At 40.4% G+C, this 540,049-nt stretch overlaps 21 protein-coding genes across 45 annotated transcripts; 11 read left to right on the top strand and 10 right to left on the bottom strand.

Annotated features, from left to right (window-relative positions):
• Window positions 1-16,571: 16,571 nt before the first annotated feature.
• Window positions 16,572-33,270, top strand: LOC122837216 (cilia- and flagella-associated protein 100-like). Of its 4 annotated transcripts, none has more exons than XM_044127407.1 (18): window positions 16,572-16,643; window positions 21,014-21,117; window positions 22,620-22,717; window positions 23,552-23,614; window positions 23,699-23,761; window positions 23,861-23,955; window positions 24,070-24,301; window positions 26,147-26,211; window positions 26,509-26,672; window positions 26,765-26,845; window positions 27,162-27,322; window positions 27,449-27,485; window positions 29,022-29,058; window positions 29,141-29,295; window positions 29,397-29,526; window positions 30,799-31,001; window positions 31,080-31,173; window positions 31,293-33,270. In XM_044127407.1, exons 4-18 carry the CDS (start codon window positions 23,596-23,598, stop codon window positions 31,416-31,418), a joined length of 1,662 nt encoding a protein of 553 aa, XP_043983342.1. In that variant the 5' UTR covers window positions 16,572-16,643; window positions 21,014-21,117; window positions 22,620-22,717; window positions 23,552-23,595; the 3' UTR covers window positions 31,419-33,270. The 4 variants fall into 4 exon arrangements, with proteins under 4 accessions (XP_043983342.1, XP_043983341.1, XP_043983343.1 ...); XM_044127406.1 differs by lacking the exon at window positions 16,572-16,643 and adding an exon at window positions 17,603-17,812; XM_044127408.1 differs by lacking the exon at window positions 16,572-16,643 and having other exon boundaries at window positions 21,007-21,117.
• Window positions 31,622-45,446, top strand: ap1ar (adaptor related protein complex 1 associated regulatory protein). The gene is made up of 10 exons (XM_044127411.1): window positions 31,622-34,760; window positions 35,468-35,516; window positions 35,620-35,646; window positions 36,562-36,587; window positions 36,669-36,765; window positions 36,961-37,059; window positions 39,469-39,530; window positions 40,052-40,125; window positions 40,484-40,606; window positions 41,735-45,446. The coding sequence occupies exons 1-10, from the start codon at window positions 34,690-34,692 to the stop codon at window positions 42,004-42,006; spliced, it is 900 nt and encodes a 299-aa protein (XP_043983346.1). The 5' UTR covers window positions 31,622-34,689; the 3' UTR covers window positions 42,007-45,446.
• Window positions 45,447-55,070: 9,624 nt separating this feature from the next.
• On the top strand, window positions 55,071-67,891 carry smad5 (SMAD family member 5). Its single transcript, XM_044127410.1, has 6 exons — window positions 55,071-55,545; window positions 60,523-60,828; window positions 63,145-63,234; window positions 64,384-64,605; window positions 64,688-64,944; window positions 65,038-67,891. The coding sequence occupies exons 1-6, from the start codon at window positions 55,143-55,145 to the stop codon at window positions 65,179-65,181; spliced, it is 1,422 nt and encodes a 473-aa protein (XP_043983345.1). The 5' UTR covers window positions 55,071-55,142; the 3' UTR covers window positions 65,182-67,891.
• Window positions 67,892-69,038: 1,147 nt separating this feature from the next.
• Window positions 69,039-79,981, top strand: syvn1 (synovial apoptosis inhibitor 1, synoviolin). 3 transcript variants are annotated; one of them, XR_006371732.1, is made up of 17 exons: window positions 69,039-69,258; window positions 70,270-70,419; window positions 70,516-70,608; window positions 71,576-71,728; window positions 71,859-71,907; window positions 72,224-72,327; window positions 73,704-73,830; window positions 73,928-74,027; window positions 74,668-74,733; window positions 74,850-74,966; window positions 75,107-75,264; window positions 76,178-76,330; window positions 76,432-76,578; window positions 76,683-76,866; window positions 76,994-77,097; window positions 77,990-78,070; window positions 78,501-78,633. XR_006371732.1 is itself a non-coding variant. In XM_044127398.1 (16 exons), exons 2-16 carry the CDS (start codon window positions 70,288-70,290, stop codon window positions 78,710-78,712), a joined length of 1,899 nt encoding a protein of 632 aa, XP_043983333.1. In that variant the 5' UTR covers window positions 69,040-69,258; window positions 70,273-70,287; the 3' UTR covers window positions 78,713-79,981. The 3 variants fall into 3 exon arrangements, 2 of the variants coding, with proteins under 2 accessions (XP_043983333.1, XP_043983332.1); XM_044127398.1 differs by lacking the exon at window positions 77,990-78,070 and having other exon boundaries at window positions 69,040-69,258; window positions 70,273-70,419; window positions 78,501-79,981; XM_044127397.1 differs by lacking the exon at window positions 77,990-78,070 and having other exon boundaries at window positions 69,040-69,258; window positions 78,501-79,981.
• Window positions 79,982-81,293: 1,312 nt separating this feature from the next.
• Window positions 81,294-88,120, bottom strand: gpr137 (G protein-coupled receptor 137). 5 transcript variants are annotated; one of them, XM_044127402.1, is made up of 8 exons: window positions 88,021-88,120; window positions 84,423-84,879; window positions 84,305-84,342; window positions 83,973-84,213; window positions 83,179-83,328; window positions 82,958-83,083; window positions 82,762-82,880; window positions 81,294-82,167 (listed from the first exon to the last, which is right to left on the bottom strand). In XM_044127402.1, exons 2-8 carry the CDS (start codon window positions 84,807-84,809, stop codon window positions 82,071-82,073), a joined length of 1,158 nt encoding a protein of 385 aa, XP_043983337.1. In that variant the 5' UTR covers window positions 84,810-84,879; window positions 88,021-88,120; the 3' UTR covers window positions 81,294-82,070. The 5 variants fall into 5 exon arrangements, with proteins under 5 accessions (XP_043983337.1, XP_043983334.1, XP_043983336.1 ...); XM_044127399.1 differs by lacking the exon at window positions 88,021-88,120 and adding an exon at window positions 87,031-87,163; XM_044127401.1 differs by lacking the exon at window positions 88,021-88,120 and adding an exon at window positions 87,031-87,127 and having other exon boundaries at window positions 84,423-84,948.
• A 90-nt stretch (window positions 88,121-88,210) lies between these two features.
• On the top strand, window positions 88,211-98,474 carry pld7 (phospholipase D family, member 7). Of its 2 annotated transcripts, none has more exons than XM_044127394.1 (12): window positions 88,211-88,460; window positions 89,058-89,156; window positions 91,989-92,951; window positions 93,505-93,677; window positions 93,777-93,957; window positions 94,560-94,674; window positions 94,766-94,893; window positions 96,167-96,370; window positions 96,487-96,626; window positions 96,708-96,873; window positions 96,952-97,051; window positions 98,155-98,474. In XM_044127394.1, the coding sequence occupies exons 1-12, from the start codon at window positions 88,362-88,364 to the stop codon at window positions 98,367-98,369; spliced, it is 2,583 nt and encodes an 860-aa protein (XP_043983329.1). In that variant the 5' UTR covers window positions 88,211-88,361; the 3' UTR covers window positions 98,370-98,474. The 2 variants fall into 2 exon arrangements, with proteins under 2 accessions (XP_043983329.1, XP_043983330.1); XM_044127395.1 differs by lacking the exon at window positions 88,211-88,460 and adding an exon at window positions 88,523-88,829.
• A 1,746-nt stretch (window positions 98,475-100,220) lies between these two features.
• On the bottom strand, window positions 100,221-102,935 carry smim19 (small integral membrane protein 19). Its single transcript, XM_044127404.1, has 3 exons — window positions 102,620-102,935; window positions 101,415-101,539; window positions 100,221-100,864 (listed from the first exon to the last, which is right to left on the bottom strand). The coding sequence occupies exons 1-3, from the start codon at window positions 102,751-102,753 to the stop codon at window positions 100,806-100,808; spliced, it is 318 nt and encodes a 105-aa protein (XP_043983339.1). The 5' UTR covers window positions 102,754-102,935; the 3' UTR covers window positions 100,221-100,805.
• Window positions 102,936-103,394: 459 nt separating this feature from the next.
• On the bottom strand, window positions 103,395-112,469 carry fam199x (family with sequence similarity 199, X-linked). Its single transcript, XM_044127392.1, has 8 exons — window positions 112,383-112,469; window positions 111,045-111,232; window positions 109,167-109,386; window positions 108,917-109,075; window positions 108,677-108,838; window positions 107,611-107,797; window positions 107,350-107,444; window positions 103,395-105,564 (listed from the first exon to the last, which is right to left on the bottom strand). Exons 2-8 carry the CDS (start codon window positions 111,209-111,211, stop codon window positions 105,391-105,393), a joined length of 1,164 nt encoding a protein of 387 aa, XP_043983327.1. The 5' UTR covers window positions 111,212-111,232; window positions 112,383-112,469; the 3' UTR covers window positions 103,395-105,390.
• Window positions 112,470-112,609: 140 nt separating this feature from the next.
• Window positions 112,610-116,938, top strand: commd5 (COMM domain containing 5). The gene is made up of 7 exons (XM_044127393.1): window positions 112,610-112,748; window positions 112,889-113,049; window positions 114,074-114,102; window positions 114,176-114,226; window positions 114,770-114,865; window positions 115,032-115,107; window positions 116,460-116,938. Exons 1-7 carry the CDS (start codon window positions 112,628-112,630, stop codon window positions 116,559-116,561), a joined length of 636 nt encoding a protein of 211 aa, XP_043983328.1. The 5' UTR covers window positions 112,610-112,627; the 3' UTR covers window positions 116,562-116,938.
• A 2,858-nt stretch (window positions 116,939-119,796) lies between these two features.
• LOC122837208 (LON peptidase N-terminal domain and RING finger protein 3-like) lies at window positions 119,797-130,606 on the top strand. Its single transcript, XM_044127391.1, has 12 exons — window positions 119,797-120,786; window positions 124,713-124,831; window positions 124,912-125,034; window positions 125,543-125,659; window positions 125,753-125,921; window positions 126,005-126,089; window positions 126,190-126,304; window positions 126,395-126,516; window positions 126,607-126,765; window positions 126,856-127,018; window positions 127,108-127,257; window positions 128,607-130,606. Exons 1-12 carry the CDS (start codon window positions 120,141-120,143, stop codon window positions 128,763-128,765), a joined length of 2,127 nt encoding a protein of 708 aa, XP_043983326.1. The 5' UTR covers window positions 119,797-120,140; the 3' UTR covers window positions 128,766-130,606.
• A 3,212-nt stretch (window positions 130,607-133,818) lies between these two features.
• Window positions 133,819-190,877, bottom strand: zgc:66433 (uncharacterized protein LOC321250 homolog). Of its 11 annotated transcripts, none has more exons than XM_044127389.1 (19): window positions 177,088-177,542; window positions 165,971-166,020; window positions 162,805-162,887; window positions 159,595-159,769; window positions 157,372-157,498; window positions 153,251-153,391; window positions 153,096-153,152; window positions 150,031-150,174; window positions 148,179-148,278; window positions 147,599-147,878; window positions 147,196-147,505; window positions 146,959-147,129; window positions 144,719-145,880; window positions 143,355-143,458; window positions 143,123-143,285; window positions 142,922-143,040; window positions 142,771-142,846; window positions 140,767-141,414; window positions 133,819-134,599 (listed from the first exon to the last, which is right to left on the bottom strand). In XM_044127389.1, exons 1-18 carry the CDS (start codon window positions 177,103-177,105, stop codon window positions 141,038-141,040), a joined length of 3,657 nt encoding a protein of 1,218 aa, XP_043983324.1. In that variant the 5' UTR covers window positions 177,106-177,542; the 3' UTR covers window positions 133,819-134,599; window positions 140,767-141,037. The 11 variants fall into 11 exon arrangements, with proteins under 11 accessions (XP_043983324.1, XP_043983319.1, XP_043983317.1 ...); XM_044127384.1 differs by having other exon boundaries at window positions 140,767-141,272; window positions 141,303-141,414; window positions 146,959-147,505; window positions 177,088-177,541; XM_044127382.1 differs by lacking the exon at window positions 177,088-177,542 and adding an exon at window positions 190,697-190,766 and having other exon boundaries at window positions 146,959-147,505.
• A 4,440-nt stretch (window positions 190,878-195,317) lies between these two features.
• Window positions 195,318-203,592, bottom strand: dcps (decapping enzyme, scavenger). The gene is made up of 7 exons (XM_044127376.1): window positions 203,563-203,592; window positions 199,217-199,480; window positions 198,729-198,879; window positions 197,738-197,883; window positions 197,529-197,642; window positions 196,784-196,894; window positions 195,318-195,890 (listed from the first exon to the last, which is right to left on the bottom strand). Exons 1-7 carry the CDS (start codon window positions 203,575-203,577, stop codon window positions 195,624-195,626), a joined length of 1,068 nt encoding a protein of 355 aa, XP_043983311.1. The 5' UTR covers window positions 203,578-203,592; the 3' UTR covers window positions 195,318-195,623.
• LOC122837205 (iduronate 2-sulfatase-like) lies at window positions 200,790-209,868 on the top strand. The gene is made up of 5 exons (XM_044127378.1): window positions 200,790-200,945; window positions 201,504-201,640; window positions 202,257-202,434; window positions 202,548-202,636; window positions 209,521-209,868. The coding sequence occupies exons 1-5, from the start codon at window positions 200,888-200,890 to the stop codon at window positions 209,851-209,853; spliced, it is 795 nt and encodes a 264-aa protein (XP_043983313.1). The 5' UTR covers window positions 200,790-200,887; the 3' UTR covers window positions 209,854-209,868.
• LOC122837203 (nascent polypeptide-associated complex subunit alpha, muscle-specific form-like) lies at window positions 204,331-207,750 on the top strand. Its single transcript, XM_044127375.1, has 3 exons — window positions 204,331-204,668; window positions 204,990-205,545; window positions 205,655-207,750. The coding sequence occupies exons 1-3, from the start codon at window positions 204,597-204,599 to the stop codon at window positions 206,863-206,865; spliced, it is 1,839 nt and encodes a 612-aa protein (XP_043983310.1). The 5' UTR covers window positions 204,331-204,596; the 3' UTR covers window positions 206,866-207,750.
• Window positions 209,869-211,095: 1,227 nt separating the features above from the next.
• Window positions 211,096-216,740, top strand: LOC122837431 (iduronate 2-sulfatase-like). Its single transcript, XM_044127785.1, has 7 exons — window positions 211,096-211,220; window positions 211,316-211,442; window positions 213,299-213,469; window positions 213,842-213,957; window positions 215,138-215,254; window positions 216,301-216,411; window positions 216,591-216,740. Exons 1-7 carry the CDS (start codon window positions 211,110-211,112, stop codon window positions 216,738-216,740), a joined length of 903 nt encoding a protein of 300 aa, XP_043983720.1. The 5' UTR covers window positions 211,096-211,109.
• A 10,029-nt stretch (window positions 216,741-226,769) lies between these two features.
• On the bottom strand, window positions 226,770-424,751 carry aff2 (AF4/FMR2 family, member 2). Of its 2 annotated transcripts, none has more exons than XM_044127371.1 (26): window positions 424,457-424,751; window positions 358,627-358,747; window positions 348,130-348,781; window positions 345,856-346,289; window positions 305,663-305,707; window positions 299,801-299,887; window positions 298,522-298,558; window positions 296,718-296,778; window positions 290,601-290,655; window positions 282,582-282,619; window positions 258,914-259,031; window positions 256,170-256,275; window positions 255,930-256,080; window positions 255,627-255,842; window positions 253,429-253,621; window positions 250,157-251,077; window positions 249,950-250,065; window positions 245,806-246,040; window positions 245,459-245,592; window positions 243,448-243,511; window positions 242,819-242,955; window positions 241,456-241,527; window positions 239,344-239,437; window positions 237,466-237,518; window positions 235,531-235,757; window positions 226,770-234,973 (listed from the first exon to the last, which is right to left on the bottom strand). In XM_044127371.1, exons 1-26 carry the CDS (start codon window positions 424,507-424,509, stop codon window positions 234,849-234,851), a joined length of 4,545 nt encoding a protein of 1,514 aa, XP_043983306.1. In that variant the 5' UTR covers window positions 424,510-424,751; the 3' UTR covers window positions 226,770-234,848. The 2 variants fall into 2 exon arrangements, with proteins under 2 accessions (XP_043983306.1, XP_043983308.1); XM_044127373.1 differs by lacking the exon at window positions 424,457-424,751 and adding an exon at window positions 366,176-366,486.
• Window positions 424,752-431,887: 7,136 nt separating this feature from the next.
• fmr1 (FMRP translational regulator 1) lies at window positions 431,888-449,302 on the bottom strand. The gene is made up of 15 exons (XM_044127374.1): window positions 448,863-449,302; window positions 443,666-443,718; window positions 443,481-443,574; window positions 443,284-443,355; window positions 442,984-443,132; window positions 442,809-442,902; window positions 442,610-442,726; window positions 442,204-442,374; window positions 442,031-442,109; window positions 441,819-441,946; window positions 441,649-441,735; window positions 440,613-440,841; window positions 440,320-440,520; window positions 439,682-439,761; window positions 431,888-438,855 (listed from the first exon to the last, which is right to left on the bottom strand). The coding sequence occupies exons 1-15, from the start codon at window positions 448,911-448,913 to the stop codon at window positions 438,643-438,645; spliced, it is 1,818 nt and encodes a 605-aa protein (XP_043983309.1). The 5' UTR covers window positions 448,914-449,302; the 3' UTR covers window positions 431,888-438,642.
• Window positions 449,303-453,220: 3,918 nt separating this feature from the next.
• Window positions 453,221-466,692, bottom strand: rab33a (RAB33A, member RAS oncogene family). Of its 2 annotated transcripts, none has more exons than XM_044126199.1 (5): window positions 466,200-466,692; window positions 461,934-462,476; window positions 457,948-458,088; window positions 457,252-457,332; window positions 453,221-457,175 (listed from the first exon to the last, which is right to left on the bottom strand). In XM_044126199.1, the coding sequence occupies exons 2-5, from the start codon at window positions 462,318-462,320 to the stop codon at window positions 456,951-456,953; spliced, it is 834 nt and encodes a 277-aa protein (XP_043982134.1). In that variant the 5' UTR covers window positions 462,321-462,476; window positions 466,200-466,692; the 3' UTR covers window positions 453,221-456,950. The 2 variants fall into 2 exon arrangements, with proteins under 2 accessions (XP_043982134.1, XP_043982135.1); XM_044126200.1 differs by having other exon boundaries at window positions 461,934-462,311.
• Window positions 466,693-467,589: 897 nt separating this feature from the next.
• On the bottom strand, window positions 467,590-492,543 carry si:ch211-159i8.4 (matrix-remodeling-associated protein 5). Its single transcript, XM_044126198.1, has 17 exons — window positions 492,431-492,543; window positions 485,954-486,079; window positions 485,549-485,679; window positions 482,195-482,324; window positions 480,691-480,929; window positions 480,401-480,552; window positions 476,109-479,120; window positions 475,728-475,972; window positions 474,744-475,005; window positions 474,449-474,640; window positions 473,829-474,347; window positions 473,572-473,743; window positions 472,291-472,563; window positions 472,090-472,216; window positions 470,881-470,961; window positions 469,511-470,657; window positions 467,590-469,346 (listed from the first exon to the last, which is right to left on the bottom strand). Exons 2-17 carry the CDS (start codon window positions 486,038-486,040, stop codon window positions 468,793-468,795), a joined length of 7,323 nt encoding a protein of 2,440 aa, XP_043982133.1. The 5' UTR covers window positions 486,041-486,079; window positions 492,431-492,543; the 3' UTR covers window positions 467,590-468,792.
• A 6,445-nt stretch (window positions 492,544-498,988) lies between these two features.
• hdac3 (histone deacetylase 3) lies at window positions 498,989-504,601 on the top strand. Its single transcript, XM_044126197.1, has 15 exons — window positions 498,989-499,178; window positions 500,232-500,314; window positions 500,389-500,531; window positions 500,609-500,690; window positions 501,141-501,197; window positions 501,278-501,333; window positions 501,412-501,545; window positions 501,624-501,704; window positions 501,779-501,852; window positions 501,945-502,009; window positions 502,089-502,178; window positions 502,282-502,340; window positions 502,626-502,705; window positions 503,544-503,701; window positions 503,789-504,601. Exons 1-15 carry the CDS (start codon window positions 499,124-499,126, stop codon window positions 503,856-503,858), a joined length of 1,287 nt encoding a protein of 428 aa, XP_043982132.1. The 5' UTR covers window positions 498,989-499,123; the 3' UTR covers window positions 503,859-504,601.
• On the bottom strand, window positions 504,342-536,403 carry myot (myotilin). 3 transcript variants are annotated; one of them, XM_044126195.1, is made up of 18 exons: window positions 536,287-536,403; window positions 528,985-529,026; window positions 528,747-528,900; window positions 528,446-528,508; window positions 527,160-527,301; window positions 525,885-525,908; window positions 525,492-525,611; window positions 525,206-525,413; window positions 513,756-513,969; window positions 512,781-513,682; window positions 511,818-511,968; window positions 511,296-511,397; window positions 509,253-509,290; window positions 508,000-508,138; window positions 507,701-507,908; window positions 507,441-507,606; window positions 507,222-507,355; window positions 504,342-505,796 (listed from the first exon to the last, which is right to left on the bottom strand). In XM_044126195.1, the coding sequence occupies exons 2-18, from the start codon at window positions 529,002-529,004 to the stop codon at window positions 505,654-505,656; spliced, it is 2,928 nt and encodes a 975-aa protein (XP_043982130.1). In that variant the 5' UTR covers window positions 529,005-529,026; window positions 536,287-536,403; the 3' UTR covers window positions 504,342-505,653. The 3 variants fall into 3 exon arrangements, with proteins under 3 accessions (XP_043982130.1, XP_043982131.1, XP_043982129.1); XM_044126196.1 differs by lacking the exon at window positions 536,287-536,403 and adding an exon at window positions 535,623-535,700; XM_044126194.1 differs by lacking the exon at window positions 536,287-536,403 and adding an exon at window positions 534,492-534,560.
• Window positions 536,404-540,049: the final 3,646 nt, after the last annotated feature.

Genomic DNA, 540,049 nt, shown 5'->3' with positions numbered 1-540,049 from the left:
AGTGGTAGAGGAGCTCATTTTGGAGCCAAAGGACCTGGGCACTTTGCTGTCATCCAGCAAATCATGAATTCCAAAGTAATTTGGGTTCAGCTGCAAGGCGATCTGTTAATCACCTAAAGCGTGGCCAAAACTGGGTCATCAACAGGACAATGAAATCACAGCAGCAAATCAACAACAGAAGAGCTAAAAATGGCCCACTCAATGTCCGTCAGTCCTCAACCCGACTGAAATTCCGCTGCGGCGTAACGAATGCGTTCAAACTTCAACCAGTCAGTATTATTGGAAATAACTCTGAGCTACAATTTCTCTACAAAGGCATTCAGAAAATGACTACTTCAAGACAAAGACTCTAAAGGTAGCATGGAAAACAATCGAACAGTTAGTTGTAGTTAGTACTGATGGTCATGGATTTATTTATTTTTTTTACAATAAATATATTTATATTTTCCTTCTGTCAACTCTGGAGGCTCCACAGCTTCCAGTACAGAGGCAGACTTTTATTATCCTTTTTCTTTAAAGGAGTTTCTAGTCCTTCTGCCCCTAAGACTGTCATAGTGCTGTGTTGCAGTGAGACCGAGGAAGCAGGAAGAGTTGGAGGCAGAGATATAATTAAGAGACTTCAATAAAAATAAATACAAAAACTTGCAGGCGGGTACAGAGGGATACAGGCAAGGAACTGGCAGGGCAGCACAGACAGGGAACAAGGAAGCAACACAAATCACAGGGAAACAGTAGCAGGAAAAAAAAAGGAAGAATCCAGCAGTGAGAGACTGAAAATGAGGAGCTTAAATACTGGGGAGCTTAATTACTGGACAAGTGACAGGTGGCTGATTGGTAACAGGGCGCAGCTGTGAGGGGAGACCAGTCAGGCAGGCTGAGGGAAAGAGACTGACGAACATGAGAGAGGCTGACGAGGAATAAACAATAACCAAGAGAAGAGGGCTAAACACAAACCTTAGGAATCCAAAAATAAACTAAGATGCTGAATAAAATAATTGATTAACAAAGGGAGATCTCGGCTGAATATAAAGAAACAAGGAAATAATCAAAAATACAAACACAGAAGGAACCCAAAACCCAAACACACAACGATAATGACAAACACAAAACTCTGGCATTGGATCCCAATGCAGGAAGGCGGAAAAGGTAAAGGGAATAAAAAACCTTGATGAAATTAAAAATAAAAAACATGTACAGCAGAAGGTGAACTGGGAGAGTCAAACTGCAGCTCTTTGTGGCAGCTGTCCTGCAACTTCTAGATGCATCCCTAAGTGGTTCTACACACCTAAATATTTGAATCAGATGTGTTCTTCCTCTCCTCCCAATTACTGACATTAGCTATGTTTCTATTGACTATATAATTGAATTAAGAAAACAAGTTTGCTTAATGGAAACGCATGAATTTAGAAAAAAAAGCTAGTTTTTCGATAAACGGTTTTTGCACTACAGAGTGAGGTAGTTTTTTGGTTGTTCATTGAATATAGCGTATTTAGCTAAAACTACAATGGAAACATGTGATCAACAACCAGATGTTGCTACTGAAAGATTCACTAAAACATGAAATTGACACTGAATGGCACAAAACTAAACCCAGAGTGACCCGACAGAACCAGAGAGTTTTTACAAAACCCAACACCAACATTTAGAGGCAAAAACAAACAAACAACAGCAACAATGTAGTCAGCACTGATGGACATCTTGACACTGCTGTTCATTCATCTGACGAGTATCATATATAAGAATGAAGATCCTGAGATAAGAATAAAATGAATGGTTGTGACAAATTGTCATGGTCCACCTCGATGTTGCATTTATCAAGAAAATATTAATAAATCTTGCATCATTAGTTGGAGTCAGGCTATTGTTTCTACAGAATATCTTGGAATTACATAATGTAAAATCTCAGTTCTGGTGGAAAAAGGGCAACTTAAGGGCGTAATGACATTCAGGTGAAACCCACAGAGACCGAGCAGGGAATCGATGGTGCGGTAAACGCGTGAGGGCGGGACTGAAGCGGGAGGGTAAACGTACAAGAGAGAGCACTGATCGATGACAAGAGGTCAGGAAAACAATGAGGCATCTCTGTTTGTTTTTTTTTTCTCCTGCAACATCACCGTCATCACTGCCAGGACTTCCCTTCTTGATGCTTGACTTTTTGTTTGTTTCTCACACCCATTTTTAACAGAAGTGTCTCTTGAGTTTACATGCTTCTCGCGTCTCCCCTAAGTTATGCTAATGCATTCCAGTAATTTTGCTAGCTAAGCTGTTCCATCTCGACTGTTTTTGCTTGATTAGCCTCATTAGACTTCACTAAATGAACAAACACAAGTTTACAGACAAATTATGTGTTAAAGATGGCAACAACAACAACAAAAAAAAACCCTACATAGATTTCAGATTTGTATTTCAGAAGCATGTATAAAAATCCAACTGACCAACAAATCAATTTGAGTCCCTTTATCAGTGGAGACGATTTTAGATTCTAGTTATTTCCAAACGACTTACAGGAGAAAAATCCCCAGAAAGCAGCAAGGCAAACAGAGAGCGAGCAGGAGGAAAGTTTGCTATATAATTAAATGTAATTTGGGCTGCTACTACTACTACTATCTGTAATTAGCATCTCTTCTAGTTATCGCGAAGATTAGACGCAGAGGACAGGGAAGATAATGAGTTTTCTCCAGCAAGATGTTAAATTGGGAAAAAAATGGAGATATTGGTCATTTTAGGTTTTACTAGTTTTACCTTATTTGAAAGGACTTAATCTCTTTTTGGTACAGAGTACTGAAAGCTAGCATACATTTCCTCTACTCACAAACAATGGCACAACTTGAAAATCTAATCTGATCTGATTCCTTTCACGTGACACAAACAAACACAGTGGAGCAAATCCGCACGAGCCGAATCCAACCGTACAGACGGATTTGATTTAATCTGATTGTAAACATCATACAAGACTACCTACTTCAGATTATAATGATCAAAAGGTCAAAAGGTCTCAGTGAGGATGTCTAGCACAACTTTGCTTCAATCCCTAATACAGAAAAAGCACAGATTAAATTATTTGATAAATATTAGAGAATATCTTTAGAAGCTGACATTACTGTGAAAGTATGAATATGGAGAAAATATGTTTTAAAAAATGACTGTCTCTCCTTGTAACATTTTGCGTTCCAAGGCAAAACATTTTTCCGTCACAATCGTTTGTAACACCCATAACTTTTCATTCCTCACTAATGAAAAACACCTGTTGAAAAACATTCATGTTGATTCATTTTCATGCAATCTTCTGAACTGGTTAGTAGTCTGTGTGTGCTTTACCTCTGAACGTTGTTCCATTGCCCTGTGTGACACACATTCAAGAAGCTCCATATATTTACATTTGTGATAGTAGAAAAGAAAATGCTTTTTCCTCACACGCCTCTGAAACAACCGGTCGGCATGGCAATGAAGTCTGTTGGTTGTCATGGAGACGTCATGTCCTCTCCTCCCCAAAAAAAAACGCTGCTCTCTTTTTTTAATCCAGTAGGAAAATAAATTTGATTTTGTTTTGTTCTTTTGTTTCCTAAAAGAAATGTGTCACGTCATATTTACGCCCCCGGAAACAAAACGTTGTGGATTACTAATTGGAAGTTCCTCGAGCGTTTGATCAACTTAACAAAAGTAAAAACATACACTTGAAAGATTATTAAGAGTGCCAATAATTTTGTAACCTGTGATTGTTTATAAAACAAACACCAAAAAAAAACACTAAAAAAATAAAGTAAAATTAAGATTATAAATTGAATTGTCAAAAATGTCCCATGGGAGATTATGCTGTTTCACTAAAAAGATGTGTGCCCGTACATCTTCACATCATCAATTTAAAAAAAAAAAAAAGAGAAATTTTCTTGCAATATGAAAAAAGTGAGTTATTTCTAGAGCAAAAAAAGCACCTGTTTGATGTCACGAAGCCGGTAAAAAAACCTCAAGCAGTAAAACGTTTCACTGATCCCACTGATTTTGACAATGACTTTAAATTCACTTAACATAAAAAAAAAAATTTAAAAAAAACGGGCTGGGATGTTTTTTCACATCCCTGACCTTATTGCTGGTAAAATCTTACTTCATTGCTCCTCTCTTTTGAGACAGCCGCTTTATAAATAGGCGCACCGGAAATAGCCCTCTCCGCTCTCTGAGGATGCCTCTCAGGAGAGGCCCCTGGACCATCGGCCAGGTTTCCATCGCCGATATGTGGGCCAGAACGTCACCGACATCTGGACTCAAAGCTTTGCGGAATCCCTTCAGCTCTTTTAAAAATGAGGAAGCAGCTGGAAAATAATTTGGGAATCAGCATTATCTGCTATGTAGGACACTTTGCAACCAATATTTCATAATCTGAAGTTGTCAGTTTTTCTTGTTGTTGTTCTTTGTTCGTTCAGCAGCATTTTGGGCTCTTCCTGCTCATTTCCTGTGTGACATCTGAGCCTGTTATCTAGAACAGTGTGCAGGTCTGTTTATTTGTTCTCCTTAATCTGTGCTCTGAATCTTCTTGTTGTAATTGGGTTGTGCAAGAGCAGACTGATTTTTACTCCCAGGGCGTGGCGTGTTATTTACAAGGCTCTAATGAATGATGATCTCGCAGTATGTTTAGAATCCTCCGAAGACCTTTAGCCCTGGGGGCCAAAACTGTGAATGTACTGAGGGGGCCACGAAATTCATTAAATTAAGAATGAAAAACAAGAAAACATTTTTGTCTCTTTTCTTCTTTTTTTTTTTTTTTGTTTGACCTGCTCAGAAATACTGTAAACACAAATTTTCGTAAACCTTTATATTACGAAAGTGGCAGCATTATGGAAAAGATTAACTTTTTTGAGCTTTACATCGTGTTATAATGTTATTTCCTCATCAAAAACATACCTGGAGTGTTACTTTGTTTCCCTAAGGGATGTTTGAGGTATCCCTCAGTCTCCATGGCAACCATTCAGCTGTGCAAAACACCCATGTTTACCTAGCTCATCCTTCGAGGGCAAAGCTCCTCATCTGAGCTACAGTTTCAAAGCTTCAAGCTTCCACTTTACAGAGCTGCCCTTCTCCGCGACTCCCCACGCAGCTCCTTCAGACTAGCTAGCAACAATTAGCAAACACCTGGTGAAACTGAGCTCAATATACGAGCTGCTTCTCAGTCAAAAGCTAGTAGAAACGTTGTTAAAGGGTTAATAGAGGAGCCATGTTGTGATGACTTCCTGTGGCTGGAGTTTAAGAACAGGAACTTCTTAAAGAGACAGAGGCCCAATTTCTAGGTGCTAAATTAGCAAGTCAAATTTCTTTTAAGTCATATTTGATTATATTATAAGTTTACACAGTGACTAAAAAATACATAACACTGCCCCTTTAAAGATCTAAAACATAACAAGGTCTTCGGACTGTTACCTAATTAAAAGAAAATATTAATTTCCCAATTTTTTGGGGCCATCCATTATTTTGTTAGCCAAGGTTTTACCAGTCTTGGACTTGTACTCAGTCATGGGCAGAAAAAAATCCTGTCAGGGACCACAAATTGTCCCTGGGCCGCACTTTGGACACCCCTGTTCTGCATTATGCTGAGTCCGCAGGGTTGAATAGAAATATATGACAGACATTTCAGAAAAAGAAAAAAAAACATGCATCATTTTCATTTTCAATATTTCTGAAAGTACTTCACATTTGCATTCCATGATTTTGATTATTTACAATATTCACACTCACATTTTGAATATTACAAGTTGCAACATCTTGCTGCATTGGCAGATTAGGTTGCTTATGACTAGTACTCTTTTTAAAATCAATATTATGCAGCTATTTACTTAGAACTGTGTATCAGATTTTGGACCACATATGGAAGTGACACAAATCCCTTTTTCTGGGAGGGTGAAAAGATTCGCAATTTGGCCGTATCAGACAGCTATTCAAAGGTCGGCTTTGGATCTGATTTACCTGTGGTGAGAACTCAGCCTAAGTTGTCTTTTCCATCACAATGTGAAAACAGGGAGAAGCCTTTTGGATCAGCGTTTCCTATGGACTGAGGTCCAGCTTGACGGAAGTAGATCCTAAACTCAATCTTGGTCACCTGGTCTTGACAAGGAGCTGGTACAAAAATCTAACTTTTGTCATGTTGTTGCTAATTAACTTTGGTGTTTTGAGGATTTAACCTCAATGTTAAATTAGCATCTTTAAACATTTTTAATAATTCCTGATTTATCTGAACCCAAAGCCCATAGCAGTTGATCTACATTGTGCAAGTAAAAATGTAGAATTTCTGATAAACAACTTTGTTCTACATAGCAATACAAATATTCAGAACAGTGCCATTTATGTTAAATATTTTAATAATGGTGCTGCTACAAATGAAGTACAAAAAAATGTCAGGTTGCAGTTCTCCTTTAAGAAGCAAAACTATCTTAAAACTGGTTCCATGTAACCGCTCAGGTCATATTAGTTGGAAATTAAAATTTATTTCATGATCTGTAACATTTCAATATGAAATCTGTAACAAATGATGAAAGCCATTTCACAGCTGTCAGTCCAGTTTTCGACACTCATCAGGCCGTTTCCGGCCAGCCATCTTGGCCAGCTCGTCCTCTGTGATGTCGTCGCTACGGAAACGCTGCTGGAGCTCCAGGCTGCACTTGTTTATGGTACGGCGTCCAACAAAGCTTGAGACGTTCACCACCTGTCCTAAAAACGAATGGAGAGATGACTTACAGGTTACCAACAAGTTCTGTATCGTTTCCAAAATACTACAACAGATCAAAATAGATTCGTTTTCTCCATTAACTACAGTTAAAATGCTCAGTAGGGAGGCAGTAAGTAGAGGTGCACCGATAAATCAGTTCCGATTTCCTTAATTTAACGCGGTTGGCTGATATTTACACGTCATCCGCAAATGTCTGAAAATCTGTCGCCATATTTAACGACTTTACTGAAAAATAAATAAATAAATAAATTGGTATCGGCCAAAATCAGAATTTGCAGAAAGTCTGCAGGTCAGGATTTTTAATGATTGCTGATTGGCCAGAAAACTTCTACGAGGAAGTAAAGTCCTTAGCTGCTGAGCTAAAGAAAAATTGTTTAATTTGAACCTGAGCTGAACCTTTAATGAGTTCCTGTGAAGGAGGAGCCTTGTGTCTCACTTCTTCAGATGCAGCTGTGTGTTCGTACCGCCTGGTTTGATGAGCGGCAGGAAGTGAGGCAAGAAGTCTCTGGCAGCAAAGAAGTTTGTCTGTAGGGTCACTTCTGCCTGGACGGCCACCGGAGTCGTGTCTGCAACTAAAGACAGTTTATAAGATCTAAAATCAGCCCCTCATTACACAGTGACTTAAAATAATATTCATGCCCTTGGATTTTTCACATTTTTTGCCGTTTTTATACAAAATGTGATGCATTTTATTGTAATTTTATGTGACAGATCAACATAAAGGAGTGCATTTAAGGATGTACTGATCTACTTTTTTTCCTTCCAACATGATATCTGAGGTTTCATTATCGGTCAGTACCGGTCCAATACAGTAAAACAGCTGAATCGACTTAAAACATTTCTTTTTATAAACACAAAGAATAATGTACTCCAGTTCTTAATCCAAAGTTTTAATTTTTGGTTACGTTTAGGGTTAAATAAGTCCACAAACTAAAGTTACTGCTTCAACGTGGTCGTCCATGTTTGTTTACTCTAAGTTCAAGTGTGGTAGCGCAGAATTTCAAGGGATTTCATATCTGGAATCGGAAAGTCCTTGAGTGAAACTTCACACTCTACAATCGAGTGTGAGGTTATACCTACAATTTTTAATCGACTAGTGTGTCTCATGTTGCGAGAATCAGCCGACATTTCTAAAATTATGTAGTGTGAACTGGGCTTAAGTCGTATATGTGCTTGTAAGATTTGGCTGTTTCTATATATATATATATATATATATATATATATATATATATATATATATATATCTGCATCTGAATCAAACTGGCAGATCGCAAGCAGGAGCAGCACGGATGGTAGTTTTGCATATTGGATTTAGCGTTAGATTTTTTCATAGTTTTTGTGATAGTTGGATAATCAAAATGTCGTTGTTTGGTACAGATTCATTGACACTTTCTCAAATTAGACTGATGTCTAGAGAAGAATTAGTTACATTGCTTGTAGATTTTCTACAACGGTTAAAAGAAAAATCTGCAATCCTGATCAAGGAGGACATACTGGAGCAGGACCTGGAAAAAGCCCAAGAACAAATTGACCTTTTAAATGAGAAAGTTGATTTGTTGACTAAAGAGTTAAATATTTCTCACAGGCACAACAGATACCTAAATAATGAAAAAATACCTAAGTTAAAATTAGAGATAGCGACTTGGAGTTCCCACAGAAATCAGCTGTTAGCTGAAGTGAAGTGAAGTGAAGTGAATATATATTGTTATGTGCTTTTGGCACATTGTATTTATTTATTTATTTTTTTCTCTTGGATCGTTTTGTACTTACTTTAGTTGTATGACGTTTTGTTGTTTAATATACTTTGGAGTTTAGATAATTATTTATTGTAATTTGGTTTGTTAATTTGTGACGCTGTTGGACTGCCTATAAATAGGCTGGGTTGCGCCAGAGAAAGGCGCGACGCCCACTTCCAGTCACCTCCTAGGATGCACGCGTTGTGACATCTCCAGCCTGCCTCACGGTAGTTTTGTTAGCTCTTTGTTTGGTTGATGTTTTTTTTCGTGTGATTTTGACCTGGTGGGACCGGTTGTCCTGTTTTCGATTTTTCCTTTTCAGTAGTGTTTTTTTGTAGTCCGGTACTAGCAGGGGCTTCGACGGCCCTGTATAGGGTTGGCCCCCTGCTGTATCGTTTTGTTCTTTTTGATCGGCTCATCAGGTCCAACTTTCTGTTTATACTTTGGGATTTTTGTTTTCTTTTATTTTTTGGGACACGGGGAACACTGAGGATTAATTCTCTCTTCCTTCACAGAAAAAAGAAGATAAAGAAAAGGTCCAGAGAGTTGTGCAATAAAATACGTTTGAATCCTCATTTTCGTCTTCGTGTCCTTAAATATGTTGTGCCCTTTGTGGACGTAACATATTTATATATACGTATATATATATATATATATGTACAAATATATATATATATATATATATATATATATATATATATATATATATATATATATATATATATATATATATATATATATACACGTATATATATATATATATATATATACACGTATATATATATATATATATATATATATATATACACGTATATATATATATTTCGTCGTACGAAAGTAAAGTAAAAGATCTGCAAAACTCTTTTAAAACCCTGGAGAGGGAATCAAAACTACAGATTGAAAAGACGATAGAAGAAAAAAGACAAGTGACATCAGAATTCGCGGCGTATAGACTAAAGACTGAAAAGAAAGAACATGAAATGAAGAAACTGGAGATCGAATTGTCCAAGAAGGTCAATGACATCGGATTGAAGAACATTGAAATTCAGAAAGAGAAAGAGAAGTCCAAACTTCTGGAGAGCACTGTAAGAGAACTAGAAAAGAAATTAATGGAGGCAGAAAATGAAAATAAAAATCTGACTAAGAAACTGGCAAAAACTCCAAGGGAGGAAGCCATAGAGAAGACAAGGATCGCATTCGAAGCCAGGCTTGATTTTGATGCCTTCGCTAAAGAAAAGCAGCGAAGCCGGATGTTACAGGAATCTCTCACAAAAAAAGAATGGCAACTCAATGAACTCTTGGAGGAGCAGGCAAAGAAACGACCCTCATTCGCCCATGTAAAGAGAGAGGCTGAGACTGGAAAAAAAAGTTTTGAACCTACTGCTGCGGATTGGAGACAGTTAAAAAGAGAGAATGTAGCTTTAAATGCCGAGATAAAAATACATATGGAGAACAGGCGTAAAGACCAACATCAAATAAAACAACTAACCGAGCAATTATCAAAGATCAAAAGAGAAGTGATCACCGAGAGAATTAAACAAGAGGATTTGAAGAAATCCATAAATAAGAAAAAAGAAGACATTGCTGTGGTGAGACCGGATGTCGAAAACAAAATAAAGGCACCAACTGAAAATAGCGAAATTACATATCTACCATCAGTTGTTTCAAACCTCCAGCCACCCAAACCAAAGATATCTTCTAATCGAAGAACTTTGAGTTTGGGTGAAGGCAAGTTATTGCCAGAATTTAAAGATAATTTAACATCACAGTTTAAGCCACAGCCCCCTAGCCAAGGAAAGCCTGGAAGACCTCCATTTATAGCGGGAGGCAGGAAGGGGTGGAAAATCTAAATGGAGAAAAAAATAGCAGTCAACCTGGAGGGAGAGGAGAACGTTAAAGTTCCCTCAACAGAATATCATGAGGTCCGTTTGTAACATCGCGTACGAGAGGCGTATACACCTTGGGGCTGGGCTTTAACCCATGGAGCCCAGCAGGGCACAGCCGAAGAGGAGACAGGATCCCCTAGCAGAAGGTGGGGACCTTGGTGATCTGATCCTGGGCTTCAGATGCTCCCTGTACTTCCAGAGTCTGGTCCTCATTGCCGGCAGCAACTCGGGCTCGTTTCCAGTGAGAGCTGGACTCCGCCAAGGCTGTTTGTCACTAATTCTATTCAATACTTTTATTGACAGAATTTGTAGGCACAGCCAAGGCGTTGAGGGGATCCGATCTGGTGGCCTTAGGATCGCATCTCTGCTTTTTGCAGAAGATGTGGTCCTGCTGCCTTCATCAGGTCGTGATCTACAGCTTTCACTGGAGCGATTCGCAGCCGAGTGTGAAGCGGCCGGGATGAGGATCAGTGCCATCTGGTCAGGATGCCTCCTGGACGCCTCCCTGGTGAGATGTTTCAGGCACATCCCACCGGGAGAAGGCCAAGGGGAAGACCCAGGACACTATGGAGGTTTCTCAGCTGATCTGGGAACTCCTGGACCAATTGGCTGTGGAGAGGGAATCTGGACCTCCTTACTTAGGCTGCTACCCCTGTGATCTGAAGTGGGTGGGTGGGTGGGTGGGTGGGTGGACGGACGGACGGACGGACAGTTAGTATACTCCTCTTGTATTAACTAATAACGTTTAGACTTTTATTTATTCTTGCTGTTTGGTCATAGCCATGATTTTCTGTGTTAATCTAATCAACTTTAGATTAACTCATTAATTAATAACTTGCATCCCTACCTGTACTGAACATTGTGTTTCTTTCTACGATACACTCTTTAAATGGGATGCATAAGTTTTGTCGCAGCCTTCCAAAAACCAACATTTCCAATAAAGGCCTCTAGGGGGCGCAGAGTAAGAGACAGTAACAGCGAGCGAGCCATCCAGTAAAGTTAAGTGTAGCCATTTATTTATAGTTTTCTTCTGTTACCACAGCCTGTTAGCCTGTGTCTAGAACCTGCAGGTCTGAGGCTTTTTGTTAGCATGTTTTCTATCATTCTTATAACTTGATAGGAAGCCTGATCCAAACTGGCAACCCACATTAATAAAATGGTGAAATAATATTGACCACAAAACACTATTTATAAAAGATATCAACATTTTTCCTACACAATCCTAACAAATGTTATTGATGTTCTCTTCACAATATTTATTTACTATTAATCTATTTGTATAATTTGTTCATTAAATTGCCATCTATATTAATTTTTGGTCTCAGGAAACGACTGAGGGGTGAAGAGTCTGATGTCTGGTTCTTTAGGTTCTTTTGGTTCTGCGGTGTTTCTCTCCTGATCCATTCTGTCTGATATCAAACCCACTGGGTGCCACTGAATATCGCGACACATTTATTTTAATGCCCCTATTAAACTTCACTGTGATTGTTTAGCCTGTGTCTTCCCACTACCGTCTGTATTTTTGCCAGAGGTTTTACTTTAAGGACGGTGTTTTATCGGGTGGACATTTTAAAAAGACACTGGTTGATAGCAGCTCACTGCGGCTGCGTAGTGTCCGCTAGGTAACCATGACAACAGCGTCAGTTCGTGGAGTCCTATTTAGGTCCCACAACGACAATTTAGCTGACCCTAATATTTCGCGTGTTTTGTTTTGGTCATTATTATTGTTGAGATGTGTGTGATCGGTGTGTCTGTCAGACATTTATAGCAATACGGAATAAATCGCCTCCCGTATTGGACAACAACAACCACCTGTCATTGTAGCCTAGCTTAAGCTAACCTGAATATTTACAACTCTCTTGTTGATACACTGACATTACTTACCTTCTGTCTTTCAACCACTTTGAAAAGCTTTTCTTCGTCTCTCCTACATCTTTATCCTTCCCCCTCTTCCGTTTTCTGTTTTATGCCCCGGAGGTTTTTCTGCGCCTCATCTTTAGCTCTCTGTTGTCGAGGCATTACTACAAATTTAAAAGAAAAAAACGCGCCTCAGCGTCTTCTCGAAGGGCCGCTGCCCAAACTAGAGAGCGGCTGGCAGGAGGGGAGAGGCGCCTAATCAGTGCTGTTCCTCGGTTATTGATCATTTCATACACAAACAGCTGTTAAGTACTTAAAATGCTGACTAGAAAAAAATCCCCCTCATCGTTTTGCGCCCCATATAGTGCAGCGCCCCTATGCGTTGCATGCACTGCATAGCCACCTTTTGCGCCACTGTATGTATGTGCACTCACATCCATGACTGAAGTTCAGCAGACGGCACCCAACTTAGTAACATGGTTGTTTTTCAGGAAGGCTCTGAACACATTTTACGGCCGAGGTTTATGAATTCCTCCCTGGAAGCAGCAGTGCAAAAGTGGGATTTGTTATCTGAAAATCAGAAACGTGGCAGTACGTTCTGGAGATCAGAGTGAAGTTCATTTGTTGCTAAAGGTTAGATGATGCCATAATTGTCATGATTTGCGGTGGTGGAGGTGAGGCAGCACGCAGTAGGCCCAGATGAGGTGTAATGAGGAGTTTTAATGAATGATAAAAGAACAAAAACACAGTTCTCAGACCTGGCAGCACTGACGGAGCGGAAGGCTAATGCTCCCCACAGGTAGCGACAGGGACGAACGAGGACTTAACAGTCAACTCTAAACTGAGACGTTACAGACAGCGAAGACGTACATTGACTGACTGAGGATCCGACGAAGACAGACACACACAGGTGACACTAAATACACAAGAGGGTAATCAGGGAACGAGACACACCTGGGAACTAATCAAGGGGAGACAGGACAACACGGAGACTCAGACACACAGGAAACTCAAAATAAACACAGATCACGACAATAATAACCTTCAAACACATGGGGACATTAAACTGAAGGCTACCTCCAGCCATAAGCACAATGATTAATTGATGTTTTCTCTCTGAAAGTTCATTAATGCGTTTGCTCCCTCAATAACAAAACACAGCCCACCTTTCTGTGCTCTCACTTACTCACCCAATTGGACTCCTATAAGTGGGCAAGAGCATGTCCTCTCTCTGCTGTTATTGATCCGAGGTCTGAACAGAGGCTGAAGGACTTTTACAGATTGTTAAGGAACCAATAAAAGGAAAGAGTACACAAAGTGGGCTGCACAGTGGCGCAGTTGGTAAAGCAAGAAGGTCCTGGGATCGATTCCCGGCCCGGGGTCTTTCTGCATGGAGTTTGCATGTTCTCCCTGTGCATGGTGGGTTCTCTCCGGGTTCTCCGGCTTCCTCCCACAGTCCAAAAACATGACTGTCAGGTTAATTGGTTTCTCTACATTCTCCCTAGGTGTGAGTGTGTGTGCGCATGGTTGTTTATCTTGTATGTCTTTGTGTTGCCCTGCGACAGACTGGCGACCTGTCCAGGGTGAACCCCGCCTCTCGCCCGGAACGCAGCTGGAGATTGGAACCAGCAACCCTCCCGACCCCATAGGGAAGAAGGGTGTAAGAAAATGGATGGATAGATGGATGGAGTACACAAAGTTAAGCAATAAGTCGGACAGTAAAGTACAAGGGCAACGGGCTCGGGCCTTTAATCACTGACACAATTCAGTTGTTACTAGAACAAGCTCCTACATCTTGAGAAACATTACTTATGAGTTAGTTTCGTCTAGAAACTCGACCAAAAATACTTGGGAAGATTTTGGGTTTTCGCAGCAGGTGGTCAAACCAAGAAAACAAGATGTCAGTCATGAGACACAGTCATCCCGCAAGTAACAGCAAGATCAACACGAGAAACTTAAAGGACGACTTGAAGACGAAGACGAGTTTTGAAAGTCGACCCTTTCAGTGTTGTCATCGGTCATCAGAGCTTTTGTGACCCAAAGGGTTAGAACTGCCCTCAGTAGATTTCAGAACCAGCTTTTCTCTGCTCAGGACAGTGTAGAACGTCGAGTGCTCACAGACTCCCAGGTGAAGAAGTATACACTTGAAATCCACACGCCTACGTGAAAGTGAGCCACACAAATGTTGGAGGTGTGGAAATTATCCTCCCCCCCTGTTTTTTGACAACCTTCCAACGACAAAGTTCTGTGGAAGGCAAGTTTGAAATCTCATAAACCTGGAAAAAAAAAAAAAGCTTTCGATTGCATTTCTCATTTGGAATAATAACCGTGTAGTGGAATTAGTAACATTTCTGTGGAATGGACCTGTGTGGAAAGCAGCCCACACTTAGACTGCAGTTGTTTTGGGAATCATTAGGCATGAAGTGCCTGCAGCACAAAATGCTTTCCATAAATTGGGCCATACCATAAAAAATAAAGACTTGAAAAAACAAACCATGCAGAACCAAAAAAGACTCATTAATGACAGGGCATAAAATGTATTGAATCGTCAAAAAAAAAAAAAGTATAATGACAGTAACTCGGGAACATCAGTGCAACTGAGTGAGCCAGAGATGACTGTAACGATCCGATCTGAGACCGGAGAACTCATCCAACAACCATTCGTCCCGATTCCCAGTTACCACTGTGGTGAGAGCTCTGGACCGCAGACGGTAAATGATGCTCTCCTGTTTATGACGCCGCCTTTTCAAAGTCAATCACATTATCTCCTTAATCCCATTACAGGACAAAACAAATATGTGAGAGTTCATGGCGGCAGATCATCTCCGCCAGAGCAAATAATAGATGTAGAGTGATTGGCGGCTTTAAATAAACTTAATTTGTGGGCCAAGGTGAAAGAGCTCATTACACTTTTGTCATTACAAGTTTATTTGGGTATTGGATACTGAGGCAATTAACTTTCCAGACTCTATAATTAACCAGGGGCGTGCACAGACAGAAACTAGGAGGCGCTAGAGCACCTGGAATTTTTTCCTCTGGACAAACAAAAATGGCCCTTCTGAATTTTTTGTTCTGTTTTTACAGTGTGTTGTATAAGTATGTGTTGACAGCAAAACCTGAGTGAAGTTTCCCACCCAGCCCCCTTCTTCAAATCAGACTAAATTGGTGTCAAACGTTTGTGCAGCAACAATTTTCGTTTGTGCCGCTTTCATTTTACAAATATTAAGAAATGTTTCTAGAGGTCATGAAAGGTCAACCAGCCCACCCACTTCTTTCAAATCAGACAAAATTCTTGTCAGTCAACTCGACTATGTTTGAGCAGGTTTGTGCAGCAAAAAGTTTTTTGTTTGAGTTGCTTTGGCTTTGAAAATATTAATGAAAGTTTAAAGGCCATTTTGGTTTAGTAGAAACAGGAGGGTTGGTTGACGTCTAGAGCCTTTAAACTTTCATGGATATTTTCAAAGTTAAAGCAGCACAAACAAAAAATGTTGCTGCACAAATACAGCCGAGTTGATTGACACCAATTTTGTCTGCTTTGAAGAAGGTGGGTGGGCTGTTTGACCTTTCATGACCTCTGGAGATATTTCTTAATATCTGTAAAATGATAGCGGCACAAAGGAAATTTTTTGCTGCGCAAATCAGGTCACTCAGGTAACCAGAGTAGAAAACACAAAAGTCACAAGAGCGGCCTAAACAATGCAACTGAAACTTCACATTTCCTTTCATTTTCAAAGTTTGATATTATTTTTAATGTCTCTGCTTCTTTGTAGGCCTTTATTTTGCTGCCAATTTCCAGAGTGCATTTGTTTTCCCCCGGACAAGACAAGGCCTGTGCCTGCTAACGAGTTTTTAATTACACTTGGACCGAGCCAAAAATTGTGGACGGATCTCTCCCCCGACTCCCACCCAAATATCCAGCTGCTCTCTCCCAGTGGTAGATCTGTAAGTCATTCACACGTTCACCAGACGTGCAAAAAAAAAAATAATAAAAATAATAATCAGAACAAGTGTTTATTCACAAGAAGAAAAACCACAATAATGAGAGTGATCTTTTTTTTGTCTGTCCGTTTTGTGACAAGAAATAAAATTTTTCAATCACAGAGTTGAATCGAATTTCGCAATTTAGTGATTTATTCACCGTATTGCATGTACTAAAAGTATATAACGAACCAAAACGATATCTTTCTTGTCTAGAGTGTAACCCTTCAGTAGTGCCTGTGAAAAACTAACAGCATTTGAGAGAGAAAGGATCCACTCTTGTATTTTTTGATGCCCTGCACAGACACTACAGGAGCTCCAAAGGCAGTGAAGTCAGTCCAACAGTTCATGTTCGGTTGTCATGGCGACAAAGTGTTTAAACTTGCCCATGGCAAGTGGAGAACCTCAGTTCTTCCATAACTGCACCAAAACGCATCCACCTCTGAGAGACAGACCCTGTTTCCTTTCTGAATGGTACGTAAGCTGGATGTTTTGATATTATTTACTATAACGTTTTGAGCAGAAGAGTGTGGGTCTGTCAGGCATCCAGAGGTTTTAACAAAAGAAACTCTTCTCTTCTTAAGTTTTTTTGGGATTACCTTTTAAAGAAATGGTCAAATAAGGGTGCGCTATCTGAGTGAAGTTGACCCCCTGGCCCCTTATCTTCTTTGAATTAAAACAAAATTAGTGTCAAACATTTGTGCTACCTTTGTGCAGTAATCATTTGTGGCGCTATCATTTTAAAAATATTAATAAATGTTTCCAGAGGTCGTCCAAATGTCAATCCACATTTACAAAATCCGATGAAATATGGTGTCAATCAACCGTGCTGCAAAATGTTTTGTTTGTGCCGTTGCCATTTTTAAGCGCTTTAGTTTTTTTTAAGAAAAAGTTTCCAGAGGTAACGAGAAATCAATCTGGCCCTTCCCCCAACACTAGATTGATCTAAATGAATTGTGCTGCGTTTGTGCTGCTAAAATCCTAGTCGAACACCAACTAACACCAAATTTGTTTGATTTTGTGGCGGGGACTGGCTGACCTTTGACAGCCTCTAAAGGTAACAGAAAACATTTACTAACATCTTTAAAAAGATTGCAGCACAAACAAAAATGTCTGCAGAACAAACATTTGACCCACATTTTGTTTAATTTGAATAAATGGGGGGAGGGCGGGGTGACAACGTCGTGGTGATTATATAGCCCTTCATAAATACTTACGTACTGTAAGCTAACTGCGAATTAAAAATAAAAGAAATCATGAAATGTCTCTAAAGATATTTTACATCTTGCTATTCAGCCAACATAAACAATTTTAGTAGTCCTAATAAGAATGTTTAGCCTGATTTCACGTCACAGTGAGAAATGGTTATGGTGTCTTTCAGTACAGTGGCTATAAATACCTTCCCACTTCCTGGTTTTGCTTCACTTTTACAGACTTAACGTGGTTTGTCCGCTCCCTTTATCCTAAACAGCCCAACCGGCGGGACGTTCAGAAGAGGATGATTGAAAACCTGTTTGCTGGCCTCATGCCACTTAGGACTCACTCAGCTTGTTTGTTTTGGTAATTTCCTTTTCCGGTTTATGTATTTTTTGAGTAGACTCTACATTTTGTCCTCGGAAAACTGGAGAAAACAGGAAGCAGAGGTAATATTCTTTGTGACTTAGCGGTGACAGTCATCAGAAGCTAGAGGAATAATAAACTCGGTCTTAAGTTGTTTTTTTTTTTTTTTATCGACATCCTTTACGTTCTTCTTAAAGCTTTTAACCAAATTGCTTATCGTCCAGGTTGTTTCTGCATTACTAGAAGGAGCTAATTAAAATGTTAATACTTCTCATTTCAATAGACCCGCCTCGCACTTAAGACAAATAAACTGAACTGGCTCCGCCGACAGACAGACAGACAGACGTGGAGGATTTGAATTATGTCTCGATTTCTGCGCTTTGTGTCAAGCCAGAGCTCCACTCGGCTTCCCGACCAAATAATTATACTCTGTAAAGCAGCATTAGGCATGCTTCACTGTCTCCTATATTTAGAAAAGAGTGTTTCCGAAGTCCCAATACACAGTGCAATAATTCATTCAATTAAACGGATTGTTCGGGAGTTCAGGCAGGGATAATCAGAACACCAAATATAATCAATCGAGTGTGTTCATTACGTTCCGAGGGTTTGCTAATAATGGCCCCTCCGCGTTGTGTTAAACGCTTACAAATGACCGGATTATTATTGGAAACCGGAATCGAAATGCGAACACAAAAGAGGCAGAGGTAAAATAAATAAATAAATAAAACAATGTTATCAGTGTTAGGGAAGGCGTGGGCTTTGACAGCCAAAGAGGCAAAAATGACAGGCTCTCTGAAGTCACACAGCAGCTGCTTTTAGAAAGAAAATAATATTTTCTCGCTGGTATTCACACACAAGATATGGTTTTAGCTCGTGCTCTCTTTATTGTTAATTTCATCCCTGAAGATTGACGCTACATGTTATTTAAATTTAATTTAACCCCTCACTTTGTCACATGCATGATAGCTTACAGGTGAAGTAAAAGTTACACACATGACGGATTTGACCTTGAGCACACACACACACACACACATGTTTGCGCAGCTATCTTTGCAGGGACTTTCCATTGACTTCCATTCATTTCTACAGCCTAAACCTTACCCTAACCCTAACACTAACCATTACATACCTAACTCTAACCAAAACTCAATTCACACCTTAATCCTAAATCTGACCCCTGACCCAAAAACAGCGTTTACCCTTTTCCCCTTGTGGGATCCAGGCTTCGGTCCCCACAAGGAGAAGTGTGTCCCCACAACGTGGTATATGTCAGGAAAATGGTCCCCACAAGGTATTAGAAACAAACGCGCACGCACGCACACACACACACACACACACACACACACACACACACACACCATACCATACAATGCAAAAATGGAAACTCATTACATGCGGCTGTCTCTGACAGGAAAGTCGCTATGATATAACAGCGATTTCAGCTGCGCTTCAAATATGACAAAATCCATTTGTTCTTACTAAAGGGGGGCAAGTAAAATCTCCACCAAGGATTATTTTTTTGTAAAAGAAAATCAAAGTTGTAATCCAGTCTGGCCTGTGAAATGATTCTGACTTTAGAAGGAGTTAGTCACCTATAGAACAACATGTCCTTTTTTTTTTTAGTAGCTTGTAGTAAATTGTTATTTGATGAAGCTCAGCAAAAGCAAGCTGCCACAAGCATATGACCGATGACATCACATAAGGCAAAGGCTGAAAAAAAAACACCATTCTGTTGTGTTGTTTGTTGCTTTTCCCTCATTGATTGAATGTTTTTGATCGGATTGCACCTTCAACTGTAGCAAGAAATTTCAGCCGCATGGATTTCTGTAACATTTGGCATCAACAAAACACAAGGAAGTGGTTTAAGAAATACAGAAGATGCACGGATATGTTAAAGAAGTCTGAGTTCAGGCTGTATGCATTGTCCAGGCGAAATACATAGCCATTCACAAGCTTGGTACTGGATTCACTCATTGTACGAGTGAAGAATACACACGGCAACCAGGAATGTGAACTGTACCAGTTAAAGTTCAAAGGTCAAACAGACCAAATTCAGGGTCAAATTCTTGTTAAACATTTCGGAACTCAAGTACAACTTAAATTCTTCAGAGTTCACGTCAAAATGTGTCCAAGGTCAGTGTGTTAGCTTGCTGCTCATACCTTTTGTGATGTCACTGACCCAAATACAAAGAAGAAGAGCTGCTCATAATGACCAGGGAGTTATTATGAGCAGTTTATAATATTTTGTAAACTTTTGTATTCTCTGAAATCTTGCAACAAAAAAATCCATTCTTCATCATGTAGCTGTAAATATAAGTTTATATTTTTTTGGGGGAGAAAAATGCATAATTAGGTTGCTCCTTTAAATATTTGGTACCATTTTACATTTTCATAGCTGAAGCTGACTAATAAATAGCTTGTAGATATGGTAGCCATTCAGCTATAAACACTTTATACATCATTAATAACTGTTTATTATGCATTAATTAAGAGTGAAAAGGATACTATATTAAAAATATATATATTTACAAGTTTTATTGGGCTTATCTCCAGATAAAATTTACAGTTCAACTGCTCTCCTTTAATTAATGCCTAACAAACAGTTATTTGTGAGTTATAAAATGTTTAGAGGTTAATTAATAACATATATATTGACTATTTAATAGACATCTATAAGTATACATTCATTGCAAAGTGGTACCAACTATTTAAATCCCATATCACATAAAAAAAAAAAGTTGAGCCTCCATCATTTGTACAAGTTTCTGGCAGGAAATCTTTCACTCCAAAATACAGACAAGCAAATCCTGTGACTCCGTTGATGTAACAAGAGGGGGGGAAAACAACTCCTGTAATCACTGTTGGTTAAATTATATTAGCAGGATTTTATAAGATTATGCGATTGTTTGGAACATCCTTATAAAGACAAATTTTGTTAGAAAAAGTTTTGCCCTTTTTGTCTTCTATAATGTGTATATAGCAGTGCTACATTAAGGTTATTAGCCATCACTTTTTGATTTCTTTTCCTTTTTTCAAATGGAGGTTTTCACACAGTGGTTGTGGTTACATAGTGTGAAAAAATTAAACCAGTAGTTGTTGGTTTATTGAAGGAGAAGCTTTCTATGCGTATATGACAAACAGTGCTGCTGCTGCTGCCCTACAAATGCTGTCTGAGTTTGAAAGTCTCAAGCTGCTCAGTCTGCCTCAGCAGCTGCCTGGCAGCTCTGACGCGGCTCTCATGTTTGTTTCATGACAGCAGATCAGATTTATTCTTTTCTCTTCAGCCCGCCTGTAACCGAGTGCAAGACCCGAACGGAGGAGGGAAGTGGCAAAACCTGACAATTTCGCATCGAGTCTTGAGCTGACCCAGAGAAAATATGCCACTTGAGTAATCCATTCTTCTGTTTTTCCTGTTATTTCAGTGTTTTTTTGTTGTTGTTGTTGTAGTTTTTTTTTAACTTAATATTACAAGAGTTGGCAGGCAGACAATTGCTTAAAGAAAAGCATATCACGGCTGATTGTTTACATCTTATATAATCCCAAATATCCATGAGCAGAGGAAGAACAATCTGTAATCCTCAAACAGCTGACGCATTGCTGTGAAAGACACCGGCTGCATTTATGTCCTTTTCATAGATTATCAATCGTTTATCTTTATTGCAGAACAATGATAGTGCTGGAAAAAATAGCCAGCTGATGAAAGGTATTCAAAAGCAGAACTTGGTTGAATTTCACTGTCCTAAACAAAAAAATGTGTGAATCTTAATATTCGGTTTCCTACATATGAATGTTTTCTTACACAACAACGTGGCCTTTTGCTGGCACGTGAGCCAACGCTCGCCCATGTGCGTGCGGTGCGTGTGTGAGTGAGTGATACTTTAACCCGACAATCTGACAGCGGGATTTCCTGCAAGCAACTGTAGTGCGTGGGTTGCTATGTTGAGCAGAGATGCGCGGGGTCATGTGTGGATGCGTGGGATGCAATGTACAGTATGGTGTTCTAAGTATATTCACTGGCACACAGCATAGACTAAGACAAGTGTTGGTGATCAACACTTTGAAGGAAGCGAGAACTGTTTCAGATTCTACTTATATAAAGAACATGCCGGTGTGTCCTGGTAGCAACGAGGTTTTTAATCTGGAATGTGCCTGAAAGCAGTGACTCTGTACACACCGAGGAGATCGTTTTAAGTTTTGCTGCAGTTTGAATGTAATGGTTGGCTGCCATCTAGTGGAGAGAGCGGTGGTCCTCGAACGGCAAACTTAAAAGTTTGCATTTCTAATTGCTGTATTTTAAAGAAATGGCACCAAGAAGGCGGTGTTATCACCGCACCGTCACATGTTTTTACAAGTTGGTTCAATTAACTTTGTTAGACTTTCACTTGACAGCCTTAGAGCTGCAGAAAACATGGAGGTAATTGGCAAAAATTCCCGTGGAACTGCACAGGCAGCAGTTGCTATGACAACGGTACACAAAGTCTGACTTACAACTTGGTGTTGAATTTCTTCTCTTTTTTGTTTCTTTGCTTAGGAGCAGCGTTATGGTGGGTCTTCTATTTATTAACAACAAACTAAAGTAGTGTTTGAGGTAGCTTTCATTACTATATGCAGAATAGCAGCTACTTCCTGTTGGTTTTTATCGAGAGACATTTATTTTCGTCTGACTTCACAAGCAAGCAGCATTTTTCTTAGATTCGAACTTCTTTCTCTCTCCTTTTTTTTGTTATCCAAAAAAGAAACGTAACTAGACAAAAGTTTAGCAGTGTCTTTCAAATTATGAAAGTTTTTATCAGGGATTTAAAACATTTTCTTTCTTGTTTGTAAGTAATAATAGTAATAAGAAGGTTGTATTTTACAAGCTTATTCCATTTGGTTTGTCTTGTTCTGAAGTCACAGAAAACACGGAAGTAGTTGACAGACTTATACGAAAGAGACAAAGGCACCGGTTGCCATGCCAACAGAACACAAGTCCTTCTAGAATCTTCGAGGTAGGTAAATTCTTAGGGTTTTAAGTCATTAAAACCAACCTGGTCACGTGGTAGGATGACTTTTTGTTATTTGCATCAAGCGTAAGACGTTTTCTTAATCTTGTTTGTTCCCTGTTCTTTAGGAAAAAAAGCAAAAAATTTAGGTTAGCTTGGCAAAGCCTGTATTTAGCTTGCACTTTTAGCTCTTTTCTAAGTTGTTTTAGGCAATAAACGGTATAAAACTACTTCAAAATGCTAGCCATTTCATGTTTGTTTGTTTGTTTGTTTGTTTTACTTTTTGTCACATTTAAATGTTCTAGTCATATAATTGATTCAAAGTTTTCAAACAATCTTTTTTTATAGGGGGAAAAACATGTGAAAATTGATTACCATAATGAATTATCCGAGATTTACTTGTGATTAACAAACATTTTAGGGAAAACCAAGTTCAGCTTTCACTAACGACACCTCGGCTAGACCTGCTGAATAAAAATAATTTGATCTTAGGATATTTAAGAGTAGATGATAAATAAAATCATTGACTCATTTATCATTCAGGAAACAATACCTCAAAGCCCATGGGACTTGAGTGAGCCAGAGTGAGAGCTATTTTGTGGATTTAAGACGAAAATATTTAAATATGAGCTTTGCTACATCAAACGTATAACATGAAACAAAGTTATTCCTATCAGGCATCGGTCGGCTTTGCATAAATAGACGATAAGGATGCAAACCTTAAAGAAAAATGTATACAAACAACATCAGCACAAAACGATCTCAATATTGCTTTAATTAATACCAATACTTGACCTTTGATTTTTCTGTCTTGTGTTTTATGTGTCTTTTTTACGGCAGAATTAAAGGGTGAGCTGGTGTGGCTCTGGACAACAGAAATAAAAATGTCTTCACCACATCCCTGTAAGTTTCTGGCAGGATGCTAAGCTTTCACACTTACAATATACCAGCACACCCACAGTACCGTTACAACATTTGTGTTTTCAGCTGTCGGAGCAGACAGGGCTTTGGTTTCAGAGGCTGATGTTGCTGCTAAATTACAAAAAGCAGGTATAAAATGACAAAATCTCCAGTGAAAAAAAAAAAGTGAGATAATTAAACTCCTATTAGCATATGTGTTCTTTTTTTTTTCTTCATTCCTGTGTGCAGAAATGAGGAGGAGGGCACAGCAGAGCCCATATAAAGTGCCAAACAACAAGACGGTTTTTGCACTGAGCTCAGAGGAAACGGAAAACCGTAGAGAGGTCTGTGTGTGCTTAGTCGCAAATAAAAAATGGATTTAGTCGTGTCGAAGTCATGCTTCTCTCCCCCCAACCCTATTTTTGCTTCTTTTTTTTTTCTTTTTTTTTGGTGCTCAGGAAATGCGAAAATTTCTGGCGCTGCCAATTGAAGAAAAGGCAACCCACGCTGCGAGAGCGCAGGCCAAGCTGAAGAATGAGCTGATGGGAGTACTGGAGGAGGAGGAGGAGGAGGAGGACGGGGAGGAGGAAAACGAGAAGAAGAAAAGTCTGAAGCAAATCAGGAGTAAAGCAGCTTTCCCTAAAGAAACATCGAGAACACACGAGCTGAAAATTACCACGGCGAAGGGAGGTAACGTGAGGAAAGGGTGGAGAAGTTCAGCTTTTATACAATGTTAATCAGTTGTGGGTGTATCTATTGACGCCCGTGATAAATTGTGTAAAGAGCCTTAAAAAAAGAAGTCTTTCTTTTATGGCGGCAGCGTAATCTTTCATGGAAAATTTGTGGAAAATCCTGAGTTTTATTCAGTGGAAAAGAAATTCCACGTTATGAAACGTTTGTTTCTAACAAAACAATAACCTGTGGCGCGATTACAGGAACAAAAACAACATAACGATTCAGTTATCACACAATAAATGTAAATCTCGTTTATCAGCGTCACATTTCAGCCACTAGACAAATACAAAGTGCTTTTCATAATAATAGCATAAAATGTTGCACTGCAGCGTCGTAATGAAGCAAAATAAAAAAAAAGTGGGAATATAGACTACAATTGAAGATGTTCCAGTTATTATTAACCAAAAGCAATTCTAAACAAATAGGTTTTGATTTAAAGGAACTCAGTGTTCTGGTAGTTTTCTGGAAGTTAATTCCAGATTGGAGGAGCAGAAAAACTCCATGTTTGGTTTTGATTCTAGAGCTGAACCAACAACAACAACAGAGCTTTAATGTAGTTTGGTGCTAAGCCAAGATCTTGCTGGGACATCAGCTCAAGTTTTAACTCCTGAAATGTTTCTGAAAATTTTGAGTCCATCATTACTGCTGATCCGATTTCATCCCTGATCAGTAGCTTCTGGCTATAATAGCTAGAAGCTGCGTGCTCACTTTTGATCGTCCCTCTTTAGGTCCAAAAGTAATGACTTTGTTCAGTTTAGGTTTTTTGTTCAACGGAAGAAAGTTATGCATTGATTTGTTCTAAACCACTTCTGAGCGCTATTGTGTTTCACGGTTACCTGGTGATGTGGTAATATAGAGCTAGTCGGAGCGTGTGGACATTAAACAAGAGGTAGACCAACGTAGAGCCTTGGGGAACCCCCTGCGTGTGACTGAGGTGCTTCTTAGTTATTTTTCTTCCGCTCAAGAAGGCATGGCAGAAAAAAAAAACAACCAACCCTTACAAAAAAAAATCCCATGAAAATCACGGGACCACATGAAAACCACACATTTGGTTCACACAACTTTTTACACAAATTTTAAACAAATTCTTCAAGTCCACTTTTTCTATAAAAAAAAAGAGAAAGAAATCACTCAACTATCTGCTTTTTTTTTTTTTTTACCCGTCCTCAACTGTCCAACGGCGCGAAATGCAGAATCTTCACTACTTAAACTTTTTATATATATATATATTTACTTTAACCCTTTATTTTGTATTATTTTATTTTATAAAGCATTTTAAACTTTTATTTCACACCAGTTGGTTATTTTTTTTGTCAACTATATACTTTACATTATTATCAAATATTTTTATTTACACATAAATATAAATGTCGCTTTGTCTTAAAGTTGAAGTTTATGCCCCTGGCATAACTTAACTTAAATAACTTAACTTTTATTTAAGTTATGCCAGAGGCACATAAACTAAGGGACATGTGAGAAATATGTGATCACATGTGATCCCCTGTTGAATAAACCATGGATCACATGAACAAAATACTTTATCACATGTGGAAAATGGGAACCACATGTGAATTTCAAGGGATTTCTTTGTAAGGGGAAACTTTCAACTGGGACACTGGGGGAATCGAGAGAGAGAAAGAGACGTCAAGAGAAGTGGTCAAAGATCCACCTCTCAGGTCTTTGTTTAGGAGCTAGTCATGCATTTTACCATGGGCGTCAACAAATTTATCCACACTTGTCAAAAATGTCATTTTTTGACTTCGTGCAGAACTCAGTTGTCGTCTTTTCCTGTCTCAACAGAGAAACTCACAAAAGAAAGCAGACATGAATTACTCCTCATGGAACGGCAACAAGCAGTCTTGGAGGTGAATTGTTTAGACGGTGGAATGGATTTGGACTCGCAGTCAGAGTCAGTCTAGTCCTGGCGCCAAACAAAAACCATTCGTATTTTAGTTTCGATTAAGGGAACATTCTAAAGTAAACAGTGAAATCTCGAGAAGAGTCCAGATTTGTCTTTAAATGTTCCCTATAAATGAGATGAGCAAAGCAAAGGTTATGGCTTTACTTACTTTTTTTACAGAAAACAGATTCTATGAATTCCAAGAGAATAATAGAGGCAGGTGGTAATATGTCCTCCTGATCTTTTGGGGTTTGTTTTCTAGTTGTCTCTGATGACTAAACGCTCTGAGATCCTGAAGATGGAGAAGGCCGTTGCAAAAGAGGAAAGAAAGCTGAAACAACTTGAGAAGCTCATCGAAATGGACAACCAAAAGTTTGAAGCGTTCCTCAGGGAGAATGAGAGGAAGTCAGTGGAAGCCAGAGCTCTGTGGGTGCAACTGTGAACGTCTTCACTGTGGGACAACAAGATATTGTTTTAGGATATTGTTCTAACAAACACGCGCATCTGTACGCTTTCAGTTTTGAGCGGGAGGAAAAGTCAAAACAGGAGAAGAATGCCGCGATCAAGGAGCTGACCGATGAAATGAGGACCATTCAAAGGTAGCGGGGTCACATTTTGATACTTCACCTCTGACCTGCTTCTCTCCCTCTGCTGAAATGAAGCATGAACTGTGTTAGTTTTGTTCTTGTGTGAATAACAAAACAAACAGGGTTAAGGGGGGAAACGCAAATCCACCACACACTTTGTAGACGCCTAGCTTGTGGTTATGAAGTGGCAAAATACGAAAAGGTCCTTAGAGTACAAACACTTGTTACGTTATATGACATTATTTAGTGCGCAGAAGTATCCGAGAGGTGAGAAGACTGCAACTAGAGGTCTGTGTTGTGCTTTTTAAAAATTATTATTACTTCACAGTGAACTTGAGAAGTATGAAGACGCTCTGACAGGCTACCTGAAATACAAGGACTTCCTGTTCAGGCTTTCTCCTGCAGAGTGGCAGGATGAGCAGAAGAGCAAAGATTCAAAGACTAAAACGTCGTCCGAACAGAGTGATGGACAGGAACCTACTGAGACGGGTATTTGGAATAACAATTTAGCGTTGCTCAGGTTGATTGCTAATTTAATTGTTTCTGCTCCCGAGATGCATTTTGGTGATTAAAAGCAATCATTTATTTGTGTGTCTCCTGTTTGCCTATCCACAGGTTTGGAGAGGAAGTTTCCCCCTGTCACAGCGACCAGGTTGTCCTCTGCTCAAAGTGACACACTGTGACAGCACTTACACACACTTCTAACCATCTGCGCTCTGTGCTGTACACCAGAACATTTTAATTTGCTCGTGTTTTCCATATAACAGTCAATGGATGTATTTAAGTTTTCACTGTTACACACGGCGAGGTGTCTGCGTGTCCTTAAAGAGTCTTTTAAAAAGTCTTACATTCATGTGGCTAACATGAAGGCCTTTAAATGTCTTAGATGGATTTTTAACATGTAAGTTGATCACAGGTCACACGTTTTGTGGCTCGATGTGGTTGAGGCTACTGCCGAAATGCTGTCAGTATACTTTTGCTAGCTAGCCAGCTAGCGTTGCTACATCTGGCAGGACGATGTTTGTCTTCACCACTGGCTTCACATCTGTTACCAACCAATGAGATGTTACAAAGATTAAAAGGAAAGAAAATGAATCTCTTCAACTTACATAAGAATTTGACAGTATCTCATAGTCAGTCTCACGAGGTGTGCCATTTTCTTCTCAGTAATTTTCCGTTCTTATATATATATATATATATATATATATATATATATATATATATATATATATATATATATATATATATATATATATATATATATATAAATGTGCGATTCTCCTTTGTGCTTTTCTGTCGTGATACAGACAGAAATGTCTAAAAAGTCTTAAATTTGCGCTAGTGAATCCTGAAGAGACCCTGTCTAATTACTGTAACGTAATAGTAATGAATGAAATGAAACTCTAATCAATACCTGTCACATTTTAAAAGGCTTTTTTGAAAGTTTTTGTGAGTAAAATAGCATCTTAGCCTTCATAAAGAGTCTGCAGCAGCAGCAACAAAAAACAAAGGAGGATTAAAGGAGATTACCACAATTATTATCGTCAGAAATCTTTAAACTTAATTTCCGACGCTGTTATTAAGAACATAAAAGAAATTTCTGAATTTATCTTGTATTCATGACAGTGGCCACATGGAACTTGAATTTTTGTCAAATTTTTTGCCAAGCTTCCCACTCCCCCCCCCCTTACGTTCTTTTGCTTCTGCATTTTTAAACTCGTGATTCTTGAGTTTGTAGTTTAGATTAAACACCAAGATATGATATTTCTTTTTTTATTTCTTTTTTGTTAAATTACAGTATAACTGATCCAATACTGGAGTGTGTCTTGAATGTTATTGGATGGGAAAAGATTTTGCGATAGATCGGTGAAAAGTTAGCAAATTGCACTGGCAAGTAAAAGTGGGACAAATTTACTTATGTTGATAAGATTGTGGAGCAAAATCTTAAATCAGATTTTATTTAACCTTTTATTTAACTACACATATTAAATAAATATTAAATATTGGCTGTAGGCTTAACACATTACATTGTATTTGTAGATACCATTACCCAACTTCACTATTAAAACTGTTTACACTGATTAATTCTGGACATGCGTTTTCTTGTGTGCAGCTCCCTCTTGTGGTAGAAAATTGGGAATGATTTACGAAACGTATTCATTTAAAACTCTGTCTTTATGTATTTCAGAGAGAAAACGTGTTCACTGGATTATGACAGCTTAGAGGTCAGTTTCCCCTTCACCGGAACATCATACCTTTGGAGTGTTTACCTGCAGTTCTCACCTTTGCCGTCCCTCCTCCATTCAGGATAAGCCAGAGCTTTACTTCACCGATCCCCAGCAGCTGCTGGACCTGATGTCAGAGCTGACGGAGCAGAACCTGTCTCTGATTCAGAACTCTGCGACGACGGGGGAGGCGCTGGCGAAACTCCGGCAGACTGTGGACACAACCAGGAGGAAGATGTAAGTGGTGCGCTCAGCAGCCTGCACCTTTTTCTCTTCTTATCCGGCATCATTTAAAGCCTTCGCCAAGTTTATACATTGCTGTGTGTGCGCATGTGAAGTGAAAACAAGGAGGAGAAGATAGCCCTGCAGATTAAAGAGCTGAACCAGAAACTCGACAAAGAGAAGGCGAGAGGCGCGAAGCTCGAACAGATGGTCCAGCTTCATGTTTCACTGAGCTCACAGGACCAAGTAAGGACACTAAATATGCAGATCTGGTCCCTTTTCTGGAGAGTCTGCACTCATATTTGCACGCATATTTCAGAGTGATAGTGCTCTGAAGAATGAGAAAGTGCCAAACAGAAAGTGGAACAGGGGAATTTTCTGTTCTGTGTAGGGTGTTCACTGTAGGGGGACACATAATAATTTCTTCTTTCTGATAGATGTAGGTTTGATCCGAAACAGCAGAAAAAATTTGCAAAATTCAGAAAAACAGACCATTTTACATAGCAATTTGTCTTCTCTTGTTCTCCTTGGACACAGCTGACGGGTTTTTAATGTCAGACGTGGGATTAAATCGTCTTCCAACATCTGCATGTAACTTTTTTCTTCTTTTTTTTTTTGACCAATGGACAGAAGAGTATTCATCTTGATCAGAGGTCTGAAACCTTTACAAAGAGCCATGTTTAGTTCATTGACAAAACTCTATTTGTTTTTGTTTTTTAAATATCTGCTGCTGAATACTTTGTAATTTTTAAAGAAGCACAATTTCATTTATATTTTTAAGTTTTAAAATAAAGACAAAACATCAAACTTTTGAAAAAAAAAAAAAAAGAAGATGGATTTCTTTTCTTCTACAGGATAATGTTTTTGGAGAACTGTAACACTGCAAAAACAACAAAATATTTATTATAAAAGTATTTTTTTGGTAAAGTTATGTGTGCAAGTGTCTAATAATTTACAGGTAAGTTTTCAGAAAAACATAGGAGCTCATTTTAGTTAAATACTTCCTTAGTATTGATAAAAAAATTACTGGTTGCATTAGTACATTATTTCTCTTATAACAAGACATTTCTCCAGCGTTATAAGTGAAATAATCTGCCGCAGGAATTAATAGTTTTTCATCAATATTAAAGAATTATTCACTTAAAACAAGCTTGTATATCTTGCTGAAAAGTTACTTGTAATTTTTGTCTTAGTTCAAGTGCATTAAAATATTTGCACCAGAAATTAGACCAAAAATACCTTGTGAGAATTTGTGTTTTTGTAGTGGAAAAAAAGCACATATTTTCTAAGAAGTAAAAATAGATTTTTAAAAAATACTTGAATTCTTTGGTCATTTTGCTGTGGCACCTTTTTTTTTTTTTTTGCAATTGACTGAATGAAAAACATGAACAATCTTCTGCAGCTCCATCAGATTCTCAAGAAACTGAGCTACTAAAAGAGCTACTTAGCGTTAGTGGAGCATTTATTATATTTAAACTCCTGGTGTTTTTTTGTTTTTTTTTTTCTTTTGATTTCCAGGACGAAATGTTGGACGCTCTCGATAAAAAGGTGACAGAGGTTTACAGCGGCTGTGTGGAAAACAGGATCACCGACCTCAAGACCTTGCAGAAGGTGGCAAAAATCGAGAGTCGCGTCTTCTCGCTGCTGCAGAGCCTCGAAGGCATGCCAGTAGAGAGACTGGCGGTGGTTAAGAAGGTCAAGGACAGCGAGAAGAGGAGCAGGTATCACTGAGAGTATGATGTGTAATGACACCAATCCAAGGGTTTATTTAGCCCCTCTATCCTCACACTGTGACTCAGGATGCGTGAGGAAAAGCTGATGGAGCAGAGAGAGAAACAAAAGGAACGGATGAGGAAGTATCTGGAGAGATCATTGGCTGACTCCAAGAAAATTGTATGTCTGAATCCTCTAATTAGTCAGAGTATTAACCGCAGGGACATAGAAATCCACAATAAGATCATTGTAGAGTCAGAGACAGATGGAGTCACGGTTTTTGTCCTTTTTTTTTCCAGAGTGGGAAGAAGCTCATGCCTAGGTGCATGCCTGCTGTGAAGAAAGTCGAGGTCGCTGATGTGGACAACAAGCCCGCCGAGGACGACATCAACGATTACCTCTTTGGCTTGGATGACACGGAGTGACAAAGGCAACAGAAAGTGATGTGGAGGAATTATTTTTACAGTACCAGAGAAAGAATGTCTTTTTCTTTTTAGAAAATTATACTGACTGTTGGATTCTTTTAATGTTCTATTTCGTGTAGGCTTCGCCCTTTAAGGCTATCGCTAGTGGGTTTATCCCTCACGCGCAGCGCAGTACTGAAAAAAGCTTAGTCCTCGCCCACCTACTGGATGGGCCCCTCCTCGGACTGTATAAATAACAGTTAGACCGGACAAACGGATCCCTCTTTTTCTTCAGCGTAACACAGCACTGTCTTAAGAGCGAATATGTTTTTCTAGCGGTACCGTTCGTGCCCGTCTTGTCAGTCAGATCTACGAGGGATGCCTGGGCCCCCAGCACCCCCGACCTCGCCCTGACGCCTCGGCCCTCTTGCCGTTCCTGTGCTCTCCTCCCGCTGGAGGAGAGGAGAAGGTGGCTAGCCTTTTTTAAGGCTGGCGTTCGGTGGGGCGAAAGGCCCACGGAGTCCGGTCGCTGCTCGTGGGCAGATGCTAGCTACGCTGAGCGGGAATCAGATGATTCCGCCGGCAGAGAGGACGACAGCAAAAGCAGTAGCGGTTCGGATGGTGGAAAAGAGGCGGCTGAGCGGATGCTGACTCAACCCCGCTCCCCGCTGTGGGCTCACTCCTCCTCGAGCTACCTAGCTTGATCGAGGAGGCGGCTAGCGCTAAGGGGCTTCCCGTCCCCCAACCTCCCCCGCCACAGTTCGGCTCCGCCCCGAGTCGCCATCCGGTCCCCATCTGGCCTCAGTTTCCCGCCGTAATGGCCTACAGAACTGAGGCAGTGGCCTCAGTGTTTCCTCCACTAATGCGCCTGTCTCCAGGGTGGAGGGGTTCACACAGCTGAGTTTTCTCTCTATCCCCCCTCTGGATACCGGCCTCGCTTAGTGTTTGGGGCCAGGACATCAGAATTAGTCCAACGGCCTGTGCCAGCTTCTAAGCACATCAGCTGATTACCAGGTTCTCTGACTGGGCCCACCAGTGTGCCTATCAGATAACGGCTGCCACCAATAATGCCCTTAGTTGGTATGTGTCATTGACATGCTGAAAAGGTTGTTGGTACCACCAGGGAGAGAACTAAAACATGCAGGAGGCTGGCCCTCCAGGACCGACTTTGGACACCCCTGGTATATGGCATCTCTGAGTGGGTAGAGGAAGCTGCCTTACCAGAGGAGCTGATGAACTCTCTCTGCAAGGTGGCTGACGCCATACTCAATCTTTGCGCCTCCTCAGCGATTTGTTCTTCTCAAGTTCCTGTCTTTTAAAACTGCACTGCTGTTGGTCCTCATGTCTGCAAAAGAGAGAGCGATTTATCCGCACTCTCTGTTGCTCCCTCTTGTCTCAGAATACGAGGCGACGGCAGCTCAGCTGCGCTGCGTCCCAACCCTGCTTTTACTCCTAAAAGCATCACAAGCTCGTTCAGATCGAGGGATGTAGGAAGAAGCTGCATCTCGCACTCTCTTGTTATGTAACCCACCAACGATAGCCTATACTCATAGCATCTGGGGTTACAATATGTTACCAACGTTTTGTATCTTGCAAATCTATCCTTTAATGTTAGGATTTTACTTTTGTTGCCGAAGTTTAAAGCCATGCTAGTAACCAAGAGGTTTAGAAATTATGCTGAATATCATTAGCTCTGGGTGTTTATTTGATGCAACATCTCACTGTAAATTTGTAAGAAATGTTTCTTTTAATTTTACCAAACATTTTACTGCGCTGTCACACCCCGACAAGTCAAGCACAATACACACCAACCATCTGTCATACCACCAAACACACACAACTATCCTAATAAAACCTATTACATTAAACAATGCATACTGGCTGTTGTTAATAGTCTAAAATAGAACTATTCATTTTCTTACACCTTTGTCACTAATGGGGTCGGAAGGGGTGCTGGTGCCTATCTCCAGAGAGGTGGGGTACAGCCTGGACAGTCTGTCACAAATACATATACAAATATTGGCAGCAATTTGGGAATCAGAGATAAAGTTTGTAATGGATGAACATGGATGTTGGACTGAATGAGGGAAGCAGGAGCAACTGGAGGGAACCCATGGATACACGGAGACACTGTGCCACCGTGCAGCCCTTACCTTTTTAGAAAGAACTACTACTACTATTTAAATATTTAACTAATAATAACTAATACAAATGAGCAAATACAAACTATTGTATTACAAATACAAAGCTGTTTGTTTCTTCAACATCTCCCTCTGTTTTTGTCTTGGTCCTTGTTGAGTCCACCGTCTCACAGCTTGTTTCTTTCTTCAGGACCCATGGTATAAATTCTGGCTCAATCGTTCTCTTTATTGGCCCCAAATTGTACGTCCAATTTCCAAAGGTGATCGCATCATTTTCATAATAGTCCTCTTCCCATCCAGAAGTCTTTTTAACACGTTTACGCTTGGATGAGCGTTTCTTCTTTGATATATAGGGCCGGTCAATCATTGGAGATGATTCACTGGTCATCAGCGGCGAATCATCTTGCACTTCATTGGAAAAAGTCTCATTAACGGGGTTGTCCAACCAGGCCTGGAAAGGGACCATTTTCGTCTTTTTGGCTATTGAGAAATGATAACGCCCAATATAGTTTCTCAATATCGTTTCTCTGGAGGTGTGGACTCTGTTGAAGCTTTCAGCTTTACATAGGCCAACCTTGTGGAGGCTATGAAGCTAACTGCCAGTGCTGTACACAACCATCCTCCCCATTCCAAAGGGAGAAGTGCAGAGCTGGACCAGCCATGGAAACGTGGCCAACACACGGACTGAACGGCTTCACACTTCCTCCGTTACCATTGCTGAAACTACAGGCGGACAGATGCTGTCGTTCACAACTTCTCCATCTGTTTTCTGATTGGCCCAGTTAAAATTCTGCTGGAGAAAGTCCATAGTAGAATCACTGTATTTTATAAGTGCATGAAGAAGGGAGAGTTGTACGGACATATTAAACCTGGGCCAGGAGCGGGGCGGTGGGGGAGATGATGTGTTCACGTACACCTCAGAAAGTATGTAGTTGCGCTCCTGGTAACTGGGTAGAACATGTACAGCAGGTGGTGGTGTTTTCTCCCTGCTTGGTGAGTTAGCAGCCAGAGAGGAAGGAGGATGAGGAAGTGGTTGGATCAGAGGACTGGACATGACGATGATGATGATGTCGCCGCCTGCTGTGATGCACCAGCAGCTTTTTGGAGAGCGCTAGCCGGACCCCCAGACTCCGGTCATTCCTGACAATGAGATGGGTAACTGCTGGGCTTACTGCGTGGGGCTCTTCAGGAGGGAAGCCAACAGGATCCAGAGAGGAGGCGGGTAGGTAAAGTGAGGCTAGTAGTCGGCTAGCCGAGCTAACTAACCCGACAGCATCCCCTGACCCAGTGTATCCGGTTACTGATAACGCAGCTAAGGTTTTTAGTCGATAAGTGACACGGCAGAATGTGGAGGAAGGCTTCAGTGCTGCTCTGTTCTGTGTCACCACCGGAAGTAGGAGTCGGTTAAACATGAAGGCCGGTCGGTTTGTGCGCTGCTGTTTGTTTTGGGTTTAACCTGCAGCCAGCCGGTCGGTCGGCCTCAGGGGGAATGAAGACCCCACCCCACCGTGTTGTTGACAGCTTAGTCACAAGTTCATGCTAGTCTAGCTTGAACGTATTCGAACACGTTCCCTTTCCCAAAGCAATTCTGAACTTTCACATGTTTGTTGCGCTTTAATTTCTTCTACAACGCCCAAACTGGCTGTTCCTTGTGTTGCGTTCAGGCTGCTCTGTCACCAAACGGAGTGTAAATAATTGATGTTTTAGCCCCATGTCGCCTTCTACACAGCTTCCCTCCTAAGCTTCATTGTAGAGCTTATATAATTGTAGTTTTCCGTCATATTATTGTTTCTTTTGCAAGCCTCTACTTGCAGGTATGACTAGACAGTCATTTAATGAAAGTTTAAAAATGACCGAAATAACTGACTTGTGTTGCCATAGCTTTATCAAAACACGATATATTCTCTGTTTCCTCTAAATATGTTTCAGGGCAAAGTACTTCCGAAGTTCTACTACCGGAGAGCATTACACAATAGAGGTATGACTTGTGGAGTTGATTAATTTTGTCCTTTTGAATTGTGAATATTCAACCCAAGTTTACTTTTATTGTCTTTTTTTTTTTCTTTCTTTCATTTTTCAAGTTTGAAAATCTGGTAGAAAGTGACGAGGTAAGTCAGATTTCTTTTTTTTTATTTAAAATTCTCAGTCTCACAAAAGTATTCAGTGTCGCTTCACATTTTTCACCTCCCGACCACAAACTTTTAATTGTGGAATTTATGATAAACAAACACAAAGTCAGTTCTGTTCAAAATCAAAAATACTTTATCGATCCCAAAGGGGAATGATATGCTATTGTGACTCAAATTATTCAGGATTCTTCCGAGAGTTTCTGTAGACGGTGATGGGTGCGATCTCCTGTAGCAGTTTGTGTTGCAGCGAATTGGAAGAGGCCTCTGATTGAACATACTCTGAGTTTTTAGGACAGTCTCGGGAAAGAAAGATGCTCAGGATTGTCCGTAATTTTTGAGATTTTAATAATTTTTATGTGGCTTAAAACAAATACATGTCACAGTTTTTATATTTTTATTTCTAAAAAAAAAAACATTTTACTTTTAGATATATTTGTGTCTGAGATAAAGTCCCAATAAAATATGTTAATTTGTTGTTGTTTTTCTTATTCACAATTTTGCTAATTAGGAAGTAATTTCATTACAACATAGTGTCTAAGTTGAATAAATTATTACAAATTTAGCAATGAGATGTCATTGCTTGGAGTTCACTGAAAAAAAAACAACCTGAAATCTAAAACACACATCGATATGACTGGTAGAGGGAAGAAAGAAAGAGGAAAAAAAATCCTGAATAAACATACAACTAATAATATATTGCTAAATATACATAACTTAGCATTTTCCATGTAGGCAGTCTGAGGGGACTTTTACTTTCACATTGTCATCAGTCATCATTATCCTGATGGTTATTCTCATTTCATGATGAATAAAAGAAAATAACACAGATCCATTTCTTTACCCCAGAGTTTTAAAAGTGACTAAAAACACTGTGACTGTTTGTTTGCGTTGCAGGCTGAGAGCCCAAAGCCCTGTCCGAGGTAAGCAATCAGGTCCGAATCTAAAAAAATAAATAAATAAAACTCGGCAATATTCAAACTGTGACGTCGCTTTGTTTCCAGGCCCATCAGTGAAGATGAGCTCAGTCACCTCAGAGAACACCGCTACGCTGCTATCTCCGACAAACAAGTCCTCATCGACCAAAAGCTGCGAGTCGAGGTGAGACGTGATGTTTGTGTTTTATTTCTTCAGAGTTCCAGCTCCCATTTCGTTTGTGTGCTTTTAGTCTTTGTTTTTGGCTTCTTTTTTTTAAGTATATCATTATTATTTTTATTTTTTTTGCAGCATTGCTTTGTTTTCTGTTTTGTTAACTTTCTGTTTTGTGTTTGTTTAATTTTGTTTATTTCTGCTCAGTTAGAGGCACAGGAGGAGAAGTTAAGGCTAGAAGAGGAGGCTAGAAATGCTGCCCAGCGCGAGGCCGCCAGGGTGGCTCGTGAACGAAAAATGAAGGAGGTGAGGCAGCACTGAGCGCTCCCTTCTGCTAGTTTACCTTACCGCGTCTCCTCTGACCCGGTGTCCCTATAGGTGGGCCGTCCTGGTTTTTAAACTCCTCCTTTTCCTTCTCGTCTGTGTGTTGTTTTTCTTTCTCGTTTTAGCTGTGTGTGTGTGTGTGTGTGTGTGTGTTTTTCTTTTGCCCTCATCAGCCTGTTTATGTTGGAGCAATGAATATTTCATCTGCATGATTACAGTGCAGTTCTATTCAAGTAGTTGGTTATAGATAGACAAATGATTCTTACCTGTTGTTAAAGTAACACTTGGTGACAAGTTCTGTCTAAGTGGGAACGTCTGACTCACCATTCTCAGAGTGACATTCGCAGACCTTTTTAAAAGAAATTATGTCCTAAATACGCATCAGTTTTGAAAACATGTACAGCTATTTTTGTCATCTGTGGCTAAATAATGAATGAAAACTCACAGTAAAATCAGACCGAATGGAGAAGCATGGTGGAGGGAGGAGCATCATGGGGGAGGGGCTGCTTTCATACACGGCAAAAACACAAAATCTTACCAAGTGTTTTTTATTTTTTGGCTAGTTTCCAGTTCAAGTATCTTAGTATACTTTAAATAAGACATCACTAATCTAAATAACTTATTATCAACATCTGAGTCAATAATTTCTTAATATTGATAAAAAAAAGTGGTAGATCCAGTGGCAGATTATTTCTTATAACACAGGGGAAAATATCTTATTACTGAAATAATCTGCCAGTGAAGCTAGTACTTCTTTTTTTTTTTTAAATCAATATTAAGGAATTATTAACTTAAAGCAAACACCTTTATCATTCTGAAAAGTTACTTATAATTTTTTGTGTGTTATTTCAAGTGTACTAAGATATTTGAACTAGAAACTAGAAAATAAATACTTGGTAAAAATTTGTGTTTTTGCAGTGTATCTTCAAGACCTTGCACTTTCTGGACAAAAATATTGGATACAGGGCTACGAATGTGATCTACTGGGGTTTACAGTATTATTATAGAGTAAATTTGTTGTAAGTAATGATCAGATATCCTTCTATAAGCAGAGCGTTGTGTTTTAGAGTTCAGATTGTTTTATTTGTACTGAGTGCATCATTCAACACTGTTGGTCATAATGTATCTGTTGACCATGATACATTACACAAGTGACTAGAGAGCTGGGTCTCTGGTTCGAGTCTTACCTAAACAACAGGGACGTCTTTGTGTCAATAGGTAAAAACTCATTAGGTCTGTCCGACTTCACATGCGGGGTCTCAGAAGACGGAACACAATGCTGTGTTTTCGTTTGCCTTTGTCTTGTATGGAGAACCATCAGCAGGTTCCTGATCACAGGACCTCAGGGGCCTGCCAGGCAAAAACTCCTCTAACCTCATGACTCTCCATGAAAAGCTCTTTGAGTCAGTAGAGGAATGTTAAACTACACTATAAAATAAATCAGAAGCCACTGTAGTCACACCAGCGCTAGAGTCGCGGGTGAAAACTTGTAGGATTTTGTCACAGCACCATTTTGAACAACTTGGAGCCGTTTGTTGTTTAAAGTACTTTGCAATAATTTAGTTGTGATGAAGCAAAAGTACGAGTTGGTAGACGATTAAAAACAAGGACGAACCAAAGACTTCGTATGAGGATCTAAAGTAAAACCAGGAGCAAACGTTATGCCGAGGTTCCTAATGGAGAGATTTTGCCAGAGAACCAAAAGTGTGTAATGAGTGTCTCCTTTATCTCAGAGATCCGTTTTTCTGGTACAAAGATAATTATTTCAGTTTTGTCTTTTATTTAGTTGAAAGACCTATCAGGTATCTACTGTTTAACAGAGTCTGTGCATCTTAACGAATATTGGCCAATCGAGGTGTACAACTGAATATCATCTGCATAGTAGTGATTATGGATGTATCTAAAAGTTGACTGAATGTCCCCCAACGGGGAGCAAATAAAACCCAAAAATACAGGCTCCAGGACCCTGAGTGTTCCCCAAAATGAAATATGAATAATTACTTCCAAAAATATGTACAGACCACTTCCTGAAACCGTCTTTAATGCTGCGGAAACAAGCTTTATTGATTAGTGTAAGCAGGAAATCTTTGACTTTTTTTAGGAACTGTGCTTGCCAGATTTGCACAAACCTTCATGAAGACGAGTTTAGTGGTGCAGAAGCAGAGAATGTCCTATCCTTGTTATTTGTCTTCCTTACTTTTACGGTCTAAAGGTTTTCAGCTTACTTAAAGAACGTGTAAGCTCGTTTGGTTTTTATTCTCCATCCTGTGGCTTCTCTGGTGTTGGGGACGCATCTGTCTACATGAGACCGACGTTCTGAAACGTTTTCATGTAAACCCCTCTTCTCCGTTTTGCTAACGGCGAGGTATTTATCTTGTTTTGTATCTTCAGCTGCACGCTCAGAGGACGCGGGGGAAAGCAGACGGCTCGGGCGGCGAAACGCAGCAGAGAAAGTGAGTTGCTCGAAGTTCTGTTGGCGGCACAAACGAGATCGTAAGGTTCTGAAAAGGCTCCCAGGATGAAAGATAGAATGGGCGATTACTTGTATCACTCTCTGTCCAGACTCGTCTCTTAAAAAACTGTTTTGTTTTTGTGATTCATTTCACAACTTTTTCCAAGTACACTCCTGATCATATTTTAATGCTGGTTGGAAATTGTCAAAAATGAAAATTTTGCACTGTTTGGTCTTAAGAGTGTTCTAAGTAGAAGAAAATGGGAGTGTGTGAGACAAGAAAAAAGCAATATATTGCTGAAACTTGACTAATAAGCAGATTGTAACTAGAACTGTTTGGACTTAAAGGCTGACAGACTCAGCTGTCCACATTTAGTTTCAGCTCTGCAAGTACCAGGTTTAGGTAAAAGCCTCAGCAGATTTTTATTTAGGAGGATTTGTGTTTGTGTGTGTTTGTTTGTTTTTCTTCTGTGCTCTCTTGAAACTCCTGTTATAGTGATTGTCTGCCCGGCTTTTTTACAGACAAACCTCTGGGGAGGATTTCGACGGCTACCTCCAGAACGTGAAAGCCCAGTCGGATGCTTTCAGGAGCAACAGTGAGTGACTTCAGCTCTGCAACTACCAGGTTTAGGTAAAAGCCTCAGCAGATTTTTATTTAGGAGGATTTGTGTTTGTGTGTGTTTGTTTGTTTTTCTTCTGTGCTCTCTTGAAACTCCTGTTATAGTGATTGTCTGCCCGGCTTTTTTACAGACAAACCTCTGGGGAGGATTTCGACGGCTACCTCCAGAACGTGAAAGCCCAGTCGGATGCTTTCAGGAGCAACAGTGAGTGACGGGGTTTTGCTTGAAACCTGCGCTGTGCTAAAACCAGTTTAAAGCTCAGTTTTTTGTTGTTGTTTTTTTTAGAAGAGAAATGTGTCGTTGCGCAGCTTAGCTACCGCCTGTGTGTTTGCAGGACTTCCCTCTGAAGCAAACGCAGTGACGCCCAACACGGAGTACAGCTGGGATTTCACCACTAAGACCCGCTCCACCAACGACGACGGGACATCGCTTGATTTAGAGTGGGAGGATGAGGAAGGTAACCGGTTGAATTTTAGTGTTTTGTTTCACTTAATCTGCTGTTTTATCACTGGTACCTTAACATAGGGTCTCTATTTGCTGTGAAAGTTTGCTAATTGCCAAGATAAATGTGTCTGATTTTAGGTATCTTATAAACATCTAATTAACTACGTTAACGTTTGTGTTAGGAGCGCCTTTTGCGCTGCCGATAGAGGAGGCTGAGAGACAGACCCGCCCGTTAGGTCAACTCTACTCATTCTCAATTAACAACCATCACCCCATTGTTGCCAACTTAGCAAACTTTGTTGCTTTACTTAGCAACTTTTCAGACAAAACTATTTGAGTCGGCCAAAATCAAAATCGACGGGTCAGGCCAGAGAGTTGCAACCGACGTAGCCTTAATTTGTGATTTTGCTACATAACATGACGTAAAAGCCCCAAACCACTGAGTAACGTCTAAAGCAGGGTGTCCGCGCATCCTTAAAACGTCTTAATTTCATGAATCTCAAGTTAAGGCCTTAAAAAGTCCTTACCTTTTAAGGCCTTAAAAGTTAAGGACTTTTAAGGCCTTAACTTAAGGCCTTAACATTAAGTAAGGCCTTTACTTAATGTAAAAAGTAACTAGTTACTTTTTACATTTTAAAAAGTAACTAAAAAATAAATAAAATAATAGCCTGTCTTTTTTTCTTTTTGCCTAAACATCTTTTGACAAAAAACGACGCGGCAGTATTTCAGGAAGGTGACAATATGTTAATCAAAGTTCTTAAATATTGTCTTGACAGGATTATTTAGTCTCGCATATTCTGTGTGTTGTTTCTTTTTTATTCTCGTGGGACTTTTCTGTCAGGCAAATGTTTGAGTCGCACGCAGACTGGAGACGGTAGAGCCTACCGCTAACTAGCTGCTAACATGTCCTTGCTAGCTAGCTACAGAGCTTTTATTTGCGTCTGTCCTGGATGACTGCACATTTGTCGCCATTTGGCTGGACGGCGTCAATACATTTCTGTGGAGATATGTCTTAAATTCCAATAATAAAGGTCTTAAAAATTCTTAAATTTGAGTTGGTGAAACCTGCAGAAACCCTTCACAGTAATAGTAATAAAGACTCGTAGATGTTGGAGTTGAAGACGTCGTCTTTCCTCCACAGGAATCAACCGCGCTCTGCCGGCCTGGGAGCGGTCTCGGACCGAGGAGGACATCTTGCGGGCGGCCCTGCGGCCCGGCAGCAAACAGGTGACCAGTGGGCCCACCTCGGCCTCCGAGGACTCCAACGCTCTGGAGTGGGAGAACGATTTTGTGAGTACCCACCCGGAGGACGGTGGCGACGCCGAATTCGAAGGGTTCGTCAACCCCGTCCTGGACACCCCCTCAGAGGACGCCTCGGACTCTGGCCTCAGGGCAGAGAACCAGGACAGATAGTGTCCGGCACCAAAGGAGACCTCACCAGCTTTTTGCCTCATGAATCCGAAATGTCACTTCGTCGTAATCCGTAAAGGATCTCTGATGCTGGAGAAATTTGGTAATGGATCCAACACAGCAAAGTCTAAAGACAATTTTTTTTTTCTCAACATGTTTTCAGTGCCTTCATCTGCTACAATATCTGACCATTGAGCATTGTAACTGTCCTTCCTTTTACCGTTTTAAACGTTGCTCAGAAAGTGCTGCTTTCTTTTTTTCTTTTTTTCTTTTTTATTGATGATGATCAGTGCTTGAGTGACCGAACTGAAACCAGATTGTTGGCAGGAAACTTTAACATGACCGGTAACTGTAAAACCAAACAGATGCGTTAGGAGAACAAGGTGTTGGTTTAGTCAACAGAAAGACAAAGTGTCACTTTTACATCCCAGTGTCTGAAGACCAAATGCAGCTCTGAGTCCAGCAATTTTTTTTTATTATGTATACAAAGGGAATATCCAGAAGTCAAAATTTTACCCTCTCAATTTGATCCAACACAGTAAAACAAAAACTGCAGTTTCTGTTCTAGCGAAACAGTTTAAATCAGATTCATACTGAAAGTGTCAGACTAAATCTTTCTGGATTTAGATAAGTGCAGAATACCAGAATTACTTACAAAAAATTCCTCCAAAATGTCAAAAATTAAGAGATAACTTTCCTTGGCTTTTAATAAACTTTCCTTTTATGAAACTGTATGACTCGGGTCAAACCTTTCGTGGCCGTTTCCACAAAATTCCCACAATAGTTTTACTGGAATTCTGGCACCATTCCTCCTGACAGAACTGGTTGCCATGCCAACACATTGACTGTGTTGTCCTTAAGCCGTTTTGTTACCAATTTGGCAGAAAATTTCATTAAAGTTACAGTTGCAGTTTTACTAGTGCAAATAGAACTCCCCATAAATTATTGTAAAAAAACAAAACTCAAGTTAAATGAGACTGAAAATTTAAAATTGGATAACTCATTTCCGCTTTAACTCTCCCTTCTCTGATGACGTTGCTTCAGCATTTCCACATGAATGTTCTTTCCTCACACTTTACTATCCGTTTTGTAAAGCGCACCAGTCCCTCCTGCAACAAAATTAAAATCTCTCCCACACATTTGACACATTCTTATAAACTTCCCGCTTTCCCCTCAAATTAAAATACTTGTACCGATTTTCGTTTCACCCCCAGGACATTGAAAACCTGATCCGTTTGTTCCGGACTGCATTTTGGGAGCTGTAATCTGGGTGTTACGTTGCCTTTGTGAGTCGTGGCCTCTTCCACGTGGCTTTTCAGCCTCGTGTCGTTTGGCTGCGGACCGTGTCGCTCGGTCACCAGCTTCAGCCAGCATCTTCAGAACGTGTGTTGCTTTCGCTGTGGAGTCGAATCAACAGATGTAAAATCGCTGCGCTACAAGGAAGACTGTGTTTTACATCCGACAAGGTACAAAAACCTACTCTGAGAATAAAACGCCCTTGTTTTCACGTAGACTGTTTCGCTGCGATACTCCCAGCACACAGTAATTGCATTCAGCCCCCATTTGGAAGCAGCTCACCCGGTTCACATCGGTTCACCCGTGGAACGAACTGGGGAAACGGTTTGGTAGCTTCACTTTCATAAACACTTGGTGGAGAAAGGATCCTCTGTCTCTAAATGTCAGAGGTCCAACCTGCTAACTCTGAGCAGAGTTCCTGCCTGTGCTTTCCTTTCTCGCTGGGTGAATGAGGCTGACCGCCGCGATCGATTTCAAGACGCAGAGCCAACATTTGAAGGTTTGTTGTTGTTGTTGGGGAGCGGTGATGTAAAACCGGAACCCATTCCCTGTAGAAGCTCTACGAAAGGTTTTTGCCCTTTAGATTTTTACCAGGCTCTTCAAAATATCTTGACTGACCGGACTGATCCTGCTACAATCCCAAAGATTACCACATAATGTAAGCAACTGCATTTAGTCACACTTTCAAATGTATTGGCATTGATTGATTGAAAGGAGTAACGAAAAAATAACAATATGGATGGTTTTGAACTTCATAAATTGGAATTTATTGTGATTCTTATAGGAAACGTATCGCGATAAACAATAAGCGATACGATAAACGCCCACACCTACTTTCAAAGTGGGTACGCCTCGAGGATTTAACCTACAAATGTTCGTGTGTCAGGGCAACCTGTGTGCAAAACAATCTGATTTCAGTGCCGTATGAAATCTTGTCAGTTGCATGCATACATCTCTAGGAAACACAGGACGACGCCCACGTTACACTCAGCACTACAGAACATGCTCTAAAAAGCTCTAAAAACTAAATCAAAAAGTCAGCAATTTCCATAAAGACATTTTTAGTTTAGTTTTTTTTTTCTTCTCGCTCTGTATTCAGTCTTTTGACGCGTTCAGCATCCGTGCATGCTGCATGATAGCCAGCTCCAATCAGACACGGTGTGCCGACGGTGCATGCCTTCTTCACGAAGAGCAATCTCTTCATGACACTGACCTCTCATCAGAAGGACAGTGCTCTGAATGTTGGAACCGTCAAATATGAAATTCTGTTAATCTTAAATGTTTTTCTTGCTGTTGTTCGGCAGTATATTCTGAAAAATTTAGCAAAGCAAAGCAGGATTCTAAAAACTAGCCTGTATTAAGATGATGTCAAAAATCCAAAGAGCAATTCATCAATATCTAATGCCAAAGTGAATTAGAAAATCTACGTGGGAAGGCAAAGCATTTTTTAGAGTGGTGAACATCAAAACGGGACTTAAAACTTCCACTAATCCCATTCCTGTGACGTGTGGGCAGTAGAGGCGCACCGATTCCGGTTTTTGGTTTTTTTTTCTGGCCAATAGTTGATCTTTAAAAAGCCGATTTGAGCCGATATCAATTGTTTTTAAATTTTAATTAAAAAAATTATTTTTTGTTTAGAAAGTTGCTAAATATATAGCGAAAAAGTCAATCTCCCACGTATTGAGATTTTGGTCACCCAAAATTAAGGAAGTCTGAGTCCGGTTCATTAGTGCACCCCTAGCTTACTGTAATGCTGTCGGTGTGTCCAAGTCTGTTGTAAACAAGTTGGTCAGAAAACTGATCATAACTGTTTCTTATATTGTCACAAGAGGTTGTGTTTACTTTTCACTCTGATCACTTTCTTTGGTTGTTTTAGAGGATCTTGAAACCAACTCTCATGTCGACTGGTGGGAGGGAGACAATGATCTGGGAAATGTGTAGAAGACACAAAGGTTAATTTTCAGAATTTTTATTTTTTCTTTAAATCAGTGTAATTTACTGCACCATTTAATAATTTAATTTTAGGTTTTGTTGTGATTGTTGTTTGAACTTTATTTCTTGTATAAATTGTGTAAAAATAAAAAAGAAAAGAAAAGATGTATGATTAAACATTCCTTGTCATGATGAGTTGAAGAAAATAAATTCATAGTTTTAAATGCTTGTGTCTTTAGTTTCACTCTGTTTGGTATATTGTTGACAAGCAGTGATGTAGGAAAGTTCTTATTAACAGATTTTTTTTTATTCCAATGTCAGCATTTATGTTTTGCCCTATTGTATTCATATTTTAGTTTAATTATACGTAATAACGCCTAATGAGTTTTCATCCAACTTGTCTTTTCAGTGTAAGTAGTCGAGCTGCTTTCCTGAATGTTTCCCAGTTTTGAATGATAATTCTCTCTGAAACGGTTGAATAATAGCAGTGCTGAAACGATTAATCGTGATTAATCGGTTATTGAAGGAAGTAATCGCCAGCTAAGTCATTGATTAGTCATTGATTAATCTTTAACTGGAACATACAGGCTCTCAAAAGGGCCATATTCGGGGCACTAATTAAAACAAAGCTGAACAAAAACATAAACATTTGAGATTAAAAAAAAAATCTCTGTAAATATGTTGTGGCAAAAGAAAATCCTCAAGTGACTTAGCTTTAGCTTCACCTGATTAAAATTCGATTTAAAAAAAATCTCCTATTAGGCACTTTTTGCATCCAATTACTAATAATTTAATCCAAAACTAATCATCAGACCAGGTGGAGGTTTTCACATGTTGATGTTGGAAGTATTTTTTAGCTGCGGATGCTACTAATCATCCGGCGTTCGCTACAGGAGTGTCGCGTTATTACAGTTTTGGCAGTCAGATGTTTATTTTCTTATTCAAAAGAAGGAATGGCATCGTTTATTTGTACCTTTTAATGTACTTCTAATATTGTATAAAATAAGCTCAAGTGATTAAATGAAAAATCTGCAGAATCTTTTTACCCAATTAATCGACAGAATAATCGATTATTAAGACAATCTTTACCTGCAGCCCTGAATAGTATCCTTTAAAATCCTTCCTTGAATCAAACATAGTCAGAGTTGCTCTTTCCAAGGTGATTGCTGATGGCTTTCCTGCTTGGCAGAGCAGCTCACTAATAACAACACTCCTACCTTTTCTGTATTGGCTCACTCTTTCTCTAGATGAGCGTTCCTCACTAAAATTCCTCCGGAAGTGGTCCGGTTGAAGAGTGTTGCTCCACGCAGTGGCTTCTCTAGTTGCAAATTTTCCACCAGGATTTGCTCTGTCGTTCGTGAATATTGAGTTGACGCAGCTCCCTTGACGACTGGGTAAACTGCTAAACGTTTGTTCTCTGATTTGTGCGGCGGAAAGCAATTCCAAGTAAGAGCAACAGCCTGACCTTAATGTGTCGTGTGTCGTTAATGACTTGTGGAAAAAGCATCACTATGAATGTAAATGCAGGACACAGCTTGTAGAGTACATTTGATACAGTAATTTAATGGAGATAGGAATGTGCAGAAGGCTGTAATTTAATTTGTGAAGTATATGCTTAGAGCATCTATCAATAATGCAGTTGCATGTGGTTCCCATGTGGAACAGAAGTGGCAGCAATATATATATATATAAATATATATATATATATATATATATATATATATATATATATATATATATATATATATATATATATATATATATATATATAACCATAAAGTGTTTGTTTATTTTTATTTATTTATCTTTTAGCAGATTCACTTCCTGCACCCGTGTCTGGTTGGACCTTCCGCAATGGTTCTTAATAACTGTGGCCTAAAAATTATTTTTCTTTTTAATTTAAGTAACATTTTCAATATAAATTGAAAAACAAATGCTGGTTTAAATGGGTTTTGTTCATGTGATGAATTGATTTTACACAACAGAATGAGATAAAAATATTGTTTCAGATCATGTCTTTTTTTTTTCATTACATCCCACAGGAGGAAATGAATCCATCTTATTTCCTGTTAAAGATTTTTCGTTTTTCTTTATTTTGAAACCTAAGAACAGAAATAAAACACGGGGTTCTTTAAAAATGACACATTTTCCGAAGTAGATGTTTAGCGAAACCTTTTAAGTGATGGTTATATTTTAAGCAAAACTTATTTAGCTGGACTGAGTAGTTTATGTCAAAGCACACTTACGCGTTTGAATGGTTCAGTCAAAGTCTAGAACTAAATTAAATTGAGAATCTGAGGGGGGAAAAACACAACCGTTTGGTATCTAGTAGTGAAAATTGAAAACTCAATTTTCAGATTTTCTTTAGTCCAGATTTTTGAAAATCAGACTCATGTTCTTATACTTTACAATAAATGCACTCCTTTGTCTAGCTATCACATAAAATTCAAAGACGGCAAACCACAAATTGTGGTTGTAACGAGCGGCGTGAACACTTGCGCAAGAGATTGTGAATTAGTGTAATTTGTGCACATATTTGAACATCGCTTTATGCTTTGAACCGTGGCTCTCTGTGACCGGTTACCAAGTTACACACATACACACACACACACACACCGCTTGGCTCTTTCCAGGACTGCAGCAGCGTTTAGAGTGGAAACGCTTTGCCTGAGCTGCCATCTCTGCCTGAAAGGCCCCGTCTGCTCTCATTGGCCGTGTGATTAATCAAAAATAGCAGAAGCTATTTTAGCCTTTCTTTGAGCTGCTCGCTGAACAACCATTATTCAAATGTTTTCACAAATAATAGACAAGAGTAGAGGGCAAATGAGGCTTTGCAGACACCCGAGAGGATTCCTCCCAACGGTTTAAATGTCTACCTTCACTAATGAAGGCACTTCATCTGCCTTCCCAAGCAAAATGCATTAAAACCCTCTTAAATCTGCACAAAACTCCTAGAGAGAACCATGATGTCATTTTTTTTTTTTAAAGAAAATGTGTCTTGATGCAAAATTATATGTGGATTTTTGGCTTAAAAAAAGAAAAAGAAAAATGATCATGCCACAGGTGTATAACGTAGCCACACTAATTCATACAGGATAAATATTATATCTGTATATCATGTGAATGATGGAGTTTTGCAGCGACATAATCAGCCATAAAAAGGGTGCCATTTCCCAAACTTGTTTCTCTTATAGGAGAGATGGCAAGTGGTCAGGTTGTCCCCGTTTTCATTTTATTTTCATTTTATGTATTTATTTTTTTTGTTTCATTCACTCAGTGATAAATATTAATAGTTCAGATAACGACTAAAAGAAATCATGTAAGAAAAGGAGCAGTATGAAGTGGGAACATAATATCTGGCCCCTATTCACATAAAACGAAAATTAGCTACCCAGCTCAGAAAACTATTACAAACTTACTTCAAACACAACAAAATTACACAACAAAACATCTGCTGAATCAGTGCCATGTCTTTTAAAAGCAGGAAGAGATTTCAGGGGTCTCAAACTCCAGTCCTCGAGGGCCGCAGTCCTGCAGTTTTTAGATGTGCCACAGGTACAAAACACTGGAATGAAATGGATTAATTACCTCCACCTTGTGTAGATCAGTTCACCAGAGCCTTAATTATTCTATTCAGGTTGTGGTGCAACAGAGGCTCATCTAAAAGTTGCAGGACTGCGGCCCTCGAGGACTGGAGTTTGAGACCCCTGCTTTAGATAATTTTACTGTCTCACTGTCTACACCAGGGGTGGGCACTCCTGGTCCTCGAGGGCCGGTGTCCTGTAACTCTTAGAGTCTCCCTGGTCCAACACACCTGAATCCAACAGCTGAACCACCTCCCAAGTGCAGTCAGGTTCTCCAGAGTCCTGCTAATGACCTCAAGTAGAGATGCATCTAAAAGAGACCGGCCCTCCAGGACCAAGAGTGCCCACCCATGATCTAGAGCAGCGTTTCTCAATTCCGGTCCTCAGGCCCCCCTGCCCTGCATGTTTTAGGTGTTTCCCTTCTGTCACACACCTGGATTGAATCTATGGGTGATTAACAGGTTTCTGCAGCACTTGATGGTCATGCAATGATTAGAATCAGCTGTTCTGGAATAGAGACACATCTAAAACATGCAGAGCAGGGGGGCCTGAGGACTGGAATGAGAAGCGCTGGTCTAGAGTAGACTGTTCAATAAACAGACACCTCTAATTGAAATGCATCTTTCCACTGTCACCATTCTAAATAATTTAAATAATTTCAGTTCGTGTTGCCATTCTCTCTTTACAAATCTGTTTGGATGTTTTTGATGTTGCAAAAAAATAAAAAAATAAAAAATTTACCTTTCAATTTTACCATACATTGTGAAGGATAATGTATGGAGGCATCTATGCCTCCAGACCAGCAGGGGGCTCCCAAGTGTGCTTGACTTCTTACAGATTGCAAATCTCAAAACTTCAAATCTGAATTCATGACAGTTTGGATTACATTTAAAATTGCTCTGGGAGTTTTGTTCTTCTATTCAGTTTGGATCTATTTCTTATTAACAGTCATAATTCACATTGGGTAATTTCTTCTGTTTGTGTGTAAGCACAAATCTCTGTTCACACACATAGGAAAACTGTAAGTAAATGTGAATAAATTACAATTATTTGTTTTTTTTATATGAGTACAAATTATTAAGTGTGACCCTCCTTCCCCTCGTTACTTAGTTGGAATTGAAAAGCTGGACAGTAGACAATATCAGCACCAAATGAGTAAGTCAGTGAAATAAACATATATCCACAATGTATTTACTGATATTTATTTAGTAAGCTATGTTAAGTAACAAATTTTACAAGTCAGGATAGACAATGGATGGATGGAATATCACATTTAGATAATCTTGAATTGGACCCCCAAATCAAATTCTGCCCATGGCCACACAATTTTGGTCCCCTCTGTTTAAAAACATTTCCTAAGCGTTCAATAATTGAAACTAGAAAGTTCATCAGATTCACACAAATTGTTCACTTAAGTAGCAGGTCGACGGTTGCCCACTAGTGGCAGATCCACAAACACCGCACTATATTCGGAGACTGAATGGAGAGTCCGCATTCCTAACAGTGCAGTCCGTGAGAAGAGTTTTGTCTGCGAAAACGGGAGCGAATCTGGAGTAGCAAGTTGGATTAATTAAAATTAAACGGATTAGCAACGCGGGAATTGTTGAAGTCTCGAGCAATTGACAACAAAGGGTAACAATACAACAAACCACAGCGCTCCAGACTGAGTGGAGCCAGCAACTTGTGCGCGAGAGAGAGACGTTCCCCAGCCTCAGCACGACCACCGTAAGACTTCACATGCAACACGGAAACACACAAAAACAAACACTACGCTTATATTATTGTCGCTTTCTTACACAGTACGCAGATATTGCGTTTGGAACTATTTTTCGCCCTTATTTTCGCATACATGTTGGAGGGAAAACGTTTTAAGTTAGAGCACCCTGGATCATGCGCAAGATGGCTCGAGTAAATCTTATTTTAAGCGTGTCTCTGAACGTCGTATTTTTAGCAGGATAAAATATGCTTGATGCATTTAATATGACAGGGCTGGAGATTTGGCAAGTCTCCAGCCCAGTTTACTCTAGTTCTCGCTAGAGTGAGAACTATTTTTTTCTTTTGGTGGCGGCGGAGGGATATGCGTTTGTTTCCAGTCTAGTTGTCTCCTGGATCTGGAGAAAGATCGGCGTGAGGAGTCGGAGAGAAGAGTCGGCAGAAGCCAGGAGTAATTTACAAATAGAAAAGTTGGGACTTTGGATTGAAATATTCTCAAGAATGACCATATGTATGGAACCGTAACTCCGTGCGAAGGTATGTAGCTAAACCCCAGTTTTGCCATTGCGGCAAACGAGTAAAAGTAAAATGTAGAGAGCGTCATCGGTGCGGTGTCCGTAGGCTCGCTGCTCGGTCCCATTGAGGAGGGCTAGGCTAACAGTTAGCACACATTAGCCTTGCGTCACTTATTAGAAGTTTAAAAAGTTTCTGGAAAGAAGCTGACGGTGAAAGACAAAAGCAGCTCATGGTGCACGACAGGAGTAAAACAACATGGTTTCTTAATTAATTGTCGCTTTAAAGATAAAATATAAGTCTTAAACTTTATTCTTTAAGTAGATAAGCTTACTTTTTGTGAAGCGTTTGACATTAACTTTGTGCTAAACAAGTTCTGTTAACGAGAGCTAGGCTAGTTAGCTTATTCCCAAGGGGAGTTCTCATAGTAACTCTCAATTCAGCATTGAAGTTTATATACATATTTATTAAAAATATACATACGTATATTAAAATACATGTATTGTATTGTAGATGTGTAAAGTTTCGAGCAGCACATTAGGCTTATCTTTCTATAATTTTAGGGTTTGTGTAACATTAGATGAGCCTGATTCCTGTCTGTCTCTGGGTGAAAAAGCGGAGGGTGCTCTCTCTCCTAAACCGACCCGTTGTTCCGTGTTGTCATTCCCCTCTACTTTACATTTGAACACTTCAGACATTCAAAAGCAAAACAGAGAATTAACGAGCTGGTAAGTGTTTCTTTACCCCTCCAGTTCTTGCTGAAGCTTGTAGAGTTTTTGCAGCAGTTCTGTAAGGAGCTTATTGTAGTGCGGCCTTATCTTCAATAAATCTGAGATAATTTGCTTTCTACTGCCTCTGCTTGGCCACTTCACCGACTTCTTGGCTTGGTCTCTTGTGTTGTCGAGGTTTCTGTACACGCTGTTTTTAGAACTGCTAATCATGTGACTATATATATATATGTATATGTATATATATATATATATATGTGTATATATATATATATATATGTGTATATATATATATAGCTTGTACCTTCTTCTTGCTCAGAAATTCCTTATGATCTCTGCAAGCCATGAATCATCTAGTGTGGTGGTTTCAGTGAATCAGGAGATGAGTGGTATTGTATTCTCCTCCCAGCCATGTGTTTTAGAATGTGCCCATGAAAATGTGTGTTTAAGGCCGATTTGATCTCGGCCTTTGATAGGTGAAACGTGATAAGCTATCACGATGAACTGTAAACTTGAAAAAGATTAGCAATGGAGATGTGTCGATCAGGCTTCTCCTCCTTGCCGACACTGATTTCTTTCTTTCTTGTTTTTGTTTTTAAAGTCTGATGGGGATAATAGATTTAAAAGCCAACAACAAATGAATGAGTTAATTTCCCCAGACACTGTGACTCCCAACATGTAGCCTCAAAGTCACTAGCAGTGCACCGATCCCATGGCTAAACAGAACTGGCCAATTTTTTCTTATACCGTGGGTGGCCATTCTTCTGTTTATCATGTACCCTAAATCAGATTTCTGGTTTTCTTTATGTTCTGATTCTGATTTTGACCAATTTAGAAAGCCAAGTCAGCCTGTTGAAAAGGTAAAGTAAAACTAGAGTGAATTACGTTTTAAAATGCAAAGCCAATGGGTAAATGTTAACAAAATGACCATTTTCTAAGAAGGTTTTAGTTTTAAATTGAAAACAATACAAGTGATGCCTACTAATTTATCAAAGTGTGTGTCTAACTTTTATGTGACTGAAACAAAACATACCAAAGCACTTGTCATTGGTTGACGAGTTCATAGACTGGAAATGCTGGGACTTTTGATATACTCAACAAATAAAGCAGATACAGTTTTTCATATTTCAATCTACTAACTTTACAATCACAGCCAATAAAGGAAATTTTTAGGGTTGTTTTTTTTCTCTCTGAGCCATTGGTGCATTTCTAATCAACAACTATTGATTGCAGCGCACCGACAGGGCGAAATGTAATGATTTTTAAAAAATATATAAATGTTAAAACTATATGTATAGCCTATATTTGCACACTTGTACTAATCATGATTGGAGTTTGAAAGGAATTTAAATATGAAACGTTAAAATTGACTTTATTTAGAAGAGCCTCCGCCACTGCCTCCTGTCTGGTTGTGCAGCTGGCCACTGTGCGCCGCGCCGCGTTCAGGAGTGAAGTTAGATAGAGACGACAGTCTGAAGTAGAGGGAGAGAAAAAGCGAAAGAAAGCTGCCTGAGGAAGGTTAAGTTGAATCCATCTTTAGTTCAAACTTGTAAAGTTGACCCTAATGTCAACATATTCCGCATTACTTTCAAACAAATGTGCATTTCGATGCATGGAGTCAAATTATGGAATAGTTTGGATGGGGATTTGAAAAAATGTCCTATTTAAAACACTTTAAAAGGAAAAAAAAAAGATAGTCTTATACACAAATGATGTGTTTGTAAGTTACATTCTTGAGTTTTATATATTCGGCCATGAAAACAAGATTTATTTGTAATTATTGAGAAAGAGGCAGGTTTTTCTAAGGTTTTTCTTCTTCCTGCTGCCTTCCACTCATTTAGAAATATTGTTATAAGATAATGTTTTTGTACATTGGTGATGAAATGTGTTTTGTTGAGTGAATAAACTTATTGATTGCTTTATTTGAACAACAGTAAGGTTGCTAACTAATGTAGTTTGGCCATAATGCATGATGTTTCAGATATATTTTGAAGGATCCTTAAAAAATGTTTTAAACCAGTTTAAAAGAAATCCTAGTGGAAACCCTGATATGCATAAAGTCTTCATTGATCACTTTTTATTGAAAACATTTCACCCTGTTTTGACCTCGTGTGTAGCATGACTGTTTGTCATCATTGCTAACTGATGATTAGCAACGTTTAAGTCTTAAACCTCCAGGTCTGATCCAGCCCTCGTCAGCCTCTGTTGAAACATCTGCCTAGGAAATGCCAAACAAAATCCAGAACATTTTGGGTCCGATGGCGTCTGCGCTTCCCTTTTGTGTCCTCCTTCCTGCGGCTCCCCCCTTCGCTTTCATGTGCGCGTAGAACAATGAGCGGTGGGAGTGGACGCACCGCTGTCGTCCAGCTGTGGTCCGGGAGGGAGAGACCGGGCAGAGATGAGATGGAGGAGGAAACGGCCCTCGTGGTCACATCCTTTTCCACCGACTTAGTTTCACACACACCCCCTTTTCCCCCCCAAACAAACAGCTGCTTGTGCAACCGGAGGCGACATGAGTTTGACCCCGGTCCGGTCGATCCGAACGATGCAGAACAAAGGGCGACGTATCTGAGCGTAGCTTAGGAAGGCTGAGGTTGCCGAGGTTTTTGGCTACCTGCGTTTTGTTTGTTTTGACTTTTAGCGTTTCCGATAACGGACAGTAATACAAGTGGAATACACTACGGCAAGTATGCAAACACATCGGATTGAGAAAGTGCTTGTTTTTGATCCGTTAGGGGACACTGTTCTTGTATATTTAAGACAAGACTTTCTCAATTTTTACAGATCAATAAGACTTTCTTATTTATCTCAGTGATTTCACACAGGTCAGTGTATCCATTAAAGTTGTTTTTTGTATGTTTTTTTTTTTTCTCTCTCTCTCTCTCTCTCTCTCATGCTTGCAGGAGCGCAGCAGATCAAACCCCCAGCGCTGCGGCGTGCAGGAAGGCGGTGGCCTCTAGAGGAGCCGGCGGCGATCCGAGCGATGTCGGCTTTCTTTTAGAGCGCGTGTCAGACGTTCGTCGGTGAGACCTGCAGCCACGTCCAGATCCCAGCACACGCACGCCCCCCTTCCCCCTCCTCCAGCCCTCTCTTCCCATCGTCGGCAGTGACCCTTCTCCGAACAGCTTGCTTGGAGGGCCCTTCCTGACCAGGAGCAGCTGCGTCCTGCTTGCTGACTCCCGTTCCTCCCTTGCTTCCTGTCCTTGGTTGGACAAGGCTGAAACCTCCTCTCCGTTCACCCCACCCATCATCTGTGCTTACATTCACACACTCGGGCGCTCTTTTAGAGCTCGTTTTGGACTTTCTATTTTTTTTTTTCCTCCCCTATATCCCCGAACTGACTGACAATCCCGACAGTCTTGTGTCCAGCAGCATGACCTCCATGTCCAGCCTGTTCTCCTTCACCAGCCCGGCGGTCAAGCGGCTGCTCGGCTGGAAGCAGGGCGACGAGGAGGAGAAATGGGCCGAGAAGGCGGTGGACGCGCTGGTGAAGAAGCTGAAGAAAAAGAAGGGCGCCATGGAGGACCTGGAGAAGGCGCTGAGCTGTCCCGGTCAGCCCAGCAAATGCGTCACCATCCCCAGATCGCTGGACGGTCGTCTCCAGGTGTCACACAGGAAGGGCCTCCCCCACGTCATCTACTGCAGGGTGTGGCGCTGGCCGGACCTGCAGTCGCACCATGAGCTCAAGCCGCTGGAAGTGTGCGAGTATCCGTTTGGCTCCAAGCAGAAGGAGGTCTGCATCAACCCGTATCACTACAAGCGAGTAGAGAGCCCTGGTAGGTGCTACTGGTCCGACTGGTTTTGGTTTTCTGCTATAAAACTCACACGGTTCATACAGCTGATCAAAAAACGAGTGGATTTTATTTGGGTGTTTTGGAAAGTGCTTGATTTCTGTATAAAGTCCTTGAAAGTGTTTGATCTTCAAACTGCAGTTTGTTAAAGTGCAACCTAACGTGATTAAAAGCCTAAATTTGTAAGGCGTCGTTTACAATTGAAACCAGATAATTAAAGATAATAAAAGATTTATTTTTATTGCTGTCTGAAGTTAAATCAGACTAAACTTTTCTTGTTTTGTCAGTTAGAATCACCAAAATCATTTCTATTTGCTAAATGCCAGAAACTTTAACGAGAACATTTTTTAGAGAGTTTTATTGTCTATAGGGTTTGTGTAGGAGACATTTTGCATTCTCCTTGTTCCCCCTTTAGAAGATTTAATGAATAATAGTGAAATTTCATGCCATAAAATAGTGAATTGAAACGGTCTTCTTCTTTAGTTCATTTGTATTTCTAGAATCTCCTAAGTGGTGGAATAATTGGAAAACTTACCTTGAAAATGCTAAAAAAAAGTCCTTGAATTTCACCATGGGAAACCCTGTTCTCACTAAAGGAAGAGAAAAATTTACTGATCAGAATTTTTATGGCCGATTTTTGAGTTTCATCTGATTTGGGTTTAAAAGCTATTCTATAAGAACACCAATTTATCTCTTTTTTTTTTTTTTTTTCTAGCCATCCTGCCATTAATTGATCTTCAATTATTTATAGTTTGAACCAAAAGCGACGTGTGTGAAAGCACACAATGGAGAGGGTTTTGCTATTATTCTAAAACAATGGCAAAAATGATCACAAAGTCATGACTTCACTTTATTGATCCCAAAGGGAAATTTTGTTCCAGCTGCACAGCATCCAAAACTAGAGGGAATAATTGTCCAGAAAACTGTTTATTTTTTCTGCCAGAAACAGGGAAAAAAAAATTAAAAACTAAGAAAAAAATCTGAATGTAAGTAACAGAGCTAATCCCAACATGCTGCCACCTTCAGAGAATGTAAAACACATTCCCACAAAGCTGCCAACCACAACATTAGGAGAATATGTGCTTGCAATACTGATTCTTAAAATTGCTGTAATGAAATTGGGATATCTCTTCTGATTGATTCATATTTCCAACTGGCCAAATGCTTTATAAATACGTCCTGCATGTTCTGATTGCAGTATTGCACACATCGATATTACTATTTGGATTGGAACTGGATCCGTTGTGCAGCTCGTCTTCAAACTTATGCTGATCCAGCGTATTTTGTGAGCGACAGATGCTGAAAGGCCTGACGTGTCAAACGGCACCAACTGTATTTTATTCCACACTTTAATCAGCTGAGAGTTCACTCTGCTTTTCCCTGTTGCAGTCTGAATGAACCAGGCATGCCTGAACATGTTTTTTAAAAAACAACCCTTCCTTTCAGATAACGTCTTAGATTTCTGCACTTCCTCTGATTTCATTTCACAAAGCTGCTCTGTTACTGAAAACAGTTAACTTTAAAGGGGAAGTGTGATGTAAAATTGACTTTTTTTTTTTTTAGCTCTGCAGCATGTTGTAATGTAATTGCGGCATCAAAAACCTACCTGGAGTGTTGTTTTGAGAAACTCTTTAATCTCCATGGCAACCATTACATTTGGGTGGACCTACCTCCACCTTTGAGGACGAAACTCCTCCTCAAAGCTACAGTTTCCAAGCTACCAGCTCACAAAGGAGCCCTAACCATCGACTCCCCAACTCGGCTCCTTCAGACTAGCCATCACCAATTGGCAAATACCTGGTGGAACATCTGCTGAGCTCATTATCCGAGCTACTTCTGGCAAAAACGTTGTTTAAGAGTTCGGAGAGGAATCATGTTGCGATGACTTCCTGAAGGCGGAGTTTCAGAATGAACAAGAGTTTTTAAAGTCAAGTCATATCTTGTATATACAGCATTTTTTAGAAATGGCACTATGTGCCTGGAAAACACATAATACTGCCGCTTTAAAATCTATTCGATCTCGTCTGAACTAAAGATGTTCTTTACTCCTTGTGATGATCACAAGGAGTAAAATGATTTTTATAGCTCAGTCTGTCATAATGGCATATTTTACTGGATGATAAGTTGTCCCAGAATTTATTGCATTAAGCAATAATGTCTTTTTGAGACTGTTTTCAACTAATATGATGATAAACGCCATAATAATGCAAGTTCCCTCACTTGAAACTTTATTTCCCAAAAGGTCCTTTAACACTGTAACTGGAAGACATTTTAAATATCCAAAACAAATAAACAAAGCAGCTGAAACAATAATAAATGTACTATGAAGTGTCAGAAAAATCAAAAAAAGGTTTGTCTGTTTTGACCAAAACAGACAAACTGTAACACACTTTCTTTCAAATGGTTCAGAAAGTTCAATCAGGAATTGCGAATAAAATGTAAAATAAATAATAAAGCATGACGTCAGTCAGACCACAAAGTCTAGAATTAGACTGAATAGATCTGTCCTTACAGATCAGACACGATACCTGATCTAGAATTTATTTCCATATGGATACATCTAGTCTGTAGTTTTAGGTATTTATCGTTTTATTTCCAGCCACATCAACCAACAGTTTCACACACTTGCACAACGTATTTTACTCAGATTATTCCACTCTAATTGCTGCTTAGCACCTTGTGCGTACCTAAATATGCTCGTCTAACAGCGTACTTTCCGACGTTCATCTTCTTTCCAGTGTTTGCCACAGGCTGTAAAACAATGTGAAATGAGAGAAATGGTTAGCAGACATGACTGTAGCCAGTATGTTGTGTTTTGTCCCGTTTAAATTAAACAGATGATTATTGCTTTGCGACAGTCTGAGCTGTTGCAAGTTAATTAAAAGAGAAAATCTTTATTTCAGAGCTGCAGAAACCCCAGCAGGACAAACTTTTTTCTGTCTTGGATGAACCGAGTTTATTTATTTTCCCCCTAGAAGTTGCTCATCTTTGCATTCTCATGCTGTAGCGTCTTGTTTAGATGCCGCAGCCCACCACCTGACATTAACCCTAACCCAGTTAAAACAGGAAGCGGATGAAATATGTCGCTTTTGCAGCTGCTGCTAACATCAATATGACTGTGACCGTAAATACAATTAAAAAGATTTCCTGCACTTGCATCCGCGCATTAGCGGCAGTGTTTGTAATCAAGGCGATCGATAAGCACACTCTGTAATTTTCTGAATTATCACACTACCATAATGTCGTAATTTAATTTTTACAACAAAGACATAATGATTTAGGTTGGGTTTTATTTCTTTTTCATTTTTAATAAATGGATGATGAATGGTTCTCCGAGGCGTTCCAGATCCCTTGGAGCTCGGAATACTGAGGATCTGGTAAACAAATCCACAAAGGTCAGCAGGCTGTCATCATGCAGGCCTGTTCAACCCGCCTCTTCCATTTCACAGAAAATCAATATCACTAGCTCTAGGAGTCTTATTAGATTATATGCCTCAGGCACTCCAGATTGGGTGTGGCATCAGAGAGCAGCTTTCTAAGCGCACAAACCACTCGGGCTAAACTCCCAGCACTTTCCCTGCATAAACCTCCCCGCTCGTCTCCTAATGTCATTCACACATTCCATAAACACGTTGAAGGATGACCCTGACAGGACGGCCTTTCTGACACTGGGCTTGCTTGAGATCGCCAGCTCTTTATTGACTGGTTCAAGGATGTGGATCACATGTCGGTCAGGAGACGCTGCACATTTGCAGCATATCAACGAAGGCTTTCAGAAGGGTTTCGAACGATGAGGGAGAGAGGATCCTTAAAAAGTCTTGAATTAAAGCATATAAAATTAAGGTCTTAAAATGTCTGAAATTCATCGGAAAAAGTAAAAGTTAGCCTTAAACACGTTAATCACGTTGTCTTAAATTTTGTTGAGGCAGGACTATTTAATCTCATTCTATGTAGCTTTTTTTTTTTTCTTGTGGGACTTTACTCTCATGCAAAGCTTTGAGTTGTGAACAGATATTTCACTGCGTTCTGTAACTCAAGACAAGAATGCAAGCTAGTTAGCAGCAGTAGCTGCTAATATACCCTTTTAAAAGATTTTAATGTACCCTTGTTTGCTAGCTAATAGATGTTAAATTAAAAATCTGTGGAATGTGCTATTTGTTTTATCCAGTTGATCATCAGAATAGTCAATATATTACTAAAAACAATAGTTTCAGTCTTGATGCATATGTTTCCTTTATTTCTCCTGGCGTAATTTTAGCTTCAATGCTTATGAGCATTGAAGTTTAGCAATAGCCAATTCCTTAGCAATTGGCTGTTGCTAAGGAAATGGCGAATTGCTATTTCCTTAGCAATTGGCTGTTGCTAAGGAAATGGCGAATTGCTATTTCCTTAGCAATTGGCTGTTGCTAAGGAAATGGCGAATTGCTATTTCCTTAGCAATTGGCTGTTATGAAATGGCCAATTGCTATTTCCTTAGCAATTGGCTGTTGCTAAGGAAATGGCCAATTGCTATTTCCTTAGCAATTGGCTGTTGCTAAGGAAATGGCCAATTGCTATTTCCTTAGCAATTGGCTGTTGCTAAGGAAATGGCCAATTGCTATTTCCTTAGCAATTGGCTGTTGCTAAGGAAATGGCCAATTGCTATTTCCTTAGCAATTGGCTGTTGCTAAAAATGCAATTATATTTCCTTAGCAATTGGCTGTTGCTAAGGAAATGGCGAATTGCTATTTCCTTAGCAATTGGCTGTTGCTAAGGAAATGGCGAATTGCTATTTCCTTAGCAATTGGCTAACTTTTTAATTGAGTTGTTTAGAGCGACGAGTCTTTAGGAATCTTAAATATCTTTATGTTTTCTAGTCAAATGCGTAAATATTTAGCCTAAGCCACCTGATATTTTACAGATGTGCGTTTCCTGTGTTAAACTAATGTTCCTGTCTGGACGTCTTTGCTCTCCACCATGCAGTTCTCCCACCGGTCCTGGTACCGAGGCACAGCGAGTTCAACCCGCAGCACAGCTTGCTCGTACAGTTTCGCAACCTCACCCACAACGAGCCGCACATGCCCCTGAACGCCACCTTCCCAGACTCCTTCCCGCAGCCGCACAGCGGCAGCAACAGCAACGGAGGAGGAGGAGGTGGAGGAGGCGGCGGCGGCGGCGGCTCTTTCCCCATTTCTCCCAATTCCCCCTACCCTTCCTCTCCAGCCAGCAGCGGTACCTACCCCAACTCTCCTGCCAGCTCGGGGCCCTCCAGTCCATTCCAACTCCCAGGTACGCCAAGCTCACTCTTGTACCCGACCCCAGGAAGTACGCCAGGCTGTTGTTTTTCCTGAGCTGCTTTTGTTGTGTTACGCAAGCAGCAAAAAGCGAGGATTCACAAACACACGTCTCAGAGGAGCTCAGATGATTTTATGTATATATAAAAAAATCTGTTTAGTGGAGTTAAAAGGAGACAGACTGTAATAAATGTTTGTGTGTACCATTGGTATCTAGGGTTGTTAAGAAAACTCTTTGAAAATATTAATTTGGGTCAGAATTGACACAAACGAAGCCGTTTTCATCTTCCCAAATTAGCTCAGAGGTTCACATTGCAGAGCTGCTGATGCTCCTGAACCGTCATGGCCGACCAGAACCTGCACCAGGCTCCCCCTGCTGGTTGCTGCTGTCCATTGTTTTGAGTATCTGGTGTTTTGCTTAGCTTTGGCTTCAATTGTCAAAATATTATATTGTGACAACCCTGTTAATAATGACACATTATCTTACTACTTCTTTGTCATTCTGAGCTCCAATTCATTTTTTAGCTCCTTTGCTTTCAGGTTATTTTCAAAGTAAAACCACGGTTACAGCCGGGTGATAAATCTATTGCAGCAATTAATAATATTTTTGGTTTTCGAAGATTTAATATTAGGAAAATGAAGGTTTTTTTTGTGTGGGTGGGGGTGGGGGTAAAGGGGCTTCCACAGTACAGAGTGACGTCAGCACGCCCAGGGCGGCTTTTTTTGTTAAATGTTTTTTTACAGCCTCTATTTATTTGGACTTTGAATTCAGGTCAACTCTACGATGAAGAACTAGGCCTAGGCCAAGATTTATATTTTTTATAACGAGAATAAAGTCGCTATCTTACAACACAAAAGTTGCAATGGTACATAAAACAGTTGGCACATTACCAGAATGATTTCATAAAATATAAAAACGTCATATCACCAGAAAAAAGTTGTAATAGTAATAAGTTGTGATACTACCAGATAAGTCATAATGGTATGAAAAACATTTATCATATTACCAGAAGAGTGTTGAAATAATACAAAATAGTCATATTCCTAGAAAAGTTGTCTTACAGGAAACATTTGTAGTATTCCCAGAAAAAAGTTGCAGCAATGCAAAAGATAAGTCGTATTACAATAAAAATTGTAGTCGTGCAAAAATAAATTCAGTTGTAATATTAAAACTCCTCCACAAAATATAGCAAAAAAAACGTCAAATGAGGAATGTTGATCATCTTGTGAAGTTATGAGTTTCTGTTTTATAAATGAAGAAATCCTGAATATTTTAACGCGTCAGCAACAAATTATTAGTAGTTGGATTTGAAAATGATTGCGCAAAAGAGTCAATTTTAAAGAAAGAAGTACACCAACTGATCTCATGTCAGTGCACTCCATCAAAGATCTTTTCTCATGACTTTTTTCTCATAATTTAACATGCTCTGATGGTAAAATGTAGTTTTTATTTTGCTAATATTATGACTTTATTCTCGTGATTAAGCAAAAAATTCTCGTAGCCTGTCTCTAATACTTTGTCGTTCTACGCACAGTAGGGACGACTGAAATAAAAGCCACTTTTTGAAAATATTTTGTCATTTGTAATTAAAAAAATAGAAATCAAGGAAAGAAATGGATTCAAATCAGATGTGATATGAAAGAAAAAACAAAACGGATTTTAGTTTTAAGCCATATCACTCACACTGTGTGGTATTTTGCAGCTTTTTGCAAAACTCTTAACCAGATGAGTTTACCAGTTTGATCCTAATCAAACCACACCTTAATGGGAAATGCTAGCAAAGTTCTGTCTGCCACATCCAGGGTATCTGTCTCCAGCAAAGGCACCAAGTATGGAATCAGGAAGCCTTTATCCTCCTCCATTTATTTGCTGAAATGTAGCTGCATATTTAGCTGAAAAAAAGCTCACTGAATTGTTTGGGTTTGGGCGATAAACAAAAAAAGCTTTTTCTTTTAATCGGTGGATGTTACAGTGAAAAGTCCAGATCTGCTGCAGGGAGTCGAGTGGGAATTTTTAATTTAATTTCAGGATATAAACCTGTTTGGTGTTCCAGACGCATGTCGTAGTTCAGATTTCTCTCCATCTCTTCTTCTCCTGTAAGGACTCAAACGCCTCGTTGGCTCTTTGTCGGGAATGAGTTAGCATGTGGTTCAGAAGTGAGGCGTACGTGTAATCTGACACCGTTTCCGGGGTACAGATCCTGTGATGATTGTCTGGGGAGATTTGTGTGCGTGTGTGTGTGTGTGTGACCATTTGCCAGCAGCAGCAACAACTGGTCTCATCCATTGCTAACTGCTCTTCATGTCTCAGCTGACACCCCGCCCCCAGCCTACATGCCCCCGGAGGAGCAGCTGGTCCAGGACAGCCAGTCCATGGAAACGAGCAGCAGCATACCTAGAGGTGGGAACTGCACACAATATCTGGAGAGTTCTAAAATAAAAAGATGCAGATGCATCTCGGTAAACCTGAAATATTATAGAAAGGTTATATTGTTAGTAAATCATTTGAAAATACATTCATTGCATCCGGATTGATTTTTATCCTTTAGTTATAATGGATAACAAGAAAGTCATATTACCATATATTCCTGGTTATTCAAGGGTAGTGATAGCAGGATCATTAAACCATCAAATACAAATGATGGTTGTATGTTACTACTGGCAAAACCGCTGAAGAAGATGACAGGAAGTAGCAAGAGGTTGACTATGTTTTTGGAAAATGTGCAGCTGGATCCCCAAGAGCTCTCGCAGCATCATAGAGTCCATAAAAAGTTGTTTCGTTTCAATGTGTTGAATCCAGAAGCGGGTAGCTTGTCGCTCCAACACCTGAATAAGATGCTGACGTCTCCTCAAATGGCTGGTAGATGATGAGCGTTAACATCACAGCTGAATTATGAATATATCTGATTTATCTCTGTTTACACCCGTCGCTTCCATTATTTTTAATGACTTATCGTGTGAACAAGCGTCCCTCAATCCAACTAGAGACTGGTGATGTTGCCAATACACTTGAGGCTTGACAACATCCCTAAGTCCAGACCAAACCTTGTGAATCTCAGCCCAGCTCTTGAATTGGCTCTGCTTCACAATCGATCTTTGTCCATGTTTGTTCTGCTCTGTGTTTTTTCCCCTCCTCCACTTCTTTTCCTTCCTCTCAAAGTTCCTTTAATTGATAAGTGTTTTCATTGATCCAGTGTAGCTTTATGCTTTACAGAAACACTGAATTTAATGCAATAAGCATTTGAAACTTCTGCAGGTCTGGCAGTTTTTACCCATCATGCTAAATAGCTTGTGCTACTTCCTACTCTGTGTTTAAGAGAATGAGCTTGACTCTGCCTTTTTTTTATTTTTTTATTTAATTATTACTACATTTGAGAAACAGTAGTGTTTCAGGAAATGAAAAAAAAAGCTAAAGCATTTGTATTAAGTCTGCCAGATTGATCTCTAATGTGACTTCCTCCAAGTCAAAATTGCTTTGATTTTGTGAGAATCTTCAGAGTTTAGCGCTGCGTCCCACTAAAAGCTGAAACGTATCTCGCTCCTCTTCCAGACGTGCAGCCGGTGGAGTACGAAGAGCCGAGCCACTGGTGCTCCATTGTCTACTACGAGCTCAACAACCGCGTCGGCGAGGCCTACCACGCCTCGTCGACCAGCGTGCTGGTGGACGGCTTCACCGACCCGTCCAACAACAAGAACCGCTTCTGCCTCGGACTGCTGTCCAACGTCAACCGCAATTCCACCATCGAGAACACCCGCAGGCACATCGGCAAGGGTACGGCGGCAACGGGAAGGACGCAGCAGGTGTTCCCTCCGCTTTTCAGTCACTGACACTTTTTGTTGGTGCCTTTTTGCAGGGGTGCACCTGTACTACGTGGGAGGGGAGGTGTACGCCGAGTGCCTCAGCGACACCAGCATTTTCGTCCAGAGTCGCAACTGTAACTTCCACCACGGCTTCCATCCCACCACCGTGTGCAAGATCCCGAGCGGGTGCAGCCTGAAGATTTTCAACAACCAGGAGTTCGCTCAGCTGCTGGCCCAGTCGGTGAACCACGGCTTCGAGGCCGTCTACGAGCTCACCAAGATGTGCACCATCAGGATGAGCTTTGTCAAGGTGACGAGTCGCACGCTTTTACTTTGGAACAGTTCACAGCAGCAATAGAAGTCATGATTTACCTTTCTGTTGGTGCGTTTTTCAATTTCTCAGGGCTGGGGAGCCGAGTACCACCGACAGGATGTCACCAGCACCCCCTGCTGGATCGAGGTGCACCTGCACGGGCCTCTGCAGTGGCTGGATAAAGTGCTGACACAGATGGGTTCGCCTCTCAACCCCATCTCCTCTGTGTCCTAATAACAGACTTGTGGGAGATTTAGAAGACCTTTTTATCTTTTTGGTTTCTTTTATAATTTTTTCTTTTTTTTTTTTTTTTTTTTTTATCCCCTTTTTACATTGATTTGTAATTTAAAGCTGTCTTAATGGCTGAACTGTTTACACTTACCTTGGGAAGGGATGTAAAGCTCTCGCAGGAATTCATCAACGGTCTCAGCCAGAAACCATTTCATTTAAATATAAAAAAACTAATATTGCAAGAAAACACCAGGACACAGAGCAGACTGAAGTTACATGGACACACTACTGCTCGACAACGCCGCAGCATGGAACAACCTAGGCCTGAATCTGTCAAATGATAATTAGGCATGGGTTAAATTGCTGTTTTTTTTAAACTTTTTCTTTATTTGTAGTTTATAATTAAGCAGAGGACGGTTTCACAGCTCTGCTTCATCTGCCGGAGAGTTTGAAAATCTATGAAACACTTTTCTTACATCGTCTCTGTCAGTTAAGAGATGGACACAGTTATGTTTACCAGTAGTCTGATATAACAAATGCTTTTTTTTATAGTCTACTGCTAGAAATGAACACTGTGCTACTGCTTTTAACAAAGTTCTGTATGCCAATGTGATAGTTTTTATTTTTTGTTTGTTTCTTTTGATATGGGAGATCACTGAACAAGTAAAACATGCCGTAAGCTAACATTTTTAATGTTGCATCTGTTGCCATAGAGGTAGATATTGTGAAAACACAACATGAGCACCACCATTATTGAGGCTTGTTTGTACTCTCAAGTTTAAGTAAGAGTGGCTGTATTTTCCAGACTCACTGTATTAACAATATTGTGCACTCATAGATTTTCTTTTTTTTTTTTTTTTTTTTTTGTGGAGGCATATTAAATTTTGACTTGGGTACCAAGGCATTATGTTAATTCACTTTATTAGCTCCATGAAATAAAAAAAAAGGTATTTGTAAATGGTTCTGTCTCTGTACTCGAGTCAGCTTTAATTTCCTAATGTGTGTAATATTAACACTGTGGACGTTTTTGGGGGGGGGTTTATACCTCCTCCATACTTTGTTTTTTAAACCCTACATCAGACGTTGTCATGACAGAATCATAAAAATTAAAAGGCAGCCCATGTGACGTCGAAACACTTGAGTACATAACGCTGGAGGCTTTTGTTTGCTGTGATCTAACCTACAAATATGGCGTCCTTATTGGTCAATAAAGGAGTGTATTTGCAGTGTACTCTAGAGCATATGCCGTTTGGTTGACCAAACATTATTATGGTTAATAAAGTCACTAGAAGCAGCAAGGGAAAATTGGAGGAAGTTTATGTTTAAAACTCAGGAAAGAAGACACCCATTCCTGTACAGACAATTCTGGCTGATGCAAATCTACAAAGTTTCATACATGATATAGATAACCTGGTGGATGGAAACTACCCTGAGAGTGTGGAAAACTATCGTTTAAAAAAAAAATGCACTAGAGAACGACCTGGCAATCATGAAATGGATTGCAAATGACTCAGACTTCCCACTAAACAAACTGGAGATCCAAGGGAATCACTGCCCTGTGCACAATAATGAACAACAAAATCTTAAGTGATTTTGAAACACTCCAGAGAAAATATTCTTTGGACAAACAGGACTTATATTGATATTTACAAATAAGAAACTCTGTTAACTTAAAAATTGGGCCAGTTACTGACAACAATATAAACCTAATGGAAATTTGTATTAATGCCTATAAATTGAAAATTATTTAATTTATCTATAAAAACCTAATGGATCTCAAACACAATTCAACCCTACATATCAAAGCAAGATGGAAGAGAGAGGACAATTTGACAATAATGTGGAGATACCAATAGACATATAATAAATCTCTGGCAAAATTTTGGATGGAAAAATCTGGTAAGATTCTTTATCACACCTGCTCAGAAACGCCACTATGATGGAAATCCTCCAGCATGTTGGAGAAAATGTAGAAATCAAAACGCAAACCATCATCATGTCTTCTGGACTGTCCAATAATAAAGGATTACTGGAAAGAGATAAATAGGGCCTTACAAGGTATTTTCAAGCAGAACATTCCTTTGGAGATCAAGCGTATGTATTTTGGCATAATTCCTCAAGAAGCTTCAAAAAGAAAGAAATATTTGATGACTATTTTATTAATAGCAAGTAAGAAAAACTTTACAAGACAATGGTTATCACAAGACAAACTAACTTTAGACGAGTGGATCGACATAACCTTTAATATGCATAAAATGGAAACAATAACAGCCTCTCAATCACAAGACTGGATAATTCTGTCATTGGTGGCAGATTTGGGTCGACTATGTAAAACTAAAAAGATCTGATTTCATTTTTAGAGACCAAACGTGATTAAATCTCTTCTACAATCCACTCTCCTTTTACAGCCATACTTCATAATTACTTTATACTATGTCTTTTGTTGATGTATTTTTTATTTTTTTTTGGTGGTTTGCTTTTTACATTTCTAACTTAATTTTTTCTCTTTCTTTGGTTTCTTCTTTCAAACTGTCTTTACTCCTTGCTTTATAATCTTTCTCAGGGAAGTGAAGTTGGATTTTTGTTTTGACTGTTATAATGCAATGGTCTACTTGTCCACCTTATTTCAAATGTTGAAGTTAGTCTTGTGATGTAGAGGCCAAAGTTTATGTAAATGATACTTTCTTGAGAATCAATAAAGATAATATATATATATATATTTTTTAACTCAGGAAAGAAGGCAAATATGGAAATCGACATGTGTTACATTTGGAAAGTTACCAACAACGAGGAACCCTAAACTGACCAGAACAAAAAAACTGATTTAAAATGTTACCATACTCTCAATCTTAAGTAAATGAAGCCTAGCTTGATTCTGCCCCTAACAGTTTATAAACACATAATTGTCAGTAGGAGAATATTGTAATATTTCCATTAAAGGGGAATCCTGGACTATATATATATATTTTTAAAAACTAAAAAAACAAGGTAAATTCTATTAAACTTTTGTGGACGTTTGTTCCAGATTAGATGAGCATAGAAACTGAATGTTGCTTCTCCAGGTTTGGTTCTGGTTCTGATGACGCAAAGCAGAGCCGAGAAGACTGGAAGGTTGATGCAACATATCTTTAATGTACTTTGGGCTGCCGACTCTACTGAAACTTTCCAACAAAACACGTTGTCTAATGCGCAAATATGTCCAAAAGCCAAATTTTGGGTCAGGTTTCAAAAATGGCTTTTCAAAGTCTAAAATTGTTTGAATTCTTGTAATTAAAATAGTTTAAGACATCACGCTGTAGTGCGTTTAGAAAACTAACATTGTCTAAACGTTAGTTTAAACTACTAAACGTTAGTTTAGAAAATGTTAAACTAACGTTTAGTTTAACATTAAACTAACGTTACAATATGCTGGACCGCAGAATATACGGTGAACATACACCGTAGAACGTTTTCATCACCAATAATAATACAAAAAAGTTTTTATTAATTTCTCTTTCGATGTCTGAAATCGACCGTAGATATTTCCTTATATAATTTATAGTTACTTATTCTATGTTTCCAATCTCCAGTTCTTTAATATTGATTGGACTGTAAGGCACAGCGTGCTTTTGAATGCGCCTCTTTTGGCTGTGAGAGCCTGATAACTTCCGATTGGTCCACGTTTATATTTACCGTAAAACTCCGAAAATGCAGAACACAATATCTCACACACCTGCAGGAAATACGAATAAGAAGCCCAATGGTAACTGATATCGCAATGTTTTAACAGTGTTCTCTTCCTGCCTCATATGTAGCGTAGCTGCTAAACACAAAACACCGCGCATTTCTGTGGCGTAAAACCAAAATGCTGATGCGTTAAATTACCATAACAACCGGATGTGAGGTGGCTTGTAAGGAGCAAGCCAAAGATAAACACGTAGACAGGCAAATACGGGCGAGGGGGGAATTAATAGCTAGTAATTGGGAGGGTACGGTGACATGTTTGAAATGGAGTAGCTGGAGACAGCGTAGAGGTTTTATCAGACAAGGAGGCGCCGTTGAATCAGCCGAGGAGCGAGCCGTCCTGCGGGTACCGAGTCGGTGAGTCCCTGACAGCTGGAGCGGTTGGAAGCTAACATAGGCTAGCATAGGCTTACTAACCCATATTTCTGTTTGACAACATACCTGCAGAATTAGTTACAGTTATAACCCCAACAGAAGTCTATTTGAAGGTTTCGGTTCAAGAATGATATTTCCATATGTCTCAGGAAGCTGTCACAAGACTGAGGAGTTGAGCTTAATACATTAGCTCTATAGGGGATGTTCCTATGCGCCATAAAACAGTTATATAGTGCGAAAATACTTTTTTAAAAATCCATGGACTCAGAATGGTTTTATTTATGCTGAAGGTTTATGCTGCTTAAAGCAACTTCGGTATATATTATCAACATAAATTTAACATATGCAAGATTTCAGTATTAGTTTAGCTACCGTGGAGCTGTAAACAGTTGTCTCTTCATACGTTAGGTGTTTTATAAAACCAAGTGGCTACATGCCACGGACGCTTTCTCTTTTGAAATGCGTCACTTTGTGTTCCTTTCAGGTGGTTTCCATAGTTTAATTTGTGAAAGCATGGATTTAGACACTTTTGAATGACTTTGATTTTACTTTTCTCCCCCTAAATTATTTAAGGGCTGATGATTTTGACTTAATTCTCTGTTTTTGTATGTCCTTAATGATAAACAATGACAAAAGTAAATAAATATGTTGTGAAATAATTGTAAAAATTTTGACCCATTTAAGCTTCAAAGCGTATGTATCAAACATTTATGTGACTTTAAAAAAAAAATTATTAAAGTTCATGATTTTGGTCGATCTGTGGGATTTCTTAGTTTGATTCTTAAGAAATATGAGATGATGTGTCAGAATTTGAGGACGACCTCAAATTGGTATTGGTCAGGAAAAGCCTGATTGTGATTTGTTTGCACGTGGCCTTGATGAAAGTGAAAACGTGACGCATAATATTTTAAAATGGAGGGAAGAAAAGAAGTGAAAATCTTGACATTCCTGCAGGTTTGTGTTCTCATCTTGTTCTGTCTGTTTGGGCCTCAGCAGCGCCTGCAGTCCACAATGGTGCGAGCAGCCCTGGTGACCGCCACCAGCATGGCGCTGACCGGCGCCGTGGTGGCCCACGCCTACCTGCTCAAACATCAGTTCTACCCGACCGTCGTGTACCTCACCAAAAGCAGCCCCAGCATGGCGGTAGGTCAGCCGCCTGGTCGGCCTGTTTTTTGGCTTTTGTTTGTGTTCACGTGAGCCGCTTTTTAAAGTTTTCCTTTCTCTTTCTCTCCCCGTTAGGTTTTGTACATTCAGGCGTTTGTGCTGGTGTTCCTGCTGGGGAAGATCATGAGAAAGGTGTTCTTTGGCCAGCTGAGGGCTGCTGAAATGGAGGTGGGGGATCATCGAAGATCTGCTTTACTCCACGCTTCCATGCATGTGTTATTGTGCGCATATTGGGGCGAAACTCATATAAAATCAACACAAAACCTGCCTACGGGCTCCAAAAGAAAGCTATTCGAGTTATAACTGCATCAGATTATTTTATCCAATTGATGGAAATATTTCTCACATTGCATACTTTAAAATGTTATGATTTTTGTAGAGCTCAGACATGCACAAAGCCTATTATAAACTCCTTCCAAGATTGCAGAAGTGGTTTGAAACGAAAGAAGCAAACTGTGAGTGAGGAGAGAGAGGTTTGTTTAAATTAATTGTTGAGAGTTGGAACTGTTTTTCACTCTTTTAATAAGACAAAAAGTATCAAAATAACTTGCTCAGCAGGTACAACGAGATTTGACGATTTGTTAATTTTCTTTTGAGAAACTCATAAAATGAAGTCTTTCGAAAAATGCTCTAGAAAAATATACAAGAACGATTCTGCTGTTTTGATGATCGTGTCTGTATAAAAAAGTGAAAGTGTTTATGCTTTTACTTACACTTTTCATTTATTTATTTATTTTTGTCAGTGACAGGAATTGAAATAATATTTAATTCTGAAAAACAGATATCTACTACAAGTTTGAATCATGTTTTTTTTTTCTTTTACTTTTTTTAGTTCTTTTTTTCAGTATTGTAGGTTTTTTTTTAACAGTTTTTTTTCTTATTATTATTTCCGTATAGAAAGGTTTAAAATTACAACAGAGTTTTGGGCCCTTACTAAGAAAGCAAGAAAAAAAAACCAAAAAAAAAAAAAAACATTATGAGAATAAAGATGAAATAATACAGGAATAAGGTCATGACTATTTTCATTATTGTCTTAACTTTACGACCTTGTTTTCGTAATATATAAAAAAAAGATAAAAATGTCGTGCTGTAAATGTGAACAAAACTCGTTCTGCTCTCTCTCCCCCTCTGCCAGCACCTCATCGAGCGCTCCTGGTACGCGGTGACGGAGACCTGCCTGGCGTTCACCGTGTTCAGGGACGATTTCTCCCCTCGCTTCGTCGCCCTCTTCACCCTCCTGCTCTTCCTCAAGTGTTTCCACTGGCTGGCCGAGGACCGGGTGGACTTTGTGAGTTTCCCTCTGAGTGAATTTGTCGAGAGTGGGAAAAGGGAAACGGGCAAATCTTTACCGAACAAACAGCCACAACCCAAGAGAAAAGAGGAGATCATTTTGTTTTTTCTGTCTTTTTCCTCATCAGATGGAGAGGAGTCCAAACATATCCTGGGTTTTTCACTTGAGAGTTTTATGCAAGTACCTTTCAGTTTTTCTTTTTTTTTGTTGTTGTTGTTGTTGTACTGATTTCACTTGGCGCGAAGCATTTCATGAAACTGTATGCAAATATTTGCCAAAGCCAGGTGCGTCTTGGTTGTAGTCACAAAATGGTTCCAGTTCCTGTTCAGTTTTACCGCCTAAAACTGTCTGCATGTCGCAGAAACAACTTGAAGTTCTCACCTCAGCAGCTGCCCAGGGTTCAAAGAGTCACATTTATTTATTTCTTTCCTCTTGTTTACACTCCGCATACACACTTCTGTAACGAACGCTTCTTCATTTTTTTTTCTGCAGCTCTTCTAGGACTTCTGGCTGTCATGGACTTCCTGTTTGTTAACCATGCCTGCCACAGCATCATCACCAGAGGAGCTTCGGTCCAGCTCGTTTTTGGCTTTGAGGTTTGTCCCGCTTCCTTTTTTTTAATAACCTTTAAAACTCGAGGCTTGTTAATTGCATTATGGTTCTTTTTGCAATAAAAAAGAAAAAAAACGCTGATTTATTTAAATTTTTTTTCATGGAGGTTCCTCTTAAAATAAAGAGTAATTACCGTCACGTCGTCTTTTAAAATGGATTATTTTTCTCAGGAGCTGCGATCTGAACTGTGCCAAAGTGTACCAAAAAAAAAAAAAAAAAAGAATCACATTAAAATTTTCTTAATGACTGGAAATCATTTAAAAGCTTAAAAAAAAAGGATTTAAATTCAGATTCAGTGCAATTTTTTGAAATAATCTTGCAAATCCTCCAGCTGTGTTTAAAGAAAAAAGGAAAAAAAATCTAAACCGTAATGCGGCGCTCTCTGTGGCGACGGAGCCGACAGTTTAAATGTGTCGATTAGACCATTTATTACAAAAACACAAAATAAAATCAGCTCCTACTTCTTCTGTATAAGAACTCAAAATGTTTTCTACTATCCTTCAATTATTAATGAATATTTATATGTCTAGCAGGTAAATATCTCGCATTACCAATACTTTAAATAAGATGCTTTAACAGAGCTTTTAACAGTGGGGGCCGCTAGGGGGCGATAGAGGGCCTCAGAAAGTAGAAGAGAAAATGAGGAAGAAAATTGAAAAAAAAGAATGGAATCTAATAGATTTTTCAATAATACATTTACATTTTTTTTTAAACAAATGTAATTTTTTTTCGGTCTTATATTGTTGAAAAATATAAGTTGAAATAACTTATTAAAGATAAAGATAGAAGATAGAAATAACCTATATTGTCTCACAAAGGGAGAAATTCAGGAAAATGTCTTATCTTTCTGATTGGCTGATGGGATTAATATAAAAAATATCACATACTCTCAAAAGAGTGGATTGTGTTGTGTTTTATGTGGTTATATATTCAACGTCAGATGAATGAAGTCACAGTATATTATTACCTGGTACCTTTTCAACCATAGAACTCGTTGGCGACTAATATGAGAAGAGATGAGGTTAGCATTTACGCTAAATGAATGCAATAATAATTGAATAGTAAATGAAAGTAAGAAAATAAGTAATGGTCAATGTTTCATTACATATTTTATATCATTGTCTTTTGAGTTTTCACTCATTAGAGAATTCATTTTTGCTTTAAACAGATGTTGAGATTTGTTTCATAAATCTTATTTTCCAGTCTCGGATATCTAACTCAACTATGTGTTGTTTATTTTATTTTATTTTTTTATGATGCTAGGTCACCATGTATACTTTACATCTGACTGCCGCTCCCCTCTCTGACACACACATAGATTTGATCATATTTTCCATTTGATTTTCTTCGTCCTCCTCAGTACGCCATCTTGTTGACCATGGTCCTGACGACCTTCATCAAGTACGTCCTGCACACCGTCGACCTTCAGAGTGAGAACCCCTGGGACAACAAGGCCGTCTACATGCTCTACACCGAGCTCTTCACAGGTGCTGCAACTAGTCTGTGTGTACGACTGATTAAATATGGCGTCCGATACGACGACGATGATGATGATGTATGTGTCACACGGCGTGTTGTCGCCAGGTTTCATCAAGGTTCTTCTCTACATCGCCTTCATGACCATCATGATAAAGGTCCACACCTTCCCCCTGTTCGCCATCCGGCCCATGTACCTGGCCATGAGGTGAGCAGCTCTTCAAATGAAATGTCTGTCTAGAACAGGGGTGTCCAAAGTGCGGCTGAGGGGCCCTTTGTGGCACGTGGAACAATTTTATGTGGCCGACTGCAGCTCAAGAATGCAAGACTGGCACAAATGAGGCCCTCTAGTGGACACTTTGAAGAAGTTTCTTTTTTTTTTACTAATTTAATTCTCTGGCATAAAGTAATCTAAAAATATTTTCCTTTTGCTTTTAATTTGATATGACGTAGAGCTATAAACATCCAGTGACTTTTTACTCAGAAAAAACCCAAAAACTAGAGCACATCCATTCCTTCAAACTGGCTTAGAGGAGACTTTAAATATTTTCTAAACTGCAAAGAAAGACATGAAAGGATAGCAAATTTTCAGCCTTTGCTTCATTGAAAAAGTATTTCATATTCAATTCACTCCTGAGTAGATTTAAAAAATAAATAAAATAAAGCCAACAAAATAATTTTGCATTTTAATTAGTAAAAAACAGGTTTGGACACCTGATCTAGACAGTCGATTGATTTTATTTTTTATTTTTTAACAACATAAAGAGTCTGTATTGCTGCTACATGTCAACCTAAAACAAAGTTGTTTTTTTACCACATCTTTCAACTTTTTGTTTGTCTCTTTTCAGACAGTTTAAAAAAGCTGTAACAGACGCTATAATGTCAAGGAGAGCAATCCGCAACATGAACACTCTGTGAGTCCATCAGTTTTTGTTTGTGTTTGTTTTTTAGTTATTCAGTTAATTGTTCTTAATTCTAATATAGTTTTTGAGACATTCCAGTAATGTGTGTGTTATGATGTAATGTTCAGATATCCTGATGCGACTCCGGAGGATCTGCAGGCCTCGGACAACGTCTGCATCATCTGTAGAGAGGAAATGGTCACTGGAGCCAAGAAGCTTCCCTGTAATCACATTTTCCACTCCAGGTGAGTCCAATGTGCACTTAAACAGAGCAGGAGTTGAGGTGGACGTTTAAACATGGCTGGAAACAAAAGATCTTTATGGAAAGTCGCTTTTTGGTTTGCCTGATCAGATCGATGTTTTCCTGGTTGTTGATGCTCCACAGCTGCCTGCGCTCCTGGTTCCAGAGGCAGCAGACCTGCCCCACCTGCCGCATGGACGTCCTCAGGGCATCCAACAACAACCAGGCCCAGGCCCAGGCCCCGCCCCCGGCTCCGGCCCCGGCGGCGCCCGCCAACGCCCCGGCCGCCCCGGCACCAAACGGTGACTTTCAGAATGACACTCATGCAGGGCTGGGCGACAAATCGCTTTTATGGGTTTTGAAGATTTAATTTGTGGGAAGATCTGGATTTCTTTCTTTGGGTTTGCATCGTTCAGAGTGATGTCAGGGCCGCCATCTTGTTTTACAAATGTTCTTTTTACTGATGCTGTTTATTTGGATTCTGAATTCAGGTTGACTCAACGACAAAATATTAGGGGTTATGCTAAGTTTTTTTTTTTTTTTTTTTTTTTTCAAGAACAATGTCATATTACAAGACACTTTATTCTTATAGTAACACGAGAATAAAGTCACATGACAATGAAGTCATAATAATACAAGAATAAAGTTGTAGTAATAGGAGAATTAAGTATTAATTGTATGAGAACTCTAAGAAAAAAACCAACTAATTATCCAAGGTTTTATCTCATTAAAACAACTTCTTTCTAATAATTTTAAGACATTCTTCTGGTAAAGTTGCGACTTCATTCTGCCAATATTCTGACTATATTCTCGTGATTAAACAAAAATTCTTAGCTTGGCCGTACAATGTTGTTAAAGGGTTAATAGAGGAGCCATGTTGTGATGATTTTCTGAAGGCGGAGTTCCAAAAAGAGCAGGAGCTTCTTAAAGTGACAGACCCAATTTCAAGGCATAAATTACAAAGTCAGATTTCTTTTAAGTCTTGATATAGATAGCATTTTTATAACATAGTTACTTGATTATGCTGTAAAATGGCACTATGTGGCTGGAAAATGCATAGTACTGCCCTTTAAAGAACATTTTATATTTTAAATTGTCCAAAATGACCCTACGTTTTTATTTATTACAGTTGAGAAAGCTGTCCTTGTCCTACATTCACCATTTGTCTTTTCTTGTTCATTGAACTCCTTTTGTTCTCTCTCTCTCTCTCTCCAGTTGTTCCCGGCATGCTGCCAGGCTTCCCTCCAGGAGTTTTCCCTTTCTGGGGTCCTTTCCCTGCAGTTCCTCCACCTGCTGCGGCTGCTCCACCTGCAGCTCCTGCTGCAGCTGACGCTCCAACAAGCAGCACGGACACGACGCAGGCCGCTGGTAAAACACCCCGAATTCCACCTTTAACTACAGCCATTTTAACTCAAGCGATTTAGCTTTTTCTTGATGTCATCAATTTGTGACTCTTCTGTTCCCTTTAGGCACCAGCCAGCCCACTTCTGCTGCTGCAGACGCTGCTACGTCGTCAGCCGCCGCCGCTCCAGGATCAGCAATCCCAGGATTCCCTTTCTCCTTCCCGCCTCCTCCTTTCCCCGCCGCACCATGGCTGCCGATGCCTCCTCCCTTCGGTAAGCTTCCACATCTAGAGACACTTGTTTGAGTAATAAAAATAAAAATGAAATCATCTGGTTTCGTTGAAGTGCAGCTTGTTTCTCTCTCTATGCTCCCCCAGTGTCGTCCATGCCTCCTCCGCCTCCGTCGCTCTCTCGCCTGACGGAGGAGGAGCTGAGGGAGCTGGAGGCTGAAGGGAGGAGGGGCCTGGAGGCCAGGCTGCAGTGTCTCCAGAATATCCACACCCTGCTGGACGCCGCCATGCTCAACATCCACCACTACCTCAGCACCGTCGCCACGCTCGCGTAGGTTACGCCCCTCCATCTGAAACTGGTTCGGTCGGGGGACAAAGCCTGCGGTCTTTATTTGCCTTTGTAATTTCTAAGAGCAGCCACATGCTGAATCATCACCTCTCTCCTGTTCTCACCCCAGCCCTCCTCGGCCTGAGGGTGGCGCTGCAGAAGGCGGCGGAGCCGATCAGGAGGCAGCGTCTGCTGGCGCAGAGAGTCCCGCCACGGAGAGGGACTCGTCCACCTGTATGTAACAAATACAAGTTTCTGATCACAGAAGTTTTCACTTTTTTATTAATAGTTTTGATAAACCAGCTAAAAATATTTTCACAGAAGAAGAATCAGTAAGTGTTTCATAATTTAGAAAAGATAGTGATGAATTCTGAATCTGGGGTGAAAAGTACGTATGCAACACATGGGGGCGTACTGACAGGACAGAGTTTTATTAACGTACAAGTTTCTTAAAGGGGCAGAATTATGTAAAATCAACTTTTTTTATTAGCTCTACATCATGTTATAATGTCATTCCCTTATAAACATATGTGGAACATGGCCTTGATTCTTTCACATGTAGCTCCGCCTTCGAGGGTGAAGCTCCTCCTCCGAGCTGCAGTTTTCCAGTTTCCAAGCTCCCAAGCTTCTGCCTCACAGAGCAGCCCCACTTAGCTCCTTCAGACTAGCCAGGAGCAATTAGCACACCTGTTGGAATCTGCTATGCTCATTATATGAGCTACTTCTCAGGGAAACGCTGGTAAAAACGTTGTTAAAAGGTTAATAGAGGAGCCAGGTAAGTTGTAAATATTCAGGTTAGCTTAAGTTGCAAAATGACAGATCACTGCTGTCCTACAACTGTGCTACACGTATAAAATAAAAGATTATAGCAAGAAACGTAAAATAACTACTTTGTTTTTTTTTTTTTATTGTTCAACCAAAAAACACATTTTATAAAACTTGGCAGTGATGAACTTGAGTTGAAATGTTTTCAATCAGTATAAGGCTAGAGCGCTGCTGTTCTGTAACCAGATACATCTGAACACATGCAGCGTCCAGCTAAAGTATATCATTTAACATTAAAATTTCAGAGGTTTTTTTTTTTTTTTTTTTTTTTAATGACTGCTGTATTTTTAAACATACTTAGCACAAAGTTGATGTCATTCAGCTGTGAGGATCGAGAGGAGGAAGAGAAGACAGAATCAGGACAGGCGGGGGAAGGCAGCAGGTTGGTGTAATGCTAGGCAGACATGTAGGAAGAGCCACTGAATCCCAAATGATTTATTTTACAATATTTATTTTTTTTTAAGGATATTGGGAAGATCTGTCAGCTATTAAATAATGCTTGTTTGACCATGTGACTTAGCAGAGAACAGGCTTTACCCAGTTGTGAGTTCAAAGAGACGAGATGCAACAATTCAGTGCTAACATTCCTCTGTGGAGTCCAGGTTGTTTCATCAACCTGGAAATTATTATATGGGATTAATAATTTATCATTATTCCCAGAATGAGAATAATAATTCATGTAACAGAAAATGCACTGAGGACTGGGGTTGGGGATGGGTATAATGTGCCTGCATGCACAGGAAGCACGAAACTGCGCCCCCTGGTGGAGGAATGGAAGCTCCTTCCTAACCAGGACTGTATTGTGTTTCCAGCTGACCCAGTAGGTGGCGCCACAGTCTCCTCTCAGCCCGCTGACTCCACCTCCTCTGCCTCAGAAGCAGAGAGGAAGGAGAACTGGGACGAAGGAGCGGCGGACGACGAGAACGGAGAGCCCAGCGCGGCCGAGCTGAGGCGCCGCCGTCTCCGTAAGCTAGAGACGTCGCCTTCGTCACCGGCTTCGCCGTCGCCACCTCCCGAAAACTGACACGTGACCGACGAGAAGAGGGGGCGGGGCTTATCGCTCTGAACCAACAGAAACTTTTGAGATAACTTATGGCTGCTTCGGCTCTTCGTCGCCTCTCTCCCTCGTCCACACGCTCAGGTTTCCCACAGCAACGAGTCGGACTCGAGCTAAGACGCAACCGCTTCTGTGTTGGACGGCGACGGCTCCTCTTCTGTTTTTCTTTTCTCTCTCGCTCTCTTTTTTTTTTTTGTTTTGTTTGGATCAACTCCGGAGTGGACTTATGCCACGCCAACGCTGCAGGAAATGAGCTCGGTCAGTCGGCGTTTAGGTCTAGTTTTACTGCATCTTCAGCAGGAAGGCGGCCCTGCTCACCATAGCAACACGTTACGCAACAGGCGGATCATTAACGTAATCCAGCATTTTCAGTTTCAAATAAAGCCAAACAGCTAACTTCTGCTTTTTATACATCGCCACCGCCCCGACCCTCTCCTTGTTTCCCAGGGTTCTGACCCCCGTTCCCACTGCTGACACTGTATCATACTGATTTATTGGAAACTGTATATACTGTATAAAGAGTTTTAATAGGATCGTCTGTACATGCTGCGGAATAAAGCGCCTGAAGCAGCAGCTGATGCCACAGAGGAACGTGTCGAAGCTCCTGGTTTTAGGGGCCTTTTTTCTACAGGTTTTCTGCTGCCGCCATGTGATGTTGTCTTTAAGTTGATTTGGCTGTTTAAATTAAAACTTCTGACTGATCGGGGAAAAAAAATGATTTCTTCACAGAAGGAGCGTTATTTTTCTTTTGTTGTGGTTAAAACAACTTTATTTTAAATTTAGGTTTGTAGTTTTTTGGGGGAAATCATTAAACAGTTCCTGCCACATTCGACACCAAAAATGGAAACAAATCTTTCTCTTCTTGTTCACAGCAAACAAACATGCAATATTTAAATAAACAGAACAAATTCATCTGATGTAGAAAATCTGTAGATCCCAATTAAAGAATCTTGCAAGGTTCTTGTAAAACCTTTCTACATTTGCATTTTTTCCTAATTGAGTTATTTTTGTCTGACCTTAGCAACAACAACGGGACGTGGGTCAATCTGTCTTCATTTGGGTTGTTATTGTTTATTGAATGAAGTCAATTCTCTCTATTAATAAGTGTCTCGATATTTGCCATATGTATTTGTCATGTGATGGTCTCCATCCAATCTAAGCTTGAGTCACGGCAAGCCTGCTGCACCTGGTTTGTTTTAATTTAATTTTAAAATTAATTCAAAAGTTTTGTTTTCATTCTTATGAGGCTGTAATTCTATGTGGTTGGTTGTTTGGGAGCGCACAAAAGCATTCCACTTTGAGTCGTGATTGGTTGTAAGCAACTCACCGCAGAGCACGCCTTTGGAACAAGCAGTTCCCCTCCAAAACAGGTGGTGGCACCAGAGCTAATATACTCATAATGTAACGAGGCATTCAAGCAAATATTTGTGTTTTGAAGATGCAGCCTGAATTTTTTTCAGGCAGAAAAAGGGTAATACGTCCAAAGGCGTGGATACTTTTTCAACAGTTTGCATTGGATTTATTTCTAACTATTTAATAGTTATCCTAGTGGAAGAACCAACGACGGCCTAGTATTAATTGCAGGAAAAGCTCAACCTTACTCTCTTTTAATGAAGGTGCAATGGTCTGTAAGCAAACTATTTTTTTCCGTTTGATGTTGAGACAAAAAAATAATTTTTTTTGACCATGTAGATGGCATTTGATGGTTGTTCTTGGGACTCCTTCCTTCTCTAACACGGTTTTTGGAGGTTTCACCAGCTCAAATTTCAGACTTTTTAAAGTCCATTATGAATCCTATTTAAGTTGGTACAGAAATGTATTAACTTTGTCCATTCCACGAGAGACTGAAAAACCTAGCTATAGCCTCAACCGTCTGGAGTCACCGTTACGCAACGAAGATAGGTCTGAGTGCGACTCAAACTTTTGCCTGACAGAAAAGTCCAGCGAGAAAAAAATAATAGAATACGAGATTAAGTAGTCCTGTCAAGACAAAATTTAATATTGATATTTCAAAGTCCAACTTCCCTTTTAAAAATTAATTTAATATCTTTTAAAGCCTTAATTTTAAGAATTTGCGGACTAAAGAGCTTTGGTAAAGGTAAAATAATTAAGTAATAAATACTTTTAAACGTTTATTTTAAATAATTATAAATGGTGAATTTAAAATAATTATTTCTGAACATGGAATAATTAAGTTATTTAAGTACCCAAAGGTCTGTATTATTATTATTATTATTATTATTATTATTATTATTATTATTGTTGTTGTTTTCATTTTTTAAATTTATATTTAAAAAAAGATTAAGGATAATCTCTCAGACGTCTAGTTACACTGTTAGGAAAGGAATAATTATTCCATGTTCAGAAATAATTATTTTAAATATAAATCCTTCTCTTGTTAATATATTACTTTTATATACTTCATTTTGATGGATTTATTGCATTGAAAGGTTTCAATGAAAAGAAAAACTAGATTTGATCACAGATTCATCAGAACCAGCGGGCTGCCTCCCAGAAAGCTGTTCTGCCTAGCAACAAGACAAGCAGGTTAATGTCAGTGTTTATTGGTTTGTTGCAGATGTAACCGGTGTCAGTCAGGGCAGCATTGTTGCAAAGGTTCTTTTCAGATGAGATAATATAAAATTAATTTTGTGAAAGATAAATAAATTAAAACATCCAATCAAACACATGAACTCAGACAGGAGTAAAAAAAAAGACCCAAAAACAAAACAAAAAAAACAACCCTAGACAAACATGAGTTATTGCCCTAGAAAAAACTACACACAAGTATCTGCAGCAATGCTAAGGATGGAAATAAGAAACATGAACTCCCACCATCAGCAATAATAAAACTTCTTCAGACAGTAGTAAATATCATATCCTTTGCATTGTAATCAGTTTCAGATGCACCACATTGTATTTAATAAATGCCACTCTTCCAAGCAGCTCTCCGAGCTTCGCAGTTACCAACTTAGAGGACTGGAGTCCATCCAGGAATGTAATATGAAGTGTCAGTTTAGCTCCTGCATTCACAGTGAGTAAGCAAATAAATAAACAATGCTTAGTTTGACCCTGATGAAGTTCACCAGGTCTTCTCCCACCAAAAATGTTCCCTTTAAGCTGAGAAAGCGTCAATATATCTAAATAATAAAAATAACAATAATAATACAAGGTGCATCTTTTTAGCTTTCCTGAGGTTTTTCAGTGCAATTTCAGCCACAGAGTGGGCGGTAGCTGCTGGGCGGTAGCTGCACACGCGGTTCTCGCCCCCCTGAGGTCATTGTCTAGGTGAGGTAAAAATTCGACAGCGAATGAGGGTTTGGTTTCAGTTCTGAGGGGTGGAGTAGAACGAGTGGTGCTGGTGGCTCTGGTCTGCAGGGTTGTTGGCAAACAGGAGGGGCGCAGTCTCCGATCCGTACCAGCTGGAAGTACGAAAACAAAAATAACAACAACAACAAAAAAAGGATGATTTAAAGCTCACACAATGTGATGGGTTACAGCAGAGTAAACTAGCATTTAGGTTAGGAATCCAAACCTTCACTGTTTTCCTTTTGGCCGAAACTGTTACACAAACATCTAATATTTATCTTTTAGTCGTTTAAGATTAAAACTGGTCAAATGGTCCTAAAAAGGGCATTTATGCTCTAATAACAACAATACAAAGAGATTATAAAGCTGTCTGTTAAATTTCTGAGTGACTTCGCCTGTTCACTCCTTCATTGTGATTTGAAGGGCTCCCTCCCTCGGGGGCGCCACAGCTCAGATATCTGTTTACCCACGTAAACATGTTAATGTGTATGGTTTTCTTAAATCTCCAGGTTGGTGGGAGTTTATGTAAATAATCACTTTTAGTGATCAAACTGCGTTTTTGTGCAGACGAAAGGCTAAAACGCAAAACAACATATTCGTTTTCCCAGATACCCGGCTACGGATAACTGAGTTTGTGATTCTAAAGTGAGCCAATACATTGAATCAAAAAAGAAAAACCTTCTACGGTGTGTTTCTGTCGGTTTCACCTTTGGCTCTGAGCGGGGCTGTGAGCCCACGGAGCCGGTATTTCATCATCGCTGCCTTCTGGGTCATCGAAGAAGTACGGACGAGGAAGAACCCTGTTGGTGATGTCCAAGCTGCTGGTCTGTGGGAAAACGGACGCGTGAGGACTTGGAACAAGAGAAACGGGAAAGACTGTGGGTCTGGAGAGCAGAGCTCAACCTCCTGAGCGGGCCGGCGGACTCTGAAGAACAGGATGAGGAGGCTGGTAGGGAGCAGCTCCCAGATGAAGAGGATGGCACCGAACGCCAGGTAGCCTCTGTCGCCGAGTTCACTCTGCAGGTCAGCCTGAAAATACAGGGGGGTTTTTTTCTTTCTAACAACTTATCCAACAGTTTGATGACTCGGAGGTGAAAATGCTCCATCGGGAAGCAGGAACCCACCTGGTCAGAGACGTTGTACCAGTCGTAGTCGAAGGACTCCACCTTGTAGCTCTGGGAGAGGAAGAGGACGGTCAGGTTGTAGCAGGCCCGGCTGAAGAACAGTAAGATGACCGCGGCTCCCAGAGCCGCAGTGCGGCACACCGTGGTTCCCTGGTGACAGGAAACGCATCACTCACCGCTCCCGTTAACTCAAAAAACCCCCCCCAAAAAACACTACCACCTCCCAGGAACACTACTTCTACCATCGCTGGAAGATAAACTCTGATCCGTAATCCAACACACACCGGTTCTAAACCAGCACTGCTCCGCTGGTTTCACTGAGCTAATCAGAGACTCTGAAGGCATCCGGGGTTCTGCTCATCACTTCACAGACCGCAGGCAGGATTAGAGACGTTTTACAACACAAAGTTAGTCTGAGAAATTAAGAGCAGGTAGATATTTCTACTGAGGTCTGGATTTAAATACGGAACCTGGGAAAAAAAACAGAGACCAGATGGTGGGAAGGATGGATAGATGGATAGGTGAATAACAGGAAGGAAAGAATGGATGGATGAATTGAAGGAAGGAAGGATGTGTTAAAAGATGGATAGAAGGAGGGAAGAAAGGAAGTAATGAAGCAAAGATGGATGAATGGCTGGATGAATAAAAGGAAGGATGGAAAAAGGAAGGAAAGACTGATGGATGGATGACTGCATGAATACTTAAATGGATGGACGGACACGTGGATTGATGAATGGATGGATAGACGATGGATGGATGGATAGACAGATGGACAGACAGACAGGTGTCTGTACCTTGCTCATGAGGTATGGGCTGAAGGAGCGCGGCTGCCTGGTCAGCAGCAGCAGCGTGGCGGCCAGCATCACGGCCTCCATGATGAACAGCAGGTCGTTGACGATCACTCTGACCAACACCAGCTTCCAGGTGCGCTTGCCCTTCTCTCCGCTGCTGCCTCGCTCCCCCAGAGCGGCGCACGTCACGTTGATGCAAAGGAAGATCACACTGATGGCTGCGTAGGCGCACCGGGCCGCCCATCTGACAATCACACACACACACACACAGGTTGCCAACCAGGCTGCAGCAACACAGTGCAAAACGACCCATTGCAGCGGAAGGTTGTTCTTACAGCTTTGTGTCTGAGGCTGCGCTGATCTTCAGGAAAACCTGCGGAGCAGCAACACAACAGAAACCTTTCAACGAAACCGAAGCCGCGCTGTTTCCCAAAATCCTCCCTCGAGACTGACCTGGGTGAAGTAGAGGGCGATGAGGCTGAAGGTGAAGAACTGCAGACACACGGGGGAGCAGTAGAGCAGCCAGAAGGCGGCGGCGGGCAGGTGGTTGGCCTGAGCCGTGTTGCGGAAGTAGAAGGAGAAGAGTGTGGTGCGCAGGCCGGCCCAGAGCAGGCACAGGAACAGGAACAGGCTCTGGTAGCTCCAGCGCTTGTGCTTGTAGACGAACAGCAGCCACAGCTGCAGGTACACCACCAGGAACAGGCCGCCGTACAGGGCGGTGTAGAGGACGGTGAAGCCCAGCTGGACGGATGGGGCCACGGCCGGACGCAGCGTTGTCGGGGGCAACGAGGAGAAGGAGGAGTTTGGAGGAGGCGAAACGGCGGCGACCGGAGCCTCCATCGGATGCGGCGGAGGGGTCACTGAGTGGCCATCGTCAACGCGGGACTTCTGGAGCCTTCACACCGAGGATCTGGTGGAGTGGGGGACAACATCCACGGGGGGGGGGGTGTCAGCAGATGACCAGAAAACAAATGGGATGCTACGGAGCCCGTGTGGTGACACGGAGAAGAAAAACAACAACTTGTAACTAAGTCGTTCCCACAAGTTATTAAGTCACGGCCGCAAATTATTATTTTTTTTTTTTTTCCCTCCGATGTCACCAAACGGGCCCCGGATACTCTCCAGATTCGGAGCGCCAGTGGAGACTGTTTTGTGTTCAGGTATGAAGGAGTTACACGCTGTCCCCACCCTGACGGAAAAACCTTCCACATCTCATGTACTTTACTCGTCACAAACTGCAAACCACTTTCCTTCTCTTTCACTCAACCGCGGATCCAATAAGCGATCAGTAGTCGCTTGTTCTATCAATTCGTCTGACGATTAATCGACTTATTGCACAAAAAAAGTGTGGCATATTTTGCAGACTTTTCATTAAGCCACTTAAACCGTTTTTATACAATATGAGAAATACATTCAATATGCTAATAAAGAAAAAGTCTGTTCCTTTTCAAATGAGAAAATAAACATTTCGTTGCCTAGAAGTCAATGACAGCATTCCTTCAGTGAACGTCTGACTGTTTGTGGCAAAGGTTGCATCTGAAGCAAAAAATAAACAAACAAATAAATAAATCAATAAATAGCCCTTTCTGCTTGACTCAACATCAACACAATATCGGACTAATCTGGAGATTATTTTTTCAGATTAACACACTAATGCCTGGATAGCAAAAGGTGCTTAACAAGAGTTTCTCTTTTTGCAGAATTTGAACCAGGTGAAGCTGAAACTTTTCCACTTGAGGAGCTCTGGGTTGAACATATTTATACCTAAAGCTTTATTTATTTATTTATCTTTTATCTTAAATGTAAATTTTTTTTTATATTTTTGTACAGTTTCTGGCTTAATTACGGCTCTGAATATGTGGTTCTTTCAGCAAATGTTAACAATGAATCAATTACGAACTGGTTATCTTGATTAATCACTCCAGGTGGACGGTCATGTTTTCTGCAATTGTGCAATACTCTTTACACACACACACACACACACAACACAAAATCTAAGAGCTGGAGAAAATGATAAGGGAACAAAAGACGTTGCTGAAATGTGAGATTGCCACGCGCAAACCTCCACGACATGCAGCCAGGAGATCAGATAGTGTATCAGGCCCAGACAGGGAGCTGCGCATGTTTGTCAAGGAAAAACAACACAATGTAAACACTGTCCCGTCCCGACTCAGGATAAGTAGTGAACAGCTGAATGTGATGGCTGTTTGCACAATCAGATTGAAGAATCCTCAACATGAATCTAGGTGAGTTTTAAAACAACAACAACAACAAAAAAAAAACCACTACAGTGCTCAGTATGTTTACTGGAAAATCTCCAGGTGAAAACATTGAGACAGAAGGAATGAAGAGCATGCAGAAGCAAGTCGGCGCCTTTAAAAACAATCTGAGATCGTGTTGTTTATGCTTGTTTTTTTTTTTTTTTGTTTTTGTTTTTTTTGCTCCCAATATAAATTTATCTATAAAATGCGACATAAATGATGCCGAATACATGATTATTTTCCCCATGGCATAGAAAATGAAACAAATATATATCTGCTGTAAATAGACTCGTTTTTCAGCAGGTGTATTTCTAAAGAGTTTTGTCTTTTAATGACATTTTCGTGACAATCTTAGTTATCATAAACAAACATTTACTGTATGGCTACACGCAGCAAGGTGACTCACTGTTAACTCTCACTAATCGCACAATAACATCATTGCAGCAGACGCTGATTCTTTCAGTTTCAACTAAATGGATTATATAACACTTTATAAATCCGCGTTTGACTATGTAAAAGTTTAATTTATCATACATTTAACAAGTGAGACACCCCTCGGTGAAGTGCCGCAACCTTTGAAACCCATATGTCCCGATACGACTGCCTTTACTTTTGTTTTTATTATATAAACAACCCGACTGCTCCGTTCAACGTACTGTACCTCAACTGATGCTAACCGCAAACACCTACGTTACGTCTCTGCTGCGCTTCCGCCTGCCAGTCACGCCATGCTAAATCTCGTAAAAAATAAAATAATATCAGTTTCACCTGTAGATGTAGAATTGACGACAATAACAGACCTTTTCGCCTCAGGTGAACATGGAGCTGAAGGACGAGCAGCCGACGGAAGACGGTAATCCCTTCCTTCCGTGTGTAACGTCTGAGAGGCGGAGCCTCTGTGACAGCGCATCGGCGCGTCCGCCATATTGTGAGTGGTGAACTCGCGTCGAAGAACGAGGAGAGTTTGTTTGGAAAAGGAAAGTAGGTTCTTGCCATTGAAATCGACTCCATTGTTTTATCCCAAAAGAAGTGCTAATGATTCAGTTCATCTGCTTTTGATAACTTTTAAGTACAAAAAAATATGTTACATTTTAGAACCAATGCTGATGATCACTGAGACAAAAACAAACTGTGTATCTGTAAATCTAAGTAAGACCAGAGCCACCAATAAAACTGTGAACTAAAATATGCTCCACTGGATTTTATTTACCACAATTCAACTGCATTTAACTGAGCTATTCTACTTGATCAAAAAAGTAAGTGAAATCAGGGGGTTTTATATGGCAGCATGGGGAATCCAAAGGGCTTTGAAAAGGCAAAGGAAAGACTTTCAGAATTTTATTGAAAGAGAGTTTAACTTGCCACAAACTTCAGAACATTCAGGAAAAACAGACATTAAAATACATATAATAAAGGAATAAAAGAAAAAAAAATGTAATGACAAAATACAAATCGAATCAAATTTGACAATATTTAATTTAATTTCAAACTCCTCGAACTTCTCGTTCGAGGAGTTTATACAAAAAACAAGCAATATATACAGAACAAACATGGATGCTGAACAATGTAATAAATAGGATAACATTTAACAATTAGAAAATAAAGGGATCTATAAATAAAAAAAGTAATTCTGAAGTGGTGTGTATTAAATCTGCATTTAAAGGTTGATAGTGATCTCATATTACAGAGATAATTGGGAGTGTGTTTCAAAGATAGGAACTGAGAATTAAATATAGGTTCACATTTTTGTGTTTAGATGATAAATGTTTCAGGTTCAAAATACCACTCACAATATGGCTGCGACGTTCCCAACTGACGTCCGTGCGTCAACTACTATTCCAACCGCCAATCAGCGTTGACAGGAAATCGCGGTTACTTCAAGTTGTTGTTTATGTATCTCCTTGAAGGACGATCCATTCAAATTCCACATGTTATTTCCAGATCACTACTGACTGCTGTATTTATAAAAAGCCCGACAGGTTCTCTTAATAACGTTACTTCTGAGGACCGCTGCTTTGGCATTTGTTTTGCCGCCGTTGGCTCCTTCTCCTTACTGTTGACGTTCCGCTCCAACAGTTAACGCGCCTTCGTTCCACAAATCTGCTTGCTACATTATTAAAACCGCTCCAGGATGCCGATGGTGCTACGGTCCAGACGGTCGAATCGGGTCGAGTTAGAACCAACGCCGAGGCGGAGGTCGATACGCCCGCGTCTGACTCGGCATAATGAGGTGGGTACTTTTATTACTCGGTCTTTCCGCCTCCTCTTCCTCCGCTGCTGCTGGTGCTTGCTGAGAACTACAAAAAAGGAGGACGGCCACGTAGCTCGCTCGTTAGCGTCAACGGCAGCAGCAGCGACGTTTATAGCAAACTATTTTGTCTTTTCTTTCTTTAAAAGAGGTTATGTTTGTACCACTGGTGCCAATTGCTTTAATTCTCTCGTCAGAACTATTTGCCGTTTTCGTATTAGTTTATTTAAAGCAGTTAGCTTAAGTTAACTGAACGGAGCTAACCTTAACTGCACCTTGAAGGGGGGAACCGTATTCCCGTATTACAGCCTAAAACTTTATACTCTATTACCCGTACACTACAGCGTTATGGTAAGTTGGTTTTTTTTTGTAATTTAATAAGTAATTTTCGCTTTAGAAGCTTAAACCCCTCACCCCCCGTCCCTCTCCACATTACTAACTTATATTACTGCCGTAGCTTTAAATACAGCCAGCAGCAGTCTGTCAGCATCACCCGGTGGACGGCATGTACAGCATATTTAGTGTCGTTCGGAAGTGCTGCACCCCATTAGCTGATTATAACCAATCCGTTTCTGTCAGGAGCCCGATGAGTCAGAGCCTGAGATCATCCCGAGCCGAGTGATGGAGAGACGTGAGGCTGAGCTGGAGGAGGAAGCTGCTGAGGAGACAGACCAACGGGTATGAGGTCCATCACTGAAGAATGAAACAATTTATACTTTGTAACGTGGTCCGTGACGACAAAACAAATTACTGCTGTGGCTCCCTGCAGGAGATACTGGACATTAACAGGAAATGTCATAATGCAGCGGAAGTGTCTTTATCTATAACCCTGTTAAATATTAAAGTAAGTGTTGGGGTTTTTTATAGGAAAAGCTTGCAAATAATATTTCATTAGACCAGAATGTTCTTAAAGGGCCGGTTGTGAAAGAATATACTAATAAAAGCCATTAAGAGACTGCTAAAATATTAATAAATAGCTGTCTCTGCATTCTTGCGACTTAAAATTGAATAATATTGAATTAACTGATTAATCCCTCCAGGATTTATTGTTATTAATATTCTAACTATTATTATTATTATTATTATTATTATTATTTATTTATTTTTTTTTTTGCAGATTTGTGGCGGTAATTTAAAATGATTTCCAAAAAATGTTGAGATATTTCTGCTTATGTCTGACGGTTAATGTTACTTTTTATTGCTTTTCACATCAATCACAGACTATAACTCCACATCAACTAAGTTTGTTCAGTAGTGGGTAGAATTAGGAAATACCGCCACCTACAGGTGGGAGTTTGTTCTTTAAACCCGATGTTTTTAACAAGTTTTGTGGAAAATTTGTAATAAACTTGCAATCGGGCATTAGCTTAAAAAAAAGTGCGGGGATCTGTCAGTTTTGCATAAATTTTCACGAAAAAGTGGACCTACCGATTGATGTAATTTGGCAGTATAAAGATAAAAACTGATTTGACTGATAAACTAATATTTGAGCAAATTATCTTGAATCTGGAGTTTGGAGGGCCAGATAAAAAGCAACAGTGGGCCAGATTTGGCCCCTGGGCCTTCAGTTTGACACATGTGCGGTAGACTATTTAAACATGTTTTTTGTTTGTTTGTTTTTTTTAAACGTGCTGCATCACTGTGCCGGGGCATGGAAGTGGCCCAGCTTCACCCTGATCACTTACACTGTTTTCCTTTCACTCAATTTTCCATTAGCATGCTCAGATACGGAACAACGGTTGCTTTTTGTAGTTGGTTTTGTGTTTACTGATCAATTTACTGATCAAAGAAAATGTATTTCTCTGCATTTCCATCATCTGTAAGCCATAATCCTCAAAAACAAGCACACACATAAACACAATAAATTGCTTTGTGTCTGCTTAATCTGTATGAGTTTTAACTTTTCAAACAAATTATTGAAGTGAACTTGTCACTGATACCTTCAGTCTTTAATTTCTTTAATACTTAAGCTAGTAGAGGCAGAACTGTATTGTGTGATCAACCTTCCCCCATTGGCTCCTTTCTCCCTTTTGAGCCGTGAAGTCCGACTCTTTGTTGAGGAAGCTCAGTGTTTGCTCGCTCCTCTGCTTTGTTTTGCTTCCCGTCAGACCTCAGCAGGTCAGACTCTCGCCTCCCGCATGACTTCAGTGGGGAGGGATTTACCAGCTCTGAACCAGAGGAAGGTTAACTCTACACACACTTTTACTGCAGCAGGAAATGTGGACGTTGTTTGGCGTTAACGGAGTAAGCTCAAAGTTAGAGATGGGCGGACCATTTTCTGATTTGGTGGAAAAACCTGTCTATTTAAAACATGCAGTGCTGAAAATTTGTTCTGTTTGTTCTATTTGTTGTGCCCTAGCTTTTGTAACACAGTGCTGCTTCAGATATTATTCTTTTGTCATTTCTTTGAAAGAGGGACTCCTGGAAAGGTGTCTTTGATGTCATTGTTGAATGTGATTGGAGGGCCATAGTTTAACGTCTGTCTGTTTTAAAGGCAAACATAAAACAGTAGTGGTGGTTTAAAAGTGCTGCATTAATAGTAGCATTATCTAGCAGTATGGATGGATGAGAATAATACATTTTGGCCCAAAGTGTGGTCAGTTGAACATGAATCATGTTGGTTTGTATGCTGATGAATGAACTTCCTCTACCAACAGATTCTTGTTGGACTATTGTGGCTTCGTTCTACAGCAGAATGCTCCACTAGTACATATTAAGTCGTAAATTCATTATTTAGTTCTGGTAAAAGCGTTCAGCTGTAATCCTGTCATTATAACCTTGAAGCAAACAAAGTAGTGTTTGAAAGTAGTTGAGCAAAATTATGCAATTGCTTTTTTCCCCCTCCTTTTTCACAGAAACTTTTCTACAATTTCAAAAATGATATGAAGTGCAAAAGCAAAATCTTTTTTATCGTATTCATTTCTTGAACAGTTTATCGGCCAGGAAAATTTGTTATTGTGACGGGCCTGTAGGTAATATTGCTTCTTTCTTACTGTTTAATGTTTAGCAGTTACGGGGGGAAAAGAAAAACTCAGCCTGTTTTTACATTTTTTATTAGACTATTTATATTCTGCTCATAGAGAAGTTTCCAGCCATCTCTCCAGCAGGAGTAGAGATGTAAATGCAGCTCTGAAATCACTTGAAACGTGACCTCACACTGCCGATGCCCCGAAGGAACAGTGTGTTGCGGTTGCCATGGAGCCTCCTGCATATTTATGAAATGTTAACTGCAGAAGCGGAGCAGGTGGAGTTCTGAGTCTGTGAAGAACTTTGAATGAATTGATCCTGTAGTCACGGCGGTGTCATGAGAGCAAACAAACACTGGCAGGCTGCGGCGGGCCAGTTCACGCAGCTAATTTGAATGGGTGTGTGTGCTAGTCATTTCTGATGGCACGCTGAGCCAAACTTGGAGCGGCTGCTGTTGACGATGTTGCGTAGATCTTAGTGTCTGACCGTGGTGATATTCAGAGTCAGAGCTTTGCAGTCAAACGATGCATCTGTCTTCCTCAGGAACTGAAGAGTTGCCGGGTTGTTCTGGATCCACTCCACATAGATGAAAGGACCCAGAGAAAGGAAATCGAGGAGAAAGAAGATATGAACCGAAAAGGTTTGAAGCCAGTCTCCCGAATCCCCACTTACCAGAAGCGACCGGGCAGTGGCGGTCAGGCCGCCGAGCGAGCAGGCGGCGGAGGTCAGGCCGCCGAGCGAAAGGGTGGAGGAAGTCAGACCACTGATCCTCCCTCTCCCAGAAAAGACGGCCCAGTTCACGTAGCGCAATCTTCTGTCAGAGCCGGAAGTGCAAGCTTGGAAACTTTAAAGTCCAAACTCCCTGAGGTGGGAGAATGGGCCCCGCCTCCTCTGTCCGTTCGCGTTCCCAGCTTTATCACGACCTCAATGTCCGGCAACGCGGAACAAGCTGCCACTGCGGATCACACCTTTGCCATCGCCGCCCCGAAAACCAAGAGTGTCTCAGAGTCTATTCAGGGTGTCATGATCGCCAGCCCCAGACCTCCTCTGAGGCCAGAGCAGGATATGAACAAACGCTCCAAACCTAAAGTGGGTAGCACACCAGAAGGACTTCTGAGTTCCCTCCTGCAGGAGAGCGTCCTCAGCCAGAAGCCAGACGAAAAACACCCAGGGATGACCCTCTCCGCCTGCGGAGACACCGAGAAATCTGAAGAGAAGGCTGACGTTGCCGTGGTCGAGCAGACGGAGTGCATTATGGAAGAAGAACCGCTTTTGGAGCCGGTGACAGCAACTGAATCCCAGAGCAGCCGATCGTCTTCGGACGCCGACCTTGCATCCGAAAAATCCGAGGGCAGCAATTCAGAGGATGTGGAGGAACATCAGGAACCGCTCCAAAGCCAACGAAAGCTTTCAGATTCTGAAGCAGAAGAACCCTGTATGGATGACTCCGCCTCTCACGTGGAACCAAACAAAGCAGCTAGTGGGAAGATCACCCAGTCCTTTAAGGTGAGTTCCTCTTTCCTTCAGTTAAGAGTTGTGGGATACAACAAATAGAGCTTTTAAAGCAGGGTTAGCATCATATGTTAGCGTCTAGGTTTACAGAGACCGTCTCCATGCCTCCTGCTGAGACAATACACAACCTTACCTTAACCCTAAGGTTTCCAAATCCAGCATCTTCCATGACGAGACAGATGTGAAACTCTGCTGTACTCTGTTGAGTCTCTCTTGCTCTCTCAACATGTGGTTTAAAAAAAACAAAAAAACAACTTCATTTAATCAGTGTATTCAACTATAAGATTTTCTTTACTTGGCAACAACTTCCACACAGGACAACGTTGCCATCACCTGCATTTACAGATTGGGAAAAGATCAAGTTTTTAGAGTTTTGGACCTGCAGATCAGATTTTAGTCTGTCTATCAATGTTTTCATGGCTGTGTGAACTTCTTCAGTCGTACTTGAAGGAATCTGGCCACACCCTGCAGTCAGAGCTGTGGAATGCAGGACAGTTGCACGCCGTGTCGGGTTTGAGTCATGTGTGTCTCTGTCTTTGTTTGACAGAGGTCGATGTGCTCCATCGTTTCTCTCTTCCTTTTGCTGCTGGTGGGAGGGCTCGGCCTGCACGTCTGGCTCTATGGGCTTCCCACGTCCGTGGCTCAGCTAGCGGCACAGCTGGAGCTGCACCAGATGGAGGGCATCGGCTTGGTGCCGGAGCACTGTAGCTCAGACTGCCGGTAAGTATCATCAAGAAGGGGGTCCACCAGTCAGAGGTTTGGTTCCTCCCCGCCGTTTGAAGTGAAAGATGACCCAGAATGTCCCTCTGCGCTCTGCAGAGTGCAGCTGGTGGAGAGCATCCCCGTCGGCCTGTACCCGTACTCCTCGTCGCCCGGGCCGAGCATCGCAGACAGCTGGCTCCGTCTGCTGGACGAGGCCCACAGCTCGGTCCACATCGCTGCGTTTTACTTTACGCTGCGGGACAGCGACGTCCAATCAGCCGATCCCTCAGACTCCCAGGTGAGTGTTGACCCTTTGCAACCATGTAACTTTATCACGTGGGGCAACATGGTGGATGTTGTGTTATTGTCTCAAATCATGTTTAAAGTTATGAAAATTTGGGGCGTGCTGTGGTGGCATAGGGGATAGCGCGACCCACATTTGGAGGCCTTGAGTCCTCGACGCGGCCGTCGCGGGTTCGATTCCCGGACCCGCTGAGATTTGCCGCATGTCTTCCCCCCTCTGCTTCCCCCCTTCCTGTCAGCCTACTGTTGTATAAGGGACACTAGAGCCCACAAAAAAAACCCCAAAAACGTTACAAACATTTGGAGACGCATGAGCAGGCAGCATAGTGTGTGAGGCCAGCAGGCAGGTGCAAAGACGGGACAATTCAATGTGTCGACTATAAACCTAACTTAATCCGTTTTAGCTGTTAGTGCTGTTTCAAAACCCTGTTTTAAAATAAACACACTGCACTTAGGCTGGGGGGGGGGCAAGTGAAGCCTGGCAGCCCGCCAGGCTACTAACACATTTTGAATGTGTTGAGACGTTTATTTTGCAGTGACGTTGCAAAGGAAACCCTGAAAGGTTTCTTCATGCTTCCGTGTTTCTGCGTTGTGCAGGGGAGGAAAGTCTTCGAGCAGCTCAAGAAACTTGAATCCAGAGGCGTGAAACTCCAGATTGCTGTCAACGCCCCTCAAACCTCAACGCAGGACACAGCAGAACTGAGCGCAGCAGGTAGGAACCCCAATCATGTTCCGGCTACAGCGCCGCGTTGCCGTCTCAGAGCTGTGTTCTTAACGACGATCCGCCATGTTGTTTCCGGAAGGTGCGCAGGTCAGAGAGGTGAACCTGAGCGCCGTGACTGGAGGCATCGTTCACACCAAGCTCTGGGTCGTGGACCAGAAGCATTTCTACCTGGGTAGCGCTAACATGGACTGGCGCTCTCTCAGTCAGGTAGAGCAGCATGGAGATTTAGAGCCTCCCCTCAAGATTGTGCTGCAGGAGAAATGTGTTTTATGGCCATTTCAAAAGAATTCAACCTAACGTACGGAGGTTTCCCATCCTTTGGTTGAAATGTAATTCATAAAAAAAGTCTTGCATAAGTATCCATACGCCTTTAACTCTGCAATAGAAATGCACCCCACACTTTTATTTTCAAAACATGCAGAAAATAACTTGTTTTCTTCCGCTTTAGAAGGATGCGCTGTTGTGTATGGAAGCCCATTCCTGCCACAAAAGAGAAAAGAATAAAAGCCCAAGAGAAAGTCATGATTACAAGTATAAGTCATAATTTCAAGTTTTTACAATACTAATTATGAAAACAAGTCATATTATTGAATGTTAATATCAAAATTACAAGAATAGAAGTCATAATATCATGTTTTATTGTCATAATTACGATGAGTCATTTATGAGAGAAAAGGTCATAATAAAAGTAAATCAATTATTTGAATAACAAGCGTTATTAGAATAAATCATAATTGCAAGCTTTAAAGTCAGAATTATGAGAGCAGAAGTTATAATTTTGAGTTTTAAAATCACAAGAGTAAAAGTCAAAATTGAGATAGAAAGGCAAAAGTCATAGACTCAATTTTCAGTCATAATTATGATATATAAAATCATAAGTGAGAGTCAAAGTCACACTGTTTCTACGGAGGCTCGTCCCTGTGAAAGCCCATAGATCACAATCCTAAAATTATGGCTGAGAAAGTGGAAATGATGTCTTGGTATCTCAAAATTCTTTAAAACTCCAAAAATGGGCTTCCAAATCCGGAAAAAAGAAAGAAAGTCTGGTTGCAACTGGACAAAACGTGGGGAAAGTTGAAAATGTCTGAAAACTTTGGCTTGTCTAACAGTGATCATCGGTGGCAGGTTTTGTTTGGTTTCAGCATGTGGAGTAAAGCTCAGACTGTTATCAGCTTTGGTTATTTTCAATAAGACTCAACTCCACTGCGCTGCTTTTAGAAAATAGATACAATCGATCCAGATTTTCCTTGCTCCTCTCTCTGTGACCTTTGACCTCTTCGGTAGTGATATGCGCTGCTGTACAATGACGTGTCAAAGAGTTTGTGATCTTAATATCACACACGATGAGAACAACTCAGAACTTCATGAAAGTAATAAAAAAGACTTCAGTGCAGATGTGTTTGCAATGTATTGTGCATATTTTTCCTTTCGTCAGGTGATTCTACATAAATCCATACATAAGTGTGTGTGTGTGTGGCAGGTGAAGGAGGTGGGTCTGTCAGTGGAGGACTGCAGCTGCCTGGCTCAGGATGCCTTTCGGCTCTTTGGGGTGTACTGGGCCGTCGGTGGGGCCCAGAGCGGCTCCCTCCCTCCGTTCTGGCCCGCCCGTCTGTCCGCTCTGTCCAGCGCTGACCAACCTCTGCACCTAAACTTTAATGGAGTCCCTGCTCAGGTCTATCTGTCTGTGAGTCCACCGCTCGTCTCGTTTCTTATCAGCTTTTATGTTCCCAGAAGCCCAAACCTCCATTGTTCTTTTTGTTGTTGTTTGTTGTTGTTTTTTCCCCCTCCGTCTCCCTGCAGAGCGCGCCGCCGCCCATCTCAGCCAGAGGGCGCTCCGACGATCTGTCCACCATCCTGTCTGTCATCGACGACGCCCAGAGGTTTATCCACATATCGGTCATGGACTACCTCCCTCTGTCTCAGTACACAGAGCCAGTACAGTACGTCCAACCGGTTGATTAAACACATAAAACTTTTCTTTTCTTTTCTTTTTTTACTTTCTTTGTGTCTCAATCCTGCAGGTTCTGGCCCGCCATCGACTCCAGGCTGCGCGCCGCGGCGTGCACCAGAGGGGTGCAGGTCAGACTGATGGTCAGCTGCTGGGAGCACTCGCCGGCCTCCATGTTCATCTTCCTGCAGTCGCTGCTGGTGCTCAGCAGGGCTCCCCTCCAATGCAACATTGATGTGGTGAGATTATATTGAGCTCTGTAGCCAAAACCAGAACAAGATAAAAACAAGTAACGTTTATCTGGCTTCTGTTTGCAGAAAATCTTTACGGTGCCGTCAACAGAAGAGCAGATGAAGATCCCCTTCGCACGTGTCAATCACGCCAAATACATGGTGACAGACAGAGTGCTCTACATAGGTATACTGCACAGAATTATGACTTTATGTTTGAGGTGGATCAGCCTGTTTTCTGCTAAAAACAGCTGTTGCTAAAAACAAGTGTTGCACATTTAGATTCTGCCGGGAAGCAGAGCATTAAGCTTTGGCATACTTCATCCGAAGCCGAAGTGACACAAATTGTTAGGTGGTTTCAGGTGGTTCATATTGGCACACACCTTTCGTATGACGGAAACTCCTGGTTCTGTGTACGTCACCCTCCCTGCATCGTCTGTTTGGCTTTTTTACGCCTGCGACGGAGCATTAGGGCCACTGTACATAGGAAAACAAGACCAGGACAATTCTGCCAAAAAACAGAGAAATCAAGGAAACTGCAGTTTGAAAACTGGAAGATTTTCTAGAACAAAGGATTTGTTCTAGAAAAATGTAAAGTAAAAAAGAAATTTTTACATTTCAGAAGTTGCATATTTTTTACATTTAAAACTCAAAATTTCCAAAATTGAAAAATGTTCAACGTTTGAACCTCAGAAATTTCCAAGTTTTTTTTCCTAGAAAATGTCCCACTTTTCAAACTCTGAAGTTTCCTTGGTTGTTCTACAAAAAACGTCTCATTTTTCTCAAAAAACCAGAGTTTTTCCAAATTTGCGCTTTTCCATTTAGCAAAAAACCCAGCTATTCTTCTACTGTCGAACAAAAACAATTTCATAACTGCTGCGTTTCCATTGAATAAAAACCACAATTAAAATCACATAAATAAGTTTGTTCATGTGATAAGTTGTTAAGTCATGCCGTATCATTATCTTCCCACCACTTTCTGTTGTCTTGCAAGTAGTAACGTCCAGTTACTACTGACCACAGGACTCTAGATGTAAAAAGTGTTTCAATTGCAGTGTTGTGAAATATGCCACACACAAAAAAAAACCTCATCCTAGCACTAAACTTTTCAAAAGTGTTTTTTGGGGGGGTTTTTTGTGTTCTTTTAATTTGTGTTCCCATATAGCACTGTTTGTTTTTTTTCATAATTCCAATTTGCATAATTTCTACGGCCGGTGGAAACACGGCTGATCCGTATTTCAAAACTTCAGATGAAGTTCATCGTTGTCTGAATCCCGTTTCCGTTCTCAGGCACGTCCAACTGGTCACAGGACTACTTCACGCACACGGCCGGCGTGGGCCTGGTGGTGAACCAGACCGGCTCGGCCGTAAATGAGGGCCAGCAGACGCTGCCCGGCCAGGCGGAGCAGCTCTTCCTCCGGGACTGGGACTCCTACTACGCCAGCCAGCTCTATGTCGATGACCTGGACGTCTGTCCCCACAGACGGGGCTTTGTCCACCAGTGAAGCACGAATCCTTTTAACACGAACGCTCCAGTGGCTCTCGCCACTTGAACTTTCCTCTAAAATATACGGATTTGGTTCGCTTCCGACCAAACGGCTGGATTTTAACGCTGCCTCTTGTGTTTTCATTGCTGCTGGCCTTTTCTGTATATAGTTGCTATTTCTCCTGTTTCAGAACTAGTCGTTTTTGACACTTGATTCGTTTCATGGGTTGAGGTGCAAGGGACGCCACTTTGCACGATTAACATCTGGAGCTTTTTTTGTAAATATTTGCTGAAAAGAAAAAAAAAGAAAGCCATTATGCCAAGGTTAAAGGAGCTAACACAGGAAAACGACTTTCCAAAGAGGAGTGTGCACCAAAGCATTGTTTACACTTCATTAGCTATCAACTTGAATGTGTGTAAGTGTAACTATCGTTTCTTTTTGTTGGTGTTTTTTTTAAAGATGCTGTAAATTTTCCATTTCAAACACTTGACCCAAAGAGAAGTCCAGACTGAATGTGCATTAAACGAGAGCCTTAAATCGGATGAGTTTTAGCCTTGAACCAATGGCGGCCATCTGTTTCATTGTGTTGTTCATCGCTGCACCGTTTCCTCCACCAGAGCGTTGGCAGCGTTTACTATTGTAGGGCTGACGTCCACTTCCTGTCATCAGCAGACGCATGGGTCCAGCCGTTGAAATATCAAACAAAGGGAACCTCGTGGTGTCGTTTGGATCATTCATGGAGCAATTGGTTGAATGTTTCCCTCAAAATAAATTCTGTCCCAACGACTTGAGTCATCTTCGAACGATTCATTGTTTTGGTTAATGTTTTTCATCCAGTTTTTAAATATAAAAACAAATGTTTTGATATAGGGTTCTATCCAGTCATTAAAAGTATATTTGGGTAAAGTTTCTCCTTAAGGACTTTCTGCTCCCATAAGTTACAAAACCAAAGTCTGATGTAGCCAAACTGTATCAGTGCTTCAACTTACCATCTCCGTGTTGGTGGATAGTGGCTCTTTACTGGCGCCCCAAAGTCGCAACCTTTTGCAGTCGTAGATGTTTAACTTTTTCTTGAAATCTGGGTGTGGTTTGTTGCTTCTTGACATCATTTAGGCTACTTTATGATGTCATACGAGTTCTATTTAAGTGGTTCTTGTTTCTATTGGCGATATCAACCAGTTCCGAGTGTGGTCCGTGAAACTGAACCGAAAAAAACATTAACAGGACGAGCAATTGTATTTTCACAGAAAGCCAGGTTGGTTTTGATGGGGTTTTTTTTTTTACTTCATCTATGATTTGTATTTGCTTAATTTACCATTAGCTGATGCTCACATTAGTTTGGACTAAAACTCAAGTGTGCCGAATATAAAGTCAACAAAAACGGGGAAATATCTTTTCAGTACAGTGTACAAAATATCAAACATTTGGGCAATGTGGCCGCTAGATGTCGCACAAAACTATTTTAGCAAGTTACACCTCTGGTCAGACATTTATAATATCCATAGCCCGAATACAGTTTGAATATTGGACATCTGCACTGGTAAACAGTTGTAAAATTGCGTAATATACAACTTCAGAATTTTTTTTAAATAAAAAGAACTAGGGAGCGTCGTGTAGCGCTGTGGTTGTAACTCCAGTTCCGTCTACGACTCTTTTCACCCGTTCCTCTTCAATCTCCTTCCTGTTGGATTACTGTCAAAATAAAGGCCACTAGTTCCGGAAAAAAAAAATTTATATATATATATATATATATATACACACACACACCCAATCCTCAAGAGGAATGATCTTCAAATGGACATTCTCTCTTACATTGATGCATCGTGAATACTGTAGAGCTTGATAAAAATCACAGCAGCAAGCAGTAAATCAGAGTAATAACATTTAATTTCTTAATGTTCTAAAACTTGAGTCCACACCATCTCAAAATATGATAGGGAGACTGATGAGCACATTTTTAGGGACTGTGTATATGAACAATGTTTTTATGTCCACTACCAAAAGTCTCTAAATGAAATGTATCTGCATTTCATTTAGAGAATCTCTCCAGGACAACCCGCTGTTGGGTCACCAAACACATTCGACGGAGAACCTTCCTGTTACGTCTCTGAGCTCATCCTCTGGCATCACATCAGCATGGTGATCTGGGCTTTATGCATGAATAAACAACACGTTTCCACTTTTCTTTTCTTTAACAACCACTGGTTTAAATGTGTGCGAACATTAACGATAAACAAAATATTCACGTCCATTAAATTCTCCGTGCTCTGCTTCATTTGTTCGTGCTCTCCCCGCTGCAGGCTGAAGAAACGCCGCACACCTTCAACCTCTGGTAATGTCTAATCCAGCTGTGTCCGCTCCTGACGGCACGTACCATCTCTGATTCTGACGGGAGTCCAAGTCCACCTCCATCTGTGTCCAGAACTCATGGGAAGGAGCTGGAAACTTTGTTTCTCATTCCATGGAGAGCTGCACACTGTCTGTCTGCTGCTGCTGCTGTTCAAACTTCCTAGCTGGAGAGAAAGATTACATCAACAACACTGGTGGCTGATTTCAAAAGTCTATACATGGTTAACTCAATGTAAAAAGTTTCTAAGAACAGAAACTAATAAGAAAAAAAAAACAAAAAAAAATAAATCAAGTGACCAGGGTTTCTGCAGATTTGACCCACTCACATTTCAGAGTGTTGAAAACATTTTCCAGACCGTTGTGAATGGAATCTAAATCTCCACAGAAATGTACAAACTTCGTCCAGCCAACTAGCGCTAAATTTCCACTATCATAGCCATGACAGGCGCAAGAAAACAAGCTAGCAAAGAAGTATTAGCAGCTAGTTAGCCGTAGCCACAATGAAGCTGTCTGAGCATGACTCTTAAATATTTGAATGAAAGAAAAGACTCACGGGAAAAAAAATACAATATCACATAGTTCTGTCAACAAAATTTAAGACCTGTCATTAACAAATCAAAGGCCAGTTTACTTTTTTCAAAGGAATTCAAGACATTTTAAGGCCTTAATTTCATACACATGATGATGTAAGACCTTCTAAAGCTGCGCGCTCACCCAGAGAGTACATCTCAAGCTGCTGCCGCAGCCGCACCTTCTGCAGGCTGTCGTAGAAGTTAGGCTCAGGGCTGCTGCCGACGGTGGGAGGCAGCGTGAAGATCCGCATGATCTTCCTCTTGTTTCTAGTCGGGAACATGACAGACCTACATAAGCAGCATCACAACAACAGCAGCAAAATGCCTTCATAGCGCTTTAAAGACACCAATGCTTTGGCTCCACGGACCACAAATAACATTTACAAGTTTGTTTATAAACAGCTGAGCGTGAATCCCATTTTCCCTCCTGAACCTCGTGTGTCCGAGATGCGAGGCTGGAAAACGGGAGCTGCACTTGCAAGTCCGCTCAGAAATGGAAATAATTTTACAGTTTGCATCCATGTAATGTAGGATAACCATTAATGTCTAGTTTGAAAGGTTCTAATATATATTTTGTTACCACTGCCTACAAACAAAAATTTTGCAATTTCTTATTTTATTTTTTTACATTTATATTGTGCATCTTAAGGTATATTTTTTTAAGAGTCACTATTATGTATTTTCCAGGCACGTAGCGGTATTTTATAGCACAATCAGGTAACTATGTTACCTTCAGTTGTTTTAAAATGTACTGTATCAAACATGATTTAAAAGAAATATGACTGGAAATTTATGTCTTGAAATTGGGACTCTGTCTCTTTAAGAAGCTTCTAGTATTTCTGAAACTCCGCCTTCAGGAAGTCATCATAACGTTTCTCCTTTAAAAGCCTTTAGCATTTTTTTAAATCAGCATTTCGCTGAGAAGTAGTTCGGTAGAATGAGCTCAACAGACCCAGTTCCACCAGCTGTCAATTTTACATAGCACTGCCCCTTTAACGTCATTTTTCTTTCTTATGAGAAATCTGAAAATATTTAAGAAAATATATTTATATTGAATACTATTCTTGTGTAAATAAATATCTATAAACAAAAAAAAAATAAACGCACCAATATCAAGGTAAATATGTTATATCTTACTGTACTGTAAAACAAATTGACATATGTGCAGTCATCAGTATACTACAAATAATCAAAAAATTTTAAATAAATAGACGGATTCTTTTATGCACACGATGGATACGAAGGAAAATGGGATTTGTGCGGAGTGATACACTGAAGTAGGAGCTACATTTTCACTATTTCCATGAACTAAGAGCTGCAGTGGTTGTGTTCAAACTCCGTGCTTACTTTCTTGCGTAGATGAGCAGGCCGAAGCTGACCAGGATGACAAGCAGGTAGACATTTGTAGCCTCGTTCCAGGCTTCATGCACCGAATAGTCTATGGACTCCGGCTGGTTCCCCAGAAGCCCGCGAGCTCCCATCGAAAACGCGACGACAGCTCCAACAACCAAGGAGTGGAAATAACTGGACCGCTCAGCTCACAAACACCGATAAAATACACCAGAGGCGCAGCTGGCAGTAAACAAGCAATGCGCCACTTCCGCATTGACACCCGGAAGCACTGCTGCCCTCTACAGTCTCCTCAGAAAACTGCAACGATAGGTTTCATGTAAGGTCGTTTGACTTTTACTAAATACAGAGAAAAACGCCTGTTGGGAAATTTTACCCGACATGTTTTGATAAAGCCACAAGTGAATACATCGTCTCACTCCCTTCTTCTTTCTACTAAATTAAAAGACGTTTTATCCTCCAAACATTGATTCGTGCGGTCACTTTTTACAACATATTTAAACTACTTTGCAAAATTAGTAATTATTACAAACATTAAAATATCCCTTATTGTCATCTACTCGGCACATTTTGAACAGTGTTGGGTCGTCCAAAGTAAAATTAATTACACCGCAACATATAACTTTGCCATTGTTTTTAAAATGGAAAACTGTTATTCAAAAGGCATTTAAAAAAAATACTAAAATAAGGTTTTTCTTGTAAAGAAATAAAAATATAAAATAAAAACCTTACTCTAACTCCAGTAGTTAAACAGCAATGACTCCACTCAGACTTTGATTTTAAGCTAATTTATTTTTCAGCAGTTCTTGGTACCTTATTCAACACACTTTTTTTCATTTTAAATCACATTTCTTCAAAATTATTTCAATTTCCAAAATAGAATCTTAATATTTTTCAATGCTGCAGAAGACATAAATCCTGTTTTTAAAACATACCGGTTTTAATTTAGATCTTTATATATATGAACAGTAACATTTCAAATAAATGACAAACAGCAGAGGCGTGTGCCAGTAACCGCAGCGGTTTAAACACCTTACAGCTCAGGAGGCGTGAAAGAGTCGCAACGTAACAGAGAGAAACAAAAAAATATAAACACAAAGAGGCTAAATCTAAAAAAATTAAAACAATAGCTTCAGTTTTCCAATGAGGTTGTTTTTGTGGCGCCGCATCAACATTTTGTTGAGCAGAAATGTGAAAAAGTAGGAGATTACAATTTTATGTCTGCTGACATTTTTGACTCAAATCATTGAGAGCGCTCACCCGAAAACAAACGTCTGAATGTGATGAAATGCCACCAAAACGGCAACATAAGCATAATAAGGGACAAATATAAACACTCAAAGCTCTAATAACCAATAATTTCACCCAAAGCAAACTGAGCTGAAGCCGCCACCAAAGCAGGATGTTAGAGTTACTATTTACAAGAAATATGAGCCATTTTAGTAAACGTGGGATATAAAACGAACTAATTCCTGGCCCATGGGGGGAAGAGCGGTTAAAACATGCAGGGTTTCAGTGCTCCCTCTAAGCCCTGGTGAAAATGAGGCTGCAGCACCTCAGCGGAGAGAAAGACAGACCAGCTCACTTCCTTTGAAACCTCTGGAATGAAGAACCGTTTGTTTTCAGCTCTGAACAAAATGGAAATAGAAAACAGAGACCGCCCACAGGTACAGTAAGTTGAACCCGGACTGCAGTCCGTCTGTGTTCATGTCACAAAACATGGTGCAGAACTGCATCGTTTGCTGCTGCAACCCGAGCATGTCGTCTGAAGATGTGATTTAAAGCTGCACGTAAACCTTTCTAAAAATATTTCTACATGTTTGATAAAACTGTTAGCATGTCGTGATAGTATGAGAAGCATAACCTGTGAAAAATAAATTAACTCTTCTGCCTTTTTCCCCAGTACTCACTGCAGAAATACACCACTCAGAAACAACCAATCAGGACCAAGAGGAGGGTCTTAGTGCTGTCAATCAATCCTGTATACATACTGCTTAAAGTTCCCCCTTGCACTCTGTCATGAATGCCATCATTAGTTAGCCCAATTGTTTATACTTTTGTCAAGTGTATTATTAATCAGTGGGGAGTATTTAAGATATATTATCTCAAAAATAATGTTAAATGTAAAATGGTCATTGCCATTACGTTTGTAGGGTTTTATTGTAATGAAGTCTATTGTTTAAAAAAGAAAAATGTTTCAGCCATTAGCACATTCAGCAAGTGGACACACAAGCACGACTGACAGCAATAAGACCCTCCTCCGGCCCCTGATTGGTTGTTTTTTGGCAGATGGTGGGCGGAGCTTGATTTCTTCCTTTCTCGTACCACATTGTCATGACACAGACAGTTTTAACAAATATGTAAAACAAAAACATTTAAAAAGTTACATACTGCAACTTCAAATATGCCGAGGAAAAGAAAAATAATGTTTTCATGGAGCGTTTTGTAGAAAAAACAAAAAGTGATTCCTGATCTGCCCTCCTGTCTGTTGTGGTTCTAGTAGCATCAGCTGATAAAAGCTTTTCTAAGCAGCAGCCCTCTTGTTGCTAGCTGGGTGTCAGCTAGCCTGTGGTGCTAAGCAGGCTAAACCGTGATCGGTATTTTCTCAAAGCGTCAGCAGCGTCATTACAGCATTGCAGTAGAAGCACTAGCATGTCAAACTAAACTCATAGGACCACTGGAAGCGAAACACTGCCAAGCGCACGAAACGCGTCGGGTTAGGTGGAAAGCTTGCAGGCCTAGAGGGAGCACTGATTGGTTCACTGGTGTCACATCAGTATGTCCAGGTCGTCTCCGTGGTCGTCCTCCTCCGTCACCCGTAGCGACAGCACCTCCTCGTTCATAAAGAGGCCGCTCAGGCGCTCCTTACGCGCCTGCCGCTGCTCCTTCAGCTGACGCTTGCGGAGCGCTTTCTGCTGAAGCTTCCGCTGCTTCGATCGCTTCTGGAGCAAGGAGGTAAATAAAATAAAGATGAAAAAGTTCACAATCATAAATTGCTATAGTGCGTTTCTGTAAACACTCGAGTTCAGAATTATTCATACTGCCTTGTTGCTGAAAATGTGCTATATAAATAAAATTACCTTTACCTTTGGAGATAGTTCAACAAAAATATCAAGAGAAACATGTAAAGAAATATGGGAATCATATGTATCATATCATATCACTGTGATCATCAATCACAGTGAAGTGTAAGCCTGGGGGGCCACCAGGCTTCACTTTTAGTCCCCACCAGGCTAAGTATTGCTTTTTTTTAAAAGTCTTTTTAAAATGTTTGCATTTTTTAAGACTTTATAGTTGGTGTTCAGGTATTACTCTTCCAATCTTTTGATAACATATAATTATCAAGTGATATTTTCAAATTTCTTCCACTTAAAGCAATTTTTAACTCAAAACCACGACGGGCCGCTGGATGAATGAGCGCCCAACCACCGGGCTTATAATTATAGCTAACATCAATATGGATTTAGAATTGTACCGAGATATTTTGTTGTACTATTATTATAACGATAGAAATTATCATTAAAAAATGTACTACATCATTTTTAGGATTTCTGGCATTCACATTATCACAAACACAAGAGCTGCTCTTGAAAAGAAAGTTCCTATTTTAACCTGGTTTTATGTGATTTATGTCACTGAACTGAACACATTAACTTTAATCATATTTTCAAATTTAATATTTTTGGAACAGTGGAGGAAATAGTGAAAATAATTCCAATATGTCAGTCTTGATTCTTCTAATAATAGAGCAAATTTATCAAAAACAAACTTTATGACAAAAATTTTTCACAATAAATAATGAACGAAATGATAAGTGTCCACCACTAGTAACAGGGTTTCTGCAGGTTTGGCAAAGTCAAATTTAAGACTTTTTAAGACCCCCTCCAAGGCCATTATGAATGGAATTTAAGGCCTGTGGCACGACAGGAATTTACTAAAGAAAATCAAATATTTATTTAGTAGTGTCGAGCTTTTATGGCAAGAATGCATTTAGGATCATACAGTTGGAAACAGACAGATGATAAATTTACACTAACCCATGCTATACTCAATACTAGCTAGCTAGCAAGGGTTTATTAGCAGCTAGTGAGCGTAGCTTCAAGTGTCTACAGTAAGGGCGTAATGAAGATGCCTGTGTGCGACTCAAACATTTGCTTGAAACATCAAGAAAAATAAACTACATAGAATATAAGAGTAAAGAGTTCTGCCACGAAAAGAATTAAGACCCGTGATTAACGTATTTACGGTCAACTTACGTTTCTAATGAATATAACAGTTTTTACATACGTGAATATAAGACTTTTTCAGGTTGCAGACACCCTGTGTGTACCAAGATTTTATTTTACATAAAAAGGAAATAAAAAGAAATAAATAAACATTCATGAATTGTGTTTTGAGATATCTCCACCAGATCTCTTCCTTGAACTTTAACTTTATACATGTCATAATAACTGTTACAGTTATTACCCTTTAGAAGTAAAACAGTCCCATTCAGTTTGTCCCCTTCTCACATTGTGCATTGCTGTAAACCACAGACTAGTAATTTACTCAGATTTCATGAGCACATATTTCAGATTTTGATTCGTAATAGGAATCCTTTCCTTCCATTTCACACTTCCTCACTACTTTAGACTTGTGTACGACATGACAAAGTGTGAAAACTTGTGAGGAGTAGGACACCAGTATTAGAAAAACAAACATTTTTAAAGCCAGTAAAGGTTTCATACTTTAGAGTCTCGGATGCGTTCGGCGGCGCTGGACAGGTTTCCGTCGCTGTGAGCTCTGCTGATGTTGCTCCCGCTGCAGGCTGAGGCGGTGCCACCTGGAACAACACGCAAACTGTTACCGGAAAAGTGCAAGAAGCTCTAAGAGGAACTGAAACTGCGTTGACCTGTCGAGTTAAATCTGTTTAGGGAAAAGCCGGAACAAGAGGCACCGGACGGAGGCTTTGAGAATTCAGGTTGGCCATGTTTGTTTCTGGGTCTCACCGGCCATGGAGTTGGAGGCCGTGGAGCCCGCGGAGGAGCTGGCGGAGCTGACCATGCTGGCGTTGCTGCTGCTGCTGACGCCGCTCACCCCGCCGGTGCTGGCGCTGCTGTGGCTGCTCCTCTTCCAGCCCTCCCTGGTGCTGCCGGCTCTCAGCCGGGGGCTGTGCTCCCTGATGTAGCTCCGCACCTGATACCGGTGCAGGGAGAAACGGTCAGCATTTTGAGGTCATTTTGTACTTCAAAGCTACAAAGAAAACAAAATGATGATGGAACGACTTGGGAATGAAACGGACAAAAACGTCTCTATTCAACTGCTTTTCAATGAGAATAAAAACTCTATTTTCAAGAGCTTTCAAACTTTCCCAGCTCTGCACTTTAGAGATAAAAACGATACAAATTAACTATTACATGATAGTTAATATCATGTAATAGTTAACACTACCAAAACAATATTAATAATATTGTTTTGGTAGTGTTTTTGAAATGTTTTACACTCACTTTATGAACCTGACTGGTCTGAGAACAAAACTCCTCCAATTTCAATAACTTTAACATAAAAAAATAAAAGTCAGAATTTATTTCAGTTACTCAGATCAATTAGTCATTGATCCATTAGGAATAATAAACATCCATTACAGTGAAACAATCTAAATAAATCACGTTAAGTTAACAGACTTTCTTTCTCAAATTAAATGCTTTCAATTCAGTTTTCAAAAAAAGTTACAAAATAAAAACATCTCTAAAAACACTCTTGCTAGGTTTTCTGGCATTTAGCAAATAGAAATAATTTTAGTAATTCTAACAAACCTACAAGGAAAGTTTAGTCTGACTGAACTTCAGAGAGCAAGAAAAAAAAGATGCATGTGTCTTTTTATTACCTGTATGAAAATAACTGATTCCATCTGAAAGTAACGTTTTTCAAATCCACACTTTGAATCAAACGTTTGATTGAAGTTCATTACAAAATATGAAGGACTTCATACAGAAACCAAGCACTTTTAAAAGCTTTAAATCCCCTAAAACGTGTATTTTTGGGAACTCTGTCATGTTTCAGAGCGCGGTTCACCTGTTTGAGCTTCTCGTCGGTGAGGCAGTTGAGCTCGATGATGAACTCGCTGTCGGTGGGAGAGATCTGAGCGCACGGGTCGATGATCTTGATGATGTCCAGCTGCTCCCTCAGGCCCATCTCTGTGCTCACCTTCCGACTCAAATACTCGATGTACTCCACCTGCACGGCACCCAAAACCCACACGTTTAGCTTTTTGTTCCGACTGACGGGGAAACAGTTTTGTGCTTCTTTTCCTACTTGCTCATCGTTGGTCATGGCGCTCCAGGGCAGCTCGTCCAGGTTGCGGTGGGTGTGTGATTTCGGTTTCCTCTTGGAGAACAGACACGGTGAACTCGGCACGCTTGGGATTATGTCGGAGAGGACGTCGCTGCCGCTGGCAAAGTCGCTTCCCGGCAACTGGTGAGGAAAAACAAAAAGATCCACACAGAGACGTAAAGACAACCTAAAAAACAAATATCTACCCTCAGAGACCCTCCTGAAAGCCCACCTGCCACTCAAACTCGCTGTCGGACCAGTCCCAGTATGTGCTGATGGAGGAGGAGACGTCGCTGCAGACGCTGCCCTCCGGAAACAGATCCAGGGACGTCAGTTCCTGGTCGTCCAGCAGGGAGTAGCAGTCGTCCTGATCGCCGACCGACACGGAGGAGAAGAGCTCCTCGCTGCACTCGGAGCTGGCTACGCTGGTCCCACAGGAAGTGAGGTTCCACCTGCACAGAGCAACCAGCAGACCGTCACAATGCGACACAGGCAAGCAAGGTTCAGGATTTCCCACAATGTATAATAAGTCAGGCTTTACTTGTGCTAAGGCTAAGTATTGTTTTTTTATTTAAGTCTTTTTAAAATGTTTGCATTTTTAAGTCTTTACAGTTGGTGTTCAGGTCTTAATCTTCCAATCTTTCAATAACACATGATTACCAAGTGATATTTTCAAATTTCCTGTCAACTTTAAACATTTTTTAACTCAAAAACACGACGAACCACGGGATGAATAACTGCCCTAGTGCCCAACCACTGGGCGTAGAAAGTTTTCTGGGGGAAACCTTGAGGTTGGTGCTGTCAACTAACTCACGGTTTTGGTTACCTAGCAACAACCTGTTGAGTCACTGGTGCAGCAGCAGTTCCAGGTTTCGCCACCGTGACTCATAACTGCTTAAAAATAAAAAAGCAACGTGGAGGGAAAACTGCATAAAACAGGAAAGGAAACACAACCAGTGTGGCTGTTTCAGATATTTAACTAATCAATAATTATTGATATGGATCGCTATGGAACCCTTTTATAGTGATCGGTTTTTCAGCCCTATTTGCAAGAGAAACAGATATAATTTATTACCTGACGTGCATAGACCCACCCTGGTCAAACATCTAATAATAAAGAAAATAAAACTAAAACATAAAAGAAACAACCTTTAAATTCCTCATCTGAAGAAAATCTACATTCATTCTCCCATTGGATCGTCTCTATAAGCCAGGAGTTTCTCCCTCAGTAGATGAAACCTTTTCATTAATTTTAATAAGCAATTCATTCTTAGTCATCGAGTCTCTAATTTTCCCCTCAACTGTGTTTTGATCAGAAAAGCTTTTCTTCTCAAGAACCAATAATGCCAGATGACCTCATACTGACACACATCAGCACATTTTATGTAATGAGATTTTTATTGACGGCTCGAAAGCAGGCCGCACTGCTATGCTAGACTGACTACATGCCGGTGTTTGTGTTTGTTTACGTGTCAATCAGAAATAATTCCACAGATAAAGGAGTCATCCGCATCAAAGACTGCTTAAAAAAGCAAAGAATATTTTTGACCAAAATACGTGTGATAAGTACCACTTAAGTAAAGTTTGGCATGTAATTGTGCAGTAGCATCTTGTCCAGATTGCTCTTTTAGATTTATCAATAGTTCGTTTAAAAATATCCCTAATGGGGGATGAGTTCAGTATTTGAATCAGGCAGAACTTTCTTGAAGAAATCTGTGGATGTGAAGCCGGCAGGGCGAGGAGCTTCAACAATGGTCGATGTGTTCTAAGATTTTCTGGTTGAATTTGTAGAATTTTGTCATTTTCTCCACATTGTTACTAAATCAGATCAAACATAACCAGGCCTGTCATAATAACCAATATTCCTGGACAATAAATTGTCCCAGAAGTTATTGGAATAAACGAAAATATTGTTGTTTTGAGCTCATTTTTAAGCAATAAATTGATTTATTGCGTTTCTATAGAGACCTAGTTGAATGTTTGCAAACTATAGACTTTCATCTACTGGAACTGTGTCAGTAATCATGTGACCGCTTTGTGATTTAACATTGTGCTGCGATCGGTAGGCAGCCCAGACGTCTCCGCGTACAGAAATGTGCTTTCTCCTCACCTGTTGCTGTGGAAACGGTGCAGAGGGTCTGTTCTGTGACAAGACGAGAGCTGACAGCTGAACTCGCTGACGTCCAGCGTTCCCACATCGCTGAGGTTGGCTCTTTGGGAGAGGAGAGGGAACGGCTCCTCTGGGGCCAGAAACTTCTCGTACAGAGATTCAGACATGGCCGGCTCTCTGCGCTGCACCTGATGCAAACGAGACAAACGTGAGCAAACCGCGTTTTGGCTGTAAAGACACCGGTCGGTCCTGTTCTGATTTGCATCTGGGAGTGAACCATTTTAAAATGACCAAGTGGTTGATTGGAGTATCAAGAATTTTTGCAGATTTATCAGAGATCAAAACCTGATTGGTAATAAAAGGTCAAATACTGAGAGAAAATATGTTTTTATTCCCATTTAGTAAACATGTCATGACTAGAAAATCTCACCATTTTTGGTCAATACAAGTGAATAAACCAAAGAGCATGCACTTCATTTGGTTAAAGTTTTAAAAATGAGAGTAGTCTTGTAATAATTTTACCTCCAGTTGTATTTGACAACATGTACTCTAGCAAAGCACCTGAAGCTTATTATCTTCACTACAGAATCAGTTATAATGGGTACAGGTAAGAAAAAAGCCTGATAAGTTCTTTTCTAATCTTTGACATTTGAATCTGGTTATTTTGAAAAATGAATTCTTTATTTTTCAATCATTTGTACTTTTAATCTCGATGCAAATACTTGACGAGAAGAAGAAAATTGTTTGGGGAGAGCTGAAGGAAATAACTTTACCAAAACTTTAAGCTTATTATTCAACAAATAGCTAGTTTAAAACCTTGACACTATCTAATACACTGGCTAAAAAAGACACAGTAAGCAAAAATAATGATTTTATTGTATCTAATACGAAGAGTAAAACTATTTGAATCATATTTTACACCATTACTAAATCGTCTAACTTTGTATTCGCAGCTCATAGCTTACAGAATGAACTGAATAATGTCTATAAACTGGTTATTGTTTTGATGAGATGCGAAGAAATTACTCAATAAAACTACACTAGTATTCACATCGTCCTCTCTCACGCCACTATGTAAAAATGCTAAATTACATTAGATAACTTCTCTAAATAAGGTGCAACTTTCCTTTAACCGTTATTTAATATAAATGAACAATAGCGTTAAGCCTATGACAACAAAAACACCGGCTAACACCGCTAGCTAGAGGCTAATGTTCCACCTACCAACGTAGCGCTTACCAAACAACACTACGACAGTTGTTGAACAATAAACAATTTAAACCGTAAACAAACCAAACTGGTTTACATAAAAGCTTAGACAAACATGAAAACGCCAACCTTTCAGCGTTCAAACAGCGACCATGACTGTCATCTCCATTTGCTAATCCTTTCTTTTCTCGCGACGAATTAAGCTGTCCTCGCGAGACTCCGCTGGGAGCGAGAAGACGCAAACCTGCCTCACGTGACCTAAAGTCGGAAGTTTTCACGTAAACACTAGGTAGCCTAAATAAAATAGCAAGCTCTGTGCTTCTGTTCCTTTTTATTCTGCTTTCTGGTTTTAATCCACAAGAACACATTAAGCCATGTCTTCAAGCAACGTAAAAGACTCTAGCTTCTTGGGAGGTAGAATACCACCGGAAATAGAGTCACTGTCGAAAAACCTGAAGGATGTGGATCAAGAGTTGTTTAGAAAACTCCTCAAAGGTAAATGAATAACAGGCAGTTTAAAACAACGTAGCTCTTACTGTCTTTGTTAAACAAATTTCTGATTTGTAAAATAAACATCACTACTTATCGCTCTTGACTTAAAAAATACAAATCACTTTTTGTCATTCTGTGTCCAGTTGTGGTCAGTGCTCTGGAGGGCAAAGACTGCAGAGAGGTGATGAAGTCAATTGCTGAAAGCAGCGTCATCCCACAAGAGAGGCTCAGTCACATCATCGCGGGGATGCACAGAGTTCTCTCAGAGTCCATCCGCATCCCAGCATCCCTACTGAAACAGGAGGCGAGTGTTACAGGCTGAACTTCAGTCACACACAAAACATGGGACACAAGGTTACATACTGCTACAGAATTACGTCATTTCATTGAGAATGAATGCATACAATGGATCATTTGATAAATAGTATTCACGACAATTATGGGTAATTATTTCTTTTTGAATAAAAATCAGAAGTATTTGGCGCTAACATTATGAAAATGTTGCAGAAATGATCACTGGGGACAATATTTTAAGTGCAATTGCATGTTGTCTGAGTTCATTTGTTCTCTTTTTTTTTGGCTGCAATTACCACAGATCACCAACACAACAGGGGCTGAGCAACAGTGGAACGTGCCAATCCTCTCTGTAATATACTGTACAATGTATGGAGAGTGCCTTGCAAAACTATTCATACATATTTCAACTTTATCTCCATTCTGTCTTATCACAACCATAACATGTTTTTACCGGAATTTTGAGTGACAAGGCAGCTCAAAGGTAGCATATATTTCACAAGAGGCTGTATTTTTTTTTGTTTGTTTAGTCTTTTTTTGTGTTGTGTCTCTGTCAGCTTTGCCCATCTGAAGGCTGAACATTTTACCCAGGCTCAGTCAAACTTGATGGATAGCACTGATTCATTAATTATTTTTGACTTGACTGAGACATATTCTCCACTAAAATGTCCTGAATGCTCACTGCAGCGTTTGAACACTAAACTATCCGGTGTCTCCCATGGTCTTGTTTAGTATTTGCCTTCTTTAGCCCAGTAGTTTCCCTGGATTTTATCAAAGGGCATCAAAGTAAATGCGCTTCAACTTTTCACAATTCCTTCCACTTTTGCAGTGATGCACCACTTTGTGTTGGTCTGTCGCATACAATTAAACAAAAAATACTTTAAACTTAGTGGTTTTAATGTGATAAAATGTGAAAAAGCTCAACGTTTCTGCATTTAATAACCAGCCCTAGCTAAGCATGTAAATTTTACTTGGCTAATATTTCCAGTTCTTATGAACTGAACCTTTTCTGTTTGGGTTTTTTTTCTGCTCAGGCCTTTAAAGAAGATCTGCGAGAGCTGAGGTAAGGACTGCCGTCTCGTCTCCAGGCATCGCTGAACGGTTTTCTGATTTTTACAGACTCTTTTTGTCCTTAGGATTCCAGAAGACTTCATCACAGATTTCTCCAGTGTGGTTTTTGGAAATCGGTACGTGGGTTTTGTGGCGTTTTGTGGCGTTTTGATACAAACGTTTGTACATCGGATCTCACGCTGTATCCTTTAAATAGGACACGTCGGAATGAGCCAAAAAGTAGGGATGCACCGATTTATCGTGCCAATTTCCCTAATTTTGAGAAATCGGTGATTGGACAATTTTTACACGTGAAGCCGATCTTAACCACTGATTTTATCCACTTCGGCAAAGATATTTAAGTCTTTGCGCTCTGCGCTGAGAGAGGTTTGACTAGCAGACTGGCCCATCAAATCAGATGTTTGCAGTTAACAATAGTCATCTCACTGTTGGCAACTCATCAACTTTGTGCTACATTTAGAAACATTTTAGACAAAAAAAAAAAATATTGGTACCGGCCAAAATCAGAATCGGCAGGTCACGATTTTTAATAGATCGGTAATCAGCAAGAAAACTGCAATTGGTGCACCCCTACTGAAAACCATCGAGTTCTGGGTCCCTTGGCCTTAATGTCAGGATTTAGCCGCATTCTTCCGTCTCGCTCCTCTGTGCGTTTGCAGACGGGCGGCTCTGGAAGCGGCTTCCTCTCAGAATGACCCTCACCTCCCCACGCTGGAGGAATTCAAATGGAGAGTGGACGTTTCCATTTCCACAAGGTAACGACGACAACTCTGTAGCTAACTTTCATCATCTGTGGGTGAAATCTCACAAGTATAAAAATTTCAGGATGACGAATATTTAGCAGAAATGAAACAAATGAGCTAAAGTGTGTGCACATGCAATCACCTAACTGTGTCTGTGTGTGTGTGTGTGTGTCATCAGCTCGTTGGCCAGAGCCCTGCAGCCGTCCGTTCTGATGCAGCTGAAGCTGTCGGATGGGAGCTTCCAGCGCTTTGAGGTACTGAAATAACTCATACTGTTTCTATTTCAACATCACACTTGAACTATATTATAAATGCACCCACAGTCGAACCCTTTCGCTCTTTCCAACTTCAGTGTTCTTATAAATTGCTTATTTTGTTGGCAAATTACGCCATTTCCTAATCCTCCTAGCCTTTTTGCTACTCCGCAAAATGGCGACAGCAAAAGTCGTGAGAAAACATCCAACTCCTCTGGTTGTTCAACAACATCTGAATAAGTTTTTTTTGAAAATGATGTCTTCTGTTGAGTAATCATTACCCAATCGATGTACACATAATCATGCTACAATACTTTGAGCTTTTTAAATTTTGCATCTAAAAAAAAAAAAACAAATCACTTAAGTAGGAAAAAACCAAATCTACTACTGCAACTAGTAAAAATGAAACTAAAACTAAGCAATATTTAACAAATAATGACTGATAAAACACACTCTTAAAAAACTAATTAAAACTAACTTAAGTAGACAAAAAGTCACAATGAAATAAAACTAAACTATAACGGAAAACCCCAAACTATTTTTACCCTGGACCGGAGCAGTTACTTGAGCTTTTAAGTTAACGTTAGCTTGTTTCCTCGCTGTGTTTTGATAAGACTCATTGATAATTCCTCCTCTTTTACAGGTAAATTTGGCAAAAAAAAAAAAAAAAAACTAACAAAAAAAGCAACATCTTCAGTTAGTTTTGCTAAGTATTTAAGTGGCATATGATTCATCTCAAAACACTCTGCTCTTTTATTTTTCATTAAATTTGCAACTAATATTTGCTGAAAAGACATTAGATGTGATAGGAAAGGCTACATTTTGACCTGAAAGTCGCAAATCAAATGAAGTTTTTCAGTCTTAAATTAAGTCTTCATTAAAGTTTGTTGCTTTTCAGCTTTCATTTTCTGAAATGTGGCAAAAATAAGTCAACTCCAGGTTTTATTCAGCTGTCCAGAAAGCAAGAAGTGATCTTCTGTTGTCTGTATGTCCATTGTTGGTTCTTCACTGCACTTAATTTAGCCTGTAAGTTAAAGAAATCTGGCTGTGGGCCAACAAACTGATGTTAGCCTGTGTCTGTAGAGGTAAGATATAAAATTAGATTTGGTAGAGTAAAGATTTGATAGTGACTTGTAGATTTATTTTGGTTCTAGCCAGCAGAGGGCGCCACACTGCTTTTTTTTTTGGCTTCTTATATCACAGAATAGAATCTGCATCGACGTTTCCTGCCGCCGCTGCTCACAAACTGGATCATTAATATGATCTAGTGATCTATGAGATTACAGCAACAACATCCGATTACACTGACACCTCTTGGTTTATTTATTTATTTTTTTTCGTTTTCTATTCAGGTGCCCGTGTCGAAATTCCAGGAGCTGCGTTACAACGTCGCTTTGATTCTTAAAGAAATGAACGACTTGGAAAAAAGGAGCATCCTGAAGATCCAGGACTGATAAGAGATCCACCAATGTCCTCAGAGACTCTTTAAACAAGAACCTGGAAGTCTGAACACGGTGTAGGAAGTAAAACAAACAAACAAAAAAAGCTTTCTGCTCTGATTGTGTTGGCATCCAGCACACCACAACTTTTTATTATTATTATTATTATTATTATTTTGAAAGAACGACCAAAATTTGAAATGAAACTGTCCGTTTTCTTTTTTTCTAAACATTAACCACAAAATATATGTGAACACTGTTGGTGGTTAGAGACAGCTCTTGTGTTGTGCCAAAACCAAGTCAAGAAACTCACCTGGTTGTTGATTAAAATACGATAATATGTAAGTTGCCTGAGACTGAACATGCTTGTAACAATAAACTGATTTCTTGTGTGTGTGTGTTAATACATAAAATTTAAATCATACAGAAACAAAAAAAAAATCTTTCACTTGCGTATTTTATTTCTTTTTAAAAATATTTATTGTTTTATTCCCTTAAACTTTATTTTCCTAACCATCCGATACTTTAGATGGTTAAAGACTTGGTCGCAATAGTAGATGTCAAACTACGTATGAAGCTCAGCCGATTCCAGGAGAGGGTTTACTAATTGCTGGTGGCTAGTCTGAAGGAGCTGAGTAGATCTGCTCTGTGAGGCAGAAGCTTGGAAACTGCAGCGATGAGAATGGGCTGCGTCTCGAAGGCGGAGCTAGGTCCAGCCAGGTGTTTTGCACTGCTGAATGGTTGCCACGGGAGATTAAATGACTTATCAAATATGCATAAAGAATCAAACAGCACTCCAGGTATGTTTTTGGTGAGGGAATAACATCATTCATTTAAAAACTTGGAGCTCTGGGTTACTGCCCCTTTAAATCCTTTCTAAAGTCTGGCTCAGTTCACAGACATTTTCTACACCATCTAACTGAACTTCAGCTATTTAAAAGCAAAACAATTCAGTTGCTAGACGTGCAAAGAGGCATAAAGGTGACATTTTTACATCAGATTTAATTTATAAAAAAATAAAAAGCTTAAAACATGTCCTCTACCGTCCAATGCGTAATTATTTCCTACTTTATCAGATAAGTAAAATTTTCCAAAGCATACTGGAGTTCAAAATGTAAAAAAGTCCAATGGAAGTTAACTAAAATAGGGAGGTATTCCTTTGTATTTGCAGGACGTGTTGTAATCCACGGTCCTGAACAAATCCCTAACCAAACACTTGACACATATAGAAGCCTTAAAATCCTTAGCATGAGCATCCATCTGCTAGACCTTGTGTAATGGCCTGACTCTGTCGGTAGCCGCTTGTTCCAACCCAGTCTGCAAAGTTCAGACAGTCTGTGACAGTTTGCCCTACATACAAAAACCTCACACTGATCAACTTTTAGGTGTGAGGGCAGGATAGTGAGGGTGTAAAGTACATGCCTGACCATATGTGTGTGTGTTGCATAAGATTCTGTAAGTGTCCTCTTTAGCATACATGCCAATCTGTCTGTTTCTCCATGTGTGTCAGTCTGTCGGAATGTCAGTCGGCGTTCCCGTCTGTGCGTGGGATTGAGTTCACGGGCCAGACCGGCCGACCTATATTACCAGCAGTTACTGAGACGGGCTCTGGTGGACCGATCGCCGCATGTAATCCACACACACACACACACACACACACATCTCTGAACTGCCATCAGCAGACAGGCTTTATTTGGGGACTGCAGTAAGTACCACTGACTGGTCAAAGGAGAAGCTACTTATGTAGTGTAGAATAGTATCTACACTAATTATTCAGAGGAAAATCCCTTCAGCTCAACTCTGATGTTATGAAGCCGTTATAGAAGTTTAGGATTTGCTTTCAAACGTGGAGCAATACGAAGGACAACAGAGGTACAGAGGCAATAGGTTGGATGTGCAACAGCAAGAAGCCCCTTGGAAACCTCCACTGAGCTAGATTCAGAACTGTGCTTGTTAAGTAAGATGTCACATAGAGTGAGCGTTTTTTTTGTAATTACGCAAACAGTTTTTATGCAACCAAGACTGGCTGCACTTCAGAGCGCCAGAGAGCCGTTCCAGTTATAAAACCACCTGCGCCTCTCGGCCTCTGTCTCGTTTTGATAACTTGGTATTTGCTCCAGCTTTTATTCCCTTGTCATATCGCCGTATCGGACATCCCAAACGGTGACCAACACCTCTACATGGTGAAAGTTACCCAGAATGTTATTCTGAATATTACATCCTCGGGGTGAAGCCTCAGGCTTTGGGGGTATGTTTCTTCACAAGCGGTCAGGGAAGCAATCGGAGCTAAATACAGGAGAAGATGTTCAGCTTCCACCAATGACTCTAGGGCTGTCCAAAGTATGGCTCAGGTGCCATTTGTGGCCCCCTAAATAATGTTGTTTGGCCCCTGACCGTACTTCAAGAATAACTAAAATTTGGCCAACAAAATAGAAAACAATTCATGACCCCAAAAATGTAGCATTTGTCTGTTTTGCCTTTTAATAAAGCAATAGTCCAAAGCCTCTTTTAGCAGAAATGTATAAGGATTTATAAATTTAATAAAAAGATTATTTTTGAGCAGGGAAAACTACATAAAAAGAAGAAGAATCACAATAAACAAATTTTTGAATTTTTAATTTAATAAACTTTGTGAGCAGTTTAAATTTTCCATTCTGGACACCACTGCTCTGAACAAGTCACATTTTCAATGGAAGACTTTAGCCACACAATATTCTTATGTGTGAATGGCTCAGTCAAAGTCCAGACAAATCTATCTAAAACTCTGTAGGAAGGCTTGAAAATTTCCCCTACCATCTCCAATTAGTCTCACTACTTTGAAAACAAGAAGGGACAAATTCCTGATCTCAACATGTGCAAAGCTTGTAGAGAAACGGACACCTATAAATGTAGAGAATAATCTTTAAGGAATGACTTGGAAGCATGCCACACTTTTCAGATGTTCCCCCATTTCCTTCCACTTCACACTTTATGTTTATTTGTCATTAAAATTCCATCAAGACAAATGTTTGTGGTTGTTACATGACAAAATGTGGACGCAGTGTTATCCAATGTGCATTACAAAGGAGAATTTATCCTTTGTATTTAGTCCCCCACCTAACACACACACACGCACACACACACACACGCACACACACCTACACACACACACACACACACACACACACACACACACACACACACACACACACACACACACACACACACACACACACACACACACACACACCTGCAGCCCGTCTCTGCTCACTGATACCCTGAATGCAGGTCAGACAGGCTCCTAGCGGACCTGCTCGCCTGCCCCGGCAGAGAAACTGTTACATGCGGGTTTGTTTTGTAACTGTTTTTTTCTCGACTGGTCCAATCAGAACAGCTGCTCGGCGTCACGTGACCCAGTTGTTTTACATAACAGGGTTTTTTTCTCTCTCTCTCTCCTCACTCCGCTGAGAATTTTATGAGTTTCCTGGACTTGCCCGCTAACATTTCAGTCTGTACTTCAGTGGAGCCGAAGGCTGAATGGCAGCCTCGGCACCGAGCACTCAGGCTCCACTCAACAGATGAAGAAGAGGGAGACTTCCAGGAGACGCGCTCCGCATGGGGACTGAGTGCGAGAGCATGCTGCATCTGGCAGCGGAAGCTTTCCAAGCGAACAACTTCGAGCTGGCGGCGGATATTTACGAGTGCCAGCTGGCGTGTGCCGAGGACCCTGGGACCCGGCTGGAGCTGATGGTGAAGCGGGCTGACGCGCTCGCCTTCGGGGGCAAAGTGGCGGAAGCTTTCGAGGTGTACCGACAAGCCTCTGAGATAGACAAACTCAAACCCGCTCACCTGTCCAACCTCGTTGGGTACCTGTCGGACAGTATCCGGAGACAGGACCGGGGTGGGAGTCATGGCAGCCGCTGGAGGACGGGTAGCGGGTTTGAGGACTTCTCCTGCGGGATATGTCTGAGCTTTCTGTTCGAGCCGGTGACTCTGCCGTGCGGACACTCCTTCTGTAAGAAGTGTCTGGAGAGGGAGAGGAAGGAGAAGGAGCGGCCGGTGGTGTGTAAGGAGTGCAGGGACAGCTCCAGGCTGGCCGACCTCCAGACGTACAGGGTGAACGTGGTGCTCAGCAGCCTGCTGGCCAAGTGGTTCCCCAGCTTCCAGCAGGCCGGCCGGCTGAGGCGGGAGGGGAACGGGCTGTACGCCGAGAGGAAGATGGAAGCAGCGCTGGAGAAGTACAACCAAGCCATACTGACAGGTAATTACTACTAGAGTGCCTGTCCTGGCAAAGTTTGACCTCTTTAACGTGTGTTTTTTTACTAGTTTGTAACGCTGTGTGGTGTTATAAAACCACCAGCGAACGACACGACACTCTTATCATTGGTACAGAAAGTGTGTCACGGAGTGAGTGACAGGCAGCGGTGCTCCCTGAATGCTCTCCGGCATCTGAGGGCAGCCGCCATGTGTTGGATAACACGGTTATGTAGGCTGGGCCAGTGGACCAAACATTACGTCAGCACGTAGCCCGCCTCACTCATTGTGTAACGCGAAGCAATGAGACAGTAAATATAGGTCAAGGGTACCATTGCGGGTCACGTTAGTACAGAAGTTCCAGGTCGGACATGAAACAAGTGGAAACTTCGTATATAAATGTTCAGTTCATTCTGTTACGCTCTAAATTTAATTCAGATAAATAAAGAAAACAACCCTTTCTTTTATTTATTTTTTGCTTAGTTTTCTTTTAGTGTTTTTTAAACGAATGACGCCATAGATTAACTATAACCTGGTTACACGCTTTCAGTATCAACAGGTCTGTTTTTATTGTAAGCAAAGGTCCGCTGTGACCTCATTTAGCTACCAGCGGCATGCTTGTGTAAGCTGATATCTGGTCATGTAATGTGAGTCTAATTGCATGCATCATTCCGGTCTTTCCTTTAGCAGATAAGCTGGCATGTACATGTATTAGTTCTCTTCGGAGCTCCGCACATTTTGTCCTTTTACAGCCTGGAACCTCAGTGTGTTTTATCAGGATTTTGAGTGATAACACCACTGCGAAAATAGAAGATATTTGTGGAGTTGGAGGCGAAGGATACATAGTTTTGTTGTGTCGAGACCACGTTGTTTAAGACTTGGTCTTGTCTTGTTATTTTATTTTGGGAGTTTTTCTCCATGGCTTTTTCTTTTACTTTGACGTTGTGTGAAAGTCAAATTGTAATGGGGGTTCACTGCTCCACTAATAAACTTTGACTCAAAGAAGGGCAGAGAAAAAGATAAGCACTTGCTTTACTGCTCAGCCACCTGATAGAGCATAGTTAAACATTTTTATACAAAGACAAATCAAAATCGGATTAAATAAAATAATTTTTAGGCTAACCTCTTTCCCAGTCTTATTCTGTGTTGATTTTCCTCCATCCCCATAGCAGGTTGCTGCCACAACTATGTTTCACCAGCCAATACCAGAAAAGAAGGTAGTATATGGTTCTAATTAGTCTTAATGTTGGTCTCTCACTTCAGACCCCGATAAAATAATTGAAGTTTGTTGATTTACGAAGGTCATTGGAGAATAAAATCGTAAAAGAAAGAAAGAAAAATAAGTATATCTCTACATAATAACACGTATAACCAATAGGGATTCCACTGAAGTCACAGCACAACAGCTCAGTTTTCAATCTTTGACTTCTGGGTTCCTAGCACTAAAGCGTATACCTCCCTGCTCGGACAGACGCAGACTTAACATTTAACCTAAATAAACGTTAAAAACAACGTTTTCCAGCCTGTTGTTCATAGGATCAAGCATCGTCTTCGGGAGAGGATAATCCAAGCCTGAACCACAGCTGTTTCCCAGGACACCTTACATAAGATTGCAAACGGAAAGTTTTCCATGTAGGTTTAAGTACTTTTAATGTTTTGTGAAGAACATATGTGCAGTTTAGATGTCAGTGGGATACCAGGACATGATGGTGCTCTCAGTAGGAGAGACATTAAGGTGGGAAAACATGGAGCGTCGCTGAGGCCATTAACCAGTCAGCGAATCAGATGTCGGCATAAATCCATCGGCATTTCCAAAGGAATGGGCGTGTCTACTATTAAAGAATAAAACAACCGACTCCTTTACAGCCAATTTATCCGTATGCTACGAGAGCGAAAACAGTTGGATTAATCATGATCAATCGATTATTGAAGTAATTGTCAACTACTGTAGTAATCGATTAATCTTTTACCAGTGTATATAGACTCAAAAACATGTAACATAATGACACCAGTCAGAGCAGTAATTTAGTCAAACCTGTAGGAAAATCAGACACATTTTGGATTAGAGAGGAAAAACCTTTTTTTGTCTGGAAATATGTTCTACCCAGAACTCCTCAAGTGACATTTTTAGCTTCAGCTGGTTTAAATTATGAGATTAAACTCTCTTATTAAGCACCTTTTGCTATCCAATTATTAATTGATGAATTGATCAAAAATAGGCAACCGATCAGCCCTACACTGTCTTGGTGGTAAGTGAAGCAGAAAAGCCTGGATTAAGTATTTTTTTAACTGCAGATGCATCTTTTGCTACATTTGAGAAAAGATATGCTTAAAGAATGCTGTTTATGCATTTTAGGTAACATTTTTATTTTCTTATTTTGAAAAAGCAGTTGAATTATTTGTTTAGTTGTACATTTCTACAGATTTTAAATATTTTATAAAATAAGCCTGACTAAATGAAAAATCTGCAAAACATGGCATTTAAAAAAAATCTAATAACTCAATTAATCGTCAGAATAATTGATGGAATAAACAATTACTAAAATAATTGTTAGCTGCAGCCCCTACCTGTTTTTCCAGATTCTCTTCCCCATTGTGTGACTCATAAGTTTGCCATGCAATTATCACTAAAAAAAGACTTCTAAAGTCTGCTAATGAGAAGCAGACGCCGCTAATCAATACGTCGTGTGTCCTACTTGGACAGAGCTGCATGTATAAATAATCCCCTTCGCCTGTGGGTCTTTTCAGCACTTCCACTCCTAAATCTTATTGGTGTGAGCGAATTAATATACGAGCCAGAGAGCGCCTCGCTTTGATTCTCGAAGGGCTGCAACATTTGCATAAGTTCTTGTAGTTATGAAACCTGCAATATGGGTGACCTTGATAGTGGTGCATGGTTTTGTAAGGCAGCAGTCCTTTTTCATAACGCATTTTGTAACGTGGAAGCTGGTCCATTTTTTTGTAGGATACCTTTCTGTCACATAACTATGGAGCGTATATGACCTTCAAATTAAGCTTTCAGTGTAACAAATGTTTGTATACTGAGCAATTAGCCTCATGTGAAGAACAGAAATCCTTTGGTGCGTTGGAAGTTGGAAGAGTTGAAAATATTATTAAAAAGAAAACGATTCATGGTTGTTTTTCCAAATAAAATCTGAAAAGTGTGGTGTGCTTTTGTGTTCACCCCACCTGAGTAAATAGTTTGTACAACCATCCTCTACCTGCTAAGTGAATGTTTGCCAGTTCTAGTTTGATCAGTCAAAGTGAGTTGGAAAACATCTGTGAACTGCAACTTGCAAGTCAAATGCTTGGACTTTGACTGGGCCGCTGCATTGATTGCCACCCAGTTCATCAAGTCTTTTGCTGCAACTAACAAGTTTTCTGCAAGGTTTGTTTTGTACCTAGAAGAGGTGAAATTATTAATTGTGATTAATTAATTATTGAAATAATCATAAACTAATTTAGTAATCATTTAAGTGTTAATTGGAGTATACATACTCGAAAAAAGGGCCAGTTGCTGAAAAAAACAACACACTCAGAGCAATAATTAAGCCATAACTGTTATTTGCAGGATGTGGCAATTTATTATCCGATTAATAAAATAATTGTTAGTTGTAGCCCTAATATCTAGTTTGATCAACTTTGATCACCAATTTCCTGCCATTGTAGCCGTTAACATGCAGGTAAGCGGCTACATTTTGGTCTCATCTGCATGGACTGCCTTTTTAATTGAACAAGTGAGATAAAAGTAGTGCATCGCCCCTATCTACTATGAAACATCCCTGAACATTTTTGTCTGTTTCCCAATATTTCTGTCCCAGAAAATGTACTTTTCCCCCAAACATGGCATTTTATTGCCTGATAGTTATTCAACTAACAGAGCAATAAAAAAAACATCCTCATCTCTAATTTCTCTTTGTGTTTGTCTCATAGCACCCACAGACCACATCCTGTTCAGTAACCGCTCTCAGATCCACTCCAGTCTGAAGCACCATGCCTGGGCTCTGAGGGACGCAGAGACGGCCTGCAGACTGATGCCCTTCTGGTCCACGGTAAGACCCACGTCTTTCTTATTCAGCGTCATTTCATCACGGTGGGAATGGAAAGTAATGAACTGTCTCCGTGGCAACAGGGTCATGTTCGTAAGGCCCAGGCCTTGGTGTCATTGGGCAGGACTGATGATGCTCTGAAGGAGTACCTGATCTGTCTGTCCTTAGAGCCGGACTGTAGACTGGCTAAGGCTGAAGCTCACAAGGTAAGCATTTCTTTGATCACTTCAACATGGCTTTACTGTAGGGATGAAATTATTGATTGGATTAATCACAATCGAATACCGAAATAAATGTAAACAAATTTTGTTATTGAGTAATTGTTAAATAGAGTATACTTATGGTCATTTTCTGAAACAAGAAAACATATGCAAAGGAGCAATAAAGCCAAAACTGCGTCAAACATATACACATTTTGCATTTAAGAGAAAAGAAGGAATGGAATTATTTGTTTATTTACATTTTTTAACATATTTCTAATGTTATATGTAAAAGATAGAAGTGGTTACATAAAAAAAAAACATCTGCAGAATGTGCCATTTAAAAAAAAATCTGATTAATCGATTGTCAGAATTATCGATAGAATAATCGGTTTCTAAAATAATCGCTGGTTGCAGCCTTACTTCAATTTTAAGAATTGATCTTCATCAGTATGAATCTGTAAGAATTTACAACAAAATGGTCATTTGAACTCTGCTTTCTGTCACCTCACAGCTTCTAAGTGACTTCCTGGCTCCAGTCACCAACCAGGTTCCTGAACACATCTCGGGCTGCACCAACTTCCTGTCTTCCAGAGCACACATCAAAAGCAGCATCACTGAACCCATCCAGGTAAAGGTGCTCCTCCTCCCAAATCAATCTGACATCTTTTCTTTCAACCACTTCCTTCATGGACTCTTGTTCTACTGCTCTTTCCATTTTTAGACCGTCAGCCCTGGGTTGCTGTTTACAGAGCTTCCTCCATCAGCAGCTGGGAGGTCCGAGGGGAGTCTCAGAAAAACCAACTCAAATCTCCTTAAACGGAAACGAAGAGACGTGGAAGAAGAGGGGGAACCACAGGAAGCAATCAGCCACCAGAAGAAATCCAATTGTGGTGAGCTTACCGCCCTAGCACAACCGGGCTGTTTCTCCTAAGGGAGGTTGTGTTGTTCACCATCTGATGGTATCTCTTTGTAGAACCAACCCAGGGCCTGGATTCTTTAGGCGCCGTGTCCAGGGACCTCTTGGACCCAACGGATCTGGAGTGTTCCCTCTGTATGAGGTCAGCCTGTCAAATGCGTCTTGTACTTTTGCACACCAGTCACAAGAAAACAATCTGGAAAATAAGTTCATTATCGTTTTTGGGTGTGTCTCCTGTCCAGGCTGTTCTACGAGCCGGTAACGACGCCATGCGGGCACACTTTCTGTCTTCAGTGCCTGGAGAGATGCCTGGACCACAACCCCAAGTGTCCACTGTGCAAAGAAGAGTTGTCTGAGGTACGCACTGGGTCACATAAATGATGTTTCTCCTAATGTCTGCCTCTGCTTCCTCTGATTCATCAATTCTCCTTCTGTGTTTCCATCCAGTACTTGGTCCAGAGGCAGTATTGTAAGACTGTATTAATGGAGAACCTGATATCGAAGTATCTTCCCTCTGAGTTCATTGAAAGACAGAAAATGCATGAGGAGGAGATGGCTGAGCTCGCCAAGTACGTCAGTGAACACCTTCTCTTCCTCTTTCCGCTTTCTTCTTGACTTTTTCACTGAATTCATCGTCTTGTCTTCCTGTTTTGGTTTAGTCTCAATAAAAGCGTGCCTATATTCGTGTGCACCATGGCCTTCCCCACCGTGCCGTGCCCCCTCCACATCTTCGAGCCATGCTACCGACTGATGATCCGCAGGTGCATGGAGACGGGAACCAACTGCTTCGGCATGTGTCTGGGAGACGACCTCAAAGGGTTAGTGGCAGAGGCAGTACGTCCACTTGGCGCTTCTTAAAATTAAAGTAGACGCCTACAACACAACGCATCTTCCCTTTTGCCCCACAGATTCGTCGGCTACGGGTGTCTGCTGGAGATCCGCAATGTCAAGTTCTTCTCGGACGGCCGATCAGTGGTGGACACAATCGGCAGACGGAGGTTTAAAATTGTTCAGCACCGCGAGAGGGACGGATACAACACGGCAGATGTGGAGTATCTGGAGGATGTGAAGGTGGGATGAGAACTGAGAGGGAAGGAGCTTTAAATAGACCCAAAAAAGGAGGTTAGAGATCTAAGTTGTGTCTTTCCATGTATTTGCAGGTGGAGGGCAGGGCAGAGCGTGAGCTGCAGTCGCTACATGATGCAGTGTACGACCAGGCTCTGGTCTGGGTCAACTCTCTGAAAGCTGAGCAGAAGCAACGCATCGAAGGACACTTTGGACCAATGCCTAGGAAAGACCCCGAACTCCAGGTACAAACAGACTTTTTTGGGATGAACACACAGCATCCTAGTGAAGATGTGTATTGCATGGAGGTAGGATTGTATGTTGCTTTGTGAGGATTTGCTGAAATATCTCATCAACACCTCATGATCAGAGACTGAGGCTAGACACAGGAGGACAGCTAGCTTGACTTTAATACTCTCCACAGTATTAAAGTACAGTATAGTCAATCTCAAAAGTCCGTTCTAGGGCCTAGCATTAACATGGACTGCCTGTTTTCTGACCTTTTCTTTTTTTCTGTTTGATTCTGTTAGCTGAAATAAACAGTATGAAGTAGAAGGTGCACTACATTTATAAGCTAATGCTAACTTAAACCTAGCTTCAACTGAAAAAAATAATTATTCAAAGGCTAGCCTGTTAACATCAAACAAACACTGTTGCATAGGTAACCCTTGCTCATATTAGAGCAGAAATTAAAAACATTGAATAAACAAGTTAGGAAGTAACATTAGCTAAAATTAGCGCCGAAAACCCTCATTTGCGTGTCCAAGTGATAATTAACGATCATTAACGGGTCGTTTTAACTCACCTTTATCACAAACAGACAGGTATCAATGAAACAGAAAAGTAGCAGCTGCAAAAGGCTTAAGCAAGGTGCCTGATGTAAAATACTAAGTTCAATAAAAAAAATATGTATTTAGCATTTATGATTAAAATCCTTCTCTGTCTTTAAATATGTTTTACCAAGAATTACTCAAATGTCCTAGTTTTAGCTTGACCTGGTTCATTTAAAAAAAAAAAATTTGAACTCCTATTAAGCATATTTTCCTATCCAATTATTAGAAATGGCTGAGCTTGTCATATGTTGATGCTAAAAGTACTTTTTTAGCCACAGATGCATCTTTTGCTACAAATGATCAAGTGCTCGCTAAAGAAATGCAATGTTAATGCATCATAGGCAGTGAATGTTGAAATGTTGTCGTGCAAAATAGGCTTAAGTAGTTAAATGAAAAATGTGCTCAGTGTGTCGAAATAATTTTTATCCGATGGCTCGAGTTTTGTTAGACTAATCAATAGAACAATCCCTTTTAATATAAAAATTCAACTGGATGGGCGTGCTGTGGTGGCGTAGGGGATAGCGCAACCCACATTTGGAGGCCTTCAGTCCTTGACGCGGCGGTCGCTGGTTCGATTCCCGGACGCAGCTGATGTTTGCCGCATGTCTTTCCCCCTCTTCTTCCCCCTTTCCTGTCAACCTACTTTCGAATAAGGGACACTAGAGCCCACAAAAGACCCCCTGGTGGGGGAAAAAAAAAAAAGATAAAAAATTCATCCGATTGTCTCACCAGGTGTTGCTCTGTCTCTGTTGTCCCTGCAGGCCAGCCCCAACGGCCCCTCCTGGTGCTGGTGGCTACTGGCTGTTCTCCCTCTAGAGGGTCGGGCCCAGCTGCCGTTCCTCGCCCTCACCTCCCTGAAAGATCGCCTCAGCGGCATCCGCAAGGTCCTGCTCTTCATGTCGCAGTGCAGGCCCCGGTGACCTGACAAACGCCGTCAACAAGCTACGCACAAGCGCACAACACCCCTCGCCCGAGAGCAGCTGACAAAAAGTTGTTCCGTTTCTTCGCACAAATAACAGCCACCATTGCACTTCGACAGCAGACTTTATAAAACAAGGAGTTTCTCGATCGAATATCTTCCTCGTGCTACTTTCACTCTGCAGGAAAACAACAAACAGCAGAGGACTCGCAGAGCTATGTTCGGTGAATGAGCTGAAGTGTATCTCAATCATGTTTTGCCACAAAGTTGCAGCTCGGCGTGACAGTGCTCACTCTGATTTTGTCTCTGAATCCTGTGAAAAGCCTCTGTGTCATTTTCATCTGTCTACGTTCCACTGAGTTTCTTCCTGTTCCTGCAGCAGCCTGTAGTTTATTTGGAGCTCAGCAGGTAACATCCCCCAAATGGTCATTCTGCTTTAAAGTGACACCAAAAGCAATTCTTCCTGTTCAGATACGATTGAATTTGAATCAAAGCAGTCGTTAAGCTGTTCAAATGGATATAAAACTAAAGAAAAACAACTCAATGTGGGTTTTTTGTGTGTGTGTGTGTGTGTGTAAATTCATTGAGGAATAATTTTTGACAACTCAATTAGTATTGTTATAATAATAAAATAAACTCTCCTTTTAAAGCTACTTGCTGTAGACCTCCATGAAATAGGTGAAAACTGGTTTGGGTTGTGATGCAATTATGAGTTTCAAAACCACAATTTTGACTTTGGAGGTTTGGAAATGATAAGAATGCGCTTTATAACTTTGATTTTCACAAGTACAGGGACTTTGAAACTCACATTTATGACTTTTCATGTCATAATTATGCCTTAGAATTGTTTCTTTTCTTCCAAGTAGCAGAAACGGGCTTCCTTCAGCTTCTGAACTTCCATCCTTCGTCCAGTTGTCTCTTTTTTTATCCATCTAAATAACATCAAACTGAACCGTCATACATGATCTGCTTTAAGGCTCCCAATCTTTTGTTGGACTGTGTTTTTTTGTTGTTGTTGTTTTTTAGCTATTATTTATGTGGTTGTTATTTATGCATGAAGTGACATTGTTTACATTATACATTGAAAGAAATCCTGGGCTGCTCACTTTCCTCTGATCCAACCTCTCCTCAATACCGTGTTTATCAGTGTGAAGCTTTAAAAAGGGGCTGCACTAGACAGTTTTTTTTTTTTTTTTTTTACAAAACCACATTTTAGGGAACCATATTTAAAACAGAATAAGCGTTTTATTGGACATTTAACATCTTAAAATAGTCTTTGTTGAAGGATTTTTGCAGCGAATAAAGGCCAGTGCCTTTTGTTCTCACATAAACAAGGAGTAGATCAATTTACAAACCAGACTTGGATCGAAGTCGCTTTATCAGAGTAGTTTAAACATTTTTAAAAAAGATTTAATAAAATGAAACATACTTTTGACAAAAATATGTCGCTGATAACAAATCTTGAGGCCTTGCTTCTTGTCTGTGATACGATTGTTTTTACGTGCAAAAGAGAATCTTTGAAAAATGTACGAGATTGTTTGGCTTTACCTTTAAAAAAATCTTTTATTTTGTATACAAAGGTTTGATTTCTTCTCCTTTCTTTTTCTTTTTTACATGTTTCTATGTCAACATAGTTCTTTTGTATGTAAAATTTTCTTCACTCATCGGTGTGTTTGTCTGGTGTGTCGGTGTATGTGAAGTAACTCACCAATTCATCCACTAAAGGGCCAAAGCAATGTTATGCTGGACATTAAAGAAAGAAGGTTGCTGTACAATTGCATGTACTGTAAATGAAGCATTTAGGAATGAGGTAGTATAAAATTCTTACAGCGCTGAGTGAAATCACCATTGTATAATGTTTTTTTTAAATTAACCAAAAATGTACATGACTTTATTAGGCAATTCTCTTTTAGTTTCCACACTGTGGCCATCCATGTTTTTAATAAATTGGAATATTTCCAAATATCGGATTTTCTCTTCCTTGAGAGAGGAAAAAAAAAAATCTAGCAGTAGCAACAACAGGTGGGAGAGGGGCGGTCCAACACTGTTCTTATCCTCCAACCAGCTGGAGAAAATTCTGTATGATGGAAAATTTCTCAAACCATAACGTTTAAGTTACACGTGGTACAACTGAATATTGGCCATGTGCCCATGCCTAATTTCAGGGTGTTGTGTGACAGGTTTAATGGGAAATGTATAGAATGACATTTTACTAATTATAAATTATCCTGAATACAAGGTAGTTGTCCCCTATAATTAGTGTTTTTCAATGTTATTTATAGAAACAGAAAAAAATCAATATTGCTAATATGTGCAGTACATAAAAGGGAATACCTAATTGTTAATTATAGAAATGTCCAATGTAAAATCATAAGTGAGATATATCTGATCTATTGATAAACTTGTGTCTGGATTGATGTGAACAGACTGACTTTATATTATAATCCTGTCTGCTTCTCCCAACATGTTCAGTGAGTGAATATGGTAATGAAATAAACACATGTAGCAATAATAAAGCCTGAATGTTTTACTAACGTATTGGTTGGATTTTCTGCATTGTCTTAAACTGGACAAATAGTGTTTTAATTAATTAATGGAGCATAACTAATGCGCACAATAATAAAAGGGAAAAGACACTTTAGTGTTTTAGTTGTTTTTTTTACCAGTACTTTCCTCTTCATCAAAAATGATTCAACGTAATAGCTGGCTTCCCTTTTACGTATACACCTTAATATTGTATCCTTAATGTAAATTTTGAACAATATTTTTCAAAGCTTGTCCTAGAGAAGCGACTGATAAATATAATTTATTTCACTCCTGGCATTAAGTACACGAAACACGAAAGCTAGTTAGCTGGCTAGCCTAGCAACATTAGTTGTAGGTTAGCGGAAATTGGCGACAACAAGACTCAAAATTAAGAGCCAAATGAGAAATAATATGTTAATTGGAGACAATTGAACATGATGGGAATTAGCAATAGTTGATTTAAATGGTACTTAAGGTCTAGGTTACATTTTAATTCGAACTAAATCAGCTTCGCTTTACAACTTCCTGCGTAGCGATGACAGTTGACGTTGACGGGTCCTTCTAGAAAAACGAACACCATTTATCAAATTTGCTCCAATTTATACTGGAGTTGACAGTTCTATTTTTGGCCAACACAAAAATTTTTCCCCAGAAGATGAATAAGAAAAAAAAATAGATATTTAAAAAAAAATAAAAAATACTTAGGCCATTATTTTAGGAAGGTGACAAAATGTTGCTCTGCACTAGATGTGGTGTGAGGCTCGGATGAAATGTTGCATAAAGTTTGGAGGTCTGAGTAGATTTTATTATGTGACTTATTGCATAGGCGGCATGCTAATAATGGTGTCTGAATTCACTGAGCCAGTGTAAGTGTATTCTTTCATATGCGTTTGCAGTCTGCATCCTATAGCTGCTGGACTTCATCCAGACATTTGCCTCTGGAGGTGAATGAAACGCTTGAATTTCAGGGGTCACAAATGTTGCCTCTCCAAAGAGTCTCCACAACTTTCCTTAGGACTTAAGCGCCCTTGGGGGACACAGATAGAACCCCTTCTCTCGGCCCATCCTGCCAAGTTGGCTGGTTATATAACCCGAACATGAGAAGGTCAACAACTACCAGCCATCGCCATGGATACTTGGCACGGCCTCGCATGCATCGTTCGTCTTGGCTGATCGACTTTAAGGCCTGCATGTGAATGCGACCGTGCAGGTGTCAGAAGTAGGCCAGGCAGCAGTAGCGTTACCTAACTCACCCAGAAAAGACATCTGGAGAATCTAAGCTCAGCCGTTACGGCTTCCTGTTCTGCATGTTAAACGTGCATCACACCAGAAGCAAATGCTGGCTCTAGTCCTAGATTCACTTATGCAACCAGGAACCCCCTATAGGTCAGCTTCCTATGCAGAGTAGCACAAAACCAGACAAGAGTGTGAGCATGTGTGTGCGTGCCAACACTACTTTTCCAGGCACTTTGTGTTCTATAACTTTAAGGTAAAAAGGAGTTGAACAGATATCAGACTGTGATCAAACTTTTCTGATCTGTGATAGGTGTCCAACATTGTTTAGCTAGGTGTGCCTTAGTTACATCCATGCGAACAAGCAAGAGTATTCTCTACCAGGAGTGACAGTATTGTACATTCAGTGTCTGTATGTTACTCTTGAAGAAGCCAAGTCATATTTACATGTTTTAAGAGTTTTAAGCTGTGGCACCTTTAAACACCAACCAGTGCAACTTTAGTTTCCTTAAAGGGGCAGTATTATGCATTTTCCAGGTATATTGTGCCATTTTATAATACAATCAAGTAACCATTTTGCTTATTTATATCAAATAGAATAAAATTTTGCGATTCAGTGCCTTGAAATTGGGTCTCCGTCTCTTTAAAAACTCCTGCCGTTTCTGAAACACCTTTAACATTTTAACCAGAAGTAGCTCGAATAATGAGATCAGCAAACGCCCAGTTGAACCAGGTTTTTGCTAATTGCTGCTGGCTAGTCTGAAGGAGCTGAGTGGGGGAAGGTTGCTCAAGCTCTGAAGTTTGGAAACTCCACTTCAGAGGAGGAGCTGTCCCTCGAAGGCGGGGCTAGGTCCACCCAGGCGTTTTGTACAGCCGAGTGGTTGCCATGGAGATGGAAGGATATCTCAAACATGCATGAAAGAATTAAAGCTACACCCCAGGTATGTCTTTGATAATGGAACAGCATTATAAAATAATTTTACATAACACTGTCCCTTCAATCACCTTTCAGGTAATGTTCAAATATCATTTCATGCACTTCACCTCTCCGTCTTCAGTATCTCCACTCATTGCAGCTTTTCTCTTCAACTTCTTCGTGATTGCCTTTTTTAAATTATTATGAAATCAGAAGCAGAACAGTTCAGTGTTTTGTCGTAGATTTGGAAGAGTTTCTTGTTTTCTAAGAGGGTAAAGCTGCCAATTCTCCTCATCAAATCTGGGCCAGATAGCTTGAGTGAAAAACAAACAGTTCTTGCAATATTATTCATGTGAAAAAAAGGACTGAAAAAGGCAAGAAATTTTAAACGTTCTCATCTGTAATGGACCACAATGAGTCTGTCATATAACCTCCTGTAATTCAGAGGTTTGTGGTTGCAAAATTTTAAAAATCAAAGTCTGAAAGCTTTTACAAGACACAATTTCCTCCCCCATCACACACAAAACAGACCAAAAAAAAAACAAAACAAAAAAACCACACACACAAGAACATGGCCTCACTTGATTTTTTTTTTTTTTAACTGTACACTTTATGTACAAGACAAATTCTCCAAAGGCAATGCGAAATAAAACGTGTCACACATTAATAATTATTGTAAGACAAAAAGTAAATAAAAGTGAGCAAAGCTCGGCCCCGGAGACGGGAGGATGCTGACCGCTCGGTTCCGGTCCTGAACAGGATGTTTTGTCATGGACAGCGCGCTCGTATCCTGCGGTTACGCACCGAGGAACGACAACAGAAGGTCTCAGGAAGCAGGAGAGGAGAGGAACCTCAGAGTTTACACTTTCATTATCGCTGCACACCTGCTGAGGCAGCAATCAGTGATTAGTTTCGCCTCTGGAGGAAACGTTAGGCAGCAATCAGTGATTAGTTTCGCCTCTGGAGGAAACGTTAGGCAGCTTCCTGGAGGACTTTCTTCATCACAGAGATAAAAAACAAAACACGTCACACTAGGAAAGGAAGCGGGGAACATGTCCGCTCGCTGCAGAATGAAACAGACCGATTCTCTTCTACAAACTGGATGCTTCTTAGCTGATGTTTGACTCTTAATTTAGATCAAAGTTACAGTTGGCAGTTTTCTGAATGTAACAGGTGGCACCATTAGGTGTCGCTCTTTCTATTGTTTGAGCCTCCATAAAAGGGAAGCTGTAAGGATGGTGGCAAAGTATCAATTTCCTGTGTGTCAGACCAGCTGTGTGTTGGGTGGTGTTTGCTGGCTGTGGAGTTGATTGCTGAGGGTGTTTGGATGGTATCATTACCTGGGCGTGGTTGTTCGACGCCGCAGGTAGGTTTTATACTTGGTTTTTTTTAAATAAAAAACTAATTGTTTGTTTATTTGGCACTTCCCTGAATTGTTATATTTCGTTTGGCGTGATCCCCATTAGCGGGGTTGACAACGACGGATAAAGTTAGCGGGGAATCCTTTTTATCTATGCAACAATAAATATCAATAATTAACTTAATTCTGGTTGTTGATTATTGCGCTTTGGCTAATTGAGCCTATAACATTTGGCGCTGTGAGCAAATAAGTTCAGGAAGTGACCTTTTTTTTTTTCTTTTTCCCCCTCCACTTTAAATGTATTATTGTACGGTTTAAGTTATAAAGGACAGCAGGGGCAGCGGCGTAAGAATTTCCGCTGGGGACGAGGCATCAATATGGATGTATCCAGTGGCGTTGGAGCCAGGGATGAGCTCGATAAGCAGGCCTTGGCGCAGCGAATAAAGGACCTGGAACGCCAGTTGGCTGATGCAACAGCAGCGAGTTCGGACTTGGAAAGACCATCAACGTCTTCAGGGGCTACAGAAACTGTAAGACACAATCCTGTTATTTATGTGCAGCAGGACAAGAAACTGCCACTATTTTCTGGGAAACTGGACAGTGCAGAATCGTTGACTTTGGATGAATGGATCGAATTGATGAGAGATTATGTGCAAACAAGAGGGAACACAGAAAAAGAACGGGCGCAGATTATCTATGAACATCTAGAGGGCGCTGCTCGGACTGAAATTAAATTTTTACCTGCAGCTCAAAAGGAGAATGTGAAATGTATTTTTGATGTTCTTAAAGATGTTTATGGTTGTATGCATTCAAGAATTTCTCTACAGCGCAGATTTTTTAATCGTAAGCAATTTGAAGGGGAGTCATTGATTGATTACTCTCATGCTCTTATGGACTTGATGGATCAGATAATAAAAAACGATGCACAAGCAGCTTCACACTCCTCTAAAGACCTGCGTGACCAGTTCTGTGATGGTGTGAGAGAGCAGGCTCTTAGAATGAGACTAAGAGATTTGATTCATGTCAATCCGGAGTGGACTATTCGTGATGTTAGAGGGGAGGCCACTAGGTGGATGGCACAATACGAAAATCAGTCATCTAAATATAAATCTAACAATCCAGTCCTCAATGAAATGTCGGCCTCCTGTGAAAGTTCTATCTCTCGCTCTTCTGAATATGGGGAATTGGTCTCTTTGTTAAAAGCGCAACAGGCCCAATTAGAACTGGTCATGAAGGCTTTGACCCCTCAAACTTTACCTCCCCCTAGAATTCGCAATTTTCGTCCTAGACGAACTGCCGATGGTAAACCAATTTGTTTCAGATGTGAACAAAGTGGGCATATTGCCAGAAATTGTACTGCTACTGTTAACACTGAGCCTAAGCAAACGGAAAACTAGAACCCGCCAGTGTGCAGAGCCAAACATTGGTGGGCAGTTTTCATGGCTCTATTGACAATAAATCAAGTGCATGTAATCTAGTTGGTGAATGTCTGCAGGGGGAGGTGGATTTTGCTGGAGTGAGGACAAATTGTTTGTTGGACAGTGGCTCTATGGTAACCACTGTAACAGAGAATTTTTTCAAAAACAATTTTTCTCATTTGTCGGAAAAAGAACTAAAGGACTGTGGTTGGTTGGGTTTAAAGGCCGCAAATGGGTTAAAAATTCCTTACCTTGGCTACGTGGAGCTTGATGTTGTTGTGTTGGGGGTGTTGCTTCCTCGTCGAGGTATATTGATAGTTGAGGACCCAACAGACAGTTACATGAGACAGAAGAAACTGGATGTACCTGGTGTTTTGGGGATGAATGTGTTTGACCCTCTTTATCATGAACTGTATAGACAATGGGGATCTGACCTTTGGGAAGCCCCTATACTCAAGTCAGCACCACGCGGATGGAGAAGAATGCTGAGATACTGTCAAATGATGGAAGCGATGGCCAACTCTCCCAACCCTCATCAGGTCAGAGTGCAGGGTAAGAAACCTTTGTGTGTCCCAGCTGGTAGTCTCTGTTATGTGCCAGTGACATGCCCACAGATGCCTTTACCCCAACCAATGGATTTATTTGTTGAACCTCTTGGTCCTGAGGGGGGCAGTCTCCCAGAGGGTCTGTTGGTTTCACCCTCTTTAGTGAAGGCAGAGAAGGGTGGTGCTTTCATTCCCATTACTAATGTAGGAAAAACCGATGTGTGGTTAACACCTCGAAGAGTTGTGGCCACTGTTCAAACTGCTACTCTGGTGACAGAGGATTCTAAGATTCAAGTTTCCGTTGACTCGCATAGTTGTATGGCATTTATTGCTAGTCATGAAACCACTGAAACTAACATAGACTTGGACTTGCCTCAGTTTGAAAATCTGCAGGGCAAAGAAAAACAACAGGCAAAGGAATTGTTGTTAAAATATAACAAAGTGTTTGCCAGAAGTGATCTGGATGTGGGTAGTACAAATTTAGTAACCCACGAGATCCCCCTGCTGGACGAAACACCAGTGCGACAACCTTATCGACGCATTATCCCTTCTCAGTATGATTTAGTTCGCAATCATATTAAACAGCTATTACAAAGTCATGTTATTAGGGAAAGCAGTAGTCCATATGCTTCACCAATAGTTTTAGTTCAGAAAAAGGATGGAACATTGCGTATGTGTGTGGATTATAGAAAATTAAACTCTAAAACCAGGAAGGATGCATTCCCTTTACCCAGAATTGACGAATCCCTGGATGCTTTAGCGGGGGCACAATGGTTCACAACATTAGATTTGGCAAGTGGGTATAGTCAGGTTGAGATGGCTGAGAAGGACAAGGAAAAAACGGCTTTTTGCACTCCATTTGGGCTGTTCGAGTTTAATCGCATGCCATTTGGATTGTGTAACGCACCCAGTACTTTTCAGCGACTTATGGAGCGCTTGTTTGGAGATTGCCGTTATCAGTCATTGTTGTTGTATTTGGATGATGTAATTGTTTTTTCATCATCCGTTGAACAACATTTGGAAAGATTAAATCAGGTATTTTCCAGATTGGAAACCCAGGGGCTAAAGGTCAAGTTGTCAAAATGTCATTTTTTTCAGAAGAGAGTTAAATATTTGGGTCATGTAGTGTCAGAGGAGGGGGTTTCTACTGATCCAGACAAGGTAGCAGCAGTACGTGATTGGAGGCAACCTAATACTCTGGCAGAACTGCGTTCATTTTTGGGGTTTGCCAGTTATTATCGGAGGTTTATTGGTGGTTTTTCAAGCATGGCTTCCCCCTTGAACCGTCTCGTTGCTAGGCTGCTTCCTCCTGGGAAAAGAGGCAAAACTCCGAAGAAGCCTTTGGGTGGCTTCTGGGATGAGGAGTGTGAGCAGAGTTTTCATAAGCTCAAATCTGCATTAATAACAACTCCTGTTCTTGCTTATGCAGATTTCCAGAAGCCATTTGTTTTGGAAGTAGATGCCAGTCATGCAGGGTTAGGAGCAGTACTCTCTCAAGATCATGGGGGTAAATTGCGTCCTATAGCGTTTGCAAGTCGCAGTTTGAAGCCCACTGAGAGGAACATGAATAATTATAGCTCTATGAAATTAGAACTTGTTGCTCTTAAGTGGGCTGTTACAGAAAAATTTAGAGAGTATCTGTTGGGTAATAAATGCACAGTCTTCACAGATAATAATCCATTAAGTCATCTGGCAACGGCAAAGCTTGGAGCAACAGAGCAGAGGTGGGTTTCTGAACTAGCAGCTTTTGATTTGACTTTGAAATACCGTCCTGGTTCTCAAAATGCTAATGCAGATGCATTGTCCCGTCAACATGTTACACACAGAGAATTGGAGGCTGGCTCTGGTGTGGATGGAGGGTTTATTGGAGCACAAGAAGAGATCTGTGCGTTACCTGGTCTCTCAAGAGCTGATCTCTGTACATTGCAGCATGAGGACCCGACCATCAGTTCTTTTATGCAATTTTGGACCAGGGGTAGGGTGCCTGATGCTAAAGAGAGGAGTGGACTTAATAAGGTCACCCGGGAATTGGTTCGTCAGTGGAATCGGCTTAGGGAGCGAGAATCCATCCTGTATCGCTGCGTTCACGCTCCTGATGGGCAGACTGAGGTTGAACAGTTTGTGTTACCTCAGTGTTTGCAGGAAGGTGTCATCCGGTCACTTCATGATGACCATGGCCATCAGGGGGTGGAGCGGACTTTGCAGTTAGTTCGCTCCCGGTACTATTGGCCCAATATGTACTCAGATGTTGAAAAGTGGTGTAAAAACTGCGAAAGATGTGTGGTGTCAAAAGCTTTGTTGCCAAAAGTTAAAACTTATATGGGCACAATTAAAGCATCTAGACCTAATGAGATTCTGGCAATAGATTTCACAGTTTTAGAACCTGCTACAGACGGTAGGGAAAATGTCCTTGTAATGACTGATGTTTTCTCAAAGTTTACACAGACTGTCCCTACGAAAGATCAGCGTGCTAGCACGGTTGCAGAAGCATTGGTAAAACACTGGTTTCAACTTTTTGGACCTCCGAGCCGGATTCATTCTGATCAAGGACGAAATTTTGAGAGTAATTTGGTTCAACAGCTCTGTAAACTTTATAAAATCAAGAAAAGTCGCACTACACCTTATCATCCTGAGGGGAATGGGCAGTGCGAGCGTTTTAATCGCACCCTGCATGATTTGCTTCGGACTCTCCCACCTGAGCAGAAACGCAAGTGGCCCCGGCATATTTCCCAACTCACTTTTGCTTATAATACAACGGTCCACCAAACTACTGGCATGACTCCCTACTTTCTGATGTTCGGTAGAAATCCACAGTTGCCTGTGGATTTTTTTGTGGGATTGGGTGGGGATGATGAGGGTCTTGACCTGCCCTTGGAAGAGTGGGTCGAGGAACATCAAAAGTCACTAAATTCTGCCTATGAAATGGTACATCAGAGAGTAGAGTGTCGAGTAGCCCAAAAAAATCAGAATGTGGATGTTGCTCCAGGTTTCCAGGAGGGAGACTTGGTATATACAAGGAACCACTCAGTCAGGGGTCGTAGTAAGATTCAGGATTTTTATAACTCAACTCCCTATAGAGTAGTTCGCCCACCTCCTGATCAAGGGGTGGTGTACTCCATAGCGCCTGTGGGTCAGGAAGGACCTCTTCGTCAGGTTCACAGGAATGAGCTTAGAAGTATCCCTGAAAACGGTGATGTGGACGACTGTCAAGAAAATGGTTTGGAGGATGCACAGACAAATGTTAGTGTGGGAGATGAGATGGTGGATTTGCCTGAATCTGAGGTTCAGTCAGATGCTGAGAATGGTGAGGTTGGCATTTCTGCAGATGCAACTTCTGATGTTCAGCCTCTTTCTGACCAAGAAACCACACAGGAGGTTGATACAGCCATCATTCCAGAGCTTAGGAGGTCAGCACAGAAAACTGCAGGGCAGCATTCCAACCCTTACAGGCTGCCCTGTTCTGTACAGAAGAAATGATTCTGTTTTTGGTTAACAGTTTTTTTTTTTGTTAGGTACATCGTCGGGTCGCCGATGCATAACGGTGGGGAGGAATGTAACAGGTGGCACCATTAGGTGTCGCTCTTTCTATTGTTTGAGCCTCCATAAAAGGGAAGCTGTAAGGATGGTGGCAAAGTATCAATTTCCTGTGTGTCAGACCAGCTGTGTGTTGGGTGTTTGCTGGCTGTGGAGTTGATTGCTGAGGGTGTTTGGATGGTATCATTACCTGGGCGTGGTTGTTCGACGCCGCAGGTAGGTTTTATACTTGGTTTTTTTTAAATAAAAAACTAATTGTATGTTTATATATTGTTTTATATTTTTGTCAGGGTTACACCAGATCGGCTACTCCACGGTTTGAGCTGGGAGTGTTGATTTAAGCAACACAGGTAGGCAGTGTTTTAATGTGTTTTAGGTTGATTTGATTAAAATGATTTAATAAGAATTTAACAATTTTTGTGTTTTGTTTTACAGTTTTTGCACTGCCACCTAATGGTGCCACCTGTTACATGAAAATGTGTCTGATTTAGGCACCTTATTTAATAATAATAGAGACTGAGAGAAATATGGATACATTTACTGCTGTGATTCAGACAGACGTGGCTGCAGAACATGTGGAGGCAGAGCAAAAAGAGCTGTTTGTAGCTGTAGGACTGCACGTCAGAGACCAATCAGAAAGCCCGAAGCCGGCGATACAACGTGCAAACGCAGTGCGGCGCTTTATAGTTTTTACGTTTTGACACCCAAAAACTTTCTTTGGGTCATGACCACCGGGAGCCGTCACTGGACGATCTGCGGCATCTCGCTCCAGGCTTTGGCCTTCTTCTTGGCGAGCGCCATCCAGGGGGGCTCATTCTGGGGCAGAGTGGCGGGAGGCGAGCCCCGCTGTGGGGGCGCAGCCTGCCTGGAGGCAGCCTTTTCCGGGACAGTCCTCGGCAAGGCGACCGGCGGTATTTTGGAGAGAACCGGCGGGGGACTTAAAGGGGAGGAGCGGGGCGAGTCCGGTCGGGGCGAGTCCGGTCGGGGCGAGTCCGGTCGGGGCGAGGGTTTCGCTGGGGTGGGTGGTGCCTGCGGCTTTTGGAGCGGAGTCTTCGGGGGCTGAGGCGGCACTGGAGTTGGAACAGAGAAAGTTCTTCTGGTCTCCTTTTCTACCGACACTGAGAAAAAAACACAAACAATCAAAAAGAGAATTTAGACTCAGTTATTATGTATGCAGGTGACACTAGCTGCGTTTCCATTGACCACAGTTACGCTCATTGGAATTCTGAAAAAGAGCTTCGGTTAATGGAAACACACTGATTTTGAAAAAAGATTTTGCGCTACAGTGAGGTGGTTTTCGGCCGTGTCAAATTGGTTTATTTCTCAAATGGCAATGGAAACAGTTTAATCGCGTCACACGAATCATGTGATCAACAACTGGATGTTACTACTGGTGAAAACGACAAAGAAGACAACGGGAAGCGGTAGTATGATGACGGTTTGATTAAATTTTTTTCGGATGACATGCAGCTCCTCCAGAGGTCTCACATCATAGCACAGCTCACAAAAAATTACGTGTTATTCCAACATGCTGAATTCACAGCTGTTCTTTAAAATGGCCGACTACAATTTCCCCTAAGCACAGCATACGTAGACGGTCCCAGTAGGCGGGGCTTGTCACTAACATCTGAAATAGACTCCGTCATCTTCTCTGATGGAGATGGTGAGCGCCAGCGCCACGGCTGAATTGTGAATATATCTCATGCAATTATTTACATCTGTCCCTACCATGATTTTTAAGAACTTATCGTGTGAACAAGCTTATTCACGTGATTTTAATTTCTTTCTTTACTTCAATAGACAAAACAGAATTGCAAAATTGTGTTTCTTCGACATCAGCAGAATATAGACGAAAATCCAAAAATCCAATCTCACATTAAATACAGGAAAGACAGATGGAATGACTTCATTTTAAATAGTAGACATTTGTATAAATGGGGATTAAAATAAAAAATCTGGATGAATTTAGCTATTTAGGTGTGAAACTTTAACCTTTAAAAATAATAAAACATCTTAAAAGTTTTTAAAATTTAGGTTTGCTACTTTTGGGCGTATATGTGGATTTCTTACTTCTTAGGTTTCCCATATTTATCTAAATTCAATGATTTTGTTTTTGTGTTTTTTATATTGTACGACTAGGCGGCAGCAAGCACAGAGAATAGTTTTGAAACCTAAATGTGACATTTACTCAAGTGAGTCCTGAATATGTTTTTTCCCCTCTTTCTGTCGCATTTTTTAAACTTTGGAGCAACACGTAGTCCAGAAAATACTGTAGTTGTTTGTAGATTTCAACTTGGACATAATCATGGTACGTCTCGAGTACGGCTAGTCTTTGGTCTGTTTTCCAGTAGCTGACTTTGGCCACGTGGGGGCAGTGTTGCTCCAGTGAGAATCCACGTCCATAAGAACAACTTTTGTTTACTTGAGCTCTACTGCATGCTTCCTGTATATCGCAGCGTTTTGCAGGTGCTGACCTCTGCTGGGTTCAAGCGGTTTGCTGCTGCTCTGCTCCCTGCTTGGAGGCAACGCCGGCTTCCTCTCCTGCTCCTCCTGATGAAACATTAACACAATGTTAATGTGCTACATGTATTAATACTGTACAAAAAAATTAAATAAAAGGATTACCATCTTGACTGTGATTTCATTGAGCGGGGTTTCTTTGTAAACCTTCTGTTTCTGTTTGGCCACAGAGATCCAGCTGGGGGCATCGGACCCGCCGGGCGCACTTCGGGCTGCGGCCGGTTCTGAAGGGACACAACACAGCAGATTGACGGCGTCAGATCACCGACTCGTGCGGACGGTGCGGGACGGGTCGGCGGCGCAGACCTGAGATGCGTCTCGGTTTGGCTCCGGCGTCTCCGTGGACCTCCGGTTTCCTAGGCAGAGCGGGCTTGTTGCCGATTGAATGGCTCGCAGGGGGCTTGGCGCTGATTGGCTGGGGTGACTCGGCTTTGGCGGAGGGCGATTGTGTCGGCGACTCGACTTGAGGCTGGATGACAAACGAGTTTAAAGTGGAATGTTTGCGTGGGATTCTACTTCCTGCTTTGTGTTTGCCTACCTCTGATTCGACCTCTTCTGAGCCGAACCGGAGCAGAGCTGACGTCTTCCTCAGCCGGACCCCAAACGGACTGTCTGGGCCGGCCTCCGCCTCCGCAGCGCTCTCTGCAGGCAGCGGCGTGAACAGGTTAGAGTCACTCCCAGCAAACAGGAGTTAGAGAAACTAACTCTGCTTTTCTGTGGCTTTAGAGATGGTAAATGGCTGGCTGACGACAACTCGACCATACTTTTTCCTTCCACCAAACCTTCCGATAACTTCAGTCAATGATGTTGAGTCAAGATTCTTATCCATAGGGGTGTCAAACTCATTTTCATATTGGGAAATATAAAGATTATGATTGTCCATGTGAATAAATTTAATGATAAAACTTGCTAAACTGTTAAAATAGAAACAAGTATTCAAAGGGCACTTCTTCTATTATATTAAATAACAATATTATTTAATATAGCATTATTATATTAAATAATATTAAACCTTTTTTCACACTGCTGTAGTTTGGAACTATTCAGATAAAAACTGCTTTGATTTGATTGATAAATAATATTCAAGGTTTTTTTTAAGGTTCTTTCTGTGTGGAGCTCATAAAAAGCTACAGCGGGACACATTTGGTCCCCGGGCCTCATGTTTGGCACATGTGACGTAGATCGTAGAAAATAAAATAAAAAATTAAATAAAAAAGACTTTTATTTGAATTTATGTTATGTAATATCCTAATTTTCTGAGTAACTGAATTCTGGGTTTTCAATAGGTACGGGACAAAGTGTTTTTCTTTTATCAACAATGTTTCTGTTTTCACTGATTACACTTTGATAAAACGAGTACGTGCTATGCAACCATTATTGCCAGGTATTATTACAAAAAAGAAAGAAAAAAGAAGCAACAAGGAGTAAACCCCCCCACAAAGTCCTAGAAAATGTTTACTTGTCATTTAACACAGCAACCGTGAAAGACCTTGTTCATATTTTAGCTCAACAATAATTGACATATTCCCTTTCTACAACATTTAGACTACTTAAAATATTGTCTATTTAGTATTTCATTGAGGAGATAAAAACCACAAATGTCTTAAAAAAAAAGAAAAAGAAAAAAAAGTATATTTTCAGCAGGGCCGGATTAGAAGAATAAGGGGCCTTGGGCTAGAACCAGTTTTGGTGCCCAGTCCAAAAACAAAAAAAACAAAACAAAAAAAGGTCCGGCTCAGCTTTTCAGTTTAAATAGAAACTAAATGTGGCCCTAGAGCTAGGACCCTAATGGCAAAAAGTTTGGTCATCTCTGCTCTAGGCTGTAACTTCATACATATTCAGAACTTTGTGTTTTCTTGTGTAGGTACCATGGCTACTACTTTAAAGCCCTGGTGTTCTCACCTGATGTTCTCCCCGGCGGTGCGGTATGAGCCTCAGTTGGAGCGGACGCTGCGTAGCTCTGCGGTTTGGCGGTGAAGCTCCCTGAACTCCTCCCTCTGACCGGACTCGATTCCACCTCGGCTGGGCTGCCGGGTTCTGCTTTCACGTCCCGTTCCTTCGGGTCCGCTGCCTCCACCTCGGCGCTGCCGTCCCAGAGCGCCGGAGTGGCAGACGGGGAGGTGGGGTGGCTCTGTAGCCGCTGCCACGCCGGGGCGACGGTAAAGCGGACTTTGCTTTGATCCGTCGGTGTTGACGGCGCTTCCTGCCCGGAGGAATCACCTTGTTCTGGTGCTGATTGCTTCTCTTCTTCTTCTTCTGGTTTTTGCACTTCTTCTATCCGCTCTGTCACGTTAAACTCTGTGGGTTCCTCGGCGGGGGAAAGTGGCTCTGTTATATCAGAGAGCCGGAGCGGAGAGCTGGGTTTCTCTGAGGTGGGGGAGGCCAGATGGATGTGTAAGGTGCTGGTCTTACTGGGGGAACTGGTGGGACTCTGATCTGAACAGGAAACAGAGCGTGACTCCGCCTGGATCAGTGGAGGAAGTCTGGAGGAAACACGGCCTTCTTCCTCGGCTTCAGCTTCCTTCTCCTCCATGAGGGGACTTGTTCCGTCTTTTCCCAATTCCACGTCATCTCCACTCTGATTTTCATTGTGACGTCTTTCCACGTCTTCTGATTTACGATCCTGGAGCTCTTCCTCTTCCTCTTCCTCAGCTCCAGAGTTCTTATTTAAAACTTCCTGCTCTTCGTTCACTTTGGGAACTATTTGATCATCCATCTCTGGGGTATCATCATCTCCATCGCCTTCCTCTTGAATAGACGAGGCAGTCGGATCCTCCTCGTCTTCAGCGTCAGGGATCCCCTCCGTCAACAATTCCTCTTCATCCCATTTTGCTTCCTCCTCTGCCTCTTCTTCATCTCTCACCTCCTCCACCTCGACACAGCTTCCTTCCTCCCTTTCTTCAACCTCGTTCTCCCATTTCTCCTCAACAGCTTCTGGCTCCTCCTTTAACTCCACCCCCTCCTCCTCCACTTCCTCCTCCTCGCCGCTATCCCGTTCTTCCTCCACTTCTTCCTGGTTGATGGTTTGTTTGATTTCTTCCTCCGATTCAACTTCCTCCTCCTCCTAGAAAATACGAGTGTGAAAATGATGTACACTGTTGAACATTGTTAGAGGAACTTAGGAGTTTTTCAACGGTACTATTTCTTCCTGAATCTTTAGTTTGTGTTATACATTTGCCGATGACAAAGTGTGGTTTTGGTTAAAGCCCACAAACAAAGAAAGGTTAGCATATGAAGCTACATTATGTAACTTCTATAACAAATACATATTTATCAAAACTGTCACTGTATAGAATACAATATGAGACACATAATCTGGGAAAAAACCCTTTGTCTTCTCTCAGCACTAAATGCTACGCTACAGCTTCTTCCCGACAGCTAGCCTGCCATGAATGCTAATGCTAGTTAGCATAGCCACCAATGATGACAGATAGACGATTTTCCGGTAATGGCGAGTTGTTTCTCCACTATTAGCACATTGAGCAACGTGTACACAGCAGCGATTGACAGCGCTAGGACCCACCTCCTTGCTCTGATTGGTTGTTTCTGACTAGGGCCGCAACATTTTTACTGGTAGAAATACTGGAGTTGGGAAGAAGTGGAGGAGTTTGATTTGTTTTCACAGATCATCTGTCATATGTCTAAACTGTCACAACATTGTAACAGTTTTTGCAAATATGTAAAAAAAAATGTTTTGTTTGTCTTTAAATAAAAGTTACATACCGCAGCTTTAAAAAAAACAACTTGTAGCCACAACAACATCCTGGGCTTTGACTAATTGCTCAATGGAGTTTGGGTAGAACCAACAGCCAATCGTCATCCTCCAAGTTTTCATCAGATTTTGTAAAGTGCTTTATGTTTCAGAGGATTTCTGGCCCCACTATCGTTTATTAATGATAAGCTGATCTTCTATATATATCCAGGTACGTCGTTTTCATTAATTTCTTTCAGATTTATCCTGTTCCTGTAGTCCATTAAAAGCAAAAAAAACATCAAGTATCTGTGAAACGTCAAACTTTCTGGCTTTTTAAAGTGTTTGTTTTTTATGTTTATAAATTATTCAAATGTGAAGCTGAAAATTAAGCAATAAAAATAATTGGAAAACTATTATTGACAGTATTCAAAAAGACATAAAGACATACAGTGTGTTGAATGAATCGCTCCAAAACTTTGTCCTCCTCAGGTTCTTCCTCTATGCTTTTTGCTTCTTCTTCTTCTTCTTCTTCTTCTTCTTCTTCTTCTACAGCGACCTCTTCCTCCTGTAGAGACTGAGGAAGAACCTCCTCTTCCTCCTGTAGAGACTGAGGAAGAACCTCCTCTTCCTCCTGTAGAGACTGAGGAAGAACCTCCTCTTCCTCCTGTAGAGACTGAGGAAGAACCTCCTCTACCTCCTGGGCAATCCGATCAGACGTGTCAGGGCTCAAGGCGGGTTCCTCACAACCAGCGGGATCCTCCTCTTCCTTCCTCTCGTCAACTTCCACTGCCTCATCCTCCGACTCCTCTGTCTCCATGACAACGCCGCTGACCTCCACATCGGGCGAGTGAGAGTTCTTCAAGGAGCTCAGCACCTCCTCCAAGAGAGAGCTCCTCTCCTCGACGTTTTCTTCTTCCCCCGACGAAGAGTCACTCTCAGAGTGGACGAGGCCGGTCAGGTGCTCCGTCTGACCAGCAGGGGGCTCTGGTGAGACGCTAGAAAATCAACAGGTTTAATTTGAGTAGAGGAGGTTTAAAAGAAAAATACACAGAAAGGAGAAGATGAAGGAGGAAATGATGGGGGAGCACCTGGGACTGTCCAAGGAGGAGGATGTGGAGCTGGAGGAGGGAGCGTGCCTATCAACTGAGACGTCCTGCTCTTCCTCATCTTCCTCCTCCTCTTTCTCCTCAGAGAGTCTGGACTCTAGAGGACAGGAAGCGTCCGGGGCGTGAGAAACATCCTGTTCAGATTCCGCATCATCTTCTCCCTCGTTGGCCCCGAGCGGGAAGGCTGGGGAATCTTTTTGGGGTTTGTCCTCTTCGTCCTCCTCCTGTTCGGTTTCCGCTTTCAGCTGATCCCGACTTTCGACTGAGTCACAGACAGAAAAGAGTTCCTAAGAGTCATGGTTAACTTGACATAGGAAAACACACTGACAAAAGTAAAAAAAAAACAAAAAACAAAACAAAACAAAAAAACTAATAATCAAAGCAAAACAAAGAAACAACAAAACAAAAACACCATCACTACCTAAAGTTCCCTTCAGGTTCTACTTCAGATGCGGAAAGAAAAAAAAAAGCTAATAAATAAAAAAAGTGACAATTAAAATTTGCTATTGGCCTTCAGAAACTCCTGTGTGTCTTAATGAAATGTGTTGAGTGATCAATGAACCTTCTGCCTTCTGCTGCTCCTCCGTAACGTCTGCTGCCGTCAGAGACACCGTCAGCTCCTCCTCCACCGCAGAGTCGCCCTCTGTTTTCAACTCCAGGCGCTGCACAGACATAACGCGTCGTCATCAGCTGCTACTTACCGTACAACGGGCTGAGGACGTCAACAAAAACGTCCTCAGAAGAACAAGACTTAAGATTTAGGCCAGGTTAGGTGTACGTTCTGGGAGTTTAGCTTATATATTTTCTAACTGTGCACTGCAGACACAGTGAGATTACTTAAATATTTGCATACAATAAATCCTTCTGTACAATCTGTTTTTTTTTTGTAGGACTGATTGGTTCCCACAATTATGACTGGAAAAAAAAAATCACATAAGGTAGCAAGTAGGACTCCTAATCAAAAGAAAACAAAAGAGCTAGCCTCCAAGCTAACTAAGACCTGAACGGGGACGGGACGTTAGCATCTTAACGCTACATACATTTTACACCTAAAATAAAAAGTACCAGCATTAAAAAAATGTAAAGCAGCAGAAATAACAGGTGAAAAAGATTATATCAGTATTGCTAAGAGGACAGAAATCAAAGTAATTCAGCTAAAGCTAAATGTTCGCATCCATGCTAGCATTAGCATGATAGACCTGAGCAGGTTTATAAAAGTGTGAGAGAAGTAAAACATATTTGCTAAAATACAGTCTTGTCATGTACAAATGATCCCAGTGTGTATTTTCTTGTCTTGTGTGTATTTTTATACTTACATGATAAACAAACAAAACTTTTATTTTACACATTTGTGTTTCAGTGACTGGCAGAAACACAGGGTTTAAACAGGGTCCCTTCAAATTTAAGGCTTTTTAAGACCATTATGAATTAAGGACAGTACTATGACAAAAATGAACAAAAGAAAATGACATATTTTATATAGTAGCACTGCCAAGCTTTTCTTACACAGAACGCACATAGCACTATATGGGATGGCTACAGTGGTGAAGATGAACGTTGTCCAGCCAGCTGGCGATAAATTCACACTTTTACCCATGATGGATGCTAAAAAGCTACCTAGCTAGCAAGTGTATATTAGCAGCTAGTTAGCGGTAGCTTCAACTGCCCCCAGTCAAAAACAGAATGACGTCTGAATGCGACTCAAACATTTGCCTGACAGAAAACTCCCACCACATCAACATTTAAGACCTGGGATTAATGTATTTCAGGCCAACTGCCATTGTTTTTATGAATTTAAGGCATTAATTTTAGCTTAATTAACAGTTTTTAAAGATGTGCAGACACCCTGTTTAAATAATCATATCAACTTTTTTGTCAAAACCTTCAACTTCACCGATTGAAGCGTTTCCATGTTTGTCACCTGGAACAGACTTTAGAAAGAACTTTCAGGGGCTGGAGCCCAGGGCCCCGATTATTTGAGAGGCCAGAAAAGATTTTTCTTTTTTGAATGTGTTCGTGTTTTCTAAAACTCACAATTCAATACTAGACAAGTTGAATTGTGTTTTTAAGATTTTGATGATCCAAACGATAATCAAGTATTTGGAAAATCTGATGTTATAGTAGGTTTCCTGGGAAACAGCACGGAGCTACTGACCAGGGAGTGTGTTAAACCTACCACTCATCGGTTCACAAGCGCTGAGATGGAGGACTGCACATTAATGTACCATAATTTTCATTAGTAAAATAATTATTCTGAGCTGGACGGGACACCAAAACTGACTCCAGCCCAGGAACCAGGCCCTGCTCGTCACCACAAACAGGAAAATAAATAACAATTATTAAAATATAAATATATATACCAAACCTAGAGCCTTCTGGGTCATGTGACTGGAGGATGTGTGTGGTTGTCTTACACGGGCGGGTTTCCTCCTGTTGCAGGCCTTGTTTCTCAGGCCCAGCTTGTGCTTGGCAGCAGAGTTATCCAGGCAGGCGAAGGGACTGGCCGGCTGGCTGAAGTCCCCGGGAATCGCGGGGGGGCTCACAGCTCTGACGGACAGCTGGCAGGGGGAAGGAGGCAGAAGGTTTCAGCAAAGTGTTTCCCACATAACTTATTGACAGAAGCTTCACTTTCCCAGTAAGAGAAAGGAGCCGCTTGATGTTTTTGGACTACACTTCAGGGGGAAACCCCTTTATCCTGCTGAGCTCAGACAACTCCATCCACATAGTCAGCAAAAACAAAAAACAACAACCTTCAGAGTAATGTAGAAAAATGTTGGGTTAGCCAAAATCAGGCCACACTAACACAATCCTGTTTTGTTTTTAAGTCAGAGGTACTTTAGGGTCTCTAAGCTGCGGTTAGCATTGAGGCAAAAACGTAAAGCAGCCTCGATAGAAACATGACGGCGTGAGGTGAGGGGGTGTGTCGAATCGGAGCGCTGTAACTAAAAGCAGACACGCTGACTGCAGAGCTAACCATCGGAATGCACCCCGAACACACAGACACGCATACAGTAGGTCAGTGCGGCTGGAAGCGAGAGAAGAAGAGTCAGAAGCAGGAAGAAGGAAAAGAGAGACAGAGAGAGAGAGAGAGAAATGTGACATGCAGAGAAAGAAGAGGTCAACTTGCACACTTCCATTTAAGGTCAGAGGAGCAGCTTGAGAATCGGTTTGAACAGAAGCACATATGAACACAACAAGCAGCATCATCGCGTCAGCACATGATGGTTATTTACGGCGCTGTGCTCTTTAGGAATGCATGAACTGAAACAAATGCAGTTCTTAAATGAGAGTTGATGCATTTCAGAAACATCAGATCCAACGATTTATGTTAAAATGTAAATAAACACGGCTAAAGATACACATACATGTTGTTAAATGTAAATTGTAATTGGCAATTAGCCATTCTATTCATTTATATTTATAGATTTTTTTCCCCACATAGTGCAAATATAAAATTATGGATCATATGTTCATGTATTGTCTATACCCGCCACACAGAGACAGAAACAGCACAAACAGCGGCGCCGGTACACTCGCACTCTTAATGGTTTTTGAAAGGAACCAGTTAGCATTGCGTGCATATTTCTGTGCTGTGGGAGGAATCCAAACAGAACCCGCGCATGACGGGGAGAAAACGCAGAAACATTTCACACAGGGATCACGGAGAACTCACAATATGGATCAAATCAGTCCGAACTCCGCTTGTTGGAGATTTTCTTTAAGCTCACCGCATGCAGAAAGTTCCTCTCCTCCTCCAGCAGCTGCTAGCTACCTGACGGCTAATGCTAAGCAGCACGTAGCTGGATGTTTGGGGCTTCAAATGGCCTGGGTTGTGTATTTAACTTATTACAAACTTGTTTCCAGGAGTCTGTTTTTACCTGGAAAAATCATCTGAATAATAATAATAATAAAAGTTTCTTTTTCTTTTTTTTTCATTTGCTTTAGGCAAACCATCACAATAGTCCAGTTTATTTGTAGAGCACATTTCAGCAACAAGGCACTTCAAAGTGCCAATATGAAACAAGCAACAAACAATAGATTTTTTCCAATGCAATCATTCAAATCATCAAACATATAAACATCAAACACATTGATTAATGGTCCAGTTATTAGGAATGATTTTGCTTGTTTTTAAATCTCAGATTGCTGAGGGACAAACATGCAGACGCTGATATTGACGTGATTTTCAAGAAACATGAAACGGATCTGGAACTAGTCAGTCAAACACCTCATAACTACAAACCTCAATTTATTTCATTGTTTTCTACTTTTTCACAAATAGAAAATCTGTGGGAAATATTCAAAATTAGGAGTTTGAATATTTTTGATCAGTTTCAAACGCCATCCTCTTCACACACACACACACGCACGCACACACACACACGCACACACACACACACACACACACACACACACACACACACACAAAAAAAATCTCTTCCTGTTTGCAGCTTTTAACTAAATCCAATAATTCTTCCATCATGTTGGCCAAAACAAGAGGAAGTGACATCACCGAAGCATCTGTTATTCTATTGGCTGACGCAGTAAACAGTATCTAGCACTAGAATCCCAATTAGACACATTGAAAATCAGACATGTTAAAAATAAAAAATAAGAAAACTTTTCAAGGCGGTGTAACTCAATGGCAACATAATCTTAAATGTTTATCTGGAATCCTGAGCCTCACTGCTGTGAGAGGAGTCTCCTTTAAAGGCCTGATTTTATAGTTTTTTGTGAGCACGTCTTTTCAGCCAGTCATTTGTCAACCCTTTCCAGTTGGGAACGCGCGATTGGGCTGAAATGCTTCTGAAACGACCAAAACTTCACCGTCATTAAAAGCTCATTTGCCCCGGTTTGCTGGCGGAGCCTGCAGCCGGAGTCGGGAAGGCTGAGAAAGACGGCCGCCTCTCGCCACATCCAGCGCTCGGGAGAGCAAAGTCGTAAAGCATCGAGGGAAAAACTGAGCGGCAGGAACAGAGGAAAAAAAATAAGTAGAAAAAGCGACAGAAGGAGAGAGAGAGAGAGAGAGGTTTGTTTTACATGAAGAATGCTTTTATCTAGATCCAGGAGTTTAATGTGCAGACTCGGATCATGAGATGTTCATCACCGTAATCACATGAGCAGAAACGTCCCGCACACAGACACACTCACACAGTACAGAGACGCTTCCTGCAGCTTTTTGTTCCTCACTTTACTTACGGCAGCAGTTCAAAACGTGTGAACGAGTTCAAAACGTCGACGATCGATGGAAGGATGGGAAGCTAGTAAACTGGTTACTAGCATTTATGTAATTAAGTAACCACTAGTTCACAAAACCTGAACTTTTGCTCTTACTTCAGCATTTCACTCAGTTACATCTGGAATCAGATTGAGTAGAACTCACTCGTGTTGACGTAAAACGTCATCTAATTAACTGCACTCTTACTTACATTTCTGTACTTTCCCATCTCTGCTAATAAACATTAAAGAGTTTCTTTACCTGCTCGTTGCTGTCGACTCCATGCAGGCTGTTGGAGCTGGACCTCTCAGCTTTACTCTGAGAAAAGCACAAAAAGAAAACAAAAATATTAGAGCAAAAAAAGAAAACTCCAGACAGACTGCAGTGGTGTGTGTGTGTGTGTATGTGTATGCTACCTTGACTGAATGAAGGGATGTGTAGTCGGGCGGGCTGCAGGGCAGGCCGTCGTCCTCAGACGTGGCTCCGGCGTCTTCGGTCGTCTTCACACACATTAAGGACGGAGGAGAACCCAGTCTGATGACCTGCTTCAGCTGGAGCTGCAGAGCGAACATCATCAGTAATTATCACACACTTTATTTCTCTCTGCAGTGCCTGCAAAGTTCAAAATTACCTTTTATTTTTTTTTTATTATCCCAAAGGGAAATTAAATGTTGTAGTTCATATTGCCATGCATCTCCAAAAACTCATTGTGGACGGCGTTGCTGCGGGCCTCCTGCAGCAGTCAGCTCGCAGCATGTCTAAAAAGGGTTTCTGACTGAAGACTGTTGCCGTCTGACGGTCTTGTGATGGTCGTCAGCTCAATTTTCAGGCAGCAGAAATTATATTTCACAAGGAAATTTTTTAGACGACACCATTAGCAAGCGCTGCTAATCCAACCCGTTTGCTTTTGCCGCTCCCCTTTAAATCTCACGCTGGCCGTACGGTTGGGAAACCCGGCAGGCAGACAGAGTTCTGGATGTGATTGTCGTCCATCATGAACGACGGAGGAGAAGGAAGCTTGCAAAGCACTTGGAAAAACTTTCTACTTTTTTTACATTTTCTCACATTTTGGCAGCTTGTAAGTTGAATAAAATAAAAAAAAAAATAATAAAAAAAAAACGTACCACATAGTTTTTATTTATTTATTTATTTTTTAATTTAAGGGTAGTCCACTTTTTTATTCACTTCTTTTAATCACACCTCTGGGGATCACTTCTTTTTCTCAATGTTCTAAAAACTTTCATTTTCTCCCCTCTTTCAAGTCTTGTGTCAGATTCTAATTTAGATTTAAGATTTGGACTTTGACTAGTCCATTTCTCGAATTATGTGCTTTGATCTAAACCGGTTTGTTAGTTTTTATTCACGCAACACCTGGATCTAGACTTAAACTACACACAGAGAGGCTCAAATAACTAATTTGAGAAATTTTGCCAGCTGTTGCTTCTGAATACAAATTAATGTTCCTATTTTCAGACCCTAATTTGATTTTTTTTTAAAAAGTTTCCTTCCATTCTACAATATTTGCAAGGCGCAGATTTGATAGAAGATGTGTCAATTCGCTTTCTAGAGATGATAGGAATGGCCAAAGTTTTCACTTTCCGTTTAATAATTACACTTCGGTAATATTTTGAGTCAGTGTGGAGTATAATTAACAACGCGGGACTTTTCCGGAGGGTTCATTGGCAACAGAGGGTGAAAGTTCTTGCACGTTCTGTCGGTATCACAGAAACTCAAACAGGTTTTTTATCTCCATGCTGCCCTCTGTCAGGCACTGAAGAACTCATTTACTTGGGCACAAAGCAAACACTGGAAAATACAGCTTTTGTTGAGCAAGTCTGGAAGGCCTGCTTCAATGATCAGAAACGGACACAGATATTAGAAAGGTTCAGAAATCAATATTCATGCAAAGCTGCTTAAATATTAGTTAAAGAATTGCTTCGTCTAGCTTTATTTGCTCAGAAACGTAAAGTTGTTTTAAACAGAACGTTGATTTAATATTGAGTTTGACTTAAGTTGAAATACATTGCTACATTCAGTTTTGAAAATTTATATTTTAATGTTTTTGTTGTGGTAACTACATACTAGGGAAAAAACAGCTGGAAACACATTTTGATATAAATTGGCTAAAATTCCAGAAAACTGATGTGAAACTATTGTGAAATGATACCTAAAATATCGCAACTAATTCTGTTTAAAAGGTAATTCTACCACGCAGCTGCTAAAGAAGTTTGTATCTGGGAGTAAGGCTAGATTAGCATGCAATTTTGCCTTTAACCAAGACTGGGCTTAAAAAAAGTCTGTTGTTTTTATTGAGTTCATCTTTAATATGAAGAGATTTTCTGTGTTTTGCCATTTTCATTTTGTATATTTCACTGTGTCCTCTTAGTAAAAGCACCCGAAGGTCTCAGAGATATATGCTAACGTGCTACTAGCATCGGACATACGCTAGCAGCTTTGCTAGCATAATTCTTTTGAAGTTTCCTGGCACTCAGGTAAGAGTCTAAACAAATTTGCCAGCACTGACTAATAGTGATATTTTAATTTTGTGTATTTGTCCCATTTCAGTTGACATTGATACAAAACAATTGATTTGGTAACATTTTTGGTGGATAGTAATCTTGTTTTGTGGATGTGCTGAATATAAAAATATAGAACACCGGTAATAGTCTGAACGTGTTTACCTGGCAGCGCCGCGCTATTTATCTTGTAGCGTCTCATTAGATATTGATCTTTGCATGGCGTGCTTATATTTAGCTCTGGAATGACCTAATTCCGCTCATCAAACAGGAAGCCCCCGCTGAGAGCGAGGATTAAGCTGGGAATATCTCCATCGAATCATTTTTCTCTCTAAACTCAGTTTATGCTAATGACTGTGTCTGAACTCCCATCTGCCAGACGTATCGCTGCGACTAACCCTTTGGAGCGGCTTCATGTCTGAAGCTCCAGCTGCATCGACTGTCTTTTTATTTGTCCATAAATAGGCCCCAAAACACTTCCTCTTTATTTCGACTGCAGGGAAAAGTTTCCCTCTTTAGCAAATCCCCTTAAGGAGCAGCTTAATTCCTGCTCTCCGTAGCTGAGTAAAGCGCTTGCACTGGAGGTCACGTCTTCCCCTTTTAGACCGCTGTTGTGACAGACGGATATGTGCTTCATCTCAGTTCCTCCTCTTCCTCTTTGTTATCCAGTTACTTTTTCTTTGATTACCTTTTCTGCCATAAACACCTGAATTCTAGTAATTCACAGGAGTTTAGAGTCATTTCTGATTATTTATTCCCGTCTGTTACATTCTGTTCTCTGCTATAATAACTGTTTGGACATCAAAAGGAGCAGCAGTCTTTTTGGTAGAGGAATATCATCCTCATCCAGAGTGCCACGTAAAATTGTTAATACTTCTTTAAAAAATTACACACTTCCTTACTCCACAACCTCAACTTTCAATATATTTCACTGTGATTTTGATCAGCAAGTAAGTAGGGCATATGTATAAATTGCAAGAAAACCTCTGGTATGCATGGTTTTCATACTAGAGTTCATACGGTTTTGAAATCTTAAAGTTGAAATGAAACACCAACAAAAAATTCCTATAGTAGATATTTTGAAGAAAAAAAACCCTGTAATTGTTTTATAAAGGGTCACGTGACATTAAAGGGGGAGTATTATGTGTTATACATAATGCCATTTTATACCACTATCAAGTAACTACGTCACTTTCGTTTGTTACAAAATTGCTGCATATGACTTAAAAGAAATTTGACTTTGTAACTTAACGCCTTGAAATTGGGCCTGTGTGTTTAAGAAGCTCCTGCTCTTTCTGAAACTCCGCCTTCAGGAAGCCATCATAGCATTATTCCTCTATTAACCCTTTCATAACGTTTTTACCAGCGTGTGACTGAGAGCTGGCTCCAATAATGAGCTCAGCTAATGCACGGTTCCACCAGGTGTTTGCTAATTGCAACTGGCTAGTCTGAAGGAGCTGAGGGGGTAATGTTGTTCTTGGAAGCTTCATTGTCGAAGGCGGAGCTAGGTCCATCAAGGTGTTTGGCACAGCTCGGTGGTTGCCATGGAGATTTAAAGATTCCTCAAACAGGCATAAAAGAATCAAGGCGACACTTCAGGTATGTTTTGATGAGGGAAAAACATTACAACATGATGTAAGGCTCAAATGTAAATTTCACATAACTCTGCCCTTTTAGCAAATTTTATTTTAATGAACTGAGGTGTAAAATGGCTCTTTGGACAAAACATGTTCATAAGCGAGAATGATCAAGTTGTAAACATGTGGCAAAAGTTCGACCTGTGGAATTGGAGCTGTAGTCACAACCCAAGGGGGCTGAATATAAATGCCCACCACACTTTTCAGATCTCACTTTATAATTACACACTACTTCCAGTTCGTCTTTGACATTAAATTCCTCTGGGAAAAAAAAGGTGGAAAAAAAGAATGAACACAGGACACTGCACATGCCACATCGACTGGCTCCTGATTAAGTTTTTGGCTTCTGGGGTCAAAGAGTAAAACTCAGCGGTTGATATTTACCTGCAGGGATTTAACTTTCCCGTGAATGCTGTCCTGAGACGCCCCAAGGCCCTCGTTAGCTTCTGATGAGTCGGAGACGAAAACAGAGTCATGTGACAAGGCCTTGTTGCCCAGACTGATCCTAGACCTTCAGGAACAACAGATAAGAGAAAAAAAAAAGATAATTTTTTTTTTTTCAAATGTTTATAATAGCAAAATAAAAACTGTAAACACTACTATAACAATACAATTTTCTGTTACTTCTTATGATGACCATTGGAAAATGTATTTATTTTTTTTAACAAGACACATCCTGCGACAGACAAAAGGTCAGCGGAGGCAGGAAGTGGGCACGGCTTGCGAAAACAAAGAAATCCTGAACCTGTCGTCAGGAAGAGACGCTCCACTCCTGGTCGACAAAAACAGGAAGTGCCGAGCCTCCGCCGAGGAGATGAACCTCAAAACAGTTTCCCCTAAATCAACTCTACACATTGGATTGTTTAATATATATATTAAAATTAATCTAATTAGGCAGCAGAACTCTGTGGGGCAGAAACACAACAGTAAGAAATAATTTTGGATTTTCAGTCATCTACAGGGAAATCAACAACATTGTTTCAAACTGATTGTAACTTCTGAAATAGAAGTTTTTTGTTTTTTTTTGACAACAGATGCAAGGGTACACTGACAATGATATAGTAGTAAATATCCGAGATCTCAACTGTGGCATTGAGTTTCCTTTTGAATTAACATAAACCAATAAAATTATCTCTTTGCCTTGAGTTTTTTATTTATTTTTTCAATCACACTTGGTTGTGGGAAAAGCACTTCGAATCAGTTTGCTCCTATGAAAATACTGCTGTCTCGCTTGAAAAATTTGGATTTAACTGTTTTAACCACATTTTTTGGTTCAGTTTCAATAGTCCAGACTTCCAGACTGAAATGTAAAAGAAAATAAATAAGTTACTCAAATAGTACTCTTCTGGCAACATGAAGTAGGCAAAGATCTAATAAAGCCACACATCATACTCCAAACTACAAAATGGAAACAAAGTCACTAGCTGTGTGCAAAACCGTCAATATTCTGTTATGTCAGCAACACAAGGTTTCATAATTAAATGTCTTGCCATTACATAAGAAAATCCCACATGAAAAAGTTTGATCATGCAATAAAGAACGTGGTCCCATGATCCTCCAACTACTTCCTGTCCCCTGCTTCGTAGCTTGCCTCAGCGACAACGTCCGGTTGTTGATTATGTGACTTGTATGATGCGAAATGAAATGTTTCCATTGCAGTTTTGCAAAAATAAACCAATTTTTCTAAAAAAAACCATGCAAACAAAAAAAACACACCTCATGCTAATGCCGAAGCTTTTTATCAAAAAGCAGGAAGTTTATTTTCAAAATTGCTGCGTTTTCACAGAGCAAATTTATTGTCAAAACGTAAAATTGCAGAATTATATGATCAATGCAGCTTCTGATATCTATCAGTCTGTAAAGTGTTATAAAGCCATTTCTAAGTCTTTGGGACTCCACAGACAGAGGGGACATGGGAGACCAGTGAACTTTCCCAGCAGTGGCTTATCCTACCAAACCCACAGGAGCTCTTCAGAAACTGATCCAGAAGACCATAAAATACACCTGAACAATGTCTAAAGGACTTACAAGAAGACAAAAGTCACATTTTCCAAAAGCATCTCTGATTCAGAAAACTTTTGGGAAACATTCTTGGGTCTGTTTAAAAAACCACAAGGTAATGGAAACTATTTGCCCCGTTAGATTCCACAGTCCAACATGGTGGTGGTAGAGTGATGCTCTGGGGTTGTTATGCCGCTTCTGGACATTTGATGAAACCATAAGTTGTGCTCTCTACCAGGGAAACCTAAAGGAGAGTCTCTGGTCAACAGTTTGTAACTTTAAGCTAATGTGGATGATGGAACAGAACGACTTCCTGCCAATTATCTCAAACAACTGCTGACGGTTGTTGCCGGCATGAGTTTAAGGGGGAGCAATTTCTTTACACCAGACCCAGCCAGGCTGAATTGGACAGCTTTTTCCCTAATAAATGACTTGATTTGTATTTACACATAACTCAATGTTGATTTCATGATCTAAAACATTGAAGTGTGTCAAAAAGCAAAAACCAGTAAAACCTTATGGGGACAAATATGTTTCTCGTGGCCCTGTGGTTGCTAAAAGTCAGTGAGTAGAACTGGATCAGTGTTTAAATGTGTGTGATCGTACCCAGAGCCCTTCTCCTTCTCGGATGGGATCAGTGTGTTGTTCTCTGACGTTTTGCTGACGTTGTCACTCGACTGGCTCCCCTTCAGGCCCTCCTCCGCTCCCTCGCTCTGCGGCTCTTTCCTTTTCTTCCGAGCAAACAATTTCTTGAACGTCTGGAACTTTGATTTCTTCTTTCCTGAGAAGAAAAAGAAGAGTAAAAGTAGTTTTTCCCAACTAACTGTAGAAAGGTGGCACAGTGGCGTAGGATGGTATGTTACAGAGGAATGCCTTGCAGACGCTAGAGCATCTAGATCACTACAGACCGTGGAAAGCTGCAGGTAGAAGTTCAGGTGGAACCACGCACAAACACAGAAACACACACACATACATTTTAATACTTGCAGACCATCACACACATTAATACTCCTTATAGCGATGCTGTGGAATCATCAGCGGATACAAACTGCTTCCATTTAATGACAAACTGTTTATCTTCTCATTTTGTCATGGTTACAACTACAAAAGTCAGTGGATTTTATTGGGATTTTATGTGACAAACAAACAGAAAGTAGTGCTTAATCATATAAAAAACTCAATTTTCAAGAGCGTGGTGGAAAAAACAATCACCTGAACTTCATCTGCTCCTAAAATGAGGTAAATGCCAAACGTCGCACCACGTCGTTCCTTCCACTCTGATTTGTCGCCAAGCTTTAGTGTCAGAAGTTGTAGATTTTAGTTCTGAATGCCAACAAGTAAATACTTTTGACTGAAAACTCTTTTGACTTGGACTAGATTTGGGCGATACGGACAAAATTTTAATCACAATATTTTGTGGTAAAATGATAAAAGTGACTATAAGAAATATTTATAACTTCATTTTTAGGAAACTTTTTCTTGGCTGTGTCATGATTGCATGACACAGCAATTATAGCTACACAAACACAAGTACCTTTCCATTTGTAATACTATTCTTTAGGACACTAGTCGTACTGTTATTTGTGTCTCGAAAGTAAACATTTTCAAATGTATTCAGCATATATATGAAATTGAATTTATATTGTAAGTAATTAAAAAATGTATAATAAAAGGTGTAGAAAATAGTAAAAAAAAATAATTTCGACAATATAGATGGTTTTGAGGGATTTAAAACATCAACAGGAATTCATCGATGAATCAAAATTCTTCTGATAAGAAATTTAGCGCGATAAATGATAAACGATACGATAAATGCCCACCCTTCGACTTCAAAAAATTATATTCTTTATATACAAGCGCCATCCTTTTTGCCCCGTTTCTGATCCGAGCTAAATCACAAATATAGAATTTTAAACGTGAACATTTCTCATTTTATCCAGGAACATTTGGCATTGCGCTACATGTATTTTTCCTTTTGAAACCTTCCACGAACAAATTCTTATTTATTTTGGTACTAAATAATCATTTCCTATTCAAACAGATAAAAAAAAAAAAAAATCAAAATAAAGTGTTATGTTATATGTTTTATTAATACGTGAAGCACAAGAAGCCTTTCTGCATGCAGGAAGTAAATATCAGGGGGAAAGCACCACCCAACCTTGTCATTTACTGAGCCATTCTCCACATAATGTATCATTAGACCAGGAAAAAGGCCACCAAGCTGGTGTAAGGTCACTGCAGCTCTGCTGCTGTAAAGCTGGGTAAACCTTGATTTGCCAACATTCAGCTTCTAAAACAACAATAGAAGGCCTCAGAATAGCAGCACAGAGAATTCAATGGACGCGAAGGTCAGAAACGAAGGAGCTGATCTACTCTGACTCAGTGAGAAGGTGGTGACCTTTGAGGGGAAAAAGCACGCAGCAGACTGAAGGAGGAGAGAGGATCTACCGTCTGCACGTTGTTTCGTTGTACCCCATGACAAATGGCTGATCCTTTCTGGTAACAACTGTGGTCACGACAGGTTAAAAATAAGATTTAAAAAAAAATCACACGAATGGCTAAATTTGTGGTTCCAACATCTCCACTGGCCTACAGTTGGTAGAGACACGGCTGGACAACAACAAAGTATGAATTTGCCAAAGTTTATTTGTTTTTAAATAAAAAAAAGGGTAAAGTGAACAGCAGTGGCATGGCAACTTTTAAAAGTTTGGGGGATGATTTGAGAAATAAAGGGTTGAGCTACTTTGACTGGGTCCATCTCTAAAAATCAAATACCTTCACTTGTTACAGAGTAGCTCAAGAAATGTTGAAATACTACCTGAAATGCAAGAAATAAACATATTTACAAGCTTAGCCACATATTACTAGGCTACAAAGTTGAATATTAAAACTTGTTTGTCTTTAATCTTAGCAATTTCTTGTGTAATTTCTCATATGTGTTGTCGTATTTTTATGAGCTGGTAGTAGGGGTGGGCATTTATTGTGATAAATATCTTATTGTGCCAAGAATTTTGATTTATCGTTGTCACGATAAATGATGTTTAACGTTTAAAACCTCCCAAAACTGCCCTTGTTGTTGAGTTTGATAGTTTTACTATTTCCTCCACTGTTTGTTCAACAAAATAAATACAAATACATTTCAAAAGAAGGATGAAACAAGTCAGACTTCTTTATGTGACGCGTGTCCTAAAGAAGCGTAACAGAAATGGGAATGTTTTTTCAACAGCATTATTTGTGTTTGTGGGGCTAAAATTGATGTGACACACAATTGCCTAAAAACAATTTAATGGTTCTTATTGTCACGTTTATCATTATCACAATAATACAACAAAATACAGAGATAAAACTTTAAGACCACATTATTATATTGTTTAGTTTATTGCTTCTTTTTCATCCAACAAATACTCAGATCAGATAAAAAAAAACAAGTCTATGATTGGCATTTAGTTGTGAATACAGTTGTTTGCACATAAAATAGTACTTTGCATGTGAGAGACATCAAATATTTTTGGCCCTTCTGGATTTCCATACATAAGGAACAGGAGAGCCAGAGTTGAGCGCAGGCACAGAGAAAGAGTTTATCAGAGTTGAGCGCTTTAAACGAACACAAAACTAATTTGTTTGCTTTGATTTATATATGCGCTCACATCAGTCTCACTGCACGCTCAGATTCGGTTTCACAGTAGCTGTCCTAGAAAAACCTCAATTCACGTTGAAAAAAAAGTAAAGTTAAAAGTAAAATCACGGTCCTCTGCATATTTGTAGGCTCTATTAAATATAAACTGAGACGTCAAACAGACTCTCAGCTGTACGTACCGGAGCAATCCTCCTGGACCTCAGCAGGCTCCTGATTGGTCGCCACGTCTGGAGATCCTGATGCCATGGCAGCGCTGTCACTGCTGAGGGGACACAGAGGCAGAAATGATGAGCATCACCTTATAATACAATTACATTAAGTCCCTGATGACTTTATGAAAGGAGAGAGCGGTAAGGCAGGGAAACATGGGATGCATTAGCTGAAAGATGATGCAGCCATAAAATTAAAGCCGTTGTATTGTGTTCAGCAGCAGCAGCAGAGATGAAGATCCTCTTAGCTGAAATAAATACTCAGTCATTCACACTGTAATATTGTGTTCCTTTTTTAGGCAGCAGAGTTTAAAGTTATTTTTTTTTAAAAAGTAAGTGAATGTTTCAAGTTCCACTGATGTTTAAAACCAGATCCGATCCAATCTCCTGTCCGATTCTTCTCCACAATCCAAACATCCCGACAGAGGAATCTCAGCTCCGCTTCCAGAAGTCTGTTTCTCCACGCTAAAATGTTTGCGTCGTCCAAACAGCTGATGCCCAGCAACCTCCAACACAAACTCAAACTCAGCCAGGAGATCGCTTTGTTTAGATAGACCTGGTTAGTGTACTCCGCACAGAGCACCTTGGGATGCTAAAGAAAGTGAATAAGCTAATGTCAGGAGAGTTGAAAAGTGAGTTTTTTAAAAATGTTTTTAACTGAATTACGGTTAAATGTTTTTAACTTTTTCAACACAAAGTTCAAATGAGTCACATTAAAGTTTCCAATCAAGTGCTGACTGTACTGTACAGCACTTCCTGTACAGTTCTGGCAGGAAGCCAATTCATTAGCTACACTAGCTTCACAGAAGAAGCTAATGTTTCATTATACTGGTGAAGTTATACTCGATACAGTTAGGTCCAAAAAAAAAATTCTTTTTTTTACTTTAGCACATGTACATTTATGCTTACACAGTCGGGTACGACAAATTAATAAGCTTGGATGTTTTGGTGTTAGTGCTAGCTTATTTTATGCCAAATAAAGTGAAAGAAAACTGTTCATTCTGGCACTTTTTCCTTGTAAAAGGACTTTGTAGGGAACGCTATGATAACATGTTTTAGCGATTTTGAAGTTGTACATTTTTAAAATCTTAACATGCTTCGATACCAGTAATCCAGGCAGACCTTCATAAATATATGCAACTTTTACTGTGCTAAAATCAAAGTAAAGTACAAGAATGAGCGTGCAGTCCTTTTAAACAGGACAATGTTTGGTTCTCGGTGTTTTTAGGTGGACCAGAGTCTCTCTGGAAATCTTCTTGTCAGCTGTGTTTACTGTAAGATGTGTGTTATAGAAACAGGAGGGACATTCCAGCGTGCTAGCTGAGATGCCATGGGCAGCGGGGGTGTTTCATCAGTGTTACCATTAGACAGTCAAATCAGCTACACAATCAGCATCTTAAAGTCAGGAGATTCATCATCGATCTCTACCTTTACCTCGTCACTCACAAACAACAAAACCAACAAAGTAAATTGAAATTATTTTGGAATTTCAGTGGCTTTTGTGGTATTATTCTCATGTTATAGCCTTGGCATGAACCTGAATCAAATAATCCCGAATACCCTTGTTGCTGCTGCTGTGAGCTGCCTGCGCTGGGTTGATCATTTCCTGTCTGATGCCACAGGGACACACTAGGAGCTCACACAGGCCTAACAACACACAACTGGAGGGACTTAATAACGTCTCAAGGAAACAGATACAGAACCACGAACAGAAACAAACACGGACATTCATGCCACATGTTCTCTATGATATAAAAGGATGAGGAGCAAAGATAAGAAATGAGAGGAAATTAGATTATGGAGGTTAACACTCAACAGTTCAGCCATAACACAAGCCTTGTTCCGAACGTCTGCAGACAGTTTCTCCCTTTTATAGTCATTGTCATTCGAACGTAAAAATAAATCTTTTTTCATTTTAAATTTTGCTAAATGAAGGCAGAAATTTGTGATCAAGTTTCTGCTTTCTCTAAACCCAGCCTTATTTTGCTTCTGACTTTTTGGTTTTAGCTTTGGGGTTAGATTTACCTCATGAGCAAAAGCAAGCCTTGGCATCAACTTACTTTGGTTTCATTAAGTAATTTTTGCCCCTTATTCATTAAGAAAAAAAGACATGTCATCATTAGCTAGTTGATTAATTGGTGTTAGCTTTTCACCAAGTTAACAAGCTAATCATGGCTGATGAGTTGTAGCTGGTGTGGCAGATTGATTCAGCCTTCTGGGTTGACGGCGTAATTTCACATAGAAGAAAGGATGTCGTTTGGCTGGACAAAACTGAAAATAATTCTTGTAGTTCTTTTATAATACTAAAGTCTGCTAACGTAGTTGACAGACATGTATCTGACTAGCCTGTTGCTGTTGTAGCTTTTGTTAGCATGACACAAGAAAAGGCCCATTTCTCTTATCCACAAACCAAAAATAAAGAAATAAATAAATAATGAAAAAACAAATAAATACACAATTAAGTTAATGACTGTTGTTGTTCTATGAAGAAAATTGCATTTCGAAAAGCTGTTAAATAAGGGCTAGCAAAGCTTGTGACACAGTACGCGATGCTAGTTGAATTTTAGCTAACTTTCTGAACTTCAACTTCTAGTACTTTAATATAAAATATTAATTAAAGACAATGTTAAAGTGGCTTTAATTTTTCTTCCTAAAGTATAAAGCATTAAAAGCTTTTAAAATACATCTAAACTACACTCGTACCAACTGTGTGGTAGGTTTAGCACCAATTCTTGAAGACACATTTCATATATTTCCAGCAATGCTACAGTAATTCAGGGAAATAATCCAGGACAATACATTTCACATATTCTATTTTGCATCATATGGGATGTTATAGTTTGTGCCTCTAATGTGGGAACTTGTATAAAGTCAATAGATAAGACACTGACTGTATCTAATCAATGGAAAACATATTTTAAAAATCTGATCCATATCCTTAACCTATACATAAAATGTGTTTTGTTTTATTAAGCATATTATTTTCTGAACTGAGAATATTCATGTTAGATGAAAGTAAAGGGAAAACTTTACTTTCATTGGTCCAAATGAGAAATGTGTGGGAAATTTCTTCGCTCATGGATGAGGTGATGAGGTTTCAATTTAAAATTAGGGGTCAGGGGTCAAAGTGACTGACCTGGGCCCGCTTCCAAAGCTGGCTCCCAATGGTGACATCCTCCGTTTCATCTGAGAGGACACACAAGAAGGAGGGAGAACAGAAACACAGAAAGAAAGAACAATGGATTTGAAACGTTTGGGGGGAGGGAAAGAAAGTTACAGATTTGAAAAATTAGTTAATAAAGAGTGAGGGGGGGTAAAAAGAGAGGAATGAGACAAACACAAGGCAGATAGAGCAACTGGGGTCAGAGAGAGGGGTTGTGGGAAAGCAGTGTGAAAGGACAGAAGAGTTTGTTAGATAAACAGAAGAATATTTGGACAGAGAGAGAGGCTAAATGAAAAACAGACTTACAGTAAACACAGACCTGCTAACAGAAGCCAGCAGTGAAACTTACAAGCTAAGAGAAGCTCACTGATATCTCGTTTCCTCCTTTCTTATATATGAAAAGTTATTTTTTTCCTTCATTATATTAGTGCAGGGTTTACTAACTCAGCAAACTGAAAACTGGTTTTAACCTCCTAATTTGACCAGCAACAAATGTAAAAACCAAATCTAACCTGACCTTTTAGATTAATTCAAATAGTTATGTCAAATATAAAAAGATCTACCAAAAAACTAAAGTATTAGTTTTACAGAGCTACTTTTCTAAGTTCCTATAATAGCTAGCTGGACTGCTAGTTTGATATTGTAAAATAATTTTTCACCTCAACCATAAGATTTATAAAGCTATAAATGTTTTTGATTCCATCTCGGCTTATGACAAAAATCTGATCTTTTTCGCTGTTAATTTCGTTCTTATGTATAAATTTTCTGTTCTGTTAAGAAGCTAAATCTGCTAGCTAATATGCTAGCATGTCCCAAGGTATTTTGTCGATTGTTTTTTGTTGACACAGAGCCTGATAAAGTAATATTAGAGAACACAGTAAACCCAAACCACATGGAAAGAAATACTTTGACAAACACAGGTGGGAAGAAAATTGTGGTCCAGTCCATACTTGGATACAATCTCCAGATGCCTGACGTGCCATCTTCATCTGTTTAATCCATTATAAACCAGCATAAACACCATAAGAATGTCCAGTGATGTTACCCATCAGGAAGGAGGCAGGTATGACACACACAGACACAAATGTGGGTGCAAAATGTATCAATCAAATCCACTGCAAAAGCAAGAAATAGCATGGAGATGTTGGCTAAAGGTCATGGCTGCTTTCTGATGTGTATGCATCAGTGACGTGCGGCGACGTTCATAGCTGGTGAGGCGCCGACTTAATCATAATCATATTTACAAATGTAGACCACCTGCATGTTATTGTTTACATGAAGAAATTTTGCGCATGCGGACAACGCTGGAGGGCAAAAAGACTATTCTTCTACATGTCATGCAAAGCTGCGCAGCCGCCGTAACTCCGTCAACTCAATGAAACTTTGACATGTAGTTATTATTAATTTCGTGCTGTGCTTCACAGCAAAAGAAAGAATCGCTCAAGTACAACTCAAAACCACTTTTTCGCTCTCTGCGTTGGCCAGGCGGCTACACGCAGACTCGTTGCCATAGCAACTGACAACAACGCCAAGAACAGAATATTCAGTCTGTTGCAGTAGTATGGTTTTAGGCTACTTCTGGTAAAACATTATTAAAGGGTTAATGGAAGAGCCATGAAGTGACGACTTCCTGAAGGCTGAGTTGCAGAAAGAGCAGGAGCTTCTTAAAGAGACAGACGCAATTTCAAGTCATTAAATTAGGAAGTCAAATTTGGAATGCATAGCATTTTATAACAACTTAAGCCAAAATAGTTACTTGATTGTGCAATAAAATGACACAATGTGGCTGGAAAAAATTTAACACTACCCCTTTAAGAATATTTGGTGGCCGGAAAAGATCTTCGCACATAATAACATGTTTGACCCCAAGCATAGTTTGAGTGTAGTAAAATGTCCCTATTTCAGTTTTAATAGGAAATAATCTGGGCAGAGTTGAAAGGCACAAACCTGACTCAGACCAGTTCTGGTCAGGAGGAATGGGCCAAAACATCAGCAACCTATTGAAGAAACTCTTGTGGAATGATAAGTGAAGTGTTGCATTCATGTTATGCACCTTAAAGCTAATGAAACAAATGAAAATATCTACAGTTGTGACCAATTTTAAACCCAGCATATGCAATAACAGCCTTTCACAAGCAGACACATAAAAAAGGGAGTAACAGAGCTCGGAAGCACCGCTGACTATCTCAACACGCCCACATTTTACCCGTTTACCAACAAATCCAAACTCCACGGCCAAGCCGCAACACCGACCTTATGGGAGCAGAAGCATTGGTTCTGTTGTAAACAGTGTTTGCTTTTATATCACCACTAATATCAAATGTTTCTCCACGACGGTTTGCTGGGAGCTTCTTATGAACTTGGTTTTGTTTCAGATCCTAATCCTTCAGTAGCATTAGTTTGCATTCAGCACAAACCCTCCCAAGTGCATCATTAGCTTTATTTGGAGATCCATGAGGATGTGCATGCAGGAGACTGCCTGTGTGTGCGGCCATGCTCACATTACGTAAGCATGGATTAACACAGTGAGGTATTCGGAGCAGTAGTGGGTGTGTGGGGGGTTCTTTTATTAGTGGGTTGTAAAAACCTCATTAACACCTGCACACTCCACATGTAAACAAGTCTTTGTACGCCTGTAAGTTGAAATCTGTGCAAAAACGAGGAATCAAAAGAGGCTTTTGCAATTCATGGTCTTATGGATCACTTATGGATCGTCTATCCAAAGGAGACACAAAAATGGTCCAAAAATGGACCAACGGCATGCAAAGAAACGTTGAAATCGAGGTTAATGACAGAAAATGAGGAATGGATTTAGAAGTGAACTGTGAACTTTACTGTCCCCGTTGACTTTAGCTTGACTTTGCCCACAGGATTTCTGTACTTATGACGTAAAGCAAATCCAGTCTTGTCGAGTCTTAATCCCTCAATGGAGCTAGTGTTACTAAACCCTCTGCACAGTGGCTTTACGGTGCCGACTGTCTGCTACAATCACTAGAGATATGCAAAAACCTGACAGGATGTCTGATTGAGGGTTCTGATCTCCAATTATAAAAGCAACTCTCTAAGGAAGGAGAATAAACCTGCTGACAGCCATACCGTTTCTGTTTACACTGCAAAAACAGAAAATCTTACCAAGTATTTTCTAGTTTCTACTGGAATTATTTCCCTAACAATACGTTTTCCCATGATATAAGTGGACTAACCTGCCAGTCGAACTAGTCATTCCTTTAATTAATGTCTGCATTTGTTTGCATTTTGTGAATGTTGAACTTCAACGGACTTTGTTGATTTTTATTCAATGGACCAACACAAAACAGAACTTACTGTTGTTCGTATGACGTGAAACACAAATACACCAGTCTCAGATTTTCTTAAAAATCAGAGACTTTTAAGGAAAGTGTAAAAAATTTTTTAAATTACCAAATATTTTAAATACATCTTACAGTAAACACTGCTGTCGGTCGTACATTCCTCGTTGGACGGGAGCGACTTTCACTCTTTTCATGCAACTTTAGCGGGGGAAAAAAAAAAAAAAATTGCTACATTTCATCATGTGGATTCTATTTTTGAAACCTAATCTGAAACAGTGAGAGTTTTTTGGGTTTTTTTTAGCTGTCCAAACAGGAAAGAAATAAGAAATATTATTATAATTATTCTCAATAGGAGACACAAATCTAGTCTCAGGAGGAAAAGCTGAGCAGAGGAAGTTATTCCCAGTAGCATGGTGAGTTTGTGACAAGCTGACCGTCTTTAATTTTTAAAAATGTGATGCAGATATTATTAGTCAAGGCAGCAGAACCAGTACAATTGACTCACTTGGGGAAAAACACAACGACACAGCTATGATTAGGTCTGTTTCAAATAGAAACAATGATGGTTCATATCTTCTTTATCCTTGATTCAAAAAGAGTTGCATACAGATTGGAACATTGGAAAACCATTAAAATATTGAGATAAAAGTGCAACTACTTCAAGAAATTAGTCAGAACTCTGACTGGGCCACTCCAGAATGCACCGCCAGCCAGAAGAAGCATGTTGATAAAATTAAAAGATTACTTTTAACCTTACTGTAACATCTTAGTGACTGCTTGTTCATGTCAGGCCGTAAACACCAGTGACCTGAATGTGTCATGAGGAGACCATTAGGCCGTTTCTTCTGCCCGGCTCCAGAACCAGCCGTCTCCAATCACCATCCACCCAGGAAACTCCCACATCCACTTACCACCACATCTTCAGATTCAGTGAAACCTTTAGTCCTCCAAGCTTCTTAAATATGTGAATGTTTAAGAAGCTTTTCTAAACCAGTGTTCAACATGTTCAGATTCAGTTCTGCCAGAACTCAAGCCCTAATCTGCTACCTCCGATCTTCATCACCCCCATCCCCCAACAACAATCATCATCTTATGGGGTATCTATTAAGACCTGAATCTAACAATTGACTCTTAACTGACTGGTTGACTGAAAGAATGTCAATGAGACAGTAGGAACTTAATATTTGAGTTTAATTTCAGTCATCACGATGTCTCCACTACTCTGTCACTTTTCAGTCACTAAACCCCCTTCTCCATTGTCGAGTCTCACTCTAGCCTGTTAATGTCTGGTTAGGTTCTAGTCAAGTTGGGTGTGTTTCCATTGGAAAGTCTTTTCTTCCCTACCTGAGAGGAACGTGGGCGGGCAATGAGTGCGTAGGAGATGTGGGACATCATTGTGCGCAAAACGCACAATGATGTCTTTTTGCGCATGCACCCTTGGATGACCAGTTTATCCAAAATCTCTTAGCGCATTTGTTCTTTGCTGTCCAGAAGACGCTATATGCGCTCTTCCACCACAGTTGAAAGAAAGGTCTGGACCTCAAGGTGTGACCATTTCACTATCGATTTGCAGATCGCCAACTACTACAGTCTCGTCAATGAACCCTGTCTGCTGCCAATCAAATCAATTTCGCGCAATTCCTGGCTTGGCTTGCATCAGTCTATTAGAGCTTCATAACCTCCTAGTAGCCAAGTCTCTTCCAGAATATGAACATTTACTATGATACACCCAGGAAGTAGTCAATGTTGATTCATCTTCGAACAGTACTTAGAATTGTAGTAGTCATGCTAGAGTGAGTCATATCACTATTCAATATTAATATTACTGTTTGCATCGATGTGCATTATCTGGGCTGTGTTATCATTGCCTGTGACGCCCACAGTTAGAGTAAGAGACGATGGCCGAGATGTTTAAGCATATCAAGGAGTATAGCACTATTGTTTGTAGATCTGGGGTCAGCCACTCCAGTCCTGCAACTTTTGAGTGCGTCACCTCATCAACAGATGGATTTTGCCACCTTGGGATGTCATTAAGCTTTACAAATGTCTTCACTCATTCATTTAAGCCAGGTGTGTTGGAACAGGGAGGCATCCACAAGTTTAAAGACACCAGAAGACTGGAGTTACAGACACCTGTTGTAGATGTTCCAGAATGATAAACTAAAAAAGACGTTCAAACTAAAAAGAAAACATTCTTTTTAGTTTGAACGTCTAACTAAAAGAGTTAGACGTCTAAAAGTTTGAATGTCTAATTGTGCTATTGTGCTTCAATAGCACAATTAGTTATGCTATTGAAACATAACTAATACTTCAATAGTTATGCAGTATTGAGGTATTGCAGAACTTCAATACTGAGGTACTGAAGTTATGCAATACCTCGGTTTGGAAAAGATGAGACACCCATCAAAGGTTCTGGATTCACTGAGGTATTTGTCAATTTTACAGATTAAAAAAATGACTTCATTATCTATTAAAGACGTATCTGCTGAATAAACAGCACCAACGCTACAGACACTGTAGTACTCTGATAGTAAAGCAATAACTATTCTTTAATCCAGTTTACTTCCATTGTCTTTTTGGGTGGTGAAAGTGTTACTTTCTCCCAAACATCTCTTATTGTCTTCTATGAAAACATTCAATGATAAAAAGTAGGTATCTGTTCCTCTTATAGCTTTTACAGGCGTTTTTCCAAACCCGTCTCTGATCCTCAATTTGAACAGTTTATGCCGTAGAAGGACATAAAAAGTATTTGAAGAATGTGGAGCGATAACAGCTCCACCTCGTCTTTTCTGCCTCGTTTTTCATAAGTTCAGTTTTTATCAAACTATTGTTCCTCCAGCTGTGCATTACTAACAATGAACATGTCATTTGGGATGATTGGCATTTCCTCAACTCTCTTGAAATATAAAATCATTAATGACATATAGGGCTCAATTTCTCTGTAAAGTCCAGTGAAAGCTCTAGAAATTGAAAGCTAAATATATTCTATGAGAAATGCTACCTATTAATATCCATTTGTCACGTGTCTATCGCGATACATATTGTTATCAATTTATTGTCCGGTCCTAAAATTTCTAAATGAATGCAACTTTGACTCCAGTGCATCTTATGTTTGCTCCAGTTTCAGTTTTCAACATTTATTAGAATTTAAAGGTTATTGATCTTTGAGAACGTGTTTGTGCGTTGTTATGCATTATTTCTGGGAAATGGTCTCAAAACAACAATATCATCGTTTATCGCGATAAATTTATCACCCGGCAAACATTTGTTATCGTGACGGGCCTGGTACGGCCTACGTCACCCAGAATGCCCTGTGGTTCTCAATTGACGTTCAGTGAAATTATTATCTATTGACATTGATCACGTGTCAATAGATATTTTTATTGAGTCATTTTATCATTATCTAGAGATAACTTTTGATGTCTGAGGAATGCCACACCATATAATTAATTTTGGGTTTTCATTTGTCATAAAGTTTTAAAAAAATCATCAAAATTGACAGAAATACACATGAAAAGCATCACTCTTTATGTAATTAATGAATCAAACTCTTTTTGATCAGTCTATAAGGCCCAAAGGTCAGAATTTAGAGACAATCAGATCTTGGAATCATTGCCAACGTGTTTCTGAACATCAACTGAGATAAATCTCATAAGCAAGAATAAAGCGTTCAGCTTCTGAGGCCAGAATTTCCGACTGCATGATTCTGGATTCTGATAATCCATCAAAACTAGGTAAACCAGTTCTGCAAAGCGACGGCCGTCGGGTCGATCACAATTCAGTTCAGGTTAATTTAGGAAAATCTTCTGTTTTACGCCAAGCCGTAAAAGAAAGTGAAAGAGGAGGAGGAAAATTCAAATGATTTCTGTTTGAGCGTGACATGATGGAGGTCACAGAACTCTGAGAAAGACACGGCCGTCTCGCCTGTTAGGTAAAACGATGAGGAAAATCGAGATTTGAGTTTGAACTTTTGCCCCAAAATACTAAACAGTCCGAACCTCAGCAGCTCCTAAGTGAAGGATGTTGGTAGAAAGAAACCACATGAAAACGGGGAACGCACTGGGGGGGGTTTCAATTGGTAAAATAGAAACATGGGGTGTAATTTAGAGGACTCTCTGGAACAAGGCCACTCATTGTAAAGTAACACAATATTATTATTATTATTATAAAACATTCTTTGCACTCGATTCTGTTCAGAATTGCAGGCCTTGACTGGTATTAGAATCTCACTGTTTCATGGTTACAGCATTAATACTAAATCATAAATGCATAACATGAATCAATTGTTTCAAAATGAAACTAGAAAAAGATAAATATATGTGAGATATGTAATATATGCTAAAGTGAGTATTGTCACAGCTCCATATCATTATTATTATAACATATTTTTAAATCTGATGTATATAAAAAAAAATAAGCATGAACACAGAATAAAGAGTTTTTCTTAATTTTGGTTACCACACAGAACATGATCAGTTTTAATTGTTAACATTTAATTATTATTGTGTCAATATTATCTATACTTTGGCTCGATAGACAGCAGTGAAGCCTGGACAACAGCTGTTCAAAAGTTTAACATTTTATACTTTTGAAATGCAACATTTTTTTTTTTTTTTTTCTCAAATATTTTTTTAGATTAATTAAAAAATGTCCGGGGGGTTTTCTAGCAAATTTTCCACCTTTCAAACTCAGAAATTTGTTTTTTTCTTGTAAATTTCTGAGATTAATCTCATAATTTCTCAATTTTATGGCAGCAATCTGCTCCTCTTCCCCCCCCCATCTACAGTGGGCCTAATATTTCCCAGGATAGTCCCTAAAATGTGACCTTGAAGCATTAAATAGGGTAGTATCTTTTGACAAATAGTTTGAGAAGCACTGTTAGTGATGGAGAAGTTCATTAGCCTTGTTTCAACCAGCTGACTGATGGTGTGCAGCAACAGGAGGGCCGAACTCCCTGCCATCTCACTCAAAGGAAATCAAACTGCAGGAATGTTATGATAAAAAAATATCATTTTTAAAACCTTGATTAACTTCACTGTTGCTGTAAAGCATTCCTGAGCTACTCCACCAACGTTTGTTACACAATAAAACATCCGACAGTTTTTGTTTCAAATGTTTCAAATAAAACTTGATTCTTGTTGGTTCTTCTAAAACCCTTTACCAGACGCCCTTAAAACACGTCCATGTAAGTCAACGGCTCCTCCTGGCAGGTAAGGGGTTCACAAACTGTTCAGGAGAGTCAATCAGGCTCATATTTTTGCAGCTGATACTATTTATTTTACGTTTTCACTCCTGAGTTTTGGCAGCAGCTCAGAGCCGGGTCCTGTGAAGCTCGGCGGTTCCTCCCTCCCCTGCAACGTCTGACTGAAGCGAGCTTCGCTCTTAGCAACAAGCCCTACATGGACTCCAGACAAAAACACCTCCATCAGTCTCTCTGGACAGAACGCATTCATCTGCAGCACCGTTCCTGCCGTGCAGACCGGCCTCTGCTCCGCTTGCATAACGAGCCTTAGAGCAGAAGCACAGGGAGACGCACTAAGAAATTAAAAACAGAGATTTCGTAACAAGGCGAAACTGCACCAGGTGAGTCTGACTTAAACGCCTTTCCGGGAATTTAGTTGCAGTTTTTAAGTCAGCTGGTGAACTCCCTCATGCCAGGCATGCTGAAAACAAAATATTTATGCATTCATATCCATAAGTATGCTACTTATGGATAGCATACTTATCCATTCTTATGGAAGCTTCCATAAGCTTCCATAAGAATGCTTATGGAAGCTTATGGAAGCTTTCTCTCCAAATACGATTATTCAATATGAACCACTTTACTAGTGTGGCAATATGTAGCAGCGTGGCTCCTTCCAGGGACTGACCCGGTTTGTTATTCATGCAGCAGGTGAGAGCGCCCACTGAAACTAAATGATCATTACAGCAACAGTGATGCTCTCTGATACTACTGAGAGTTACATTATTATGTTTATGAACCAGACCCTTTAAAAGTGGAATACAGAGAAATGTTGACCTGCAATCCTAATCAGAGTTTTCGTCAAAATAAAGATCAGATCGTAGGACTGGGCAATGTGGACGTAGGGTTTTATCACCATATTTTGCGCTACTATTGCGCCAACGATAAAAATGGTGATAAGAACTATTTATTACTTCTTCTTTAGGTAACTGACTGTGACTGTGTCACAGCAATTATAATCCCTCCAACACAAATAACGTTTAAAAACATTCCCATTTGTAATGCGCTGCTTTAGGACGACAGTCACATAAAGAAGTGATTTGTATGACTAAGCTGCACATTTTCATCGTATTTTTACATTTATTGGTATTTATTGATGTATAGATGATTGCAACTAAAACACTCTTATCCACACACATAATTGCTTCCTTTCATTTGTGACTCGGTGCAGAAGGAGAGATTCTTGGATGCCTGTAATGTTTCCTTTTGGTGATTGATACCTTAAACAGGGTCATGCTAGTGCATCGTGGAACAGCATTTTCCTGTGTTTAGGATGTAAAACACGTTTAACTGCCTCGTTGCTGAAATGTGCTTCACAAAGAAACTTCATTTATCCACACAGTCCGCCAAAAGAACGTTTAGAAAAGAAAAAAAGAACAATGCTGCTCACAATTGGATGCTGAATATTTGTTTAATCCAAAGGTACATTTGTGGCAAGTATTGAATAAAGTCTCTACTTATGCAGAAGTTTGATTTAAAAGCTTTCTGAAGGTTACGAGTTACTAAGAACATTTGAATAAAACCTCTTCAAACGCTTCACACTACATCTGTCACAGAATCTAAATGACTGAGGTCAGTACAATTTATCACGCGATTAATCAATTAATTCTTTAGGGTGACATGCTTACATTATCCTACGGACATATTGACCCGTTCGCACTCACAAAAGCAACTTGGGATTAAATGTAAAAGGTTGTCAGACTTGCAACTTTTCCACCAAGCCACAGTTTTCACTTTCCGAGTGCCACACAAGAAAAAATGTTTGTCCGAGCCAACGCAAAAAGTCACGCATTGCTGCCCCGTCCCGGCAAGAATGAAGACAAAGACGCTGGAAGGGGACATCTGCGGCCACCGCCACCACATCTACTAACTCTGCTACAAAAAAAGATCCTCCGCTGGAGCCTGGAAACTAAAAGGCAGTCATTATGCTAACCCTCTGCGGCTGAAACGCACTGCCAAGCCCGGAGCGCTAAATTTAGTCAAAGCGCTCAACCCCACAGAGGATCTCCATCAGTGAGGGAAGAAATGAGCTCCAAAGGGTTAAAAAATGAAAAATCAAAAATCTCTGATTGGTGGTGAGTGCAGAACCCATTAGTTGAGCAACAGGACTTGATTCTGTGCCAAGAAAATTGACAGGAAACCACACTCACCCCCATACTGTTGGATGACAGCAGAACACAACAAAAGCCATTTGCTTCTGAAACTCTCTGACTAACCATGAATTCCTGGCACGTTCAATCGGATCCTCAGATCAGCCCTGACTCATGCAGGTTAAAACCAAGCCATTGTATCTGCCACAGTCACAGGGAGTTCAAATAAATTACAGCTGAAATCGAGATTAACATTACACACCAGCACTAGTCTGTTTCTGTAATGCACATTAAGAGGATTGACCAACATTCCCGCCTCCCAAAGTCTGGAGCTCCAACATCAGGAGTTACAAAGATGTGAATGAGAACTTTCTGGATGAATCAGTTCAGATGTTGGGTAAACGGTTCAGTAGGAAGATGTTGAACAAACTCTAATCTGAGACTTACTTCCTGCCCTTGAAGCATCCGTACATCCCCGCCATGGTTGCAACGTCCGAAACGATCCTCACGAAATCAGAACGCCTCGTCTGTCGAGAGGTTACTTTTCCCCGGCCTGCGGTTGGATCCTCCAGTTCCCTAAGGCGAGATGAGCTCTCTCTCTCGTTTCCGCTCAGGAGATGCTGCTCCTTGAGATCAGCTGGTCATCCAAGGCGAACAGTCCTCTCAGCTTCCTCCCTCACAAGACGGCTTGTCCGTAGAAATGTGTCCATGAAACTCTGCCAACTGTCTGGACCGCAGAACAGTGAGAGAAAAAGTTTTGTACAGAACTGGTAGCCAGAAAGTTGGAGGAAAATCCACGGCAAATTCCTTCTTCTCCCTCAGTGCAGTGGTCAAAAACAATGGACTATGTGACTGAGCGGCTGCTGCATGTCTCCGTCCTCTCTTCCCAGCCACCACGACTGGCAATGCTGCACACAGAGGGGTGGAGGGAAGATAGAGAGGGAGGAGTGAGGGCGGGAGGAGACGTGTGTGAACAAGATACTGCCCTCTCATCACCTTATGGGTTCATATTTTCTGTTTGGCTGCTCTGTAAAGATACAGTTGTTGGGGAAACTCAAACTTCCTGGTTCTTTGGTGCGGATGCCAGAGAGGCACAACGGCTGAAACAGCTTGAAGAGATGGTCTGTATGTTTTGAAATTTAGTTCAGGAAAGTCATTTCAAAAGGATTCGCTCTTTCTGCAGATTTCTTGTTTTTGCCTTCTTCCATCCATCCATCCATTTTCTTTACACCCTGGACTCCGGCCAGAAAACACACAGCATGTCAGCAAAGTGTTTACAGTAGAACTACAGCATGAAGTAGCCCAGATCACAATCTGACCTGAAGAATAAACAAATCTCTAAATTAGAACCTTGTTTAGCAACACGAAGTAGGCCAAAAAGAAAACATCATCTCTGTTATCTAAAGAATTTCAAGAACGAAGAAAGTTGCCGGTATAAACCGGCAACTGGAAAAGCTTTGGGACGCCACTGAACCAGAGCAACAGATATTATCTACAAACGGAGGAAACACGATGGACAGTGGTGGACCTTCCCAGATGTGGTCAGCCTACCTAAATTACTCCAAGAGTTCCCCACCAAGTGCCTCGAACATGTAAAACAATGCAAGTTGATGGTCTATTGTTGCAGAACAGTCATGCAACAATAAGAAAGAAAATGGAGCAAACAAAACTGACATTCATGTATCACAACAAAACATGACAGGACAATGAAAGGACACCAGTTAGTCCGCCTCTGAATAGCTTAAAAAACAAATACGTTTGATATATATACATATAAAAATCAACAACGGCCTAGTGAAAGTCTGAATGGAAGGAACCTTTTACTGTTTGTGATTCAGTTTTTGTTGGATCAAGCTGAACTCTTAGACTGAATGTGAACGACCACGGTCACTAAAATAAACCGAATGAAATTCAATTTGGACTCCAGCAGTTTCTTTTTCTGTAAAGCAGCAAAGAATATCTTCTCTTTTTTTTGGCAATATTTAAGATCTTTAAAATCAACCAAATGGACTTACATTACAGCTTTGTGACAACAGGAAAGAAAAATAAATCAATACTCCTTCTGTCCAGACTGGAACCGGAGCCAGAGAGGCTAGCTGATTCAAGCTAACAAAGTCCATGTGAGGGCATCATTAAAACTGATTAAATCTAATCCACCTCTCCTGCTTCCACGTATTCAGACCCATTCAGAGTTTGAGCCCAGGCTGTAGTCAACAGACTGCAGAACATCCATATTACAAGCAGGTCTGCTCCCACCACAGCATGTTCCACACATGACTTTAAAAAAATGTGCTACCTCTGTCTCTTTAAGAAGCTCCTGCTCTTTCTGAAACTCCATCTTCAGGAAGTCATCACAACATGGCTCCTCTATTAACCCTTTAACAATGTTTTTACCAGCATTTCACTGAGAAGTAGCTCCTACAATGAGCTCATCAGATGTTCAGGTCCACCAGTTGTTTGCCAATTGATGCTGGCTAGTCTGAAGGAGCTGAATGGGCGAGGCCTGCTCTTTAAGGCAGAAGCTCTGAAGCTTGGAGAGTGCAGCTCTAAGGACGAGCTGCGTTGTCAAAGGCGGGACTAGGTCCAACCAGGCACTTTGCACAGCTGGATGGTTGTCAAGGCAACACTATAGGTATGTTTTGGATGAGGGAATAACATTATAACATGACGTAAAGCTCAGAAAAATTGTTTTTACATGATACTGCACCTTTAAGATTTGCAAAATCAAATCTTCCTGAACTGTGATTGACAAAGAGATTGACGTCAAAGTTTCATTCTGATTTATTCAGTGAGGGAAACAGCACTTCACCATCCAACTGGACCTCTGAACTGAACCTTTTTACATAAACACACAGCTTTATCTTGGTCCAGCCACAGCTATGAAACCTGGCTCATGAAAAAACAAACAAACTGGGAAAATACAAAAATCTCATGAATCAAACTATTCAGAGAAGAATGGTGGCAGTGGAATGAATTTCTCAATCCCAACATGTCCAGACCGAATACCCAGTGTGATTTTGCTTTTGCTTCAGACAAGCAGAAGCTGTCCAAGTCATGAGAACCTATGTGTGTGTGTGTGTGTGTGTGTGTGTGTGTCAGTGTAAATAAAGAGAAACGGTCTGTATCAGTTCCAGAGCCCCGCAGCTCCATTTCAACAGCATAATATACAAAGACACAGTCACTCAGATGAGTTTTGGCACGCTGTGATTGAGAAATCTCCTCCCTCTTTCTCTCTCTCACACACACACACACACACTGTATTGAGTCCACAAGATGACAAAGCCAATAAACCATCAAGCATAATCTCAGGCAGGCCCAGTATTGATGGAGGATTTTATATGGGTTAGTCGGTAATTCCACCAGTTCTTTCAGAACATCTCTGGCTTTGCCGCAGATTAAAACCAAGAGCCGGTTTTCTAAGGATTCCTCCTCACTGATTGTATTTCTCCTACAAACAGTGAGACTTGGCATTTTAAAAATAGTATGAAAGGCCCGAGGCTTCGACAACAAAAGAAGTAGCTCGCAGCTGCCCAGTAGATGATCTAATCATCCCTGTCGACCACTGTGGATTCACTTTTAACACACAGTTTTTGTTGATACAAATTTGAAAAAAAAAACGAATCACCGTTAATTTCAGTTTACATTGAAAAGTTTAACTTCTGCAGTGGCTTATCGAGGCCAATCAATTGAATGCTTTTAGCACTACACGGATGAAGCCGCTGTGTCCTGGATAATCAATGTTCCTGATTTCGTGTCCACGGCTGGCCTGCTGCTTGTACACACATCCAGCAGAATCTGACGTCTACATCAACACGTTCCTAGTGGGGTTTGTTTTTAGCCGTCCTGAGTTGACACGGTTGGCTACAGTTCCAGGCGCAGGTCTTCAATTATGTTAAAGTTTTGGCTGCATATTTAGGTACGCGGTACAGCTGGGAGGAGAACCTTTGCCCCGGTTTCAAGTCTTTTACAGCCTTTGGGTTTTCTGGAGGTTTCCCCTAACCGTCTTTTCATTATGGATCAGTTTTAGTGCAAACCATTGATCACTTAGCAATACCTACTTCCTTGTCACAAGAGGCTATCTATTCCAAAGTCATCTACTAATCTGATTAACTATGGGCCGGCACCAGTAACTGAGTGTTAGCAAATGAAAAGGATGCATTAGCTTTAAAGGAGCTGGTAGCTGATGGGCTCAGACATGCCAGCGTTAAACTCTGACATGCTAGTGACAGACTTTGATATGCTAGCAACAAGCTCAAATATTCTAGCAAAAGGCCTGGACATGCTAGTGACAAGCTCAGATATGTTAGTGACAGACTTGGACATGCTAGTGAGAAGCTCGAATATGCTATCGACATAGTTGGATATGCTAGCAACAAGCTTGAACATGCTAGTGAGAGGCTCGAATATACCAGCGACAGGCTAAAATATGCTAGTGACAGACTTGGATATGCTAGTGAGAAGCTCGAATATGCTATCGACATAGTTGGATATGCTAACGGCAGGCTTTGACAGATTAGCTCCAAGCATGCCTAGGATGGTCACTCGCAACTTGTACTTTTTTCTTTAAAGAACACTTCATCAAGAAAATGGCCGGCGTACATTATCTGTATGCCAGTAAGCAACATATATTAGATACACTGACGTGTTCTTTCCATGCTAATGGAGAGCAGAGGAGGAACATCACACGTTCATATTTTTGTTTGTGGAACTCATTAGAGAAACCATGCACTCTTTGCCTCCCTCTTCATAATTATGAACTATTTCATGTTAGTCTGTCAAATAAATCTCAGTGAAAAAGATTGAAGTTTGTGGATGGAATGTGAAAAATGTCAGAAAAAAAAAAGTTCAATATGTATGATTATTTCTGCAGGTCATAATAACCCATTTAGGAAAAATCCCTCTCTCCTAAAGCTGAAACAGGAATGTAAAAACCCACCGCTTCAGGAAACTCACAACATCTGCAGCAATACCTGAACCACCTGCCTTCAAACTATCCACCTTTATTACCAAACAGGAGAAAGTCTGGTAAAAAAAAAAAAAAAAAACTAAACAAAGAAAAAAACACCTAACCAACGCCTCTGAATGAATTTCCTAACTCTGGCGAGTCAAAACAGATCCACAAGCATGACGCAACTGCTCCAGCGCACACTTACACATGTGTATATGCAGATGTCAATCCCATGACTTTCTGTTTACAGAGCCAAGAGGAATGTCGGCCAGTTTCCCTTCAGAGCGAAAGAAAAAAGTGGATCTAGGCATTTCCTGGAACAGCTCTCGGTCTGGAGCCACGGGGAGAGAAACCATGAAAACAGAAGATCAGGAGGAATGAAGGGGAGGGTTCACTCTGAACTCCAAGGAAAAATTAAACGATAACAGAGCAGGAGCTTAAGCTGTGTCTGTAACAACTCTTGTGCTTCAATTTAAAGAAAAAAAAAAAGTGAATTATTTTAGCTAGAAAAAAATAGCAAAGCTTGGGCTCTTGTGATATTAAACTAGAGCTGCCATAATTTTAAAACATAACCCTGCAGTAAATTTGGAAGAACAATAAAATAAAAAATAAAATAATGCCCTCTACTGGCAGCAGCTGCTAGATTTTCAGCTGACATCAGTTCCTAATGGAAAAATCACAGCAGATCATTCGGCAGCCTCACTTATCTGAAGGCATGGGGTGGTTACCATGACAACGTTAAAGTAGATTTACCTTTTCAAAAGTGTTCTTCTTTAAGTTAGAAAGCATTTTGTTGACCAGAGGGTTTTTTTCCACAAATATAAACAAAACAAAAAAAGATAAATTCAGCTGTTTGGTGGTTATGGTGTGAAAACTCAGGAAGTCCAACCCATAATTGTTTTACTATTAAAGACCAAAAAATATATTATTGAAGTTAATAAGCATTGTAACCTATTATATATTTTTAGTCAACTACCAAGATTAAAATAATAATTAATGAATATTCTATGGCATTACGTTTTTTTCTGGGAATAAATACTGTAAACTTGAAAATTCAAATATTACATATTAACAATACTATTCTTTGATGCACAAATGGTTCATTAAAACTCACATTTCCATTTTTTTTTTCATCTCCTAAAGTCAAAGTTTGTTATATTTAATTAATGTCTTTATGCACACGGCTTTTCTTTTTATATATATATATATATATATATATATATATATATATATATATATATATATATATATATATATATATATATATATATTTTAAGTATTTTAAAAAATAATAATAATCAGACTTACTCAAACTCAGACTTCGTTCAGCTCTGAAAAGGTCTACAAATCGACACTAACAGAGCCTGTTCAAATATGGTGGAAATGGAGATTATATGTTCATTGTCAAGATTTCTTGAAGCCCATTCCCATCTTCAAACGTCTTGTTTCGATGAAAAACAGAATCCAAACCTTTTAAAGATTTGGATTTAAAGCTACAAGCAGAGCGGACAGCGACGGGGAGGCCATTCATCCCAGGCAGTCTGTAATACAGAAACCAGCTTCTTTCACTGCAGTGCTCCGCATAACAAACAGACGAGTCCTTTAAGCATTTCAGGTCAGACATCGAGACAAAGACAATGTTTCTCTGAGCGACTTCGGTAATGAACTACACACAATCCTCTTGCTGCCGCTGATGATACATAGTGAATATACTGAGCCATCACTCAGACGGCTTCTTCCTACTTCACTGTGATGTTTTCATTCCCCGAAGCCCTTCATTATGTTTATTCCCATAGGCGTAACTTCCTGAAGGACTGGTGTGGACATGTTCTCACCAACTTTGGCCAGACAGGGACAGTCCCCACCAAAATTTCCTGCACCTTTTATTTCCTTTATGTGCCTTCATCTAATTGCGTGCAGTAAGTCGGCAGCAGCTGCACCTTTTATTCAAAGCATTTTTTCCCCCTGGACAAATGACATTGTTTGTTCGTGGGACGTGTCGATATTCAGAGCAATCAACAAACAGGATGAAATATTTCATAAAGCATATAGAAACCAAAGTTTGTTACATTTTAAATATTAAGTAAAATTAAATTGTGGGCCATTATAAAGAGAAATTAACTTTGTTCTCTCTTGTTTCTAGAACTGACCGAAACCAAACTACAGATTTATTAGCAGAGATAATATATATTTCACATATCCAAACATCAGCATCTCAGCTTTAAGCCACATTTGACTGAATCCAGTAAAAACTCTGTTCACCAACTGCTCCAACCAGACCCAAAAGAGGTTTTCCGTCTTTATTATTTGCTATATTAACGACACATCAGATCTCCTCGGCAGGACAAAAAGGTTTAGCCAACCAGCTGTGGAGTCAGAATCACATCACTGAAAAATACAAAGTTTGATTCATTTACACACAAATTCCTTATTCTTTGAAAGGTTTTTGAAAGGTACTATTAATCTGACAAGCCTGATCAGGACGGTTATCCTAATTTATTCAATAAAACTGTCTGGCATTCATATGGAAGTTTTGGCCTTATTCTTAGCACCAATAAAAGAAAAGGCCTTCCAGTAACTGTAGGTGCATCAGTGCTTCTTCCTCATCGCCACCAACTTGCAACACAAAGCTACACCTTTGTTTATTCCTCATAGTCCTGCACATTCCTCCCGTCTCTCCCAACAACGCAACATTTTTCCATTCTACTTTATCCGTTTAACTGCAAGATGCATGAAACCGGAAACTGGAACAGATTCACATAATGCGGCTGGAATTTGCTAAATCTTTGCAGTTTGTCGTAATCATTAATTATCTGACAATGGGCATGATCTGTAACAATTATCAGAAAATGCTTTCAACGTGGCATTGGTGTGATGTGTTATGATATTTGTCTGTAACGCTAAACTAACTAGGCTAAGTGCCATTTTTTAACACAACCAAATAACTATGATACCTTGAGATGTTAAGAATATGACTTAAGAGAAATTTGACTCCATAATAACACCTTGAATACGGTGTTATTATGTCTGTCTCTTTAAGAAGCTCCTACTCTCTCTGAAACGCAATAGGAAGTCATCACAGCATCTCTTCTCAATACGCCTGTCACAATAAATTTGCTGCACCATAAATTGTCCCAGAAGTTATTGCGATGAACGATAATATTGGTATTTTGAGACCGTTTTCAAGAAATGCATTGATGATGGGGTAATAAAGCAAAAACACATTCTAAAAGATCAGTAAACCTTAAACTCTAACAAACATGTAACCCGGGAAGTGGAAGACATTTGAAATATCCAACATGAATAAACAAAACAACGGAAGCAACAACAAAAATCAATCATGAAGTCGCTGTAAACAAAATTGACCTTAAAAACATAAATAAATAAAAGAGAGGCTAGTTGAGATCAAAACAAAAGACTGAAGGCTGTCGCCAGTCAGGTCTTGGTAGAAAGAAAGAACAGAATCATGCAAATGGAAATCATTGGGCTTGTTTTAACTTACCTTACGGTTAATTGATCTATTGTTTATTGTGACAGGCCTATAAAGCACAGTGTTTGTTTTTATTTCTTGTGCAAACTTCAGACGGGAAGCTCAGCCTTTCTCCTCCTCCTGTCACTGCATCTCCTGCCCGATTCCCTCCTGCAGAGTAAGTCCTTCTCCTCTGTTTTGTGGCGCTTTTTTTCTGCGGATCCCACTCGCTCCATTACAGGCTGCTCCGGGTCCAGGAAGAGGAGGGGAGTTGCTCTGAATTCCTCCTCACATCTGGAAACCATCTCTCCCTCCCACCCCTCTACCACCTCGTTCATTTGCCAATCTCTCTCCTGTCTTCCCTGTTGCTCTTCGCTGTGTAATGTGAATGGCCCTGTAATCAGGCTCTCCCTCCCCAAACGCCGGCCGCGCTGGGTGGCGTGCGAGGGGAGAGATGGAACCGCGCACGGAACGGGCCGAGATCTACGCTGCTTTCCCCTCCATTTTGGATTCCAGCTGAGCTTTATGAGCTGATAAAAAAAGAAAAGAAAAGAAAAGAACCCAAACTCTTCTCTTCACCTCAAACCCACCGAGTGTGTTAAAGCAACAGGAGACCCGCAAGCAATTGATGCAAAGGGTGTGACTGAATTATGACCTGTGAGAGCCGTCAAACCGAGGCTGTAAAGTCTCAGCACACCTTCTGATCTTACGGTTAGTAACAACACTTAGCTGTTTTTATATTTATTGCACTTTGGTGCATTTTATTGCCTTTTTTTTGTGAGATAAACACAAAATAGTGTTTAATCGCAAACAGGAAGAAAGGAGGCCCAGTTAAAGTCCAAATTAAGAAACTGTGGCAAGACTTGGAAAAACAGTGACAGCTGAAACTTTCCGGTCCAATCTGATAGAGATTGAGTTATTCTGCGAGAATAATTTGCACAATTTGTCCAAAATGGAGGCATGTCGCAGCAGCATAAACAATGACATTTGGTCCTGCAAAGCGACAACATGGCAGAATTGTATGTCTATGTAAAAAAAAAAAAAAAAAAAAAAAAAAAAATCAATAAAACCATTCACAGTTTGTGATTTAAATCTGATATAATAGAAAACATTCAGAGGGTATGAATGCTTTTGCAAGGCACTGGATGTTTTTACCTGAGGTTTCTGGACAAAATGCTAAATGAGAATTAGTACAACCGAAGGCTACGTCTGTGATAAAATAGACAATCAGTGTAAATACTGATGAGCAAAGAAACAAAATTAAAAAAAAGTGTTTGTCTCATATTTCAGAATCAATAATGAAACAGCAGACAGAGCCCAACACAGTAGACATATTAAAGCCGGTGTCACCTGCTCCAGTGCAATCTCTGCCGGCGCTGTCAGAACTCGTGTTTGGGTTTGACACACAGCCTCATAATCACTTCCTGAACATACACACTGGGGCCACAAATTACGACATAATCGCAGTTTCCGATGACTAAGATTGCTTTTTACTCATCTTCCATGCAGCCCTTGAGAATATTCAAAACGAATGTTTGATGTTGACAAATCCACCTTTGTCTGACTTATGAATCACCCAGGAATACAAAGGAACTAGGGTTGAGTCTACATAACAGACAACCTAGCAAAAAAAAACCAAAACATTTTAAAGTGGATCTAAAGAATTTTGTTACCAGCAGCCAACATTTACAACAGTTACTGTTAATAAAGCTAAATGGCAATAGCATGATACTAATATTTGTTGAAATCCTTGCATATGTCAGCATTGTGTGGAATAAGTCTTTCAACCTTTCTAAGAACACCTACAAGATGGGCTAGCATCCATCATCTTTTGTGTGATTAAGTTGCTGTAGAACTAGTTCAAGAAGATCAACCTCAACATCCCTCACTGCAGTGACCTTTTCAGCTCATTCTGAGTATTCCTAAGTTGTTTCCATGTTAGACTGGAAATATATTCCATCCAGCAAGTTCTGGGTCTGCCCGGGGTCTCCTCTCTGTGGAATGCGCTCAAAAATCTCCCCTCCAAAAACGGAGCCATCGAGGAGGCAATCTGATGATTTTCTAAGCAAGCAGACCTACACAAGAACAATTAAGAGAGACTAATTAACCCAACAGTCATGTTTTTGGACAGCGGGAAGTCAAAATACCTGGTAACAGCCCACGTATGCATGGGGAAAACATGCAAACTCTATGCAGAAAGACCCCAGACCAGGACCTTCTAACTGCTAGGTAAAGCAAACGAGTGAGGCAAGACACAAGCATTACCACAAATGAAGGCTCTATCAGTTCATCCATGTCCTGCTCCACCCTATCATCACTCCTGGTCAAGATACCGCTTCCCTTTTCACAAAGCACATCAAGGCGTAATAAGGCACCTGCCTGAACTCTCCATGTTTAGTGAAAGAACCAATGTGGCAAAAAGCATGGACTCTGTTACACCACTGACTCACCAAGACAGGTATTTAGAGGCTGTTCTCATGTGTTGAAGTTATGTGGGGATGATGTATTGCTTCTGTGACCAACCAGCCATAGATTTCAAAGCACAAACAAGACTCAGAAATAATTTCCAAAGACAAGAGCAAAAAGGTAAGATGTAGGATGGAAATCTGAAGCACGTGCTTGGCCAAAAACAGGACAACTACACTGCGTTTGTCCATTGTCGTCTTGAAAAGAAAGACATGTGGAGACTTCCAACATAGACGATTATAGTACTGTAGCTCGTACAGTACTATGCTGCACCACTCTCTTGTTGTCCCACACTGCTCGCTTCATTTCTAGAAACTTACATCTTTGAGGGAGATGATCATCTCCACTTGACCAGAGGCGGCTTGTTTGAAAGAGACTCTATAACAGGGGTGGGCAACTCCAGGCCTCGAGGGTCGGTCTCCTGCAACTTTTAGATGCGTCTCTACTTCAACACACCTGAGTCAAATAATGAGGTCATTAGCAGGACTTTGGAGAACCTCACTGCACTTAGGAGGTGATTCAGCTGTTGGATTCAAGCGTTTTGGACCAGGGAGACATCTAAGATTTTCAGGACACCGGCTCTCGAGGACCTGGAATGCCCACCCCTGATCTAGTAACTTGAATTCCTCCTTCTTGCTGCTCTTCAACTTGAAGAGTCCACCTTTGTCCTGGTTGAGAACCACGACCTCAGACTTCAAGCCCCGTTGAGAAGCAGTACAGTACCGGCTGATGGTCTTCGCTTGAAGAACCCAACAGGACCAAGACTACCAGACACCCTCTGATGTCCAATTAGACATCAGAGGGTGTCTGATTTGAGGCTATCAAATCAGACACCCTCTTCTCCTTAACCTCCTGTCCATGAATACCATAAACATGTAGGAGACAAGGTGTTATGGGGGAGTCAAACATGTCCACCACCATCTAAAGCAGCTAAACAGACTGAAAATCGTCAAAAAGACATGACACAAGACTTGAGAGATACTCCATTCTTCAGTTGATCATCTACCCTATTCCAGCTAGGTAAAGCATTCTACATTGTCTCAAACTGAAACAATGCCAAGCTAATGACCTGTCTGTCCTCCTCTGCCATAAAGCCAACAAAAGCATGGAAACACAAGAAGCTCTGTTTGGACAGTCATTGGTAAGACTGAACTATAGCTTTTCAGACCATCGAGGAAGCAGGAATAAGTGAAAGGATGTCCATTATTAAGGAGTTATCACTGAGTCAGTTCCTGACAGAGGCACAGACTGCGGACTCACTGCTGACATGACCTGACCAGGCCTCTAATCACCTCTGTCCCCACTGAGACCAGTCAAAATCCGTTCCTTCCCAATGGCTAACAGCGCATAATTATTTACCAGCCTGTCCCTGTTACTTACAGCACAAAGAAGCCCAGCGATCACATCGTACACGATGAGATCATCGGCCGTTTTCTCCTGGTCCCGCCGTCACACAGACAGCGTGACGTTGTCCTGAACCAGCCAGTGTCTCCGTTCCGGATTACAGCGGTTCGCACACTGTGAAAGATAACTGTTTAATCTGAACCGTCCTTGACCCGCCTCCAGCAAACATAGAGCTCAAACACACACACACACACACACACACACCCTCACACACACACGCTGGAGAGTGAGCGACTGTGTGATCTCACAGGTCTGACATCACAGCAGAGCGGCATGAGGGCCAACCACCGAGGATAGATGTGTTCATTCAATTAAATGATCATGTTACAGTTATTAAACATACTATTTTATAGAATCATGTAACCAGGTTTCAAAGAGGAGAAAGTTGGTAAATTTTTCTGTGAAACGTTGACAGAAATATACAGTCATTGAAGTATCACTCTTCATGAATCTTGTAACATATAGGCTTTCTTATTGCTCTCATGTAATATTATAATTTTAATTGTTGGATTGAGAAGATCATCATGTTTAAGAGGAATTTAGGTGTTCAGACATCAGTTTTTTCCTAATGAATCTATATAATGTGTTTCACTTGGTGAATGAGTTGCCTAAATAAACAAAGTAGAATATTATTTTTAATAATATTCTACTTTATGGAAAGGGTTTGTATTTCCAGGCTACCCAAACCTCAAATGTTGGTAAAAGTGGAGCAGAAAAGAGAAGAGTTAAATATGAAACGTTTTCATACCCGACAGTGTTAACCAATTAGTGACATCACATTTTAGAGGAGGTTCTTCAAAGATAAGCTTCTTTTTTTTACGCTTAACAGGTCAACTAACACATAAATCGAGTCCACCTGTACGTAAATTATTCTAAAGATAAATCTGTGAAGTTTGCTAGAGGGCAAATGGCAGACAAGAAGCCTGTTTACGTTTCGCCTCAACCCGAGTAGGCGAGAAGAGGAAGCCTTTTCGCCTACAACGTGTGACGTTCGTGAAGCAAAGTGGTGGCTGAATCATGCTGCGGGGCGTTTGTTCTTCTGAAGCTCTCAGACTTGATGGTAACATGGATGGAGCTTGAATGCTGGAAAAGAACAACCTGCTACAGCTGCCAGAAACTTGAGACACACACCCAAAACAGCTAAAAGCAATTAAAGGACTCTCTGGCACAGACTCTACCCATTAAATGTGACTGAGCCTGAGTTTATCCTGCAAAGAGACTCGGGCAGAACTCTCATTGTCTACAAATGGAAGAGCAGACAGGAGCTAGGCTACAGCGAAACAGCTGGAACTGCAGCAAAATGTGGTTTTAAAATCTCCAACTTTCCATTTTCACACGCATATATTTACTTTCTTAACAAACAAACAAACAAACAAAAACAAAAAAACACAACCCCCCCGCCCCCAGTTTGTATTCATAACGAGGTAAAATTTCGGAAAAAAGTTCAGTGGGCATGAGAACTTTTACAAGGTGAAATAATATGAAACATATGGAAGCAACTTGCAACATTTCTTAAAACGATTTCTTTGTAAAAACCAAAACAAATAACTATTCTACTACATGTTTGAATATCGCTAAAAGTTTGAGCCAACCAGCAAAAACAAGCGTCTCCTCATCCAACCAGAGTCCACAGACAACAGCAGGATGACAGCGATGGATTTTTGTTAAATCAAACACATGGATCGATTTATTTCCAATCAACCGTCACCCAGCCAGCCAGCTGGCCGCTCGGTGAACACCAAACGCGGCTGAAAAGCGCGGATACTCACGGCGTGTTGTGAATCTCAAACGGCCTCAGAGTGAAGTCATCCCGCAGAGACTGGAACCAAGACATCAGCGCGGTTAGTGGGCCGATGATTGGATTATTTGGCTCGGTCCTGCGCTGGCAGTCCCTCTGCTCCGCGCTGCTGCGTTCAGGGCCGCCCCGGAAATCTCTCAATCTCCGTGTTACTTTGGAGAGAGGTGAAGTTTTTGTTGTTGTTGAAAGAAACGGGTATCGCGACCTTTTGACGTTAGTTAGCGTGATAGAGAAACCCTTTATCGTGAAGTGTTGAAGACTAAGTTAGCATAAAAATATTGTTGAAATAGGCTACTCAGATTTGCTACGAAAAAAAAAACACACGACAAAAATTACTATTACTGTAGTTTAAAACAATTTTACTTTGTTTTTGTTTTTTAAACCTTGTCCTTATTTGAATAAGTGTTTTCTTAACGGTTTTTAATATTTTTAAAGTACTGAGCATTGGGACATTTTTAATCATGTTGTATTTTTTTTTTTTGTGTGTGTAAAATTTCCCATCTGACAAGAAAGCTGACTTAGCTCAATGTGACAAAATCTACCCATGTATAAATAAAGCTGATTGATTTGATTGACCCTTTTTCTTGGCTTATTTGTGATCAAAAATATTAAATGTTAGCCATCTTCCTCATCTTTCCAAAGTATATTATAAAGAAACTGCAAAAATACAAGTCTTAACTCTTTTTAAGAAACTTGGACGTCACCAAGCAACTTCAAATTGAGTATCTGAAGTTTTTCCAGCACGTTTGACACACAGTAAAAGTCGAAGTATTAAAATGCTGCACTATTTATCAGCAATTCTGATGGTTTGTATCTCACCAAGCCAGGGTCACACAGAGTGCTGTTACAGCCTCTAATTATTCATGTAAATGCTAAATGAATGAGAATGTAAAATAGAGAGGCACACCTGCAAAACACAAAGTCTTACCAAGTATTTTTCTGGTGTGAATATATTAATACGCTTAAAATAAGAGAAAACTAAGTTACAAGTCTTAGAGCTTGCTGAATATTGATGAAAATGTCCCAGTTGCATTAGCAGCTTTTTTCAATCACAGCGTGCAAAATGTCTTGTTAGTGAAACAATCTGCCAGTGGAGCTGGAACTTTTTCATCGATATTAATTAGGAAATATTGACTTGAAACAAGCTCCTGAGTGAAAGGTAACTTGCAAGTTGGTTTCTGACTTACTTCAAGTGGGCTTAGACAGTTGCGCCACAACCATTAGCAAATCCCACCTGTTTCCTTGAGTGTGACATCACTTCCAGAGTTGAGGGTCCGAAGTCATTCTGACCTATGACCTTGTATGGAAGTTGGACTCCGCTTTGTGCAGCCTCAGGTCAACCCTGGTGGTGTTTAACTGAATGAGCGATAACCCTAACTCTGTTCTAAGCAAGGCTGTCAGAAGAGACGACGAGGACAACAACAACAAAAAAAAAAGATGTTAAAAACTCTCATTAGCAACCAGAATTAGTTTTTCTATTGTTTACTTGCGTTTCCTCTCTCACTAATCCTCACCTCCATCCCACAGATCAGCAGATATTTGTGGAAGACGCGTGGGCTGACGGCCAAGCGTCACTGTTATGACAATTAATGAGACATGAGTCTTAAGCTTTGGGAGTTGTTTTATTTTTTTTATTAAAGTGCAAGAAATAGGGAAGTGGATGCAGAAGGAAGGGCGAGTCATAAGAGAACCACCACTGTAAAACACATGTACATGTCAGTCACTTTCCTTATTTAGATTACAACCAGACTCTGCATAAAGAGTTTAAAAAAAACATATCTCATAATCATTTTTCTAATAATAATTTTTCTTAATCTGTTGTTTTTGAGAACTTTATGAGTATGAAGGATAAAGCTGTGCAAGGATTTCATAATGTGAACTGAATAGAAAGAATTTTTTTTCTCTCTGTCAGAGATTAAATCAAACTAGATCTTTAATCTCTTGTTTTACTTAGAATTACCAAAATTTATTTCTATTTGCCAAATGACACAATGATGACAGAGAGAAAGAGAGAGAATATGTTAGCAATTTCTTTATTAATGTTTTCAAAAAATAGTAATACGTTTCCATACATTACTTCAGTATTTAGTAGCATTTCCTTTAAACTCCACGGGTCAAACGCTTTGGGTTTCTTTCCACAGTTCCAGTCCGTTTCTTCTGACAGGACTGACCGGTTCCTGCTTTACTGAACAGTCCGAGCTCACTTGAGTCCATCCAGAACTAATTAAACTGCGGGGGCATGTTTCCTTGGTTCCTCACTCAGATGCCGTTTTTTCCCAGACGGGACGTGAACGCATCTTAAAATCCCACAGCAGAGAACGCAACCCACCCATCGGGCTTTAGATGAGATAAGAGAGCAATGTCCTCTGTGAGCAGTCCAACAACAAACATTTAGGAACGGAATCAGGTCTGAGCAGCAGCAACAAGCCAATAAAACATCTGGCCTGCTGTGTCTCACAGACTCTTAGCTTTAAGAGAGGAAGACTAGCAGACACGAACCCTGCTGAATATAAAAGAAGTAGCTAAAGTATGTCCAGAACTGACCGTCTGTGTATTAGACGTGTCTGGGTGTGGACTAGAAAACTTTTGTTGCCACGACCTTTTAATATTTGCTCTCCGTTTAGAATGAAAAAAAAGAGAAAACCCCAAACTTTGAGGTTAGCGTTTGAGCTAGAATGAAATGGCTCAACAGTGACACCTAGTGTTGTTTTCGTCTTTCTTTCAGGACTTCGGTTGAAAAGGTTCGAATATAAAATCGCATAAACTTCATCATGCATATACTGTACTGCAAACCTAAAAGAAAAAAAAAATCTGTATAGTTTGTATACATTTTTGATAACTTTGGATGTTCTTTAAAGCTGGCTTTAGTATGCTATGTAACTCTGGGATTCCTCGTGTCAACCCAATCCTGAACCAGACATGGACTCGTCTGTTCCTCAGTGGTTTGGTTAATATTTCAGGTTGAAGTAAACGTTTCATTTCGTTTGGAAATCAAGGTCAGGGAGGACGGGAAATGATTGGAAAGCCTCAAAATGCAACTTGCTTGAGACCCAGGGAAGTTTTCCATGAGCAGTGACGGTTTAAGGCAGGGGTCTCAATCTCCAGTCCTCAAGGGCCTCAATGTCCTGCAACTTCTAGATGTGCCTCTGCTGCACCACACCTGAGTAGAATAATTAGGTCATTAAGGCTCTGGAGAACTGATCTACACAAGGAGGAAGTAATTAAGCCATTTCATTCCAGTGTTTTGTACCTGTGGCACATCTAAAAACTGCAGGACAGCGAGCCTTAAGGACTGGAGTTTGACACCTGTGATCTAGAAGGTGCCCCGATTTCTTTAACTTTGGGAGACCTGCAATCTTATCTATCTCCAAATGGTCTGAATGACTTTGTTGCTACTTTGAACAACTTTTCAGACAAAAAAATTAATAAAAATCTGAATTGGCAGATAGAACTTTTAAAAAATCGACAATTGGCCAGAAAACTGCATTTGGTGCACCCATAACACCAAATCCTCTCACTTTTGTAATTTTAGCCTGATTCTGGTCATTTCAATTCTTTGATATGCTCAGTGTAAACAGAATGCTGTTTCCTCTGAGGGATTTTGTTTCAGGCACTTTACATCATGCTAAGTCCAAACACCGTCAGCAGAAGCTAGCTATGGATCTTTGTGGCTGTGATGCAACAGTTCTGCTCAGTTTGAACCCTCGAGGATTTCCTGCCAATATTCTTTGAAAATGATCTCAAACTCAGTCAGGTTGGAAGGGGGAGGCGATAGGGAGACACTTTCAGGCTCTGACCGGGTGAGTCTGCTGATTTTCTCCAGATGTGAAGTGTCAAACTGCAGCCAAACAGTTCAAAGATGGTTTCATCAGACCCTATCATTCAACTCCTCCAAAGATCTGAGAAAATACTTTGGATGTTTTTTCCAAGCCACTGATGTTTCTGTAGCCAGAGCCATTTCCTTAAAGGGGCAGTATTGTGTAAAATTGATGTTTTTGATCTTTACATCATGTTATAGTGTTATCCTCTCATCAAAAACATACCTGGAGAGTTGCTTTGAATCTTCCATGCATGTTTGAGAGATTCTTTGATCACCATGGCAACCATTCAGCTGTGTAATAACGCCTGGTTGGACCTAGCTCCACCTTCAAGGATGAAGCTCCTCCTCAGAGCTGCAGTTTTCATGCTCATAAGCTTCCACCTCACAGAGCAGACTCCATTCAGCTCCTTCAGACTAGCCAGCAGCAATTAGCAAACACCTGGTGGAACTGACATCTACTGAGCTCGTTAAGTGAGCTACTTATCAGAGCAACGCTGGTAAAAGGATATAGTTAAAGGGTTAACAGGGGAGCCGTGTTGTGTTGACGGAGCTTCAGAAAGATCAGGAGCTTCTTAAAGAGATAGAGGCCCAATTTCAAGTCATTAAATGTCAAAGTCAAATTTCTTTTAAGCCATATTTCATATAGAGACTTTTGTTAGAACATAATTGATTGTGCTAAGCAATAGCCCTTTGTGGCAGGAAAACACATGATATTATTCCTTTAAAACATAGAAATATCAAAATAATCAAAAGAAACGGGAAGCAACAGAGATTTTCTATTATGTTTCATTTAATTTAAAACTAAAAAACAACAACTAAAATTCCAATAATAATTCAAACTTATAAAAGCCTCAGTCTGCTGAAAAACAAAAGGGAAACTGGTTTCTAAATTTACTTCGGTCTGAGAGAGGTTTCTTAACATTTGAAGGGAAAATTCAGTACTTTAAAATACTTTAATTCAGCCAAATAATATGAAAAATGTATTAAAATAAGAACAAAAAACTTTTTAAAAAACCCCTAGAGGAATCAGAAGAAGATCACTATTTAAACCCATCTGATTTCGAGAGCGTGGTCTCAGTTAGAGCCTCCCGGCCTCTTTGAACCGGCCCAGCAGCCCGTCATCCGCCCTCAGGGGGAACCACAGCGTCCTGGTTCTGTAGAACTGCGGGTCAGCCTGCAGGTTCTGGATGACGTCAGCCAGGAGGTGGGCCCGCTCCACGCCGCAGCCCGGCGCGTCGTGGCCCAGCTTGGTGAAGTGGACATGGAGGTGGTAGTAGGAGGGCTGGTAGTGCAGGTAGACTCTCAGCTTGCTGGCCGGAAGGTTGTAGCGCTCCAAGATGGCCGCCTGTACCGCAGATATTACGATTGTTAGAGTCTTAAACTGTTACAAAGCTCTTAATTTAATTTTTTTTTCTCTACTAGAGGGAGCCAAAGAACATTTAAGCCTCTAAAACCCACAGTTATGTTACAATATCTCTGGTTCAATCTAGGGATGCACCGATCCACTTTTTTCACTCCAGATACCGATACCGATATCTGAGGTTTAGTATTGACCAATATATGTATAATTTCTTTTTAAAACAGAATTTTAAGCTCAACCTAAATTACTAATTTATTTGATAACAAGAACAATAGGTGGATTACATCGGTCAAAATGTAAAAAAAAATAAACAGCAACAAACCTTCCTTCTAATGGTTCAGAAAGGGCAACGAGCAATTCGAAATATAATGTAAAAACAAATGAAACATGACATTTATAGACTGGACATCTAGACTTTTTTATATCGGACCCGATACGGATATTAATCTCAGATCGGTGCGTTTATGATTCAAACAATAAAAATGTGCAAATGTTTTTCTGTCTCACTTAGAGATCGAACCACATTGTTCACCTTCAGAATGCTAATTTGCATACAAGCTCCTCCCAAATGGCACATACTTGGAAAAACTTTGGCTTAGCAACATCCTTGTGATTCACTGTGCCAGATTAGTCAGAAAAAAAAAATTATTAAAAGACAGCAAAATATCTTCAGACTTTTTAGGTGATCCTTACAACATCTAAAACGTGCAAATATAGTGGACAAACTTGCGGAGAAATGCAAAACAGATCACGTTGCATAAAATATTAAACATTTTCATAAAACCTTACGAAACCTAATCTGACAACGTCGTATTTCCTCCAACAAATCCACCTAAGAAGTTGAACGTTTTTATGTTTGTCCAGGCCCGGGGTCTTACCTTTCCCTTGTGGAAGATGTTGTGCAGCAGCGGGAGATGCTCCGACGACAAGTCTCGAAGACTCTTGATGTCTTTCTGACGAGCGATGGCGATCAGGTAGAGGTCGTCCACCTGAAAGAGTGAAAAATGATCCTGTGAGACTTGACAGAGGAAGGACAGAAAGTGGAGCAAATTACCCCCACAGTGACGTTAGAAATTAAATAATCTGCTACTAGCACATGTTTCTCAATATTAAGGAATTAAAACAAGATCCTGTCGTGCTGAGAAGTTAATGGTAAGTCACTTTTGTCTTATTTCAAGTGTACGAAAAACTAGAAACTAGACAAAAATGACTAAAAGATTTTGTGTTTTTGCAGTGGTGAATTTCCCTCCTTCTCTCTCTGTGCGCTTGGCACCTCGAAGTACCCGGTTGCCATGGCACACGCACCATAACAACCGTCTGAAGAAGAAGGACAAAAAAAGAAAAAGGAAGAGCAAAAATCCTTCCAGTTGTGCAGCATCCAGAAACAAAGAGGATAAACGTTCAACCAAAAGCTGTAAAGTGAAGGTTCGCTCAGTGAAACTAAAAAAAAATTCCATCTTCTGTCAACAAACGCATTTTTGTCACCCAGGAATACATGGCGGTAAATGACAGACTAGGTTTCTTTTGCACACGTCTGTTTTGGATATTTGTTGGAATTTTGTGTGTGTGTTTGTTTGTGTGTGTAAAATAGTATAACTACTAGGAAAAGTTCTGGTTTTTCACCTGTTTTTGGTCCCACTTTAGGTCAGGAAGCAGGACAAAGCCGACCTCAGGGTCCGGATCGTCGTAAACCACCCGCTCTGCCTCAGCCTTCTTCTCCAGGATGTTGTAGACCCACTGGACGGGGAAGAGGAAAGCAAACGATCACAGCTCGCCACGAAACGTGAATCTGCAACCGAGAAAGTCTGCAGATTTTTGGCCAGCTTCCTCACCTGCAGGCTCAAACTCTGCTGCTGAACGTAGGGCAGAGTGATGGAGCGGTAGTCGTCCCCCGTCTCTTCCACCAGGAAACTCTCCTGCCGCCTGTACTTCTTTACGTGCTTCTCTGTGGCCGGACACACCACCGTGGTCTTGATCTCTGCGAGACGAAGCAGAGCGTTCTTCACCTCTAAATGTTCGCGTGCTGTCAGGACTTTATGCAGTAAATCAACAGAAAGCTCTAGACAATTGTGAAGTGGAAGGAAAATAATGCAAAAAAGAATTTACAAGTTAAAGGGCCGTATCATGTATTTCTCTTAATATGTGGCAATCAAATAACTATGTTACCTTCGGCTGTTTGTATCAAATATGACTTGAAAGAAATTTTACTTTGTAATTTAATGCCTTGAAATTGAGTCTCTGTCTCTTTAAGAAGCTCCAGCTCTTTCTGAAACTCTGCCTTCAGGAAGTCATCACAACATGGCTCCTCTATTAACCCTTTAGCAACGTTTTTAACCAGCGTTTCACTGAGAAGTAGCTCCTATGATGAGCTCAGCAGATGCACAGTTCCACCAGGTGTTTGCTAATTGCTGCGGGCTAGTCTGAAGGAGCTGAGTTGTGGGAGATGTGGAGGAAGGCTGATCTGTGAGGCAGAAGCTTAGAAACTTGGAAACTGTAGCTCTGAGGAGGAGCTTTATCCTCTAAGGCAGAGCTAGGTCCACCCAGGAGTTTTGGACAAGTAAATGGTTGCTATGGAGATTAAGGGATTTCTCAAACATGCATGACAGAATTAAAGCAACACTCCAGGTTTGTTTTTGATGAGGGATAAACATTACAACCTGCTGTAAAGCTAAAAAAATTGATTTTACATGATACTGCCCCCTTTGAAATTTTTTTTTTTATAAAAGGATGGTGGCACTAAAAATCTAGACCCAATTCAAACTCACATAACTCCATTCCACCTTGTGAGTTTATGAATGCTTTTGCATGCTGTCCTGTATTTACCATTGAGGTGAGGGGGCGCTTGGAGGCGGTAGGAGCTGTAGATGTCGTTTCTCATATCCAGCCTGAGCTTGGAGTCCTTGAAGAGCTCAGCCAGGGAGTCCTCTCTGATGGGGGTCTTCTCCAGGACCACCACGGCCTCATCACCAGCTATCTGAAGAGGACATGCTCAGCACCTCTATTTCTGCGACACTATCCATCGCACTCACTTTGAAATAAATCAGTGCAGTAAATGTATTTTTTTTTAAATGTATTCCTATATTCTTAATAGTAGTCCTTAAGAATATAGGACTACTATTTTGAAATAACAAACCGGAAGTGAATAACGCACCGCCCTCTTACAACTTCATCACACAGCTTTCAACAAATATCAGAGGTAAACTCATACTTCCAGCCAATGAGATGATCGGAAACTCTTTTACTTAGCAAAATAAACCTTTTTCATTTAGTAAAAATAAAGTAACGTTCGGTTAAATTAAAGAGAAAAACACCTTTCCGTGGAGAAACATGATTTTCTCCCGGGCAGAATCGCTCAGCACGCTGGATGTTGTGAACGTAGAGAGAATGTTTTTCCATTCGGGTTCATTTCCGCTCTCCTCTCCATTCTTGTTGTCACCTTTCGCCCTCTTGGCTTCACGAGACAACTCTTCGCTTTCAGCGCTGGAAATTTCACGTTTAGCCGCGACGTTCGCCATGTCCGAGCCGCCGCCGCTGCTGCGATCAAAGATCGTCTCCGTCTGAAAGCAGGCCTTACTCTGCACAGGAAGACTCAGCTAATTTTTCAAATCAAATGCATGAAACTCAGAGTATGTGAATCTGCTTCCTATTTAAGTAAAACACCTGCCAAAATGATCGATAATAATAATAATAATAATAATAATAATAATAATAATAATAATAATAATAATAATAATAATAATAATAATAATAATAATCTACTTTTTTAAATTAAAAAAAACCCAACCAGTAACTCAAATGTGTTTATGTGTGATTTTAAGGAACATGCAAACTTTTCAACTGAAAAGAAAGAACGAATGACGGAGAAAACTAACCCAAATAATTAAAGATTGGCTAAACAAACAACGAATTAAGTAATTATTTCTGAAAAATAATTGAGTCCCCCCATAATAAAGGAAAATATATTTCATTTTTTTGTACAATAAATAAATAAATCACAACAGATTGAAAGTAAAACCATAATAAGAAAAAAATTACAAATAATTAGATTTTTTTAAAAACGAAAACTTTGGTTGTGTTTTAACTGTAATTAAATATTTTGCTGATAAATGAAATGCATTTGTCTTCACTGTTTAAATTATTTGATTATTTAAATAAGAGTTTTGCAAGAATTAATTTTTAACTAGTACAATAATCATAATTGTGGCGTCACTCCATAAACAAAAGGATACAAACTGAACAAAGTTTCGCTCTTGTAACGTAAAAAATGCAAGAACTTAGAATTACTCATAGCTTTTTTGTATTCACAGATTGGCTGACATATACGTTGTAGAAATTTTGCACAGAGTGTGACCTCTGTAGGTTGTTTTTGCCTTTATAGAGTCAAGTTAGACGCAATCAGAAATAAAACAGTCAACTGTTAAGTGTTTGCAGCTTAAAATTTCACTACGAAATAGTTATTCCTTTGAATATGAAAGAACAGTTTAAAAGGCAAAACAAAAATACATGGCAACCACCTCTGAGCCGACGAGATTTGGTTAGAAGATCATTACGATAATAACCATCTTTTTATGTTTTTATATATGTAATATAAAATACATGGTGTGCTATTGTTGTGTCTAAGCACAATACTACCTTTTATTATTTTAATTGTTAAAAATTTTGAAAAAAAAATGAAGTCCATAAAGACAAGAATTAGTTAAGAACACTACCGTAGTAAACTAATAAACACTGCTTTGTCCACGCCAAACGGGAACGTTCTTTATTTCTGATAACCTGCTGCCCAATAAAGTGATTGACGGGTAATTTAACTAGTGAAAGCCTTCGCTCGTGCCAACATGGAAAGATGAATGGACCAATGAGCGCGCAGCACCTCGCTGACTCATTAACAGGAAGTTATTTAAGCAGAAGGCTTTCAGTTTGTGTTGTTACTTCACGGAGCATGTGGAAGGTGTTGTACTTGAAGTCCTCTGAGCAGCGCAGAAATGAACCCGGGAGTTTCTACGTGGCTTTTCCTGCTGTTACTTGCTGCGGCCACAGCAGGTAGATAACTCGACACCAGGAGGAAGTAACTCTGAAAGAAGCTTTGTTCTCTTTTACTGAATAACTCATTCATTTGGCGGTAATTTCTGTGACAGCGTTGTTTGTTGTAACTTAATGAGTCTTAACCAAGACGTATTATAATGTCATTTAGTCTCACACGCTAACGTTAACTCTTTAATATTTGTTCACTTAATGAACAAATATTAAGTCCTCAGCCCCCCCTGCTCTGCATGTTTTAGTTGTGCCTCTATTCCAGAACAGCTGATTCAAATGATTGCACCAAGTGCTGCAGGAGCCTGTTAATCACCCACAGATTCAATCCAGGTGCGGCAGAAGGGAAACGCCTAAAACATGCAGGGCAGGGGGGCCTTAGGACTGGACTTGACTTAGTGGGTCTTTTTATGACGAACGAACTGGATATTAGCAGAAGTGAAAGTGGCTTTTATCTGTTTGTTTCTAACTAAACACTTTAAAAAGAAAAAAAAAAAAAGCTTCCTGGCCTATTACCTGTCATTAAAGTGTTTGTTAGTTAAACCTTTAAGGTCTGCTTGTTTTCAGAGAGGAGTAATGTCCTCTTCATTGTGTCGGATGATCTGCGGACATCCCTGGGTTGTTATGGAGACACACTGGCGAACTCTCCCAACATTGACCAGCTGGCATCCAAAAGCCAAGTTTTCCTCAATGCGTTTGCCCAGGTCAGAGCAAGATTTTGTAGAAAAATTTTAAATGATTTCCAGCTTTTTATATATATATATATATATATATATATATATATATATATATATATATATATATATATATATATATATATATATATATATATATATATATATATATATATATATATATATATATATATATAACTTAATGTGTACAGTTTTGGTTTCCACTTTATTAGGGTAAAATTGTATGCTTTTAATAGTGAAAATTGATTGCAAGCTACAAGCAGCAATTAACTGCCAGCTGTTTTTCTCCTAATGTTTTTCTATAAAAAGCAATGTTCCAAAAATATCTAATTCTGTTCAATATTCAACTCTTAGACTAATACTAAATGTAAATGTTGTATCAATTTTCTCGATTCTCTGGATCAAAATAAAAATCCAAACGTGTTGTTGTTGTATGACATTATTGTAGGTATACACAACATTTTACCAGCAACTGAAGGAGTAATAGTTTCATTTTGGTGTCAAGTCATTAGATTATGTAATGCATTTAGTTTTTATTGTGTGTATTATGCTGGTCTATGCCCAGCTGGGACAGCTTGGCCTCACTGATGTGTTTGAGAGCCATTTCCTCCCTCCCTTTCTCTAGCAAGCCGTGTGCGCTCCCAGTCGCACGTCCATGTTGACCAGTCGCAGACCGGACACGACCAGACTCTACGACTTCAACTCCTACTGGCGAGTCCACTCTGGGAACTACACTACTCTGCCGGAGCACTTTAAATCTGAAGGCTACTACACCATGTCAGTGGGGAAGGTGTTTCATCCAGGTATGAACAACCAATGTGTTTTACTGAAAGAAATAAATCCTAAAAACAACTTGAAATGATTTATCACAAGTTTAGCCCCTTGTGCTTATATGTCCACTTGTTTCTTTCCACAGGGATTGCTTCAAACCACACTGACGACTACCCCTACAGCTGGTCTATTCCTGCATATCACCCAGTTTCCTTTCGATTTGAGAAGCAAAAGGTAAGAATTGCCTGTCTAAAACATGGTTATTGTCCTGTATGGTAGTAGAACAGCTGGTTCTTCATCGGGAACAACTTATCCCTGACTAATATTTGACAGGACTCTCCTGTGGTCTGTATGACAGATTATTTCAACCAGGTAAATTGATTAGCACAACATATAACTAAGGAACAATTGAATTGACTGACTCCTCAGTAGAAGAAGAATGCACTAAAAGCACTGCTGACCACTGAGCTGTGATATTGTTTTTGTGACTTGTCATAATAAGGATTAATTGAGGGATTCAGACATTCAAATAAGTGATTTAGAAATTAAACATTTTTTTTAGTGGGTTTCCTTGAGACAAAATTGAAATCAAAATATACCCAGTTCAATGTGGACTTAAAATGTATAAGTTGATGTTTTGGTCCTTTGTATGTCTCTATTAATGTTTACCATCATTGTGGAGGAATTCAGACTCAGCCAGGCTGTCGTGGATTTTCTGCTGTTTGGGACCATTGTGCCGTTTCAGTTCACATAAATCTCTGACACATGGTTTTACATTTGACTCTACATACTATGGCTTACAGAGGAGTTTCTAGTTGACTCAATGACTCCAAAGTGCCAAGGTTCTTAAAAAAATATAACCAGTCCTCAATCACTGACTGACATTTGGTATGAGTTATTTGTCTTCTATCTTTTTAATTTTGTTTTGTTGATTTTAGAACTCCTAAATGCAACAAAATCAAAGTAGCACTCTCTTGGATATATGTCACTTGCCAAAGATTGAATAACTCTATCCTGGAGATATGGAGTATGTATAAAAAAAAAAAACCTATATGGTTATGTATAAGTAAAGGCAGTCATATTACAGACTATATCTGATTTAGTGGGGGTTGATCAAACTGTTCATTTTTACAAAAAACATCACTATCGGATGAAACTACCCATATTAGCGTCATCTGTGATGTTCAGGATCTTTTCAGTGGAGTTGCACTCAGTAGTTTAGGGAATGAAGATGTGGGGCACGACAACACAACCTTGTGGGTCACCTGTACAGATAACATGGACATGCAGAGGAAGTCAGAAACCCACTAGAAGCTTTAATCAGACAGCGGTGGGATAAACCTGCAGAAGCTTTGGCTCCATGCATCTAAAGACCCTCCAGGCCTGGAGTTGCCCAGCCCTGTTCTAGCTGGCCAAGTCAATGTTTTAGGATGGATTGTAAACTTTAAGACAGGGGTGTCAAGCTCCAGTCCTCAAGGGCCGGTGTCCTGCAGTTTTTAGATGTGCCACAGGTACAAAACACTGGAATGAAATGGCTTAATTACCTCCTCCTTGTGTAGATCAGTTCTCCAGAGCCTTGCTAATGACCTAATTATCCTATTCAGGTGTGGTGCAGCAGAGGCATATCTAAAAGTTGCAGGACAGCGGCCCTTGAGGACTGCAGTTTGACACCCCTGCTTTAAGACATTTTCGAGTTAGATGATTGCAGACTGAATAAAAACAAACTCTATTAGTTGACGGGTTGTTAATCTGGATATGAAGGAGTTCTACAAACATAACCCCTTCTTGAGTAATTTGATTTAAATAAATCCTGAGAGTCTACCATCTGACTCCATACTTGTGATGCACCTATATTATCTATTTCAGATACAAAGTTCAAACTTCTGGATTTAGCATTGCAATTTTTCATTCTTATGAAGCAGTTTTGTTTGTTCCACTAACCTTCATGTGCACGTCATGACAAATACTTGAGATGTAAGGCCGAACTCTGAGCGACCATTTAAATGGCACGTCTCCATGGCGTCACCAGAATGTTGAAAGCAGCGTAACGTTCTGATTCATGTCACAAACCAAAAGCCAAGCTGCAGAATTCCTTTTCACAGTCGGACAAATTCCAAACCTTTGAGAGAAACTGCACCTTTTTCTGCCCTGCGATCACCTCCGTCGACAATCTGGTCAAGGTTTTACAAGCCTCATGGCTCCTCCCAAGAGAACAAACTCCATCATGCAGTGGCATGAAAATGAGAGGCTTGGCATTCACTGTAATGTAAGTAACCAATAACCACTCTCTGAAGCTCTATTGTTGACGAATGTTTTATTTAGATTTAGATAGCTGATGTAATTTGATGAAATCTTACAGCCTAAATGTAGATACTGCCTAGTTTACAAGAATTTACAATTTAATTGCTTTTTCAAATTAAGAAATATTTCTTGTTGAATACATGAATGTAAAGTTGCATTTAACTATTTCAGTTATTTATAGTATTATGAATGATTTAAAATGTGTAGTAGTAATTGTTTCAAGTGATTATTATTATTATTTTTTTTTTTTTGAGTAAAAAGATTGGTAAAAATCTTTGTTTTGCAGACCGTAGAAGTCTGCAGCTGCCACTCCCGGATGCTGGCGATAGAGAGAGTTCAGCATGCCGACACGGTTGCCCTCGTCGAGCGCCTAGAGAGGCTATGTGACTCTGTGATGGCCAGGAACAACGCTGTTCTGAGGAGACTGGCCCGCTCCACCCGGCAGAAACAATCTCCCTCGCTTCAGCTCCCGGCCCTCCAGTCAAAGTACTCCGAATCCCCCTGGAGACGAGCGAGCATCAGGGAAACCTGCCGCTTTCCCCCTATAAATGGGAAGCAGAAAAGCCGCCCCAACAAGGCCCTGGATGAGCCCTTCTTTCACATAAAGCTCCAACAGGGGAGTCAGCTGGAGGCGCTGCCCTGGGAGACGACTGAAACTCCGAGTCGCGCTGGAAAGCCATGCCCCAACGCTTTGGTTAAATCTGTGGACACCATGGACACCTACACTCTCAGTGAGCTCACCTCCGTTTCACTGAACCCATATCTACCATTGACGCCGTCTTGTCTTCCTCTAGCCCCACCAAATGGCGCATCTCGATTCCCAGTGAAAATCAAAGGAGCGGGTTAGTTATAAAGTCGATCAGCAAACTTTACGTATAACATCAGGCTAAGATGTTAAAACCCCTGAAACATAAACAGCTAAGCTAACCAGACTGTTTTTGCTTTTGACAGAACCAGGTCAGAACGTAGTTGGATGCAAACAGCATTCAGTTTCAGCCAAAGAGGAGCAGGTGATAAAAAGACAGAATCAATTCCTGCTTATCCACCAAGTCCCATCTAAAGCTTCAGCTGATCTTGGAGAGACACTTAAAGTTTCTGCACTGCCTCTTAAAGCTGCACCACTTCCTAAATCTGCACTTCTCCCCAAAGCTGCACCTCTTCCCAAAGCTGCGCCTCTTCCCAAAGCTGCGCCTCTTCCCAAAGCTGCGCCTCTTCCCAAAGCTGCGCCTCTTCCCAAAGCTGCGCCTCTTCCCAAAGCTGCGCCTCTTCCCAAAGCTGCGCCTCTTCCCAAAGCTGCACCTCTTCCCAAAGCTGCACCTCTTCCCAAAGCTGCACCTCTTCCCAAAGCTGCACCTCTTCCCAAAGCTGCACCTCTTCCCAAAGCTGCACCTCTTCCCAAAGCTGCGCCTCATCGTAAAGTCACAATTGTTCAAATAGCTGAACCTCCTTCAAATGTAGCGCCTCCTTTTGCAGCTGCACCTCATCGTAAAGCCCTGCCTCCTCTTAAATCCACAGCTCTTCATATAGCTAATGCTGCACCTCTTCCCAAACTGGGAAGTTTGAGAAGAGGTGCAGCACCTAAATCTGCACCACCTCCTAAAGTGGCAACTCTTCATGCAGTTGCACCTCTTCCTAACATCGTTCCTTCTCTTACAGCTGCACCTCTTCCCATAGCAGCACCTCATCCTAAACCTGTACCTCCTCCTAAAGCCACACCTAAAGTAACAATTCTTCATATAGCTGCACCTCCTCCAAATGCTGCACCTCTTCTCAAAGCGGCACATCATCTTAAAGCCAAGCGTCCTCTTAAAGCCCTTCCTCATCTTAAAGCCACACCCCTTCATATAGCTGCACTTCCTTCTAATGCTACACCTCTTCCCAAAGTTGCACCTTTAAGTACAGCTGCACCTCCTCCTCAAGCCCCTCCTCTTACAGTTGCAGCTCTTTCCAAAGTGGTATCTCCTCCTAATGCCACACCTCCTCTTCTAGATGCACCTCCTCTTCTAGATGCACCTCCTCTTATAGCCACACCTCTCTCCAATGTGCCACCTCCTCCTCAAGTCACGCCTCCTCCTACAGCCGCACCTCCTCCTACACCGGCCTCTCCCAAGAAAAGACCATGCAAACAAACAACCATTTACCTCCAGATGTATTGCAGATAGGGTGTGTCCTCTTCCCAACATTTGCATCTTTTATTTTTTTTCTCCCCCTTCCCACATTGTCTATAAATAACTCAGAAACGGCTTGTACACTGCTGCCTATCAACTCCAGCGGTCAGAACTGGGATCCTCAAAGTCCCAGTTTCACTTTTGATTTCAGTGGAAGCTTCCCAAAGAGGAAGTAAAACTCAGTGAAACCTGCTGCTCCTCCTAAAACTGAAAACTGACCTACAGAAGCAGCTGAAGAATGTTTGTACAAGTGTCTTTGAGTTGCTTAATAAAACACCTACCTTCATACAATGTGTATGTGTTTCTCAAAACCTGGACAAACTCAACATTTTAACATGTTGCACATGAGAAAACTGTCCATGTAAGACAAATATTTTATTGACAATGCCACACAGCAAACCTTCACTAAACCAGCCTGTAAGAGAGGATGGGGAAAAATGGGAACCACACAAACTCTGTTCACTGACGATACAATTCTATTTTAAGTTTAAACATCAGATTTCCTTCTGATCCAGTGTAGCGCTGAATGCTATATTATGATTCTCTGGCGAAGGAAAGATGACCAAACACCACCATGTTTTGTTTCTTCAATGGGACAAAGCATGAGGGTAGAGGAAGGTAAAAATATTAGACTGAAGAGAAACATCTTGCTGTTGACTGAGACGGTCAGTGTTGAAGCAAGGCATTAAATTTAGTGCCATGGCTCAGTGTAGGCTATTCTGCACGGTAGTTTACTAAAGGCACAAGACAGAAAAGCTATGTACAGAAAACACAAACTTAAAGATTAGGTTGGTCTACCAAAACAAATCTAAAGTAATGTGCACACAGCTACACTGTAATCTGTAAGGAGTCTGTTTAGGCGCTGATGGTGTCTGACATTGGAAGCGACTTATTTATTTATTTGCTTTGTTAGTATTTACAGTTTTTCTAACTGTACATTTAGTTTTTTGTTGTATCCAGGAAACAACTGTTCGCACACTAGAAGGTGTGTGTGTGAAAATATTTTTTTTTCTGTAAAAGCTCACAGGTGTTCATTTTGCCTCTTTGTTTCTAAATGTCTTTTTCCCTCATTTTATCCTCAGAGTTCTTAAAACAAATTTTGCCTTCTGTCTAAATCAGTGTTTAAACTGTGTCCTGGAGGGCCGGCATCCTGCATGTTTTAATTCTCTTCCTGGTAATAGTAACAACCTTTTCAGCATGTCGATGTTCTTCTTAGGCCTTCTAACGAGCCATCATTGGATCCAGATGCGTTAAACCAGGGAGGGAACTAAAACATGCAGGATGCCGGGGCTATGGACACATTTTGTCCAGACCAAGCATGATTTTGTACCTGCCTAACGAGCATTTTGAACTTATTCCCATTGTGGTTTTTTTTCTCTCTCATAGTCAGAAGTCTGAATTTCCCATAAATCCATCTCGAATGTATTGAGATGGATTTCTGTCTCGATACATTTGCCACATACTGTGGCAGTATGTGTGTCAGTACAACATGCCACATTGTGTGGTTGTCACATTACCCCGTCCAATTACTCCAAAACTCAGCCTTGCTATTATTTCCATCTACCCACAGTTGTCATCTTCAAACTTTTGGCTCTTCAGTGTGGAATTTCTGTCAATAGATTGGATTTGGATTAAGTGGGGATGCAGTAACACAACCTTGTGGTTCTCCAGTACTGATTATTTGAATGTGGTAATTTCAAGACAAGCATATGGTGAGGAAGTTGATGGCAGACTGGAACTTGGAGTCTGCTACTGGTGCTTTGAATGATTTTAACCCACGATGCAAAATATTAAGTGTTGGTTATTGAGATACAAAATGTTGCCATCTGCTAAAAAAAAACAGTCCTGACCACGCCTCACTTTGTGTATGCCTAGTGGATGTTTGTAGCTGCACCTAATACTGTCAATCATGTTTCTCTTGCACTGTTCATAACGCACCGTTTTACATTTAAAAACTGAAAAAGGGTAACTTCATCTATCAAGCTTTATTTGCCACAAGTTTACATGAACAGCCCAGAAAAGGAGAAGCGGGTTCTATGACGGAGTTGTTTAAAATAAGACAAACAACTGGGCTAGAAGGCTGGCACGAGTGTTTGAAATGGTTGTCATGACAACATGTGGGTATGAAATGAGGTTCCAGTGTGTGAAGGAGTGAACAGTGTACAGCTGCTTTACATCCAGCCAAGCCTGTTGATCAATTAATTGTGTTAATTGATTAAAATGATTCCCATTCTGTTGATTGAAGGTCAGTTTTGTTTAGATACTTCATAGTCCATTTTATTTATGGCTTTGGTTTAATGAAGTTTTTTATTTCCTTTTTTTTCTTATTTGTTATATTGTATAAGCTTGTGTCTTAAATATTAAAATGTCTTCCTCTCCAGTGTTGGTGCTCTTTACAGAAGTTATAGTGTATTGGTCTTTGAGAGGGTGAACTTGCATTATTATGCCATTGATATCGTACTTGAAAATGATCTGAAAACAATCTTATTGTTTATCACAGCAATTTATTGCCCAGCAAAGTTTGTCAGTCGTGACTGGCCTTCAGCCAGGCAGAGACTGAGGAACGACTTTTGGACCTGGAGTGGACAGGAAGAGGACGGATGATTGAAATGATCTCTGAAAGCAAATAAGTGAACTTCTCTTCTCCAGATGTGTAAAGGCGAGGACGGTCGGCTCCACGCCAACCTGCTGTGTGCGGTTAACGTGACGGAGCAGCCTGGGGGAACCCTGCCGGACCTGGAGAGCACCGACGAAGCGGTGAGGCTTCTGAAGAGTCGGGCCAGCGACGGAGCGCCTTTCTTCCTGGCTGTGGGCTTTCACAAACCACACATACCTTTCAGGATCCCACAGGTACATGAGTCTTTATTTATGGTGCAGCCTATGCAACATGTCTTGTGTGAAACATGTAATTCATCAGAGTGGAAACGTACCTCACCAATCAGACTCAACCCGTCTGCAAGCTTCCTGATGAATTGGTTTTAATTGAGCAGCTTCTGATGCATTCACAGACTCCATGTCCTCACATGAACGTCTCCCAACACATGCTGCCGTTGTCGATTTTGATCAGGTCGAGCAGCTGGGAGAGACGGATGTGATGACATGCTAAACTGGAACATTTGCACATTTAGTTTTATGCAGCGGGTCGTGTAAAACGACCGTCTGTGGTAAATTAAACGTTTTAGCTGTGCATTGTCAGATGTTGGCTGAATGCAGCTGCATATCAAAGATATGGCTCGTCTTCGCTGATCCTCATTGTGTGAACAAAGCTGGAACCGTGTAGCTAAAGCAAAAATGGAAGTGATCTGGTGTTTAATTTGCTTGTGAAAGAAGAGCTTACAGATAGTTTAGTAATGCTATGAGGTTACAGTTTCCATATCCTTTTTTTATGTATTTTTTGGGATTTTATATTTCATAGTGTGGAATATTTATGAAACTTGAAGTAAAATGTTGGTCTTAAGGATTTTCAAATAAATAAGAACAAAGGAATTTGCTTTTGCCCTAAATTAAAATCTATTTCAACCACTTATAGGTCACCTGATGAGTATACTGTTCTTAAAAATCAGAAAGGATGAATCAGGAAGTTTGAATCAGAGTTAAATAATGAAAAACTATCCAAAGATTTAAACATTTTACAAAATACAACCAAGTCGTCATCGGAAAATAGAAATCCAAACCTATCAAAACATGGCTGCCATCTTAACTGACCACTCAGCCAAGGAGTTAGCCTGGCGTTAGCCAGGAGGCCTATGCTACCTCTGGAGGAGCTGCAGAGATCCACAGGCGAACCGTTTGAGGGCAGTCATCAATCTTTACGCTACAAATTTAGCATGCAAGAGCAGTAAACGCAGCCGTTACCCTTATGAATTTTCTCAAAAGTAAATCTGGTGTTCAAAAATCAGATTTCTTGTTTTCCTCAAACATAGGAGGCATGGCGAGCATGTAAAAGAAGCTACGTTGGTCAGAAGAATCCAATTTTAGTTAATGAAAGGCAAAAAATTAACTACTTGACTCCCAAAGCATCCCCTCCCCACGTTAATGCAAGGTGGGGGCTGCATCATGCTGTGGGGTCAGCAGGGTCAAAGTAGTTTATCGGGGATAAGAAAATGATTGGAACTACACATGAAAAAATTTATGCTTTTAAGTGGCCTAATCAAAGTCCAGACCGAGCTCCAGCTCTGAATCCATGAGCTTGAGTTATTTTCATTTAACTCAAATGAGCAAACATTTCAGTCTCTAAGATGTTTCTTCCTCCTGTAGCCTACAACCCCTGGACCGATGTCAGAAAGAGGGAGGACGTTCAGAAACTAAATGTCAGCTTTCCATACGGACCAATTCCTAAAGACTTCCAGGTAAAAAAAACCCAAACCTTTCAACATCTAACGACGGCATGCTCCTTCTTCATTAATGAGGAAGTACAACAGTGTTGCTCTGCCATGTCTTCCAGCTGCGTATCCGTCAGCACTACTACGCCGCTGTGTCTTACATGGACGCCCAGGTTGGGAGGCTTCTCGCCACTCTTGATGCTCTCGGATTGACTGACAGCACAATGGTGGTTTTCACATCTGATCATGGTTAGAAGGCTCTTATGCCCTAAAGCTAATGTTTTGTTTTCTTATTATCTGGAGCTTAACAGTGTTGTTTCTCTCGCATCGGGTTTACTTGTACACCAGTGACGTGCGGTGAGGTTCATAGCTGGTGAGGCACTGACGTCATCAGAATCAGATTTGCAAATAGATGCATAGATTGACAGCAGTTTACAGGTTATGTTTCACTTCTGCATCCTTACACATACAAACTGTAGCTCACAAAACACACATTTCGACATGGATGACTACATTACAACAGTTGTAATGTAGTCATCCATGTCGAAAGTCGGGATAAGCGAGAGGAAAAAAATCACTATCTCTATTATAATCTATTGCTGCACTTGACTTGCTTCCCGAATCGTTTAGCCTAGCTCGCTGTCACTTACTCGGCAGTTGAGGAGTGAACAAGACGAACGTCTGGGATCTTGAGCGCCCCCTGCCATGAGGCAAGAGAACTGCCTGCCTCACCTCGAACCTGTTCTCTGCCGTTTATAATCGCTCATTACACGAAACACGTTACACAAACACAGTTGGTGACAAAAAGCACTGTACATTATATACATAAGCTAAATTATTGGAAATAAGTTCACATATTAAATTTGTTTAAACCATTTTATTGACGCCGTACAGCAACATGCTCTCTCCGCTTAGCAGCCAGCGAGAGCAGGGGTTGCGCAATCCAAGGTGAGGCAGAGCTCGCTGCTGCCTCACCGGCATCGCTTCCAAGCATTTGAATGGGAAAATAAGAAAATTCAGCGATTTTGAACAAATAAAAATCGAAATTGGTGAAGCTACATGAAAAATTAATATTTTTTAGTACAAACCACCGGATGAATATAACAATTTAAATTACTTTATGATTATATATTTTCTTTCTTTCCATGATGGCTGGTGAGGCACTGCCTCACCTGCCTCCCCTGACCGCACGTCACTGTTGTACACCCTAGTGAAGATGTGTAGAAACCGTGAAAGTAATTTTTATAGCAGCTGGTCTTCAGGTTGGATCAGACAAAGAAAGGGATGTATGGACATTTGTCTTGCCACTTTCTCTTTAGATCAGGGGTCTCCAGCCCTGGATCTGGAGATCTGCTGTCCTACAGGTTTTAGATGCAACCCTCCTCCAGACACACCTGCATAAAATGAAGAACTTGTTACCAGGTCTTTGCCAAGTGTTACGGCATGGTGAAGAAGTAATTCACTCATTTGAGCTTTTGAGAAACGATTGCCTCCTAAAGACATGGACTTGTCACGTTACGTTTGTACCTCAGGTAAAAATAAGGTAATTGATTTACTATTTAAAGTTCCCAGAGACTACCAACAGGTAATAAACAAACAAAAGAATGTGCTTTAGTTACATTTACTTAACAGGAAGTCCTGGGAGATTTAGTTTAAAATGATTTCTTAAAGTAAGATTTTCCTGCTAGAATAAAGCTGGATTTTTCTGTGAGGATATGAAGTTTATTTTAAGATCTTCTGCACATCTTCATTAGCGGTGTCAGTAAATTGTTTTCTCCCTGTACACTTTTAAGATCTTCCACTCAAGAATGACTTGCTGTAGTTCCTGTTGACCACCAGATGGCAGTGTTGTGACATCAAATATCTGGTCATATAAAACTGTGCCTCTTTGTTTGCATTACTTCCCATCTTTAACAGCTGTTACCTTTCTTTCTTTCTTTTTTTTATCTCAAAGTTAAATTAATGTGAACATTATTTATATGGTGGATGACGTGGAAACTTGTACAAATATAATTTGTGCTTTTATTTGTACTATGTTGATTTATCATCACCTCTCAGTGTTTTTGATCCAAAACCTCAAATTCTTCCCCCTCTTCTTAAAACAGGTTGGTCGTTAGGCGAGCACGGCGAGTGGGCTAAATACTCTAATTTTGACGTGGTGACGCGTGTTCCCCTCATCATGTTTGTCCCTGGGGTCACGGCCCCCCACAGCTCTCCAGGAGAGTCTACTTTCCCCTTTATTGACATTTTGACCCAACCAGAGTACAACTTCACAAGTAAGAACCCTCTACTGGCGAAACCTTTTTAATGCCATAAAAGTCTCTGCTTTCCACAGCCTTCCTGCATATTTAAACAGAAAACTTGTGGGTTTTTAAGTGCTCTCATAAAGCTTGTTAAAACATTTTCTAATGCAGCCATTAAACTTTTAATGAAGTCTTCAATGCACACAGGGAGCTTGAAAGAAACGTATTTAGACATGGATACTCTTTGATATTTTGCCTAAGGATAGTTTTCTTTTTTTCTGCAAGTAAAAGTGGTGCAATGATGATGAAATGCACCATTAAATAAAACACATTTTTGGGCTACCGTCGCTGTGGTTGGTTAAAACTTCCAACTGTATGACTTTATTTTATTTTTTTATTGCTCAGATGCCAGAGTTATCCAAAACACAGTGGAGCTGGTGGATGTTTTTCCTACACTTTCTTCCCTGGCCAGCCTCCCAGAACTTAAGGAATGCCCTGAAGTTCCTGAAGCTTCTTCCCAGGTATAAAAATCCAAATAAGTAAACTTATCCAACACAAGATGAGCTCAGAGTATCCAGGTATCAGGTTTGAGTTTTTATACCATAGTTTTAAAAGCTCAGATTGGAGATTGAGCTTTTTAATTATGGATGTTTTTACCTGGCTTGATTTTATATTCAGCCAGACTATTTGCACAACACAGATTCTTTTAGCTTCATCTGGATTGTAACTTTTTATCAATCACACATAGCAGGTAGTTAATATTGAGCATAAATGTGTCATCAATACACATTTCTTGTTACTGAGAAGGAAATGTTCTGGGAAAAAATGTTCAGAAAGGTATCAGGTGGCTTTTCCTGTGCCGAAACTGCTGATGTACAGTGTACTTACTGACGTGGAACATCTGCAATATAGTTGATCTGTTTTCAAAAAGTCCCCAACCTTGTTCTGATTTGAAATATTGCAAGAAAATTGACATTTGTGGGAGAAAGGCTTTATAAAAAGGAAATCTACTTTAACCCAACACTGCCTGATGTAAATGCTGCTAATCACAGCTGAATGAATTCATACCATAAAGCCAGAACTGATATTTTTGTTAATATTTTAAAAAGGCTAGTAGATTCAAAACACTTTTTTTCTTCTTTTACGCTTAAGTTCTACTTTTTCCTACGCTAGTAATAATGGCATGACAACTTAAAATTTCTTGCTAGGTTCATGCTAACTGTTGCGATAGGTTTTGCATTTTGGCCTAATTGTTTTGGACTGTTTGACATTTAAGATCTTGACAGTAGAAATACGTTTTCCAGATATTTTGGGAATCGGTCTGAAAACAGCTTTTATTTTCAGCTATTGAATGATTTTAATAAAAGAAAATAAAGTCCTGGCAGATAATCCAGAAAACCCACTGTTGTGGTTTCAACATGCACATTTGATTTATGCCTTTGGTTGTGTGTGGTTTATTTATTTATATATATATAAAAAATATTTTACAGATCCAGTGTAAAGTATTCTTCACTAAATTAAAGTTTATTGGTCCTTGAGAGGGTGAAGCTTCATTATTATGCCGTCATCAAGATCTGACTTGAAAAGAGACTCAAAAACAACATCATGGTTTATCACAATAATTACTGGGACGTTTTATTCTCCAGTAAAATTGTTTATCGCTGCAGGCCGAGTGTTCACTCGCTTCCTGTTCTGTTTCAGGTGAAGTTGTGCACAGAAGGAAGAAACCTGACCAAGACTTTCTTCCAGCCAGAAAAAGGGAAGAACCCTGACATCATGGCCTTCAGCCAATACCCTCGTCCCTCTGACGCCCCGCAGGTAAGAGCGTTTACAGAGCACGACGTAAAGTTTCATCATGACGGTGAAATTACAGTTAATCTAAAAAAACAACAAGACAGCTTGGTTATCAGCTGGAGCCTTTATTAGAGGGAAACATTTATTGTATAGTTTATCATTAATCGTAAAGAAATTCTTATGATGAGAATTTTTATTCATCGTAGTCTTGATAAATGTCCCTTAATGACGATGCAGAAAAAACAAAAGTAACAGTATTGTCGGAAATGTTATTTGTTTCATTTTCTCCATAGCTTGTTTCATAAGAGCATCAATAAATATCAGTAGGATTAGATGTCATTGCTGTGTGCAATTTAATGATGCAAATTACAATTATTTAAGTAAATAAAATAATAATTTATTTTAAATAAAATAAATAAATAGGAAGAAGCCTATTCCATGTTTATCAACTGACTTTGCAAAACAGTTTTGCTAAAGAATTGAATTATTGTAAAATTATAAATACATTCAAAAAAAGATACAAGACATTATTTTAAATAGTTGTATGGAACATCAAGGACATACAGAAACAGTAAAATGATACTGGCTATTCTTAATGATTCAGTTAAATATACTATAAAATATATCAATATAGAGATATAAATAGTGTAAAATTATGTTTTCTATGTTGATATAATTTATACCATCACATGTATTTTGATATAAGGATATATTGAAAAATAGTGTAAAGTGGTGGGAACGCTAAAATGTTTGCAAAACAGTTTTTTGTGTGTATATGTTTAAACTTGTACATGTGTAAATGTACGTATGTATATGTATTTTTTTTTCGGGATTTGTTCAAAATAAATAATTATCACAACAGTGTCACAAAATATGGGGGTGCAGCTGTAATCCTGGCCCTGACCTTTACCCTCTCTGTTTGTACCGGGGCTTCCTCCTCTGTTCTCTCCAGAGCCAGAGGATGCAGCAGCCTCATCTCCTGCCTGATACAATGACTTGGCAGCTGTGCAGAGAAATGTGCTCGGATTAAGACAAGAAAAACGCTTCATTGCTCTAAATTCTTCTTTCAGAACAACTCTGACCTTCCTGATCTCCAAGACATCAAGGTGATGGGTTACTCGATGCGTAACTGGGCCTACAGATACACCCTGTGGCTTGGCTTCAATCCCAGAACCTTCAAGGTGGGTGTGTCACATCCAGGACTCTCACGCCGTGACGGCTCTTTCCTCTATCTGCCTCTTGTCTTCTCTTCTGGACGGGTTAGGTTCTGCCTGGGGACTTCATCCATCCATCTCAGACATATCCCGTGTCAAAAAGTGGCTTATGTTTGTCTTTCTCGCTCATTCGTCTCTCAATCTAGGTGAACTTGACGGATGTTCACGGGGGGGAGCTGTACATGTTGGAAGACGACCCCAGGCAGGACGACAACGTTTACGAAGGCCTGGACCACGTTATGCTGATGAAGAAGATGGCCAGCCTTCCTCCTGTACGGTTCGATTGGCTCCAGTAACAAATGTTTTGTTTTTACTCAGTCTTGCACTCTCTGAATAGCATTTATTTATTCTGCTTTTATTAGTTTGGTTTCTGTTACTGATTTAAAAAGATGTTAAAGCTTTACTTTCCACAAAGTAATTATTATTCCACAAAATAATCACCTTTTTTATAAAAAGATTCCATCAGGTCTGGACGACATGGCTGAAAAACGAATCGAGATATAAAGGTTTCCTATCAGTCTATGGCTGATTATTGATCAGGGTTTTGTTTTTAATATCTCATACACTGCCAGGCTGGCAGCGTGACCTTTTCTATTTTAGCCACGTTTTTCACTCCACACAGTTGTATTTTTTATTTTTAAGCAGTTTTGAGGCATGATGGCAAAACATGAAACTGTCTGCACCAGTTTCTCAGCAGGTGGTTGCTAGGTAATGTTGAACCAAATATACTATCGATGAATCGGAACCATGTGATCACACGTGCAGAAAATCAGCCAAACACAAATAATCAGACTTTACTTATTTTATTTCTTTTAGCGCTAAAAGAAAGAGACGCTTACCCTCACAGGCTTAGATGAATGTGAAGTGTGTAAAACCGAATCTATACAGCATCTGATCAAAAACGGACGATCCATTCTTTATATCTAAGACACGCCTTATTGGTCGTCTGATGAACTACGTCAGCTAAGGAATGCCATGATATCATGGTGTCAGCTTAAGTTTCACTTCTACTGAAAGCCTTTTGTTTGAAAGTGAAACATGCAAGGTCAAGTTCCATTCCTCCAAAAGCTCTCTGTGCATAAATGAAACATACTATGTGTGAAATACAGCTGTATGTGCATGAGTACACGTGCAACCCTGGATAAGCGTCTCAACAGTAACCACTGAGTGGGTGAGTTGGTTGATGCCACCAACCTTTCTTAGCTGACTGAGAGGTTGAGCGACTAAAGCCTTTCCTCTAACTACTACCAGGACGCTGAAACTTTGACATACCAACAAGTTTCATCTTGTGACAAACTGATGGTCATTTGGTGCCACTGGAATCGTCACGTTACACAACATGATGGATTCACAGCTGCTACTGCAGTAGCACTGGCTACTTTATGGAACGCATGCAAATTGACTTCTTTATCCACGACAATTAAAATAGAAAACAATAAAAATAAAGGTCATGGGATTACCAATTAAAGCAGAAGTGGGTTGGATTCTTACCATTAACTTCACATGTGGCAGGTGCTCCATGTTAAAAAGGTACTAAAAGTATTTTAGAAATAATTTGGGCACAATCCCAACTGCTAATGCTCTCAACTCTAAACAGAAACACCAATAATTTTTTGTTTTTGTTTTTTCTTTTGGTAAAATCACTGGAGTTGAACATTATTCTGAAAGATGTCTGGTTTTCAGCTGCTAAATTCAAGCTTTGCGTAATCTGCAAATCCGAATCAGTCTTTATTATCCTATATAGAAGCACAATGAAGTTGGTTTCAGTATAGCCCACCCAAAGGACAAAAGACCAACAACACGAGACATGGGTGGACAGGAGCCTGAGGCCATCATGAGAGGTGCTGCCTGTTCCTTAGATGAGAACATCAACACCAGGGTTATTCTCTCTGACCTGGTGCAAAACTGGGTTGATATTCCACTAATGATGAAAAATCTCAATTTAGCAGTTGCGCTGTTTCAAGTAGAAACTCCATTGAAATTCCACGTGACTAAGCTTGTTCACATGATAAGTCATTAACATACCAATGCGTCATCCTCCTGCCACCTTCTTCTTCGTGGTTTGCGCCGGTAGAAACATCCGGTCGTTGACCACGTGACCCCAGTGTTGTGAACTGCACTGAACTCTCATCCTTGTGCCAAAACTTAACAAAAATCGAGATTTTTTTTAAATTGCTGCTTTTCAATTAAGATTTTTTTTCTTCAAAATTCCAATTTGCTTAGTTGTGTGGTCAATGGAAACATTTCTGGTGATTTTTTTTTTCTTATTTGTATTAAGCTCTTGAAACAGGAAGTAGGGTACCAGATCCCAGATTTAAATAAATTTCCCTCCGGAAAAAAATCCCAACAGTTTTTAATTTTTCCTTTAATAGTACCCAGTCCTCCTCAGGTGACCTCTTCAAGTCTTTTCCTTTCTGCCACAACATCTGAGGGCGACTTGCACATCCTGCACTCTCGCCACACACTTTGACATTTTCACTTTCACTTATGGCTGTTTTCCCTCCCTTCTTAGAAATAAATAAATAGAAACCCACAGTTGGTTCAGATTTAATTCAGGACCTGGAATGAACCGAGCGAAAAGCCACCGCCATAAAACCGTAATGCAAATGAAACCGAGTGGAGCTGCGTTTTTACTGCTGCAGCGCCTGGCTGTTTTGTGCCGTGGCCATTTAGAAGAAAGCAATTTCAGCTTTAATTTGGGATCTGATGATGAATGAAGAGGATTTACTGTCTGCAGCACCGGTTTCATCTGAGTGAATCCTGGATCACAGGTCGGATTCCGACGGGAAAAAAACCCCAAAAACTAAACAAAACCTTTTGTGTGGTTTTATATTTTGATTTTAATTTCTTATTTAACACCTCAAAAACATTATGTTTGTTTGTGTTAAAGAGCCTCCGGGACGGAAAATACCAATTCCTGGAACTGGCTGTATTTTCTTTTTCTTTTTCTTTTTATAACCAACTATTAAAAACATTGTAATTTCATCTAAAATGATGGTGTGAGTCTCGTCTCACGCCTTTTTAAAAATCTCCTGGCACTCATGCAGAATCATTTGCCTGAAATGAAGTACGTGTAAAAGATGAAAAAAATGAAGAAGAAGAAGAAAAAAAAACATGACAGCACTTTATATCTATTCCTTGCCAGTTTCACCACATCCAAATGTCATTTTCAGTTTTTTTTCTCTCTTTATTTTAGATTTTTAGATTCCTTTTGCCTCCGAGTATCTCAGCCTTTTGGCTCATCTTTCCTTCAGTAAAACAACAGCGGTTTGGAGGTTTAAAATGTAAAACTACCAGGCATCCTTTCCTGCTGTCCAATTTTATTTTATTACATCCTTTGGGATGCAGTTGGAGCAAGCAGTGTTACATGCAGTAAAAACATTTTTTTAGTACAGAAACATGAGCTTAATGAACACTGTTTATTACACTGTTAGCTGGAGTCCACACTCTAGAAATCATTCAAATAATATGTCGGGCAAAAATATTAACTACACTACATCCAAAATGTTGATAAATGCAAAAAATCCACAACTAATTAACCATTTCAATTATAAGTAGTAAATGACTCATTAAAAGCTTCTCAGCTTCTCTTTATCACCTCACTTCCGCTCAGCTTTAATCGGAGTTATTGCTCTGAGAGTTGAGGTGCGTTTGAGAAAATTAGTTTTTGCCTGAGGAATTAGAAAACGTCCTTCAGCTGCATGTCTGGTGACGAGTCCACCAGTTTAATACCTGCTAGAAGGTTAGCTTTAAAAATAAATAGTTCCAATAGGACAGACGAGCCTCGTCAGAAGGCACAGTTTAACTTCATCAATAGGTATCGCTAATGAATCAGTTTTTCAGTTTACAGAGGTTACAGCGGTGTGTGAAGACCGGTCCGGGTCGGTGCAGCTGAGGCTCTTCTTCTGCCACCTGCTTTCCCGTCAGCTCACATTTCTGCGCAGCTGCTTTGATCAGATCAATATTTATCGTCGCGAGCGCCGATATCTGACCGCAATCGAATCGATCTCATTTTAATTACATTACCGCTCACCTGCCGTCCTGCCTTCCTCCCTCCCTCCATCCATCCATCCATCCACCCACATTTTCTCCTCCTCTTCTTCACTCCATCATTCCGCTCCGTCGTTGTCTCATGCTCATCATCTATCATTATGTTTTATACACTGGTAATTGCATTACCGCTGTGGGCTCGTAGTCTGGCAGGTCACACTGACTTTCTGTTAACGGTGGCGACATACAATCACATTAGAGATACTGTGTGTGTGTGTGTGTGTGTGTGTGTGTGTGTGTGTGTGTGTGCGCGCGTGTGCGTGCGTGTGTGTGCGTGTGCGTGTGCGTGTGTGTGTGTGTGTGTGTGTGGAAAGCGCTTAGCTCAGCTGCGCTGAGACCGGGCCTCGTCTCGGAGGTGTGTGTGTTTACAGCGTGTGGAAAAATCCAGGAATAGTAAACAGCCTCCCAAGGATTTAAAGAAGTGGATAGAAGAGTACTTTGTCACAGAGGAGGTTTTTTTCTTCTTCTTCGCGGTTGGAGCTATAGACCAGTCAGCTAATTAGATGTTCCACTGTCACACATTAAACCTCATGTAGAAGTTACTCATTGTCAACGTGGTCGGCGCTGTTCAATAGCGAGACATTTTATTAAACATACTCAATCTTCTTTCCTGCTGTTTAACACTTTTTTTTATCAGCTGAACGTGAAGGAGGATTTCACACCAGAACATTCTTGCTACAAGGCCCTGTTTGAAGGGAATCTGCACTTATACTTATATTATTATCATTATTATTAATGGTCTTTATTCCACCAGGAAAATCCCACTGAGATTAAAAAATCACAGAACATCCACAGCAAAACAGAAAAGTTAACGCAGTCATGAGTTACAATTGTTTTCACTTCCTAATTAAACAAATTGAAATTAGGCGTCTGTCTCTTTAAAAACTCTTTCTTCAGGAAGTCATCACAACATGGCTCCTCTATTAAACATTAAACAATGTGTTTACCAGCGTTTGTCTGAGAAGCAGCTCCTACAATGAGCTCAGCTGATGTGCAGTTTCACCAGATGTTTGCTAATTTCTTCCAGCTAGTCTGAAGGAGCTGAATGGGGGCCTCAACGGGGAGGCAGAAGATTGGAGTCTTGGAAACTGCAGCTCAGAGGAGGAGCTGTGCATAAAGGCGGGGCTAGGTCCAACCAGGTGTTTGGCACAGCTGAAACTGCTGATTCAATGGGTTTTTCAAACATGCACGGAAGAACCGAGGCAACTCTCAGGATGTTTTTGATGAGGGGAAAACATCAAGTTATAAAGGTCCAAAAAGTTGACTTTCCATCATACTGCCCCTTTAAAATATTCATGAGTTAAAACATTTACAGACCGAAAATCAGTGAGAACAGCAATAAAAACATTTAGCGATTACAGTAACTTTAGGTTCACATATTTCTACAACCAATTCCAAGAAAATTGAGCAGAACACTGAAAATATTCCCCACATTCAGCTCGGGCTTTAGGTACCGACAGCAAAAGTAAATCCTCACAACGAAGAGAATATTCTCCAGTGGAGTTCCTAGTTATTTCAGCCAATAAATATGAAGGAAGCAGTCCTACTACGGCCAGGTTCCTCCGTCCGACCCGGCTGCAATTTGTTCCTGAATATTTCAATCCTTTCTTCACAAAATTCTATCCAGTCTTCATTTTAGGTCTCCGCCAATTCGAACTGGATGCTTGTGGTCGGAACCGGCGAGGTTTCCAAAACCAGAACTCAGACTTCGGGTCGTTCCAGTTCCCCTAATATGAGGAGGAGTCATTCACAACAAGGTGAAACTAGCAATTTATTGAAAAACGATAAATCAGATCTTGAACTGTCGGAATTTGACATTTATGCAGATTGTGGTCTGAGAGTGGACAAGGCTTCATCTACTAATAAAGGAAAACGTTTTGTTTCTCTAACCTGGGATGCAAAGAAACTGCTGCATCATGATTGTGATGTCATTGTTGCTCCCTGTTAACTTGACAATACTTTAAACCTTTACAAGAGCAGCTAAGCTACTGAGACGATCTCTCAACATTCATTAGGTTTAAGTGTAATCTTGTATTTTGGTCGAATGAGACTCAGGACCAGAACCGAAAAACGTTTTTTATGGTTTTTCATCCACATGAAAACTCAACATCACAAAAAATGATTATTTATAAAAGCTCTGACCAAACTGGACATCTAGGAAAACTCTGCGTGTCACATGGGAAAACAGAGATTTAGGATCCCACAGATTATAGTCTGACTGTAATCCATAGATCCACATCATTGATTTGACATGATTCCCAATCGACAATGTTTTATTAACTTTATATTCTGACACGCAATTTAAAAGTAGTTCAACATGTACATCTGTCCACATGAATGAACCTCCTGGCGCCATGTTTAATTCCTAACAGGAAGTGGTGCTTGTTTTGAAGCCACCTGATTGGCTGATGTAGGTTTTAGTTTTGCGCTCCACTGCCCCCTGTGGGTTTGGCATGTCTAAAACGACGCTTTTAGGCAGATTTCAAAATGTGTATGAAGGGGTGCTGAGCACAACCCACATATGGAGGCCTAAGTCCTTGTGGCAGTGGTTGCAGGTTCGATTCCCAGCCAGGCAGCATTTGACATGTGTCTCTCTCATTACAGCCAACAAAACCTTCAAAACATACGTATATTTAAAGATGTGGATGAAAACCTTTCTGTGTGGTATTACTGAATGATGTGGCAGAGATCTTGGTTTTTAAAAACACCCAGCGAATGAGGCCTCACAAAAAAACCAACTTCATCTTCTGTCTGACTGGCACTTTGTTTGCCTCAGCTTCCACACAGCGGCCATATTGAGACGATGAGATGTGTTTTCTGTCGGTGTGAAACGGGTTTAATCAGGAATCATTCGGTCAGAACAGACAACTTCTTGTCTTGTTAGAAGCTCCGTAGCTGTGAACCCAACAGCCGAACAGGAAACGGCATTTTAACCAATGACAGCCCAGGATGAGGGGAGCGGCGTCACCGTAACGCTGCCACTCTGCCCATCAGCAGAGAAAATGAATTTCTGTGTGGGTTCCTCTCCCTAGTGAGTCCGACTCAATCAGTTATAGGGATGGAAACTCTGAGGATGCAAGTTTCTCTCTGAAAATGTAAATTTAGTCTTTTAATGTGGTTTTGTTGTTGAGATTGTTCATGTTGTCTTATCTTACTTCAGTGGTTTCCAAAGATTTTTTGCCCCCCCCCCTTATGGATTACAGTACAATCCCCCCCAAAATAAATTAAAACAAAAAATAAACTGAGCACACAAAACGTTCAACCAGACATAAACTTACCTAAACACATATTTTGTTTTCAAACTTCACTGTTTATTTCACACTTCAGGTTGCAACAAAACAAACTATAAACCATCTTCACAGTGAAACACTTTTCTGTAACTGTTTTTGAAATTTCTTATTCATCGATACCGCTTCCAGCCCCCCGCCCCCCGTCCCCCCTTCCCCCCTGAAGCTGACAATGACAACAGGTCGACTATTTTGGTCAAACATGCAGCAAATAAAGTGCAATAAATCTTTCAAATGGTTCAGAAAGTTCAGGGATTCATTATTTATTTCACAATGTAAAATAAATAATGAAGTTGCTCAAAGCACAAAGCACAGAACTAAACTGACTAGATCTGCCTATTCAGTCTAATTCTATGGATCAGGAACATCGTCATCAATACCCGATAAGAATTTTTTTTCAATATGGAGACCGATACAGATATTAGTATTGGATCAGTTCATCTCCAATGATGACACAAAAACTAAATACATCAGTGAAATGTTGTTGTTTTTTTACGAAGTATTTATTTTTCTCTTACGCAAAAATGTAATCAATCCATCATACTTTGTTTTTATCTGGCCTATAAATATAAAGTGATTTTTTTTATTGTCATATACAGTAAATTTCAGACAGTAATTCTTACTGTGGATCGCAAATTCAGCAGGAATAACAACACTGGTCAAAACCGGAGCAGAAACACAACTTTAGTGTTTCAAATAACAGCTTCTGAAATATGCTACATCTGTTTCACATTACTTATATTTTCCGAGACAATGAAGTTTGTGTTTTCATCATCTGTAAGCCATAATTATCAAAATGACAAGGGATTGAAATATTTCTCTCCAGGTGTAAGCATTCATGATGAGATTCATGATGTTTTCACCGTGTTACATTCTTTGAGCTCTGCTTGAACAGACTCCTGTTTGTCTTTATGAGTTCAAGTTTAGAACATCTTCTGGCTTCTGCTGGAAGACATTCATTCATTTATTTTTTTTCCCTTTTTGTTCAGATGAAAGAACGCCGTCGGTAGTTCCAGGTCTTCATCTCAAGCTTTGAACTTTTCCTCTTACATTTTAACAGATGGCTCTTGAAATATAAATGCATCTTTCCTCTATTTTAACTATTTATCAGAAGATATTCTACCCACAGTTGCATAATAAATATGGACGTAGAAAACCGACTCTTCAAGGTCATTGAGATCCGAATTGCGACTGATTTGATTGTAGATTTTTAAAATTTTTTTTACACCAAGTCTAACAGGCTTTTCACTTACAGGCCCAGCGTGGAGTTTCTCACTCACCAAGTCTGTAAGAATATAACTTGTAAATGTTTGATAAGGTTTTTTTTTTCTTTCTGCGTATCTGGGCTGCAGCGGTCGATAAGAGCGGCGGGTCCCAGCGCTGCGGCTCTATTGGCTGAGAAACATCACACAGAATAAATTCAGTCTGATCCAGACGAGTGAGTTTAGGAGCTCAGTTGAACTCCAGCCCCGACGCTCCACTCTGGTCTCTGCTATCGTTACGTTGAGGTAACTGTGATCTTTTTAAACCGTTCCTCTGGTCTTCTGTGTTCGTTGTTTTGGTTCTTTAACAAAATATCCAACCTGATCCCTCCTTGTGATGAAGTCCATTTGAATTTTGTTCACTTCCAGTAAAATCCCAGTATTTTGTCTGTGCCATGATAGATTGTTTTTGAAGGAATTTCTTCAGTCCTACTGGTCTTTATTTAAGACATGCGCTAAGTATGATGGAATATTAGGAGATGAAAAAAAAAAAGAGTAACTTTCAGCCAGAACATCTCAGAAATTTTCTTTAAAAAACGATGAATTGTTTGGGCTCAGAAAGGTGACAATTTGCAAGCAAAAACTTTTCTGGGAAAAAACCCCCCAAAACAAAACAAAAAACAACAACATAGGAAATTTCTGAGCTCCAAAAGTTGTTAGAAAAAATCTTGGAAATTTTGGTAGAAAACACCCAGAGATTTTCAGATTCATTTTTTTGTTTTTTTGTTTTTTTGTTTTAATTTTCAGATTTAAAAAAATTTTTTTTTTAGAAAAAAAAAACAAACATTGAAATTTCTGTTTGAAAAGTAAAAAAAAAATTGCTAGGAAAAAAACTCAGAAGCTTTGAGATTTATCTCAGAAAATTTTCAGGTCAAAATCTTGAAAATTGTTAAACTCACAAAGTTTCCTGTTTTTTTTTGTCTCAAAATTTCTTAGCTTTTTGGCAGAAATGTACTTTTATTTGCTCCTCTTTTTAAACTGCTTTGGGGTCTACAGCCTCCATGCATTCGGCCTCCTTCACTCTTCAGTCACGTGTGTGTAGCTGAATAATTCATACCCAAGAACATGCAGCCGTGAAAGGCTGATCTCAAAAGCATTGATTTATCGAGGCTGAATACAAATGCACACCACACTTTTCAGATCTTGTTTCTGGTTTATCACGTCAACCTTTAAATGTGTGATTTTAGCTTTAATGAAATGAGTTACCGTAGTTACGACAGACCTTTCTTGCAGACTCCAGGTCTGGATTCAGATTTTAAACATCTCACTTCGATGACAAAATGTTTAATTAAAACGTTTTCATGTCCCTCAAAGCAGCTTAAATTCAACTTTAACCAGGCCGTCATGTCTTCCTTTCTTTTCTCTTTCTTTGCTCTCTCTTTCTCTCTCTCTTGAATTTTAATGTGAAACTTAATTCAGTGAATTAATCATGCATGGTGAAGTGGTCTAATAGTTACTGTGATGTAGAAATACGAGTTCATTAGCGGCAGTAAGACGACTGGATCCTGTGTACATAAAAACCTCTCAGGCCAATTCATGGAAGAATCTCACTGATTGTTAAATCAGAGAGATTAGAACATGCAAATGTGTGGTTTTTTTTAATTTTTTATCCCTTTCATAATATATTCCTCTAAGAATCATACATCTCACATTATTAAAGAACAACAAAAAAAACAACATGCATCTTAAGAGCTCAATGAAAGACAGCAGCGGGATCACTGGTTCAAACAGGTTTTAATCCATATTTCAGAGACATTAAATATTTAAAAACAATGGAACTGCATCACAACTTTTTGATCATCATCTTCATCACATAGAACAACCTCATTATAAAAAAGAACTATAGAAAAAAAGGCCCAAAAGATAGCACTGGTAGAAAAAGAAAAACAGTGGAGGTTGTGCGACACGTTTTGAAGGATACGACACAAACCCACGTCGGACTGACGTGCTCTCAGCCGTGTTCTGCACTGATCTTTTTGTTTAGCCAGTGGTTCTGATGGGATCCGCTCACAGACCAGATCAGAGTCACCATGCTGCTGCAAAACCGCTGGTGGCTGCACTGGAGCATTCAAGTTGAGTCGGATATGAACTGAGTCCATGATCACTGCATGGCATGATGAGTTTGAGCTGCTTTCAGGGTCACTGTCTGGGTTTTCAGTGCAGTAATTCAGACAGAAACTCTGCTGTACTTTACAATATATGGCCATGGACTGGAAGATCAATGGGCAATTAGCATTTTAGCAACATTAGCCAGAAATCTCACATTTTCAAAGTTTCATTTTAAAATTTTAAATCTAAAGCCACCATATTTCTAAAGAGACAATTGCAAATTAATTCTACTCAAATAACATAATTTAAAAAAAATATAAAAAATGGGGTCGGTTTTATATGGGTCAAAATCATTGTCAGCTAATTTATCAGAAACATGCTGCATGCAGCAATTTACTAAAATGCTAGCTTAATTTGGTTGGAATACAAATGTAGAATTTGAAAGAATAAATTTACACAATAATATGGGACAAGTCACTTATTTCTGTGAAAATAAGATAGAGAAGGTGTTGAGTAATATTCCAACTTTGGTATCAAAATGAGAGCTAGCTTTGCCCAGCTAGCTAAAAGCTATCTGCACTTTATCAGGTAAACAACAGGCAGCTAACTAACAAGCTACATTTACTCCAGGGTGCTGGTCATTTAGCTGCTTTACCATTTTGTACATTTGTTCATTTTGTTTTAGATTCCATCATATTTGCTTTTAGCAAGCTTTGCTGAGCTAGCTAAAAACTAGCTGCACTTTCCAGGTAAACAACAGACCTAGCTAAGCTAAATAACTTTTACTCCAGAGTGCTGGTCATTTAGCTACTTGTTATTTTTGTTTGAGGTGGGAAAAGACGCCATTTGGCACTGAGCGTTTCTTTATGACCACCTGTCAGTTCTTACCCACAACGATGGGTTTGTCTATCGCATGGAAATCTGGTTTCATGAGTCCTTTAAATATTAAAGATAGGTTCCTTACAATTATTTTGGTTTTATCTGTTGAATAGTCCAAAATGGGCAGACATTAGATGCAATATAAAGTTGTCAGAAAATTGCAAAACTACTCTGAATTAAATCTGAGCAATTATCTAATTTATCCACAAATCGTATCCAGTTTTCAATATAAGGGTGCAAAACAGGAATGGACGCTTTATTTGGGATAAAAATTAGGCATGCAAATGTTAAAACCACATTTCAGATTTCATCACAATTGAGCTGGGATACAGTAGATGCTAAATCAGCAGTTCAGCTGCTCCAAAGGGTTAAAGGTCATTTCAACCCTTTGCCAATTTACACTCCAACTTCAAAACGGATACCTTCACATATCGGCTGACTTTTCATTACAATCAAACATTTGATGAATTATGGAGATGAATGTGCATAAAAGCACAACATTGTTTATCCTCTCTGGGGGTTATTTCTAGAAATAATAAGCTTTATCTGTGACTTAATGAAATGGAAAACGTTGCCACTGCTGGAGAGATTATCAAAGTATTACTGGCTTGACACATCTGCTAGCAACACGCATTAAAGCTTCCATTGTAATTATTGCAAAAATAATGTTTTCTTCTTACTACTGTCTTTCATAAATTTGTTGACAACTGTGATAATGCAACAAGAACTAATGAGATCCTTAATGAGATGGCAGCAGTATAACAGGGCAAGCTGAGCAAGTCTGTTTCCAAAACATATTAGATGAAGACACACAGTCATATCGGGTTGCATAAAAATGATTTGTTGCTTTAGTTCAATATTTACCAGTTGTGCTGCGACTCAAACACTACATTGCTGTAATGTTCCTGTCAAGCCCCAATGCAAAGTTGGTCAACTTGTTCTAAATCGGAGAACCCCGGATAGAAAACATGAAATAAAAAAATACATTAGGATCATGTTTTTACCAAAAATTAAGCTACAATCAATCTGGGTTATTTATGGATGTCATATGTGACGTCTAATAGAAATATGTCTTATTGTCTGAGAACTCCTAATTTCACACTTGAATGATTTTGAGCAGAAAATGTAATTTATAATCTTAAAAACCTTTTATATAAACCCTAGACGTAAAAAATATTTGCCTATTTATATTTATATCGCTCTAGATCAGTCGTGTCAAGACTAGGAAGTGGAAGTTGAAAGCACCATATTTATTTTTCATTCAATTACAAGTGTAAAAATTAGTTTGATTTGGAAAATGAATCTCAATTATAAACATAATTTAATATAATAAAGAGCCTGAGGGGATCTGTAAATCACTGTAGATCTGAAACGGCCTTATTAAACGAAAAAGCTGATTTCTTCATCGAATGTTGAATTTTTAATCAGAGGACTGACAAAATAAAATAAAATTGAAGTTTTAAAAAAAATCACAAACGGACCAATGACGAACTGAACTCTGATTTGAAAAACATTCCTGTTGACTTTTCTGACTTTGAGAGTCTAATTTTCAGCATACAAATATAATTCATATTTATCCCAGCTCTGCACAGCTTTTTATGCTAAAAGCTAAGCTCTTTAGCCAGGTCACAGGTCAAAGGTAACAAACCGTCACCATCAGGTTCTTCCTACATGTTTAAATTGTTGCCATTCAAGAATATTTCAGTAAAATCAGTGAGTATGGATATTCATACTGCTCGTCTTTTAGACATAATTCCAACAGAACCAAGAAATGTGTTTGAATTTTAAGAGCTGCTGGGACATTTCATGCTACATTAGAAGTTTAGATGCTGGCGAAATGTTGACATAATTACACTTTCGGCATTTCCATAAAACCAGTCACTCAACAGGCAGCAAATGAAAACATTTTTACTAGTTGATGTATCAAGAAAAAAGCTGCGAGGACAGCATGCTGTTGTTGAAAATCAGGCTAATTTGGCCTTAAAAACACCTGAGCAAAGCTTAGGCTAAGGGTAGTAAATACTAATAAAGTAAGAACTAACCAAATACTTCATTTTAAACGATAAAAAAAATTGTTGTAGGTTTGATTTTTGCTCAAAACAAGCACCAGTGATGTGTTCATTTGTGCTTTTAGCCAGAACCAGACCAGGCAGCTAGCTAAGCTAGCTAGCAAAGTTAATCAAACTATTTTACATTCCTGTTGATTTTCCATCAGTCATTTTACCACCCAAGAATGGTAGAAGTAATATTACTGTGCCTTTTTAAGTGTTTTTAGGTTCTTGAACGTCCGAACAGCCACCATTAGTAATGCTCATTTACAGCAGCTAGCTCGTAAAACATTCACACATTCAGTGAAATACGCAACACAAAACAGACGGTTTTTCTTTTCCTCTTTCTCCAAATGAACACAAGCAATTGTTGGTCTGACGCTACCATTTATTGCATGCAATGATTTTTAAAGTTTCAGGCATTTCAGACAAAACTGAAACTTCATCAAATCATCAAGAGATCAGAATACAGCAACAGATGCTAATTCAACACGTTTAATCACTCGCTTTTATTTTTCCATCTTAAAGCCAAACCTCTGGCGTCACAACGCCAGTAAAAAAAGCTTATGGAGACATCTGATTATACAAAAAACGAGGAAAAAAAATTCATATTTATACCAATATGGTATGGAAAATTATTTAGATTCATTCTTTGTTTTTTTAAATAAATAGAGCAACTCCAACTGGACACAAATAGAGGCACTTGAGTTTCTTTCTTTTTTCCATGTTAAAGTGAAAATGACTTCCCACATCCACGTCGTCCTCTCACACACATTCAGCCATGGTGGAATGATCCAGAACTTATGAAACTCATGCTGGATTTACAGAAAGCGTACAGGGGGGGAAATGTTGATTTTAAGCTTTTGTAGCACAATAAGCAACACAGAAACAGTGGGGACTCGTCTTTTGAATGTACCACAAAGGGTTAAAAATCACTTCAGCTTTGGTGCTGTGTAAATACAGCCGTAGCCTGTGCACGCACACACACACACCAACACACACACACGACCCACGCTCCTATCCATTCTTTCACATTGACTCAAGACACTAAAAAATAACAAACACTCAAGTACACGGCTTCTAGGTGTCACAATCTGTACAGTATGTTACACAAACATCATTATTGTTTAGATAGACTTGACAATCAGCTGTACACGTATACACACCAACAACAACAACACGACGAAACGTCTAGAAGAGGATCCAGCAGATGATCGGATCTCATCTAGTGCTGTACAAAGTCGCAGATTCGCTTTGACATCGGGGGGGAGGAAGAGGAGCAGACGGGAGATCTTCCTCCTTCACTTGCTCTGCATGTGGGAGGGTGGGGGGCTTCATTGGAACCAAATCATACAGAGTCTAGTAGTTTTGGGGGGGTTTTTCTCCCCCTTTTCTGTAAGTGTTTGACACCTTAGTGGGTGGGTTACTATGGGAACTAGAACTGAGCAGAAATTTCACAAAAAGCCCATGACCAGCAAAAGACATGCTGTTGCTGTTGTGTTTGATGGAAGAAGCCCTCGTTCAGAGGAGAAGTAAACAGGGAGCCTGTTTTGTTGCCGTTTACTCACTAACCTTCATTTTTTACTCTGAACCAACTCATGTGACTTATAAACAAGGCAACTATCTAAGTTAGCCGTTTGTAAGCAGGTAACTTAGCAGCTAGCTAAGCTTAGCATAGTCAGAAAGAGTAAGTGAGCTAAGTTGACTAAGAAATAAAGAGGAAACTTGTTTTGGTGATGTTTACTCCCCAAACTTAATTTTTTACCCAGAGCCATCTTGTTTGACTTATAAACAAGGAAGCTAGTGTTGGGACGCTTATCCAGGGTTGCACATATACTCATGCACACACAGCTGTTTTTCCACACATAGCATGTTTCATTTATACACAAAGAGCTTTTTGGAGGAATGAAACTTGACCTTGCATGTTTCACTTTCAAACAAAGAGCTTTCTGTAGAAGTGAAACTTAAGCTGACGCCATGATATCAAGTTACTTCTCAGCAGACATTCCTTAGCTGACGTAGTTCATCAGACGACCAATGAGGCGTGTCGTAGAGATAAGGAATGGATCGTCCGTTTTTGATCAGATGCAGTTTAATCCTGGTGTATTCACGTCACAATAAATTAGCCTGTGAGGGTAAGAGTAGACGCTTTGAAACATGCAAGGTCAAGTTTCATTCCTCCAAAAAGCTCTTTGTTTATAAATGAAACATGCTATGTGTGGAAAAACAGCTGTGTGTGCCTGAGTATGTCTGCAATCCTGGATAAGCGTCCCAACACCAGCTAAGTTAGCCAAGGTGTTTGCTTACAACTTGGCTAACTTAGCAACTAGCTAAGCTTAGCTATGAGGTCTAAGCTAACAAAGGTTAGCTAGCTCCTAAGTTAGCCAAGCGGTTTACTTAAATTATTTTGTTTACTACTCATATGAGCCATATTTAAGGTATAATGGTAAAATATTGAATATTTCTGGCCTTAATTTAAGAATTGGATTTTGGCATAGCTTTATATCATGATAAAGCAAATGGAAGGCATTAGAGTTTTGTTTTGGAGGCTCCTGGAAATAAATGACACTGTTGGCACTTTACGACCAACAGGCTCAAAGGCTATACGTCTCAGTGTCCACTTGTCATTAAAAATATCAGAAGCTCATCTATTGATCAATAATGTGAGAGTAAATCCTGTAGCTACAGCTAAAAAAAGTGCAACCTAAATTCCAGCAGCAGTGATGTGCATCACATTTTACACCTTGTTTCACCAGAAAGCTCATTTCATTTCATAGTGTCCGTATTGTACGATTTTGTCTGTTCGTCCTTCTGTGTTACCAGGTAACACAACATTAAAGATACCATCTGGTGTTATTTAAATGCAAAGACAAACAAAACTACAATTAGATAATTAAGTTAGAATTTCACAAAATGCACCATTTTTAAAAAGTGCACTGAAGAACAAACCTCTGCAAATTTAACTTGTTCATTCTTGTTGATGACATCACAAAAGGCACAATAAAGCTCGTCTGAGTGCTAACGTTACGGCAAAGCAGCGGGTGAATTATGAAGCACGTAAGGTGCAAGTGGTTTGGCTTTGTTGATGCTTTTCCATTACAAAAGTGTATAAAATTTGTTGACATTCTGCTAATGTTGGAAAAAACTCAATTTCGCAATCGTGGTGTTTCCATTAAATGAGACATGCATTTAAAATTCACACCTGGACGAGCTTAAAATATGACTGAAAAACCACGTCATATCAGCGCAGAAATGAAAAGCTTGAGGTTTTGCTCAGTTTTATGGATACAAACTGAAGAAGAAGATGAGAATCATTTGAACTCAAACAGAAATAAAAACATAGATGAATGTTTTAAAAATGTCAGAATAGGAAAGAATAGCAATAAGAAAACTTGAAAACTGATAAGTTGCTCTGTGCCTGACGTGATGTCATCAGAGGAACCTAGACTTTTATTTTACTTAAAATATGTATAAAAAAGGCAAAGTAAACAGAGATGTCACTGCATTAGGCCAGCAGCTTTAATTAAAGAGACAGTGTCACTTACTTCCTTCCTTTTCTGATATAACTACGATTTGTCAACTTCATACCGTAATCCGGAGGTCAAACTCATTTTCATTTTGGAGCGCATCAAGACCAGTATCACCAGAATGTACTGATGACGCATGCTAATTGTTCATATATTAACCAACAGCTGTCTCTGTGTTCAATAAGTTCTTAAAATTTAAGCATATTAAATGCCTTTTCACTCTGATCAGTCCATCCAGGATTCTGAAAATGTGATTTTTTGTTTTTTTGCCACCAAAATCTGAGCTAATGTAGAAATATCTGAGTTCATATCTGATGGTATTTTTTTGTCTTTATTCACTATATGGCCTGTAACGTGACATCAGGTAAATTTGAAGCATCAGTGTAGTAAAAGTGAGACATGCTGCCACCTGAAGCTGGGAGTTAGTCTCTTGAGCGTAAAGTTTTTGAACGTTTTGGGTAAAATTTGTAATAAACTTTACAATTTTTTGTGAATTTTTATGGCATTGCAAAAACCTGGAGGGACTGATTGGTGTAGTTTGGCAGTATGCAGAGAAACTGCTTTGATAACGATTGGACTGATGAGTATTTGAGAACATTATGTCAAAGGTTGTGATCATGTGTCCCTCATAATAGACTACAGCGGGCCGGATTTGGCCCTCAGGCCATGAGTTTGACACATGTCCCATAAGTGCTAAATATGTACTTTGGAATAAGTGGGATTTGTCACCTTAAATATTAAGATTATCTGTGTTTAACACCATTGTAATACAAATCCAATCAGAACCGTCTGGACTCAACGGCGGCCGGTTTCGGCTCCAGTCGAGGTTCTGAGTTCGGCCCGGTTTGAATCTGCCTCAGGGAGTGTGAGGGGGTCACAGGCTGGCCTCTTTCCCCTCACCGCTGTGGTCCTTATCTGATGGACTGGACGGCTTCTCCTCCAGCCGGATCCATATCAGCCTCAGGCTTCAGATCCAGACCCAATCACTGACACCTCGCTGCTCCGCCGCTCAGCTCTCTGGCCACATTTAGCCGCCTTAATCACATCAGACGCTCACTTATCTTCCAGAAAATGATCCGTCTTAAGAAAGTAATAACTTTTAGCTTCTTCCTGTTGGTTTGTCTTAACGGAGGGTTTGGGCGTGTTCTGCATCTCCTCAGGTGTTTCACCTGGATCACTGCGGGGGAATTTGGGCCCAGTGATCATCCTCGCTCTGTGTGTGTGTGTGTGTGTGTGGTTTGAGGGGGTTGCAGTGGGATGGGTCTCATGTCAGCTCTAGTTCCCGTTGCTTTGCTCCAGCCTCTAGAGCAGCTGCGCCTCAGAGCGCAGCCAGTGCAGTCCCTGCCTGATGTAGCGCACCAGCTCCACCATGCTGCTCTGCTGGCTCAGAGCCCCCCCCATCGCCGAGTCCAAGTCCTGGAAGAAGTCTGCAGGACGCAGCAGGGAGAGAGCAGGTTACTGCTGCGCATCGCCAAGACAAACACTCTCTACAAACCCTGACACGTTAGATCTGCAAACTGTAGTCAAAATTAAACAGACACCATACTACTGGGTTAGCTATTAAATACGGGTTTAGTTGTTACATGAGTGGATTATACATGTAATAAATGTAAGATTCTATAAATAGTTAAGAGGGAATTTTGATAAGTTTTGACATCATTTCAAAAACAAACAGAATCCTAATAAAATTGACACAAATGATGCCATTCCTGAGAAATGCAGTAAACAAAAAGCAGTTTGTTTACTACTGTTTGTTTAGTTTTTACCCCAAACATAAATGTGTTTGTTTAAAATCATGTAATCTAAACTTCTCTGCATTCTGTTCTTGAACTGATTGAATTGTGAATTTCTCCAGCCTCTCTTCTCCTGCTGCTGAGAGCGACCCAAACGTTTTACTGTCTGCCGCCGTCGGGTGTTAGCGTTGTATCACGCTTTAATATTTGTGGATGTCAGAAGCGTTGCGTTGCTCCACGGCGTTCCTCACCTCTGCTGTCGGCGGCCAGCCTGTCGGCCGTCTCCCATTGCTCGTAGCTCCTCAGGATGTTGTTGGTGATGTTGACGTGGCTGGCGGCCATGTGGTGGATCCGCTGGGGGATCGCCACGCTACCGGACGACCCCGATGCCCCTCCCCCTCCTGTTGCTGCTGCTGGCGCTCCTCCGCTGCTGGCAGGAGACGGGCTGAGTGAGAGGGGCGACGGCGTCCCGTTGACTCTGGGAAAACACACAGACAGGCGGTGAAACCCAGAGGGATGATGGGAACCCAGCAGGGAGCCTCTGGGGCTTTACTATGAGAAACAAAACGGTTTGGTAGAAAGTATATTGCCTGAACACATTCATTCTCCACTGTGTGACAGTTACATGTTCTGTTTTTCACAGTTTCGTCCGTGAGGATCGAGACCGACGACGCAAGACGTAACCGACAGCATCCGGTTTAGGATTTTCAAAATAAAAGCTCATCCAGACTCAATACAGAGAACGGACATATTTCATTATTTCTTGCGCGGCCTGGTACCAATTGGTCCACGAACCGGTACCGGTCCGCGGCCCGGTGGTTGGGGACCACTGCTGTAAACAAAATGAAGTGCCATCAGATTTTAGTGGTTGTAGGATTTCTCTTTTGTCTTTGGAAAAGGACCACAAACTATTTCTCCTGCTAGCAAGAAACTAACGGGTTTGTTTCGGTTGCATTTACCCAGAATGCCCTGCACTATGGTGAGCTTCCTGCTTTGGGAGCGGTCTGCGGTCCACATTTGCTTTCAAACTGCGCCAGAGTTCAGTTCAACCTGACGGAGATCTGTGCTTGCAGGCAAACCAGAGTTTGATTAAACAAACTAAACTCCAGCTGCCCTGAATGTGAATCACTTCAACTGTAAACTGAAAAGCACACCATATTCAAAAACACAAGGACATTAACTAAACACAACTACAAATTAAGAAAACATAACGAAACACAAGAATCGTCTGAGTGGATGACTCCAGTTTTGACCTTCGACCTCCACCGGTTCTTCTGGCATTTGCTCTCTGTTTAGATAAACAGAGACGGTCAAAGAAAAGCTGACCTCTGCAGTTTGTCCTGACTCAAATTATTCTTGTATATGTTAACTACATTTACATCCGCAACAAATTTTCAACAAATGCGCTAAAGCCAGAAAAACTTTCGGACCTAAAACCAAAAGTGGTGTAGTCCAATCATTGAAGTCTTGGGTTCCCCACTGCGACCTTCCTCTTCACTTTTCTTAAAGTTGTGTCTTCTTCACTTGTTGTTGTGCTTAGCTAATGTGTTGTTTTTCAGTTTGTAGTTGTGTTTAGTGATTAGTTGAAGCAGTTTGTACTTCAGGGCCACCGTACTGAACAGGGCAGGAGTGAATGCACCCTAATCTAACAGAAGAAGAAGAAGAAGAAGAAGATGGTGGCAGCCTCAGTAAACAAATAGAAACACGTCGGTACAATCGGCTCCTCCTGTGTAGCGCAGCAGGCAGCAGGTCTGTGGCAGTGATGTAATGTCTGTGATGCGGCCTTGACCTGCACTGACCCACAACTTGTGTCTAACTCAGCACCTCCAGCCCCTCACACACACACACACACACACACACACACACAGAGCCAGCTCCGGTCCTGCTGCTGCGCAGCATCAGAGCTGTCCAAACTCATTAGTTTCACATCCGTGACTCCTCCACGCCTCTCCCCCTCCATCCATCATCACCGCCGCCTCCATCGCTCCTCCTCGCCGGGCGCTCGGCGGCCCCTCCGGTTCTCTCCTTCTCACATCTACAACAAATCAATCCCTTTATTTGCTTCCTGAGGGGTTTGCTTGAGCAAGCGGCTGTCACTGGCCGGTTCGGGAAGCCGCAGCAGAGGGCCGCTGAATTAGAAATTCTCAATTATGGAGGTGAACCGGAGTGGGGCGGAGGTTACTCACTTTCCGTTGCTCCTCCACGGAGACGGGGCCTGATGGGAACTCTTCGCCGAATTCTGGATGACAAAAAAAACAAAAAAACAAAACAAAACAGAGACAATTTTATTATTGGAGGTTGTTTACAGTAGTAGTGGAAAAAACTCAAGTTGGACTCTTAAAAACGAAACAAAGACAAACAGCTGGTTCACCCAGAGACAGTAGCTGCACTTCCATCCAACATCAAAGTATGCAGGTTGGAATTACAAAACAAAAAAAGCTTTATGGAAACACAAAAACATGGCTTTTTTTGTAAAAAAGAGTTTTTCTTTTTCTGATAAAGTTTGTTTGAGGATCAACTTTTAAAGACAACACAAGATCTTACCAAGTAGTTTTGGTTTCATTTCCATTGAAAATATCTCAGCTCACTTGAAATAAAACAAAACTAACTGATAACTAACTTTTCTGCAAGCTAAATAAGTTTGTTTTAAGTCAATAATTCCTTAATATTTATGAGAAAGTGCAAGTTCCAGTACCAGATTATTTTGTTTATAACATGGGAAAAATGTATGGTTATAAATAAAACAATGTGTCAATAGAACTAATACTTTTCAACCAATATCAATTAATTATTTACTTACAATAAGCTCCTATGTCTTGCTGAAAATTTGCTTCTAAGTTAGTTTGGTCTTATTTGAAAAGCACCAAGAGATTTATATTAAAGTTTGATCCAGAATGCTGCTGCTTGTATTCTAACTAAAACCAGGAAGATAGAGCACATAACACCGGTTTTAAAGTCCCTCCACTGGCTGCCTGTAGCTCAAACAATAGACTTTAAAATACTGTTGTTAGTTTATAAATCACTGAATGGTTTAGCACCACAATACATTAAAGATCTGCTGCTGTTGTATCAACCTTCCAGAACCTCTCAGGTTCTGGTTCTACTCTGCATCCCCAGAACCAAAACCAAACGAGGAGAAGCAGCATTCAGCATCTATGCACCACAAATCTGGAACAAACTTCCAGAAAACTGTAAAACAGCTGAAACACTGACTTCCTTTAAATCTCAACTAAAAACCCACTTGTTTAGAATTGTATTTGAAACGTAATCAATTACGAATTTATTGACGGAATCTGACTTGGTGTTGTGTTTTGATTGTTGATTCTATGTTGCATTGTGTTTGATTTGGTGTAAAGCACTTTGAAATGCCTTGCTGCTGAAATGTGCTATACAAATAAAGTTTGATTTGATATTAGAAATTAGACCAAGAATTGGTAAGATTGTGTTTTTTGCAGTGGAATTCCTAAACATCAACCATAAAAACAGAAGTTCTTCCCAGTTTCAAAATATTAAATATTCTGTAATCAGAATGTGTTTGGAAACCATTGATATTCTGTATTTCAGCTCTCATTTCCTGACGTCCTGGAACACGAGGCTGCAACGTCTGAGAGCCATTAGCCGGCTAGACGAGTTACAGATCTGCTCCGTTGTTGTGCAGAGTGAAGCGCTCTGCCTGTCAACACGTCGCCGTACGTAAGCCGAGCGGCCCGTCAGTCCCTTCCCAGAAACCCAATCCCATCAGTGTGAAACGCAGAGCTGTGTTAATGACATCCTCAGTAATTAATTCAACTAGACGCAATTAATCAAAACAAGCACATTAAACCGCAACAATCCACTGCCGTGATGGATGGAGCTAATTAATGCGTTAATATTAAAAAGAAAAAGGAAGGGAATTTCACAACGGCATGCAAAATTAATGCACAGGCAGCGTGGAAATGGATCCGAGACGCGTGTGTGTGTGTGAGTGAGTGCGGTCGGCTTCACACAGTCTGTCACGGAGGCAGACGATGAGAGACGGGGAAGGAAATCAACTCTGTGTCCAATTGTGTGTGTTGAGTTGTTACCTTGAAGTACTCCATGAGCGAGCGCGAGTACTTGACAGCGTGGTCTTTCTTCAGATGGAACATCCTCAGATACAGCAGAGACAGACAGCGGTTGCTATGGGAACACAGACGTTGGGAGGCGGATGAGTCGTTCAAACTTTCTGCTTGGTGATAGTTAGTTAGTTTAAGCCTGGACAATCATTTAAAGATGTGTAAACGTACGATTAACTCGACCGACATTTAGTCTTTGTTACTTGTAAGTTTTGTTCTGTCTTATTGGAAGTGAACCAAGAAATTTGCACTAGAAAACACACACAAAAACCCCCAAATAAACTAAATAACATTCTGTGTTTTTAGTTGCTTTTAACAGACTCATCAGTCTGAAGTTCAGAAGGTCTGGGAACTTTAATTAGAAACTCACAGCTTGTCACCGTTTCCCTACTGCATTATGTGACGTGACACAGAGGTTTATTTCTCATAGCAAACCGAGAAACCTTGGGGTCAAACAGTCAACAAACTACAACCATTAGATCCTGCTGCTTGGTTTTTCTTCTACAATCACAAATACAAGGCACTGGGGAATTATTTCACTTTCTTCATTATAAGGAAATAAAACATATTATATAGATAAAATAAAATCTAAAACCTACACTTTATTGTGATTAAAATCTAGGTTTCATTGTGACAAACTAATATTTTCAAACCTCCAAAACCGACTGACTAGTTTGATTGTTGCTTTTCCTGATGTGTGATTTTCTTCCTCTATTTGGTTCAATGAATGTCTAAATAATTAAACGTTTCTGTTTAGAGGTGCCATTTCACTACTTCTGTGTAAGAAACCTGTTTTAAAAAGGGTAATCTTGACTTAGAGCTGTACTGATGTTAACACGTCTCATATATGCAGTTAGAGCGTCACAGACCTCTGCACCTTTTTAGCACTTTTTTTTGTTTAAAAAGTGCAGAGGTTGTTTTAGCAAAAACTTTTGCTAAAGAAAAACCTTTAATTGTCACTTTATTACAATAAATACAACAACACATCAAGATAAAACTTTTAGTTTTTGGCTGACCAGGGCGATTGCCGAGTCAAATTAAAGCCACAATAACAGCACATTAGTTACCATAATGGTTTTTGTAACTTTTATATATGCACATGTGTTTTTATGATATTTTTGTTACACTGTTTGATTTGTAAAGTGGCTCTCATAACACTGCATGTTTCCAGCTGGTTTCCTGACTATTACTGGTACTGTTCACTTTGGTCAGATAATTCATCTTAGCAATTAACACTTCTTTGTAAAACCAAAACTGGCTGATTCATGTAAAAGCAGCTCCCGCCTGCTGCCAAGTACAGTGGAGAACATGTGATGCTGTGGGATCGTTTCTCTTCTTGTGGCAAAATAAAAACCGCAGACGGCAGAGGAAACCGACGGGTTATCATTGGGTGTTTCAGCAGGATAATGATTCTAAAACGTGTGATCTGATCGATATCTACATGGCTCACACGACATAAAATTAACTTTACTACAAGGTTAACTCAGAGCTAAGACCTAAATCCTGTAAAAAACATCTTAAGTCAGGATAAAAGGAGACCTTTGACCCCGTGGTGTTCTCTTGGCAAGAAGAGGTTAAAGCATCAAAGGTAAGGGTAAAAAAAACAGATAATTTTGTGATAAAAACACTCATTTCTGAATAAATTGCAGAAATTAAGCAAGAGATTATTCTGGTGCTATAAGAGAAAAATAAGTCTATAAGTTACAGAGTCCCAAAAGTGCAGAGTGAGCAGTATTAATAGAATAAGAGCTTCTGTAATAGATCTTTAAATACTTTTGTATCAGTAAGAACCTTGGGGTTCACCAAAGACAACTCTTTTTTTTTTTTTTGGGTCATTAAAGGTTGTTATACATGGGGAATTTAAACCAGGTCATGTTTCCAAATGTGCTACAGACGGACACTGGGTGAGTTTTCTCTCTCCTCACTACAAAAACTGTGACCACTAGATGGCGGTAAACATCATCTACATATGAACCTGAAACATGTTGAATTTACTTAAACAGGCACTTATGATATATGTTCATATATGATGTGTGCTGGTTTGAAAAGTGGTAAAAACAGACTTGAAGAGGAGGATCGTACCACAGAACAGCTAGTCTCTTCTCCAAGACGGTGGCCGAATGGCTGGTGAAGTTCTTCAACCTCATGGCGTACCTGCAGGAAAGAGAAGCTCGTCACTCCTCTGGCGTTTACCGATTCACTTCAGGAAAGTGCAGACGCACAAAACTGAGAATAAAAGAGTTTTTCCAGAATCATTTGTAGCAAACCATCAAGCTAAAACACGACTTTTCTTCTGAAAAGGACATCTAAGAAGTCACTTCTGTGCTCTTTATTGATCTGTGAAGACAAATTCTCATAATTTCCACAATCATCCTCTTTACAGAGCAGCCAGAGATGAAGCCACCAATCTGCTCCTGCCAGTGACTCTGTGTCTTGCTCGAGGACACTTCAGCGCGACAGATGAGTGCAGATCAGCGGATCTTGAACCCCAGCTCTCAAGCTAAATGGCCGTCTCCCTCTTCACGGCCCCGCACCTCTCAGACCGCGCCACTCATTTATTATTCGCCGTTTGCTCCGTTTGAATTCGCCGGCTTCGCAGGCTGGCAGCACCAAAAAGGACCGAACCCTGAGATCTGGCTAATTTTCACAGATTAGCCACCTTGTAGGTGTGTGAAGGGCTGGAAGACAACAAAAAGGACTCGGAGCTGAAGAGTCCAGCTGGTTGCATGAAGGCCTGCATGCTAAATTAGTGCTCATTAAAAAGGCATTGCTTTAATTTGCCAGTTGTGGTGGAATGGATGCAAATTTACACAGCCACAGGACTTTATGAGAGCCATTTCATCAGGTAGGAAAGGATCACATGTTGCTATAAATTATGTGTATTCATTTTGCAGTACAAAACAATACATCTGATTCTAACTGTACCACTGGACACTCCAGCATTTTATTTCCTGCTTATTGCACTAGAAACTACAAACAATGTCCAAATGTTTCAGGTAAACAGATGAGTTATTGTAAATCGGCCCAGATTTCCTTAACTTTGGGAAATGAGCCGTTGTATGTTGCTAAGTTAGCAATAATTACCCCAGTGTTACCATCTTAGCGACGTTGTCGTTAAATTTGGCAACTTTTCAGACAAAACATTCGGTATCAGTCAAACTCAGAATCAGCAGGTCAGGTATTTTTAAAGGTCGGTGAACTAGTTATTATAGACAAATAAACCATAAAACAAAGTGAATCCCAATAAAAGTGATGGAGTATAAAGAGTGGGCAGTAAAAGTTCATCCAACTGGCCAAAAATAAAATCCCTTTAACTCCTGGACACAAAGAGGCATTTGTGATTGCAGTTTTTCAAATGTTGACGTTGCTGTGAATGTTGTGCAGTTCTAGTAAAGGTCAAACGTTTCCTGACTCCCGTTGGCTTCTTTCTGTCGTTGAGCCGTACCTGATGAGCTCCACCGTCTCTGAGTACATGGTGTACGGCGATTTGGCCTCCAGCGGATCTCGCTCCATGGCGTTCCCGCACTCTATGAAGGAGAGGGCGCCGTCTGCGTAGTTCACCGCTTTCCCAAATTTGTCCGTCTGCGGAGCACGGAGGAGGAAGGTGACAGAGATGAAATGCCGGAGAAGACAGAAGAGGCAAGAGTCGGAATGAGCGACGTCTCGGCAGCGCCGCGGCCTTCCCTTTGAATAATCTCCCACTAAGATGCAAATTCGCCGATAAATCTGAGGAAACGATGCGTACACGTAGCATAAATAACAAGTTCAATAAATCTGACTTCATTGTTTGGGGAGGATCCGATAATTCTTTTGATATTGTTTAATCCTGCAGACATCATCACTCTTTGAGCACAAACCATCCTTGGAGACAAACGCTCTAATAAATAACACAAATTATAGTGTGCAGGCCTCGATGCTAAATAGATTTGCATTGTGCAGAGACTGAAAGCCTGTATATGATTACAGTATACTAAACACTGTGTACTTTAAAACCCATCTAACACTGTCAGAGCCTGATTGTGGATCATTCCCTGATTGATTTTCAGCAAAGCATGGAGCCGTTCAACTTCTTACCAAAGCGTCGGCCTTGTGCTTCAGCCTCTTTGCTTCCTGCATGTAGTACTCTGCACTGTGGACTCTGGAAAACAACAAAAAAAAGAACACAACTCGTGTCTGTACAGACCAGTATCCAAACAGCAAGGCTGGACTCCTCTAGAATGACGGAGTGATTTATGTAACCACCGGCTCCACAGAAAGCCTGCTTGTGTTCACACACCTCAGGCTCGGCGTAACCTTGGAACGACAGCAAAACACGCTTTATGAATAACGCAGAGGCAAGAAAATAAGTACGGAGATGTACCGTCTGTCCCGATTTGAACAGAACTGGACTAGCGTTGATGTAGTTAACGCTGCGACATGATTGTCAACAGGCCACATTCTGGCTCTCACAACCCAGGGTGAAGGATGAATGAGGCTCTTGTTTTGTCAAACTAGCAGAGGAGTACCATACTGTATACTGTCACTTTCCTGAAATGGTGATCTAAACTATTTTTTTACCAAAAGTGATGTTGACAAAAGCATCACATCCTTTTTATTGCAAAAACTGATTTAGGCAAAGAAAAAAAACAACCAACCTTTTGGCAAAAAAAGGCTTAATGTGACGATATTTTGGTTTTGATCCAATACCAGTATTGATACTTTTTATTATTCAAGTTTGATACATCAAACTTTTAACATTTAGGTGTTTTTCCTTTGAATTATATTGTTAAAACTTTAGAAAAAATTTTGAACCATGACCTTGAAATACTTTAATAAAATCTTAAGATAAACAGAAACAACAGGACAGGAAAACAAGTTTGTGTGCATTTTTTCCAAAATAAACAAAACGCAAAAAATTATGTTGATGAAAGAAAATCAAAAATGAAATCTTTGTGGTAGAACACATCACAAACAAAAATAAAAATTTCATAATGGAATCTGAAACTAAAGTATTCAATTTACCACATTAGTATCGATCGATACTGGTATCGACTTGGTATCGATATTTTAGGTTTCAGACATCGGGTCACACCACAGCTTAGGATGATGGTTGATCATCTCCAAAGCGCCACTTGCAGCCCCAGGCCACAGGTTGAAGACCCCTGGGCTACAGTGAGACTTGACAATGGAAAATGTGTCTTTATTTAATAGTGGAGACGGTTTAAGAGAGGGGTGTCAAACTCCAGTCCTTGAGGGCCGCAGTCCTGCAACTTCTAGATGTGCCTCTACTGCACCACCTGAATAGAATAATTAAGTCATTAAGGCTCTGGAGAACTGATCTACACAAGGTGGAGGTAATTAAGATATCTCATTCCAGTGTTTTGTACCAGAGGCACATCTAAAAGTTGCAGGACAGCGACCCTTGAGGACTGGAGTTTGAGAGCCCTGCTTTAAGATGTGTTGGATTGAAGGACACACCCTTTATTTTTCGTTCTAATACTCTGAGGTCTTCACAGAACAACTGGTTTTATCTTGTACACCAGTAGGCCACACTTAGCAGCCAGGGTAAATCTGAGAGCGACTTGTTGCTCTCAGATTTATTTAGGGGGATCAATGTTCAAGGGTCTGAAACGTGCTGCTTTTTGTTTGTTTTATAAAATTCCAATAAATTAAATTGCAGTTTGTGGTTTTAAAGTGACATAATGAAAAAAAAACATCCAAGAGCCACACTGAAAAAAAAAAAAAAAAAAAAAAAAATATCTTGCCAAGTATTTTTGTTCTAGTTTCCAATGTTACAAATCAAATAATTTATTATCAATATTACTGAATTATTGACTTAAGCTCCTATATCTCGATGAAAAGTTACTTGTAGGTTTAGTCTTATTTTAAGTGTCCCAAGATGTTGGAAACACGACCAGAAATACTCAAATGTAGAATTTTTGCAGCTGCTTTAGTAAGGTTCTGCTCATGGAAAACCTGCTTCCTTCTGTCTAGCAGACAGTGTTCCGCTCTGCCTCAGTTTTCCAGATGAAACTGTCTTCACAGGAGAGCAGCTAATGCGCTAGCATGTTGCTGAACTCTCATATTTGCGTGAGCGTCTACTTACGTGTCGGTGAACGACAGTCTCGGCCTTCGCGGTTCGGACTGGTCCATCATCGCCTCGGACCACACCTCCGCGTCAGAGTGGCCGTTGGCATGGTAACCATCTCCGCCAGGTTTATCGCAGTGGGACTCCATGTCCTGAGGTGGAGAGGCCATTGATATTCATAGTTTCGGCAATAAAAATCTGCATGACGAGTAGCTGGCCACTTAAACGCTACCGTTGTCCTTCCACTTAGTTTTAACCACATTACTGCTCTCTGAGGGTTCCCTTAAACTTACAGGTTCTGCATTACCAGGATGTGAATAAATACAGGCCACTTCATGTTCGCCCACATACAGGGGAACACTTACCCCGCCATTTCTAGCGTGCGCCGTCGCCTTCCCTTCGCCCCGTCGGTGTCTGTGCGACGAGGCGGCGGCAGAGGACGCCGAGCAGGGCAGCATCCCCACCGCACCGGCCTCCTCGGCGAGGGAGGGGCCGCCGTCGCAGGCCCGCTTGCGGGGGGGCTCATCGGACAGCGGCGACAGCAGCGGGGGCAGCAGCTTGTCGTCACGCCGCCGGGTCTGTTTCCTGTTCAGAGAGCCGCTGAACGGCAACAACAAAGACGACAAAGATTAATTTATACGTTTTTATTACTGGTTCACTTGTGTTTACATATAAAAAAAAAACAAATAAACAACAACAACAAAAAAAAAAACAGTTTTATGAGTGTAAAAAACTTTACACCCCAAATCCATTTCAAGCCAAGAGTGAGAAACTGAATGCATCCTGTGATTGTGAAGTTTAGCACAGCTAGCATAGCACAAAACTACAAAGTTTTTGACAAGAAACAGACTGAAGGTACTGAGAAGACATGAGATAGAAATTATGCTAAAATAATGTAGCAATTATTGAATAGTGAGAAAAAAAACCCATTCTAAAAGTCGATGTTTCTTTATTTTGGCTTTGCCTGTGGGTTTGTAAAGGCGGTGTACAGCAGGAAACCAACGCTGTTTGGGGGAACATAGCGTGGAACAACAGCAGCTTAAACAAACCCAGAGTGGAAAAACTCCTGGAGGATCTTAAAACAACCAGACAGAACTTCTCTCATCATCAGTCTGACTTCTCCTCACTGGACCAATCGAAGGCATCCAGAGATTTAAATATCACATTTGGAAAACCATTTTACGGCTTCTAACACTGTACTTTTCCTCCCCTTGCTGCACATTCGTGATTATTCCCTCGGCCGCCTCGTTGGAGCTCCGGTGACTCATATTGTTTGCAACACAAGTGATAATATTTTTATGTTTTTCCTCTCCCTGGAAACTCTGGGGGGTTTGATGCAGCTAGAAAGTTGCTGAGCTCACAGAACAGGGCCCCAGGCACCAGCATTAGAGATGATATACAAAATAAGGCAGACAAAGACTAATTACTTGCAGTAGAGAGAGAGAAAGAGAGAGAATGTGTGTGTGTGTATGTCTTCGTGCCTGCATGCAGCATAACTGATGTGTGTTTTGGATATACTAATTTGCATGCGTAAGGTGTTAAGTTTTCTCCTCCCTAACAGGATATTTTTTTCTCTCTGTATATCTTGTTGAGTTATATACTCACAGTAATATATGGCTTTATGATCAACTAGCTCTTTTATTGCTCTTTTGTTCCCAACACTGAGACAAATCTAATGCGAAAAGAGATAAAGCTGCTTCATTTTTATATATGGGCGAGTGAGGGGAGCTTCTAACCAACTCTGCCTTAAGTGAGAACATAATTCTGCCCCAGGTTATATAATTAACTGTAACTAGTCAGTTCAGTTTTATTCACCACACCCAGGCTGATTATTTTAAGACTTAAACATGTAGAAACTGCTTTATCTGGACCTGTCTGACAACCTGAAGTAGGCATAGAGAAGCTTCCTAGGAGAGGCCAACCCACTGAAAGCTACCAGGAGGGCTGGGCAAGATGGACGTAAAACTTTAGCACAATATTTTGTGGTACTATTGTGACAAAGCTAAAGATCATTGTAAAAAGAAACATCAATATAATTTTTTTAGACAACTATATGGTTGATAAAACAATTATAGTGCCACAAATATGAATATTGTTCTAGAAAAATATTCCTATTTTCAATAAGCTGCAGGATGAAACTTGCTCAAAAAGAGTGTGGTTTATATCACTAGCTGATGCTACATGGTTAGCATTGAGATGCTATCTTAGGTTTGAATAACTTTGGTAAAAGGCTAACTCCTTTTAGCACAAATTGAACACATCAGCAGTGTTTTCCAGAGTCTCATCAGATTATTTCTTAAAATGTATCCCCTAATGGGCCAAGAGAAGCAGCCTTGTTGTCCATCGTTGTTTGTGGACGTCTGTACGTCAGATTTACGGGCGTACCAGAAATGTGCAAATACAAAGGTTCCACTAGGAACTTTTGCATGTAAAAAACCCCCCAAACAAATAGACCAACAAGCAATTAATCACGTAAAAATTTTTAAAAACGTTAAAATGTTTACAACTATTAAACTGAACTGCTCCGTGCATTCACCTTTCCTGACTCGGAAAGGTGATAATCTGAACCATTTAGGTGAGATCACGAGGGGGAAAACATGTTGCACTTTTAATTTCTTCACATTTCATCTTCAGTTGTAAAACCGCACTGCAATGTTTTCCTGAGGTGGATCTGAATCCTTCCTGAGCATCAGAGCGGTCAGTCCAGCCAGGGAAACACCTGCCAAACGTCGCAGGAAGCTGCTGACTGAGCCTGATGATCTCATCGCCCTGTTCGCAGCTTCCCACCGAAAAGCCTCCCGGATGATAAACAGAGGGAGGTGACAATCACACAGAGTCACAGGTTCAACCCCCGGTCACCCCGTCCTCCTCTCCCGCGCCTCTTTAAGCCCCAGATGCTATAAAAATATTTCCTCTGTAGCTGTCACACAGGAGCTTATTTACAGCGACAGGCGGCCTAGTCTGTTTTTAAATAATTCACACGGAGCGCTGAAATTCACGCTTTGTCATTCCTGTGTCACATTGTGAATGAAAGTCGCCTCGTGTGGCAGCTTCATTGGTGCAGCGAGAAATATGAAGCGCTGCCAAAACGACCCGCTCAGCATTAAAGTCATCGGATAACCTCTCTGCCTCACTCCCCTGGGGATGGCTTGCTCAGTACGGGGAACAGACCGAGAGCGCTGTCTTCCAGTTCACACAGATCGCTAACACACCACAGATGACACCTATGACAGAAGGTGTCATCTGTGGTGAAGCCTCTTTACACCACAGGAGCAGTTAAAACAAGGAGCCGAGGACCTGATCTCAGAATGAGGGAACCCAGGCGGCCGGGGTTCAAGTACAGTGAGAAACTTGGGTTATTTTTTTTGTTTTCTGAAGGGGAGTAAAAGTGAAGCCCGAAAACAAAGAACAAAAAACAAAAAAAAAACGCTGAATGTTGTTTATTCTCATACAACTGAACGTGGCAAAGGGCTTTTAAAAAACTGTAAGAAGCTGATTGGAGAAGTACTGGTTTAATGGAACAGAGATTAGAGATGCACAGATATGGACATTTGGGCTGATGTTGATATCTGATGTTTAGACCTGCAACATGTGATAAATCAATTAATCACATGATAAATTAACGTGACCTCAATAATTTTGATTTACATGATTTATTGTTTTTTTTCTTTGTCCTCTCTACCAACTAACTAACTGGTTGTTAAAAGTCTTCAGTCTGGTGTTTTGGAGACGACATAATACTCTGGTTTGATATTTAAATGTGTTAAATGTTCATTACAATTTAAAGTTTATTCATCTTTGAGAATGTGTTCTTGCCATTTCCATTGTATTACTTGAAAATGGTCTCAAAATAACGATATTATAACGATATTATTGTAATAACTTCTGAGACAATTTATCATCCCGTCAGATTTGTCATCATGACTGACCTACCAATGTTATCATTTCTGTTATGACTGCTAACCGATAATTACCTACATCATATATATTCTATACACTGGATACGTTTCCCTGCCCAACGACCACACCATTGATATTACTTCTCTGCTTCATTTAAACACCAACAATCTGCTGCTAACTTACCGTCATGGTGACCAAACAAAAACCACATGACCAGAAACAAACAGGAACAAGATGGAAACAAACATTGCTTGTTAATATCGACTCAGTTTGACTCATCAGACCAATATGTTAAAGAAAGAGGCCAATATTGTTAATGTCGATGTATCGACCCCATGTAGTATAGTTTAGATTAGCAGACTTTATTTGACCACTGCCTGTTTGTGTCTGAATTTGCCTTTATCTACTTAAGTTAGACTAAAATTTACCACAATCTTTTTTTTTAATAAAAGTCATAGTTGTTGTAGTTAATATGAGCATCTCTTAACTTTTAGCACTTTTATTCATCACACCGTCATGCTGAGGACCAGCAGCAGTTCACAGGGGCTCCTAACTGATTGATTGATTGATTGATTGATTGATGTCTGCTGTTCCCACATCAGAACTTACTCTGCAGAGCTGCTCTTGTGGTTGTGTATTGGAGAGATGCATGGTGGGAGGAGCAGGCAGTCTTTGTCCAGGCGCAGCTTCTTATTACACTTGACCGATGATTCTCCGTGGTCCAACTGGGAACAGAGGAGAGGGACGGTGGGTTAGCTGAGAAACGACTGAACGGTTTGGGGATTAACATGGCCGTAGTTTAATCCATGTCGGCACCTTGTGTTTCCTCTTGCTCTTGCTGGTGTGTTTTTCTGTGGGAGCCACCATGTTTGCGGCCGCCAGCCTTCTGTGTTTACCTCCGCTCTCCAGTCTCTCCATCCGCCCAGCCAGCCTGGGATTACCCTGCTCCTGCCCAGGGGGGTTATCCAGTACCCCCATACCCTGACTAATCTTCTCTCGGTCCCTCGCCACAGTCCTCTCCCTTTCCCCAAATCCAAACCTCTCCCTGTCCTCTCTGTCAGTCTGCCTCCCTCTCTCTCCTTGCCTTTCTTTGTCTTTCACTAAACGCTCGTTTTCTTCTTCTTGTCTCTCCCCTTTCGTGAGCTTCTGCCTTTCCCTGTCCCTCCCCGCGTTCCCTTCCCGTTCTACCACTCCGATCCTGGCTCTTTCCCCCGCCGTCTGCCCCGGCACCCTGCTGAGGAAGCTCAAGTCGATTTTCACCCACAAACTCTGAACCTCGTGATATTCCCTCAGAGGGGACAGAGCCACATCGTGTCCCACGTTTGACGGCGGTGATGCGGGCTCCGCATCCTTCCCCGGCCCTCCGGGATCTGGAACCGAGTTCCCAAAGGAAGCACCTATGTTGCCGATGCTCAGCAGGTTGCCGTTGCCGACACCGCCGCTGCCGACTACGCCGACGCCGTCTTTGACTCGGAGTCCAGTTCCGGCGAACGTGCCCAGACTTCCCGCCCCTGCGGCAGAGCCAAGGCACGGGAGCAGAGGCGCGTGGTTGTGAGCGTTGGCCAGCATCTGGGCGCTGACGGCTGAGCGCGTCGTCTGGGCTGGAAGAGACGGGATCTTGGTGGCTTCCTCGCCGTCCGACTGGCATTCCGACGAGGAGGAGGAGGAATCCGTTTCGATGAATTCCCTGGACTTCGGTGTGATTTTGGTGCTGGGACCTCTGTGTTTCCTCTTATCCTGTTATATGGATCAACGGCAAAAACAAAACAAAACAAAGAAGCAGAGGAACGTTTGGTCAGTCATATGAAATCCCACACAGTTTCACTCATTTCCCTCAGAGCAGGCATGTCAAACTCATTTCATTTTGGGTCACATCAAGATCGGGAATGTTCTCAAAGGGACGGCTGTGCCAGAATTTATTGATAAAACTCATTAAACTGCTAAAATATTAATAAACAGCTGTCTCTGCATTCAATAAGTACTTCTTAAAGGGGCAGTATCATGTAAAAATCAACGTTTTTGAGCTTTCCATCATGTTATCATTTTATTCTCTCTTCAAAAATATTCCTGGATTCTTTAGTGCATGTTTGAGAAATCCTTTAATCTCCATGGCAACCACTCAGCTGTGAAAAACACCTAGCTGGACCGAGCTCTGCCTTCGAGGACGAAGCTCCTTGAAGCAGGAGCTTTGTGTTAACAGGAGTTTTCAAAGAGTCAGAGACCCAATTTCAAGATGCTAATATACAAGTCAATGCAGCACTTTAACAACTGAAGGTAAAATAATTAAACATGCTAGAAAATGACTCAGTGCACCTCATAAACGCATAATAGTGGACCTTTAAAATTAAAAAATATTGAACATCTTCTTTTTTTTTTTGCGATTTTTTTTTTTTTTACAATAAAAAAAAAATCACTGATTTTGTGGTGCTAATTTATAAATATTTACAAGAAATTAGTGACATTTAAAAAAAATTTTTTTTTAACCCGACATATCAGAAGAAACACACTGCCACCCGCATATATGCATTAGTAAAGTTTTGGATTATATTTGCAGAAAATTTCCAATAAATTCACATCTTTACGTTAGCACGGAAAAGTGCGGTAATCAGTTAATTTTGCACGAGAAACCGATAGCAGTCATTGGGAAGTTTACAGATTAAAATGCTTCGATCAATACAATAATATCAGTTATCAGAAGGTTGTGTTTTATTTGTCCCTCTGGAGTCTAGAGGAACATTTAAAAATCCTGACCGAGCCTCAGTGATTTAAACAATCCCACTTATCTACCACAAACTGATGCCCTCCTAAACCCCCCAACGAAAGAGAGCTGCTGTAGACAAAACATTATAATCAGAAACAAAGTCTGTAACTGGATCACCAAACGTGATAATATCATGCAAATTATGCGGCACAAGTTGCCAGCTTGTTCTTCTAATCTGTGAAGTGAAAAGAAACAAGCTTTGGCTGTGTGACTCTGGATGTCACCAGCGTTCAGCGCGCACGTGTCACACAGCCGAGCGGACGGCCGTCTGTTTGGCACATGCAAATTAAAAGATGCGCCTAATGTTTCTTATCTACCAGTTCCTTCATAGATGAGTTTGCTTCTGTCTAGAAGGAAAGCTGGTTTATGAATCCTCGCTGCTTCGACTTGAGATTTTTGTCTCCTGTGAAAACAACAAAGCAAACACAGGCTGTACTTTTATGACAAAGATGTAAAACTTTGCTGCGTTTAATGTATTAAAAGTATACAAACTATGGATATTTTAAGGTTTTGTCACTTTACCACAAACATCTGTGTGTTTTATATCATAGACAAGTTGTAGTGAAGTGTTGCAAAAATTATTTTCTCACTGTTTGGCAGCTTCCCTGTCCCCGCTGAAGAAATTCAAATGTACATTTTATCTGTATGTAGTTGAATCTTGCATCATCATTTTAGAATTACAGTAGAAATGAAGCCTCAAAAAGTTATTTTTTTCTCAAAAAACCAACAACTTTAATCTAAAATTATTGAAGATTTAGGCGTGCATTCATTTTTCTTTATGAACACATCCAAGTTATTGAAAACAAAACTGCTGCAACGTGTCAGTGTTTAATCACCAAAAACCTCAACACTACCTGCTTTTATAGTCACCATAAAAATGCGCAGATATAATTATTGAAAATAAAGATGATGACTCATCACATGATCAGGTTTATTCACGAGATTCTTATTTAATGGAAATGTTGCTATTGCAAAATTGTTTTTGACATAACTGGAATATTGACAAAGATTTGTGCAAATTTGTCATGGAAATCCAGCTAATGACTCCTGATTTATCGTGCCAGTGCATTCTTTTTTTTTTTTTTTTTGTGACAATTCAGCAAAACTTTTTTTTTCTGTCTCTTCATCTGCATAAATCCTGGTTGAGCCACGTAGCTAAAGTTATGATCTACGGTTCTGGTTTGAAAATGCCATCTTCATGCTGGAAACCAAAAGCGTTTCCGTCAGAATGCGTGAACAATCTGCTACACATGCCGAACCCGGTGCCGAGTTTTCCAGATGTTGGAACGAGGCGGTGAGGCGTTTTGAGTGATGAGCCGACGCTGACCTGGTTCACAGTGACGGCAGGAAGAGGCGCAGCGGTCTGCTGCAGCACGGCCGGTGGAGTGGCTGAGCTGGTGGCGCTGCGAGGCTCTTTCCTCGGGGCCGTCTTCCCGCTGAGAGGCTTCCCCCGCGGCCTGGGGGGGTTCTGGTGCTCCAGGGGAGGCGGGGGCAACAGGTCCTTCTCTCTTGCCGCAGGGCTAGTTAAAGGAGACACAAACAACAGGAAGCGCGGCGCTCCGAGTTAAGATCAAGGCGCGGCGACCCCAGTTACTGATTGCTGACAAGTAGCTGAGCAAAATGTTTGCCTGGGCTAACTCCAGGGGGCGGATGGGTGTTCGAAATGGAAAACTAGATAAATAAATAAATGCAATGGGGTGAAATAATTGAAAACAGCATGTGTTTAACTGAACTAGTCGGGAGGTTTAGGATGCAAGAAAGGAGAGGAATAAGTGAGTAAGGGAGAGAGAAATGGGAAAGGAAACAGGAAAGTGGTTTTGTTCTGCTAATTAGCCTGAAATCAAGCTGAGCAACGAGTTCAAGTTGCTTCCACTAAACCCACTGTGGGAAATCACAGTCCTGAAAACCTCAGACTAAATATTAATCCACCACATTACACACACTCATCATCTGCAATCATTTCATTGGATTCTTGAGCTTTTTATAAAGCATTTGAACTGCTTTGTGATACTTATACAACTTCAGAGTTTCAAGAAGTGTGTGATGTTTTTCCCCCAAACCCACCGTGGAGCTACACTGAACAAAAGCTCTAAGTAGCCACAGCTTCCAGCTCTGGGTGAATATTTGACCCTTCTTCTAGTCAGAAATGGTAGAACTGATTAGGGTTGAATAGTTTCCTGATCTGGATTTTACTACAACCCATAAACAGGAAAAGGCCATAGCCATTCCTGAAGGTTAATGTTGGCCTGATTTATCCACTCCAAAACCAGCTTGAGAGAATCTGTGTGTTTGGAATTATTGTCTTGTTGACACACACACTTGTGTCCGAGTTTCAACCTTTTTGACTAAACTTTCTGCTTCAGATGAAAGGAAATTGATAACAGGGTTTCACCAACTCAAATTTAAGAAGTTTTTAAAAGACCATTATGAATGAGATTTAAGATTTGCACCAAGACAAAAGAAAAATCACATTTTGTATAGAGCCAAGCTTTTTTTTTTTTTTTGCCCAGAATGCACATAGCATCATACAGCAGAAGTGAGCCAGTGGCAAAGACGAACATCGTCCAGCCAGCCAGCGATCATTTACAAATAGACACATATAGAGCTAGATAGCTAGCAAAGGCAAGTTAGCAGCTAGTTAGCAATAGCCTCAGTCAAAGAACAGATAGAAGATGTCTGCGTGAGACTCAAATGAACATCTTGGCTTAGGAGAGAGGTAATCACACACGCACACACACGCCCACCCACACACACACACTTCTTTTAAATTCACCCAGGGTGTCAATCATGTAAGGATCCCCTCTTTCCTAAGCTAGTCTTCATACGTCCTTAGAGTCTTAAATTCACATATCTAAAATGTCTTAAAGTCATACAAAAATTAAATTGGCATTAAATACCTTAATCTTAAATGTTGTTGTGATTTGACCATTCAATCTTGTATATTCCATGTAGTTTATTGTTTTTGTGAAACTTTTGTCAGGCAAAAAGTTTGAGACATCTCAGATTATTTCACTTAAAATAAATACTTTTTCATTAACATTAAGGAATTATTGCCTTACAACAAGCTTCTGTTTCTTACTGAAAAGTTACTTGTGACCTAGTTTTGTCTTATTTCATGTTTACTAAGACATTTGCACCAGACCAAAAACACTTGGTAGGATTTTGTGTTTCTGCAGTGCAGCTGGGGTTAAATTTCTTTGTCCTCTGATCTTAAGTTTATTTGGTAATTTGCGTTTGATCTATTGACCAATATCAGAACAGCTTAGTCCTCGTACTCATCAAAATATTCCAGGAACCCTCCTGTTGATGATCATCATCTGTTCGTTCTTTCCTCTCTTTGGGAATTAAAAACCCTGTAAACCTTAAAAGTCTTTATTCTAACTTTGTGTTAGCTGCCTGGTTGGATTGTGTGAACTTTTTTTAGCCTCCAGCAGTGAAAATTTCCAATGTGACTCATGTTTTTGTCCGGACTCCTGCTGGTTCTGAGAGGCGTAAAGTAGCCAGCTTCATCCTCTCCTCTGTTACCTGTGCTGGTTGGTCCGGCTCCATGCCTGGTTCTGGTTCTCCTCTATGCTGCTGGACCTCTCGGCCCGGCGCGGCTGCTTCTTCCCGGTGGTGTTCCTCCTTGGGGCCGGGACCTCCTGCCCCGACAACAGGCCTGGCGACAGCCTCATCTTCGACCTCTGACCCTCCCCTGAGGCCTTCTGGCCCAGCTTGGCTTTGGCCTTCTCCCTGCCCGGGCTGAATGGAGCAGAAACAACAGTTCACCGCTACTGATGCCTTGCTGAGCGCCCGGCAACGATTCCTTTTGAAAGGAAACACACGAACCAGAAGCCGGTCCTGCTGTCCTTGTGCTCCGCTGCGGGAGCGGCGGAAACAGGTGTGCTGCCGGACCCACAGGGCTTGGTCTTGGCAGCGGTGCCCTCTCCCGGTGCTTCGTTCCCGGGAGAAAATGTCTGCGGATCCTGGTTGATGGAGCCTTAACAGATTTTCCCAGGATTAGTTGTTGTTTTGTTTTTTAAAATCAAACCAGGATGTGTTTTGAGTTTAGTTTTGCCCTCCACTAACCTGTGCCATGATGCTCCTGCTGTGCAGGGACCAGCGGTTTGGTCTGAGCCTGGACTTTGTTCAGCCAGCTGTCCAGTTGCCACTTGTTAGTGGAAGGGGGCTCTGGCTGCAAAGAGGACAAAAAAGAAACAAAACAAAAAAAAAACACAACTTCATTAATATTTCAGTAGGTGCTCTCCGCAGCTCCTGCACTTTATCAGAGCGGAATCATAACTAAATTTCCTTCGGTCATAAACAAGTGAGAAACTCGGCGCGCCTCTAAAAATAATGAAACCGTCTCCGGATGAAGAATCTTTACAGAGGAATGTAAAAGTATTGCGTTTCTTGTGGTTATTGTATCACGCCGTGCTGGAAGTTCTTTATTGCATATGTGGAAGCTGCAGCACTGCCGTCGTTTTCTCGCCCCGTGTTTCTGCGTTTCTCCCAGTGTGTTTTATAGGCATAAGCCTATAAAAGCAGGCAGCGTCGAGCCATTAATATAATGTGATAACTAATGGCATGACTCGCTCCTCTGCAGTTGGGATCTTTATGGCTTTCGGAGCAGCGCCGCGGGACGAGGCGGCTTAGCAACCGTCCGGGTCGGAGCGAAGCAAACAGCCGGTGGATCAGGGAGAATAAAAATCTAAAGTCCAACTTGCTCTTCAAGATGTAAACTAAATTTTGGACGCTTGACTTGTATTCTTATTTATGGGGGGATAGTTCTGCCTGTTGATCAGGGAACGCAACTTTTCCACCTGAATCTGCACAGCAGCTCATGTGTTCATCTACCTGTGAGAATATGAGTGGCAACTTTTTATTTTCTATTAGTTTCTCATAGATTGCCTCAATTACCTTAAATTGGTAGCATATGAGTAGCAGTAGACAATAAAAAAAAAAAACAACAGCCGCCTGCAAACAAAGAAGATTAAATAAAAGTTCTGCCTTATTTTTGCTCCTTTTTCTAACTTCCTGTTGCAGATAGCTGTGCTGTAGTGATATCACTGTCAAATTTGCACTACAGCAAATACTTCACTGTTGGTTTTTTTAAAAATATGTTTACAACCCCACCCAACAATAATCTTTTAGAACATTTGTTCTTTAATTACTGAAGAGAAAAAAACTAATTAAGTTAGAAATGTTTCTCTTTGCTCATGTAAGAACCTTCAATTCAACTGTACTTAAACATTTTACATTTACTGTCAGTATGCCAACACAAACGGTTCATGTTGGTTGTTTACATATAATAATCTTTATCATTCAGACCATTTTGGATTCTAAACACTTATTTGAGAATGTAATGTTATAAATACCATTTTATTGTTGCAAACTAATAAGCACTGAGACCACAAGTTTTAGTTTATTATGGATTTTCTCTAATCCACTTTTAATACAGACTCAAATCTATAAATTTTAATAAATGCTCGTCAACAAGTTGCGGAGAAATCATCCGCTTTTTTTGCCAACAGTATGCATCCTATGTAGTTTTACCAATTCACTTTTTTATTACTCAAAATTTCCTGTGCAAATCATACACAATAATATTATAATAATACACTCTGCAAACACTTACACTGTTGTGTTTGCTGTTTTTTTTGATAAGGACCCAAATGAAAGAGACATAATGCAGTTTGAGATTTAAAAATGGCAGAAACGTAAAGAAAGACATGAGGAGCATCGACATGAGAACCAAGGGAAGAGTAACCGTAGAAACCAAGGAGCTTGTCTTTAAGCGTTTGGAGATCTGATGAGTAACATGGAAAACATGGAAAACAGGTGCAATCAACAGAAAGCAGAGCAGCTGGGGACAATCTGGGCAGAGAACTGAGATGATGAATAATGGGCACAAGAGAAACTGAATGGAAACAATGAGGATCTAACTAATCCAAGTTAAATGACTTCAGAGACTAAACCTAAATACACAGAGCAGAATACCTAAACATTCAATATCATGGGATGAACCAATATGGAGAGACACTGATAAAATAATTAAAATGCAAACACAAGAGAGAACCAAAACTCAGAGAGAAGTCGACTATAACCCATTCTTCATAAATCTGACTGAATATTTGAAATTTTATGGCTACTGGGACACACTTTAAAGGAGCAGTATCACATGTTTTCCAGACACATAGTGCCATTTCATAGCACAACCAAGTAACTGTTACCCTGGTTGCACTAAGACACAGATATAAATATGCTACATATACTAAGTATAACTTAAAAGAAATATTACTTTGTGATTTAACGCCTTGAAATTGGGCCTCTGTCTCTTTAAGAAGCTCCTCCTCTTTCTGGAACTCCTCTTTCAGGAAGTCATCACAACATGGCTCCTCTAGTAACCATTTCACAACGTTTTTTACCAGCGTTGCTCTGAGAAGTAGCTGGTATGATGAGCTCAGCAGACGCTCATTTCCAATAGGTGTTTGCTAATTGCTGCTGGCTAGTCTGCAGGAGCTCAGTGGGGGAGTTGCAAAGGCTTGGAAATTGCAGCTCCAAAAAGGAGCTGCGTCTCAAAAGTGGTGCTGGGTACCCCCCAGAACCCTGGGCATTTTGCACACCTTAATGGTTGCCATAGAGATGAAAGGATTTCTCAAACATGCATAAAAAAAATAAAAATAAAAAAAATAAAATCAAGGCAGCAATCCATGTATGTTTTTGATCAAGGGATAACATTATAACATGATATAAAGCGCAAAAAAGTCAATCTGACATGATACTGCCCCTTTAAGATTTCACTGTAAATGTGAGCCTATGTCATACTTTACCTCTGGACTGTTTGTACGGGAAGCCTGGTTGTACTCGCTGTCACTGGAGCTGCTTTCCGACTCGTCTGTGTCAGACTCGGAGCTGCTCTCTGATTCGCTGCTGCTCCCCGAAGCACCGCTACAGAACAGGAAAGGAAGGAGGGGAAAAAAATTAAAAGGACGACAACATGTCACAAAGGCAACACACCAAAACCGTTGTAACAAGACGGCGACGAGGCACGCTGATGGACACCGCCGCTGGTAATGAGGTGCGTGTCAGAAAAGCTCTAGAACAAAGTTTCAGACTGCTAAAATGAATCGTGGGAAAGTTTCAAAGTGCTTGACGGCTAGAATGAATCCAAAGATGGAAAATGGTTCAGTTTTTCAGCTTAGGTTCTCTTTTTGTTGTGTGCATGTTTACTGATTCCAACTATTCAAAGTAAAGTTCCTTTTCCATTAGACTTAAAAAAAAAAAAAGAAGTCTGTTTAAAACATAAAGATCTCATTAAAGTAGCCAACATGTTTTCTTTACTGCTGTGAAATAAAACCCGGCTGTCTTCTTTCATTCATCCTGCCAGTGAATTACAGTCTGTATACCAAAGGCTCTTAAGTCACATCTGTGAGAAATATGCTGCATCACATGTACCAGCAACACTAATATCTAAGATAAGAACATGACAACTTTATGATGAAGCCTTCCTGCAGGGGTATTCACTTTACATCCAAACTTTACAGTGCGCAGGCATTATTTTTTAGGAGCTCCACATGACTAACTGCGCCATATTGTAAAGCCATTTTATCCTCAGGCTGTGAAAACAAAACAAATCCATCAGAGAGCGAGAGATAGCAGGAACATTAAGAGAAGCCAAATCAAACGTCCTCATACGTTTCTAGGAAAAGAATGTAATTTTGTGCTTGGCAACATAAAATGTCCTGGAAGGCAACAGAATAATCTCATTATACCATCAAGAGAGGAATATTATTGTTAGTCTGCTATAAAAAGAAGATTTTACCAGCATGAAAGCAATTTTTTTCTCACATACACACACAAAAAACACACACCTTCCCTCCCACCAGCTACGTGAATCTCAACATCAGTTCAGACTTTATGAAACATTTTTTTAAAGCCAGAAAAGACCTGGAAGAGAGTAGTATAATGATCCAATTGTATCAGAGGGGCAGGGAGTAAAGAATGGGAATAGGCTTAAACATGATGTATTGGAAGGTTGGATATTGGTTTGAATCAATCTGAAATCAGCTGTAGTTGCTTCTAAATCTAAAACTAAAGTCAGTTGAATGAACCTTCAACTGAGGAGGAAAGTCAAGTTGAGTCCATACAGCGAATGGAAACTCAATGTGCTTAAAAGGAAATAATACACAGATTAAAAAAACAAATAAAACCAGTCCAAATAAGCTTGATAGTGATGTTACGTGATGAGCCGAGGCTTCGAGGCGTGTGTCGAGTAATGGAGGGGGCGTTTCCGTGAAGCGCGTATCGAGGCTTGCTTCATTTAGGGGAGGAGCCGAAAACGATGACGTCCGAAGCCTCGCTGCCCGGTTGTACCACGTGACTGCTTCGGGAAATGGCTCAGATTTTGTCGCGCGGTTTGACAGCTTTATAAACCCCACAGGCTCCATTCAAAATGTGGGTTGTTGTAGGCGAGTTGCGGTCAGTTGAGAGAGTGGATAGAGTTTTGATAGTTTGGATAGCAGAGTTTGGATAATGGTTATTTAGTTTGAGACAGTTAGTTTGATGTTTGGAGAGTTTAGGAGAGAGATAGATAGATAAGAGATTTAGGAGCACAAAGACAGGATAGGAGTAGGATGGAGCCAGTAAGGTGAACTGAACATTTGCAGATGCATTAGGTTTGCTTATGAGGAACTGTATTTTTCACTGTTTCTTATTTTCTGTAAAGGTGAGGTGTTTATTGTGCACCAAGGAGTTGGGGTACAATAATAACACCTCATCCATGCTAAGACACCACCGTGCCTTGCATGAGAATAGGGAGGAAACTGGAGCTTCACCCAGCCAAGGTATTTCATTACTATACTATATACTATACTATAATCATCGGTCACTGTACCCCAATCTGTACAAACTTGCACTTATTTATTTGTGCACCCCGGCATTATCTGTGCCTTGTGAGCGTGTCTTTTCAAAGGCTGGAGAAGTAGTGTCAAAAAAGAGAAATCGTTTGAAACCTAAAACTGTGGAGAAATTGTTGTTTCTTAATAAAAATGAATGAAATCATCCAAGTTACACAAGCATTAGCCTATTCACTACCCCCTCCCTAGTTCCACAAGCACTTTCACTGTCCTCTGCCTGATTAAGCTCATGCCATTTTTCTAGAGTCACAGAAAAACATTATTACACAACATGCCATATCACATGACACTACTATTTTGGGAATAATTACACACAGAGAATACATTCAAACAATATTTTATTGTTCAAACAATATTTTATTGTACACATATGTACACCTTTTGTGAAGTCATTCCCAAGACCCATAATAGAGAAAAATTCAATGCATCACATGTGTTAAGATACAGCGGGCTGTGATTGTACACCTGGCCAGTAGGTGGTGTCGTGTGCACATGAAGCCTCAAGAAATGAACCCTTTCTCGAACCAATTGGCTCAAGTGGTTCAATGCCTCATGAGGCTTCATCTCACCATCACTAAAGCTTGATAAAACAGCCCTGTTTTAAAGCAAGGTACTGGACAACGCTAAACGGGACCGTGATGACGTCATGTCCTGTTGTGGTTCATTAGAAGACGGGCTGAGCAGAGTTTGTTTAAAAGGTTTTATAATCTCCAGTGCCCTCTATTGGACCGTTTCAGTCAAGAAAGCGGGCCTAAAAGAGGAAAAGACAAGCGGCAAGGACAAGCAACGCGAACCCGCGGCTTCCGGCCGCTTCGAGGACGGAAGCCTACGTCAGCGCCGCGCCCCAGAGTTTCTTTAGCCGCAGTCTTAGCTCAGCGACGCAGCTAGATGTCACGGTCGGACAACGGAGAAGCGACGGGGTTGTCTTGTCAGCCCTCATTTCCCGAAACCGCGGGAAATGAGGGCTGTAAAGCGCAGTACGACTCCGGGACAGCGCACAGCATAAAGAACTGACGCGGGGTCCACTTGACCCGTTAATAACAAATTTAAAAAAATAAATACAATTTACTTGTCATGGAGTTAGAGCAATGAAAGAATGAACAATGAATGAACAATAAAATCCAGCAGTTTTGATAGTGAGTCCGAAGTGGAAAATAAAGACACCAGATGAGCTAGGCTAATCAGAGTAGATGTGTTACAGGTGTGACAGGAAGTAGGAAAACTGAGGGGGAGGGGCTAATTAACACAGAGGGAGATGAACTAAGAGTCACAAAGGAACGACAAACCAAGGGGAAGAGACTGACGCAGACCAAAGAGAAAGCAACTCAAATACTCAAAGGACAGAATATGAAAATAAACAAAAATTAAAATGAATGAAGTAACATGGCATCATGAGCCCAGAGAAATGAGCTGAATAGAGATTTAATGAACACAAATACTGGAGCTTAAAAAGCCTGTCTGGAATAAACTCTAATATAGCGGTTGGATAATTTAAAGCTTTAAAAACAATCAGCAGTATTTGAGAATGAATACTCTGTTTTGGAAGCCATTGTGTAGAGATTTTATAATGAGAGAGAGTCTTAGGATAAATATAAAAAAACAACAGGAAAAAAAAACAAACACATTTTCTTACAAGAAAAACAAACAATCCATGTTTAACTTACAATTACATTAAGAAATTGTCATAAATTCTCTATAACCTCACAGTTTTATTATAGTTTTATTTTAATAATTTCCACATGAGCCACATATTTCAGGGAGTCATTGCTTGGACTGATTGATTTTTTAAAAATCTTGATCAACAGACACATTCAGTAAATTAGAAAATTATTAAAATGTCAATTTATTTCAGGAATTATATCAATGTGTCAAAGAAATTTCCTTTAATTCCACACAAATGGATGTTAGAAATACTTTATTTCTGCTAATTATGATGACTTTCTGCTACCAGCCAATGGAAACACAGTATTTCTAACTAGAATATGAAGAGTGTTTAATGGCTGCTTAAAGGTTACTTTCAAAAGGTGGTTTTAGTGTGACAAACAAGACTCAATCTGATGTTAATTCTGACTTACTAAATATTACTTTACCAGGATTTGAGCTCTTAACGTAAGAGGTGTTGTGACAAAGTTGCAAATAACCCTACATATAGACATTGGCAGGGGGAAAAAAAGGATTTAAGATCAGCTTTTTCAGCAGCCAGTCGTGTTTTTATTGCATTTCAAAAAGAGCCGGTGATCAAAGACGGCAAAGTCCTTGCTGCTAATCCACAAAATGTTTAGCGAGTGATAAAGGGTCTAATAAAAGCTCTATTAACACACATAAACACGGCACTCCCAGCCTGTTGGGTTGCGTTACCCTCTGTGGCGTTTCGCCCGCCCTTGTGTTCATCCATCCCTCCGCGCCGCCTTAAATGGCCTCCTGGAGGCGACCTGCTCGTCCCGACCCTGACAACACACACACACACACACACACACGCACGCACACACACATTCACACACGCGCGCGCGCGGCGTGCCTGCAATTATGTGTAGCTCTCTTTGTGTGAGAGCGCACGTTATTTCAGTTCAAGGCTGCCATCACAGCAGGCACCAATCTGTGTGAGCAGTGAAGCAGCAAATCCATCAACTGTTCCTCCGGCAACACACACACACACACACACACGCTCAGAGTGACGGATACTGTATGAATGCAGTGTGTGCGCTGTGTTTCTTCTATCATTACTCATCTATTCGCAGAAGCCCTTTCCCTCCATCTTTCAATTCCAATTAAATTTTCTCCTCACTTTGCTCTATTAATATTCCAACTGAAACAGCTACAAGTCAAAACCCAAGAGTACAAACGTGTGTGTGTGTGTATGTGTGTGGGGGGGGGGGCGTGTATGTGTCTGGTCACCTATGGCACCGAGTTCTGAGTTCGAAATGTGGAAAATTTTAAACTTTTAAAACTCAGACATTTTCTAAAAAAAGAAGGACATATCTGAGTTTCAAAAGTGGAACATTTTTCTGCTTTTGAAATGTAGAAATTTTTAGGAAAAAAAAGGGAAGTTATTGAGATTGATCTCAAAATGCTGGAGGATTTGATTTTCTAGCAAGTCTCTCAGATGTGCTAGAAAATCTTAAAAGAAAACTCAGAAAATGTCCTGGCTTTTTCTAGAAAGTTTCCGAGATCGGTCTCAAATTTGTGCTTTTTTTCTTGAAGCAAACTTTGGACTTTTCAAACTCAGAAAGTCCCTTTATTTCTAGAAATTTCTGAGATTGATTTCAAAATGGTGGATATTTACTCTACTTATCCCTGAATGCGGCGTCGTACTAAATCAAGGCTGACATCATAACAATGAAACAGAGAATACCTCAGATAATAAGGGATTATTTTATTGCACTGTTTGGCCGCAAACACAGATATTTACGCTGTAGCGAAGAAATGTGGGGATTTGTTGATTTTGAGGGAATTTCCAAGACTGCAGAATTCAAAACTCCAGGTTTGTGGATGATGAAACAATCCTTGTGTTTCCACACGATCTTTGGCCTGTATTCTGGGGGCTGATATGAACTCTTGATCGTTGGGATAAAAAGCTCTTCAAATCTTTTTCTTTTTTTTTTTTTTGAACATTCTTTATTTAAGATTATTATGAATCCAACACACATACATATGTATATTTATGCATGCACTTACATAAAGAAAAACAAAAACCAAACAAAAAAGAAAAAAAAACAAAAAAAACAAAAAAAAACAACAACAACAAAAAATAAAAAAAGGGGGGGGGGTCTCAGCAAACATTTAAGTCCATTTTGGCAATTGACATTTCTTTGAGAGGTTCTCATGGGCTCACATGAAAGAGAAATGTACAAATCCAGTGTCTTTCATTAAAAGAGAGAGACATATCAAGGGGACTAGCAGCTTTTTATAACACTTAGCATCTTTATCAGAGTGGCCATCCAAAGTGGGAAATAGCTGGGGTCCAAACACTCAGAAAAATTTCCATTTTTAAGTGAAGTTTTGCTGTTATCTTTTCCATTATGTACACATTCTTCAATCTTTCTTGCCATTGTTGAAGAGTGGGAGGCAAAAGCTTGAGCCAAGACAAAGTTATAATTTTTCTTGCTACTAGTAGCAGAATCTGTAGTAACTGGACTTCCTTTTTCCCAATATAGTCTCCTGGGGTCAAACCCAGTATATATTGCAGTGGGTTCAGTGGTAACGTGAACTTGAGTATTTTTTGAATTTCTGTCTGAACCCCCTGCCAGAATGGAATCAGTATTGGGCAGTCCCAAAAAATGTGAGTGTGATCCCCAATCTGATTACAAAAGCTCTTCAAATCTTTTGAAGAAAAAATTTGGTGAGCTTAATTAAAAACAATGTGACGAGTTTTCCAACTAAGAGCAAGGAAACATCTGAACCTGGCTTTAGGTAAGTTATCAAAGTCATGTAAATGACATTAACTAGATAAAAACATCACTAAGTACAAAATATTCAACTGAAACCAAAACTCTACACAGACATTTGAATTTCACAAGATCACAGAATTATTATTACGCTGGTATATATTCTGTACTTATCCATCCATCCATCCATCCATTTTCTTTACACCCTTCTTCCCTAATGGGGTCGGGAGGGTTGCTGGTTTCTATCTCCAGCTGCGTCCCGGGCGAGAGGCGGGGTTCACCCTGGACAGGTCGCCAGTCTGTCGCAGATTCTGTACTTATACTGCCTCAATATGTCTTCATAAAATTATCTTTCTTTCCTAAACAACAAGACATCTCTACATTATCCTCCCGTTTATACTTTTGAAGAATCGCCCAGATTTGTCGAGATCCAAAATTCTGCTCCTGATATTTAGTCTTTTGGGTTTTTTTGATGAGGTAACACAAGAAAGCAGTTTCGTCTCACAAATACATCCAGAGGATGTGGGTTAAATTCAATGAAATTTGATCTGAATTCATGTCAGAGAATGAAAAGAAAATGGCGTTGAATTTTTTTGTTGAGTGTATGGAAATATTGGCATTCGACTTTATTTAAGAGGATTTTTTGTTATTGTTTTTTAATCAGGCACTCGGTAGCTGCATACGACGACATACGATTGTTCTTTCTCACAACTTCCACATGAAAGAGTAGGAAGGAAGCATCTCGGTACCAAGGTTTGTGTTTATCTACCAGGTTACTGTTTCTGCCTGAAATTTTGGTGCAGGGATTTAGCTTTATTAAAAACACTGAAAGCTATTAAGAAAGACCTGGGGCGATGGATGGACATTGGCTTGGATCTTAGCTCTAGAGTGGAGATAATTAAAATAAATATTTTACCACGACTGTTATACCTGTTTCAGTCCCTGCCACTGATTATCCCGCAAAAACAATTTGTAGAATGGGACAGATGGATTTCAAGGTTTATATGGAGCGGCAAGAAACCCAGGGTTAGATATAAAACACTTCAGCTCCCAAAAGATAAAGGAGGCCTGGGTTTACCAGCCCTGAAAGAATATTTCTGGGCCGCACAAATTAGACCCCTGGTATGTTGGTGCAATGATGACTATGTTTCAAAATGGAAAAATATGGAAATAAGTAGAGAAGACATAGAAGTAAAAAATTTAATAGCATATAAAACACTCTTAGGCAAACTAAGCAATAAGCTAGATTCAATAACTAAAACTACAATTGAAATATGGAACACAGTGATTGATAATTACAATTTAGAGAAAGAAACAAAGAGTTTGAGCTGGTTTGCTTGGGACCCGAGGTTTAAACCAGGTATTTATGATACAGGTTTCAAACAATGGGCAGATAAAGGTGCCACAGCAATGTGTACATTGACTGAAAAGGGCAATCTGTTGAGCTTTAATAGCCTAAAGGGAAAATATGGACTGGAGGATCAAGACCAGTATAGATATCTGCAAATAAAAGATTATTATGAGAAAGAGATAAAAACCGATGTAAGTGAAATAATAGAGATATTTCATAAGGCCTATAAGGGGAATAAATTGCGGGTTATTTCAGCACTATACCAGGGACTGATGGCATCATGCCATGTAGATTTTACGTTTTTCCTAACCTTTCAAAATTACTTTTGTTTTCATTTTTATGCAAGTTTGTAATTTGCTTAAGTTGTTTTAATGCAGCAATGATGGAACAATTCTACTCAGAAGACCAGAGTTGGGAATGAGGGTTAGGGTTAGGGAGGGTTAAAATGGGAGGACGAATTGAAGGAGCACATAAGCGAGGAGGAATGGTTTAAAATTTGTAAAATGCAGTGTACGGCCACCTGCTCCCGTGTGTGGAGGGAATTTAATTGGAAAAACATGATTAGATTTTTTATAACACCAAAGATCAAGTCCGGGATGGTATCCAGTTCACAGCCATGCTGGAGACTCTGTGGCCAGACTGATGTAGGCCACACACACATATTCTGGTCTTGTCCAAAGCTAACCACATACTGGCATAATGTTAGCCTTATCTTGAAAAACATATTGGGATACGGAATACCCAGATCATGTAAAACACTCTACCTGGGATGCCTCACACACGATGTAATTCAAAAGGACGATGAATATCTGTTGAAAATATTACTTTCTGCATCAAGGAAAACCATCACAAAATTATGGTATAGACAAGACCCTCCTGCAGTGGAGCAGTGGCTGAGCATCGTGGAAGAGATCTTTGTGATGGAGAAAATCACACATAGACTAAGACTGCAGGAGGACAAGTTTGATGTTAAATGGGAAAAATGGAGCGACTACAGACGCAAGGAGAATGCCACTCTTGTACCCAGCTAAATATGGACACGGTTGACCAACATTGTGTATGAAGTTGAATGTATTGATGCCTCTCCACTGTATGTGTTCAAAAATGTTCAATAAAAAATAAGTATATAAAAAAAAAAACACTGAAAGCTATGACAGCAGCTGCTATAAAACACTCACTGACCGAAGAGCAAAACAATGAGCTGAAAGAGGAGCTTAGAGGAATGACTGTCCGCTGCTTCCTCAACATAAAGATTTCACGCAAGTCTGACAAACCTAAACATGATGCAGGCGTTTTAGAGACACTTTACCTGCTGGTCTGACAGGCTGCGTTCATATAAGACTGAAATCTGTCTTCCAGGCTTAATTACATTCACGTTTACTGATAACTAATTACTTTGTCAGGTCTCCACATACTCAGTCTTACGTGCGAAGGAGTATTAGGGTCACGCTAAAAAAAAAAAAAAAAAAGTATATAAAATTGCCAGGATAAACTCGAACGCCAAAAAAGTTATAATATTACAACTTTATTCTGGCAATACTACGACTTTATTCTCATAACATTACTATTTTGTTCTCATAATATTACCATTATCTCAGTTTTTTATTTTTACTTAGAATGACCTTAGTACTCAGTGGTACGTAAAGCACAACATCCAGGGGTATTATGGGATATCAGTAACAGGAAGTTGTTACTAGAGCCTGAATGTCCATTCAGCTGGGAAATAATGCGCAGTTGTACACAATCATATTTTTTAATCTGTGCCAAATTTCAATACTTTTGCTCGACAACCAGTGTTTTTATTTATTTTTTTTTAAGAATAGTGCCAATTTGTGTGCCAACGATTACTCATTCCCATCTTATCGTCTGAGACATGATGAGCAAACTGTCGCGCTAAAATATGTGAAAAATGGCATTTTTATGGCCGGCAAACAGCTTGGTTATGCAACGATTTACTGGAGATGGCAGGCAGATGGTGGCAGCGGACACATCCTGGACGTCTCCGTCCCTCGCTGCCTTGAAAGGATCGTTTGATGTGTGGCTAAAGACAAGCTAAAGTTGTGTGTGTGTGTGTGTGTGTGTGCGTGTGTGTGTGTGTGTAAATCAGCGGGGCAGCTCTCTTTCTCTTTCTGAGCAGACTCATTAGGATTATTGATTCAAACCTAGAACAGCAGACTGTGCAGCACATCCACCATTAACCTTTGAGGGGGAAAAATGGGCTCCTTTTAAAAAGAGTTGATGCTGCTGTAAGTAACTTTTTCACATTTTATCGTGTTCAAAACCAGAAACTTCAGCGTGTTTCGCTGGGATCTTATGTGACAGTCTAACACATACACACACACACGCACACACACACACACACACGCCCACACACACAAAAAGCAGACTGGTATCTTTTCAAGCATTTTTTAAAATAAAAAAATCTGAGAAGTGTGGCATGCATTTATATTCAGCATCCCTATGTGTTTGGTAAAAGCACCTTCTGCTCAAATTAAAGTCGTCTGACGTGTCATACAGTTTGTTTACAAACTGGTTGTTAATGAATATTTTATTTTTAATTCAGGTGTGCTGAGACGAGGAAACATAAATCAGATGTGGCCATTTATGTAGAATTTTTGTGAATAATAAGATCTATCAACCTCGTTTTTTTTATGCAGTGATTTTCTTGAGATGGTCTGGAACTGAAATCCGTATTACATTTTGCATTTGGAAACATTAGAATTACTTTGGTGAATTTTAGACGCTCTAATCAATTTAAACTGGCAGTATTGTTGTTTTCCAGGCACGTTGAGCCATTTTGTAGCACAATCAATAACTACTTTACCTTCAGCTAAAATGCTGTACATATCAAATATGACTTTAAAGAAATTAGACTTCCTGATTTAACATCTTGAACTTGAGTCTCTGTCTCTTTAAGAAACTCCTGTTCTTTGTGAAACTCATTGGGACGCTGGACGTTTAAGACCAATAGTAAACACCGCTGATCTAAACTTCATGAAAGATCTGTAGAGTCCTGCAGTTCTTTCAGAAAGGGGCTGCATTAAAAAAAAACTTTCAGCAGTGTTCATCAACCGACCGCTTCAGCTCCAAATGTTTGACCATTTTAAAAACACGGAGGACGAGCAAAGATTCCAAGTGTTCAAGTCGTCACAGAGGATTTTTGAGTTGCTGTTGTGATTCATTTCATGTTTCCCTCTTGGCTGCTCGCCGTTTCTGGTTTCGTTTGGTTTTCCCTGTGGATACATTTACAGAGGAAATCCCAGGAAGCTGCTGACAAACTCCATCCTGCAGAGTAAAAAGTCAATATCTGAGATCCTCCTTTACGTAATCCGTTTATCTAGAAGGGGGAAAATGCCTAATGGCTTCAGATAACCTTTGTCATTTATTTTTTTATTTTTATCAGCTGTGGATTGATGTTGGAAACAAAGCGCTCCCCCTCTTGTGGGTTGATGAAATATCACCTCGGCCTTCTTCACTTATCGTCGGACTCGGCTATGAGAGGAGCTGAGGGGGCGAGACATAACGTTATCTTCACATGCATTATCCATTTCATTCAAAATATGAAATGTTTCTGCTTATTGACAAGAAAAAAAAAAAAACCTCTCCAAGAGCAGAAAAAGTATTCAAAGGTATTTCCTTATCGGCTTCCAGAACATAAAACCGATTTAACGTTTGAGTTTATGCGTCCTTCACTGATATGCTTTTCTTCTTGTATTTAAAAAAACAAAAAGACAGAGCAAAGAAATTGAGAGCGTGACGTATCCTCAGCTGAGTGCTCTCGGTGCCGTTTTCTTCTGGCAGCCTAAACAGTCTGCGTTGGAAGAGCAAGACAAAAGGAGTCCGAACGGGGCGCAAGGGAAAGCCTCACATCTGGACGGATCGTTCTCCTCCTCCCTCCCCAGGAATCGGCCGCCAGCCGTCAAATATGATTTAACGCCACGGCCGGCGCCAAATGAAGACGCACGGCCAGCTGGCGCCGACTGACGGAGCGACTCTCAACGGGTCGCTTCGGCTCAAGTTGAGACGTCTGTCCAGGAGGGAGCGAAGACTTGGTGGAGGTTTTTATAATTTCCAATACTGCTGCTGCACTCACTGAAACTTAAAACATGTGATGCGACACACAGAGGAACTATGAAAATAGTTCATCCCCTTATCTTTGCAATATGTATGAGAACGAGAAGTAAATTTCTGTCAAAAGTCTCAGAAATTTTGAGATTAATCCAAGAAATTTTCTAGAAAACTTGGAAATAGAGTTTATAAAGTCAAACATTTGCTAGAAAACCCCCCAAAAGTCTCAGAAATTATGAGATCAATCTCAGAATTTGGCAAAGAAGAAACTTCAGTTTACAATGTCTACTTTTGAAACTAAAAACTTTTTACGTTTTTTTTTTGGAGAAAAGAAAAACTGCCAAACCTACAGAATGAAGTTTATTTTTAGATGTTAAAACAATGTAAAGCAGATGATATATAGCCTATATTTGCCCACTTCCACTAACCATAGTCAGAGTTTGAAATGAACGTAAATGTCATGAAATGTTGAAATTTGATCTATTTTGAAACCCAACACCTCCAGCTCCCGCCTGTCTGGTTGTGCAGCTGGCCACTGTGTGCTGCTCCGCTTTCAATGAAGTAAAATAGAGACGACCCTCCGAGGTAGAGGAGTGAAAGAAAGCTGCCTGAGGAAGGTTAAGTTGGATTCATTTTTAGTTCAAGCTTGTAAAAGTGACCCTAATGTCAACATATGCATATGTTCTAGCAGCATCGTGTCTCTGTCTCATGTTAAGATTAGTTTGATGTCAGACATTTATATTGTGACACACAAAAAAAGAGAGAGATCTTGAAGATGGCAAATATCTTTTCACCGCACTGTAAATACAAATTTCTACATAAAAAACCCCCCAAAAAACATGGCGGCCCTTACTGAGACCCCAGAGGCTTCAGTCTATCTTTCAGCGCGTGCTGGTGTCAAGGTAGCAAGAGCAACACAGATAAGGCTTACAGTGCAGCCTTTGTCAGATACTCACGCTCCAGCAGAGGCTCTGTCTGTTTACCAGTGTGATAAGATCACAGGCAACAACAGGGGAAATGAAAGCCGTTAAAGGAAGAAAGAAAAAAGAAAGAAGGATTCTTTGGTTGATGCGTCCAGTGGGCCTCACAGGATCACTGACTCTGTTAGCTAGCTTAAACGGCTTAAATGGAGGGCAAACCTTTCCACAAGGGGATTCACATTTTACTGTCATCTTTTGTATTCAGATTACTCGTCAGTAAAGAATCCAACTTCAGTAATGTAACATTTTAACATTCAAATCCGTGATCATTTAACTTTGTATGTCTACTTCGATGTCTACTTTATGCTGTTTATAGTTGTTAGGGGGGAAATGATGACTGTTGAAGTGATTTAAATCCTTACATTTACACTTTCATTTTAAAGTAGGGCGAATTGGTAGTGTTTATAGTAAATGCAAGAGAATGTGCTTGTGATTTAATGATGAATTTTGTTAAAATGAGTGCATAAACTGGTTGGTTGACTGATCGTCACACAGAAATGAGTTTGCAATAAGAGCAGATAAGCTTTTTTAAGTCCCTAGAGGAATCTTGTTTTTTGTATTTTGTGTTTTTCAGGCACATAGTACATGTATATGTCACAAATAAGTAACTATGTTACTTCAGTTGTTATATAGGTACTATATATATCTAATATTTTAAAATAAATTTGATTTCCTAATTTAACGCCTTGAAATTGGGTATCCGTCTCTTTAAGAAGCTCATGCTCTTCCTGAAACTCTGTCTTCAGGAAGTCATGACAACATGGCTCCTCTATTAATACTTTAACAACGTTTTTACCAAAGTTTCACTGAGAAGCAGCTCCTATGATGAGCGCAGCTGATGCTCAGTTCCACCAGGTGTTTGCTAATTGCTGCTGGCTAGTCTGAAGGAGCTGAGTGGGGAAGTTTCAGAGGAAGGTTGCTCTGTGAAGCTCCTCCTCAGTCAAAGAGCTTCATCCTCAAAAGTGGAGCTAGGTGTTTTGCACAGCTGAATGGTTGCCATGGAGATTAAAGGATTTCTCTGATATGCATGAAAGAATCCATGCAACACTCCAAGCATGTTTCTGATGAGGGAATAACATTATAACATGATGTAAAGCGCAAAGAAGTTAATTTTACACAGTAGTTCCCCTTCAATTCAGCTGATATTAAAGATTTTCAAACAACCTCTTGTTTCAGGTCAAACCATTAGATTTAAGTTTGGACTTTGACTAGGCCAAACAAGACCTTCATTTTTTTGGTGTGTTTCATGGATTCCAGCTGCGAACTGATGGATCAACGTTCTTCTTCACAGTTCCATCAATTACGGAAAAAGTCGTCCAGTCCTGAAACTACAGACCATCACACTCCCGCCACCACTTTTGACAGATCGTTTTCCCATTTTTTCTATCATTGTTCACTGATTAGCGCATACAAAAACAGTACAGACTATCAAACAGAGGTACTGAGCTACACAACTAAAGTAAAGTTGTTAAACATATATGGATTATGACATTGTGTTTCTATCGTAACTCTATTGGTAGTTATTTCCTGATTTTTTTTCTTTTTCCCTTTTTTGACATTCCGTGTTTTAATTAATCCAAGGTAGACGTGGGAAAGAGAGACCAAAGAGTAAATCATTAAATAAATTAAGGCTAACAGCGCTTTTTCCTAAACGCTGTGGAAGGTTTTTGCCAGGTGTGTAATGGAAACACGCGCCTTCAAAAAGGTTCCACTTTGGTCTCATCAGTGCAAAAATACTTTTGCCAAAAGCCTTCGTTGTTTGTTTTGTTTTGGCAAAATAAGAAAAGGACCTTTAAGGGGTTTAATTTGCTCTGCGGTGTTTTTACGTCTTGGAAACCTCCCAAGTATTTTCCTTTAGTTCAGAAAACCTGAATCAAATGAACGGTTTGTTATGAGGAAAAATAGATGAGATGGAAGGAGGCTGGCATGGCTGCAGACTGACAAAAACATGTTCGCTCATCCATCACTGCACACCACTGTGACTTAGCTTTGAAACATGGTGGTGGCAGCATCGTGATATGGGGACAGCCTTTCTTCAGCAGAAAAGCTGGACAGGGAAGCCCAGGAAGATAAACAGTGAAATAGATTATTTTCGGTAGAGAAACAAAAAGACAAAAAACTGAAATTGAGGCTGAGGTTCACAATGTAATGACATGCAGGAATGGTCCAGTCAAAGTCCAGACACAAATTCAATTGGGTGTTTAAAAAAAAAAAAACTGCTGGTAGAAGAGGCTCTTCATCCAGTTTGATTGCACTTCAATAAAATAGGCTACTTTGTCTTTCTTATAAAATGCTTAAAGATCATTAAGGTTTGCGGTTGCAATGCGACAAAATATTAAATATCAACAGTTTTATTGAGGAGAAAATCCTCAATAAAATGCATCAACACTGTCTTGTCCTCCTTTTCCTCACTTGTCCATAAGACATTAGAAAAAAGCAAAAGCAGCATTAATGGACAAGAACATTCCCAAAAGCAACTCTTTTCCTGTGACTAATATCTCATCGGACTAAGAATCAAATCAAACCTTCATCAGAGCGATCAATATATTGTGGAAAGGGTTGCCGAGTCTGAATATCTGAATCATTTCAACTTGTTTATTCTTTCCAGAAGACAGCATTTCCTCCAGACATAATTTAACAGATGGAACTTTTTTTTTCTTTCCAAAATATCAAAGCAAGCTTTTTTTTCAGGACAAATCTCTTAAATAGTTCTTCGGCTCTGAAGTCGTACAGATCAGCCTCTGTTAGGTTAGACTGGGCTGAACAGTGGAAGGGATTTAAGGTGAAACAGAAGCGGGACGGTGGAGAGAAGGTGAAAGTACCTCCTCGGAAACAAACGCGGAGGGGTGCGAAAATATGCAAAGCGGGCGGCGAAGTAAAGGGGTGAGGACCATCTGGGCCCAGTTCATCTGTCGTCTGCCTCCAGCTCTCCGGGTCCGCTCTCTGCTTGGCAGAGCTTCCTGCTGCACAGCTGGGCCCTCGCCCTCCCTCTGGCCTCCGCCTCACTTCCTCATTACACACAGTGGGTGGACGGGCGCCTTTACGCACCTATTTACAGGCTGTGCACCTTTCAGCCAGAAAAACACATCTATAAAGAACAGATCCGTCAGCTTAGGTTACGTCTTTAATTCTGCTTACATGTCCTAAAAACGTGTCATTTATGGCAAAAATGCACTTGGGTTACTATTTCATGAAGGTGACGATATAAAAAAAAGGGGTGGGCATTTATTGTATCATTTATAGTGATAAATTTCTCTTCATAATTTCAATTTATTGTCTTGATAAATTTTAATTCATGATGTTCAAAATCCACCCAAATGCCATATTGTTTGGATTGTTATTTTTTACTATTACTATTTTCTTCCCCGTTGTTTTGGTCATTGGTAGTATTAATAAATACCAATAAAGCAGTTCAGTGATATGAATCACGTCATTATGTGACTGGTGTCCTAAAGCAAATCATTACTTGTTTTTCAAGAGCAGCATTACGAGACACATTTCCATTAACCGCATAAATGAGCAATTTGACATTTTGAAAATTAATTTGCTTCATGGAAACAGGGCAATATCGGAAATAAAAAAAATCGTGTTTTTCAATAAAATGTTTTTTTGGTAAGATGAGTTTTTTTTTTTTTTTTTTTTGGCCGAATTGAAATTACCTTATTTTTCAGACTATAAGCCGCTACTTTTTCCCACGCTTTGAACCATGCAGCTTGTAGCCCGGTGCGTATTTTCTGTGGATTTTTCTTCAACCACCAGGGGGAGCTCTTTAGCAGGAAGTGAATCATTGGAAGTCAAAGAAGAAAGTGCTGGTTTTCATTTAGAACAAGCAGCACGACCAAGAAATGTTTTCAAACTCATTCTGCCTTATCATGGTAAAAACACGAAGAAGCTCATGTTAAGTTGAGGGCTGTCGATCTGGTAGTACAGATCAACAGCCGCTGCACATAAGCTCAGCGTGAACGAATCCATAGTTTGGCGTTTGAGAGGCAGAGCTACGTCTTTAATAGTAGATTTATAGCAGCCCTCTGCTGCGTACTTGTGGAAAACCGAGAGCGGCGGAGATACCAGCGGCTTATATATGTAGGTTTACAGTTTTTTAAACTTTGTAGATGCGGCTTATAGTAAGGTGCGCTCTAGTCTGGAGAATATGGTAGTTTATTTTTACTTTTTTGGCATCACATGATCAACAACCAGCTGTTTCTGGTGCATGAACCATGAAGAAGATGACAGGAGGATGATGACGTGGCGTGTTTTGTTGTTGTTGTTTTTTTACTTTTTGATTATTATTGTGTTTCTTATTAAATGGGAACAGCGACTGCAAAATTGTGTTATTGTTTTTTTTAACGTTGGCGGAATATTGACAAAGTGTTGCCCACATTTGTCATGGGAACAGATTGTCTTTGAGCAGCAATATTTACAGTCACACAGTTACCTAAAACAGGCCTGATAAACAGCTCTCATCGTCAGTGCTGTGGTTATCACAGTACTTTGATAATTAATTAAAAACCGCCCAGCCTTTATAAAGTGATGAAAGCAGGCTGAGCTGTGCATTGCGACGTGTTTGTGTTGGGGCGTTTGCCTGGGGCCGTTACTGTGGGGAACGCTATCACAGGTTCCCATTCCTGCATGTGTACTGGAACGCGTCCTGGCGTGGCAGGAGCGGCTCGGCTTGACGAGGCGTCTCGCATTTCAACTTCTGTCACGTTGAAACCGAGCTGCTTCCCCCTCTTCCCCCAGTCTCATCCTGTCTGTCTGTGAGCTGCCAGGACACCTCTGTCACTGATCACAGATGTAAAAGCGCTCGACTCTGATGAGATAAAAATAAAAAAAAAACTAAAAAAAAACTTATTTATTAATTTATTTTTTTTTTATATTCTGAAACACTTTTATGAAAAATAATGTGCCGAACACAGCACCCTACATGTTTGTTTCCACTGCTGATAAACAGCCTTAAAATGAATTTTGCTCAGAAAAAAAAACAAAAAACAAACACCACCAAAACAGATTGCTTCATTTTAAAGACATCAGTGGGGGAAAAAACACCAAATGTCAGAAACAGTGGCAGAGCTAGAGTTTTATTGTGAAGGGGGTCCAAAACTATTTTTGGGGAAAAAGGAGGCGCATGAGAATGCCAACACACACAAGATTTAAATTATTGATTGCTAGATCATTTTAATCTTGTTTTATACTTTTATTTCTCCACATCCCTCGCATTTGTATTTCTTTTCTTCTTCCCCTTTTTGTGTCAATCAGAAGGGGCCGGAGCCCCCCCTCCCCTCCCCTTAGCTCCACCCCTGGTCATAGCAAAAATATCCCAGTGTAATGCAAATAAAACAACTACCGACATATTATTTAAGTTACAAAAAAATTGCTGGTAGGCTTAATAATAAACATTTTATTTAAAATAACATTTTAAAATTCAAAGACATTGTGCGTATAAAGAAACTGGCAATAGTGCATGAAGCTTAGAACAAAAGTCTTCTTTCTGCAATTCAGAAACGATTTGAGAGAGAGTAAGTATAATTTACAAGGTTTGTTAAAATTCGAACGAGCTAAAGAGAAAACTTGTAAAGATTTGGGTTTCTCTCTGTGTTTTTGAGTTCTATGTGTGTTTATTTTTTGAGTCCGGTGTCCTCTGAGTCTCTGTGTTGTCCTGTCTCCCCTTGATTGTTTCCCAGGTGTGTCTCGTTTCCGTGATTACCCTCTATGTATTTAACCCCACCTGTGTCCTTTGTTCCTCGTCGGGTCCTCGTCTAAGTTGCCAAGTCAGTCGTTTGTAGTCGTCTGTTTACGTCTACTCTGTGTATTTGGTTGCTCCTTCCACTCGTTTGACCAGTTGCTACCGGCATTGAGCCCTGGAGTCAGCTCAGCTGTGCTGCCTGTGTTTGTGGACAACTTTTGGACTATTATTTATCATTAAACAACCATCATCTTCTTACCTGGGTCTCATAGCGTCTGCCTCACCACCTCTCACCCGCACTTTATGACAAAACTGAGTTATTGGCGTGAAACTGTGGAAAGAACTGAGTGATGATTTCAAGTTACTTTATTTTTGGTGAGCTTTAAGATTATAAAAGCTACTGCTAAGTAGATAAGTATATGTATTGCGTAGCCATTTGTGTAATGTGTAATTATACATATATAAACACATGCATATGTACATATAAATCTGTGTATATACTCATGTATATGAACAGTAGATATCTTTCATTTCTGCTGGTTGCTGAGTCCAGGACGGCTTCAGCCTTTTTTTTTTTGGTAAATTATTGGCCTGTAAAGTCATATTTTGTTCTGTTTTTGATTTTTGTAACGTTGATTTACCAAAATAAAGAGACTGTGGACCTGAGATTAAAGAATAAATCAGATGAATTTGGATCTACTTCAAATAGCTGCGAGGAAAACTAGATCCTGCTATCAAAACTGTTTGCTTTCCTTTCCAGCAGACAGGGAATTCATTAGATTAGAGTACGACTGGATTCAGAGGATTTCTAATTCGAGGAACGGCAGAAGCGGGAATACGGTTACATTCTGACTGACTGGGTTAGTTTTTACTTCAGCAGACCAAAGATGTATTACTTAAAGAGAATTCCTCATGACATGTGCCATGTTGTAGCATCGTCACGGTCGCTACGTGTGGATAGCCTCGACGGAGCAGCATCTGGATTTAAGAAATGATTTAGTTCAATCTGACGTAACAGGAAGGTATCTCTCATCTACTGTGATCTGAATACTGAAGTGATTGTATTTTTGTGTTCAAAGTCAGCTTTTCTTAAAACCACACCGCTGAAACTTATTGAATTGCTAAAACTCCCTCACATATTTTGTGATGCAGACCTTACTCTTTGTTAGTTAGAGTTTTGTAGGAACTTTGGTTATCTGTAAGTTTCTGTTGTCTCTCATTGTAAACATGAAGTGACACACATGTCAAAACACACACTAAAAAAAAAAGGACTGTCCAGTTTGGTGTATTAGTATGTAGATTTTTTTTTGAAAATTGTAATTATTTCTCAATTGCATTAGACTTATTTCTGCATATTGTCTACTTAAAATGATAAAGTAGAATGTAATCGTACTGAATAGCCAATCATTTCTACCCAGTGGTTCACTATTCTCCGATGAAAAACCTCCTGTCTGGCACACACTTCACTATTACGACCAGTGTTGGCATAGTTACTTTGAAAAAGTAACTTTAATCAGACTACTGATTACTCCTTGAAAAAGTAACTTAGTTAGATTACTGACTACTTGGTTTGGAAAGTAACTAAGTTACATTAAAAGTAACTTTTTAGTTACTTTCAGCAGCTGCTAACAACAACGCTCCGCCTCCTGTGAAAATCACATTGATCTTTGCCAATACTTAATTGTCAGCTATTTTATAATGGTAACATCAACAATGTGTCTCCACTGATAAGGTTGAACTGAAGAGGAGATTGTAGAAAAAACAGTACAAAAAAATAAAAAACGTGAGTAATTTGTGTGGTCCACTGTTGTCTGGAAAACTCTAAGAAGGATTTTAAAGCCCCCCCTCCCCCCAGGTTCTGTGTTACGGCCCTGCGTTTGGTGTCACAGCGCACAGAGCTCCTCCTGCAGCTCCACAGCTCAGATGGCTGCACAGATTTGTGACATTTATCTTAATATTAATAATTATAATGGCGTTAAATTGCCATTATAATCATTGCCAACTACGGACACGTTCATTCGTGGCTGTTTTCACGTTTATTGCGCTGTTCATATTGGTCTCGATGTTTGCAGTTTTCTGGGCATAGCGTGAAACTCGGCGTCATTGAGAGGTAATATATTAACTTGACATTAACAAAGACACAGCGGGACGGATCATCCGGGAAATGATGGACAGGGAGAGACTGAGTAAAACTACCTTAATGACGGACAAATTCTGGGATTTATTATGAGTCTCTGCTTATTTCCAACCCCAAATGAGCAACTTCACGTTCAAAAACGATCCAAAAAAGGCGCAACCCGCCACTCATTAAATTTTCAAGCGACTTTAAAAAAATGAAGCCCAAAGCCGTTTATAATAATCGGACTTGGCGACAGAAACTCAAAATAGTTCCAGTTTTTCCACCAACAAAATGCGCATCTCCCTCCATTGTTTACATTTCTGTCGCATAGAGACGTCGGTCACTGACAAGACGAGTAGAGGAAATACAATTAAATAACAAAAGAAGATAGTAACGCACAGTGATTTTGATAAGTAACTGTAGTCTGACTACTCGATTTGAAATAGCAACGCGTTAGATTACTCGTTACTGAAAAAAGTGGTCCGACGTCAGTAACGCGTTACAAATTAACGCGTTACTGACATCACTGATTACGACACCTTTAATTCCACTTGTCTTCAATGCACTATTTTGTCTTGATTTATCGTTTAAAAAGGTCAATATAAAATTGTGTTAGGCATGAAATTGAAAAAATAAAAATAAAAATATGAAGAGTTCTGAATACTTTTGCGAGGTTCTGTAAATCCATCCAGGCCGTCTGGTTTCCCTCGACCAGTCAGAAACGATTCGCTCCCAGAAATCCCTTTCAGTGTATTGGAATACCTTCATAAAGCCAAAAAAAAAAAAAAGAAGAAAAGACATCTAGCTGCCTTCTGTTCAAGCATGAAGAATTTACTCTGACCGCAGAGTGGATCTTATATGAGAGCATCAGAGTTGAGAAAGAGAGCAGAGTAGTTATTAGCAGTGGGGGGAAAAAATGCAGCTTCCACCCCCCTAACTACCCGAGGATTCCTCCTCTGAGACCACAGACCTGACGGCCCTTCCTCGGCAACCTGTTTCCACGTCTGACCCATCCCGGACGCGAGCGCATTCATCTTTGATGAGCTTTACTTCGTCAGAGCGCATCGATCCGCTCATGTCTGAGCAGGTTTGCGTCACCACTCGCGTCGGCTATGAAATCCCAAAAAACACGCCGGCAGCTCGGCGTCATAACAACTAGTCTAAAAGAGACAAATCCCCGTCACTGCGGGCACTATACCTCGACAAAAGATCATGGCGGCGTGATAACATGTATGGGTGAGTCTGTGGGTGTATGGATGAGGCTGTCAGCGCCGAGTTAAAATAAGGATGTTTGTAAGGGCGTTGTGAGAATTGTGGGTTAAACAGCGAGCGCAGCCGTCCGTAGGGGATAAAGCCAGTGGATCGCTCGCAGCGTCTCCAGTCCCAGAGTCCCTGCAGTCTGTGTGTGTGTGTGTGTGTGTGCGTGTGTGCTGCTCAGTAGATTGGGCTGCAGAGTGAATGGGCTCATTAGCGGTAGCAGAGTAACACATGGCCCGGGGCACACACAGACATGGAGCACACTCACTCTCTCCCTACAACCCTCCTGCCCCCCTCTTTTCCCCCACTGCCTCTTTTCCCCATTACACACGTACAGACACACTCCAGACTGGCATACTAATGCATTCAGACCGCAAACAGATAAAAAAAAAAAAAAAAAGTGAAAAATCTGGATGGTTTAATCAGTCAGGGCTTAAGAAGATTTTTAAGGAAATAAAGAACAATAAAAAAACTCAACCAAGTCATCTGTTTGCAGAATTCATCCACTGTTGTTGTCTTATTTAACAGCGAGATCCTGCGCGATGATAAAGCGGGTGATGTTTCCTTCCAGATATTAATGCCTAACCAGTAGATAATCATGAGCTGCCCACGCAGAGCTGAATGCTTAACATGAAGGCCTTCACCGCCAGCAGAGAAGTCTTTAATGATGACACTGTAACTTCTGCTGTCGCCTGCTAGCTGCAGTCACTTCTGCTTTCGACTTGTAACACACACAACTCATTGACTCTTGCACAGCGGCTCCTAAAAGTTGTTGTATAGTCCTCTTTCCTCTGTCTGTCAAACATTGATTTCTGTGACACCTGCTTCTGCCCTGAAACAAAACGCTGCATTATCTTCATCTTCATAACCTCAGAGGATGCATCTGCATGTTCCACCAACAACATAAATTTGAAGTCCCAGTTGTTTTTAAATAGGATATCTAGAGCTGTCTTTGTAAAGCACACAGGTGTTTTTTTTCTTTTTAATGACAATAATTTTTGAATTTTAATTCCATAAATATGGCATCTTTTCTCATCAGTATTAAGACTGCAGCAACTCAGATTTAGATTTAACTAGTGACTCCACGTTGTAGCAGAAGAAAACAGAGCGTATACGAGCAAAGAATTTTTCCTTCGAGTTACAATCTCTGCATGCAAAAAACCTTCAAAAAAAATATATTAAAAGGTATCACAAATAGCCTACTGAGCGTGTCAGACGTGTGCAGCCTTAAAAAGCGAGTGTTGCGGAGCTGAGGACTGAGTGCAGGCAGCTGACTGGGGTCATCGTGTGATCACCTGTCATCTCAGATGCTTCAGTCAATTAAAACTCTGGCGCTTTAACCTCGGCTGCGATAACCTTGAAATATTCCAAACGCTGAAAAATGAACCACTCTCACCCCGCTCCATCTTCCGGATTTAACTCAACGTATGCGCGCGCAGCTGCGACCGGCTTGTCGGATGCTCTGTGACGTCTCTGGCCTTAACTGCGCTTTCGGTAAACAACTACGTTCAAGAAACGTCCAGGGATTCATCCAGAACCGACCGCTGCAACTGCGCGTTTCGGGAATATCTAGAATATCTATTTATAGCTTCTTTTCTTGGCTGTAACAGCTTGTCCTCATTCAGACCAAATGTGGTTTTCACTAACATTTCTCTCAGCCAAAAACACAGCGCGACACACTTAAAGGGGCTATAGAAAAAAAACACAACTCCCGTCGCAGAGCGGGACTGCTCGTCTTACCTCAGAGCTGAGCTTCTGGCTTTGGTCTTGTCAGACACCTGTAAGTACACAGACACGGAAAGAGAGATTTAGACACTCGGTCTCAGCAGCTGGCTTTGTTTATATGTCTGACTGATACATTTATTCCACCATGACAGCAAGGACTTTGATCCTTTGGTGGCTTCAACTTGTGAATAATGTAGCTTTAACTGGATGAAATTCCAACAAGAGTAGCATAAATAACTCTGAAATAGCTACAATTGGACACAAGAACTGCAGCGTTCTCAACATGCTAAAAGTGGAGCTAATTTCTCAGTTAGCATGTTAGCTTAATTTAAAACCATTTAGCGCACTTAGCTTCCTCTAAATGAATAATTCCAGATAAATTCTGAGGCGCTAATTAACTTGGTTCTTTTGTAAACTTACAGTTGAATAAAGCTCGACATCTTTGTTAATGTTTTGTTTATCGACCGCTGATAATTTTTCACGTAGTCAGCCTATTATATTCATGCTCTTATGTTGAAGTGAGTGAAGACTGTTTACGCAGCAGTTGCATTTCCTCTCGTCACGTTTTACCTCTTTTTACTCCAAAGAAAAAAACATGCAGGAACAAAATAAAAACATTGGCAGTAGAAAACAAGACATAAACATAGATACAATATCTAAGAGCAGTTTAGAACATGTTAATTATAATGTCAACAGTAAACTGGTGCTTGAGGGTTGTAGTATTTCAAAGACAGATGCAATTTGAATTGAAGTTAGCATTAGCTCTTGCTAAATACCGTCTTAGTGTAGTGCGCTAACATTAGGGGAACAATTTTTTAAAAATGATTAAAAACCATGTGATTTTAAATCTTATTTGTATATTACTTTGTTTTGGTCTATCACATAAAATCTCTGAAATAAACTGAAGTTTGTGCTTAACATGAGAAAAGGTAACTAAGCTAAAGGGGTTTGAATTCTTGCTTAATTGTGAGGCATATTCTCCATTCCTCCCTTTTCAACTTTTGTCCCTTTCAGGAAACAAATCAAGTGATTGTTTGGCAGGAAAGCCCCTCCTCCTCTTCCTCACCATTCTTCAGTTCTGTATGTCAATTACAAAAAACAAAACAGAGCCGAACGAACAAACGAACGAAAGAAAACCCAATTTCTCCAAATGTCAAGCCAGTATTTTTTCTTCCAGGATTTTGCTCAGCAATTAAAATGAATTACTGAACACCAAAAAGAAAAAAAAGGACACTTTCTCCTTTCCGGCTTGTTGTTTCCTGCCCTCTCTAGGAATAAGGTGATTAACTGAGCCAGTGAAGTTTCTGGGAGATCGATGCAGAGCTGCAGGCTACAACAACAAACCTCCTCAGATCTTTGGCTTATGGAGACTTGAGGGAAGCTCGCGGAGAAGATCTATGTGTGAATATATTAACCCGGCTAGTGGCTTGGCTCAGATTTAAATAAAGCACAACCCGGCCGGCGTTCAGACGTGGAGCTTCTGCCGTCGGAGAGCGGCTGGAAGTGTTGTTCCCGACAGAAAGGAAGAGGAGAAAAAAAATAAAACAACAGCTAAAAGAGAGCTTAAAGAGCTATGAGACATGTACGATTCCCTATTTTTATGTGGGTGCCAGACGTCCCGGTGTTTACAGCAGGCCTGGCGTTGAAGACTTAGCAAGACGCCCACGACGTCTTAAAAAGAAACCAGACAATAAATTCGGTGCTTGTCCTCACGGTTTGTTTCAGCACGAGAGACTGCATAAAGCGGCGCTAACACCTGAACACCGAGTATGAAATCTGTTCTCCTGATGCAACTCTTGCTCCCTGGCTGAAAGTACAACAGCGACCGAATCTTCGCTTTAGGAAGTCGCCACATTTAGGGAAGTTTTCAGTGGCAGCGATCCGGATTTGATGCGATTCGTTGCACTGAACGTTGCCGGCGGTGTGTTGCTTGCAGTTTTGATGCCAAACATTACTGACCGGTTACAGCTTGGAGTCTTGGCATCTGGTACCAAGATGGAAGCAGCGGATCCTTTAAGTCGGAGGTCTCAAACTCCAGTCCTCGAGGTTAGGAGTCCTGTAACTTTTAGATGCCTCTCTGCTTCAGCACACCTGTCTCCAATGTCAGCTCATTAGCAGAGCTCTGTAGAGTACGACTGTTTGCTAGAGAGGCAGGTTAGCCATTTAATTCAGGTGTGTAGGTTAAGGAACATAACTAAAAGATGACGACGGATAAACGGTTTTCCTGGAATGGCAAGCTGTTTCTCCACCATAAGCACATTTAGCAGCATGACTGTTGTGCTGATTGACAGCGATAAGACCCTCCTCCTGGTTTCAAAAGGTTGTTTCTGGTTCAAGTGATACATTTCTTCAGATGGCAATAATAGGGAAGGAGGTGCAGGAGACTGATCTTTTCCTAGCTTATCTGTCAGGGCATAGTGACAGTTTTAACAAATATATACATTTTTAATTCCTTTTTTCTTTATAAAAGTTGCATGCTCTTTCTTCTGTGGTGTGGTGGATTTAGGAAAAAAGGTCACAAAGCCACAGACAAGATGCGGATTATCTCTAAGCACTGTGAGGATAACAGCAACTAGCTAACAAAGTTATAAGGATCTCATCCATCCACTGGTGGATAAGAGGCCCAAACGTTTAAAAATGTTTCCATGTGGTCTTTGTGTGGCCCATACTTCCAAAGATGGGTCCTGTGTGCATTCAGAGCGCGCAGTTGAAGGTGGAACCAAAGGGGGTGTGGCCTACAAGTCCCGGTATTGACTTGTAGTACAACGTGTACGACGTGGAGACGTCATCCGCTCATCATCCTGATGCAGGAACTTCACATCCGCTCAGTGCTTCAAATACAAGCTGTTGTGAATCTCACCAGGATCAGATTCTGCTGAGCGAGGAGTTTCTCCGATCAGACGTGCTCGCTGCGCACTCCCTGCTGCGTCTGCAGCTGTCCTCACTTCCTGTCATATCCCTCAGTCCACACCGGACCAAAACGGAATAGATTTGACTGAATTGGACTGTCCTCTGCAAAGTGCCTGCTGGTGACTTTTATTGTAGCATTTTATAAATAGCCTGAGATAAGCCGACCAGATTGAGTTCGCCGGATGTTTCTACCACCCTTCTTTCACCTGACACTTTACCGAAGCAAACTCTCCTCCGACTAGCTCTCCTGCTGAATGTTACATGTCAGGCAAACAGCACACACACTGCAAAAGAAAAAAAAAAAGAAATATGAGAACACCTCAGAATACCTACTCGTATTTATTTATTTATTTTTCCGTTTTTACTTGACAAACTCGACCTTGCTCAAATTCGGGGGAGTCGAACGTGTTCGTATGAAGACGGAACCTTTTGAGCCCGACTTAGCTCGGACCACGGGGATCGGTCAGGGACAAAGAACAGCCCCGCACCGGTAAATTGGCTTGTTGTTTCCTGTCAGTTTCTGTAGTCATTAGGCGCCGCTTTCCACTTTCCGTCGCAGCACCTTTTCCCTCTCTCCTCTATCTCTCCTTCCTGCGCGCCGTCTTCCAATTCCCTCTTCTCCTCCGTCTCTTTTGCTCTTTGCCAAAAACATATTCATCATCCTCCTCTGCTGCCCTCACCGCGCTCTGCCACAGCATACTAATGACTGTGTGTGTGTGTGTGTGTGTGTGTGAGGGACACACTGTCAGAGTGTGTTTATGTGTTTGCTGCTATAAATTCTTGGGAGTGGAGCCTTACACGGCTGCATGCGCTTCTCTGTGGGTGCATGTGTGTACTACATGGCCGTCCATGTGTTTGATTACGAATGTGTTTTTACTTGCGGCTATAAAGGCTTGATAATACGCCATGCACTCATTTGCTGTAAGCCTGTTAGCGGCGTCCACAGATAAATGCCGCTGAATTCATCTCGGGCCCCGCGCTTTTCATCATCGCCGTCGTTCAGCCTGCTGCTTTTCTTTCGTCTGTCTTTATCTCGAGATCTGTGTCGCTCCCATCTTTTTTTTCCTTTCTTTCTTCCTTCCATGCGTTGTGCTCCTTTTTTACCAAAACCTTTCCCTGTGCCCGTCTTCATCAGAGATCAATGGTCAAATAAAATAAAATAATAATAATAAAAAAAGAGTAAAACTACTTTATTTCTGGTTGAGAAATAAAAAAAAAGTTAAACTTTCTCAAAAAGACATATTGAAGTAAAGTCCTTCATTTCTCTATGTGTATTTTAGAAATAAGACAAAGAAATGCGTTTTTATGTTAAAATCTTTTAAGGAAAATCAACAAGTTCTGATGTGACGTCACACTCCGCAGAGACTGTGCTGAGTGCTAACGCTAATTAGCACAGCCTTAGCATAGCTACTGATGATGGCGGAGTTTTCCGTGTGACGGTGAGCGGGAGGAGAAAGACCTTTTCAGAGACTGTCACAACATGGTGGCAATTTTATGCTATTGCTAAAAAGCGTTTCTCCCTCATGTGTTTTTTTAAACACTATGTATAAAACTAAGAATCTTGTTATGAAGCAAAAGAAAATCTTCCTTTGAAAACCGCTCAACACCAAAATATGTCACATTAAAAACCAAAAGATTGCAAAAAGTAAAAGCTGGTTCTCACTTCCTAATAATCAGATCTGCCACGGACATTTCCACTGCAGTAACGACTGACTGTCAGTGTTTAGATTTTTTTTTTTTACTTTTCACAGTCCTGCAACTAAAATCAATACAGTGTGACCAACAAACAACTAAAAGAACAAAAACATGTACCTTGTACATCCTTACGGCATCTAGAAAAACTTTAATCCTAATTGACCTAAAACAGAAAGCAGCTAAATAACTATTACTTTGGTTAAACAATATGGTTTTTATTATATTTCTTTCCAAAGAAATTATATATAATGCTCTGGGTGATTTTAATAGATGCTTTAGCGCCTAAGCAAGAAAGCTGGTAATTGAGGTAAATAGAATAGAGTCACAGTATCAATATAAACTGGGTAATGGTGAAATTTAGACAGAGCACTCTGTCCATGGCATTGATCTTAACGAAGTATCAGACATGGACTTTGTTGGTCTCTCCAACTGCCTGTTCTGAAATGACCCAGATCAGCGTCAGGGACAAAAAGTGCCTGATTGGAAAGCAGCAACGTGAAGTATACATTATTCACACTGACATTTAATATTACTTAAATAAAATACACGTTTAACTGGCGAAGAACTCACAGTGCCTTTAAAGACAGCAAAAATAAATGAATGCATGCATGGAGACGATAAATTAATAACGGCTTCCTTTTTCATCCCATCTCCTCGCCACGCCAGAAACGATTCAACGCCGGGGCGCGCTTCTGAATGCACACTGAATATCTGTGATTAAAAGATCTCATTTCGGCATAATTACAACAACTAAAACCACTATAAATGACCTGCCATCGTTTATAATTATTATGTCTTACCCCGGTCGTAATTATACAATCAAACGGGGAGTTAAAAGGGGATGAGAGGAATCCGTATCTTTTCATTAACGGAGAATATCTGGCGGACTCTTTGATGAGCACTGATATCCGTCTGCACAGTGGGGGGGAGGGAACCGAAGCACGGACCCCACTGACTGCTTTGAACTCATCTCTGGCATCATTAGCGCGCGATGACAGTGATTAGCAAAGAGAAGGCCACGCTGCCAGTTTTCATACGGGGAAAAAGACAAACAAACAAACAAAAAAAAACCAGGACAACAGCACCGTTCATGTTGAACGTGACCCGCAGTGGTAAATCTGAATTTCTCAATTCAGCGGACACGGACCGAGCACGATGACATCACAGCTTCGGCGGGGAAAAACAAAATAAAACACGACAGAGTGTTAAGCAGACAGGACACACTCTTCCAGATTCAAACATGTTAAAGCTCGGGCCTTTTTCCAAAACCCAAAACTTTTATTAAAATTATGGTGCTGAAGTTACGCCACAAATAAAGACGACAGATGGAGTGTGAAAAAATGAGACTTTTAGCTACTTCCGTTCACTGCTGCTATGTTTTACCCAAGAACAAGCTGCTGGACATCTGTGTGCCGCTCAGAAGTGGAGCAGAAATGATGCCTGCCTCAGTAGTAGCTTTAGTCACAATCAGGCCTGTCGCCATCAGCAATGAATCAATCAATCACAAAATGAATTAAAATGACAGCAATAATTTTCATTTGCATGATTTGAAATGTACAGTTAATCACCTGATCAAAAGTATGGAAGATGGCGACTCAGTTATTGTCAAATGACTTTCTGCATGTTGGACAATAACGAGCGCTTTCTATGTTTCCTTACTGGAGCTGGTGTATAACAGACTTGCATTCTCATGGTCCTGTTGCTAAACAACCACAAAAAGGAGCAAAAAAGAAAAGAAAAACAAATCTCCTCAGAGAGTTTGTGCCTGCCACCATGACAGCCGTCCTCCATACTTCACATTCATTTAGGAATCCAGGCTTTTCTGTGACACTCCTAATTAGTCTTCTGTTAGTCGCACTTTTATCGATGATCCTTGAAATGCTTCTATAATTCGATTTGGAGAGCACAGACGCAATAAACAAACATGACATTTGAAGATTGCCGTGTTCGGAGATCTCAGCAGCAGCAGCAGCAGCAGCTAGCTTGATCTCATTAAAAACAAGAAAAGGTCTAAGACGGATTCCTGGCTTCACTGGGAGCTGAGTAAAGGATCTGAGTGTCTCCCCGGCCCGGCTGCCCAGCCGACCTCGTAGCGCTGCAGTGATGTGTCCGACTCCGGATCAGAGAGGTTACGTGTTCAGATGGCATCAGCGCCGCTTCCCCCAGCTCTATATGCTGACTTTAGTTAGCAGCAGAGCAGCTGTTTGACCCCGTACCCAGTATCAGTATCTTCAAGCTGTGAACGGGGCTGATTTTGAAAAATTCAAATTCCGATTCATCATTAAAAAATAAGCAAATAATTATGAAAGTGTATTTACTGCCATCTTTAAAAGATATTTACCTGACGTTTTGTTGAATACGGTGTTAGTACCTCTTGAACGTGTACACACACAACGGCTTCAGTGGGTCTTGTTGGGGTTTTAAAGGTGTTTTAACACCTGGCATTCTGCTAGATTCAGTTCAGTTAGGAACAAAAGTTGCAATTTTTGTTCCACTTTCAGCTGCTGTGATTGTCTTTCACACTGATCTGTGTCAAACCGACCAGACCCTTCTAAAAACCAGTTCCCCTCCTCGCCTGTGGTGGCGCTGCATCAAGAACCATTGAAGGAAACAGCATGAAAACATGCGAAGACGCCGCTGAGCGCAATGTCCTCCTTCACGAAATGAAAACAAAGATGGAGCAGCGTCAGATTTTAGTGGTTGTAGGATTTCTCTTTTGTCTTTGGAAAAACATCATGATCCATTGTGCTAGATACACACTTTTGTATTGGTTGTAGTTACCCAGAATGCCCTGCGCTATAGTCCGCTTCCTTGTGTTCACATATGCATTTGAACTGCACCAGAGTTCACTTTGTCCGAACAGAGATTTAGGTTTTTAGGCGGACCAGAGTTCAGTTTCTTTGGTCACACTTCCTCACACAAACGGAAACTTTCTAGGCAGATGAATTACAGATCGACTAAAGCGAACTAATGACAAATGTTTCCTGTAATGCAGAATTCTAAAGCAGAAGGAAAGTGGCAAGTAGTTTTTAATATGTATTATTTTAAAAGCATATGCGGTGTTGTTCAGCATGGACTGATTTGTCACTTTGCAGAAGGAAACCGCGAGCCTCCAAAACTGTCTGTATTGTTATTTTTAAGGTTTTCTCCACAGTTTGTGCGATGAAAGAATCAATAAACATCAATACATTTGAAAATGGGAATAAGTACAGCTAATATGTGTAGTGATACAAATCACTGCCGTCCTATAGAAGATTATTACAAATGGGAATGATTTTCAAAAGCAGCATTTGCGTTGGTGGGGTTGTTGTCGCTGTGACACACAGTCACAGTCATATTATTATTATATTATATTACTGTAATTGTTATCACAATAGTAACACAAATAATAGCGACAAAACTTGAAGATAAATTGCAGAGCGACCTCACCTGTTGTTCAGCTTCTTCTTCATCACTGCTGATCTTCAGGTCATCCTCCAGCATCCTGCGCGCACGCACACACACACACACACACACACACACACACACACAGGGGCAGATGGGTGACTGTAGCCAGGACCGTCTGTCTCACCTCAGACGTGGCAACTTGTTGCCTGTTGTTCCCTTTGAAGACTCTTTCCAGTTAACGGATGGATTACGCCGCTGAAACGCTGCTGGTGACTCATGTTGGGGAAGAAGGAAAATCAAACCAGATGTTAAGGTTTTAGTGAACAGAGAGACAAAGAGGATTGGTTTTATCCTGGATGCCCCATTTACTTCTGTTTAGGGCTGAGACTTCAATGCGTTCATTTCAACTAAGTACATAGGATTTTACATGTCGAACATTTTAACGCAATTAATCTGATTATCTTTTATTTTACCTAAAAATCCAGAGCCAGAATCTTTGTATTTGCGTGTTTCTGAAATGCCCATATCAGACGGCGTCCGCAGGCAGAAGTGATGGAAGACAAAGCCGCTTTTCTTAGCCCACAGGGAGCTCATTTTGACTTCAAAAACATTATCTGAACATTATTTGTTGGAAAAGGCTCCTGTTATGTTCAAGTTGTGCTAAAAGGAGTTAGCTTATACCTGAAGCTATTCAGCTCTAAAACAGCATCCAAATGCTAACCATGGTAGCACTAAGATGTCCCCAACGCTAACCTGGCACACATAGCTAATGTTGCTAACGTCACTAAGTAACTAACGCTTTGAAGAAACACGGTCACTGTTGACAAGGTTTCTGAAACACTATGAACTAAAAGAGCGGTGCAGATGGCTAAGTCTTCCTTCTTTTAGTTTTTATTATGTTTTTGTTGTTCCTTTATTATTCATATTCGTTTACCTTGTGGATTAAGTCGTTTAATGTAAATCTGACATCAAATGTATCACTTGTTTTGGGTTAGAAAAATTCAATAAATATGTTTACTAAAAAAAAAAGAAGAAACTATGGTTGCTGACAGTCCATATTTCTAAAGTAGTTTTTGAATTACTCAAACAGATGTAAAGCCATATAAACATGTCTATTCATTCAATAATTTAGCAGCAAAAAAGGCTTTTAAAATTGAAAACATTGGTCAAGGTTTTTGAATAAATGCGTTTAGTTAGCAATGCTACAATTAGCTCGAATAAAAATTTGAATGGAGTCCCAACACTGCTTCTGTTTTTATTTCTGTGTGTGTTTTAATTTCTCAGGACGAAAAAAAACACAACACAACCTCACTATTAGCATCATTTGCTCGTTAGCTCACAGGTTCAGGTATGTATGTGGACCAGTGAGTCGCTGCAGTGTTTCAAACACACACAACACACACACACACTCAAAACCCACACACGGGTTCCTTTTATTTTGAGCTGGCGCTGCTATTGTTATGACAGGAGAATCCCCTGCAGGGATTCGTACTGCCTGACGAACCGCTCTTCGTCAGTACCTGAAACTCTAAAAAAAAAACAAAAAAAAACAAACTGAAACACATTGAGGAGGAGGGGAAGAAAATCTGCGCTGTGTCAATGGGCAATGATAGATATGTTTGAATGGATGAATAATGGATTCATATTTCATTTCGTAAAAAGAGGGACAGATGGAGAGAGGGCGACAGCGAGCGCGATGGAGACGATAATGGCCGGGAAGAGACGGGGAAGAGAGAGGCAAGTGGGCCGGTGGTGAAGACACGAATACAACCAGGAAGAGGGAATCAGCGCTGGTGGGGACAGACACAGTCAGATTTAAAACTGTTAAGGACCGAAGAGCTAAAACGTGGTGTGAAGGCTCTCGCTACTGCAAGGTGAGCAACGAAGGGGGAAAAAATAATAATAAGAAAAAACATTCTGCCTCACAGAAAGCATCATAAAAGACGGTTAGGAATTAAATTATTCCCGAGCAGGAACTTTCAGACGCAGATTTGGCCGAGTACAGAACGAATCGACCGGCTTCAAGGACGGACCGCGAAGCCGAACACGCGGCTCGCAGCTCTAATGTGGCCGCTTCAAACACGGACGCCTCTGGTCGCTTTCCAGCTGCCAATTTAAATGGTTGCTGCCCGAGGTTTTCAAAGCAAAAGCTAATTTAAAAAACAAAAAAAAGTATTTAAAAGACGTCTGAGGATTTACTGGCTAACATTGGCTTTACAGGTGAAAGAAAAGTCCAAATATTAAAGCACTTTTTCAAAAATATGCAAAGACTGAGTAATATCTAGTCAGTATTTAATTCATGGAGATTGACAACTTTTTTAAAAATTTCCCTCCAATGTTTGAGCATTTTATCAGGTTATAAGCACAAAAAGGATTTTTATTCAGAGTTCATGAATAATAATAAAAAAATCTCTTTATTTTATTCATTTAAAAAAATGCTCTTGGCATTTTCACTTTGCACGGAAAATGATGCAAAGTTGTGAAGCAAAATACAAACGATCATCCTTTTCCAATAAAAGTCTGAAAAGTGCATTTGTGTTCAGAATTTTTCATTCCTGAAACTAAAATCCAGTGCGAACATTTACCAAAACTGCACTGCAAAAACTACAAAAACCTACAAAGGGTTTCCGTCGAGTTCCTAGTGCAAATATATTAATATTACAAGTAACTTTTCAGCATAATACAAGAGCTTGTTTTTGGTAAATAATTCCTTAATATTGATGAAAAAGCACTAGTTGCACTGGCAGATTGTTTCACCTGTAACATGGGAAAAAATGTAAAACAATCTGCCAGTAGAACTGATACTTTTTCATCAATATGAAGGGATTAATTACAGCTGAAATTATTTGCTGAAAAGTTACTTTTTTATTATTATTATTTCGGATGTACTAAAATATTTACACTATAAAGACAAACTTTCGGGATTGAGTCCAATATGCTGTTTGTGGAGGAAAACCGGCACGGCACATCACCCACGACACTAAAACACGGTGATGGAAGCATCATGCTGTGAAAATGTTCGTCTCCAGACCTGAAAAGCTGCTGGAGTCAGAAACCGGAGAGACGCGCAGCTGCTTTCGGCTCACAATTCCGCTCCAGTTTGGGTTTTAATGCCGACCCGCCACATAAAAACCCAGCAGAAAACACTGAGGTCTGTGGCTGAATCAGGGCTCACATCGACTGTTTGGAGGGGAACCGCTTCCGCTCTTTGAGAATAACGTTTTTAACCAGCTTTCTCTGTAAAAAGATCCTTTATTTCAGCAAAGTGTTGCTGCATGTTATTACAACAGGGGATTCATCGATAAACTCGTCTAGCGAACAGTTCGTACACTGTTGCACTACACCAGTGGTTCTCAAGTCCAGTCCTCATGCCCCGCTGCCCTGCATGTTTTAGGCGTTTCCCTTCTGCTACACACCTGGGTTGAATCTGTGGGTGATTAACAGGCTTCTGCAGCACTTGATGCAATCATTTGAATCTGGAATAGAGGCGCATCTAAAACATGCAGCAGGGGGGGCCTGAGGACTGGAGAAACACTGCACTACACTGAGGAAATAAAAATAAAATAAAACTACCACAGTACAACACCACCTAAAGGAAGAATAAAGACTTCAGAACAAAGTCATAATAGTAAGAGAATAAAGTTAAAATGTTACAATAATTCAGTCATCACTATATTCTCCTAATATATAACCATTTTCAAATTATTGTGTCTTTATTGCATTATTTTGACTTTATGCTCATAATACTATAGACTTATTCTTGCAATATTTGGACTTTATTCTCGTAACATTACGATTTTATTATAATAATATGACTTGACTCTCATGCTATTTCGACTTTATCTTCTCAATTTTACGTTTAGATTTTTTCTTACTATAACCCTGGTACTTTGTCGTAGACATAGAAAGTTTTAAGCGCGAGTTTCTATTTAAAGCACTCGACTGGCTCAGATCTTCCCCGACCTGAACCAGCCGTTAGCAGCCGACATCTTGTCTTCTCCTCATCGGCCGCCCGAATGCTGCAGGTAAATACCAAAAGCGTCGATCCTTCCACCTGAAACAGCGACAGGAAGTGAACCTGTAAACCCTGGCATGCGTTAGTGTCTTGCTCTGCAAACGCGGGGTGAACTCTCCCAACAGGAGGGAAGTTGTTGTTGTTTTTTTAAAACGAGGCGTTTCTGATGCCGCCCAGCCGGACTCACTCGTACGCAGCGGCCTGAACGTCCTGCGATCGGATCTCAGCGAAACCGAAGCAGAGCTCTTCACCTGTCGTCAGCTTTCAGGTTTGTCTGTGTTTCCTCCAGTGGAGTAAAAGATTCAGGAAAAAGAACATTTACATCTGATTAACATGAGGCAAACCCTTTCATCACTGTGAGCACTTTATGCTTATGAGCATAAACAATAAGCAGCCTAACGCCTGCAGGAAGTGAAGCATCGTGTTTTCTACTGGCAAATATTACAAACAAATTAAACAAGCAGCTTTTTTCCCCCCTTTTTTTCAAAGCAGAAATTTACCCGTTTGTTTTTTTGTGGTGAGCAGAGCAAGAACCATTAAATAGAATCCCATCCATCCATCCATCCATTTTCTTACACCCTTCTTCCCTAATGGGGTCGGGAGGGTTGCTGGTTCCTCTCCAGCTGCGTTCCGGGCGAGAGGCGGGTTCACCCTGGACAGATCGCCAGTCTGTCGCAGGGCAACACAAAGACAAACAAGACAAACAACCATTCACACACACACTCACACCTAGGGAGAATTTAGAGAGACCAATTAACCTGACAGTCATGTTTTTGGACTGTGGGAGGAAGCCGGAGAACCCTGAGAGAACCCACGCATGCACAGGGAGAACACGCAAACTCCATGCAGAAAGACCCCGGGCCGGGAATCGAACCCAGGACCTTCTTGCTGCAAGGCAACAGCTCTATCAACTGTGCCACTGTGCAGCCCTAAATAGAATCCTATTTAACTATTATATTTTCATAAGCTTCTGTTGTGCAACCAGCAAAACTTTTGCCTTGTTGCCTCAATTAATTTGCAATTACATCAGAAAACGACATTAACGGCGTTGTTCACATTACACAAAATCCAAATTAATTAGCGACTGTTTTGTTGGTTTAAAACAAAACAGTTTTACATCAACAAAACATGTTAGCCACATGTGGCTAGCATTAGCCACAATTTGGCAGAATCAAAACTTTCTTTTTAACTTTTCCAGTGCATCAGATTGACTTTTTGCCGTTTATTTTTTTTTACTTTCAGACTGTTTCATCGCCGCTTGACTCTTTTGATTCAACTCTTAAAATGATATCTGCGCCCCACAACCACTAAATCTTACCAGGTATTTTTTTGGTCCAGTTTCTAGTGTAAATACTTTAGTTCGCTTGGAAAAAGACCAAACTATCTTAGAAGTAGCTTTTTAGGAGCGTGTTGTAAGTCATTATTAATTCCCTAAATATTGTTGGGAAAGTTCCATATCCACAAGCAGATTTTTTTTCACTTATAACAATATTTTTCCCACGTTATAAATAAAATAATCTGCCATATTTAGACGTTATCAACTTGAAACAAGCCATATATGTTGCCAAAAAGTTACCTGTAAGTCCGTTTTGTCTTTTTTTGAGCGTTCTAAGATATCTGCACCAGGAACTGGACCAAATGTTCTTGGCAGGACTTTGTGTTTTTGCAGTCAACGCAATGCGTTCAAAGGCAACTTTTTCGTGACTCATCTAGAGTCGCGTTCCACAGGACAAAAAAAACAAAAAAATCCACAAAAACTGAACCGCGGAATCCGTCGGAAATCTGGAAATGTTGGCGCTCGTGTGACCGAATAATTAACTCGACTGGTTAAACGCAGGGTCAGTAAGGCTCACAGGGTCTCTGTCTTCTCGGCCTCTTCCCGCTCTGTGAGTGATGTGGAGCGAAGGGAGGTGTTGCAATACGCTGCTGGCTGGGGTTAAATTAACGTAGCTGCACTTTCCCGCTCTGATCCACACAATCCTTTTTTTTTTTTCTTCCTTTCTTCCCCTCCCTCCATCTTCCTACCATGAGTGAATTCCATCCAAGAGTCAGGTTTAATTTTACCTTGAGGCTCAAGAAACAGCAGCAGGTTTAGAAATTCTCCATTTCTGTGTGTGAGTGTGTGTTTGAGGAGAGATACTCACGACTTCTGCGGTGCGGTGGACGGTTTAGCAGCGGGTTTGTTAGCCGACACCGTACATCTCTCTGCAACACAGCGGGAGGAAGAGGAGGAGGAGGAGGGGAGACAACCGAGGACGTTCAATCATTCTTGACATCATTTTGCATAAGTCAAGGTTTGTCTGTGTGTTTGACCAGAAGCCAAACTAACATAACCGGAGTCTTGTAGCATTGTTACCCCGGGACACTGGCTCTGCCACAGTCTGTTTGCGTTGCGGGGTTTTGAAGAGCACAGCGCTCATTTTATTTATTTTTGCAATAAAACCTGGCTAGATTATGCATTTCTCCTAGTAGCTGTTCAGACCGTTTCTTTTTTTTTTTTTTTTCTTGGTACCAAGTCCTTTGAATTCCTGTTTTGCTCAGCAGTTTCACTTCCTGACAGAAAAGGCGAGGCGGGAACTGTTCGGCTTCACTGACGCCCAGCAAACATCTCAAAGCGTTCAAGTCGGGCTTTAATGTAAAATTTTTTTTTGCTAAAAATCAGCAGCCTCTGAAAAGCACTTGAGTTTTATCAGAATTGCTGCACATATGCAGCTGTGGGCCTGCGGCATCTGAAAGAAGTGAATAGTCAAAGTTTTCGGATGTTGCACACCTCTCTGTGTCGATGTTTCACTGCAGCACAAAAAGTTTTCACACCGTCCGCTGGTCACCAGCAGCACTGGACTTTGAATAGGTCGATTGCCTGACAGAAATCAGATCCCTCCCACCTCCTTCAATTGAAGCGAATTTGGTTGTCAAACGTTTGTGCTGCAAAATTTTTGGTTTGTGCCGCTATCCTTTTAAAGGTATTAATAAATGTTTCTGGAAGTCATGAGAGGTCAACCAGCCAGTCCATGTTTACAAACAATCTAAGATAATATGGTGTCGATACGGTTTTGTTTGTGGCGCTAAGATAAAAAACACCCCACAACAAATCTAGAGGTCACCAGAGGTCAACCTGTCCTATCTGCTCATGTCAACAAAAGGCAAAACTGATACGAACTAAATTTGCTGTGTTTGTGCAGCTAAATGTTCTTGCGTCACAGTTGACTGACATTGGCAATTTGTTTGGTTTTATCAATGTGAACTGGCTGGCTGACCTTTGGTGACCTCTGGAAACATTTATCAATATCTTTCAAATGTCAGCGGCACAAAAAAAAAGATTTTTGCTGCGCAAACGTTTGACACTAATTTTGCTCAATATGAAGGAGGATGGGGGAGGTGGGGCGCAACTTCACTCAGGTGGCGCAATTGACATAAACAGACATAAAAAGACATAAACACGGTGGAGTTTCTCTTAAATGAAGGCATAAACGCCACAGTTGAAGCCCTGATGTTGGGCGAGAAGGCCTGGTTCTCTGTTTCAAGCCCCTCAAGTTGCTTCGCATCAAACTCGCTCCTCCATTTTGTTTAATTTTTCTTTATGAATCTGTATTTATTACATAACAATCTCAGCTGATCCCACTGTGCAGTTAAATATTCACATATTTAGAAACAGCTAGGCAACAAACGCAGAATCACGAGACTCTTTGTCAGATTTTACAAAAATATTGTTTCTGTTTTGCATAATATGTAGAAAAACCTAAAGAAAAAAACATCGCACTTTATGATGTAAGTTCACACACATGTAACTTTCACATCAATTGCATGGACGCGCTATCAAACTTTTAGTGATTATCAGTCCAAACCGCTTCCTTATGTAGGTGCAGTATGTCGTTATCGTCATAGAAACCACAGCGTCAGTCGTAACTTCAGCTGTTGTGTGAGTGTTTACGGTCTGATTAGGCTTACTCTGGATGCTGTAGGCTGAGGTCACATGCTGGGTCTCCTGGCCAAACGGGAGAGAAAGGAGAGAAAAAAAAAAAAACAGAAAGAAATGAGTTTAATGCATGAGTTTTTTTATGTTTATGTTCATTTTTTTATGGAATTTGCCAAACGGGTGCCTTACTGTTCAATCAGGCAAACGTACAAAACGTTTTTTCAGTTTCGGATTTAAGGCTGACATCGTTTTCTAACAACAACAATGAAAAAAAAAAAGACTACTGTATTTGTTTATTGTTGAGCTAGTTGAAAATAGAAGAAAATAAGACACCATGTTAGCCTCTTTTTTCTTTCTTATAATTTCATTGTTTGTTTTTGCTGCCGTCTCCTCTAACAGGGTTAGCGTTATCAGCTAGCTGTTTCTGTTCACATTTTCCTTCTTTACCCTTGACCACGGCCTGCATCTCGACGAAATCAATCTTCCACCGCCGGGTCTTGGGGCTCTTTGTGCTTGAAAGCACAAGTAAGTTGAAGCTAAATCAGAATAAAAAGGGACAATAAACTGCTGCTTTGCAACCGAGCTTAAAGTAGGAAACTTAATCCTGGTGTTGACTCTTTTTTTAAATTTATTTTTTATTTTTTTACAACTAGCATTTGTAAATGACTTAGAGTCCACCTATGGCCACACACCGCAAAAACACAACATCTCACCAAGTATTTTTGGTCGGGTTTCTAGTACAAATATCTTGAAATAAGAAAATAAAGTAACTTTTTAAGTGTCAAGTCAATAATTCCTTAGTACTGATGAAAATATTCCATAATCTGTACCAATGACAGATTATTTCACTTGTAACAAGACATTTTTCCGTTTTTATAGACTTAGACCTATTTTTACTGTCATTGAATAAAGACACATAAGTGAAACTGGCAATGAAATGTCATCGCTTGGCCACCGGAGCACACAAAAACACAACTTTACCTATAGCTACATAACATACACATAATAATGCATTGTTAAATATATGTTATTTGGCAATCTCAGACAGTCTTGGTGGTGGGATTGATGAGCATTCAGATGACCAGTGGCTGCTCTAATAATCTGCCACTTTTCATCAAAACTGAGAAATTATTTACTTGAAACAAGCTCCTATATCTTGCTGAAAAGTTATTTGTACGTTAGTTTGGTCTTATTTCAAGTGTGCTAAGATGTTTGCACTAAAAAAAGTACTTTTGTTGGGTTTTTGTTCTTAGACCCAAAGAAGAAGAAAGAGAATTTTTTTTTTTTTTTACATTTGGTGTGTGTACTCACCTTGTTTGGGATGGGGAACTTGGTCTGGTCGGCTTTCCCGGGCGTGTGTATGGCTGTGAGCGGAGGAGGCCATGAATGGGTCATTTCCTGAGCACACACACACACACACACACACACACACACACACACACACCTTTTATTACGTCACCATTAACGATTACTGAGAAGCGGCAGAACGTAGGTGTTTACTTTTTTTTTTGGTTCTTATGTTCAGACAAATGAAGGAAATAACTCTGGTCCTGCGTCTGAAGGGCAGTGATCCTGGCTAAAGTTTAGCAAAAACATCACCAGGAGGATTGCTTGAGCAGCCTCTTTGGAGCAGAGGAGTGGAGTCAGCATTCAATCAAGGTTGCACGCTGCCCCGTTTCTGCCCCCCCTTCAGAGCGGACCCTCATTACTGCTTATAGAATAAGTGCTGGGCTGCAGAGGGAGGGTTGTGGTGCACACGGGGATCGGTGTGCAGAGAGTCGGTTAACTGCAGAGCTGTTAAATTACAAAAAATTACAAGGCCGACTCCGTCAACAACGCAGCTCAGAAGCCGCAGCTTCGTAAAAGAATTTGCACCTTGGTCAGATTTTGACAAAGCCAAAGCCCAGACTTTAATGTCTTTCATAAAGACAAACAGCGAGTAGTGGCATGATTACGTGGTAGAGAGAGAGAGAGAGAGAGCATTCTTTTGTTCCAAGTTTGAAAAAACAAACATTTTTAAAGATTTTTTATGACTTACTGCATTATCAGGCTTATTCACGAGTAATTTTAATTCCATTTCCTGCTTAACAGAAACACTGAAATTGCAAAGTTGTGTTTCTTTTTGACATTAGCAGTAGGGCCAAACAATAAATCAACATCAGTACATGTTTCGATGGACAGGTGATCCATATCAATAGATAATACATTTGATAGAATATTGAACATACAGACTATTTACTAAAATCCGATCCAGAACAGCGCAGCATTCTGGGAGGTATGGGCGGACGAAAGGCTTTAGTCGCTCAACCTCTCATGGCTAGCTAAGAAAGGAGGGTGGCATCAACTAACTCACTCACTCCGGTAACCTAGCAACAACCTGTTGCGTAAACTTGCACAGCAGCAGTTTCAGCTTTCGCCATTGTGCTTCATAACTGCTTAAAAATAAAAACAATGGAGCGAGAACTGCGGATAAAACAACCATCAGTTTGACAATGTTTCAGATATTTAAAACAAAAATCAAATCAATGATTACTGATATGAAACATGTATTGTGATACATTATACCGTCCAGACCTAATTAAGCAGAATGTTGCCAACATTTTGGCAATATTCCATATTTGTAGTGGAAAGGCATATATTAATGTTTGTAGTCAAAAAATAAAAAAATCAAGGAGTAAAATTAAATTGGTAAAGAACGTCAAAATGTTCATTTAAATAAACACACACAGTGTGTTGCTATGTGATAATTAAGGACAATCTGACCATGAGTTTACAGCATCCTCTTATGTAAACCTGCTTTAGATTACTGGTTGCCAGTCTATCATAAGGCTAATATAGAAATAGTCACTAATATTCACTGTCACAGTTAAAAATCTCATATTATCTAACCTAAGATGCATGATTTTGTTGTGGAGGAATTCAGAGTACCCAGTGAAAACCCACAGATGCACCGGGAGAACATAAAGCTCTACAGAAAAAGGTTCTGTCTGGGATCTGGACCTGGAACCGTCTTCCTATTGGACGGCAGTCAGAGCCACTCCCACAAAACAAGGGTTGTTTTTTTTTCTTTTCTCTCTGACAGTCAATCAGTTCATACTCATCTTCCTTACAGCAGGTCACTGGGCCACAAAGACTGATCTTCCATCATACATTTATTCTCCCCTCTGGAGGAGATGAGTCATATTCATCCGATGACGGGTGTGTTCATATGTGTGAGGAAGATGTGTGTGTGTGTGTGTGCTGCGTGTGTGGGTGTGTGTGTGTGTGTAGCTCAGGGCACAAAACAGTTCAACATTTCTGAAGGTCCTCCATAATGCATCTGCAGATGCGTTGGGTGTGTTTTCCCCTCTTTACAGTATTGTTGCGCAACCTTGACGAAATACGCTGGGTTGCTAAGCAACAGCCCCACTTTCTGACATCATTTTGTCCTTCCTTGAAGACTTCCTGTGCTTTGACAGACAGCACCCCTGATTTTGCCTGAATATATTTGCATGTGTGCGTGTGTGTGTGTGTGTGTGTGTGTGTTTTAAATGGTGGATTCCAGGAAGCATAGCTGAGTGGAAGGCATAAACAATAAACACTTATACACAATAGAGACAAAAGTTGCACACACACACTGACTGCTACTAATCTGACACCGGCTGAACAAGTTGCCTTAATGTCTGAAGATTCACTGTGATTACTGTTCGGCAAAAGTCAACTAAAAACTCACAAGGACTCAACAAACGGTCATTAAAAATCACTTTCCGAAGGACTCAGACAGGCTGGCTTATTGAGGTTTATGAGGTTTAATACTGATCTAATTTATCATATTCATAACACTTCCATCCTAAGTGTGTGACTACAGTGTCAAAGTATTAATGGAGGCAACACTTTGGCACTTCTTTGAGATCCACAGCGCCTGTCTCTGGGAACGCACAGAAAGAATGTTACACTTTAATTATGGAATAAAGAAGCTTTTCAGCTGCTTTCATTCAACACTATTGTATATGGAAAACTGATGATAAGAAGAAAAGGAAATCACTGATTTTCTATGTGGAACAGAAATGTTCACAGCCAAACACGCTGTGAAATATCAACTATTAATCGATTATTTTAAGCAACAAGCACGTCTGCATTAGCAGTAGAACTCAAGTTAACTCTGCTTAACGCCATGCACCATGTGTTTAAAGATAAATCACAATTATTTTTATTATTTTTTATTTTTTTCTCCACCAGGGGGTCTTTTGTGGGCTCTAGTGTCCCTTATTTGAAAGTAGGCTGACAGGAAAGGGGGGAAGGAGAGGAGGGAAGACGTGCGGCAAACATCGGCTGGGTCCGGGAATCGAACCCACGACCGCCGCATCGAGGACTGAAGGCCTCCAAATGTAGGTCGCGCTATCCCCCACAGCCCGCCCACAATTATTATTATTATTATTATTTATTATTATTATTATTATTATTATTATTATTATTATTATTATTATTATTATTATTATTATTATTATTATTATTATTATTATTATTATTATTATTATTATTATTATTATTATTATTATTATTATTATTATTATTATTATCATCACTAAGCCAATTCCTGTCAACCTAAAACAACAGTTTAGATGCCATTTTTTGTTCTACACAAAACATTCACAAATTTTATGGTTTTTTTTGGGTCTTTAAAAAAAACAAAAACAAGTTAATGATAGCTGCTGCCGATGTGTGAAAGACACGGCAATACATGCAAACTGGCAGCTAAAGGCTGCTGTGATTTTGTTTTTGAATGTCATAACCAATGCCTATATTGTCAGTGTTTGCTTTCTTTTCCATTTCCACAATGCCTATTAAATTCTGCATCAGGTGTTGGAATCAAGTTCGGCAAAAGTCGACGCAAATGGCCAAATGTACTGCAGCATGGACGCAGGAAACGCCCAAATGTTGCGTTCAAACGCTCCTTGTCTGACATTTGAAACATCCATCTTGTGCAGCCGATTGCAGATTGATTCATGCCGCAGCTCCGTTCTGTTGGGACCTCAAGGTCACGACGTCCTGTGTGAAGTAGCCTTCAGTCAAAGGTCAAATCCCGCCTCAAGTAGAGGAGATGGGATCACTGTCTCGTTCAAGACTGATGGTGAAACTGAAGCAGTGGCGAGAGATGGACGGACGGATTTAGAGAGTCCTCGACTGCTAAAATGAGGCGCCGCTGCAGTGAGGAAAGAGTCGGGCCGTTAAAAGTTCTCATTTTCCCGACCCGTTTAGACTCGGGGCCTCACCTGTGGGCCGTGGCTGAAAGAGCCGGATCCTGACTGCAAGCAGCTGAAATTAGCTGGGTTTGTACGGCGGCTGGACGCAGCCCGAGGCTTCACGCTGAAATAATTAAGTGGAAGCGGTTTGGACAGCTGATCAAATGGCTCCTGGATAACTCCATTTAGAGATTTTCCAGGCACGTCCCACTGGAAAGAAACCCTGCAGAAGAACACCCAGAAGTCGTTGGAGAGAGTATTTATGGCCCTGACTGTTGGACAGCCTCAGGATGTCCCATAATGAGGTGGACAGGGATTTCTCTCTTGGACCTGTTACTCTGTGACCAGATCCCACATAAGAAAGGATGACGACAGGCAGATAGTTGACATTTCCTTTTGTTGACTTCTGACAGATCAGACCAAAACACTGGACTCCTCTCTCTGGTCACTTGGTTTTTGCCTCTTTTGCAGCGATTTTTAAGTTATGATGTGATTTTCCTTATGCAGCTTGAAGGCCTGTCAGCAATTTATTTAGTTGTTTTGAGGTCGATCTTTCAGAAACACCAAATATTCAGGACTCAGACTAAATAGTTTAGTGGTTTGTTTCTTACTGTAAAAGTCAACAAAACTGCAATATGTTTTTTTTGCTTTTGCATTCTAACTTCTTGCTGTTGCCTTGTGTCCTCTGTAGTTGCGTTGTCCGTTTCATGTTTTGTTGTGACTCGTTGCTTTCACACGTTCTGCTCTTGTGTTGTGGCTTTTGCAATGCGTCTCCTTCCTGTTACTTTACGGCTTTTTATTGTCATGTCGTGCCATTTGTTGTTGCATCGTTTGCGTCGCTAAACCACGATAACGTCTGTTGTTGCAATGAGCCTTTTCGCTGTTGCCTTGTGGCATTTTATTGCTGCGTTGTGACATTTGAAGCTGCGCCGCGACGTTCGCTGTGGCCTTGCGGTTTTCTGTTGTTGCGTTGTGGCATTTGCCTCCCGTTGACCCTTCTGGGCCACAGCAGTTTCTTAGCAGAGCAGACAGTCGACGCTCTGAGGACCGTTTGAGAAGAGTCATGACAGCGTGACACACAACCACCGCTACCACTTGGGCTTTTATTTACGCAGAACAGAACCGTCACTTTAACAGACTGACAAAGCCATCGGTTCCAGCAGTCGGTAAAGCAAATGCTGCGCCATGTTTTGCTTTACATCTCTTTGCCGCCTCACCGTTAGACTTCGCTACCCCGAATGTGAATCTGCCATGTTTCCCTGACAGCTGACTGGTAGGCGAGGGAACGGGCTGCGGGCCGATTCACCCCGCCTCACATTCTGATCTTTCCACTTGACACGACTAAACATCACAGGCCGGATTCAGCGGCGCACCAATACTTTGACAGAGGCCTTTCACGCGGCTCGCAGCAGATAGTCGGTCACAAAGCCTGTTGATATCGATTTGTGAAAGGGAGAGGGCGGCGAACGACAGAGGGCAGGGAGGAAGGAGCGGAGGGAACGCGTTTCCAGGAGGTTTATGAGCTAACTGCTTGTCGACGGGGCAGCTGACAGAAGAGGGGAAGATTGTCGTCTGTTTTGACATCATTCAGAGCAGAACAGAAGGACAGGAGGGAAAAAAACGAGTTGTTTGGAGAAATTCTGCTAAACACGGATGGAGGCAAAGTTATGGAAAGGATTTCTGCCTGACATCATCTAACAAGAAACCAAAAAAAAATCTATAATCATGGACCTGAGCCAAAGTATCTCTTTTTCCCATCCTTTGTGTTGCAGCCCGTCTGTTTCTCATTCTCTCGCTTCATTATGTCATTTTTTCCTACGATCAAATTCTCTGGAGAAGAACCAAAGTCTTTCAGAGCAAACAGAAAGCAGCTGATAATCACCGCAATTACCCTGTGTGTACAGCAGAGAGAGAGACTGTATGTGTGTGTGTGTGTGTCCAGGGAACATACCCGCAAAATCTCTTCAACGCAGCTGGAGTCGTTTGGCAGACTGACCTGGAGGAAAACAAAGACAGAAAGCCTGACTTTAACAAATGGTAAAGCACTGAAAACAGAACGATCAAAAGGAGAAAAGGTTCAGCAGCACAGGGAGAGGGCAGGTCCGGTCACAACGCATCAGGTTCGGGTTTGACCAAACGTCTCAACGTTCCAGCTTTAGTGAGTCATGTCTCATGTGAAGCTGACTGTGGAAAACCTAACGGGTCGATGCCGTTTTCAGGGTTCAGAAGCCGTTATAAAGTCTGGCTCTCAACCTCAAAGTAAAACTAAAACTTCGCACATTAACGCCGCTCAGAGTCCATAACTGATCCATACAGAGCCTAACACACAAGCAGTCAAACTCCCGGGACTTTTTCCTTCTTTCTTTTTTTATTTTCTTTTTCTTTTTTTTACACAATAGCAGCAAACAGAAGTGTTTTTTTGAGATTTTATTTGGCAAAAAGCAGAGCATACACCTGTCACAATAAGCAGCATATAAAAAATTAATCAACCGCATGATAAATAAGAATGAGCTCAATCGTTTCCATTTGCGTGATTGTTTCTCTTGTGTCTCTATTTTGTTTAATTTGATCAAAGACTGGATGACGAAACGCTTCATTATTTTGTTCTCAACAACAAAAAAAACCAAAAAACCTTGAGACCAAACTTTTTTTTTTTTTTTAAAAAGGACAATTTTGTTCACAGAGACTTCATAATTCATTTTATTCGTTGTTTCTGTTGTTTTGTATACCTTTTTGGATATTCCAGTGACAAATGTTTGCTGGAATTTAAAGTTTATTGATCTTTGATTGTGTGTTCTTGCATTATTTATGCTGTTACTATGATACTACTTCAAAATTGTTTTGAAAAAAACAAAAAAAACAATGTTATTGTTCATAAAAATAATTTCTGGGACAACTCATCCAGAAAAATGTGTTACAGTGACGGGCCTGGTGGCAAAGTGCTATGATAGATGATTTTTTAATATTTCTATTTCTGTTGTGGTCATTACAGTTACAGCTGCAGACTCTTGGTGTATTTTTCTACCTTCTTTGCTCAATTAGCCACTAAACTTTATTAACATTTTTGAAGCTAACGCTCAGTCAGATTGAACCGCAGAGATTCTCAACTGGATTTACATCTGAACTTTGACTTGGCCATTCTAGGTCATCCAATAATTCATTTTGATCTAAGCTCTTCCATTGCAGCTTTGGCTGCATGTTTCAGGCTGTTGACGTAAACCTGAACCCGACTGTCTGTGCCTAGGAAAAAAAATACCATCTTCCACCATCTGGTTGTTGGTCACCCGACTCGTGTGACACATTTTTTGAAACACGTCTATTTAAATTTGGCTGAAAAATCAAACACAAAACCGTTTTATGGGGCTGCACAGTGGTGCAGTTGGTAGAGCTGTTGCCTTGCAGCAAGAAGGTCCTGGGTTCGATTCCCGGCTCGGGGTCTTTCTGCATGGAGTTTGCATGTTCTCCCTGTGCATGGTGGGTTCAGTCCGGGTTCTCCGGCTTCCTCCCACAGTCCAACAACATGACTGTCAGGTTAATTGGTTTCTCTAAATTCTCCCTAGGTGTGAGTGTGTGTGTGAATGGTTGTGTGTCCTGTCTGTCTCTGTGTTGCCCTGCGACAGACTGGTGACCTGTCCAGGGTGTACCCCGCCTCTCGCCCGGAACGTAGCTGGAGAGGAACCAGTAACCCTCCTGACCCCATTAGGGACAAGGGGTGAACAGAAAATGGATGGATGGATGGAGGGAAAACCGTTTTATCAAACATATTTGAGTTTCTTCAAAAATGACGCATGTCTGTAAAGCTAATTTATTTTTGCAATTCCAATTTTTATGGTCAATAGATAAGGGGCTACTGTTACTTTTTTTCAGCGGGACGGTGGAGCCTTCATATCTATTTCTGAGTATCTGTTTCCATTACAAATGTCCGCACATCCTAAGTCTGTATTCCACACATTTTCGCAGTCGGGGCGTTTATATTAAAAACGAAACACAATCGAAATCACGCGTGAATACATTTGCTTATGTGATAAGTCGTTGAAAAACATGCCGCGTCATTATCCTCCAATCACTTCCAACAGCGTCTCCGTTGCAGCTTTGCAAAATAAACCAATTTCAATACCAACATTTTATCAAAAAACATGAATTTGTTTCGAAGTTGACGTCTTTCCATTGAGCAAATTTTTTTCCCGTAATTCCAATTTGCGCAATTACCTGGTCAATGCTTCCCTGTACAATACAATAGACAAGCATTGACCATTGGTAAAGCCATGAAAGGCTCTACCAATTGACAGGTAGAGCCTCCATAATTCAGCTGACGTTGCTGTTTCCAGCCACGTTCTGCAGCTCTGCCATTTTCCAGAGATGTTCCAAATGTAGCGGTAAACTCCTGTGTTTCCTACGGAGATTTTCCACCCAGCTCTCCCATAAAGCCACTGAAAGGTGGCCAGAGCGTGAACAAAGCAACATGTGGACACAGCTGCCAATCTTTTGAGCCGGTGAGGTCCGTTTATGTGCGCAGAGACCACCTGAAAACCATTGAAACGTCAAGCTGAAAACAAGAAGTTCACTTTCTTAGGGGTTTTGTAGGGGCACTGCTAAAATTATGCAACTAGTTTCAATGTTCTACAGCCGCTGCTGTGTTTATTGACGTTTTCTTGCTGTGTTTTTATCTGAACCTGATTATGAAAACACACATGCCATAAATAGTCTTCAAATTCCAAGAGAAGTTTCTTTTTTTTTTTTTTATTACGCTTGTTTATCACTTCAACATGTGGAGAAATCCAAAATCTCAGCCAACGGCAACTCTGAGCCGCTCCACCCTGAGCGGTTCAGCCGAGGTCGAGGCGTTCATAAATTCCTGCGTGTTCAAGTAAAGCCGTCCGGCCCGCTCGCTGTGCTGCCGTAAATTTCCGACCGCAGCTCAGAGCTTTCAACGTCCGTCTGATGCGACGGACGGATCACGCTCACTGCAATTAGGTCTTTAAATGCTAAACACCGGGGTTAGTGAAGCAATAAGGACGTGTATTTAAAAAAAAAAAGGAAGGAGCATTTCAGTTATTCAGATTTAGAAATATCTGCGGCTTGGCCCGTGTCACGTCAAACCGCAGGACACTTTTAGCTCGACAAGCGGAGGGCCAGCCTGGGGTTTGATTGGGAGGCAGAGAGGGAGTCTGTGTAAGTGGTCCGATTAACCAGTTCACTGGCTGCAGGCTGTTAATCTGTGTAAACATGGCGGCCGTCTGATCATAAAAACACGACTGCATCCTCAGAAATAGCGGGAGCCGTTCATGTTAACAACAGACTGTTGAAAGGTTAAGTTGTGAGAGCGTCTTACATCATCATTAATACTCCTCAGGTGACCTACTACGTGTCCTTGGACAGGTTATATAAAACATGTTCATTGCATTTTTTTAACATCATCATTCTTCAGGTCTGTCTACTTTGAGCTGCATTCAGAATGAGTTGTTTTAGGGCGTCTTTGTCACTTTAAATCTAAATTAGCTGCTGCTAGCCACGCCCCCAAATCAACATTTACAATTGTGTGCGAGAACGGCTACAAACATACAGCTGTACATCTTTGAAAAGCAGAAGCAGAGCCTCCTGCACAACCAACCAGAATGCAGCAAGTCAGAAACAAAACACTTGTCTTTTCCAGCAGCCATTGCACAGCGGTAAAACCAGCAGGAGCTCCGCCTGGGTTGCTAGGTAACGACACAGTGCCAGTCAGTTGTGACTTAGCAATTGAGAAGTTTTCAGGACACCAAAAAATATTCACTTATTGCTAAAAAACAAACAAACAAAGAAACATCTTGATGTGTTTTTAGAAGTAGTAGACCAGATCTGATGTACAAAATGTGAAGTTTGCAAAATAGGTTCCCTTTAAACTTCCACAGTCTATCACATTATGACCGCAAACTGTGAAGCGTTTTATGGGAATTAAGTATAATAGATCAATGTAAAATGGTGCATTATTGTGAAGAGGAGGGAAAAATTATGAAAACAATCAAAAGAAAAAAATATCTGGGCAGCCCTAGCAGATCTCAGACTAGGATAATGTTCACTTTTCAGCACTATAAACCTAAGCAGCGCTAGAAATGAATAGTCACGTTTAAAGTACATTAATATTTTTAGAGTGGTATAGTCAAAGTCCAGACCTAGATTCAGTTGAGAACCTGTGCCAACGCTTGATAGATGCTCTCCAATCAGACTGAGTTCCAGTCTGTTGACTGTAAGAAAATACACAAAGTTGAAAGGATGTTAATACTCCTGCGAGGCTCTGTTTGTATTCATGGACTAAATATTAACATCTGCCCAGCTGGAAGTCTTCGCTTTCTCAGTTCAGACTCAGTTCATTTCTGCCGCTCCAGCCCAGCACCAAGCCGCTTTTCTATTTAGTCCAAAACAAGCCATTATTGCAGCCGAGGGACCCGTGATCTTGAGTGATAACACTTTGGGAAATACACAAGAATCATCTCAATTGCAAAGAGATCAATTCCAAAAAAAATAAAAAAAGTAACTGCAAACACATGCAGCTCTCCGGGTCAGATCTTTGTCTTGGATCTCGGTTCAACAACACAAAAGAAGACGGTGGAGCGGCGAGCGGGAAGTCAGAACCTGTCTCACTCTACGGCAACACAACCTCCGTCACACGCCATTACTAACAGCGCCAACGCGAACGGAGGGGCAATTTAGCCGCCATGATGATGGGGGTGACATCATGTTCGGCCTTAAATCACAGCCTGCTGAAACAACAAAACGCACGGCAGGCTGGGGTTTTGAGCCTGCTTGAGCTCACAGAACGAAAACCCATCTGTGTGTTTTCTGGACAGGAGCCGTTATTCTGCTTCAGCAGATTAATCACACAGACCTGAAGCCACAGGCGCTGGACGGAGACGTTTTCTTCCGACAGAAAAGCTCAAACAGCAATCGAGAATCGATGAATCTTGTTCACAATTAGCAATTGTTAGCACCACTTACTTGTTACTAGTCTGCTGTTGTGCTATGTGTTTGATTTTAGTGATGCCTGACACAGCTGATCACAAAACACTGATTTGTAGACTAGAAAAGAGTTTAAAATGAGAGTAAACTACTAGGGGTTCCTCAAGGGCGTGTCCTCGGGCCACTTCTCCTTCAACATCTACACTTTCCCCCAAGATCAGGATGAAAAGGATTACAACCGTACGTATGCTTATGACTCAAGACTATAATTCTGAGTCCTCACAGAACAACAATCCCTTACAGCAGTGAGTGTTCTTCACTTTGGTGAGTGGATGAAGCATGAAAACACAGGAAAAATGAGTCAGTCTTTGAATCCAGAAAGGCCTAGATGATGCCAAAAACCTGCAAAGCATCGCAGAAATGTGGCTATAAACTTATAAATGTTAACATACTTACAGCGTGTTACTAAAAAAGCCTACTATTTTCATAAAAAGGACTTCTGTTTCATAATGTCAAGAAAAAAACTGGTGAATCTTTTAATATTTAGTAAGTTCTTCGTATACGTCTGTAAGGCAGACAGATACATTGTATAAAAATATTTATGAATTCAGCTCCTGTGTGCAGCTTAGTACGAAAAATCCTACTCCCATGTAACTTGTGTCCTACTGAGGCCTGTATATGATTTTCGGGAGCAGTATTAGTTATCTAAAAAGAATGCAAACATGTAAACTGTTTTAAACCGTCACTTTTATTGTGACCAAAGGAAAAGTTAGTAGCACAATCCTTGATCGACCTTGTTCCAATCACTCGCTGCACCTTACGTAAGTGCAACCAGATTGCGCTGACAGCACCACTCTTGAGTGTCGATGTTGTTACTGGGCGAAGAAGACTTCAAGTTAGCTATTTCCAGTTTTAACGAGAGATTCCAGACAAATTCAGAGGAAGTAGAGACACGTCAAAGACAGACTGCAGTTTATTTACGTCACAAGAGAGAATACTTGCATAACAGAAATATTTGTACACTGTTTTATCTTTTTGAGCTTTGTCTAACATAGACATTGTTCACTTTGGAAATGTTAACCTTTGTAATCTGTAATTCTTGTTGCGCTAACCTCACTATTTGGTCACATTAGACACCAAAGAACAAAGACAGTCAACAACTCAACCTTTTCGTCTTAGATTTAAAATACAAATAAAACTGCTCACACATGCCAAAACCAAATAAAGGGTAAAAAAAAATTTTTTTTTGAACGTTGTTCTAATGTCTTCTTAACTTACATCTCTGGAGTGGAGAAACCAGAGATGTAAAAAAAAAAACCTCAATCAGCAGGTGAAATTTTGAAAAACAACAACAACAACAACAACAAAACCCATTAGCATTTAATTATCAGGAACCAGCAGAGATCTTTGCGCGCAAGAAGCTCCCTTCGTCCCATCCTAATGGACGCCTGCCTTACTGTGTCAAACTCAACGGGAACAAGCTGCTACATTGCGGCGTGAAATACTGTTGACAGAAAAATGGAAACACAGGTGAGTTCAGGCTTGCTGCGTTGGTTTTGTTCTTCATCCGTCCTTCTGTTCATCTTTCTCCTCAGCCATCCGTTTTCAACCCGCTGCGCTGCGCTCCGGTTCCGAGTGCATTATTATTACGAACCGGGCCGCTGGGCGCTTCGAAAGAACCCGGAGCTCAGTGAATGCTGACCAGATTATAATGGACCTAATGGACAGGTGACGTTCACATGGTAAACGGGTGTGTGGCGCGCAGGCTCCCTTAATTGATGTTACTGCGAGATCGCAGTTAATTTCAAGGACCGTAAGATAGGGAGAGCATAAAAGAGAAATGAGAGACGGCCGAGAGCTGCAGCGCAAGTCTGGGGGAGGAAAAAGGACAAATTTCTGAGAGAAAATAGATACCAAAGAAAAATGAGTAAGGGGGAGAGCGGATCGGAGAGGGGGGTGGGATATAGCAGAGGCAATTACTGAGGCAGAAATCCTTTCTCTCTGAAACAGCAGCTCAGATAGAAAAGATGTCCACACATGCAACACGGACGCACACACTAGCCGAAAGGCGCTCGCTCAGTCCCACGTTGTGAGCCGAAAACACGCACCTACACAGTCCCGCTCCGGAGACCACTCTGAATACAAACGGCTAACATCGTAGAGCCTGGAGAAACGTCATCACATTGTCAAGCTGGTCCGAATCGAGACGCGTTTAAGAAGAGCGAGGAGCATTTTGTGAACCCATAACAAGCAAGGCTCAAGCCAGCAGACAACCAAAAGGGCTAACCAGCCTTCAAGCACAATCAGAAATTAATGACCATAAAAGGAAATAAAGCCAACAACTGTTTTCTTTCCACTAACAGAGATTTAGTCTGAAGTCACTATCAGACTGCTGCTTCAGTTTGCATGGGTCAGATGCATCCAGATGTGATCCAGATGGTTTGTGCCAAAGAACAGCCTGAGAAGTTGATTTTTATTTAGAGGCTGTTTATGCAAAATGCAAAAAACAGGAAAACAACCCTGACTTGGCAGGTGATTGAACATCATATGCCCACGACTGGCATATGGTAGTGACCCTTAGATCACTACAATTATTAATAGCAACAGAAAAGAGGTACAACCCAACTTGTCGAAACATTTTTTTCAACTGAGAAAAGCTTTTTAAATGTAGCTAGCAATGGACTGATCAGGCCGATTCCAAAATCCAAATGAGCCATTTACTCCAGACTGTCAAATGATGAGATTTGGGCTTAGTTCTGGAAACAACAGAATCAAACAGGACAGCAGAACAAATCCGGTCCTTGGAAAAGGTTCCTGCAGTCGAAACACAACTAAAGATCTCAAACATGCTCATCTAAAGCTCCTTCTCAACTCAGAATAAGTTGTGCGGTTTTGTTCAGTTTGTTCAGAAGAACTAGATCGAACTGGTAAATTAAAACCTTTTGCAAAAAAAAAAAAAAAAAGTCAACATTTCCAGTAAATCTATTGGACCGAGATCTAAGTTTTCTGGTCCGCTAAAAAACCTGCATCTCAGTTCGATGGAAGTAATCTGTGGCGCGATTTGAATGCAAATGTGGAAGCAAGCGGACCTTTACCTTTACCAACGACAAAAGAGAAATCCTACAACTGCTAAAATCTGACGCCACTCCGGTTTTGCATTTTGCGAAGAAGGACGTTGCCCTCATGCCTTGTTCAGTGTTAGTGCAGCGCCGCCACAGGCGAGGAGGGGAATAGGTTTTTTTCAAATGTTTTGGACTGATTGAGACCATGCAGTGTGAAAGTGAACCACACCAGCTGAAAATGTAATGTTGCAGCCTTGGCCCCCAGTCGAACCAAGTCTACAGAACTATAGGTGTGAAAACACCCTTAGTCTCCAGTTCACTTTTTTTGGTATGCATCCGAGTCTGATTGCACATTCACACCTCCCAAAGCGAACCAGACTTTACAGGCAAAACGAATTAGAGTTCGATCAAAGTGGACCAAACAGCGCTGGTGTGAACGTACCCTTAGATCACAATGGTAATAGTCAAAAACAACAACACACACTTGCAGTAAATCTCAAAGATGATTTGCTTTGTACTGTCTGTATCGTTAATATAATCAGACTGTGACCGCAGTGGATCGAATGCAGTTCTGACTGACTGCATCTAAAGGAAAAAGCTTGCTTTCTTCCTAAATAGAAATCCCCCGTGATTATGACCTGACGCTGCATTCGGATTTACTGAACGGGTTCCGTTTATTACATTAATTTGTCACAACAGCGAGGGGCCTGTTTATGCTCCACAAGCAGTCACCTATAAAATTACATAAACACAATTTAATGCGATTCCTCTCAAAATGCTTCTCTTCCTTTCTCTTCCCTCTTCCTTTTCATGTTTCAAAATGCACCGGAGTGTCTTGTTTCCTTTTGTGTGGGAATTAAATATCATTAGGAGGTAATTACACTAATGTGTTTAAGACTAAAGAAACAGGCTCCCCCCTGATCTCTGTTTTTGTATGTGCAAAGAGAGGGAGATGAATGCCTCGCTGAATGCATGTGGGCTGACAAAATACGGGAGATTGAAAACATCCCCAAAACACACGCAATCTATTCATATTTACAATAACTGGGAGATAATTATGTTCCGCGAGGAGATTGGCAGCGACGGGAGATAAAAGAGGGCAGAAAGGAGGATAATGTGCTGAGGGAGAGAAAGAGGGGAGTCAAACAGAATCAAATCTGAGAGCTAGACGAACGCAAACATGTTCCGAGGGCTATTAGCATATCCGCTCGTATGTCTGCTTCACTGTTTCTTTTTGGGTGGATAATCTCACTGTAAAATAAGAGAAGGTTTACTTTGTTGTCAGAATTACACAAAGTATCCAACTTGATCTTTTAATGCGGCTCTCTGAGGCCAAAAACAGAAAAGCCTCCTCTGCTCTGCTGTCATGAAAAAAATACCAAAGTCAAATGAAGACTGCCAATCATCCAGACAGCGTGATTGAAGTTTGGAGTCCTATACGGCTCAGAGCCGAGTCCAACACGGTTTGGAAAATCTTCAAGGATTTTTTTTTTTGCTTCTTGTCCACAGGCTCCTCGTTTATTCGGTTTCATCTGCTCCTTTTATCATCCATATTTTAGCTGTTTACAGAGCTGAAGTGACCGCCGTCGCTGGGATTACCAGCATGCTTGATAGATCACAAGCATCGCCTCAGAGGAGAATATGTTTGTGTGTGTGTGTGTGTGTGTGGGTGGGCGTGTGTGTGTGTGTGTGTGCCACATGTTTATGTAGGAGTCAACCCGTCTGATAATCTGAAGATTGAGTCCACGGAAGTCAGTTTAGCACACACGAGCCTCCTCCAGACAAAGTGATCTACTCTCATCGTCTCCCAACGAACGTAGTCTTTTCCTCCTAGGTTGGATGACTTTCCCCTTCTTCGTATTACAGCCATTACAACCGGATGCTACGCTGCGACCGCTAAAAGAGAAGCTTTCCGCAGCTTGGTGACAGCATAACTACAGACAGCACTCAGAACAAGCAGCAGAGAGTGATTACTGAGACACCAGATTAGGGAGGAGGTTGTAAAAACAGGTGATTATGGCTGCCACTACATCAGCGCGTCCGACGCATAATGAAGTCGATTGTTTTCACTCAAGCCACTTCTTGACCCAGCATGGGGGAGAGGAAAATTCATTTTCAAGAGGCCAAAGTGATATTTACATTTAAGGGCACGTATGGTCCAATTAGCAGCACACAAGTGCTTAGGAGGTGTTTTAAAATCACTGGAGGTTTTTTTTTATAGTAACAACGGGACTTTAAGCGTGTTAATTTTAATTAATTAGTTACATAGATTTTAAAGATGCAGTATGTAACTTTTATTTTAATTAATTTTTTTCATATTTATTGAAAATGTCACTGTGTTATGACTGTATGGTAAGAGAAAGTGTTGCGAAAAAATAAACTGAGTTCCTCCATCTTCTCCCAGTGCTAACTAGAAAACCAATCAGAGCCAGGGGGCGGGTCTTGGCGTTGTCAATCACTCTCTGTGTGGCTCTCTGCTACACTCCAGAATGTTAACTCAAGTTAGCACAGCCATAGATGATGGCAGCTACACTGTTTTCCTGTAACTAAGTTGTTTCTCCGCCATTAGCACATTTAGTAGCGCATTCACTGGTTTGATTGACAACGTTAAAACCCTCCTTCTGCTTCTGATTGGTTGTTTTTAATTGGGAGCTGTGCATCGCTTCATAAGGCAATAGTAGCTCTAGTATGACCTTTTCACAGATTATCCATCTCATGTTTTACAGTCATGACATGGTGACAGTTTTAAAAAATCAGTAAAATAAAAAAAAAAACATTTTTTTTAATAAAAGTTATATACGATACATACAATTTAACACCATTAATCACTTTTTTTTTCTTTCAAAAGTCCTGAGCTGTATTTGTTGTTTTCACGTGCTTTTGATCATTTATCATCATTCAAAATGTATAAATATACATCACATTGTTTGACAACATAATGACATCATAATTTTAAACTTTTAACTAAGGAAAGAATTCACTAATGCTTCTGGCACAATTAGAGAAAAAAAATCATAAAATGAGCATTTTTTGAAAATCCAATCCTTTATTTATTCAGTGTAGTTTTAATTTTAATCACATTTGTGGTACATGACCATAATGAAGTCCCCGGGTAGCCCTTTTGGTTTACAGGCGTGGTTATCTTGCACAGATGCAGCACATGCAGTTTTACCTCTTCCACTCGACATGAGTCTCTCGTCTCTTCTTATTTGTTTTTTTTTCTCCTTCACTCTGTCAGCTCCTCTTCCTCTTGTTCCCAGTTTTCCTCTCCTGTCTCTCTCTCTCCCACCAAGCTGTGGAGAGGCTGATAAGGAGTTGATTTACCATCCAATTAAATATTGTCATTGAAACATTGCTTCAAATAAGCCCAGCGTTTTCACCCTGTGCTAATTGGCCTTCCACTTGCGTGTGTATGTGCCGGAAGCTCAGAGCACTTCGTGTTTGTTTGGCGAGTACAAGCTTGAAGACTGAGGAATAAGATTCTGGTCTCTTCTCAGTTAAAACAGAAGGTCATTTCGAGTTCAGACAAAATAGTGAGACTGAAATTTATTTATATTTTTATGCACTTCTCTTCTGCTGGCTTCTTATTAAAACTCTAAATTCAGAAGCCTGGCACATAAAACATGGGAGTCATGAAATTAATTTAAAATCCAGGATTAATGCAAAAACTACAATACTTTCTTTTTTTTATTGTCTTTTTTCCATTTCCATCCAAGCACAGGCTATTATAAATCTGTTGCTATTTTACATAAACCTTGATAAAAGATGTTATTATAGCCATTTTCTGTGATCAGCTTAATATTTCAGCCAGTAGCTGTCATGCTAGTGCTACTAGCTAGCAAGTAGCTAATACCAGCTTTTACTACTACTAGCTAGCTAATAGCTAACTTAGTAGCTTTTACTACTACCTGTAGCTAGCTAACAGCTGACATAGATAGTAACTAACTGAGATAGTAGCTTTTACTATTACTACTACGGTAATTAGCTTGTAGCTAACGTAGTAGATTTTACAACTACTATTAGCTAGTTAATAACTAACTTTGTAATTAACTAAGTAGCTTTACTACTACTTCTATCTAGCTAGTAGCTAACTTAGATAGTAGCTAACTTAGATTTTATTATCTTAATTGTAGAAGTTAAAACTTGACTTCACATTAACTCAATTCCAGTTAACTCAAGTTAACTTGTTTAGTTAACTTGACTAGAATAGTTAACAATAAATCAAATTTCTTGCGATACGTTTTTCAGGATAAATGATAAACAATGCAATAAATTCCCACCCCTTTTGTAGGTCAGAAGGAATAAACATCATTTAGTGAAACTGACCTGATTTTTGTGCTCATACAAAAGTGACATTAATTTAAAATGAGCATCTTTTCGGACTGTTTTTGTTTTGTAGCCATGGTTCATAGCAGCCTGTAGTTTAGGACTTAGCGGTACTTGTTAGGCGAAGTGGGCTGGCTTCAGACGTTTATTCACAGTCTGTGGTCACTGTGGCTCAAAGACTAAACTCTGCTAATTCCTACTAAGCCAGTTTGTAATGAAACTATTTGACTTTCAAACAGACACGCGCGCACACTGTGTAGAAATAAACCTTTTCCCCCCTCCCCAACACACACAGACAGATTTTCGTTTAAATAAAATTTTAATAAATCCATGGGCAAGCGGTCTCAAAACTCATTTATCAAACATTTAACACCGACTTAGCTATTAAAGGGGGCATGGGAGGAAGAGAGGAGGAAAAATTGAAGAAGAGGAGCTATGATCAATGCCAGTGGACCATATAATTGCACCAGGAGTGGGTTAGCTGAAAACATTAGCCTTGTTTTCTGATGGATCACATCCTGGAGCCAGCAAGCCAAGCTAAACGCTTCAATCTGTATTAGTGAGACCCGGAGTCATCCATCTGAAGGAGGCGCGCAGCTCAAATTAAAGTTCCCTGAGAGGTAACATACAACGCTGCCATCTTAAAAGGGAGGGGAGGAAAAAAAGCCAATCCACTAGTTGTTATTAGCTTCCTTTTGTGCTAACATTGTATTAGCAGAATCCACTTTATTCACTGAATGAAATTCTCACCTTGACACGTAGTTTGATCAAGTCTTTACATTTTCAGAAGATGTTTCCTTCCCCTGGAAAGATTCCTCACAGACGGAGTAATGATTTTTCATTTTTCACTCTCACCACCTGTGCAGAAGCTTAAATAGTCACATATGAAAAGAACTATCGCCTGCACATTACTATGGGTCTGACCTTGCCATCACTTTTCTTCTCCCCAGAAGAGAAGCTCTAAACGGAAATTCTTCTGCTCACTTTCCCTCCGTCTTTGCAAACGGAACAAACGCTCCGTGAGCGTCCAGATGATCGCCGCTGGATCGAACCTGAAACGCCCCGTCCTGATGCTAATTACGATATCAAATAATGCTACAGGATTCATTTTGAAGCTCAGTGATTTCAGACTTGATTCAATCATATTACATTATCATTGTTTTCCTAAATGAGGCGGAACAGATTCCGTGCATTTCATCAGTGCCATTCTGGACGCTTAATGTTCGCCTGGTTCGTCCATTTCTACATCAGTTTTAATGTGTTTTGAATCAACGTTTTGTTGGAGCATTGAACTTTTTTCTTTTTCCATTCACTTTGTGAATGACCCTCACCATGATGCTACCAACAGTTAGAACCTCAGAGAGTTATAGTGTGAGTTGGTTACGGTTTGTCCTTCAAGGCTCCTGTAGGTTAGCTGAGTCAAGCTATAAGCCATATTTTGGAAGTCAGAAACGTTTCCATTATGCTTTATTGACTGCTGGGAAAACTCAATTTGTGAGTGTTGTTCTGTTATAAGGTGTTGTTGCTGTGTTAGACACATATGTACAACCGCATGTTATAAACATTGTAGATAGCAAAAAAAAAAAAGAAGCAAATTTACAGCAAAAGAAAATTCAGAAATTTTCTCAAAAAAACAAACAAGGAACTTTCTGAATTTGAAAAGTGAAAAATTTGCTTCGAAAAAAAAAAAAATTCTGAAATTTTTAGATTAAACTCCAAAATTTCAGAAATTTTGATTCTTGAAACTCAGAACATTAACAAACGTTGAATATTTTCAACTTTTGAAATGTCCTTTTTTTTTTTTTTTTTAAAGAACATTTTGGAGATTAATCTCACAATTTCTGAGTTTTCTGGTGGAAATTCCCTCCTTTTTCTTCTACCTACAGTGGCCGTGCTACGCCATCGTACATACTAGATACTTTAAATTGTTTAGATCTGAAAAATTGGTGAAAAATAAGATGCAAATTAGAATGAAAAGTTCTGATGAAAATTAGCATCATGCTAATCTTTAGTTATTTGTTGATCTTCTTGGCTGCACATTAGCCTAGTTCACTATATGTCCATTTTTGATGTGTATCAATGCTAATGTTACCTTGTGTCTGTGGATTATCTCTTTTTTTTAATGTATGTTCCAGTTTTACACTATTCACTTAAGTAAATATCAAGACGCTTCATGGTGTTTATTGGTGCAACTGTTAGCTAGCTGCAAAGCTCGTCCTACAAACTCCTAGTGAAGGCAAAACGGTGACGATAAACTTCCTTGACCGAGTGGAGAGAGGTAGAGGTGCTCCTGTAGCTTGTGAGTGTTTGATCTTGAACACCATCTCATTTCATCCGAGTGTTGACAGTTTCTGTCAGGTGGTTGAAACTTGGACAGAGTTGGGATGTTCCAGCAGAGCTCCCAAACACACATCAAGGCTGGTTTTGGAAAGGATAACGCCAACTAGCTACTGAAGCTGAAATGGTCCCAACCATAACTCTTTTGAAAATTTAGAGGCCGTAAATGAAAGTCATGGTCCGTGTCGGGGAACGGTCGAATTGATATGAGCTCCACCAACTCTACCATGAAGAGTGAACAGAGACCCACTGATGGCAACAAACAAAAGAGAGTGTGGTTTCCCCACAACTTGTTGAGGCTGAAATCGAATATTTGTCCACACTTTATAAACAGACCTACGCTTTTCCAGTCGGTTAAAATCCCCAAAATGATTTGTGTTTGTTAATATACTAAAATAGTTCAGATTTTTTTTAAATTACTTTCTTTAAAACCCAAAGGTAAACAAACAACACTAAGATGCTTCAATCTTAAACAATAAACAAAAGCCCAGATGATGATGCAGCGGCTTTGGAAGCTTTATCCTTGCTTTTTGTCTTGTTTAACATATTTTGTTGTATCTTCAGTCCACCCAGATGCCCTTAATGAATCTCAAAGGCTGCAGTAGCAAAAGAACACAGAATGCCACCAGGAAGGCTGAACTAAATGCTTTCTTCTCCCTCTCCTCATCATGACCGCAGGTGAATTATAGTTTTACAATATATGAGCCAGCAAACCCCGACTATACAGACAAAAATATTGGAATTTCTTTTTTTTTATTAGCAATTATTATGTCCAATTAAAGTTGTTTTTGACTGCACACACAGCCTTTTTTTTTCCAATCCCTTTGCAAACAGGAAGAATGCCTTTTCCATTATTTGCAGTTGGCCAGCCGCACAGGGGGTGACGTGGAGATAGTATCTGGCTTTGCACTCAGTATCTGATTTGAACAGAAATCAGTGGAATCGGCCACCACTTGTGTTGTTCCCACTGCCGCTGCTGTGATATTTCAAAGTGTCACTAGATCTAACCAGCTGTTAGAGACCAATGTCTTATTTGCCCATTGTGCAAAACTGTTAAACATGTGTCCTCGGTGGCCATGGATTGATTGCACTCATTTTGCAGAGGAAGCTTAAAGACCCCGGACTCCCACAGACTCCCTTTAAATACACTCACAGATTGAACCTGGGCTGGATCGAGGTGGATCAGGAACAACAATATCTGTAGCTGGAACACTTAAATGATCAAATTCTTCTGTAACCTTAAGTATTCTCCCAATTCATGAGGAACAATTTTGTTTGGGATTTTTTGAGATTACAGTGTGCCTTCGTTGATGAAGGCGCAAGATCCCACCACCCAGCACCCGGACGATGACTACTAATGGTTTTAGCTGACAAGTTGTCAGCATAACGCAATAAATCTGAAATGTAGCGTGATGTAAACAAGAAAAAGAGACAGAGTGCTTTGCTACTAAATGACAACGCTATGAGAACGAGATAACAAGGTCCAACAGTATCACGTTTCACAGGTTAGTAAAAAAATGTAATTGAAAAAAATAGCGACGGAGAAAGAAGTAAGCCAGTTATGCTAGCCTGACTTTGAAAACATAACATGTAGAAGTGTCGTGGAATTTGGTGTATTTCGGTTCAGTTAGGAACAATAAGGCGGCCTACACACCAACTCTTCATCAGAAGAGCAGGTGTTGAAATGAGCTAAGCGACCCGCCTAGTGTTCAGATGATCGCAAAATAAACATGAATCCTGAAAGCTGTAAGCTGCAACACTGTGACCGACTGAATATTCTGTTCTTTGTTTGGGAATTTTGTTGAGTGTTTTTCTAGGGTTGAGTCCTGATAGACTTGAAGTAATTTCTGCACTGTCAGCTAGTGGGACTGTTGTCAGTCAGTTGCTATGGCAACGGGTCTGTGTGTAGCATAGCCAAGGCAGAAAGCGGGAAAAAAAGAATACGAGCGTTTTTAAGTTGTTCTTTGAATTATTTTTTCCTTTTCTGTGGTTTTACTGCACCAAATAACACAGACATCTCCAGGTTTCTTCTTTTTAAAAGAATTGTTCTACCGTGGCAGTGCAGCGGTAGTAAAAAAAATAAAAAAATCTTCTTTCTCCTCTCCGCATGTGTGCATTCACATGAAATTTCCGAATTTAGACAATAATGGAGTTCTTTGGAAAAGTATTAAATTTTTCAATTGTCACATTGCAACCACCGTTTTCATGAAGCTTTTTGTAGCACTAGTCGCTTTCACTTAGATTAGACAGAAAACAGGCACAGACAGCAGAGGGAGAACATGCAAAGTTTCCCATGTTCAAGTATGGGACCCAAGACGGACCAACAGTCTCTGTATGGGGCACCAGCTCTACTACTACACAATGTGGTACCACTTAAAGAAAATAAATGAAAGAAAGAGCAAAGCCTGCAAAATGATCTAAAGCCAATGAACAGGATTTGAAAAGCATGTCTTGTAGAACGACGGATCATCTTTATTTGTTGATCTACTGTGGGTCCAGTTTTCACCAAATAACTCCTAGGCACATTTTTGGAGATAAAATCCTCTTATGTAGTAGACTATAGTACACTGTGTTAAAAAAAAAAGAGTAAAATTTACAGATCCTACTGGCAGCTTAATGCCTGTAAGTTATTGCAAAAGTGTTTGCATTTTTGTGACTAATTTATAGAAGCAAAATCACTATTATTATTCATAAACATTTTTTTAAAAATGTGGTCAGCAAAAGAAAGAGGAACAAAAAAGCGTTGTTAGTACCAAAACATCTACGATCACATTTAAGATGAGTTCCTTACAAATCCGCATCCTCAGACCAGTTCATCTGCTGACTTTAAAAGCCTTCCTATGATTTACTGCTTAGCAGGTCAAATTTATGTGGCATAAAAAAACCTGGAAAATCCCCCTTAAAAATTTAAACTGATACAATTCAGAAAGCAGACATGATATCCCACAACAACATGTCCAGAATGATGCTGCCAATTGTGAACAAGGACTGTTGGTCCTCCTCATTTGCTTTAGCACAAATTTTTATATCTGTGTCCGTAGGATCAGAGAAACGTGGAGAAAAAGGAAAAAACAATCAGTCTGAGATAAGCCTCTGACATACATGCATACAAAGACATACAGTATCATGTAAGATCATTCAGAAACTGTAAAACTGTGGGAACAAATCGTTTTTTCAATCTCTCTGACCTACACCGTGGAAAAACAATACGTCTGTCCAGAAGGAACTGGAATTTATTATTTAGAGGGAACCAATATCTGTTTTGCTTTTAGGATGGATTTAACCTTGAGCAGATGAGTAAGAAACCTTCAGATTAATTATCAGATTAATTCATATTCAATGATAATAAAAAAAGTTGATCCTAAAGGGAAATCAAATGTTGTTGTAACTCATATTAGTTCAAAATTTTCAACTAATCCTCTCTCTGCTCCTTGGTCCCGCTCTCCACCCACAGAGCCTCCATCTCAACTCCTGTGGGATTCGGGGGTCGTAGTTCAAGTGCTATCTGAGCCCAGTTGTTAAAACAATACCTTGTTGCCACGGTAACAGATCACAACATTTCAGACAGCTACACAGGTCAGATACCGCTATGTTAGCACTGCTAACGTCTCACACCTCGTGTGTAAACGTAGAGTTAAATTGCAAACTAGATCTTCCTAAAGATTCAAATGTGAGGTCAGATATTTATAACAGCTGAATTATTTATGCAGATGCTGCAATTTGTAGTTAGTGCTACGGATGAAATCTAAATTAAACAAAAAAGGGGAGTTAGATTCACTGCTGTGATTAATTGTGAACAGAACACCTCCTTCTGCTCACTGTTTAACACACACACTCACACACACACACACACTCACAGAGAGGTAAAGTATCCCTCTTGTATGAATAAGCTGAGCACAAGCACACATTCGGCTGCATTAATGGAAAGAAAGGAGCTTTATGCAGACACACAGAACCTCTGTTTTAATTAGCAGCACGAGGAAACAGACGCACACACTCCACCGGCAGTGTGTGGAGGAGACAAGAGGATGATTGGCAGGTCTGTGCGTGTGTGTGTGTGCGTGTGTGTGAGAGAATGCGGAGGCAAAATTCAAGCGGCGCAGATTTGATTTGTTCCGTTGACAGGATCTGTTGGGGTGTGTGTTTGTGCTCGCTGTGTGTGTGTGGTCTGGCTGTGTGGGCTTCTCAGCGTGACGTCTCTGCACTAACTCTAAAAGCGCCTCTTAAGACGGGGAGTGAGGGGGTGGGAACACCGGGGCTATCACCCAACAGGGCATCGAATGTGTGTGTGCACATGCGTAATTATCGGAGGAATAAATAAATCCCCTCAGCAACCGGTTGATGACCCTAACTTTACTGCAGAACGGAGAAAACCTCGTCGTTAATCATGTTAATTAGGTTTTAGAAACAAGGGGAGCTGGGGTCTTTCATGATTATGGCTCTATTTTGTACCAGCAAATTGCCATATTGTCTCTTCCTACTTCAGTTTCATACCGCTGCTTGTTTGGTGTAGAACTTTCACAGATGACGGACATAAATATTCCAAAATCTCATAGAATGTAAACTGAATTGTTTGTTAGTGTTGGACATGTTCAACATTATGTTTCTCATTAGCGATCAAGTCAGAGTCGGTGTCTGTTTGTACAATGTTTCTCTCTGTGCTGCAGATGCAGGTTTTTCATGGAGGTTGAGCAAAGTGCTGTCGCACACCTGCTCTGCATCAGGCTGGATGAAAGTAGCCGGTTCTTCAATGCCTGTTGAGCAAAGTGCTGTCGCACACCTGCTCTGCATCAGGCTGGATGAAAGTAGCCGGTTCTTCAATGCCTGAGAGTTAACCTCTGTGGTGCCTCCAGCCCTCCGTGTTGCAGAACTTTATTCATAACTTCATGCTAACGTTCTTCTGCGTTTCCTTTCAGAAGTTACTTTCATGTGTTTTTCCTGAAAGTATACCTCCACATTACTTCCTGGAATCCTCCTCCATTACCTCCTTAAACTTCCGGATCATCAACCATGACCGGCAACCACAACCATTATCTCCATCAAACCAACCTGTCCAACCTCTGCCTTTGCCATTGGATCATCTTCCACACAACCCAAACACTCTGGACTCACTCCACTCCAGTCCATTTCAACCGAACCCAGGCCGAGGTTTTTAGGTGAACCAGAGTTTACTTTACACGTCCACCTCAGACTTATGTTACACATTCACGCTTCCCTGAATCAACTAGAGTTCAATTGAAGCAAACTAAACATGGATGGTGTCGATGCATCCTTAGTCAAGTCAGAAGACTTTTATTTTTGAGGTTTCAGATGCGACTCCAGTCTCAAACTTGAGACAGGGTTTATCTAAGACCATAAGAACAATAGGTTATTCTAGGTAGTAGCAGCTGAAATGATTACATTTCACAAGGTGAATGGACATGGCCTTGGATGTAGGGAGATCAGCTCCTACACTGGCAGGAGCTTCACAGTGGAGCTACTGCTGGATCAGCTGTAGTGGTTTGTTCATCTGATCATAGTGTTTATTAGGTACCTCCCTCTGGAGGTTTACCAGGTAAATCCCAAAGCGGACTCAAAACAAAGTGTATGGTCTTTATGAAAACCCCTTCTGGCCTTCTTATGTCTTGAAAACACACAGATTTATCTGGAAAGAGCTGCTTTGCAGGCAGATGTGCAGGTTTCCCTCTGGAACCTTAAACCCTCATGACCCCATCAATAAGCAGATGGCAATGTTTGAATGGATTCATCCAAACAACCTCAGAACCTCAGAAACACCTTGCTTTCAAGAATGCCATGCTACACAAGGGAAGCATTCAAAACCAGGTTGTTTAGGGCCATAAATCGAACTAATGGATGATTAAAAGTCGACACTTGGAAGATTTTGACCAACAGTGTTTTCCTAAAGGTAAGACAAGTGTGTGTGACTGTTAACATGCCTCATTTTATCTCTGACACTCCATAAAAACAGCCAAAGCCTTTTAAGCCCTTTAAAATTGCGGGTTTTAGTTGCTGGATATCAATTAATCTGAGGACTTTATGTGGCTCCAGGTAATGTACTGTTGCCAGGAAGCCTGTTCTCCACTTTGGGTCTCTTGAGTCTACATTGATATAATTTACCCTCTTGTTCTCCTGTATTATTACCTGTCTGCTCCCTTTATGATGTACAACATAAAGTGTGCTAAAGGATAAAGTAAATCTATGGCAGCTTCCCCTCCAGTGGACTAAGCAGCATCGGTGGTGTCGGTGTTGGCCCTCGGCCTGGGCGCCGACACCAACAGAGCTGTAAAGTGAGGTGAGACCTGTGTGACTTCACAGGTAAGCTGAGCGAGTTTGCACTGCAGCCAGAAACACTGCTGCTGTATTTCACCGCAGCAGGGCCAGACACATTCACAAGATGACACCCAAGACACAGAGCAGGACGCCGCTCTCCTCTGCTCCTCTCTGCCAAAACGACAGCCCATGTTTCGTGGACCTTCGCTGGCTTTTTAGCGCCTACCTGTTTATTCCGCCACTTCCGCTAATTTTCTCGAACTAATGTGTGAACACTTTAAACACTTGTTCTGTTGTCTTGTCCTTTCTCGCGCTCCCCTTGCTCTTTCACCTCTGCCGGCCCGATTCCCTGTCCTCCTCGATCGCCCTTCTTCCACTCCGTCTCCCTTGCATCTCCATGCGGTTTAAATCAGGGGATTTGAGGGTGTTAAGAGCTGAGGTGTAAAACACCCGCTAGCTCTCTGTAAGCTCCTAAGAAGGGAAAATAATCCAGCACAAAGTCTTTTTCTCAACAGCAGCTCTCCTCCCCTCTAATCACCCTATTAGTCTCCTTCACTCTCCTCTCCTCTCCTGTCCCCTGCGCTCCTGACTCCAGCTGTTTGCACTGCTGTTTTTTTTTTATGTACATTAATAAGGGTCCTCCACTTCATAAAACAGCGTTTATGCCAACTTGAAGCGGGTTCGCCTTTAGGTTCAGATGCGAAGACATTTTCAAAGGACTTTTTGACTCACCTTGAGTGATAGATCTTGTGACTGATCAGCTGTTATCCTTACTTACTCGAGTGGAAAAATCCTTCATCTGAACGTGTCAGATGTTGATGCGATGCAGATTGGCATTTTTTTTTACGTTTCTCTGAGCATTTTTATGGTCTGATCTCAAACTGAGCTTACTGGAATGTCCACATCTGAGGTTTTTAATACTTTCCACCTTTCAATTATTGTTTTCTTGGCAAAATCGTGGATTTTAAGTAGTTCGTAATTGGCTTTGTGACTCTTCCCAGACTGATAGTTGGCGTACTAAGTTTTCTCAATGACTCCACTGACAATAATAGAAACTCTTTTTTTCCTCAAGACTGTATTAGCCAAAACTGGTTCGTTGAGGGGATCCCCACTGTTCAGTCTGATTGTACTGAACAGCATTGTTCCTTTTAAACCATATGGTTTTTGAACCATATGTTAAAAAAACCCGGTCCAACCAAAGCATTTTACTCAGTGTCACGACTCGGTCAGGGGAAAGAAAAACTTCCCTACAGAAGACGTTGTAACCCGACGTTCAATAAGACTTTGTGATAAGCAAAGTTCTACTGGAAACATTGATACCTGCCTTTCTTTGACAGCCACCAAAACGTTGCTGCTCATAACATGAACTCCTCTGATACACTAACATTCTCCGAAGGCATTTGTTCAGCAGGAGAACCACTGAAAGATGCAAAACAAAGACTTTAGAGTCTTTAAACTCTCCTGCCGTTGGGATGTGCTGGACAAACGAGGAATATCCAGTTGAAGCAGAAAACATGCTGACTGTGTTCACAACCCTCTCTTGGGTCTCCAAATGGTACGCCTTTAAATTCACTATAGCCAACCAATGGTAATAAAACATCTGCTTTGTTGAGTGTCTGTTATAGAACAATAAAGACAAGAAGACTTTTGAGTGACTTCTTATCTTAAATTTGATATGTTTGTTCGCAAAGAGACCTGGTGAACTTTTGTTGAAGCAAAAAAGAAAATAAAAACGACGCTGTTCGCCCTCTACAGTTAAATTGATTGACAGACTCTGTCACACCTTACAGAACCTCAAGGATGCTATGAATGGCTCGGTTGGCTGAGTTTCAAAAGTCACTAAAGACCAGGAGAGCCCCAGTACAGTTTATGACCGGAGCCCGGTCCAGGTGAAAGTCTTGTCAGTAAAATTAGGATCCAGGTAATATAGCTGAAAAAGGGTGGAACAAGATCTCGTACCACTCGATCTACCAATTTTTAAAATGAACTTTGCGTGTTGAAGCAACGATTCATTCCCTTTACATTAAAAAAATGCTACAAACATTCTCTATCAGTGAAAGTTAAATCATTAGATTGCCAAGATGGTGAGATGAGTTATTTAAGTTGACATCCTGTAGCTTTTATGTAAGAAAGAAAATAGTTACTGAGTTGCCCTTCTGTGTTGACAGAGTTCGCTAATAAAAACGTCTTGATTGGCTGACTGACAACATTGTGAAACACATACATTGACCAAGACTAACAGAAAAAATATTAAAGGTTTGTCAGTAGCATGACTTGCTAACCCTAGCCGCTAATGAAGTTGTCAAGTGCATTGAAGCTTGCAGTTTTACTCTTCTAAGTCGTTCTCTATTGCGTTAGAGCTACACTATGTGACTTTTACAAAAGAATTATGTTTTTTACATATTTGTTAAAACTATCACCATGTTGTGACAGTGTAATATGAGGCAGATGATTTGTGATCAAGCTACAATTTCTGTCTGAAGTAATGCACTGCGCCATGTCAAAACCAACCAACCAGAGCCAGGGGGAGGGTCTTGGCGCTGTCAATCATCCTCAGCTACATGCTGCAGAACATGCTGATATTAGAAAAACAACTTACATTCCATAAAAACTCTGTATCATCATCATCATTCATGATGCTAACTAATACAGCAGTGTACTGACATTGTAAATAGAAAATATTTCAAAGTAGTTTCTCAAACTTTCTGAGTTTCTTGGTGAAAATTTTCTTCTTTTTTATTCTTACAATGACCCTAATATGTCATTGTAAAGTAGCCTGATCATTTACAGCATGCTCTCATGTGAGGAACCAGCTCTAGTGTGGCAGAGACAAAGGGAAAGGCTGGGAGAAGCGCAAACCCAAGGGTGACTGACAGCACTAAGGCCCTCCTCCTTAGTGCTGAGAGCTCATGTCTGGTGCACATGTCTGACCTCATCGTTATATAAAATGAGCGTCTGTTTAAATCAGACAAGAGAGGACGTGTATTTTGTCGGCTTCGGCCAATCACACGGCGGGCATTTCCCATCAATCCCACAATTTGTGCAGAAGTGCTCTGAGACGATGTGCAATCTGAGTCACTTCTCACCGACAGCCTCCTGTAATATAAGGCAACAAAACACAAAGCAACAATAATAAAGAAAACAACTAACAAATAAATAATCACAGGCCTTTAATCGACCATCTTCCACATGATCTCTCTGATGCATTCTCCTCCTCTCTTCCCTGGAACTGAACAATAAACTGTTGCGTACATAAGACGAACAGGAAACATTATTTCCCCCCATCTCTTCCCTCCCTCCATCTGCCGACTCTGCTGCTCTCTCGCCCATCTCTCTCATCTTCCTCCACTCACTCCCGTCCTCCTCCTCCCTCCGCCCCCTTTCCTCTCTTCTTTATATTCATAGGATTTTAAAATGTCTGTAATGGCCTTGGTAGATCAAAATACTCCTTCTCCTACTGTGTGTGAGCGTGTGTGTGTGTGTGTGTGCATTACTCTTCTCGTGTGTGTTTACGTCTGCATGTGTTTGCGTGTGTGATTAGCATATCGTGGCTATGCTCTGATTGGCAAACTGGCAACACAGAGCCCAGCGGGGCATATTTTATTAAAAGACCACGGCGCCCGCGCACACACACACACACACGCACACACACGCACACACAGCGTTAGAAACAGTCACTGGTCTGTGTCAGAACCTAATGAATAATACTAAAGAGCGAGCACTAGGGGTTCTCCACGTATTGTTCTGTAATGCCAAGAGCAATAAAGATTTTTATGACCATATTTTTATGGGCAACAGACATAATCTGTTATGGAATAGTTGGATATTTAAAAGTCGTTCAGAGCCCTTTTTTACGGTCCAGAAGAAAAGTTGCCTTGTAATTTATTAAGTTTGACTACCCAAGGCTCATAAGTAGAAAATGCTTTATTATCCAGATTTTAATATTACTGCATAACAATGAGGCAGCGGCGTGCTATCCGGTCGCACGTTAGCCGCGCGCCTGAGACGACATCAGACGACGTCCCGATTCCGGACGGTTCCTTGATGCGGATTAGCAAACCTTCTGCTCTGTGATGTATTATATATAGTGAGACGATGCACAGGAACGGCAGAAAACAGCTTTTCTTCTCGGAGGCGAACGCTTGATCTGGCACCACGAGGGAGCACATAAAAGAATCTGCGTACTTCCAGAACCAGCGGCTCCTGCTCGGGCAGAGGAAATATTGCGTTGTGAAATAATGAAAAAGAAAAAAAACAAAAAAAAGTTCCAGGAGTAAACTGCTCTAAGTGTTAAAATTTACCACCTCACAGAGCCCGACTCGGTATTATCACCGTGAGACATAGGAGACGGTTGTCTTCGGATGCAATTAAACATCTCCACTCCGCCGCAGGCTCAGCAGGGAGTCCCAGCATAAGCATTCAAGCAGCTTTCAGCTTAAAAAAAAATAAAAATCTGTTATTTATGCATTTCCAAGGCAACGATGTACCTGTTTTATGGTTGTCATTTGAGGAGTGATAAATTCAAAGGCTGAAAAGAAAAGGTATGTTGTTTTGAAACTAAATTCATGCTACTGTTATTCATCAGATATTAAAAAAAAAAATAAAAAATCCCCAACTTAAAGCAGGATTTCTGCAAGTTTCAGCAAGTCTAATTAAAGACTTTCTAAGATCCTTTTAATGTGACCTTGAATTCAATTTATGGACAAAAATAAATGTACATATAGTGGCTAGTTAATAATAATAATATGAAGTGTAACATAAATTGGGAAATTTATTGGTGAGCTTCTGACTCTTGGCATAAATCTGAGGTTCTCACACTGCACACGGCTTCGTAAGCCTCATATCAGAGGGGAAAACGAACGTCGTCCAACCAACTGGCTATAAACTTGAACTCACCCATGATAGATGCAAAAAAGCTAACTAGTTAGCTGGGTAATATGCTCTAGCAGGTTAATAATATGCCCTTGCTAGCAAGTTATCGAAGGTATATTGCTATCTTTGCTAGCAAATGTAGCTTGTTAGCTAGCACAATATCTGAACTAGCAGCTAATAAACTTTTGCTACTGTAGCAAAGGTTTGCAATAAGTTTGCTACAGTAGTAGCAAACTTATTCATACCCTTGTATGTTAGCAGCTAGTCAGCAGTAGCATCAATCGTCTCACGTCACAGAACAAAACTGAAAATGTCAGAAAATATTATATTATAACCCTGCCAAGGTTTTCATCAACACAATAAGGTTTGGTCGTATGTTTTAGATACTTACTTATCCAAAATAAAAGCTGAAGTAAAGTCATTTTCTGTTTTGTATGTTGTAGGCTGACATGTAGATGGAATGTATTTGTCATTATGGAGTTTTAATCTCTGAAATGAACATTTGTGCTGCATCTCTGTAACAGTGAGATGATGATCGAGGAGGCAAGATAAACTTCCTTCCTAACTGTCTGTCATAGGAATAATTTTAACATTGCTTTGTTTGAAGACACACTGAAGTCCAAACTTATTCATACCCATGGCAGATTTAGATTTAACTTTCAACTTCACCGACATGTGTTTGGGTGTTTGGGAGCGGTCCAGAGTGGCTCTGATTCACCGGAGATTTTCTTTGTAGAATTAAAACAAAAACAAAGCAAAAAATAAATAAAATTTAAGAAACAGTTAAGAACCGTCATGCTGCTGCGGCTGAAGGAGAGGCTTTGTTTAAGGCTGGGATCACGGCTCTCTGAGGGGCCGTGATGCACGCTGGGGGCCCGTTACGGTTACAGCGGAGATCAATGCCGATCATTGCAGCTAATCCGGTAAACACAGCCATAGTGTTAATCTCCGGGGTTAACCGGCTCATTTTCCCGCCTGCTATAAACTGCTTGTTGAAATAACTAAGAGCTCCGCTGCCGCAACTGTACAGTGACCACACTGAAGTGTTATGTATTCTCCAGGCACATAGTGTCATTTTACAGCACAGTCAGGTTACCATGCTGCCTTCAGTTTATATATATATATATTAAATATGACTTCAAAGAAGTCGGATTTTGCAATTTAACACCTTAAAATTAGGCCTCTGTCCCTTTAAGAAGCTCCTGCTTTTATTGAAACTCCGCCTTCAGGAAGTCATCACAACATGGCTCCTCTGTTAACCCTTTAACAACGTTTTTACCAGAGTTTACCTGAGAAATATTTTGTATAATGAGCTCAGCAGATGTGCAGCTCCACCAAGTGTTTGCTAATTGCTGCTGGCTAGTCTGAAGGAGCTCAGTGGGGGAATGTTACGAGTAGCGCTGGTGCAGATTTTTAAAGGTAGTATGATGTGTTTTCCAGGCACACAGTGACAATTTAATGCACAATCAAGTAACTATGTAACCTTCAGTAAAATAGCTATAAAAATTAGACTTTTTAATCTAACGCCTTGAAATTGGGCCTGTGTCACTTTGAGAAACTCCTGCTCTTTCTGAAACATTTATACCGGCGTTTCATTGAGAAGAAGCTCTTGTAATGAGTTCAGCAGGTGTTTACTGATTGCTGCTGACTAGTCTGAAGGTGCTGAGTGAAGCTTCGACCTCGAAGGCGGAGCTAGGTCCACCCAGCCGTTTTGCGCAGCTGAATGGTTGCCATAGAGACTAAGGGACACCTCATACATCCCAGGAAGAAACAAAGTAACACTCCAGGTATATTTGTGATGAAGGAATAACATTATAACATGATGTAAAGCTTAAGAAAGTTATTTTTACACAACACTGCCCCTTTAACTCTATCTCCAGTGTGTCACAGGAGACCGCTGCTGCTGCCTTCCTCCGGCACAAAGACGACCTCGGCTGGTAAAATATTGCCCCGAAGTCCGATTCAGGCTGCAGACCTCGGCGATCTCTCACAGAGCAGCTTATGCTGCTATAAAAGCCGGCTGTGCCAGGCTGATGGGAGACCTCTCCTAACCCGGTTGTCTTTAAGTATATTTCTCCCTAAGCACCGTCTCCTCAGCCCTACTGCAGCTACTCAACCGTAGCTTGATTCATGGGCCTGCTCTTTTGTTCTTTAAAGATGATATTAAGAGCGTTTTATCATCAGCATAAAAATCATTCCACTGCCCTCTCCACAGAAGCAATTAGCTGGGCTTTTTATTTTTATTTTTTTCCCCCCAAAATCAAAAGCCTTAAAAAGCCTTTTTTGTTTTAAATTATTATTATCAAACCACAGAGGAGGCTTGAATTTGCTTTGACTGATAAAAAAGCGTCACAGCAATTCCAGAGGAATGCTGGAGCAGGGAGCCTGTGAATGTACGGCGGCCTGATGGAGCGAAAGGTGGCGTCACACATCTATTTATTGGTGCGTGTCGCGGTCGTGAGCTGACAGGCAGCCGGAGGGAAAGAGGGGCCTGATGGGTATTATGCAAATGAGGCCAGCTGTTTGCTGCATTGGCACACTGCTCATAACTCTCTTCTAGTTGTGCTGGAAGTAAGAAAATATTTTATTTCCCTCGTCAACACTTCGCCGAACCCTTTGCTTTATTTCCTCAGAGAAGGCGTTCCTGTTGATGCCGTGGCTTTATGTACATTTCTGGCAGCTTTTTACTCTCACAGCTCTACATATGAGGAAGTGTTTACAGATTTCTTCTTCTTTTGCTTGTTTGAGATAATGCAGCAAATCTTAATATCAGTCGAAATTAACCAAAGAAAGTACAAAATACAGTTTTCAAGTGAAGACTTCATTTATTAAAGGGAAAAAAGATCATTCAAATGAGGGGAGGGCATTTAGCCTATTATCATTTATTGTGATCATTTTTGTTTTATCATGATAAAAATTTGGACTTATCATTGTCAAATAATTTCAATTAGTAATGTCTAACCCACACCCCACCAAAAAAAAAAACAACTGTCAGGATTGTTGAGAATGTATGGAGCTAAATTGAGGCCCTAAAGTTTTACCAAAAGCAAAAAAGAACCTGAAAAAATTTTTGAGACTTGGGGGGGAAAAAAACAACAGAAAAAGAAATCGACAGAGATAGTTTAAAATGTACTGTTTTTATCCAGGGGGGGTTTCCACTGACAGCATCAATAAATGTAATTACATCTGAAAATATAATTAAATGCAGTTACTGTGAGCAGCTAACATCTTTATGTGACTGATGTCCAAAAGAAGCTACAGTGTTTTTCAAGGGTAGTACTTATGTTTGTCCACTGAGGTTACCTAGAAAACAAGTAATAAATAGTTCTTATTGTCACAATACAATAATAATGTAAAATATCGTGATAAAACTTTAAGTCAATATCATCCAGCCCAAGTCCAAGCAAACCTGGTTCTAAATTAAAACATGATTAGATCCTTGTTAAGTAATGATGAGTTCAGCTTCACTAGCTATACCGCTAATATGAAGAAATCACTTAAATAAGAACCGTCTGACTTCATGAAGTGGACTAATAGATTTGTAAAAGCCGCCATATCTGCAGAAACTCAACAACGGAAAAGAAACACTGATATCTGTGGAAAGGATCGCTTAGAAAGTCCTTCCTATGGCTTTGGGACAACACTGGGCCGCAATGAAAGCTGTTCTCTGTTAAACATGGACCTTTCCTGAAGTGGTCCGTCTATAAGGTCTGTCAGAATAAATCCAAGAGTCCATCGACAGCAGGGGGTCAAACGAGAACACTGAAACACTCTGTAGGAAGCTCTTCTCTCAGTGAAGGTCAACCTTTATGCTGAAGGGAGCAGATTTTACAGATACAACTACTTCTAAACGTATGCCTCAATATTTCATATTTTCATCCAAAAATAATGCCTGATCTACTGAAATAAAAACGTCATACACACACAAATGAATCAGTACAAATTAGTTAATCGTCACGTTCCTGTTCACCACTTCCTAGAGGCACGAAACAAGAGCGGCATGGAAATGAGAAAAATCTGACTACCAATTTAGGAAATCGTTTCTTCTATTACTTATGAAATACCTTCTGATGACTTAAATGATAAAATGCTTTAGAGGCGTCAATATATTTATAAGAATTCAGGAGAGGCAACTAAAGGAGCTCTGTCTCACTTTTTGTTTTACCTAAATTGATAGATTTACTAATTAACCAGCAAATATCCGCTTGGTATATTTGTGTCAAACTACAAAGAGAAAAAATACTAAACAGTACAATGTCTACAAGAAGCACTTAAAAACGTGTAAAAAAAAACGTGTTTTTACAGTTTTATCTTTACATTGCTTAGGAAAATACAACAAAACTGGAAAGATGAGAATCTCAAACCAACATTTGTCTCGTTGCAACACAGTTAGCTCAATCAAAAAGGCTAACCAGGAAAAGGCTAGTAGCCTAACACCTACTGGCACGTGAGAAAAAAAAAGTAGAGTGGGTTTTATTTACTAATGTTACTGATATTGTACAGTTGTAACTGTTTGTCAGGACACTATTGCAAAAGAAATCTTTGATATCAAGGAGTTTTATCCTGGCTGACGGAGGTGTTAGCATATTAGCAACCTCATTGTTCTCAGTAACTGGCCAAGTTTCTTCCTTTGAAAAAGCAGAGCACTGTGGTTTAGTTACTGAACACAGATCTGGATAGATAAAAACCGTAATGGTGAGAAAGTTTTGCGGCTTCAGAACGTCGCCTCGATTTAGCAAGGTGGCTAATGACTGCTTCGGTAGGCAGAAAAGTTAGCTACATGCTAAAATGCTTAGCCTTGGGGCTAATCGTTGTCATAACTGCCTGCTTTTAACTGCAGCAGAAGGATTTAAGTGGAGTGACTTGACAAGAATTTGCCAATAAATCAGCGCAGCTGTTGCTGAAATGAACGAGCTGAGCAGCATCAGAGATGCTTAATGCAGCGCATAAAACTGAGAGTGAGCAAATTGCATCATTTTCCAATTGTTGTGATCCAATAGCATGATGCAACATTGTTTGACCAAAGTTGTTTGTCTTATACATTGATGATAAATGTAAGGTTTCCAAAACACTTAATTTTGTTTTATTTGCAGATGATACAAAAAATGTTTTGTATAGGTGACAATTTACGGCAGCTTTTGATAGAAATGAATACAAACTCAACAGTTTCCTGTTTTGCAAAAAGCAAGTATTTTCGATCTAGTTCCTAGTGCACATATCTTAGTTTACTTGAGGTAAGACAAGATTCCCTTACAAGTAACTTTTCTGCAATATAGGAGCTTGTTTTATGTAAATAATTTCTAAATGATGAAAAAGTTCTAATAAGGCAAAGAAAGATCCACAGCGATGGCAGTTCTTCATTTAACAGAAGAGGTGACCAGTGCATTAGATCGAATAGTTCACAAGGTTGACGTTTATTGTCATACCAACAATTTATTTACAGATTCTTATTTTCTGAAACTCCCAGATTTGGTAGAGTTTCAAACTGCACAGTTTATGTATAAAGTTGGAAACAAACTATTACCAGAAAATATATAAAAAATATGATTTACTGACAGAGAGGGGGAACATGACTAAAGAGAAAACCTCAACTTCAGAACTGTGAATGTTTGAACAACAATGAAGAGAATGTGCATTTCTGTTATTGGAGTGAAGATCTGGAACAACTCACTAAAGAGTTGAAGCAAAGTCCAAGCATGAGGTATTTTAAGAAAAGACTCAAAATAGTTACTATTCAAAAGTATGAAGATGAATTTGGCTGGGAATTACAGAACTGTGGATGACTTGGGAAACTGGGTGCAGGTTTGTGTACGTGTGAGTAAATATATGTGGGTGTGTTACTAGGTAAATATTATTTATGTTTATATGCAGGTAGATGCGTATGTATATATATCACTTTCATCTGGTTCAGGAAATATTATTATTATTATTATTATTATTGTTTAATAAAATTTTTTGGAAAGGATACTGAAAACAGGAAGACAATTTATGCTATGAATTAATGAAGGGAAAAGGGTTATGATTATATAAGTTGAACTTCTTCACACTCACAGGTTTGTCAGACTCAGTCACTGAATAAGTGGTGTATTTACATGTATCTGAGTATGTAGACTTGATAGTAAGGTATCTACACTAACAAACATGAAAGTCTTTATTATTACATTTTGTTGGTGAAATGTCTGTATGATATAAATTATCATCAAATTTATTCATAACACAACATTTTTTCCGTGAAATAATCTGCCAGTGCAAATAGCACTTTGTCATCAATACTAAGACATTACTGTCTTAAAAAAGTTACTATATCTGAAAGGTTTCTTGTAAGTTGGTTTTCTCTTTTTTCAAGTGTACTAAGACATTTGCACTAGAAACTAGACCAAAAATACTTGCTAAATTTAGTTGTTTTTGCATTGTAGCAAAACCATTTAGACAGTTTAAATGCTGGAACAATAACAGAGGGATTCTACTTTTTATTTTTTTAATAATAATAAAAAAACGCCCATAATTTGAGATACAGCATTAGGAGAAATACACATGTAGAAATCTTAAAGCGACATCTCAGGACAGAACAGCCAGGAAGTTGAAGCTTGGACACAAAGAGATCTTCCAAATGGACGCAACCAAAACCCTCCAGGAACAAAGTTGATCTCAGTTCCATGTAAAACCACTCAGCAGATCTGAAGAGGTGCAAGATTATAAACCTAAGTCAGTTACAGCGGTTCTATCAGGAAGAACTATTTCCATCCAGTCTTAACATTTAAAAGATACAATAGTAAATACTCAGTGGCTGTAGGGAAACTCTTGAAATTGCCAGAATGATCAAAGGTTCTCTCAAATAATTCTCAAATCAATTTGTAAATCAAAATATTCTTGACAGTTTGACCTAAAACAGGATATGAATTCATCTGATTAACAGTCTGACTGGGAGTCTATTCATGAGGCATAAATATCTGGTTTCAAGTGTAAACAACAATGCTAGGCTATTTTTTTAAAGGTAAAGAAGCCAAAGTATCCTGGGAAGTTCGCCTCCCGCCCGGCTTTCTTCACCGCCTGACATCTGGTGTTATTAATGTGTGTATTACTGCTTTCCTTTCATCCAGCCAGTGGGCTATATAAAGGCTGAATCTTTTCATTCAAAAAGGCGTACATGAATGCTTTCTCTGAGAGCAGAGATGATTTGGTTAGAGCTCCCCTCCCAGTGATTACTGACTGAAGGTCTTAGTCTAGCCTGATTCTTATTTACCGCTACATTAGTGCGGAGGCGCCGCGTGTTCCCGCGCGCGCGGCTGACGGGAAACACCGCAGCACGCCTCCAAATCAGTGTGAAATTACATCAGCCCCATACTTTGAACTACATGTAAATGAAACTTGTCACGGGCACTGTTGGAAATGTCACCTGCCACCTCCATGTAAACCTCCATGCTAGGCTGCTGGCGGGGTTTAACAAATGTACATGAGCATCCGTTTGACTGGAGTGTTGCTTACCTGAAGGGGAACGCAGCGAACAGCGCGAGCTGCCGAACACTTTGATGAAAAGCTCTGACGTCAGAGGGGGGAGTTACTGGTGTTTTGTTCTTATTTTTCAGATCTTGCGTTTCGGAGTTATGTGTTAAACGTCTTGAATTACAAGGAAGTTTAATGCTAGTTTGTGTTTTTCGCGACAGCTCACGTTTCTCCCGTCTGATCGGTCACATTAGCCGGGTTTCCATTGCAAATGTGCGCAAATCTAAAGTTGAAAGAACACAATTTCACAACTGCTGTTTTTCGATTAAATATAAAAAGAAATTAAAATCACGCATGAATAAGCTTCTTCACGCGATACGTGATAAGAAAAACTCTTGCAAACACTTAGATGAGATATATTCATAACTCAGCCGTGGCGCTAGTTAGCGTTATCCTCAACCGCCGGAAGCTACAAAACACAATGAAGATGTCGGTGGTAAGCCTGTCACAAGGATCAATAAATCAATTAATCACATGATAAATTGAAACAAGTTCAATAATTTTAATTTGCATGATTTATCATTTTTCTCTTTCTACCAAAAACTGGATGACAAATGACTTTAGTTTGGTGCTTTGGTCGTTTTTTTGAAGGACAGTTTTGTCTACAAAGACTTTATAATTCATTTTATTTGTTTGTCTGTTGCTTATTTTGCATTTTTTAAATGTTCCAGTTGAGAATGTGCTCTTGCATCATTATGCCTTTACCGTTATATTGCTTGAAAATTGTCTCAAAGCAACAATATTATCATTTATCGCCATATCCTCGGGGACAATTTATCGTCCAGTAACATTTGTTATCGTGACCGGCCTAATTGGTGCCGAGAAAACATAGAAGACTAATGTGCTAGTCTTAAGAATTTAAGACTTTTTACGGCCTTAATTTTAGATAAACGAATTTAAGACGTTTTAAAGATGCAGGACACCCTGAATGCATTCAACTCTATTAGATTTCAGCTTATTATTTCTTTTATATTACATTCAGTCAGACTGGTTCAGCTAGAAAGTGAACGCATCGGGTGTTTCACATCCTAAAAGTGGAGGTGTTAAGTTTTAGTCTCATATGCAACACATTTAGTTGGTGTTCTGGAGCTACAGCGGACATCACTGCATTAGAACAGCTGCAGCTGTTCACTCAACAGATATGTATGCGTGGACATGTGTGTGTGTGTGTGTGTTTCCATCTTCATTGAAGAGAATTCAAGGCTACTGTAACCGTTAGGAAACAATCAATACTGTTATCAGTCTGCTTTCCCTTCTCGCTCTATCACATACACACTCTCCCATACACTCAGGAATAAAGGTCCCCGATCAATAATCCTATGGCGCTAAGAGAAAGCTTCCACAGCAGTTTAAAGCCTTATTGCACACGCTTGGTCACACAAAAACACACTGACAGCACACTCTACAGCAGAACTGCGAGGCACACATCGAGTGTTTTAAACCCATTCGTCGCACCTGACTCAATTAGAAAACATTACACAAAACATCGGAGCGTCTGGGACTCTTAGGACGACCAGAAGTACAAGCGTATCTCTAACTTCATCCTCGCATTTTTAAGAAGACACATTCCAGGGTTTTTCTTTTTTTATTTTTTATTTGTTGTCGTTGCTTTTGTGTCACTCATCAGTGTTACAGAACACCAAACTAATCTTAAAACCAGACAAACAGACAGAACCTGAGTAAATACAAAAAGTTTCAGTTGAATTATGTTTTCAATGATTGAAAAAACGCTCAGAACCATCCTGGGTCCCTATGAAGTTATTAACCTATTGACTGGCTGTGTCCTCTTTGGTTGCTTTTGTTTGCATTTGATTAATAATAACTGGAACATTAATCAATATATTTTATGTATATTTGGTGATTATTCTTGATTTATATTATGGTATTTGACAAAATGTAACATTTATTGCTTGTTCCACAACTGGTTACGTTTTTATCTTACTATGTAAAGCCCTTTGAACTTCCTTGTTGCTGAATCATTTATCATTAGCTGCATAACTGTTCACATTCAGACACAAAGAGGAGATTTTGAGCACAGTTTGTATAAGGCCATACCGAAGTACCTCATTTGGATCCAGTCTTGGACTAGGCCACTTTGAAAGTTTCTTTTGGTATATGTTTGGAGTCATTCAGTTCAAGAATTTCTGGTGTGTTTTGCATCATTAGCCGGCTCCAGAATCCAAAGGCACTCCAGCTTAATGTTTGAAAGTATAGGCTTTTATTCGTTTAAATAAAATATTGTCACACGGACATCGCTATGTTGTTTACGTTGCAATGCATTATGGGAAAATGACTTAAACTAGGAGCAGTAGTTTCTGTCCAATAAGTAACATTCAGTAATTTTAACCTGAACTAGAGCGGTTCTGGTGAACTCTGGTGTGTGAACGTCAAGCAAACCGAAGACCGCTCCAAAACCAGCAAGCAGACTATAGCGCAGGGCATTCTGGGTAAATACAACCAAAACAAACATACAAGTTTAGCCCTAGCAGGAAAAAAAAATCTCGCAACCGCTAACATCTGACGACACTCCATTTTTATTTACATCTGAGGAAGAAGAAAACTGCGGTCAGTGTTTTTTTTGTGTCGTTTCCTTCAGTAGTTCTTGGTGCAGCGCCACCACAGACGAGGAGGGGAACAGGTTTTTCAAAGCGTTAGGTTTTGTTGACACAGTGCTGTGTGAAAGCCAACCACACCAGGTGAAAATGTAACAAACATTGCTTTGTTGATACAGAGTCTACCGAACTATCAGGTATGAAAACACCTTTAGTCTAATATTAAAATTTCCCTGACTGTCTGAACATTTAAATCACCTCTTTACATTTCACTTCTGCTTACAGAGACGACGCATGAAGCAGTAGCAACTGAAGTGTCCCATCTGTTTCAGGTTCACAAAGCCCTGCCCTGCGACATGCTGCTCCTTTGCTATTTAAGCTGCAGAGCGCATCCAGGAACTCATCTAACTAGAACAAATACAGCCGTGATAAGGTGCCGTAATCAGCCAGACATTGTCTGTCTCTCTCTTCCTCATCTCCTTCCCTTCACCTTCAGTGCAAACCGAGTCCAACACCTTCCCTCCCGGAAGCTTTCGACGCCACGAAGCCTCCAAAAACACTTGTGGCCGTGAAAGTTAACTATATTTCAATTCCTCTCGTCTTCTTCGACTGTTTGTCCTTCCATCTCCCTCTTAGTGCCATATGCTCCGAGCTCCAGCTCAGGCTCATTTACAGCGCTGCACACACACACACTCACACACACAAAGATTGGTCCTATCAAAGCATAGGAACAGCTGGCTTTCTCGATATGGATGGCTGCTCGCCTGTCAACGAGTCTCACACACACACACACACACACACACACACATGCATACAGGCGCATCATCATCATCAAAATCCTGCTGCTTTAAGAGGGGAAGAAAGAAAGAAAGAAAGAAAGAAAGAGAGAGAGAGAGAGGAAGAGATGCAGAGATGGACAGACAATACGTGGGGGTGGGGGGAGAGTCTAAAAAAATGCAAACATCACAGGACTTGTGACATCAGAATCAGACTGACAGCATGTGTCACTGTTAACCAGCTACAGCAGATGCTCATGAATAATTGAAGGGGTTAAATTAGGGGGAGTCTGTTCCTGCACTATGAAAATGTCTGTATTACGGTGGTTTTTTTTTAAGTCTTTAATTTGAATTTATAATTGGGTGTCAAATAATAAACTGATTATAAATTAGCACTAAGATGTGAATGTGAATGACATATTTGTAAACTTGCTAATAATTTGTTTGCATCCAGGCAAAGTGGGTCTTGGTTGGTTGTTTAAGGTGTTTGATCACAGAGTTCTGAGTTCTCTAACTGATCCATTAAATAAAAATCAAATCTGAAGAGAGACAGACTGTTTATTTTATTTTATTTTATTTTGTTCTGTGGTTCTGGCACTAACCTTTTTCAGCGGTGCAAACCTTTAACTAATGAGTGGTCGACTGGCAGATCTGTGTGTTGTAGATCAGTGGAGCGTCAGGTTATTCTCACTCAACCTACGAATCTTGTGCCTGTACCACGGCAGTAGCTCTGATCCATTACAAATGTCCGCAAAACTTTGTCGGTGCTGTGGCAGTGTGAAAAACTCCCCCACAATTTCACAACTGCAGTGTTTCCATTAACACAAGAAACGCAATTAAAATCACACGTGAATAAGTTTGTTCATCCGGCAAGTCCTTAAAAAACTCATCCTCCATCTACTTCCTGTCTGTCGAATTCTTCTTCGTGGTTTGTGCCAGTGGAAACGTTTGGTTGTAGAGAAAATGGAGTTTCCATTGCAGTTTTGCAAAAAAAAAAAAAAACAACCTATTTTGATATGGCTCAAATTATCCCCATCTCATCCTAGTGCCTACAGTTTTTTCAAAATTGCCGTTTCTCAAGAAAGACAATTTATTTTTGAAATGTCAAATTGTCCAATTACAAGGTCAATGGAAACACAGCTAATAGGAATCAGCCGAAAGCTGAATGGAAAGACCAACCTAAAGTGTAACTCACCCCAAAATCAACTTTTTTTTGCTGATAAACTAAGTAAGTTCTCTATGATATGATCTTTATTTATTTATTTTTTGACATTTTTGTGCAAATTTGCTTACTTTTGCTTAATTTTACCTAAAGCCGACTCAGTGCTGACCCCTTTGGTGAAACGGTGGCTAGGCAGTTGAATTCGATCTACTTTACATGGCACTGCTTTTCACAATGTTCAAGAATAAAACCACCACTCTTAGACAAGCTGCTGAAGCAAACGATCCACACACACACCCTCACTAATAAACACGGCTCCATAGGGCTTCGAGTTCTGAAGCGGCGCTCACAACTCCATATTGCACAGTCTGGTTGGCCAAAGATAGCAAATTGTTTTTTTAGGCTGTAGGTCATATGCAAAAGGTTTTCGTCATTGCCCTTAAAGAACATCTTAAAGTCTGCAAATACACATATAATGTATATATATATATATATATATATATATATATATATATATATATATATATATATATATAGCAGCTGGGGATAGCATTGTTGAAGGATAGTCAGGAAAGTAGCTGAGGGGGAGGCATATTTGGTGAGTACTGACAGAATTATTGCCGTCCTACTGGAAGTAATGTTTCTAGACTTGGAGCATTCGAGCCACATTTGAACGGTTATGGAGTTGGACTGCAGAGCAGTAGTAGTGTAAATCCAGAGTGAAGGGGCTTTAAATTTCATCCTCATTTCAGAGCACAGACTGTACCTGTCATCAGACCTCTGCCTGAAGTATTCTGGTATGTGGGGCGCTTAGCTTGCTCTGAGGTCTGTTTTAGCAGGAATGATGCTGTAGATAGTTTCACCTTAACAGCACTCACGCGGCATTTCAGTGCAGCGTCAACTTCTCAATTAAAAATGACTGATTTGCTACGAAGGCGAGGATGTGTTGACAGGAAAGCGAAAGGCGAAATGTAGAAAAATGGTAACACGACCGACTAAATCATGATGCCAATTTGTGTCGCGCCTTCATGTTAAGGAAAGCTGGTTGACACTCTTGATTCAAGAGAAAACTCTGGCTTTTAAGAAAATGGCCACTAGTATCAGAGATGACTGATTTTAATGTTGAGCTTCTATGATAGCTGTTTGCCGTTTGTAATTTCAGTACTGAAAATTACACTTGTCTAATTAGTTTTAAAAATATACTCTTCTAAAGTAGAGTTGATCAAGTATCTTAAGCCTATTTCTCTTCTGCTGCTTGTTGACTTGAACCTGCCCAATGAGTCTCACTTTTCAGGCATGAATAGACTAAACACCATTTTTGAATTGGCTCTTCTTGAATTACTAAAGTAATGGGAAAACCTATTCCTCTCAAGAGCAAAAGAGTCCAAAGACCCTCTAAAGAGTTGTAGGCATGGAACTTATTGATTTTTGAGTTAATCTATAGTTGATTGATCTTATAGATCGATCGATAAGCGACCATTTTCTTAAAAGCCAGAGTTTTCTCTTGAATCACGAGGGTCAACCGGCTTTCCTTAACATAAAGGCGCAACACAAATTGGCATCATGATTTTTTTTTTATTAAAATTTTTCTGCTTTTCTGTCAACACGACCTCGCCTTCAGAGCAAATCAGTCATTTTTAATTGAGAAGTTGACGCTGCACCGTAATACAGAGGGAGTGCTATTAAGGTGAAACTTGTCGAGTGTTTACATTTCAAAACAGAACCACATAAAAATCATTTTATATTCCACTCCGGACTCTGTTAGGATCGTTTGTTTTTCCTGTTCTAGTATGGCCCCGCCACCTTTGTTTCTGTATCTACTGGTCATCCTTAAGCCAAACTACAACACTAAAGGAAGGTGTAAGCTGACGTTATTGATTAATCGATTGGAACTCATTTTCATCTAAAGAACAATTAGATTTGATAGTTCTAAACAAAGCTAACAAAACTGTAGACAGATGAAAATAGAAAGCTAATCAACGATCAACTATCAATCCCAAAGCTGTCCTGTAAACTCATTAAAACCCACCCAGGAACCACAGGTTGCGTAGTGAATGCCCTGTAACATGCTCTGTTGATTGGCATGTCAATTCAGTCAGGGGCTTCAGTTTTGATCTGTCCTACTATTTTACTGACAGATTATTTATATTGTAATAAAAAATAAATACTGAATACTGAATAGGATTACCAGCGGACCAGAGAGGCCGCTGGTTTTACTTTGTTCTTCAAACTAAAAGTTTTTCATTTGCTTTTTCAGTAAAAAAAGAAAAAAAAGATGATTTTCTTGACTCGGTCTACAGACTCTTTTAAAATTGATGCATCAACAGTAACCAACTCCAAAGTCTTACCTCGCCCGTGTGGCTCAGGTTCAGTTTTGGCAGTTTGTTCTTCACGTTTCCAGACGTTCCTCCAAAAGTTTGGCTGCTGCTAAACCCCTCTGTTGCCACCGGAGGGGGCTTAAGCTGCGGGGAGTCACTGGGTGCCTGGTCCTGGCCGTCCATTGGTCGAACGTACGCCGTGGGCTTCTGCTGAATAGCGATCGGCTTCCCCGATAGGCAGCCGGGTGGGAAAGTGGGCGTGGTCAGTCCAGACGTGGGGGTGGTCAGACCGGGCGTGGGGGTTGTCAGAACAGAGGTGGAAGCCAGCGGGGAGGAGGACAAAGAAAGGTGAGAACTCGTTTCATTTTCGAACGGGGAGGTTTTGAAAGATCCGCCATTTTCCACGCTGGAGGAAGACTTAAAGTGGCAACCGTCTAGCGTGGAGGGCCGAAAGCTGCCGCCATCTGTAAGAGAGAGAAGAAGAAGAAATCACCTGAGAACAATAAACCCTACCAACAGGTCATCGTCAGAGATCAGTGAGATCAGTACAGCCAATCAAATCAAACAGAATTAAGATGTTTTCAGGTTTCAAAATCAACCTTATTATCTGGTTATGTAATAAATGCTAATTTTAATCATTTTTATCAAGAAGGTCTGAATCATTGGAACCCTTCAAAATTTTACTACAATTATTTAATCAGCCTTCATGACTCAGGCCAGGATAAAAAATAATAATAATTATGAATCTTGATATATAAAATGTTTTGTATTTTACACCTTTAATCAGACACATCTGTAAAAGCTTTTCTTGATTTGAGAAAAGGCAACCCTCTCCTAAGACTTAATTAATAAAACAACAAAACCTCTTGATGTGGGCTGAAAGGATTTAATCGAGTTCATAAGATAACGTTGGCTTCACAAGAAGACTGGACAAGATTGTAGCAATATTTTTAGAGAAACTAAGCACTCATGCTTTTTTAAACAAATACAAAAAGGCTTCACAAATACGTTTGCTTTTAAGAATACATAATCGCTGTAGAACATTTCCATTCAGGTTTTAATACTTCATACGTGGTGATTTCTGTTTGTTGAATTCTATAGTAAAAATGGGCTTTCTGTATTTTCCATATTTCAGATTTTGAACTACATTTGACTAAGTGTATCAGAAAGTACAAAACATGAAACAGACCTTTAGTTTAGGGAAGTTTTCACACCTGATAGTTGGTCAGACTACAACATTGGTTACCTTTTCAGCTGATGCTAAGAAACAAACCAGTTTTGAAAAACCTGTTCCCCTCCTCGCCTGTGGTGGCGCTGCACCAAGAACCACTGAAGTGCAGAACCAATGAGAAGACACTGAGCGCAACTTTCACCTTCACAAAATGTAAACAAGAACGACGCGATGTAAAATTTTTACAGTTGTAGAATTTGGTTTTTTTCGTTGATGAAAGACCGTGAACAATTAGCTTTAAACTCACATGTTTGTTTAGGTTGTATTTACCCAGAATGCCCTCTGGTTTAGTCCACATTCTGCTTTTGGAGCGGTCTCTGGTTCGCTTGGTACATTTTAACTGAACAGAGACTTAGGTTTTTAGAGTTGAATTTTTTGGTCCACTTGCACATTCACATCTCCCTAAATCAGGGGTCCCAAAAGTGGGTCCTGGAGGGCCGGCATCCTGCATGTTTCAGTTCTCTCCCTGGTGGCACCAACAACCTTTTCAGCATGTCAGTGTTCTTCTAACGAGTCATCATTGGATCCAGGTGTGTTAAACCAGGGAGAGAACTAAAACATGCAGGATGACTGACTTTGAGCACCACTGCCCTAAATAAACCGGACTTTCTGGCCAAATAAACTAGAGTCTGACTGAAGCGGACCAGACAGAGCTGTGTGATCCACCCTGAGGATGCAATAGGAAACTCCGACCCAACTTTAATTTTGTTAATGGCCATAGGCTTTGACACTGTTCCGGTCTGCTTGTCCGCAAGGCCCAAGAGCCTTGTGTTCATGAACGTACCAAGGTGTGTCGACACGGTACAGGACTCACATACCAATGGCAACAGGATGGCAGACCTGAATTATTATGATGTTTAATATGGAATAAATTTATGCAGTAAGGGACACATCTATAGTATCTTTCAATGTTTATATCTTCACAACACTGATGCAAGCCAACAGTCCATTAATTTCTGCGGTATAAAACCATCCGATATTAAATGTAGATATAAAACATAAAATTGAAATACTCTTGAATGCAACAGAATCAGAGTAGCAATTCCTTTTGAGGCACGTTGGGTAACAATTACCTGGTAGGGAATGGCTTTTGGACGAATGCCTTCTGGAAGAGGACGAGGAAGAGGATGAAGACGAGGAAGAAGGGCTTGATTCCTCTTTCAGACCCAGTTCATCTTTGAGAGAGCTGAACAGTTCCTCGTGCCGTTGCAGCTGCTGCTCCTCTAAAAGAGTCATTTTGCCCCGGCTGGCCGCCGAGGCCGCAGGGACCTGCCCCTGTCCGTTTTGTCCTGGCGCCCCTGACCCTACCACCAGGCCCGTCGCTTGACCTCCCTTCGACCACTCCATGGTGTTCCTCGACTTCTTCACGTTCTGGTGCGGGGCCACCGCTGCGTTCGATAACGCCGTGACGACGGCGGGCGGCTGCATGGAGGCCGACGACAGAATGCCGCTTCCCGTCCTCTTTTCCCCGCTTCCCTCTGCTCCTCCTCCTCCTCCACCGCCCACTGCTCCTCTCCAGGCCTCGTTGAACAGCTGGGACTCTGTGGCCGATCTGTCGGCGGCGGAGGAGCCCGCCGCTTGCTGCTGGTTGCTGCTCGCAGCGCTGCCTTTGGGGATTCCCACCAAGTGGCTCTGGTTGGAGTGGCTGGTTAGCAGGTCTTTCATTTCTTCGTAGGAGCCCAGGGTGTTCTGGACTCGGTTGGCCAATGCATCGCCCTTATTAGTCTGACAGGGAAGGAAAAAAAAGGAAAAGGGGAAAAGGACAGAGGGAGGGAAAAGAAAAGGACATTAATTAAGTCTTCCATTTCTCCTTTTTACCAGACTTGATGAACAGCCCTCTTTACTCATCTGGAAAGGAACAGTGAGAGATAGATAGGGTGACCACTGACCAGCCTTCAGGAGAAGATGATTAATTAAATAATGCCACCTTTAAGAGGCCCCATCCTGGGCTGAAGCTGTGAAATTAATGGGGCAGGAGTCATTATTACCCTGACCCCACATTCTCAGCCAATCACTGTTTGGAGGACAGTCCTGCCTTCACTTATATGTCATCCTAAAGCAGCCTACCTGCTATCAGAAATGCTGAGAGGTGCCCAAGAATAGCCTAACAGCTCATTTAGTGTCAGTGACAGTGAAAGAAAGGAGAAGATCAGCACTAGGGCAGTTCTTCTTGGGCCAAAATAAGAGAAAAATAAAGTCCCAGAACTGGTAACTGGTAATTTGGTTATTGACTGTAATTGGTAACTGCGTGCAAAAGCTGTTTGTATTGTATGGTTTACTCTTTTTTTTAGTTGAAACATCTAATTACTAAACTAAGACTTGGGGATTACCATACCACATGAGAGAGGTCACGCAGAAGAGCATTTCTTTTAACTACAAGCCACTTTTGAGGAAACCAAGATAAATTTTAAAATGTTATTGGTAAATTACTGTTGCAAGTTATCACCAAGTCTCCATGATAAGGAAAGAAAAAGGCTTCTCCACCTTACCGTCACAATGTGGAGTTTAGTTCACTTTACTGGGACTTTATTGGGACCAAGGGGCTTCAGTCAGATGAGACCAGGGGCAGTTATTGTAACATTTACTGTCACAGGGGCAGTTATTGTAACATTTACTGTCACAGGGGCAGTTATTGTAACATTTACTGTCAGAGGGCAGTTATTGTAACATTTACTGTCACAGGGGCAGTAATTGTAACATTTACTGTCACAGGGGCAGTTATTGTAACATTTACTGTCACAGGGGCAGTTATTGTAACGTTTACTGTTACAGGGGCAGTTATTGTAACATTTACTGTCACAGGGGCAGTTATTGTAACATTTACTGTCACAGGGGTAGTTATTGTAACATTTACTGTCACAGGGGCAGTTATTGTAACATTTACTGTCACAGGGGCAGTAATTGTAACATTTACTGTCACAGGGGCAGTTATTGTAACATTTACTGTCACAGGGGTAGTAATTGTAACGTTTACTGTCACAGGGGCAGTTATTGTAATGTTTACTGTCAGAGGGGCAGTTATTGTAACATTTACTGTTACAGGGGCAGTTATTGTAACATTTACTGTCACAGGGGTAGTAATTGTAACATTTACTGTTACAGGGGCAGTTATTGTAATGTTTACTGTCAGAGGGGCAGTTATTGTAACATTTACTGTTACAGGGGCAGTTATTGTAACATTTACTGTCACAGGGGCAGTTATTGTAACGTTTACTGTCACAGGGGTAGTAATTGTAACGTTTACTGTCACAGGGGCAGTTATTGTAACGTTTACTGTCACAGGGGTAGTAATTGTAACGTTTACTGTCACAGGGGTAGTAATTGTAACGTTTACTGTCACAGGGGTAGTAATTGTAACGTTTACTGTCACAGGGGTAGTAATTGTAACGTTTACTGTCACAGGGGTAGTAATTGTAACGTTTACTGTCACAGGGGTAGTAATTGTGACGTTTACTGTTAGAGGGGCAGTTATTGTAACGTTAACGAGGGAACTAATTCTTTAATCATGATTGAAATTATGACACAACATAGCACCAATAAACTTTAATAGTTGATGTATACAAACATAAAAAATTATATATTATATGTGCATCTTCCATAAATGCATCTTGATTGTTTTCTTTCTTCCGTTTATTTCCTAATATCAAGTGTTTGCTGATTGCTGACTAGTCTGAGAGGGGAGCGATGGGCTGTGCTGCTCTGTGAGGTGGAAACTTGGAAACTGAAATTCTAAGGAAGAGATTTATCCTCGAAGGCGGAGCTAGGTCCACCCAGGCGTTTTGCAGAGCTGAATGGTTGCCATGGAGCTTAAACGATTTCTCAAACATGCCTGATTGATTTTACGTAACACGGCCACTTTGATGATTTGAATAGGTTCTCTATAAATTAAAAGGTAAGATTGAAGCAAGTCCAATAGAGAAACAATTTCTGTAAAGACTTTTTTTTTAACACATTTTTACCAGAGGAAACAATAAATACGTGACAAGTTTTCAGCCGACAACATTCATCAGCCTGGTCTGAATTATGCAAGATCTACAGCAAACCGACACGCGGCTGACATTTCATCGTGAATTACACACAAACGTGGAACAATGGGACCAGTGAGCAAGATCAATGCGAAATGGCATCCAGTAATTTTATTGCACATCTGATTAGCAATCTGGTCAATAGAATTTCTCAGTCATAAGGCCGAGGTTGCTGACGGCCCAATTACCACGGCGCTAACAGGGAAGCGGCGGTGTCGAGTCACAGCAAAGCTGGTAAGAAGAAGTAAAATTGTATTTATTTGGAGAATTACAGAGAGGAGGAAGCCGTAAGAAGATTAATAAATTTAAAGATGAATTTAAATCATTTGTTTATATCTCCGAGGCGAGAGGAGAAGGGGACAATTAAAGACTGATGTGTGGATGGTTGTTTTTCCTCCAGGTGAGCGTTTGAGAGTGCAGCTTTGTTGTTCCAATGCAAACGGCTTCAGTCAATAACCAAATAATAGAGTAATAACATGCAATGATCCATGGAGAGGGCTCATTGCTGAGGAGGGAATTCTAAGTATGTGTGTGTTACAGCAAACACTTCCCGACATTACGAATGATCATAACACCATGGCACTATTGGCTGTAATAGAGGGCAATTTAAGCTGCCTTTCATGGCGATCACAAGTTTCTGGGTTCTGTTTCCACCAAGCAATTGTTCTGACATGAGTTTTATGAGCCAGGTGGAGCTGAAATCACAAAGTGTTCTGGTTTTAACATGCCTCGGCGGAAAACGAGCGGCTCTGCATGGAGCAACAGAGAAAGAGAGAGAGAAAACCATGGTAACGATGCTCGCACTGCGCCGCTAGCCCGCGTGTTAGGCAGGCCTTTTTTTGTTGTATTTGTTCTGTTTGTAAAAATGAGACGTTTTTCACATTAGCACATAACTGAGGATAATGGGGACGTCTGTAATAGTTTGATAATGGTAATGATTTGGTGAACAGCCAAAGTAATGGACATATTGGACTTTGTCTAGATGGGGGAGTGTAATCATGCGCATTTGGATTTATTTTGTGTGCACCACGATGATCAATCTTCACCAATATTAGGGAGATTAGGGGGGTAAAAGCAATTTGGCCTGGTGTATTGACCGCGCCACTTTCTTAAAACACTGTAAATACGATCAGTGGAAAGAAAACAAATCAAGAACCAAGCAAGGTTATTATAGCAAACTAAAACTAACAAAATAGCAAAATCTGAAATTGAGAAAACATCTTTGCTAACTGAAGAAAATAAAAAAGGGTAATTAATGGGGAGAAACTATAACTAACAAATTTTCCACTTTGCTTGGCTCTGACTGGTGACCCGCAAGGCCCAAACTCAAAAAACACCCCGATGGAAGTTGACCTTCTTGCCCTCTTCACTTTGAATGGAAATGGTGTTAAATGTTTGTGCAGCAACAAAACTGTTTGTGCCGACCTAATCTCTCAAATGTTACAAAAGAAAACCATTTCCAGAGGTCCCCACAAATTAGCACCGAGCAGAAAATCTAGTTTGTGCAGCTAAACGTTTCAGAGCACAGTTGACTGATACCAAACCTGTTTTGACCTTTAATGACCTCTGGAAACATTTGGAATAATATCTTTAAAAAGACAGTGGCACAAATGGAAGTTTTTGCTGCACAAACGTGTGACACCAATTTTGTTTGATTTGAAGAAGAAACCTGAACTGGCACTGACCACAACACTCTTCAGTTTGGAAGTCGTTACTGTGAGAAGACAACCAAAAACTGTCAGTATTTGTGAGTTTTTTGAAAGCAACGTCACAGAAGCTAAACAATACTGTAAATTGTTTTAAAAAAAATTGTATTTTCTCCATGTGGTACAGAGAGTAGTGTGCTTACGCACAGTCGACGCATTTTATCTGTTTGCTCTTCAACCTCAGGCAGCCATTAAAGGCACTGGATCCGGAAGTGTAGGAAGTCTTTTGGGAATCTCAGAGTTATTTTCTGTCATCTCTAGGTCAGCTCTTATAGACAACAGTTCAGTTTTGCGACCAGCAGTGCTAAAAGCTAAAGCTAGTAAAACTGTGCTTCATTCATTGTGACACTACTGACTACTAATAAAGTAGTCAGTAATGGGAAAAATATTTACTATTTAATGTTTTTATAGTGTAGCTTGGACGGACAAATTGCAAATGGCAAAAACTCAGATGGGCAGGTCAATAATTATTTTTACTTTTTTTTTTCCTGAAACATAAAGGCCATAAATATCCTTCTAAAAAAATGGTACAATAAAGACAGAAGGAGTGAAATATTCCCACACAGATTTCAAAATAACTAATGAAGAAGGCGGAACGCCGACAAACATCATTAATCTGTCCCATCAAGTCTTTCCTTTGCATCGTTTCGCCTCTAATAAAACAAGAAAACCTCCAAAAGCGCAAATAAATGAAAGAAAGGAAACGATCAAGACGCATTTACGGACGACGCACATCAGAACTGACGGAAAAGCATTCAGATAATCCTAACAGAAGTTGCTGCTGTGCGCACACACTCGCACAAACACTACACACCGTGGAGAGCCCAAGTTAGCTGTGAATAAATTAGCCCATCTCGTCTCCATCTCAGGCTCATGAATAAAAGATCTGGTGGCTGAAGAGGAACAGAAAACACATTTACAGAGAAGGTAAAATGGAAAACAGAGGAGAGGGAGAGGATGAATACCTATGTATGACTTTTCAGTGTGTGTGTGCGTGTGTTTAAGAGTGTGTGAATAGATCATCCCAAATAGCTGCTAACAGCATAACGCTCCTTAACAGGATTAGAAGAGGGATTAGCTAATAGCTGACAGAGAGAATGAACGCTGGGAAAGAGAGGAGAAGAAAAAGACAGAAGTGACAGACACATGATTAAAAAAGAAAAAAACAACAAAAAACTAAAAACAGAAAGCAGAGGTCATTGGGGCTCCACAAATCCAATATCTGATCGCTAAAACGAGCTGATATGAAAGAGTAGCTCGGACTTAAACGCAGAGCGGGGAGAAGGCCGGGGGGGACAGGCTTTGGCAAAAAAAAAAAAACAGCAAATTGATCAAACGTAGTGAGCATAAAAAATAAAAATAACAAATGACTTTTCTGTGTGGTGTGATAAATAAGTCAGTAGAAGAAAACAGCGAGGTATAAACTGGAGAAATGCGCGGACATTTCTTCAAACAGTTGAAAAAGAGCAGGCGTATTAAACGAGTAAACAAGTTGTCCCCTATGAATGATGCAGTGACCCGTTCCCTTTTATCAGAATTATTTTCTTTTCAATTACAGCTTCCCTGTTCAGCTAATGACTGTAATTAATGAGGAACCTAAAAACCTCTGTGCAGCAGCGTATTACCAGGGAACTGCCTCTTCGCTGAGTAACAAGGCTCCCTGCAAATTAGATCTAATGCCAAAATTCAGGGCTTTGGTATTTAGGCTTAGTGTTGCTAACAGCTAAAATTTACCATGTTATAAATCCAATCCACCCTGGTAATTACAGTATTAGTGTATATTTTTAAAATCTGAATTATGAGTATCTTTTGACATGAGTAATGCTGTTGCAAAGCACCATGATGTATCTTTTATTTACATCCCCATGGTGCCATTAGTTGTTTAAAGACAGCAAACATTTCTTCATGCCAGAAAAAAGACAGATTGCTCCATCATTTGTTGGTTGAGAACAAAAGTCAAGAAAATTCTTTAGTCAGAAAACTTATTTAAAAAGTCCACAGATGGAGATGAAGGAGCAGGAAAATGGTGGCGGCGAACTCTTCCTCACTGTCACTGGATAGGAGTTGAATATGTTGGCGTACATAACAGGACCGTGTTTCCACTGGAAGGATGGGATTAGAAAACCTAGATGGAAAACTCCATCAAATTCAAAAGTTTTTACGATAGCTTGTGGTGGTAAGAGTTACCTGGAGGTAAGTGGTGCGTTTATAAAGCTAACTAAAGCATACTGACATTATAGATGTAATATCCTCTATTTTCATGTTCATAAATCTATTTATTTGCCTCTTGAGCTGATGTGAAATTGACCCCTCCCTCACACAAGCAGTGCATGTCAGCTGTCAGAAAATGTCGGTACTCTATAATCCTCCTTGTGGCATTTACGCTAAAATGGCGGCACCAAAAGTCACTGAACAACCACAGTGAGTTGGTTGTTCAACGACGACTGAATCCATTTTTTGGAAAGTCTTCTGTTGACATAAACATGATCACAATACAATGCTTCAACCTTTTTGAATTGTGCACCCAAAAATTAACCAAGATATTTAAAAAAAAAAAAAAACTAAAACTACGACAATAACTCAAAAAGCAAACTGAAACTAAATGTTTAATTTTTAAAAACTGGCAAACGCACACCAGACAGAAGCTACTTGAAACTAACTGAAATAAACAAAAAGTCACAACAAAATAAAACTGAACTACAATCAAAACCCAAAGCTATTATAACCCTGGTTCTACAGCGAACAGGACGCAGCATCACCAAAGCTGGTTGCCATGACAGAACAATAACATCTTGACCCAGAAATGTCCCTCGGTTTCTCTGAAACGTTTGGTCCATGCCAGGTTTCAACCTCCACTTCTTGTTTATTACAGCCGTGCGTGACATCAACATCTGAAATTACACAACTACACCTGATTGATCCGCTCCAAACCAGTAGACGGGAACCCCACAATTTCTATTTACTTTTTTTTTTTTTTGGCAACATTTTAAAAGTTAGCTCAAAATTAGCATGACAACCGGATAGAAACGTAGCCTACCTGTGTACAAATGACTTGAATTCATTTTATTTGCAGACACTAGCATGCAGCAGTGGTACCTCACCCCCCTCACACCAACCAGGCCACACACACACATACACACACACACACACACACACACAACCCTCCGCTCACCTCGTACGCACAGATCTTGACCTTACGTCTTTACTGATAATTGGCTTAGAAACGATCTCTAGCAGTGTGGAGGCCCCTAAAATGGGATTCATTATCGGAAGAGCAACCTCTCATTTGCTTCTCCTGACCCCCCGAGCCCCGAGGAGCATCTCGGTAAGAATCCCTCTCATCCTCTGTGTTTGGACACAGCAGGTTAGCGCGGATTCTGTCAAGACTCAAAGCTGCTCTGGTCTAACCAAGTGTTGAAGCTCCTGGTGGAAGCTAATGAGAGTTAACAAGCCAAAATCAATTTTACACACAGGGGCCGCACAGAGCCCGAGGACTTCATGCACGTCTGGTTTACATTTTGTTAAAGAAAGGGAAAAGAAAAAAAAAAGGTATCAGAAAATAATAAGTATACAAATGTGTGTACAACTGTTTCAGATTTTAGCCTCAGGGAAAAAAGAGGATGCGAAACAGTCACATTATCCGCTTTCCCATCCACCGAACGACATTAAACAATACAGAAGACTCGCATTATTGTTTGTCACCCATAATAAGTCCTTTCGAATGATAATTTACAGCAGGCAGAGTAGCTTTATATTAGCCTAAATCACAGAGCAGCGTTCTTGGAGGAGACCAGCCTATCCTAACTGATTAAGGTGTTGTAAACTTGGTCTCTTTCCCCTAAATTCAATTCTGGAGTCAGGTATGTTCAGCTCTTCTCCAGCAGAGATAAATCAGCAGCATAAACCTGTCTCCCCCACAGCAATAAGAGAGCACCACATGTGGGAAAAGCAGCTCTCTCTGTCATACAGCTCAGGAAGGCTGGAAACATGGATGAGGAAGACTTATAGCGGTTAGCTTGTTGCCCCGTCTTAACTTCAGGCTCCCTTTCAGTCCCTAAATTTAAACAGATACACACTAGTCCTTCACAATTACAGAGACACATATCATTTCAGAACACGTTTTGCTTTTGAAGTTTCATTTAGGTGACTATTATTTTTAAAAAATGTACCATTAAAATGTAATGTGTAGCTAGCCACGTGACTGAGACCAGCAAGTCAGTGTACAGATACCGTTAGCTCGACCACGTGGAAACAAAACAACACAAATTTCTCACAAACCTGAATGATGAGTTGCATTTGGAGTCAGTCTGGGAATGAAGCTTGGCTGCTAGCTGTGATGCTAGCTGTTGCTAGCAATAAGCTACAAGCCAATGACAATGCATTTCTTTCCATTTTATGTGTTTAAACTCACATGCTAACTAATACAGTTGTGTGTGTCTGTGGTTTAACTATACACCACAGATAAAGGTTTCTTCCTGCTACGTTTCCTTTGCTTTGTATGTGAAGCAGGTGATACTTTGAACCGATACTTTGTTCAGGCTAATTTTGATTCGCTCTCCTTCAGTCAACACCCCCCATCAATCGCAGTGAGTTTGGTTCCCCTCACAAAAGTTCAGACGACCTGCAGCTCTGGAGAACATGAAGAGTCACTGCACTGAGCTGCATTCAGAACCTCCTGGTTATTCCACCAGATACTGATTCCTGAACTCTTCCTGGGTCCAAACATCAGTGTTGTTGTTTCTAAATGAATATGAACTTGTTTTCTTTGCGTTATTTGAGATCTGGAAGCACCGACTCTTTCTCCTTATTTTGACCATTTCTCATTTTCTGCTAATAAACACAAACTTTTTGCTTTGAATTTTGGAGACACGGTGTCAGTAGTTCGTAGAATAAAAGAACAATTTTCATTTTACTCAAACATATATCTATGAAAAAGTAAAATCAGAGAAACTGATCATTTTTAGTGGTTTCTTCATTTTTTCCAGAGTTGTATGGTAAGATTTTCATTTGGAAAGGAATAAAAGTATGCAATTATTTAAAAAACCCCAAAACAAAACATATCAGCTAGAAACACAAAACAAACAAAAGAATTCCTGTTTCAAAAGTTAAACATTTTTGACTTTTGAAACTCTGAAATCTCCCATTTCTTTCCAAAAAACTTGAGTTTGTGTATAAATTTGTTTCTTTTTTGTCCTTTCTTTTTATAACAACCCTAAAGCGTCACTATATTTAACCCTCTGGCACCAAATGTATAATTTTTTATTCGATCGTTTCTCTAACAAAGGATTTCAACAAAATATGCTATATCGAGTAAACATGTTGTAAAAATATGCCTTTAAATCCGTAATGTACTCTTTAAAAGTGATCGATGCATTTTAAGTATCACAAAGTTTCACAAAATAGGTCATGATGATTAAATGAGCGCATTAGCCTGATGTATTAATTATGATACAAGCAAATTTAGAAAACAAGGCAATGACTTTAAAATGGTTTCCTCTATATTAAAAAAACAAACACAAAAATTATAATTATAATAAGTTGATGTCATCAGACTTTAAAATGTTAAACCAGAAGACGGCAAGCTGAAATCAAATCGAAACGTGCGTCAGGAAAGCTGCGTCTGCGTTTATGACATTTTTTATGTGGTGGCGATTCTTAAATTTTTTAATGATTCGCCATCATCTCGTATTTTTATGCCACACAATCTCTGCAGTTCAAGAAGCTGAGGAAAAGATCCGTCACTCTTCTTGTCGGGAGTAGAAAAGCGGTAAGAAAAAAAAAAAAAAGGAAAAACTTGAAAAACTACAATTTTTTGTTTGTTTGTTTGTTTTGCTCTTACTTTATACGGTTCTCCAAAGAGGTTAAATCCAGTTGAGAACAAGTCTTCATCTTGCTGGACCTCCTGGTTCCTCCTCTCCCACTCTCTCCTCTTCAGAGCACTGCGCTCCGACTCAAGATGGCTGCAAAGACATAAAGGACAGAAAAGCTTTTTAGCACGAGCCTTTCAGTCACGGCGTTTACGTAGAAACAACAGGGTTGCTGATGCTGGACACGCCGGCTGACAAAACCTCAAATCCCACTCAAACACGCCAACGAGAGACGATAATGAGACTAAAGGTCAGGCCCGGCAGGAGGTCCAGAGTCCCCAGAAAGTAAAAACTTTAATAATAATCTTTGATAAACGGCTCGTTGTGGTGTAAAAATGAGTGAAACGTAGCCGGTCCACCTGGCAGTGGCGCCTCCATCGCTGTCGGTCAAAGCTGGAGCCACGAGTCCTGCAGAGCCGTTTGACCTGTGATTAAATGCCAGCTGGGCTTTAATCAGACAGAACAAAGTTTCATGTCGGTAGGTGTTGAAGGGGATTTTTCTAATTAATGTGAAAGGGGCTCTTTCTGGAAGGTTTTTTTTGGGGGAGGAATTTAATCAAAAATGCTTTTAAGGGAGTCTAGACGTATTTTTTTTTCCGTCTGCCGACCGCCAGAAGACCGTTCACACCCCCGTGGCCACGGCACGTATCTCAGCTGGTATTTTTTACCTCCAGCAACGAATTAGGCAAATGAGAACTTTTAGAGGGGATGATAGTTGTGGAAACGTGTCAGGATACGTTCTACTTTTTAAAACTCAAAAAGCAGAAATTTACAACCATCGAAAAACTGTCTGAAGTTAAATCAGACCAAACATCTTTCAAGGTCAGCTAGAATTACCAAAATTATTTTTATTTGCTAAAATACCACAATGATGAGAGAAAGATTATGCTTGAGATTCATTTATTAATGTCTTCAAAATGGGAATACATTTCCTCAGTTTTTGGTAGCGCTGGCCTTGAACTGTAAGACTCGGGTCAAACCTTTTGGGTTTCCTTCCAGAAGCTTCTCACAGTGGTTTGCTGGAGTTCTGGCCCGTTCCTCCTGATAGAACCGGTGGAACTGAGTCAGGGTTCACTCGCACACGCCGTCTCCATCAGACTGATAACAAGGCTTTGTGATGCCAAAACATTGGCTTGGTTGTCCTTAAGCCTCTTTGTAACCGCTTTGACTGCAAAAACACAGATTTTGTGTGTTTTTTGGTCTAATTTCTTGTGCAAACATCTCAGTACATTTGAAATAAGACAAAAACGAACCTGCAAGTCACTTTTCATCAAGACATAGGAGACTGTTTTAAGTAAATAACTCCTTTGAAGTCCACGCCCGCCCTGTGGCGGGCATAACGCCATGCATTTAAAAGACTTCTGTATAAAGAAAAGACGCCGTGCGAAGTGTGCATTTCATTTCTGTTGGACAGTGGAGACTTCAAACTTTGTAAAAGTAGTGGTTTTATATTGATTTTGTTTTATATTTACTTCCAAATAAAACCAGGAATATGATCGATCATGTTAGCCATAGCATAGTGCGCATTTTACGCACGTTGAGTGCAATCGCGAGTTGTTTTACGACCAAAAAGTGAACGAATGCAACACGAAAGCCATTTTTTCGAGTCCATGCGTAAAATGCGCACTACGCTATGGCTAAAATGATCGATCATATTCCTGATCTTATTTGGAAGTAAATATAAAACAAAATCAATATAAAACCACTACTTTTACAAAGTTTGAAGTCTCTACTGTCCAACAGAAATGAAATTTTTCAGACGTATTTTAAATGCATGACGTCATGCCCGCCACAGGGCGGGCGTCGACCTCAGAGGGTTAATATTGACTTTAAAAAGTTCTAGTTCCGCTAATACGATTTTTCATCACGCCTAAAGTCCAGAATAGATATAAGGACACAAACACGGGGTGTTGGAGGAACTGTGGATCAGTGAACGCCGATCATTCTCACATATTCTGGAACTGTCCTAAAATTGTCCAATTTTGGAAAAATGTACATGAAACTGTGGAGAAGGTTCTGGGATATGATATTCCTATGAATAGTGTGGTACTATATCTTTGCAATTTTAACAATATCAAAGTAAAAGACAGGTATCTGATTAAGATATTGTTAATAGCTAGCAAGAAAGCTATTACAAGGAAATGGGGAGAGGCAGACCCCCCTTGTCAGGAACAATGGACTGGAATAATAGAAGAAATTCACATTATGGAAAAACTGACACATCGTCTGAGACTTCAGCAAACACAAATGGAAGAGAAATGGATGAAATGGACAACATTCAAGACAAAAGACAGCAACAAAAATAAAGAACTAGATAAACTAGATGGGACAAAAGGTCAAATAGAGGAACAGCTCCCAAGCTAAAGTTTTATGTTATGTTGATTGTAAAGTGTTCATGTACATTGTATATGTAAAGTGAAAAATACTAATAAAAAGTTCAATGATAAAAAGTTCTAGTTCCTTACTTCACAGTTAGGACGGCGCTGCCAGGCTTGCAGGTATCACATTTTTTCTCCTGAATGTAATGATGGTCATTATTTCCAAACAGTTTCACTTTAGTTTCATCGGACCACAGGACAGGTCTCCAAAAACAGCTGTTCTCTTGGAGTAATGGCTTCCTTCTTTTCAGTCCCTGTCAGCACCAGCTGCTTTACCACTTTCAGCAGAATCTTCTAAAAAAAATCTTTGGCTTTAGTTCTTGGGATCGATTGACAGATTTGGATATTTCAATCCCAGCTATGCTTGTGTATAATTGTTTGAGCAGACGGATGCGGCTCCTTTACACAGCTGGAAATTGTTCCGAATTATCGTATCGTATCGTATCATATCGTGATTTTAAATAAATGCAAAGGTGTGTGTCCAATGACCTTAAATGTGTCAGTTAAAATATCAGAAGACTCTTAAGAAACGACACCATCATCTGGGTTTTCCCTCATTGTTTAAATAGATAGTAATGATTCTGTAAGTGAACTACTGATTTTGAAGACACTAATGAATGAATCTCTGACATGTCCTCTGTTGTTATTGTGGCGTTTGGCAAATAAAAAGAATTTGGGTGATTCCAACTGAGCTAAAACAAGAGACGTTTGGTTTAATTTAACTTCAGACAGTGAGAAAAGAAAAAAAATAGATGCATGTCTTTTTATTTGGTGTATGTGAATTTCTGGTTTCAGCTGTAAGCAGTTTAGGAGGTTAAAGGTCACCCTACTTATGCAGCGTTTCGTTAATTTAAGTTGTGTCACTCACATGTGAATGTTTACACGCCAACTGACTTAGATCCAAAGTAAAAACCACCTCCAGACATAAATGTGGTGGTCGGGTTCTCCAGCTGGTTGTTGCTCTCCAAAAGCCACACTTAAAAACAAACAAACAGATTTTTCTGTTCTGAAACAGAATGAGCTGGTGTTGATGAAGCATTAAAAGTAGTTGCGTGGGATTTTTGTGTTCGTCACACAAAGCATGCGGCAAAAGGCTTAGCAGGGAATTCAGGGCGACCCGTGTCTTATCGGTGTCCAATCTGATTTTTTATTTTGGTGAAATTAATTTCCAAAGAATGCCTAACATTCTTTGGAAATTAATTGGAAATGTTTTCACTCATTGCCAGCGAAGAAACAGGATTATTTAAATGGATCGGAACAATTCTTAATGGTAAGAGAGGCACTCAGGAATAAGCAGAAGGCAGCGTGACAGGACGCTGCAGCAGCATCCATGTGATAATCGCTCTCGGGACACAAAATACCCACCACCTGGTGAAACCCGGTGGTGGCAGCATCATGCTGTGAGTATCCAAGTCGGAGGTGATGGTCGACAAAAAACATCACCTCTGATGATGTTTCTGTTTCACAGGAAAATGTCTTTGTATCCTGCTGCTACAACTGGTTCCGGGACGAATCATTTACCTCGATTTAATTTATTATGTGATTAACTGTTTTATCGCTTATTGCGACAGGCCTGATAAATAAAAGTACATTTGAAAACAGGATTAAATGCAGTTCCTTCGTGCAGTTTAAATCACACTTCTTTAAGTAAGCGGAGTCCTGAAGAAAACCATTTTAAATGAGAAGGTTTTTTTAAGAACAATATTAGTGTTAGTGGCGCGATGAAATGCAGTCACAACCACACGGTGAAAAGGAAACCATAAATAATTTGTTGTCGTCAATTTTATTGATATCATAATAATACCACAAGATATATATTCAAAATAAAATTCAAAGGTCATACTGACAACCCCTGCTCCCAACGTCCCCTTTAAATTTGCTTTGAATCGTCACAGATTTCTACATTACACTCAGTAGTTCACCATTGTGTGTCTCTTGTGATGACAACCTCAAACACTCACTCACACACACACACACACACACACACACACACATGTAACTAAAAGACATGTGAAAGCAGTAAATGTAAGGACCATTGGAGACTGGCCTGCCGGGAACAGAGAGGGTGGTGAAACTTTCCTTACATAACTTTGTATTTTTAGCAAAAACGCTCCTTCTGCCGCACAACCAAACATTCAGTCTCCACCAAGAGATTCATACACCGGCAACCAAGTTGAACTCCCCCGTAGGAAAAAAAGTAACACGCGGGAGTGTGCGACAACATGAGGCGGCGACCCGGTGACCCGGGAAAGGGGGCTCCTGTTTTATCACATCCACCGCCGGGAGACGAGTCAGGCCGCCTAATTAGGGATCGGCGCAATTAAAAGAGACTTTCTCTTTTCCACTACAAGACCTCCTGCCTTCAACATTTAATCTATCAGCAAGATGTGCGTGGGAGGGAGGAAGAGCGAAGCAACGAGAGGAAATAGAGAGAGAGAGGAAGAAAAAAAACAAAAAAAACAGAGTACCCAAGGGAGGAAAAAGACCCAGTTTCAGGGCAGCAGACAGTTTCTTTAAAAGGAAAGAAAAATAACAGAATGATGAAAGACGGAGAAGAAAGGTGGGGAGAGGGGAGGTGGAGCGGGAAGAGGGAAGGAGTTGAAAAGGACGAGCAAGCAGAGGGAATTCCAGACGAAGTGACTGACGGGCCGAGGTGTTTACGCGCCGGGAACGCGGATGGGATCGTTTTACGTGCGCTGGCTTGGCTGGTTGACATGTGCGTTATCTGTCAATGCAGAAAGATTAACTGACAGCGCTGTCACTACTACAAACACGCTGGCATACAGTACACACACACACACACACGCACACACACGCACACACACATATCTCCGCAGAGCTGCGGTCCCGTGTGATGATTTACCGCCTCTGTATCCGTCTGTCGCATGCTAAACTTTCACATGGAGGAAATCAGGTCGCATGAGGTAATTAACACATCCAAGATTTATATCCCAGCATGCAGCAGGAGCAGAGATTGCACCTTTGTGCTACATTTGCAGGTTAGCTAGCTAGCTCCGGCTGTTTCTGTGATCTGACCTAGTAAACCAGAGCATTTCAAATTTTAAGAGCCTGTGGGGAAAAAAGCTGTTTTTGTTTAGGTAGTTATTTAACCTTTACTTATCCCCATGAGGCAATTAAAAACTATTTTTCCATCTACAACTTTTTCTTGTGTAAAATTTTGTCTAATCGAAAAGATAGTATGACTTTTACAGACAGAGTAACGGAGGTCGAGAAACTTTGACAAAATGCAATTATTTATCTCTGTCCTACGACACAAATGATAGATTTTTTTTATTTAAACATTAAAAATAACTATTGAAATTGCAGAGTTGGGAACAATTTCTGAAATCTGACACTGCTGCATTTTATTTGCGTTATTTACGTCGAGATGGAAGTTGCGCTCAGAGGTTTGCGAGTCGTTTCCGTCAGTTGTTCTTGGTGTAGCGCCACCACAGGCGAGGAGGGGGAACACATTCTCCACAGGGTTTGGGTCGAGAACCACACCGACTGAAATAGTAACAAACGTTACGAACAGAGTCTACCAGGCTAGTTTTTGTTATCCACAATAGCCAAACAATGTCACTTTAATGGAATTGCTTTAATGGTGTTTCAGTTTTGAAGTCCATGATTTTATGACAGTGAAGCCATATTTCTCCAGGTTGAAATGAAGAAGGAAAGAAAGATTTGATGGGACTACCGATAAACTGGATGGGATTGGTAGGGATTATTAGCAGGAGTGATATCAGTGGCAGACGAACTGTCAATGTTGATATTTTCTATGAATGAAAATGTAGTGATGGCAGCTTTCTTTCCTACCACTCAGCTTTCCTTCTCTCTCTCTTTATGTGTGTGTGTGTGCGTGCGTGTGTGTGTCCTGGAGTAATGCTGATAGTCAGAGTAAGCTCTGGGAATTTAATCTCAGCAGAGCTATGCTGTGCTCCCCTGATAACTAAATGCACACAGCCGCACACGCAGGCCGGCGTCTCTCACTGAGCCTCGTCTTCCTTTCATTTATTTCCACTGCGCAGAAAGGCGGCACAGCACACTCGCTTTGTTGGGAGTGCCCCTAAGCAAGGCACTAATCCTTTCAGTTAGCAGATCGTGGTTAATGGGCGACTGTCCAGCTAAAAATGAGGATTACGTTCCTTGATTAATTAAAACTGCTACTACAGGGAGTATCGGGAGTAAAAGAAACTACTGCGGCTGTAAGAAGGATTGGAATACATTTCATGCTGAGTAAAGTTAGCATAATTGCTACTAAGCCGAGCAGTTAGGTTTCCGCAGCGCCTGGAATGGTTTCACATTTCGTCACAAACTTCAGCGTATCTTCTGGGTTTTATGTAATAAACCAAAACTTCCATCTCTTTCTGTTAAAAAAATCTCCAGATTATTTACAGAGTTTGATTTATTTATATTTTGTCGAGCATATCTAAAATATTTGAAAAGAAATGCAGTTTGGGAAGCTAGCTGCATTGCTACTCGACACACTACTGGCTGGCGTCTGCAAAGCAGCCAATCCAGGAGAGTCGTTTATTTTTGCTCGGCTCTGATTGGCTGAACCCCTAAGAGAGGAGATAGGAAAGACTATTTTAGATGTAATTATTTATTTTCTAGCTCGTCTGCCCTGCTAGATAATAACCAAGCTAACAAACAGTGTATGAGCAGTACTGCAGTAGTGCACAGTGTGTATTAATACATACACTATTAAGGTATCATTTGTGTATGAACTATTAGAATAGGCAGCTATTAACTATCAACTCCCAGATTTGAGCTATTCGGCAAGTGGTAGCGAATACCAAGGGATGCAATGCATAATTTGATAACCATGAATTCATTTTTTTCTTCATCATCTTCTTCTTTCATTAGCAACATAGTGTTTTGCAAAAGTATTCACATCCTTTGAACAGTTCCACATTTAGTCACGTCACAACCAGAAACTTCAAATGTACTTGAAGAGAACAAGAGGTTCCATCACTTGTGATGGGAAAGTAAAAGATTTGTGGTTTCTAGGTTTGAGGTTTTTCTATTGGGATCTATTTCTCTCTTTCTAACTGAAGTCCTGTGAAACACTTGTCTCGCAATCGGAAGGTTGCAGGTTCGATTCCTGCTCCCGCCCGTCAAAATGACTGGAAAATCCATTTACCATGTGAAGCCAACCAACCGCCTCGAGCCGTGACCTGGCTGGCCCTCCCCCGTCGATAATTTGACTTGAACATGTTCTGTCCTCAGTAGGAAGAAAGACTCCAGCCTGTGGATGTCATCAGGAGGGTTTCTGGAGATGCTTCATTGGAAATCTACTGGAGCCCGACTCGAACTGCATTCGTCTCTTATGGGAATAACTGTCAGGGACGACCAAGGCGACCGTTTGGAAATACATTTGAACTCGTCTGAAGCCATGAGGACATGAAGATCAAAGCCGCCGGCTGACTTTGGTCATTCACAATCGTCTGTGGCACACTGGTGTGGATCTGAGCCTTCCTTATGAGGTGAAAAAACATCTGTTTTAATCAAAGGAAACACGGGGCATCGATTTCTGAGCTGTCGCATCAGGAATTGTACCTCAGTGAAGACCTTGAATGCTTCTCGGTTGCTCTTAGAGCTTTGCAGAACCACCAGGTTAAACAGTAATACTAAGAGATAATAAGAGAATATTAAATTACTGAGACGGACATGTCAAAATTTAAAGCAAAATACACAATTCATGTAGAATGAAGACGTAAATGCTTCTTGAAAACACGTGGGGAAAAGCAGCAGACACAGAATGATCAGACAAACTGAAATCACCCCAAAAATACCATGTCAGATATGAGCCGTGTAGCCGGTAGCCCAGGGCGTCATGAGAATGCGGGAGGCAAACAAGCGGCAGGAAAAAAAATTAAAAGTATATCCAGCGTGCCCCCAATGCATGTTGCTGAGAAAAGAGAGGAACTCAGAATATCAGAAAGCTTTCTGCATGTTAATTGGCCGGGTGGGCGGCTGAGGGGCTCGCCCAGGAAGAACCACCACTGGTGTCATTAATTATGCAACTCGACTCTCATTTATGATCTTTTGCATATTAAAAACATTGTATGAACAGCAGTAGTTATAACATAGAGTCCATTTAATGTCAAACAGCAGATGAGATAACAGCCAGTGTTCGCATGGCTGTCATCGGTGCGGACGCTGCGCCGGTTCGTCAGATGCCATTTTTGAGTCGTGACGTCTGTATTCATGGCGCTCAGAGTCCCAGGTGAACGCGTCAGACTCGCCTCAGTCTGACAGGGGCATGTGGTTTGAATGCACTGCATTGCTTTAGTTTGCTTTCGACGACTTTTCAGAGCCCTGCACCGAAAAAAATATTAACCAAAAAGAACTAGCTGTTCACTAATCTGCAACAAGATATATTTGAAAAACTAAAAAAACGAAACCATAAAAATACTAGCACAACATAACATGTAAAGTCGTGCAGCCTAAAGCTCTTTGCAGACTGATGGAAAGTGAAGATATTTTACGTGACACTGCAGCAGTTGCTGCTCTGCTTGGAATAAAGCGACAGTGTGACACATTCAATGTAGTGAATCCAGCTGCGCTTCATTCTGCAAACATAAACACCTGCAGTTTTACTCAACGTCAGAGTGTCTCATTCAACACATTGATCTGATATTAGCAGGTCACAGGGTTCAGAGGTCAGGGCCGGCGAGTGGCTTTGGTCCGGCCCTCTGATGAGTCAGGTAGGGGAAAAAAGGTACAAAACGAGAGGACACAACTTCTTAGTTCTTCCAGATTTTAAATGAGAAGAGAAAAATGGATTCTACATTTAGTTTTATTTAAACTGTATTTTATTTTAAATTAGAATCCAATAAGAAACAACAACTGCAGTTAGGAGCCCCATCTGTCAAGTTTTATTTTTAAATGTCATTTGTTTGAATTAGACTTTCGGGTTCTTTTTATCCCATCCCTGACTTGATACAGTAGAATAAGTAAACTCTAAATGAAACAGATCGTTAATTTTTAACAACCAAGCCTTTTGTTCATTGACATAATCCATACTTTGCTGGATGCCCGGCCCCTGAGCTGCTGGATGCCCGGCCCCTGAGCTGCTGGATGCCCGGCCCCTGAGCTGCTGGATGCCCGGCCCCTGAGCTCCTGGATGCTGGCCCCTGAGCTCCTGGATGCTGGCCCCTGAGCTGCTGGATGCCCGGCCCCTGAGCTGCTGGATGCTGGCCCCTGAGCTGCTGGATGCTGGCCCCTGAGCTGCTGGATGCCCGGCCCCTGAGCTGCTGGATGCTGGCCCCTGAGCTGCTGGATGCCCGGCCCCTGAGCTCCTGGATGCCCGGCCCCTGAGCTGCTGGATGCTGGCCCCTGAGCTGCTGGATGCCCGGCCCCTGAGCTGCTGGCTCTCAGTAACTGTCATTTAGTTGAGTTAATCCTGCCCTATGATCTTTTTGTCTTTTACTGGGGTTTAGTTTTGTGAAGATATTTTTACATTTTTTAAGAAACAAAGAGCTGAAAAGTGTGGTGTACATTTGTTTTTATCACCCTGAGCCAATACTTTGTACTTTTGATACAGTTACAGTTGTACAGCCTTTGGGTTGGGTCTCAGTTTGACCATTTTAGAGTACAAATTTTCACTCTTTCAAGTCTTGTAACGGCTTTTCAGTTAGAGTTATGTCTGGACTTTGACTGGGCCACTCTGATACATGAAGTGGCTTGTTCTCAACCAGTCTAACTGGACCTCCAGCTGGATGCAAAAGGTTACTGTCCTTTTGGAAAATGAACCTCTACCAAAACTCTGAGGTCTTTTTCAGCCTCCCTCATGATTTCTTTCCTAATTACTCAATTTTGATCCAATTTGACTTGAAGACCTTTAAAAGTTGGTTGTGTCCTATAGATGGCTCGCGATGCAGTTAAAAAGGAACTAGTTATTTGTTCTAGCGAATCAACCATGGGAAAAGGTACAAAACCAAACGCAGAGAAAGCAGCATTCGGCTTCTGTGTAGCACAAATCTGGAACCAACTTCCAGAAAACTTATACTTTAAACATTAAAGTATAAGAAAAGATTGAAATGCTTTTGCTGTAACCTCTGAATGGAAGGTAGAAAAAAAAATTAACACGCTTCAATAGATAGATCTGGAGTTATAGTAGTAAAAGAGAAAAGAAATGTAATTATTGGTTTCCTGTCATTAGCTGAAAACAAACCGCAAGGCGCCCGGCTGCCTTCCAGAGAGATTAATATGGATTTATTGGCTGCCATTATACTCACTACTCCTCATAATGTCTCCTCTTAATTATTTAGGGCAGGATTGCTTGCTAACAGTAAATCCAACATACCAACCTTTATTCATTTCTTTTGTATTTAATTGACTTTAATTTAGCCTTAGCGCTCTGTGTGCATCTATTAAGCGGGATTAACCTTTGCGTAGCCAGCTGGTGTTGTCGGTGAATTCCTTTGCGCTACGTGTCGTCCTTCGCTTTAAGGTGATTTCAGCTGTGCTCTGGGTACAATACAACAAAAGTTGAGGGCTGTTTTTTTTTTTTGTTTTTTTTTTTCATTTTATTCCTCTTTTCTCGCAGAAAGTGTAAAATCCACCTTGTCACCGAACACAATGGGGCCTTTGTTAGTGCTCACAATACGGTAAAAAAATCGACAAGAGTTTCTGTTTGCTTTTTTTTTTTAATTTTCTTCAGAGATGGACCCACGCGCTCTCTCTCTCTCTCTCTCTCTCTCTCTCTCTCTCTCTCTGTCTTGCCGACACAACCCTGACAGTAATCACGTCTTTGTGTTGATTTGTAATTAAATAATCTGTCCTTTTCATTTCGGGAGTGAAACGCATCCCGGTGATTACACCTTCAGCTCATTCCGCTGTTTTGGAAAGGTTCTGCGTTATTTTCACCTTTTGTGTTTTTTCTTTAACCTCCGTTTAACCAGGCGGCTCAATTAGCAGCAAAACTCTTCAGAGGCTTTTTTTTCTTCTTCTTTTTCTTTTTCGGGGGTGTGCGCGTGTGCGGCAGACAACGAGGTGGGAGGGTGGGGGGCGAATAGGACGGGAGTTTCGGAATGACAGGGAGAAGTGAGGGGGATAATGAGGGGAGGAGGAAGAGGAGGAGAGCGGGGAAGGAGAGAGGAATAACTGTCAGGGAGCAGACAAAAGCTTTGTTTGAAGTGTCAGTTCGGTCTGTGTGAGCGCGCGCAGCTCCTCGCGCCCGTGCGCTCATTCAGACGGCATTAGACATCAGAGAAATATCAGCAGGCTTTCCTGGATAGACAGAGGAGAGGAGGAGGAGGAAGAAGAATAAGAGAAGGGAAGAGAAGGAGAAGATGTGGAAGTCAATCTGTGGGAAAATATGATGCTTTCATGTTCCCATATTTGGATGGGAAAGGAAACGGAGGATATCAGAAATTCCTGTTTTGTGTACTTGGGTTTGTTTGACAGTGGAGCAGGTATTATAATGAGACGGAGCCTTCAAACACGTTGTTACCTTCCGGCTTTGTTTTCATGCACATCACACAAACTTGTGTGTTTGACACTGATGGATAGAAAGTAGAGTGACAGTGAGAACAGAGGCGCTTGAAGCTTGTTTGGGTTTTTATTTGGGAATGCGCAGATGCACCTATATTCAGCACAAAGGCATGTGAAGGACTTCTTTAACCTGCACATTCATTTACTTTGCATTTGTTTGTTTTTTTGATTATTTTCTAATCGCTTTTGATTTTAAGATGCAGCCAGAAAGTTGGAGATTTGTACAAGAAATGTGGCTAAAATAAATGACGAGATACCGTACATGTAGTGTAGAAAAACGTCCGTGCCTTTTAATTCAAATGTTTAGTTTCAGTGCAAAACCACCAAAATCCAACCAAGAATGTTTTGTATTGTTTCTAGAGCAAATATCTTAGTAAACAAGACATTAGTCTGATGTTATAAGTGAAAATCTGTGGAAACAATAACTTAAAACAATCTCTTATATCTTGGTGAAAAGTTATTTTGTCAGTTAGTTTCTCTTATTGCAAGCATGCTAAGATATTTGCCTTAGAAATTGGACAAAAACACTCCTTAGGATTTTGTATTTTTACAGAGTTCCAAGTTTTTTAAAATATTTTGTTACGTCACAACCCTCAAATTAACTGCACTTTATCCGAAAACCAACAAAAAGTAGTGACTGATTTTGAAATGTAATATGCAATAAAATGTTTTATTTTAAAAGCTGACAAAAGTGAAATAAAATGTCTTTCTACTTTCAGATTTTAGAACTAAATGAATCCTGTTGAAAGAATCTTGAATTAGGTGAGCCTCATCTATTCAAATTGAAAATTAAGAAAGATATAAATCATAGTTACCATAGTTTGAACTTAGTTGCCTTTAAAAGCAGTTTTTTGTTTTCATAAGAACCTACAGAAAAATTCTTAAAATGACAATTTTATTATTGCATCCATAATTCATATTGAAAAACATTTCCTGTATGGTTTTGGAGCCACAGGTTGTATACCTCTGGGTTAGATCAAATAATATAGATGCAGTTGTTTCCCTCAGTGTATCAGAAGCCTGGCGGGTCTCCAGGCTTTATTTGCTCCCCCAGCATCGTTTAATTATTCATGAAATGTTTGTTGTTTTTTTTAATCCACCAGTACCAGTGATGGCAAAGATGGGTTAAAAAGTTTCTGGAAGCACAACGCTAACATATGGTCAATATGTCAACACATAGGGAGACTGAGGTCAGAGGTCATTTCTTTATTCACAGGAGCTCCGTAGCCACTTTCTGTCTCTGGCCAGTCGATAAATTGACAAGTCATGGCAAAAGGATGAAAGAAAATTAGATACCTTAATTAGGATCAAAACAGCTTATGTGCAAACAAATGTATATTTATTTTAAAATCAATTATTTTACAGTGGATGTTTATTGTTAACAATGTTGTCCAATAACAGTGATATTTTCAAATTTCCTGTCAACTGATAACATTTTCTAGCTCAATGACACGGCAGGCCGCTGGACGGCTGCCCTGGTGACCCCTACCACTGGGCTCAGCACATTCTCACTGTACATGTTTTAGAATGGTCTAGTCAAAGTCTAGAGCTAAGTCCGGTGAAGAAAACTGAAAAGCTGCTGCTTACATATGTTCACTATCCAACCTGAATTCCAATAAAACAAATAATACCTATAATAAAAATAAACAAACCACTGACAGAAAGTGAAAAGGTGAATATTGAACTTCCTAAAAGCTCCTGTACATAAAATCTATTATCATCCTTTGACTGGGCATCTCTGAAGTGTCAGCTTTACAGGCTGAGACCAGCTTTTCCAATACACCAGAACAAAAACACACACACACACCTAACACAGTGTGTGTTTAAGAGTTATCTCTATTGTAGTTGGCGTTATGCCGATTATAACAGGTACTCTGTAATGGCTTTTGGAGCCCAGAGAAACAAAAGGTACTGGAGAGAGAGAGTGTGATAGTGAAGTGAGTGCTACAACAAAAAACTGGCCCCTCAGGCACATTTCTGAGAGCAAACAGTTTGGAGTTGAATCACTGTGAGAGCAAACACACGCACTCCAGCCGTTTCCCCACAATCTCTCTCCACTCTCCCGCCGTCGAGTCCCAACGTTCGCCGTCCGCGCGCGGCCACCCAAGAGTCCAACAAAAGGCGTTCACGAAAAGCCCGGCTATTAAATGGGATTAACAGCACGAACGTGCGAGGATGTGAGACGATTTCACGTTGTTGTTGTTTTTTTGTTTTTTTGTTTTGGTGTTAAAAATAGAGTGAATTTCGAGAAGTTTTGTTCTCGATAGTCTCACCGGCGATAATGACCTAATCTTCCAGAGAGTCTGCGGCGTTGCCAGGAATGTGTGATAACTCGCAGCTAAGCTGTGAAGATTCGTACTGTTTGCATTAATAATCTAACATGTGCTGCCTTTAGTAATAAGTGCAGCTGATTCACAAATGAGGGAGTGGGAGAGAAAACGAAATGGCTTTTGTACAAATCCACAACGGGGGAGAGGAAGAAGAAGAAGAAAAAGGTTGAAAGGTTGTTCTCAAACACTGGAAAGTTTGCAGATTGAATATCTTTGTTCATGTGCATAGAATTTATAATAAAATTTACCAACAGAGAGACTGCTGGTAAATTTGGATTTTACTTCAATTGTGTGTAACGGAGGATGTTTTGTGCTTTGTGGCATCAGCAGCAGTTACATTACAACTGTCTTGAGTATTTTGTCCTTTTTCTGTGGAAAACACCTCAGAGAATCTGTGAACAGTATTTTCTTTTAGATAAGCTACAAATTTGCTTTATGGATTTAGTTTCTACTTGCTATCCTGTTAGAAGGTGACCCTCCTCCAGAGTTTCAATGCCATTTTCAGCTTCATTTCCCAACTTCCTGGTCCCTGCTGAAGAGAAAACATTCCCACGACCGCCGCCATGTTGCTCAGGGAGTCGTGCAGCGTCACTTTCACTGGATCCACATCATATGAATACAACAGACTCTGAGATATGTTTTTAATTACGAGAATAAAGTCATGGTAATTGCAGAGTACAAACAACACTACCAGAAGAAAGTTGTAAAATTACTAGGAAAAGTTGTTTTAATGAGAGAAAAACTTCGACGGTTATCGGGATCTGGACAGGACCAGCTTGTTGAGTTCATGGTTCTTTTTTTAAAATAGACGGTTTGCATAATAGTTTTAAAGTCTGTAATAATTTCATGTAAATCTGTAAAAAAAAAAAATCAGCTCTGTACAATTTATAAAACTGATACCAAAGTACAAGTTTACAAAAAGCTCAACATTCACCATTTTAATTTTTTTTACGTCACTAAATTACTACTTTACTCTGATAATATTTTGACTTTATGAGTTTATTATTCTCGTATTATATTGATTTGCTGTCACATGTCTTTTTCTTGTGATATAACAATTTATTGTAGTAAAATGAATTTATTTTTGCATTGTGACGACGTCATTCTCGTATTATTCGTATCGTCTTGTAACATTGTGACTTTTTTCCCAACACCTACTTTATTCTCGTGATATTATGACTTAATCCTCGTAAATTTTTTATTATTATTATTATTATTATTATTATTTTCTCTGACTTTCACAGTTTTGGAAAGTTCTCAGATCACATTTAATGTGAATGCACTGCATTAGCGTATATGAATAAAAACTGTAACCTGTAAACGCACCACAGAGCACAAACACTTCCTCAGTTCAACTGAAACCGGAGCTGAACACTGAATCAAATTAACTCAATGTCTAACTCACTTCAACATTTTAAAGGAGTTACACAATTAGCCGGATTTATTACTTGATGACACAAACCAAGAAGGTTGGTTAAGTGACTTTTAGGCACGGGAGGGATTATTTTCTGAATCGACTTCATCGGCTAACCTTTGAAGGCGCCGCTGAAACGTTCCTGCTGCTGCATCCGGCGTCATGTGCTCACCGTGCGTACGGCTCGCCTGACAGCTCTGACAGATGAGCTCATTAGAGGGACGACTCCTGCATGGAGATCCAGTTAGCCGGACGGCCGTGCCGGACGGCTAATTTCTGTCTTTATCTCGGGTCATATTGTCAGTTATGGATTTCTCGGCGAATGCTCAGCCGACTTTAATGGTTTTAGTTTGCTGTAATGAGAGAGAGTCAAAATAAATGCGGACAGTACGGTTTAAACATGTCCACTGAGTGTGGTGTGGAAAAACAGGGAATTGGAAGTTATGGCTGAAGATGTGCTGGAGTCCACTTCAATGGAAATCACATTAAAACAGGTCCAATTTATCAAATGGACCTGTTTAGCGTAAACTTACGGTGCTTTTCTGAGGTTTCCTTCAATATAAATCAGAAATATTTCAGAATAATAGAAGGGATGCCATTTCATTTCTAAAATCAGAATATACTGACATATAATCAAGAAAGATTAAATAGTCACACTATCCAGGGAAGGTTTTGGTTATTAGTTAAGTCAGGTTTATTAGTAGCAACAAGATTCAAAGTGCTTTACCCCGTCCATCCATTTTCTGTTCACCCTGGTCCCTGATGGGGTCAGGAGGGTTGCTGGTTCCTCTCCAGCTACGTTCTGGGTGACCATTCACACACACACTCACACCTAGGGAGGATTTAGAGACCAATCAACCTGACAGTCATGTTGTTGGACTGTGGGAGGAAGCCGGAGAACCTGGAGAGAACCCACCATGCACAGGGAGAACATGCAAACTCCATGCAGAAAGACCCCGGGCCGGGAATCGAACCCAGGACCTTCTTGCTGCAAGGCAACAGCTCTACCAACTGCGCCACTGTGCAGCCTTGTACTTTACCCCTTGAAAACATAATACAGCAACCGATTATGAAACAAGCATTAACCATCATCCAATAATAGAAAATAAAACATTCTGGAGGCTGACTTGATTGCTCCTTATAATGTTTCCCAATTATAAATAAAATCACCTTTAGCAGCTCAACAAAAACCAAGGTTTGGAAATTAGCTACAAAATTCTGATAGGTAGATATTTCATTTGTTGTTAGAATAACACATTTTGAGCTGTAATAAAAAGGGTCATATAAATAAGAAAGATAAATATATGTTGTTGTGCGTATAAATTGCTGTCAACTGTTAATTATGTTGTGCAAATTCTGGAAATTTTGGCCCATCTATGAAGCTACGCTAAACTTACGGTGCTTTTCTGAGGTTTCCTTCAAATATTCCAAGAGTTTCGGATTTATGAATAAAACTCACTTTAAATATGACAGAATTAACCCCTATTTTCAGCTATTTTGAAATCCAAACAATTAACTGAGAGGCTAACTGATAATTAAAAGCGCAAGTTACAGCCCAGAGGGACGCAAGTGAAATCACCAGGTCGGGCTGAGGCGGTTAAATCGTATTTTTCTTCAAATTGAAAGCCGAGTTTGCTGTTGGGAGCTCTCCCATTGAACCACCGGCACTAATCAGTTAATCACCATCCGTTCTGAAAACGTTCTGCGGGCTTCCTCTCTGCCATCCTCTGCCGCCACCCCGATTTCCTCATGAGCTCACAATGAACTTTGATTACACCCGGCGGCGCTAATATTTCCACAGCGAACGCCGGGCCTGCTTCCCGTCATCAGATTGGAAGATTTCTCTCTGCGTTGCCTTTGATGTGCAACTCCTAAGTCTGGCCCCCGAAGGCTGTTTTCAAGTGGCGGCAGACCCAGCACAAGAAGAAAAAAAACAAAACAACAACAACAACAACCACAATGTGAATCAGTCGGCGTGGAAAACGAGTAGCAACAGTGACACTGCAGCCTTCGCGTTAGGATGAGCCGCTGCAACAATTTCCCCAGGATGAAAGTACGACAGCGATCGGAAATGAAAGTGCCAGGAAGTTTCTCAGTTTAGCCATCAGAAAGGAAAACTGATTGCGTCCTGATTGGCTGGATTAACAGTAAGAGGCGCCTTTCTCCCCTGATTTTCACCTGATAATGAAGGGTTAATAATTCAACACTCACTTGAAAGTCGCCCTTCTTACCCCCTCCCTTTCCTTCACCCCCAACCTCGATACTCAGGCGCACGTCCATACTTAATCTGCAGACTAATAGCTGATGAGGAAGAATTAACGTTGGCTAAATTAGTTAATTAGATAATGAACGAACACAGTTAACGACATCCTGTGTTCTGCAAAAAAAAATAAAAAATCTGTGAGAGGAGGAGAAGGAGAGGCGCAGCAGATGATCAGATAACAGGTTCGAGAAGGAAAAAAAAAGGACAAAAGAAAAAGGGAGCAGACGGAGTCGGAATGGAAAAAGAAAAAAAGAAGACAGGAGCGAGTCAGAACCGAGGCATCTGGTGACGTTAATGTTTGCCTCCAAATGCAACGGGAGCCAAGCTCTGGAGACTAAGGCTAAAACAAACACAAGCACACACACACACACACACACACACACACAGACGCACACACGCACACACACACACACTATCCCTTACCGTCCTTCTCCAAAACACTCATTAGGAGGCGTTCATGCACTCGTACACACAAGAAACAGCGCACGCACCCAGGCCAGGATATAAACACACGCACACACACACACACACGCACGCACACACACACACACACACACACACACACACACACACACACACAGAGCGATAAGAAAACAATGTTAGACAGGCAGTTTATCATGAGGGCAGGAGGAGACAGAGAAAGATTAGAGACCATCCCCGTATTCACAGGATTCACAGGCACAAACTGGGAGCCTGTTTGTGTGTCTGTCGACACAATTTCCACAAAATGAGTCAGAGAGACGAAAAAAAAAAGTAATTTTAGTGGGATTAAATTTAAATCAGGTTAAGATGAACTTTACAGCTCATACAATACACACACATGGTGTGTGTCCATATTTAATAACATTATGTTTGCTATCTGTATCTTGTCACCGTTGTATATACGTTTCTCCTATGTTTCTCTCTGTGTGTGTGTGTGTGTGTGTGTGAGTGCGTGTGCATGCTGGTGTGGTTGCCATGTGTGTGTGTGTGTGTGTGTGTTTGTAAACTCTTCAGGACATTTTCTGGTATTATTACCAACTTTCACCAGACTGTTCAGCCGTTTGAGTACCAGAGCCCAATGCTAATGTGGTGGAACATCATTTCTAGGTTCAGGTCAAGGTCAAATTTCTTTATATTGAACATTTCCAAGAAATCAAACCAGATACAGGTTTTGGGTTAAGGGCCAGTATTGTGTGTTTTCCAGCCATATATGCTTGACTGCCATTTTATAGCACAATGAAGCAACTGTGGTACCATCAGATGTTTTAAAAATGCTGTATATATCAAACATGATATATATATATATATATATATATATATATATATATATATATATATATATATATATATGCGATCTGACTTCGTAATTTAATCCCAAGAAATTGGGTATTGAACTCTTGCTATTTCTTAAACTCTGCCTTCAGAAAGTCAGAACGTGGCTCCTGAATTAACCCTTTAACAACGTTCTCACCAGCACTGCACTCTGCAGTAGCTCTTATAATGAGAAGTGCAGGTTCATCAGATGTTCGCTAATTGCTGCTGCTAGTTTGAAGGAGCTGAGTGGAGCAGTTGCAGGGGAGGGCTGCTCTGGGAAACTGCAGCTCAGAGGAGGAACTGCATCTCGAAGGCGGAGCTAAGTCCACCCAGGCGTCTTACACAGCTGAGTGGTTGCCATGGAGATTGATGGATTTCTCAAATATCCGTGAAAGAATCCAGGTGCGTTTTAGATGAGGGAATAACATTATAACATGATGTAAAGCTCAAAAAAAGTCTATTTTACACAACAATGTTCCTTTAAGATTTGTGTCAGGTGTACCGGTTAGGTTTAGGGAAAATGTCTGGGTTCGGCATAAATGCAGTCACTAAAATTGATGGAAGTCAATGCAAAGTCTTATTATGTGTAGGAATAAAAACTTGTGTATGTGCATGTGTGTGTGTGAGGTGGGGAGGAGGGCTCATTCATTTCCACAGTGAAATTGGGTGTCGCAACATTTGCATGCTAATGAGCTCCGTCACCTAGAACATAATAGCTTAACTAACACGGCAGCAACCGTTATCTCACTTATGATCTCCGTCTCGGACATTATCGGTGATGTCACATGCCTGTCGTGCCTCCAACACCGTCCTCATCGTTTCTCTGATGCATCGCTCTGTCTAACGCGCTGACATTTCCGCAGCTGAGGAACTGTACAGTCTGGAAATTTAATTGGAAAGACAGCAACGTAACTCCTGACCTTTAATCTCGCCCGTTTACAGACGGCCGTACATAACTACGCGTGTACCGCCCGCGTGCACACAACCACGTGCGCCGTAGCATGTGGTAGATTTAAGTCTGTGTTTACAGAGACGTATAGAGCGCAGGTAAATTTAGCAACGATCAATTCACGACTTGACCTTTTGTTGAGCATCAGAGAGTCGAGAAGATTAAGCTTATGAGGCGACTCTTGTGTTTTTGTACCACGGTCTTCTTCAGAACTTTGATATCCTCCAAAGTGTAAAAAGGCAGATTGCTTCCTCTGGTTCAGGGATGAGTTTCTGCCTCAATCTGACTAAATCAAGTATCTTGGTTTCTCGTCCACAAAGCGACAGAACGATGGAAGGCGAGGTCGATATTTGAAGAAGAGCCTTGTCTTCGGTACATCTGCTCCGGTCTATCTCTTATGAAGAACAAGCTGAGCCAAAAGGCTAAGTTCTCCGTTTAAGAGTTCGTCTGTGTTTCTGACTCTCACCTACGGTCACCAGATATTGATCATGACAGACAGAAACGAGATCTCAGATACAAGCGGCTGAACTGAGCTTCCTGGGCTGATGAGGACGGTGGAATTCATTGAGGTTTTTCCAGTAGAGACACATGGAAACGGGTCAGTGGTTGTGGTTCTGGTATCAGATCACAAAGCCTGCTGGAGTGTTTGGAGGGCTTCCAGACACATTTCACTGTAAAGGGAATCAAAATTCTTCTCTAAAACACAATTTAAGACATTTGGAGCCTTTCGTTTATTTGTGAAAGCAACACAATATATGGAGGCACCGCCAGGTCAAAAATATTTTACTAAAGAATGACGTTAGTAAAATGAAAAGCAACGTGTGACATTTGTTTTTAACAAAAAAAGTATGTATTTATGTTTTAAAAGCGATCCCACTGTGTTATTGCCCTACTAGGAACTCTATTACTGCTGCTTTAAAGCAAAAGCATAAGTAAGCATAACAAAATTCACTCATCCAGAATCTCAGATTACTGAGCAAGTAATACAAAATCTCTTCAAGCAGGATATAACCAGTATGCCAATAAAATAAAATGTAAAAATCAGTTTCTACAATAAATTTCTAAAGTTTGACATGTCAAACGTCAATAAACGCGGGTTCGACCCATACGGGTCCTGTATTTACTTGGTATCGGATCGATACCGAATTATGCAAAGTCTACTACCCAGCATCCTCTTCACCATTACAGGACAAACTATTTCAATGTAAGGCAAAGAGAGCTTTTTTTTTTTTTTTGTCGGTATTCTGCGGGAGAGCTGGAAGCCAGGTAAGCATCCTTTATGGCACCTTCCCGAGCCAGAAGTACCTGTTGTATAAGAACCTGACAGGTAGGGAATGTGCGAGTAATAATGAATGAGTAAAAGGCAGTTATCCCCCTACAGTGGCATAAATAAACTAGCCTGCTGTTCGCGCATGACCCGGTATTCTCTGCTGCAACGCTCCGCCTGTCCTGCTTTTCTTTCAGCCCATCTCTCAGCGTCTCGGTGCGTGTGTCTGTATGCTTTTGCCTGCCAGCATGAACAAGCTGTACTGGACACACACACTGATAAGCGCACGCATACACACACACACACCAAACACTCTCACTGCAGCCTGCCAGTTTGACTATGTGCAAGACAGACGAAGGAGCAGCGTGCGTGTGTGTGTGTGTGTGTGTGGGCGTGTGTGTGTGTGTATGTGTGTGTTTAAGCGCGTGAGTGTCTGGAAAAGATAATACAATTTTTGGGACTCCACCAGCATTACCTCTTTTTCTAAGTTGCTATGGTAACAAGCTCTGGACCAAAGAGTGAGAGGGAGAAAGATGGATAGAGAGACCCCCAAGGACACATACACACACACACACATACACACACAGACACGCACACACACACACCAGCAAACATGCCTCCATACCACCTTCTTCTTCCCTCTTTCTCACAGACAAAGGCTTTTCCAGCCAATTATCTGAGCTGGCACATGAAGGGTTAACAGCTGCTCAGTGTCTGTACCACAGAGATTTTACCTCCAGCCATTTGGAAAGGCTGCACACTATTCTGTAGTGTCAAATGTATGCCAGCTATGTGAAATAGCAGCGTGGCATGTTCCAAACAAACAGCTTCCTGCCACGTTGCGGCTTCGCGGCGCGACACCGTCGCTGGAATCACACAGGCGCTAAATGACCGTTATTTCATGCTCCATATACGTGTGTTATGATCTAATTACGCTAATTCAGACAAAATAGATTATAATCCATAGTATTGGTCTTTATGGTCAGTGATTACAGGGATATCTGCATGCACTGGTGTAATCCCAGCGTGCCAGAAACAAATGTAGTTTCTTTTACTGGTGCAGCTCTAGAAGCACAAGCGGTTTTAGCTAGCTAATATAAACACTCACATAAAGCTGCAGTATGTAACTTTTACATATACATAAATTTTTTTTTTTTTACATATTTGTTGAAACTGTCTTATTTTGTGACAGTAAGAGAGAATCTGTGGAAAAAAAATAAATCAAGCTCCTCTTTCTTCTCCCGATGGTGACTAGAAACAACCAATCAGAGCCAGGGGGCGGGTCTTGATGCTGTCAATCATGCTTGTATACCCACTGCTCACAATCTACATACTCTGTGCTATGCTACAGAGTATGTGGATAGCAGACTCGGACAGGAATGCTAAGGCTAACTAGCATAGCCACCAATGACAAAAGATAAACAGCTTAACAGTTTTCCTGGAACGTTAAGCTGTTTCTCCGCCAGTTAGTACATTCAGCATCACTTACACAAAGACCCTCCTCCCAGCTGTGACTGGTTGCGTTTGACTGGAAGTGGTTTAAAACAAATGGTTTAAAAGTTTTGTCCCCTTTCTGGTACCGTACTCATAAATATGCTTCTCTTGAATTGTGGCGCACAGAAATGGAGAGGTTTTGCAATAATAGATGGATATATTGAAGCGTTTTCATCCATATGGCAACACAATGTTTTCACATAGAAATGTTGTGTCAATATTGCACACATTGGGACTTCAATTGTATGTAACAAACCGACATATGGCCACGCATATGGTGGCCACCACCATGTCTCACTGTACAACTGCACTAGAATGGCCCAGTCAAAGTCTAGACCTGAATACAAATGAGAATCTGTGGCGAGACGTTGAAGTCAGTCACCAGAGCATGTCAAAATATTCAAGAGGTACAAACACCTTCACTAGGCATTATGGCAACATTTTAATCAGTGTGTTTCTTCTTTAGTGATTTTTTTTACATGGGCAAATATGGTGTCTGCCCAGGGCAGCACCACTTCTGGGGTTCTACCAGCTTGAAATTAAGCCCACCTACAAGTGTTTCCAAATATTATCTTAACTAGTAAGATAATATTTTGATGAAAGTCAAAGAATCAGAACCAAACATGGAGAAGCAGCTATCAGGCTCCACTAATCTGGAACAAATGTCTAGAAAACTGCAAAACAGCGGAAACACAGAGTTCCTCTAATTCAGTGTTTCTCCAGTCCTCAGCACCCCCTGCTCTGCATGTTTTAGATGTGCCTCTATTCCAGAACAGCTGATTCAAATGATTGCATCAAGTGCTGGACTTGAGAACCACTGGTTAAAAACCCAACTGGTTAGGCTGCCTTTGAGTCATAATAACTGGAGCAGTGATCAGTATATTAGATGTAAGTCTTCTTGAACATTGTTATGAAGACATTTAACAAAATGTAAAACTTCACTAAAAATATTTGGACCAGTCATATTTTCTGACTGAACAGGACTTCTGTAGAATCCAACTTTCAAGACTACGAGATTTTGAGATCTTACCTAGTAGTTTGTGTAAACCTTAGATGTATTATCTATCCATGACTCTGATTGGTTTAGTCTTTTCAGTAGTTTTTTATTACTTTATTTATTTTGAGTTCCTCAAAGGCTCTGTGGGGGTTTTGGGTGGCTGGAGGAAGCACTTCCCAAGCAGGGCATTTGTGAAAGAACAGGCAAAATCCAACCAATCAGAAGCAGTGTTTGGGTTTTCTTTTGTTTTTTTTTTGTCTTATCCGAAACATGCATGTTTCATTTCAGAGAACACACAGGAGACAAAAAAAAAAAAAATCTGAATTTGTCATTTCCGTTGCAATAAAACTGACATTTGGAAACGTAGAGGACCTATTAAATTTACGGGCGCCGCTGTTAGTTCAGTCACACGAATCGAAACCGAATGACCTTTTCCCTGCACCCTTACCTTCCTCGTCCTCTAAACAACGGTGTATCGTTTACACAAAGAGAGCGGCGAGGCGTTTTGAAGTCCCGCGAAGCCCACAGCTCAGACGGATCGACTCGGGCCGCGCCGCTGAGAACCGGGGGTTGAGAGGGAATCTTCTGTGAGCGTCTTTAATCTCTCGCTGCAGATTGGATGGAAATTTGGTGTCATTTATCTCATCCCCGGTGGCACTAGCTGCTGACGCTTATGAACTTCCAGGCTTCGACTTAAACCCGGCGGCTGCGCGAAACCCGCTTCGCCGTGCTTACAGGTGAAGCAGAGGGAAGAGGCTGCGGGGAAAAGGGGTGATCCGGGTTTCAGCCCCGCTTATTCGCTCCACTGAAAGCCGGGTCGAACTGGCGCTGGGTGACTTTTCAAGTCTGTCGATTGAGAGTGTTTTTCGCCGAACACGAGCCACTTAGGCTGAATAGAACACCTTAAGCTGATCTGGAAGATTTAGTGTTCCCTGTCAGAGGACGCGTTACACGCTCTTCTGTATCAGAATCAGATATCAGTAAGAGCTGTTTACATGCAGATGACCACAGAACAGACTTGACATCGCAGAGGCTTAAAAGCAATCACCTCAAACTGAAAGGCACCACAAACAAAAGAGGATTGCTTATCGACTTCTCTGGTGTCCCAACACCATCAACCCTGACCCCACGGGGTGAGAATCAGAGAAAAGTGCTGTGGCGCGCTGGACGGCCGCGACGACTGAGGAGGCAAGCAGATGCTCTTAAAAACACCAAACATCGCCGTTGTGGAGTAAAAGCAGGTGTCGGCCCGTTTGGAGAATGTACCGTCGTCAAGGACTGGCTCAGATTCAGAGTCATGAAAAGGAATGTTTGGTGGAAAGATCTGCTCAACCTCATTTCCAATCTCATGATTTACATGAAATTGGGTCTTTGGAAAATGTGAAGAATGCTTGCTGACTCAAACCACAGTAAGAGTTCACCACTGCCAGAGGGGCAAGGCTGCCGCAATGAATGCCAGCTGAGAAGTGCACACAGAAACTGTCCCTTTCTTTTTTTATTTATTTAAAAAGTAATCCATTTTACATTTGTCTAGTGGTAAAAACAAAGCTGCACATGACTGGTAAAACTATGCAAGAAAAATGTTTAGTTCCAATTAATAGCAGTAAATTGATCACACTACTTCTTCTCAGTCTTATTATTATTATTATTATTATTATTATTATGTTTTACAATTTCCTGTTGTCAGCTTGCATCAACCGTTAGTTATTTTTTAAATTAAATATAGTGATGGGCACCGCTAACTGAAAAATTTGTTTTGCTAGCGCTAATCTTGTTTGAGTTCAATAAAAAAAAAATTTTTTTAAATTATTAAGGTTAGATAGATATGCTTTGATGTATAAAAGCAAATAGTAATTGCTTCACGGTTGGATTCAAGACTACTACCATCCCTCGTGTGTTTTAATCCAAAGGGAAAAAAAGTCTGAATCAAGATCTGATCTGAAAAAAAAAAAAAAGTGTAAGAAAGAAATTGAGAACAGACAGAAAGAACTGATTGGTGCGTTTCTTTCACTCCGTTTTTTTTTATATCTGAAGTGCTTTGTTAAAAGAAAGAAATCGTCCACATTTGGACTGTTTACTAGTTCGATGACTTGTGGTTGCTCTGGGTCTTTTTTAGGGATATGGGAGTAGAGCGGCGTGAATGCAACTGCAAGCCACACTGCTCAAATTTCTGTTTGTTGAAAAGTAAAACTCGCATGTAATTTGTCATCCTTTTCACAACTATCCAGTACTCTGTGATGGTCTGTTTTATAAAATCCCAATAAAAGCGCTGAAGTTTGTAGTTTTAAAGTAACAAAATGTACAAATATTGAAGGGGAAGAGGAAGGACGTTAAATGGGCTAATTATTTTAGCCAACAGCTGAACATGCTCGCTTCACAAACGGGAAAAAAAAAGTTGAATGACATTACTGCCATTAAAGACACATCTGTTTTGTTTTTCTTTTTTCTGAAGTAAAGGGGAAAATAGTGGACTCAGAAACAAAACCCTGAAAACGGCGTATTATGCAAAGGTGTGTGCCGTTAAATTGGAGAACTTGCAGACCTCAGCACGCTGTTTTCACCAGGCTGAGTGGCATAAAATATAACGCACAATAGAGAGCCGTAAGCTTAAACAATGGAAAGAACTATAAAAGTCCTTTGGGAAGGTAAATCAACATGGATGTTGTAAAAGGTGGTGGTTGTTCTCAGGCAGCTGGCTCTAAATTACGAAGCAATTCCAAACAAAGTGGGAGCGAAGGAGAAAAGGATTCTGGAAAACAGCAACGCGTCAGGAGAGAAAACTCAACAGGAGTGAGTCTGGAAAACGTGCGAAACGAGAAAGATAAACGGACAGAAACTGGAGTCAAGAAAAGCAGCTTATTTTCCCAGTGTTTGTTTTGAACAAGCACTCACTAGACACTATAACCTGAGAGGTGACCAAAACCTCAATACAGTAGAAACTTTATGGTGGAAAAATGAAAAAAAAGGAAGAAAAAAAAAAAGCATGACAGAGCTTCAGCCTGCTTTACCAAAATGTTGAAACATGGTGGATGGAGACCATTATTTTATTAAGCAATTCAACCTTCAGAAAAGAAAAAACAACAGAAAGAGACTAAAGTACCTACTTGGGATGTTATTTTGGTTCACAATGTCTTGACTGATTTGATTTTTTTTATCCATCTGAAGGAAAGATGAGTACAGAAGAGTTTAGCCTCCTTTAAACAAAAGAAGTTTTTCTCACAATCCTTACTTTACCATTAGAAACTAAATAAAAATATTTTTTTTAAATCACTTTAAATTTGACATGCTCCTTCAGTAAGTTTGTTGTTCACTTATCTGGTGCCTATCTTTGGTAAAAGTGAAAATTCTGAGAAAAAAAATCCAGAATGTGAGTCTTTTTTTCTCCCAATGTTTTACATTTATCTGCTAAAATAAATAACTTTGTACCACATCTGTGATTTTCTTGACTAATGCTGACCAAACATTATGTATCATTAGGTAGGGTTTTGCCAGAGGTTGAACATAGAACATCGCTCTTGACTAAATACATAGATGTATAAACTTTTGTCAAGAGTGACTCACTCACATTGCTCCCAGCTGCTCATCTGCAATAAAACCAGAAAAGAAAAACAGAGAATGCAGTCTCAGCCTATTTTTAGTGGCCTGAACATTCTTTGTTAGCTATTAGCTAAATATAGTGAAGGTTGTTTTTTTTTTTTCAGGTAGGTTTTATAAAATAGATCTGATTTATTTCTTTACTTAGGTGCACATTAAAGATGACCAAACATTTTCTAATAATAGGTAGGTTTTTATCCAGAGAACATCGCTCCTTAATAAAATGCATGGATTGAGGTAAACAGAGATCTTTTATTTCAGATGATGCTCCGCTTTTGGGAATATATGATGGAGTATTAGTGCCATACTAAGGGAAAATATCAAAAAATTAAGTCATGAGAAGAAAGTAATAAAATTCAGAGAATAAATTCACGCGAGAGCAGTCATAATATTAAGAGAATATAGTCGTAATAATATGACAACAAAGACGGAACTATGAGAATAAAGTCAAAGTATTACGAGAATAACGTCGCACTATTATCGAAATAAAGGTTGTAGTATTACAAGAATACAGTCATAATAATATGAAAATAAAGTCATAATGAAAATAGAGTCGCAATAACAAGAATAAAGTCAAAGTATTACGAGTGGAAAGTCGTACCATTGTCGGAAAAAAGTTGTAATATTAAGACTTTATTCTCAAAATGTTACTTTGTTTTACTTTCTCAGTGTGGCCCTAATATTCCATTATAAGAAACAGTGGCAGCGCCACCTTCAGACGATGTATCACAAAATATTTTTAACTGGATTTTCATAGTTACCATTATAAGTTTTATGTCTATTTGTCCAGATTGTCCTCGTTTCACAGCGCTCGGCTCTCGATACGTGCTAACCCCAGCAGGTAGCACCTGGGATGTGGCATTACGAGGCCGCTGTTGTATAGTTTACTCTCGGAATAGCGGCGCTTCTGTTTGGCCACCTTTGGCCCTGAATCCATCTGTCATAATGCCTCTCATCAGCAAGGACTTTCCGCGCTGCCCCTCACCAGCTCCTGCAGGGGAAACGCGCTGCATAAAGATGAGCCGCTGCGTCTGCTGAAGAGATGCGACGCCACGACAGAAACCTGCTTTAATATCGCCCGTCAGTTATTACCACCACCAGACGCAGGAACGCCGGGAATATTCCGGTGAGACAAACCAAGCAGAGCAAATTATTTTACATTTCTTTTTTTCTCGTTCTTTTGTATTTCAAAAAGGCTTTTAAAAGCAATCAGTAGGACAAGAAAAACACAGAAAGTAATTAGCTTACCACTACTTTTCTGTTTGAAACGAGGTGAACATTTACTTAATCCTACTCCTCGTCTCAATGTAATGTAATATATCACTGACCGACTCAGGAATTATCAAAAATCTGTAATTAGAACCATGTTATGGTATATTCATAGGACTGTTCAGTATACTGTGCTAAAGAGCCAAGAAATAACTACATAAACCAAATGATTACAACCTGCCTCTTCTGAGGGGACGAGACATTAACAGACCCATAATAATAATAATAATAATAATAATAATAATAATAATTCTAAATAACAACCGGACATAAAGCATCAGAATAATTACCAACTCCTTGCCAATGCACACTATCTGTGTCACATAACAACAAATGATAAATAAAAGCTCCTGCTTTACGGCGCTGAATCAAAAGCAAAAAGCCAACCCAGGTCCGCTGTACGCCACGGCCAAACACGTGAAATGACAAATGTCAGAGGGGGTAAGCGACTATTCGTCCTCTGTATTGTCTTCCTTTGTCTTCGCCTGCTCCTCTGCATCTGTGGGGCTTCCAGGAAAAGCGGGCCTGACAGAACAGTTGTTGTTTTCTAGGTCATCCCTTCCTGCATGGCAGACCATCAAGGCCACCCACGTACCTGGCCGCTGCGCCGGGGAGATGATGTCTTAAGAAGCTTTGTTCTCCTGCAGATTCAGACAGACAAGGACTTTGTGTTCTATCGGCGAGAAAAAGCATCCGCAGGGGAACCTGGAATGTGTTTTCGGGCCGTGATCCCTTTGCAGGCATGAGGCGGGCTCGTGTTCGTTGACACGGCAACACGGACAGGTCCGGTATTAAGTAACAATGAAAACAATAAATAAGAGGGTGGAGGTTTGAGACGTAGTGATCAGTTACTGTATTTAAAGGGTGGGTGATATGGACTTAAGGTCTTATCGCAATATTTTACTTTTATCGTGAGAATGTTAAAATGATGATGAGAACTGATTATTGCTTCTGTTTTTAGGTAACCTCAGGCGATCACAGCTCTGCAAACACAAATGCTGCTCTTTACAAAACTGCAATGTGCAATGTGAGATTTGTATCACAGTGACTGTATTAGATCATATTTTCAAATGTATTTATACTTATTGATGTTCTCAATAAAAAAATTAAAAAAAACTGTGGAAAAAATGTGTAAAGTTAAAAATCCCAACAGTTTTGCAAGATTTTAAACAGCATTGGTGAAATTTAGTGTGACAACGATAAATCAAATTTATCACAATAACTGATAAGCGATACAATAAATGCAAACTCCTAACTTTATAGATTAAAATACGCATGATCTCCATATCTCTCAGATTCAAAAATTAGACGTCTAAATATGATATGATTTAAATTTACCATCAGCTGTAGAGGAACTGAAGAGCAGCAGAATCCAATTTCAGCAATTAATTTGCTTAAAAAAACAAACAGATACATAAACTGGATGGGGGATTGGTCCAGAAGTAACCAAAAAGTGAGTATTTTTTGTTTCTTTTAACCTTTATGTTAGTAGCATCAAACCCACTCAGATGAAAAACCTCTTCTCCAGTAGAGTCTGCATTGTCATGTTTTCATACACTGATGGCAGAATGGATCATAATTCATAAAAACAGAGGTGCTAAAAGATACATCAGTGTGTAATTCATTTATGTTATGTGTTTCAGTTAATCATAAAGTTTCTAAAATAAATTCATTTTTCAATAATATTCGAATTTATTGAATGAGTTGGTATTTAAAATACAGTAAATAGAAGAACAAAAGCTACAACAAACTTATAGGAAGGAAACTAATTTGTAGAAAGGCACATCAAATGTTCAGACTGCCACAACAGGAAGTCAGACATCACAAAGCTGGGTGGATAAAAACCACAGCGTGGTTTTGGTTTTCGGATAAATCCAACCAAAAAAATATGGCTGTCGTGGAACATACTGGATTAAAAAAAATAAATAAATCTCTAACAGTTCTGCTAAGAATCCAATATGTCTGTAAGAAAACTAACTGGAGTTTCCATTGTTAGTTCTGTTAAATGTATCTTTTGTTTTGAATTAGTTGATACTTCCTGTGTAATACCTACTGCTCGCTCTCCCACATTCGGTTTTACGTCGGACTCCTCTGCTGTTTATTTCAAATATACAACATCCACAATTATCCACTACTTTGTGTTGGCTTACTTACCCCACTGAGTATTGATAAAATACATAGATGTCTGGTTGTAATGTGAAAAACAGAGAAAGTCAAGGTGTTTGCTAACCATACCAGTGCTAGAGCACAGAAACATACAAAAACCTGACTAAGATGCAGGAACCGTAAATATCTAACCGGCTGCTTTATGAATTCAACCAAAGAAGAAATTGATGCTCAACTCTGACACCATGTAACATCACAGAGCCCTCTTTTTACTCTGCAGAAATGCAGAAATAAAACACCCAACGCTGCCTCTGACTGCAATCACCAAAGCACGACATAATAAAATAAATGAGAAAAATATTACAAATCCCCATGAAGCCAAAAGACTCCAGTCTGACGGATTTGCTCTGATAACACGGCGATTAGACTGAGAGAACATGAGTGATAGAAGAAAACCTGTGAGAGAAAGAATAAGGCAGACTAATGAACAGAGTAACGGGAGATAAAGAGCAAAGCAGAGAGGATTGAATTAAGAGCGTATGGAGACGCGGCGGGAATTATGTGTGTGTGGAGAAGTGGTGGGAGGTAGTGTCTGTGTTGGGCTTCGTGTTTATGTTTGTTATTTACAGTAATATCAGCAATTTGACCCGGTTTCTGTCTATTACGAGAGGCTCAAGCCCTTCAGGATCCCAGACTTGATTGCGTTTATTACCCTCACAGTTCTCTCGTTTTTGTCGTTCCTCAGTCATCCAACCTCAGAGCCTGGCAAAAACTTTCACAGCGTAAAAACCACATGTCTGAAGACATAAAAATCCTGTTGACGCTGTCACACCGTTTCCTAGCTTGTCATTCGTACTGACATATTGAAAAATGTGTCACGCAGGTCTAAATGTCAGAAAACGAGGGGGATTCTGTGGAACATCAAATCCTGTTTGAAACGTGTCATTAAAACATGTCTGCTCTCCGTGTGCGTTGGGATCAAAGGTGTGAAATTAAACGTGTTCAACTGCATGAGGCGTGTTTTTTTTTGTTTTGTTTATTTTGCTATGACATCACCATTACATCATACTTTTTCCCCCCACATTTAAAACCGTCTCAAAATGAAATTGCAAGTAGTTCAGTTTATATCCTGGAAGTGACTCTTCATCAGCGCAGACAAAACATTTGCATAATGTTGAATGAGATTGGTTATTGTAGTGATTTAACATTCTAAGTACTGCCTGTTACAGTTGAACTCATGAATAAAATACATGACATGTGAAAGTTACAGTACTCACTCTGCAGCTTTTTTTCATTCCAACAAACAGAAACTGTGGCTTCCTGGTTTAGCTGCTGATCCGCTAATCCGCTAATGCAATGATAACGGAGGTAATTTTTCAAATTTTTGCTAAATCTAAGAACGTCTAACTTCTCCTAAATTCTAGTTTACCTGGTTATTTTGTAAATATTCAGTTGAAGAAAGCTTGACATCTGTGTGAGTTTTGGTTAACGACTTAACAATTCTTCAAGTAGACAGACATTTTTTTTATATAGCACATTTTCAGCAACAAGGCAATACAAAGTACTTTGTGCTCTTTGCCACACGTGACGCAGTACAGTATATTAGATTCATTCTGTACCCAGAATGCATCGCTGTAGTTCTGCAGTAAACAGTATAAGATCTACCCATGTGTGCTTTCTGACCAAAGTTCTGGTTAGTTAGGCAAAATCGTCAACAGAGTTAACATTACTCAACAATTAAAAACCTGAAAACACGAGTGAATAGTTTGATCCAAAGGGTCACTTCCTAAAGTGCAAACCGTACAGGTGCGTGTGCAATATCAAATTACATCCTGTTGAGGGCGATGTCCTATTCTGGCACACATGTGGGTGTAACAACATGGTTGAAGTTAGCGCTCTAGCATTAGCAGAGCTAATATTCATGATTAGTACTTTAGAGTTAGCACAACTAACTCCTTAGGTAGCGATGCCCATCACTGAAATCATTACAGGGTCAAAGGTGCTGCTGGAACATTATCTACTATTATTATATTAAACTTAAGATGATGAAGCATAAAAAGCAAAACATGTCCTAAATGAGCCTTAAAAATACTCACGTACATGCATTCTCTTTCCCAGTTAAATTGCAATTATACATTTTTATGGCATCATTTTGAAGAAGCGGCTAACTGTTTTGCATATTGAACCAAATCATAACGCGCCATGCTACCTCAGAGCCGCAAACTGTTTCTGACAAAAGCAAATAATACGAAGCAAAAGTATTTCCAAAAGTGTGAAGACACATCAAACAAAATGGAGGAGATGATCGGAAAGATAAACAGCGGTGAAGAGACGCTGGATTACGAACGACGGTAAATATGAACAGACCATCTGAGTGTGTGTTTGGATGAGTGTATGAGGATAAAGCGGGTAAGTCTCTGTCAAACACAAGCCCTCTGTGATCTGTTATGTTCATTTTGACACAGACCTGCCTGTCTTGTGTCTTATCTCTGCTGAGTTTAAGCGCTCCTGTGAAGCGCCACTAACTAAGACTGTCATATATCGCTCCCGACAGCTGAAAAAAATAAATGTCCTCCGTTTGAAAAGAAAAATAAATACATTTTCTTAAATCAGCCCACTGAAACAAGCTCCAGCTGACTTCATCTGTCATCATTTGCGTGTGTAAGCCAAACTTAATTAAACCGAAACCCAGCAGACCGTCCGTTGCACAAAACAACACCTTAGAATCAATATGCATTTACACGGCCTGTGCGCAACAACCCGATGCGCGCACACCGACGCATTTACAAAGGCACACATGGTCAGACACCAATCAGACACACACATACTTAGAGCATTGACTGAAGCTCCCTGTTACCCACTTTCTCCACCGGCTGGTTGGGCAATGTGAAGGGCTGCAGCATCCAGTCTGTCCTCACCAAACCGCTGCTATCCGTCTACAGGTTAATGAGGCACAGCCAGTTTAATTTGTGTCCTTACAGTGTTAAGCAGCGGCGTAGAAACAATTATGCACTCTTGATAACAAAATGTCACCAGTCTGCTCCATAGCGTATCCAAAATACGCACCAAAAAAAAAAAAAACTCAGATAAACCCAGTTAAAAAATATGGCTGATATAGATGTTGGAACTTTAACTTGCTATGAGCAAGATGACAACCTTGACATCTTAGCTGGGCTGCGTCTGTCACTCACTGGAAGGTGCAGGATTTCTTTGATTACCTGAAACCTATTCCTCGGGTTTCAAAGAGCTTTTCTTCTCAATCACTAGTTGTCAGAAGGTAGGGGGGAAAAAATCTTTAGGAGGCGATTGCAAACTTTTTCCTTCCTGCTACTTTAGTCGAACTTTTTGTTCTCGCGAAATGCTCTGCTGTGTTGGAGGTAAAGGCATTTGCATAATGCCTACAATATGACCTTTTTGGGTTGATATGTAGTACAATAAATAGCTTCCTTACACTCTAACTTCTTTTTGACCCCTTGAGCAATCAGAGGAGGTAGAAGGGTCATTAAAGAGATGAGAACATAACACAGCATTTCAGGCAAAAGGTGACAAGAGAATTGTTGAGCAAAGTTACTTTTACTGTGACTCTCAAAAGTGTGTACACTGCTGTTTAATGTCCAGGATGTAGAGACTTGAACATTGAGACCATAATAAATCATTTCTGAATGTTTTCTTCATCTTGTAAAACGCCACAAAAACACAAACTAGTCTTTGTTGGGGAAATGCTTTTTTTTTTTTTTATCTGGAACGTACTGTTTGTACAAGTGTGCACTCTTTCAGCATTCAGACTTTTTTTGAATGGAGTCAATCAGCATCTCACATCTTGACTTCACAGTGTTTTCCCATTCTACCTCACAAAGGTTCTCCAAATCAATCAGATTGTCCACCGCTAATTTCACTCAGATTTTTGTTCTAGTTCTGCTTTGAGCTCAATAATCTCAAGAGAACTTTAATTTTCTTATGGCAAAGCCATTCTTTTGTTGAATTGGAAAAAAAATTAAAACCGTCTTCAGATTCAGCTCTCTAGCGAGGAACATCTCAAAACCGACTGATATTTAGAACTGTTGGTAGTATGGCTATGCAGTAAAACTAAAGCGATATCTATCACGTGACTTCTGTCAATAGAAAAAACATCCAATAGATATGCATTTACATGGAATGCCAATCCGTAACCCAATGCCAAATATGGGGCTTTAGACGTTCAACCTCTCCAGGCCATCTAAGAAAGGTGGGTGGCATCAAATAACTTAGTCTTTCTTTGGTTAGCTAGCAGTAACTTGGTGTATAACATGCGCAGATGCAGGTTCATGTTTCCCCCAGCATTCGTACTTCACTCCTCTGACGTCCGTCCAAACTCACTGTCGGTCGGACACGTCCCGAACAGAGGCCGATTTTTACAACCGCGGATCGGTACTCGCTGCCGCATTGACTCGCACATGAAACTGTTTGGTAGGAAACAGTGTTCACACTGTTTTCTTTGTGACACTGAGGTGAAAATGTTGAGATTTAAAGCAACTAGTCACACGAATGCCTGGCGTGACGGCCGCTCTCTGCTGCGCGGGTGAAGAAGAAACGGGTCTTGGCACACAACTAGCTCATCAAACTCGCTAATTTCCATTCTGATAGTTGGAAATGAAGGAATTTGTCAAGGCGCATGTAGGCAATCGGTGCGCTTCAATATGAAATCTCAACCACCTGAGGACAGTGTGCGGTCTGTAAAATACACAGTGACCCAGAGTATGTGGAAACAATTTGATGTTTTGCCACCATCGCTGTTTAAAGATATAAAAAAAGATCGGCGTGGAATAAACAGAGAAATTAAATACAGCAGATCAAGGGAAATTATGGATAAAAGAGGATAGGTCAAACTTATCAATAATTATCGATATCGACTAATATGAAGTCCTTATATTGTGATACGTAAGAGATGTGCAGTGCTTCTTTGTGCCAAACACAACTTTACAACAGCCCAAAAGTTATAGTTTATCCTAGTCTGGATGTTTTCTTTGGAAGAAAAAGACTTTTGTCTCGCAGCCGTAATAGAGAAGATTGTTACCACATGAAAAACAAAATCAGCCCTACAGCTCCAGCAGGGTTACTGTCAACCTTTTGTTTGACTCATAAAGTTGAGGAACATCTGATTTTGTCAACAAATAGCAATAAATCTTGTACTCTTTTAATTATCAGTTAAGTTCAAAAATATCTCCTCTGTCAAGCAACCTCCTTCTCATGCTAAATGGCTTTTACCTTGAACTGATGAATCAATACAAAGTTTACATAAATGTTTCTATGTGCTTAGAAAGAAAACTGGTGTCTGCCAGCAAAACCAGGATTGGTGCATTTCTTGTAAAACACACAGACATACGGTATTACAGGCAAAATATTAAAACAGTAAGAGTCAGACATCACAGACATGTTTTTATACAAATACAGCAGTAGCTAATCAAAATGCTAACATGGCACGTGTCTGATTAAACATGGATTGGTTATCGACGTAAAGGTATCCCAAGGTTAAAGTTAAGGTTATGGCGAGCTGTGGTGGCGCAGGGGGTTAGCACGGTTAGCACACCCCACATTTGGAGGCCTTAGTCCTCGACGAGGACGTCACGGGTTCGACTCCCGGTCCCGACGACCCCCCTCTCCTCGCCCTCTTTCCTGTCTGCCTACTGTCACAAAAATACGAGCCACTAGCACCGCAAAAACTCTCTGGACAAAAAAAAAAGGAAAGAAAAAAAGTTAAAGTTATGGTTTCTGAGATACCTTAATACCGATCCTACAGTTTAATAATCAATTTAATAAGATGCCACAGCATGTGTTTAACTGAATTTACTTCATAGCTGCATGGAGCTCACAGTAACGAGGCTAGCCACGTTCTCTGTAAATACAAACTGCCGGTCAGATGGCTGAAAATACCCGTTTTTTATTTTTGTTAGTCATAAAAAAAATAAAACAGTTAAAAAAACATGGATGCTGATGAGATAGAAGCTTAACAAGCTTCACCTATCACTCTTCTTAAAGTAAGTAAGTTTAAACCTACAGCTTGCTAGCTGCTAGCTAAAATGCTGTTGAGCAGTGGACTGCAGGCCAGCTTCCCACACAGAAGTCCAGTTTATTTATCCAATTAGTCCAATTATGAAATAACAAGAAACATAACATTTTATCAAATACCATCATCAAAATCATCAAGCATTAAATATATTGATCAATGTTCCAGTCATTATGACTCAAAGGCAACTAAACAGGTGGCTTTTTAGCCCTCATTTAAAGGAGCTCTGTGTTTCAGCATTGTTATTGGTTCCAGATTACAGGAGCATAAAAACTGAAAATTAATTTTAAAAAAAAACAAACAAACTAATTAATTAGTTAATTTCAAATCGGTATTGGTTGCTTTATAAAGAGTACAAATACAGCGAGGGACGCTAGTCTATACAACAAACACTTCACTACTTCACTACTACTAAATTTAGCACATTTATGTAAATGTAGCTGCAAAGCCAAGTCCAAATGTTTTTAAAGGACGAGCTTGGAGTTAAGGTTTCATGCTGCGCCCACATTCTGCTTGCACAACCAAATCTGGAGTGAAACAAGTGTTTGTTGTTTTCACCTGCAGTGAGAACGCAGTGTATCTCCGACTAACAACACACTCCTCTGCACTTCATCAACTCAGTGAAGTATTTATTTCACCCGCAAACGCTACATTCAGCTGAAAATCTTTGAGACTAGAGCAAAAAATACCTTCAGACAAGGCGGCCAGAGACCAAAATGGACCGGCAGAAGAGATAGATAGAGAAGGTCAGGGCTTTAAGAATGGCTTCATTCTAACTTCTTCTTTAAAAGGAGGGGAACGGTCAAATTTAGCTCTGACTTGAAGTCTTTGTACAAAGCACACAGAAGCACGTCAATATTCCAGATGACATTACCTTTAACACCACCCTAAGCCAGGGAATTTTTCAACATGTGTGTGTGTGTCGGCACGCTTACTAGTTGTGGTGCAAGTCCAAATTTCTAACATTTATTCTGACGGCAGAGTGTAAAAGCAAATCATCTACAGCGAATGTTACACACAGACCTCTGTGTGAGTTTGGAAGAGCAGAGAGAACAGAACAAATGAGATTTTCTCCCCTTTTTTCTATTTTTTTTTTCCAAGGGTACATGCAGCACCTTCAGAGCTATTCCATTGAGAATGTAATGTTACAGGGCAACACTGAAAGCAAATGCTAATGACTATCACACAGACACCCCCTGAACCCAGCATGGGAGCCTGCCAAGGACTACGACTGCAGCCAGAGCAGCGCCACGGCAAGTAGACTCACAAAAACACAGAGCGGGAGAAGCTAAGAGACATCAAGATTCGCACACACACATGCACACACACCCCCAGACACACACACACACACACGCACGCACACACACACACACGCACGCACACACACACACACGCACGCACACACACACACACACACACACACACTACTCCAAGAGAAAATGGATCTCTATGTCCTGCTGGCTTTCAGACAGACAAATTGTCTGTCTGAAGATAATAGAGCCTCAGAAGTGAGGATGAGGAGTCGCCTGGAAATTCATCTGTTCAAGAAAAAAAAAAAAAAAGAGGAAGCAGAAGAATGAAAGAGAGGAGTGCATGAAAAAAAAAAAAGAAATAGGAGAGCGTAAAAGAAGACATCTCAACAAAGTAATAGAGATAGGACTGACTGAGACAGAGAGGGGGCACGTTAATTAGTGAGTGGGTTGATAACAAATGTATTAGCAGGCCTCTGAAAGAAGGCAGGGGGGAGGGCAGAGAGGGGAAGAGAGGTGAGAGAGATAGGAAAAGGTTAACAGGAAGAGGAAAGAGAGGGGGAGACACCACGGAAAACAGACAGAGAGAGAGAGAGAGAGAGAGAGAGACGGGATGATTATGAATTAGTTGATAAAGAGGTAATAAACGTCCTGGAGGCGAGCGGGAGTGACAGAGGACACGGAGGCGCAATGAAGGAGAAAATGAGGACCGGGAGCCTTTTGATAATAAACTTTGAATGAAAAGTTATTACCACACTTATTTATTAACTTTGATGGGTACACACTTCACTTGCGACGCCGTGAGGGCAAAGCTGATCTTCTCCCCGTGGAGAAATAAGCAAAGGAGGGCCCATCTGAAATGCTAAGCTGACATTTAATGCTAAAACAGAAAGAGGGGTTTGAGGGGCCTGGGGGGTGTTAGCTATAGCTATCACTGTGAAAAATAATAATAAACAAAACAGCCAGCGGTCAATATAACAAACTGATACCTACATCACGTTAAATATATTAAAGTGAGTATATCTTTTTGTTTTTAATATCACAAAAAACGTTTACTAGTCTTTGGTTATGTAACCACTGAAAGATTCACCAATCAGTCAGTTCAGTTTACTAAACAGGTTCACTAGTCAGTACTAAAACTAGCTCCTATAAATTTCTTCCTAGCAGCATAAAATTACTATTTTAGTTAACCTTACATAGCCATACAATGCAAGTAACCAATATAACATTATGTAGAGCAACCTGTAATACTTTGCTCATGTAATATCAAGTGGTAGGACCGCTAAATAAAAGGGTAACTGGACTTATTCTAGTTATTAGCTAACTTCATTAGCTGAATGAAGCTAGCTAATTCACCTTTGAGTGGTTCCCGCAACTTTACTTTAAAAACATCCTTAGCTATCTCTGCTTATCAAGACAGCTATTTTAGTAGAATAGTACAGTCGCACAATGTAATTTAACTAGACAGCTTTTTTTTTTACAACAATTTAAAACTTTGATGTATCACGATCTATGCTTAACTTTCTAAGGTTGAAACGTGAAAATGCACATTTTTCCAAAACACAATGTTTCATTTTCTCAAACAAAACATCTCAGTTTTCCGAGGTTTCACGTTCAGGAAGGTTTAAAAGAGGTAATTTTATTCCAAAAGCTTATTTAGAAATGCTAACTATAAACATTAACATATTTAATGAAGAGGAGAAAGAAAATCTGATTTTTCAGCATTTGAATACCAATCCAAGAAAAATTGGCAGAGTAATTTCTACATGATTTATTGGTGCCCCTAATAAGCTGAGTTTTTGTTGAGCTTTTCCTTCCTACCTTTCAAACACAACACAAAAACAATCTCTATTTAAGCACAATGAAAAGGAGAAAATCTTTCTACCCCATTTTTAGGAATATAGGAGATGTCATACTTAAAGGCATTTCTAAAAAATTGTGTCTCAATATTTATCTTTCTACTCATCCCCAAGTGGAAAGCCTTTACAATCAATTCCTTTGGTGCTTCCCATCTGTGAAAGCCCAAGGGATTCACCCACACCCACACACACACACCGCTCCAAGAGGAACCGGATCCACTACCTCGGGAAAAACCATGCACCAGTACGTCTTTATTTCGACGCTCAGTAGTTCTGTGCTTTTTTTTTTTATTACAGTGAAAATATTGAAACACACGGATCATGTTATGAATGAAGTACCGATAATCACGTTGCCTGATTACCTAATGCACTGACATATGAGGATCTGCTTCAGGTTCTTTACTTCCAATGTTTGTATTGTATTTTGCACACAGAACGTACTCACCCTACTCATCCCAGAACAGAAAGCTGCTGTAAAAACTGACTTTCCGTTTGGACAAACCACATCTAACCAGAATCCACTGGCCGATTATCAGCAGGGGGTTTTAGAGAAGCAGAGCTTCGGATAGTATTCCCTGAATGTATCATTAATTTTAATGTAATCAGTAGCGAGCCCTTCGTCTGAATTAATATTAATTATGCACTGTCTTGGCTTTAAACCCTCCTAATTGATTGGCTAAGAGTTTGCCAGAGTTATCAACATGTGCATCAAACACACTCTTTTCAAACACACGAGCTGAAAACAAATCAACTTGTGTTTCATGTCAAAGTTTTACCATTTGGGCCCTTTCTACCTACAGTTTGAGCCTGTACACAACCCATTTTACTCTCATAAGTTTAAACCTTGGCAAGGTTTTCTTTGTAGATAAGTATTTTTCACAAATACCAAATAGAATTTAATTAATATGTACATTGTTTGCTGAAAACTTGGTATTACAAAATTTTCATTTAGATCTCCTCTTGGACTTTACAAATATAACAAGTGATGAAGAGAAGGTAGCATAGTGTATTATTTCCTTACAGTACGAGTAGATGTAGAAAATTACTTTTTTGGGTTGTAAAGTGGGTTCAAAACACTCACACACTAAAACAACTAAAATTGAAAATGGTGAAAGGGTGAACTCGCCAAAATCTGTACTGACAATCAATTTATTTATTTATTTTGTTGATGAAGTCGTGTGTTTCACTTTTAGAAATAAAACGGTTCAGTTTTAGAAATAAAATCCTATCAAATCCAGATCAAATCAAAGTTATTGTCAATTGTGCCATGTGTTCAGGAATATAGGAAGAATCTAAATGATGTTTCTCCCTAACCCACAGCAACTGCTACAACATTAAAAGACAATCACAGCAACAATAAATACTCAAATTAATTTAGAAACATGGATGACATGAAGTTTAAAGCAAAATCTTTATAAATGTCGACTCTAGAATGAAGAAGTTTCTTAGTTTACCTCCTCCCTGATGGAAGGAGTTTAAAGACTGATTATTGTTTTGATAATGCGAAGCTGGAGATTGTTTTATTCACAGCTGTAGTTGGTCTCATTATGGTTGACAAGGCCCATCACAGCAGCAGCAGGAGCCACAGGGGACTGAGCACACATCCTTGTGGAACCTCAATAATACGGTGCTAAATGTGGACGTGTTTCCCATGGAGCTTCGTAGCTTTTACTCATTTCTAATATCTGCCAGGAATTTTCTTTCAAGCCGTCAATTGTAACACATTACCCCAAAAAAGCGCAGAAAACTCAGAAACTTCAAGTTTCAAAATTTAGAATTTGCATGGAGACACAAAGCTCATTCTTGTTAATAAAACAGGTACTTTAGCTCTTGTGTAACATTAATCTAACACAATGCTACCTTAAACCTGCATTTGTTTTTACAATAAATGCTTACCTGTAATGGTGTGACTTTTTTTTTTTAGGATATACAGTGAAGCGTCTCAAAAATCCAGTACATGGTAATTTGTCTTTGGTATCTTTTTGTGAGCCTACCAAAAGGCCTTTTGTTTGTGTATTAACTCTACAGACCAATTACAAACACTCCTCTCCTCTGTCATCTTTTAGCTCTCTCTCTGTGCTCCTCTGTCTTGCTGCCTCTTTCCACCCCAATGTAAATAATGTAATTTGTCACAGACAGGCCTCCGTGTAGGAGATGACCTTTTCGAAACCTCGCAGTAAATTGGCCTCCGCTAGCAGAGCCACGTCATTAGCCCTCTCCTGCCTCAGTCCTGCTCTCACTTCCTCCATCACCCCCGCCTCTACCTGCCCCCTCTGCTTTGCAGATTCACTTTTATTACTTCTGTTTAATTCAAAATTCAATGTTTAATCTACTGCCTAGTGAGGCTAAACCGCCATCTCTTTTCCTTTTTCTCAGTCTCTAACATGTGCTGCTGTCTCACACACACACACCCACGCCAACACACACACACACACACACACACACACACACGCCAACACACACAACGGGAATCATAAAGCCCTGCTGGGAGTGCTTTAAGCTTTTGTCGGTCCATTGTGACTAAGCTGTGAACAGTAGGAGTGGTTCCTAAGTGTTCTCCAATCTATATATGTGTTATGAATTAATGCTTAACGAAACAAGGTCAAGTAATCCAACACACCTGCGGTTTTAACCTAAACTGAACCACTATTCAGAAAATTGGCGATTGGCTAACAAAGAGTAAATGAGTTGGCGAACATTTGCAGGGATGTTTCCATCGTTTCACCTTTACCTCACTTTGTTATTTTACCCCCTCTGTGACAAGGTGACATTAATGTTTGATTTATTTGATTAATTAAAAACAAACTGCATGTACAAAAGTATTCACGCCCTTCGACATGACATTTAATATAGAGCTGACCTGCTTGGTTGTAGTCTACATGTGTACAATTCAGTTGATTGAACACGATTTGGGAACAGAAAGGACTCGTCTGTATGTCTGGCAGCTGACGAAGCATATCAGAGCAGAAACTTAGAGGGAAGGTCAAGTGAACTGTCTGTAGACTCCCCAGATCAGATCGCATCAAGGCAGAAAGATGGGAAGGGATGCAAGAAAAACAACTGCATAAAATATCCTGAAAAGCCAAAAAACGGCGAGCTGCCATATTTGGAAATGGAAGAAGATTGGAATCCCTTTGGATGATCCCTAGATGCGTGTGCTTTGGTCAGAGAAAAGACTATGAAACCAGGGGTCACCTAGGAAGAGCTCCAGTGTTCCTGAAGGTCCACCGTTGCTTAAAATACTCACAAACGGCAAAAGAAGCCAAATGGATACAGGGTGGGACGAAATAAAAGTCTCGTGTCTGACAAAACCAAGGAAGTCTTTTTGGTCTGAACCAGAACCTGTCTGGAGAAAAACCGGTCATTTGCCTAAGCAAGGTGAGTGGCATCAACTAACTTACTCACTCTTTGGTTACCTAGCAACAACTTGTTGAGTAAGTTGAGCAGCAGAAGTTTGTAACTGCCTAAAAATAAAAGGTCCCGTCACGAGTTTGGCAGTATTTCAGAAAATTAAAACAAAGAACAAAAAGAAATCAATAATTATCGATATCGACTGATATGAAACTCTTACATCATGATACGATTTTCATCTGTATTGTCCAGTATTGTCGAATAATTGAAGCAGAGCTCTGAAGTGGAGTGGCGTGGTGCTCTGTCAGAAACATGACAGCATCTTGACGTTTTCACCACAACGACGGCAGATAGAAAGAAATTATCCCTTAAAATGTTTCAAACAGCTACAATCCTGAAGTGTGCACCGGGACGCAGTGAGGTCGGGTTTCAGCCACCTTTGAATCCTCATACAGACACCAAGCAGGTATCAGAAGCACTGAGAGAGGCAAGAGAGAGACTACCAGAGCTCTGGGTTCAAGGCGGACTGAGTTTCTGTCTGAAAAAAGAGAAAAAAAGCAAATGCTGTGTGTGTGTGTGTGTGCGTTTGGGTGTGTGCGTGTGTGTTTTATCATTCCTCAGCACCATGTTCTTCTTGGCAGATGGCTCTGCCAACCTTGGGACCTGGGATGTGTGTGTGTGTGTGTGTGTGTGTGTGTGTGTGTGTGTGTGCAGTCTTGGTGTCTTTTGGGGCACCAGGGCAGAAGCTACCTGGTGTTGACTGCCAAGTTTCATGCTCTCTTATGCTCTATCACACACACACACACACACACACGCACAGAGAGACTCTAGCTGATAGGCTTTGCCCAGTCACGACTTCCACTGTGTGTGCAATTAAATTACACCTACTGCAAAAACAAGCATGAGGTTAAAACACCTAGATGGTCGAGTTGATTAGTTTAGTTCTAGAGTTTCTGACCGGTCCAACTTTTTTCTGACCGATTGCGTCATTTTGACCGATTCTGGCTCTTTGTTTTTGTCTTTGGGACCGTGTGACGTGGAGGAGAGTTCATTTCACACAGCAGCAGCTGATTGGAGTCTCACTCACAACATCTACTATCTATTATTGATCATTCCAAGCAGAAAGTGTTGCCTTGTGTTTCTTGACTCCTTACAGAACGAGTTTCTACTCTTCTACATTTGATAATTAAACCTCACTAAATAAATCTGATCTGCTGGTTACTGGTCAGAGACAATCAGGCGAGGATTATTCCAATCTCTAGGTGACTGACTGGTGCCTCTGTTCAAACTACTGGTGTAGTGTTAGAGCAGTGAAATTAATTTGGGTTGATTTGAGTCTCACTGCCAACTGTACGCTAGTATGAGATTCTCTGGTTGAATTTTTTCTCTTTTTTATGTTAAAAAGCAACAAGCATTCCCACTGTCCCAAACAAATTGCATATTATTACAGTTCTAATTTTATCTTTAGCAGTTCATTTACATTTTCCTGCTTCATTTAGCTTTTAAATGATAAAAAAAAAAGTGTGCAATATCTTTTTCCCCTGTTTCCATGTTATTTTATAGCTTTAAATTAGCTGAGGTCTTGAACGGTTTGCAACTGGTTCTTGTACATTTATGTTTTGAATGGCCATTTTTATTTGGCATCAATTTTGCTATTTATGATTCATGCCTCTAAATGACTGTAGATCTGAAACATGAAAAGGGTGTTGCATGTTAAGTTTTTCATTTTAGAAGGAAAAATCGTTTCAAAGATCTTTATTTTAAAAATTCTGATCAAAATCAAAGCAAAAAGACTCAACAAAACAAAAACATGACACTACAGTTTTTGTAATGAAGTACACCACTTCTTCATTAACTAATTCAACCAATTATCGCAGGACATTTCATGAGAAATTAAGGAACGCTTCTCCAAGCAAACACACGAGCAACTAATCCTTAATTAGTTTAAACAACAAATTAAGGACTGTCATTCGAAGCCAACTCTCCATTAACTAATCTGACCCGCACCGAATTCACTTCCCGCAAGCAATTGAATGAATATTATCCTCTGCAAATCATCTGCTAATTAAATAAAGTCATCATTGAGCAAACATTGCAAATCATCACACACCTCATACTTTGGGAAACACTTTGAGCCACAACAGGAATGACAATCAGAGGTTGTTTGTTTGTTTGTTTGTTGTTGGGGTTTTTTAATTCGTTGTCTGGCGGCCGCTGACTCACGCTTGACCTTTTGATAAATACAAATAAATTAGCTTTCGCGCAAACATGAAAAGCAGGCCGAACACGGAGCATGTTGAGGTGGGGAGCCTCTGTTGGGAGCAGAGAGGCTGGAGCTGGCTAATCTCATAACATGGGAAGGATCAATTTCAGTTATGTACTGTTATACTCGGCTTTATAGTCCAATCAATAGTAACCGGGCTTTTAGTCACATCTACTGGCAGCGTGGCATCTTCTGATTTCTGTTTTTTAAAGGCAGCATTAACAGACAGATAGAAGAATCTTTTCTCTCTCTCTCTTTTTAAAGGATGGAAACTGCATCAGCTTTTTTATTTGTGCTGTTCTTAAAGTACAGAGGGGGCTAGGGCCCACAGTGTCTGTGAATAACTAAAATACACAAATACTTAAAAGTATACATTACTTAATATAGAATATTTATAAATTTTAAAACCACATAGTGCCATTTTATAGCACAATCGAGTGAATATGTTACCTTCACTCGTTATAAAAATGCCATGAATTTCAAAAATGAGTTAAAAGAAATTCGACTTTGTAATTTAATGCTTTGAAATCAGGCCTCTGTCTCTTTAAAACTCCCTGCTCTTTCTGAAACTTCGGCTTAAGGAAGTCATGACAACATGGCTCCTCTATTAACCATATTAACCGTATAATGAGCTCAGCTGAAGTGCAGGTCCACCAGGTGTTTGCTAATTGTTGCTGGCTAGTCTGAAGGAGGGCGTCTCTTTAAGGTAGAAGCTCTGGAGCTTGGAAAGTGCAGCTCTGAATGGGAGCCTGGAAAGCAGAGCTAGGTCCACTAGGTGGTTTGCACAGCTGACTGGTTGCCATGGAGATTAAAGGATTTTTCCCCAAAAATGCATTAAAGAGTCAGGGCAACACCACAGTTATGTTTTTGATGAGGGAATAACATCAGAACATGATGTAAAACTCAAAACAATAAATTTTACAAAATGCTGCCCCTTTAAGACGTCTGGAAATGCTGACTGCATATTTTTAAAGTTCAAGCACCAAATATACCTTATTATGCTTTAATACTCACAGTGGAAACTTTCTCAACACTACCGTAGAAGCTAACATCTATACAGTCTTCCTTCTCTCCATTTTTGTGGCTACAGCCAATCAGCACCAAGGAAAATGAATAACGTATTTCAGCTTCCCAAGCTAATTTTCTTATGAATATTTTGTAAAAAAATTTGCTCGCAGACAGATTTTTCACGAAAAAAAATTCAAAAGAAAATTAGAAATTCAAACTAGACAACTGAGACTAATTTTTTCCTCTTAGTGCTGTGCATTTGTGCTTAGAAGTTGGGATTTTGGATTTATTTATTTCTTCCTTATATTCTGGAACTCAATCACCAACCCTTACATCCAAATCTAACATTGCTGAATTGTGTATTAAAAACAGTGGAAGCTAAAGCAATAAACTGTTTCTTTGCGCCTGTGAATGCTGGTTTCTCGTCAAATCGCAGAGATGCCTTGATGTGCAGCATCTGTTAGTGAACTTGTTGCTAACGTGTGTGAATGCATCAAATGCTGAGAAATTACATCTCAGCATCTCACATATTTGCATTTATAGCTAAATATGGCCTAGTCAAAGAGCACACTAATGTGGAAATCCGTCTTGTTAGCAAAATCGGGCCTGGCATCATTCCCAAACCTGAGATTCTGACTGTTGATTTAACCTTAAATGCAGCTTTATTAAGGTACGGTAAATTATGCCAACTTTTAATGATTGCATTGAACTTTGAGCAGCAGCTAATAAATAACACATACAGAAAAATGCTGTTTGTGTGCACTTTACAGGGCCTTGTGGCTTTTTGGCTAACTATCCATGACATAATTCAGCTTATGGGAGAAAGTGCACATGCAGTTACAGCCACAAAATTAATGGCAAGGGATAGTATGCTTTAATTTAAAACGAAGGGGAGGAAGATGCTGTGTGGGTTTTTTTTTCTTTTCTGGTAAAGATAAATGTTCTGCTGGGGGTTTTTATTTTCCTTCCAGATGGTTACTCTTAATTTTCATGGAAGACACTGATGAAACCAAACAGATGGCTCAGCTCTTTATATGAAGCATGTGGAAACTCGATATTGTTATATATCCTTAACAAACAAGGACCTTAATTCACAGCAGCTTAAGACCTCTTGTCTTTATTTATGCCAGTTGTGCGATTGTGACAGTAAAAATGTCTTATTAGTTTAACAATACATTTTAATACTCGCACACCAGCGATATCAGGTGCAACTGACTCATTGTAAAGCAGCTTTATAACGTTTCATATACACATAAAATTCAATAGGCCTCCGTTAGGAATTAATAGTGAGTAGTTCAGATTTCTTTAAGTGGGGTTCTGTTGAGACAACTGCAGTAGACAACTTTTAATGTCTTCCATATAAATACAGATTTTTAAAAATAAAATCTAAAGCTAAATGTTAGCTTGAGCAAGGCTAAGCTAACGCTCATGTAAAAAATACTGTTCAAATATTTATTCCAAACTACATTGTCAGATTAGGGTTTGTCTTTTTTTGGGAGGGGGTTTATGCAGGAGCGTTCCAACCCTGTCTGGTGCACTGGGCGGACATCCACCCGCTAAATCACCAAGTGCCAGTGCAAATACTCAAGTCTCTTTTTTTTTTTTCATTAGAAAAATGTGGAAAATAAACTAGAGTAATATTATAAACACCCGTAAACATACTGTATACCAGCAGGTCAAAAGTATACAATACACTCCAAAATGCTAACATTACTTCCAGTTGGCAAAAAACGATTACTTGAATCCTAAATCTGACTGAAGTGTGCTATTTAAGCTTGGTAAGTCCAGGTTTGGGAGTCTTACTTTGAAATAAAACAGGAAGTAGCCATGCTATGCTGTGTTAGCATAGAACATGGTTGCAAAAGCATCGAGGAGCTCCATTCACTAAGCAATACACAGTATAGAAAATTTTCGAAAAACAATTGCTAGAGGTAACATTTAGCTACCTATGTGTTTCCTCCTGGAGCAACACCAAGGGTCTTTTTTTACCATCTTTAATTATATGAAATTCTATTTGAGCCATTCTAGTTCAATCCCATTTAAGTCATGTATAACGACAGTGATAATAAATCAATAAATAACTGTTAGCAGCTAACAGTTAGCTATCTCTTTGTTTCCTCCTGGAGCAAGATATTTTTTATAATCTTTAATTATATCAAATTCTATTTAAGTTCAATGCCATTTAGGGCATTATCACTGTTTTTCTTTAGCATGTTAAAGAGAAACAGTGATAATGTCACAGAATGCGAAAGATTTTTAAGAACAAATAACTGTTAGCGGCTAACGGTTAGCTACCTCAGTGCAGCAACGCTGTAAGGCTTCTTTTTACAGTGTGTAGTGGAATTTTTAAAACACTATTTGAGTCTTTCTAGTTCAATCACATTTGGTTGAAGTGGTGATACTGTAAGGATGCAAAAGATTTTTAAAATAACCGTTAGCGCCAAAAAGTTAGCTACCTCCGTCTTTCCTTTTGGCGTGCTTCCTCTGGGGCTTTTTAATGAGGACAAAATGTTTGAGTCTTTGTAGGTTAAAGTCCAAAACAGCTCAGAAGATCCCAAGAGAACCACAATGTAAAAAATAATCCCAGCTGTCCCTTCAAGACATTTTGCTGCCAAAACCACTCCTGTTATGACTTAATATAACAATCATCTTTAGTTTTGGAGCATTTTCTTTTATATATCAAATGACGGAAACATTATTGAAAATGTCCTGACAGAATGCTTAAGCTGTGATGTGACAGATGTGGGATTTCCTCCTTTAAATCCAAAAACGAATAAAATATTTTAAAGTTGATTTAAAGAGTTTATTTATTTATATTTTACTTTTTTTTTTTTTTTTTTGCTTAGCTCCCCTGCTGAACTGTATAAACAGCTGGAGAGGAGACATCTGTATCATATCACATTCTCTGGAGCTGTTGGCGAGGGAAAACAGTCGGAGCCTGCAATGGATCAATGACAAGCCCTCACAATTACTCTGCGGCTCGGAGCTGAGTGGATGCTTCTGGAATCCATCAAATCCACACGAACGGCGCGGCTCTTTGAAATCTGGAGGCACTGTCTCAGAGCTGCCCCAATCAATAGATTTATTTCATCGACGTCGCATTTGGATGAGTCCGTGTGACCGTGGGCAATGAGAACGGCTTCCATCCTCCTCACATGTCACCTGAGAACTTGTCTATGGTGAAACTAGAGGCCAAATCAGCCACAAAAGCGTTCCCACGTAATCCACTGGGACTTTATGGACCAGATTAACTCCAATTAGTGCAAAATGGTGACATGAAAGGAAAATAACACAATGTTTAAGCCTTTTTCTTTTCTTTTTTCTTTTTTGCAAAAGAAATCTAAATAATGCCACATGCATTTTTGTCCAATCTCTGCCCCCCTTTAACGCCTCTGAATAAATTCACCGCAACTACAAAAAGCTCCTAATTAGCAAAAAGAGTAAATATCCAGCTGTTTTGTTCCGCTGGAGAGGCTCAAAAAGTTGGAGCAAAGGTTACAGAAAAAAAAATGCAAAAAAGAAAAAAATGTAATCTAAACATTTTCAAGCAATCTTTTATTTATTTATCAAAATTTTATCTGTTATTATTCTAAAATGTCACAAATTACTCACTAAAATGTAATTTGCCATTATTTGCTCATCTTTCTAATTGGCTGCCAGTTAAATTGATCAAGCTGCTTTGTTCCTCAAGCTAGCATAGCTAGCAAGTGAGAACTGGAAAAGTTTCTGACATAAAAAAAGACAAAAAGTATGCGTTTTTAAATCATAAGCCATCATTATAAAGTATGTATATATTAAAATAAGTTACTAAACTGTTATTTACCATGCTCCTCTTTCTGACTGGCTTTCAGTCAGATTTATCAAACTGCTTTCGCCGCAAGCTTAGCAAGGCTAGAAAGCAAGAATGGTAAACATTTCTGACATGACAAAGACTAAAAGAACCAGCCAAGACCCCCAAGAACTCCCAGCCAACTAAAATCAGATTGTATGAGGAAACATTTATGCTAAACAAATGTATTGTAGCTACTATGAATAAAAGTGGGAGAAAAAATTCTGAAAGTTAATGTTTCTTTATGGATTTTAGAGCATTGTCTGTGTGTTAGAAAAGGTGGCCTGGGTAGCAGCTCATGCTGTTTGGAGGAGTTTAAGAACCCTGAACTAGTGAACCAACAGTTCAATGGACCTTACCAAGCTCCGCCCACAACCGACCCACGTGACCGCAAGTCTCACAAATAAAACCTCGCGGTGCGTTGTTTCTATGCAAACATGACTCCATTAGTGCATCATTTCTACCGGGTTTTCACGATATATCAGCTACTACAATGGACAGAGGAACTAGCAAGTTCATGTCATCATCTGGGAGGAGGTTACTGGTTTTTCAGTCACAAGCTGGTTGCAAACCTGAGGCCAGCAGGTGTCAGTCAGTTATGGTAGATTTGAAATTTGGTTTGATGACCTCAATATGAGAAGCTACAGACTGATAGGAGGAACCAAAGAGCTCTGTTAAGGTAAAGAAGCCATTTGTTTGTTAAAATTTTATTAAATATATATAATATATAATATACGACGAACACACCATGACACACCACAGGATGATCGGTTACAAAATCACAAGCGACAATCTTAGAACATCATCGTTCTAAGATTGTCAAAAGGGAAAAATGTACGTGTGAACTAACGTGTCGTGTGAACTATTGCATCAGGTATTCGATGTGTCCATCTTCTCTATTTAAATCTAATGATTACTGAAGGTCAATATAGTATACAGACTTTATAATCTGCACTCTTTTGATTGAATGCAGTATTTATTTACACTTTGGTGTTTTCATTCCAGTACATTTTTGTTAATGGGGACTGAGAATCCATTTTATTATTATTTTTGGTTGTTTTGTTTATTTTATCAGTTGCAGTGTTAAGTGTTCTTTTGAAAATAAAGTGTAACTATCTTTGGCAGGAAATCACATGCATTATTACGTCATTTCCATTAAATCTGTGTACAAAGGTCTTCAAACAATAATATTATTTATTGCAATATTTTTGACAATTAATTGCTAAGCAAAATTTGTTATCGTGACAGGCCTACTACAACTAATAATAATTACTAATATAAACTAGTTAAATCTTTTTTCCATCATCCATGTATTATCTAGTCTGCACAAAATCTTTTTTTACTTTGGGAGGAAGCCGGAGCACCCGAAGAGAACCCATTAATGCACATGGAGAACATGCAAAACCCATGTATAAAGAACCAGGCCGGGATTCAAACCCAAGACTTTATTTGCTGCAAGGCAACAGTGCAATCACAAAGCAGAGGTTGAGCTCCAGAGAACAAAGGAGATGATGGCTGATTTCAGGAGGAACAAGATTAAATCAAACCCAATTTCCGTCAAATCTCCCAAGATCCAAAGACCCATCTTGGTCCAGTTGTCCAGATGAACACTGAGGGGCCCCCTGCTCTGCATGTTTTAGATGTGCCCGTATTTCAGAGCAGCTGATCCAAATGATTGCATTACCTGTTCTACAGGCATCAAGTACTGCAGAAGCCTGTTAATCACTCATAGATTCAAACCAGGTGTGTAGCAGCAGGGAAACACAGAAAACATGTAGGGCAGGGGGGAGGTCCAGTCTGTTGTCCAGAGAAATTGTTTCCTGGGACAGACATATTGTTCATTCTTCTCCCATCTAAAAACTCAACAAATGACTCAAGTTTGTTCTTCTTTCACGAGAAATTGTTTCCTGGGACAGATTTCCCTTCATGGTTCCAGTCTTCTAAAGCTGCTTTTGTTAAAGCAGAGGTTGAGTTTTTAGATGGGAGAAGATGATGGTTGTTGATCTGGACAACAGACTGGACCAAGACAAAACCAGGAGGACTGTGACCAATGTAACTTGTTGCCTCACATTGTGGGGCAACAAGATTTCTTTCTAAGACGCCTGCAGGAATGTTTCCCCGTTCCTGCAGGACGTCTTTTGTCTTTATTACATTGGTCACAGCCAGGTAAAATCGGTGTTCGGACCTTGGGAGATCTCAGGTACAGCTCTCTGACAGCGTGCGTCATGCCTTTAGAGGCTGCTTTCTCCAGACCACAGGATGAGTCCGAAGAAGAAACTTCCCCAACCAGGGAAGATTCTTCTTCGGACTCAACATAAAGGGAGGTTGAGTCCGAAGAAGAAACTTCCACAGCCGGGGAAGATTCTTCTTCGGACTCATCCTCTGGAGTTTGTTCGTACTCAATGTAAACTTCCCCAGCCGGGGAAGTTTCTTCTTCGGACTCAACCTTCTCAGTTTGGTTCCTCTCACTGTAAACTTCCCCAGCCGGGGAAGTTTCGTCTTTGGCCTCATCTTCTGGACTTCGGTTCTCTTCCCTGCTAACTTCCCCAGCCGGGGAAGTTTTGTCTTTGGGACAATCCATCGTCCTGTTAAAAAGATAAACGTCATATTCCACGTCATCTTCTTTAAAATCACTGGTGTCAAATTCGACACCAGGAAATATTCTTTTCACCACTTTCCTTATTCCCGTTGTGATTAAATAACCAGCTCCAAAAGAGAGCGGAAAAAACGCAGTTGCTGCCAAAAGTTTGTCCATTCTTACAATGCTGGTAAAATGTCGACCTAAATGTTCAAGAGCTGCTAGTGAACTATCTGATGCTTTGTGATGAAAGCATTCATAATCTCAGATGTCCTTTGATCTATGACATAGATGTATGTCATAGAAGTCGTCATAGCAACAATGACCTCACTGTAGTTCTGGGGGAAGGTCTTGCTTCTGGTCGTTGCTATGGAAACGGTCAGGTCAGTTCTGCAGGACTCAAACTATTAATCCTTTGCATCTGATTCACTTAATCATTTGAGGTGAATTATTAATCATGATGGATGATGGAAGTTTATATTTCAGGAGGCTAGAGATTAAAACAGGGATTTAATAGTCAAATATTAAGTTTAGATTGACAATGTTATATTAAAAACATTAATTTAAGTAGGTTTTTATCATTATATCAGGTTGATAAAAACCCCTGAACACAGCGATGGTTGATTGACTAGCTATACTTGATGCTATATTAATTATATATCATATAATTAATTGTATATTGATTAACATACTAATATATTCATATTGCTATTATCAATAATTATTACTACTACTACTACTACTTCTTAGGCCTGTCGCGATAAACGATAAATCAATTAATTGGATAAATTAAAACTATCAACGTCATTTTAATTATCGGCTTTATCGTCTCTTCCGGCCTTTTTCCTCTTTCTATGGACCTTACCAAGCTCCGCCCACAATCGACCCACGTGACCGCAAGTCTCACAAACAAAGCCTCGTAGCGCGTTGTTTCTATGTAAACATGACTTGATTAGTGCATAATTTCTACCGGATTTCCACGATATATCAGCTACTACAATGGACAGAGGAACTAACAAGTTCATGTCATCATCTGGGAGGAGGTTACTAGTTTTTCAGTCACAAGCTGGTTGTAAACCTGAGGCCAGCAGGTGTCAGTCAGTTATGGTAGATCTGAAATTTGGTTTGATGACCTCAATATGAGAAGCTACAGACTGATAGGAGGAACCAAAGAGCTCTGTTAAGGTAAAAAAGCCATTTGTTTGTTAAAATTTTATTAAATATATTTGTTCTATTTGATGTTTGTTGTGAATGACATATACTCATAAACGAAGGAGGTAATGAGTCCAACGTTTATAAACTACAGCGGCTGTAATGAGCCACAGCAAAGGTAAACAAAGGTAAAATAACCCGAACAGGAGATCAACTCAAAACCACTCGTACGTTTTTACTCTGTTAACATTATAAATGTTTTTGTGCTCTCATTTGTTGTTGTTTTTATCATTACTGGATTATTGTGTCACATCATGTGACCTGTCTAATTTAAGACACTCATGTACAATAAAGGGTGTGTCCTTCAAACAAAGAGGGTTCAACAAGAAAGCCACAACCTGTGTGAGTCTCATGCTGTCACGTTGAACGCTGTGCCGAAGAGTGACTCTGCTAACATACTCTCTCTCTCTCTGTAGTTTAAGCACACCTGTTACCGTGGCAACCGCCTGCGCCCCGCAAGACGAGCAAAGATTACGTTAAAAACATAACATTCAGTCCGTTACGATATCAAGTTTCCAGGCTTGATATTTATTTCTCGATTATTAATCAGCGCTTCCCTGAACACAGCGATGGTTGATTGACTAGCTGTACTTGGTGCTAGAGTGGCTAACATGAAGAACAGTTTAGTCCAAAGCCTTTTCTGCTAAAATAAAATCTTTAGTGTGTGTCAGATACAGTACACGTTGCATATTGATCTGTTTAGCTAACGTTAGACTGTGTAGCAGACAGGCTTCAAGGTGTAGAAGTTGTATCAGTGCTGCTATTACGCTGTACTTAGCTAACGGGAAGCGTGTGTTTGTGAGACGGCCACGCACGTGACCACGTTGAATGGGCATCAGCCAATGAAAAGCGGCCCCTGTGAGTTAAAAGCGTAGGTGGGAAAAATACATCAGGACGACTTTTAGTCACAAATATGGCTTTAATGGAAAAGCTATTATTTTAAAAAAGCTACAGGATGTATTTTTATTTTTTTTTTTTGCTACAATGCTTGTCCATGTTAACCACGTGGAAGACGGCGCTCTTATCAGATACTGGAGCCTTAAGTGGCTCTTTCTCAACGGGTCTCAGTGACACTGCTGAAACCATGAAGAACCAAATGATGTTTTTAAATATAGATATAAGAAGAAATACAGCTTTTAGCCGCTCTCTCAAGCTCTTTCATGGAATAATTGCATTATATTTCCATGACACAATAACACTAAAAGTGTGGGTGATATTTTTCTTCTTTTCAAGATTTTTTGGTTTTATTTTAAACCCCAGAAAAAAAAAGAATTAAAACAATGGTTCTTTAAAAATGACAAACTTTTTATAGGAGATATTTATCAAAAAATTATAAGTAGAGCTTTTTCATGGCTCTAAGTAAGTTTTCTGTAGCTCAACTGAGTGCCAAACGGCTCTGTGGACCCCTGCTCTAAACACACCGTCTCACACTGAAACATGGTGGGGGCAGCATCATGCTGTGGTATCAGTTTCCTTCAACAAAACACCAAAAAGCAGCTTAGAGTTGACAGGAAGATTAGTGAGAGGGAAAAAGAACAGTCACTACTTTCATCAAAACATCCATCCACATGGGAGCCACTGATGAAAATAACTATTTGCAGCTGCACCTCTCCCCGTTTACATGTAATCAGATATCCTAATTAAAACCAAACCATCAGGTTTTGTTTTTTGTTTGTTTGTTTTGTGCTTTTGTTCAGCACCACGGACAGCGCCGACTTCCTCCCGGCGGACAGACTCCCGGTTAGCCGACCTGGTTCACACCTGCTGGCAGAGCCGACACTTTGTGTCGCAGCGGCGATGTGAGACCAAATTGACTTTTTGTACCCCTCTCCCTCCATCTCCAGATGGAGAGGCCTTCGGTTTGTGTTGTCTGCCGTAGCGCGGGGGGTGTGAAGTACCTTCGCGAGCTTCACAGCGGCGCCGTGAATGATTCCGCGCGCTCATTGAGCCCACACGTGCGACTGAGTCGACCGAGAGGTGGGAGAGTTTACAGGAGTTGAATAATGGGAGTGTGAGGAAAAGGAAGGTTGAATGAATTGAATCTCCTCTTCTCCTGCGCTTCATTCAGACAATTCAAACTGGGAGGACTTGGAATTCGTTTTTATTTTTTCCCCGAGCCGAATCAAATCAAACACAGTGTGTGGGGAGAGGTGTGTGTGTGTGTTGGGGTGTGTGTGTGGGGAAGGGGGAGGGGGGGGCAGCAATAACAAATAATAGCAATCAGAGCGTCTTCCTGCAGATGTGAGCCTTCCCGGCTTCAAAACACGCAGCTGGATTCTTATCATTCCACGCTGACGAAATGTGTAATCAATTCTCTAATTAACTACTTAAATGGTTGAACCAATCACCATCAGCGTCAATTAACATTCAAAGCGATCTCCCTCGGATTCGGCGTGCCGTGATTAGCCCGGCTACATGATGGGCAATTACAGAGAGAGGAGCACGCAACGTTCACCGCAAGGCCCATTACAATCACGCACGCGGGGCCCTCAGATCTGCCAGCGCGACAATGAAGCGGAGAGGCACGGCAAGGATGGAGGAGGAGGAGGAGAGGAGGGAGGAAGAGTAACAAAGAGAAGAAGAGATGAAAGGGCATTTCTTCAGGAGGAGGAGGAGTCTTCGTGTGTTCGTTCAGATTTAACAAAGGCACGGGGAGCTTCCAGATTGTTTTCCTTCCTTCAAAGGGAAGTCTGATGTCAAACACCAGCCGCAACATCTATCGCTAGTGACAGACTTTTAATTCAAATCTGAGTGATCTCAGAGTGCATGTTGGCTTCGGTGCCTTTAAAATCCATTGTAAAGTTTAAGGAAAACATCAATTACATGTGGAGGAAATTCCTCCCCCCCACACTACTGCTTTCTTTCTTGTAATCTTGAACAGTTGAGTCCACTCGGACCTTTATTAGAGCCGAGTCGCCAGCGACATCAAAGCCGTGGTTGGCCACTGGTAAAGTGAAGAAAAAGAAGCGCTTTCATTGGTTCGCTTCATTTGTCTGGCCTGGGCGATCAACGAAAAGTGAAATTCTTTTTATCACTTTGACTTGGCAGCCATGTTGACAGGGAAAGGGGCGCTCGACCTAAATTTGGCTTTGCTCTTTATGAATTTCCTTCTGGCCACGCAGCTTACGTTGCTGTAGTACCCACAGCCTCTCTTTAAGAAACACCAAAGATGGACTCCACAAACAGCTGTTAGCACATTGGGGGCAGAAATAAAGACTTTCCCTGTCTACTCACAGATGAATCTCCTTAATCCCCTGCTAAGTGTAAGAAATGAGAAATATCAGAGTTTGTTGACTGGGAACCCCAACAAACTTTTCTAATGCGGACAGAAACGGTTTGACTAGCAGAAGAGAGTGTCCCATGAAAATCAAATATCGGCATTAAGCTAGCAAAGTTATTGTGTCTGTGTGCGGTCAACGCAAACAGCTAGGCTAATTCACAAGCTAATATCAGCAAGCATCAAAATGTTGACAAAAAGTAAATATTCGGATCGATTCCTTCACAAGTACAAATGAAGCCGTGGTTTTGCTTCTTTAAGAAAATAGCAGCAAGTGGTTTTCCTTTTTGACATCTGTACACAGTTTAAAAAAAAAAAAACACATGAAAACAATAAATTTACAATGTAAGAGTTCACCAGAATACATAGTTAAAAAAATTCAACATGCTCCAAACATGTTCTGCATATTGAACATCTGGGTCACCTGATGTCACAATGGGTTTAAACCAAAGACACGTAGCTACTAGTAAGTACAACAAAGGACAAGCAACTATGGATAGATTCCAATGTGGATTTTGAAGCACTTTTATCAAGTCTAGCAGATTTTTGCCTCGGGATATAGCTCTAACAACAACAGATGCGAGGGCGAGGATGTGTTTGAAGTTCCATGGTAACACATGATGGATGCTAACTAGAGGCTGAAACAAGCAGTGACACTGATAATGGTTAGATTCCATTTTGACGGGTGTTTTTCTGGTTGATTTCATTGAATGTTACCAACGCATAAGGGATAATGAACCATGTCAAAAACTCACAATGAGTTCACTTTATGCCAATAGCCTCCACAGCCACCAGGCTTCAATCAAACACAGTACTGTTATGCTACAGTGGAAGCAGAGAGTAGCATGCTAAAAGTGAAGCTAACCAATCGTTTTGTGATTTCTTGTAGGCCAAACCTCCGAGCTTTAGACATTGTGTTAAACATGCGCATTGTGTTAAACTACCTAGCAGCAAAAGAAAATTGATAAGCTGAAATACTTAGCCACAATGCTACTTGACACGCTATTGGCTGGCATTTACACAAGGCACCTTTTATTTTCCTAGGTCCTGATTGGCTGCACCCCAAAAGTGGAGATAAGGCAGAAAGTGGGTGTTAGTGCCAAGACAGTTTCCACTGTGTTTATTAATGGATCTTAAAGTATATTTGGTGTTCAAACCATTAAAATAGGCAGTTTTGATAGTTTCTAGAGGGTTTGTGGAGTATTAACAGATTTCAGCTCTTCATGTGCGTTTGTGATCCCTTTGGTCCTTTTTCCTCTTCCACACTGCTCTCCCTCTCTGCCTGTTTCCTGTTTTATGACTGCAAATGAAGCCCCCTACTGCCACAAAATTAGGAAAGTTATTAAAGTAGAAACCAGCAAGAAAACGAACAGTTCAGTCTAGAAAAATAAGTTCCAAAATCTGTCAGTGAAACTAGAACTTTTTTTTTTCCCATCAAGAGCGGTCCTACCCTGTTTGGTGCGTTGGGCAAACAACTTCCTCCCCCGCAACAACACCCTGTTCTAAATCCCCTTGTGCCATCGCAGACACCAAGTTTTTTTATTTTCTCTTGAAAAATGTGGAGCAAAGTAGCATAACAATATAAACACACGTAGCAAGACACAAACAAACTGTATATCATAAAGTTAAAATAAAATAAGGCATTTGCAAACTGAATTACGAAATTATGTGTATTATTGCGGTTCCAGAAGCTCATGCCACCCAAATGAGATGCAGCCCTGAGCAGCTGCCCACATCACTCATGTCAGAAACTGCTACTCCTTTTTATCAAACATTAAGAAATCTTTAACTTAATGATTACTCCTATTTCTTCCTGAAAAGTTACCTGTAAGTTAGTTTGATATTATTTCAAGTGTACTAAGATATTTGCTCTATAAACTAGACGAAACAAATACTTGGAATAACTACTTTGATGTCATACATGTTTTCATTCTTGTCTTCTATTTTAGGCCTCAAACTACCTCAGAATGTCATCGACATCCTCATACCGTCGCGTTGGGCCAACCCTCATTTCATAACCGTCTTCTTGCGGGGAGCCAGACGTTCTCCAGAATTGGTCTCGAGGGACGTCTTTTTCCAAGGGGGTCTTTTAATGACGATTTCCCTCAGCTGCTTTTTGTCGCATGTCAACTAACGGCTCGATTCGCCAAATCGAGGCATCCCAAGTCATCATCTCCTCCTTTCATTTTACACATGCGCTCCACCTCTCACGGTGTCTGCTGCCGAACACAGCCTTTGTCAGACCGAGCCCCCGCGACAGCCGAGGCGTGATGGAGCGTTGGCAGCGGGAGGGCGACATGCGTACACACCCCGAGCGTGTAGCCGAGCCCCGAGCAGCTCCTCTCCACCGGCGGGGGGTTAAGTACCTTGCTCCAGGGCACTTCCATCACGACCGCTGAGGGACAACAGCGTGTGTCGGTGCTGCTGCTGCTCAGACTCTCTCTGCCCCACTGGATCAGGAGTCCAAGACAAGCTCTGTGGTTGTCAAGTTATTTTGTCCCCGCTGAACTGTAGAGGTCGGCTCTTTTCAGACCACGCCACCTACGATCCGCAGCATGCAGTGGAGCAGCTGGTTATGTGGTGATATTAAGAGACATTTTTAAGATTTTTCAGTCGGGACATCGTCTTGTCTTGCGCTCGAACATTCCCCTGAGGCCATAAATGAGCCGATAATCATTTAGGCCGAGGTCATTATTGCCAACTAAACGAAAACTGAAGTTAACTGAAGAATACATTTTTGTCAACTGAAATATATAAAAATGGGGAAAAACTGGGGGTGCACCTATTTGTTGGTTTCCGTAATTTTGCCAATTTCCGTCATTTCGAACGATACTTACAAGGGGAGCTGACCTTACCCACTGATCTTATCTACCTCAGCGAAGCTCTAAAAGTCAGCCACTGTCCTCTTCTGCTCTGCTGTGACAGGTTTGACTGTTAGCCCCGCCCACCAGGTCATGTCTGCATGTTTGCATTAAACAATAATCACACCACCGTTGCCAAATCAGCAACTTTCTTGCTATTTTTAGTGGCATTGCAGACAAAAATATTGGTTTCAGCCAAAATTGGAATCGGCTCGCTAGACTTTTTGTAAGATTGGTAATTGGCCAGAAAACTGCAATCTGTGCAATCCCTGGGAAAAACTATAACTAACTGGAACTATTCTGTGCTTTAATGAAACTAACTAAAAGATACTGAAATTATATAAGAGCCCTTGTTTTTGTGTTTATGAATCTATTAGCCTTTGTGACATTGATTTCAGCTGTTGGAATATTACGGCGCTTATGCTAGTCCGCAAAATGGCGACAGAAAAATTAGGAAACGCCAGAGTGAGTTGGTTGATCCAGAATAATTAAATAAATTTTTTGAAGATGAAATTTTCCTTTGAAGATGTATTTACCAGTCGATGTATTCATCACGATATAATACTTTTTGAATTCTGTGTCCAAAAATGAACCAAAGTATGAAAAAACTAAAACCACTACTATAGCTAATAAAAGATTAAACTACGACGGAACAATATTTAACTAATAAAAACTAGCAAACACGCTGAAAACTAATTAAAACTAACTGAATTAGACACAAAATGAAACTCTTAATGGAAAACCTTGGACCACTACAACCCTGATTCAGACAGCTGCCATTCTCTTTCAACACAACTGATAAAAATGAACGACATACAAGTCTGGATGTTTTCTTTTCACCTGTAAGTTGAAAAGAAACGAAGCTCAGACCCAGGGAGAACGATGAGGCCCCCCCACATTACACTTTTACTTTGATCTCAAATGTTTTGAATGATTTGAAACAAGGAAATGCCTTCTTGTCACCTTCTATTCAGCGCTCCAAGACAGACTTATTAGATTCAGACTAGTACTGATTTTATAGGAATCATAAAAGAAAAATATGAAGCGCCTTGCAAAAATATGCACAATTGTGAAAGCAAAAGGATGGATGGAGGATTTCTACTTTTTTCTCTCTGAACAAATAGATGAAATGTAAAAGCTTGCTACTGTATTCAATATTCCCTTTTTCTTTAATCCCCCTAAATAAAATCCAGTAGTCATTTGTCTTTACAAGTCTAATGATTTACAGCCCAACTGTCTGTGATTTATTCTTCATATAAAGCATGGCTATTTAAATGTGTGACCTGTGACAACAAATAAACAGCATCCAGAACACAAGTGGCTGATGCAGCTGGTCAATTTTTTCTATATACAGTCATTAAAACACAAAATGAAGTCGGTTGGGAATCGTGTCAAAGTAAATGGATATACCGGAGCATTATTTTTCGCAAACTGTAATACGAGAGACCCTAAATCTCCGTTTTCCATAAAAACATCCTGTTAGAGCAAATCGGAACTAAATATATTTTTAGGCACAATTGAGAAACTACAACAGAAAAAAGAAAAAGTCAAGATGGAATCTGAAACTAAAGTATCGGTCTTAGCCCGCTGGTACTGATTTGATACTGATACCGACTTAGTGTCAATATTATCGATATTTTAGATCGAACTGCTCACCTCTAGTTCAGATCAAAGTTAAACTATGTTCAGCTATTGGAGTGACCTAGTCAAAGTTCAGACCTACATCCAAAAGAGAATGTGTTGCACGACTTGACAATGCATGCGCTCTCCATCCATGAGACTGAGCTGTTCTGCTAACAAACATTTTAGCCAGTAGGTAGGAACACACTGTGAATATAACAATATTTCATCTGCTGTTACGATGCTTTAAAACATGTGTGACCTTTAAAAGTAACATATTGCAGTGGGACTCCTGAGTATATTCTGGGCTTCCAAAGTGTGAATAGCCAACAAAAAGTCTTTCCAGAGAGTCATTTTCTATATTTTTTTTCTAATTTTGCAAAAAGAACATATTAGAAAGATGTTGTCCATCCATTAATCTGTTATAACTACAGCATATAACTTTTGTTTTAAAAAATGGTTGTTCATTCAAATTATCACCATATTGTGACAGTATACAGCACATAAACTGTGAAAAGAAAAATCAAGCTCATCTATCTCCTCCCAATGCTAACTAGAAACAACTACTCAGAGCCAGGAGGCGGGTCTTAGCGCTGTCAATCATGCTTGTATTTACACAGTTCACAATGCTAAAGCTGGCCCACCACAAAATATCTAGCTGGTATGACTAGCTAGCATATGCATAATGGTAGCATAATGGTACATAAAGATAAACGTATGACACAAGATACACATTTTTTTCTCTAATGGTAAGTTTTCTCCATTAGCACATTAAGCAGCGCGTACACGAGCATGACTGACAGCGCTAAGATGCTCCTCCCTGTGCTGATTGGTTGTTTTTGACTGACAGACTGCTATAGCAGCTCAGTGAAGAAGTGGGGGAACTTGATTTGTTTATTTATTTATTTTTTTTACCAGAATATCTGTCTCTTCACTTTCTGTCACAACATTGAGAAAGAAAAAAAAAGCTTCTTTTTTTTTTAAAAGCGACATACTGCAGCTTTAACAGAGCCGCAGAAAAAGACCTGCAGCTGGGATTGTTTCCATTGAAAGCTGTTGACTCATATGTGGCCGAATATACAAATCCACCCAACACTTCTTAAAAATATTTTATACAAATCTCTTGATTTTAAAAGTTGAAACATTGCTATGGTTCCGTTTTCAAGCTACCAGACGAACGTTTGCCTCCACCGGGCCGATTCAGGAAGCTATGTGGAAATATTCTGTCTCTATATATGTGTGTGAATGCGAGATGTGTGAAGCTGATGGCTCTTTTATTGCGGCGGCTCTCTCAGGCGGGTTAGCAGCGTACCATAAAGACCCCGGTCGACTTTGCGCCACCATCTGCTGAGCTGTGATGAGCCCTCTGCTGCAGACAGTGATGAGACCATTAGAAAGCACCGACTCGCAGCAGCTCCACCGGACACACTGCGCTTCCTCTTCATGGAGAAATATGGAAGGAGAAACCTGCCCGGCGCAACCAGAACAACGGCCGACGTGTGCCGAGAATTCAAAACAGTCAGCTTCAATAAGAAGAAAGACAAAAAAAAGAAAAAAAAAAAAGTGAATCCCGCAGAGAAACAGAGATTCGTCTGGCGCATTTTGAGCGCCTGCAGTTACTGCAGCACGTTTGGGCCTCCGGAGCGAGGAAGCCTGGAGAGAAAGTGCTTCTCTCCATGTGGGTCTTTGTTCTTACGTCCTCTGCTGTGCACAAAATGACTCGGCGGAGCAGCAGGCGACGCGAGGTTGTTTGAGAGTGGGACATCTTTTTCTCCGGCGATGCTCTGACTAATGCTGTTTTTGAAAGTTCAAAGGTCAGCACACATGTGGAATATCTGCAGTGAACTAAAGAGCCTGCTGCCGTACAGGCAGCAGATTTAACAGGTTGCTGGTGTTCGATTGTCTGAGGGTCCAACAAAGTCTGGAATTTGATTTTGGTCTTTTCTACGTACGGAGGGGAGGAAAGACTTCCTTCCTTATTTCCCATATTTGTTCTCTTGTCTTTTAGTTTTTCCTTTTTCTTTCTTTGCTCTTCCTTCTTCTGTACTTTGCCTTTCTTGTATCCATACACAAATATATATGTATTCCTTTCTTTATTCCACATCTTTCATGTTATTCTATTCTATCCTTCTTTTGTTTCCTTATATCCCTCCCTGACATATTTCCTTCTGTTTTCATCTCTTGTCTTCCTTTTTTCCTTTCTTTGCTCTTCCTTTTCCTATACTTCCTTGTTCCCATTTATCTTTCATCCTTTCTTCCATATTTCATTTTATTTCATCTGCATCCCTTAAGTTCATTTTTCCTTCCAGTTCATTTTCCTCCCTTCCTTATTTTCTTTTTTTCTTCATTCCTTTCTGTGCTCCTTTGTCTTTCTTTCTGTTTCCTTTTGTCTCATCTTTCCTTCCTTTTTTCTTGGATTTGTTTTCTTTCTTCATGCTACCTTCTTCTGTACTTTTCCTTCCTTGTATATTTTTTTCTTTCATCCTTCCTTCCATATTTCCTTCTTTATTTTCCTTCTACTTCCTTTTTCTTCCCTCCCTTCATATCTTTCTTTCCATATTTCATTGTTTTCCCTTTTTTTCTTGAATTGTTTATCTTTGCTTCTTCCTCTCTACTTTCCTTTTCTTATTTACATTTATCCTCAAGTCTTCCACATTCTCTTCTTTTCTTCCCATCATTCCTTTTCTTTTTCCTCCCTTCCTAGTTTTCTTTTGTCATTCTTCCCTTTATTGTAAGTTTCTTTGCTGAATTCCTTCATCCATCTCTCTTTCATTAGTTAATATTATCTTGTCTTCCTCCCTCTTCCTAGTTTTTTCTTCATTCATTCGTTCCTCTTTTCCTTCCATTTTTTGGTTTCTTTCTTACCTTCCTTGCCTCCTTCCAATGGTTTTAGAGTGTTTGGTCCATTTGAACTGTTAAAGTCCTCTATGAATTTACTGCAATTATCTCTGTAGATGCCAGACTTTACACAACCAAACATGAACAGAGAACTCTGGAACTCTGGGAATTTGGGTCTGGAAAACTGCAGGAACCCAGCGGTTCTCAGAGACTGTGGGGTCTCACCAGCAGCAGGCGAAGTGAGTGTCTCCCTTCCACGCAGTGTGATAAAGACCAAACCAATCTAATTTGGGGTATTTAATAACAGCCTAACAGTGATGCATAAGCAACACATGGAGGTGCCATAAATCACCCCGGCCCGATTTCACTCTGTCATTAAGCCTTCACGGCTGCGCGTGGAAGAGAGGCATCCCATAAATCACAACAACACCTGTGGTGCACCAGCTCACCAATCAGCCACAAATCTGAACGCGGGATTATCACTATTAATTACCGAAGGGCTGAACCGTAATAAACAGCTAATTAACAAACTTGAGAGAGGATGCGCTTCCTTTTCATCAGTCATTCGCCTCGGCTCACGTCCGCATCCCCCTCTCCTCTCCTTCCACCTGATGTCACAAATGAAGGCACCGCGCGCGGAGCGTAGCGGAGCCCGGGCGTCGCGCTCGCGCCTCCCCGGTCGGGGCTCCGCCGGTAACAACGCCAGCTCGGACGGTGACACAACAAAGACGGTCTGTGCGCGGTTCTCTCTCTCACCCCACACACACACCACCTGCCCTGCCTCTCTCTCTCCCTCCCGGCGAACACTTTCACTCCTCTACCTTCACAAAAAAAAAAAAATCACAAAATAACACAAACTCGCCTCCGACCTCCAGCGTCCACTCATCCCGCACTCAACAGGGAACACGCACAGATGCACAGAGGAAATCAAAACAAAGCGGCGTGCGGGACTCACCACGGCTGCTCCAGCTCCCAGTCCCTGAAAAAGTCTAATTCAAAGAGGTCCATCGCCGCTTCGGCCGCTGCTGTCGATGGTTAGAATCCCAAAGCCGGTGCTACGTGGTTCTACATGAGCTGCTGCTGGTGTTGAGTGCGTGTGTGTGTGTGAGAGAGGGAGAGAGAGAGAGAGAAAGAGAGGGAGAAGAGACAAGCGGCTGCCGCTGCCAGGAAGCTGCTACGTGGTCGAAGAGAGCTGACAGCCAGGCAGAGGTGGAGGGAGGGAGAATACACACACACACACACACACACTCTCTCTCTCACACACACACACATGCTCCACACACAGGCATACTGAGATAGTCACCGGGAAAAAAATGAGCTTCTTTTATAACAAGGTTTATATAACACTCATTTTGCAAAGATACAACTTCCTGAACTCCTCAGGGGGGGAAAAAAAGTGTAAACATCTGAAGCAGAGTGAGCATCGGAGAAATAAATATAATGAACACATTTTAGAAATTTGCAAGGCATGCATGCATGAAGGAGCTGCTGTCATTACGTTAATCCTAACAAAATGACTTGAGAAGAATTTTTCAATGCTTTTACTGCACATCTCACCAACGGATTGCTATGATACCCCGAAATGAAATCTGGCGCCATCAGTTTGTCTTCAAAAGTCTCCTCTTTAGGAAGCAGATTTCACCTGTGTCATTTAATCTCGGTGTAAATCCATCTGTTCTGTCAAAGACTCAGAGGTTTGTTGGAGAACAAGGTTCTAGGTAGGACTGCACTGATTTTATCAGTGAACCAATTTATCATTGCCGATTTTCTTCATTTTGAGAAATCGGTTTATATGTATACTTACTTTCTCTTTTGCTCTCCTGTTAGAGACGTTTGAGTGACAGATCAGCCAATCAGGTCATGTCTGTACGTTTGCAGTTAACAACAGTCACCCCACTGTTGCAACTGAGTGACTTTCTTGCTATATTTACTGACATTTCTGACAAAAAAAAATTATTGGTAGGCCTATCAGCCAAAATCGGAATTGGCAGGTCAGGCTTTGGTTGGTAATCTGAAATCGGCCAGAAAACCGCAATCTGTGCAGCCCTCGTTCTAGGACATAAACAATCTCCCAGGGTTTGGACATCCACCCACCGAGAAATGATCCTCCAACTGAACTGAAAGTTCAAGCAAGACCGGGTTTTAATTAAATAAGGTGAATTTCTGTCAACTACTAGTGGTGGTAGAAAGACAAAATCCTTCTTAAGCCATTGGAACAGAGCAAACATGCTCAAGAAGTTGTTTATCGGATGATATCCAACTCCCTTGTTTAGGAGTTTATGTTATAGGACCGTCAAACAAAGCAAAAGCAAAAGCTCAATTAGTAACAGTAGATGCTATGGCACTTCCGGTGTCAGCTGCCTTCAAGTAAATTCAATTAAACCAATAACATCCTCATTTTAAAAAGAATTATTCACTAACAAGTGATATAATTCACACGTTTTCCGAAAACCGGCATCGGCATTCCCCAAAACAGCGGCAGCAGCCGTGGCAGCTCAAGAAACCCTGAGCAGCAACCACCGGAAAGCTTCCACGGCTAACACCGGAAGTGCCTTTACTACCTCACACTGCTAGCTCAATGAGAACGGCGTTCTGACGATTTGTGCCACCTCGTCAGATTGAAATAAAGTTTACCGTAACAAAACGTCCACAGATAGGGTGTATTGATAAGAAATCTGCTGAGTAAAAGCAAGCTGTTACGCTTTATCGGTGTACGCATGCGCATTGTCAAAAGGTAGAACGGATTGTTGGGTAGCACAGACAGTCAGAACACCTGCGGTCATGAGGACGGAAAGCGCAACAACCGGTTTTAGCAGTTTTCCAGAGTTGTAAGTGTTTTTTAATTTTTTTATTTCTTTAGACAAGTTGAACAAACATCTCACCAGTTGCAGGTTCTTTGTCAGGGTCGCTGCATTAATGGACAGCCAGAAACGTAGATTTGAAGCTGCCTATCTTAATAATCATTTTTTTAAAAAAAAAGCTCCCCGATTTCTTCTTCTTCTGTTTTATGGCGGTTGACAGACCACATTTAGTTGTGCATTACCGCCACCTATTGAACCGGAGTGTGGCAAGGAGATAAACAGGAGGGGAAAAACAACATAATACCTGCTTAAATGTTATTTTCCAAAGGTACTTTTAATCTGATAAACTAGATAAACTGTATAGAAATCAATGAGTCATCGGCGAACCAATGGGTTTGCCCTGATTCTGTTCTCAAGTTGATATTTGGTAAACATTTATTCATTTACAATTTTGTTGTCAAAACGGTTTTATTGAGGGATCAGACATGAACATTGAAATGCCAACAATATAAATTTGTCCTCTTTTTTCTTTTGTGAACATAAAAAGTAAGAAAGACAATACAAAAGCAAAACAGGAATCTTCCCATGACCCATCCACCCACCTTTCCCTCAGTCTTATATCTTATTGCACCGAGGCTCAAATCAAACACTCTTCAAATAGAGACGCCTGCCAAGTTTTATTGAATCGTTTTAAGTTGTTTACTAATGAGAACCGTATTCTTTCCAAATGAGAGAGCCTTACCAGTTCCTCCAGCCACAATTTAACTATTTTTTTTCTCCCGAAACATCAACACCTGCTCTTTTGCTACGATAAAGACACAAGACAATAGTTGTTGTTGTTGGCATTTATTAAATTGAGAAAGCTTAACAGAAACTCAGAGTACAATCAGAAGTGGGTCCAGCCTCAGCTCTGTATGGAGTATATCTGATGAAGTTTTGGATATGCCAGACCAACAATGGGGTTAATTTCCTTCTCCAGTAAGAATGGAGAAGCGTGGCTTCTTCAATATGGCATTTGTCACACAGTGGGGATGTGTTAGGGAAAATTTTATGTAACTTCCCCTTACAGTAATGAAGCCTGTGAATAATTTTTACATTGAATCAGACAGTGTCTAGAATTAGAGGAAGACTTGTGTATATTCTCTAAAGCAGCCTTCCAGAGTTCGTCACTTATCTCCGTTCCCAATTCCTGCTCCCAGCCTGGGTGGACGGCGAGGATCTGGATAATAACAAACTGTAAATCTGGGAGATTAGATGTCCTTCCCCACCACCCAGCTTAAAGAGTTTGTCAAATTCATTAGGTAATATATTCTCTAAATATAACATGTATTTTTTGACATATACCCTGACCTGTAGGTTTCTAAAATAATTGTGTTTATAGAGACCAAATTTGGCCTGAAGCTGAGAGAAAGAGGCAAAATTACCACCCACCAACAGGTCACCAATACTCCTGATACCTAAATCTTTCCATCATGTATAACCTGAATATAAAGTGGAAGGGACAAATGAGGGATTCCTTGGGATTCACTTTATGAAAGGATTCCTTGGTAATGAGGTAGATACAGACCCAATAGCAAACTGGGATTTTATAAAATACATACAGTACTGTGGATGATGCAGTTATTGTTGTAAGCCGTGTTATCTATAGTTGGTGGTGACAAAATAAGAGCACCAATTTCATGAGGGTTGCAGTCTTCCTTTTGCTTTGTGACCCACTTGGGTTGTGTAAAATTGTGATCTAGCCATATTGTAATAATGCGAAGGACACAAGAGTAAAAGTAGAATGAAAAATTTGGTAGGGCCAGTCCGCCCTCCAGTTTTGCCTGGTAAAGGTGAGCTTTGCTAATTCAGTGGGTTTTATAGTCCCATAGAAGTGGAATGATTATACATTCAACAACTATTAGGTAAAAAGATGGGAATGTTTTGATACAGACAAAGAATCTGAGGGAGAAAAAAACATTTTTATTGCATTAATTCTTCCCACCAGGGAAATGAGGAGAGATTTCCAAAACCGAATGTTATTTTGCAGTTTTACCACAAGGGGGAGGTAGCTTCATAAAGTGAATTAAAATCCCTAGCAATCTCTAATTAGCGTCAGCTCAGTCTTAGACCGAGTCTGAAAACCTGGCAAACTGAGAGATCGCAGGTCGGACAGTTGGGATAGTACACTGAAGGTTGGTTATGAACAGCAGGATATCATCCGCATACAAGAAAATTGTATTTATGCATTTACAATTTTATTCATTGATTAATTTGTCTATTTATTTGTTTATTACATCTGGTACAAAACTCTTCAAGTAAATGTTGAAATGCAAAATAAGCGAAACAAAAATTTGACTAAATGCAATACAACAGTACATGTTGGATGATTTGAATGTTATTTGTTCTTCCTTTGTCACTACATGAGTCACACTCACACATCAGTACTTTTATGGCTGATGCTCTTTTTTTATCCACTGTGAACTATTGATCTGTTAGATCACACAAAGCTAACTTCACAACAATGCCTGGCAAACCTGGCTCGCCTGTTTTATGCTCATTCGGTTGGCTTTACTGTGAGGTTTAGCTGAACACCAGCACTGCTGGACAGAAATTAAACATTTTCTTCCAGTAGACCAATCTATTCATAACATTGTAGTCAAATCTAACACTTTTACATATTTTCCCATGTTTCTAGAATCACCTGTTGATCATCACTGTTAGTCTGAATACTTTATAAAGAGTCATTAAGAAGAAGAAAAAAACAACAACAAGAGAGCCTTAGTACTCGTGACGGTGTTTGCAAGTTCAATTCCCAGCCTGGCGACATTTGCCGCATGTCTTCCCCCTTTCTCATTACCCTGTTGAACTACTTTCAAATAAAGGCCATTAGAGCCAACATAACCTTTTTTTAAAAAAAAAAACAAAAAACAAACATCTAATCTAGTTTGGGTCCAAAAAAACAAAAAAGGAAAATCTTTCGGTAACCCTCTCCCCAAAAATTGAGGCCCTGGGCTACTGCCCTAATAAGCTTACCGCATGTACCGCTTGTGTGTGTGTGTGTATGTTTTTTTGTTTTTTTTGGAGAATAGATAAAATATGGATGCTCTTTTTTAGGGTTATCAGAGTAGCAGGGGTATCTCTACGCAATCAATACTTTTGGAAGACATTGTGAATTTTTTTTTTTCCCAATCAAATTTGAAAAAATGTCTCTTCAACCCAGTTGCTGGGTAGCTATGTTTGAGTATGCAGTGAGTGAAATTCCTTGTCACCTCCTTCTCTGTCGTCTTTCCAAGCACATCGCTTTCCGTTCAGCTCAGCTGTGGCATTAACGTGATCAAACCATGCTCTCCATCGCACGTCTCCTGCACCACAAGCCCAGCGGCGGTGGCTTCTTCTTCTTTTTTGAAAACTGTCTACGCCAGGCTATGAATAAGGACAGAGCAGATGGTTGAAAGTTTCCACGCAGCGTGTGCAAGGTGTTGTCAACTGTTGCTCTCTCTCTCTCTTCCTCTCTCTCTCAGGTAGGTTTGGACCCCCTTTGATGATGGAGCACGGAGAGTCCAAACTGCACCGGAGAAAGGAAACATCCTGAGATGTGCTGTGTGTCTGTCTTTGTTTATCTTTCCTAGCGTGTTGCTGCGTTTTTTTTTTTTTTTGTGGTTTGGTCTGGGGCAACATGCCAGTATGAGTCTGCATCACAACCACCAAACAACAGCCTTGGTTGGAGGAGAGGAAAGGAGAGAGAGAGAGAGAGAGAGAGAGGCTGGGAATTTAAAACACTGGCTGCCATTCCTGTTATTGGCTGATTGTCTCAAAGTGCTGTTTCATATCGTCGACCAATTCCAGCCTCACAAATCACTGCACCATAAAAAACACCGCATCAAAATACGACCAATCTTAAAGGGTTTTAAGCACCTGCAGGAACATGGATATTGTGTGTGTGTGTGTGTGTGTGGGTGTGGGTGTGAGGGAGTCCAAAACTAGGTCAGACACTGAGAGACAGAATGACTAGAGAAAGAGAGAGAAAATGTGGGGGGAAGAAAATACACGATTTATGATTAAAACGGTTGTTGGATAACTTATTAGAGAAGTGGGTGATTTGAGGAGAATTTGTAAATAGGGACAAAAACAGAGAGATGAATACACTATTTGTTTGTATTTGTTTCCTCGCTCACAGCCTTCATCAACAGGGGGGCTGTTTGTTCAGATTTATTATTGTTCCTGTCTTTCTGTGGTAACGTTGAAGTTATACAGCAGTGCCAATAATTTCAACAACGATTCTGAGAGGCTATTTGAGTTATTTTTCTCTCACACACACACACACATGAAAACGAACATGAAATGATAAAATAGTCAGGAAGTACCAAGTTCTCAGCCTTGGGCTCATTATTCTTGCTGTGTATCTTGCAGAAGTAGAGAAGTGCATGTCATGAATTTTCAAAATGTACTCGGGCTTTCTTCGGGCTCCTCTTTCGGCTTCCTTGTGATGCCTTGTGGGAGGAGCGAGCACGGTGTCACAGTTCCCCCGTGTGGCTGAAAGTTAGTATTACACGTTGATAAAAATCTTAAATCTTTTTACCTAATGCTACTTTTAAGCAGACAGTTTGATTTTATTACTCAATGTTATTTTGGGGAAACGCTTTTTTATGAAGAAATGAGACTCTATTATGGACTTAATCAATATTATTAACTCGTATTATTATTCAGAGGCACAGAAAAGAAATTACAATTAGTCCTGGGAATTATGAACCCATTCAAAAATCAATTTCAAAATATGTTTAAGTTGCCCTTTCTATTTGCGAAAACACTGCAAAATTGAGTGTCTTTCCCACCCTAGACATTATGAATATATAGCCTTTTTTAAGCAAACTGTACTAAATTTTAAATAATTCTTTGTTTGTGCTGCGTTTTCCTCTTGTCCGTCACATAATTTAAGTATCTCTAGACTTTATGAAAAAAGGAATTTGTTTCTAAATCAAATCGTGACCCTAAAAATTGAATTGCTAGACTGAAAGATTTACATCTCTTATTATGGATCTTTGAATAAATCAAAGTTTGTATCATTAACGATTTTCCAGATAAATTACTATTTTAGCATTTATTCTGTTAAGAATTTAGAAAATATTTTCAAATTTGCTCTGATACCTGGGTACAAACCCCCCTTGTAATATCGGAAGTTTAAACTGAATATTACAAATTTAACTTTACGCCGTGTAGATATAGTCATATCTCATGAACATTTTCCCATTGTGTCCCATTGTAAATGGCTCCGGAACCGGAAGTAGTTGTTTGGACCTTCCACAATTGCCACGAATAACTTTTTTTCAGCACGAGTGGCTTTTACTAGAGACATTTAACATTTATTAGACAGTAACCCGATAGATCCGGCAACGGAACCGAGAACGGGAGTCGAGCTCGTGACGGTCTCGTCGAGGCCGTTAGCTTCTCTTTACAGGGCGCTCGCGCTAAACACTGCGTCATGCGACGCTCGGGCGATAATCATTTTTGACAGAAAATGACAAACCTTTTAGAGTTGTAGGAAGTAGCTTTGTGTCGCTAGCATCACAAAAAAGGGTACAAAAAATGCGCCCAAGATACCGGAGGAAGATCAAACTTTATTTATTGAAACTGCTTGCATACAAAATATATTGCACTATAACCAGACATGTCCACCCAAACATCTTAAATGCAGGTAGTATGTACAAAAAGAGAAAACAAAGATTAAAATGCCCAAAAAGTGCACACAAGGTTTAACAGCTTTTTGAATTACCCTGGTTTAAGTATCTACAGATGCTCTGCAAGTCGTCACTTTCTGGCAATCTATAGTTGAATAGCCCATAGTGTGAACACCTAGTAGTCTTCAACATTACCTTCTACAAATTACTGCTATCTGACATCTGAGCCAACAATAAAAAACACAATTTGGATAGACCTTGTTTTAGCCCAAGACGAACCGCAATGGGATTAATGGCGGTTCATAAGTATCTTTAAATGTCTTGACATTCATACCAAATTTGATGTTCAAAGTGAAGTCAGAACAAAGCAGGACCTTTCAGCATTTGGTCCGACTCCACTGTGTACAGATTAAATAAACAAAACCTTCCCAAACTAAGTCAGTTCTTGTCTATAGTCAGGACAGCACTCAATGTGACAATCACATGCACTCCTACACCCTTTAGCCACAGACATAGACTCTCCGCTAATCTGTAAAGTACATACTTCCAATCAGATGTATTTCTACTTTTTGCCCAATTCTCTGTCAAAACAATCTAAATGTTGAAGGCAGGCTTCAAGACCCAACGTTCGCTTCCACTGGCTTACAAAGACATTTCTAGGTGAGACACAAGTGGGTTTACAGTGATTGAAGTTTCAGAAGGATTGCTCCTTAAACAAATCCATCATCATGGTTTGAACAGTTGTATTGGAATTCATATTCATAGGTTCCCATGTAGAAAACGTTGCGTGGTTACGTCTTAAATGGTGTCACTTAGCAGCCCACTTCCATTTTGGGATCCCAAACGGTTCAAGAGCCACGTGAGTGGCCGCAACCAATTCTGTTCATGCATCTCAGCATAAGTCGAAGTTCTTGATAGTTCACCCACCGAGATGAGCTTCATGCCATGAAATGAGCTCTACTGATCTCAGGTGAGTTGCTTAAATGCCAGGTTACTAGTTAACTACATCACCACCAGTTGGTTAAAATGCTTCCAAAGCAACATTTCCTCAGTGACCTCAACCGGGTCAGCATGCAACAGTCTTCTTTCACTTTAGTGTTTTATAGTTATTTACATACATTGGTCTTGTTCAGCAGTACAGTTGGTTAGTGATCTCCCTAATAATCCAACCCAAACACTGAAATATGTTTCAGCTTTTCTTCCCCACAGAACTAATTCACTCTCCCGGAGGTAAAAAAAAAACCCCAACAAAACACACCCCACCTGAACCCGGAGGCTCCATAAAACAACAACGCACAACCAGAGGTGAAGGGAGTTTCCTCCAATCTGGTGCGACAACAGCGCTAAAATGAAGAAGGTCTCTGAAACATTTACAACACTGTCTAAAACAAAAACCCCAACTAGATCAGTGTGTACCATCTATCCTGTGGGAGATAAGTCTGCCTGGCAGCACTAAAAGGGTAAGTAACAGTTTTTGTTGTTGAAAAAATACCTAGGGTATTTGTAAATGACAAAAATAGGCTGGTTATTATTTCTTTATCTGTACAAGTAGAGAGCAAGAAAATCTCAGGGTTCACTTTTAGCTAGGAATTAAAGGGAGAATCCATCATACAACATTATGCATGTCGACATACTGTAGGACATAATACTTGCTTCAGGTTAGCCTCAAGTGTTTTCTTCAAGGCTGAAGACCCTTTATATTAGCACTAGGGAGATGCTAGTGTAGACTGCAGACATGGCTAACAATCACACATAGTGTATCTTCAGTTAAAATAGACCTCTACTATCACTCTCTATGTTCAGCTATAGCTCAGAATAAACAACAAAGTTAAAAATGTGGTGTTTACCAGGATGTTTTTACACTTTGAAGCAATTCAAAACGAGTTTCATGAGTTTAAGCAAAGCTAACCTTCTTTGTCATAGCTGCTCCGAAATTAGCAACACCTTAGCTAGAACACGCAAGCATGTAGCTTCTTCTTTTTCCTTCTAATTTCAGAGTTGTTCATGACTGTTCCCAAACGCAACACGACGGGTCATGAGCTCAACAGCCAAACTATTCTTTCTTTCTAAATCTAGAATGAGAAAAAGCTCCTGCAGACCATAAAACATCAAAGGGAGTCATGAAATCCAGACCCAGATCAATTAGCCCCATCGCTAAAAAAATAAAATATTAGCCCCATCGCCAAGTCATATCATTTCATACCCCGGCGACGCCATTTTGTCACGTCTAACATTCTGTACCCGAGTATTAAAATCATTGCGTTGTCAGAATTTTTTTGATAGACATTTTTATGAACTATAGTGATAAAAATAAAAATAAACAAAAACACCTCACATCTGGCTGGTACGTATTTCTTGGGGTGATTCCTCTACATTTCATTGCAGTAGACTTTGAGAAGATAACGGAGAGTTTCTTAAAATTTATTTTGTCAAAGTGAGTATAAGCTGAAGGTTTAGCTGGTATAAAACACCATTTGGCACCCAAATCTCCCCAAATAACCCCAAAAAAACCTCATGTAGAAGACAATCAAAACTCTAAAGGTATGAAATGACGAGGGGACTAACCAATCAGAACCCACAAAATTTGCCAACTTATGTATAAAATGGCCCAGAAATGTTTATTTTACTAATCACTACAACAGTCGCAGATTTGGGGGCAACAGAGAATCTAAAGCGTTCATGAATTCTTGACATTTACTTTAATGCCGTCATCGTCATACAGTTTCCATCAATCATTGGGTCAAATTCCCTGAGTGGGTTCAGTATTTTATTCAGTTTTGGGTAGACTTTTATGTTGTCAAATGAAAACCAACTCCCTCTGCAAAGCTGTTCATATCCACTGTATTTCAACCAAATCCTACTTGACTGCACAGCATTGAGTTTATTCTGAAGAGTTCTAGCATTTAGCCCGATATTAAACAAAAACAAAACAAAAAAATAGCATAAGAGAGCATTTTAAACAATTGTACAAATCTTTTCCTAAACAAATAATGACATCATTATATACAATATGCCACCCTCCCTTCTTGTTTCTTTTTTTTTGTTGTCTTTTTGTTAAACAAAACGCAGATGCTCTACCGACGATACATCGGTTACTTTCACTGGAACCATTGGTTGATGAGCTGGTTGGAATCCGTACCAGAGAATCTAAATGCAACATGGCTACAGTGTAAACATGTGAAAGCAAAGTCTTAACATATTAGTGATGGAGTAATTAACATACATCATAATTAAAAAGGGGGTAAAAAAAAAAAGACTTCTAAACAACTTGTTTCATCATTTATTACTTATGTCACCACTTTCTAAAATGTTATATAAAGTTCTACGTGTCACTGACTCTACGGTGTACGTTTTCAGCTCATGACTGGCTATGACACCTATTTCAAAAAATTATGTAAAACTCTACTGAATGTCTTTAAAGTCCAGAAGAAAGATGTTCATGCAATTAAAGGAAAAAAAAAAGAAGGAACCTGGCCTAATCACAGCCAGCTCTTCGGTTCATTTATCAGGTGTTAAAGCGGCATTAGGAGCAGGTTCACTTGCCGCTTCACACCCAAAAATGAAACTTTAAAAAAGGGTGCCTGTGCGAGGCCCGAGTGGCCGCTCGAGGCCTGCACAGAATTTCACAGATGAGCCGTCAGGCTTCAGTCTGACGCTATAGATGCAACACGTAGAGGTCCGGCGCTGACAGCAGCCACCGTCCTTAAGCGCTGAAACCACCAGACTCATGAACCTTTACTTCTTTGCAGTCAGACTTCAGCCGAAGCTTTGAGAGCTCAAGACAAGTGAGTTGTTTTTTTTTATTATTTTTACCATCTTGAGACACTGAATTATCCTCCATCCCTGATTTATACATCTAGGTTGTGATGCTAGCCATAATCGAAGGCACGTGTCCCAAAATTAAAATTAAGGTTTCCCCTACGCACTGAGCTGTCAAAGTTCTTAAAGAAAAGTAAATCAGGCGTTCCTTTAGAAAGGTTTGCTTCTTTTCAAGAATTGTGTCAAAGGTTTTGTTTCTAGTAGGATTTGTGAAGCAGGCCACAAGAAACTTTAGATGTGTAGCGTTGGTAATATGAAGGTTTTGTCACGTCCGTCTTTGCTTCACTATTAGCTTTACCTACATTTGACTATTTTTAAAACCATCCCAACATACAAGTATGCAAATCTTGACAAATTTCAACATATTCTTCAATAGCTGCGTTTCCACTGATTATAAAATGGTGCATTTCAAAAATAAATTCACTTAATTGGAAACGTCAATTTTGAAAAAAACATGGTTTTCGGTAAAAAGTTTTTTTTGTTTGTTTTTAATTTGATCAAAATAGTTTTGGCGCAAAACTGCAATGGAAATGCTGTTTGGTTTTTTTTGCATCACACAAGTCATGTGACCAACAACCAGCTTTTACCACTGGCAAAAACCAAGAAGAAGAAAACGACAGGAAGTATTTGAGGATGACAGCGCGGTATGTTTAATGACTTATTGGACGAACAAGCTTATTCACAATTTCATATGCGTTTTTTTCTGCGCACATCTTTAATGGAAACGCAGCTTCTCTCGAAAAAGGAGACTTGAGTGTTAAGAAAGTCTACGGATTCATTGATAAACCTAATCTTAGTCATTTTGTCTCCTAAATCACAACACCTCTCTAGATCTCTAGTTGGTTTGAATTGAGAACATTAATAGAATAAAACGATAGTAAATCAACTTTTAAGGCTTTCTTCCCCAGCTAAACCAAAATGCTCTCTTCCATGCAAGAAAATCCCCAGAAACCGATGAATACAAATGTAAAATGCGTCATGATTACAGTTCACACCCGTCGTATTGTTTTGACCTCCATTATGTAAATAGTACCAAAAAACTAAACAAAAAAACCTCAGGGACTTTAACTTTTAAAACAGCTATTTCTCCCATGAAGAATCAAAGAATCTCCATTATACGTCGTTACGCTGATGACGGTTTCCTTTAAAATTTGCTAAATTTACAGACAAGGAGGAACATAAACCCAAGGCACAAACATAAAGGAGCCCCATGGTGACTGAAAAACGAGAAGCTCGCACAGTTTATGGAAAATAAAAAACTACAGGCACATAATGACCGCTTCACTGACTCTCGTAGCTGTAGGGAAATGTCTCGTTTATAAGATGCAGCCAAAATGTGATTTTGAAGAAAAAAGGTAAACAGGAAAGGGATGGATCACAAATATGTTGGACAAGCAGAACAGGAGGTGGGAGGGAGTAAAACCTCAACCAAAAACAACTGATATCTCATCTACAGTTAGACAAATATGTTTTATAAATGAAAAGACTTGACGAATTAATAAATTAAACAGGAGAACTGTCCTGTTTGAGCTATTTCATCTGCCCTCCACTTAAATGGACTCTTTTAATGTCAGTAAAAAGAGCCGGAAACCAAAGTAAAATGCAGGTTAGGAGTCTTCACCCGACAGCTCTTTAGTACCACCCTGTGACTCAGTGCAGTTTCGTCTAAAACCAGTGCAGGCGTGCTGCCATGAATCCGTAAACGAGCATCAATCTTTTATTTTACAGGCTGGAGCCATGAGTCAGTTGTTGTTTTTTTTGTTTTTTTAAACCTTTCTCCCATTGTATCAGCAATCTGCTCACAAGAGAGTTGGAGCGTTTATTTTATTTATTTTTTTTTTTTTTTACAAAATGACAGTTGACATCGACGTAGTACAAACCTAGACTTTTGGAAGTTGCTGCTGAGTTTTAATTTGTTTTAAAAAATAAAAAATAAACAAAAAAAAAAACCCAAAATAGAACAGATATTTCACACCAGCTGGCCTCAGGTTTAAGTCTGTATGCCTCAGAAGAGACGGGGTCCAATATTGAGGCATCAAACCAAACAAAGGCCTTTTTAAATAACAGCGTGATGTAGAGCGTTGCTTTTAGGAGTGCCTACCTGTTTGCATTTCAGTGTGGGGAAAAAAAAGGTAGAAAATAAAAGTAAAGTGCCATCTGCAAACAATTTTCCCCACAACCAAACGTCTTCCTACATGGACACAAAAAAAAATATCAGATTTGCTACTTCTTTTTTTTTGTTGTTGTTGTTGAACAGGTTTGTTGTAGAAAGCTGGTTTTGGGTGACTTTGAAAATGTTGAATTTTGGGAGTTTTAGAGAAGCAAAACGTGTTTCTGTACCAGTGGGGTGGGGGGCATGTTTGGACACAGGGAAGTCTGCGATCATCTGTAAGACTTAAGAACGTTGAAACTTTTTGCCAAAAGGATGAAATTGTTTTCACAGATTTCTGCCGCCGCTGTCGTTCCTGTTTTCTCGTGCGAGTAAGCACGAATGGGACCGAAGGAGAAAAAAAAAAAGAAACATACTTGTGGTGTTGACGAGTGAAATGGGAGGGGTTTTTTTTCCCCCTCAGCTAACCCTTCTGTCACAGAGGAACTTCTTCTTCTTTTCCTCTTGTTTCAAAACAGTCCAGAGAGGAACAGGAGACAACAGCAGGCGGGAACGGATCGAGACTTCGCTAATCGTTTCCAATCGTTTCTTCGCATCAGAAATGCGTGTCCTCTTGTGTGCGACAAAGATGAGAAAAAGACCAAGAAAAAATACAAATAAAACACGCCAGAGACTATAAGATGGTGTATGAAAAGTTGCCTGCGTGTGTGTGTGTGTGTGTGTGTGAGAGAGAGAAGGTTCTATGTGGGTGCGTCTACGACACTCCGTTCACCAGCGCCGGAGCGTCCTGTTTGTCCTTCTTCATGCCCCGGTCTCTCAGGGGTCTCTGATGGTGATGGCGGGACTGGCCGTCCCCGCAGACGGCGATGCCACTCTGGGATGAAGAAGGTCCTCCTCCTGCTCCTCCTCCTCCTCGGCCGCCTGATGAGTGCTGCACGCTGCGCTCGTTGTTTCCGTCCACACGGATCTGCGGGGCAAAGCAGAACATTACATCGACTCCCACACTCCCTGTTTTTATTATAAACACATTCATACCTCTTGACTGTAACTAGAGATGCACCGATCTCATATCTACAACTGTATCAGTACAGATATTGAACAAAATTCTTTCTGTGAATATGTGCCTGATCCATGAGGGTGGATCTATTCAGTCTAATTCTATGCTTCGTGCTCTGATATCACGCTTTGTTTATTTATTTTCCATTGTATTTAGAAGTTTTAATTGCTCTTTCTGAACCATTTGAAAGGTTTTCTGCAGTTTATTTTGACGTGTTTGACCAAAGATAAGTCAACCTATTGGTTTTAGTTTCTCTTTTATTTTCCATTAGATGTTTTGCTCCTAAGTGGACTGACTGAACAAATTTCATTTGTTTTGCTTTTACATGTTTGACCATTCTTTTGAAGTTATTGGTGTACTTGAGTGTGCCTTGCTGGTGCACAGTTAAATAAATGTGTAATTCGGTACACTTCAGATATCGGAAGTGGAAAAAGTGGATCGGTGAATCCCTAAATTCAACCTGTGACGGGCCAATAAATACAAAACCGCATAATTGGGAGAAAAATGATGGTTGGTGTAACTCAGACAAACAAAATCTCATCTTGACAAAGACAAGATTCAGTTTTTATTTAGGCCATGTGAAATTAAAATTGTCTTCATTTGGCCAAATGACATCACCTGTCCCTACGCCCGTGGGCCACAAACGGCCCGTGGGCCACGCTTTGGACACCCTTAGTTTGAGTTGCTGGAACTCAGACAAAAATAATTTCTGTTGCTCATATTAGCAGGAGTTCACCTGCAGTGTGTCTTCCTGGCCTCGAGGCTTCGGGTCCCTTACATGACGAGGTCTTGGCTCGCCCCACTGCATGTCATCACCTAGGCAACACAAAAACAAATACCTTCTAGTCAAAAGAAATCATAAAAGGGTGACTGTGTATAATAAACCTAAAGTGAAAAGCATCTTTATTCCAGAGACAATCTAGATTATGGTAATCAGCTAAAAAAAAAAAAAAAAAAGGTTTTTCGTTAAACTGGTTGAGCCTTTTTTAACACAATATTAAAAATACAGTAAACGATGCAATTAAACCATTAAAATCCTTATTCACATAGGAAAAACATTGCTCTGCCTAAAATGCAGCAACAAAGCGTCCATGAAGTCAATTTGAACTGGGTGAATTTACAGAAAAATGCCACTTGAGTTTTGAGTAGAGCATATTTACAGACAAAAGTGTTTTGTTTTGTTTTTTAGCAAATGGCCTTTTTAAAAATCTGCATACTAAAGTTAAAGATTAATCAACTACCAAATTAGTAGACGATTACTGAAATAATCGACTAATCACAATTAATCCGATTAATCGTGTGAGCCCTAAACACAAAGATATGTATTATTTCAGGTTGCTAACCTCTTTCTAGCAGAGGAATAACAATAATCACCTTTATACCCTCCCCCTCCTCTCCCTCTGCCCCCGCGGCCTCTCAGGCCCCCCCCTCCGGGTCGTTTCCTGCCGTCTGTCCGCCTGGGCAGGGACCCGCCTCCTGTCATCATCTCCTCGGTGGGAGCCAGGGACCAGTCGCTCAGCTCCTCTCGGTGGTCCGACTCCGTCTCCGAAGCGTTGGACGCCTCCGAGTTGGTGCCTGTGGAGTCGAAAGTCAAAAGAGTTTACGGTAAACGAGGAGGTTCGACAAACCGGAGCATGAAGAAACAGGAGGAGTTACGGTGAGCACACCTGAGGCGAACGCCGCCCCGCCCCCTCTCCGGCCCCGTCCGCCTCTTCCTCCCACGTAGGGCTTCCCACCTCCTGCTCCTCTGCCCATCCCCATTCCCATCCCGTTATCGAACACGTAGGATTTGTCTTTGGGGTTTCGGGGGCCTGTCCCTCCCCCTCCGCCCCCGCCCCCTATCTGTCGCAGCTGCTCGTCAATCTGAAGGCGCTCCAAGCGCAGCTGGTCCACCTCCTGCAGACAACGAAATAGGAAATTACATTCCCAGTAAGATGAGTAAAAAGAAAAAAAAAAAAAAAAAAAAAAAACTAGGCGTGCATCGATGGCAGTTTTTTTGGTCGATCACCAATCTTTAACACAATTTCTGCAATTTCTTATTAAATTTGGTTTCATTTAATCTTTTAAAAGAAAGTTGAGACTTTTTAAGACCAGCAAGAATTAAATTTAAGGCCTACATATATCAACAGAAAATAAAAGAAGAATGTTAAGATTTATGGAAAATCGCATCTGTCAGCGATAAATTTGCACTCTAACAATACACAGAAAAAAAGCCAACTAGTTAGACAGCAACAGTTTATTAGCAGCTAATAAACTTAAAGTAGCCTCAACTGCATTTAGTCACAAATCATACATAGAATATACTAGCCACAACAAAGTTAAAGACCTGTAACGTGCGCATTTAAGGGCAACTTTGATATTTTTAAAATTTATTTCAGATGTTTTAAAGGCCTTAATTTTATATACAAGGATTTGACACTTTAAGGCTTTTTAATGATTTGTGGACAGTCTGTTTAAAAAGCCTGACCTGCCAATTCCGATTCTGCCTGATACCAATTTTTCTATCTGAAAAGTTATTAGATACTGATTCTGTCAAGGAGCGGCTGATTTTCAGATCTTTACAGAGACAACATAAGATCGGAGGATGGGATTGGTTGTACGTGTAACTATCGTCAATCTCCCAAAATTAAGGAAATCGTTGCAGATTTATCAATGCACACCTACACAACACTATTAATCTGTCTTGTGGGATTCAACACACACCTTTAGGTAATTGAGGTGATAGTCCAGGAGCACTGTTGCATTGGAAATACTTTCCTTGGTCCCCACAAACACAAATGGCACCATTCCCTGAAGAAGAACATCAAACACGGTTGGAAGTGGATGTGAAGAAAATCCAGAAACTGAGGAGTTTTCATCCCGACACCACGGACCTCATCTGCTGCTGCCGCCGCCGCCGCCGAGGGCTTCTTGTCGTTCTCCGGCTCGATTCGAACCCTCACCACACCGGACTTATCCACCACTTCCTGGATCAGCTTGCCGTTCTTTCCGATCACTTTTCCTGCAGGGCGTCCGAATCCGGTCAATGGCCAGAGAAAGCAAAAATGAACTAAAAAGTTAGAGCGCATGAGGTCATTATGCTCACCGACTAAGTTTCGGGGAACTTTGATGATATCTTCGGAAAACTCCAGGTAGCTCCTAGCTATTCGGACGGCATCCTGATCCTGGGAAAAGCAGACCGATTAAAAGGTTGTTACCCTCTTCTTCATCACGTAGTACCTGGATGGTGTGGCAGTTGATCTGCAGAAGCCCTCTTACCTCCCCGTATATGTGGAAGGTGCACGTTTCTTCGTCCAGGTCGATGTTGGTGACTCCAGGGACTTTTCGCGCCTGCTGAATGTTGGCGCCGTGAGTCCCGATGGCCAGACCCATCAGGTCGTCCCGAACCACAAACTGCTCATGAAACCGAGACGCCAGCTGTCTGGAACTCTGAAACCAACAAAACGATTTGTTTGCCGTTTATGGGAAATATCCACAACGTTTTACGTATTTTGCAGCTCTAAATAAAACAAGTTTAATTTAGCTGGACTGAAGACAAAAAAGCTCTTCCAATTTCAAAGGATTGCAGACTCCTGATCTAAAATCTTAACAAAAACAAACAGATGATGTGCTTGTAACCATGGTGAAACCATCTCAAAGGGTGTGAACAGTTTGGTAAGCGTACCTCCAGCTGCCTGCTGGCCTCCTCGTTCCGCATCATGAGCGACAGTTTGGTGCGGAGGCTCCTGAAGTGCATGTCGCTCATCATGTTGGCCCGCTTTGTCGTGACCTCGTTCACCGACTGCAACAGGAGGTAAAGCCGGATTTTACTCACAACCACAACACAGGCAGACAGCTAGGAACGTTCAAATCTGCTGACGAACCAAGATGACCAGCTGCTTTTTCTCAGAGTCGTAGGTGATGCTGAACGCGCCGACGGCCTTCTTGAAGTCTTTGTGCGCCGACTCTTTGGAGCACCTGGAAACGAGTCGTTATGTTTCATTTTTGTTTGTGTTTATAGAACTGAAAATGGCGGTGTGGGTTATGAAGGAGACTTGCATCTGTCGCAGGTCTTCAGGGACTTCCAGCCTGATCTTGATGAAGGTGTTTTTGGTGGCTGGCTTGTTCGGGTTGACCGGCCGTAACCGCTCCAGCGTCACGATCTCGTTCAGCGTGGCGTCGCACGCCGCGTACTCGATCACGTAAAACTGAAAACAGGAAAAGGTGAGGGTCAAGGGTTCCTAAAGGAACATTTAGAACAGACAATCAACGTTTTTACCAAACTAAAATCTATTCTAAAAAATAGAATAGATATCTTTCCACGTATCTTTGAATAAAGATACGTGGATCCAGCCGCACCTCTCCTTTGACCATGCGAACCTTGGCCAGCCACCATCCACACGGCTCCTTGTCATTGGCTCTGGAGTACACCTGACAAACACACGCAGTTCATTTCGCAATAACCTTTGCATTGATTCTCAATATCTTGCATTTTAACTCCATTCTTTGCGTTTAAGTTTTAGCAATTCTTGATGAGAAAACGGAACTATTCCCACCTCAACTTCATCGCTCTCATTTATCTCTTTGCTGAAGCCTGTCGGAGGAGGGAAGCGAACGTCCTGGAACGGGATCTGACGCTCCGGCTGCCAACTGGGACACGCAAACAGTAAAAACAGACTTTGTAACATTGGCCTAAGATGAAAACACAGCCATTATGTTTGCCTTTTATTACATTACTCACTTGTTTTCAAATGCCACAGTGACGGATCCCTCGTGGACATCCTTCACAAAAGCCTGAGAGAAGCACAAAGGAAATTCATAGTTACCACGATGCATTGTACTGCTACAAAAAGAAAAAGAAAACAGAAAGATAAACAAGCCTCTGCCACTAATGCAACTGATTTATTAAAAAGAGGATTATTCATACCTTTTTTTTGTAAAATTTGACATTTTCTGCAGAATTTTGACTTTCTTTGCAAAATTCTGGGCTTTTACTCAAAATTTTGACTTTAATTCTCGTTAAAGAATTATTTTCTTTTTTCCAGTGGCTTTAATCCTGTTCCACAGATTCCGTAAGACGTTTGACTGTATCTCGCCACAATCTGCATTCATGTGCATAAAAGATTGCAAATAGGACACATCCTGCCTGTAAGGAAACGACTAATTCAAAGATTCAGAGTGTTGCCTGAGGAGTAGCACTGGGCTTAAAGGCTTGCTGACAGCGACGGATGAAATCAAGCAAAAACAGAAACTTCCCATGAACCTCTGAAATAATCAGTGAAAGCTTTCTTAAAAACTCCCTGAGTTGTAGAAGTCAACCGAATTACAGTAATCCAAGTAAAAACTAACAAATGTTCATGTGCTGGTAGTGAAGTGTTGGCGTTTTTCTGCTGCCGTCATTGGTGTGCATTCACACTACAGCTATTTAGTCCGCTTTAATAGAACTCTAGTTCATTTGCCTGCAAAGTCTAGTTCTTTAGTGGAGGTGTGAACGCATAATTAAACTCTGATGTGGACCAATAGACTGAAAAACCTAGGTCTTGATTCGGTTCAAGGGAACTCTGGTGCGGTTCAAATGCAAACACCAAGCACACCGCAGACTGCTCCAAAAGCAGGAAGTGGACAACAGTGCAACCAAAACAAACGAACCAATCTAGCGGTAATGGGAGAAATTACCAAACACAACAGAGAAATCAAACAACCGCTAAAATCTGATGTTTCTCCATTTTTGTTTACATTTCATAAAGAAGGAAGTTGCTTCCAGTGCCTTCTTTTTTTTCCCCTCCAGTGGGTCTTTTTGTGGGCTCTAGTGTCCCTTATTCGAAAGTAGGCTGACAGGAAGGGGGGAACGAGAGGGGGAAAGACATGCGGCAAATGTCGGCCGGGTCCGGGAATCGAACCAGCGACTGCCGCGTCGAGGACTGAAGGCCTCCAAATGTGGGTCGCGCTATCCCCTACGTTAACTTCCAGTGCCTTCTTCAGAAGTTTTTGTGCAGTTTCCTTCACCGTTACTTGGTGCAGCGCCACCGCAGGCGAGGAGGGGAACAGGCTTTTCAAAGGCTTTAGTTTGTTTGACAAAGCGCAGTATGAAAGACAATCACGTCAACTGAAACTATAACAAATGTTGCAGTTTCGGCCCCCAATTGAACAGAGTCAACCAGACTATCAAGTCTGAAAACACACCAAGAACAAGATTTATATTACATTAACTCTCTCACACACACCAAATGTTTAAATCACCCCTAGCCATAAAAAAAATGTGGGGGTCCACAGCATTACGCTTGTCGGACTTTAAAAGACCATCAGAGATGTTCCTAAATAGGCTACATAAACGGGTAGATACACACTAAACACCTGTCTAATGTTTTTAATCAAGCTCCTGTTGTAATTCAACATCCGTCACAAAAGCATTTTAAATTAACCCTATAAAAGAAACTGAAATATCTGCCCAGTTCTTACTCCTGTTTTTTTTCCATCACTTAGAAGATTCCTGGTTCATACAGACGGAGAATTTTTAGCGTTTGACAACATTCTGAACGTTTAGGTTTTAGTATCTGTGTGTTTCCCACAGATCCCACCAAAAATAATGGAGTTAGTTTCTGATTTGGCAGTGTGATAAAAAGATAAAAACTTCACTTCAAAATCCATAGTTATTTCTAGAGCAACATGCATGATGAGAAGCAAAGTTGCTATTATTTACCATTAAACTGGACTTTAGGGCAACGTCTTCAACCTGTGCTAAGGCAACCAACTAACATGGCTGCCAAATGACATGCTGAACTCCTTAGACTTGTCGGATCTAGATTAGATTATTCTTCTTTAAAAACTGTTTTGGCGCTAGCCAGCTTTTTCAGTTCCAGTTTAGGAAACCAATTTAACCCCGATCCCAGACATCTGGAGCCCACTTGGGTATTCTGTAATGTAGATTTTTATTTTTTTCACTACAGATTAAGGTTAAGGGGTCAATAACGTTGATCGAAATAACATTTTTTGACCAATATGTAACCACCGTCATAATTGGCAAGTTGCACTGTGTGCAAATAAGTGCTAGGAAAAGGCATAGAGTTGTAAAGGAGAGAAAGAGGAAGGTATAACAAGATGTCAGTGAGGTGGAGAACTAAACGGAAATGCTGAGCTGGAGGTGGCATGAATGTAGATTCACATTGGATGGGATAAAACTGAACTGGTTTGTATATGAAGGATGTATATGTGTGCAGATAATCTGCTTTTGTACGTTTTAGGACAAGAATCCCCCTTCCCAAATTGAGACTTTATAGTGCGTGCGATCTGGTTGCAATGCCCAGATCTAACATAAAATGGACATTTCGTTCAGTAACATTGCTTCTGTGGACTATAGCATGTTTGTTGATTTACAGCAGCTAACTTTTATTAAATGCAACACATCTTAGATCACACACTGATTGTCAGAACTGAGGCTCACTTCAGTTATGACCAGTGAGATATTTCCTGACTGGCAACCTGCATCAACAACCCAGTCTGACCAGTTCATTTACAGCCAGGAAAACCTTTTACAATCAACTTTAATTAGTCTCTTATAAAGATATTTTTATTTTTTATTACTGTGGGTAATTTTTTTTTTGTCAAAGGCTTAATAACTTAACAGCAAAATGTAAATAACAATAATAAAAAGTCATATTTAGTTATAAAAAAAGGCTTTAGTAGTCTATAGTAAAAAGAGATATTGATTTTTTTATTGTGTGAAGCATTTATTTATTAGATACCCAAATACCAAAATGACCAACACTGTTGCGGTGTGAAAAATCTCAGACAAACCTAATCATCTAAATTTAAATTTAGATGATTTAGATCAGTGGTCCCCAACCTTTTTATTACCGCGGACCAGTCAATACTTGGGAATTTTGATGCGGCCCGGGGGAAGGGTGAGGACCGTCAGATAATGCTTCTGCATGTTGGCGTTCCAGCTAAAGCCTTTTTTTTTTTTTTGCCCCCATATTCGCTTTACGACAATCTTACAACGTCCTGCAGTGTGTGGTGTGTTGCTTGGTGGTGTGTTGAATATATTCGATCTAAAATCGGGCATATTCAATATTGTCTTGGACAGATTTTAGCAGCCTGTGAGTTTTTCCCTGACTGGAAGCGAGAACGCAGCCTGTTGAATGTGACAGGTAGCCAATCAGAAAGTGTGGTGATGTAAGAACGGACGGGAATCCCAAACAGTTGACATGGCAACCGAGAGTCCGGTGGACATCGAAGGTGATATATGGAAATGTTTATTACTATATGTAAAGGTCATTTTTATCTATGTTTATTATACGTGGTTATGTTTATTCAGTTAAAAATGTTAACTACGAACAAAATAACACCTCCAAATCACAGTGCAGCAAATAGAGCGGCTGCTCCCTCCGTCTTTTATCAAACACCTATTCTTTTTGTTACGTCTTTTATCGCTTAAAATGAGTCCACAAACTGTCACTGCTGCTTCTATATAGTCATCCATGTTTAATTATTTTAAATTCATGTATGGTGTGTTGGAGGTTTTACTGGGTTTTCTTCTGGAATCGGGATGTTTATGAGTAGAATCGGTTTGTGTGGTGTGTTGCTCCTGCCGTGTGGCTGGACACAGGAACCAATCGAACCTGTTGGACTTTTATCGGCTCTGTGGTCACAGAGGTTTGGAAAATTTGCCCACAATTCTTAAATCTTGCCGTGTGAACCAGACCCAAAACTCACACGCTCTGACTCTGGTCGCTATGGTAACATTTACATATCCCTTCAAAATAAGATAGAGATGCGCCACAAAAACAAACATTTTACTTTTGTGTAAATTTTAATGACTAATGGGAACCCTGAGCTTGTTTCTCTGCAACCAGACGGTCCCATCTGGGAGTGATGAGAGACAATGACACCCGAAGTGTTGCTTATGCACAGGGTGCTTGGTCTCTACGTGGTGAATCAGTTTGAAGCTTCATTGCCTCATTAACACGCCGGTCACCATATCATGCAGAGCTTGGAATGTGGGAATCACCTACTGGTCAGGGATAAATCCATTCTCCTGTCTCTTTTCTGGGCCTTTTCCCCTTCAAAGAAACTTTACAAAGACATCTGATCTGTTTCTTACTCATTTTGCTGCTTGTGGCTCAATGTTGGAGCACCAGACGTAACCAAGAGAATCTGTTTAAAGGATTTTCAAAATAAAAGGTCCTCCAGACTCAAATAATACATAAAACAGAAATATTTAATTATTTCTTGCTCAGCCGGTACCAATTGGTTCACAGACCGATATTGGTCCGTGGTTGAGGACCACTGATTCAGATTATCTACCTACTATACCAGAATATAGAGTGCTAACCTGACTTTATTTAATTGTTTTCTTGATTTATAATGTCAAATAAAGCATAGAAGCTCAAAAGACACAGCAACGTCAGTCATTTTTCATACATACGTGAAAAATAAGATTAAATCCATTGCCATCGATTTCAAGACAAGGTTTTAAATCATTCTATTATTAGTATTGGCATAATCTGATTTGTTCATTCTCCCACCAAGCAGCCTTTGCTACAATTTGTTGCTCATTTATTGATCATCTTGGCTGAAACATCAATATAAGTTGAGTTGTGAGCATCTATAAGAAGCTCTCCTCTTCATCACTTAAACGGAAACTATCACGTAGCCTAAATTAACCGTTCTGGTTTAGCAGACACCCGGCCGGGATGTGGACGTTAGTTAAGCTCGCAGTACGGAGGGAAACACAAATAAAACGTAAAGTTTTTGTCTTCTGGTTTATTATAGCACCAACCAACCGATCTAGGTGGAGGCTGGTCACAGACAAGAGGCCCACATCCACCAACAGGCATCGGAGGGCTAGCTCGGCGCTGTTATTTTTTTGTTATTCATTGTTTATATTTGAACAAACTATGGCAACTGTAGCAAAGCGCGGTGTAATTTATGTAACCTACCTTATAAAAGGCTCCACTTGTCCCTCTCACTTCCACTACAAGCTCCTCCATGACGCAACTTATCACAGCTCGCTAGCTAGCTAACTACAGTTAGCAATGTTAGCAGCTAGCAAGCTGGCTAGCCCGCTGCTAGCCAAGGTAGAGTTTCCAACCGTGGGCTTCCCTGCTTTGTCAAATGACGCTTCCAGTTGGATGCAAGAAGGGACTAAGGTAACCGTGCGCGACGGTGACGTTGTTCTTCGTTTTGCACCGTTCGTCAATTCTCCCTCTGCTCTTCGCGGCTTTTTAATTCGGAGCGAATAAGAAAATGAAAGGCAGATGGCTGTCCAAGTTAGCCCGTGGAGTTAGCTGGTTTACGTTAATGCTGTGTGATTAGTCGGGAAGCAGCTACTGCTGGCTGGCTGCATCTCTCCATCATGTGACGTCTACCCTTTCTTCCTCGGCTGCCATCCGAAGCTGCTATCACTAAAATATGCCTCTTACTGCTGCCCGTGGGTAAGAAGGAGGAATACATCCAAGATAGGAATACATTAAATTAATTCATCGCAAATGAATTAATTTAAAATATTTGTTTACATAAAAAATTTGAAATTTTCAGTTTTTCACCACCGGGTTTCTCCTGAAGTAATGTAGACAATATTCCAACATAAATTTAATGTATTGGTGTATTTTACTGCTACGGTTTTCAAAATATGATGCAAAGTACCTCTGGTGATACTTTGTATTTTGTACTTTTGTACCTTTTTGTATCAGACATTAACAAGATCAATAATATAGGGTGACCAAACGTCCGTATTTCCCGGGACATGTCCGTATTTCATGTCCTGTCCCGGGATATTTTTAGAAAGTGAGGAAATGTCCAAAATGGATTTGGAGGCACTGATCCTCATCCCGGCTGCTTCACACTCGGCTGCGAATCGCTCCAGTGAAAGCTGTAGATCACGACCTGATGAAGGCAGCAGGACCACATCTTCTGCAAAAAGCAGAGATGCGATCCTAAGGCCACCAGATCGGATCCCCTCAACGCCTTGGCTGTGCCTACAAATTCTGTCAATAAAAGTATTGAATAGAATTAGTGACAAACAGCCTTGGCGGAGTCCAGCTCTCACTGGAAACGAGCCCGAGTTGCTGCCGGCAATGAGGACCAGACTCTGGAAGTACAGGGAGCATCTGTAGCCCAGGATCAGATCACCAAGGTCCCCACCTTCTGCTAGGGGATCCTGTCTCCTCTTCGGCTGTGCCCTGCTGGGCTCCATGGGTTAAAGCCCAGCCCCAAGGTGTATACGCCTCTCGTACGCGATGTTATAAACGGACCTCATGATATTCTGTTGAGGGAACTTTAACGTTCTCCTCTCCCGCCAGGTTGACTGCTATTTTTTTCTCCATTTAGATTTTCCACCCCTTCCTGCCTCCCGCTATAAATGGAGGTCTTCCAGGCTTTCCTTGGCTAGGGGGCTGTGGCTTAAGCTGTGATGTTAAATTGTCTTTAAAATCTGGCAATAACTTGCCTTCACCCAAACTCAAAGTTCTTCGATTGGAAGATAACTTTGGTTTGGGTGGCTGGACGTCTGATACAGTTGGTGGTAAATATCTAATATTTCTATTTTCAGTTGGTGCCTTTATGTTGTTTTCGACATCCGGTCTCACCACAGCAATGTCTTCTTTTTTCTTATTTATGGATTTCTTCAAATCCTCTTGTTTAATTCTCTCGGTGATCACTTCTCTTTTGATCTTCGATAATTGCTCGGTTAGTTGTTTTATTTGATGTTGATCTTTACGCCTGTTCTCCATATGTACGGTTATTTCGGCATTTAAAGCTACATTCTCTCTTTTTAACTGTCTCCAATCCGCAGCAGTAGGTTCAAAACTTTTTTTTCCAGTCTCAGCCTCTCTCTTTACATGGGCGAATGAGGGTCGTCTCTTTGCCTGCTCCTCCAAGAGCTCATTGAGTTGCCATTCTTTTTTTGTGAGAGATTCCTGTAACATCCGGCTTCGCTGTTTTTCTTTAGCTAACGCGTCAAAATCAAGCCTGGCTTCGAATGCGATCCTTGTTTTCTCTATGGCTTCCTCCCTTGGGGGTTTTGCCAGTTTCTTAGTTAGATTTTTATTTTCATTTTCTGCCTCCATTAATTTCTTTTCTAGTTCTCTCACAGTGCTCTCCAGAAGTTTGGATTTCTCTTTCTCTTTCTGAATTTCAATGTTCTTCAATCCGATGTCATTGACCTTCTTGGACAATTCGATCTCAAGTTTTTTCATTTCATGTTCTTTCTTTTCAGTCTTTAGTCTATACGCCGCGAATTCTGACATCACTTGTCTTTTTTCTTCTATCGTCTTTTCAATCTGTAGTTTTGATTCCCTCTCCAGGGTTTTAAAAGAGTTTTGCAGATCTTTTACTTTAGTTTGCTACGACTTCACCTCAGCTAACAGCTGATTTCTATGGGAACTCCAAGTCGCTATCTCTAATTTTAGTTTTGGTATTTTTTCATTATTTAGATATTTGTTGTGCCTGTGAGAAATATTTTACTCTTTAGTCAATGAATCAACTTTCTCATTTAAAAGGTCAATTTGTTCTTGGGCTTTTTATGCAATGTTGCTAGGCAACAGCAAAGCCAGCTCACTTTCCAGCTCATGTCCCGGGAAATACGTCCGTATTTCATGTCCTGTCCCGGGCGTCCCGGTTTTTTTTTTTTAGAAAGTGAGGAAATGTCCTGTTTTTTAAATTACCTTCATTGGACCATTAAATTTACAGGCACTAGGGCCCTGCGCACAGCGCTGCGTGTGACGTAATCCCTGAGCCGCGTCAGTGCGGGCAGCCCTGTTCTTAATCAGAAGATAGATAGCGTGGCTGTCAGTACACCAACAACATGCCAAAGCGATATTTCACCCCCCTCTTTGAATCATGTTGTTAAAACCTATAGAATTTAGACAAAGATTATAGGTGTCTACAAAATACTTTCAGAACATGTCAACATGACAAACAGAAAACATAGAAAGCCAAACAAATGTGTGCATTCTTTCCCTAAACAAATAAAGTGCAAAAAATATATAATTTGAGGGCAAATCAAAACAAAATCTTTTCTGAAGTAGCAGTGAGAAACTACAATATAAAAATAAAATAAATAATACTACTAATAATAAATAATCTGAAATTAAAGCATCGATCTTATCAGTATTGATCCGATATGTAGTATTGATATTATTGATATTTTGGCTCAATCTGACCTATTGTTCTAATAACAAACCCAAACAATTACAAATATGCTCTAACCATGTTGATTTTTTTTTATTTAAATAGCTGCATACTTTAAAGATTTGCTAAAATATTATTTTTGTAACCTAAGGACATTAGAACATTATGAATCATGTCAAAATCTTTTCTACATTTAATTTGTTTAGTTGAAGTGAAATAAAAATCATGTGGCAAGAGAAACAAAATGTGTCAACTATAAAAAAGCTGCACTAAACTGCTTGCATTTGTGTGCACACCTTTATACTAAAACTTTGTCTTGGCACCTTTTTGTTCATATTTATCACGCAGTCTTCTTGAGTTCACCACTGGTAGTGAACAGCTCGGCTCATGTGAGACCTTGAAGTAATTTGCTGGCTTCAGACAGTGATATTTTTAACACATATCTGTTCTCTAGAGAATAAGAAAAAAAAGACAAACATGATTTTGAAGGAATAGCAGAATTTATTTTTCCTTGTGGCTATCCAATCTAGGAGTATCTAATTTAGGCTTCCCGAAAAGCAGAGTGTACTCTTTGAACCAACAAATCTTTGATGGATTTGACATTAAGAATATTTTGTTTGATGAGACTAATTGACATGACTCGGCTGTCACCTGTGTTTTTTGGCACGATTTGCCGTAGGGGAGAGCAACATGAATGATGATAAAGACGATGATAATGATCCGCCATGACATGCAGTATAACATTTATTACTTAGTTCTTAGGTAACTGTATGACTGTATGAGCGCCACAAACACAAATAATTCTCGTTAAAAACATCCCATTAAATGGGCTTCTTCAGGATCCCACTTAAAAAAATTAGATTTAAACTGCACATAGTGATTGCATTTCATCATATTTACTGACGTTCTCCTGAAACAAACGGTGGAGAAAATGGTAAAAACAAAAGACATATCCAATAAAGCTCAGTTTGTTTTAACATCATTAACTGAAATTTATTGAGACAATGATAAATCAAAAAATTCTCATCATATGAAATTTATCACGATAAATAATAAATGGTAAATGCCCACCGCCGGTCTTCACACTGGAGGAGCTCCAGTTGGATGGATTGACTGACAACCTGTGTTTATTTGGACTACCTGAACTCAAAGAAGGAAACCGAATCAAATAGTTTCTTCAGCATTTTTATCTGAAGTCACGTTGTGAGATTGTAACAGTATTACAGAAGAAGGTACACATGAAGAAGAGAAGATGGATGTGATCTCAAAAAACATGAAAAGCTGCAAGCAATAACGTTGTCTCCTCAGGTTTACTAGTCTGAAAAAAAAGACATCTTAAAAGAAGGTGAAGCCACTGTGAAGGCTTTTGTTGAAAGAACAGTAAACTGCTATTTTACAGCACTTACAGAATAACGTTACAAATCTCTGTCAGAAACCAACATGTTAGACGACACTGAGAAATGGCTTCTTTTTTTCAGTCCACACAAGCTATACAAAAGACAAAACTCGTTACAAATCAGCTCTGATGTGAATGTTTTTTTAAATATTTCTACTGGGATACATGGTGTGAAATGACTTGGACATCTGTGACAAAGTAGTCAAACTGGGCTTCCTTAGATACAAAAAAAACATTCAGAGTTGAAATCAGGAAAACATTTTGATGAAGGAACACTGAAATGTCCAATGAGGTCCATCTTACAAGTATCTCCCCTTGCTTCTTTATTATTATTATTATTTAAAGAATTATGGAAACAAGTTATGTAAAAAAGTGCACTTCCCTCTCCCCTATGGTACTCAAACAGTCTGTGTAGCTTAATAACGTCTTACCATTCACATGTATTCTGCAATGTTAATATGATATGATTTACTCTTACATACAACTTTAGTAGATATATTAGACTACATTTTTCAAAACGTCTTGACATCCATCCACTTAAGAGCAAACATGACACATGAATAAAAAAACCCAACATAAATCAACTGCACTAACTTGTAAAACTAGTTAGAAAAGCGATAAAGAAAGGCAAGTATGCTAATTATGTGACACACCTGTGTATAAGGAACTTAGTCAAATGCATTACAATGGCTGATCTAGTAACTAAGAACTGTGGAGTACATTCTCCCAAATCTTCCAGCCAGCCTCATCACCAAACGTGATTAAAAAATATTATTTTACATGATCCAATATTCCTACAGTCCTTTGCAATTCCCACTGAGGCTCGGCTCCGGGTTGTAACACTGGACGCGTTGAAGCTGTGTCTGGTATCATACACCAATCTCATGCGACTCACTTAGAAGGTTTCTCGAAACATGAAGTTAAAGAATGTAAAACTGTTGAAAGGTGGACAGAGCACCTGACCTCTGGATTTGCACAGTGTTTGGTGGGTTCCAGGTGTAGACTCAGATCCACATCCAATATGGCTACACGCACCTTCACAGCAGCCTCTCCTGTTCCCTGGGAAATTGTTAAATACTGGCTCTGTGCTCTACTATGAAAGGGTTTTTTGGATTTCAGTGGCAATAAAGATGGTCTACGGTAATGTTAGGAGGAGGACAGACGTCTTGTTAGGGTGGAGGAGCAGCATGACTTACTGATATCGTGACCAGGTGTGGACGTGGTGTGTTTTGAAGACAGGGGTCGGCCAGCAAAGCATTCGATTTCTCATAACTTAGAGCTCATCAGTTCTACTTTTTCTGGTACATCCATGCTGCAGATCTCCTGTTCCACCAAGCTGCCTCCTTGGTTTGAGATCTTTCTGACCACTGGAGTGCGTTGAACCCACTCTCATGTAAATGACACCAGTAGCAGCCAATCAGAAGACACTTAGGTTTGGTGCTTAACTGATGGTCAATTGCTACAAAGGGTTCTTGTGTGTTCAAAGAAAAATACCCCCACACCATTACACCACCACTACCAATGGCCTATTAATAAGCAAGATGAAGATATGCATCATTGTTGTTTCCAGGAAATTCCTACTCTAGTATCGCAGTCTGAAACTGAGACTCATTGGGCCAGGTGATGAAGTTCAATCTGTTATTTTCCATTTTGGGTGACCCTTTAGGACAGCCTTAGTTTACTGTATTTTGCTGACAGGAAAAATGTCATTCCTAATGACGGCACTGATCAGTTCACTAAGTTCAGCAGTCCTTTTAGCGAATAAACTAAAGACCCCTCCTAAAATGCTCACTAATCTATATCTGGATGTATTGTTAGTGCTTGGAGAAAAGTAGGCCACAGTGATACAATACAAAGAGCCATAAATTTCACTGTCAGTGTTTGATGCTCGGTTACACTAAGGGCTTTGAAGCTGAGTTATGTACTTTGTCTTCCTCTGCCTGCAGCCCAGTAAGAAGCTTTCTGAGTGTAAAGCAAACTGTCTTTCTGTGCTCAGTAAATAATCAATATGGCTTAGTGGATATCTTCATGCAGTCTGATTCTCCTGGATAGATTCATTTACACTGGGCTTAACTTGTGCTATGAGGGCGGACACAGTTTTTTTGTTTTTTTGTTTGCAGTTCTTTCCAACCCTGACGGCAGGGATGCTGACGGGGAGACAACGCGTTTTCTAGGGAAGCCTTGTGAAAGTATCCAAATCCATTTTTACGTTATGATTACACTCTGTAGTCTGGCAACTTTTAGATGGTCCAACATCCCATCCTTAAATCAGTCAGCTTCTAAATCTTGACTGTTGCCCTGATTAACATTCTGGTGTGTTGATATTCAATGACAAACTGTATTTATTAGCAACATGGCTTCTGAATACAATAATCGAGTGATTGCACTCGATTATATTTAGCATTATCAATGCAAAGGAGATCAAGTGTATATGCAAGACAGGCTTTTTAACGAGTAAATGTTTTTGAAAGCCACGTATCATTTTCCTTCCGCTTCACAACTGCACACCCCTTTGTGTTGGTTTATCACGTGAAATCTTAGAAAAACATATAAAAGCCTGTGGTTGGAGCATGGCAAAGTGAATAAATGTCGAAGGAGGATGAATACTGTTGGGAGGCCACAGACGGCCACAAAAGAGAACAGAAGAGAGCCGACTTGATCCGCAGAAGTCCCGTAAGACTGAGAGCGGATCTTTCTGCATTTGCACACAAAGGGAGAGCCGGCCAGGCCTTTTCCTCAGAGGTAAAAACATGGAGGGGATATGTTTACACCAGGAATAGAGGAGAAAGAGGACGCTTACTTTCCCTCTGCATGAGAGAGCGCTATTGGTAAGAGGAGCTCTGAAATCAATAGGTGGCGTGCAGGACAACCCATTAAGGGTTTGTTTTCGAAAACCTTGTCAAGGTGCTTCCAGTCAGGCTCACCTTGAGTATTTTTCTCCGTTTTATTTATATTTGCTACGTCTTAGATGTTACAGGTGAGCAAAATCAAATCCTCCAACAAACAAGCCACTGAAACGGGATGTCTGGTAGTTTAGGCGTTGCCTCCTGCACCACCCCTACTCCTCTAAATGGTTTGTGAAGCTTATGGGTCAGGCAGCGTTTTAGTTGTTAAGGCAGTAGAAAAAGTCTGGGAAATCTGTTTCCAATTGGAATAAGAGCTAACATATAGTCAACAATAAGAACGAGACAATACAGCATTATTAGGAAAGTCAGTGGAAGAGTTTTTGCACTATTGCAGTCTAAAAGGCAGCATCGTTTTTATATGCCACTCCCCAATTCATTGCTTCTGTTCAAGAACAAGGACTCCGTCAAAATCTCTGTCCCAACATGTCTTTCTGTCGTCCGCTGAAAGCACATCCCTACTAGCGTCAGCATAAACTTTCCCTGTCATCTTAAACCAGAAAAGTTTCCCTTCAGACTCCCATATCCCATTCCTCCTCCTTTATATAAGTTACTCCTCTCATCTCCTCCCTAGAAATGCCTCCCTGTCCTCTTCTTCCTCAACACGGACAGTTAGTCTTTGCTTCCGTCTCCTGTGTGAGTCTCACTCTCCCGTCTTCCCGCTCCACGTCCCTGTAGAGCAGGGACTTCTGGGCCTTCAGGCGGCAGGCCAGTGACATGAAGATGGAGTCGACGTTCTGGCTCTCCTTTGGGTCCTTCGCCGATGTCTCAAACAGCAGCATGTTGTGGGAGTCCGCGAACTTCAATGCCATGTTAGAGGGAACCTGTGGAAAACGGCGATCTTCAGGGAAAGCGTGGCGCTGAAGCGTGAATGAAAACAAATGTGTCAACATTTCCAACCTGGATTTGATCCACAAGGTCACATTTATTTCCCACCAGAACTCGAGGCACTGACGCCGACACCCGATGGCCATTGCACTCCTGCAACAAATTGAGACACAAGAATCCGATTTGGATCCAGCTGTCGGCCAGGTTTGTGCGCATGTGCTAGCAAATCAGTGAAACTGAAAAACTCGCAGTGACTCACTATGTTGTTTTTGCTTATATGACGGCATATCAGGGCTATTGTAGACTGAAAAAAAGGAGTAAATCTCCGTCAGAAAATTCACAAGTTTTAAGATCAAACTCAGAAATTTTATAGAAAAAGCACGGATATTAACTATTTCTGAGTTTGGAAAGTCAAATATTTGCTAGAAAAACAGAAATTTTGAGATTAATCTCAACTTGAAAATTTCAGAGTTTCAAAAGTTGAACATTTATGACTTTTAAAACTCAGGAATTTTCAAGTTTTTCAAGAAACAGCTTTTTTAGGGCAGAAATTTACTCCTCTTGTTTTTTTTTTCTATCTACAATGGCCCTGAAAGCTATCATAGGTTTACATCTAATTTTACTCCGCAGTCACTATGAGGGAAGTCAAAATAGTGAGAGAAAAAGAAAATCATTTTACAATAACCATAAATCTTGAATAAAAAACATTTGCAGACCCTAATACAGAAGACTAATAGGAAACTGTTGTTCTTTTCAGCTTCTGCTTACCTCTATCCATGTCTGCAGGTTGCGGAAGGAAGCCATTTTGGTTACGTCATAAACAAACACCACGGCGTGGACGTTGCGGTAATAGTGTTCCACCATGGATTTGCGAAAGCGCTCCTGACCTGCCGTGTCCCACACCTGCACCTGTAGAGGCAGACAGACAGAGGATATTTTCCTCATTGATAAGGGACGTGGCCTTTCTTTTCTCATTCTTAGGTTGATAGATGAGGTTGTATCAGAACCAAACAAGAACAACAAAATCCACACTTGCAGGTTTTATTGCAACCTTTTAACTTTTCACCCAACAATACCTCGATCTTTAGATTAAAAAGAAAGTACATCCTCCTCTTGTTTTAGGGTTTTATCAGGACAAAACATGAGTGTTCAAGTCTCTGGGGTTACTTACATCTAACCTCCAATGCACAAAATACACAAAATACTTCCAATATTTGTTATGACGGAACATTATGGCCACGCTGAGAAAATAAAAAAATTACAAAAATAAAGTCATAATATTATGAGGATAATTACTGGAAATAACAGGAGAATAAAATCATGACATGATGACTTTATCTGGTAATATCACGACTTTGTTGTCTGATTATTATGATTTTATTATTGAAATAATATGACTTTATTCCCATAGTATTACAAATTTATTCTCATGTTTTTTTAGACTTTATGCCTTTTTTTTTTCACAGTACGGTCCTAACACTCTGTCGTACTTTGCTTATTAAACAATTGGAAGCTAAATTAGGAAAGTTTTCTGGCAAAATATTAAGCCAAACTTGTATTTCAGTACCTTCTGGTTTCAATATCTTGAAACGATACAAGTCCTTCACGCCTCTGTGGAGGAATTTTGAGCCTCTATTGTTTCTCATGTTGCTTCATTTCTTTAAGGTTTTCAGACATCTGGTTCTACGTAGATCCTGTCACACCATGTCAGTCTGTGTTTGAGACCATTCTCCTGTTGACGACCCAGTTTGTATCACATTTCAGCTTTGTGATGGCAGAAGACTTTAGCCTACGGAGGAGTCGATGATCTACTTAGTGCTCCACCAGCGTGCTTCGCTGTCTGTATGAGATGTGCATTACGGCCAAGCATCTTCACTTTGGTCCCATGTGTCCAAAGGACATTGCTCTACAAGTCTTGCAACTCAGTCGGATGCAACATTTCAAACCTGAGTCCTGCTGCCATATTGTGTTTGGAGAGAAGAGACGTCCAGCATGGTTCTTATCATTTATTTTCAAACACTACTCTCCTCCGAAATGTAAGCAAGAGGTTTTGAAATCAGAATCTATCTTCCAAAAGATTAACTAAGTAGACATCTCCTCTGACTTCTGTGTGCCCTCAGTGCCGAGTCACTGCTAAGGGAGAAGACAGATGGAGGACGATGACTGGACAACCTGGCACAAGGAACCAAGACGTTCATAGATCTATTGGAAGCAATAATCGCTTCCCAGAGGCCCGTACAAGTATCTCCTCGTTTCCATTGTATGCCGCGGACCAGAAAACAGCCAAAACTTCTGCTTTTACAGAGGAAGTCACAATAACTGATGAGCAACCAATAATCAGGTGAATCTTATTAGCAGCACCTGAGTAAAATGTTTGATCTTGAGGAAGCAGCAAGGCTGTATTTCATTTTGGGCCTCATCTGTAAACAAGGGAAGAATCTGTTCCATGTGTTTGAACAACTGAAATTAGATTTAACTAAGAAAAAAGAAACTGAGCTTGGAAAAGTCCAGCTTCTTTTCGTTCTGTCGTTCAAAGGACAAGCAGCTTGTGAACCGCTAATGCATCGACATTACAAGTCCAGGCATTTTATCAAGATGCTCCTGCAGCGTTAGCAGAGCGCTGTTCTCTAGCTCAATGGAATTATCTGCGTGATCATTAATGCAAATTACAGTCAGTATTTGTCGTGGATTTGATAACATCTGACTGGTCTGCTGCTGAGTCGGTGCTGCGATGACACCGGGATGCAACGATAGAATGAGAGAGGGAGGACGAGGTGGTAAAACCAAAACATGATTCTTCACACTGAATAATTAGTGCTGCAAATATACATGCAGAGACTAATATTGCATTTATCGCGAGGCGGTTTGATTACATGGGATTGATCCTGACACACACCAGCCTTAAGGTGGAAGACGTTTGTACAGGAGGTTCAGTGGTTTTTAGACACGCAGGCCTCAGGGGTAATGTGGACAGCATTTTGTGTGTGTTTTTGACTCAGCATTGTGTGTGAGCACCAGGTTTTTATATCCTTATGGGAACCTATTTCGGTCTACAATGTGGGATTATGGGGACCATTGCTCCATGTGGGGACATTATCTTGGTCCCCATAACAGCGATTGTTGTTTTTGGGTTAGTAGTAGGTCTGTTATGGTTAGGGTTAGGATTATGGTAAGGGTTAGACTATAAAAATTAATGGAAGTCAATGTGAATTCCCCACAAGTGATGAAAACATGACTGTGTGTGTTTGTGTGCATGTGCTGGGGGATCTAAAGATGCAGGCATTTTGTTCCTTATAGACACAGATCAACCGTTCGAATGAGGCTGGGTACTCATGATCACAAACTTCAATGTAATTTAGGGATCTTGGGTGACAGATCAACTTACACAGTGCACAGCTGTGATAAAAATGTGTTTTTTTTTTACCTTTTTCCACCAAAGAAAAATAAAAAAAAGTGAACTGTGGATTTGTAATTAGCCCCGCTCATTCAGTACTTGTGCAGATACACTCTGGGCATCTCAATTACTTTGCAGTGTTCAAGTCCTGCCACTTATCCTCAGTTAAGTTTAGACATGGAACATTTTAACACACGTGGTTTGATCTAAGCCAGGTGTGTCCAAACATTGTGCTACATGGGACAAAACAAAAATAATTAATGAAACTAAAATCACCAAAAATGTTGTGATTTTCTTTTTTACCTACTCAAAAATAAGCATGAACTACTTTAATTAAACCCTATTAAATAAAAAACCTCCAGATTGCTTAATATCTTGGGCTCGATTGAAGAAAACTAACATCTATATTGTCTTGCTTTTTTTTTTCAATAAGAAAAGGTGACAAACCTTTCAAGTTACCGTGAATTTCTGCGTCCATTTCTTAAATGTAACATACATGGTACAATGGCGCAAAAAGTGGGTATGCGCTACATGCCACGCAAAGGGGCGCTGCGCCAGGGGGCGCCAAATCAAGGGCAGAAAAATTATTCTGTATTGAGGCGCGATTTTTTTCTCTCTTGAATCGTTTTGGGGCCATTGTAGATAAAAATAAATAAATAAATAAAATCTGAAACTTTGAGAACAAACTCAGAAATGTTCTAGAAAATACTTGAAAATTTCGGAGTTAAAATAAATAAATAAATCTTTGACTTTTGAAACTGGGATGTTTCCAAAAAATAAAAAATAAAAAAGGACTCAGAATTTCTGTTTGTTCTAGCCTCGTGCAGATTTTTGACTTTTTCTGCTCAGAAATGTCCTTGTTTCTATTTTTATTAATAGTCTAAGATTAATCTCAAAATTTCAGATTGTCTTTTTTTATTTCTCCTTTTTTTCTACCTACAATAACTCTAATAGGCCGTCGTGATGTTGTCGACTGATGATAATAGAGAGGCAGAAAAAAAATGGAAGAAGGACAAGGATAAAGATGTTACAGGGATGAATTCAATATACCCAGAGGAGGCTTGCAAAAGTTCAGGTTAACTCAAGTTACTTGTAAAATGCCAGCTCACTGTTGTTTTGCAATGTGTGCCGTAGTTACAGGTGTGTATGGTGCTATAATACGTACCTCAGAAAGTACATATCAGCGCCCCTGTCTATAAAGAATCAATAAAGCTGGGGAGGAGAACTGTGCTTTCACAGCCTGAGATTAATAAGAGAGCAGGCCCGAGTCATCCTCTGAGCTGAAGCCCGGGGAAGGGGGAGGGGAGGAGGGCGAAACACCGCTCCTCTCGTCCACATCCAGCTCCGCCGCTGCCTTTACCTTGATGGTCTCCCCTTCGATCTCCACCGCCTTCTCCCTGAAGTCCACGCCGATCGTGGCCTCGGTCTTGTCGGGGAAGCTGCCCCCCGTGAAGCGGAAGGTGAGGCACGTCTTCCCCACGTTGGAGTCCCCGATGACGATGATCTTAAAGATCCGCGTCTGGATGCTCGTATCCAGGGAGGAGGTGAGGCTCGGGGCGGCGTCACTGCTGCTGCTGGCTCGACTCCGGCCGGCCGTGTAGAAATCCATGGAGGACGTCAGGATGGTGACATTGTCGTCCGCTCGGTTTCTTCTGGATGCTCCTCTCCCCGCGCCCACTCCTCCTCCTCCTCCGACGCCGCCACCGCCCGGAGCTCGGGTCTCCTCCTCCGGGGAATCCTTGGTCATTATTGCCGGAGGAGGCGATGCGCAAGTCGGGGTGCGTGAGTAGAGAGAAGTGGGGGGTTGGACGGATTGAGAGGAGAATGAAGGGAGGAGAAAGGGAGGAGGAGACCAGAGATGCAACAATGACCACGATGCTGTCTTTCAGCAAGTAACGGAAGCCTTAAAGGGAGAAGAATCATTATCAATTTAACAAAACATTGACTGCTTCAAGCCTGAATCACAACAGAATGAACGCATTTCTAATTTTTAAAAGAAATTTACCTGAATCATTTTTTTCCCCACTCTGGACTTCATCTTGAAAAGATAAGAATTGGTTGTAGATGTTTGTACTTCGTGGTTCACTAATATCAAGTTGGTGTCAGTATCACATTATTACTAGCGTGATAAGATCGATACTTTTAGTTTCAGATTACCTCTTGACAATTTTGTTTTGTTTCTATATTGTAGTTTAGAAATTCTACCTCAGAACAGATTTTGGTTTGGATTTTGTCTCAAATGATAATATTCTGCGCTCTGTTGTTTGCTTAGAAAAAAAAGCACACAAATGTGTTTTGCTTTTCACTTGCTGTGTTTTGCTTTTCTACCGGTTTCTACTGGTTGTCATGTTGCATGTTAATATGTTGTGAAAGTATTTCATAAAGGCGTTTCAAAGACACCTTTAAACTTTGTCTAAATTTTGCCACAGGTTTGAACAGAATAAATACCCATGAATGTCAGAAGTTTGATGACATATCAAACTTAAATCAAAAGTATCAGTATTGGTGATACAGGCCCTGTATTTATGTGGTATTGAATCAATACAAAAAAAGAAGCATTATCTCATGGATAATTATTTCTCAATTATCAAAGAAAATGCAGATTTATTTTTCTGATTGCACAGGATTGAACATTTCCTATCCTCACTTTATTATGTGCATGATAAATATTTTCAATATTCTAACCAAAAAACTAACCAGCACATGTTTTTGAATCACAGAGTCAAACATTTCTAAATAGGAAGTTGTTGCTTTTTCCTTTTAGGTACAACGTCATGGCGACTGATTCTTCTCACACAGTCTTGCCACATGATCTGATCAGCCAGTTCACATTGTCACATTCCACAAAACAGCCCAGTTGTTAAAATGCTGAGGATTGTGGCAAACCTGGATTCCAGTCATCGTAAACATAATGTGAAGATGCCATATTAAATCAATACTATGTGCAGTCATATTAAAATGTAAACTCTATTGTAGAACTAAATTATGAGACCTACAGGGTTTTATGCCGAGTCAGAACAAAATAAAGTGGACTTCATTGTCTCACAGTCAGAACATCTAATAACAGAATTTTACTTATTTCTGAGTCCAAAAGGTGAGCTAAGGTATTAGCAGGTTAACAAGCAGTGGTTTATTCTGTAAAAATTGATTTTTTTTTTATTTATTTAGATTGAGTTGTCTATTTTTCTAATGGCACAAAACTGTATCACATATGATCACATAATATTTTGTTGATTTAAGAAATCTGTTTTGTTGAACAATACATGTTTCCCTCTCTTCAAAATGACATAAATGATGAAAATGAGGCTTCCTGTCCAGATATCCCCAGCATGCTAGTAGAGAGAGCAGCTGAAACACCAGTAATTCAAATGTATGACATTTAAAAAAGCCCTTCTATTCTCCATGGAGCGAGAATAGATAATTTTATGTTATTTTTAAATTAAATTGGGACTTTTCCTTCATTAACGCTTAACTGATAAAAAAAAAAAAAAGGTGGCAGCACCGTTCAAATTAAGCAACAGACAGCCTGTTCAAACCAGCTGGTGTAAATAGAGCTGACAGTGAGTGACGGACAGGATACAACGCGAAGGTTTTAAAACCCTTTCTTCAATCTCCAGTCCTCGAGGGCCGCAGTCCTGCAACTTGTAGATGTGCCTCTGCTGCACCACCTGAACAGAATAATCAGGTCATTAAGGCTCCGAAGAACTGATCTACACAAGGAGGAGGTAATTAAGCCATTTCATTCCAGTGTTTTGTGCCTGTGGCACATTAAAAGGACAGCGGCCCTCAAGGACTGGAGTTTGAGACCCTTCAAAGTCCTGGGCAGATAATAATTTCATGCTGATGTGTTAAAAGGTTAAATATTCCCTTATTGTAAAACTGATGCCAACTAAAAGTACACAAGTTGCTTGCTCTTCTCGAGCAAGTTATATATATATATATATATATATATATATATATATATATATATATATATATATATATATATATAACTTTTTTTTTTCTCGTATTACAAACAAAAAAGCTTCTGATTAGGGAAATGGGTAAAGGGCAACTCCACCTAATTTTTCACTGCCTTCAGCATCTTTCACTTACACTAGTTAAAAACTACAACACATGGACTCTTTAATCCCAGACTAGATTCATTTAAACTAATAGCAGAATGTTTAAAACCAAATTTGTGAAACTTCAATAAAGGTTGATTTCAGCACTTATTATTAATGCTTATTCTTATTCTTCTTCTTATTATTATTAATTTGCATCTGGACCACATGAGAACTTTATGGGACATGGGGGATTTTTTTTTTCTTTTGCCTTACTTTGCAAAACGTCTGCGTTTTCTTGCAATAATGTACTAATCAGTTCATGTCACTGAATACTGTAAACCTTTCTTATGGTGGCCTTTGTACTTTCTGCTATAATATAAGGCTTTTGTGAGGTTTTTCCATGGATGTTAATACCTCATTGTGAAATATTTGAAGTTTTGTATCTTTTTCTTTAGGATAGAAATGCACCGCAAACCTATGATATAAACAGAAACCTCCCATAAGAAGGAAAGAAATAAAAAATACATCCAAACTATTTGGACTATTTCTGAGTTATTGTCACGGGGTAATAAAGTCATCTGACAGTTTTGATTGTGTCTCTTTTGTGTTGATAGTCTGGATGGTTTAAAGGGATGTTTTCATGTGCGATTCCATCTCAAACTTACACAAACAGACATAAACATGCAGTGAATAAATCGATTCACAATCGTTTATTTGCACCAAAGAGTTAAGAATAAACACGGAGGTTCTTTAAATATGTATACATTTTAAATTTTAAATTGACATTTGTGACTGTATACAAAATAGACCCGCGAATATTGCAGTAAGCTTATTGCGAGGGAAAGCAAAAGAAAAGTTTTCCCCTTGTCCCTTAGAGGACTCCGTAGAAGTTAACTCCTCCTTCTCTAAAATGTGCATTATTTTGCTGTTGTTTCCACTTTTAACTTTCTGTTTTCTTTATTTTTCTTTATCTTAAGGGTAGCAAGACTTGTTTTTACTTTTTTGTTTTGTTTTTTTATCTTATACCTGATCGGGGGAGGAGAGTGTCAACCGGGATCATGCTCCCAACAACTTAATGTTCCCTTTCTTCTGGTATTAACTTTTTGCTGTTTTTTATACAGAAAGAACCCCTATGCTAGTGCTTCTTTTTCAGTGTATCTGTGTAAACCCCCAGTTGGTAGATGGCTGCTCACATTGAGCCAGCTTCTGTGGGAAGTTTCTTTCAGGTTAGAGGAAGCGTTTACTCCCCATCATCGCTACATGCTTGGTTATAAGGCTTTGCTGTAAAGTTGAAGACAATTGCAAAGTGGTTATAAATAAGTGGTTATAAAAAAGACATAATTTCACTTGCTGATAAATTTCCCAAAATAAAAGGGCTTTCCACTTATATTCTAATCTATCTAATAGACCTTTAACATTTATCTAGTAAAAGTGTGTTATTTTACTAGATAAATGTGTCACCAATTTTATTGAGACATCAACACTGTCTTCACCATAGAGTCATTTTCCTTTTTTGAAAACCGCAGCCTGACTGTTCTTGCGTCTAGCAAAGAACAAGAGAGAAAAAGAGTTTCACTTACCGTCCTCATTTGTACCTCACAAAGCAGCGGCAGAGTGTTTGAGATGCTCGGCTGTCATTTGAACTCGATCCTGCAGTAGCATCACCTACGAGACACCCGCCCACCTGCCCTCCTCTGTTGACACGGCACAGCTGTCTGCCGTCAGCAGACTGAAATGTGGACAGAATGACAAAACACTTGTTCCGATTTCTTCCTTTCACAAGCACAAACACAGGCGTGCCGCTCGAGCTCTTCGTTTCAGAGACGCCCACATAATCTCTTTCTCATGCAGACACACAGCGAGCACACACTGGCAGCGTTAAACAATCCTAAGGCTTCTGTCTCACAAAGCTCCCCTTCATCCTCGGTAAAAGGCCTGTTTGTCTCGGAAACGATGCTCAGTGGGACATTCACGTCCTGAGGAACACAAACCAGCAGCGAAAGACAGAAATGATTTGCATAATATGCAGATATTTTGATGCATAAATCAAGCACGCACTCCCCGATGTTCTGTTTTCACATCTCTCGGCGCTGATTTCCCGTCGTTCAACGCAAGCAGCGATGTGAAAGTTCATTTGTACCCTTTACAGATTTTTGTCTGGTTTATTGTTTATGTTGCACTTACATCAAATCTTTAATTTTGAAAATGTTATTTTCCAGATTGCAAACACACAGGCTGTTTGTTCTGCTTGAGACAGACCAGAGTTTATTTTTCTCAGACAGCTTGCTTTGTTTAGGCTCATCAGTTCTGGACCGCCTGCAGCATGATGGAGAGCTTCCTGTGATAGCGCCCCAGTTGAACAGCTGCTGTAATTACATAAAGGCAGTTCTGCTTTCAGGATTTCCTCCACAAAACCTGCTAAGCTCGGCGGCTAGGGCAGTCAAACAGCGGCCCATCGTGTTTTTGTGTTAAAAAATGTTAAAGGTTACAAAAATTCAGAGGTGCAGGCATCACAATTTGTGTGAGGCCCAGGTCAATGTACCAACTATAAACCTAGCTTAATCTGTCTTTACTATCACTTTTATAAAAGCTTTATTTAAATTAAATAAATGACAGTTAGCCTGGTGGGTGGGCAAGTAAGGCCTGGTGTCCCGCCAGGCTAGGGGACACCCTGGTTTTAAAAACGTGTTGTTAAAGTGAACCAAACTAAATGATGTGAAATGTTTGGGTTTTCCTCGCCCGACTGAACCGAGTCCCACCAAGACTAATCAGTGTTAAAATGCCCCTAGAGGTGACCTTGTGACCTTTTCCTGACCGATTAATGGAAGTAACTTTCTCAACTAATCTTACATTTCTTCAGATCAGAGCATGAGGTGTTGCTTTTTGACTTTTTCATATAATATTTCATGAAGCCTTGCTAACTTCAGAAAGTGAGTACTGAGGCAATTGATAAAAACATCAACACCTGTTTATTTTGTTGACTCATAAATTATGCAAACATATTTTTATGTTGTCACAATGTGCCTGTAATCCCACAAATGTGAGAATAGACATGATAATTATACTTGCAATACATTATGCAATGTATATGTTTCAAAGTAGAGCACAATCTGAGCGCAATTAGATCTTCATCTGGAAAATACCCCAAAATTTCCCAATATGTGGCACTTAACACCATACAGTTGTTTGCAAAGGATACAAGTACAGTGAACCCCTGGTAGTGGGAGAGACCACAGCCACCCAAAAATAGCTGACGTCCATAAATACTTAGGACCGTCCCTAAAAATGCTTATAACTGCCTATTTTAATAGTTCAAACCTTAATATGCAATAATACACACAATATAAACTATCTGAGCCCAACTGCAGAAGCTAACATCCATGGTCTACCTTATTTCTGGTCTTGGGGGTACAGCCAATCAGCACCAAGGAAAATGAATGGTGCACCTGGATTGGCTGCTTTGGAAACACCGGCCATCTACATGTCAAGCAATGCTACCTTCGGAAGTATTCAGCCTCCAAAGCTGCATTTCCTTTAGGATATTTTTCGATATATTCAACTCAAAAATCTCCAAATGAGCAAATTTTCCTCAAATGCTTTTGTTACAATCCACAGAAAAAGATTGCAAACAGGTTTGTGTCCAGTTTATATTTGATGGTGACTCATTCAGGATAACATTTTGTGATGAACTCTTCTGTTTCATGAAACCCTAAATTCCTTACAGATTTTAAAACATGGATATAGAGACAGTTGAAAACACTGTAAATCATATTTCTGCCATAACAGAGATAGCTATGTCTAGATATAAGCACCAGATTACACCCAGACATATTAAGCGCCTAGAATATTCAAACACAGAGGATCAACAACAATACCACATGAGACTTTTGGAATGCCTATAAGGGTGGAAAGTCAAGAAACCAAAGCTTCCTATAGAAAAATATTCTTCATAAAAATATATTTCAGTGTGAATCTGCAGAGTTGAACAAAACTTGAAATGCAAAACAAGTACTGTAGTTACAAAAGAAAAATCTTATCCATAATAACTGAAGCTTCAAAGCCACAGGTCAAGCTGTTTTACATCTGCCAGCAGAACATCTTAATCATCATTAGTCAGTCCTCAACAAAGAATTTTCACTCAGTCATAGTCGGCTATGAGAGTCGTCTGGTCCCTCAAATGACTTGAAGGTATGTTGATTTGAAATCTGTTCCAAGGGCATTTTTAGCATTGCATTTGTAAATTCCAGAGTTTGTCAGCACAGGATTCTGTATGACCAAGCTACCCCCGTCTGTCATATGAACCCCTCCCTGCACTGTGTAGTGGTTGTGAGGTAACAGCGTGGTGCGCCCAGGTAACGTCCAGGAAATATCTGGCTTTGGGATGCCTGTCGCCGCACACCGTAGCAAGACTGGGGTTCCTCGAATCACTCTTGTGATGGAGGCCATTGTGCTTGTGATCCGGGGAGGGAAAACCATCACGATAACGGGATAAGATAGAGTTGAGGATCCAAAAGAGTTTGAGGCTCTACAAATATATGTTCCCTTATCAAAGGGGGCAATCTGCCTCACGTGTAGGGTACCATTGGTGAGGAAAGATATTCGACCAATGTTCTGGGGTTTGTCCAAAACTACTCCATTGGGTAGGGTCCATGTAATCAGTGCCTGTGGCCAGCTATCAACAGTGCAAGGTAGGTTCAGACTGAGTCCATAAGTGATCTTCATTCCACCTGATTGGATAAAATCATAAGAATTAGATTAGATTTTAGGGATATTTTAGGGATAAAAAGTTTTTTTCTTCTGGACATCATAACAAATAAGGACCAGAATAGTAATTACCTATTAAATTAAAAATGGTAACTACTTGTGATGGGTTTGAGAAGTGATAGCCTACCTGTTGTTCCTCTGATCACAGGTTTCCAGCCAGCCTCCAGGGAATAACGTTTCTCTGCTTGTCCTGCAATGTTTCTTGCTAGGCACCGGTAAATTCCCTTATCACTTGGCGTTGGCTGAGAGATCCACAGAGTCCCATTTCCAAAATGGTGCATAATACGCTGCAGTCTCCGTCCGGGTGATAACATAGTCCCGTTGGGCAGCACCCAAGAAATCTCTGGGATTGGCATGCCGCGAGCGGGGCACTCCAGAATCAGTTCACCGCCATCTTGCTTAATTGGTAAAATCTCAATATTAGGACTGGCAAAGCTGGGTTTCTCAGCTAGCGACGCCACTTCCATCTCAACTGAAAGGGAGGCTTCACCCAGGTGATTTTTAGCAAAACACTTGTACCTGCCTGCATCTGTCTTCCTAACACCTCTCAGCTCTAAGCTTCCATTCTGGTGGACTTGGAAGCGACCGCCAAGGTAGGGTGGTGTTAGTGAGTGTCCATATGGAGTGAGCCACCAGACCTTGGGTTCAGGTTTTCCCTCCACTCTGCAATCCAGAAGTGCTGTTTGGTAGGAAACAGCCAAAAGCTTTGCAGAGCTCTTCCCTCTCACACTGTTAATGTAGGGTTCCTGGAGTTCAGCTTCAACGATCATGTTTTTAATATCATCACCAGCAGAATTTCGTGCCACACAGGCATATTTCCCTTCATCGGCCAGTGTCACTTTCTTCAAAATTAACGTTCCATCACCTACAACCCTGTATTTGTCTGACAGTGGTGGTATCACATCCGTATGTGGTGAGATCCATGTGATTCTGGGTTTAGGCTCGCCTGTTGCCTGACAGCTCAGTTTGACTGCCTCTCCCAGTTTCACTTTCACAAGTGATTGTGATTTTAATCCAATTTGTGGAGCATTTGATGCCAGTTTGACACTGAGTTTTCTTTCATCTTTGCCTAGCTTGTTTGTTGCGTGGCAAGTGTAGTCGCCTTCGTCTTTTCTGCCCATCTGCTGAAGAAGTAAAGTTCCATTCCCGTACATCACGTAACGTCGATTGCGAAGGCCGCTGTCGTCAGACTGAAGGCCATTGTTAACTAACGTTCCATCTGGAAGACTCCAGGAGACCTCTGGGTTGGGTAAGCCAGTTGCAACACAATCCACCTTGGATCAAAAACAGCGAAAGAAGAAGAAAGGATGATTCCGATGGTTTATGTTGTGATATAGTAGAATCACAGTATTGTTGGAAAAAAAAAAGAAAAAACAGAAAGCCAGAATTTTCTGTTCTTTGGTTTACAATGGAAATTATAGAAGCAAAATTTTAAATGATACATGTGACATTAGAACGAGAGTAATATTAAAATTCTGCTTAATTTTGAGCAATTACCTGGAAATTCTCTCCGAAAGTCACTCTGGTCTGTGCGGTCCTTACATGTTCAATTCGAGGGGGAGTCATCAGCACTTCTACCTGTTGAGGTGAATACATATTTAATGTTTCAGACAAAAATTGCCATTTTCTAATCACATGTACAGTATTCAGTAGGCATTGACAGTTGCCAAGAAACATTGTTTTCACAATTCCTGGCAAGAACTTTGATATCTTGAAAATATTTGGGTCACAATCTGTACGATAGTGTTTTATGTTGTTAAATGTAGAGATGTAATGTGGTCAGCACTGGAAGACTATTAAAATGGTCTTTTGGCTGTATAAAGTGAGTAATACACTAGCTTGTTAGCATAAACAGCATTCACCATGGCAGCAACTCAGTGCAGACATGACGTTCTAGGTTCAAATCCCACATCAGGCTGGAGGAATAAAAGGGATTTAAGTGATTTTGAACATGGCATGGTTGTTGGTGTCAGTCAGACCTTGTCATTTAAGCACTTCAGAAATTATTGATCTACTGTGATTTTTGTTTACAACCATTGCTCTTATTTTGCATTGAATGATATGGTAGAAAAATAAAGTGAGTGGCAGTAGTGTATGTGAAACTGCTCAGTCAGAGGTCAGAAGAAAATTGGCATAATGGTTCAAGATGATAGATGCCCCACTCATTTAAACCCAGCCATGCAGGACACATTAAACCTTAAAGAAGCCAGCAGAAGACCAAACAAGGTGCAAGAATCAACGGTTCAAACTACCACTGGTGGTATTAAACTATAGAAAATATTTTCTTGGCACACTTTTGGCCTTTTAGTACCAGCTAAGCATTATTTAAACGCCACGTACGAACATCAGTGTTGTCCATGTTGTCTGCCACAATGTACCCATCTTTGGATTGCTGCTTCCTACCTGGAACTAGAAAGATGTATGTCTGGTGTAATTCTAAAATACACCAGCAAGGTAACTGGAATAAATTTTGAAGAATTACAGCTTGGTGGAAACATGCTTTGTAAGGGTTGATATAATAGAACTGTCAGTGGTCAAGAAAGACATTACTTTTAACCGTACGATGTAGATGTACAATTTAAATTGATCTTCTAAAGGATAAAGAATGCTAATGAAAAAGTTACCTGAGACAAATGATAGAAAGAAACCCACTGGAAAGATTGTGCTGCAAACTGAACTTCAAACTATTATGTTTTCTGGTCTTACCTGGAAAAGCTCCATGTCCTCCCCATTAGGCCTCTGAAAGATGCACTGATAATTTCCACCGTCCAGCTCTGTTAGCTGAAGTATCCTGAGGGTCCCATTACGAAAAACTTTAATTGGTCTCTCAGGGCTAAAGGCAGAAAATCATGGATTACAATGATGCAGTTCAGTGTAGTGGTTGTTCACAAAGGATATTTCAGGTGCCTGTATTGATGCTCCAGGATGATCTTAGAGGGCAGCTGCCAGAAAGTCCCTCTTGAGGATCCAGTGGACTCTGGACAGTGGAGGTAGACAGCAGAACCGTACAAAGCTGACACGACATGTTGACGGGATGGAGAACCATGACTCTGGGTTGGCGGGATGGGAAGAGGAGGAGGAGGAAGACCATGGCGTATTAAAGAGGAGGAATCTTCTCTCACCTCCAGCAGGACTGTTCGCTTGGCAATACCCACTGCGTTGCTGGCCAAACACTCATACCTGTACCGGTAGATGGAAATTTGGTTTGTCAAACTCCTTCCGACCTTGAGCTCACTTTGCATTTGGTTATGAAATATGAAGAGGTTTACAAACTTGGAACCTTTAGCAGAGAGGTTCCAGTGTACTTGAATGCAACTGTCCTTTAATTCTACGTTAACCTTGTCAAGTTCTAGTCAATTCTCAGATTTTCTGCTGTCCAGTTATGGAGTTTGTTACATTAGCCACATTTGAGGACGTTTTTGAGATGAAAATGGCATTAACAGTAATGTCAGTTGAATATGTTGTCTATAAAGAGAGGAGATGTAGTTTCCTATTCAATTCTGATTAGACAACATTCAAAACACAATGTTGTCATTTCATATACATTATTTATAAGATATCACATTTCTGACAATTAGGAATATCCAATTTCAGGTAAGCATCTAATTCCAATACTGCTGAAAACTGTGATAATGACATTGATTACAATTACCTTATTGATTACCCTTTTCTTTCTTTATCGTTAGATACTGTGACATAAAGGGAGGACATGAAGTTTATCTGCTGATTAATTGTCTAGAGCATCCAAGGGAGGTACTAACAGATCAGAGTTCCTTCAATGTTTAGGAAGGCAGTCCAAGATACAAGGTTGTTGTCACTAGCTAGCTGGTACTTAGCTCTTAGTTTTACTTGTGAACTTGTAAAAGCATTTTGTTGCAGTTTGAGGTTGGTTTGAATGGTCGATTAGGGAAAGACAAACTGTCCTTGATTATTAATCGGGACAATTAGGTTAAAGGTTTAATGTCTGAGAAGAAATATTAACAAATAGGAAAAACTGAGCTACAACTATCCTGGAAGCATCATTAGCTAAGGTCATAATGTTCTTTGTGTCTACTTTGATATTCACATCATCGCACCTGTAGGCAGAAATCAGTTACTTAAAAAAATCCAAAGTACTGCTCGTGATATGTTTAAATTCAATTACATATTAATTTTATTCATCAAATTAAGCCAATTTACAGTTCGTACCTCCCACCATCAGATGGCATAACATTCTTTACAAACAGTGTCCCGTTTGGGAAGACGAAGACTCTGTTTCCCAGAAACTGTGATGCTTTAACATGGACGCCTGATGGAAGTGTCCATTTCAGAGCAGGCACTGGCTCACCCTTTGCAGAGCAGTGGGCATACATGCTCCTGTCTGGGTAAATGAACTACTGTAAGCCACAAACAAGACAAGTTCTCAACAGGATGTAATTGCAGTAGAATTGTTTGCCATATCTCACCTGGTTGAATGATCACTGTATCCTGTACTCCTTCACTTATGCTCGGAGGCAAAGCTGCCACGTGGAGTTGATAAGTGACTGTGTCGGCACCAGCTGCATTGCTTGCTATACATTTGTAGTCTCCTTTGCTGGAGAAATTGGCTGAGTGAATTCTGAGCGTCCCGTTCTGAAGCAGAGACATTGGAGAAAGGACAGTGTGAATGGTCCCGGGGTCTCGCACAAATGTCCTGTCTGGGAGAATCCAGGAAATCTGGGCAGGTGGTTTCCCAGAAGCGAGGCAGTCGAATGCCACAGTTTTCCCTAAGTAGATTGATAGTTCTGCGGTCTTGGGCGGCTGGATTCTGGGAGCTTCTGTCTGGACTGTGAGGGTGATCACCATACGGTCCGATCCAAACCTGTTGTGCGCTGTGCAGAGGTACTGTCCTCGATCCTGAAGTTGCACATTTTTAATGAGGAAAGTTCCATTCCTGAAGACTTCAAAACGTGACCCGTGTTTGTTGTTGGCTGGGATAGTGGCACCTAGTGGCAGTACAGATAACAAATAAGATAAAAATTCACCACTATCGTCTTGACGTTGCTTCATGTCTCTTTCTTCCATTATTTTTCTTTCAATATTTCACCTGTAGAGACTTTGGTCCAAGCGATGTTGGGTTCAGGGTTCCCGGATGCTTTGCAGGGCAGGAACACATCATCCTCGGCCAGCACTGACACACTTGCTGTACTAACTGTGGTTATACGAGGTTTCATCCCATTAACTCCAAACATCCATGGGAAAGGAGCAGCAGCTGTCGGATTCGGGGGGTTGATTTGTCCTGAAAAGAAATTTGACATAGCAAAACTATGAATGGTGCAAAATAGATTTAGAAATAAATGTCAGCTCTTTTTAAGACTTACTTCCCTGAACAGACCACCTACCTCCAAGCAGAGCAGGAGACGTTGGTGGGTTTCCAGGAGGGCTTAAGGGGAGTTCCAGGAATGATGAATATGACGGTTTAGCAGCTTTTAAGTGCTCATGGGAGTGAAAGTATGAAGCAGTGGCTGCTGGATGTTTCAGAGTTAAAGATCTATGCAGGGACGGAGAGTCTTTTTTAGGTGTGACTGGAGGAGGAGGTTTGTAGCCAATCCGGGGTTTGGGTGTGGCTATCCTTCCGAGCTGAGCAATCCGATCAAGCTGGGCCTGAAAAAATCCAAACCAGAGCTGGGCATTCTGATCTACTCTTACACATGCGGATTTTGTTTTGTATCTACATATGTGTCTATGTTTTGCAAGTCGTACCTAAAAGTTGCCGTTTTAAAAGATTTTATACAGAATATTGTATTCTGTCCTTGAAAATTTCCAAAGTATTTTTGCTGGTGAATCGAGTTTGTACTGACGGCCACTTAAAACTATTCAAAGGGCTGCAAATACCCCAAAAACCACTTTGGATACTTCTTAGGGCCTTTAACAGTGTGGTCAGTCTATTGAGATTTTTACAAACTTCAAATTCTCAGTTCAAAATTGTGCAAAACGTAATTGCATGTAATAATTCTCTTAATTTATAACAAATTGTATGAATGTCTATCATTCAGTAGAGACGATATTCACTAGTGAGGATGGTCCAAGAAAATGAAAGTTATATTTGTTCATGTTTTAAATGTATAAAATACGAGAATTGTTGATAAATTTGAGTACAAACATTACCAGGTGTACAATAAGAACCCTAAAATTTCACTATCCCAATCTAAGTCACAATCTCAAATGTGGCTAATTGTAGATCATCCAAAAAGTATGTATAGCATTACCAGGGGCTTAAAAAGTTTGCTTTATAACATAAATGAAACACAAATTCTAGTTCCTGAAACAGGGAAATGAGAAATCCTGTTTCATCACATATTTCAAAAACACAGCCCTCCTTTTACCTGTCTGTATCGGTTTCTGAGCCTGGAAAGAAACAGATGATCTCTTGTTTGGGTCTTGCTGTCAATGTGGTGATTTTGATGATTATGATGAGAGTAATTGGGTGGCAGAAATTTGGAAGGGTCTATTCCTGAGACAGTGGGTGTTGGTTTTACAGTCTCAGCTGTTATTTCTGGTCGGTTGGTGATAAACGAGCCATGACTCCACGGGTGAAGGAAAGGCCAGGGTCGATGAGTGGGTGTCAGCCCTATAAACAGACCATGTGTTGTAACTTTTAGTGACTGCTCTCATGATGCTAAGCAAGAAAAATCGACAACAAAGGTTGTTTGAGTAAACAAAAAACTACTCAAGCTTCTTTATATCTTAGTGTGAGCTGTATTTACCTTGCCTTGGGTGAGGGAATGGCCTTTGAGCAGACCATTGATGTTGATGATGGTGTGTGGACCAGCGGGAGGTCGGAGGAACTTTAGGGGGCCAGGAATGCCTGCTGGGATTTACTTGACCATGTCTTACTGCATTTCTGTCCTGATCTGTGTGTGTAGTCCTGGAACTGCTGGTTTGTCCTCTTTCATGGCTGTTCTGATGCAGCCAAGGATGAAGTGGTTCCATAACTTGTGGGTGGTGGTTTTCAGTCTTTATAGTTGGTTTTGCTGTCTTTGGCTGTGCAGGCAGGTTTTGATCAGGTGAAGGTCGTGTGGTGATTCTTTGTCTGTTACGGGATGTTAAGGAAAATTCATCTTGTGAATTGTAGCTCTGAATAACTATTGGCGCTTTTGATTTTTCCTTGTGTCTCTCACCTTCCTTGGTAAATTTTTCTTGCACCTCTGATGTATTCATATTCTCACTCTCATTTACTCTTGCAAGGATTTTATCATTACTTTCATTGTTGCTGTCAGTTTCTTCTGTTTGTTTTATGATCCATTCTCTCTCTACCGGGCTTTTCTCAAAGTCTACTACATCTTCAGTTCTCCTTAAAATTTGAGTCTCCAATTTTGGATTAGGAAATTCTTGTTGATTCAGATGATAAATTTTTTCTCTGTCCAGTGGAGAAGGGGTAATGCTATCATGGAGATGGGTGTCAGGAGAGATTTCACTGATTACATCGTCTGTAGCTTCCAAGCTTTCGCCACTCTTGTAGTCATAATCCTCATAGTATTTCTCATTGTCTTCTATCTCATACTCAGCAGGTAAGGGTTCACTGTACTCCACTGTAGTTGGAGCAGGGGTGTTTGTTGTTGTAGTAGTAGTGGTTGTTGTGGTAGTAGTTGTAGTAGTGGTGGTTGTAGTTGTTGGTGTGGTAATTGTTTTTTGAGGAACAGTTCCTTGGGGGTTGTTAGATGTTTGGTAGAAGGGGTTTTTGTGTGGTTTGAGTTTTCTCATTGGGGGCTTCCTGCGTCTTTGGAAGGGTCTTCTCCTGTTAGACCAATGAGGAACAAAGTTTCTTCTTCCTTCGTCAATTTGTTTGGTTTCTGGTAGTTTGACAAGGAGATTAGGTGGAGTTGTGAAACTTTGTACTGTTTTAGGGGTGTGATGGACATGCTGTAAGGATGGTGCTGTACTTCCAAGGATATCAGGGTCTACATCCAGCAGCTGACTTTGCTGTATTTTGGGTACCTTGTAGACATGCTCCATTTTGCCATTTCTTGAATGGGATTCAGGATTGATTTTCTGTTGAAAGGAAAACCTTTTTTGCGTTGCATAGTGAGGGGTTGTAAAGTACAATAAAGTCTCTGCAGTTGTGCTCACACTAGAAGATGAGGTTTGGACAGTGCTAGCTTGGATTGTTACTGTACTGGGCTCTTCTAGTGACTGCTCAGTAGGCAGAGGAACACTCGGTTTAGCTTTAGCTTTGGCCAGTATCTCTGCCCAGCGATTTGGATCCAATTCCTTAACAGATTTATTGGGCTTTTTCTTTAAATTTTTCATACGTGTTCTCTTAAACAAGTCATTGTTTGGTCGTCCTGCCTTCTCTGGGAGCTGTGTAGCAAAAGGCCGTATAGTCTCTTGAAAGTCACCCCCTGAGCCCTCCCCTTCATCCGTTTCTAGTGGCACAATAAGTGGTTCTCTGTCAGTCTGTAATTTGGTCTTTTCTACATCCGTTTCTCCTGTTACTTCCACCATGTGAGAAAGCATGTCAACTCCGTACAGATTAGAGGCCAAGCAGCTATATTCCCCTGCATCCTCCTGTGTCATCTTCCTAACCACCAAAGTGCCGTTCTCCATCACTTCGGCTCTTCTCGTCTTTTGCATTGGCAGGAGAATTTGGTTTTTGGGGAGGTACCACAAGGTTTGACTTGGCTGAGCTGAGGTCACCTCACAAGGAAGAGACAGAGAGTTCCCTGTCTCAAGCATAATTTTCTGCCCATTTAAAGCTGTTGGACCAAGTGACCGCTCTTTGACTGTAAGCCTAAGTGGCATCAAGTCCACAGCGGCTTTGCTTCGGACTATGCAGTGGTAGACGCCTGAGTCAGAGACAGAGGCATTTGAAATTACAAGATGGCCTCTTTCAGATATTTCTATCTTATCTGTCGCTTCCTCTACTGTGGATAAATCAGGAAGCATCCATTCTACTTTTACTTCTGGGTCAGAGGTAACAACACTGCACTCTAAATGGACCTGTGTCTCCTCTGGAGCAGTTTGAACCCTTCCAGTTGTTCCTCTACGGATTAATGCCCAGGATGAAGTAACATCATTGTCATCCTCTTGCCTCTCATGGCTGTTGATGTTTTTTGTGATTAAAGTGTTGAAATCCATGACAAGTTTCCTTGTTGTTGTCAGTTGCCTATTTAGCTTTACTGTGACTCTAGGCTGAAGCAGCCATGCCGGTTCTGCTTCTAAATATCCTTTTAATTCTGTGAAATAGGGTGAGTTCTCATTGACAACCTGGGAATACTGATAAGTAACTTTGCTAGTATTAACCCTCTGTTGACCTCTCTCTAAAATTGCTGGGGTTTCATAGTAGTAAGCAACCAGTTGCCAAAGATTTTGCAGAGTTTCTCGATCGATCTCGCACTCCAGGATGGTCACCAGTGACACATTCACAGAAATCTCCATGGGTGACTGCTGATTTGAAGCCCATGCAATAGGTGAGCTATCGCCCGGATGGCGCACGTCACATGACACAAAAGCACGGTTTCCATGGCTGTCTGAGAGAACGATGGTCAGTTCGCCCAAAGGTTTTTCTAAGTCCCGAGTGTATGGGAGGTCAGGGTCAACTTCAGACTCCGCCCAAAGAGGATTGTCCCATTGTTTGAGTGGGGATCGAAGAACTGGGCGTTCACAGACGAGCTTGCCTACAGACAAGTCCAGGAGCTGGGTCTGGTTCAGGAGTTGAGGATGTGAGCACTGAGGGCACGTCTCAGCAGAGCCACGCTCCTTCTTACATTTCACTACTCCTGGAAAAGAGTAAATAAAAAGAAAAGATTAGAAGGCATAAAACAGTAAAAACACTGACAAGAAGAGGAAAAACATTTTCTGTTACAAGCATGAAAATATGTTGTCAACCGTTGCTGCTCATCCAAACAGAAAGCATATGGACCTGATCAAATATGTTTAAATATGTAACAAATGAAACTGTTATTATTTTGCCCAAGAGGCAGTAAAAGGGGGAGGGAAAGCAAATTAGCTTGGAATAAACAGCCACTTGTCTGATGAACAGGACCAAAGCAATGTTTTCTTTAGATTCTATGTCCATGTAAAAACAGTGATCTCAGTCTCAATAGTGCTTTGTTATGATTTTTGTATATATTCATAACATGAGATCTGGTCTGATGGTTGAAAAAGCCTTCATGAAGCCCTCTGTAAGGATTTTAATCTGTTTTCATTTTCATGGTTTCTTTATTGTCATCTCTTTGGACGTGGGGTTCCTCCTGGTTCTGTTTTGGGACGACTTTTTTTTATTCAACATTTTTTGTGGCACCAGTGGTCTTTATTCATTAGTAACGTGACAGGAAGGAGGGCAGACAGAGAGGGGTAGGACATGCAGTAATGATCTTCTTGCTCTTCAAGTGAGCCACCTGGTGACCAAACTTCTGTTGTTATTATTGTGATGAGTCCTTCCTTTCCTCCTGATGTCCCCGATCAACCGTTTTCTTGTTTCTGGTGGAAGATGGTTTGGGGTTTGCCCTGACTGGGAGCATCTGGCCAAGTGTTGCACCTATTTAAACCTGGCTGCTCTTTACATCAGAGGCTGCTTGTTTGTTGTTCGGTTATATTTAATTGGATTTTGTTTTGTCATGTGTCGAGCCCCTATTTAGATATAGATAGAGATACCTAGAAACTTTATTCATCTTTATTAATTAATTATTAAACTTTATTTTGTCGCGACTGAACTCAGGAGGACAAGACAAAAAAGGGAGACACACCAATCCTTTTCTTAAGGCAGTTTTTAAAAATGTTTCTTAAATTAACATAAGCTTTAAACTAAAAAAAAAAAGCAAATAAACACTAACCCAAAACAAATAAAAACCAGGACTCTAACCAACCCAAGACCCAACTAGTCAATTAAGTAATAATTTATGAAATTTAGCGAAGGGTCCATGGAAGGTGCGTCATAGAAGAAGCTTTTGGTATTTACCTTAACTTCTATACTTAAACAAAGAAACATGAGTTCCTGTCCAGCCCGCAACGAAGATGAGCTTATAAATATATCTTTCACAAAAGTTTATTAATTCACCTTCGTGAGTAGCGCTCCATTCCACGAACCAGTGAAGCTGGCAGTCACAGTTCCAGGGATTACCGTGGATCGTGAGGAGCTCCAGCCTGGGAGCCGTTTTTAACGCCGCAGGAGGAAGCTCCTCCAGCAGGTTATCTGCTAGGTGTAAGTGTCTAAGAAACAAAACAACATGTTTCTTGTCATTAATTGTGTACTGTGTACATATTCTACATGCCTCAAGTAAAATTCTTGGCCAAAGATTTAAGAAATGTAAACTGACACAAAGCTCCACCGGCTGTTTGGTTTCTTACTTGAGTCCAGAGGTCCAAAAGCTTCCTAGTACCGAGACCGTTATGAAGGTGTGAGGATGGATCTGGTTCAGCTGGTTCCCTTCCAGTTGTAGGAGTTTCAGAGAGGTCAGACCAGAAAAGGAGTAGGGCTCTATAAAATTTATAAGGTTGTGATCCAGGTGGAGCCGGACCAGAGTGACCAGGCCCTCGAAGAGACCAGAACTCACTGATGTGAGCTTGTTGTAGCTCAGCTTCAGGATCTGTTTGAAATAAAATAAGAAAGTACACTTGCTATTAGCTATTTTACACAATGAAACAGCTAGCCTCCAATAGCAACTGCAGCTTGTAGACTCTGATCCTGAGAATTAACCAAACATGTTTCAGTCTCAGTCTGTTCAAGTAATATTAAGTCACATAAGGTCCAGTGTCCTGTTTTTGTTTCCCAGTGTATTTTCCAATTGGCCCAATGTATTGTGTACGTTGTTTCTCATCTATTTCATGTCCATTGACTTTTGTTTTGCTTGAGATCAAATTCAACCTGTAATTGCAGCCATATGGACCTGGCAACAGGGAAGCAATCAAAGTGCAGCTCATTACTGTCCAAGTAGGGATTATGTAGGAAAGAACTACCATGACTTTGTTTGTTCGGTACAATGCATCCACTAGCTTTTGCCGGCCTCATTACCGCAATTTTCTTTGTGATGTTCCAGCGCTGAAGAAAATTACAGTAACATTTAAACAAGAAAAGTCATCTGCCAGGCCAAACCTGTGTGTGGGTTTTCATGTCCACCTATAACTTAATCTAGGCTGTTGGGGGTTTTTTTGGGACTTTTTGACCTGGAAATGATGTGAAAACAACATATGCAGAAAGTTCTGTAAGACATACGTTAGTTTTGATCAAACGTTTCCTTTGGTTACATTGGTACTCAGACTGTGATCTGCTAAAACTGATTAAAAACAAAATAAAACCAAAGAATTAGTTCCAATATTGGTCCAGTTAATACTTCCTGATAATTGTCAATTGTCAAATTACGTCGTTTCAGGGAACGGACCAAATTTTTTAAAACTTTGTCATATGCAGACAGTTCTGTGAGAGAAAAAGAACTCCTCCTGGTGGAAGTTTGTGAATACAGACATCTTAGTGGCTCAGCGAGTAAAAACGATGCTCCCACCAACAAGCTCACTTGTGTCGCCATCTTGCTACTATAATTTTTTTTTTTTTTTTTTTTTTTTTACTTCTAGACATGCTAGACCTTCCATAAGCACCCAACAGTGCCACCTAGAGTTTAGAACTATATGAGAATGAGCCACACAAAGTAGCTATAAATGCTGTAAAAGTTGTCGGCTTGATTCTGTGCGTCTGTAGAGGCGTCAAACACAAACCTTTCTCATGATTGCTAACCAGATTTGAGAAAGTTGCATTCCCTCTCAAGAACCTTTCCAAAACGTTAATGTTGCTTCCAGTCACAAGAACGTGCAAACACATGCATGTGCCAACAGTAAAAATAAAAAAAAGAAGAAGTACCTGCAGTGACCGCAGGGTGTAGAAAGCTCCAGTCTGGACCCTGCTAATGTCGTTTCCATGCAACATGAGCATTTCCAGTTGCTGCAACGACCTGAACTCTGACCCCTCCACCTCTGTCAGGCTGTTGTAACTGTAAGAGAAAGAAAATAAACAGACTCTGCAATGAAAAGGGAACCTTTAGGATCAGTCTGGTGGTCTGCTATTGGAGGTAGGGATGGAGAGGTATGCTACTAGCTGTTTGCTAGGGATGGAGAGGTATGCTACTAGCTGTTTGCTAGGGATGGAGAGGTATGCTACTAGCTGTTTGCTAGGGATGGAGAGGTATGCTACTAGCTGTTTGCTAGGGATGGAGAGGTATGCTACTAGCTGTTTGCTAGCCAGTGTTTGTCTGGGGAATGGGCTCACCGAAAGGAAAGTTAAGAAAAACTTATCAGGGGATGACAGAGTGGAGGATTTAAGAGTAGCAGAGAGAATTTGGTCAACCTTTGACCTACAGTGATTTTCTCCATCACTAAACCATGTAGCTTTAGAGTGGAGACAGTATGTAGCATGTAGCTTTAAGGGCTATCATTTAGAAAAAAACTTTCTCAGATAAGAGGTTTTTTATTTTTGTACGAACCAGAATTATCCCGTTTAGAACAGATTACACTTTCACACTAAATTCAGAAGATTTGAGAACAAAATGTTTTTTAAAGCAACAAATAAACAAATGTCAGCTGGATCTGGATGGATTTATGTCACGGCTGTCAGAGTTATCGACCAGGAAGCTGCAGTTACCCCTACTCATCCAAACACACATGGAAGTTTCCAGAATTTGCTCCCCCCCTGTACTGCCCAGCTGGCAATATATCATGCAGGTCTCACTTTCATCCCCAGTGTCTTACACTACCATGAATGCACACACTTTAGTGTAGGTTTCCCCGACAGGGGCTCAGCTTCAAACCCTGGCAGGTTTAGTGCTTTTCTGTTAACAAAAGCAGATGCACTCCTTCACTCTGCGGAAGATACTGGCAGAAGGAATATGAGGAAGGATTCAAGTTGTGCACTCAACTACAGCTGGTTGTTTCTAAGTCAACTAGGAGGCCCAACTGACTACTAGTGTTTATATTACTTCCCATAAGCTCTTTTTCTTGTGTTTATCACAAAGAGCTGCAGCCTAACACCTTGTGTCACTAGCTGTGTTTCTATTACAAATGTGTGCAAAACCTTTGTAATGCCGAAAATACGTAATTTTGCATCTGTGGTGTTTCCATTAAAATTTAATAAGAAATTTAATTAAAATAAGTTGCAATAAGTCATTAAAAATCATGGCTGCTGCGGTTGTAAACTGTTGAGATATATTGATAGTGCAGCCATGGTGATCGCGGTCATCATCTTTCAGCCAATCAGAGGAGATGTCTGCGTCATATTGTGGCAAGCCCAGCCTACTTTGGAGCGGCTACATTTGCGGTGTTTGGGGAAAATTGTAGTCGGCAATTTTACATATGAGCTTTGGATTCAACAGGTTAGAATGACAATCTGGACTTTTGAGGAACTATGCGAGCGGCTGCGTGTTGCCCATGGAGGCCACTGCCTGCAAATAAACACTTTGCTGCTTTATACAAACTGGCGTGAAAATTTATTGCAGTTTTACAAAGTACACTAATTTCAAACCAGCTGGAAAAAGATCTCTTCCTACGGAAAAAAACATTTTATCAAAAAAAAAAAAATAAAATAAAAAAATAAAAATCACCCCCCCCTTCCAAAATTGGTATATTTCTATTAAGTGTGGTTATTTTCATAAATCTGTTTTGTAGAATTTTGTGGTCCATTCCAATACGTCTCACTGAACAGCTGTTTTAACAAACTGTGGGGGGACTTGTGCAGTAGCGCCCCTCACTGGCCAAATGTGGGTAAAAGTATGAAGTGGCGTGGAAATTGGAGCAACGCACCCCTCCACCGTGGCGGGTTGGCAATTTGAACAAACAAACAAAAAAAAAGCTGCATTCAGTTTGAACTTCTGTCCAGGGGAGGACTGACCATCTGGAGTCCAGACTGATGCACTAAATGTCCATATCTGGCGGCCCTACGCTGTCATAATTTAACACAAAAATTATATCAAATCAAATTTTTATCGACCGCGACAGCCCATTGATTGATTTTATTGACGGACATTGGGCTTATCCAATGAAATCCCTCAGTCCTCATTGGCCCGCCCCTCCCCTCTGAGGTTATAAATAGAGCCATCTCAGCTAACGGTTAGCTGCTAACCGGAGTCCGAGGAAAATGAGCGGATACGAGACGGGGCGGGTCAGAAAAACTCTGCAGTAACACAAGAATGATGATGATGATGATGAGGATGATGATGATGATGATGATGATGATGATTAATAATGAACACGTTCTGAGATATTTTAGTAATAATTGTTAATTTCAATAGAAAACATAATAAGTAAGGGGAAACAAATTAAACAGTTATAAAACAGCTATTGATACAATTTAAAAATATTTTTAAAATCTTTAATGAACACTATCAGGTAGAATTGTTGCCAGAATTTGGAAACGTTCAACATATGATTGCAAGAATGTTAGGAAAGAATTAGCATAATCGCTGACTCTGCTGCAGAGCACAGGTCAAAGAAAATTGGAGGCTGAGATTTCTAGGTGCAGAGATACTTGACACTTTTGGTTCGTTTTTGTACATTCAGAAGCGCCATTTATTTTTCTTGTTGCTGATTGGCTTATTCCTCAGCCAAGATGGTTTCCACTGTGTGCTAATGTATATTAAGGTATACTTGATGTCTTATTAAAATAGGTAGTCGTAAAACCTTTTTAGACAATTACTAGAAAATGTATTTTAGGTTCCTAACCCCCAACAAGTACCTGGGTCTGCTGTATCTTGTGTTGGTCTGTCACAATAAATGACCCCCCAAATTACTCTGTTTATGGTTTCAATGCAACAAAGTGCAGAAAAAGTTTCTGAATTAATACTTTTGCAAGCCACTCTGTCAAGTCCTAATGCTTCAATCTGAAATCAGATTGTATCTAACTATGTACACTAATAAGGCTCCATCTGATTTCCTCCCCCATTAATCTCTTGGTGCTTTTTTTTTTTTACTATAGCTGTTGCTGGTTGCGTGAATCCTTCCTCAGATTCCACTTTGGACTACAAGGGTCTTGTCTCCAGCGTTCCAAGACAAAGATAAAATGTCTCAAAAACAGAACTGTTTCCGTAAGTGCTTGATCGTTCGTTGTCTAACGAAAACATTTCAATTCCACTCTGTTCCTTATAGCATCCCGATGAGGGGGAGAGTTTCCATCCCCCATAGCGTCTAGATGCCTCCTGTTTGGAACAAACTCCTGGCTGAGTCTTACCCCAGGTTGAGCCTTTCTGTGGTTTTAGGGAAGGCCTTGGGAATGGTGGCGAGGTGTCTGAAGGTGCAGTGGACTTCCTTAGTGCCCGGGCAGCTGCAGCTCCGTGGGCAGGATGGAACGCCGTGGGCCAGCTACGGGACACGTGAAGGACAATGAAGGTTAAAAACAAAAAAAAAAAGGAGAAAATTAAGATTAAGATGAATTTTCTTAGAGAAATTATTCAAACTATCCACCGTAAACTTAACATTTAAATAGAAAACGTTCAACTTTTCCACAATTGCCGGAAAGTAAAACCACCTGCGTTGCTCTTTATAAGAAAGCGAGTGGTTATTCACCTCTTCTAACATTGTAACTTTAACTGCTCCCATCCCCAATAAATCAACAGCATCTGCAATAATGATTTACCGTATGCAGTAGGAGTGATGAGAAGAACAGGGAGAACCACGCTGCAGCCAGCCTGCAGAGTGATTTGGTGCAGAATAGAAGCCCCATGACTGGAGGTCAGTCAGAGTCCTCCCAATGTCAACATACCTGCAAAGAGCGGTGATTACACAGACTAATGTCGACAAAAATGTGTTCATGCATTTAATCTGTGAGCAACAAATATAAACCAGTATCTAATGAGAGTAATTGATACTTTGAGAAATGTCAATAGTAAACATGTTATTGCTTTTTAATCCTAAGAAGAATCATCATCAGAAAGTACCTCTAAACGTAAGGGCTTGAGGACTGAGCCTTGGGGATCACCGGTTGTAATGGTGGGGAAAGCAGAGAAGTAATTCATTCAATATCTCAGTTCATTCAACATCTTTTCAGTCCGTCATCCTTCGTTAGAGCTGGTGTTCCCCACGGCTTTGTCCTTGGGGCTCTACGTTTTACTATCTACCTCCCTCTCGTTGGGTCACATGGTTTGTAAATCCGTCTCTGCATGACATCCTGCTCCACCTGTCCACCAAACCTGACGCCACAACGCCACCCTCACCGATTGTCTCTGTGAGCTCAACCGCTGGTTTTCTAATAATTTTCTTCAGCTTATTAGAGAAAAAAAACAAATCTCATTCTTGTTGGCACTAAAACATCCTTTCCCAATCTGATGGTTTTTCTCCTCTCATTTAGCTCCATGCTTACCTCCCCTAAATTCTGGATGTCGTCCTCGACAGGACCCTGTCCTTCCACTCCCATATCCATAATGTGGTTCTGTACGTCCATCTCCACTCCCATACTATAAACCCTCTCTATCACTCTCACCATCCTGGATGCAAAACGCCAAATGTGCTCAAAAACTAAACATCAGACACAATATAACATGGTAGCGGCAGAATCATACTGTGGGATGCTTTTCTTAAGCAGAGACGGGGAAGTTGGCTGGAGGCGAAAGGAGCCAAATGTAGGACAAGAAAGCCTGTGAAAGGCTGCATGAAACCTGGGATCCTTAAGATCTCAAGCTACAGTAGATGTTTTATTTTTTTATTATTGTTACAATGGCCCAGTCAAAGTCTAAAACTAAATCCAATTGAAAACCCGTGGTGAGGCTTGAAAATATGCACTCCATCCAATCTGAATTGGCGAAACCTTCAGATTTGCAAAGCTATCAGAGAACTAAGCCAACAGACTCAAAGCAAAATCCAGAAACACGCAACACACAAAATGCTTAAACCTTTGAGTCCATGACGTGACCGAACGTCAAACATTTCCATCCTTGAGTCTCTTTGCGAGGCTCTGCTGTACATCTCTACCTGAATAAATTGGCCGTACAGTTTTTTGTGCCGCTTACATTCATATTCAGTCTTTGATCTTCTGACAGGTTTTCAGGATGAGCATGAACACATTCCTCGTCTGGGATTCAGTTGTCACTTGTAGCTTTGATTCCACCCGATGAAAGAGAGAAATTATCCTAATGTGATGCAAACCTCCACGCATTCATAAACGTTTCCCTTTGCTGGATATTAGATTTGGAATTGAAAGAGATGGGGAAAGAGAGACGGGGCATTAGCAAGTCTGAGGAAAAATATGAGAGTTGTGAGAAAAATCTCCAAGTTTGGGATTACTTTTCCCTCCAGGCTGACAGAACCGCTCAATGTCTGCCTGTCATGGTCTTTTCTCATTGGGGGATGACAAAGAACTAATCTTCTGTTTGTCCAACATAATCATACTAAAGAGCAGCAATACATCTTTTTCTGTCAGCACACAATCAACCCATCAACTGTCTCTACTCTGGATTAAAGACTCAACTTTTAATCTGGACCAGTTCAGAGACTCTTCAGGAGGGCGTGACACAAGGGGAAAAAATAGACTAGAAAAAGTAACTGCAGACATTTAGCCAACTTTTCCAAACCTATAACCTGTTTGTTCATCCAGCCACCGGGGGCGCTGTTATAGAAGTGCTGGCTGTGCATAGCTGGAATGGAGCTTTCTGAGTTTTACACCTAAAAAGTCGATGAAGACTTGACATGGAGTTACCAGATTCACGGGTGAATTTGTTTGGATCCTGTTGTTAATTAAGTGTGGGATCCTGGTAAGATTATTCAATTGTTTTCTTCTCTTTTTATCTCTGGACGATCTTGAGTTTCTATTTTAGATCAATATTTATTTGTTGACTTGACAAAGGGTAAAAAAACAAACAACAACTGAACTTTTGAACTACTGCCTCTAAATGTAAAGCAGGTAAACACCACAAAACTAGTGAAACATCAAGTTAGAGACAGCAAAATGTTTACCAAAATAATAATGTGATTTGAGGGGTGAATAACGCATTATTTACATCTCTCACACACCCACACACATTCTTTCTCACACTGATCTGTAGAAGAGGCAGGAAGAGAAATGTTAAGTAACAAACGCATTTCTCAAGTCATTAGAGGCCAGTTTGGGGGTTTCTGGTTTCCACTTCAGTCTGTGTTTCTTCCATACAGGGAGGATAATTCACCTAGCAGCTGTGTGTGTGTGTGCGTGTGTGTGTGGGTGTGTGTGTGTGTGTGTGTGTGTCTTTGTGCGTATTAGAGAGAGAAAGAAACGGTAAAGTGTGTGAAGGAGTCGGATTGTCATGTTATTATCATTCCGACAGCAGATTGATAATCCTCCTCTTTGGATTTGACTTCCGCGCTCCTGTCTCTCTCCATCACAAAGCCACACGCCACTCGGGTTTCCTGACCTGATAAACGCATTAAGCCACGTGTAGGTCAGCGATGCTTGCTGCTATATCTGATCTCTATCTGCTTTATCTGGCGTGGGAAATGGATGTAACTACACGTGGACAGTCCATCACAAACTAACACAGTCACATTACAGCACTACACACACACTCAGCTTTATGGGTAGTTCAGTGTGTTTACTGACTGTGGGAAACAAGAGTACCTTCAAACAACCATGCATACAAGAAGTCAATGGTTGAGTGTGAAATTAAAGTACAAATTGACCACAGGAAGAATTGACCCAATTTGTGGTTACTGGCTTTAGCAAATTGGACTTGCAATGTTTTTTGTCAAAAATTTCAAGCAAAATAAGCAGCTAGTTGAAATTGTGATTTTATTTTTCAACTTTGTCAAATCTAAATCTCTGCCAGCATCTTTGTCCTGCTTTGGTATTTTTCGGATCTGGCTTTGGTACCAGATGGAGCAGGAGAGTAGGGTTGAGATCTGTGAGTTTTCAATTTGTGTCGTTAGCCATGTTGCTTTTCCACTGAAACACACAATATCACTCTGTCACACCATGGAAGAGAACTGGGGTTCTATCTGTGAGGAACGTATCATTCCCATGAAGTCAGAGGGCAGAGGTCAAGCACAAAAAGTTCATTCTAATTCACGGTGAAGGTGAAAACCCTCTCATCTCTGTTCTCTACAGTAACTAATGTCTTTCTCATCTTGAAGCATTTTTAAAAAAAGCTGGTATGGGGTAAATTTTTCATATTTTGGAAATAAGGAGATAAATAAGGAGGATTACACCCCAAAAAGGAGGAAACAAGAAGATGCAAAGATAGACAGATGTGATATAAATCACATGTGTCTGGTAGAGATGAAAGTGGTGTACTCCTTATGGAGGAGGAGCACAAACCAGTCTGACATCCTGTGTATCAAAATCATATGTTGTCTGTCTGGTACAGTGTGTTATTGTCAGTACAACCATAATAAGTCTTTTGTTTTTCTTTACATCTTTCTATATGGTGCTTTTCAGTGGATCATCTTCAGAAGGCTGACTATTGAATTAATAAATGTTCATAAATTGACCATTAATAGTTTGATTCACAGCTTGAGCATTGATTGGAGCATTGATTTATCTGTACACCCATTATAATTTATCTTTCCATTTGTAAAGTTGCACTTTTTCTACCTTTTTTTTCTGTTTTATACTTTTGTGCTACTGGTTGCCTGCCTTTTGTCATTTTGCATGAAAAATATGTTGCTTTTATATAGTCAGGTTAAGATTTCTCAGTCTGACAGCTAATGACTGTAGAAGGAACTGAAAGACATGCAGTTATGTGACTCAAAAAAAAAAAAAAAAAAGATTTACCAGCAGGGTGTTTTATTTAGATTTGATCATGGTTTATAAAATGTGACAGTGGTCACATTTTATAGAATCACAAACAATGGAAAGATGGTATTATTGGTGAAATATGTTATTTTAGTCTGATCATGGCCTGGAATCTGTTAGTCTGCCAAAACTAATATGATATAATATCACTAATATATTTTTAGCAATATTATTCAATTAGACGAAAAGCTCATATGAATGATCGACTGACATCAGTCCACAGAGAAGCAAATTTTACATTGCCATGCATTGAGAGGTGCTGACCAAGAGAAACCTCCATGATTCAAAATAAAAACCTCCAAACTTGTCTGAAAATCTTTGCTTCCCACATGGACAAGTCCAGAAGAGCACCCCCTTCTGGAGAAATGTGTGGGCACAGTGACAAGAAGACTGCTTAAAGGAGTCCTGGTGAAGCCTTCCAACTCAAGAAACGTAAGACCACTGTACCAATTTAAAGGCAGTACAGCCTGACAATGATGCTACCACCATTGTCAGGTTATGGTGGTAGCATAACCTGACAATCGGTTTTTGCTGCCACTTGCTCAAATGGGTGGAGTACTGAAAACAAATTATTTAACTTCAACAACTGGAGGGCTAAAACGTTTTCACAGCTGGTGTTCCAACAGGACAATAATCTCAATCACACAGCAAAAGTATTTTTTAAATTGATGAAGCAGATTGACATTAAACTTGTAGGACGGAAAATATCTCAATCCTGTTGATCTAAAAGTTGAGTTTCTGACTGAAAACATCCGATTTGAATAAATTCTGATGAGAAACTCTGATGAGACTATAGAAATGTATCCAAAGCTTGTTTGTGGGAACAAAATGGTTGCTTAGAAGGATGTGCTAGCTTGCTTGCTTAGCTTCAAGCTCCATCCAATGATCTCCTAGTTTCAGTTGATAAAAAAAAAACAAAAAACCCCTGAATGGATCTGAAAACCCGCTGGATTCTTTAAAGAATGTCAGATCAAAGCCAGCACATCTTTAAATAAGGAACGTTGCGCTGACGGTCGGCCAAATCCAAGCGGCTCTTTTCAAGATAACACACGTCTTAAGAGGACCGCAGTATGAAATCCACATGTTTTCCATGAAACTCGACGATATCAAATGCAGAGAAACATGCATTTCCATTGTTTCTCTGCTGGATAGCATCTTTTCCCAAGTGGCTTTATAGATTGGCACTTGGCACACGGGATAAGGAACTTTTTATAGTTGATTTCTTTAAAGGGTTGGATTGCTTTTGAATTTTCCTTTCAGGCATTAGTTGTAAATACCTCAAAAAGCCAACAAACTATCAAGCTAGCCCTAAACTGTTTGTGCTGTAGCTTCGTTTGTAATTATCCCCATTCATTAGAGCATAAATTTAAGCATTCTTCGTAAGCATTCACTACCTGCTGCTTGTTATTAGGACAGGTTGGCCCTCTTTAGTCATTAAAACATAGCAGAGTGTCTAATAAATTTTAAATGCTGTATTTATGCAGCGCTTCTTTTTTTTTGCCCGAAGTGTTCACAGGCAACAACATGACTGGACGAACCTCCTGAAAAAGTCTGAGTCAGAGTACAGAGCCTCACAGCTTTTCTGCTTTCCCTGCTTTGTCTTAGTAGAAATTAGATTTTAGATGCTGCTGCAATGGTTTGTCGGCATGTTTTTCAACTAGTTTAATGGCTGCACTCTGATACTACTGCTGTCTGATTATGTTAACAGCTGAAAGACGGCATGATTGATTGAGTACACTGCAAAAACACATCATCTTATATCTGGTCCAGTTTTAACTGCAAATATCTTAGCACACTTGGAATAAAACTGAACTTATTCACAAGTCAGTTTTCAACAAGATATAGGAACTTGTTTTAAGTAAATAATCCCCGAATATTGATTTGTTTTTGTTGCACTGGCAGATTTCTTCACTTATAAAAATACATTTTCTCCATGTTATGGGTGAAAAAAATAATATAGCATATTTTTAAAAATAAATATTAAGAATGATTTTAGTAAAGCAAGCTATATCTTGTAGAAAAGTTGCTTGTATGTTAGTTACCTTGTATTTCATGTGTGCTAAGATATTTGTACTGGAAACTAGACTGAAATAAATTAATAAATTGTTAGAAAGTGATATGCATCACTTTTGCAAATACTTTACTTTCAGTCAGCAAAAGCTCTTTAATGCAGCTAAATGAAAACAGACATTATTCTGAATCTACAGTATATAACTGAGGTCACTTTTGTAAATTATATAGAAATTTAGACGGCCAATACAAGGAAGAGTGCCAGAAAACAACATCTTTAAAGCTGGCCCCCCACATCTGGGAGCCTTTAAGAGGATCTCTTTCTAAAGTTCACATGGGACTCACCTGGGATTTCCTCCAGGAGATGGAAAACAAACTACGGAGAGAAAACAACAAACTCCTTGTGATGGACAAAGTTTTACTAGAGACACCGATGTTAACAAGTATCCAGCTGATTGTCCTCGTCCTGTTGATCTGCGAGGAGAGAGTGTGTGGAGGGGATGGAGCGATCGGTTTGGCTTGACCCTCTGCTGGTCCCCAAGGCATCTGGATTTCAGATTAGCTGCTTTTCCTCTTCCTCGCCGCTTTTATGCCAGCAGCCAGGAATGCCTCTCCATCCTCTCCTGCGCTCTTTCATTCGCCTCCCTGATCTCGCCCCTCTTCTTTCACCTCCCAGAATGTCCCGGCATAAATATAGTCACTCTCTTCTTCTTCTTTTTATTGTTTCCTTTCTTTAGAACCACACCGTCCGCCTTGTTTTTTAAAACCTCTTCTTTCTGTGTGAGATCTTTCCTTCCCCTCCCTACTAAGTTTTCTCTTTACATGCTTTCCACCTTTCCAACCCTCCCACGCAGTTCCCCTTTTCTCCCTCCAGAGGTTACATTACACTAGGTGAATGCAGATCAGTCAATTATCATAATCCATCTATAGGTTTGAAGCTGGAGCCTGCGGCTACACGCACACGAGCGCAACGCTGCAGCCTTTGGCAGACTGTCAGAATAATTCATTTGATCTGTCTGGGTAAATGTTGCTGTGAATAAAACAGGAGGGGTAGGCGGCTTAAACCGTACAATCGGACCTTAAGCCTTCAAGTTGAAACAATGCCGTACAATACAGAGGAGATGTGGACACAGGAGGAGAAAATACACTCCAGGTATCGGGGTGAATACACACATTGTCCACTGTTGACTTGTTTTCAGGTTTGAGTTTGTTCTCATGGTTTTGAAACACTCTAGTTACTCACCTGCTCTTCTTTAGCCATAGTCAAACTTTGAAAAGAGCCCAGAGCAAAAGGCTTTTTGTTACAGGAGCATTGAGTCCGCCCCGCCTCGCACTTTAATGTAGCTGACTTCTCCTTCTAAAGAATGAGAGGAGCCCATTAATGGTCGATTCACAAGCTCTTGCTTGCACAAAGAAGTAGCAATACTAGGCAGATGTGCATATTTATATATATTTTTTTCAGACTTTGAGGACTCAGGAGTTTGATGTTAAAAATCTTCCATTCTTGTCTAGTGACTACAATCAGATATCTTCTATGTAGCAAAATGGCGCTAACCCTGGAAATGTACTGATATCCCTGAGATTTTTTTTTTCTTCTCACATTTGAACCACAAACTTCATTGTATTTCCTCTAAATTTCATATGAATGCAGAAAGCGGATCTGAACGTCAACAGTGCTAATACAAACCGTCGTCATACCGACACAGGTCAAGTTTCTCACTGCTCCAAAACATTCTTGACAAGAAGTCAAACTTTATTAGAAACATGGAGATTAAAACTGTTTTTCTGACACAGGGTTCTCACATCACTCTGGAGCTGATTATTGGTCGAGTCTTTGTCTTTTTTACTATTCATCTGTCCATCTGAATGGTGGTTATTTTCACTTCTTTCGATGTCTATTTGGATTTTATAAAGCATTTAAATCTATAATTTTCTGCACTTCTTCAAACCACGTCAAAGTTTGTCTGTCTGGAACGGCAGAGAGTGATGAATGATGTGGACATTATTTGCCACCAGTTTGTTTATACAATCAGTGACCGATTGCTATAACGCAGCTACATACAGTATAATTTATGATTTTTCCATTTGTAAGCATAATTTCTATCAAAAACAGCTGTGCTGTTCCACTCCACATACCTGTTGGACTAGATTTGTGGGGAATGCAGCTCCTCTCGGTTTAACGTAAGCCCACAATAAAGGACTGGACTCTTAAAGCGACGGCTTTCAAACTCGTAAAGACGATAAAGTAATGATGCTATTCTTCTTCTGTGAATATTTGTCTTTGTGCAGGTTTTCACACACTCCCCATGTTTACTTGACGCTCTTCTGAAGGGTCAGGGTTCAGTTGTGTTGTTCTGTCTTAACCTGAGCGCCAATTGGTCCTTTGTTCTTGGTGCGCCAACCTCACCAACCCCTTGAATTCTTTAGATTAAACTTTCTCTTCGTGTTTGATCTGTCCAGCTGTAATCCACCTCCTCTGTTTCTTCACCTCACATCCAAACCTCGTGGGCTGAGAAGCGGATCCCGCCGTCCCACTTTGGAAAGGAGTCCGGATTATTTTCTATAGTCTTAGTAAATCTGGAGGTTCCACTCCACATACCTGATGGATTAGATGTGTGTGGACTGCCGCTCCTCTCGGTTCAACTTAAGCCTGCTTCGCCCACAATAAGGTAAGCCGTAGTAGGGAGACCGACTAGAAATAACAGCGGTTCCACATGGAGCATAAGCCACGAAAAAGAGGAGAATTTTCCTCATTTAACCAGAATAAAACAACCAATGGTTTGACAAGAAAACCCAAACACTGGCCGTCTTTTTTTAACGAGTGAATAAAACTGTTTACGAGACAACAGAATGAGTTTGTCAAAGGTAAACTTAAAGTAGCAAGTGACGTTAACTTTTTATTCATTTGACCATATCTTCAAGAGATGAGTACACGGGGGTTTTAAGTTAACACCAAAGGAAGCTGGAAGAAGAAAAACACAGGAGTGGGGATTATTTCCCAGGGTGCTCAGCAGTAGGTTTTCGTGTCTCGTATTGCACCGTGAGGGAGTGTGTTACTTTGACCGGCGTCTTGTGGGTTTTTAAGGCAAATATTCAATTTAGATCAGTGGTGAATTTGCAAATGCTGCTACAATTGCATTTTTCATCCACAATTTGCTTAGGTTCCATTTAAACTTTATGTCTCTGAGCATAATTAATATTCATCAAAAAATTTGTTCATGCAAGTTGAGTCCAGAATTTCTAAATTAAAATCTGTAGTTACTTTTGATAATGTGAGTGAAATGTCACCTCAATTGCGACATTTAAACCAAAGTTATTTGGCTTAAATTTTAATACTAAGTTTAAAACAACTTGCAATTCAAGGCTAATGAGATGTGGGAACTTAAACAAATAATGTTTGTGCAACCTTTCTCTTGTTAAAGCCACTTGATCAATTTGAAATTCTGCGTTAAAACCAAAACAGTTTTCTTGTTGACTCTACTTGCATTTTCAGTAGGTCAGCCTCCATTTTCAAGTCAAACCACCTTCCATTGTTTTACAGTGCATTAGATGTAACCAGAAACATTCACATGAACCCCTAAGTAATTTTACAAATAAAGTTTGTTCCATCTTGTACCAATTTGAAATAAGGAAGGCCAACCCATCTGCTCTTGTTTTTTATGAGAAAGTGTGTTGGTAGTGCTGAGATTATCGTTGTTATTTTCATTATTTCCGTTCCAAGAACCTTTTTTATTGGTGCCAGTTGAATGAAATCGTAGCAAGACCTGTGTTATAAAAAAGAAAAACGTGGCCCTTTCCGCTTCCAGCAATTTCAGATAACTGAAAAATATGTGGAAGAAACTCGAGCTGCAGTGGTCCCTCAGTATTTTGGGGGTTTGGGGGCCGCCGTGAAAACTTGAGACCCCCTCTAAAAACTCTTACAATGGCTTATTCTAATAGTTCAAATATCAAATAGACCTTACTATGCATTATTGTGATGCAACAAATTCTGTTGCAAAGTTTGTCACCTCCAAAACTTTTGACTACAACTGTGTGTGTGTGTGTGCGTGGGTGTGTGTGTGTGTGTGTGTGCGTGTGCGTGTGTGGTTGTGTGTGTGTGTGTGTGTGTTTCAACAAGCTGACAGAGACAGAAGTTTGTCGGGAAAAATTAAACCCTGAGGCCAACACAAGCCAGCAAGGGATGAAGCTCCCACAGACGCACATTCATGGAATAATTGCCATGCAAATGATGATGATGATGATGATGATGATAATAATAATTTTTAAAAAACCCAGACAGGCGTCAAGAAGAACTCCTCACCTGCCTTTATATGACAGCAACCAAAACAGAAAGCTTCTGTTGACCAACATGCTGATGACGAGACGGATCGGAGCCGACCAATCCTGCGTGAATCAGCCGAAGGGAAACTTACAAGTTAGTTAGGAAAGTGTGTGCAAAACCCACGGGTTGTGTGCAGTGCTTGCCTGTGTTGAACTTACTGTCACCTATAAGGCCTATGATAAATAATGCATAAAGGTTGGAATCCAGAGAAGCCTCGCTGTCTTGCTGCAGGGGGAGAAACATCATGGAGAGGGGAGACGGACGACTGGAGGGGAAGCAAGTCGAAAAGTTTAACGAGATATTCCAGCGTCAGGCAGGCAGTCGGCAAGTCAGCACACGTCCTGTTCTGGGCGTCTGTCACCCCGACATCTTTGCTCATGAATGTCATCAACAGTTGCGAATTGATATACGGTACAGCTAACGCTTCTCAAAAATTTGACATGACATTTTGAATCGCTAGTGACATTTATTTTCATTTTCTGGTAGAAAAAAAATAAAATTAATGTATCATTTGTTTTTCCAGTGCTGTAATCTCACATTAAATAATTTTGTAAAACTCCCGACCTTTTTTATTTTGATCAAAATGCTTTATCATTTTGAGTTGTCCACTTTCTGTTTTCATTGACAAAACACAAAAAAACCAGACAACAGACTTTGAAGCTTAAAGTGTTTCTTTTTTTTTGTGAAGATTGCACTTTTTCCATCACCTCCCACGTGGAATATAATATCAGAAATGCTCCTGAATGGCTGGGCAATTTGGAGCTGTGCGCACAGGTGAGAAAATATGTTGTTTTGTTTTGTTTTTTAAACAAAAGCACAAAAAATACAGTTTTAAAAATTAGTAGTAATCAAAAATATGTATAAGCTCTGGTAAGATTTGCAGAGTTGGCATATTGTCACCTTTCAAAAATAATGGCCTACAAATTTTTATTATTTTTTTTCCGTAAAACACCTTTTGGGAAAAAAAAGGTGGTGTTTTTTCTCCCGCTTTTTTGCCAAAATGACTTTAATTGGAAAAAAAAAAAAGACTTGCGCCAACGTTTTAGGAAGGTGACGATATTTGTGGTTGTTTGTGTTGGAATGTTTGTCTGTGGAGACAGAAATACCAGACTGTCTTATTGTCTCACATATAATGTTTTTCTGTCTTCACCAGGACATTTTTCATTCATTTCTCTAGCCTGGCCCATATTCTAAACCTAACCACTACCAATACGTGTCTGACCCCAAACCTCAACCTAAATTCAGTTCAAAAGACGGCATACTCTTCGTGGATCCTCAAAACGTAGAATTTGTTGGGAAAATAGGCCTTTAAATGTTACACAAACCCACACACACACATTGTTGTTGTTGTTTAAAGGAAGGTGGATGGCTGGATGGAGGTGCAGGAAATGATGAGGCACATTCAGTCGTAATACCTCTGAAACACATTAAACTTTACGTCTTTTGGAGCATGTGTTGGTGTTTTATCTATTACATCTACCACAAAAACACAAACATGTCTGCCTGACCCCACATGTGCACTGCCTGGTTTCCATTATCACAGGTTCTGAAAAGGTTTTGCTGCTTTCTCTTCCCCAAAGAAATGTTTAAAGCTTCCCTTGAGGTTTTAGGTGGACGTTTGTCCCAAAAAATGATGACGTACTATATGACAATATGCATTTTGTTTGTAAATAAATTCTTTTGTATCTTTAATTCTGTAACAACAACAATTTATGTGTATCTTCTCTCAAACAATAAGTGTTGCCTAACAGTTTTTTTTCCAACACAACAAACTTTATTTTGAATTAAGAGCATTACATAAAATCTTTAACACAATATGAAGTAATACCTGCAGATTACACTGAATTCAAAACAATAATAGACAGCTTTTTATTTTTGCTATGTGAAAAAAAATTAAACCACAATTGCCATTACTGGTAATAGCATTTAATAATAATAATAATAATAATAATAATAATAATAATAATAATAATAATAATAATAATAATAATAATAATAATAATAATAATAATAATAACTGGTAATAGTCTTGCAGTCAACAAAATAAAGTACAAAAAAAGTGAAATACATAAAAAAAAAATACAAAAATACATTAAAAGCTACATGTGTAGCTTTTTTAGTTCTGAGGTACTGTTAAAGAATAAGTTTTTCCAAGTTTCTGACAGTTCTTCATAAATGTCCCAGAGTGTTTTCTTTACCTCATCAAGCCTCATCCTCAACTCCCCCACATCTCCGGTCATAGAAAGGTTGCTAATCATTTCTTTATAATAAACTTACTAATACTCTTTGCTAAATTTTATATTCATAAATGCAAATTTGCTAATGAAACACCTTGTTTTTCTTTTTTCATTAAAGATATGGGTCTATATATCAAATCAATAACAGACTCTACAAATGAAAAGGCTCAAAGGACAATCTCGATATGTACGTCTTTGCATGTTCTTATCTAACCACCCCTGGTCATATTGCTTGAATGTTGTATATTTCATTATGCTGTTTTGATGTATACTAATTTCATTTAAATAAAGTTCATTGGAAAAAAAATAAAAATAAATCTCCGGTCCTCACCGTCCCCTAGTGATGACGCATACTCCTTCGGGTTTGCGCCTGCGCAATCGTGTTTACGGCTAGCTGCTACCTGCTAGAAAGATGCGGCAGTCACAGCTGCAGAGGCAGGAGTAATACTTCACATCAACACAGAACTCAGCACCTTCGTCATGACCAACAGGACATCTTATTTTTATGACCCGGATGTGGGCAACTTTCACTACGGTCAGTCAGTCGTTGCGTCCTGGAACCGGGATGGGGCTGATGCTGCTAGCTAGCTTCATGCTAACACCTCCACTATTAACATGTTTTGTGTTTTCTTTTTATTTATTGAGTGTAAAGTCTGAGAATAGCGGGGTTTACTGTGCATTAAAATGCTTTTGCGCGTATACATTTTGCTGTTAACGCAACCATAGAATTGAACTCTATGATTAGCCTAATAGCGTTTCTTTCCTATTTCTGAAAACATTCCCAATGGAACAATATTATTTTATTTTTTATTTTTGATAAATAAATGCTACGATAGAATAAAGAGTAATATATCTTCCATAACTCCTCACACACACTTTAGGGGCAACAAAAAAATTCAAACATTCTGTAGTAGGCTATGTTTAAAAGCTTTTTATTGTCATTTGCTGATTAAAACGTGCGCTAAGCATTCTGTTTATGACACTAAACAGTGAAAACAAAAAATGCTTCAATTAGACCAGAAAAACACAACTTTGTAATTTATTAATGCCTGAAATTATCAGCCAAAAAAACGGAAGGTGTTTAAAGATGGAGAGGTGCTTATTGTTTTTGATTTTTTTAATATTTAATTTCTACTTAATTTCATATGTAAAGCAAAGTCACTGAGACTGGAGGAGTATTTTTTGTTGTTCTGTCAGGTGTGAGACATTTCAAAACAAAAGATGTTATATTTCAGTTTACTTTGTTCCTGCCATAGAACGTAGGATACTATTTGACGTTTTTAATAGCAGTAATAAATTGTATAATATTGAATTGAAAGAGTCTTTTTTTATATATAGTTAAGTTATATTGTTTTTATTTGGTGCAGGAAATGTTTGAAATCTTGAATTTTACTGTGGGAAAAGTTTACAAATCCTGCATGTAATGTGAGTTTAACTTTCTCAGATGCCTGGCAGGAAATATTGCACTTTTCACACAATATAAAAATGTTTCGCGAGGTAATATCATTTGAGTGCCTCTCCTGGGAACTTTGAAATGAACTTCTTGCAGATTTATTCTGTTTTTTTGATGTCTAAATGTCCTTCCCAGGTGCTGGCCACCCCATGAAGCCTCACCGTCTGTCCCTGACTCACAGCCTGGTGTTGCACTACGGCCTCTACAAGAAGATGATGGTAAGCGGCCGTGGAGCTCCACCTTGGAACGTTTTTAGCATCACCTAACGTTCCCGTCTCCCGCCTCCGCTCAGGTCTTCAAGCCCTACAAAGCTTCGCAGCACGACATGTGCCGCTTCCACTCCGAGGACTACATCGACTTCCTGCAGAAGGTCAGCCCCAACAACATGCAGGGCTTCACCAAGAGCCTCAACACGTTCAACGTGGGAGACGACTGGTGGGTGCCGCGCCTCGCTACCTCCTCTCTGCGTCGCTGCTCCTGTCGCCTGATTGGCTCCGGCCCGTGTGTTTCAGTCCCGTGTTTCCAGGTCTGTTTGAGTTCTGCTCCAGATACACAGGAGCGTCTTTACAGGGAGCAACGCAGCTCAACCACAAGGTAACACACACACACACACACACACACACACACTACATATATCTGAAGAAGCTTGTTATTGCTGGCTTGTTTTGTTAGTAACCACATCAAAACTCTCATTTCATTGGTCCAATAACTGTCCTCTATTTTGCCATAAAGGACAATCTGTAATTGTGGTGAAATCTGTAATGTCACCACTAGATGTCAGCAAATCTTCCACTTCCTCTGACTCATTATGCTAATTATAGCATGTAGCTGCTGTTGTGTCTGCACTAGATGAGCTTTAAGTCATTACTCTCTAGTAATATTGACTATATTTCGACTTTATTCTCATGCCAGTTTATTCTTGCAATACTATGACTATATTCTTCGCCATTTAGTTTTTTTTTTTATTTCTGAGTATGGCCCCATTGTACTGGTCTGCTTTGACCATGACATGAATTCAAAGCTAATTCTTTTGACTTTTTCCAGATTTGTGACATCGCCATCAACTGGGCAGGAGGTTTGCATCATGCCAAAAAGTTTGAGGTCAGAACAGACTTTCCCATCCCCTTTTGATCCGGGTCCATGCGAGTCGGACCCCTAACACGTCTCTGCTGTGTTCGTAGGCTTCGGGGTTCTGCTACGTAAATGACATCGTCATCAGCATACTGGAGCTTCTCAAGTACGATCCGCTTGTTACCCGTTGGCCGTGCCGCACGCGTTTCGCCGTCCACCTTTGTAATTCGCCGTTGTCTTTCAGGTACCACCCCAGGGTTCTGTACATCGACATCGACATTCACCACGGCGACGGCGTCCAGGAGGCCTTTTACCTGACGGACCGCGTCATGACCGTGTCCTTCCACAAGTACGGCAACTACTTCTTCCCCGGCACGGGTAAGCGGCCGCTTAAAGTTCCCGTCTAGCTTTGGTTTGTGATACGCACGTCGACGCCACGTTTGTTTTGTATCGCAGGCGACATGTACGAGGTGGGAGCAGAGAGCGGCCGCTACTACTGCCTCAACGTCCCCCTCAGAGACGGCATCGACGACCAGAGTGAGTCCGAACAACCAACAGTGACAAACATCGTCCTTAAGGGTGTGTGTTTTATGTATGTGTGTGTGTTTCAGGCTACAGGCAGCTGTTCCAGCCGGTTATCAAGCAGGTGGTGGATTATTACCAGCCCACCTGCATCGTCCTGCAGGTCAGTTTGTTGTTGAGGTGGATCTGTGTGTGTGTGTGTGTGTGTGTGCGTGTGTGTGTGTGTGTTAAAGCGAGGGTAGTTTGTGTTTGCAGTGTGGAGCAGATTCCCTGGGCTGCGACAGGCTGGGCTGCTTCAACCTCAGCATTCGGGGACACGGGTGAGTCGGCCGAGTCGAACGGCGGCAAGTCGGTCGCCGTCGTTGGACTCACTGAGGCGCGTTCACCTGTGTCTTTCAGCGAGTGTGTGGAGTTTGTGAAAAGTTTCAAGATCCCTCTGCTGGTCCTCGGAGGAGGAGGATACACGGTGAGGAACGTGGCTCGCTGCTGGTGAGTGGAGAACAACAGAGAGACGGAAATCCTCAGATTGTTTTTTTTTTTTTTTTTTTGGAAAAGTCCGTCTTGGGTGATGAAATTGGTTTCTGTCATCTAGGACTTTTGAAACGTCTCTGTTGTTGGAGGAATCCATCAGTGATGAGCTGCCTTATAGCGGTGAGCTTGTACAGAATTCCCTTTCTGATCTTTAGTCTGTAGCGCCATCTATTGGCAGATCACTGAATTAGAATATGATCGGAAAGCCCATTTCCCACTTCCAGGTAATAAAAATACGACATTTAGAGTTAGAATATTCCATCAGTCATTAAAGAAAGAATATTTACTACAGAGACGTGAGCTTAATGAAAAGTATGTTTAAAGGTTATTTTCAAAAGTTCTTTGAATCTGACAAAGTGGCCTCGTTGAATTTTTTGTTTCTAATTTTCCTTTTGGCTCCTGCAGAATATTTTGAGTACTTTGCTCCTGACTTCACGCTGCATCCTGATGTCAGCACCAGGATAGAAAACCAGAACTCCAGACAGGTTAAACATTGTCCCAGTTTTCACTGTTTGTTTTTGTTTCTTCATTGAATTTACGGTGAGATATCAAATTATAGACTTTAACAAATCCTTCTGTCCGTACACAGTTAAAGTTATGGACTATTTTAGCCTTGTCCAACTCTAAATGCAAATTAGTAAGTCGTTTTGTTTCTGGGCTTTCCCCCCCTATTTCTTCTGAATAATAATAATAAATAAAAAAATCTCAAGTTAATAATTCAATAAACTAATTTCTTTTTTGCAAGTCGTTTTGGTGTTGATAATCAGTATCATCGTTTATTATCCCTGTGAAAACTCTCAAGAGTTGTCTACAGCAGAGCTGGGCAAGAAATTCATTTCCTCAATTATATTTTAGGAAAGATTTTTCATTTATTATTTTTGCATTATAGGAGACAAGAACGTGAGGGGGGAAAAAAAATAAAAAATGAAAATCTGAGATTTTAATTTTAAGCTCTCGTCCAGAACTTGTCAATAGCAGTGATGTTTTTTTATCTTGATCCAGCTGCCAGCACAGTGGTCAAATTTTTTGATTTCATTTACTAATCCATTAATTTAAATGTTTATTGATTTTCAACTTAAATCTGTTCTAAATCTTGCAATCCTAATGAGAAATTTGGCGTTGCAATAATTGAGCAACACTGAGAGAAAACTGTGATCATGATGAAATGAGCTTGAGGTCTCACCTCGTTGGCACAAACAAAATAAAAGGAACTGAATAGATTTGACTGCTTCTGCTGGCTGAGTTTTGGAGCTTCACCTTGTTTATTGTTTAGTAAAAACCAGATCAAGTGTCACGTCGTCACCGTTTTGCGTGTCGCTGCAGTACCTGGAGCAGATCCGTCAAACCGTGTTTGAGAACCTGAAGATGCTGAACCACGCGCCGAGCGTCCAGATCCACGACGTTCCCTCCGACATACTGAGCTACGAGCGCAACGACGAGCCCGACCCCGACGAGAGGGGAGCCGAGGAAAACTACACCCGGTGGGTTTGTAGCTGGAGCAACGAGGCAGCAGGCGCTTTCGTGTGAGGATTTTTGTGAACATCTAGATTTTTTTATGACTTCTACAGGCCTGAAGCCGCGAATGAGTTTTACGACGGCGACCAAGACAACGACAAAGAAAGCGACGTTGAGATCTGAGACTAGATGCAGTTTGGACAGAGCTGACAGTTTTTCCTTTGTCATTGGAAGAAGTTTTTTATGGATTTTGACATTTTTCCTGTTTCATTTTGTCTCTAATAGTGATAAACGTTTGTAGTTTTCTATCAGACTCCTGCATTTCAGAAGCAAACGTTCACAACCAACCAAGATTTATGCTGCTGGACCGGCGCCAGTCCAGCCAACAACCGTTCTCTGCCTTTCTAGACCTTCTGTTTAACGTCGTCACATTTTGAAAAATGTGTAAACTGAATGATTTAAGATGGAAATGTTCACATGAGAAACTGTAGCCAGCTTTGAGTTAAAAGGAAACACTTTGCATCATGTCCCTCCTGCAGTGTGAAATCCACCCATGTGAGTTTTGATAGTTTGGTTTTATTAATAAAAACTGAATCTGTGCTTGTGTCTGCAAGGTTATATGTTCACCCACCACTAGATGGCGACAAAACACACAAAAAGACAAGCTCAGAGTTCAACTTTATTACTAATTTCTCCTGTAATATCACAATCAGTACCTACAAACACACTTCTTACAGTTCAAAATATTTAAAAATGTAACTGTGGGCACTTTCTGAACAACACACCGCTGCAATTCAATGAACACAGCAAGTACTAAACAGCTACTTGTGTATATTTAGCAAAACATTATCAGTGTAGGCCAGACGTAAACCATAAAATGCAGATTTATTCCTTAAGGTTTTGATTTCAACTTTCTGTGGAGATTTTTTTTAAAAAAAAAGTTAGTTGTGTGATCTTCTCTTGCATGCATCTTCAGTCAAAAATAAAATGCAACAAGCTCCTGGCTGGCAGCAAGCAAATCAATATAAGAACGCAAGTTTAAATCAACCTCTGTTGGCTGGTATGATGATACCCATTTATCAAGATTCAGAACCAAAGACGAGTCAATGCAGGAGGGGAAACGTGTTCTCTACTGTAATCAAGCTTAAGACAGCTTCTCTGTACTGCAGATGTGATCACATGTAAACATAGAGGTCGCGACCTTTGCTCTAAGTGCAGCTTGGTATCAGAATAGCAGCCTTTCTTTTTTTTTTTATTCAGCCATCTGTAAACCAAGATGATACTTCTCAAATTTAAATAAAACCACATTTAAAAAAAACAAACAGAAATAAATTCAGGATGAGACAACAGCAGCAAATGTCAGTTTTTTCCCTAAATATCTTAGAAGCAGCTGAACTTTGATTTCTGGGACTAAAACGTTTGTGGAGTTTAAAGTGCAGTGTTGCAGAAAGAGTGGTTGAGCTCTTTGGTTTCCAACTCTCACTCCAAAGCACTGTTCTATGTTCTGGTACTGGTTGGACTCCACCTGCCTTTAAAATACACCTTTACACAGAGCAGTGCTGTTTCTATATTCTACGTTTTTAGAAGCAAACTGCACATAAAGCATGTCGCCCAGGAAAGCAGCACCGAGGCTGGAGCTGCAGGGCTGGAGCTGCATGCCAACCCTGCACAGTTCTAATAATACCGACCCAGAAGCTGCATTCTGCTGACAGCAGACAGGACAGAATGACTTAAAGCTGTTCCGTAACAAACAGCAGCTGATTATGGGAGCTGAATTCAAGCAACTTTTTCCTCAAAGTTGTTTTGATGGAGTCTGAAATGTCAGGCAAGTCCAACAACAAGAAAGCAGCTGTGGGCATCATGAAACCTCTGATGTGTGGAGAAGTTCAGAAATTAAAAAACAAAAATGGTCAGTCTTGTGTGATGCTGATCTGGCTCCAGAGGTTCCGGTCCAGTTGTGCAGGTGTGACTGAAGGCTCTACAGCTCTTCGCTCTCGTACAGCGGAGCCGTGTGCTGAGCGGGGCTCTCCGCCGTCAGGGCAGGAACGTGGCTCAGAGACGACAGCAGCTTCAGGGTCTTGGAGGCAGGGGGAGCCGTTTTCAAGGCTGGGGTTGAGCGAGCTGGAAGAGAGAAAACATGACTGATTGAAACTCGGATAAAAAAAATAAAAGTAATTCATTGCAGCCAACAATGCTGAATTATTACACCGAATTATTTCACGTGAAAAGTGCAGCAGATCCCACCCGGGGAGCCACAGGTCTTCATGGTGACTGGACACGGGCTGAAGATTCTTCTCATGCCACGTGTCTGAAAATAACTCCTGCCCAGTGCAGAGCGGCAGGAACGGCTCACTGCCAGATAACAGCAGGTCCACACAGGAACAATGGCTCTGGGTCACTCTTAGGATTCCCAGGTTAAACAAGATTTAACGCATGTTGATACAGAAAAGCAAAAGCTTCACTTTTCTCTTCAGCTTCAGGTTAAAAACATTGCAGCTTTGAATAGCCAACGGTTTTCTTCACTCAGCAAGAACTTCCACACCACAGTTAAAGCCGGAGCAGACAGCCTGTCCCTAAAACTAACCTTAGTACACGATACATTTTAGTATTTATGAGATTTTTCTAAGTCACAAGAAGAAAGTTGTAAAATGAAAACAATTTTGGAGAAAAGGAAAAATATCAGTTCACATGAAGTAAAAAGCAATTTTATAAAAAGTTTGTAGTGTATGAGTCAAAAAGAATTTCAATGTAAATGTATGAGGAAAAGTTTGTAATTTACAAGAAACAAAGTTCAGAATGTAAGTGAAAAAGAGCTTTGAACAAACAATTTCCCTTTAAAACAACTTCATCTCAATTTCACGACTCACCGTCTTGTAATATTGTATTTTTATTCTGGTAATGTTAAGACTTCCTCCTCTACAATACGACTATTCTAATGATTAAAAGATCAATAAATCTTGTCTTAACATTCTGTGGTAATCTGGTATGGTGCATTCTATGGCCAGAAGAAAATGCGATTTCTGAGTTTCTCATAGCCAGTTGCTCAGAATCATCCGTCATTTTGTACAAAACAATGATGTAGCCTTCCCTCTGTGTGTGTGTGTGTGTGTGTGTGTGTGTGTGTGTGTGTGTGTAACTGAACTCAATGAGCCACCAGCCTGTTAAACTCACTTTCTACTTGTGCCGGTGAGCCGTTGTGTTTGTGGGAACATGGAGCGCTCCACAGAACAGATGCTGTCATTTGATAGAGCAGAAACCCAATAGAGAAGCTGCACTTTCATCTAGTGAGCCTTCCTCATCGTCCACTGCAGTGATGCGTTCGGATGTAAACCGAACAGCTCGCTGCCTCGCCAGTTCAGAGTTTCTGCTCGATCTCATGACAGAGTTCTGGAGGACAGCAGATGGAGAATGTGTGCTCAGGGCTACCATGAATCCAGCTCTGTTTGATTTTACAGCTTTGCCTCTATGGTAACCTGCAGCGTATCTCCTGCAACAGACGGCTCTGATCTTTCAGGAACATTTGCATAGGAAGGTGAACACACTTACTCCCAACGTCCAGCCTGGCGTTGCATGTAGACATGCCGGCTTCGTTAATGGCCGACAGCGTGTACCAGCCGGAGTCGGACTTAGTCACTCTATCAATCAGCAGGCACTGGCGACCCGAGCCGTCCTGGTACAGACTAGAGAAACAAACCAACATGTGCACCAGATGTGAAGCCTGTTTATTTTCACCGGAAGGTGTAAAATGAGTGGCTAGCATTTCACCTCATTCTGTTGGGGTCGATGCGCAGCATGTCTTTGTCCTTTTTCCAGAAAAGCTGTGGAGGTGGAGAAGCCTCGACTTTACACTCTAACCGGACGGTGTCTCCTTCCAGAGCTCTGCTGCTCAGCATCTTTTGGACAAAGGTGGGAGGGCGGAGGGCTTCCTGAGCTGCAAATCAAACATTTTTTACTTCCAACTCCAGTCAATCCAACACCTTTGTCTTTTTATTTTACATTTTCAACATATGCCATCAGATTTATACCTATGACGTCCAGCCTCATGGTAAACCTGCTCTCTCCAGCTCGGTTCTTGGCCACACACTCGTACACACCGGCATGATGCACCGTGACAATCTCTATGATGAACGAATGCATCCCTTTCTCACACACCAGCATCTTATGGTAGTCGTCTGGGCGGATGGCCTTGTCGTCCAGGTACCAGGAGATGTCTGGGGCCGGGAGCCCGCTGACCTGCATCCGTACAGAAGAAGCCGACATTTCCCACTCTGCGACGGCTTCCTGGGAAATCTGGACAATTAAACAAAAGGTGCGAGTGGATCACCTTGAAGTCGATCCTGCAGAAGCGTCCCTCTTCCACTGTGAGGTCTGGGGGGATCTGAAGGAAGCGAGGAGCGAAACATTTCTCCTGGATCGCTGATCCCTCGTTAGTCCTCTCATCTGTCCCGGAGTGGTGCCTCCCCCTGACAGGGATCAGACTTCATCATTTCACTCTCAATGACTCCATGTTACTCTTAATCAACTGCACCCACACAAACGTATACGAAAGCAGAATATTTGGTTCTGGTACATGGAGGCTGTGTTTTCATTAACCATAAAAGTGCACAACTTGAAATTCTGAAAATAAATTCACTGAATGGAAACATGTCAATTTTGAAAAAAGCTTTTCAATCAAATGTTTTGGCACCAGCACGAGTCAGTGGTATTGAAATAAATTAACTTTGCAAAACAGCAAAGGAAACACTTTAGTATCGTCACATGAGTCACGTGATCAACAACTGGATGTGACTAAAGGCAAAAATGGTGGACGACGAAGACAGGAAGTAGGAGGAGCATGATTTATTTATTTTTTTGGACGACGTGCAGCTGGCGCCATCAGAGCTCACACACTGTCACACAGTTCATAAAGTTGAGTGAATCCATAGTTCTTCTATAAAATGGCCGACTTCTTCCCCAAACTGCTGCCTACATGGTCGCTCACAAGGAGGCGTGGCTTGTTGCTACTGAACAATAAGCCAACGTCTCCTCTGATTGGCTGACAGATGATCGCTAGAGCCAGAGCTGAGTTATGAATATAATGTCAGGAAGCTGTTTACATCCGTCACTGCCATGATTTTAATGGCTTATCTAGTGAACAAACTAATTCAGGTGTGACTTTAATTGTGTTTCTTACTCAAAAAATAAAAAATAAAAAAATAACCCCACTGCAATTCTGAAATTGTGTTTTTGACATTAGCAGAATATTGACAAAGATCTGAGCAAATTTGTGATGGAGACATCTGTCTCTCTTTTTGAATATTATTTGAAACTAGGACAAATGTCCCATAAGGTTGGAGAAATCTTGAAATTCCAGCTGAATCTTTGTTTCAAGACACTTCCTGAGCACATGAAGCAATGTGTTGCACTAAACAGAAGCATCTCAGCTTAATTATTAAAGTGATCGTCATGTTTCATCCGCATGTTTTCCACAAGACTAACCTTTACAGCTGCACACAGTAAACACTGGCCTGCTCCCGCATTCAAACTCCCAATGTGGAAGCAGAATAAAAGCAGTACTCATGTGTGAATCATGCTCACCACAGTCCACCTGTTCGTCTTCCTTCTGGAGACTCTGACTGCAACAGACAACAGGGGAGGAATTACAGCTTTGAAAAGTCACCACAGTGCAGAGCAGGACTAATGCCAGGAGGGGAGCTGAGAGTGTGTGGATGTTTGGACACAACAGGACTGTGTCACCAGTGGAGGGGACCCGGTCTCAGAACGCTGGATCAAAATAACTTCTGACTAACCTAGCTGGACGTGAAGGATGTGCATTTGAGAGTGTGTGGACATGCCTGCTTTGGGATTGTGTGTGAGCTTATGACGGGAGAGAAAGGATGGTGTAAAGCCCAGAGAGCGAGGGGGTTTGGAGGCAGTGTGGTTATAATGACAGCAGCTCACTGGCTCTGTCAGCTTGTTTAGAGGCCCTGAGAGGGAAACGGGCTTCCCTGCAGCCTTTCAAACCATGATGGCTACATTAGTGTCGACTCTCCCAAAACCAACAGGAACAAATGGACTGAAGTTTTCATGGCCTTCAGCAAATATTCATTTAAAAAGTGGTATCTAAAAAGTGTGCCACGCACATGTATTCAAAGATTAAATATTTTGTAGGAACATCTTTTTCTAAGTTAGAGCTGCAAGTCTTTAAATTAAAACAAACCCAGCACAAACTCTCAGTGTGTTGTAAGCCTGGCAGGCCACCAGGCTTTACAGGAAAAATATTGCTTTTTTACTTATTATAGTGGTTTTTTTAGACACCAGTAGCAGGGATGGCAAAGACGGGTTAAAGAGTCTCTTACAGAGTTGGTTAAAGCCCAGTGCCAACATACATGGTCACTGTGTGAACTCACAGGCAGCCTGAGGTCAGGGGTCATTTTTTAATTCACCTGAACAACGCAACCACTTCCTATCTTTTATGATCAAATGCCAACAACTTTAATTAGGATGGAACAACTCAAGTACAAAATATATTTAATTTTAATGGTTTTTTGGAGACTTTATAGTTGGTGTTTAGGTATTTTTAATGCCTTCTAATAACAGTCAAATGATTACATTTAATGTCAGCTTTAAACTTGTTCTAACTCAGCGCTTCTCAATTCCAGTCCTCAGGTCCCCCTGCTCTGCATGTTTTAGATGTACCTCTACTCCAGAGCAGCTCATTCAAATGATTGCATGACCAAGTACTGCAGAAGCCTGTTAATCACCCACATATTCAATCCAAGTGTGTGGTAGAAGGGAAACACCTAAAACATGCAGGGCAGGGGGGCCTGAGGGCTGGAATTGAGAAAAGCTGTTCTAACTCAACGTGGTGGGCCGCTGGGCTTGGCAGGTTTTCTGGGGAAAATCCTGAAACAACCCAGACAAGTCAGGAGTTCAGTGACTCGTCGTAGGATTGCATGTCTGAGTCAGATGTTTTCTACCAAAACTCCAGGTGTTGTGGATGTCAACCAAGCTGTAGCACTATAACCAACAGGAAAAGTCAACTGCAACCTAAAGAGGGCAGCACTAAGACGATATTGCAAAACTAAACAAATTTACAAGAAAATGTCTAAATTTCCCCAGACACATAGAGATGGCACATTTCAGAACTTAACAGTTTATCTTTAAGGGTTTGTCTTTACCACATCTAAAAGCTAAAGTGTTTGGCCATTCGTTGCATGCAGCAAAGTTTCCTAAACGTTGGATACACATTTATCAAGGATTTAGTTCTGAACTTAGGCTAGACAAACATGATTGCAGCTCTGACTGTGTGATTAGGATTAGGATAATCTGCTGGAAACTCAACCTCCGGCCTAGTGTCCAAACTTCACAAAGATGGATTACGCTTACTAACTTCTTAAAGTAATGCACTGCACTGGATTTTATCTACAGCTGTTGATTTAAAGATGCACATCACACTTTAGATTTTTTTATTTTTCATGTACTTCTAACTTATAGTTCTCCCATCCCATCCTGACAACACACTCCTTTGTGTTGGTCTGTTACATGTTAGTGATGAACTGTGGACAAGTTCGAATGTTTGTACATCAGTAATATTATGGGTTCTTGATGCTTTCCTTACTAAACAGAGAACCATAGTACCTGGTCAAGCTGTAGGTCAGAGAAATTGTCTTGGTCCGACATATACGTGGCATTGTCTGGACCCAGCAGCCTGCGAGCCATTCGCTCCTCATACGACAGTTTCTGGCAAGAAAGAAAAGTATTCTTATTAAACAAAGAGGAAGCAATGTGTGAGGAGAGTGGCTCAAAACTTGAGTTTAAAGTAGTTTCTCCAAGTCAAGGCAGCAGAAGAGCCTTCAAAAGCTGATTGGAGTTGGGTAGAAAGCAATCAGTAAAGCTTTGATGTAATGTTGGTGAGAAAACTGCAGTTCATTTTCCACAGGATAAAATGAAACCTGTACAGCTGTTTTTATGAATCAATCAATTTGTTTACATATACGCCAACAAAAAGAAAGAAAATACACCCTTAGTAAGGCAAGCAAAATGCTTAGATGCTTTGTTTGGCAAGCAGTTTTTGATGGCTGTAATTAGTTTGTGTTTATTTTACAATAGGAAGTGTTTTCTTTTTATGCAGCACTTGTTCCTGTAGTCCATCAGTCACACCTGGCTGTGTCTCCTCCTGGCTTCCTTAGAGCGAAGCTTCTTCTCCAGATCCTGAATCAAGGCGTCCTTAGAGCCCTGGATGTCTTCGTCTGTGGAGCGGGAGGAGGACGGCCGAGGAGCTACGGATTTCTTCAAGATGGGCTTAGGAAGGCTGAAAGGAGCAGCGAGAGAAGAGAACAGATAGCGATAAGAAGAAATGTTTAGAGACGGAAAATTAAAATAAAATCTCACTTTCCAAAAGTATTCCTACCCCTTTTTGGTCATATTTTGTAAGACAAACTTTTGTGTCTCTTACTAGGATTTTATGCCGTAGATGAACCCAGAATAAGCCTGTTTTTGTGTAGCACTTTATCAAGTCCAGTTCAAAAAATAAAAAGGAAGGAGGGTGAGGTGACCTGCCCAAAGACGGCAGCAGACGGGTGAAATGGGGGTTCAAACCGGCCAGCAGTCCACTGCTTACAGGATCAACTACATCCTGAGCCACCGTCACACTGATGGTGGAATCAGCTGCTTATAAAAACCAATGAGGTCATAGGTCAGGAAAAGAGGTTCTGATTAATGGTTCCAAACCGTGTCCTGGTCAGCTCCGATAAAGTTTTTAAACGACTGTGAAAACCTAAAACAAATACGGTGGGCGCGTTTCATCAGCCTTATTTACCACAACCCAAGAAGTCCTTCCATAAATACACAAAGCATTAATCAGAGAGATCTCCATGGTAGGAGGAGCTGCAGAGATCTACTGCTCATGTGGAAGAATGTGGATTTATTTACTCCACAAATCTGGAGTTTAATGAAAGAGAGGAAAGAATTAAACTATTCTTTAAAGGATTTGGCTTGCAGTGTGTTAAGTTTGCTCATAATGCGTCCCTGAATTTTTTTTAAGATACTTTCAATGTAATGTTACACAAGCTGTGCGTTTTATAAACATCAGGCCTCTGAACGAGAAAGTGCATTTAGACTCACGTGTTCGGCGTCCCCTTGTAGCCGGCAGGCAGGGAGACCATGCTGGGCTGAACCCTGCTCTGGTTGTTCATCTGGGGGAGGGAGGATGAGGAAGGACCGCGAGGGAAGGAGGGAGACACTGGGAGGGGCTGCTGAGGAAGGGACGATGTGGAAGCAGAGGTCCTCATAGGCAGGAGGGGACTGGAGGGCGCCAGCGGGGAGCAGGAAGGGGAGGTGGAGGCGTGGGGGAGGCTGGAGCTGGGAGACAGTTTGGAGGAGAACGAGGAGGACGGGGAGGGCAGGACAGAGCAGAGGTAGGCAGCAGAAGCAGACAGGGAGTCCTGGTTGGCGGGCAGGCTGGCACTGCCGAGGCCAGAGGCGCTGGGGACCCTGGGGGTGAGGGTGATGGTGGAGCGCATGGTGGCGCGGGGCAGCGAGGAGGAGGAGGTAGAGGGAGGGAGCAGGGAGGTGCTGGAAGAAAAAGGAGGCGCAGCAGAGGAGGCTGTGGTGGATGTAGGAGAGTTGAGGCTGGATGAGGAGGGGGAGGACTTGGCGGTTCCGTTGGCCTGCATCTGGATCTGACCGTGGGCCACTGACCTGGTCTGGTTCTGATTCAGGCTTAGCGACTGGAACTGGGACTGAGTCTGGGACACAGACTTGGACTGAGCTTGAGAAAACGACTGAGTGTGACTGGCCTTCATCTGGGCCTCTGTGACGTTTGCACTGCTCTGGGTACTGCTGAGGTTCTGCTGGTTCTGCTGGTTCTCCTGGGCTTCCCTCAGCACGCTCTCATAGCTGGGCGCCTGGAAGGCCGCCTGCGACTGGATGAAGTGCCTCGGCCGCTCATAGTTGAAGGCGCTGGGCGGGAAGGCGCCGGGGGTGAAGGAGGGCAGGTCCGACAGGTTCATGTTGTTCCCTCCTGACTGGGAGAAAACGGGACGTTTAATCTCACAGGATGACAGATTAAACAGCAGATTATCGGCCACTCAAACTTACCGTGAAGCTCAGCTTGCTTGGCGTGAACAGCTTGGGCGTTTGGGTTTTCTCCTTGACCTGTGCTGGCGGTGAGGGTGGAGGAGGGGGGCTCGGCGTGCAGACCCTGACAGGAACGTCTGGTGACCTTTGACCCTCTGAGCTCAGAGCACTTTCCTCCTCGCTGCGACCTAAGGGCTCCTCGATGGAGCGGCTGGCGGGTTCAGGGTCAGGGAGACTAAACAAGAGACAGACAGGAGGGAAATGTAGATTAAAGGTCTGAAATGGAGCTGCAGAGTATTTATTGAATCGTTTATCTGATTTACAGTCATCATAATAAATACCAATTAATGATGTTTAAAACCACCCAAAGTGTATTATTGTCAGGATTCATAGCTGAACTATTCTCTCCAGTGTTCAATAAAATCACCAATAAATGTGAAAACAGTTACTGAGTGCAGCTTTGTGATGCAAACTACACTTCTTCATGTGAGAAGTGCATTGCACATGGTAATGTTATTCAAGATCTTTATTATTATTATTATTATTATGTGATTGCTGTGACAAAGTGGCAACACTAAAGTTGACTACAAAAGATGTAATAATTAGTTCTTATTTTCATCATTAACATATCATGAATTGATGAAGTTCATATCGCCCACCTTTAGTTTGAAAGGAAAATAAAAGAAGCCTCAGTTTAAAAAAAAAAAAAAAAGAAAATTGATGGGTCAAAGTTAAACAAAGTAATGATTTCATATTTAAAGAAAAACCAGAGTCAATTATTAAAATAAATAAATAAAGTTTGGCTCAGCAAACGTAAACAATCAGAGTTAATAGTTGTTGAAATTAAAGGCCTGTTAAAGGTTTTACAGTGCTGACTGGTGAGTAGCAGATAGGAGGTTCTGCTCCCGTTTCAGCCCAGTCAGCCGGTTTCCTCCTCTAATACCAGCATGTCTGCTCCTCTACTTTTCTACTGGGAAAGAAAGAATGCCGTTGCCATGACTGCCACGCAGTTGCCCTGCGCAGCGGAATAACGACAATAGCAGTCGTTCTCTCTCTCACACTGTGGTTCAGAGCTGGGTCCAGTCTCACAAGGTTTGAGCCGACCCAGACTCTGAACAGGTTCAGTCACATTTTCATACTGCAGATTGACAACTCGACTGTATAAATCCCACACCAACAACAGACCTTGGCTTTAAGTATCTGGAGAAATCATGAAGTTATTATAGTCCAATGATTACATAACTAAAACACTGTCTTACTGTGTTGTTTATGCATTCAGGGGTCAAAACAATTCCAGAAAAATCAGAACAAGCTGTTCTTTGAGAAAAATAAATACAAGCACAATTTTGAAATTTATTTTTTCCCCCAATATTTTCTTCAGTTATAAAAAGCTTACAGAATGAGTGCAACATGAAGGGCACTATTGTTAATTTGAGATTGAAACGATCACCAGTTTGAAGATGAAAACTTTCACCGTGCCTAAAAGTGTGAAGTTTTCTAAATATTAGAAAACTTATTTTACAAGAATTATGTCATATTATTAGATGTCAAATATTAGCAGAATAAAAACATATCTGGGAAAAAATGATGTAAAATTACAAGAAAAAGTATGTTTTAATGAGGAAAAAAAAACTTGAATAGAGTTATCAATACATGATCAGCTTTTACATTCTTCTTTAAAATCATCCCTTTCAAAGTTTCAAGATCCTGCTGCTGATAATTAGCAGTTTAGGCATTACAATGTTCATTTTATTACTTAAAAATGAACTGATTTATTTACTTTTATTTGTATTTTTATTTTTATTGTATAAGTGACTGAATGAAAATCTGCACAATGTGCCAAATTATTTCTGACTAACCTTCACAATATTTGATTACTAAAATAATCACTAGGTGCAGCTCCATGTAGGAGTTATCATAAAATTACACATTTAATCTCCTACTATCGTGACTTTAATCTCCTATTTTGAGTTTATTCTCACTGTATTATAACTTTAATCCCGTGACTAAAAATGAAATTCTTATTGTACTACGAGAGTCACTTTTTTAGTGGAAATCACAACCGATAGAGAACAACTGATAGTTGGCGGTTCTCAGCATCTGTGAAAGGAAGTCAGGAGAAGCATGTAGATGGAGGCGTCCATTTAAACAGAGGCCTGCCAGCTGTTCAGTAAGGCTGCTGCTTAAAGAACGAACAGGAACGCTACGGTGAATGCGCTTCCAGCTCCTGTTTGTTATGGAGCATGCAAGGAAATGTTCCTGGTCTTTTGGACGGCTCAGAGGTAAAAATAAGGGTCTACGTTTACAAGAAATAAAAAATAAAAAAAAGAGTCTGTGCTTACGGTAAGCAAACCTATACAAAGAGTCAGAAGACTGTTTAAAATGCCTCGCTTCATTACTTTGATTTGAAATATTACCGCTCTCTCAAAAACAGTAAACTCTCCGTCATATTGCAGCATTCACAATGAATATATAAAACAATGTAAAAATTAATTAAGACAAACTAAAAATAAGCTTTTTAAAATAAATTTTTAGAGCAACAATGCTATTAAAAAAACCCAGATGAATTTACTGAGTTCTGAATGTAAAGTTGGAATCGACTACAATCAATACAGACATCACTGTACAGAAGTCAGATATTAAAAATCAGTAGCAAAACCCTGATTTTAAGAAAACATGACTACTTCAACAACAACAAAAAAAAAAAAAACGGGAACTGGGTCAACAACTGAGCCCAACAGAGTCTAAAAGAAGATGTTGGGCTTTTACAGTCAACTTTCAGGGACGACTACTTGTGAGAACATTGTTAAACGTGCTAATCTTACACTTCATTTCCTACAGATACACAAACTCTCTTAATTTTGACTACTTGTTGAATGAATACACGCCAAACTTTTGTGAGTTTAAAAAAAAAAAAAAACTAAAAAAACCACGACCATCAAAAGAAGGCGTCCCTACTTTACTCATGTGTGACGGTCTGTGCATTTGTGTGATAAAGTGGCCTAAGCTATATTCGTCTTGGTATTCGGACATCAGCTGGCAGGTGCAAACACTAAAGCGGTGACAGAGCGGCTTTAAAGCATACCAGCAAGACGGACACAAGAGCCGCACGGCATTGTGGGTTGGCCCAACGCAAATCGAATGACATCACAGAGACAAAGACGTTGATGGCACTTTGTAATCTAGAACTAGCACTGCAGACACAGACTTCATACTTTCCTATAAGGTTGACGCACTCAAGGATATTAGGTTCAGTGTTGTATAAAGTACTGAAATTTCAGAGTCAAGTAAAAGTATAGGTACCTCTCCAAAATATGACTTTGGTAAAAGTCCAAGTCACTGACTGAAATGTTACTTGAGTTAAAGTCTTAAAGTATCTGAAACAGCTTGTACTTAAGTATGGAAATTACTGTAAAAATTGATGTACTCAAGTAATATAATGAAAAGTATAAGTAAAAAGTAAAACAAGGCAAATGCAGTTTGAATGACATTTTTTATATTTTGGTAAACTTGTCAAATACACTTAAAATAATGTACACAATCAAGTGCAGGCAAAATTCAACCTGCTACTAGATATACCTGCAGGCATCCTTTAGTTAAGAAAATTAGATGCTCTACCTATACCACAAGGTTAACTTAACCTGCTTTACAACTGAACCAGCTTCTTAGTATACGGTACCCTTCAGGACAGAAAATACAAAGTATTTGTAAGTCTTAAGTTTTCCCTTCAAGTAAGGTCAGTGCTGAAAAGGAGAAAAATACATAGTACAGAAAATGCAGCCAACATAAAGAAAAAAAGCTGTTACAATTACTCTACTTCACAAACTATAGGTGCACACAACTGGTCATTATGCAAAAGAAAAAAGAATTGGAAGGGAAATGCAGCTTATTTGGCATCTGAAGAGGGAGACCTTTTTGTAAACCTACCTTAAAACGTAAAGAAAGGCAGTGCTGAAATGAGGTGTACATCTCACCAGACCCAAAACAAAAAAAAAAAAAGAAAAAAAAGATGGTACTGTTATTGCACTTCAGGCCTATTAACTAAATCTTAAACACTTTGCAAACACAAGCCCCTCATCCCATCCCTGCTACACTTTAGCCCTTGACTTTTTTTCTTCCCCTCCAAATCTCAACCTCCCTTGTGGTCATCCTTGCACAAAACCCCATTATCACTTGAAACTGTAAAACCTTCTGTTCATCTTCAAAAGCAGCTGGCTTTCAAAGTGCCTAGAATTTAGCCGTACTCTTCGTGGGCTGAACACAAGACCTGCTATGCTGAACAGCCGTTCGCATGCTGCAGATGCTGGGAGGGGCGTGTTGAGCTTGACAGACAGCTTGCAGACAGAAGGAAAGGACCTGAGCAAATCCATGTGGTCAGCTGAGCAGGACAGGTAGGCATCAAATTGTTTGGCGCCATCTTGGGTCTTTGATGCTTGCAGAGACGAGAAGAAGTCATCTTCATCCGAAGAACTCGACCTGGTTGCATCACCAGGCTGCATGGAGGGATCCTCGAGATGCTGCTTGATGTAATCAATTCCTGAAATACAGAAATATAGAAGAGTTGTAGCACTTAAACGATGCGGCTTTCTGCCATGTTGTAGCTGTAGTCTAAAGTAGTGAAATAAAGCATTTGATTTTTTTTCTGGCCTACATTAATTATTTCGTGAACCAACTAACAAGCAAATCTATTGATGCATGAACGCTTCCCAATGTGTTGACGGCATTCATGCAATCCCAAACAAGTCAGTCCCACCATCATTCTTGACTAAGCATGAGACACTTCTATGTACTTCTCATTTGGTCACCATCACATGCTTGACACCATTTAAAGCAAATCTGTTTATCATGGTCTCAGAGACAGAAAGACTACGGATTACTGGAAGCATGTCATGTGGTCTGATAACACAAAGATAAACAAATTTGTTTTAGATGGTGTCAAGTATGCGTTGGTGAAGTTAGTAAAAAGAAAAGTGTCCCACACTCACAGTAACGCCTGGTAGTGGGACTGACCTGGTTTTGAGCTGCATGAATGCAGTCAACATGCGCCATCACTACTGAAGCAGATATGTGTACTTATTAATGTATAAGCTTACCCATTTTAATGGTGGCATCGTCCTTCGTCCATGTTGTTCGGAATTTGGGAAGAAGAATTGCAGCTGCAACCAGCTCGGCATCCTTGAACATGTGCCCGAATCGGTTCTGAATTCCAGACTGTAAAGAATCAACAAGAGGCCTGCAGTACTTCAGCTGCAACTTGACTTTGTCAAGCTTAATCTGTAGCAGGTGAATTGTCGGAAGTAGCCAACCCATTTGTGCGTTGGTTTCTGCTTGCAGTATGTTAGTTGCCTGGGCGACAGGGTTCATAACAACAGCATACTCCGTGAGAAATGCGAGTTCGGCTGGGTTGAACCTGTGTTGACAAAAAAAGAAGACACATCCAGATTTTTGTTAGATGAAACCAAGGATTATAAAACTGAATAGAAAATTGACATTTTTGATAGATTTCCAGTGATTTTTGTTTATAATAGACACCGTTATTCACATTGTCATTTGTTTATCTGCAGCTGTTCTATTTTTACTTAAGAAAAAACCTTAGGCCTACTTACATTGGGACCTTCAGGTCGGTGGCAATAGCTCTTAAGGCTCCCTCTCCCTTCTCTTTACAAATCCTGAGTAGACGTTCCACGGCCATGAACAACGAGTTCCACCTCGTTTTATTTGGTCTTAGAAGTTGAAGAGAACAGACATCCTCAACCATCTCTGCTGCATGTGTGGATCTTCCACCTTTGTTCCACAGGCCATAACACTTGGCAAACGTTGCATGGTGCAGCTTCTTGTACGCATCACTGGAGTTTGCATTTGTGGAGTCTTCACTGGCAATGAGGTTTAGAATATGACACGCACAGCGTTGGTGTCTTGGCAGCTGGAATTCAAACCCATCATCTTCATGCAGCAGTGTCAATGTACTCCACATCTTCCTCAGGCACTCCAGTATCTCCATCTTCAGACTCCGCTTCAGCTCCCTCTTCATTGTTGTTTTCGTCCTCCCCAAACACTCGAAAAGCCTTCACAAAGTTTGCACCATTGTCAGTGGTTGTCCTCACAATCTTGCCTCTGATTTCAAATTCTGCGTGGATGTCATTCAACGCATTGGCCAAGAGATCAAAAGTGTGAGATCCCCTCAGCTGTCGGCATGCCAAGGCTGCGGAACATCTCTCAAGATTATTTGGGTCGATCCAGTGTGCCGTAACGCCAATGAACCCTCGCCTTCTCACTGACCAGCAATCAGTAGTGGTAGCTACGTAGTCGACCCCTTTCATTGCTTCAATCAGCGCAGCCTTCATTTCGTTAAAGCCATCTTCGATCTTGGATGTGAGCGTCACCCGTGACAGCATCTTGGCATTAGGGACAAGGTCCTTGATGAATTCTCTGAATGGCTCCTGCTCGACTACTGAGAAGGGCCGCAGCCCATGTACAACATATTTGATAATGGCCTTCTCAACACTCTTCTGAGGAGTCATGGCCAAGGTGTGAGTCAATGTGGCCTGCTTGCTGGCAGGGGTGGGTGGTCCACTGGCCCTTTTGCGCTTTGCTGTGGTCAATTCAATGTATTTCTCAACATAGTGCGGATGCTTTCTCTGAAAGACCAAAAAAAAAAATTACACACAAATTGTCCCACACATCAGTTACAAACACTAATTTTCTTAGGTTTCAACATGCAAACAAAACACACTTAATCTAGTACAATGTTATTTAAGTAAACAGGTTGGTATTGAACATTGGCCATCACGTAAACGTAGCTATTGTGGCGACTGCTAGGTCTGCTAACCTCGGCTTTGTTAAGGAAGCAGAAGCACACACAAAGTTTGTTCCAGTTTTAAAGAGTAGTACATGTTGATGGTTTGTGGTTTTGAACTTGCATGCCTTTCCTATATTCGTTAAATTTAGTCTAAATTTCTATCGCTATGGCTTCCGTCCCCCCTTGAACAGAGGAGTCTAGCTAGCCTGCTACAGTCAACATTAGGCTTAAGCTAAATACACCACGTGTGGAACTGAAACAATGCCAAACAAAGTTCATTTATACAGGTAACAATATGCTCAAGATTTCACAATAGTGCCTAGTGACCTAGCTATAGTTACTGAAATGGGAGGATTATAATCATTTTATAAGAAGTTACCTCAATGTGTTTCTTCAAGTTGGACGGGGAGTTTTTGTAAGATAAAATTTCCACATCTTTGGGCAGGCATAACATACACTTCATGCGGTACGACGAATCTTTAACACACACGAAAGAGAATATTATGCTTAAATAAGGCCATGGGCTCTCATCACCAGCTGGTGGTTCCCCTGGAGCCGTGTCCGACGTAGTTGCAGTCGTTGTGGTCTCCGTCTCCTCCTCCTTGTGGCTGCTGCTGATTGCGACACTTGCTTTGTGTTTAATGGGAGATACGAAACAGGTGTATCCTATTGGTGGTGATGAACAAGCCCAGGCAAGTAGGCTACCGACTTTGTTGCAGTCAATCAGTAGGTGGGGTCAAAACACTTGCGTTTCTCTCTCTCGTTTTTTGTAACGAGTAACTAAACCACACATTGAAAATGTATCGGAGTAAAAGTATGCAATTAAGTTCGGAAATATAGTGAAGTAAAAGTGAAAGTTATCAAAAATTTTCATACTCGAGGAAAGTATGAAGTACTCCAAAATATACTTAAGTAAAGTAGTGAAGTGTTTTTACTTCGTTACTATACAACACTGATTAGGTTGTGCACTAACTTGATCCCTGACAGCATAGTGATGTACACTGCATAATAGTTGTTTCCCCAGCTGCTGGGGGAAAATGAAAGAGAAATAATTCATTTGTCCAAGAAGACCTAATTATCCAATCATTCTGGCACCAGTTTTCTGAAATGCAGGCGTGTAGAGCACGAGAGAAGACCGTGGCTGGTTTCTGAAGGACGCCGCCGCCATGTCTGCTCTTCAGATTACATGTGAGATCATAGTTCTGGACAGCACACTCTCTGACCAACATACTTCACACCGTGAAGCCCTCCCTGGAGTTGAACATGAACCAAAGTATCAGGTCAAGTTAGAGACACATCAACTGAACTGCGTCCAGTTAGAAGGGTAAGGAAAGCATTTATTTATACCCCTCTCAGGGGTTAAATTAATTACTCTCCACTTGCTGCAGTACGTAAACTTCTCATGAGGAATTAATTTGAGATTCAACTGAATACCAAATCGTTTGCCTGTGTTATCTCAAAGACTTCACGTCTTCGAAGGAAAAGCATTTGAATGCCTGCTGTGCAAAAGAAAACAGTTACATGGGAAGTGAAAGTGATCTGACTGTGAAGCGTTAAAGCCTCAAGGTCAGGGGGCTTCTAACACTTCACCACAGCTTCCAGCTCATGTCATTTAGCTGCAACGTCACTGATGCAAACACACACACAAAAAAAACTATTGGGAAAGTTTTGGGTGCCCCTGCACAGTGACGTCACGAGCAGCTGAGTAGAAAAGGACCAGCACTGGGAGGATTCATGGTTCTAATACCGAGACTGTGTGAGTGTGAGATTAAAGAGAAATGGCAACATGTCGGAACTGGAACCAGCTTCAATTAACCTAGAGTACTTAATTATCCCGTCAGCGTTTTCTGAAACAGACATTTTTTTCCCTCCCTTTCACGCGCTCGAAACATACAAACATAGATTAGCTTATTTTTGGAGCGCGTAACATTTATTTATTTAGTTGGGGGAAAAAACCCCAATAACATTCAGGTAAAAAAGTTAAGCTGTCTAAACTTCAAAATGCACCGTGGAGCTGACACCTTCACTCAAACACACTGACATGAACAGAGTTAAAGCAGAACCGTGTGAAAACGCTCTCAGCAGCAACAAGGCTGGTGTTCTTACCTCTTACCTCGGCTCTAATGGCCGAATGGAAGCAGCCCTTTCGCCGAAGTGACACTACTAAACTCAGCTGGAGCAAGCTCAGCGAGGCTGGCTAGACCGCGACAGGTGACAAGGCGCGCTCACGTACGGCGCGCGCTGGTCCAGCTCATTAACAGCTCGTGAGCTCGTTCGTGTTACCATGGTTACTAACTTGTTTTACGATACATAGAAAGTGTTTTATTAATCTTTAGCGGATTTCAGTTTTGACAAAGATGATGAACATAAGACATATATAATTTGGAAACCCACAACAACACATAAATACAAAACAAATCTGGAGAAAACTAGACTCGCGTGTGTTATTTATTTTTATTCTTGGGAATTTGCCGTGTGTTTAAATCGCCGCCAGCATGGAAACAATGGATGGACGCGGTGTGGGCTGTAACCTAGGCAATTACGCTTCAATTACATGCAAAGGTCATGTGAGAGATCTATGGTTTTGTTAACACATTGGACACCTTCTGAGCCATGAATTGTGACTGAAACGGCGTATATCAATTTGCACTAACTGGCAGGATTGCTTCCTAATTGCTGAGTGATTTCAGCTGGTGTCAAGGCTTTGCGCATGTTTATGTCACACATAACCAAATTTATGTTCAATACTTAATTGTAATACCTGATGTATCAATAATATTATGTTTTTGTACCCTTGTACAATAAAACTAAGCAGTTAAGAATATGGCTGCTCAAAGTGAGCCGCTGGAAGTTTAAATTCTGTAAAGAACAGTTCTTCTCTCCACTGTTGCTCCATGGTTGGTTTGATTGATTGATTGATTGATTGATTGATTGCTGCAAAGTTGACTATAAACTGATACTTGCTTGTTCAGTTCAAAGAATTGATAAAAACTCAATCTGATTGTGTTGCTTCAAAATTGCAAATGAATTGGAGTCTGTATGATTGAACCAAATGGACAATATATGTCTGTTTATAAATGTGTTGGTTTTTTTTCCTTTGTAAATTTCCTTCACACAGCTTTTTGTGTAAATTGGTGCCCTGTGAATAAACTGAACCGAATCTTCCTTTATTAGTTACCCTGCAAAGCAAGTTGACTTCAAATGAAATTATCTTGGCAATAGCAGAGTGTTGACGTATTAAACTAATTCATCATTTCCTAAGTTGATATAAAGAGCCACAACCTAACAAGTTCTTATGTATGTGAGGATTTAATTTAAACTTTTGTAAATAAGTACAAAAAAAATAATAATAAAAGCGCAAAACATTTACAGACACAACACCTGAATGTGTTTGTGGCTATATCTGATGATTTTGATCTCTCTCCCATAACAATTCAACACTGTGTCAGCTCCTCTAATGAAAGAAAACACGACCAGTGTTGGATCAGTTTCATGCGCATCACAAGGATCCATAAATCTCCAAAGCAAAGACCTCGTCTTGGGAAATCAGATCACAATTTTATTTTCTTCTACTCGGAATATAATCCCACTGTAAAATGTAATGAAAGAAGTGTGAGACGGTTTTCAGAGGAAGCTGCAGAAGTCCTGGAGTGTTGCTCCGAGGCTACAGGCTGGGATGCTCTGTGCCGGCCGCGTGGAGAGGACATCAACGCCGCGACTGAGGCTGCGACCCACGTTGAACTACTGTGAACCACCAGAACAGTAATATGCCTCACTTATAACACAAGAGTCTTTAAGGAATTATGAGGGAGTATACAGAAGCAACTCAAAGTCGAAAATAGAGCCAACAAGGAAGCGTACAGAAAGAATCTGTGTAGTGAACATTTACAACACTGTATATCAGGATGGTGTCAGCACTCAAAGCCCTTATGGAGAGCAGCAATATGGGATGTTGCAGGGCCTCTTCCACTTTTTGAATAATTGCTTTTACCGTTTTGTGCACAGAAACTAAAAAAATACAATAAAAATACAGTACTCATTGGGAACATTCCAGAAATGCAATACTTAAGGATTCAAGGACTTTTTATCATCATACCACCTTTGCTTGTTTGTGGCACAAGAATTTGGATTCAGGACCCGGATTAAAAAATAAAATAAAAAACATACTTAAGAAGTCAATGGGTAAAAATAATTTTAAAAAAGGAATAGAAATTAACAGCAACAATACGTTCATGATGTAGAGAAACGGCAGGAGAAAAAGAAAGTAATTTTGGAAATGGACACCAGCGACCTCCTGTGGATAAACACGTGAACTACAGCACATGTGCAGTACATATATTTAATATCATTACTACAAATAATGGCCTAAGTAATTTTTTTAAAGATGATTTCAGGAGAAAAAAAAAGCAATTTTGGTTAAAAAAAAAGAATTAGGAAGGTGAATATATGAAATGTAACATATTTAAAAGAATACTTGACCACCTGGTACAATAAATTATTGTTTTCTTTCTATGATATTACAAAAAACAATTACTTGCTTGCTTACTTTTTTGATGGCTTTTTCTTGCAACTTTTCCACTATGCTAGAAAAGAGCATTAAATTACAGGGGAATAAAAAAACGACCTTTAGGTCACATAATCTCTCAGTGTGTGAGAGCCTTCATGTACTCACTCTGCACCGTGGAGGCTGTCTTCTAAGGGGCTGTCGGGCCACTCCGGAGGGGGAAGGTTCATACAGTCTGGCAACACGGGAGGAAAATCCTCTATGCTTCTCCTGAAGGAAGTAGTTTCCTGATGGTGCTCCGCCTCGCTGTCTTCCTGACTGAGAGACGGCGCTTCTTGCTGGCGAATTGCCTCAACCTCCACCTGCTCCTCTAGGTCTGGTGTGTGTGAGACAGCGACTCAGGTGAACTCACGGATCATGCAGCGGGTTTGCGAAACAGCCAGAGACGCCGTACCGTTGTAGACTTCCAGTGTGGCTGAGCAGGAAACCGTGCCGTAGGAGTTGAGCACCACACACTTGAACAGGCCAGAGTCTTCAGGGAAAGCCTCGGTGATCACCAGCGTACACAGCTCCTCTGCAGAGACCAGACTTCAGTGTTACTCACTGGGATACACATCTTCCATTTTCTGTTTCGCGTATAAACCATCGACATTGTCTCTTATCAGACCTTACTTTTAAAGAACTACTCCAATAGTTATGTCTAAACTTTGTAAAAGTCAACCAAAGAGCCTTACAGTGAAAAGAAACAGAAAGATTAATAAACTCACGAGCCCCATTTATGTGTATTCATGGACTATTTTCATCCTCCTACTATTATTATTCCATGCAATCTGTGTTTTGGACTCACCTGGCACCGATGCCGAGCTGCCTTCTGGAAACACAAGGACAGATTGTTTGAGTTAACTTTAGCTTTTGGTTCTGATTAAAGTAATTCACATCTGAAAACAAGATCCAGTAAATGAAAGCTGCTTCATATCGCCGATGGTCTTCTTTTTGTTTTACTGTCACAGATCATACAAAAATGCCATAATGTACTGAAGTATAAAGACAGAATCAACTAACACAAAAGGAACTTTTATTCTAAGTGGAGAACTGTGCACTTTTTTTATTTTTATAATCGGTTCTCAAAATCTTAAGGTTAGTATTTGAAACCATAAAATACATAATAAAAAATTTTCAAAATGTCTTCTTTAACATGAACTAAAATCTGTTAATACCACTGAGGGCCTCGTCTATATATTGACTCCATCAATATTTTTAAGATAAAATGTGTCAGATTTCCAAGACTCCATATTCACTAAAACCCAAAGTGTAAAATTTCTGAAAATAAATGAATCTTTACAGCATTATAAAATATGTAGCAAAACCTAACCTTTAGTTTGGGTAAATGTATTCATTAGAGGAATTAGCTGCTCATTACAACCGAGTCACACCCCTGGGAACCCCAACGGTTTCTGTACAGCATAATGTGTAAAAGGGATCTTATTTATACTACAAAATTTTTGAGCAGGATTGCATATGTGTGTAGGTCTTTTTGGATTCACCACAACAAAAAGGGCTACTCGTGTAAACACTGTCATTTCTACAGTCAGTATAATCATTATGTCAGCGGTGGAAACGCTTCCATCAACGCGGCTAACAGCAGAGCTAATTTATCTCTTAACGCCTTTGTGTTTTCGCCAACTTTGAAATCATTCGCTGTGCTTAGCGTGTTAATTTAGCCACTTACTTGGCTAAATTAACCCTTCGATAACTAAGTGTTAATTTACTTGACTATCTTGTAAACTTTCAGTTGAATAAAGATAAAGCAATAGAGTTAGCGACACTCAACAACTCTAAAACTAAAACCACGAGGGAAAAGTCTGTTCAAAAGTATCACCTCCTGAACGAGCAACATTACATAGGTGTGCAATAACAAATTCAACTCTGTTAAGATCTTCTGCTAAGTTTTCAGCTAATGCTGACTTCAATGCCAGCGAAGCTAATGCTAAATCGCTATGGTGGGTGCCAACATGGCTGAGATGTAAAGCTATATGCCATAAATGACAGTATAAACTCTGCTTAAAGGTTGCTCACTCTGATGTAAACTTTGTGACATCGTATGACTCCATCTCACACTTACTCTTGCGCAATATCCTAAAATCGTCAGAGTCCTGTATTTGTTCGTCTTCTCTGTACCACATGACCTGCAGCGGAGGGGTCCCCCTCAGCCGGCACTCCAGGACCACCAGCTGACCTTTCACTGTGGACATGTCATGGAGGCACTGCGGTAGATGAGGATGATGAGGAGGAGGGTTCAAAGGAGGAAGATAAGCACAAGGGAAGAGAAGGTGGGTAAGATTTAAACACAGCTGGTTCTGATATTTGCACTGTGTTGAAGGCTGGGGTGTCCAAACATTTTGTCACATGGGGCAAAATCTGTTTGTTTGTTCTACTTCAAAAAAAAAAAAAAAAAAAGAACAGCTAGTTTTCAAATTCTTTTAGGCTCAACTGAACAAATTTATTTCTCAACATAATAAGATTTGGGTGACTTTCTTTCAAAACGCTGGCTATGTAGCCAAGATGAACTCATTAGCTAAACGTTGACTTGAGTGAAGCAAAGTCAGTTTTTCAGTAAAAATCTTTGAATAAGAGCTAGATTGTAAAAAAAAAAAAAAAAAAAAAAAAAAGGCAGAAACAAGTACTTTGTAAGTAACATACTCAACTTTTTTTCCATTGTAAGAAAAATTGTTGGTGGTAATTTTACTCTGATTACAAATAAAAAGTCTGTATCAGTCCAAGGGCCACAAACAGCCCCAAGCTGCGCTTTGGACACCCCTGGTTTATGTGTTTTCCAGGCACATAGCATCATTTTATAGCATAATCAAGTAACTATTTTAACTTTAGTTGTTATAAAAATGCTGCATATATCTATATATACAGTACAGACCAAAAGTTTGGACACACCTTGAATTCAATTAGAAAGTGTGTCCAAACCTTTGGTTTGTACTGTATATAATTTAACACCTTGAAATTGGGCCTCTGTCTCTTTAAGAAACTCCTCCGCTTTCTAAAACTCCGCCCACAGAAAGTCATCACAACATGCCTCCATTATTAACCCTTTAACAAAATTTGACCAGCATTTCCTTGAGAAGTAGCTTCTATAATGAGCAGATCCGCAGTTCCACCAGGTGTTTGCTAATAGCTGAAGGCTAGTCTGAAGGAGCTGAGCCCACCTAGGCGTTTTGCACAGCTGAATGGTTTCCACAAAATATTAAAGGATTTCTCAAACATGCGTGAAAGAGTCAAAGCAGCAGTGCAGGTATGTCTTTGATGAGGAAACAATATTGTAACACGATATAAAGCTCAAGAACGTCAATTTTACATGATACTGTCCCTTTAAGGACACTCTATAGAGATCTATGTTACCTTAACGAATGTGGGAGGCACTCCTTTCCCCGAGTACTGCTGATTGTAGACAGGACTCTGCGTCTGCACACAGAAAACACACAGGGTTCTGTTTACTGCTACTGTAACTTCTGCATACTTGTGTACCGGCTCAAGCCTGAACCAAACACTGTTTTCCATATTTATCTATTTCCATGAAGGATTGTTGCGCCTGCAAATATAGCAGGCAATAAAAGGTTACATTTTCCAATTTAAATGACACATTTCCATAACGTATCAGCTTAACGAGGACAAATGGTTCATTTTAGGTTGATGTAATTACCGTCTGAGGGCTGACACACAGCGGATGCACCAGGCTTGAGTGTTTCTGAGCGAGCAACGTGGAGGAAGAGGAGGAGGAGGAAGAGGAGCGCTCCCGAGAGGAGGAGGAAATGGTCAGAGACATGGTGCTGGTCTTCTTCTGCATCCTCTGGACCCTGAGTGGTGGGACGTGGCGGGAAACATTACACCTTCTAAAGTTTCTCCTGTTCTCGTTGTGTGAGTGTGTGTTTCTAACTTACTGGGTCACGTTGGAGTCCATGTCGCTGGCACTGACAGATGTCCTGCGAAATATAAAGATAATTATATATTTATAACTATCTTTAATTATAAAAAATATATAACAAGCTGCTTTTTAATGATACATTTAGAATAATGTTCATTAAGATAGAATTACAAGAGAGAGAGAAGTGGAAGATCAAAAGCATCATAACTCCAACGTCTCTCTGCCCGGCTTTCTAACCGTACCATTTAAAGGAGAGCGGCAAAAGCAAACAAGGTGGATCAGCAGTATTTTCTGAATTTTGAATTAATTTGACAAAAACACAAAAACAGGCACAGAAACACATCCCCTCACACTGGTTACTCTATCAGAGCAAAAACATTAAAGGGGCAGTATTATCTACTTTTCAGGCACATAGCAACATTTTATTTCACAATAAAATTTCAATATTCAGTTGCTATAAAAATGCTATTTATATACATCAAACGCGATTTAAAAGAAATTTAACTTTGTAATTTAATGCCTGGAAATTGGGTCTCTGTCTCTTTAAGAAGCTCCTGCTCTTTCTGAAACTCCGCCTTCAGGAACCAATCACAACATGGCTCCTCTTTTAACCCTTAAACAACTCACATGATTTGGGCCTATGCGTTTTATACAAAGTACAAATATTTGCAAAACACACATTCGTAAAAAGTAGAGAAAAGAAAGGGGAAAAAGATTTGCCGCCCTGGGCTTCTGCCCCTGCAAGCCCTTTCTAAAGTCTGTTCCAGCCCATCTCTACCAAACCTCTGAGTAACAAAAAGTTGAATGTCTGGACAATAAGACTTCAGATAGTTGATAACTCTTCCTTTAGTTATCTTAAATAAAAGCAAACAAAAACTATTCTTAATAAAGTCTTAATATAACAAAAGAAAAAATCTCTGCAGCATATTTTTGTCTTTGAAAGAAAGAATCCTCCAAAAATATGACACACTACATATGTTGATCTAATTTCAAATAATCTTAGATCTGAGCTTTCAAATTATGAAAGATTTTTTCTTAAGCACAGTCAAATCCAATTTAAAATACTTAAAAATAAATTAGACCTTTAGTTGTTTAACAAACAATAACCTGTAGATCAAACAGTGAAAACCATGCAACCATTAAAAAGAAACTCAGTTACAGGATGAAAGTAAAGCAGTTATTTTCATTCATACTGTTTCCCACCGCTGACAGCAGAGGGGCTTTTATAGGCCTGTCACATTATTCAATAAATCAGTTAATCACATGACAAATTAAAACAAACTCAATAATTTCCTTTGGCATAATTTGTCATTTAACTCTTTCTTTCTCTCTTTTTCTACCAAAACCTGACTGATAAAAGTCTTCGGTTTGGTGCTTTGGTCTCAACCAGCTCTTATTTTGAAAGAAGATTCATTTTATTTGTTGTTTTTTTTATTATTATTTATTTTGGATATTTAAAATGTCTTCCAGTTCCAGCGTTAAATGTTTATTAAAGGTTTACTGAATGTGCTCTTGCATTATTATTTTGCCATTATAATTATCTTAGTCAAAATGGTCTCAAACCAACAATATTGTTTATCGCAATAATTCTGGGACAATTTATTGTCCAGCAATATTTGTCATTGTGACCAGTCTTGTATCTTGTTTTTATACCGTTTCTGTCTGTTGGTTGGTTATTTTTTGTGTGTGTTATCTTTTGTTGATGCCATTGCTTCTTTTAATATAACTATGTGTAAAAAAGTGAGATGTTTTTTGTTTTTGTGCTTACTTGTCTCATAGGAGATAGGATGAAATTGAACTTTTGTGCTAATTCCTGCACATTTCCTCTGCCACAAACTTTGGAGGTGTTGACTAGTGTGCACAGCCAGTCTCAAGCACATGGTCACCCTCTGAGGGTCATCAGGAGCACGTCACTTCCTGAGCAGCGGATCACTGTGTGTCTCCATCACGGTCTGACTTTATTTAGCTGTAGCGCAGGGTTTTGTTGCTAACTGAAGGTTTTTCTGTGTTTTACAGCCCATTCCCACCCTCACTCTGTCTTGGGAAGGAGAAGGAGCTGACAGAGGAGGCTGAGAGTCATGTTTCTGGGCTAAATTAAACTCTGGCTCCTCCTGAACACAGAGGAGGCTTCCTGGCCTCCATGACCAGGCGACAGGGAGAAGTTAAACTGATTCACGGCAGATTTATTTGTCTTCTTTTTGGTTTTTATCACTGATACAGCTGCTAACAGGAGATTATTGTTGGTAGAAGACAATCTGTTGTCTGTTGTTCTTAAAATTCTTAGTACTTTTGCTTACATTTTTATTTGGAAAGCAGAACTTTATGTATTTCTTCTCTAAACTTGTAACGCTTGTACTCAAAACTTCGCCTCGTGCTTAGACATAGTCTCTGCTCAGACTCTGCTCGCTTATGAAACACGGAACTCCCTTTTTGGCACAGTCGCCTAGCAACCTCTCAGCCAATAGAATGAAAGTGTTGTAGTAGATGAGTTTGTTTCCTTCTAGTGGGTGTGCCTGTGTGGCTACTATCGATTGTAGCAACCTGCACCACCCACTGGATGTAGTGAGTGGTTGGGCGAACAAACTCCTGCCTGGAATCAGCAGCTGTTAGCGATTACTAGCTGTTAGCGATCAGTAGCACTGCTGGCAGATGTTTAGGGTAACAAAGAGCAGAAAGCTGAGGCCGTTGTTTCTCCCTACATCTAGTGGGTGGTGCAGGTTGCTTCAATTGATAGTAGCCACACAGGTAAACCCACTAGAAGGAAACAAATGCACCTGTGGAACACTTTTGTTCTATTGACTGAGAGGTTACCACGTGATGGTGCAAGCAGAAAATGTTTCACCAGCGAGCAGAGTCCGAGCAGAGACCATGTCTGAGCATGAGACAAAGTTTTGAGTACAAGCATTACAAGTTTTGAGAAGAAATACATGAAGTCCTGCTTTCAAAATACAAATGTAAGCAAAAACATTAAGAGTTTTGAGAACAAAAGACCTGAAAATCTGCTTTCAGACTGAAAATTTGTGCTTTTGGATTATGGCGGAAAATTTCCCCCATACTACCACCTGATGGAGCAGACCTCCGCCATGACTCCCCCAATCAGCTCCTTGAGACTAGTCTGCAAAAACCTGGTGGAACTGCACATCTGGTGAGCTCGTAGTAGAAGCTAGTTCTCAGTGAAATGCTGGTAAAAATGTTGCTAAAGGGTTAATAGAGGAGCCATGTTGTGATGACTTCCTGAAGGCGCCATTTCATAAAAACAAGAGTATCTTAAAAAGACAGAGGCCAAACCTCAAGGCGTTAAATTACAAAATAGCACTTTCATAACCTAGTTACTTGATTGTGGTACAAAATGGCGCTATATGCCTGGAAAAAAAACAACAACACATACACAATGCTGCCCCTTTAAGGGAAGAGAAACAGCTGCAGCTTGTGCATTACACCCTATGTTCCCTTAAGATAATCACAGCAAACAGGTGTATTTGTGTGCATGTGTGTGTGTGTGTGTGTCCTTTCACCGAAGCTTGTTGTTGATACAGCAGCAGCTGCTGTTAAACCCTTTGTGTCGCTTGTCTCCATTACATAACCGCACAATTTATGGCTGTATTTACCAATCTGTAACCCGGCAGGTCAGAGGACCATCGAGGCTTACAGTAAAGACAGGGGGGTGTTGGGGGGGGCAAGGAGTTCAACAACGACAAGCAGGTGAACGGGTGCAACACCAGCATACACACTGATGCTCAGATGGTTTAGACTGCTGGGATGTGCAACACACACACACACACACACACACACACACACACACAGAATATGAAAAATATATGAATAGAGACAAGAGAAGAAGTGAAATACAACCACAGGAAATCAAAACTTCTTAGAAATGATAAAATATTACTAAAGACTGTTCGACTTCCTCAAGTAATCAAACATCATCGAAAACAACTGATAATGTACCAAGCAGAATGAAACAACAACAAAACTATGAAAAGATTGTAATTATTACAGCAGTGGGCATCACAGCGTCACACTGTCTGCACTGTGTTGACAGACTTTGTAATAAATTCACTATATGAATAACTATATGGACTTGTTGTTTTAAAACCTTATATTCTAATGAAAATAAGTGAAACATAATCATTAAAACATTTGCTGTTCATACATAATTATTAAGAAATCAATTAAGCATCAAATGAAGAAAATTATACATCAAACAATTTTAATTACAACATAAATATTATTAATCAATACATAAAATAATCTATATTGACCACAGATGTGGAAACTGATATATCTATTTCCAGATCTGGAAATGAATAAATAACATCACATAATCTTTTGATTTAAATCAAGAAAACCTCATATTCTAAAATAGAAAAAACTAATAATCATACATTTGTTTTCCTTACCTCATTATAATAAAAAACAGAAGAAAACCATACATTAAAACCTTTTAATTAAACAAGTTCAACACTGACAGGCAGAGAAACTGGTGTGTCTGGTTTATGTCTTCCATCAACCAATCAGGTGTCACTGATTACAGTGAGGAAATTATTTTACCCTCAACATTAAATGATTCCATAATTAGTCTACTAAACCTAGAAGGAAAGATATGCATTTAAATATGGAGTTATTTAATTCTGATTTAATGTATGAGCAATAACTGAACTCCATCTTTTTTCCTTCAGCATCCCACATTGTAAGTTTTGACCAGGTGAAGAGAATCAATGAGCAGAAATGGTAAATGGCTCATACTATTACAGCTCTATGTCAAGTTTGAGGACTCCAAAGCTCTTTGCAATACGATACACCCGAGAGGAAAAGAAATGCCTTGCCCAAGGACAGAACGACTGAGACAAACAGAGCAGGGATTTCAACAGGCAACCCACTGGCTACAGGACAAACCCTCTACATCCTGTCGCCACTGCGGCTTCAGAATCCGACAACTGTTCACACGAGTTGGTAAACCTGAGAACAGCTTTCAGGAGGACAGGAGGAAACCAGCACCTACTTGAGATCCGTGTTAATTTAAGCAACCACCCAGTGTGACGTCAGCCCTGAAAACAACATCACGTGGTTTCTCTCAGCTGTGGACACATTTAGCTCCTGCTGTGGTTCAGCTGTAGAGGTAAAGCACCACAGTAGCCCATACGTCTGCAAGCTGTGCAATTATAATTCTGTGCAACACGCACAAAAAAAACGTTGTTATAAAACTACCTAATTTTCAATTAATGAAGAAGTAGAACCATTTAACCAATGTATTTGTTTAAAATATGGCGGTTCTTATGATAGTGGTTAAAAATTAAACTTCACAAGATAAGATTATAGATGATACATTTATTATTTTTCATTTTTCCAGAACCCTCAGAATGCCAGAGTTGATCAAGTTCTTACTGCAGAGGACCCCTGCTGTTCACGGAAGTTTACACCACAGCTGTCCACGAATACCTGAAATCCGCCAATACTTTGAGACAAGGTCTAAAACGCTTATAAATATGTACTTAAATAGTCCACACACATCAAACATACCTCAACAGCGGAAACCGTCTTGGCACCACAGGAAAAGCTGACATTCATCACAGACTTTCCTATCTCCGGTCTCTCGGGATACAGCCAATCAGTGTCAAGGGGGAAAAAAATGGCGCTTCTGGATTGGCTGCGTTGCAAACGACAGCCAATAGTGTGTCAAGTAGCGTTGGGCATAATAATGTCTCTCTCTTCCTTTCTCCTTCGCTCCCCCATAATTAAAATGGAAAACAAAGTTGGTTACATGGAAACTTTCCCTGTAGGGGGTATTAGGATTTTAATACCAAACACGTTTTAGGATTTTAATACCTGTATTAAAATTTGTAGCAGGTTGAAATACCTGTAGCAGCTACGCTTACTGCTAACATAGCTGCTACAGGTATTAGCAGCTATACCTGCTAATACCTGTATGTATGTTTTCTTAGCTACTTTTAGCTAAGTAAAGCTACTTAGCTAAACATAACTACTTAGCTGGCTAACATTAGCTTATCAGGCCCCTCCTGATACCTTATAATCATTGAGAAACATTGGGGGCAAAAAATCAGTTTATTTGTTTCTACAGAACTGCATGTCCTGTTGAATATTTATGCTCTCCTGCAAATAATTTGGAGCTACCTGAATCTGCAAATACTGAACTGCGAAAAGGCGGGGTTCCACCATAGATCCAGATGTTTGAGTTGTGCATGCTAATTTTCTTTTTCAAAGAAAGGCACCTAGGCTGGAACATTTTGGAGGGTTTTATTGGAAGAACATGGTCTATTCTCAAAAACAACAAAACCAAAACAAAGAACACAGGATTTGGGTTTCTGTTTTTCTGTAAATATTTGCTATAAATAGCCAACCTCAATAAATGAACTAAAAGTAGATTTTGGTTCACCGAGGCTTGCTTTGGAATAAAGGTCTAAAGTAATACATGTACTCCTACTAAGTATGAAAATAAATAAAATCCAAAAAGCGCTGTTGACTGTGTTCTTGACATTTTCCAGTTTGAGAAGATTTGTGATTATATTGGGGCAAAACGGGAAAAAAATTCAAGTGCTACATATACTTTTGTTAGGTCCCATGCCTTCATACCTCTTCTTCAAACATGTGTTGTAAAAACACAGTTATCTGAAGGGCATGCTGGATTTTTACCTGCAAGCATCATGATCTCCAAAGCTCAACAAAAGGCTTGAAAGGACTTTGCGACATTTCCTCAACCGCTGAAAAACGAGCTCCCCACTCTTCTCAGGCGGTCTCGTATGGGAGACCAATTTAGTGTGGAGCGGGTCAGCTGGTCGGTCCGACCACCAACCACAACTTAGTGCTGTGCAATGAATCCCCTCAGCAACACACACAAAGACACACACACTTTTGCTCTGTGAGTGAGATTTGACTGGTATGTACTGCAGGCTATAAATGACACAACTTTGTTTTGAATTATTTCCACCCATTAAGAATCCAAATACTCGATTGCATCCACAGTCTCATGGATCCAGACGTTATAAAATGAGGTCCTCAATAAGGATGGGACGTTGGTGAGGAGGGGGGATGTATAGGCTCATGACACAGCACATAAAATTAGCCCAGAGCAGACCACCCCCCATTCCCTCCAAAACCCAGCTGTCGTCTTCTCTCTGACTGCAAACTCATTCACTTCATGCAATAACACGCTCTATCATGAACCCAACGAGCTTCAACCAATTAAATCATAGCATGATGAGACCGACCCGTTGGTTGGGTTTGGACTACGGGCAGCGATCGAAGCCATACACATGTAAAACAACCCCCACCACCCATCATGTGCTGAGCCCCTTACCTGTCTGCTCTTTCTCCAGCAGATTAAACAACACAAACTAAAATCCCAGTCCACCAGGAGGACGAGCCCGTCAAACTGCTAGGTGACCGTATGCCTGCCAGTCATGACTTGGCCAACGAGCCTTTGCTGCTATGGGTGAGCTGACACACACTTTTACACATGTATGCCGGTGTGTGCGTGTGTGTGTGCGCGTGTGTGTGTGTGTGCTCATGGGTGTATTGAAAGGGTCAGGAGGAGGGGGTAAGAGGAGGGGATAGCGAAGTTCTTCTGGATGGTAGGAGCAAAAAACTATTTAAAGTAGTTTTCAGTTTCGATATTAAATGCTAGATGGATTGTTCATTAGATTCCTTCATAAAAAATACAAATACAAGTAACTAGTATAAAAAACGATATATTTGTGGTCTAGTTTTTTTTCACAATTAAAATTGTTCTTCTAGATGTCGCCGATGTTTTCCTGTAAAAGAGGCGTTCAGGGTGTCCTTGCTGACGGAATGATGACAAAGTTCATCCAAGAACTGGAGACAGGAAACCTGCGACCGGTGCCAGCGAGTCGTCTGTGGAAACATAAAACCCAGAGAGAGACACACACACGGAGAGAGTGATGGGTTAATGCAGTCCGACAGAGGACCACTGCTGATGTCCAGCTAGTAATGTACTAGCTCTACTACCACGATGAACCACGAATAAAGAAAGAAGAAAACTTTTCAAACCAAATTGGCTCTGTAATTTTTGCCCACCCTTTTCTTTTGAGATTGAAAATGATGTGTAAGTCAACAAAGAATGATCAGAGCGTCTTTTAGGTCTGGAAATTTACATGGAGACCTCCATTTTGGCTTGTTGGGTTCAGGTCAGGTGTAACATGAGACACACCTTCTAAAACGTTCCTCTTTAGTCTCGTCTGATCACACAATATTTTCTCAAAAAGTCTTGGGGACCATCAGGATGTTTTATGTTAAGTGTAATTCAGTTGTAGTTATTGTACCGAAGCACAACAAAGTTCATTTAAGCACAGCCCATCCAAGGTATCTGTGACCAAAAAAGGTCAGCATGTGGCTTCTGAACTTTCCAATGGAAGCAAAGGTTGATAATTTATGGTGGTTTTCTACAAGTCCATCTGGAGAAAACCCAACCCCACGACATTAAACTGCTTTTGGTTAAGAGATATAGATTACAGGCAATCGAACATCCAGGACATATGGTGGCAAGACTCAGGTTTAGACACAGAGCTCTATTATCTGGACCTCTGATTTTCTACAATTAGAGCAGACCTGGGCATTTTAAGGCCCGCGGGCCAGATATGGCCCGTTGGGCATCCCTGTCCGGCCCGCGTCCCCCCAGTCAAAACAAAACACCGTATTTTCGTGTGCATGCGACACAGCTGTCTTTTATTTTGAAAGGGCTTGACGCACCGTTTAAGAATGCACGTACGTAAATGCTAACGCACAGCAACAGGTGATGCTAGCAGCCGAATACACGATCCCCACAAAATGTCATCTCACGGTAAAAAAAGAAAAGTTGATTCCGAATTCTGCATTTTTAACAAGGCATGGACAGCGAAATATTTCTTTATTGAAGTCAAAGGCAAGGCCGTGTGTTTAGTTTGTGGTGCGCAGGTGGCTGTGTTAAAGGAATATAATATCCACCGTCACTATGTGACCAAACAGAAGAGATACAAGAACTTTTCAGAGAAAGAGCACGTCACTGAGTCGTCTGTACTCGTAGCCAAGTTGCAAGCTCAACAAACACTTTTTACAAAACGCCTGGCATCTAGAGGAGCTGCAGTCAAGGCAAGTTTTGTCATATCCCACAAGATTGCTAGGAAGAGCAAACCTTTCTCTGACGGAGTATATTAAGCAGTGCTAATATGTCCTGAGAAAAAAGACGCTTTTGAGAACATCTCCCTCTCCCGCCGCAAACGTAACGAGAAGGATTGAGGACATCGCGACGAACCTGGTGCTGCAACTGAAAGACAGCGTGAATGATTTTGAGTACCGGTATTTTTCCCTGGCTTTGGATGAGAGCTGTGACATACGGGACACTGCCCAGCTGCTCATCTTCGCGCGGGATCAATGCAGAATTTAGCATCACGGAGGAGCTGGCAGGCATGCGGTCAATGAAAGGGACAACAACAGGGAGTGAGCTCTTAGTAGAGGTAAATGCGTGTCTGGAAAGCTTGGGTCTGAACTGGGACAAACTGGTGGGCGTGACAACAGATGGGTGTCCAAATCTCACAGGAAAAAAAGTTGGTTTATTTAAGAGAATCCAGGACAAACTGGCAGAAAAGAACCCTGAGCAGAAATTAATTTTGTTTCATTGTATTATGCATGAAGAATTGTTGTGTTAAAAATGAATCATGTGGTTGATGTCGTAACTAAAACAGTTAATTTCATCAGAGCAAGGGCACTGACTCATAGACAGTTTGTTTCACTTTCAGAGGAAACTGAGACTGATCACCAGGACCTAAGCTACCATACAGCAGTCAGGTGGCTCAGTCTGGGAAAAGTGCTGAAAAGCTTCTGGGACCTGAGAGAGGAGATTCAGGAGTTCTCTGTGAGGAAGGGGCACTGCATCCCTCAGCTTGCAGAGACAGACTGGCTGGCAGATCTTGGTTTTACTGTTGATGTGACTGCTCAGATGAATGAACTAAATGTCAAACTGCAGACAAGGGTCTTTTTGTGTATGAAATGTACAGTGCAGTCAAAGCCTTCTGTAGGAAGTTGCAGCTTCTGTCAAGCCAAATCAATGCTAATAATCTCACTCATCTGCCAACACTGAAGCAAGCCACCCCAGCAGCAGATCAGCTCCAGAGGTTCTCATCCATGTTAGAAGTACTTCATGCTGAGTTTTCAAGGCGATTTCAAGACTTCAAAGCTGTTGAGAGTGAAATGCAAATAGTGTCTTCTCCCTTCACTTGCAGTGTAGATAATGGGATATTTTCAGAAAGTGAGGAAATGTCCTGTTTTTTTGTGGTTTTCTGTTTTTTTTATTAATATTTACTGAATATTCTTCTTAACAAAAGAATATGATTTAAATATTTTATTACAACAAGAGGTATGAGAAAATGAATAATGAGTAAAGATTAAATTTGAGTCATTGCTGGATCGGCCCTCCAACATATTTCAGATTTTTCATGCGGCCCCCTGAAGAAATTAATTGCCCACCCCTGAATTAGAGGAATCAATTGAGGTAGTTTGGCCATTTGATCAAAAATATCTCCTGGAAGCCTCCTTTTGGAGGATTTCTAGGATTTTCCCACTGGGAGGATACCCAGTTAAAACAACAAACACCAGTAAAAACGAAGGGGCAACGCTGTAAAAGCACTTTTACATGCATCTTTAGCACCAGACAGTTGGTGATGGAAGTTAATGCTAGCATGGGAATGTTACACCTCATGCCTGCGCCAGCAGTTAGCATCTGATCTGCATCATACAAAAAAATTTAAATCTATCTATCTATCTATCTATCTATCTATCTATCTATCTATCTATCTATCTATCTATCTATCTATCTATCTATCTATCTATCTATCTATCTATCTATCTATCTATCTATCTATCTATCTATCTATCTATCTATCTATCTATCTATCTATCTATCTATCTATAAATATATATGTATATATATGTATAGATAGATATATGTTTTGACTGAAGACCTGGGATTAATTATTCATTTCTGTAGAAGAATAATTAATCTATTATTCTTAATGGGAAATTGGTATTTGGATCTGTAACAGAATTAATTGCACTTTTAGCCTGACAAC

This window comes from Gambusia affinis, linkage group LG09, assembly GCF_019740435.1.
Source record: "Gambusia affinis linkage group LG09, SWU_Gaff_1.0, whole genome shotgun sequence".
NCBI lineage: Eukaryota > Metazoa > Chordata > Actinopteri > Cyprinodontiformes > Poeciliidae > Gambusia > Gambusia affinis.
The sequence above is the reverse complement of the archived record's forward strand: the minus strand, read 5'-3'. Positions and strand labels throughout refer to the sequence as shown.

What these genes read in the sequence shown, in the direction of transcription:
- LOC122837216 (XM_044127407.1), top strand. An exon ending in AAACGGAAAACCGTAGAGAG is followed by an intron (nt 23,956 to 24,069) that starts GTCTGTGTGTGC and finishes TTTGGTGCTCAG; the next exon opens with GAAATGCGAAAATTTCTGGC. An exon ending in GACACAACCAGGAGGAAGAT is followed by an intron (nt 29,296 to 29,396) that starts GTAAGTGGTGCG and finishes GCGCATGTGAAG; the next exon opens with TGAAAACAAGGAGGAGAAGA.
- ap1ar (XM_044127411.1), top strand. Translation starts at nt 34,690, where the DNA reads ATGGGTAACTGCTGGGCTTACTGCGTGGGGCTCTTCAGGAGGGAAGCC. An exon ending in GAGAGCATTACACAATAGAG is followed by an intron (nt 35,517 to 35,619) that starts GTATGACTTGTG and finishes TCATTTTTCAAG; the next exon opens with TTTGAAAATCTGGTAGAAAG. An exon ending in GGATGCTTTCAGGAGCAACA is followed by an intron (nt 40,126 to 40,483) that starts GTGAGTGACTTC and finishes GTGTGTTTGCAG; the next exon opens with GACTTCCCTCTGAAGCAAAC.
- smad5 (XM_044127410.1), top strand. Translation starts at nt 55,143, where the DNA reads ATGACCTCCATGTCCAGCCTGTTCTCCTTCACCAGCCCGGCGGTCAAG. An exon ending in CAAGCGAGTAGAGAGCCCTG is followed by an intron (nt 55,546 to 60,522) that starts GTAGGTGCTACT and finishes TCCACCATGCAG; the next exon opens with TTCTCCCACCGGTCCTGGTA. An exon ending in CAGTCCATTCCAACTCCCAG is followed by an intron (nt 60,829 to 63,144) that starts GTACGCCAAGCT and finishes TTCATGTCTCAG; the next exon opens with CTGACACCCCGCCCCCAGCC.
- syvn1 (XM_044127398.1), top strand. Translation starts at nt 70,288, where the DNA reads ATGGTGCGAGCAGCCCTGGTGACCGCCACCAGCATGGCGCTGACCGGC. An exon ending in AAAGCAGCCCCAGCATGGCG is followed by an intron (nt 70,420 to 70,515) that starts GTAGGTCAGCCG and finishes TCTCCCCGTTAG; the next exon opens with GTTTTGTACATTCAGGCGTT. An exon ending in AATCACATTTTCCACTCCAG is followed by an intron (nt 74,967 to 75,106) that starts GTGAGTCCAATG and finishes GATGCTCCACAG; the next exon opens with CTGCCTGCGCTCCTGGTTCC.
- gpr137 (XM_044127402.1), bottom strand. Translation starts at nt 84,809, where the DNA reads ATGGAGGCTCCGGTCGCCGCCGTTTCGCCTCCTCCAAACTCCTCCTTC. An exon ending in GCCCATACCTCATGAGCAAG is followed by an intron (nt 83,329 to 83,972) that starts GTACAGACACCT and finishes TCCTGTCACCAG; the next exon opens with GGAACCACGGTGTGCCGCAC. An exon ending in AGCCCCGCTCAGAGCCAAAG is followed by an intron (nt 82,168 to 82,761) that starts GTGAAACCGACA and finishes TCGTACTTCCAG; the next exon opens with CTGGTACGGATCGGAGACTG.
- pld7 (XM_044127394.1), top strand. Translation starts at nt 88,362, where the DNA reads ATGCCGATGGTGCTACGGTCCAGACGGTCGAATCGGGTCGAGTTAGAA. An exon ending in CACTGTAGCTCAGACTGCCG is followed by an intron (nt 93,678 to 93,776) that starts GTAAGTATCATC and finishes TGCGCTCTGCAG; the next exon opens with AGTGCAGCTGGTGGAGAGCA. An exon ending in CAGTACACAGAGCCAGTACA is followed by an intron (nt 96,627 to 96,707) that starts GTACGTCCAACC and finishes TCAATCCTGCAG; the next exon opens with GTTCTGGCCCGCCATCGACT.
- smim19 (XM_044127404.1), bottom strand. Translation starts at nt 102,753, where the DNA reads ATGGGAGCTCGCGGGCTTCTGGGGAACCAGCCGGAGTCCATAGACTAT. An exon ending in CTGCTCATCTACGCAAGAAA is followed by an intron (nt 101,540 to 102,619) that starts GTAAGCACGGAG and finishes GTTCCCGACTAG; the next exon opens with AAACAAGAGGAAGATCATGC. An exon ending in GCTTGAGATGTACTCTCTGG is followed by an intron (nt 100,865 to 101,414) that starts GTGAGCGCGCAG and finishes CTTTCTCTCCAG; the next exon opens with CTAGGAAGTTTGAACAGCAG.
- fam199x (XM_044127392.1), bottom strand. Translation starts at nt 111,211, where the DNA reads ATGTCTGAATCTCTGTACGAGAAGTTTCTGGCCCCAGAGGAGCCGTTC. An exon ending in CCGACGAGAAGCTCAAACAG is followed by an intron (nt 107,798 to 108,676) that starts GTGAACCGCGCT and finishes CACCGGTATCAG; the next exon opens with GTGCGGAGCTACATCAGGGA. An exon ending in AACGCATCCGAGACTCTAAA is followed by an intron (nt 105,565 to 107,349) that starts GTATGAAACCTT and finishes TCCTTGCTCCAG; the next exon opens with AAGCGATCGAAGCAGCGGAA.
- commd5 (XM_044127393.1), top strand. Translation starts at nt 112,628, where the DNA reads ATGTCTTCAAGCAACGTAAAAGACTCTAGCTTCTTGGGAGGTAGAATA. An exon ending in GTTTAGAAAACTCCTCAAAG is followed by an intron (nt 112,749 to 112,888) that starts GTAAATGAATAA and finishes TTCTGTGTCCAG; the next exon opens with TTGTGGTCAGTGCTCTGGAG. An exon ending in GACGTTTCCATTTCCACAAG is followed by an intron (nt 114,866 to 115,031) that starts GTAACGACGACA and finishes GTGTGTCATCAG; the next exon opens with CTCGTTGGCCAGAGCCCTGC.
- LOC122837208 (XM_044127391.1), top strand. Translation starts at nt 120,141, where the DNA reads ATGGGGACTGAGTGCGAGAGCATGCTGCATCTGGCAGCGGAAGCTTTC. An exon ending in CAACCAAGCCATACTGACAG is followed by an intron (nt 120,787 to 124,712) that starts GTAATTACTACT and finishes TTTGTCTCATAG; the next exon opens with CACCCACAGACCACATCCTG. An exon ending in GCAAAGAAGAGTTGTCTGAG is followed by an intron (nt 126,305 to 126,394) that starts GTACGCACTGGG and finishes GTTTCCATCCAG; the next exon opens with TACTTGGTCCAGAGGCAGTA.
- zgc:66433 (XM_044127379.1), bottom strand. An exon ending in GGAGCAGCAGAAGGCAGAAG is followed by an intron (nt 147,879 to 148,178) that starts GTTCATTGATCA and finishes TCTGTGACTCAG; the next exon opens with TCGAAAGTCGGGATCAGCTG. An exon ending in TCCTCCTTGGACAGTCCCAG is followed by an intron (nt 147,506 to 147,598) that starts GTGCTCCCCCAT and finishes TTGATTTTCTAG; the next exon opens with CGTCTCACCAGAGCCCCCTG.
- LOC122837205 (XM_044127378.1), top strand. Translation starts at nt 200,888, where the DNA reads ATGAACCCGGGAGTTTCTACGTGGCTTTTCCTGCTGTTACTTGCTGCG. An exon ending in ACTTGCTGCGGCCACAGCAG is followed by an intron (nt 200,946 to 201,503) that starts GTAGATAACTCG and finishes GCTTGTTTTCAG; the next exon opens with AGAGGAGTAATGTCCTCTTC. An exon ending in TCCTCAATGCGTTTGCCCAG is followed by an intron (nt 201,641 to 202,256) that starts GTCAGAGCAAGA and finishes CCCTTTCTCTAG; the next exon opens with CAAGCCGTGTGCGCTCCCAG.
- dcps (XM_044127376.1), bottom strand. An exon ending in TCATGTTTCTCCACGGAAAG is followed by an intron (nt 198,880 to 199,216) that starts GTGTTTTTCTCT and finishes TGTCCTCTTCAG; the next exon opens with ATAGCTGGTGATGAGGCCGT. An exon ending in TAAAGTGGGACCAAAAACAG is followed by an intron (nt 196,895 to 197,528) that starts GTGAAAAACCAG and finishes TCACTCTTTCAG; the next exon opens with GTGGACGACCTCTACCTGAT.
- LOC122837203 (XM_044127375.1), top strand. Translation starts at nt 204,597, where the DNA reads ATGGCTCCTCCCAAGAGAACAAACTCCATCATGCAGTGGCATGAAAAT. An exon ending in GGCTTGGCATTCACTGTAAT is followed by an intron (nt 204,669 to 204,989) that starts GTAAGTAACCAA and finishes TTTGTTTTGCAG; the next exon opens with ACCGTAGAAGTCTGCAGCTG. An exon ending in AGTGAAAATCAAAGGAGCGG is followed by an intron (nt 205,546 to 205,654) that starts GTTAGTTATAAA and finishes TGCTTTTGACAG; the next exon opens with AACCAGGTCAGAACGTAGTT.
- LOC122837431 (XM_044127785.1), top strand. Translation starts at nt 211,110, where the DNA reads ATGTTTCTTCCTCCTGTAGCCTACAACCCCTGGACCGATGTCAGAAAG. An exon ending in ACCAGAGTACAACTTCACAA is followed by an intron (nt 213,470 to 213,841) that starts GTAAGAACCCTC and finishes TTTATTGCTCAG; the next exon opens with ATGCCAGAGTTATCCAAAAC. An exon ending in GTCCCTCTGACGCCCCGCAG is followed by an intron (nt 215,255 to 216,300) that starts GTAAGAGCGTTT and finishes TTCTTCTTTCAG; the next exon opens with AACAACTCTGACCTTCCTGA.
- aff2 (XM_044127371.1), bottom strand. Translation starts at nt 424,509, where the DNA reads ATGGACCTCTTTGAATTAGACTTTTTCAGGGACTGGGAGCTGGAGCAG. An exon ending in CTCAGCCTACAGCATCCAGA is followed by an intron (nt 296,779 to 298,521) that starts GTAAGCCTAATC and finishes GCTGTGTTGCAG; the next exon opens with AGAGATGTACGGTGTCGGCT. An exon ending in CGCACGCTAGAAATGGCGGG is followed by an intron (nt 245,593 to 245,805) that starts GTAAGTGTTCCC and finishes TCTCCACCTCAG; the next exon opens with GACATGGAGTCCCACTGCGA.
- fmr1 (XM_044127374.1), bottom strand. Translation starts at nt 448,913, where the DNA reads ATGGAGGAGCTTGTAGTGGAAGTGAGAGGGACAAGTGGAGCCTTTTAT. An exon ending in ATGAGAGCGATGAAGTTGAG is followed by an intron (nt 443,356 to 443,480) that starts GTGGGAATAGTT and finishes TGTGTTTGTCAG; the next exon opens with GTGTACTCCAGAGCCAATGA. An exon ending in AAAAGCAGCTGGTCATCTTG is followed by an intron (nt 442,727 to 442,808) that starts GTTCGTCAGCAG and finishes CTCCTGTTGCAG; the next exon opens with TCGGTGAACGAGGTCACGAC.
- rab33a (XM_044126199.1), bottom strand. Translation starts at nt 462,320, where the DNA reads ATGACCAAGGATTCCCCGGAGGAGGAGACCCGAGCTCCGGGCGGTGGC. An exon ending in TCGAAGGGGAGACCATCAAG is followed by an intron (nt 458,089 to 461,933) that starts GTAAAGGCAGCG and finishes CTGCCTCTACAG; the next exon opens with GTGCAGGTGTGGGACACGGC. An exon ending in ACCTTGTGGATCAAATCCAG is followed by an intron (nt 457,176 to 457,251) that starts GTTGGAAATGTT and finishes CGTTTTCCACAG; the next exon opens with GTTCCCTCTAACATGGCATT.
- si:ch211-159i8.4 (XM_044126198.1), bottom strand. Translation starts at nt 486,040, where the DNA reads ATGGGGCTTCTATTCTGCACCAAATCACTCTGCAGGCTGGCTGCAGCG. An exon ending in TTTTGGACCTCTGGACTCAA is followed by an intron (nt 480,553 to 480,690) that starts GTAAGAAACCAA and finishes TTTGTTTCTTAG; the next exon opens with ACACTTACACCTAGCAGATA. An exon ending in ATTCCCTCACCCAAGGCAAG is followed by an intron (nt 475,973 to 476,108) that starts GTAAATACAGCT and finishes GTCTGTTTATAG; the next exon opens with GGCTGACACCCACTCATCGA.
- hdac3 (XM_044126197.1), top strand. Translation starts at nt 499,124, where the DNA reads ATGACCAACAGGACATCTTATTTTTATGACCCGGATGTGGGCAACTTT. An exon ending in CAACGCAGCTCAACCACAAG is followed by an intron (nt 500,691 to 501,140) that starts GTAACACACACA and finishes GACTTTTTCCAG; the next exon opens with ATTTGTGACATCGCCATCAA. An exon ending in CTACTTCTTCCCCGGCACGG is followed by an intron (nt 501,546 to 501,623) that starts GTAAGCGGCCGC and finishes TTTGTATCGCAG; the next exon opens with GCGACATGTACGAGGTGGGA.
- myot (XM_044126194.1), bottom strand. Translation starts at nt 534,535, where the DNA reads ATGTCAGCTTTTCCTGTGGTGCCAAGACGGTTTCCGCTGTTGAG. An exon ending in TACAAGGGGACGCCGAACAC is followed by an intron (nt 511,969 to 512,780) that starts GTGAGTCTAAAT and finishes TGCTCCTTTCAG; the next exon opens with CCTTCCTAAGCCCATCTTGA. An exon ending in TCTGCAGGATCGACTTCAAG is followed by an intron (nt 507,909 to 507,999) that starts GTGATCCACTCG and finishes GTACGGATGCAG; the next exon opens with GTCAGCGGGCTCCCGGCCCC.